We start from the raw sequence: 544,118 nt of genomic DNA, 5'->3' as shown, positions 1-544,118 counted from the left end.
CGCCAGGATGAGAATAGAGTACCGTAATTTGTCAACAGCTGACGTAAACTCCTAGTGTCAAGGGGAAAAAAATCATAATTTCACATCAGTTCAGTATTCCCAATTAATTAAATTTTTGTTTATTTCAGCTAACAAAAATGTTTTGTCAATTTCAGTTTGGTTTTTATTGGTTTAGTTAACTATAACAACATTTTATATTAAAATGTTTTTAGTCTAAAACCACCATTAGCTATTATTATTCCACCTGAACTCCACATTTCAGTTTTGACTCTGAAACTATCCATCTACCCACTGGTGATTTTTGATGTGGGCGGTGGCCCAGGGCGGCACTGCAAAGAGGAGGGGCATCCAAGAACTAGAATTTTCTTCTTCTTCATTATTATTATTATTATTATTATTGAACTTTATTTCCCCAGGAAAATGCCATCAAAATTTAAAAAAATATCCTGACAGCAACACACAGTTTGCAGAACATTCACAGCAAAACAGTAAAACTTAGCATCGTCATAAATAAATTAGTTAGCTTAGCTAGAGTTCCTCCCAAGTTCAGTTTGGATTTAGGCATCGAAAGTAAAAGTAAGTTCTCACAATGAAGAGAATGTCCTTCGGTGGACTTTCTGTTTATTTACAAAACAAGTAAAGGAGCATTTCTGCCATGTACATATGCTCAAATAACTGGACTAAAGTTCTATGTAAATCAACAAAGTAGGCCTCAAAAAACTTCCCCTTGAATCTAAGCTGAAGGTCTTCTGATCTATAAAACGTCCTACTCCAAAGTATATTTGTGAGATATTCACTTATTTTACCAACGTTAGGATACTGGGTGTTTGCTATATGCTTACAAAGTCTGCTACATACTTTAAACTGCTTCTGATTTTCTGTTGCTGTATTATTTTTCCTTCTGCAACTAGTAATATACATGCAAGATTCACTTTATAAAAAAGGTTTTATGGAGAAATACACCACCTTCTATCACATTTACATGTTAATATATTGTATTTTTCTTTTTTCAAATCTGTGAATTTAGGCCACAACAATGCCTTTCTCCCCACTCTGCATCGCCTCTTTCTTTTTCTTATGCATACAGATAACATTAGAAACCCTCTAACCAGCAGGTATGGATGAGTGAATTCTTGAGCTTATATTTGGGTTCATCTCATGCCCTGGAGGATTTTCTGCTTCCAGTCACTCGGAAATAACCATTTTGGCAAGCGCACAAAAGACTGAATTAAGTTTCACAAGATGCTGGATGCTCATTTACATGCATTGTATTAGTAAGAATGTGAAGGTTTCTTAAAACCTATTATGCTTCCGTGAACAAGCTAGGATGCTAAACATGTTTATTGCATATTTTTGAACAAAATCATTTTTAGACAATGAGATTTCAGTCTGCTCAGTTCTGCCTGTTCTGAGTTGTTTTAGGGCGTCCTGTCACTTTAAATCCAAATAAACTGCTTGTGGCCACGCCCCCAACTTAACATTTACACTGAGGTGAAAATGGCTGCCAACAGCTGCTAAATGGTAAGTCAACAGCCAAACACTTGTCATGTAGAGGTTAACCCAGCTGATCAGAGGTCCTGGAACTCAGTTTGGGTTGCTAGGTGACGGGCTGGGGTTGCTAAGAAACGGGCTGTGCTTTGGGGAGAGCTTGCTGATTTGTGACCTTACATTCAGAGTATTCATTTTTCCAGGCACCAAAAATCATGAACATATTGCCAAAAAACAGCAGAGTAGTTTTTTTTTGTTTGTTTTGGTTTTTTAAGCGCTTGAGCTGTTTATAACTTTACTGCAATATTTGCTGGTCTATTTTGTTTACAGTCACAAATGTCAGTTTAAAATTTCACATATGTGCACATTTAAAGAGCCTCAGTGAAAACTGAATATTTATATATTCTTAACTCTTTGGTGCAACTTAAAATAGATTTATTCACTACTTATGTCTGTTTTTATAAGGTTGAGATGGAACGGCACTGAAAACGGCTCTTCATGAACCATTCAGACCAACACAAAAAAGACACAATCAAAACGGTCAAATATGACTTTATTACCCCGTGAAAATAACACCCAAATAGTTTGGATGTATTTTTTATTTATTTCCTTCTTATGGAAAGTTTCTGTTTATGTCTTAGAACAGATGGAAAGAGATGGGAAGCCCATGTTTGGCCTGTTTTACTTTTGCATTTTGCACAGAGGTTTGTGGTGCATTTCTATCCTTAAAAAAAATTATATAAAACTTCAGATATCTCACAAACAAGATACATATAAAAACCTAAAGAAAACCTTACATATTAGCAAAACGTTCGGCGGCCACTGTAAGAAAGACTTTTGGTATTCAATTATGCCGCGTTCTGATCAGTACATTATTGCAGGAGAACGCAAAACCTATTACAAAGGAACACAAAAGTTTAGCGAGGTAACAAAAAGGGAAAAAAATCCTCCATGGCCCCGTAGGGGGCTCCGAACAGTAAAACCCAAATGGAAGTATAAAAATGTGCAAAAAATAAATTTTGCACAGTAGGTCCCCTTTAAATACCTCAACTTATTAGAAAAATTTAATTTTATCTCAGTTTAGTGACCTGGAATATGATTTACATGTCTCATTTGTGCCTGCTTACATATATTTGGTATGTGAACAAAATGAATTTCTGCTTTACTACTACAGTCTGCCTGCATGTGGAAATGTGTTTCCATTTGTTTCAAGAGCTGTCCCGCCAGATCAGTGTTTTTTTCTTAGATAGCTTCCATCTATGTGGCCCGGCTGCTTAAATCTGTCAGGTGAGAGTGAGAGAAGCACCTCTCAAACTCAGGTGACAAAGCAGCTCACTCCTCTAAGACCTCAAAGTCTAGACTAATCGACTTACTGTGGAGCTCTGAGGGGCACCAGTGTGTCAGTCTATTGACTGGAAAGCAACCGGCTCCAGCCTCTGTTTGCTGCTGATGACAGGTGCTGTGGGCCCAGTCCGCTGAAGAGCAGCAGCTGTGCACCGAATCTCCTGCTCAACAAACTCTGAGTCGCTGTGATGCAGACTGACGCTCGCCGCCCGTCTCCATAACAACGAGTTCAGGTGTTGCTGCAAATACATAAACAAATCTGGAGAAGGAACTCGTGAATTTTTGTAGAAGAATTTCACTACATGAACAAATTAATAAATGAAATTAATTGTTTAAAGCTGTAACGTTTTATAAAAAATGTTTTTTTTAACATATTTGTTAAACCTATCACCGTGTTGTGACAGTGTTATATGACACAGATCATTTTGAATACATTTGTCTTTCTCCATGGGTTGCTGTTGCTGTCTGAAGAAAATCAACCAATCAGAGCCTGGAGGAGCATCTTAGCGCTGTCAGTCATTCTTGTGAATGCGCTGCTAAATGTGCTAATGGTGGAGAAACAGCTCACCGTTCCAGGAAAAACGTTTATTCACCGCCATCAGTGCTAACATTCCCGATGGGGAGAAGCTGTATTGTAGCAGAGAGCATGAGCCTGATTGACAGCGCTAAGACCCGCCTCCTGGCTCTGATTGGTTGTTTCTAGTTTTTTTCTAGTTTTTGGGAGAAGGCAGAAGATATTTTCTTTTTCGTTTTTTCACAGATGATCTGTCTGATATCATACTGTCATGACACATTTTTTATATAAAAGTTACACACTGCAGCTCTAATGAATGAATAAAAAAATTTTGCTTTCCTGTCATAATTCTTGTCTTTTGGCTGCTGGTTTGGGATCGTTTTATTTGGCTTATTTATGCGTCATAGTTTCTGCCATATCAGTTCTTTTCTTGAGGTCTATTTTCATAATTTGTTGTTTTGGTCCTGTCTGTGTGTTTATTTCATCTCTGGTCCGTTCATATTCTGTTCAGTCACCTGAATTCATTATTGCTCGAAAGGTCTTGCCATATAAGATCATTCCTTATTGTTAGATTTTATTGTTTTTTGTGTATTTCTATTTAGTTTATTTAGATTTGTGTTTTCCTTTCTTGGTTTATTGTTAAGTTGTCTTTAGTTTCACTCATGTTATTTAGTCTAGCTCTCCTTTCTACTGTATTTATGCTCAAAAGTATAAATATCACTCATGCCATTTGCATCCCCAGTCAGTAATATACACTCTTGAAAAGGTCAAGAGTGTATATTATGCTTAAAACAGTATTTTTCTTGTCTCCGATCTCCTTTTGTCAAACATAGCTGTTTTGGATCATCCTGTAAATTGAAATATAACCTTTATGTTATGTTTAAGTAACAGAAGCTGAACTTAAATTATGATTTTAGTTGTTAAGAAAAAAACCCATATCCTAACCAATTGGGCTCAATGTGAAAATATAATTTTCTCTTATGTTAAATAATGCTATAGATGTGATTAGCCACTTCTTTTTTGTTGTTTTGTTTCATGATACACACACTGATAACTGCAAATAAATAAGGCCTGTCTGACAACATGAAGTAGGCTGGAAGATCTCAAAAAGCAGCACATTAAGTCCCAAATTTAAAGAAATTCAAGAACGGATGAGAAAAAGGATAGACATCCATCAATCAGGAAAGGGTTAGCGTTCAGACCAACCACTCCAGTCCAGGCGGTCACAGAAGAGCTGAGAGCATCTGAAGCTCTACAGGCCTCATTTACCTCGGCTACCATCAGTGATCATGATTTAACAGTGAGAGGTGGAGCACAAATAGGAAAAAAACCCACTGCTGACCAAAAGCTTGACAAGAAACTGAAGAGAATAAAAACTGAAATAAACACAGAGGGAACTAAACAGAAAACAAATTATCTTTTTATAAGCAGAAAACTTTGCAGAGATCCAACAAATCCTTTGTTCTTCAACTTAAAATTAATGAAATCTCACAACTTGGTGGATTATTTATATTCTGCAAGTTATGTTTAAAATACAGAATAGTATCATACCAGCACATTTGCAAAAAAGATTTATTAAAATGTATTTCATTAAATAAATGTTCACTTCTTGTTACTTCTTTTCAAACAGACAAGTGGTGGTAAACGAATAATTTAATTCTCTCTCCCACTGATTGCTTGTTCTCTTGTTTTTTAAAACCTGTTTGTAATAAATAATTGTGAAAAGATAAATAAAAATAAGAGAGATAGCATTTATAATTGGGGAGGGTCAGAAAAAGCAATATATATGTATATAAATAAATGGAACTTTATATTTATGTTTATGGAATAATCTGTCTGATGAAACCAAGGAGAAAGGATAAATTTTTACTTTTAAGGAAATAATAAAACATAATATTTTATTAAGGCATAATGAAGTATATTGAGTGCTATATCATTACAAAGATAATGTTTTTCGTTCACTATTGTAATTTTTACATATACATTTAGCCTGTTTTGTATTTAAAGCTGTTTCTAAATGGATGGCTAATTGGTGCTTAGTTGCTAAACTGTAGTTTAGCAAATTGACGTTTTGAAAAGATTTTTTTCTTCAAGCTACTCCTTTTCACTCAAAATTTTTGTTTATGTCAACATGTGACATGCTCATTTTAAACTGAAAATGAATCAAGTAAATCTTATGAAACTAAAAAGTAAAGACTAACGCAGCATGAAGTTGTCAAAGGTTTAGTAGCTTTTGATTAATTTTTGTCTTGCCAAATATAATCGTAGGAAACTTACAGCTTCAGCAGTCTGTTCCCCTTCTGTGTCCGCCCTGCAGGGCCGGTGTGTGTCCAGTGATAGTTTATAGATCTACTTTCTTATGGCCATCTTTTTTTCCTCCGAGTTAGAAATTCACTAGCAAGAGGAGAACCGTCTGCAAAGCAGCTGTTTGGTGTTTGTGAAAGATGCCTAATCTCCTGTCCATATGAGGCAGTTGTCACCATTGGCAACACATATCAGGGTAGCGCAGTCGCCCTAGGAATAACACTTGCAAATGTCACTAATGTAAACTTGTAAAGTTTGATTATGTAAACAGCAACTCCTGAGGATAGCCTTCTGAAAGTATAAACAAAACAGAGGAAAGAAGAAGAAGAAGACGAGAGTAACGTAAAACAATCCGCGCAGGCCTCGATGTGTGGGAAGCAACCGATAAAAGGAGAGGATAGCTCAGATTTAGAGCAGAAATGTTGCTGCTGTGAGGCAACGGTGACAACCACAACACCGCCGAGCAGCGCTGCAGAAATAAATGTTAACATTAGTTTGGCACGCGTGGAAATACTCAAATATTTTATCAGTGTTTGTCTGGTGATAATCTTGAAATATCTTTTGTAAATTTCTTAACAGGACCTAGAATATTCTGCTATATGATTGAATCATTTAAAGCATGCAAGCTATTCAATGTGTGAAGCCACTGGTTATGGTCTGATTGCATCCTATATATACTGCATATATGTTTTTTTAATCTAGTTATTTCAACTTTAATCTTGCAATACGTGCAACAGCAACACAAAAAAACCCTTCTTCTTTAATTTCATTTTTCTCCAACTGGCCCTTCACAGAGGGGACCAAGGTGCTCAGGGAGATCTCAGTTTCCAGCTACGCCCCTGTAGCAGCTTCCCCTGCTTCCGGGAACTATTGCGTAACACCAAGCGTCTCCGCTTTCTCCACAGGAGAGGCGAGGTGTAATTTATTTAGGCAAACTTTGGGCTTCCCGAACAGATAGTACAGCATCTCTGAACGACTCCAAGCTACCTCCCTCTCTTCCACGCTCCTCCTCCTCCTCCCTTCTGATTACACTGAGCTTACACACAGCTACGCACAAACACACGCGTGCGCGCGCCCCCCCCCCCCTCCCTCCACGCACCCACGCGCGCGCGCGGACGCCTGGACGCTGCAGCGTTTTTAAGAGAGTGTTTCCAACCTTGGCTAGGAGGGAGGGAGGAGGCAGGAGGAAGGAGATAATGTCCAAATCCTGACCGTGTGCATTATTTTATATATAAATATATATTACCAAAAAAAACCCCCACCTCAACAGCTCGCTGATAAATAACCAATCGAATGGATCGGCGGTCCGGTTCCGAGCGCTAGAGCCCGGCAAGCGTGTCATTGCAGACATGGGTCGCAGCGGTACGGCACCTTTCGCTCAGCTCCTTGGGGAGTGTTTTCACTGTCAGTCCTTCAGCGCTGGAAATGGCGTTGTGATGCTGAGCGCGGAAGACGCAGCGGAGGCGGATGCCAAGGAGGAATAGAGAAATATATGATCACCTGCGCTTTTCTTTGGGTTGGATTTTTAGTAGCGGTGGACAGTACCATGGTGAATTACCAGAAATACATTACTGTTATGCAGCTGGCTCTGGGGGTGACCGCTGTCAACAAAGAACATTGTCTTCCACCCAGGAAGCGAATGTGGTGAGTATGATGAATCTTGGTGCGGATCAGGATGATGATGATGATGATGATGATGTGATGCAGGTTTGGTTGGAGGGTAGGTGGAGTTGGCGGTGTTGTTCGCCTTCTTTACGTCTCGTCTTTATAAGACGAATAAAAAAGAAAGAAAAATGTAGCCGGCTCATTCTGTGGAATGACATAATACTCCTATCAGGCACTGCAGCCAGCCTGCTGCACCGTGTTGCAACCATCACACCTACGCCGTGTGCTTGTGCATGAGTGCTCTCCGTCAGTTTCTAAAGTTGGATGTAGTAGGGGTGAAGCCATGTACTCATTCATTGTTTCGTCGCCTCATAACTTCATGTGTCCAGCCCTCTTCCTGCTTCACTCCCCTCCTCTGTGACTGATTAATAAAAACTAAAGCATGAAACATCATCTTCTCTTTCCTGTGTCTGTAATAAACATCACTTTGCCTCCAGCATGTGTTTGTGTCCTGTCTGTCCACCACACCAGTGTCCTCATTACTCCACTTTTAATGCAATCTCCACCTTTCACTTTGCTCCTGTGGCCTTGTCTGTTTGTTTACTTCGAGGCAGCTTTCCCCTCTTACTCCTCTTCTTCACTGTAAAGCGGATTGCCGCGACGTGTGTGACACTGGATCCCTAATTATAGCTGGATTACTATCTTGTTTGAAAGCAAAGACAGTTAATAAGGACTCAGTGGCGCCCTGATAGTGATTTACACAAAGATCCCCTAGACATGGCTTCATTGTATGAGAAGCTTTACAGTTATCATCACATCTAGAACCCAAACCCAACAGTGACATAGTACCTGGACTAGCTTTAGTGGAAATTTTAGCATCAGCTTTTTACAAGATAAATGTAAGCTAATTAATCCATCCATCCATTTTCTGTTCACCCTTTGTCCCTAATGGGGTCGGGAGGGTTGCTGGTGCCTATCTCCAGCTACGTTCCGGGCGAGAGGCGGGGTACACCCCGGACAGGTCGCCAGTCTGTCGCAGGGCAACACAGAGACATACAGGACAAACAACCATGCACACACACACTCACACCTAGGGAGAATTTAGAGAAACCAATTGACCTAACAGTCATGTTTTTGGACTGTGGGAGGAAGCCGGAGTACCCGGAGAGAACCCACGCATGCACAGGGAGAACATGCAAACTCCATGCAGAAAGACCCCGGCCGGGAATCGAACCCAGGACCTTCTTGCTGCAAGGCAACAGTGCTACCAACTGCGCCACTGTGCAGCCCAGCTAATTAATGATCATGTTAATTTTGTACCATGTCCTCAAAGGCTGTTTGTGCCACAATGTATTGATGAAACCCATTAATATACTGATCAAATATTAATAGATATCGATAAGATCTTAAAGTTAAATAAGTCCTTCCAGAATTTCGTGATTTTTGGGGAAACTTTTTGCAATTAAAATCACGGATTTGCGGTGCAAATTTAGACACATTTGCAAGAAAAATTTTAATATTTGTGTTTATGTTTGACATTAAATGTGACTTTTTGTTACTCTGTATTGATCACAGACTACACCCTAACATCAAGTAAGGCTGAGGAAGAAGTGTCGCAAAAGTAAAAAAATACTGCCGCCTGCAGGTGGGAGTTTGCATCACATAAGCCCCATGTTTTTGACTAATTTAGCGTAAAATTTTTAGTAAACTCACAGTTATGCATTAGCATGAAAAACTGCAGGGATCTGTTAATTTTGCATGAATTTGCGCAAAACAAATGGAGGGATTGAAGGATGTAATTTGGTGACTTGAATCTAGAGGGCCACATAAAAAGTTGTGGCGGACTGAGTTTGGACCCCAGGCCTTGAGTTTGACACATGTGATGTAGAGCTAAAAAGCACAAGTAGTCAAAAAGATGGGAACCCCCAGTAAAAACTAAACCAGAATCCAGTACTTAATGTTCCTTAACGCTTTAAAAAGTAGCTCAGGATTTTTTGAAGTGCGGTTCTGTTATCAGTTTATAAGCGTGTTGTTGCCTTCATTGAGTTTAAATCCAGAACAAGTTGTCCAGGAAACAGAAACTGATCTGGATCTCTGAAACATCATAGCAGGTTTTCACCATTGTCTCCAACGGTCGGTTATTTAACAAAAAACCTAACAAATATTTAAACTTGAATCATAGACACGATAGGATGCTTCATCAGCAATCAGAACATTAAGAGTAGCAGTTTGATTAAAAGTAAGGCAGTGATAAATAAAAAACAATAAATTAGCTTTCACTTACATTTCTAAAAGATTTTTGTTTTTGTATTTTTTGTTTTATGTCAGAGTAACAGATAGGATAGGAACTATTTTACATGCTCAGTTCATGTTTCACACAGGAAGATAATTGTTGGCGGACTGCCTCCATCCTTAGTTCCCTTGTAACTTATCTCTGCTCTCTGTAATTCTCTTTATTTTACCATCTAGCACATCATGATGACGATTTAAAAAGTCATAAAGTAGATTTAGCATCTTTTGATCTTGGCACATGTTAGAGAAGCTCCTTCACTCTGGAAAATCATTGGTGGTGCATCACTTCCCACTTCCATTTCCTGTAAAAAATAATAACTTGTTAATTTGCAAAACTGTTTTATACATGCAGAATGCTCCTCTGTTTTGGACTCATTGAGCCTAAACAGCTACGTAATAGTTACTCAGTCTTTGTAGTTAAGTACTTTCGCAAGTTATGAAAAAAATAGTTACTGAAATGCTTAAATCTCACATTAAGGTGTTGCACCTTTAGCTTATATCACAGTTTTCATCAGGGATCTACAAACCGTAGATGCAGAGCAACAAGTAGCTTTGGCTTTGTGGATTATGTGATAACATTGCCCTGATTTTTTGTTTGTTTGTTTTCATTTTTCATTATTTTGTTTGGTGCCCCCATGAAATCACACTGACCTGATAAATTTAGTCTAGAATTGCCGCTGAATGTACGATCACTGATCTTCTGTTGACTGTAGCTGCACTGTAAAAAAAGTCTGTAAAATAAACAGTAAAAATCTGTGAAATCATGACAGAAAAATTTCGTAAAGAAAAACACAATGATATTTTGTTCATTTAACAGTATGATGTTGTATAATGTAGAACCGAAAATTATTGTAAATTTTAAAATAGAAAATTGCAAATAATACTGTACTTTGTTGTGGAAAACACACATTTTGTATGTTTAATGGAAAAAGTTGTACCCTTCACAACATTTTTACATTTCAGCAGTGAAAAACTAACATTTACATTCTGTGATTATTAAATCCAAATGAATTGGAAGCTAGCTTACCATTTTTTTTGCTAGGGAGAAGTAAGTTTGGGCTTCCCTGTTTAAGCTGCTGCCCAACTCCAGATAAGTGGAAGATGTATGGATGGATGGACAATGAAATAAATGAATAAATGAATAGATTTGGAAATTAATGTGGAATTACGTAATTATGATTCCACATTGTTTACTTTCAATTTTGTTTACTAGTTATCTATTTATATTCACTTGTGTTTTCCCACTTCTTTAAATTGTCATTTCCTCTTTAATTCATTTACTTATTCTTTGTCAATTTTGATCGGATCATTTCTTCATATTTCACGACTAACGTGGAGGAAACACCTGAATCAACAAGGAAGTCATGTACTTGCTTATTGGTACATGTATTTTATTTATTAATTTTTTTTTTGCTAACACTGGATTTTTTACCTTCACCGTTGCCATTATAAGCTCAAAGTTCGGCTACTGCAAGAAAGACAGAGATCACCGCGTTGTGCTCAACTTCTCCCATTCGCTGGACAGCGCGGTCTGTTCTGCTCTCTGATTGGTCCGCTTACCTGGCGCCTGAAAGCTGTTTTGAACAAGTTCGTTCAACGGTTCTCATCTCAGAAGAAGCTGAATTGTGCTCAAACCTCGACAAAGAAAAGAACGCTGTTTGGACCTCGTCAGCTTTCAGCAAATGTAAGTTAAGCTTTATTTTCTTCAAACGTAAAAGGCACGGTAATTTGTGTTTCTGGGGAGATTAAATTTTGTTTTTAAGGCGTCATATTGCTTCTTGGAACAATATGCAGTCGAATAATTTTTTGCTGCACCTGCAACACGTGTAACTTGTTGGGTAGGCTGAAATTGTTTAGACATGATTACATGTACGTTTTGCTGTAAAACACTCGAATCATTGAGGGGCTATGTGTTGCATTGCATTGTGCACAGAAACGAGCCCAGTTGTGTATTCAAATGCCTCGGCACAGAATGTAAGCGGACATTTTGTACATATGCAGCGTTTAAAACTCATTTTTACCGAGTTCACAACGTGGCTTCACAACCCGAATCAGCCAAAGCCATTGTTGCTAAATTGAAATGCACCATTTCATTGTGTGGGCACCGAAGCCAAACTGTGAAAGAAGTCGTTGCTCATTTAAAGGAGCATATAATGGAGGGGCGGCCTGTAGCATGTCCAGTAAAAGCCTGCAAAAAGGTTTTCAGCGTCAAATCATCATTCACAGCTCATATGTCCCGTAAACATAGAGATTTTTCTGTGGATAACATTGATGTTTTGTACAAGGAAACTACAAATAAGATCGTTAGTCTGTCAGAAAACGATGGGCCTTCTGAGAGCTTTAACATAAATGACTTGGTTGACTTTTACCCTTTGACCTCTTATCAGGTAAATGGACAACAAGTTGTTCCTCTGAAACACAGTGTGTTTTCAAAATAAAAATGTCTTTATATACCATGATGGAAAGTCCACTTAAAACAGATATGTTGATGTGAACAAAAATAATAAAGAAAAAACAGGGAGAGAAGTTTGACTAAAAATTTAAGGATGTACATGACTAAAAAGTGTGAATCAGGCACGATATTTTGTTTGACACTAAGTATGAGTCTCTTTAATTTGTACATAGTTGAATACATGTTATATTACGGTGATCTTGTTTTTTTTACCATTACTTTGTCTGATTTTATTCCAGAAATGGCTGAGCAAACATTTTTACGCAGCGCTATCAGTGAAGTGTTGCCCGATCTTGCAGAGGCTTCAAAAGACATTCTCGAGGAGACTTTACAGTCAATTGGAGTAGAAACGTATGATGACTTCCAGTTCATTGTTGAGGAAGACTTGCTGTCAGCATTAAGACCAATTCAAGCCAGAAAGGCACTTGCTGCTTGGAAATTCAGATGTAAGTAAAATTGTAGAAAAGCAAAAATCAACCATTAAACACTGATATTCATATTCAGTTCTGATAACTTATTTGTTTTTTTGTGTTTTTGAAGGCCGGACCCCTGAAACCAGCAGGTCCTCAAGTAATGCATCACCAGATACTCCTCCATCACAGCAGTCTTTGCAGTCCCTGCTAAGTGTGTCATCAAACTCCTCCAGCAGCAACCAGACATCTGCAGCAGACTGGGTGGACACCTTTGAGATACCATGGGAAAAGTTCTCAGAAGAACTGATGCAGGCATTAGAGAGAGGTAAACGACCAAGTCCAAAAATGAGGAAGGAGATGGTCAGGATTGTGGTGTCTGAAATGATGCAAAAAAGTTCTTACTTGGGTAAAAGGAGTTCTACAGAGGTTGCAAAGAAGATGGTGGCAAAATATCCAAAATCTCTACAAGACGTTATCGATGGAGATGTCATTGGCCCTGGCTATCATTCACTCGTCAAACAACTTCAATATCGAATTGACAACGTGAAGCGATCTACAATGCCTAAAATAAGAAAGCAAAAGCGCTGCTCTGAAAACTCTGACACAGATGAAATTCCTCAGGAACAGAGAGCTGCAATTCAGGACACCTATGGGTGTATCAACTGGAATGTAAAATTCCTTCCTCTTGGAGAAACTGCTGAAAGTCAGCAACAGAAGAAGGACAAGCTCAAGATGATCTCTCTGCAGAAGGAGGCCAATCCTGAGGAGATGAAACAATTACTGAGGACAACTTTCTACTCACAGCGCAAAGATATTAACCAGGGGAAAAGCATTCAAGATGTCTTGGAAGCCTGGCCTGTTTTATTTCATGATACTGGGATGGCTGTACACTACAAGGAACTTACTGGACTTGGATTGAAGGAAACCTTCATGAGGAACATGGATATGAAGGGAAAAAGACTGCTGAACTACATGAACACTGTTTGTGTGAACAAAAACAAAAGGTTTTTCCAGGCTCAGACAAAGTTGAAGATGTTAAGGGGAGAACTGGACGGTTACTCTGAAGATGTTAAAGAGCTGATGCTCCTACTTCTCTGCTACTTCAATGAAAATGAAGAAGCAATGTTCTTCTGTGTGGAGGACACATGCCTAGCTGAAGAAGTACGGATGGAGAATGTCTCCTTGACTCCCACTATCATTGTGTGTGGTGAGTTCTTTTTTGTTTTTCCAGTTTCTTTGACCTTTTGTCTTTTTTGTTGTCTTGTCCCCTTTCTTTGCCCTTTTGTCCATCTGACATTTTGTTTAATATTGTTTTGTTTTTTTTTCAATTATTTTCTTATGCTTTTACTATACTAATATTTTTTTTGTACTTTTTACTTAATTTGTTATTTTTCATATAAATGTCATTGTTTTGTTGTATCAGGAGTCTAAATTTATTTGTTCTTTCTCCTTAGGTCAATCCTGCTTCCATGCTAAACGATTCATGCTGAGTGTGGATCAACAGATTGGAAACAACAACATCTCCTGTTTTATTTCTGCCCTCTGCATGATGTTTGGGAGCTATTATTGTTTTAACATACATTATCCATCGGGGCTGGCGTCTACACTGGAGTTTCTGCAGAGGTATGAGTTTTTTGTTTGTTTTTTTTAATTGTAGGGAGTTAAATTTGACTTTTGACAACTTTTATATCTTGAATAAAATGTTTATTTCTTTGTGAAGCACATTTTGATGTAGTTTTCTGTTTGTCCTCTTTATCTTAAGGTGTTTCTTCTCAATCAACCCAGACAAGGGCAGTAAGGTGGAAGAAACCCGTAAACCCAGACTGCGTGTGAACCCCCGTGTACTCACCTTGATCCAGGAACTTTCGGATCATGAGTGGCGTGATGTTTGAGAAAGGACTAAAGTCAGTGAGTTATCAAGACAGTGTTTAATCTTAACAGAGCTGAATAGATTTGTAAATGTATGTTGCATCTCACACTGTGTCTGCTGAAGTTAAAAAAGTTGAAAAGACATATTTATATTTGTTCAGTGGCTGAATTTTGCTCCATGTCAGAAAGGACAAATGAGAATTTCATTGAAAATATGTTTTCAATTAAAATGTTTATTTGTTTCTAAAAAAAAATTTGAATTATCATTATAGATACAGTTTATATTGGGCTTCCTTGTGTTTTAAATTTGCATTTAACTGGTAAATGTTTGTTGAAATTTGATGTTTATAGATATTTGAAAATAGAATTGTTTCTAAAAAAGAAAAACTTTTGAAGCAAACAAACATTATTATTAAAATGTATACTGGAAATAGAAATGTATTGTATGTTATAATCTTCAAGCCCACCCTCCAAAAAAAATGGGGTGAAAGTTGGTTCTCATACTGTTTCTGATAAAGTTAAAAAGGTTGAAGAAATTTATATCTATTCAGCAGGTGCATTTGCTTCATGTGCTTCATGATGTTTAGAAAAGACAAATGAGAACTTCATTAAAAACAAATATTTCAAAGGCATGTAAGTGTATGTGTATTTTTTTAAGATTATCATAGATACAATTTATATTGGGCTTCCTTGTGTTTTAAAGTTTCCTTTAAGTGGAAAATGTTTGTTGAAATTTGATGCTTATAAATATTTAAAAATATAATTATTAGTAAAAAGAAAAATATTTAGAGCAAATTTCTGTTTTTCAGAAAGTATTAATAAAATGTTTTAAATTGACATTTTAACAGTTTTAATCTGTTATTCAAAGGTATTTTATCAGTAGGACTAAATGAAGTTTTTTGTACAACAAACAAAAACTGGGTAAATATTACTGGAAAAAAGTGTAAAATAACAGCATTATTATGATAATTCATCAGAAAAAGTTGGTTAAAATTACTTGATAAAACTGTTTTATTGCAAAAATAACCCTTTTCAAATCACAGTAAAAATTTGTGCAAAACTATGGGAAAATCTGTTTATTTCACAATTTAACACTGTTGTAATTACTGTTTGGTCAGTAAAACAGCTTACATGTTCACTGTGTTTTCTACAGAATTATTCTGGCAACCACAGCTGCCAGTTTTTTTTTGTAAAAACAACAGAATTTTTTTTACAGTGTGAATAAAACACCAAAACAATTCTCTGTAATGTTCTCCAGTTAGATATTATTTACTGGAGACACATAGATACACTTAATTTTAGTAGATTGAGTAGATTTTAGAAAGTAGCTTCAATTCATTGGTTATCAGAGTGGGTACAAAACGTCCTTCTGTAAGGATGAATGCTCTGTACAAAATGTCCCATCTTTTTTCTACCCAAATAATTCTAGTTTTGAACAGCCAAAAAAAAGAACGGCGGTACAAAAGGCTAAGACGAGACATAACTTGACCCTGAAAGAAAATAATAATGTGCTTCTTTGCAAATGCAAAGAAGTCGGTGACAACTTCTCAAAGGGGACCTGTTATGAAAATTCACATTTTGCATGTTTTTATGCTTCCGTTTTAGTCACAACTGCTTCTAAAACCACCTGCCGTTTCTTTGGCAATATGGTAATGTTTTATTGGTGTCTGGAAAATGAGCCATTTTAAAAACCTCCCGATTGTTAAGTCACAATTAACAGGCACTGCGCCGTTACCTAGCAACCCAAGCAGAGTTCCCGGATGTTTATTCAGCTGGTTTTACCACTGTGTGCGCTGTACAACGGCTGCTGGAAAAGACAAGTTGTTGTTGGCTTACCATCCAGAAACCACCTGTTGCATTCTTGTTGTTTGTGCAGGAGGCTCCACTTCTGCTTTTCAAAGATGTATAATTTTATAATAGCGCATCTGTTTCAGCCATTTTTAGGTAATGCAAGCGTTGATTTGGGGGGCGTGGCCAGCAGCACCTTATTTGGATTTAAAGCAACAAGACGACCTAAAAGAGCTCATTCTGAAAGGAGCTCAAAATCGGCAGAACTCAGCAGATTAAGAATAATTTTGTGCAAGAAAATTTAATGTTTCGTATAACCCATAGAGTTTTTCTAACCTGTTAAAGAAAAAACAATAGATCACTTTTAAAGATCCTTAAATGCCATTAAATTGAGCATATAAGATGTTTTGAGATCTTTTTGAATTTATAAGAAATTTTTCCACTCTGTATATTTACATTTTTCAGTCACAGTAAAAATAGAACCGACATTTAGGCTTCAATCTTCAACCAAACATCCATTTTATTTTTAAACAGAAGAATTTGTAAACTATGAAAGACGTATACATAAACAAACTAGAAATGTGTGAATAAATTACGATTTCTAGTTTTTTGCTAGGTTTAGTGTAATTATGTTTTATAAATTCTGACCACCATCTTCTTTAAAAAAAACTCAACATTGTGATGGCACTGAAGTCAAAATGTTGCTGTAACCTCAGCAGGGGGTCAAAGACTTATCACATGCAGCTTATTAGCTTTCAGTCTCCTTGGCTGGTCATATTCTTTAGTCGTCGTCTTATTAGCCTAATTGCCCTTCGAGAAGAAGATGAGGGGTTTCACAGAAACTGGGGGCTCCTTTCATGCGTCAGCTCTTATTGTTGTTTTCAGCCTTCCGTCTCCGTTATCAAGCTTATTGTCAAAGAGGCTGTTTTGTTTCATCAGCAATGTGCTAATACAAAAGGGCCAAGCTTGTTAAGTAGAAAACTTTTAATAGGTTGAGTGAAGGGCTGTGACCCTGGTCAGAGGTATTTGAGGATACATTTTGCATGAGACTTTAGAAAAATAGATCCTTAACTGGTGTTTTGTTTCATACTGTGTGTGGAGAAATGCCTTACACATTTGTTAAAGGGGGATTATTCAAAATTTACATTTTGCATATTATTGTACATCTCTGCTGCTTCTAAGAACTGCTTCTAAGAGTTTAAAAAACAACCAATAAGTTAATGTTTCCTGCTGTCTGGAAGAGGAGCAGAAAACCTCTCTGCTCCTTGCAACCCAAGCTAGGAACTTGGGTTGCTAGGGTGCTTATCACCTAGCAACCTGGTTACCTAGCAACCGGGTTGCTAGGTGACTGGCAGAGTTCACCTAGCAACCCAAGCTGAGCTCCAGCACATTTGGTCAGCTGGCTTTACCACTGTATGTGCTCTACAATGGCTGCTGGAAAAGATAAGTGTTTGGTTGTCGACTTAACCAATCAGAAGCAACTTGCTACATTCTTGTTGGTTGTGCAGGGGGCTCCGCTTTTGCTTTTAAAAGATGTACAGCTGTATAATTGCGCATGAATTTGCAGCCATTTTTATGCTGCAGCCAGCAGGAGCTTATTCTTATTTAAATTTAAAGTGACAAGTGTTGAGAGTAAATAATTCTGTGTTTTCCTTCTATGCCTTTTAGCTAGTTGCTAAGCTAAAGCTAGAGGAAAGGACATCTTAGGAAATGTAAATGAGAGCTATGGGTAGAGGAATGGACACACTAGGGAATGCCCTCTTTGGGGCGTAACTTAGAAAGGGCTAACAAAGGAGATCACAAACTCTTCTGGGGTGCCATTTTGTCTGTTACCTTCTAAAGGTGGCAGGTCATAATGGACCAGCTGTATTTTGGTATTAATAAATGGAATTCATGAATTCAACTGACTCTTCTTTAACCTCGTACATCAAGAGCTCAGCATGGAGAATGGATAATTCTCCACACAAGACACTCTGAAAGGAGCTCAAAATAGGCAAAACTAAGTAGAATCTCCTCATGTAAGAATGATTTTGTGCAAAAATGTAAAAAAAAACCCACGTTCTTTACAGCCCAAAGACCAATTCTAACTTGTACAAGGTTTTATATGGTGTGTCTGGTTGTTTCAGTCTGGTTTAATGTAAATACAGATGCTTGATATTTCACCCCTTCAAAATTTTATACTTTCCTTTTTTTTCAGTCCGCCACAGGACATTTTGCAGCGATAGAACATTGAGGAACAAAATGTTCCCCAATGTTCTCCATTTTACCTGCTTTGATAAGCAATAATTTTCTATGATCTAGAAAATTATCAACTGGTTGTGGGTTACTTGTGGTTATGTAGGTTCAATCAGGGAGCTTTTCAGTTCCCCTGTTAACTGGCAATCAATGGAACAAATGTACATTTAAATCTACATCTATCGGGGGTTTACATTTTTTTGCTGACATTTCTTTCCCCCTAAATTTATGAAAAAATTTAATCAAGCGTAAGAAATGTAAGTAGGAAGGGATAAAAATGGCAACGTGTGATCAGAAATAGTTGAAAGGTTGAATTCACCCAGAACCATATTAATTGTGACAAACTGTAACTGCCAAACTGTTGCTAAATATTGCAAATTAATTATTTTTTCTTTGATTCATGACAATGTCGCCTCTGAAGTTTATCAGAACAGTCAGTTCTTATCACTCGGCCTGAGTAAGATCCAAACTTTTTACTAAAAAATCTGCTTTTTCTTTCATGTCAAACCCTCTCGTATCCAGAGCGAGAGAGCAGCTGAAACATTATTGCTCTTAACTCACCAGTCCGATACAAGTAAATTTGGCAAAACCCCGAGGGAGTGCAATGACATGAATGTGCTGTGATGTTGACTTGTACACCGAGGTCATGTGTGATTGGTGTGGATGTCCAGAGGTCAGCGTGTAGAGAGGCCCTGTAACTGTGGCCCAGCCTGGGGGCAAACAAACGGTCGACTGATTGTCTAAAAACTGGCGTCTGCATCAAATGCAGCATAAACTCACACTTTGTAGAGGACAAAACTGATAAAAACATCTAAATATCTGAAGGAATCGTCTTTTATCTTCTCTCTACAAGAAATAAAAAAAATTTGGCCATCTGAAACTTTTTCTAATTTATTTAGGATGAGACTTTCTGTGGTGAGTTTATATCTTCTTAGAAGGAAAATGTCAAGTACAGCATAAATAATTTTTCTTTAGTTATCCTTTATTTTATTTCAAGTTTTTACTCTAAAACAGACTTTGGCTCACCCATCCATTACATTTGGCTAAGCAAAGAAAAGGTTGTAGAAGAAAATATGACTTACTTACAGGCAAATGTAAAATATTATTTTACTTATTGCTATGCAGAAATTTTTTAATTGGGAAAAACAGGAAAACTGTGACCCCTGAATGCTTTCAGCTATGGCATTTTGGCCCTCAGTGCAAAATGTTTGGACACACCCCTGATATAGGTCTTTTCACAGGACGTTGTTGGCACAGATGCATGGATGAAGACAATAAGTTAAATACCTGTAAGGTTGATTACTTGATGGGAAACAGGTGAATCCGATTAACTGAAAAGCTGGAAGTTAAAGACAGCTGAAGGGATTGAGTGGGGAATGACAAAATGAATACCGAAACACAGGGAACAAGTTAGCTAATAACTAGCGTAGTATATCTAAACACTAAAGGAGCCCAGAATACAAAATATAAGAAATGCAAAATTTATTAGGATTACAGAAACTAACCTGCATAAGATAGTGGCAAAGCAATGGACAAATTAAGCACATTTTTCTCACTTCTTTGTATTTTATTGCTTTCTTTTGAACAATGACTTACAGAAGTCAAAATCGATGCATTTGGTTTTAGCAAAAACTAATGTTTTTCATCTCTCACCCTCTCCCTTTTGCAGATGAGTAAAGACTCCACGTATGACGTCCTAACTGCATCATTCAGGCATATTTTTGTGCGTATGTAAGACACGAGTTAAGTAAAGAGACAGAGCTTCCTCCTTTTTCAGATGCTATTTATTCATTTTTAATTGACTGCAGGGATAACTCTGCTTCGTGTCTGGTCAAACGGTCCCAGCAGCTTCTCCCGCTGCCGCTCTCCCAGTGTGTGGCGTTGAGATTACGCACCGCTCTGCCTGAACACTTGCACCTTTCACCCACCGGGTTTTATATGTGTGCCACGTGCGGCGCTCATTAGAGGCAGCGCGGCTCTGCTTGCCTTTGATAAAGGCAGAGTAGCGACAGCAGCTCTCTAAATTAGGCGTCCTCCTTCCAAACAGATGTTCCTCTCGCCTGCAGTCTTAAAAAGCCATTCCCTTCTCTCTTTTTTTCTTTGCACACAGCCCGAGAGTTGGTTTAACCTAACTTAATGAACTTTACACTCTGTTGCAAGCCTGCGAGGGGATTACAACAAGTCTATTTTGCTTTTGTTATGTTTTTCAGATGCACTTTTCCTCCTAAATAATTCTTGTGCTGCCCTTCTGCTTTATTTCTCTTTACGTGTTTTAGTGTTTATGCTGCAGAAAAGCCCTCCGGACTTCTCCCCCCTGTTAAATGTGGTACTAGCAGCGGCCAAGTTGGGAGGAATGAAGCATAACATTGCGTATTGAGCTGCTGATTAAGCAGCAGCCATAATTGCTTGAGCTAATCTTAGCTGATAGCTCCTCTAAGACAGCCTGAGGGACAGCATAAAGTCCTGCAACTGATCAATGTGTTCCCCGCCCTCCCTTTGTGTTAGCACCGGGCTTCTGCTCAGCCTTATCGGTGAGCAACCTTATTAAACTCTGATGTGGTAATCTGGCCATCGGGTTTCTGCATTGATTTCATTTCATTAGCTTCTCAGGTGGTTTTCCTTTGTTCACATGTAGCCGCTCTTTGTTCGTCTCACGTCCAGCAGGTTGATTTCACAACAGACACACTCTAACAAGAGAGAAAATTAAGTTGGTGGTTAGCATCAATCCAGCCGCTTTGCCTCACTGCTACCGACGGCAACAGAAAAACAGGCGCCAACTGATTATGTATACTGTATATATCATTATTCAGCATAGCGAACCTCATCTTCAACAAAAGTGACAATAAATACATATATAAATATCACTTTAAGAGACTATCATACAATTGATAACTGAAACATTACTTTGTAGCAAAGAGAGAAAATCAAGTTGGTGGTTAAGATCAGTTCAGCATCTTCTGCCTTCATACATTAAATAAAATACCATAAATAACCCTAAACAAACTACAGAGCATTGGTTTCCAATGAGCATTTAACAGTTGTGCTTAAAATGCTCTACATTAATCAATCAATCAAGTTTATTTGTGTAGCATATTTTAGCAGTAAAGTGCTTTACATCATAAGAATACAAACGCGTAAAATACCCCATACTGTCAACAATTTAGAAAACCAGTAACAAGCATTACATTTTGATCAAAATTATTAATACACATCAAATATGTTGGTCAATGTTTAATTTATTATGGTTCAAAGGCAACTCTTAGGAAATAACAGTTGTTAAAAAAAAGCTAAATTACAGATTAAACCCTTTGTGTAATTAAATGTGTCTAAAATATAATGTAAAAAAAACAGAGTACAGTTACCGACGGCAACAGAAAGAAAAGAAGGGAACAAACTGTCAGTTACTGGTTGCTACGGTAACCACCAACTGCCAAGAGCAGCCCAACAGAACTTACATAGCGAGAAAACATCAGGAGAAGACGACTTTTCGACAGAACAAAATTAATTTGGAGAACAAATAAACCAATTTTGACAAACTTCACAGCTGTAATATTGTTAAAATAAAACCCGGTTACACGCGCATAGTGCTAAAAGGCCAGGGCATTCCGTTTATATCGGGGAGGAAAAACAGAGTCTTGTTTTGGTATGAGACCACCCACGGAGCGATCAAGATGCTCAGGAAAACCAGGCAGCAGATTAAAGGCTGAGGCTGCGTGTAGGGCCGTCGCAGACAAGACTAATTTATTCCCAGCATTAACACTGGTCTGACATGAGCTTAAAAGTGTGCAGACCTGGAAGCTGTTCAGTCAGTTTCATGAAAGCAGTACTTTTAGCATATATGGAAATATTCTTCTGCTTTCTTTGTGAATGTCAACGGATAAGAATAAAGAGAGTGAAAGCAAAGACATGCAAAAGACACAAATCATCTCTGTTAAACGAAACAAATAGAACAGGAAATAATTAAACTAGTACATGTTTTCATTTTTTAGACAGAGTCCAGCTATACTCCTGTATGTATGTCAGCGTGTTTGAATGGGTTTTGTGGTTCTCCACAGGGCAAGGAAGGCGCCAAACATGTGGGAGAAGGTGTAGATGGTATCAGTTATAATCTATTATGCAACATTCATATTTTGCACATTTTTATTCTTCCATTTGCATCTCTAGTGCCTTTAAAACCTGCCCAAAAACCACTCAGTTGTTCTTTTGGGAGTAAGTTAATGTTTTTTGGGGTCTGGAAAGTGACCTGTTTCAAAAATCTGCTTGTTGTTGAGTTACATTCCAGGGGCACTGCGCTGTTTCCGTAGCAACCCCAGCAGAGCACAGTCTGTCACCTAGCTACCGGAACTCCAGCATGTTTGGTCAGCTGCTGTATAATGGCTGCTGGAAAAGACAAGTGTTTTGTTGTTACCATTTAGAAACCCCTTGTTGCATTTGTGTGAATTTCAAAGATATATGTTTGTATAATTGTGCATCTGTTAGCAGCCATCTTCACTTCCGAATGCAAACGTTGAGTTAGCAGGCAGGGATTGGAAGTTACCTAAAATATCTCAAAATAGGCAAAAATCTCATTATCTAAGAATGATTTTGTTCAGAAAATGTAAGGAATTGGGGGCGCTGTGGTGGCACAGGGGTTAAGCATAACCCACAAATTCAAGCCTTAGTACTCCATGTGGTCGTCACAGGTTTGATTCCCGGCCTGGTGACCTTTGACCTTTTCCCATTTATCTTATTACCAATTTTCCTGTCAATTCACTATCAAATAAAGACCACTAGAGCCAATAAAACCTTTAAAAAAGGAAAAGCAAAGAACATATTTTGTATAGCATGTGGTGGAAAAATTTCACTGCAAATCACTTTGAACACACATCATCCCCACAGTGAAACTGGGGTTCCTGAATGCTGTGGCAGGAACAGAGAGAATCTGGTCAGAGTGGAAGGGAAGATGGATGAACTGAAAAAGAGGGGAATCCTGTAAGAAATCCTGCTAAAAGGCTGAAAAATAACTTGGACTGTGGTGGTAATTCACATTTCACTCAGACATCATCGCTGAACGTATTGGGAGAGCTGCAATGGACTGGTGTAGATAAAAGCATATTTATGTATGAAAATGGCCCAGTCAATGTCCAGATATAATTGAAAATCTGTGACAGAACTTGAAACTTAATGTCCACAGATGCTGATTTTACAATCTCACTGAGATTGATCTGTTTTGTAAAAGTGAGCAGACATTTCAATCTCTAGATGTGCAAATTTAGAGATATCCCACAATAGATTTGCAGCAGCAGGTGCAGCAAAAAGTAGTTTCTACATTTATTGCCTCAAGTGGGCTCAATGCAAATTTATTACACATCATTTGAGGTATGTATGCTTGTGTTGGTCAACAAACTAAAATCCCAATTAAGTACATTTAGATTTGTGGTTGTAGTTTGAAGTTAAATGAAAAAGTTCAAATGCATTAATAGTATTGTAAAGCACCATATTTGTACAACGCTTAGCTAACAATCTGCTGACTGCTGAGTTTGGATTTTTTTTTTTTATAAATCAACTCTGTTTTATGGACTAATAATTGACAATCAGTATCTTTAGTCTCAGTTTATAGTGGACTCCAGTAGAACAACAATAGCTGTACAACCACAAAACATTACATTAGTGGTTTTAATCAATGTTATATTGCCTCATTTACCTTGTGTTTGAGCAAAGTAAAATATATTTAATATCCTAACTGTTGCTCTAAAAGACATTTATGCCTTAAAATAACCTAACATACATAGACAAAAATGGAAGTCAAAGCAAGCGGTTTTTTCTTTTGTAATGCTCAGATTTCCTTTCATTTGCTGGAAGTTGGAAAGTCAGAACTCTAAGTTTACTCCCAAAACTTTACTTATATTTTTGATTGGATTTCATTAACCCAGTGGCATACATAAATCTGTATAATCTCTATTTTTAAAATGTTCCTTTATTGTTTGAAAATTTAAATTGAAGAGAAATACATTTTAATTGGACCTACAGCTAATAGAAGTTCTGCAACACTCCTAGAAAAAACATATTTAGATACAGAAATATATAAGGGCTGCAACTAGCTATTATTTTTGTTATAGATTAATCGATTAGTCGAATAAAAGTCAACCAATTCTGCAGATGTTTGCTTAAACCTTTTTTATACAGATCAGAAATGCATTAGATATTCAAATAAACAAATACTTTAATTCCATTTTTATAGAAGAAAAGAAACACTTGATAATTTGTAGAAAAGGGCGACAAGCTCAGGCATTTTTTATTGAGTTAAGATCAATACAGTGTAAAGCTGATCTGCTGATTATTTTTTTTGATTAATAGATTAATAATTGGACTGGAAAAGGTGCTTAATAGGAAATTTGGTTTATATAATTTTAACCAGCTGAAATATCTCACTTCAGGAGTTCTGGGTAGAAAATATTTACAGGCAAATGTTGTTTTTTTATCTTCAATGCAAAAATGTATATAATTTTGTACAACTTTGGCTTAATTGCTGCTCTGAATGTTGTTGTTTTTGTGAGTCTGTATAATCTAGTTAACAATTAATCAATTACTAAATTAGTTGAAGATTATTTCAATAATCGTTTCAGCCATAAAATACCACAGATTTCCATTCAGTTATGTTAAATTTTCTTTCTCAAACAGTCTTTGTCCCAAACCTCTGTCCTTTCCCACCATAATGGCCTCCAAATGACACAATTTGGAAGCAAATGCATTTCATCCAAGAAAGCCTAACAGAACCTGTAAATAATTGAAGTGAAAAAGTCATATTTCTATTTCATTTCAGTGTCACAGATCTCCAGCGAGGCGCGCCATACCTGCAGATTTGTTAGAGAGGATGAAATAACTCAGTGCACACATTACATCTGAGTTGGCAGCGTTGCTGGCACTACGATGTGTTGTGCCTTTTGGGGCCCGAGGTGTTTTGGCTGAAATCCACCTCAGAACCAACATCCAAGAAACCAGTCTGTGAATGCGCAGGACTGCAGCAGCTTTGTAATACAGTCCAAGCAGATTTTCTCATTAGTCATGTTTGCTGAATTGTTTATGAGAACCATCTGAGGTCAGCTGTAATTGACCAAACGTATTGTTGAAGGCTTTTACTCTGCATTTCTAGCCAGTAAGCACCTCTATCTGCCTCGGGCAACTATTGAATTAATGCAGATAGAAAAGTGGAGGGTGCGTTTCTCTTTCTCCCCCATCGCTGTTCATCTTTTCATCCCATAATGTATCATATGTTCAGACCTCTGGTGCTCTGTCGGCTGCTGCTCAGCATATAAAAGAATATCTATTAGCATAGGTAATGCTAATTTATTATTTGGTTAGATAAAAGCCAACTGCAGCACCAAATGAACACAATGAAATCTACCAACAATCCATTTAACAAGCAATAGATGTTCATAAACTAAAAATGGTTCCTTTTTCTGATAAGAATCAAGCTGTTAGTTTAATCTCCAGCTCATCATAGTAGCAGTTTCTCGTTTCTTACAACAAATTGTAAAATCCTACTGGACACGCTTTTGTCACATCATTTAAAATTAAATGCATTTGTGTTAAAGCTAATACTCCTTATGTCATTGCTTTAGTCTTTGCATACAATGTCAAGACAGTTGTCAAAATCTACTTTAAGGTGTGTTTTTCCAGCACCACATTTCACTATTATCAGACTTGGGTAGTAATTAGTTACATTTACTTAATTACATTTACTTGAGTAACGTTTTTGAAAAAAAATACTTTTAGGACTATTTTTGCTACGCTGTACATCTTACTTTTATTTGAGTAATTTTATTATGTAGCGTCTCTACTTTTACTTGAGTAAAATTTCTGGATTTTCTACCCAGTGAATGTTTTAACCAAAACATGTTTTAACCAACAATTCAACAGACAACCTGCAGTTTTTGTTAAAGTTTCAGAAGTTTTATATTCAATTTCTTTTGCCTGATTTTATTTTTTGATACTTATATGAATTATTGTTATTTTCATCCTTAAAATACCAAACCTTCCACTTAACTTTATATTTTGGTCCATCTAATTGTGTAATTTTTAAATATTATATGATTTATATTTTGATCAGTTAGACGCTACTTGAGCAGACTTTTTACTTTTTACTCTTATTTGAGGAATTTCTTTTTACTTTTACTTGAGTACAATTTTTGGGTACACTGCCCACCTCTGACTGCTATATGATATAATTTCTTGTTGTTAATAATGTCTTGAGATAGTATGGACATTCTACATCAGGGACAAGGTAAAATGTGACACATTTTAAATATCTCTCAGATACTTGACTGGTGAGAACTAAACACTAATTTAACAAAAAATTGACCAATGATTAATGTTTAACATGTAAGGTGTCTGCCAACCTTTATTTTAATTACACAGGTCAGTAAGTCACTGAGCCATTAATAATATACATTACACTGAAACAATCCAAGCAAATCGTGTTAAGATAAATTACCTTCCTGCTCAAATTAAATGTTTAAACACAATATGCAAAACAAGTTGCAAAAAGAAATGTTCTCAATAAGTTTCCTGACATTCAGGAAAAATAAATAAATTTGGCAATTCTAACTAACCTAAACCAAGAAAAGTTTAGACTGATTTAACTTCAGACAGTGAGAGAAAAAAATGTGTCTATCTCTTGTCCATATGTTTAAAGACATATGGACAAGAGATAGACAAATTTCTTTTTACATATATCATGTAAATACATATTATACATATGTATTTATTTTTGTTATAGTATTTAAAGTAACGTTTAAAAAATTTTTTAATTTTTTTCTGTTATTTTTAGATGTGTCACTTTTTCAGAATGGCGCTGTCTAGCTTAGCTGTACTTTCAATGTAAAAAGTGTTTTGTTGCTCCTTTGAGGAGTAATTCTGCAGTATAAATTTATGCAGACTGGCAAAAAAATATATATGTATGAATATATTTCAGTTTGCTTTAATTATCTGGTCTGTTTTATCAAAAGTAGCAGGCAGACCTATTGCTGTGCATATCAGTTCCTCAAAGCCTGACTCAGAAGTTGATGGCGGGTCTGTGTATCCCTTGTGGGCTGGACCTTGGGATCTCCCAGAATGTTCTGGAAACTTTCACCAGGGACAGGAATGTCCATGTTTCCTCCTGGACCTGTTAGCTTAGCCAGTGTTTCCCAGTCCTGGTTCTCAGGCACAGAGTCCTGCATAGTTAAGATGTTTTGCTGCTTTAGCATTCCTGACTTCAATTGATAGACGGTTAATATTGAACTACAATCATTTAAATCAGGTGTGCTGAAGCTAGGAAACATGGAAAACATGGAAGAAAAACATTGGAAAACATTAACCCAATCAACATTAGACAAGTGGAAGAGGAGGGAGGGAGGGAGGTTAAATAACTTGCCATCAAAATGACAAGATATTTTGATGGAGGGAGGGTTGGTCAGTCGGTTGGATGGATGTATTGATGGTTGGTTGGTTGGTTGGTTGGTTGGTTGGTTGGATGGATGGACGGACGGATGGATGGATGGATGGATGGACGGTCGGCCGGACGGATGGATGGATGGATGGGTGGATGGACGGACGGATGGACGGTTGGATGGATGGATGGACGGACAGATGGATGGATGGATGGATGGATGGATGGATGGATGGATGGCCAGCCGGACGGATGGATGGATGGACCCACCAACCAGTGGTATTTTCTGTCCTGTCTCTTTAAACGCCGCTTCTGGCCTCCTGCAGAGAACATTCAGTCTAAATCCACTGGATGTGATTTTTTTACTGGACGTTCTTCTTCATGTTCCTCACTGCTCGCCTTTGGCTCTCTGCGCCCGCAGTACCATGCTTTCTGTGTTCCTGACCGTGTTTTTCTCTGACCTCAGGCATCACCCCAGCCCGACTGCCGGCTCCGTCACAGCAGCCTCCTCCGCGAGCACCGTTCAGGGTAAGCCATCACTCCGCCGCATCAAGGGCCGCATCCACCGGAGCAAGAGCCTGGACAGCATCGATCTCCTCGACTCCAACGTGAGTAAACCGACTGACACGTCGACATTATCTATTAATGAACTATATCGATTGCCTCCAGGCGCTGTAATGTATGACCAAAATGTACAGACCTGCAGACAAAGATGAAATTAATTTCTCACGGCTGGAGGCGCTCAGTGCTGACACAGCCATCTTGAAATAATACGCCACCTAAACAAAGTTGCACAAATCTTAACCCTGTCATTGGGTCACAAAAAAAGCACAACTATTAACTGTTATTTTTTGCAAATGATGCATATACTTATATAACTGGATGTTGAGAAAGCTTTTGATGGGTTTGTTTTGTGGTTTTGTTGGAACAAATGCTATGAGTTTGCTGACTTTTATTGCTTAGATTTGCTCATTTTTCTCTTTATAATTTATAATTGTCTTTTAAGGAAGTCAACTTGTTATATCACACTTCCATTTCAGTTTAATTCAAAATTAAAAAATATTTTATTGCAAATGGAAATTAAATTAAATTAAACTAAACTGGATCTAAACTGCTTATAAAAATAGTCCAAGCGTTTAAAAAAAACACAGTTGTTTTTTGGAAATAAGTTAATGTTTTTTGGTGTCTTGAAAATGTTTCAAAAATCTGTTTATTGTTAAGTTACATTTGAGGGGTACTCCGCCATTACCTAGCAACCCCAGCCAAGCCCAGCCCATCACCTAGCAACCCAAACGGAATTCCAGCAAGTTTCGTCAGTTGGTTTTACTGTTAGGCAGTCTTTAATTTATATTTTAGAAACGACTTAATCAGCCAGACTGAAGTATTAATTACTCATATTCTAATTTTTTTTTCTAATAATTAAGTAGAAATGATTGAAATAACTAATTCAGACACAATAAATTTCTAAATCACTTTGTAAAACCAGTCCCCACAGTTATGATCAAAGTTATTCATACCTCTTGTAGATTTTGATTTCTGTTTGTTTCTGAAAGAAAACGAGACATGTACTGTATGTGTGAAAAATGCTAAGTAACCATGTAAAAGTAGTATTAAAACTTAAAATGTTTGAAATTATTCATTCCAATTTTAACAGTAAGAGGAAAAATTCTTATTGGGATTACAATCAGACCTTTCCTATAATTGTTGAGCAGTATTTTGCATGGCTCCACTGTTTGCCATCGCCTTAATCTTTAACGTTCTTCAAAGATTCTCTATTAGATTAAATTCTGGACTTTGTCTGGGCCACTTTGGAGCATGACGATTTTTCCAATTAGAAGAAACAGATTGGTCAATTTAAGTGACTACTCTAGATACAAGTCTGAATGGAGTGTGAATACTTTTTGGGCTTAAATGTTTGTATGTTTGAAGAGTGCAAACTACTTCCAGTGACAAGATATTTTGTATATTCTCTTGTGTTGCACATGTCACAGCAGACTCAGTAAATAGAAAATAACATAAGAAGAAATCAGATTTTTGTGTATATGTCAGTTTATGTTTGGTTAAAAGAGTAAAAAAATACTTCAAAATAATGTTATTCAGTTACAAATAAAGAGTATGTTGCAGTAAAACATATTTTGCAAGAATATTTTTTGCTAAACATTATGAAAGAATAAATGTGCCTTATTACTACCCACCTACCAGATTGGACTAAAATTTGAGTTTTTGTCAATAAAAACTACATGTGGTTTTAAAAGCACTGAGAACCCTGTAAGAATGAATGAACTCTTAAAATTACCAGAATATTTCAGAGAAAAAGCTGATGTAATCTACCAGTCTGTCAGCAAGATAGTAATTCAAAACATAACCTCAAATCCAAACAGAAGTAGTCCCCCAGAGACAAAATAGAGAGATTGAGGAAAAGTTCAATGGTTGAATTGTAATCAAATAAAAGGTTGGATTTTTAGATATTTTTAAGCATGAGATTATAGCGCTGCAATATAAAAAAGAAAGACTTTTTACACATCTTTATCAGGGATTTAGGTGAAACACATCAAAAGATTATGAAATTCAGGAGCTAAAATGATGCCAAATGTATTAAAGTGATTACTGTTTGGAATTACTGTAGTCTGCAGCTGCTGATAAAATTAATAGTGGATCTCATTTCTAACACACAATGCACAGGTTTTAAATAAAGACCGGATTTCCAAGATTTGAACTCTGGAGGTGGACATTGGAAAGTGCGTAGATTAAGAGCACAGATTATCAGCTGTGATGTGCAGAAATCGAAGCGGATCCAGTCGTGATCCAGACTCTCGTTGCACCTTGCTGTAGACCGAAGGACCTCCTCCTCTGGGGAGTTTTATCGTGTTGACGCTTCAGCTATGACCTGACTGTGAATTCAGCTCTATCTTTTCCATCTCGTTAAAAGGATACAACAAAAGCCCCGAGCCGGATGAATTATTGATACAGGAATCGTTCGGCATTAGTGATATGGGCTTTTTGAGAGCGTGAGAGTTTTTTAATGCTCCCAGGGTGCATGCATTAAATTTTCATCGTTCCTTTTGCTGCTTTGCAGTTTAATAAAACTGCTTAAACAAGATTTTATGTGTTAAAAACATTAAGGAGCTTCAGCCGCATTTCCAACGACTCTGGGCCAAGAAAAAAAAATGTATTTAATCCAAACTCATTAATGTGGAAAACCTTTATATCTTTTGAAGACTATTTTTGTCTTTTGAATAAGGTAACAGATTCGTTTTAACTAACTTGTTTTGCATTTGTTGACCTTAAATTTTTAAAGGTGACCTATTATGCTTCCTTGAACAGGTTATGATAGAGCTATGCCCTATAAAAAACATGTTCATCACATTTTTTACACAAAATTATTCTTAGATAATAAGATTTTAGTCCGATCAGTTCTGCTTATTTGAGCTTCTTTCAGAATGAGCTGTTTTAGGGCCTCCTGTCAAATAAGCTGTAAATCAACGTTTACACTCGCAAACAGATGTACAATTATACAAACGGACATTTTTGAAAAGCAGAAGTTGAGCCTCCAGCACAACCAACCAATTCGCATGGCAAAAACACAGTCTTACTTTGTATTTTCAGTTGCACCGCTAGTTTCTATTTTCATTTTTACTTAACTTCCTTTAGGGATCAATAAAGTATTTTTGACATTTTGTTTCAACTGAATTCTTTCAAGTGTAAATATTTTAGTACACTTGACATAATTCAAAATTATTCTATATAGGGCGTGCCGTGGTGGCGTAGTGGTTAGCGCGACCCATATTTGGAGGCCTTGAGTCCTCGACGCGGCCGTCGCGGGTTCGACTCCCGGACCCGACGATATTTGCCGCATGTCTTCCCCCCTTTCCTTCCCCGTTTCCTGTCAGCCCACTGTCATATAAGGGACATTAGAGCCCACAAAAGACCCCCTGGAGGGGTAAAAAAATATATATATATATTCTATATATAACTATATATATCTTTGAAAAGCAGAAGAAGCAGTAGAAACCCACATGGAAGAAACACAAACATAAAAAATATGAATTTTGCATAATAGATCCCCTTTAAAAAGCCTCCACTTGATCACCTGTCCATGTGATTGTGAGTTTTTGGTAACCAAGGAGAAATGCAGATGTAGATTTTGAAGCTGAAGAAAGATTTGAGCTTTATAATAGTTTTGGACTATTTTTGTTTATGTTTCACGTAGCTTTGACTATTGTAGCTCAGCTCTTTGCAGATCATGTAGTTTATGTATAATCTAAAGGATGACCTTCTCTGAAACAGACATCATCTTGTTGCAAGGTTTGTAATTTGTTTTACATTACATACACAGATGTGCATATTAATGATTCTACATGCACTAATGAGCTACATATTAAGGATGCAGAGCATTATATTATGTACTAATAACAGACTTAATGGCCCCACGACTCATTAAAATGGTAGACATGGCCTCCATTTTTCACTTTTTAATTTGTCTGACCAAGAAATAATTTCCTATCCATTTTAAATTGGTTCAGAGACCCCTATCAGATATTGGTCTTGTGTTGTTCCTTTGCACAGTAATATTTAAACTTCCATTAGATTAACTGTGAAAAGCTGTTTGCAGGTTAAATATGACTGCTTCACTCATGATAATGATTTTAACTGCAAAGTCGCCTCTGTTGATAAAATGTTGCACCAACTTCATCAACAAGATGCATTAGCTTTCATTTTTTGCTTTTATTAGGAAGTAATAGAAAATAATACTTGTCAGACTTTATTTGTTGAATTATTGTTAGTTTGTCTGAAATATTGTTAAACTCTCCAAATAATACTGTAGTTCTGTGTGGAGTTTGTGTAAGTGTGTTTTTTCTGGATTTTTCCTATCACATTCTGACAATATGCATGCTTTGGGTTGTTGTGACTTAAGACTGTGTGCAAACATAGCTTGATCTTTATAGAAAGAAAAACAAAACAAAAATCTCCACCACATCATTAAAAAAAATAATACAAGGGATTGATTTCAGAAAAGTTTTTATCCACCTGCATAAACGCAAATCTATCAATTATTCTGACGATTAATCAATTAATCAGATTTTTTTTTAGAACTGGCATATTCTGACAATTTTTCATTGAGGCCTTTTTTGTACAATAATAGAAATATATTAAAATATGCAAATGGGGCGTGCCGTGGTGGCGTAGGGGTTAGCGCGACCCATATTTGGAGGCCTTGAGTCCTCAACGCTCCCGGACCCGGCGACATTTGCCGCATGTCTTCCCCCCTCTCCTTCCCCGTTTTCTGTCAGCCTACTATCATATAAGGGACACTAGAGCCCACAAAAAGACCCCCTGGAGGGGTAAAAAGAAAAAAGATGCAAATGAACAAATGATTAAATTCCTATTTTAAATACTGAAATGAACATTTTATAGCCTAAAATAGAAGAACATTACATTTCTATCAGTATAGTGTTGATTATTTTTGGATTAACCAATTAATCAATGGATAACAAAAGGTGCTTAATAATTTTTTACAGAATTTGTACTGGGTGAAGCTAAAAATGCTAGTTGAGGATTATTGGGTAAAACATATTTAAAGACAAAGATTTATTCTTATCTTAAATGTAAAATGTACATTTTTTTGCCAAATTTCTGCTCGGAGCATGTTACTCTTTCAGCAAATGGCTTTTTATTTGAGTCTGTATATTTCAGTTAACAATTAATCAATCACTAAATTAGTTGATGAGTATTTCAATAATCGATTAATCGTGATCAATCGTGATTAATAGCAATTAATCTGATTAATTGTTTCATCCCTCGGTTTAACTTTTATAATTATTGAGATTTGGCCATGAAACGTATTCTGAATTTAGCAGAAGTCTCAAAACCAATATCAACTTGATGGTGATCAGTCCTAAAAATCGGTGGATTAAAGTGAAAACATTTGGATTATCCTGATTTACCTTCTGTCTGTGTATGGATATCTGTATTAGATCATCTCCTGCTGCACAAATCCATCCCCTAGTCAAGTCATTTCATTTCTGTGAACTGCGTGATGGATAAAATTTTTTGTGGCTGTGGTGGAACAGCTGATTGACAGACTTACATATCTAAAGCCATGTCACAAATATGAAAACACCACATCACTGAGATATCAGCAGCACGCAGTCCAGGTCGATAAAAATATCTCATATTGGGTAACACTTTATTTGAAGGGTGAGCATCAGACTGACATGAGAAAAACCTGAAGGAGTCTTCATGAATGTTTACGAATGCTGTCATGAAGTGTCATTTGGTAAACAATGACACTTTGGATTGCACTAAAAGTTGCATTAAAAATCAGTTAAAAGTGTCAGCGCTGCATTATTCGGTAAATAATGCAGCTTTTAAAACAAAGATGCGCTAAACGTTGCATTAAAAGTCAATTAAGTGTCAACTTTCCATTAATTGGGTAAATAATGTAATTTTTAATGCAAAGTTGTGTTAAAGGTTGCTATAAAAATCCATTAAATGTGTCAACTTTGCATTATTTAGTAAATACTGCAACTTTTATTGCAGACTTGCAGATCTGTTAAGTTTCAACTTTGTCTTACATGGTAAATAATGCTATTTTAATACAAAGTTTCATTAAAACTTGCATTAAAAGTAAGTTATAAGTGTCAGTTTTGAATTACTCAGTAAATAATGCAACTTTAATACAAAGTTGCACTAAAAGTTGCATTAAAAGTCTATTAATAGTGTCAACTTTGCATTACTTGGTAAATAATGACATTTAATGCAAAGTTTAAATAAAAATTCCATTAAAAGTTCAATACAATGGTCAGTTTGAATTATTTATCGAGTGACACTTCATGACAACAGTCATAAACACTCATGAATCTCCTTTATATACCAGGTTTATGGCAGTGTCATGTCAGTCTTATGCACACCCGTTCAAATAAAGTGTTACCCACATTTGGAATGTAAAATTTAAATTCTGGTTGCACTTGATTTTATTTTGAGATGTCAGATTCAGTGGAACTGAATTCACAAGCACTCCACACTTCTCACATTTTCATTATAAATAATAAAGCAGGTTCTCTTTCTTACAGTTTAGTCTTCACATCCCATTCTGCTTTGCGAGTCTTCAAGTAAGTGACTGAACAAACTGTGCTCATTTGTTTTGATAACCTGCCACTCAGAGGATGCTTCAAGCAGCTCTAGAGGCCGTGATCTCTGCAGGGAACCAGAGTTCAGATGCAGACTTATGCCTTTTTCACTCTTTCCCCATCTTCCCTCTCTCGCTCTCTCGCCATAAATATATATATTTTTTGTCCAGGCAGCGTGTGCACTGGAAGAAAACTTGCTGACTTGCCCAAACTCAAATGCAGCTGATGGAAGTAACGGTCCGCCTTACAGTGAGTGATGAGCCTGCAAGATGCTGAGCTGAGGAGCGCTTTCCATTGCATTTGACTAAAATGTCACAACAGACACAACGATGCTAGCTGGATGACGAGATTGTCTGTTTTAGCGCACAGCTGGAGCTAGCGTATGAATTCACGTCCGCAGCTATCATTGCTCATCACTGTGGAGCTAAATAATCAATAGTGGTTAAGTCTTTGTTTAGATCAATTGCCTTTTTTTGATTGCTTTACTCTCCGGGTTGTCCGGGGAGGACTTTTGGCCCAGGGCCGACTCCTGCTGTCATTTGTGTTGGCAAACGTTGCACTTGTTCACAGAAAGCTTGAATCAAATTTTAGTGCTAAGGCTGCAGAAAGCCCCTTTGAGATAAAGCGTGGCGGCGATGGTGGTGGTTAATAACAGCTTTCAGTGTAGCCAAAGCCTTTGTTTGTCACAGGAGCTATTATTCTGGGTTTATTGACAACACTCCATCTCATTTTAAAGATGCTGCATTTACAGTATGTTGTTTATTTATTTATATAGAGATGCAATAATCTCCCTGTGTGTTTATCACATGAAGAGTGCCGTTCACTTCTGGAATTTCTTGTACTTAAAATTTATCTGCTCTGAAAATACTGTACAAACCCAGTGCTCTGTGGTCTGTGTTTTAGGTTTTACATTTTTTTTTGTAAAACTTTTGCTAATTTTAACTGATACAAAATCAGCATGGAGAAGATTTCCAACATTCCCAAATCCAAAATTTGGAAAATCCAATCAATAACAATATCCATCCATCCATTTTCTGTTCACCCTTGTCCCTAATGGGGTCGGGAGGGTTGCTGGTGCCCATCTCCAGCTACGTTCCAGGCGGGAGGCGGGGTACACCCTGGACAGGTCGCCAGTCTGTCGCAGGGCCAATAACAATATAAAATGCGATAAACACGTGATCAGTATAAATAGTTAACACATTTGATAGAATATTCAATAATTTCACTGAACTCTGATCCAGAACCGCACAGCATTCTGGGGAATGTAGGCAGAGGAAAGACTTACGCTGCTTTAATTTAATTTTATTTAATTTAGTTTAACTTAATTTAATTTGATTAATAAAGTATTTTTGAATCGAATTTAATTTAATTTGAATTATAGCTAAGTAACTCACTCACTTTTTGGTTACCTAGCAACTCACTCACTCTTTGGTTACCTAGCAACAACCTGTTGAGTAACTTGCAGCTGCAGTTTCAGGTTTTGCCACTGTGCCTCATAGGTGCTTAACAATAAAAAACTGCAGCATAGTGTAAAAACTGTGGATAAAACAGGAAAAGTCACGCCATTGGTTGAGCAGTATTTCATATATTTAAGACAAAAAACTAATCAATAATTATCAATATATATACTGATTTGATGCTTATATTGTAATGCGTCCATGCAGCATTCTCCCATAACAAACAGATGTTGAAGGCAAAATAAATAAGCAGTGCAACTTTTCTTGTACTTCCTGTTATCTACTAAAGGTCTTGCTCTCGCTCACTTTCTCGCAGCCTGAAAGAACAACGGACAAGTTTTGATATGTTTCCTTTAAAATACCCTCTTACATCATTGGTTTATCCTCTCATCTGCCCATAAATAAGGAAAGAAAGAAGGAAAAAGGCATTTATTCAGAGGTTTGTATTTTTCTTCTGCTTTTAGAAGGTTTGAAATAAATGTTAGTAACTTTTGATAATGAAAAAATGCGTAAAAATAAGCCTTTTTTAAATTACAAAAACCATAATTTTTAAAGAAATAATGTATGTCCAAAGAATTTGAAAACTATGCTAAATCAGAATAGAATAGAAGAATATAAATAATGTTTGTTGCCCCAGAAAGAATAAATTTAGGTTATTACAGCATCAGGCATATGGTTCACACAAAAAGTGCTAATATATAAACAAGTTTAACGATTAGCAATAACAACAATAGTAATAATGTTCTGTACAAGATTTGCACACTTATTGGAATACAAATATTGTATTCACAATTTTTCAAATGTACATAATGTGCATGTGTGTTGAACTTAAACAACACAACAGACTATTTTACAATACAGAATGTCAGCGCAGAAAAAAATCGTGTAAAATGTTAATCATAAAAGTTAAGCTAGAAGCTTAACTTCTGTAAAAGGACCTTGAACGTCCCGTCAAGTTACCTTGACGGGACGTCGTTGGTGCATTCACTGACAGAAATTTTTTTTATATTTTTCAGATTCAAAAAAGCAAATTAAGATGAATTTATGATTTTGGTCACAAGCTGAACGCTTAAAATATTTGTGAATTCAGAGATTCCTATCTTTCATCCTTTAAGGGGGTGAAACTTAAACCCTGCTTACAGAAAGAGCTTCTTTTTGCTGGCTTGTTGCCATCTGAAGGTTGTTTTTTTGTGTGTGTGTGTTTTCTTGATTTTCAGACATACAGTATTTACTGCATGCACTGCTCCCTCAGCTGTTTTAAAAAATGTTACAGTAATGTTTGCTGCAGAGGGTTCTACCAGGTGAGCTGCAGAGAAAGCTTCAACTGTATCAGCAGGAGCAGCGGCGGCCATAAGCCAAGATGAAAAGCACAATTAAATTAATTACTCCATAACCGATGAGGATAAGTCACCAGCTGGGTCTGAGGTTTGCACTGGTCTTAATCCCTTATTAGTTCTGCTCGCCCTGTTCCACTTTTCAAATCTTATTCTTGGCTGCGGTCTTCCGCGGACAGAGGCACTCCCCTCTAACTACCACAAGCGCCACAAAAAGGGTGAAAAAAGCCCCGGCGTAAGCACTTATCCGCTGCTCAGTGTTGGAAAGTGCTGCAGATGCATTTATAGAGAGAGCAACTGCAGCTGAATTAACCAATCTGCATATTCAGAAGGCCTGTTATCAGGGGAGGTTGTTCCTGTGCGATGGAGGGCCGTACCTGAACGGGGCACACCGAGGCAGGGACGGGAGGGGCGGCAGGAGATTTATCACCAGCGGCCCCGCAGGAGAGGGGGAGGCGCTGTGATTGGAGCGGCTGATTTCCTCTAAGTGAGACAAGTCTGTTATGTAACAACAACAGTCGATTGGAGGATTTTTTTATTTTTTTGTCCTTTACGTGATAAGCAGCGGAGGATTTAATTCAGTGAAGGTTTTACATGTGACAGTAGCTGTGTTTCCATTTCAAACGTGCGTAAATCTTTGTCCATGTTCTGCTAAAGAACTTGATTTCGCAATTGCGGTGTTTCCATTGAATAAGAAATTAAATCAAAATTCATGTTCATGAGAGAAGACATTGAAAATCATGGCAAACATACATGAGATATATTAAGGGGTGGGCAGAGTATCCAAAAATTGTACTCAAGTAAGAGTACTTCAACTTTTACTGAAGTAAAAGTAACGATCCAAGAAATTACTCAAAAGTAAAAAGTATTTGGTCTCAACTACTGAGTAACTGATCAAATTATAAATCACTTAATATTTAAAAATCACTTAAACAGACTGAAATATAAAGTTGAGTGAACATTTTTGGCATTTTACAGACAAAAATGACAATAATTAACAATAATTCATTTAAGTAACAAAAAGTGACAAAATCAGGCAAAATAATTTTTCCCAAATCAGTTTCTTTCAATAAAAATAACTAATGAAACTAACAAAAACTGCAGATCTGTGTCTGGTGAATTTTTGGTTAAAACATGTTTGTTTCTCATTCAGTGGATAGAAAATTCAGAAATTTTACTCAAGTAAGAGTAGAAATACTTCATAATGAAACTACTCAAGTGAAAGTAAAACACACGACATAGTAAAAATACTCCTGCAAGTAAATTTTTTCAAAAGTTACTCAAGTAAATGTAATTGAGTAAATGTAACTGGTTACTACCCAACTCTGGATATATTTGGTGCTCATCATCTATCAGCCATCATAGAGCGTCTTATTTAGGCATTGGAGCGGCTACATACAGTATGTGGGGTCTGATTTAACACGTTTGAATGAAACAACTTTTTACGAACTCTGTGAAAAAAATAAAAACAAACCATCATCCTCAGACTACTTCCTGTTGTCTTCTTTGTCATTTCCGCTAGTGACATCCGGCTTCTCATGTGACTCGTGATGCAAATGAAATGTTTCCCTTAGTGACGTTCAACACCACCAACTTCCTTTCAATCCAATACTGAGTAAAATTGAAGTAATACCGGTAATACCGATCCGATGCTGATATTAAAGATGTGATGTAATTCAAATCTTGACTGCTCTCTAATGAATTTATTTTAAACTCAGAAGTACATTGAGGCTTCAGCCTTGCTTACTATGGCTAAGCAATTTTAACAACAGCAGAAAATCATACAAAATATGTGAAAATGTTGTTACAAACTAAAAAGAGTAAAGTAATAACCGTTATTAAGAACTACTAAAAAGTGAAAACTGAAATGGCTCCATGAATGATTTCTTTTATGATCGGCCTGTGGGTATTACGTTTTTCACATTACACACTTACAAGGCGGAAGAAAAAGTAGTTCCCATCAACCTGGTCTCATTTAGGCAAGATCTCAATGATTTAGCTACTTTCTAATGTGCTCTTGTTAAACTACATTATCTCAAATAACTTCAGTATTGAAAGTATTCATACTTTGATTTGAGAATCGATCTTTAAGCATATAGGTTTTGTATCAATATTTCAGCATCAATCTGCACATAGTTTGCATTGCAGTTTTGTGAAATACATCTATTTCGATACGGCTGGGGAAAAAAAACACTTCATCCTAACACTTTTGTTAGAATGAACTTTTGAAATTGAAATTTATTTTTACAATTTCGATTTGCGTAATTCTATGGTTAATGGAAACTCAGGAAGTGCAGCAGATCATGCGTGACGTTTCTGAGGGTTGCATCGCAGATGTTGAGTGCATTTCTTGAAGCAAGGTCCATGTGTTCACCGATCTGACATATGGTGGGTCACTGTAGGCCGTTGTGCACAGACTGTATTTAAAAGCATTATGTCACACACCGTGTACCAATGTGTTGACCTTGTAGAAGTCCTGTGTGACTTTGTTCTCACATTTTCTCATGAAAAAAAAAAGAAAAACCTGAAATAAATGAGGGAAATAATCTGATAAATGCACAAATACTATTGTTTTGAGATTATTTTCAAGCAATGTGGCTTAATAATTCAAGTTTGCCCTCTCAAAAACCAAAACTTTAATTTAGTTTTAAAAAATTAAACAAAACTTAAAACTGGAACTCGAAGATGTTTTACATATCTAAAATAAAACACAATCAAAACAGTAAATAAAATGGAAATACAAAACAACTAACAACCAAATAATAACTGCAAAAGAATGAACTTTTTCCAATTTTGTCTCATCACAACAAACTTCAATGTACTCTATTGGGTTTGTGAAAAACCAACACAGAATTATATATAAGGGTTCTTAAACTGGAACCTGAGTCTGAATTTCTTCCAATAAACTGGAGTGACAATAAATGTCCCGAAGAATTGTGAATTGAAATGAAAACCACCTTCTTCTACAATCACAGCTGCAAGCCTGCAAGAAAAGACAAGTGTTTGGTTGTTGATTTACCATCCAGAAACTCCTTGCTGCATTGTTGTTGGTTGTGCAGGAAGCTCCACGTCTGCTTTTCAAAGATGTACTGTTGTATAGTTGCACATGTGTTTGTTTGTTCCAAACTGTCAAACTGTGGAAAAGTTCAAGAACACTGAATACTTGTGTAGGCCTGTCATGATAACAAATTTTACTGGACAATAAATTGTCACAGAAATTATCGAGATAAACAATAATATTGTTGTTTGAGAAAATTTTCAAGTAATATGGCAAGTTTGTCCCCTCAAAGTTCATTAAAATGTAATTATGTAAAATACACTTAACACTATAACTGGAAGATAAAAAATAAAACACAACCAAAACAATAAATAAAATGGAAATAAAAGCCACTTACAACCAAAGCCATAAATAAAAACCTTCAAAATAATATTAATCTTCAGGAAGGAAATAATTGTTCTCATTTTAGTTTATTAATTGCTTACTGAGACAGGCTTCAACTTATGTAACATCTATTCTGCGCCGGTGTTTCTCATTTTCTTTCTGTATTTTCATCTGTAAGTGAAGCACTGATTATTAGACAATTTGTCAAAAAAATTAACTCTCTATATATAACATTGTCAGTCAGCATGTTTCCAATGTAGTTCTTAGTAACTCATGAAAATCAAATTGTTCAGCCCATAAGGGATTCATTCGCTGACAGGGGAGCATTTAAAGGAAATGACTCGTGCGTTTGAATTGCTTTTAAGGTTGAGCTTGTGTAGCTCATCAACGGAAAAATCACCTCCAGGGAGAGGACTTAAACCAAGATAAATCCCAACAACTCTATTGACTTTCCTCTGTGATTTATAGCAGGAGGAGAGACCTGTATGCTACGTACCAGCCACAGCTGTGCATTACTGTAAACGTGGCAGTAAACCAGCATGTCATAGCATATGGGTCTATTTATACTGCAACAGCAACCTTTTTCATAATAATCCTCCCTTATTTGTATGGAAAGCAGAATGTTCATGTTATTTTTTCATGTTTGAGCTGCTGAACTGGAGGTCAAGTGAAGAACGTCCAGCAGGGTGACGTAATGTTGTTAGGAAACAAGATGGTGGTCAAGCATGAAGAATGAATCGACTGGGATTGTTGCGCTAAACCCGTTTAATCAATCTTGAGGTTCGCCCCTCACAGCTGCGAAGCCTCAGTGGATTTTAATAGATGTTGGATGATTATCACATATTCATATTTATTGTTTATATTTGAGTATATACCATGTTTATAGTCTAAAAAGTGTTTTAAGATTTAAAAGGTGAAAAAAGCTAAATACAAAATAATTTTACATTTAAGGAATAAATCTTTTAAAGCAATAGTTCTAGATTAAAAGCAGTGGAGTCACAATTTTATGCTCTAATGCGTAAAATTAGGCATAATCTTCATATGATTTAAATCCAGATTAGTTGTTAAAGGTAACAGTTAGTCCAAGTGGTACCAACACCTAAATGGATCCCTACTGTCTTAAAACAACTAACAAATGTCACAACTTTTTATTCAAATGCTTTCTACCAATCTTAAAACTATTGTCATATCTACAATGGAAGCGTATTTGCAAAGAAGTCAGTGAAAACTTACACCGGAAATTAAGATAGGAAGCTGTGCACCGCCAATATTATCATTATTATTATTATTTATTATATGTGGACAGTGTAAATATCACAAAAATTAATCTCCACTGAAACTACTGTAATATTTTTGCTTCTTTTATTGTTTTACCTTTGTATCAAACAATAGCTCTTACCAGAAACCTCTACGTTTCACTTTAAAAACGTTTCATTCAGGATGATTATTGGTGGTGCACCGACTCCAACCTCAATTTCTGGTGTAAATCATCATATAATGATTTAATCACAAATATTAGGTCCACTAAAACTGTTGTGATATTTTTTTCTTTTTGTAGATCTTTACTTTTATATTAGACAGTTGCTCTTGTCAGAAACGTCAACATGTTTCACCTTAAATATGTTTCATTCAGGAAGATTATTGGTGGTGCACCGACTCCGACTTCAGTTTCTGTTGTAAATAGTCATCGCCAACAGCTTGAAAATTAATTAATTAAATGATTCTTACATTAGCCACCATAATATTTTGGGGACTTGAGTTGTTTTAAGATGGTAGAAGTCAACTTTGTCTTTGTGCTTTTCTGGATTAGCTGTTAGCTTTAGCTTCTAGAACCAACTAATCAGAATTTATACAAATTGCTGAAATATCTTTTTCTTTTTGTAGTTCCTTGTCTTTGTATTAAACAGTAGCTCTTATCATAAACGTTTACATGTTCATTGATTTATCAGGAAGATTCTTAGTGGTGCACCAACTCCAACCTCAGTTTCTGGTGCAAATCATTGTAATTATTAATATTATTATATGTTAAAAGCATAAAAAAAAACAAAATATTTGATCCACTGAAGCTGCTGTGGTATGTTTTGCTTTTTGTAGTGCTTTACTTTTTATATTACACAGAGACCTGTACATGTTTCACTTTAAATATGTTTCATTCAGGAAGATTATTGGTGGTGCACTGACCCCAACTTCCATTTCTGTTGTAAATAATCATCAGGAACAGTTTAATGTTTAATTAAATGATGCTGAAATTAGCCACTATGGTGTTTTGGGAACTGGAGTTGTTTTAAGATGTTAGTAGTTCACTTTGTTTTAGTCCCCTTCTTTATTAGCTGTTAGCTTCAGCTTCTAGAACCAACTAATCAGAATTTACAACAAAATATGAAGATATTACCTGTTTGTAACCTTTAAACAAAACAATCCCGAATGGTTGCTAGAAGATGTTATCTTATCAGAATGTTATTACTTAAAACAAAGAAGGTTATATTCCTTTATATAAAACAAAAACAGTCAAAACAATTTAAGGAAGGAAGGAGTGTTAGCTCTTTCTGTGCATTAAAAAGTGCATTAGCGGTGCAGCCTGCCGTGTTGCTGCGTCGAGGCCCAGGGAGGGACCATATGCTTGTTTAGGCTCAGGAGCATCCCTTCCCTGCAAACACACACCGAACTTTTTGTCCTCTTCCTCCTCATCAACACACAGAATATCATCAGCCAGCTGGAGCTCAAATTTGGCAGACTGGCTCTTCTCACGACTGCATTAACGCCACCATGAGTGATTTCCTTCACAGATTTCCTCCTGCAGGGCTTCGCCTCTGTCAGGCCTGACATGAATAAGATGTGTTCAGCTGAAGTCCTGCAGAGGGCAGAGTTTAACTACCAAAACGTTCAGAACCACAGGGAATCAAAACATTTTAATGGGGTTCTCCATAAACAGAAAAGAGGGGGTGAATCTGCTCCAACATGTAGAAATCAGATTAATTTTGAATGAGTTGACAGGAGAATTTAAATGCAGGATTTTTTTGGAAACAGTGGATTGAGTTGAGTTTTATACCACTGGCGCAAACATGTTTAATTAAGTTTTACATCCAGTATTTTTTTGGAGATCCAGCACTACTGACTGTTCAGTAAATGTGAACTGCATTTTGATTTTGTTGTTTTTTCTCATTATATTTAACAGCAAGCCAACCTGTGCATGTGATAAAACATTAATTTCCAATTAAGTTGAGAGGGGAAGAGGAGATTCATTGTGTTGTCTGGCTTGTTTGCGCAGTGCGGTAAATTACCCCAGGGTGATTTTTCTTCCTTCTTTCTTTCTGTCTCTGTTACCTCCCCATCTGCTGGCCTCCCCCATGCTCCTTTTATTTTGGATCCAAAGGGACCCTCTGATCCGAGATCATCAAGGCCTGAAATTGCCTCATTCACATCCGGAGCTGTGCTCTCCAAAAATAGATAACCTTTTATGGAATAATTTGAAGGCCTTGTTAGAAGGTCTTGCTTTTCAGGATTATGGCAACCTCATTATTCAAGTTTATGTGGTAATTTACAAGATGGGTCACGTTATGCCTGAGTTTGCATTTTATTTTTTTGCTATTCAGGAAATACAACTAATCTGCTGCTTTCAGTTTCAGATGGCCCTCTGCAAAATTGTAGTTTGAGTGATCAGAAATCGACTGCTTTCAAAGGTTTTCGTTCTCATTTCATTTTTATATTTTATTTCATTCACTCAGTGATAAACATGTATAGTTAAAGTAACGACTAAAAGAATTCATGAATGAAAAAGAGCAAAAAGAAGTATAAACTTATAATCTTCACATAAAGAGGAAATTAGAAATTCCACTCAGAAATCTATAACAGACATATTTCAAATACAAACATCACACTTCATCAAAATGCTTTGTAAACTTCTTTTAAATGGCGTGCCGTGGTGGCGTAGCGGATAGCGCGACCCGTATTTGGAGGCCTTGAGTCCTCGACGTGGCCGTCGCGGTTTCGACTCCCGGACCCGACGACATGTGCCGCATGTCTTCCCCCCTCTCCTTCCCTGTTTCCTGTCAGCCCACTATCATATAAGGGACACTAGAGCCCAGACCCCCTGGAGGGGTAAAAAAAAAAAAAAAACTTCTTTTAAATACAGTAATTAATTTAGTTTGCTGTACCTCCATGAACTGACACCTTTAACTGAAAAGCATCTTTTGATCGCCACCATTTTGAATATATGTTTTTTGAAAATATCACTTCCTTTTAAGTTGTATTTGCATTCTCTTTTAGCAAATTTGTTTTAAATATGTGGTAATAAAAAAAATGTATGTGCTTTGTATATACATTTAACATATTGCACTGAATCAATTCATGAAGTTTAAATAAGTTCAACTATTTCAATATTGGGCTTGCGTGATTTCTGTATCCATTTCCACTCTAACAAGTCTCTTCCGTAAATGAAAAATTTTATGTTTTTGTGTTTTTATTATGTACCACACTTCCACACAATATATCAGATACTGAAAAATCAGTGAGCTATACAAAATATACAAGGCCTTTTTGCTTAGTAATTGTTTTACCTTATTTAAAACAGAAATACTTTTGTATATTTTAACTTTTTATGTGATTAATATAGGATTCAAAATAAATGAGAACACAAAAAACTTACCGTAATTCCTTTTGATTGTTTACATTTTCTCTAACTAATTGTGCATTGGCACTGTTTTAATTTTTTTTACTCTTTCTGTTATTTAAAAAGGAAATAGTTTTGTTAACTTTTTATGATTCATTTAATATTCAGAATGAATGAGAACATCAAAAAACGTAATTTCTTTTGTTTTTTATATCTTCTCAGGCAAGTAATTGTGCATCATCACTTTTTTTACTGCTACAAAACATCATAAACTTCATTTTACCAATATTTTAGGACAATCTGTTATTATCAAACCATTTTTTTATGTTTGTGAATTAATTTCTGCTCTGCTTCATTGTCAGCACTGCAATCAGAACAGGGTAAATATATTTTTTCTTCTAAATTGTTTACCTCTCCAGTCACAACATCGCATTAACTGATTGGTATTGTTCATTTTTATTAGGCTTTCCTTTTCTGTGTTAAAAATACTCATGTGATTGCTTCTTTGCTGCTGCGGCCAAGTCACTTGATCCAGGCAGGATTTGGATGTTGTTCGGTCATGTGATCTGCAGGCCTGATGTGTTCGAGGGCTCAGCTGTTGGTGGGAAAAAAGAGAGAGAGATTATAGGTTCATTTAGGGGATTCTGGGAGAAAAAAATATTCTTTTCCTTTTACATGGACTCAAAACTCAGTAATTGCAGCTTTGTGCTTTGTCTGTAAAAATGTTTGTGTTCACAGGTGCTTATCTCAGTTATAGCACTCTGCTTTTTATTATATTGCCATTTTGTGAAATGCCAGACTGGAGAATACAACTATTGGAGAATTCATTTAAAGTCACAGTCACAGAACCTTTTCATCAATATTAATGAATTATTTACTTGAAAATTGGTTTCAAGTTAGTTTTGTCTTACTTAAGTGTACTAGGTCAAAAATACTTGGTAAGATTTTGTGTTTTTACAGTGCATGAATGGAAAAACATTTTGCACTGGATAATTTCTTGGGTTAAACTACAAAACTGTTGCCTTATAAAGATAAATCCAACTGTGTGAAATTTGAATGTTATATTGACTTTCTTCATAAACCACCATCTCAAATCTGTAAACACACTTTAATTTGTCAAGGTTGCCTCTTACCCTTTGACCTTTGAAGATAGGTCCCCTCTAGTTGCCAGGGGTAGCTAAGCTAACATAAGACACCAGAGCTGTATGCATCAGTATTATAATAAATGAAACAGATTTGGGTGATAGATGAGCTATATCTTATTATGTGAGGCAGTTGGTAGAACCAGCTGATCTGAGGCTACGTTCACACTGCAGCTTGAAGTGACCCAATTCCGATATTTTCACCTTAATGTGACCTGTATCTGATCTCTTCATGACAGTCTGAACAACACAGATTAGACTTTTTTTAATGCGACTTAAGTCACTTGGATATCCGACACGTACTTGATCTTTTCAAATGTTACCTGAATCTGAACGTTCAGGTCGCATTAATCCGACCAGAACGTCAGTGACACTCGACAAACGTCACTGTTCTGCGTCCTGATACGCGCAAGCGGGAAGAAAAATAACAACAGCCATGGCGACCGTTAACGATGATTAAATTGTTAATGTGTTGGCTCTGGTTGGACAACAACTTCAAAATTCTTCTTCTTCTTGTTTTTTTTTTATGGCGGTTGGCAAACAACTTTTAGGTGCATTACCGCCACCTACTGGTATAACTTCAAAATTGTAAGCTATACTCCACAGTTAACATCCATGTTTACCTCCGCAAACACTGAGCACTTCTTCTTCTTTGTCATGGCGGTTGGCGTGCTCTCTGTGTGACGTTATTGCGCCCTCTACTGCGCATGCGGGACACTTTCGGGTCGTTTCCAGTTCACACCGGAGATTAATTAGGATTATGGAGTACTGTATTTTGCCGACAGATGGCGTAAAGAAATTTGTTTCACATCAGTTCGAAAGGCAAAATAAATAGACTCATAAACACAAAAATAAAGGGTATTGTATCTATAATTCAGAGAAGGGTAAAGTGCCCAAAAATTGTGCTCTGGTAAGAGTAACGATACATCAATATATTTTCACTCAAGTAAAAGTAAAAAGCAGCAATACAAGAAATTACTCTAGTAAGAGTAAAAAATAAAAAAAGTATTTGGTAAAATGTTTACTCGAGTACATAGTAACTGATCATATTATTGATCAGTTAATATGTAAAAAGTACATAATCAGACCAATCAAATTATAAAGTTAAGTGAAAATTTAGGTATTTTAATGACGAAAATGACAATAAATCATATAAGGAACAAAAAAATAAAAAAATCTGGCAAAATAAAAAAATTTCAAATCAGTTATTTTCTATAAAAAAGTTTAACAAAAACTGCAGGTGTGTGTTTGTGTCTGGTGAATTTTTGGTTGAAACATGTTTGTTTCTCATACAGTGGGTAGAAAATCTGGAAATTTTACTCACATTACATTATAATAACATTACTCAAGTAAAAAATAAAAAGCACATTGTAGAAAATTTTGCTAGTTTTAGTTAACCATAACAACCTTGCTGCTGACTTTAAAAGCTCCACCCTTTGATTTTTGCTAGACGCTGAGATTTCTTTAAGTTCAGCTGCACTTTTAAATCACGTGGCTTTGCAAAGCCTCTCTCTCTCTTTTCTGAGCTGAGTGTGTTGTCATGTCACCGCGGCGACCTCGCCTGCTGGAGGTCAGGGAGGCTGACGGAGGACAACACAGTAATCACAGAAATATGAGACTTTGAACAGTGGACAGTTAAGTCCATTACAGGATTACACCGGGCAACAACTGAGGAAGCATAATGTTTTCTGGTGTCATCTTGCAGCTATGTTGCAGAAATATGTTTCGCACTGAAGTTGGAGGAAATAAATTGTGTTTCCCATGATCCTCCAGATGCATGTTCGGTATATTCTGTGGCACTGCATGGGCGCAGTCATGAAAGCTCATAGACAGCATGCCAACCTTTGCTTAGTCGGCTGTTTTTCCCGACCTGCGCAGCCGAGAGGTGACTCACTCTCTGTCAGGGGCAACGCACTGTAAAACCCGACCCGCTGTGAATTTCTAATTCCACTCATGTGATTTGTTCCTGCAGTTTTACTCCAATTTGGATCCATGCGGTGTTCCTTAAAAGTGCTGATGGGAAAAAGGAAGCTGCATTTTTCTTCTTTGTGGCATATGAAACTCCCTCTGTGCTGTTGAAGGCAGTGATGCAAACACTGCCGTAGCAGCGACAGAGGGTGTTTCAAGGGCTTCAAGGGAAATACATAAAGAGAGCTTAGTGTCTCGCAGATAGCAGCAAAAAATCATGTTTATGTGCTTTTAGAAGGATTATACAACCTGATTAATGTTTGGTTTTGTGGAAATGCTTTAAAAATTGTGTTGCTTGAGATAATGATTGTCATTATCTGGTCATCTTTAATGTTTAATTGTAAATTTTATACGAGAAATTGTAGAGGAAGATGAACAAGTACTGTGGGTTTATAATAATATTCACAAACTTCTTCTGTTTTTTGCTTTTATGTAACTTTTATAAAATAATATTTTTATCCATATGAAACTATCACTATGTGATGATGTATGAGACAGATAACCTGTGAAGAAAATCGAGCTCCTCTGCCTTCTCATGGTTCTAACTAAAGACAACCAGTCAGAGTTAGGAGGCGGGTCTTAGCGCTGTCAATCACCATCTGTGTGGCGCTGTGCTACAGTTAGCAGAGTCTGTTGTGAATGCTAAGGCTTGTTAGCATGGCCAACGATGACAGTAGATAAATCGTAAGTTGTTTCTTCGTCTCTAGCAAATTGAGCCACGAGTACTTCAGGTTGATTGACAGCACTAAGACCCGCCTCCTGAGGTGGAGATCGATCAATCTTGTCACAGATTATCTGTTTTGTGACGTATTGCAGACACGTTTTGTGACGAATTTTGTGGTGAATTTTTGGTTAAAACATGTTTGTTCTTCATTCAGTGAAGTCACCTCACATTGGGTAAAGTATCCAGATATTTTACTCAAGTAAGACTAGAAATACTTCAACATATTTTTGCTCAAAAGTAAAAGGTAACCATCCAAGGAATTACTCAAGTAAGAGTAAAAAAGTATATGGTAAAAAAAAGAGTACTCAGCTACTGAGTAAGTAATAATTTAATATTTAAAAATTACATCATCAGATGGACCAAAATATAGTTATGTGGAAATTCAAAATGAAAATAATTAATTTAAATAACATAGTTACAACATCATGCAAAAGAAACTTTTATTAATCAAAATTTTATTCTTTCAATATAAAACTGATGAAATTTTAACAAAAACTGCAGGTGTGTATCTGTGTTTGGTTAAAAGTTTTAGTTAAAATGAAATTTGGTTTTCAGCAAAGTTACTCACAGTAGGTAGCGTATCAAGATATTTTACTCAAGTAAGAGTAGCGATACATCATAATAAAATTACTCAAGTAAAAGTAAAAAATACTCCTCAGTTACAGTTACTCAAGTAAATGTAACTAGTTACTGCCCAACTCTGTGACATAATAAGAGTTGGGGGCAGTTTTGTTGCATAAAAGTGACAAAAAAGCAAAAACAAAATAAATCTAGAATGGATCCAGTATATTTTTTCATTACTCTCCGCTCCTTTGAACTTTATTTAAATGCATACCCTCCGCAGCTGCTGTTCATCATTCTTTGTTTTTCCCCAGGATATTTCTGCCTGCCCTTGTTTATCTAATTCTCATGACCTTGGTCATCTCACAGTCTTCTATTCAAGATGCCGCCGGTCCCTTTGCGTCCTCTTTCCGATCCTCCAGTGGACTTTGCTCTAATGTCCTAACGTCAGCAACCTGAGCGCTCCTTCAGCATTACATTCACGCCCTCTTTCTTCTTCTGGGCTCATTAGTGCCACAGGTAGAGTTGACAAGAACGGTCACGCAGTCTCAGAGTGATAAAACACAACCCAACAGAAGAAGAAGAAGAAGCTGCTGCAAAATAAATTAGCCTGATCTGGAAAATCCAGCACCAAATAATAATAATAATAAAAAAAAAAAACTAACATGCACGAGAGAGTCTAGAGAGTGAGGTTTGGTGCATTGCACAATTTACATTATACTGTATATTGATTAAATCTGTGCGCCCCTTGGGACGAGGTATTGAGCATCATGACTGTGGGCTGGATTCTAATTCTATCCTCTGAATTTTAAATTACCTTCTGCAGCATGTCATTACTACTTGAGTAATGTACCTCAGCTTTCTGTATAAAAAAAGTTCACATTCGCTAAAAATGATGTCGATACTGAATCTTTTATCATTTGTTTTGCATGTGGAATGTGCTTTGCATCAGTTACTTTTTTTACAGACACATACGTGCAGATAAAATAAAAATACTTAATGCTTTCAAAGATGTATAGTTTAAACGTATCTTAAAGCTTTCTAACCATTAACTTCATGTTTTCAAGCCAATAACAACCTATTTTCTGTTTTCGTAGTGTTTAATAATAATAATAATAATAATAATAATAATAATCTATCCCATCATCAAATAAAGTTTTACTGCAGCGCTGTAAAGTGATGGCACCCCTTCTGTTTCCTCCAATTTCTTACAACTATTAAACTTTAACTAATGGTATTGTGAAAAGACAATAGTGAATAATTGTAAAATGGAAGAAAAATATACTTGGATTTAGATATTTTGTATTAATAAAATGTAGAAGAAGGTGAAACTGAGTCAATGTTTTGCAGAAACACCGTTTGCCGCAAGTCTTTTGTGCTGTGCAAGACTGTTCACATACTGTTAATAATAAATCAATGTTAATGCACTGATTGATAACTAGGATCAATTGGGTTGTATGTATGATTGAATTTAAATTATTTTTTGTAAATATTTGTTGTGAATTGGCGCTATGTAAATAAACTGAACTGAATTGTGTCACCACCAGCTTTAAGCATCAAGACATTTTATTTTTGACTCAATAATGTGGCACATTGTGAAATAATAATTGCAATGCCATCGGAAGGTTGTGGGTTTGACTCTAACTTCCCTGCCTATCATATGCTGTTATACTCTTGGGCTATGTATTAATATAGACGTTTAGTGTATGAATGTGTGAGCACCTGGCTGAATGAAACTAATATAATAACAAATTGAATGGTCAGTATTACTTCAAAGAGGCTAGGTTCACTTTTCAAGTCTTACCACAAATACTCATTTGGATTAATTATGGACTTTGACTAGGCCTTTGTAAGACAAAGTTATTATCTTTTCTAATCTATTCCAGGTCTGGTTGTATGCTGAGGTTTGTTATTCCGCTTGAAGATAAACATTTCGTTTTTATATTCAAGTAAGAGTTACACTACTTTTTTTGATGTTGTAAAAGTAAAAATGTAGCCGTCCAATAAATTACTCAAGTAAGGCTAAAAACGTATTTGATAAAGTAACTACTGAGCAACTAATCATAACATCTAATTTAATATTTTTAAGTTATGTCATTAGACAAACAGAAATTTATAACGTTAGATGTACATCCTGGTTTCTTAGAGACTATAATGAAATCAATTAATACAAATAAATAAATTCAAGCAGAAATATAGTTTTTTTTTCAATATAAAAGTAAGTTTGGTTTTTAAGGACGAAAATGACAATAATTCATATAAGAATCAAAAAAACAACAAAATCGGGCAAAAGAAAATTTTTCTAAATCAGTTTCTTTCAATAAAAAACTTATGAAACTTTAACAAAACTCCGGGTGTGTGTCTGTGTCTGGTGAATTTTTGATTAAAACATTCAATGGGTAGAGAATCCAGTAATTGTAAGTAAGAATAGCAATACTTCAAAAAATTACTCAAGTAAAAATACTCTTAATTTTTTCCAAAAGGTTACTGAAGTAAATGTAATTGAGTAAATGTAACTTGTTACTACCCTTCTCTGCTCATAACATAATGTCAAAACTTGGTGACAGTTTTAAGAAATATGTTAAAAAACACATATTTAATAAAAGTTACATGCTGCAGTTTTAAGGAGTAATGAGCTCATTCTGTCTGTATGAAATATTCCTTATTAATGGATCTATTGGAATCGATGACATAATGAACAGCCGGTTCCATTCCTCCTTCCATATTGGGAGCGGAGATCATCCATAGATTATTTTTCCTCCATTGTTTTTGCTCTCTCGGTGGAATGGCGCTCCATGCCGCTGCTTCTGCTGCTGTGGACGTCCTACAATCCTCCGTCTGCTGCATCCTTTCCCTGCTCTCTCCCCCGCGAACAAACGGGAATGGTTTCTTCCGAGCCAGCCCGTCACTGTCACCGCGGCGGAGAAGGCAGCCGAAAGGCGAGCGCGGAGAGGGGGTTGGAGTGGAGAAGGAAGGCTTCATCCACTGCCTGCCATTGCAGTGCGGCGGCTGCTGCTGCTCTGGAGACCCTATCCTCCTCTGTGAGACCTCCACAAGCACGCCGCGGACACCATTGCAGTTCCGAAGGTGAATGGGGTTTTTTTGTGTTTTTTTTTAAAATGGGTTTCACGATACCTTTCTGGGCGAATTGGAGCTATTCCCTTTCCTTCCGTCCGGGTACAGCAAGCGGGCGATAACGGTCCAGAGCAAGCCGAGGTAACTTAGCCACCTCGCGGCTAACTAACTGCATCCGCGCGCTAGCGACCGTTATCCCTCAGTGAAATCACCACCACCAGCAACAACAACAACCCTCCCTCGGCTGTTTTTAGCTTCGAGTTTCCACGAGGGGGTCATGTTAAGACATAACCTCCCCCTCATCCCTGCTGTCATCGCTCAGACTGGCTGTTAAAATAAAAGCGCGTCCAGGTACCGTTAGCGACTGGGAGCTAGCCTAGCCTTCTAGAACAAAATGTCGGCCAGTTAGGGGCTTGATTTATCCCAAAGAAGGGTTGTATAAAAGAGGGGGCAAGAAAATGTATTAGGAGTCAGTGAGAGTGGGAACACGGAGTCAGTCAGCTGTTGGAAACGGGGCTTGCTTCGTGTTTCAGCGATGAACGGAAGGTGATGTGGTTGCTCACCTTGTTCCGTTATTCAAAACTACTGTGGTTGTTTTGGTTTAGCTAACTATCTTTAATGTGGCATAACTTTCTGGGACATTTCATATCTAATGTTGTCACGTCAGCTTCATGCGGGCTACTGTCTCTGTTTGGCTTACCAAGGACAGCTCATTTCCGATATGATGGAAACATTAGGCAGCTGTTATCACCTGTTGAATGCTAATATCGCTAATCTTATTGATATGATATTTTGTCACTTTATTACAGTGTTTATAATTTAGTCATAACTGGTAATTGTGACTAGGACTGCTGTCTGCAAACTCCTCAAATGAAAATATTAGTAAAATGTTATTAACATTTACACATTTAATTTATTGTTTTGCCGTTATCAAAGCTATTTTAATTGTTAAACTTTCTTGTGTGCACACTAACATTTAGTCTAATAGTTCTAGCAAATAATTTACAATGATACAGGAGGACAAGTGTATAGCTGAGTCATAAATTATTCATGTGCCTGCTATGTTTAGATAGAAAATAATTTTTATTCAACCAAGAATTTTGGTTTGTGAAATCAGGCCAGCATGTCTCGGAAGATAATAAAACCAAGTAAAAGGACTATCATTTTTGAGGAAAAAGTTTTATTTACAAAGTCATGTTAAAATGTATACATACTCCACTCAGTAATCATTAGAATGAGAAGGACATGAGTTTGATTCAAGCTTCCTCTCTTCAGACTATTTTGGTGTCCTTGGTCAAGACTTCTCATTTGGATTTAAAATTATTTCCATTTAAACCAGAAGTTTGTTTGTGACAGGAAATGAGACAAGCAGCTCTCAAGAGTTGAAACTATTTTAAAACTGCATCAGTTTTGATCAGTTTTTTATTAAGGTTTTAAGGAGGAATTGCACATAAGAAACCATTTATACACTTCCAAATGAACATCTTTATTGGCATTGGAGAAACCAAACCTTTTTGTGCTGACCAACGTTTTGCCTGTTTGTGCTTGTATTTTCCAGATTTATTTATGGTGATATCTATTTATTTGAGGTTGGAAGGCCTCTTTGCCATCACTTTAATCTTTCTCAGTTTCAAGCCAAAGCTCTGTCTGGGCCATCAAAAATAATTATTACCTCCTGTTGAAAGAAATATTGGTGAAGTTCATACAATATTTTAGATTTAAAACTGCCAGGAGGTATGAACAACTTTGAGCTCAACTGTAGCTTGATTTAGAAACTCTCCTATTTAGCTGTGGGTGGTTTGTGCTAGCACTAAAATGTAACACTCTATAGAAGGAGAAATTGTAGATATCAAAACTTTAGACTTAACAACAAAGTGAATTGGTGCATAACCAATAAATGGCAACAGTTTAGAAGGTTTCTTAAGTTACAGCTCCAAACGATTGGAATTTTAATTTGTGCATTATTGCAATGCCAAAGAGCTGTTTGCATGCAGAATATTTTCAGTCTTATGTATTACCTGTCTTCATGGCTGTAATTTATTTGACCAGTTGAAAGGTCTTCTGTGCATCCTGCACGTTTTAGTTTTCTCCCTGGTGGCAGTAACAACCTTTTCAGCATGATGATTTTCTTCTTTGGCCTTCTAAAGAGCCACCATCCACCATCATCCAGGGCCGTTAAACCAAGGAGAGAACGAAAACATGCAGGATACCGGCCCCCCGAGGACCGATTTTGGGGACCCCTGTTCTAGAGCAAATATCTCAGTTCCCTTGAAATAAGACAACTTAAAAGTAACTTTTGCAAGATATATGAACTTGTTTCAAGTCAATAATTTCTTTATTTTGATGGAAAAGTTCTAGTTCCACTGGCAGATTATTTCACTTATAACAAGACAATTTTCCCATGTTATAGGTGAAATAATCTACCAATGAAACAGGTACTTTTTCATCAATATTAGGGAATTATTTGCTTAAAACAAGTTCCAATATCTTACTAAAAAGTTATTTATGAGGTAGTTTTGTCTTATTTCAAGTGTACTAAGATATTTGCACTAGAAACGTAAAAAATACTTGATAAGATTTTGTATTTTTGCAGTGATGCAGACCTCTGTTAGATTTGATACACAAAAAGTCAGTACATTACATTGAATCTTGCAGGCAGTGTGATCGGTTGAAGTTTGATGATTCACCATTCTCTCCTTCTCAGCATTAGCCCCCCTTCAGGGCCGTGACTAAAATGTCTCATCACTAGCATCATGTTTGTAATGCTGCATGAAGCAGCAGCTGGGCATGGTTAATAGATGTGTCAAATGAAGTGAGTGGGGCACACTGCAGATGATATTTGTGGCTGTAATTAGATGTTCTAATTTCTGATTAAGATCCCTCCACCCTCAGCCCTTCAGAAATCATTCTGTTCGCAACGCTGGTTTAGGGAATAATTCAGGTAAACGCATCACCTGAGAGGAAGAAAATGTATGGCTGCTGAAGGGCACTCAGACATGTTGGCCTGTAAATCATGTTGCCCCAAGCAGCTGTCATCTGAGTCATCATGGTTTTTTGAAGGGCAAAAGGATCTGATATTTTGCCTAGTTCAGATAAATTTGACTGACTGCAGCTTTGGAGTTGTGTGTATTTATAGAAGCTGTCTCGAATGAATGGCTTATCCATTTGCTTGTGACAACAGATGTCCTAATGAGATGGAAACACTGCGTTAGTGGAGAGTATTGATGCATGGGATCTAAACTTTGCTCTTTTTATGACTTGTTTATGCAGCATGGCTTAGTTGTTATTGTTTAGCAGAACATGGTACAAACTATCGGTTTGAATTAGGGATGCACGATATTATCGGCGCGGTATCGGCTGATATTAGCTGTAAAATTTAATATCAGACATCAAATATTCACCGATATAAAAGGCGTCGTTTTTATATGACAAACCAGTGACAATGATGCCCGCAGCACAGCTCAACGTCATAAGAAACTGTTAAGTATTAATGCACGACTGATGTGCTTTTCACTTGATGCTTGTGAACAGGTTGAGTTTGGTTTTGTGGAGATCTACAAATCTGCACTGTGAGTGTTGTCATCGTCTTAGAGAGAGTAGATGTCATGAATAAATTTGACATTGAACATAATGCAAGTTGAATGTGTTACATCATTTTCAGCCTCCTTTTTAGCATTTGCATTTGGTAGCAGGGTAAACTGGTATAGCAGGGTATTTTAATTCCACAGAGAAAGTTATATAGTTTAAATTAGTAGGTATGGGGAAAAATCTTTTTGGTATTGATATCGGTTATTGAGTTTTTTAGTATATCGGCATATCGGATATCGACCAAAAATTCAATATCTTGCATCCCTAATTTGAATTATTAACTGATGTTATTGTCTAGATAGAGGATGCAAGAAAACAACTCCAGATAATGTTGGACAGCTCTTGATGCCAATTTCTGTTTTTTGCTAAAGTCCAACCTGTCGATTAAAATTTTTGGGAGACATTTACATCACATATACTTACGTTAGCGCACAAATTGAGAGCATTTTATTATTCCTTCATTTCCTTTTGATGCTTAAAAAGTGTACCAATTGGTATTGCTTCTGTTTTAAATTAAAGAAATTAGATTATGTCATATATAAGTGTTTTGGAAAATTCTGTGCATGTTATAAAGCTGTGCTGTTTTTACTCAATTATCAAAGACAATCTCATATTGACCAATGTGTTTTATGTTTTAAAACCCTTTTTTAAAATTTATAAAGGTAGGTCAGACCTTATGGAAAAAAGGAAGTTTGTGTTGAACAGTAAAAGTGTTGGTGCATCTCAGCAAAAGGTTTCCATGCATCCTTAGAAAATCTTGCCTACAATTAAGACCTTAAAATGTCTTAAATTCAATTAAAAATGTAAGTTGGCCTGAAATACATTAATGACAGGTCTTAAATTTTGTGGCGAGAGACTATTTTATGTTGTATATTCTATGTAGTTTATATTTCTAATAGGATACTGCCAACTAGCTGCTAAATACCTTTGCTAGCTAGCTTTTTGCGTATATTGTGGGTAAGTGAAAATTTATTGCTAGTTCGTCTCCTGTACATGATTTTTTGCTACATTCATTCTGTGCAAAAAATCTTGACACTAACATTTACAAAATATGCAGTCTCCTTTTGTACATTTCGGTTGTTATACAGCCGTTAAATCCAATTCATAATGGTCTTAAATTTAAGTTGGTGAAACCTGCAGAACCCCTGCAAGATAAAGTCAAATGTTTCTGTAATTAAAATGAGTGGAAAATTGTAAAGAGAGGATAAAATGGTGTCTGGGTTGATGGTTTTTTTTGTGGATACTTTAACCAGCAGATGGGTTTTATGCCTTTTGTGTGCAGAAAATATTGGGAATCGTCCAGTAGTTGGCTACTACTACACATTTCAATCTTCAGTGCTATTTAGGGTGTGTACTTCTGTCATTAATAAATAAGTGTGCACAATTTGACTTCTGCTCATTTACTAAATTTATGCCTCATTGGCTCAATTGGGGGAAAAAAACTCTTTTTACAAGTAGTTTTGCCTGCTAAGCTTTTGTTGTTGTCAGTAGTTTTAAAATGGCTGCTCTCTGGAAGGAAATATTAATATTTTCAATTGACAATGGTTTTGGTGAAAATAAGGATTGGTATAGTGTTTTTCTTTACCTTTCATATGTAATTTGCATTTTCGAAAAAGTGATTGATCTGTACTTGCCTTTAAAGGATTACCAAGCGAAGACTTTCCCTCTCTATGTTCTGCACAGTAGATATCTGTGTGTACAAATTGCCATTCTGGCTACAGCTCCTGCAAATATAGAGGCTTTGCATGTATAAATCAAGTACATCATAAATCTTTGTGTGCATGGGGTGTGAAATTATCAGGGTGCGGGCTTTCATCAGTCACATTTCAACATGAACCACCTTTTTATAATGGACCAGAAACATCCTTTATCATTTCTGTTGTTCTTTGGCTCAGTTGTCCTCATTTCCATCACTGTGATGAAGAGGAGGAGGCGGGGAGCAGGTTGGTGCCTCAGCTTATCTCCACATTCCTGCTCTCTTGTGTGGGGCACTGATAACTTCCTCTGCGCTGATTGGGTTCAGGAGCTGATTTCCTGCTTCATGCGCTCAGTTCTCACCGAGGCTCTGCTTAGGATCCCTGACTCCAGACGAGGAGTCTGGAAATAGACATTGGTCACTTTGAGCTGTGAATATTAGACCTTGAGTTTAATTTCTGAAAAACACAATTTGACAGAGTTTTGTGGGCTTTATTTGCCGTGGTTTGCAGTAAAATGGACTTTCGGTTTGGCTTCAAATAGCCAGACTGAGTAAGCATTCGTATAATGGATATAAACCGGGGAACTTCAGCCTTTTTAGAAGTTTTATAAGAAACTCCAGCTTTTAGGAACAACACCTGCTCTTTGTAGCTGCTCCATGAATACTTCATCCAAAAGTTGTCTTTAAACAAAATCACAGATTCGTTTCATAAAAGATAACCAGTTTTATGTGATATGTTATGAAATTTTAAATAGTCAGTTATTAAGCTTCCAAGTTGTACTTTGCCAATTATTATTATTTTTTTGTAATCATAATTTGTAATCAGTGTAAAAATATCCCAACTGTATATGATTGTTTTTTTTATTCCTGCCCAATGGATCCCAATGTTTAACACACAGTAAATACAAAATGTTGTGTTTTCCCTAGTAGAATAAAGGTTTATGTTTTAAAGAACCTGTTTAGCATTTAATAATCCAGCTCAGATTTCAAACTTTCTGATTCTTTTGGATCTTTGAAAAAGAGATTTTTATTGTTGAAATAATCATCAACTAATTTAGTATTAGATAAAGTATTGAGACATTTAAAAAAGGCAATTCGCTAAAAGTACAACAAAAGTCAGAGCAGTAATTAAGCCAAAACTGTACAAAATATATAAACATTTTGTATTTAATATAAAAACCCCTAATTTTCTGTAAATTTGTTCTACCCAGAACTGCTCTAGTGGCATAGTTTTAGCTTCACCTGGTTGGTAAATTGAAAAAAATAGTCAATAAGTCAAACTTTCACTGTATTGACGTAAAGTCAAACAGAAAGGACTGAGTTTTTCCACATGTTGTTAAACATGCAGATGTTTCCTTTGCTACAAATGATCAAGATATGTTCCTGCATTTTAGGCAATAAAATGTTTACTTTCTTACTTAAAGGTGAATTATTTGTGTATTTCAATGTATTTCTAATATTGTATATAAAAAAATGTAGGTGGTTAAATGAAATATTTACAGAATGTGCCTATTTTTTTTTATACCAAAAATAGTCATCAGGATAATTGAATAGTAAAGTAATAATTAGTTGCAGCTCTACATGCTTGCCCTCTCTCCCACTCAGAAACCATTTCATAACTACACAATAACCCAACTCTCTTCCTTGGAAGTACAGATGTGGGGTATGCAAATGATGCCATTTCAGCAGTCTTTAGGAACAGTCTCATAAATGTCAGTATTTTATAAGGAGCGATCAGTCAATGACGGGCAGCGCTTGAGCTTTAAGTGGACGAGGTTTAGCCGAGTGTGTTTCAAAATAAGCCACCCTGAGTTTTATGTGGGTAGCCTTCGGTTCATGTCACCCTCTGCGATTAAGTGCACAGTAATTGTTGCCTGTTTGAACTCTATACCATAATACCAGTATGGTGAAATCGCTCTAGCTTCATCTACTTTTTCAGCAATGCCTGTGCAGACTGCTGAACTCTTTTATTATAATGCTGTTGTCATGTGTTTTCAGAAGACGTACTAGAGTTCACGAATGATTGCATGTGCTGCAAAAGCTCAAATTTGCCTTGGGATGAATTCTTCTGTCTGTTCAATCATGCAGTATGCTCTTACAAAGAAAGCATGCAAGCATTAGTATTGTAAACCAACTCCTGTTCAAATGCAGAGGAAAACAGATAATCCTGAAGTGTTGTGCCACAATGCCCTCTAAACGCCAAATGTAAGTAAATCTCAAACGGCTGAAGCCTTGTAAGTTGTCCTTGTGATGCCAAATCCTGCTGAGCTGGACCGTAAAGAACCTCCATCTTTCCGCGCTGCAGCTTTCCGGTTAACAGATCCAAAATGCGTTGTGTAATCCTGAAAGTGTTCTCTTACCCATGCAACGTTGAGTGACATGTTTATAAAAATCAGTTGATAAAAAAAACAGATTTTTATAAACTCAGCCAGTGTCAGAGGTTATGCACACCAGAGCAACAAGGTTGGACAAAGACGTGTATCGTATGCACTGCATGTTAGTGTAACTGTTAAACAAGATTCATTATATTTGACTTGATTTAGATTTTTGGTTACACTTTACAATAAGATGGCTTCTATAGTTTGTAGATATTTTATCATTTCATCTATAAACACCTTTATAAGTGGGCCTGTCGCAATAAGAACTAAATCAATTAATTAGATGATAAATTTAAACATTTTTTTTCTCTTTCTACCTAAAACCTGAAGACAAAAGTCTTCAGTTTGGTGTTTTGGTTTCAACTAGACCTTTTTTTGAAGTACAATTTTGTTTACAGAGACTTTATAATTCGTTTTATTTGTTATTTCTGTTGCTTTGTTTATTTATTTGGATATTTAAAATGGATTCCAGTTCCAATGTTAAAACTGTCACTTGAGGAATTTTGGTGGTTTTTTAAAAAATATCTTGAATGCATATATTTTGTACAGTTTTGTCTTAATTACTGCTCCAAATATGTTCTTTACTTTAGAAAATGACCCTTTTGAGTTTGCATACTGTAGTTAGCAATTAATCAATTAGTAAATTAGATTTTTTCAATATTTTCAATATTCCATTAATTGTTTCAGTCCAAGAAAATACACAAAGTAAATGAACATTAGGTGTAAAAAATGCCCTTAGGGAACATTAAGAACAAACGTCATCAATGAGCTAAGTTATTGAGAAGTCTAAAACAGCATTAGGTTATAAAACAAAACCTTAAATGCCTCACAGCGGTCTGCTCAATCCATCATCATCAGCAGGAACAAGGAAGCCTGTCAGAGTAATGGAAAGATGGATGGAGCTAAAAATAAGGATGAAACTGGAAGAAAACCTGCTGCAAAAGAATTGAGACTGGTTCAATACCAGCAGGACAAAAACCGTAAATACAGCCAGAGCTGCAGGAAAAGCTTCACTTCATTTGTGTTAAAAGGATTCAGTTACAGTTGAGAATCTGTTGTAAGACGTTGAAGCTCTCCATCCCACATATCTGACAAAACTATTAGTGTTCGGACAAAAATTTTAATCAGCAGCTGTAGAAACCCCAGAAACGTTTTAGTGAGTTTTTGTTGTTGTTGTTTGTTTGTTTGTTGTTTTTTTTAGATGGAAAAATTTTATGTTCAACACAAAGTATCATTTTTTTAATGTTCATCAAGTTTTACTGAAAGTCAGACCTGGATGCATCAAAATCTGCATTTCATTAATTTTATAAAACTAACAAAATCTAAATACATCAAAAGTTGTCAAATAAATAGTGAACCAAATCTTTTTCTTCTTTCTAAGAATAGACAAGAACAATTTTATTTAAAAAAAATATTATATTGTGGCCACAGTACACTTTCAACATAACAGTTTTGGCCCAGGAGACAAAAGGTTGCTAATTGCACTTTTTAGATTTCTACTTCTATAAAAACATGACATTTTCCTTCATATAGGCCTATCACATAAAATCCTAACTAAATGTGTTGAAGTTTAGTGTTTAGGTGACAAATTGTGAAAGCTTTGAAAGGAAGCTTTCACAATTTGAAAAGCTTTTCTCACATTGACTTTCCACATTGCTCTGCAATTTAATTACACTTTCCTCTTGCAAACTAAATCAGCTTTTTATCTAACTTTAGTAGTACGTCAAATAATGTTATGTTTATCTTTTAACTCATTAAACTCATCTTCATCAATAACGTGGATATGTCTTTCAGATTTAGCTCCAGTTTCATCAATCCAACTAGTTGATTTGTCTTCTGAATCAGTTGCTGCAGTACTTTTTCAAGAGGTTGATCTTTCTAACTAAATCTTGATGACTTGTAGTATTTTTCTTTTTTTTTTGCAACAGTTGGTAAGAGCAGGTACCAACTTTTATTTCTTTTGAAAATTAAAAGATCTGTGACTAAACACAATCTGCCAGTGATACTAAAATAAGTTTAAAATCGTTTCAGACAACTCCTCCTTAGCATTGTTCTGGTCTGTTTTGCTGTGTTTAGTGGGGAGGGTTTCTTTATAGAGCCATTTATCCACTTTATTTGCAATATTTAATGTGTCAGGCATTTAAGGTCAGATTAAGTGATGGTTTTTCTTTTATTTAACTTCAGTCGAAAAGTGGTTTATTTATGAATAGCTTCTGATTACTGACCATAAAGCTGTGCATCTTTTGCAAAGTGTCTCTTACAATATTCCCTTAATTCATGCATGTGTTGCAGCACAAATAGGGAGGAAGAGGATAGTGATAACTACACATTTTGAGCCACATGGTGGATCGGTTCGGCCTGGCAGCGTGAGGGTTAAGTCCGATACAGCAGTTTACACTGCGGATGGATTTTCGCTAGTACAGAGGAGTCCCAGGCTGTAGCGGAACTGCAGATCCCTCACAGATTGTTGCCAAGCTGGAGGGGATTTTCGATCCCTTGAGCGTGGAAGAGCAGAGTTTGAGGGAGCAAAGTGTTTGCGGGAGAGATGCCGGGTAAGGACGCAGACCCGTGCGGGACACAACAACTGTCGGGGAGTAGCTGTTGGGCGTGTTTCATAACCTCTCACCTGTGCTCGTAAATCCATCCAGTGGCTTTTTAAAAAAAAATTTTTTTTTTTTTTTTTTTGAGCTAAGAAAAGGAGAGAAGGAAGGTGGGGGTCAGTCCCTCCCAGCACTGATTGGTGCGGTCATGCACTGCTGCTGATGTGCGTCTGCTGGAATCTCCTGCTGGATTTACAAAAGGAGTAGCTAGATGCTGAGGACACTTTTGTCTGTTGTTTGTAATGACCCGAACGTAAGTACCCCCTCGCCTTCCGCATGCAACGCCTTAGCATGAAGTCGAAGATGACGACTCACCTACGTCATTGTAGCTTTCATTGTTTTTAGTGATTCATAGTGTACTTTTACGTCAGCCTGATTTTCTTGTCTTGACCTTGACAGACATTGCTGCGTTCTCGTGTAGAACCGCAGTACAGTGTCTTTCCATGATGTTTTATGTGCAGAGTGTCACTTTTCTCTCAGGGGACCCACCACCCCACTGTGACTAGTGGGAAGGTATGAGCCCTCATTAGCATTTGGCTACGTTCTCAGAAGCAGGAGAGTTTCAGCAGTTGTCAGCACTTTGCAGCACATCGATTTCACTTTCTGAAGTGATCAATCATCTTATTTTCTTTTATTGCCTCACTGCCAGCAGCCGTGCTGGAGCGTAGTCCTGTTGTCATCTGTCTCTGGTCGCAGTGGAAGTTGAACAGGGTTGAGGGGAAAAGTTTTGACTGAGCAATTTGTTTATTACCACTGTAGTCATTTGTATCATGCCCATTGCTGGATAAGACATAAATTTTGATCGTCATATGAATATTTTTCTGTAATATTAACCATTTTTCAGTATGAACATCATCTGCACTGGGACTATATATATTTTCTGAGCAGCTCTTGCCTCCTTTTGTCTCGTCAAAGTCTTGCAGAGAAATTCAACAAATGGCGGCCCAGCGATACAGTGAATGTATTTCCTTTGCCATATTGCATCATTTGTTTCAGTCAGGCCGTTTGCTATTCCATACAACAAGATCTTATTAAATGTTCTGCAGTGTTCTTGCTGCAAGTTTGCCTTAAATCACTCTGTTGCTGCATCACAATGGCAGAATTAATAAGAGCTATTTTTAGCCGGTCCGTTCCCAGAGCGCTGTGAATTGAATAAGACTCAGCCTTACCTCTAAACCATACTACAGCAAAAAAAATAAAAGTAATCTTTGGCAGAGCATTCAGCAGCCCACCAAATTGCCTCCTACACCCTCGGTAGATGAAATGTTATTTAGTTTTTTTCCCTAAGTGAGTTGAGGGAGACTGCGCTCTGTAATTTTAATGAGACTTTTAACCGAATGCAGGATTAAAAAGCATCTTTTTATCTGCTGTGCTGGACTGATGTTGTGATGACAAAGCAGTGATCTTTACGGTTGTGTGCATTAGCATTCACCTGTATGAGACAAAGTCTTACAGATGATTTGACAGTGTGAGAAGTTATAGTTTTCAGGAGAATATAATTAACCATCATCTGGTTTTGAGCTGTTCTTAAAGTTTCTGTCATCATAACAGCTCTAGTAATTGGAGGGATTTTCTTATGTCTGCACTCTTACAGAGTTTATACGCAGTAAAAGGATACAGCTTCAAGTCAATGTTGATTTCTCTTGAAGAAATGTAATTAGCAGCATTCAGGATGCATGTTTATTGCTTTCCTCCCATGAGAGGTCATTAGATATGCTTTGTATATGCATATTTATGCTAAGGACATGCTGCTGTGTGAAAACAGTTGTTTTAAAGTTTCATTATCATTTAAAGAGACACAAATGTGACATTTAAGCCAGTTTTAACACATTATTTTAGTGATTAGTCCAACTAGAGTGGCTAGCTTTGCTAATACAAAGCTTTGAGCTGCTTTTGTTTATGTTTGACCTTATTATCTCCTCAAAATGTGTCTCTCTGTGTCTTGCAGCCTGAACGTTATGCAGATCTGTTTCCTTTAATTTATGCACCTCTCTTATTCTGAAAGTGACAGACTTTGACTCAGTAACTCTCAGTACTTCTACACCAAAGAGTGTCTAAAATCAAGCCCTTAAAATGTCTTATATCCATTAGAAAAATGTAAGTAATTTCAGGTTTTAAATGTTGTTGTGTCAGGACTATTTTATCCCGTATTCTATGTAGTTTAGTTTTTTTGTGGAGCTACCAGCACTAACTTGCTCCTAACATACCCTTCCTAGGCAGCTAGCTAGCTAACTTTTTGTATCTATTATTGGAAAATGTAAATCTACTGCCAGTTGACAGGACAACGTTCGTTTTTGCCACTGGATTTTATATATAGTCATTCTGTGCGAAAAAGCTGATCTATATAAGAAGAATTAAATTTTCTTTTTATATTTCTTAAATTTGATTCATAATGTTCTTTAAAAGTCTTAGATTTGAGTTGGTGAAGCATGCAGAAACCATGTATGGGGTTCACTGCACTTTGGTAGAGGTGCAAAATAAACTCTATGAATTTCTCTTGCATTATCTTTGACATAAATGCATGGTGGGTAGCTGTTTTCAACTACCTGATGTATGTCAGTAATATATTTGCCAATACTATTGGTAAGAGCACTAGAGAAAGTAATTCATATGTTTGCAGCTGCTTCTCTTGCAACAGCAAAACCGAGTTTATTCTTGGTTGCGTAGTTTGTTTTCTTCTGTTTTTTGATGGCTTGTTTTGTTGGATGGGGCTTGGAAGATTTGAAGCCAACAGCCTTTCATGCAGACAATAAAGTGTCTGCTACAAGATATGCTGATGCTGTTTGGTATGTTTGATTTCTAACCCAATAAAAATGGCAATGAAAGTAGGGGAAACTACCACCATGCATTGTTCAGGATAACAGTTGGTTACCATGGAGACTGAAATGGTAGACCAGGGGTGCCCAAAGTCTGTCCTCGAGGGTCGGCATCCTGCACGTTTTAGTTCTCTCCCTGGTGGTATTAACAACCTTTTCAGCATGTCAATGTTCTTCTTTGGCCTTCTAATGAGCCATCATTGGATCCAGAGAGAGAACTAAAACATGCAGGAGGCCGACCCTCAAGGACCGACTTTGGGCACCACTGTGGTAGACGGACATTATCTATGTTGTTTTAGAAAACTCCCAGCTTATGCGTCAAGAGATGTGATTCTGCTTCCCTCCCAAATGTTCTTTGGTTTCCTGCATAGAAAAGGAAGAAGTTACTTTATCAAAAAAATCTCTCATATGTAAGAAACACAATTTAATGTCACTGCATGCTTATGAAATTACAATAAATTACGTTAGTTTAATGTTTTCCTTGACTTCAGTAAATATGTAAACAAAACCATGTTATTGCATGTTGCTTGTTTTCTTTATATCTTTTGCTGTTATTTTATTAAGCATCTATGTTAATTGTTTTGCCATAGGAAAAGGCTTTTGCCTTTGTCAGCCATGATCACTATCACAATTAATTTTTAAAATTTTTGGTTTTTGTCATTTGACCCAACACCGTCCCTCTTGACCAGTTCGTTCCTCCATCCTGGAGCATGTTGTCCATCTGTGTTGTAATGCTGGCAACTGAGAGTTCGGTGGTTGTAATCCCCCAAAGCATGACCCAACCAACATGGTGGCTGCCAGTTCTGGCTCTGGCATGTGGCATGAAGCATTTTCTTGGCTCGGGTTGTTTGTATCTAAAGGATGCACACTGCCATTTTCACCAAAATTCACTTGAGATAGTGGACGATCTCTTCCTGATAATTGCTTGGATAGGAATCCAAGCAATGCTACTTAAATGTTAGGTATAAAATAAAAATGAAAAGTATTGTTTGACTCTAAATGTGGCTGGGTTGTTTCAAGACCTCCCACGTTTGAAAGGAGCCTTCAGACGTGTCCTGAAAATGTCAGGCTACTCGAGCAATGCCACATTGGTCCCCTGTGTTACCAGAGCAACAAGTTGAGCAATTACATCCCTGTACTGAAAAATGTGTGTAGGAGAAAGGTAAACACAACACAAGGGGATCTACACAGCAGGAACAAATATGTTGCTTTTTTATTATTATTCTCTACCTTTTTATTTGAATAGAATTGGTCAGACATGGTTCACATTCTATTATAAAATAAATAAATCAGCACTGCATGGAGTTAAAAAGTTGCATTATGTTTTGCTTTTGTTGAGTTCAGTAACAGTAAACAACATGATTCAGCTGTAAATAAATGTAATTGATCATGTCACATGGCAAAATAAAAGCTGTCAGTTTTTTGATTGCTTTTATTTATATATGTATAATACCTTATTTTATCAAATAACACCTGATAATTATGTGTTATTGGAAGATTAATGCCTGAACACCAACTATAAAGTCTTAAAAGTGCAAACATTAAAAAATATATAAATAAATAAGCAACGTTTAGCCTGGTGGGGGCACAAGTAAAGCCTGGTGGCCCGCCAGGCTTATAATACACTGGGGGAAACCCTGATGTTAAAAATATGTAAATAGACTTGTTGCAATTATTAAAGCAGTTAATAAAGTAAAACAAGCTCAACAATTTCCATTTACATGATGTATTGTTTTTCTATTTTCTCTCTTTCTACCAAAAATTGGATGTTAAAAGTCTTCAGTCTGGTGCTTTTGTTTCAACTATCCTTTTTTTAAGGATAGTTTTGTTTACTGAGACTTCATAAATAATTTTAGTTGTTGTTTTGTTATGTATCTTGGATATTTAAAATGTCTTTTTTTTTAAATGCTAGAGGAAACCTTTGTGCATGATCTCTTTAGCCTTTGCACAACACCAAAAAGATCCAGGTGTAAATCCCAATGGTTTAAAACCTTCCCCAAAAAACCTTGTTGGTATTCAGGAATTGTTTTTCCGTGTTTCCTAATTGCTCTCCATTCTGTTTAAAAGGTCAAAAGGAGTCGTCCCGTTCAAATTTTTGTTCCTCCCTCCCCCTTCGCTTTGTGTTTGTAACACCATTAGTTGCTATCCGGGTTTGCGGTTGATGCTGCCAAGCTGGGAACGTCTGACGCCACTTTTGGCAATTTACTAAGCTGCCTGTGTTCCCAGACGCCAGCTGATGTTTGGCATTTGGCCAACAGGTCGTAACGGATGCAGAGATGATGTGTTGAAGGAGGCTCTGTTGGTCAAACCAAAAAACAGCTCAGAATCGCAGACGTAAACTTTCCTATTCCTACATGCACACTGCAAAAACACAAAACCTTACCAAGTATTTTTGGACTAGTTTCTACTGCAAATGTCTTAGTTTCGTCTTATTTCAAATGTACTAACTTATAGATAATCTTTCAGCAAGATATAGGAGCTTGTTTTAAGTCAATGATTTCTTAATATTGATGAAAAAGTACCAGTTCCATTGGCAGATTCAGCTGTAAATACAGGGTTTCCTCTGCATGAAATTGATCGTGTCACATGGCAAAATAAAAGACAAGACATTTTTCCTATGCTATAGGTTAATTTATCTGCCAATGGAACTAGAACTTTTTCCATCAATAATAAGGAATTTTTTACTTAAAACAAAAAAAGTTACTTGTATGTTAGTTGTTTTTTTTTTCCAAGTGTACTAAGATATTTGCACCTTTCTAGAAAGTAGACCAAAAATAAGTCAAATTTAGTGTTTTTGCAGTGTAGTCATTTGTATAACTCTAATTGGCCTTATAGTTATCATAGGCTTTGTTTTTAAAACATGGACAGAAACAGTAAGAAGAGGTTTATAAAGTTAGAATAAAATATTTAAAATTTTTCCTGTTTTATCTCCTCTGACAGGTTGATCAGCAGGACAGATTCTGTTTGTGTTTCTTTGTATAAAGTCAAAGAAAATCATAGTGCATATAAAAGAATAATCTTTTAATTTATTTTATTTGGGACTCAAAAAGGAGCTGCACAGTGTATTGGATTGCTGCTGTCAATGTGTGCTGCATGTCAATGCCAAAACACTGCTTTAGATGCAAAATCTGGTGGGCTGTTATATTTCATGCACAAAGCATTCACGTTGCTTGCCAATAAAATATATTTTGGGCGTCTACTGACCTTTCTGTGCTTCATAAATCCTCACAAATTGATCACTGTTCTTGAGCTTCCTCACACATTGTTGCACAAAGTGAAATCTTGGGTTTTTCTGTGTAGAGAATTGTTCTAAAAGTTGTAATCTAACACATTAAGTTTACAGGATTTATCAGATTAGATGTAGTAGTGCGAGTAGAAATCTACCTCAAAGGGATAGGCCTAATAATGTTTTATATGCAGCTGTTTAATGTTTCACAAAAATTTAGTGGATGTGAAATTACATCAATGTGTCTTTTTAGTTTTTGTGGCTTTTATTTTCAAGGCTGCTCCGTTATCTGGTGGTTTCCTTTTGTTTATTTATATATATTTTCATAATTCTTGCCATTGTAATGCATTGTAAGGGCTGATCTTTGTGCTATAGATCTTATATAAAGAACAAAGCTGAACAGCAGGGTTTTTTTTAATAAAAACCAAACTGAGTTGCTGTTTGTGAAATTTAACATTTTAAATTGTCTATTAGATGCCAAGAAAAAGGGGGAACTGACTCCAGCTTTTACTTTATTAAGAGGAGTGCCTTGTCGCTAAGGTTTTTGTTTTCACCAGGTCTTAACATGATGTTTCTTCACCCAGAAATTAATGTTAAAGTTTATTAAAAGTGCAATTTTAAAACAAGAAAATACAGCTTGTCTTTGAAGCGTTGCATCTGAGCCTGAAGTAGAGATAAAAGTGCGTAAGACATGTTTGGACTTGTACTTCAGAATTGAGCTAGAATATTATTATGGTTTAATTTTAATATTTGCATGAAGATATGTGTTTTTTATTTCTAGTTAAAACTTTTCAGACATTTTAAAATCAGTTTACATCAGGGAACATGGTTGACCTTTTTTGTGAGCTCCATGCTTTTTGAATTTGCTTTCTGTATTTATTTCAGGTCAGCTCTGGCTTTAATGATTGGTCAAATAGTGCCTATTTGTTTTAAAAGCAGTTAAATGTATTTTTTTATGTAAGGAAAGTATTGAATTCCTATATTTTTTATTCAGACCAAAGTGTTAAAAGACGCATTTTTCCCCTAGCTTCTGCGACCATGTTAACAATTAGGCTAAAACCGTTTGCCAGCTTTTAGCTCGTTGGACGTGAACTGCATCTGATCCTTTAGAGCTGAAAACTTTCCTTCTTCTTCTGTCTTTCAGAGTGCAGCGATGGAGGAGACAGTCATTTGGGAACAGCACACAGTTACACTACACAGGGTAAGGCATTCGCTTTTCTCCTTTTCTTCTTCTCTTCCTTCCTGTTTCCTGGGTCAAAATTAATAAGGATATTTTACAGATACAATTCAAGTGAAATATGATGTTGCTGAAATGTAGATTTATTTCTGTAACTCAATTCTCCAAGCAAGAATTGAGTTTTCTGGGATTCTATTTGCAAAATGCCAGAAAACTTATATATTGTAGCTTTCTTTATATATTTAAGCATTTAATTTGTTTTGTTTGTATTTCCTTCCAATTCATGTAAATCACTTTGAACTGCTTTGTTGCTGAAAATGTGCTACATAAATAATATGACCTTACCTTAAAACTTTCATTAAAAGTGCATTAAAAGTGTCATTATTTCCTGAATGACACTTCATAAACATTTATTGAAGACTCCTTCATGTTAATGAAGTTAATATCAGTGTCATGTCAATCTCATGCACACCTTTTCAAATAAAGCGTTTTGTGTGATTTTGCTAATGATTCTGACTTTAACTGTATCATTTACATGTACAACCATTTTAAAGTGATAGGCAACATATTTGATTCCATATAATCTCAAAAACGTCACTGTAATTAATTCTGTAAAATCTAAAAACGGTGTGTGGGGGTGTGTGTGTGTATAGGCCTGTCGCGATAAACTATAAATCAATTAATCGCACAATAAATTAAAACTGTTGACGTAATTTTAATTATCGGCTTTCTCGTTTCTTCCGGCCTTTTTCTCTTTCTGTTGATGATACTGAATGAAAAAAGGCTCAACTCCGGTGCTCTCCACTGACCCTCCTTCCTCATTTCCTTAGTGTAAAGCCCAGCGCAGACTACACGATCTTAGAGCTGTCGCCCCATTTTCAAAACCTGACAGACCACACATTAGCCGACAGAAATCCTAGGTATAACGGTTCGATCGGGTTCGTTCCTGCCGTGTGGTGTCCAACAATGGGCACAAAATAATGGTTACAAGTCCAGTGGACTAATTTTAAAACCAGGCATTAATCAATGCTTTACTACAATCTACCTGCAATGCATGTGGCTAGTGTCAGTCCTGACTGAATGAAAATCATTATAACCTATAGTTAACGAAGAACAGCTGAAAAGTTACCGGGTTTATCAACTGCGGTAGCAATTTCGCTCCAACTCCTCCCTTTGTCATTTCTATATTTTTTGCATGTTGAATAAACATTAATGTTGTTTCCACATATCATCTCCAATATCTGCTGGACTTCTGGTTGCCTCCTGTCAGCTGTTTGGGATTCCCCTCTGTAATTTCCCCTCAGAAGGAGGAGAATCTGCGCTTTCTGATTGGCTACCTGTCACATTCAACAGGTTGCTAAGCTCCCAGTCGGGGAAAAAACCCTGATGTAACACTCCACACACTAAGATTGTCATAAGGGGAAAATCAGGGCAAAAAATCGTGTACTGTGAACTATTGCATCAGGTAGTCGATGTGCCCATCTTCTCTATTTAAATCTAATTATTACTGAAGGGCGACATAGAATACAGACTTCATAATCTGCACTCTTTTGATTGAATGCAGTATTTATTTCCACTTTGGCTTTATGCTGTTTAGTTTTTATTCAAGTACATTTTTTTGTTAATGGAGACTGAGAATCCATTTTATTTTTGTTTTGTTTATTTTGTCTATCAGTTCCAGTGTTAAGTGTTCTTTTGAAAATAAAATGCAAAGAAAATAAATCTTGGGCAGGAAATCGCATGCATTATTACGTCATTTCCATTTAACACTGAAGACCTTTTCAGTGTGAAAAGGTCTTCAAACAATTGTATTGTTTATTGCAATAGTTTTTGAGACAGTTAATTGCTCAGCAAAATTTGTTATTATGACAGGCCTATGTGTGTATATTTCTTCCTGTGCAGGCACCAGGGTTTGGCTTTGGGATAGCCATATCAGGAGGTCGGGATAACCCTCATTTTCAGAGTGGCGAGACCTCGATCGTCATCTCAGATGTGCTGAAAGGCGGCCCGGCAGAAGGCCTGCTGCAGTAAGATTTTGTTCTTGGAAGCTGGACCAAATCTCTAATTTTAGCTTTGAGTTACTCTCCATAAATAATTACTACATTTGAAATGCTCCAGAAAGACTCCAGTGTGCCTGTTCCGGTTGTTTTTCTAAACTTTTTTCGCCTGCAGGGAAAATGACAGAGTGGTTATGGTCAATGCTGTCTCCATGGACAATGTAGAACATGCGTACGCTGTCCAGCAGCTTCGCAAAAGTGGAAAAATTGCCAAAATTGTGAGTATGTGGTAGCGAGCGTTTGATATCTAACGAATAGAAAAGCAAAACTTCAGGGGAGTAAACGATTGATTTTATCTGAAGCGACTGAATCTGATTTCCTTTGGTCAGACAATCAGACGAAAAAGAAAGGTGCACGTTCCCATGGGCCGGCTGGGGGAGAGGGAAACCATGTCCGAACATGACGAAGAGGAGGACAGCTACGACGAAGAGATATACGAAACGCGGAGCGGGCGCAGCGGTGCTTATAGCGGCGTGGGCGGGGCCATGGGCAGGCGCAGCGGTCGGAGCAGCGGGCGGAGGGACAGGGACCGTGAGCGCAGCGGCTCACGAGAGAGGAGCCTGTCGCCGCGCTCGGATCGCCGCTCGCACAACCTTCCCCCTCGCCCCGCCAAGGTCACGCTCGTCAAATCCCGCAAAAATGAAGGTGAGGCTCGCAAAGTCGGGGATAGAAACGAATAACGGGACGTTGTTTTATTCTTTCAACCGTTCCCCTGTTTTGGGAGCTGAATAAATCTTCCAAATCGGCTCTGGTCAACTTCTAGAGTAAATAAAAGTTGCCCGCCTTAGCAAAATCCGAGCAAACTCAAGTAAATAAGTAAAAGAGCAATTAATCTTCTTTAATCAGTCTGTTAATCCCAGCGGGAGCAGCAGCTGTTGGCGTAGAGAGGTCGGTGGGGCTGCTGTCACGTGAACTCTCTGTGCTAACATCGTCTTTGTTGCTGTCGTTCACTCTGTAAGCAGAATATGGCCTGCGCCTGGCCAGCCACATCTTTGTCAAGGACATCTCCCCCGAGAGCCTGGCGGCCAGGGATGGCAACATCCAGGAGGGGGACGTTGTACTAAAAGTAAGGAGAACCTGACAGATGATTACAACTTTTTGTTGTTTTTAACCAAAACAAATCAGGTTGTTTTTATCTGAAACTTAATGTAAACCCTCTTACTGTTCTTCATTTAGGTCTGTTTGCCTTTTAGAGACCATATGCTTTATAGCAGATGATGACTAGCTCTGGTTTTAGCTGTCAAGTTGTCAACATAACGCCCTACATCTTAAATGTACGCATGATATATAAAAGAAAAGGGGATACAATCCTAAGCTATTAATTGTCAACACTACCACAACAAAATAACAAGCTCAAGAAAAAGTTTTCATTAAAAAAAAGGGAGAGGGAGAAGGAGTAGATCAGTTATGCTAGCTTGACTTTGACAGCCATAGCATGTAAATGTGCTGCAGATTTTGGTGTGTCAGTTAAGAATAAAACAGGGGGACTCACACACCAATTCCGACAAATCTACAGTAGAGCAGGTGTTTAAATTAGCTAATCTAACACTGCGGTGGTTTATCAGCTATTAGCAACAGTAGCTAATCAACTACTAGTGATCACTGACTAATAATCGCAAAATAAACATCAAACCTTGAACCATAAAACTGTAACGAACTGAATGTTCTGTTCTTTGTGTAGGAAACGTTTGCATGTTTTTTGGTATTGAATCCTGATACATTAGTGGTGGCTTTGCTGTCAGTCAGTTGCTATAGAAATGAGTCTGCGTGTAACATGGCCGACACAGAGAGCAAAGAACAAAGACAAATACGAGTGGTTTTAAGTTGTTCTTCAACGGTTTTTCTTTATTTTTCCATTTGCTGTGGCATACTGCGATAAATTAATAATACCTACATCTCCAGGTTTTATTTTGTCAATGGAGTCGTTCTACCGCAGCAGTAAAAGACTCGTCTTTTTACTCTCCAGCGTTATGCGCATGTGCAAACCTTCTGGATGGAACCAATAACATGTATGTCTACACAAATAATGCTACTTCTCATCACCTTTTAAATCCTCTGACCAGTTTTCAACAAAGTTACATTAGCAAGTTGCCAAACGTCTCTTAAAAAGTCTTAAATTCATGTAGGTAAAATGAAGGCCTTAAAATTTCTTACTTTTTTTATTTAAATTTAATTTGATCATAAATAATTAAAATCACAGGTTTTAAATTTTGCCGTGTCAGGAATCTTTGTTCCTGAATGGGTAGGGAATTTTTTTCTTGCGGGACTTTTCTGTTTGGCAGAAGTTTGAGTCACATGCAGACATCTTCTTTGCTATCTGACTCAAGGTGATTGATGCTATCGCTAACCAGCTGCTAACATAGCCTTACTGCCTGACTAGCTAGCTTTTCTGCCTCTATCATGGGTAAGTACTAATTTATCACCAGTTTGGAAAATGCTTGTTTTCACTCAATGTTTTGCCAACCCATATGAGGCTGTGTGAGAAAAAAACAACTTCAAACTTGGCAAAAAACAAACAAACGATAACTTATTAAAAAAGATACATATAAAACACATCAAACCCCATGATTTGATGGGGGTGTACTTTCTTTTCACCATAACTATTTTAACGAAAGCTGACATCTCTTTCTTTGGATTGTCTCAGATTAACGGCACAGTGACAGAGAACCTCTCCTTGATAGACGCTAAGAAACTGATCGAAAGGTCAAAGGGCAAACTAAAAATGGTTGTTCAGAGAGACGACAGGGCGACCCTTCTCAATATCCCCGACCTCGATGACAGCATTCCTTCAGCTAACGCCTCCGACAGAGATGGTGAGTGAGGGATTAAGAGTTGTTTTTGTCTGAAATGATCGCAGATTAAGTCATACCTGCTGGCGTCCACTTCACTCTGCGTCCGGTGAACTCCTGACCTCTGTCTGACCAGACATTTCAGATATCCATTCTCTGGCATCCGACCATTCCAATCGATCGCATGACAGACATCGTAGCAGCCGCTCCCGCTCACCGGACCGGCGGTCCGAACCCTCAGACCACTCCAGACATTCGCCTCAACAAATCAGCAATGGCAGGTAAAAATTTATTCTACCAGATTTAACTGCTGAGGGTATTTTCATGCTTGCAATATCTGCTATAATACAATACTAATAGGTTTCCTATAAATTTTACTTGGATTTAACATTTAAGTAAATTATTAGTAATTTTTTCATCGAGGTTAAGAAATTATTGAGTTAAAGCAAACTGCTACATCATCCTGAAAAGCTACTTAAAAGTCAGTTTGGTTCAATAGAGTATTAAAGCAATGCTAAGAAAATTTAAAAATAAAATTAAAATACAAGAATAAAGTCATGATATTATAAAAAATAAAGTTCTAGGAGAATAAGTAATGACTTAAAGCTCCTGTATCTTGCTGAACTGTTGCCTGTAAGTTAGTATTTGTTTTATTTCAACTGTATTAAGATATTTGCACTGGAAACTAGACCAAAAATACCTGGTAAGATTTTGTGTTTTTGCAGGGAATTTTCAGCAAGAATTGGTATCTAAATATAAAAAAACACATGAAATATTTTAAAACTAGCAGTGAGGACCAAGAAAGCTTTGTTAAAGACACACTGGAGGACAAAATTTCCTCTGACACCTTAGATAAGCTGCTCTAAAAATAGAGCACTAAAAGAGTGGACAGGCAAAGCAATGACCTTCATGAATAAGATGCCGCTGCTGCTGCCCCCTCCTACTCTCGCTGTTCTTCTTTCACCTGTTCTCCGCTCGCACATGTCCGCTCACGAGAGAATTTCACAGCCTGCAGAGCTTTGCACTCCACAATTCATTATTCAGTGTCTTCCCCTTTTCCCAGAGATTAATAGTTTAAAAAGAAATTATTTTTATCATCCACAGTCAAAGAAGTCGCGATGATGAACGGATGTCGAAGTCTGCCTCAACGCCAGCGAAGCTAGTGGAGGACATTCCTCTTCCTAAACCGAAGGATTCGTCCACCGCAAGAGAGGAGAAGCAGCTCCCTCCCCTCCCAGGTCAGAGCTGGGCCTGTTGCAAAAATCAATTAATCAATCAATTAATTGCATGATAAATTAAAGCAAACGCAATGATTTCCATATGCACGACTTGTCATTTTTTATTTTTTTCTCTTTGTTTTCTACCAAAACCTGGATGATAAACGTCTCCGTTTGGTGTTTTGGTGTCAACTGCCGCTTTTTTTAAACAACAGTTTTGTTTAGAGAGGCTTTATGATTCATTTTATTTGTTGTTTCTGTTTTTTGTTTATTTATTTTGGATATTTTAAATGTCTTCGAGTTCCAGAGTTGAATATTCATTAAAACTTAAAGTTCATTGCTCTTTGACAATGTGTCCTTGCATTATTATTATGCCATTATTACTATTATGTTACTTCAAAATTGTCTCAAAACAACATTATCATTTATCGCAATAACTTCTGGGACAATTTATCGTTCAGCAAAATTTGCTTAATAGTAACCCAGAAAAACTAAATAATGTGTGACTGTGTGAAAATGATAAAATGCAAATCGTTCTGATTTTTCTCCCAAATCCATTGTGCCTCAGTGTATTTTATTCCTGGATTATTTTTCGCCCTTTTTTTAAAAGCCCAGCCACCATAAAAAGTTAGATCTAGACGCCTGCTGAGTCTGGCTGAGTTTGCCTGAAGCCAGGTGAAAATAAACCATATGAGCTGATCGAGTCTGACGTTCCTCTCCAGCCTGCAGCGCTCTGCTGTCTTTCGCTTTGACCTCCCAGCTAAGGACGCTGTGTGCTTTGTGTGTTTGTGTATCCACAAATGCCTGACTGATACTTTGAACAGTGGGGCCTCTATTTTTATTTTTTTTATTCCATCAGTGTATTTATTCCAGGCAGTACATATGCATTTTATTTATTTAGTGGATTAGTGTGCTGTCAGTTTTGTGTTTGTATGAGCTGTGTGGAATAATACAATGAATTTATGGTTTACTTTTGTTCATATTCAGAGCCGAAGCCTGTGTATGCTCAGCCTGGGCAGCCAGATGTTGACTTGCCTGTCAGTCCCTCTGATGCTCCTGTGCCAAGCGCTGCCCATGATGACAGCATTCTGCGGTAATATGAAAAATAAATTACATTAAAATATTCAGATTTCTTGGAATAAACCATTAAAAATGAACCACAAGGGGTGGGTTTACATCCACGCAACATGAATTATTATTACTCTGGGACTCTCTATTTTTAGCTTGTAATGATTTATTTTATTTCTAATGGTAAATTAAATAAATACTGTAAGGTAAGATAAGGTAATTTTATTTATATAACACATTTTCAGCAACAAGGCAGTTCAAAGTGCTTGTAGATATGGCTTAAGTAAAGAGAAACATTCCAGAGCTTGTATGGCTTTGCATAACAATAAAAACAGAATTGAAGCACATAAAAAAACTAGAACTGCAAGCAGTTATAATGGGTTCCTCATCCGACCCAGCAGGTCCCCCCTGCACATGTCTTTAGAGGTTCCTTAAATTTTTCCACATAATGTTCTTTCCTCATGATGCCATATATTTTATTTAGTGCACCATTCCCTCCTGCTGCAAAACAGCCCCACAACATGATACTGCCACCACCATTCTTTACAGTTAGGATGGTATAACATCCCTGTTTTTCCTCCCAATGCAACATTAGTCATTATGGCCAAACAGTTCCACTTTAGTTTCATCAAACCACAGAAGAAGTCACCAAAAATGAAGGCCTTTATTCCTGTGTTCATTTGCAAACGACAATCTAGCTTTCTTTAAGCTTTATTTGGAGTAATGGCTTCTTCCATGCTGAGCGGCCTTTCAGTCCCTGTCGGTACAGGACTCGTTCCACTGTCTCCCCAGCTTCAGCAGGCATCTTCTTCTGGGGTTAATTCACACGATTTGGACCAGAATCTGTCTCCTTCCAGAACGATGGGTGGAGATTTCCTTCATGTCTATATTTGCATATAATTGCTTGAACAGATTAACTTTGCACCTTAAACTTCTAGAAATTGTTCCAAATGATGAACCAGACTGCAACTCCACAATTCCTCTTTCGCTTCCTAACTAAACTAAAACTTTTCTGATAAGTGTGGTCAATTATGCAATAAGAAGAGTTTAGTTATGGAACATTTAAATCAACATTAGTGGGTTGCATTGTGTATAAATTTTAGCCTGTACATGTAATTTTGATTCTACGTATGTAAAAAAAAGATTGTTTTTTATGTAAAAAAAACAATCACCACACATTTAAACTCATGTACTTTTATTTTTATAAATCATTAAACCCTTAATAGTTTAACTGAATCATTAGAAGCTGTAAATTAATTTTAATATACTCACTGGATATTTTATTTTTTTCTGGTAGCTTTAATGTAAAGATGTACATTTATCAGCGTTTGTGAGTGTTTGTACCTCAGAATAAATTTTAAGGCATTCCTGCTTCTTATAACATGATTTAAGAATCTCTTGAGGCTTCTGTCTGTCACCTTACAGTCATTACTTTAGCATTTATGCAATATTGTAAATACCCCTGGAAATGTGTTTTAACTGCTGCGTTTCCCCTCAGGCCGAGCATGAAGCTGGTGAAGTTCAAGAAGGGGGAGAGCGTGGGTCTGCGTCTGGCTGGAGGGAACGACGTGGGCATCTTCGTCGCCGGAGTGCTGGAGGACAGCCCCGCTGCTAAGGAGGGCCTGGAGGAGGGCGACCAAATTCTCAGGGTGAAATCTCTCATTTCTAACCCCAGTTTGAATTAAAACAAACTGAAACACTTTAACTGGAGCTTATAAATTGGTTAAGTTCATGTTGGTTTGGGGGAAAACGAAGTGTTTATGCCTTAATGCAAAGGTGCCAAAACTTTCTGGCACAGGGGCCACAAATGTCAAGTTGAAAGAACGGTGGGGGGCTGCAAAATTTTTAGTGTTTTCTAGGCCTGTCACGATAGTAAATTTTGCTGAGCGATTAATTGTCTCAAAAATTATTGCGATAAACGATAATATTGTTTGAAGACCCTTTTACACTGATGTAATGGAAATGACGTAATAATGCATGCGATTTCCTGCCAAAGATAGATACACTTTATTTTCAAAAGAATATTTAACACTGGAACTGATAAACAAAATAAACAAAACAACCAAAAACAAAATGGATTTTCAGTCTCCATTAACAAAAAATGTACTTGATAACAACTGAACAACATAAAGCCAAAGTGGAAATAAATACTGCATTCAACCTAAAGACTGCAGATTATGAAGTCTGTATACTATGTTGCCCTTCAGTAATAATTAAATTTAAATAGAGAAGATGGGCACATCGACTACCTGATACATAGTTCACACTACATGATTTTTTGCTCCTATTTTTCCCCTTACAACAATCTTAGCACGTTGGTCTCTCTAAGATTGTGTGGTGTGTTACAGTAGATCGTTGTTGCCGCTCCGATCCAAATCAGGGTTTTTTCCCTGACTGGGATCGTTAACGATCGTTGAATGTGACAGGCAGCCAATCAGAAAGCTAGGATTCTCCTCCGTGTTTTCTGAGGGTAAATTATGTCGGGAAATCCCAAACAGCTGACACAGCGCAACCCGAAGTCCAGCAGACATTGGAGATGATATGTGGAAACAACATTAATGTTTATTCAACATGCAGAGAATATAGAAATGACAAGAGGAGGAGTTGGAGCGAAATTGCTACCGCAGTTGATAAACCCGGTAACTTTTCAGCTGTTCTTCGTTAACGTGACGTAAATAGGTTCTAATGATTTTCATTCAGTCAGGACTTTACACTGACACTAGCCACATGCATTGCAGGTAGATTGTAGTAAAGCATTGATTAATGCCTGGTTTTAAAATTAGTTCACTGAACTTGTAGCCATTATTTTGTGCCCATTGTTGGACACCACACGGCAGGACCGAACCCGATCGAACCGTTATACCTAGGATTTCTGTCGGCTGTGTGGTCTCTCAGGTTTTGAAAATGGGCCGACAATCGGGCGACAGCTCTAAGATCGTGTAGTGTGCGCTGGGCTTTACACTAAGGAAATGAGGAAGGAGGGTCAGTGGAGAGCACCGGAGTTGAGCCTTTTTTCATTCGGTGTCATCAACAGAAAGAGAAAAAGGACGGAAGAGACGATAATGCCGATAATTGAAATGACGTCGATAGTTTTAATTTATTGTACAATTAATTGATTTATCGTTTATCGCGACAGGCCTAGTGTTTTCATTTTTAAGTATAATTGCAAAACCTACTTTTATATTTTTGCCTGTTCAGATATAAACTAAACTCACAATATTTTAATGGAATAAGTAAAGCAGTCAGATTTCTGTAAATTATTGTATATGTAAAAAAGGTCTTGCCAGATTTTAAAACGACAAACTGTTTCCTACTTATTTATTTTGCTTTATGACTCATTCTTATTTAATTTTGCCCTGTATTTTAGTAAAAATCACAGGATGTCTGTTGCTATTAAAATAAATTACATTTAAAGCAAAAACCTGCATGAATACTTTGTGCTGCGTTGTAAGACGTTAAACTGCCTGTAACCTGTTTGAAAATTACCACCTAGCTTTGTTTTTAAATGTGTTGTTGCATCAACAACACAACAACAACACAGCAACACTTCCTGGGAAACCAAATTTAAGCTGATTTTAAATCGTGAGTGAGGAATGCACAAAATCGTTTCGAGGGCCGCAAAAGGCCCCCGGGCCATACTTTGGACACCCTTGCCTTGGTGGTTGGTATTTTGTGCAAACAACTGTGTTTTTTAAGAAAAACGTCCTCAAACGTTGCCTGTTCTAATTTACACTCTGGCTGTTCAGAAATTCCTTCATCATCAATCTAGTCTCCTAGCAGTCGCCCCGTTGGGAACAGTGTTGGGAGCAAACACAAAAACAGATTCGTCTTGCTGTGTCCGTCCCATTACCCCCACACTCGTACGTCTTACTGTTTGCACCTTTTCTTCTTCTCCCCAACTGTGTCCAGGAACACCTAAACTTATTGGACTATACTAAAACGTGTAGTTATCCAGGCGATTCTGAGTACAGTGAGAACTATGTGCATCTTTTTTTTGATTTTAGACATTCTTTTCTGCACTAACTGAACCTATAAATTTGCAATTAATTGTTGATTGATGGTTTATTAGATTAAAACTAGTTCCAATCAATTAACTATAAGAAGGGACAGAGCGGACTGGACTTGTTGAGGAAGCTAAGGTCCTTCAAGATTTGCAGCAAGTCTGTTGTTGAGAGCATCATCTGTTGGGGCAGCAGCATCAGAACCAGGGACCTAAAACGGCTCAACAGCCTGATGCAGAAGGCTGGTTCTGTTCTGGTTCTATTCTGGGGACAACTGAATGAGACGATTATGCAAAGAAGGATTCTTCATAAAATTATGAAAGTTTTGAATAACCTTGACCATCCTCTTTATGAGACTGAGTTGAGAAAACAGAGTTATCTTCAGTCAGAGGCGTCTTCAGATTTGCTGTAATACAGACTGCTACAGCAGGTCTTTTCTGCCAACAGCCATCACCATCTACAATAACTCTTTGAAGAATCTGAGTTAATAAGAGTTACAACAACATTCAATTTCCCTTTGGGATTAATGAAGTATCTTTGAATTTGAAGATGTAATTTCACTATTGTAGTTTGGCCTCCATCCAGAAGAAGGCGCTGCTTAGTCATCCTTAAGCGGATGCAGTTAGTACGGAAACAAAGATGGCGAAGCCTTACCAGAACAGGAAAGAGAAACGGTGCAAACAGAGTCCAGTGTGGGATTCAAAATACACTTTATCCACTTCTGTTTGGAAATATAAACACTCAGCAAACTCCTTAAGTTTCACCTTTATTAATGCCTTCATTCAGCCGAGCTGCATGACGTCAACTTCTACAGATTTCCCTCAAAGGAGAGGATGTGATGACAGAAAAGTCTTATGGGATAACACAAAAGATTTTAACCTGATTGGAAAAGAAACATGATGTCAATAAGAGAGGTTGATTTTGAGGGCTGTTGTGAGTTAATGCACTTCATGGTTCAAGTTTTAACAACATTTCTGTTCATGGGAATTAAGTATTTCACATATTTATTATTTTCCTCTTCTTTTTTCAATTCAGTAAATTAAGAGATTTATGTTTTGTCATATTTTATAAATGTTCTAGTTTATTAATGTGCAAAAACCACAATTTTCAGTATTTAATACAACTGATGCAAAATAATGAACAAATTCAATGTTTGTTTTTTGGATTCAGCAAATTATTTTTAAAAATTGCCCTTTATGTTATAGAAACACAGTTGGCCATATTGATACAAGAGAAAACTCTGTTTTTTTTAAAATTGCAGCTTATGAAGTTTGATAGGATCAATCAACTTCAGATTAACTCATTATTCGATAACTTGCATCCCTACTAAAAATCCCAATATGTGTAAAGGACTTATGGGACCATGTTTTCTTAACTTCCAGGTAAATAATGTTGATTTTGCAAACATAATCCGAGAGGAGGCGGTGCTATTCCTTCTGGATCTTCCTAAGGGCGAAGAGGTTACTATCCTGGCTCAGAAGAAAAAAGATGGTAAGCGGAGAAGAAAAATCGAAACAAATTAGAAATGATCTTGATCTGATTGGTGTGGTGTGAAAGACTCGCTGCTCTGCGTTTTACAGTCTATCGGCGGATTGTGGAGTCGGATGTCGGGGATTCTTTCTACATTCGGACTCATTTTGAGTACGAGAAGGAATCTCCGTATGGGTTAAGCTTTAACAAGGGCGAGGTTTTCCGAGTGGTGGACACACTTTACAATGGAAAGCTGGGTTCTTGGTTAGCTATTCGCATTGGCAAGAACCATCAGGAGGTGGAGAGGGGCATTATCCCCAATAAGAACAGGTGAAAGCATCCTACTTCGCTGCATGGTGCTTGGGTTGTTGCTGGAGCCTGTTTTACATCTTTGTCTTTCTGCCAACAGAGCGGAGCAGCTCTCCAGCGTTCAGTACACGCTTCCCAAAACAGCAGGAGGCGACCGGGCCGATTTCTGGAGGTTCAGAGGTCTACGCAGCTCAAAGAGGAACCTGAGGAAAAGCAGGGAGGATCTTTCCTCCCAGCCGGTCCAAACAAAGTTCCCTGCTTACGAGAGAGTCGTACTCAGAGAAGGTGAGATGTAGGGACTCCTATAAAAACTCCTATTAAGCAGTTTTTGCTGTCCAATTATTAATCTGTTTATCAGAAAAACAGTCACCAGGTTAGCCCTACTCTGTATTGATGTTGAACTGTTCACATTAAAGTATTTTTTTACGATACAGATGTATTCTTTGCAACAAATCATTGAGGGTACATGAAAAGCATGCTGTTATTGTGTTTTTTTAAGGATCTGAATTTTTTTTCTTGTTGTTTGGGTTTTTTGTGCAGCTGGTTTCCTCAGACCGGTGGTGATATTTGGACCTATTGCTGATGTGGCTCGAGAAAAGCTGTCCAGAGAGGAGCCTGATCTCTTTGAACTTGCAAGTATGTTTAATATTATCGTCCGACATCTTATTGTAATGTTTATTATAATTTTTTAAGTGTTTTTTTGGTAATTTCTTCACATTTTTTCCCTTTCAGAGAGCGAACCCAGAGATGCCGGAACAGACCAACGAAGTTCGGGAATCATTCGTCTTCACACTATTAAGCAGATCATAGACAGAGTGAGTGTGATTGTTTTTAAACTTTGCCATCGAACATACTGCCTTACTAAACCCGTTTTTATTTTAACTCCATAAAGGACAAACATGCTGTGCTGGACATCACCCCAAATGCTGTGGATAGGCTAAATTATGCCCAGTGGTACCCAATCGTAGTCTTCCTGAATCCTGATAACAAACAGGGTGTGAAGAACATGAGGACGAGACTTTGTCCAGAGTCCAGGAAGAGCGCCAGGAAGCTTTATGAGCGAGCCATTAAACTGAGGAAGAATAATCACCACCTGTTCACCAGTTAGTAGGCACAGTTTGTTGAAAAACAGTGACTTTAAAACCCAAATTGCCTCCTTTATGCAATACTTCTTCCTTGTGAAGTGATTTTTATGCAAACTATTTCCGTCTAGCAACCATCAACTTGAACAATATGAATGACGGCTGGTACGGAGCGCTGAAGGAAACCATCCAGCAGCAGCAGAATCAGTTGGTGTGGGTGTCGGAGGGCAAGGTGAGACAAAGTCCCGCAGTGCTTCTGTCCTTTATGCTGCTGATCGGTGATAGACTCTCTGCTCCACTCAGGCGGACGGCACCACAGAGGACGACTTGGATATCCACGACGACCGTCTGTCCTACCTGTCGGCGCCAGGTAGCGAGTACTCCATGTACAGCACAGACAGCCGCCACACTTCTGACTACGAGGATACGGATACGGAGGGCGGAGCGTACACCGACCAGGAGTTAGACGAGACCTTAAACGATGAAGTGGGTCTGCCCACAGAGCCTGCCATCACCCGCTCCTCGGAGCCTGTCAGGGAGGACCCGCCTGTGATACAGGACACCCCCGGTTACCCTGGATACCAGCACCCGGTGCAGCCTGACCCCGCCAGCAGAATAGACCCTGCTGGATTCAAAATGGCCGCCCCGCAGCAGGTAGGCTTGTTGAGCAGTACTGGCTGAATAAATAGTAAACGTATCATGACAGGGCAGAGCTTTAGCGTCTTTTTTATTTTATATTCTGTGCTGTTTCTGGTTCCGTCTGATATTTAGTAGAGATGCACCAATCAGAATTTTGTGGCTGATTTCCGTTCTCGGGGTTTTGTCTGTGGACACAGTTTGAGAAAGACCGATGTGGACCTCTTGCAGCACGACGTCACAAGAGCAAGATCTCTGCTGGAGGGCACAAAACTAACAATAACTAGCATTGGTTTTAGCTGTTAAGTTGTAGTTATGACACACAATATCTTAAATGTATGTGATACATAAAAGAAAAAGGTACACAGTGCTTTGCTACTAATCGTCAACAGCTAGATAACAAGGTCGAAAAAAAAATATAGTGAGGGAAAGGGAAGTAATTGAGTTATGCTAGCTAGACTTTGATAATAGTTACCTGTAGATGAGATGGGAAATTTGGTGTGTTTTGGTTTAGTTAAAAAATAAAAAACAGGCTACCTAAACACCAACGTTGACAGATCATCAGTAGAGCAGGTGTTTAAGTTAGCTAATCAACCGCCGCAGTGTTAGCTTAGCTAATAACAGCGGAAGCTAATCTGCCACAACGTTCACTTTTTAATAATCGCAAAATAAACATCAAGCCTGAAAACATAAAACTGTAATAGACTGAATGTTCTTTGTGTGGGAAACATTTGAGTGTTTTTTTGGTGTTAAAACATGAAACATGTAGTGGCGTTGTTGTCAGTTGCTATGGCAACGAGCTTGTGTGTAGTGTAGTCGACACCAGAGAGCGAGAAAAAAGTGGTTTTGAGTTTATCTTTAACACGTTTTCTGCATTATTTTCCCCTTGCTGTGTCTCACTGCTTTAAATTAATAATACCTACATCTTCAGGTTTCATTTAGTTAACGGACTTGTTCTACGGCACATAAAAGATTCGTCTTTTTGCTCTCCAGCATTGTGCGCATGCGAGATATTTCCGGATATGAACGCTAACATGCAGGGGTTTCTTACTAGACTGTTTGAAACCCTTGCATGTATACAGTATAATCAGACAGTATACTGGTGCATCTCTAGGATTTTTTTTTTTTTAGCAATAAACATGTTTTAAGTTACATAATAGGTATATTATCTACTCTAACCACATTTCTTTATCTTCTGACTGGTGAGTGTAAGGAATCAGGTCATAGTGTTGGGGTGAGATGTTTTTTGTGTGCCCTTGGCGGCACTGTGTTATAAATGTCTCTTAACGATACTTCACAGCAAGGTGAGGCTGCTCTGCCCTCGCTGCCTCCGCCGGTGGCAGCCTCCCCAGCTGCTGAGCAGCCTGTACAACTAGAGGAGCCGCCTGCTGCAGCTGCAGCTCCTCAGGCGGACTCTCTTAGCAGCCCCAGCCCTGCCCCTGAGCTAATTCCGCCCCCACCACCTCCACCACCACATGAACCCCCTGGTCCAGAACCAAAGGTATCCGCTGTTTCACCAGCCATTCGGACCGGGCCCGGCTCCCCAGCCTGCTCTTTTTAACTTGCCTGTCTTCTCACACATGCTTTCCACTCGCTATCTGCATGTCATGTCCACACTGTGTGACTCACTGAGCCCACTGTGAGCCTCTGGATCCCAGAGGAAATGTGCGACTCGCTTGTCCACATGCACCACAGTGGGCTGGGAGACCAGAAGGACTGGTTACATCTGAGTCTCTGATCAGGGTGAAGACATCCACAACCAGCCCTAACTGTTGCCTCTTACTTCCTTTGCATGGCTCCTGATGTTTTGTTTTTGTTTATTTTTTTGGGTTCCTTTCAGCTTTGACTCTCTACTGTAGATAAACAGTAGCAGCACTGACGGTGGCATTGTAGTGGGTAGATGTGTTGTCTGTTGTAGTGCTAGTAGTTTGACATTGCATAAGTTTCAAACTGAATGTTTGTTGCATGATGAAAGCTAACCTGCAGACAGTACTCTGACGTATTAATACCTCAAACTTTGCTATAAACTCAACACATTTTCCCTGTTGACTGGATTCCAACATATCGGCCTCCTTCCTTTACTGTCTGCAGGCTACACATCATATGTTTGAAATGAGACCTTTCAGAAATGTGTAAATTGTTAAGAGGTTCTCAGTAAGACACAATTGGTAAAATGCTGTTTAATTTTTCCCGAAGGGCATCTTGTCAAACAGGCATTCAGAACCGTTTTTGAAGAAAGAACAAAAATAAGCTCGTAATTTGATCAATTGATTCAGGATTTATTTATTTCAAACGATTCGGTCAGCATTGTGAATGTTGAGCTTCTTGAGGTTTCAGTTTATGGTACCTTGCAAAAAATATTCACACACCTTGAACTTTTCCACATTTTATGTTACAGCCACAAACTTCAAGGCATTTTATTGATGTTTTGTGTTATAGAGCAATATGAAATAATGTGATATTATTAAGCCAAAGGAAAACGATACATGGTTTATGTTTGGGTCTTTTTACTCCTGAGGCTTCGACTGCCATGTTTCACATAAAACATGGGTTTTCATTTTTTACCTTTTCAAGATCATGAATGTTCTCAGATATCCTGAATGTATATTCAGAATGTATATACATTTGTACCAAAACATATAATGTATATGTAAAACTCCTTTTAAAAAACTGTTAAAATTGTTTAATAAATGGGTGTGTGTGCATTTAATAAATACTTCTTCAATTTAAATAAAATATAGTATAATAGCACATTTATTTCAGCCAAAATCACTGATTTTTGTGGAGCTAATTTAGAAATTTATAGGACAATAAATGTGATTTTTACTTGCCATCTTGATCACGGTTTAAAGCTTGACATCAATTAAGGCTAAATATGAAATACTGCCACCTGCAGGTGGGAGTTAGCAGTAACCAAAACTCAATGTTTTTGACCATTTTTGTGGAAAATGTTCAGTGAACGTACAATTATGCAGTAGCGCAAAAAAAAATGTTGGAGTTTGCTGGTTTTTGTGGGAATTTCCGCGATTGCAAAAAATTGGAGGGGCAGATGAATGTAATTTGGGAATAAATGTATAAAAGCTGCTTTGATTTAAACCTATAACTGTTTTCTTGAAGGTTCTGTTTATGTGTTCCTCTAAAGTCGGATTTGACCCCTGGGTCTAAAGTTTGACAGATGACACTTTTTGGATTTTTATTTGCAAGTGATTCTGAAAACCATATATTCTTTTCCAACAATTCTTTTCTTTGACTACAAATGGGTGCACAACCTTGTTGATATTCTTGTTTATAATGTCTAAAAAACATAATTTTGCAATTGCAGTGTTTAAATTAAATGAGAAACGCAATAAAATCAGACATAAATAAGTTTGTCCGTGCGATGAGTCAAGTGAGTCAATAAAAACCATGCCACATTGTTGTCCTCCCACCACTTCTGGTCATGTTCTTCGTATTTTCTGCCAGTAGTAACATCCGGTTGTTGATCACATGACTCGTGTGATGCAAGTTTTGTGAAATACACAAATTTTGATGCGGCTGAACAACATTTTACCTAAAAAAGAAAAAATATATATTTTTGATTGGTGTGTTTCCGTTCCAATTTGTGCAATTTTACAGCCAGTGGAAACCCATCTGTTTCCACAGTTTGGTATCTTTGTCTTAATAACACATGATTGAAATAAAATACACTTGCGATTGTGGCTGTAACAGAACAAAATCTGAAGAAGTTCAAGAGTGTGAATATTTTCACATGGCACTTTTATTAGGAATTTCTTCTGGTGTTTTAGGAGAAATAACTTTTCCTTAACTGGATATCTTCACTAATGATATCCTACAAATAAACTTAATTATTGCCATTTCTTTACAGACGTACAAGAAAGATCTGTACAACATGGAGGACCCAGTGCGGATCAACCACGGTCTGAAGCAGTCTCTGAGCTACAGTCACCAGCCGTCGTTTCAGGACAAACAGCCATACCGCGAATACGACCACCCGCCTTATGGATACGACGGAGGGGGCTACGCAGAACCAAAGCCTCACAACTCTGACTCTCATCTGCTCTACGACAACCGTGTGCCTCATTACAGCGAACAGTGGCCCCCATACGACCAGCAGACCTCGTCCTCACAGCCCGCCGGGTACCAGCCGGGCCACCAGCAACCAATGGGCTACAGTCCTCGCTCCCCCTACGAGGGCGGGCCGGGGAGGGAGTACAGCCCGCCTCAGCCACGCTACGACGAGGCCCCGGCGGTGGGCTACGACAGCAGAGCGCGGCACAGTAAGCCCGGGCCCATTCGGTATGACGAGCCCCCTCCCCCACCTCCTGCTAGCTACGAAGCCCGATCTCCGTATGAGGCAGAAACCCGCAGCTTTCCCATTAACTCCCCTCGCTCACCAGAGCCTCCAAAGCACTACTACGGTGACTCTGGTCTGAGGCCCGCCTACATGTCTGGGCTTCCAAACCGAGGTTACAAGCCAGGGATACACGAGCCGATCATGAACTCCGAGCCCGCCGCCGTCCCCCCTCCAAAACCAGATGCCCTGCCTTCACCAGGAGAGCCAGCTGTCACTCCGACCTCCAAACCTCTTCCTCCTCCCCCACGGGAAGACCTGGATGAAGATCCGGCCATGAAACCGCAATCAGTCCTCAACAGAGTCAAGATGTTTGAGAATAAACGCTCAGTTTCTATGGACAGAGCTAAAGAGGGAGAGTCTTCTGTGCTCAGGGTATGTTCCTTATGCAGGCTGACACGATTAATCAGATTAATCGCAAATAATGACACTTTAGTGGGTGATTTTTAACTGGTTGAGGCAGCGAAATGATCCTAATTTTGCTCAGTTTCTGGCTAAAGAGAGAGTCTTCAGTGCTCAGGGTATGTTCCTCATAAAGACTGAAACGATTAATCAGATTAATCGCAAATAATGACAATTTAGTGGGTGATTTTATTTTATTTTTAATGGTTGAGCCCACAAAATTATCCTAATTTTGCTAAATTTCTAACTAAGCAACTAATTTTGTAATTGAGTCAACGTTTAATAGGGAATGCAGACTCAAAAATGTCATTTTCTGAAAGAACAACATAATCAGAGCAATAAATAGCCAACACTATATAAAATAAATATACATTTTCATTTAAGATATAAACATCTCTCTGTAAATATGTTTTAACCAAAACTGCTGAAGTGGTTTCAGCTTGTTCAGATTTACTAAATGCTTGGAAATTAAATCCATTTCTTATTTAAAAAAGAATGTAAATATTTATTTGCATCTTTTAATGTATTTCTAATATTGTATAAAAAAGACTAAAATGTGGACAAATTTAAAACTGTAGCATGTGCCAATTTTACATTTGAATTATAGATTACTAAAATAATTACTAGTTGCAGACCTACATGACACTTAAATGGGTCACTTTTAACTGGCTGTGGCAACAAAATGATCCTTAATCTATTAAAATTTTTGTATACAAACTTCAAAAAACAAGATTTAATTGATCAACGTTAGTGCTGAAACAATTAATTGCGATTACTCAATTATTTAAATGTGAAATGAAAAATTTTCAGATTAATTGATTAATAATTGTTAGTTGCTGCCCTAATTAATTTTTGCTTTTAGTATTTTTAGTTCCTGATAAGAAGCTGTTTTGTTGGTTCCTAGAATAATTGTTCTTCTCAAACAAGCAAAGTGTAATAGCTAACAGAACTTTAAAAATGTTTAATGAAATTAAGCATGTAGGTTTTATAAAGCCTCTCCTTGGGCTGCCACCTTATTGTGGTGGAGGGGTTTGAGTGTCCCAACGATCCTAGGAGCTATGCTGTCTGGGGCTTCATGCCCCTGGTAGGGTCACCCAAGGCAGACAGGTCCTAGGTGAGGGCCCAGACAAAGCGCAGCCTGAAGACCCCTATGATGAATGAAAACTTTTGACTTGGTGTTCCCTCGCCCAGACGTGGGTCACCGGGGCCCCACTCTGGAGCCAGGCCTGGAGGAGGGGCATGATAACGAGCGCCTGGTGGCCGGGCTTAGCCCGAAGAGGAGACATGGGTCCCCCCTCCCATGGGCCCACCACCTATGAGAGGGGCCAAAGGGGTCAGGTGCAGTGTGTGGCGGCCAAGAGAGGGGACCCTGGCGGTCTGATCCTCGGCTGCAGAAGCTGGCTCTTGGGACGTGGAATGCCACCTCTCTGGTGGGGAAGGAGCCGGAGCTAGTGTGTGAGGTCGAGAGGTTCCGGCTAGAAATAGTCGGCCTCACCTCGACGCATGGCTCTGGTTCTGGAACCAGTCTCCTTGAGAGGGGCTGGACATACTTCCACTATGGAGTTGCCCAAGGTGAGAGGCATCGGGCAGGAGTGGGCATACTTGTTGCTCCCCATCTCGACGCCTGTACGTTGGGGTTTACCCCGGTGAACAAGAGGGTAGCCTCCGAGGTAGACTCAGAGTAGAGCCGCTGCTCCTTCCCATCGAGAGGAGCCAGTTGAGGCTCGGGCATCTGGCCAGGATGCCTCCTGGACGCCTCCCTGGTGGGGTGCTCCGGGCACGTCCCACCGGGAGGAGGCCCCGGGGAAGACCCAGGACACGCTGGAGGGACTATGTCTCTCGGCTGGCCTGGGAACGCCTTGGGACTCCCCCGGAGGAGCTGGAACAAGTGGCTGGGGAGAGGGAAGGCTGGGCCTCCCTTCTGAAGCTGTTACCCCCACGACCCGAGAGGGAGGGAGGGAGGGATTGATTGATTTCATAAAGAATGTTTTTGGATGTATCTGTGTAAGTTCACCGTCCATATGGAGGAAAACTTGCTCACCAGAGGGAGAAATCACTGAATCAGGATTTGTTTTTGTTCTCCAGCCTGCAGATGTTCCTAAACCTGTGAATGCTCCTCCCCCGGTCCCAAAAGCCAACTCCCTGAGCAACCTGGAGCAGGAGAAGTCCACCTATAGGTGAGCAGTCTGTTTCCTCAGAACAAAAGGAAAATGCAAAGGATTTAAGGTGAGATGTTGTTGCTTGTGCACCACTCAGTGGTCAAAGTTTTTGCCCATTAGTGGGCCCCTCCAGGGTGTTGAAATGTTTGTTTTATTTTATTCTTGCAGCCTAAAATTACTGATTTTGCGGCAGCTTTTTCAAAAAGTTACCTTTTTTAAGCTTATTTTTGCCATTTTACAACAAAAGTTGGAATTTCAAAAAAAATAAACAGGATTTTTACAACATTTTCACATACCTTCTTAAAATGGCAACTAATACAACTCAAATCATATCCTGATGAGTTGTCAAAGTCAAAAAGAAGAATTAAATATCTGTCATTCAAGTTAACATGAATCACAGTTGAGATTTTCTGTAGGATTTGTCTTTACTGTCAGCAGAAAGAAATCCTACAGAATATCTCAAAATTGTTTTTGGAAAAGAAAGAAAAAGGCAAATGTTGTTTTTTGGCGTCACACATGCTTTCGTCTTGCAAGTTTGGAAAAAGTAAGTTAAATTAGGAAAGAGAGAAGGTGATTGGTTATAAAAGAAGGAAATTCAACTAATGTTAAGGTGATTGGTCAGATTTGTGGAAAAGTTGCGATTACTGGTGAAGGTGGCACCAGTAAAATTTGATAACTGAGTGAATTTGCATTAATTTCTGTAATCACAACGTTGCAACTTGGATTGAGATAGTTTGTGTCGGAGGTTCTCAAAATCTGTTATTTACTTATTTACAACTAAATAGGCCTGTTGCAATAAATCAATTAATCACATGATAAATAAAAACATTTGCATGATTTATCATTTTTCTCTTGATGATAAACGTCTTCAGTTTGGTGTTTTGGTCTCAACCAGACCATTTTTTAAAGGACAGTTTTGTTTACAGAAACTTCATCATTAATTTTATTTATTGTTTTCTTTCTTTATTTTAAATGTATTCCAGTTCCAAGGTTAAATGTTCATTAGAATTTAAAGTTTATTCATTTTTGAGAATGTATTCCTGCATTATTATTCCATTATATGACATGAAAATCATCTCAAAGCAACAATGTTATCGTGTATCGCGATAACTGCGGGGACGATTTATCATCCAACAGTATTTGTTATTGTGTCTGGCGTTTCAGCTGAGGCCTCCTGGTTTCCCAAGCAGACTGAAGTGACACACAGTCTGCTTGTGAACGTGTAAAAAAAAGATTTTTAAAAAAATTTTTTACACGTTTTTTCCTCTTTTGTCTTCAGGGCTCCTGAGCCACAAAAGCCTCATTCGAAGCCTCTGGATGATGTAGTGCGCTCCAACCACTATGACCCAGATGATGATGAGGAGTACTACAGGAAGCAGCTGTCCTACTTCGACCGGCGCAGCTTCGACAGCAAGGCAATGGGCCAACCCAGTCCGGGTATCAACCGGTTTCACGACCTGTCCAAGCCTGCCCAGCTGTCCTACCCTTACAACAGGTCAGACGGCACACCCTGCACCAGCAGCACAGCTGGTTCCCAGTGCTCAGAACTGAGTTGAAATCCTGGAAAAGGCTTAAATTTTAATTAACTTAATTAAGAGCTTGATTTCTGTATAAAGTCCTTGAAAGTTCTTCATATTCAAACAGCACAGTTTGGTAATAAAGTTCAATCTGACGCTTGATTAAAAGCCTTCAACTTTGCAGGCTTCAAGCAGTTGAAACCAGAGATTTTTATCCACCTAATAAAAAGAAGAAAAAAATCCCTCATTGTCTGAAGTTAAATTGGACTAAACTTTTCTTATTTCAGGTCCGTTAAAGTTACCAAAATTATTTATTTTTGTTAAATACCAGTAAACATAAGAGGAACATTTTTTAAGAATATTTTTTGTAACTTTGTTTATCGTCTTTAAGCATTTAATTTGAGCAGGAAGGTCATTTACCTTCCAATTTGTTTTGATTGTTTCAGTGTTATCAATATTTATTATTTCTAATGACTCAGAAACTCGTTGATAATCTTATTATTTACACTTTAAACAACTTAACTGAAATTAGCAATTTGTTTGGTTAATTAGTGTTGTTCTCAGACCAGTCGGAAACTAAACATAATTTTGTTTTGGTTTAGTTTACCCTTTTCCTGCTTCAAAATGCAGAATACCACCATCAGATCATATCAATTGTAGTAATAAATTATATCATATAATAATGAATTGAAAATGTCTCTTTTTGTTTATTTCTGTTGATTTTTTTGTTATCTCCAGTCTATGGAGCTGGAATAGTTTGAAAACCTTCCTTGAATTTTACTGCCGGAAACACTGATATAAGTCCTTCAGTCACATTGATTGTTGTTCTATTTACTGTGTTATTTTTTGAAGGGTTGAGTCTGTGGAGAAGGTGAGCCCAGTGGAGAAAAGATACGAACCTTTGGCCCAAATCAGTCCCTCCACTCAGTACGGACCCCCAGCTCCAGCCATTCCACCCAACACCTTGTCCAAACTGAGCCCTGGTGACGGTAAGTTATAGAAATAATCCCAAATAATCATTTTATTCTCCTCTGGGATCTCCTAGTTCTTGCCTTGCACTTTAAATCATAATTGTTATGCCTCTAAAATATGTTTTTTTTTACATTTAAAAATCCCTAAAATGGTTTCCTGCATAAATACTTCAAACAAAACTCTCAATAATGACATTTTGTGTCTGATCCTCATTGAAATGATTTAAATTTAGACATTTTGACCAAAACCCAGTAGAAGATTAAAACAATTCTTGAAATCTGAATCTAATTGGATGAAAGTAAAGCTAAACCTTTATTTAATCTGTGTTAGATGGTCTGCTTCACATTTATGATCATCGCCAGCCTCATTGATGACCTTCAGCGGTTTGCAGATCCATTTTTCTTAATGCCAATAGACAGTTGTGAAAAATTAAAACACACTTTAGCACTTTAACTTTCTTTGTCTGTAAATATTTTTACCCGGTTCAGATTTATATTAAGCAACTTTTGCTTTCCAGTTATAAATCAGTTTGTTCACAAATTTATCAATAGATCAGTCCTAATATGTATTGATAAGTCAAGCAGAAAGGGCTGAGCTCTTCATATGTTCCAAGTATTTTTTCACTCCAGATGGAGCTAGCAATTATTTTAGTAATCAGTAATTTTATTTATTTAGATTATTAATTGACTTAAAAAATGGGTACATTCTGCACATTTTTTATTGAACAATTAAAAATACACAAAAAATGTATTTTTTAACTAAGAAAACACACATTTTATTGCCTAAAATGCAATAACTGCATTCCTTTGATCATTTGTAACAAAGGATTAATCTGCAGCTAAAAAATACTTCAGCTCTGCCATTAATACAGAGTCTATTAATCAGTGTAGGGCTGCTTATTGATGCGTTTTTTTGAATAACCGATTAATAATCAGACAGCAGAAGCTGCTGAATTAGATTGGGTTTTGTTTGTTAATTTACAGAATTTGAACCAGAATTTGAACTAAATCTGCGCCACTTGAAGAGTTTTGGCTAAAACATGTTTACATACAAAGAAGGTTTTTCTCCAGACATTCAATTTCTATACATACCATAAATCTGCAAAACTTCCAGAAATCTGCAAAACACTGAGTTCTTTCAAATCTAGATTAAAAACCCACCTGGTTGGCATTACCTATGAAACATTGACCAACATGTTTTATGTGTAAAATGGGGAAAAAAAAAAAGTAATGTTTACTGGTTTTCTCAATCGTTGACTGTTTGTTCTATGACTTTGTATTTTTGTGTTTTTATGATGTAAAGCACTTCGAAATGCCTTGTTGCTGAAATGTGCTGCACAAATAATTAAAATTGATTTTAAATGCTAAATGTATGTATTCTCTGTATAATTTTGGCTGAATTGTTGCCCTTAATATGTTATTTCAGCAAATCAAGTTTTTTGAGGCTGCATACTCCAGATTCCTAAATTAGTTGACAATTATTTCAATAATAGATTAATCGGATTAATCGTTTTAGTCCTAGTTTTAAACTGTAAGTCAATATGTAAAGATTTTGTCTCTTTTCTTTCTTTCCAGCCAATTCCATCCCTGAACCACTGAGCTCCCCAAATCCTAAACCTGACCCGGCAGCTCTCAGGCCGACTAGCAGGGACGAATCCACACCAGGCGGCTACCTGCCACCCAGAGGCCTCCCTGACAAAGTCCCCGTCAACGGCACCGACTTGCCGCTGCCGAAAACCCTGGGCGCTCCGCCTTCGACCAGCTACAACCGCTATGTCCCCAAGCCTTACACCAGCACGGCCCGGCCCTTCGAGCGCAAGTTCGACAGCCCAAAGTTCAACCACAACCTGCTGCCGAACGACACGCAGGTGAAAACGGACCTTCTTAGCAAGCCGGGGGTGGTGAGCAACGCCTCAGTGAAACCTCAGCTGTCGCCGCAGCCCCTCGACCACGACAGTGGCCTGGACACCTTCACGCGCACCATGGACAACAGGCCCAAATACCAGCACAATAACATCAACACCATTCCCAAGGCCATCCCTGTAAGGTAAGGCAGCAGAGCGCTCAGAGGGAAATCACCGAGCAGCAGGAAGAGACGCCACACTCACCGCGTCTCCATTTTTCACTTCCGATACCGATATAAGGATTAGTATCGACCGATACCGATCCGATACAGAAAAACGGTGCTGAATTAACTGACAACATTTCATTTTTAAAACACAGACAAACTAGAACGTCTCCACTTCCTGTGAAAATGCAGTGTGAATGCTGTATGCTGAATGTTTTTGGTGAAAATATAAAAATCTCTTCCAAACAGTATTAGAAATCAGTGCAGAACAGTGCTTACAAAGCTAAATTCAAAGGTCACAACAGCTAACAAGCTAAAATACTAATGATTGCATATAGGTTAGCACTAGCATGCTCACATAACCCAGGCAGAGTGAAAAAATCCATGTAAAAGCTAAACCTAGGTAAAAACCTGAAGCTAGCTAAAATTTAAATCATAGCATCAAGGCTAGCGCTAGCATGGTGCTAGCCATGCTACATGCTGGACGTAAAAAAAAAGTTAGAGCTCAACTTGTGAACCTATTGGACTGCACTTTCATTTTCAGTTGTTATGATTTGAACACCTTGAACCGCCTTGCTGCTGAAATGTGCTACACAAATAAACCTTGATGGATTTATTTTTGTCCGTTTCGTGACGGAAACTCAGCTACTTTTCACTTAAGGTTTGTTCTACCTTCCTCTCTGACTGATGATCCCTTACGACTTGTCCGCCTCAGCCCCAGCGCCTTGGACGACGACGATGAGGACGAAGGGCACACAGTGGTCGCCACCGCCCGTGGCATCTTCAACAGCAACGGAGGGGTCCTGAGCTCCATCGAGACGGGCGTCAGCATCATCATTCCCCAGGGCGCCATCCCCGAGAGCGTGGAGCAGGAGATTTACTTCAAGGTGTGCAGGGACAACAGCATCCTGCCGCCCCTCGACAAGGAGAAAGGTCAGCGCTCGGCTCCTCCCTACCCCGATTATGTCAGAGAATGACTTACAGCCTCCAAGAAAATCCTTGGAAGACAAAGTGCTTGTGAGCTTTGGATAGTAATTAGTGGAGCCTTTTTAAATGTCAAGTTTAGTTCTGCTACTTTGGCTGGATTTCATATGAAAAAAAACAAAAAAGGTTGTTTAGGCCTGAGCTTCTGCTGATATATTAAGGGACCTACTATGTAAAATTGACATTTTGAACATCTTTGTACCTCCATTTGGATTTCTACTGCTTATAAAAACAACCCAAGCACTAAAAAAAAACACCTTGAATTATTTTGATAATAAGTTAACGTGTTTTGGTGCCCGGTAAAATGAGCCATCTCAAAAATCTCCTGATTGTTGAGTCATATTCAACAGGCAGGACGCCATTACCTAGTAACCCCAGCTGAGCCCAGCCCCGTTACCTAGCAACCTCGGCAGAGTTCCAGCCCCGTTACCTAGCAACCCCGGCAGAGTTCCAGCCCCGTTACCTAGCAACCCTGGCAGAGTTCCAGCACGTTTAGTCAGCCGGTTTACCGCTGCTGTGTGCTGCACTGCAAAATCACAAAATCTTACCAAGTATTTTTGGTTTAGTTTCTAATGCAAATGTCTTTGTACACTTGAAATAAGACAAAACTAAGTTAAAAGTAAAATAATAAAGAAAAATTGTCAATAATTCCTTAATATTGATGGAAAAGCACTACGTCCATTGGCAGATTATTCCACTTCTGACATGAGAAAAAAGTTTGGTATAAGTGAAATAATCTGCCAGTGGAACTAGAACGTTTTAGAAATTATGTACTTAGAAGACGTTCCTTACATCTTGCTGAAAAGTTACATGTACGTTAGTTTTGTGCTTGTGTACTAAGATATTTGCATTAGAAAGTTGACCAAAAATACTTGGTATGATTTTGTGTTTTTGCAGTGTGTACAATGGCTGCTGGAAAAGTTTTGTTGTTGACTCACCACCCAGAAACCACTTGCTGGATTCTCGTTGGTTGTGCAGGAGGCTCCACTCCTGCTTTTCAGAGATGTATAGTTGTATAATTGCGTATTTGTTTGCAGCCATTTTTACAAGTGAATGTAAACGTTGAGTTGGGAGGCGTGGCCATCAGAAGCTTATTTGGATTTAAAGTGACAAGAGGCCCTGAAAGATCTCAATCTGATTATCTAAGGATGATTTTGTGCAAAAAATTTAAAAATCATGTTTTATATCGTCTATAAACCTACCCTAACCTGTTCAAGGAAGCACAATAGGTCACCTTTAAGATGCGTCCTGTTGATCAGGACGTCTTTAAGATTGTTGGAAGGGTAAATCAACATGGAAATCTTTCCCTGTGAGCTTCCATAAGATGATTGTTTGGTTTGCAAAATATGTTTTTAGCTATAGGCCTGATTCATAGATGATTTAAAACTGCCTTAGTGTCGTGTTCATTTATCAAGCTGTCCAGTCAGTTAACGTTGACTTTTGCCCCCAGACTCTTCGGTATGCTTCATTAGTTAAAGGCTAATCCGTTTCCATTGCTAAATTCCTCTCTGCTTAGTTGGAGGAATTTAAATCCTGTCGTGTTTCTGTGCAGGAGAAACGCTGCTAAGTCCGCTGGTGATGTGTGGCCCTCACGGACTCAAGTTCCTGAAGCCGGTGGAGCTGCGCTTACCTCACTGTGCGTCTATGACCCCTGATGGTTGGTCTTTTGCTCTAAAATCCTCCGACTCCTCGTCGGGTATGCTGTCCTCTCTCTCTGTCCTTTTGGGGTCTGTGGGCTGGCTTTGATGAAACATGGAGATCCAGAAACGATAATCTGGACTCTTTAGCTTTCCTTATGCCCCTTATTTAATTTTTATAAATCTAATCTGTGTAGAAAATGCTGAAAAATTCATCTGTGAATAATAGGACTGGGCGATAAATCGATTTTACCAATTAGTAAAACTCTTCGATATTTGAGGATAACATTTTTGGAAAATCTGTATTTTTGTCACCAATGGGTTTCCACAGTTCAGAGTGATGTCAGAGCTGCCATCTTGTTTGACTAGCTTGTTTTTTGACTTTGAATTCAGATCAACGCTACGACGAAATATTAAGTCCAGGCTAAGATTTATATAATTATACAGTCGTAATAATAAGATTTTAAAAAATCCTACGACAATGAAGTTGAAATAATGTGAGAATAAACTCAATATTACCAGAATAAAGTAGCAATTATAGGAGAATTAAGGAGTAATTTTACAAAAAGTCCCACACAAAAAATAGCAAAAAATTAAAATGAGGGATCTTGAACATCTTGTGAAGTTATACTTTATCGGTTTTACAGATAAGGTAATATTTTATGACATAACATCAGCTTCAAATTATTATACAAACTAATCTAAGTGTCTAAGAACCGCATAAAATGAGCTGGTCTTGATAACCCAATAGAAGATTTTTCCCCCTAATCCTCTAATGTTCTGGTAAAATTTTGTCTGTATTCTGAATATATTCTCATTATTAAATAAAAATTCCCATAGCATGGTCCTAATGCTGCGTCATTTAACTCAAAGAAGGGACCATAGAAAATATATTTTTTATGTTGTTTGTCATTTCTTTTTTTTAAAAATGAAAGTGACAAAAAAATGATTAAACTTGGATCTGGTGTGAAAAATCTGATTTTATTTTTAATCCGTAACACCCAGCCCTGATGAAGACAGAAATTAATAATCTGTTGTGGGTGAATCAGCGCTTCCACGTATTCTGATCTCCTTTCTTTTTGTTTGTTTATATCAAATATATACAGTACAGACCAAAAGTTTGGACACACCTTCTAATTCAATGGGGTTTCTTTATTTTCATGACTATTTATAAGGCAAGAAATCCCACTTATTAACCTGACAGGGCAGGTTGACCTATGAAGTGAAAACCATTTCAGGTGACGACCTCTTGAAGCTCATCAAGAAAATGCAGAGTGTGTGCAAAGCAGTAATCACAGCAAAAGGTTGCTACTTTGAAGAAACTAGAATATAAGGGGTATTTTCAGTTGTTTTACACTTTTTTGTTTAGTGCAAATTTCCACATGTGTTATTCATAGTTTTGATGCCTTCAGTGTGAATCTGCAATGTCAATAGTCATGAAAATAAATGAAACTCATTGAATTGAAAGGTGTGTCCAAACTTTTGGTTTGTACTGTACTTGTCAGTGACGTGAGGTTCATAGCTGGCGAGGTACTGACTTAATCATAATCTGATTTACAAATATAGACCCCCTGCATGTTATTGTTTACATGAGGAAATTCTGCGCATGCGGACAACGTTGGAGGGCAAAAAGACAATTCTTCTACATGTCATGCATAGCCGCGCTGCCGCCGTAGAATAATCCCACTAATTCAATGAAACTTGGTCATGTAGATATTATTAATTTAGTGCTGTGCTCCACAGTAACGGGAAAAACGTCTTTCTCTCCCTCTGTATCAGTGCAGCTACTCGCAGACTCGTTGCCATAGCAACTGACAACAACGCCCCCAAAAAACACTCAAATATTTCTCACACAAAGAGCAGAACATTCAGTTTGTTGCAGTAACATGGTTTTAGGCTTAATGTTTATTTTGCGATTATTAATAAGTGATTGCTGTGGTAAGAGGAGAAAACTGTAAATATATCGCTGCACTTTACTGTATGCCTAGCTCCATGGCTAGCTCGCTGTTACTGTTTCTTACTCTGCAGTTGTGGAGTCACAATGTCTGGGATCATGAGCGCCCCCTGCCATGAGGCAGGAGAACTGCCTGCCTCACCTCGAATCTGTTCTCTGAGGTTTCTGATCGCTCCTCAGCACACGAAACACGTTACACACACAGCTGGTGACAAAAAAACACTGTACATTATATACATATGCTAAACTATGGAAAATCTGTTCATACATTAAATGTTTTTTAGCAATTTTATTGGTGGCGTACAGACAGGAGGAGCATGCTCTCATAGAGTGGCAGCCACTGCAGTTAGTGAGAGGTTGATCAATCCCAGATGAGGCTCAGCTTCCTGCTGCCTCACCAGCTGCGCTTCTGAGCATTTGAATGGGAAAATGCAAAAATTCAGCGATTTTGAAGAAAAAGTAATGGTTAAATGAAAAATAGGTACTTTATAGTACAAACTACAGGGTGAAAAAAGCAATATAAATTATTTGATCAATATATTTTTCTCTGCCTCACCTCCCTCCCCTGATCGCAGGTCACTGATACTTGTACATATTTTTACACGTTTTATCAAATAAACATTAAAAAAGTGTTCATTAAGAAAATTAATTAAATGTAAAACTAATTTATTTATCCCAAAAGGAAATTAAAGCCGTTGTTGGTGGTGATGGTGTGGGCATAAAAGATCTCCAGTAGCAGTCAGTTTTGCAACAAATTTGAAGAAGCCTCTGACTGAAGACTGTCATGAGATGCTAGCAGCTCAGTTTCTGGGCAGCAGAGATGATATAATTCACGATAGTGTGTCGTGAATGAGACCATCACTGCTAATCTGCCTCGTTTGCTTTTGCCACTTCTTTCATTTCTGTCTGGCCGTTTCATTAGAGAACGTTATGATCGATGGAAGACATGGTTTGAACTTTTAACTCCTCTGGCATTATTTGTGCTATAGAGATGTTAATCAGCCGGGTTGTAAAGACAATCCCCTGTTTCCATGGTTACGGAGTCAGATGTTGTCTCAGTATCACAACTCAATGCTGATGCCCCTTTTCAATACAATCCAAAAATCTTTCTGGAGAAGCAATTCATCAGTCTAATATCTTAACTGCTTGGCAAAAACAACATATTTTTATTTATTATGCATGACTTTTAAGGAACACTTGATAATGTCAAATTTGTAGAAGTTCCTCTAAATGACCACAGAACCCACCAGGATAACTCTACTTAAGTTTCAAAACTGACCTTAAAAATCCTTGAAAAGTGCTTGAATTTCACAGTGGCGAACGTTTACAAACTCCTGATTTTTCTTGGCACCAGATTTGGTCCCAGATTACAATTCTCCCCCCGCCATCTTTCATAAACGTGTTGGTCAGCGTCATTCGGTCCAAACTCGTGTTTTTCAGTGTTCTGCTGCGGCTCTGAAGCCGAAAACCTCAGTATCGGCCCGACCCAGTTACAGAGGTTTCCTTTGTGATGCCTCTGACAATAACGCTGCTTGTTCTCGGACCTTTTTCAGTCTGAGGAAATTAACAGTCGCCTCGGATTTCTCTCCGTCTGCAGGGGTGGCTGAGTGTTCAAAACATTTTTACATCTAATATGCTCCTTAGGTTGCTGAAGAAATCAGATTTTAATAAACTAGGTGATCTGTAAATAGGCAATCACCCACTAGGGCTGAAACGATTAATCACGATTAATCGATTACTCAAAAAACCCTCATCTAATTTAGTAATTGATTAATCGTTAACTGGAATATACAGACTCAAAAAAGGGCCATTTGCTGAAAGAACAATATACTTAGAGCAGAAATTAAGCCAAAACAGTACAAATATTATAAACATTTTGCATTTAAGATTTTTAAAAAACTAACTTTGTAAGCATATTCTACCCAAACTCAAGTGGCAGTTTTAGCTTCACCCTGTTCAAAGTCTGTAAAAAAAAAAAATGTAAGAACATTTTGCTTTACAGTTATTAATCTGTTAATCCAAAAAATAGTCAACAGATCAGCCCTGCACTGTTTTAATATTAAGTGTTTTTTTTACTGCACATGTTGGAGCATAAACTAAAGGAATGCTATTTCATTGCATTGTAGGCCTTAAAATGTTTATTTTTATCATCTAAAAAGGAAATTATTTGTTTATCTGCATCTTTTTATGCATTTCCAGTATTGTGGTTCAGTAAAAAAAAAAATTGCCAATTTTGTAATCTGATTAAGCAGTAAATCGTCACAATAATCGATTACTAAAATAATCATTAGTTGCAGTCCTCAAAGATTTCTGAGATTAGCCTCAAAATTTCAGATTTTTTGTCTTGCAAATTTTCAACTTTCCAAAGTCAGAAACTTCCAAGATTTTCTTTCTAGAAAATGTTTGAAATTAATCTAAAAACTTCAGTTTCTTGTAGAAAATTTTCAACTTTAGAAATTCTGAAAATTTCAAAGTTTTTTTTCCCCCTGAGATTAACCTCAGAGTTTTCGGTTTTTTTCTAGCAAAATTTTCCAAACTCATAAATTTCCCATTTTTTCCTTTAATTTAATCTAAAAAATTTCTGAGATTTAATCTCAAAATTTCTGATATTTTTTGGTGGCGATTTCCTCCCTTTTTTTCTGCATACAATTCATGTAATATGCCGTTGTACAGTATTGACATAAATGTCATTTAAAGGCAAAAATACAATCAAAGATTTATTTTGTTTTGCATCAATTATCACATATTGCTATTTTAATGATGTTTTATTACATTTTAAGCCAGATTTTATTTCATTATTAGCCAAAGCAGCATTACAAACTTTAAGGTTATCAGAATAAGTTTATTTAGACAATCACCTCTGTTTCATTTTGTCGTCCTGTGCCTCTGACTCCGGCTGTGTTTTTCCCTGCAGGTGATCCTAAAACCTGGCAGAACAAATCTCTCCCTGGAGATCCGAACTACCTGGTGGGTGCAAACTGCGTGTCTGTGCTCATTGACCACTTCTGAAGACGGCGACAGCTGGCCTGTTAACGAATGTGCTGAACGGTCGGGTATGAACTCCTTCCTCTCACGTTGTTTACTGTGCCCCAAAACTTTAAAAAGCAGAGAAACGCTCACACAAAAGCGAGCCGGAGGAGGCCGGACTTTTGTTCATTTTTCTTTCTTTTTTTTTTTTTTTTTCATTTTTTGGTATTTGGTGCTTTCAAGGCTTGCAAAAAGAAAAAAAAAAGTTATTTAATCTAAGGAACTGAAGTTGCAATGCATGACCAGTGCTACAGGACTGGATAATCTCATTTTGACATTTTAGCTCATTTTTTGTAAAAGGTTGCAGTGGTGCGACAAAGAAGAAGAAGAAAAAAACAAGATTTTGTGTGCTGTAAAGACGAGGAAGAGAAAAAACACACAAACAGCTAAATTTAGATAAGCAAAACTTTTGTTTTTGCGAAGGATCTCCGAGGACTTCACGAAGGAAGACGTAGGAAAATAATGAAAGTATTAAGCATTAGCATCAGATTCCCCGTTTGTTTGGAAACTGAGCGCTCTCTGATTTAATCTGCCGTTTAATTTTTCTTTCTTTTGTTATTTTTTTTTGTAGGGGGAAAAAAAGAAGAAAAAGTTTTGCCGTAGATAAATATACTGACTTGATTTTCCAGAAACTCCTGCTGTCTAGAGATCTATGCATGTGCTACGACTCAGGTCCAGAAGCCTGCTAACAACTAAGTTCAACACATGAAACCCCATCGTTACACTGCAAGCAGTGATGCCTTATCTGCATATTAACTTTTCAGTGAAAACCTTCAAAAACATCGGATCCTTGAGTTGTAACGATTATCCGCGCAGAGGGAAAAACAAAAAAAAACAACGCGTTTCTGCATTTCTCTTGGATTTAGCACACAGAATAATTGGGGCTGACGATTTAAAAAAAAAAAAACGGTATGCTTTCTTTTACTGCTATGCATATGAAATCTGAGGAAATACACAAAGCTGGAAGATGTTTAAAAGACGTGGCTGTACATACTGCTAGCATATGGCCTTGGTTCTCTGTAAATTACCTTTTGTACATCTTTGTTATTTTGTATAAAAGAGAAAATGGTTTGTTTAAAAAAAAGAGAGGAAGAAGTGGTTACATTGGTTATGTTTATATTCTGGTTATACCCCTGAGCCTTGGAACTGACATACGCAGTGATAAGTCCAACTTTTCTACCAACATATACACACAGACAGATACACTACTTAAGGCATTTTTAACTGTCAGAAAACTTTTTATTCTTATTTACAAACTAGAGAAGTGCTTGGTTTAACTGATTTTAAAAAGATGTACTTGAGAGGGGCTGCTTTGAAGAGTGGTCCCTTCTTTTATTTGTGATACTGGATGCGGTATTGTGTGCCCTGAAATGTATTTTTGTACTAATAGACGATTTATTATGGCACATCAGTACTATTTTTCTTTTGATATGATAACACAGCTTCAAACCAACTCTAGTTTTATTTTCCCGTGTGGCCGACATTCTTTTTATTTATTTTGATTTTTATTTCTGTTCAGTTTTGGTTCTTTTTTCTTTGCAACACATTTCTAAGTATACCACTGTATTACTAAATAAATTCATTTATAAATTAAAGGGTTGTTTTATTCTAGTGTTTTTATGCACATCTCCAGAATGTAGTTTATTTCAGTAATTATATTTAACAAGTGAAACTTTCTTATTAAAATAAGGAATATTACAATTGTAGCTAATTTTTCTTCCACTCAACTTTCTACTCACATTCTATAAACTTTCCCTTACTATATCTGGATCACATTTCTGTATTAAAATCTTCTGTTTTTAGCTCTTCTGTGAAATATTCAGATTTGTTTTTTTAAGCTTGTCAGCTTTAACGAGTCCATAAAAAAAGTTTACCTTTTTGAATTTAATCGCTGACATAAACATATTTAATATTTATCTAATCTACTGAGATGACATGTGTGAACGCCTGCTACATTTCCAGGTTGTAAGCATATAGTTCTTTGTTTTAAATGACATCAACAGATCAAGAAACAATTTTTCATGCTGAAAACTTCATTTTAAACTCAAGACAGATTAATTCAGCCTGTAAGGGTTTCTTGGTATTTAAAGGGGCAGTATTATGTAAAATTAAAATGAAACTAACAACGAGTAAATGTTCGCAGCAGCATTTTAAATGTGAAAAATTATGTAAAATTAACCAATTTTTGTTGTTGTTTTACTGTGTTACGTTATTCCCTCATCAAAAACATACCTGGCAACTTGCTGTGATTCTGTCATGCATGTTTCCACGATGAATCGCCATGGCAACCACTCTTAGTGCCACTCAGCTCCTTCAGACTAGCCAGCAGCAATTGGCAAACACCTGGTGGAGCTCAGTAAAACAGCAGCTGGAGCTTTTAGCAGAAAAATCCTCTGGTTTCACTGCTGAGGACAAAGAAAAAACCCTCCAAGCATCATGCAGCCACCACCATGCTTCAAATGAAGGAAGGATTAAGAAACGGAAGAAAGGAAGGAAAGAGGCAAATAAATGGAAGGAAGGAAAGAAGGATGAAGAAATGTAGGGAAGGATGGATAAATGGAAAGAAGGATGAATGAATGAATTTTGTTAATTCCGATCATTTTGGTCTCATTTAACCTCAGTGAGAATAAAAGGTGTATGTAAACTTCTGGTTTCATCTGTATGAAATGTTGCTGATAAAAAAAGCAAATGGGAATATTTTTATATTGGCACCATTTATTTAAAAACTGATTTGAAGTCAGGATGGTAAAATTAAAAAAACTCTAAAGCTGCAAACGCATTAATAAAAAAGTCTCTTCAAACCCGAAGTGCTGCGTCAAAGTTCCTCCCTGAGATTAGACGATCGTTACGCTCCACGCATGAGAAGAAGTTACGTCTTCAATTAAAACACAAAGTTCACTTCAGAGTTAAGTTTCTGTTAGAGCTTCATTTTTCCTGCAGCGATGGCGCCGTGGATCTCCTCCGTCAGAGGGACGTACGTCTTCTGGTCCGGGTCCAGGAAGTAAAGCGGGTCACTGATGAGCGCGGGGTTGAATCCGTCCTCCACCAGTTTCACCTTCTTCATCTTGAACGTCCCCGTCATCTCCAGGGACGGCTGCCAAAACAGGACAAACTTAGTCAAACTCCGAAAGAACAACAACTTCATCAAACAGATCCAGAAGAAGCTACGGGGTTCCATTTGTGCCAAAAATAAGTAGAAGAAACTTGTGTAGATGTTGATGGTCTGTGTTGTTGCTATGCATCTTTCACTGATGTCTATGGTATTGATGCTTTATGGGTATATCTATGTTTCATATGTGTTGACACAAATGGAGTCCCATAAGAAGCAGCTTCTTTGCAACCTCAAAGTTTTATGTAAATTTATTTTAGTATGAAGAGACAAAATCAAATCAGGATCTAGAAAGGAAACGTGTTAATATCCACTGAAGTTGAGCGGCCAAACTAAAAAAGAAGTCGCTTATTTGTAAATAAACCAGTTTATAAATTCTGCAGTGGTCAAATAATTTTTTTTTATCTCAAAATGTTCCCATAATTACAAAAGAGGATCAAAGAAAGTGGATAAAAATAATAATTCTGACTTTGATCCCAGAATTGTGACTTTAATATCGTAATTCTGGCATTTTTTCTTAGAATTTTGACCTTAATCTCTGAATTTCTTCTTAAAATTCTGAGATTAAATTCAAAATTGTAAGAAAAGTCATAATTCTGAGATTAGTCAGTATTCTAAGAAAAAAGTAAAAATCTTTAAATTAAATTCAGATTTCTGACTTTTTCTTAGAATTTTTAATTTTATTTCATAATTTTGACATTTTTCTTAAAATTTTGAGATTAAATTCGAAATTCTAAGGAAAAAAGTCAATTGTGAGATTAGTCAGAATTCTAAGAAAAGTCAAAATCCTTCTTAAATTCAAAATTGACTTTTTTTCTTAGTATTTTGAATTTATTCTCAGAATTTTGATCTCAGAATAGTAAAAATAAAATTATGAGAATAAAGTCATAAAAGTACAACAAAGTCATAATATTACAAGGATAGAGTGGAAATAATGCAATAAAGTTGTAATATTATGACTTTATTCTCATAATTTTACTTTTTTTTCTACTTGCCCCTAATATTCTGTCATATTTTTTATTATTGTCATAATAAATTTATAAAAAACAAAATTGATCGGCAGTGTTACATTTGCTATTTTCTCCACTGTTTGTTCCACAAGGACATCAATAAATATCAGTAAGTTTTAATATAGCATTAGATGCAGTTACCGTGTGCAGCTGAATGATATTTGTTGTGTTCTTCATTTTTACCTGAACCCGTAGGAATCTGGGTCTTGCGTAGGCCGGCAGGTAGGAGACGACTTGCTTGTAGACGGCTGCGGAGTCGAAGGTTTCTCCTTCTTTCAAAGTGACGGCTGCCATGCCGATCCGACCCTCGTGACCTGATGGTTAGGAACAAGCAGGCGAGACGAACCCATTTCAAGCCACTAGTGACCTATTAATCTTCTTTGGTCTGTGTCCTATACAAAACATGTTCATTACATTTTTGCACACAATCATTCTTAGGCAATGAGATTTAAGATGATTTAGGGCCTCTAGTCACTTCAGATCTAAATAACCTGCTGCTGGCCACAGCTCTCAACTCATCGTTCACGCGCTCACGTGAAAATGGCTGCAAACGGTATATCTTTGACAAGCAGAAGTGGGGCCTCCTGCACAACCAAAGAATCCGGCAAATGGTTTCTGAAACAACATTCCAGCAGCCATTGTACAGAGCATTTAGCAGTAAAACCAGCTGGAGTTCAGCTTTGGTTGCTAGGTAACGGCGCAATATGGCTCAAGAATCGGGAGGTTTCAAAAAACATTAACTTATTGCCAAACAATCACTGGGCTGTTTTTTGAAACACTGGCACTGCAAAAAAACTAAATCTTACCAATGATTTTATTCTAGTTTCTTGTGAAAATACATTAATACGCTTGAAATGAGATAAGACTAACTTAAAAGTAACTTTTCAGCAAGATTTAGCTGATAATTGATTTTTTTCAAATTACTAGTTACACTGGAAAATTATTTTATTAAAATGACATTTTCCCCATGATATATGTGAAATAATCTGCCAATAAAACTAGTACTTTTTCCAAGTCTACTAAGATATTTTCACTAGAAACTAGGATCACAAAACAAAATCACTTGGTAAGAAGTAGTGTTTTTGCAGTGTACGTCGTTTTTAGAAGCACTAGACACACAAATGGAAATACAAAAATGTTCAACATGCAAATTTTTCATAATAAGTCCCGTTTAAACTGTTTGGTGTCGTAAAGTATTTTTATACCTTCCACTTTAACACCATAAACATTTGCTTCTAAGATGCAGGCAGCCAAAGTGAGGATGTCTGCGACCTCTGATGTGGCAACGTTTTCACCTTTCCACCTGAAACAGAAACAAAAAAGGACGATTGGAGCGTCTCCGTTCATCTCAGAGCGGCAGGTAATCCGTGAGCCTCCACTCACCTGAACGTGTCGCCCACTCGGTCCTGAAAATAAACAAACTTTTCGTGGTCGAACCGAAGCAGGTCGCCGGTGTTGAAGTACAGGTCGCCTTTTTTCAGGACGTCGTAAAGCCTCTTCTTCTCCGTCTGCTGCTTGTTGCCGGCGTAGCCGATAAACGGAGAGCGCCAAGTTATTTTTCCAACCAAAAGCCCAGTTTCACCTGAACAAAATAAAGTACTAAATAAATTGTGCTCATTTTAACAGCTTTAACAAATAAAACTGAACAGTTTGACTACGGCTGGGCAATCAGTCAATATTATCGATTAATCTAATTTTTGTTTTGTTTTTTCACCAATGCATTCCTGGGGCTTAGCGATGTCAGCGAACAGGGCGGCCATCTTGTTTGACAAGCGTTTTGTACAGCTTCTGTTTCTTTAAACTTTTAATTCAGGTCAACTTTATGGCAAAATATAATAATCAGACTGCAGTTTCTTTTTACGAAAATAGTCAGAATGTTACAATAATAAAGTTGAAATAATACAGAATAAAATCGTAATATTAGGAGAATTAAAAAGTAATTTTATTAGAACTCCAACACAGTTTTAAAACATAATTATTAAAGTTTTTTTTAAAGATGTTCCTCTGGTAAAATTGCATCTTTATCAAGCTAATATTATATATACAGCATATTCATCTAATTAAACCAAAATTGTTTTAGCCTAATCCTAATTCTCATCTCAAAAAATATTTTCTGTCATTTTTTATTTATTTTTCAGAAAAGAAAGCAAGAAAAACAAACATATAAAAATTCTCAATCGGCTCTATTATGAAATAAATTAGAGATTTTATTTTTAAATCACATTGCCACGCCCTTAATCTGGATTAAGACCAACAAGGAAGAAAAGGTGAGATTAAAGTTGGAAATAGTCTGTAAGTCAGAATTCTGAGGGGAAAATAATCTGAAATTAAAGTCATAATTCTGAGATTAAAATCCGAATTATTTTGTTTCCAGTTTCTCTAATCTGCTCCCATATCTTTCAGTTTTTACATTTTATACGTCTTTACTCTTTGCACTGTTGTGAATATTGGATTAAATATTTAAAACTAGGTTTAAAGGTTAAATCTTCTGCTAAAATGTTGCTTATTTGTCCTCATATTACGACCAGGAACTGTATTTCCCTGGGATTGTAAGTGACAGTGGAAGAAATATAGTTTTAAAAATCCTTTAAGTAAAAACAGTTCATCTAATTTTCTAAACAAACTTCATGCAGACTAAGAAACACAACAGAAAGGCAGGGATTAAAACACTGTTCAGATAAAAAATTTAATAAAAAACATAAAATCTGCTATCGGTTTAGTTAAAACTTTATTCATTAGCCACTTTCTGTTGATATTTACCATGAAATTGCTGTGAAATCTTTAAGAGTTTGTGGTTGTAATGTGAAAAATAGTGGAAAGCTCCAGGTCAGCGTATGGAAATCCAGCTGCTCATCACTCACCGGTTTCTGCTTTGATGCACAGACCCTCCGAGTTTCTGACGGGCTCCTCCTTCTCGATGTCAAACTTGATCAAAGTGTAAGGAAAGAAAAGCTGGGAGGAAAGAGCAAACGTCTCATCAGCGTCTGAGAGTGAAACAGAAACTTTTTATATCCTCTGATCATCTCTGATCTTTGTTTAATCTGTGAAGCCGAGGCTGATGGGAGCAGCTTCACGTTTGACGATGGATCAAAACACAAAACATTAAACATTAAAGTGAAATTCAGAAAACTTCGACGACTGTAGCGCTCCAATTGGACCTCCCAGGTTCTTCGAATCAAATGAAATTGGCATCAAATGTTTGATCAAGCAGGAATAAAACCTCCGACATGTAAATTTTGGTTCTTTTGTAAAATATTTGAAGGTAAAATAGAAAAAGCTGCATTCATAGTTTTCTTACACCTTTAACATCTTCTCATGTCTTGAACCAGAAACCTCCATGGCTTTCAGGTGAATAAATGTGAGCAGAAAGAAAAACTAAATGGTTTTTAAAATGTTGTAACATGACAAAATGTTATAAAATTGAAAAATTATGAATAATTTTCCAAGGCGCTGAAGATAAATTAGAAAAAATCTTTTCAAAATCCACTTTAAAAAATGCAGCTCATTTTAACACATTTTTTTAATTATCCATTTTTTTATTTTGAGCGAGCGTCTCTTACCCGGTGCAGAAGGTTGATGCGTCCCACCGCTCCGATCTTGGACGTGTAATTGATGAAGCCGATGTTTCCCTCGGTGGCGGCGTACAACTCTCTGACCTTAATGTCGCCGAATCGATTCAGGAACTCGCTCCACACGTCGCTTCGGACTCCGTTCCCGATGGCGATTCGAACTTTGTGGTTCTTCTCGTTTTCTTTCTGCAAAAAAAAACCAAACAAAAAACCCACAGTGAAACTGCAGACGTACAGAAAACGATGTGGAAGGAAAACCGCACCTGGATTTCTCACCTTTGGCATGTTGCAGAGGTAACGCAGCGTCTCGCCGATGTACTGCATCACCGTCACGTTGTACTTCCTGCAGTCGTCCCAGAACTGAGAGGCTGAAAACTTCTTCCTCAGAACAAGAGTGAGACCTGGAAATAACGGCGAATCACATGACTCATCTGCCAAAAGTGGGAATGCATTTTATGTGACGCATTGGGGCGCCATCCTGGAACGGGCGCCAAACAAGGGGCTCTGTTTGTAAAGTTCCACAGTAAAAAATTAACAGCAATAATTTGGTTTGTTTAGCACGTAATAGTGAAAATATTGTGGGTGTTAATTTTTCAAAGTCATATTTGTCTATTTGTCATATGCTGTGTATTGAAAACCTCCAGTTGACGCCTAAAATGTGTCAGAAAGCAGTTAGCTGACCTTTCGCTCATCCTCCCAGCGCTTACCTCTCTCGATGCCTCCGGCCATCCCGATGAGGAAGCCGGCGCTGTGGTACAGAGGCAGGTTGATGTAGAAAATGTCGTCTGCTGTGGTTCCACTCGATGCCTGGACGAAGGACGCGGCCCACACCCTCTCATGGGTGACAACAGCTGCTTTAGGCAAACCTTTACCAGCCAGAGGAAAACATAAAAAAATCCCCTCAGAACATGAAGCTACAGCTTGATGCTTACTGACGCAGAATAACACCAGGGATTAATTTCTCTGCTCAGGTTTAATTATCTGTAAAGTCAGTGTTTTATTCCATGCTCACTGCTTTCATGTTTCCAGGTATGCAGCTGCTTTTATTTACGCACCGACACAATACCTGCTCACTGAAACAAGCAGGTGAAGCGAGCGGCCGGCTGGTGAACATAACAGAGGATTTAGCAGCTAAAGAGCCGAAAGGTTTCCATCTGAACAGGAAGTGATGGAGTCAGGGGAGAAAAAGAGGCCCAGGAGTTCCTGACGGACTGGTAAGATGGCGTGGACAAGGAAGAGTACATTTCCGCCAAGAAACTCTGAAATTTTCAGATTAAGTTCAGAAATTTTCTAGAAAAAAAGAAATGTCTGTGATTCAGCAGTTAAAAAAACTCAAAAATATTTATTTTAATCTTAGAAAAATTTTAGAAAAAAAGCTCCAAAAGTCCAACATTTGCTGGAAGAATATTTGAAAGATTTAGATTAATCTAAAAAACTTTTCTAGAAAGAAAAAAAACAAGGAAATTTCTGAGCTCCAAAAGTCCCAAATTTGCTTGAAGAAACTCAGAAAAATGTTAGATTAATCCCAGAAATGTTATCAAAAAAGACAAAGAAATTTCTGAGTTTGAAAAGTTGAAAATTTACTTGGGGAAAAAAAAAAATTTTTGTAGCAAATTTTCAACTTTTCAGATTCAGATGTGTTTCTTCTACAACATTTCTGAGATTAATCTCAAAGTTAAACATTTTTATGGCGGAAATGCACTCTTCTCTTTCGGATTATATTCCTATCTGCGCTGGCCCACCTTCACCTGCTCGGTCTAAATCGCATCAATTCGCGGGTAACCATAGCAACCAGCGAGCGTTTGACAGCCAACCGAATTCCTTCTGTCGTCCAAGTTGCGCGCGCATCCGCTGTGTTTACAAACAGAGAACGTAATATGGCGGCGGGCGTACCGGTGGTGCCGGACGTGTAGATGTAGAGCGCGGTGCTGCGGATGTGGATGTTGGCCCGCAGCTCCGGAGGCAGCGGCCGGTCGGAGGCTTCGGCGATCTTGTCAGACAAAGCGGTGATTCCTTCAACGCTGCAGCGGTCCGACAGGAGGAACACCCGGATGCCCTGATCCCGGAGCGTCGGCAGAACTTCCTCCACCGCATCCAGCAGCTCTGCAGACACAGACTGCCGGGTTCAGACTGACCCAGCAAGCCAGAGGGTCGAGCTGGGTCGGGTTACCAGAACCCACTGAGGGATGGGAGCACTACGTCAACACGTTTTTAACCAAAGTGAAAGTAAAAAGAAGAAATTATTCAAGTAAGAGTAAAAAAAAATCATTTTGTAAATAGGCTACTTAAGTAACTGATCAAAAATATTAATTGAAAATTGCCTAATCAATCAGAACAAATTATAAAAATTATGTGGAAATTTGGGGATTTTTAAAAGACCAGAATGAAAATATTCATATAAATAATTTCAAAATCAAGAAAAATAAATATTTTCCCAAATCAGTTTCTTTCGATATAAAGCGTATGAATAAAACTGCAGGTGTGTTTGTGTCTGGTGATTTTTTTTGGTTAAAACAAACTTGTTCTTCATTCTGCGAATTTACTTAGAGTGGGTAGATCTTAGTGATTAATCTGCAAAATTGAGATTAAAAGTTGATCTTAGTGATTAATCTGCAAAATTGAGATTAAAAGTTGATCTTAGTGATTAATCTGCAAAATTGAGATTAAAAGTTGACATTTTTCTCAAGCAAATTTGAAACGCAGAAATTTCCTTGTTTTTTCACACACAAAAATGAGATTAATGTCTAAATTTCTGGGGGTTTTTTCAATCAAATCTTTGACTTTTGGAGCACACAAATGTCCATGAGTGTCTTAGTATATTTCTGAGATTAAACTAAAATAAATTTTATCTTTTTTTTTTTTTAGCAAGCAAATGTTTGACTTTTGGAGCTGAGAAATGCATGTATTTTCCAAAAGGTTACTACAGTAACTGTAACTGAGTAGATTTAAGTAGTTATAACTCTGAGGTTCTGGAAGTTCAGCTGAAATGGGTGAATTTCTGATAAAGAACATGAAACTGAAGTCGGCCATGACAGTTCACAGGGAAACGGATAAAAATACTCAGAATTAAACGGTTTGTAAACAAAGCTATTAAGATTTGTTTTGACTTGCGAAGGAACTTTTCATCTTTATAACAGAAATGATGTAGTTAATAATCCATACAGGTCTCTACATGTTTCAATAAAAGTATTTCACTCTGCGCAACAAGCCCGTTCTGTTTTTAATATTTTAAGAAACTTTCTCATCTCCAATGCAGATGCAATTATTCACATCCTCAACATGCAGATTTTAATGTAGTTGTTGATTGAAAAACACATTTTTTTAACCAGAAAACTTTTAGTGGTACAAATCTGTTTATATTGTATAAAGATAAAATGAATAAACATCATATTAGAGAATTGCGGCAGCATGTTGGAGTAGTTCTACGTTATGATTTGTTTTTGTTTTACTTGAAGATGTTTTTCATAATTTTTCAGGGTTTTTTTGTAGTTTTTTGGTTTGGATTGTTGCTCCTATCTTTTACTTTCCGAGTTGCTTTGATTTGTAACCATGGCAACAAGCAGCTGATTAGCTCAAAACCTCAAATAAAACCTGAACTATGACCCCAAATCCCAGTGGAGTTGAAAAGGAGGCTTCGTGGATTGATCTCTTCTGACATGTGATCTGTTCAGCTTCCTAACCATAAATAGGTATTTTCACAGGAGCGGCAGAAGCAAAAGATGTGGATTAGCAGTGCTTGCTAACAACTGATGCTTTCATCAGGACATGTTGCTGTGGAAAATCATATTTGCTGTTGGCTTGTCATGACACTGATCAGACTATTATACAACCGTCTTCAGTCAGAGGTTTCTTGCAGATTTCTTGCAAGTCTGACTGCTACTGGAGACCCTTGTTCTCCACAGCATCACAATCTACAATGACTCTGAAAATACTTTGAGTAACAAGATTTAATTTCCTTTTTTATGAAGTATTTTCTAACTGAATTGGTTCATAGTCTGTAAGCTAAAATCTGTAAGCTAACATGTGTTGACAGCTTGCTAACGGATCATTGTAAGCTAACATCTGGTTAACATTTGGAACAGCTAACATTTATTAACAGCTTGCTAAGTGTTTACATTTGTAAGCTAACATTTATTAACATTTATCAGAGCTAACAATGGTTAAGAACGTGCTAACAGCTAACATCAAGTTAACAATGAACATCTTGAACAGTTTCTCTCTTCCTGGCTACTGATGAGGTTTTTTTTCTAGATTTGGACTTGAGGTCATTTTCATGGAGTACCAGGTGAGGCCAGCAGGTATGAAGTTAATATCTTTGGGATTTTAAATCTCATCTCAACTGAAAGCATTAAAGCACCCGTTTGCTTATACAGGTAGTCTCAAACTTGGTTGTGAAATATTTCTGGAAATGAAATCTGGTCATTCCAGTCGGCCCGGACCCACTTCACCGTCTGCCTCCAGGAGTTTCATTTAGAGACACTAAGATTTTCCTTTACGTCAAACCAGCAGATCAAGATTTTTTGGGGATTATTTTTCCCTCCAAGAACCTTGAGACATTTGTTATGAATTGGTGCCATCTAAATAAAACTTAATTGAATTGAACCCATATAAAATAAAAATGCTTTTCCAAAAGGAGAAGTTTTGACTAACAGAAAATGATTAAATTCTCCAGTTATACACGCTGAAGAATATTTCCAATAGCAACAGCAACTTGTGTGGTTTCTTCTAAGCTTAAAGGCACCTGCTATACGATTCATCCTGAGAACCCAAACTATTAGATTACATCAGTTTTTGATTCTCTGAGTTTTTAGTTTTCATCTATTTAAATGAGCAATAAAAATTTTAGGAAAAATTGGCCAAATCCAGACCTCTGATTGATTGATTTAATTGTATTGTTACCAAATTTCCCTGAAATCCATATTTACTGACATACCAGTAAATATCAGATGTGTGATGTAATTAAAAACATGCACATAAAAAACCCCCAAAACAAACAAGAAAAACAAACTTTTCCTCGTAAATAAGCACCAAAGAACTCTAACATGCCTTTTGTGATGTCAGCAATGACACATGCAGGTGGAAGCTCTTCAGGGGACAGAAGATCTTATTTAAACTAAATTATTAATACCATAAAAGGTAAAAACTGACACTGATACTTTCTAGATGTGATATATGATAATATCCAAAGTGAGGGAATGATTTTATATAAAAGTTTGGCTTCCAGCTTTAATGTTTTAAACCCAAATCACGCTCATATTTAACCAACATGCTAAATACATGCTTGTTTGTTTTGTTTTTAAATGGCACAATGCATAATGTGACTGAAGTAAATAATGCGTTCAAATGAAGCAATTAGAATCACTTGTTGCGCAACGTGAAAACTTGAACTATCAGTGACTAATTTCAGGACTTTGGTCGTTAAGTAAATGAGATAGTAATCTATAGGAGCCGCTCTGGTTTGGGGTTTTATCGTCTGACCTGGAGCGGCAATGAGCACTTTGGCCCCGCAGCAGGAGAAGCAGTGCAGCAGAGACTTGGATCTGATGTTGAAGTTCAGCAGAGCCGCCGGGCAGCCCAGCTTGGCCAAACCGAGCCAGGTCCACACGAAGCTGGGCTCGTTAGGCAGAAACAGAGCCACGGTGTCGCCCTCCTTCAGCCGGGCTTCAGCCTGCAGAGCCCGGGCCACCTTGTTGCTCTGCAGGTCCGCCTCTCCGTAGCTGAACGAGCGGCCCTCGAAGAGGATGAAGGTCTTGGTGGGTTGCCTCTTCGCCGCGTCCAAGAAGCAGTCCAGGATGCTGTAGAAAGGTTTGGACTTCCTGTACTTGGTGACCCTGATGCCCAGCTTGAGGCTCCGCAGCATGTAGGCGCAGTCATCGCTGAAGTACGGGCAGAAAGCCCGGATGTATGCGAAGGCCAGGATGGCCAGGCCGGCCGCAGCGGAGAGCCACACGGACATGGTGGAGGAGCCGCAGGACGGGCTGGGAAAAGTTCAAACTGTCTGGAAAAACTCAAATGTGACAAAGTTCATGTGTTTGGCTGAGGGCGGCGCTCAGCCGGGTTCTGTCCCACTGATCCCTCCTTCAGTCCGGGGGAGGATCCAGTTGCCAGATCGGCTGGATTTCCTCTCCACCTGTTGGAAAACTAAACTACCAGAGGCGGGCAGAAGAATACTTCTTTAAGATTAGTCTGAATCCGGGTCATTTCTGGTTCTACTTATTACACTAGAATATGGGGCCTTTGTAGACACAAAAAGAGAAAAACAGAGTAAATCTCTGCCAAACATTCTCTCATCTCAGAAATTTTCTAGAAAAATCTGGAAAATTTGTGGCCTTCAAATTTGCTAGGAAAAACTTTTAAAAAAAAAATTTTTAAAAAAGATTAATATAAGAAATGTTCTAGAAAGTTCTTGGAAATTCCTGAGTTTCAAATTTCTAGGAAAACACTCAAAAAATTCTAGATTAATGTCAGAAACTTTCTAGAAAAATCTTGAAAGTCAGGAATGTCCATATTTTTTTCCATTTTTGGGGGGGAAGGTGGGAAGAAAAGGGGTCTGAGTTTTTATTTAACTAATTTTTCACTTTTGAACCTGCTTGCTTTCAGGTGAACTAAAATACCTGAGAGAAAACAAAGCCTCCCCTTGTTTATTGTATTAACATTTTTCACTCCTATACACATATATTATGTGTATGTAAGAAAATAAATAAGTTATTTAGTGAATATATAGTTAATATTTTAATTAATCGCAAAATTAGGTAGTGGTTCGTCCAGGTTTTTCAGATGGTGAAGCTGCTGCGCCCAGAAATCTAAAAATGTTAAATTAATTCAATTAAACATGCAGTGTTACTTTTTAGAGTGCACTGATCGCTGCAACAAGTGCAAGTGTGAGGCTGGGAAACTCAAAGTTGCGCCACTAAAACAACATTCATAGGTAAAAACTACAATAATCTACCAAAAAAGACGCAAAAACTTCTGGACTGCGCACATGGCAACCCTCATTAGAAATGCGCAGCGTGGTGGGCGTGAGCTCGGTCCGCATATCAGCAAATTTACAGGGAGGGTCAAAACGTTACGAAAGCTTCTTCTGTTCTCCGAACCAGAACCAGAACCAGTCCTGGTGGAAACAGAATCACAGCCTGTTCAGATTTCAAGAAATTTATCCCGTTTTCTCAAAATACATCCAGTGTCCAAAGCAAAGCCGGAAGAAAAAAAAACAAAAACAAAAAACAATCAAGCATTTTCTGATTGGCTGGTTCTGAATACACGTCACGATGTTCTTTATTTTCATTTATTACGACTATATTTGACAGAACAACAAAACAGTGCAAATATATGAAATGGAAGAAAAAATAAACGTTTTTTAAAAAGTAAAAAGAATCCAAATTACTCAAATAAGAGCAAAAAAGTATTTTGTAATAATTCTACTTTCCCGATGACGTCATTAGATGGAGAAACATAATTTTCTGTGCAAATGCTGATATTATTAAAGAAAACCCATACAAATAAATTACATAATTACTAAATAAGTTCAAGCATTTAAAAAACTTGTCCTTTTCAAATTTCAGGAAACGTGAAAAACTTGACACGAATCAGTCCAAATCTCTAAGGAGATATAAATTAATATTTCTGTTTTAATGTTTAAAGTCTAAAACAAAGTAATGATTTAAAGTGTATGAGTGTCACAATAAAGATAAAAAAAAATAATAATATGTAAACCAAACTTCCCTCAGGAGCAAACATGAGTGTAGAAAATCTGCTTAACAAGGTGGATAAAAGAAAACTTTTCTTTTCTCACAGCGACTTGGACTACAATGCCCAGAATGCAACGCGGCAGAAAAAACTCAATTTGTACATTTAAACGTTTTCAAATCTGAAAAACTGCAACGACTGAAATATTTCTCTTCACTTTTAATATTTAATGGGATGGGAAATAAAAAGCAATTAAACTATAAAGTGTGTGAATGTTTTTCTTTTAAATATAAATTCAAATTCCAATTTTTTTCCTCTGTTTTGTTAGTAACTAAAAATCAAACACGTTTGGTGGAGAGAATCTGATTCATGCTGAACCTAAAACGTTTTCTGCTTCATCTTCACTATGAAACATTTTAATATAAACTTTTTTCATAATATTAGAGCACATAAAATCACCAGAAAATGGACTCAAATAAAGAAAACGTGCTCTGTTTTTCATTCTCCTAAATCTTCTGTCTCTTTAAGAGTCTGAAAAAGTCCGGTGTGCTCCAACAGATCAGCTGGTAAAAAAATAATCAATCAGTTCAGTAAGAGTCCACGCGCAACAGGGCTGATAAGCGCAGGGTTCACTGAAGTGAAAGTTAAAGAGATAAAATCACGTCAGCAGTTTGTTTCAACTGGAAATGTTTTTTGTTTTACGCCAATATGGAAGAATTTTGTGCCGCTTTTTTTTAATTGGAGGGTTTTTGAGCAGTAGTGGCCCGTAAATCAGATTTAAGTCAAAACTTTGACTTGACCAGTCGGAGGTGGACTTTCCGGTGTGTTTTGCGACATGCCGTTAAAAAAGCAGCAGAATTTATTTCTTAATTTAAAACAGGTTTTTAAAAACAAAGAAAACAAGCAACCAGTGGAATCATGAGATGTGAATACGAAACCAAAAACAAAATAATTAGCTTTCTGTTTGAAAAGGAAGAGGTGAACAATTATTCATGTAACTATTATTTAAAAAAAGGTTTGTTTTTTTTAAACATATTAGTTATAACTGTAAATATGAGGTGACCATTTGGTATGAGAAGGATAATCTGTGAATCAGTCAGAAACAACCAATCAGAGCCAGGAGGCGGGTCTTAGCGCTGTCAATCATCCTTTTTCTATGCTGAGCTACAGTTGGTTCAACACAATGCAGGCAGCCATGAATGCTAATGGTAGTTAGCATGCCCACCAATGACAGCAGATAAACTGATTTCCTGTAACATCAAAGAGTTTCACTGCATATACAGGAGCTTGATTGACAGCGCCAAGACCTTCCTCCTGGCCCTGACTGGTTGTTTTTGACACAGAACCAATAGCCATAGTAGCATGTGGAGGAGCTCGACCTTTGACCTCTCATATTATTACACTGTCACAATACAGTAAGTTTAAAATATATGTATTAAGATTTGTTTGGAAATGTTACAGTTGATTTAAGCTCAGGTTTAGTAATACATAGTTCTCATGTAACATCACATATCCAGGAACTTTATAGCTTACAGCCATCTTGGTATGTATCCCTAACTGTCATGAGTTGCTATGACAACAATAAACAAACCACATTCTCCGTCTCGTGCCGGTCGATCCTGACAGCAGCAATTTTGTTGGTTTATCTTTATTTGCTAGTCAAGAGTGTCAACATGCTTTGTTTTTGTTGATCTCGAAGCCATCGTTCTTCTGCACTTTGTGCTGCACTTGCCTACCAAGATGGCGGTTCAGTGGCACAGATTACTTCCGGTTCAGGCTTGTTTTCCTGTCAACACTACGTTCTTCTTCTGAAATGTTGTTAGTTTTACTGCAAATGTAACAAGAAAAAAAAAGTGAGCAGTAATCGGGCCAAATTTGATCCTAAAACGTGATCAATTTGTGTGACAAAAAAGAAAAATCACAAGATTTTGTAACAGGGGGAATGCATTTTCACAGCACTGTGTGTGCTTAACCACAGCATCTTTTTTTTTTTTTTTTTTACCATTTAGATAACGATGAAGGTAAGCGGGTTCAGTGGCGGCATTCTCAGTGGATCTAAACTCCAGAACAAACCCGTTTCTCATCTCCCTTTTCCAACAGAGTCGACAGGCGAAGCGCTCGTGATCTGGTTCAGTCAGAAATATGTGCCAAAGTTCATGACCGGAACGCTGACTATAGCCGACCCGCGTTGAGTCAACACCACTGGAAAAATGAGGCAAGCTCCAATGAGGTCCAAGGTCAAAGGACCAGACCCGGACGATTCTGTCGGGTTCATGTCCAGCAGGTGACAGTTTTCGAGGTACAGTTTGTTCTCCAATGTTAGAAAGATTTACAGCATTTCTGAGAATTACACAAACCAATAACTGGAAATAGCAAATCGAAATAACCAACAATACATCTGCAATTCTCCCCCATTTACATCCAATGATGAAATTATATCAGTTATCAGGACATGGAGAAGAATTAGGAATTAGAATTATGATTAATCTCACAATTCTGACATTTTATTTAATTATTCTGTCTTTTTCTCACAATTTTGCCCAACAACATTTTACATTTCTTTTTTTGCTTTATAACTTTTATTCTAACTTCACAATTCTCTTTAATCTCAGAATTTTAACATTTCATCATTTTCTTATTTTTTTGTAAGTTTTACTTTAATAAAATTTTTATTTTTACGCTTCTTTTTTTTATATCAGAATATTGAATTTAATCCCATAACTTTTACATTAATCTCAAAATTCTCTTTAATCCTAGAATTTTAACATTAATCTTTTTAAATTCTGCCTTTTTAAAATCAGAATGTTGACTTTAATCCCAGATTTTTTAAATTAGGCTCAGAAATCTATATTTAATATAATAATTTCTACACAAATCTGACTATTACGTCTTCTTTCCCTCATACGTTTGACTGTAATATAAGAATTTTTACATTGACTTTATCAATCTCATCAGAATCTTGACTATAATCCCAGCATTTTGATATTAATTTCATTAATCTCTTTTCTCACAATTTTGACTTTAATAGAATTTTCACATTTCTATTTTAAAATCATAATCAAGACTTTAATCCCACAATTTTCCCATTAATCTTATATTCTGTCTTTAATCTAAAGTATTTTATATTAATCTCAAAATTCTGGCTTTGATCCCAGAATTTATAGATTAATCTTTGAATTCTGCCCTTTTTTTAAATCAGAATTTTGACTTAAATCAGAGATTTATTTCATTAGGCTCATTATTCTGTATTAAATCCCATCATTTTTACATTTATCTTTAAATTGTCATTTTTCTCAGAATTCTGGTTTTAATCCCAGAATTATGACGTTAATGTCCGATTTCAATATTTTGTCTCAGAATTCTGACATTTCTCCAAATTTTGACATTAATCTCAGAATTTTGACATTAATCTTGGAATTATTTTCTCAGAATTTGTGAATCAGACTTTTGAAAGACAAAAATTCTGATTTTAATCTCAGAATTTTGAATATTCTTAGTTTCAAAATTCAGACTTTCCACCCGTCAGGGTTCAGAGATTAGAAGCAGATTATTTTTCCTGCTGTGGCCCTAATCCTACTCTGTAGGAATCCTTCTATACTGGATTCTGAACTATATGAATATTTATTTAAAATCATTTTACCAGGAGATACAAAAGGAAGAAAGAAAAACCAGATCAGCTGTTCAGTAACCAAGGATCCCGGTGCGGTTCGGCTCTTTGTTGGTAAATAATTTAATCTTCTTTGTTTGTTTCACGCTGACCTATTTGTCAGCGAGTCTCCAAGTTATTCTTTTCACACAAAACCAAGTAAAACAAATTTAGGCCTTATAGAAAAAATCTTTTCAGTTTGAAATAAATCAAGATTTATTAAAATGACAAATATAAATACAGAAACAATTATAATGCATGGAGAGCTCATCTTGTAAATCTAAAACATTTTACAAACATGAACATAAAAACACATTTCAAACAAAGAAGCAGAGCTTGAATATCTGGGAATTTATACTGTTTAAACCCTTTAGTGAAAGTTAGCTGCCATTTTCAGACATTTCTGTCTGGATGGAATTAAAAAACATATTCAAAAATATTCACTTTTTTGCTTTTAAAAATAAAAATTCAACTTTCATGGCTTTAAAAAACAAGATGTTATTTGAAATGACCCAACGAGGGCAATAAAAATGAGGAGTGTTAAGAAATTTCCTGAGTTTTTCTGTGTTTTAATCTGTTTTTTGTTTTGTTTCAACAGTGCGGTTATTTCATTAAGTTAAACAAAGAAAGGCAAATGCTAAAGCTTAGGCGACATTTTGTCTGAAGAGGCACTTTTAAATTAACATTCACTGCTACAGACTGCACTGTGGAGCCGTAGTTCTGCTGGAAACGCTGCTTATTGTGACCAAAACCGGAGGATCAATGCAGAAATCGCAGCAGCTTAGCGAATGCAAAGCTAAAATCAGTGGCAAATGAGATTAGCTTTGCACAATGATGCGAAACAATGAAACTTGGAGGCTGACTCTCGCCTCCAGCAACTCCACCGGTCAATAATTAACAAGTTTTATCTGCTTTATCCAGCACAAAACTTCCCTGACTTTGGCTCAGTGCAGATCCTCAACGTGTGATAAGGTAAACTGAGTCATAAATGTGCAGTGGAGGCTCTTTCTACCTATTTTATCTATGAAATGGGTAAAATAAGCAGGATTATTTTATTTTTATGCACAGCACTGTTCAAAGCTTTGCATAAACTCGTTATGAACATGAATGTTGTACAGATTTTGCTTTGTGTGAATCATTATTTTTCAGGGTTTAACTGAAATGTAAAGATACAACCTCACTAATAAGTAGCCTTTTTTATTATTCTGCTAACTTTATGCAATCCACCAGAAGACAGAACCAGGAGAGTTTTGTTTTAAAAGCCTCATGTCAAATTCTCCAAACTTATTTATTGCTATTGTGGTTTAAGTTATATAAAAAGCTTCACCAGAACATCTGGTTTGCTCATTTTTATGTAGAACCACAAAGAAAGAGAGAATGTTTTATAATTAGTCTGAACATTGGTCATTTCTGCTTCTTCATATTTCAACTGTCCTAAAATATTTGAACTTGAATGCGGCCGGCGTGTTAGGGTGACGGCAAACAGAAAACACAGGAAGAGTACATGTCCACCAAAAATTCTCTAATCTCAGAAAGTTTCTAGAAAAATCTTGGAAATGTCTCAGTCTCAAATTTACTTCAAAAAAACTACAAACGTTTGCATTTAATCTCATAAAATTTCTAGAAAATAATCTTGGAAATTTCTGAGTTTCAGGAGTCAAAGATTTGCTAGAAAAATCTCCGAATTTTTAAAATTAATTTCAATATTTCTAGAACAGTGAAAATTTCTGAGTTTCCAATTTGCTATAAAAAATTTTTTTTGATTGATTTCAGAAATTTCTGACTTTCAAAAGTAGAAAAAATAAAAAATGTTGAGATTCATCTAAAATTTTCTAGAATAAATCTTGGAAATTTCTGGGTTTCAAAAGTTGAAAATTTCTTGCAAAAATCTCAGAAATTTTTAAATTGACATCAAGATTTCTAGAAAAATCTTGGAAATCTCAGTGTGAAAAATTGAAAATTTGCTAGAAAAAAACAACTTTTCAAAATCTATAGAATTTCTCAGATTAACCTAAAAATTAACCTAAGGATTAAAATAAAATAAAAAATTCTAGCAAATTTTCAACTATTGGAGCTCACAAACGTCCTTGCTCTTTCTAGAACATTTCTGAAACTGATATCAAAATTCTTGAGTTTTTGTTCCATCTCCAGTTGCTCTATTGAGTCGTCGTAGAAACATAGATGCTGATGACAGGATTTTGTTTTTGCAGTCTAATGAAGAATGCTCCCATTGTTTTAAATGTAAACATAACACTGAAATAAAGGCACATTTTATTAAGCTACATGTCTTTACCTTCTCCCTCCTCTGTTACTTCTGCAGGTAGAAGGGGCTGTCGAAGCCGCTGTCCTGCTGCCGCTGCCTCAGCTCAGAGAACAGCGGCCTGGAGAAAACGTCGCCGTCCGAGCCGGGGATCGGCTCTCTGGCCAGACTCTTCTTTGCTTTCTTGTTTTCAGTCTGAGGTAATTGCTTGGGGATTTCCTTGTTCACTGTTAGGTCAGAATCGTCCGGAGCGGCGCCCCCTAGTGCTCCTATGTCGGCATCAGAAGCTGAATTTGCCGAAAAAGGCCTGAGCGGTTCGGCTTTCCGCCGCGGTCTGGCTGCGTTTGGGCCGCTGTCCGAGTCGTTGCTGGTCAGGCTCCAGTCGGTCTGCTTCTCCTCTCTGACTGGAGCCTCCTGGATGAGGAGCGGCCGGCTCTGCCGCCCCACCTCTGCCTTGCTGGAGTCGCCTCTTTGCAAAAACCACTCGGCGCTTTTCCTCCTTGCAGACAAACCAGCGAAACCCACGTGGGATTGGGAAGGTTTGTGAGGGAAAGAGTTCGTATCGAAGGTTTGTGGCTTCGTCACGAAGCCGTCCTCAGAGTCCTGGTGGGTTAAATGTTTGGTCCTAAATGCTGCGGTTGATTTGGGGCCTGAATCAGCAGAAACCTTTTCCCTTTGGGGTTGCTGCTCTGGTCTCACATCAAGAAGTTCATTTAGCGTCGTCAGGTTGCTACGGAAACCTGAACTTCTAGCTGGAACGCCAACAACGGCGCCGGAAGATTCCCCCGTCGAACAACCTGCTGATGGAAAACAGACTGAGATGATACAAAATCATTCTCCGATAATGAGATTTTAGTTTTGTGCTCCTGTGAGAATTAAATCTTTTAGGGCCTCTGTCACTTTAAATCCAAATAAGCTGCTTCTGGCCACGCCCCCTCAACTCAATGTTTACATTCACCCGTGAAAATGGCTGCAAAAAGATGCACAATTAAACAATCGTACATCTTTGAAAAGCAGAAGCAGAGCCTCCTGCACAACCAATAAGAATGCAGCAAGTGGTTTCTGGATGGTAAGTCAACAACAAAACACTTGTCTCTTCCTGCAGCCATTATGCAGCAGTAAAACCAGCTGACAAAATGTGCTGGGGCTCCTCTGGGGTTGCTAGGTGACAGGCGGAGCACTGCTCGAGTTGCTAGGCAACGGCGCAGTGCCCATGGAATGTGACTCAACAATCAGCAGGTTTTTGAAACGGCCAAAAAACATAAAACTTATTGCCAAAAAACCACCAGATGTTATTTGTTTTTTTTAACTCTTTGGAAGTTTCCAGAAGCAGTTGAGACCCCAAGTAGAAATATAAAAACAGGTAAAATGTGAATTTTGTTTGATAAGTCCCTTTTAAGCAGTTTTCCTCATATAGGACTTACTTGGTAGAGAGTAATTATTTCCAGAGTTACTCTTTACTGGGGTCTCCAGCACTTTAGCCATGGCTGCCAGCTTGCTTGCAGCACTCATTATTTTCTTCTCAGCACTGCAGAAGGTAGGAAGATCAATACAATTAACCGGAGGAGCAATACTGCAGCAAGCGAACAAGTTCGGGACAATTAAAGCCTCTTGCCCTGTGGCTTTCCCCCCGTCCTCCAGTAACTCCTGCAGACAGGTCAGATAATAGCGCCGCATCTTCCTGGCCGTGTCCTGCCTCTCTCTCTGCACCTCGCTGCGGATCATCTCCGCCGCGCGCTCTCGACTCTCCTGCAGGTAGCGCAGCATGTCCCCTAGCAGAAACACGCAGTCGGATTTGTTTGTTTGTTGCTGCGAACACGGGGGAAGTTTCTGTGTGTCTAAGTCAACACCAACCTCTGATCTTTTCCACGGTGACGAGGTATTGCTGCTTCATCTCTTCCAGGCCTCGCTGAAGATGTTGTTGGTGATACGAACTTCTAAGAAGAAAAAATAAGCTTAAAAAGGATTTACAAGATTTACGGCTTTAAACTTCAGTTTTAAACGTCTGCACACTTCAATCCCACACCTGGTCTTTGTCATTCTGTTTGTTCAAAACTCAAAAATACTTCAAATAAACAAATATATTTACACTTAATAGTTAATTTGAACCCTTAAAGAAGGCTCGACAAATACTGCTAGGGGGTTTTATTAAGTTATCCAGCCTGTTTTGATAAAATTAACTTAAATTAATAGATTCTTCAATATTTACAGGGAAAACATAGATAAAATAATTCATAATAATATTATGGATGGATGGATGTGAACAACAAACCCTGAAGATTCATTAGCTCTCTTCACTTCCTCCAGCTGCTGCAGATGTTCCTCTTTCAGCTTCTGTATGCTGCTTTCATGCTCATCTACATTTTAGGGAAAAATAAATAAACAACAGAGGTGCAGAGTCATTGTGGGTTCAGGGTTTTATGACAAAAGTTTAAATCGAACACTTAAATGTACCTCGAAGCCGCTGCATGGCCGTTTTGTGCTCACGGATGCGATGCTGAAGTTGTCGACAGGCTTTCTCTAAATGTCTCTGGAGCTCCTGATTCTTCTTCTGCAGCTTTCCCAAACTCTCAGTGCATCCCTTCCTGCAGCCAGACTGCTCCTTCCTCTGAGCAAAAGAGCCTGGAGACAACAGGCAATCATGACAGAAATTTAAAAAGTGCAAAATAATACAACATTTTACGTCCAAGTGCAATGCACACCTTGAATTTTGTTGATTTCTCTTGTGTGTTTCTCTTGCGTCTCTTTTAGGATGCAGCTCAGCTTTTCTTCGCTCATCTGTAAAAGTAAAAAAGGAAACTTTTCTTTTTGAAATAATAAACAGAAATTAACACTTCAGTTTATTGCCAACTTCAAACACTTGGGAGCAATAATTGAAGATAAGTGGGCTTTTCAGAAGATCCCAAAAAAAAAAGGGCAGCAGAGACTTAGAGACTTTCTAAGGAAGCTAGATATTTTTAGTGTAAATAGAAAACTCTTTTATTGGTCTTTCAACAAATTTGTTTTAACTTTTTCTATGGTTGCCTGGTCTGGAAATGTGAGAGTTCAGAATAAAAACTCCCTTTAAATAAAATTCATTTTTTGAATAAAAAAAAAATTACAATTTATTCCCTAAAATGGAATAACATAGCATTCTTTTCATGCGCACTTGATCATTTGTAGCAAAGCTTGTGGAGCTAAAAACAAATACTATTCTGTTTTTTTTTTCTTCCAATTAATAATTAGACGTCAAAATGTGCTTAATAGGAGGTTTTTCTTTTCTTTACAAAATTTGAACCAGTTGAAGGTAAAACTATGCCACTTGAGGAGGTTTGACAAGGACATATTTACAAACAAAGAAGGTTTTTCCTCCTAAATGCAAAATGTTTATAATTTTATAGTTTTTACTGAATTACTGCTCTGACTGGGTTGTTCTTTCAGGAATTTGCCTTTTTTTAGTCTCTGTTAACAATTAATCAATTACTAAATTAGTTGACGATTGTTGTCATCATTGATTAATTGCGATTAATCGTTTCAGCCCTAGTGCTTTTGTGTACAAACATCAGAAAAATTTTAACAAATTAACAAAAACCTACTTTCTTCCACTCCTTCTTGGCCTCTGTTACCGCTCTGTTCATCATGTCTCTGCACGATGTTTCAATGATGTTTGTGATTGTAGTTTCTGACGGGGATCCACTGGTTCTTCTGCTGTCCTCAGCCTCCTGACGCTCCGTTTCAGCAGGCCTGAGAAGCCGTGAAGAGGCCTGGGCCAGTGCCGTCTGAAGTTCTAATACAAACTTCTCCTTCTTCTGCTGTCTTTCAGCCAGCTCCTTCTCTTCATACTGGCACCTCCACTCTTCTTCTTGTGTCCTCAGAGTCTGCTGAAGCTTGGCCTCCAGCTGCAACCGCAGCTCCTTCCTCTGGAGGTCAGCGTCTTCTCTGGCTTCCTGCACAGCCTGCTCCAGGTTTTTGCACTGCTCTTGCAGCTTGGTTTGGTAGGTTTGCTCGTTTCGGGCCTGGATGATGGAGATCTCCTGCTGTTTGTCTCTGAACCATGCGGCTCGGGCTGCAGCCAGCTCCGCTTTCAGCAGGGCGGCTTGCTCTCTGCTGGCTTGCTCCAGCTGGCTCTTGAGAGCTGCCAGCTCCTCCTGAAGGTCCACCGCTTTTTGCTGCTCCACTTGGTTTTTCCGCCACTCTTCCTCTGCTTCCTGCAAGGCCTGGGATACCTGAAAATGTATTTTAAAAATTAAATATTAAAAATATGAAAAGAGGAGGATAATCGGCAGCAACAGTAATTACAAAACTAACTAGGGCTGAAGCAATTAATTTGATTAATAATGATGAAATTAGCCATCGATTAATCGTTAACTGGAGTATACAAACTCAAAAAAAGAACATTTGCTGATAAATACAACCAGGTGGTTTTCTTTGCATTACTCACTTCTCTTTACAAAGGCTGAAACAATTAATTGGATTAATCGATTACTGAAATAATTGCCAACTAATTTAGTAATCGATTAATCTGGAGTAACTGGAGTGTACAGATTTTTTTTATTTTTTTAAAGGCCATTTGCTGGAAGAAAAACTCAGTCTGAGCAGTAACTAAGCCAAAACTGGAGATTTTGCAATAAAGATAGAAAAAAACAACTTTATAAATATGTTCTACCCAAGAACTCCTGAGATAGCAAAGATTTAACTTCCCCTTGTTCACATTCAGTGAAAAAAATTGGCTAATTCTTAATTTCATTAATCAAAACAAATTAAGAATTAGCAATTCTTAACCGTTAAGTAAGAATTGCTAATTCTTAATTATCAATTAATTAATCAACCTGATATTGGTTAATATCAGGTTTATCAAAAGAACAACCTTATATTGTGTTGATGTTAAACAGAAAGGTCTGAGTATTACAAAAGTATTTGTTTTTGCCACAACTGATTAAGCGCTCACTAAAATGTTTATCTTGTTATTTAAATAAGGAATTGAATTGTTTATTTGCATATTTTAATGTATTTTTAATATTGTATAAAACGGGCTTAAGTGATTTGATAAAAAATCCAAAATGTGCCAATTTTTAAAAATCAGATTAATTGATTAATCGTCATAATAATCAATTAGTTGCAACCCTAAAAGTAACAAGTTTCTCCTACTTTTTCCTTTGTGATTTCTTCTTGCAGCTCTTCCCATTTCTCCGTTTCTCTTTGGAGTAAAGTTTGGTATTCTGGTAATGAAGACAGATCCTCGATCCAGCGGCTGTAGGCTCGGGTTACAGCCCCTTCAACCTGAAACACAAATCTGTGCTTAGTCTACCACTAAGCTTTATCATTTAAATAATAGCTAAACAAGTAAGGATAACAGTTTATAGGATTAATGTTGAGAACAATCTACAAATGAATCCCTGCTGGTGTAAAATAAAGCTTATTCGCTATGTACTAGCTTAAAAAACTCACCTGCTTGGCCATGTCGTTCAGGTGTTTCTCTTCCAACTCTCTCTGGATTTGTTTCCTGGCTTCCGCCACAGCTTTGCGTTGCACTTTGTCAGCTTCCAGTTGCAGCTGCTGCTTCTGGGCAGCGAGCCTGGAGTCCAGCTCCTCAGCAGAAATTGCCCGACCGCTGGCAATTTCTGTTTGGCAGCTCACCTCAGCAGCGTTTCTCTCTTTCTTTGCCTCCTCAAGCTTCTGAACCCACGTCTTCTCTCTCTGCACCCCAACAGAACAAAACATACTGAATTCAGTCAGAATAGGTAGGTGAGCCTCTTGTATTTAATAAGTCAAATAGGGCTGCAACTAACGATTATCTTTGTAATCAATTATTTTTGACAATTAATCGATTAATCGGATAACAAAACTGGCAGATTTTTCATGGGAAGACTTAAAAAAACATTAGAAATATATTAAAAGACTCAAATAAATAATTCAATTACTTTATTAGATAAGAAAATAAAAATTGTATTGCCTAAAATCCAATGACATAACACGCCTTTAGTTTATGCTTGGTTATTTGTAGCTAACAATGCATCAACAGATAAAAAAAATACCTGGGTTTAACCCAGTGTATTATAAGCCTGGCGGGCCACCAGGCTAAACATTGCTTATTTAGTTAAGTCCTTTTAAAATGTTTGCATTTTTTAAGACTTTATAGTTGGTGTTCAGGTATTAATCTTCCAATCTTTCAATAACACATGATTATCAAGTGATATTTTCAATTTTTCTGCAAACTTTAAACATTTTTAACTCAAAAACATGACGGGCCGCTGCATGAATGACTTCCCTGCCACCCAACCACCTGATAGAACAACCACCACTCTGACTGTGTTGTTCTATCAGGAAATGGTCTTTTTTTAAACCTATGTACTCCAGTTAGGGATTAATCAATTACTAAATTAGTTGACGATTATTTCAATAAACGATTAATCACAATTAATCGTTTCAGACCTTTTGAAGTTCCTTCTTCCATTTGGCTTCAGTGGAAGCAACATGGCAGCTCACTTCCTGCTGGATTTCAGCCTCTTTCTCTTTGGTCCAGTCTTCTTTAAGCTTCAGCATGGCAGCCTGATGCTGAGCCTCCTGTTCACCCTTCAGCTTCTCCAAAGCTTCACTGCTCTTTTCTTCCTGTTTCTTCTGCCGAGTTTCCTCCAGGAAACACTTCTCTTTGCACACAGAGATGTAACATTCCTGCACGGCCAACATCTTATCGCTGACCTCTGACAGCTGGTTTCTGTGGAGGAAGTTGAAACAGGTGCATTAAGCGATATGTAAAGGAGAACAGATTTCAGTTTTAGGGACAGAGACTTACTGCAGCTGCTGAATCTCCTGCTGGTGCTGTGCAGTCAGCTGCTCCACCTCCGCGTTGTGTTCTAGAAGGAGTTCTGTTCTGACCCGGTTCACCACATCATCTCTATACTGCTGATTTATCCGCTCAGTCCTAAAAAAAAAACATGCAAATGATTTATAAATATCAGGGCTGCAGCTAACGATTGCTTTAGTAATCGATTATTCTTACGATTAATCAGATAGAAATAATTTGTATTAGAAGTACTTTGAGAGATGCAAATAAACAAATGATTCAATTATTTTTTTAAATAATGAACATATTTTATTGCCTGAAATGCAACAACATAACATTCCTTTAGTGCATGCTTGATCATTTTTTGGATTAACTGATCAATAATTGGAGGAGTAGTTTTGGGTAGAATATATTTACAAACAAATGTTTCTTTTTTATCTTAAATACTAAAACTGCAAAACTATTTTGCAGTTTTAGCTTAATTCCTGCTCTGACTCTGACTAATTGCCTTAGTAAATGATTAATCGATTACTAAATTAGTTGACGATTATTTAAATAATCGATTAATCACGATTAATTGTTTTAGCAGATAAATAAATAAACCCATCTTGTCTTGGGTCTTACCTCTGAGTAGCTTCTTGCTTTTCTTGGTCCAGTTCTTGGATCATTTCTCTCATTTTGGTGCACAGCTCAGAGTTGGCAGATTTCAGCTTTTCCTCGTTCTGTTTCAGCTCTTTATTCTTCTTTTCAAGCATCTACAGGTTGACAATAAAACAGACTTAACATTTTGTCCTAAATAAACCAAAAGAAGGTAAAGAAAATGGACAAAACTCAACCTCCACTTGTTCCAGCAGGTGTGTCTCTTTCTGTGATCTCAACTCTTTCTGAGTGCCTTCAGTCGTGTCCAGATGTTTCATCTGGCTGGTTTCTCTGGCCTGAGGAGCAAAAGTTATTTATTTCAGAACAAGGATAACTTCAGTTAGTCACGAGTCTTCCAGGACCATTTGCAGTGTAAAACTGTTTATTTGAAATGTTTTAAGTTTTTCATGAGATAGACCAGGAGTCAGGAACCGTTTGAATTCCAAAAGGCCTTTTTGCTACAAAAGGATGTCTACTCACAAATAATAATTAAAATTAACTCAATGATTTCCATTTGCATGATTTCTCCTTTCTCTCTATATATCAAAAAGTGGATTTCAAAGGTTTGCAGTCTGGTGCTTTGGTCTCAACTAGCCCTTTTTTGAAGATTAATTTTGTTCAAATATACAGACTCAGAGGGACTAAATACAAATATTGTAAAAAAAAAAAATAAATAAAACAACTGCTTCCATTCCACTTCATTATTATGCACGACTCTGTTGGTCTATCATGTAAAATCTCTTTGAAATACACTGATTGAGGTCAATACAGGATCAGGAGCTGGTAAATGTAAGTTAATCTTTAAAAGCATCCACCAGGGGGAGCACTTACTGCAGAGCAGAGCTGCGCCTCCTCCAGCTGGGCCTCCAGCTCTCCCACTCGACCCTCAGCGAGCCGCAGCTCCTCCTGCAGCTGGTTGATCTTCTGCCTCTTTCCCTTTAAACATCCCAGGCAGCGCTGCATTTCCACACGCAGCAGCCTCAACGCTTCCTCTTTGGGCAGCTTTGAGTCGGACAGGTGATTCATGGTGGTGCTGAACAGGGAAAGAGAAAACTGTAAGTTTCATGAGTACCAACAGAAGTGATCTGGTGTTACATCTGCAGGGTTCGTTCACGTTTCGACAGTAAAATTTAAGAATTCTTCAAGGTAAGTTTAGTGAATATTATATTTATTGAATATTCTGTCAGAAGTATTATCTACTGATATTGATCAGTAGATAAATTGTCCATCACAATTTATATTGCTATTGATTTATTTTTCAGCCCTAAGCCAAACCTTTACCTCAATTACACAGATCAATAAATCATTTAATATTTATTAGTACTTATTAGTATTTATTAGTGATAAATGACCTTTAAGCTCAAATTTAATACAAAAAGAAAGTTACTGCATATACAGTATATATATACAGTATATATACAGTATATATATATACTGTATATATATATATATATATATATAATTCTTGATAAATTTTCTGGCATTTAGCAAATACAACTAATTTTGGAAATAAACAAGTGAAGTTTAGTTTCATATAACTTCAGACAGTCATAAAAAATATCTATTTTTAGTAGATGTTTGAAAATACCAGGTTTCAACTGTAAATGATGTTTTCCTAATTTAGCTTTTAGTCAAATGTTTATTACAAAACTGCAGTTTGAATATCAAGCACTTTACTTGAAATTCAAGTAATTTTAACAGATCTCAGGAAACCCTGTGTTAACCTCTGAGGCAGAGTGAAATCCCAACGATCGCAGCCTACCTGTGAACTGTTCCATTTTTCCTGTCGGGTTTCTTTAATCCCAGATCCATGCAGGATTCAGACAGTTGGTTCTCCCAGTCGTTACTGAGGTCAAACGCTATAACGCCGTGTTTCAGTGCAGATTCATACAGCGTAATCTGCTCCTTCAGTTCAGCCATATCCTCCTTTCAGGTGAACAAAAAAAGGTTTAGGTTGACAAGTTTACACAGCCCTGTCTTTGGAGAACTTTTAACAGTAATTTAGTTGTAATAAAATAAAATAAATGGAAAGCAAACCTGTAAAACTTTGTTTAGGTTTTCACTCAGCGTCTTGGCTGACTGAGCTTGTTGTAGTTTGATCTGCATTTGACTCATTTCCTGAACAGAATCTGAAGAGAAACAAGCAAAATTACTCAACAACTAAAGCAAATGAGTAACCAACCACATTTGGTTCAGCAAAATCTTGTGATTTTTAATATAGACAGCACTGTGACAAAGTATTTACTCATTTTTTTAATGTTTCAGACAACAACATTGATGTTTCCAGTAACTAGCAATAAGTCTTTTAAGCTGGTCTGTATAAATTTTGCCCCGCTTTTTTTCCCAGAATTGAATTAACGTGGCTGCAACTAACGATTATTTCTGACAACTAATCAATTAGTTCCATTAAAAATTTACACATTCTACAAATTTTCCATTCATCCCCTTATTACATCTTTTAAATGCATTAAAAGATGCAAATAAACAAATAATTAAATTCCCTTTTTAAAGAAAAAAACATTTTATAGCTTAAAATCCAATAACATTTAGCAAACTCTTGATTATTTGAAGCAAATGATGCATTTACAGCGGGAAAAATGTAAAACCCTCAGGCCTTTCTGATTGACTGAACATAAATACAGTGCAAGATTAAACTTTTGATTATTTTTTGGTTCAACCAATTAATAATTGGGGAGCAAAATGAGCTTGTTAGGAGATTTATGTTTTCTTTTTAGAGAACTTGAAACAAGTCGAGACAAAACTATTCCACGTGAGGAGCTCTGGGTAAAACATATTTATAGAGAAAGATGTCTTTTTTTTATCATAAATGCAAAATGTAATATTTTTGTTCAGTTTTGGCTACTGTTAATCATCTGGTTCTTTCAGCAAATGACATTTTTTGGAGTCTTTGTACTCTAGTTAACGATTACACTGCAAAAACACAAAATCTTACCAAATATGTTTGGTCTAGTTTCTAGTGCAGATATCTTTGTAAACCTGAAATAAGACAAACTAAGTTAAAAGTAACGTTTCAACAAGATAACGGAGTTTGTTTTAAGTAAATATGTCCTTAATATTGATGAAAGTGTTCTTGTTTCATTGGCAGATTATTTAGTTTACAACAAGATATTTTCCCATGTTTATAGGTTAACTTATCTGCCTATAGAAATAGTCTGAACCCTCAAAGTTAGTCTCATTTCCAGTGCAGTAAGATGTTGTGTTTTTGCAGTGTATTTCAACTTTGATTCTGAATTTCTCTGGATCAGAGCGTGATGTGTTGGTCTAAGAAGTCTTTTTACCTACTTCATGCTGTCAGACAGGTTTTGTTGAAGTCAGGCAGTAATTAGGCCTGGATGTGGCAACTGACACCAACCTCAGTTTTCATTAAAAAAAATTTAAATCACAGCAAATTCACAATTTAACAAGGAAAGTGAGGCAATGAGTTTTCCTTAATAAGTAAAATCATAATTTGATAACCTCACGTGTTTGTATTTACACGTTAGTTTTGTCTGATATCAAAAGGTATTTGACGATCCTGTCTCAGAAGAACACGAAAGAAATCTGTGACGGTGTAAATAATTTTCCCAGCACATATCTGGACTCTTTACTGACTCGTCTGCAGCAGCTTGGCACATTGCTGCTGACTCTCTTCGAGGCGCTGGCTCAGAGAATTGACGATTCTGGCTCTCTCCAGCTGCTCTTCCTCTCTCTGACGTTCCAGCTGCTGAACTTGCCTCTGCAACGTCTGACTAACATCAATCTAGAAGCAAGAAAGCAAACAAGAGCAACACAAAAACCATACTTATGATGTTTCTGCACAAATTATTGATGGATTAATAGTTCTAAATAAAATTACTCACCTGGTCGTTCAAAGCCTGGGAGGTGGAGTCGAGTTTCTGCTGCAAGGCCAGCAGCGCCGCTTCGTGCTGCTCCTTTATGACGGCGAGGTCTCTGTCATGCTGCTGCCGCGCTCTGGACAGCGTGTCAGAGCGACAAAGCTCCAGCATCTGCTGCTTCATGCTGTCCACTGCAGCATCAGCAACCTTCAGCTTCTTCATGTTCTGCAACACGAAATGCTTCGGCTTTAAACACACGACCTGATTTATTCTCTAAATGATTTCAATGACAGAACATATAAAGCAAAGGAAGGGAGAACATCAGCTTAAATTACTTAATGTACATTATTTCTGCACATAGAATGTATTGTGTTTAACTGCAGTTCATAAATGCTACAACTTTGACATAATTAGCCATTTTACGACAGCATATTAGGGCCACTGCAGATGGAAAAAAAGAGTTAAATTCTGCCCAAAAAACACTCCGAAATTTTGAAAATTAATTTTCTTGAAATCTCACTTTCTTTTAAGATTTTTTCAGAAAATCTCACAAGTTAATCTCTGAATTAGTTCTGAGATCAACTTCAGAAATTTTCTAGATTTCATGGGCTACTGCAGCTGATTTTTCAAGAAGATTTTCTAGATTAAATTAGCAAATAAACTAAGCAATAAGCAGTAAAGATGAAGAAGTGAAACAGCAGCATGCGTCGTCGAAACGTTTACCTCCTGGTCTTTCTCTTTCAGGATCTTGACCTGCTGCTCCAGAGCCTTTAGTTTGTTTTGCATTTGAGCCTCTCCTTTCTTTGCTTCTTCAATCAATCGACTCGACTCCCTGAAACTTACCGCCAGGCCATCTTTTTCATCTGTTAAAAATTACAGCAGACCCTCATGTATGTGGTTATTTTAACATATATTTCATAGTGTGAAGACAAACAAAGTGAAACTAACCCTTGACAATTGCAAACTGATGCTCGATGTATCTCATATTTCGGCGTGAATCTTCCAGTTTCCGCTCCAGGTCTTCAATTTGTCTCTGCTGAGCTTTGTTTAACACCTGCAGCTGGGCGACCTGTTCCCTGTCTGCAGTTTCTGAAACGCCAATAATTTGAATCCCCAAATTATTCAGTTTTAACAAAAGCAGTATTTTTAAAATACTCTGGATTATAAGGCACCTGTTGTTTTTTGATCAAATTAAAGGGTTTTAAGGTCGCCTTATAGTCCAGAAAATATGGTAGACTATCAGTTAGTAAGGCTTTTCAATCCTCAGCATTTCACCAACATTAAAACTTCAAAAAGAAAAAAACAAGACAATAACAACAGTTCTTTAATGTAGCATCAAAACAAAGATTACTGAAACTTACGTTGCGTCGAATCAAGAAATTCCCTCTGTAGCTGTTCGAATTGATCTTTATGCTGAGCACTATGAGGGTTTAACATTTTTGGCTGATGGGCTGGATGCTGAGGGTTATAATTAACCTTGAACTGATTGTTGCCATGGTCACCTGGTCCAGAGTTTAACTTCTGAGGATCAAAACAAAGAAAAACTTTTTATTACACATTTAACAGAACTAAAAACAAAAACTTCAGGATTTCTCCAGACAAAAATGAATAACTCACTTGGAAATGGTTTCTGGTGTTGTGGTCGCCAAGGCACTGCGGATTCCTGTAGCCTCCATCGCCATTATAATCCAGATTGCTTCTGGTGCTTTCAGGGAACAACCGGGGGTCACACTCTGCAGAATAATCCCCGGTCTCTGCATATTCATCTAAGTCCATGTTTGTTCGATTTTCCTGAGCAAAGTGACGACCCTGGGTCCAGCCGGGAGGCAGATTCTGAGGCAGGTGTCCGTTAGCATGGGCAGGTCCATCCTCGTACACATACTCATCATGCGAGCCGTGATCACAGTCGACTTCGTAGGCCTTCAGAGAATCAGTGATAGCGTTATTGATCTGTTTTTCTTTTATTTACTTTGAATATTGGACAGTTATGATCTAATTAGGGCCTCAACCAACAATTATTTTAGAGATGGATTAATCAGATAGCAAAATTGGCAGATTTTTAATTTGTCCACTTATGTCTTTTTCATACAGTATTACAAATACAAGAAAAGAAGCAAATAAATAATTTAGTTCCTTTTTTTTATACAACAAAATGTATTGCCTAAAATGCAAAAACAGATTTGCTTCAGCAAACATTTGACCTTTTTTAGCGAAGGATGAATCTGCAGCTAAAACAAAAACTTCTAACATGTGAACAGCTCAGACCTTTCTTGACTTAACATCAATCCAGTGATCTGTTTTTTATTTGGATTAACCAAGTAATAATTTGATAGCAAAAACAAGACAATAACAACAGTTCTTAAAGGTGCTTAATAGCAGATTTCTATTTACAGAATTTGAATCAGGTGAAGCTAAAACTGTGACCTGTGGAGTTTTGAACTGATTAATCTACTAATATCTCCATATTAAATGCAAAATGTTTGTATTTTTGTACAGTTTTGGCTGAATTACTGCTCTGAGTTTACTGTTTGAGTCTACGCTAGAGTTAACAATAAATCAATTACTAATTTGACGATTATTTGAGTAATTGATTCATCGTGATTCATCGTGATTAATCGTTTCGGTAGTAGATTTAATACGAAGACAAAGTAAGACAACCTGTGTGTGAGAGGTTGGATGCGAATGATCAGACCAATCCTGGTTCCACTTCGTCTGAGGGCTGAGAGAAAACAAAAATCACTCTCAATCACTTCTAAAAATCTCCAGATTGGACTGATGAGTGAACAGAAACACGTGTTACCTGCTGCCGCTGTTTTTATTGCTGTAGGTAGAGCTCTCCAGCTCAGGGGAGGAGTCTCTGCTATCTTCCAGCATGTCATCTGGTAAGTCAGTGAGCAGCTTGTGCAGCTGCAGAGACATGACACATGGAAATTAGTCAGCAAGGTTGCTCAGCAACAAAGTTATAAAGTAACGCAGTGTAAAGAAATAACAGAGATCAACAACGACGTGAGAAACAGCAAGGAGAGGCTGAACTTTGTTTTCTTATAAGTGACAGAAAGTATTTTCTGATCTTCTTATGTGTTTTATGAAAATTCTGAAACTAAACTAAACAATTTATTTGTTTTGAAATGATAGTCGTTCAACAAACTAACCAGAGTTTTTCAAATGTGTACATTTGTACTTGAATCAGTAATAAAATGCCTTATTTACACATTTTTGCACCTTTAAAAATGAAAAGCAGAGAAAGTTTTGTATCAGTAAACAGGCTTCCAGAAACGAGCAGAACCTGCTGGACTTACTTCCCACAAAGACTCCTGAATATTCCTCAAATCCTCAACTGTGTCCACGACCGAAGGAGCCATATCACCACAATAACACATCTAGAAAAAATCCACCGCTTCTATCAATACCACCAACATAGCCTAATATATCTCCGGAGATGACCTCCTGTGTGAAACATGCAAAGTGCGCCCGGCATGTTGTCGGCTTCCTGTGACATCACTGCGTTTCGCTCCCAAAGACCTCCATTGTTCAGAAAAAAAACATATAGCAGGGTTAACTGGAGCAGAAACATTCCAGTTACTGGCAGCAAACGAGGTCCCCTTGACCAGTTTGTGTGTAATAAGTAGATTACAATGAATTGATAAAATAAAATCAACTTGGAGGGAAGCAGTTAGTTTTGAATCTAATTAGTAAGCAGCTAAGCAACATTTCTTCCCTCCTAACTAAAGCTCAAACGGGGTCAAGAGTGGAAAGAAATCGACTTAAACAGAGAAAGTAGGGAGGCCACAGGGCAGAGCGAGTTTCAGCGTGACACACCTGGAAGGAGGCCTCTCCGCCGAGCCAATAATAGCTCAGACACATGGAGTAACAGATTGTGGGTGTGAACAGCGCTAAGTGGAGGTGGGCCCATGAGAGGGTGGCTGTGATTTCTGAAATTCAAACAATGAACACTTTACTGCTTCTACAAACAGCCCAATTCAAACAGAGAACAACCTGACAGATTGATCATCTACCATCACTATCCAACAGCAGTGAAGAGCTCTCCCTGTTAGGCCTGTAGCAATAGATCAATTAATTCATCGCAAAATAAATTAAAACGAGTTGAATCATTTCTATTTGCATGATTTATTATTTTTCTCTTTCTACCAAAAACTGGAGGACAAAAGTCTTCAGTCTAGTGTTTTGGTCAAAACTTTCCCTCAAAATTGTTTGAAGGAAAATTTTGTGTACAGAGACTACATAGGTAATTTTATTTTTTATCTGATGTTTTTTCTATTATTTTTTTTGGATATTTAGAATGTCTTCTAGTTCCAGTGTTAAATATTAGTTAGATTAGATTGTATTACTTGAAAATGGTCTCAAAACAGTAGTATTATCGTTTATCGCAATAACTTCTGGGACAATTTATCATCCAGCAAAACTTATCATGACAGACCAATTTTCACTTTCTCCAGTTGTTCTTTGCACCATTTTATCTCATTTTTATCTCAATACACTTTCATTTTACCAGGACAACCTAACACCTGCCCACACTGCCAAAATCAAAGGTGTTGATGATACCAATGTGTTTGACTAAATGACAGCAGACCCAATGATGCAGATGAACTGAAAGCCATCATTAAGGCAGCCCAGACCTCCTTAAAACCTCAGCAGAGCCACATGGTGACTGGACCGGCTGCACAGATGCAGTAATTCATGCAAAAGAAGCTTCAACAACATGTGGAGTACATTTACTATAAAGTACATGGAAATACTTTATAGTAGGCTGACATTTCTGTTTGAAAAACATTGAAGCAAATTTACGATTGACAGATAGATCCAAAAGGTTTGTACATTAGTTTGATTACATTTTTAAAATAATTTCCTCTAGTATTGCTTTTTTTTTCTATGTGACTAAGAATAGCCAATCCAAAACATTAATTTTGTTATTCTTTAACTCCTTTCTATCTTGGCTGTATGCTTTTGATCAATGCCAATTTGTAAGACCGATTTGTTGCCAAGCTTTAGTTACTGACTGATATCTTGAATACCGCTTCAGGATTGTCTTTTCCATACAACACCATCTGTTTTGGAAAGTCTACCAGTCTCTTTTCCCCAAAGCAACGATGTTGCCAACTCCGTACTTCACAGCAGGAATGGTGCTATAAACCGTTAAAGTTATGACCAGTTATATGATTATATGACCAAATACAAAGTGATCCGACTCAGTTGCACATCCCTGGGATTGCGAATCCAATATTTTTATTTCTAATAACTGCAGTATTTTTCTGTTATAGTAGTATATTATTATTATTACTATTATTGTTGTTATTGTTAATCTTGTTTTTAACATGTTAAAAACTTTTTTGGTATGAACTTTTATACTGATGCTGCTAACTGACTTAAACGTGGAAATGTATAGTCATTTAATGTCATTAAAACAGAATTTAAAAAAAACAATTAGATGCAGTTACCCTATGTATTTAAATATTTAGATCCAAATAAATAACCATGGCACAAAGAGATGAATATTAAGCTGAGGAAACTAGGTCCCCTAACACTGTGACATGCTATGTTTTGTACCTCTTGTTCTCTTGCGTAGTCTTCCTGGTCGTATTCATCTTCCTCATGTTGAGTCTGAATGGCAGCGCTGTCAAAATCAATGGACATGTTGCACTGCCTGCTTGGAAAGAAGAATAAACAGTCTGGTCAGCTCGGTACGCTGCAACAGTGTAGTCAGGCGTTAACTTAAAAGATAAGTAAAATGTATGTTAAATTGAATTTTTGTTGTCACAAGCAGATACGCATATTAGTAACTTACCAAGTGGAGGGGGTAAAAAAGTTGGAAGTTCCTTTTAGTAGCTCATCTAAGATTCTGTTGAGTGCTGACCATGCTACTGTTTACATTTTAAAGCAGCGATTTAGAAAAAAACTTTGTTGCTTTTTTTAATTAACAAAAGCACAAAACCCTTTCATATAGAACGGTATCTGTAGACGTCGATTATTTTTGCTAGTGCAGCGTTTAACAAAACTTTCCGAGCATTTCACCGGGGAGTAAACTCTAAAATCAGAAGCTAACACAAGTTAGCCAGCTAACTAGCCTGTTCAACATACGCGTGACGTCGACTCATCCGCTTTGAAAACTCGCGCGCATTAGCAGCGCCAAACCCCCGCGGATGTAAACAGAAAAAAGGAAAAACGCTGCCCAAAAACCGTATACAGCTTCATGAGGAAGCATAAATACTGTTATTTCACTGGTTTAGTCATGAAAATTCCGTCCACTTAGTCGAACAGACACGCCAAAAATGTTTTAGCTCTCTTTCTAATTCAGGAAAAAGTCTAGGTTAGCAACGTCTCCATAGTAACGGTTTTACTGGAATTATGGGTAGAGTAGTTCTTGGTATGTACTAATGTTCTACTGATAGTTGACTCCAAACACGCTCCGAGAGCGAATAGTTTTATTTTATCATTCCAATTGTTTAGGTAACAGATCTTTTCTTTTCTTATGATCAGTAGTAAGTAACAAACTCCAATAAATCATAAAACTAAAAATATTTGGTTTTTAAAAAAATCATGAATTATAGTCTTTATTGGGCTTGCCAAAGTCATAACCTGCATACTAGGAATTCTTACTCTTTTTTTTTTTTTTTAGAAATTACTTCAGGCTGGAGGTTATCGATTAAATAATGCTGAAATGTCCAGTTTGAAGTCGCTTCGCTTTCTACGGTGGCCAGTGTAGGTCATTTCTCTTCCTATTTCCGCATCTTGGCTCTGCAGCTGTTCCTGAGTCAGCTCCCTAATCAAACAGCAGCTAAATGGAATGAGTAGGTGTTGCTTCAGCATATCGGAGGTCAGCGGTTTCATATCCGGGATTTCTGTGGGGCAGTCAGCTGACAGCAGTCAGGCTGCTGTGTGAGAACTTCGACAAGAAACTGATTAAAAACCAAGTAATCTCTGATCAAGTAAACATGGCATCTAATCCACCCACACTGAAGATTGAGATAACTTCCAATGAAAGGTGAGAAGCAATGAATGGGACCTATTGTCCGGTGTTGAAATGAGCAATGCATGTTTACCAATTATTTTTATTTTCTTCATGCACAGGCTGAAAAACTTGAAGGATCATTTTGAAGCAAAGTTTGGAGAATCTCCTCTCTTCTATGCATGTGCACCTGGAAGGGTAAATCTAATAGGTAATTTAATAATTTAAAAGATCATTTCAGACTTTGACCACCTTAAAGTTTTACTACTTGTAAATTTTGTTCCTCTTTTATATTCAGATGGTCCTGTGTCACTAAATGAGGTTGTCTAAACCCATTAAACCACAATTAACATGTTAAACTGCTGAGGTTTTTCTATATATTATGAAAATACTCACAAGCCCAGTATTTTTTTTTATTTGTTGTACATTTAATTTGTTCAGTTGATTTTTACTTAACATAACGACACATAACGGTAAATAATTATGAAGTTAAAAGCCATGGATATGAGTGGGGTTTTTAAATTTACAAATAAAAATATAAATGTATCACAAGTAATCAATACTTTCTATAACCATTTTTCAATTAAACATTGGATTTATAATGAGATTGAATGAGACAAAGTTGGACTCTGTTTACTAAATTGCTAAGGAAACACAGTGGCAATTGGTTTCTGTGGATATGAATTGCAGAAGCAGTTTAAGTCTGACACAAAAGTAAAAAGTTAAAACCTTAAAGAAATTTCACAAACACCTAAATACTTTGGATTACTAATCAGAGTTTTTAAATAGAAATATTCCTAATATTGCAGAACTCGAGTAGCTAAAATATTTCTACGGTGCCAGAAGTGCCAAACAATTGACTTATTTCAGATTAATTGTAAATTTTTGTTTTTCTCCAGGCGAGCACATTGACTACTGTGGATACTCAGTCCTGCCAATGGCCATCGAGCAGAACATCCTGGCCGCCGTGTCTGTGAATAACTCCGGAACGATCCAGCTGGCAAACACAAATCCTCAATACCAGTAAGACGCCAAAGATTACTGCACTTTTATTTTATATTTTTGCAACTTTAATTAAGGGCTTCAAAAATATCGGTGCTGCTTTGTTATGTTTTTTAAGGGCTTTTTGTTTATTTGCAGAGATTTTAAAGTGTCCTGCTCAGAGGACATCGTCATAGACAGAGAAAATCCACAGTGGTATTATTATTTTCTCTGTGGAGTCAAAGGTATCCAGGTAAGATGTGTTAGTGAAGCCGTGGCTAAAATAAATAAGATTTAAAGCGAAAACAGTTGAATAAAAAAGGCATACATCTTCTTTTCTCAATGGCTGAAGTTAAAACAAACTTCTCTTGTTTTAAGTCAGTTAGAATTAGCAAAATTATTTCTATTTGCTAAATGACACAATAATGAGAAAAATAATATGTAAGATTTATTACTAAAACCAGAATTTTACATACAGAATGGTTATTATTTCTTTTATGCAATGAGGAAAAGGATCAATGATGCTTTCATGGCTTTGAAAACCATGAAGTGACTCCATTTAACTTCTGGTTAAATGGAGTCACACTTCTGGACCTATTTTTTTTTACCCTATTTTGTGTTATTTCTATTTATTAAATAGAAATAATTTTGATAATTCTAACTGACCTGAGACAAAGGAAGTTTGGTCGGATTTAACTTCAGCCAGTGAGAAGTATGTAAACTTTCTTTTTTAACTGTATTGTGTCGTTATTAAATGGAAAGTTCTTTAACTATCCTACAGTATTATATATTGATTTGATTTCATTTTCTCCAGGAGAAGTTTGGGATTGGTTGTCTGGCTGGAATGTCTTGTGTTGTTGATGGAACCATTCCTCCCAGTTCCGGTCTGTCCAGTTCAAGTGCCTTAGTTTGCTGTTCTGGCCTCTTAACAATGGAGGCAAACCAGAAGTCTCTTTCTAAGGTAAAAAAAAAAACAACAAAAAAAGTTTGAAAATGGTCTCAAAACAACATTATCATTTATCATCGCAATAACGTCTGGGACAATTTATCATTTTCCAGTGCTTTGTGTTGTTCCTGCCAACACATTCCCAATAAAATAGATTTAAGTTTGTAGTTTAATGCAAAAAAAAAAAAAAGAAAATTAAAAATTTCAAGCTATGAATGCTGGGGCAAAGACGTTCTTAAGTGGGAGGAAAAAAAACAGGAAATTATCCATCAAATTAAGACCACCTCTATATGTTTACCTTTCCATTCCTCAATGTGAAGGAATATTTTGTGGAGATTTGATATGTTTATTGATTCTTTACTCTGTTTTTGTCCTCTGTAATCTGCCCTCCAGGTGGATCTAGCTGAGATATGTACCAAAAGTGAGCGCTACATCGGGACAGAGGGAGGAGGCATGGACCAGTCCATATCATTCCTGGCAGAGAAAGGAACTGTATGACGATTTTTTTTTCCACCACTGCAATATTTCTACATTCAGATGGTTAATGTTTATTGAAATGACAGAATTTCAACCACTTATCAGGCGAAGCTGATAGAGTTCCAGCCTCTGAGGGCCACCGATGTCAAGCTCCCAGATGGGGCCGTGTTTGTGATCTCCAACTGCTGCGTTGAGATGAATAAAGCTGCTTCTTCTCACTACAACATCCGGGTGGTGGAATGTCGGATTGCAACAAAGGTGCATCTGAAGCTGCAATAAGCTGAAAAAAGCATTGTGACTTGTTCTTTCATCCTGAATTTGTAATTTTACAGTGTTTTTAAACTCTGGTCCTAATGTTTCAGGCATTTCCCTGCTTCAGCACAGGTGATTTCAGTTGATGGCTGATCAACAGGCTGAATAATCTGAATGGGGTGTGCGGAAGCAGGGAAACATCTAAACTATGCATTTTAGATTGGGAAACACTGATCTAATACAATAACAACCTAGTAGGGATGCAAGTTATCGATTAATGTGTTAATATAAAGTTGATTGCTCTTATCTATCGACTAGCGATTAGTTACTTTAAGTGGCTACTCTTAAAGTAAGCTACTCTTACTGGACTGTCTTTCCGTAACATGAAGGGCTACATTTTTTAAAAAGAAGCACATTATTACATAACGTTTTGTGTTAGCTTTGCTAAATTCTGGCTACATAAACAAAAAAGTGTTTTTTTCACATTATTACACTTAGAAAGCCCTCAAAATAAACCGTGCTTATAGTCATTATGTCATTTGCCATCATTTTGCAATTTTTCTGAGCTATCGGTTCATAGCAAATCATTAATTATTGGTTGAAAAGCTGACGCTGTTCCGTCATGCAGCTAGACTGAATAACCGCTAATATTAAGTTGACAACTTTATATTTCAAAACAGAACTGCTTGACGTGCATCTGGCGTCCAACATCAGACTCTGTTTTCGACCGTTTTTCTTTCCTGTTATGGCATGGTCGCCGCCATCTTTAATTCTGTACTAAGGGCTCCGCTAAGGATGACCAGCGGCGCCCTCTGCTGGATGGCAGCTAAACTGCAACGCTAAAAGAATGTCTACACTGACGTTTTTAGTTAATCGAATGAAAAAAATGTTTATCTAATAAATAATTAATAGTTATTTGATTGATTGCTTGCATCCCTAGTTTACACAACTGTGTGGTATCTTGAACGATAACTCTAAGTGTCTTCCGGTTTGGGCGCAGATGTTGGCGCAGGCTCGAGGCCTGGATCCGAGCAGGTTGGTGAAGCTCTTTCAGGTTCAGACGGAGCTGAAGGCCTCCCTGGAGGAGATGCTGGCCCTGGTGGACGAGGTGCTGCATCCTGAGCCGTACAGCCGTGAGGAGATCTGTAAAGTGCTGGGCATCACCACTGAGCAGATGTGCACAGAGCTGCTGAGCGCTAACACTCAGCATGGTGGGTAACTGAACACATCTGCACAATCTGGAGTGAAATCACCTGATTTAGTCAAAAATCTTTGGTATAATTAATGCAACCAGTATCCAGTAGTGTTGCTCACAAATCAGCCATTTAGGGCTGCAGCTAGTGATTATTTTAGTAATCGATTTTTTTGATTACTTTGATGATTAATCAAATTGTCTGATTCTGAAGAGTTTTCATTGAGAAAATTTGATTAAAATTGGAAATTAAATTCAGTATGACATCGCCTAGCCCTATTTTTCAATACTAAACAACACTTAAGTTGCGTCACTATTAAGATGACGCAATATCTGTTTGTTCTATATATTAAAAGATTTGGAAAATTATATTTCACACCATAAAATTGTGGATTTTTCTAAATCAGACCATTTAAAATGATTAATTTTAAGTTGGTTTTTTTTGTCTGTTTGTTTCTCAGTAACAAATTTCAAGCTTCACCAGCGAGCCAAGCATGTGTACGGTGAAGCTGAACGCGTGATGAGGTTTAAGAGCGTTTGCGACGCTGGAGCTGCAGGATCCATAACCCTGCTGGGAGAGCTGATGAACCAGAGCCATGCAAGCTGCAGAGACCTGTACGAGTGCAGCTGCCCAGAACTGGACCGGCTGGTGGACATCTGTCTGTGAGTACAACAAGACAAACCAACACACACAAAAAAGAGATTTTTAAATAAGAAAATTAGAATAAACTGGATGAAAATAAAAATGTATGAATTTGGTAGCAGAAAAAATATTTGATTTTATTATAATGTCTATAGATGATTCTAGAGAAATGAATAAATGAAGTACAATTTTTAGGGGTTGTTTTGGATCATAAAACATATGTGAATCTATTGGACTTCTAAATAAATATATAAAATAATCATACGCTTTTGTTTTTTCATATCCGATTCATTGTATAGAGGTTTGGGACAACACATATGGATTATTAAAAAAAATCTGACTTAAATTTCAAAATTTTGACTTTAATTTTCTGATATAAAAAGTCAGAATTCTCATTAAAATCAGAATTTTGAAGGAAAAAAGCCAGAATTCCTTTTTTTTAGTTTCCTGTCTATTGTAGAACACAGCATTAAAAAAACTTTGTCCTTAGTGTCATTTAGGAGTATGAAGACTTACTAAAAATTAATCTGTAAACTAGGCAACAAATAAAAACCTTCAGCTGAACTCATGTACCTCTAGTGCCACCTTGTGGTCAAACTGTGTATAATCAATATCAGTTTTTCTTTTTAACTTTATGAACAAAAAAGACAAACTTTTTATTGTAATTTACTGAGTTGCTTCTGTTTACCTAGTTCTTTTTACAAAAATTGTAAGTGTGCATTTTTATTTTTACTGCCCTATATTTTACAGCTAGCATGATCAATTTGGTATCACACACACACAAACACACCCACTAATCCAGCTATTGATTTAAGCTTTTACCACTGCAAGCAACTGACTCAGTAAAACCTCTTTCAGTTCAATAAAACAGTATCTCTCACATTGATTTTTCATAAAGATTAATGACGCCGAAAGTTTCGCCGCAGCGCTGAGTCTTCGTCGTTTCTTCTGGTTGCAGGAAGTCGGGAGCCGTCGGCTCCAGGTTGACCGGAGCGGGCTGGGGAGGCTGTGCCGTTTCCATGGTTACCAGCGAGAAGGCGGCGCCTTTCCTCCGAGCCGTCAGAGATGCTTACTACACGCCGGACCCACGCAGAGCGGCGATGGAGAAACAAAGTCTGTTTGTGACGAAGCCGGCGGGAGGAGCTGCAATCCTACTGGAGGAGTGAATTACATAACCGATGTTTACTTGTTTATTTTGCAAACAAATCAACTAAAACAAATGCAAACTGTAATTTTTTTTTTTTACATTCAGAAGGTGGAATTTAGGATGTTAATCTTTTTTTATTTTTTTTTTTTGCTTTTCTACAGGTGGGAACATAAGGGCCAAATATACACTTTTGTGATATTTTCTTATGATTTTCTAAAAAATTAATCTGGGAGATGTCAGATGATTTTGTACCCAAAAATAAAACCAAGCTGTAAAATCAACTGTATTTGTACAGTATAAAATACTGGTACACTTTATTAAGGAATAAGTAATATCCAAACAAGTTTAATTAAAAGGCAAAAGAATAAAAACACGGACGGTTCAATTCACTAAACCTAAAACAAAACAAATGGAAACTGTAATAATAAAAAAAACAGGAAATTATGGTGCTATTTTTTTTTTTTACTTTTCTATAAATGGTGACACAAGGGCAAAATATCCATCTGTAAGTGTGATATGTATTTTCTTGATTTTTAAAAAAAATTAATCTGGGGGATGATGTCAGATGATTTTCCACCCAAAAATAAAACCAAACTCTAAAAAACTTAACATTTGTAGTGTGTACATTTCTGCTGCACTTTAAGGATAAATAAAGTAGGAAAAGATTTAATCAAAAGGCAAAATAATAACCTGGAAATAAAAATTACGTACTTGGTAAGACAAGTTTCAAGTTGTGAAAACCTTTAGATGAATTTTGCCTTCTGTGCTGTTTAATTCACTAAACTAATCAAAACAATTTTTTTAATATTCAGGAGCTGGAAATGATGGCTTTAATTTCTTTTACTTTTCACCATATGGTAAAACAGGAACAAAAAACTAAAAGAACAAATAAGGAACGAACCAAGGATGGATTTTAAAAAATGAAGAAAGAAGGTGTTACACAAGGAAGCAAGAATATGTCGTACTATTTTTCTCTATTCTTTTATTTATTTAAATTCTTGTCCAGATCTGGAAAATACTAAAATAAAATTTCAGATTGTGCAGGGACCCAGAATTTCCCCCAGACTTTCTGGTTTCACCAGACCCTTGACACGATTGACAGTATTACAAAATGAGGTATGCTTCGTAATCATTTGAGCTTCGATTTACCCAAATAAAAAAAACTCTCACAGCTTGTGCTTGGTTTGTCAGATCCATGCAAATATTCAGTATGTCACTACATTATTCCAACCCTTTGGACTTTTTCACATTTTCTTACATTACAACAACAAACTTGTATGTATTTCATGTGAAAGAGAAACACAAAATATTGTGGCCACTGTTAATTTGATCCAGAAGTTACATAATTAGTTAATAGAGTTAACTAATGCATAATTAATAGAGGTATATGTTGTAAGAGCAAGGGCTCCCTAGCTTTTTAAAAAAAAGAGCCATTGTATTGTTTATGATTTATTATGATAATTTTTTTTATAAGAATTTTGATGTATAGTTGTCACCATAAATTCCAGGTAATAATGTTTAAACTAAAAAGGAGTTTTTATGATCATTTTACCATTATTGGAATACTACTACTAATATTGTGATATAACTTTAAGTCCATATCCCCCCCCAACCAGAGTGACGGTTGGTGGTTACCATAGCAACCGGTAACTGACAGTTTGTCCCCTTTTTTTTCTGTTCCCATTCTGTTACTGTGGTATTTATTATGTTCTGCTCAGTTTTTTTCTCTGTAAGTATTAAATTTTAACATATTTTAGATTAATTTAGTCATATACAGGGTTTCATGTGTAATTTTGCCATATTTTGTATATGTTTTTTGACTGTTATTACCATAATTAATGTGCGTTTTGATTGTGTTTAATTCTATTACTGTTATTTGCTGTCAGCTCCTCATTGAGAACCATTAGTTTGTTGAGGGTTATTTATTTTATTGTATTTCATTTTATCTATAGAGTCAGTAGCTGCTGGACTGAGAATAACCACCAACTTTATTTTCTCTTTTGTTATAAATATGGTGAACCTGAGTGTGTTTGTTGTGAAGTCAACCTACTGGACCTGAAGCAAACAAAGAAGGGTTACATATGTAAGCAATAACCGGCGTTGTTAAGTGTATATATATACTGTATTCACACCTGATTAAACGTCTATGTGATCTTTATTCTGAACGGCGGATCCGTTGGGTCGCGCTAAGCTCATCTTGACATTTGCGTTCATGGAATAAAAACCACTTAGTGTTTTTTTTTTCATCTGCACGGTTCACAAGCTTAATTATTTATGTCATGGAAACCAGATCTTCTCTTGCTTGCTTCCTTTTGTGGAAAACAAGTGAAAATCAGGAAACATTTGGAATGCAAATGAGTCTTAACAGCTTGGACTGCGTGAACATGAGTTGAATTATTCAGAATAAACAAATGCAGTCAAACAAAATGGTCCACTTACACTTGGACCTGTAGCCCACATGTGTCAAACTCGAGGCCTGGGGGCCAAATCCGACCTTCCAGGGTTCTCCACAGTGTATTGTAAGCCTGGCGGGCCTCCAGGCTTTACTTGTGTCCCCACCAGGCTTAGCATCGTATATTTGTTTTAGTTTTTTTTTAATGATTGCCTTTTTAAAGACTTTATAGTTGGTGTTTATGTATTAATCTTCCAATCTTTCAATAACACATAACTATCAAGTGATAATTTCAAATTTCCTGTTAACTTTAAACATTTTTTAACTCAAAAACACGGCCGGCTGGACGGGCTGCGCTAGCGCCCCGAGCAGAACGTTTTCTGGGCCAAACCCGGCCCGCCTTAGCTTTTTATCTGGCCCTCTAAATTCTAGACTAAACATTAAATTAGCTTAAATATTATGCTATCAATCAAATCAATGCAGTTTTTATTTGTTTACTGCCAAATTTTATCAATCACTCCCTCCAGTTTGTTGAGAATTATCATGGTTAGCGTTGAGTGGATTGTCGGTTCCGTCAGGGCCATCTATTCCTCTTGGACGGAAATCAGCTTCTCTTTTCCAGAGATTGAACGCTTCTTCGTGTGATTGTAGTGCATGCAGGTGTGTCTTTGAAATCTTTGTGTGTTGCATCAGTTTGGCGCGCTGTGCTAAGAGTTTCTGCTCTAAGTCTCTGATGTGGTCTACCTCTAAGCTGCCATTCTTAGGAAAACCAAACTCTGTGTGCCACTGTGGAACATGTTGACAAGAAACTCTGCCGTAATTTCTAACCATATGATCTATTTCTGGGCCACATGGAACGTATTCTTCAGTATTTTGACCTTTATTAAAAGATCCTCCCATTTTCTAATTATCCTCTGATTTTTCTAAACCAGTAAAAACGTTTTAATTACCCTCTGATTATTCTAAATCAACTAAACCTATCTCTGATTTTTCTAAACCAGTAAAACCTTTATATAGATTGTCTAAGCCTAGAACAATCTACAAAAATCCTCAGTTATTTTAAGCCTAAAATAACCTACAAAAATTCCTTCAGAGCTAAGCCTAGACTCTGAATACTGTTTTGGATTTCCTACGCCCAGGAGAATCCTTCAAAAACCTTTTACTTTAGATTTCCTACGCCTAGGAAAATCTAATTCTCAAGGGGTTTTAAGCCTAAAACCCTGAAACAGATCTATCCCTGATAATCTGTTTTTACCTTAAATCCTTGGGCTGGTTTGTTCATAATAAATACTCATGAATAAAGCTGTTAAATTTCAGCAGGGTCTAGCTGGTATGATCTAGACCGGGAGTGTCCCACTCGTTTTCATCAATAAATCAAAAATATTCAGAGTCATGAGATTCTGAACATTGCTCTCCTCAACAGTCTTGATAGATTGTTCTGTTCACTCAAATAGGAGACATTGGCACTGACAAAGCTTCAGGATTCACTGCATGTCTCTTAAAATTAAATAATATTACAACACCTTTTCACACTGATCAGTCCATCCGGGATTTTGTGAATATTTCTGTTTGGTTTTTTTCTTTGCAAACAAAATCACCGATTTTGTGGCGCTAATTTAGAAATATTTGTGCCGATGTATGACGTTAAACGTGACTTTTTATCAAATCCTTTTCACTGACTGTAACTTGACATCAAGTAAGGCTGAGGCAGCAGTTTTTGTACAATTTTGAGAAAAATTTGCAGAAATGTGGGAATCTGTAGATTTTGTGTGAACTTTGAGTAAGCATTTGTTGAAAGATTGGTAAAAAAAGGTTCCTGTTACTAAAAAATTTTAAATTCTTCCAGACGTTATTGCGTTTGAGACCATTTTCAACTAATAACAATTTCTATTAGTACTAAAGGCCCGTGTGCCAAATGTTGCCCGCCGTCGCTTTTTATGTGGCCCTCTAGACTAAATTATATGAATATGTCCCTTTAATTAATTGGTAAAAAGTCCCTAAGGCTCCTGGTGCCGACAACCCCCAAAGATCCCATTCGGAAATTAAAATATCCACGGTGGCACCCAGTATCTCAAAGTTCCAGATTTGTACATATTTATAAAAATACGTCCGACTCTTTGGATCAACGTTAGTGTCTCTTCAGGGGTCTCTTCTCTTCGCTGGACGTCCTTGGGATCTTCTGCCACCGTGGCATTAATGGTTTGAAGCTTTTCTTTCAAACCACAGACCTTTTTTGGAGCAGTTTGTTCTGCACTACAAGCCAGTTCAGTTTTTGGGACATTTCAGTTATTGAGTCCTCTGCATTTTGTCTTATTGTTTCTTGTGTCCGTTCCAGGAGCACATTTAATCTCGCCATAGCGTCGCAACTGCTTTTTAACTGCTGAGCTGTGGCTCTCGTTTCCTCCAATTCACAAGTAAGAGACCTGATCCGTTTTGTGTAACGTTTGTTTTTCTCCTCAAGGATCTCATTTCGTCCCTGCAAGGTTCTCGCATTGTTATTGCGACTGCTGCTGAGACGCTGGAATTTCGCCGTCAAGTTTTCTTTTGTCATATGAAGTTGGTCATAGTCCTTCTTCAGAGTCGCGCGTCTCTTTTGCAAAGCGTCAATATTTGCCATCAAGAAATCCTGTTCCGCCATTGTATATACTTTTTGGGTCGAACCTAAAACTGCAAATGAATTTCTCTGTGGAATCTGGGAATACAAAGACGGCCACAAGAAGTCTGCTGTGTGGGGGGGAGAAGGAGGGGATGTTTTTTTTAAAAACTTTATTCACAGATGCAGTGAAACATTTGTTATGTCTCAAGAAAAACCAATCCAGATTAATACAGATAAACATATTCAAGAACAAGAAAAAGCTAAGGGGCTTCGGTTCCCAACAGTACAATTAAAGCAATACAGATTTCAATTGTTTTAATAGCTACTTTTTGTCTTTGATAGTCTGGATATAAAACTTTACTTTATTGTAAAATGCAGCTAAAAACATGCTAAGCAAAAAATGCACCAAACCTGCAGGCCAGGGCCGGTTCTAGACGGGGGCCAAGAGGGGCTCTAAAGAAATTATACTAAATAAATGTCTTTTTAAAATATTCAATGGCAGATATTCTTTTAAAATCTTCACAATTTTATTTTAACAATGAATTAAAAATTATAATACTGCACTTAAAAGTTTTAGCTGTTGTATGGAGATAGGATCACACAGGGATCTGCAACCTGAATCTTCGGAGACACAAGCGTCTCTATGATTCACAATATTAAATTAATAAATATTGCTCTGTTTTTGTTTATTTCTTTTTTAAGTGTCTCCGTAAAAAAAAAAAAACATACTACACGGCCCCTCTAGTAAATTTGGTGTAGAACCAGCCTCCAAAGAAAACAGTAAAGACCATCATATATATTTTTTAACCAGCTAAAAGAGGCCAGACTTGTATCATCAGCACCTTTATTCAGATGACAGTTTGCAATGCAAAATATTATGCTTAATGATTTTTCGCAATGGGCAATTTTAAATTGCAGTGCAGTACTTAATTCAGAATTATTTTTATATTTATGAATGGAAATTCATAAATATATTGGACAGTATTGGCTTTATTTATTTGAAGAGTATTTTGTACTTCAGTACAAAATGTTGTATGTGTGTAAAATATTTGATAGTTTTTGATTTGGCCCTAAATGAAAATGAATTTGACATTCCTGATTTAAATGATTAAACGGAGACGTAATGTGCGAAATATTCAGAAGAATATGTCATTTAACAGTGGAACTGGGAGATATTTTAAATACCCCAAATAAATAACATAAAATGAATACTGGAGTCTGTAAAAACAACCATCTAGTTGAGACCGAAGATGTTTATCATCCAGTTTTTGTTAGAAAATATAATTGTTTTCCATTACAAATGTGTGTAAAACTTTGTGTTAATTCTGTTAATGTTGAAAACACACAATTTTGCAATTACGGGACAAATGGGACAATGTGCAAAGCAGATATGAAATTCAACAATGGTAATCGCCTCAGTATCCAGATCCCTGTGGCTCCATGGTGTTATGAATGAATGAATGAATAAATGAATGAAGGCGATGACCGTGTGACATTCCTAATCCCCTAATTGAGCAAAGCCTGAACCCCAAGGCGGCTTCCTGAGACGATGCCGCCTCTGATTTCTGTGACACTCACACCTAGGCCTGTGCGATAAACGGTAAATCAATTAATCGTACGATAAACTAAAACTATCGACGTCATTTTAATTATCGGCATTATCGTCTCTTCCGGGCTTTTTTTTTTTTCTGTTGATGACACCCAATGAAAAAAGGCTCAACTCCGGTGCTCTCCACTGACTCCTCCCTTTCTCATTTCCTTAGTGTAAAGCCCAGCGCACACAACACGATCTTAGAGCTGTCGGCCCATTGTCAAAACCTGACAGACCACATATTAGCCGACAGAAATCCTAGGTATAACGGTTCGATCGGGTTCGTTCCTGCCGTGTGGTGTCCAACAATGGGCACCAAATAATGGCTACAAGTTCAGTGAACTAATTTTAAAACCAGGCGTTAATCAATGCTTTACTACAATCTACCTGCAGTGCATGTGGCTAGTGTCAGCGTAAAGTCCTGACTGAATGAAAATCATTAGAACCTATTTACATCACGTTAACGAAGAACAGCTGAAAAGTTACCGGGTTTATCAACTGCGGTAGCAATTTCGCTCCAACTCCTCCTCTTGTCATTTCTATATTCTTTGCATGTTGAATAAACATTAATGTTGTTTCCACATATCATCTCCGATGTCCGCTGGACTTCGGGTTGCACCATGTCAGCTGTTTGGGATTTCCCGACATAATTTACCCTCAGAAAACACGGAGGAGAATCCTAGCTTTCTGATTGGCTGCCTGTCACATTCAACAGGTTGCTAAGATCCCAGTCGGGGAAAAACCCCTGATTTGGATCGGAGCGGCAACGACGATCTACCGTAACACACCACACAATCTTGGAAAGATCAACTTTCTAAGATTGTTGTAAGGTGAAAAATAGGAACAAAAAATCGTGTAGTGTGAACTATTGCATCAGGTAGTCGATGTGCCCATCTTCTCTATTTAAATCAAATTATTACTGAAGGGCAACATAGTATACAGACTTCATAATCTTTTGGTTGAATGCAGTATTTATTTCCACTTTGGCTTTATGTTGTTTAGTTTTATTTTTCAAGTGAGGTTTTTGTTAATGGAGACTGAGAATCCATTTTACTTTTGTTTTTGGTTGTTTTGTTTATTTTGTTTATCAGCTCCAGTGTTAAATATTCTTTTGAAAATAAAGTGTATCTATCTTTGGCAGGAAATTGCATGCATTATTACGTCATTTCCATTAAATCAGTGTAAAAAGGTCTTCAAACAATATTATCGTTTATCGCAATAATTTTTGAGACAATTAATCGTTGAGCAAAATTTGCTATCGTGACAGGCCTAACTGTATATCTCACACTTGGTTGCTAAATGTGGTCCACTATGACATTCCTGTTCCTCATGTATGGAACACCAAGAAGGCCAAAACATTTCATAACTTTTTTGCTGCAAACAGCTATAATCAAAACCTAAACTGTATGGAAATGAACCGTACTGCCAGACAAATCACTTTCATCCAATCAGAGTATTCCTTAGACAACAAGTCAAAATAGTCCTGAAATTACAAAACAAACTTATAGGATTTAGAAAAAACACAAGTGTACATAATACACTTGAATTTTGTAGTCTTATAGTATGTAGTTAAGCACACAAATATGCTTACTTTATGCATTTTAGGTAACATTTCTAATTTTTTTGATCTACTATGTGATCCATTCCTACTCAACTGAACTGCAGGAAAACCTTTAGAAAAAAAAAGTAATATCTTAGATGAAAGAATGCTCATATGTTAGAACGGCCTATTGGATTGATGCTCTCAGTCCACTTCAATTATTTTGCAAGGAACAACAGTCAAAAATTTCAGTCTCTAGATACCCAAGGCTGGTAGTAATATGCTCCAAAAGACTTGGACCTGTGATTGCCACAAAAGGTTATAGTCTACGGTGTTGACTGTACAGAAATACATGCCAAACTGTTCCAGATTTTTATTTGTAAAACATTCTGATAACAACATATATCAATTTCCTTCCACCTCGGCTTTTGGCCAACAATATAAAATCCTACTAAAATTAAAGTTTGTAATTGTAACATAACAAAAATGTGAGAAGTTAAAATGGGTGTTAATACTCTGGTTAGGCACTTGAATCCCTTAGTGTTACTTCAGCCTGTCAGCTTTATGGCTCTCTGCCGGTTGTGCTGAGACTTCGTTCTTCCTCTTCAGTATATTTTCTATCCAGCTGGAGCTCTGTGCTATTCTTTCCAGGGAGCGAGAGGAAGACAGTGTGCTCACTCTCATGTTTTTGCCCGAGGTGATCAGCTCTCCGTAGCCTTGCTGGTGGGAGAAGGCGTAGGCAGAGCGGCGAGAGCTCGTCCGGCGGACTCGCCTCAGGTTCTGCTCCTGAGGCCTTTGTTTTTTCCTGGACTGCTGCAAATGACGAACCTGTCAAGACAAACCAGCGATCTCTTAATTCCCCTAAGATTGTCAGATTTGACAGCATCTTCTATACTGAGTGGACAAGACAAGAGTCTACACTGCTAAAAAAATCTTACCAAGTACTTTTGTTTCACTTTCTGGTGGAAATATCTTAGTACACTTGAAATAAGATAAAACTAACTTACAAGTGCCTTTTCAGCAAGATATATGAGATTGTTTTAAGTAAATAATTTCTTAATATTGATTTTAAAAAGTATTGGTTCCACTGGTAGATTATTTCACTTAAAACAAGACATGTTTCACATGTTATAAGTGAAATAATCTGCCAGTGGAACCAGTATTTCTTGAATCAATATTAAGGAATTATTGATTTAAAACAATCTCATATATCTTGGTGAAAAGTTGTAAATTAATTTTTTTATTTAAAAGGTACTATATTTGCACTAGAAAATAGAACAAACATACTTGGTAAGATTTAGTGGGTTTTTTCCAGTGTATATCTTGCAAGTACACAGTGTAAATAATGTTTGTCCCCTTACACATGGCTAATTTGCCTAAACTTATATATGTCCATATAATATAATAATATTGTGTAGGGCATTGTAAATACTTATGAATCACTGTTTATGCAGCATTCTACTGGTAAATCTGGTTTATTAAGCTGTTTGTGACTTCTTTTCACTGTTACTGCACCTTGTCTGTTAGAGTTGGGAAGAGATAGACTCTCAGAAAGCTCACGACTAAGCCAGGCAAAATGCACACCACAGTGGTGAGCAGGATGACCAACCACACGCTCTTCTCCGAGAGACAGTTACGAGCCGTACCTGTGGAAAAACAGCAATAGGAAATTCCTTCTGCTTCGTTTCCACCAGTCTTTTGTTTTTTAATCATATTGAGCCAAACTCACCAATAAATGGGAAATTACTCGGAAAGATGCCAAACAGGCCGTCACTTTGCATTGCAAACAGAATGGCAAAATACACGATCAGGCTGCCCCACATGAACAGATGATTGACTGCTGTCCAGTAGTGTGTATCCAGTCCAATCTAATAACAAAAACGTCACACATTTAACAGGTTAGGATAGATCTATGGGCGATACAAAACATTTTTTTTGCACAAAATCATTCTTAAATAGTGAGATTTTAGCCTGCTCAGTTTGTCTATCTTGAGCTGTTTTAGGGCCTCTTGTCACTTTAAATCTAAATAAGTTGCTTCCGGCCAACTCAGCGTATACACTCACACATGAAAAAAGCTGCCAAAAGATTCAATTCAATATAATTTAAAACTACTTTATTGATACCAAAGGGAAAATTCTTCAAAGAAGTTATTGTAGATGATAAGTCCAACTTTTCCAGCAGCCAAACGGGCTTGATCGGAGCTCTGTTTGGGTTGCTAGGTTACAAGCGGAACTCCACTGGGGTTGCTAGGTAACGGGCTGGGCTTCGCTGGGGTTGCTAGCTGCTGATATGCGAAGTTACAATTGGAAGGCTTTTGAAGCGGCTTATTTTCCAGACACCAAAAAAAAATTAAATTATTGCTCAAAAACAGCTGGGTGTTTTTTCTAATCATTTGGGCCGTTTTTAGAAGCAGTAGAAATATAAATGGAAGTATAAAAACGTGCAAAATCCCTTTTAATGTACAGTGTTGGTTATTATTAGTAAACGTCACTGTGTGAGAACAGTTCAGTCTGTTCAGAGACTCACCTGAACACTCACAACAATGACTAACGTTGTTGCTATGGTGACGGCAAACGCCTGCTGGTCAGAGAAGTCGGAGCTGTCGTCCTTCAGCATGACGGAGAACGCTCCGTAGGGAATAAAGAAAAGCAGGAATGACGTCACCATGCCTTGCAGCGTGCAGAGGAAGAACTGGCGTTTGTTGAAGAGCAGGTTCTGTTGGCCCGGTTTGTACAGGCTCGGGTAGCGAAGGCTGTTCTGGTCGTTGACGTCCTGGCAGAAATAAGTTGGTAATTAGATAAGTTAAGCAGTTCCTCGTTATTAAAGTCTAATACCTAGAAGGTTAGCAAGACAAATGGTTAGTTGAAGGTAACATATAGTGAGTAAATTAGTATTAGTTGTAGCATATGGGTTCAAGAATTAGTAACAGATTAGTTACATTTATTGTGGTGAGGATATATTTTTTAAATATCAAGGAGGTTTGTTATTTAAAACAGTAAAACAGGGCAGCATAACCCAATATTCACCTGGATTGCCTGACAGTGTCTTGAAAAGACAAAAGTTTTGGAAAAATTAGGAAATTGACAAACTGTGGACATAATTTTTTAATCCAAAAAGGCACAGCTTAAGCCAGGGGTGTCCAAACTTTTTAATGTCAAATTGCAAGTACTCTGAGAACTAGAACATTTAATATCTTTCTTTTTAATTAAAAATGCAGAAAATATCTCCTTTTTATTTTTACCAGCTAAATAACACACAATGTTTTAATTAAATTAGCAATTTGTATTTTCTAAACAAACTAAGCAAAAAGAGTTTTACAGGTTTGCCAAATAAAAAAAGAAAACAGCTAACCATGTCCTAATTTTTCAGGTTGATTATATTTTCAGCAACAAGAACAGTTTAAGGAATAAGTTTCTGCATTTTAGTAAAATCCACTAGATGGTTATTGAAAGCAAAACACTTTGAGTTCTACCTTATATTTCCCATTTCAAGATTTTAATTGCGTCTGTTTTGGACGGCTTGTGAAATTTCTGTAAAAATTTCACTCTAATATTATTTTTAAATGTGTATCAGCATCAAACTCGCAAATCCAAAGTTAGGCTATTATTGAGTTCTGATTAAGGGCCGCACCAGAATCATTTTGTGGGTCCAAATGGCCACATTTGGACATGCCTGCCTTAAGAGATGCAGCACCTTCAATTTGTATGGCATCCACTGTAAACATTAATTTATCTTCCAGTACAGTAGGATACTATCATATGGAAGTTTATGTTTATTATTTATTCCATGTTTTCTAACAATACCTGATCAAAAAGTCCCATCGCCAGAACTGGTAACGATGTATAAACAATATTGAAGAGGGTTATGAACCACTGGTCGTACACAGTCTGTGGGAAAAAGTAGATTAAATATTTAAAAAAAATAATAAAACTGGTCATATATTTTAATGTAAACGACAGTTTTCTCACCTGTGCTGAGAAACCACAGAAGAAGCCGTACCAGAAGTGGACCAGGGTGAAGGCAAAGTTCTTGTAGAAGAAGTAGGCCAAGAAATTACACATTCGGAAGTAGGACCAGCGCCCGTGCACCAGCAGCAGCCTCTGCAGGTACCGAAACTGAGCGAAGGAGTAATCTGAGGCCAGAACAGCTTGCATCCCCTCCTGTCCGCTGATGCCTACGCCGATGTGGGCGGCTGACGCAGCACAAGAAAAAAGCATAATGTGGGTCACACAACACTGGAAAATCACACATATTAAAGATAATATCTAGGATTAAAAAGTTCACACCTACAACTGGGGGCACACAATGTAGGACTGCTTTTAATAAAACTGTTGTAACATATTAAAGTCATAAAATGCTTGTACATTTTCACTAATTATTATTAAAAGTAAAGAAATTGTCTTATGAATTATCTGTTGGTTTGTAGTTTGATTGGTTTGCTTAGTTTTAGTGAAATCTGAATAATGAATTATCAGACACAGTAAAAACACAAAATCTTACCAAGTAATTTTGGTCTAGTTTTTAGTACAAGTGTTATAGTGCACTTGAAATAAGACAAAACTACCATAATATACGGTACATAATATAAAAGTAACTTTTTAGCAAGATATAGGAGCTTGTTTTAAACTATTAAATCCTTAATACTGATGAAAAAGTACAAGTTCCAATGGCAGATTATGTCACTTATAACATGGGGAAAATGTTTTGTTAGAATTCTGACTTTTGATCTCCAAAGCTTAAAATCAGAATAGTCAAAATTCAGAGATTAAAGTAAAAAAAACCTGAGATTAAAGTCAGATTCTTAATATTTTTCCAGCAGCCATAATTCTCTCCTGTATTTTTCAGAAAACAAAGTGAGAAGATCAAAATAAAAGTTTTAATTTTGAACCACATCACATCGGCACTGGCCTTTACTCACTTTTGATCATGCTGACGTCGTTGGCGCCGTCCCCCACGGCCAGCGTGACGGCCATCTTGTGCCTCCTCACCAGCTCCACCACCTGAGCTTTCTGCATCGGCGTGACCCGACAGCAGATGACCGTTTTACACAAACAGGCCAGATCCAGCAGCGTGTGCTCCAGCTGGGGCTCCAGCGCGTGAGCCTGCGGGCCGAACACATACATCACACCTGATTAACACACCGTCCCACGGCGGCGCTGAAAAAACGAACCTGCTGAGGCAGCAGTGGACCGTTTCCCATCTGGCTGCAGGCGGTAAGGAAATGGATGTTAATGAAAACCTGTAATGAAGCCGACGGGCGTCAGAAGGCCGGCAGCTTTCTGCTAATTGGACTTTATTTAGTCGGCAGCAGGTGAAGAGAGACACAACATTCAGCAGAAAAGCAACCAGAGTAAGAGTAGCACTACTTCAACATGTTTTTACTCAAGTAAGAGTAAAAAGTATTTGGTAAAAGGGCAACTCAAGTCCTCAGTAACTGATGAAATTATCAATCATTTAATATGTAAAAATTACATCATCAGACGAACCAAAATATAAAGTTACGTGGAAATTTAGGTATTTTAAGGATGAAAATGACAGTAATTCATATAAGTAACAAAAAATAACAAAGGCAGGCAAAAGAAAATTTTATAAAACTTTAACAAAAACTGCAGGTGTGTCTGTCTGGTGAATTTTGGGTTTTTCATTCAGTGGGTAGAAAATACAGACATATTACTCAAGTAAGAGATGAGATACTTCATAATAAAATTACTTGAGTAGAAGTAAAAAGTACAGCATAGTAAAAATACTCCAAAAAGTTGTTTTTGTTTCAAAATGTTACTCAAGTAAATGTAACTGAGTAAATGTAACTAGTTACTACCCATCTCTGCTGTTTAATGGTTTAACGCCTGCTGGGTTCAAAACCAAATGAAAAGTAAGTAACAGTTTGATAGCATCTCACCAGACTGTGACCGTTGATGACCAAGGCATACTCGGAAATAATCGTTTCTTCAAACACTGAATCTTCTGCAAACACGTCGCCTTTCTGGACGTCTCCTGTGCTGCTCAGCCGGCGCAGGCCGAGGATGTTCTCCTTAGCGTTCCTAAGGAGAGAGGAAAGACCTACTATGCTTGCTTGAACAGGTTAGGGCTATAAAAAAATGTTAATTACATTACAAAATCACTTTAAGACAATGACATTTTAGTTTTGAGCTCCTTTTAAAATTAGCTCTTTTAGGGAATCTTGTCTCTTCAAGTCTAAATAAGCTGCTGCTTACTGCTAGAAAAAAGGACAAAATTTATAATAATTTAATAAGTAACAAAAAATAATAAAATCAGGCCAAAGATAATTTTTCAAATTAGTTTCTTTCAGTAAAAAATTTATAAAACCTTAATAAAAACTGCAGTTGTATGTCTGTGTCTGGTTAACTTTTGCCTAAAACATGTTTGTTTTTTCTTCACTGGGTAGAAAATCCAGAATTTTCTTTTCAAGAGTAGAGATATTTCATTATCTCTTTTATTACTCAAGTAACTATATTACTTGAATACTAAAATTACTCAAGTAAAAGTACAGCACAGTAAAAATATTATTAAAAGTATTTTTTTTTTCCCAAAACGTTGCTCAAGTAAATGTAATTGAGTAAATGCAAAGAAATGACTACCCAACTCTGCTTGTAAGTTATGTTGTTTTTCTAGTGCACTGAGATATCGACACTATAATCTCGACCAGAAATATTTAATAAGATTTTGTGTTTTTGCAGGATAGTTTATTTACCTTACTAAATAAAATAAAAAGTCAAAACAGAGTTTGTTGTGGATTTGCAGTCATCCTGGACATAACGACCCTGAGTGCTTCATTTAAGATCGACAAATCGCTCATTATCAAACGTTTTTTTCAGTTCTGATGAAAGTTTAATTTTAGGAGAAAACACAGCCAGCCTGCTTTGGGGTTATGATTGTTTGGTTTCCAGCCTGTTGCATGAACGCGGTGCGTTTACCTGAGCTGCTGCTGCACCTCCAGCTGCGTGAGCCCAGAGATAACAAACACCTCATCCATGTCGTCCCGCAGCATGTTGCAGGAGTAACCGATGCTCATCGCCGTCTCTAAAACAACACAGTTCACAGATCTGAAACTCTCCACAGATGCAGCATGTTAGCAGCTACTCATCATCCAGATTTATTCAGTTGTTAGCTACCTAGCTTGTCTCCTGTTAGAACCCAGATCTTGATGTCGGCTAGATTCAGACAAGCGATTGTCTCCGGCACTCCTTCTTGAAGTTTGTCCTCTATCGCTGTGGCTCCAAGAAGCTTGAACCGAGTCAGAAGTCAGTCTAGGTAAGATTCATCGTTTCAACGGTGCAAACAAAAAGGACGCTAGTTTTACCTTCATGCCTTGCTCTATTTCCTCGTAGAGAGCAGCCAGCTGCTCTTCACGGTTCTCAATCACAGTGCTCACGTAGTGAAGCTTCTTCTGCCACACCTGATAATATTCTTTGCTGAGGTCTTTGTAGGCAAGAGCTAGAGTTCGAAGCCCTTCTCCTGCAAATTCCTGTGAGGAAATGAACACAATCAACAGCTCTGGAGACAAAGAAAGTTTTAAAAAATCAGCTAATCAAACAGAACACTTGAGTTTTAAAAAGCAATCAAAGCTGCAGCAATGCTCTTTTGTGTTCTTTAGTCAAAATGCTAATACAATCTGGATACATGTAAATTTAAAAAAATATTCAAGAAAAACCACGTAGATCCAATTTAGTTCAGCTGCTGCAGGAACGCTCAAAGCACACAAATGCATTTTGTCACTTAAATCTGTTGAGTCAGATTATAATCCATAATCTATAATCCTTTGGATGCTTCTTGTTAGGTTTAGACATTTTTTTTGCATGTTAAAATGATGCTATGTCACCATGGCTAAAAGAATGAATCAGATCAAATAAATAAACACATAAATTAAAATAAAAAACTCACATGTGAAATGGCAGCGAACAGATGCGCAATTATACAACTGTACATCTTTGAAAAGCAGAAGTGGAGCCTCCTGCACAACCAACAAGAATGCAGCAAGTGGTTTCTGAATGGTAAGTCATCAACAAAACACTTCTCTTTTCCAGCAGTACAATCTGCTGACAAAACATGCTGGAGCTCAGCTTGGTAACAGGCTGGGCTAAGCTGGGGTTGCTAGGTGCTGATATGTGGTGTTACATCCTGAGAGTTTTTCAAATGGCTCATTTTCCAGACACCAAACAATAATAAATTATTGCCTAAAAAACATCTGTGTGTTTTCTTAAGTGCTACTGTTTTTTTTAAAAGCAATAGAGACCCAAATGGAAGTATAAAAACATTCAAAATGAGAATTTTTCATGATAGTTCTCCTTGAATCGCTCAGGTAAAACTCACACTGAGGTGTTCTGAGGTAGCGTACATGAGGTCTTCGCTGGACGGATCCAGGCGGTCAAAGATGATTGTGTCGGCTCCTTTGCAATATAGTTTAATCTGACCTTGGGGATTCCTCACTGGATCAGAAAACAAAACAAGCAAAAAAAAAGGGCTTTAAAAAAAATAACATAAGCTAGGACAACAAATAAGTAGATCAGGAATGTCAAAACTATTTTCATTTCAGGCCGCATCACGATCATGAGTGTTGTTAAAGGGTCGGTTGTGCCAGAATCTATTGATAAAACGCATTAAACTGTATGTTTATGTTGTAAACTTAGATTTAGACTTGTACTTTATTGATCCTTTGGGAAGACTCCCTCAGGAAATTGAAGTTACCAGCAGCAAATATGTCTTTAGCATTGAACGTCTAAAATTGCAAATTTGTTTCATCGTACACAAAAACTAGCGTGCAGTTTTAAGATTATATCAGATATTTAAACTTTTTTCATGGTATGAATGTTATGGTTGTAAGAGTGTGTTTATTTTTGTGTGTATATACAGTTCTTATTGTGAAACTAAGGTTTTATTTCCATTAAATCTCACTGTTCATCAGTAAAGCCTCATCCTTCATTCGGAGGAATCTCTTGATTTTTTATGATTGTGGAATCGCAAAAAAATGGAGAGACTGATCTAATTTAGCAGATAAAAACGGCTTTAACTTGATCGATACAATAATATTTAAGCACACAACTGTTGAGTTAAAGGTAAGTTATTTATGCGTCTCTATGGAGTCCAAAGGGCCACATAAATAGCTACAGTGGGCAAAATTTGGCCCGGGTCTTGAGTTTGACACAAAAGTTGCAGGCAATAAAGGACACTTAAAGCAAGTAATTTTCTTTCAGTGTGCTAATAAGAAAAATTGAGTCATGTTGACTACTGGTGCTATTATACGTAAAGACCTAACCAATGACACTCATTCTCTTGCGCACGTTGTTGAAGTCCAGTATGGCCAGCAGGTCGTAGGTAGCCGCTCTTCCCATCTCACAAAGCGTGATGGTTTCTGGAGTTCGAGCCCGGAAGATAAACCCAAAGTTTCGTGCTGCGGTTACCAATGCTCCTTCATCCGGTGACTGGGCCTGGTACACCAGATTCCCTTCATTTAAACAGAAATAATGATCAGAGGATCATGAAGGATATAACTGTAACGGGTGTGTGTAGCTTTACCTTCACTCTTCTCCTCTGGCATGACGGTGTGGCACAGAGCCAGCAGTCTGAAGAAGTCCTGTGCTGCAGATTCCTGCTGTTTGACGGCTTCAACCAGGCTGCAGTCGTAAAACTTGAAGGCTTTGTCGCAGAGCGGGTTGAAGGAAAAGTCTACGCACTCTGTTTTCTGAGGATACAGATGGTTATTGTCAATTTATTTCAGAAATAAAAGTGACATTTGTTGGAGAAGCAACGGGATAAACTAAACTGAGACGGGTTACTATGTGTTTTCACCTGATAGCCTGGTAGACTCGGCCCAATTTGGGGCCAAAATTGCAACATTTCAGCTGCTGCAGTTTGCTTTCACACTGCATCATGTCAAACCAACCAAACTGTTTGAAAAACCTGCTCCCTTCCTCACCTGTGGGGGCGCTGCACCAAGAACCACTGAAGGAAACAACATATAAACTTCTGAAGAAAACATGTGCGCAACTTCCTTCTTCACAAAATGTAAATGATGGTTGTATTTACCCAGAATGCCCTGTGCTATAGTCCACTTCCTGCTTTTGGAGCACTCTCCGGTCTGTTTGCATCCACATTATGCATTCGAACCGCACCAGAGTTCACTTTAACAGAACTAAGACCGAGGTTTTTAGGCGGACCAGAGTTTGCTTTTTTGGTCCGCATCAGAATTAGATTACGCTTTCACACCTCCGTGAACAAACCAGACTTTCTTGACAAACTAAAGCTAGATTAGAGAGGACTAAACAATACACCCTTAGATAAAGAACTTAACGATTGTACTCTGGTAAGACCAGACCAGATTTATTGTTTTTAATCATCAGATTGGGGGAAGTGCTAGTCTCCCCATTCAGCTTTCACCTGATCATTCATGTAACTTCTTTACAAAAAATACTTTAGAAATATGGACGCTGACATTAGTGTTGGGGATGTTTGTGCTGCTGCAAAAAATAGGTAACAGGCTGGTATTTTGATGTACAGAAATACATATCAGTACTGAGAAAAATATATTGATAAATATCCAAATATAACTAATAGTCCCAAGCAAAGCCGTAAAAGTTGCTGCCACAATTTAGGGAAATATTTTGTTTCTGGACGTTAAATCACTTCCTTAACTTTATGCACAACAAAAAAATCATAATTCTATTACTCTGCACTTCAAGTGGAGTTTTTGTTATTATTTTGAAGGATCAGATGACACTTTAGTATGTGATAATAGTGTTTCTGCACAGTGTGGGTGTCTTGATAAGAAGAGTGGATTTGTCTCCAGTGCCCACTCATCAGGTGGGTAAGTTAGACTGCAGAGTTATTTGTAGACCATAGTTTATAGCAGTTAATGCATTTTATGACCAAACAGAGCTTCAGTTATTGTCTGAAATCTACATGACTTAATGTAGATTAAACTAAATGAGCTAAATTTAGCATATAGATTTAAAGTACAAGCAAATACCGCCTCTGAAGTTGTTGTCCTTTTTTGTTGTTACAGTATCTGTTGCAGCTTTTGTATTTTATTGACCCTTCTGAGCCACCATACCGGACACCAATGGCACAAAACCTTCAGTTTTTTGATGAACTTTGTCTTTCAGCATGACATTGACTCAAAGCGACTTAAAAAATCCAAACAAAAGAAGTCTAAAGTTTTGCAATGGCCCTGTCAGAAGAAGGCTGTGCAAAGGAAATGTTCTCACAATATCACAGATTTGGACCATTGAGGAAAAAATAGCTGGGAAAATATGTCCAAGTCAAGATGTAAAGGAGACATAAAGGAGTTAAATCTAACATACCTCTGTAATTTCCACCTTCTGGTTGAATTCATCATAGACATCACCTTGAAAACAAATGAAAAATTCAAACACTTCAGCATCTTGCCAAAACTTAAACAATAACTCCAAATAAGCCTGAAAAGGTTCTTGATTGTCTGTTGAATGAACAATACAGTGGAATCAAAATCAGATGTTTGAATTTCACACAATCTAAACTGTATTTACAAAATAAATAACAGGAGATAGAAAATGTTTTTCCATTGACATTAACTAAATTATATCTCACTTAATTAGTTGTAATAATCTTCCGGCAGTCAATGAATAACCAAGTCAAATGACTCATAAATCCAAAAAGCACAAAATTGTTGCATTTTTTTAAAACAGGAATATTTGCAGGCCTGTCACATTAACAAATTTTGCTGGACAATAAATTGTCCCAGAAGTTATTGCGATAAACGATAATATTATTTTGAGACCATTTTAAATTGATATAATATCAATGGCATAAAAATATTCTCAAAAATGTATAGAATTTAAATTCTAATAGACATTTAATATTGAAAGGCATTTTAAATAAGCAAAACAACAAAAACAACAAATAAAATGAATGTAAATACAATTGTCCTTCAAAAAACAGCTAGTTGAGACCAAAATACCAAACTGAAACTTTATCATCCAGTTTTTGGAAGAAAGACAGAAAAGAGAGAAACAGTAAACCATCCAAATGGAAATTATTGAGTTCAATTTAATTTATTATTGACTGATTTACTGCGACAGGCTTAGAGATATGTTTATAAATTAAGTCCCTCTGTGTGGTTAAAATGCAAAAACACAAAATCTTACCAAGTATTTAAGTGAAATAATATGCCAGTGGAACACAACATTTCCCCATAATATAAGTTAAAATGTTTGTTCCACTGGGTGATTACTTCACTTACAACTAATCTTTTTCATCAATATCAAGGAATTATTGACTTAAAAAAACCTCATATTTCTTTCTGAAATGTTACTTGCAAGTTAGTTTTGTCTTGTCTCAAGTGAACTAAGACATTTACACTAGAAACTATAAACTAGACCAAAAATACTTGGTATAATTTTGTGTTTCTGCAATGTTTACAAATATTAACGTCTACATTTAATGATATGGCCATTTGTTTTCATATTTAACAGCGAGATTAAAGAGCCTCACTCATACCGTACGTCTGCCCATTAATGGAGCACTTGCTGAATGCCATGATGTTCTGCGTCAGCGTGCCGGTCTTGTCAGAAAAGATGAACTCGACCTGTCCGAGCTCCTCGTTCAGGGTGGTGGTGCGAGCCTCGGCCGGTGTGTCGCTCTGATTGTGGTACATCTTCTGGTCCCAGTTAATGAAGAAACTGTGACCGAGCCGCAGGACCTCCACACTGAAGGAACGTGTGAGAAAAAACATTTGATGTTCTGCAAAATGTCATAAGTAAGTCATAATTATAGCCTCTAAAAGGAAATGAGGTTCTTTGTTTTTACCTGACATAAAGGGAAATGGGGACAACAGTGTTGAGGATGATGATGTAGGACCAGAAGGTGAGGAAGCCAGAAAAAACGGCGCTGCTCTGAAACTCATCCCATGGTAGGAACAGCTCAAACTTTCTGCCAACACAAGTCTCCCAAATGGTGTTTCCTATTGCCAAAACCACTCCCATACAGATGAGGAAGGCAAAAATCTGAAAAAAGAAACAGTATTGGCCCTTTGCACATGACGTCACGCTCTCCAGAACTCCGCCCACTCCGCCATGACGGACGTCAAAACTACCAATGCGCTCCATCAAAGCCTGTCAAAAAACAGGCCGCCGATATCCTAATATCATTCTTATTTAGTTGATTTCACTTTAAAAATGGGTCAGTTGCATAAACAGACAAGGATAGAAACCAAACTTGTCGTTTTATAACTTTTAATGAGGGACGATACGGCGGCGATGGATATCAGCCGTTAATCATAGTGACAGCCCTCGGTGTAACCGCGGATTTACAGCGAACACTTTTTACAAGGTAAGAAGATTAACAGTCATTTACTTTAGAAGTTAATATGATTAAAAAGATATCAAATATCGCATTATGGAGAAGGTACGCATCTAACCATTGTAACCATGGAGACAACGACGCACAAGCATGTAGCCTAGCATGTATGGAAAAAACTGGTTAGCATCTCGTCTTCTGTACGTTTCTAAAGCTGGTCTAATTTAAGGGGAAACGCCGTTTATGACATAGTGATATAAATTATATGAATTCAGGCAGTTCACCCGTTAGGAGGGAGGAGGGATGGGTCGGTTTCTAAGCTAGCTGTTTCAAGCTTCTGTTTGTACTTACAGCAGTAAGTTGAGTTAACTTTTTATTAATTTAGTCAAACCTCCAAGAGTTGAATAAACTAGAGATTTTAGGTTAACACTTAAAAAACTGAAAGTGTCATGATCCATGTTCTGTCCTGTCCATGCTGTGCGTTAACACTCATTCAGTTCACCTGCCGCGCCTGCTGATTGCTTGCCTGTTCCACCTGGTCCCTGCCCTACTTAAACTCCTCTCAGCCTCTGCCTCCTTGCCAGATTATCGACAGCCACGAGCCAGTAGTGATCCAGCGTTTCCTTATAAGCCTTCAGCGTTTCTTCGACCCTTTTCTGCCCACGGATTGACCCCTCCTGCCAAGCCCTCCTCGGATACCTACTGTTCTGGATTTCTGGACCCTGACCCAAGCTTCGCCCCACGACCATCGACTATTGCCTGCCCCTCAAGCTAAGTTTGCTCCCTCCGATCTCCTGTGTATGACCCCTGCCTGGATAACCGTCTTAGTCTCTCCCTGGATTCTCTGCTCCACCCGTCCATTGCACTACAGGTCAGTTAAGCCGAACATTTCAAAGTTACCCCTCCCCTATCAGTGCATCACCAGCCTTCTCTCCTCTCTTCTCAGTGCTGTGTTGGATGACCACATCCTGAGCCGCACCAATAGCTGAAAATTTAATTAAACCTTTTTCCTTTGCAACTCTTGTGTGTGGTTGAATTTCCGGGTCCCCACCCAGTGCCCTTACAGAAAGAGGAGAAAGACAGGAGTGGGAACTATTTCCCAGAATGCTTAGCGGCATGTTTTTGTCTCCTGAGATGGAAGTGCGTTACATTGATCTGACTCTTGTGTTTTATTAAGGCAAATGTTCATTTTAATGCAATTCTCAGTTAGCAAAGCTTGAGGATAATGTCCTGTTCACACTAAATGTTTCTGAGCTGAATTCATTGGGATGTTTAATAAAATTCATTATCAGATCAGAAATTTTGTTCCTGCAGTTTGAAACAAGAATTTAAATTATTCTAAAGTAAAATAAGTATTTATTTTAACTTGATATTGTGAGTAAAATAATAGAGAAATGTGGCTCTTTAACTAACGGTGAGGCTAGTTTTTAATTAAAACTCACAATTCAAAATTAATGAAGTTAAAAAACAATGTTTAGACAACTTGTGTCTTGTTGTTAAATCAACTTCATGAACTTTAATTTCTGAGTTAAAACCAAAACAGTTTTCTTGTTGACTTAAATTGCATTTTCAAGGCAGCAGGTGGACTTTCATTTTCAAGTTAAACCACATTTAAATGTTTTACAATGTATTTCAATTTTTTTTTTCTTAAATCACAAACTCATCTGGAGCCAATGACACCAAATATCTCACAAAAAATAAAGCTACAAAACAAAAATGTTTTATAAAAAGAAAAGCAACTTCTCACCCATAAAACTAGTGTGTTCATAAGTTTGTCAATGCTGGTCCGTTTGAACTTAGTCCGTCCACAGTTCTGCATCAGCTTGGTTTGTAGTCCTGATGAAAGCAGAAATAAAAAGCTGATAAACAACAAATATTGAGACAAAGCTCAGCGATATGGAGACTGAAATCATTAAATATTGATTAATAATACCAGCAAATATGACCATGCCGAAGCACCACTCAGTGTTTCTGAGAACACAACCGCGCAGGAGCATTTTTTCATTATCCAGAGAGTATTTATTGTATCTCCAGTGCAAAGTGCCTGTAAATTTATCCAGCTTGTTGTTTGGTGGTTCACAAATGACTTCTCCTGAGGAGAAACAACAAGACAAAAGGAAATGATCTCGCAAAAACATTAAGATACATGTCAAGTCTCCCGTTGTGGTCGGAGAAGTATTGTATTTTACCTCTTTCCCTCCGTCCTCCCGTATTAAAATTTGCCCGTAAACATCATGTATGATAATATAATTATAAGAAAGCATTTCTGTGCCTCAACATACGGCAATTTCTGTATAAATTAAATGTTATTGTATACTGTATATGTATTAATACGGTAGATGTAACTAGTCAAAAAGGTGAATGTAACTAGTTACATTTACTCAATTACATTTACTTGAGTAACTTTTTTGAAAAAGTGTACTTTTAGGAATACTGATTTAACCGTATAATATAAATTCTGGCAGCCACAAAATTTTACTGTATTTAAAATCCGTATAAATACAGATCTTACTGCATTAATACGGTACCATACTGTATTAATACAATAACTGTAACTAAAATGGTCATTGTAACTAGTTTGAATTACATTTACTAACTTTTTAGAAAAAATTACTTGTGTGTATACATGTATGTAGGGGTGTGTGCGTGCGTGGGTGTGTGTGGGGGTGGGCAGGTGTGTGTGTGTGTGTGTGTACCAAGTTTTTATATCCTTATGGGAACCTATTTCTGTCTACAATGTGGGGTCATTGGGACCATTGCTTCTTGTGGGGACATGTTCTTGTCCAAATTGTTGTTTTTGGTTAGTGGTTAGGTCAGTGATGGTTAGGTTTAGGGTAAAGGTTAAGGTAAGGGTTAGGTATGTGATGGTTAGGGTTAAGATTATGGTAAGGGTTGGGCTGTAGTAATTAATGGAAGTCAATGTGAAGTTCCCACAAGTGATGAAAACACGAGTGCATGCGCGCTCGCGTGTGTGTGTATTTTACTGCAAAGATCAGTAAAATATGTATTTTACCATGATAATGCTAATGGGAAAGTAGATTTCTTGTAAACCTGTATTAAAATGTAAGGGATACTGGATCTAGGTTGGACTGCTGTGACAGCTTTCAGCAGGTAGCGTAAAATTTCCCTCATTTTTAAATCCTAAACTTGACAGGTGTGCATTAACTAACACTCTGCAGCATCTCACCATCAAAGTCCATCAGTTTTGAAACGTCTCCCAAATCTGAGGTCACACTCAAGGCCTGGCGGACTTTCAGATTTGTCTCCCTGTTGGAGGGAAAATGGCAATCTGTAAGTTTCTCTTCAAACACAAACACCCGTCCAGCTCAGGTTGGATTATATATATGTTCTGATTATATTTTGTATAACTGGTGCAGCTCTCACCCGTCCAGCTCTGCTGTCTCAATATAGCAAAGGCCATAAGGCTCGCTGCTGCACAGGAGGAGGATATCGGCCTGCGAGAATATCCAAATCAAACAGTCACATTTACTTGAGTAACTTTTTAGAAAGAATTCACTTTTAGGAGTATTTTTGCTATGCTTTTTACTTTTACTTGAGAAGTGTTATTGTGAAGTATTTTTCCTCTTGAGAAAAAATTATTTTTTTACCCACTGAATAAAAAACAAACACGCTTTATTTTTTTTTACAGAAAGAAACAGATATGGAACAAAATTGCCTGATTTTATTGTTTGATATTTATATGAATTATTGTCATTTTCGTCATTAAAATACAAAAACAATTTAAGTAACTAGTTAAAACTTTACATTTTGAACTGCCTGATGTAATTTAAATGGTTGATAATTTGATTAGTTACTCAGCACTTGAGTCACATTTTTACCAAAATACTTTTTTACTCTTACTTGAGTAATTTCTTGGATGGTTAATTTTTTTACTTGAGTAGAAATACGTTGAAGTAGTGCTACTTTTACTTTTAAGTAAATTTTTTAGGTACTTTACCCAATGTAAACATGTTGCAACATTTTTATGAAAATTAAAATTTTTACTGGAACTTTGTCAACATAGAATTATTTTTAATAAACCGATACTGATAATTTCACTCTGTGTGGTTTCTCAGTTCTTTTAATAATTTTTACATGTTCTTAAATTAGTCGTACCACCTGTTGTACATTTATTTAGTTTATATCTAATTATTCCTGTTCACTTCATACAAAATAACCAATTTTGCATGTAAACACAACTGTGGCAAGTGAAAAACCTCAGGACTAAATTGATTAAATTCAACAGTTTTACAGACAAATGCTTCTCAAGAAACAAAATTAATCTTATTTAAAACAAAAAACATAACCTAAATAAAACTTGTCACGGTGATTCTTGATATAAAGAATAAAAATGGGTTTCCAAAAAGTAAATATAATTATTTTTAAGGCTATGCAAATATGACAAATAATGTTTTGGGAATGTAATTGAAAAACCTATTGGAAGTTATTGCATGTTTGTGCATTTAACTCACAGCAACAAACTGATTATTCTCCAGTTGGATGATGTCTCCCACTCGAACATTCATCCATTTCTCCTTCTGTAAACTTAAACAAATAAAATCTACAATCAGTGGGTTTGTTTGGGGATTTTATTGAGAATTGTTGACAGGTTCTGACAGAAGTACCTTCCTGTGATGAGAACCTGAGACTGGCGGTTGTTGACTTGCTGATCGCTCTTGTGTCGAAACTGAAATTTGAAAAAGATGATGATTTTTAAAAAATAAAAGTAATTCTTTTGAGATTGATGAATAATGAGTGAGGAGGGGAATCATAATCCTACGTAGTCATCGGTGGCATCTTTAACAGCTGTGAACACCAGCACCAAAACCAAAGGCACGATGGTTGTGAACCAGGACAGAGACGAGATTTCTGGGATTAACTATAAAGAAAATCTACTTTAAGATTCTGTTTTCAACCAATCTCAAGTCAAGTTTATTTATAAAGCACATTTCAGCAACAAGAAAGGTTGATATTGTAGTGCTAAGCCGTTCAGTGATTTATAAACTAACAGTAGTATTTTAAGTCTGTTGTTAGTTTAGAGATTTACATAAAGGCTTTTAATTTAATGCTGCATTTGAAGAGTTATTATTTTAGAGACAAATGATAAGCAACCAGAAACTTCAATGATTTTTAAAATACAAGACCTAGAGACCCAATGTAAGGATTAAAACTGGTGTTATGTTCTCTATCTTCCTGGTTTTAGTCAGAACACCAGCAGCAGCGTTCTGGATCTGATTGGTTTTTTTTTAGGCAGACCTGTGAAGATGCTGTTGCAGTAATCAATGTGACTAAAGAGAAACCCATGGATGAGTTTCTCTAGATCTGGCTGGGACATTAGTTCTCTAATCCTGGAGATGTTCTTCAGGTGATAGAAGGCTGACTTTGTAACCGTCTTTATGTGGTTCTGAAGGTTCAGGTCTGAATCCATTGGAACACCCAGATTTTGGGTCATTAGTTTCTAGCTGTAATAATCAAAACTGTGAGCCAGCTTGCTCCTCTTAGGTCCAGAGATTATAACCTCAGTTTTGGCAGATCCAGACATTGATCTGTTCCAAGCATCTGTTCTGTGACTGGATGGATTCAGAGTCACCTGGTGACATCGTAATGTAGATCTGTGTATCATCTGCATAGTTACGGTAGCTAATCTTCTTTCTTGTTATAACCTGAGCTATCTTGTAGATATTAAATAGGAGGGAACCAGGGTATGGCACCCCACTAACGAGCAGATGGTCTGCCTTACCTGGAGGATCAGCAGCACAACAAAGTAAGCATTCGCCACCCTCTGGAACTGCTCAAACAAGTTGATGGGCAGGAAGGTGAAGACGTTGTACTTTGAAGTCTTAATGTGATTGTTCTGCACAACAACAACAAAAATAACATAAATAATACAGATTGAATCCTGCAGGCCTCAGCTGTGGGTAAAGGCAAAAGCAAAGACTGAAGCATCTGTAAGGTTCACTTACAGCGTATGAGAACTTCTCATTGTATTCTCGTGCATTGGCTTTTACACGGCGTTCCTTCTCTGCAGTCACAAAACACACGGTTTTTCACACAGGTTGGTGTAGCTGGATATATTTTCTTTTTCCAATTAATTAATGAAATCATAATTTTAAAGTCACATTTTGTATTTTTGTTTGATGATATGAGACATGAAAACCAAACCAGAAAAGAGATACAATGTTTATAGTTTTATTACACTTTGTTTTATCTGCGTCTTTATCCATTTTACATGTAGAGGCTTTTATGAACCCTGCCACGCTAATAGTTTTCATTGGAAATGACGCCTTACTGACTTGGTCTACATCAGTAATTTGGCAACACAAAGGTGAGAAAATACCTGAGCTTGTCTCTACCTGCCCATCTTTCCCCACTAACTCTGTAACAAGTTAACTATTCATTCCCCTCTGGGTTCAGTTAAAGGGGTATTATCATGCTGCATCTTATTTAATTACATCTAAACAGTAAACAAACCCCGTCAGAAACACTAGCCACAACCTTACAGTCGAATTATCGAACGTTATCTAACATTTCACACAAGATAAACCTGCTGTGTCCAGACGAGGTTAAACTGTTGCTCAATTATGTATAACATAGAAGCAGCAAGCTGCAACAAGACAGATGATCTCACACATCGACTGAAATCAGCTATCAGTTACTACAATGATGAATTATTAACAAACCTGCTTCTCTTGTTCACTCTGGCGCCCTGTATATATATATGCATGCAGTTTATGTTAATTCAAGTTAGTTTGTGTTTGTACTTTGTAATTTTGTAATTCTGAGCAGTTCTCAGTAAACTGATACAATAATTGCTTCTAAACATTTTTGACTTTATTTCTTCAAAGTTTCATCCCACAACTAGAAGAATTAAAAGATAAGTCTTAAAAGAAATTTGAATTGTCCCAGATGAATCAAAGTGGATAGTTTCTGGTGCTGCTGTAGAATATTCCACATTTACAGTCTTCAGTCAGAGGCTTCTTTAGATTTGTTGGAAGACTGACTGCTACTGGTGATTTGGTTATTAAGACAATATTTAATTTCTTTTTGGGATTTTTTTTTAACTGAATTTGTGTTATTCTGTTGTGGAAATTCTGGGCAAACATACCATGAAAAAACAAATTATCGTGAAAATTCCTTTGAAAATCTTGATTTACTGCTGTCTCAATAAATTTCCTTTAATGATATTTTTAAAAACTGACATTATTGGAAATTTTATTTTTATTATTTGTTCCACAAATATCTGTAAATGTAAAAATATGATTAAATGCAGTTTTTGTGTGCAGTTTGATGATATAAATCAAATTTTCTTAAGAGTGCGGAATCCTGACGAAGTCAATTTAAAATGGTGAACATTTTTCAAGAGGCGCTAAAAGCTTGCTGTGTCTTACGGATTCCTAAAAAATGACGTAATAAGTAGTTTTTCATCATGATTTTTATCATTGTCACCATAGAAACATAAAATATTATGACAAAATTCTATATCTGTGTCGCCCTCCCCTATAACTAGCCTTTATATTTTTTACATTTTTCAGGTTTAAAATGTTTAGCCAAAGAACAGCAAACAGCAGGCTGCAAAATGCTTGATTTCTAAATATCAGGAATATTTCTGCCAGAATACAGAATAAACACAAGCAAATGTGTCTTACCAACATATGTATTTCTTCTCCAGAATGGCATTTTTTCCTGGGACGTTCCCAGACTTTCCCTGGAGGAAACATAAAGAAATAAAATGTTTAACAATTAACAGCACACAAAAGTAAAGACACTGCATTATTTGCAAACTTTAAAAACATGAGCAGCAGTGGTGAGAAAATCCCCGGCCTAACTAAAGATCCCAGGTGAGTAGAACAGGGTGTGTTTACTGCAAAAATATTTAATCTTACCAAGTCCAGAAATAAGACAAAACTAACTTACAAGCAACTTTTCAGAATGACATAAGAGCTTGTTTTAAGTAAATAATTCCTTATTATTGATTAAAGACATTTTATTTCCATTGGCGGATACTTTCACTTACATGTTGCACACATAGCACACTGAAGTACCACTCTGAATTTCAAATATGAAATCTTTTGTTTGCTACTTCTGTAAGGTTAAAATCAATAGCCATAATAACACCGGTGCATGTAAGTTAATTACAAATTATGCTAATGATAGTAGGGATGTACAAACAGTAGCTTAGATAAAGGCGTTGACATGTTGGTACGTGAAAGTGAAAATCTGCTTAGGGCCCCAAAAAGGTTTGGACCGGCCCTGACTTTTACTTTAAATGTAAATTATTAAATCTTCTGCTTTTATTTGCGTTAGAATTACAAAATGTATTTTGTTTAAAGGCTAGAGGGACTGTTTATTATTACATTTTCTATCTTGTTATAAACTGTCAGCGGGAGGAAGCGAGTACTGATTGATGAATATTTTTATCGTATTCTGGATAAGTTTAAGTAAAGGTATGGGAATTGCTTCACAGACCTTGTTGATATGTGTCAGTTTTTACAAAATGGGTGCAGGAACAGCCGGTGAATGCTCAGTCTCTCCGGTCTTACCTTGCACAACTTTGTAACAGGCGCAGTCTTGTGTTGTCTCCATGAATCCTGGCAATCTGTAGCGACCATTTGTTTATTCCAAGCGACGCGTTCCGCACATTTTCCTCACAGTAAATTAGGCGCCGCTCGAACCATGATGTTCCCCACCAGGACCAGAACCAGTACCGGCTCGGCTGGACTCGTGTGAAGATGCTGCAGAGCCGAGGTGAGTACTAGGCAGCAGAAGCAGAGGAGAGGAAAGGTGTGGGCTGTTGGGGATGAGAAAAAAATGGTGCAGGCAGAAAATCCGTCCTGCTCCTCTGAGACTCATAATCTGAGGAGAAACCGGAGAGCAGCGAGGAATCAGCAGAGAGGCAGGAGCTTTATCAGGAAAATAAACCAATTATCTCAACAATACACTGAGAATTAATTACTCTTAATGTCTATTTTTTTTGTACTTTAAAAACCTTAAAGAAACAAATAAACAAAAAAAAAACAAAAACATCCGGTCTATTTAAGATTGCATCTAAATTATTTAAATAAACGTGTTTATTAAAGATCTAGAGGTGAAATTAAGTAATTATGTTAATTTGTTTTACTTTGTTTTCCTCCTTTATTCCCAACAGTAGGTTTGATTTGGATGATTCTAGCGCCCTCACGTGGTGTGTAGGTAGAATGCAACTTATTAATGCAGGGAGAATAAATGCATTAATCCAATGGTATCCAAACTTTTTGCACCGAGGGTCAAAATCAGCTTAAAGTACGGAGCCCGCTATTTTCCTTTCTTCTTCTTTTGTTGTGTTGTGTGTGTATTTTATGTACAGTAACAGATGTCAATTTAAAAGTGAGCAGTTATACAAAGAGCCTCAGTGAAAACGCTTTTCTAAATTTTTTTCTGGTGCAAAAAAACTGAAAATCGATCTATTAATGCGTGTTTATGTTTGTTTTTGTAAGGTTGGGATGGTGTTGCACATGAAAATAACCTTTTTTTAACCATTCAGACTACAAACACAAACAGACACGATTTAAACTGTCATATGATTTTATTACCCCATGAAAATAACTCAACAATAATTCAAATAGTTTGGCTGTATCTTTCTTTCTTTTCTTTTTTTTTCTTTCTTTCTTCTTCCTGTAAAACTTAATTCTCAAATGAGATATTAACATACATGAAAAAACCAAAACCTTATAATATAGCAGAAAAACTTTAAGTATTCATTTATGCCGCATAAACTTATCAATACATTATTGCAAGGGAATGCAATACTTTTGCAAGTTAACGCAAAAGAAAAAAAAATCCATGTCGGTGGTTTTGTAATGAAAAACAAAAGAATCCATGTCTGTCTTACATTTGGTTACCTAGCAACCCACTCGTTCTTTGGTTACTTAGCAACAACCTGTTGAGTAACTTGCGCAGCAGCAGTTTAGGATTTCGCTTCCATGTCTCATATAGCTCCTTAAAAATAAAAAAACAGTGTGAAGTGAAAACTGGATAAAACAGGAACTAATATCTGAAATACACCAGTTTGGCTGTAGTTCAGATATTTAAACAAAAAAACTAATCAATAATTGTAGATATTGACCAATATGAAACGCTTGTATGTCATAATATTATGTCAGCCTTATGTAAAACAAAATTTGAAATATTGTTTTAGGGAGTCCTAATTTTCCTACTTTTAAGCTAAGCTATGCTAGCTATTTTTCATAGCTAGCATAGTGGCTATGAAAAATAGCTAACCTATACACATACCTGTATATACACATTTGTATTGATGTTTTTGATGATGTCACTCGGCAAAACGTAACGTTTCTTACTGGTTTCTGAAATGTTGACTGTATGATTATGACTTTTTATTTTTGTGCTTTTATGATGTAAAGCACTTTGAACTGCCTTGTTGCTGAACTGTTTTCTACAAATAAACTATTTGATTGTCTTTTGTCTTTAAGTTCAGCTAATTATGTGCTAGCATTAATAGCCATAAACTCGCATAAACATGTCTTTTTTTTAAAAGATTTTATTGGCTCTAGTGACCTTTATTTGACAGGAAAGAGGGTAATGAGAGAAGGGGGAAGACATGCGGCAAAGGTCGCCAGGCCGGGAATCGAACCTGTGACAGCCGCGTCGAGGACTAAGGCCTCTATATGTGGGTTGTGCTTAACCCCTGCGCCACCACAGCACACCCGCATAAACATGTCTTTTAAATGCTGCGAGTCCAAACTTTGATTGTATTATTGAGAGCCGCTCAGCCAAGCCCTTCCAGAGGCCAATTAGAAAATCTTTGAAAACCAAGTTTAATTTTACACCTCAAAATTATGTGGTGATTTTTGTTCATCTGTCGCAAATAAACCAGTAAATATGGAAGCTTTACTTTAATAAAATGTGGAAAATCTTGGTGTTATGAGTGTCTTGCTTTGTGTGCAGTAGTAACAGACCGGTGTTCCTGTGCTGTGAAATAAATAAACAGATGTCCAGAGGGCAAAGCCAAGCCTGTAGGGAATATACAGGCACCAGATGCTGCTATTAGAAAGATATCACTGCTCTAAAGCTTGTTTATTCATTCAGCGTTAATGGAACAGAAGTCCAAGTATTTGTAGAGTCCAGAGTGTTAAATCACTCTCACTCAAGTTGAGCAAAGATGGAAACTGAGGGAAATGGACTACCACTTCTGAATGGGCAAAAGGCAGATAGACACTGCAGAACTATTTGTATATAAATAACAGAATGGAGGCCGTTTCTATGAATGATAAAGGGACCAGTAAAACCAGTATGATGACTGGAGATAAGCTGAGTCATGGTGATGAAGAGATTTTGTGTTATGGCTCATGTGTTCCTGCAGATGTCCCACAACAGTAGCTCTCAAACTGTTTATAGGCATTAGAACCTTAGCAAACGTTTTGTCATCCAGGTACGGCCAATAGGCCACACATTTCCACTGCTGAACTGAACTGCACAGCATTACATTGTGTTTTGTCATTAAAAACAAAAGAATATGGTTTAATTGTGTTTGAATTTCACAAAAAAAAAAAATCTGATTTATCACTCAAAATCCAGCAGGGCTGCTACTGTTTAAACATATTTTCAAATATTTATTTGCACTTTTTTCAGCTTGTATTTCATGAAGTCACTCTGTTAGTGAATGAGTTAAAACTAGCTTATTATCTGAAATAACTGATTAGGTTTAAGGTTTTTTTTGTTTTACTTATTGTACCTTTTGGGTTAAAAGCAATGCAAATGAATGGTTAAATCTAAATAACTTATAACCAAAATGAGTTATTTATTGTGAGCTTTAATTCAAAATAGTGACACAAAGTATTGCATAAACTTTATTTGTATGCTTTGCATTAGAAATGTGAAACAGTTTTAGATGTATCAGGATTTTATGTAGCCAACTTCTTAGGTCCCCTGCAAACATTGAGGAGATTAAAATTTTTAAACGACATGTAGACAAATGTGCAGTTATTATATATATTTGGAATATAACTAAACAAGTATTTAAGTCATCAAATTAAAAAAGTCTAGTCTAGGTTGGGCCAGACTTTAGAAAGGGCTTACAGGGGCAGTAGCCCAGGGCACAATGTTTTGGGGGGACAAAAATACTTTAAATTATTTTTTTTTTAACGAATGTATGTTGTGTGTTTTGCTTTGTATATAAGATGAATTGTATTAACATTTTGGAATTTTTCTGAATAGAAACAACATTCAAGTATTTGAAAGTTGTAAAGTTGTGCTAGTTTTTTGGGAACAACATGGAGCTCAGGAGACATATTCAAACATATAAGAAATTGTTTTGGAATTTTTTCTTTTCCCTGATTTTGTTATTTTTTTTATACTAATTTGAATCAGTGTAATTTTCGTCTTTAAAATGCCAAAATTTCCACTTAACCTTATATTTTGGTCCATCTGATTATGCCGTATTTAAAATTTAAATGACATAACCACATGTCTACGGATGGGCGCCGTCTACCTGCTGACACCGACCCGAACCCGCCCACCTAGAAATGCCCGCAGGACAGTTTCAAAGTTTTGTAGCACAAAATAACTGTCACATTTCCGGGTACAGAAGTTATTATCCGCACCACTAGTAACGGAAATGATGTGCCTTACATTTTCCACGTCGTTGCGAAGGTCAAATGTGTTACTGTTTCAAGTGCTGCTTTATGATTGGTCAAACGTCCAGAGAGGCGGGACAAATGTCCTGGAGGTGCATTCTGATTGGACGCTGGCTCTGTCCGTTGGGAGAGTGTTAGGCTCATATCGCGTCGGCCTCTGAGGTGCGGAGCTATTCCGCTGTTTTTCCACCGCGGTGTAAACAGGAAGAATTTAATCGTCCATTTAGGGTTTCTTCTTCTCTTTTGCCAGAATTGGCGACAAAAACAGGCGGTTAACAATTACTGCTCTTCAAAGTAAGTGTCTTTTTTTTCTACAACCGAGCATAATGTCCGTCGGTGTGTTTATGTACAGGAATGATTGTCATCAGGACAGCTGACTGAAAAATGCTCCTAGGTTGGGGTCAGTCCGGCCCGCTCTCTCCTGCTCTACCCTGATTAAGCCAATGTTTACTTCTGCTGCTTGTCTGGCTCTGCTGTGCAAGGATCTTTGGTTTACTCGGTATTAAATTTAAGTTCAACAGAGAAGTTAATTGTAATTGCTAGGTTCACCTCACCTAGCAAAGGTGAAAAAAATCTTTTAAAAAAAAAAAAAGTTTCCTGCTGTTAAATATAGTGAGTTTTGCACATTCTCTATGCTTCTGCAAAGGTTGCTGCGGTTCACCCGTATGTTACAATGTCTGTGGTTTTAATGCCACAATCAAACCTTTGGGCTTATAGATGTTATATGACTCTGCAGCAGAACAAGCATTTGTTTAATCTCCAAAAAAACAATGTAAAGAAGTTACCTAATTCTCTGTTTCTGCCACTTAAAAAAAACAAGTTACCACCCCAACACTGTAAAATTCTTCATGCAGCAGCAGCAAAACAGGAAGTGCAGATTGTTGCAAGATTTTATGAGTTTTAAGGCCTTGGTGAAATTGTTGCTGAGCAGAAATGATTTGTCCCCAGAGAACCAGGATCAGCATGGCTTCTTCGTGGCGTCGTCTGAGGCTGTGCCACTCCACGGGCGTCGCTATCTCTCATCTCCACACCAGCAGCCGGGCGTCTGCTAAGCAGCACTACAAGATGCTGGTGCTGGGAGGAGGAAGTGGGGGCATTTGCATGAGTGCACGGATGAAGAGAATGTTCGGAGCCGACAACGTGGCTGTCGTGGAGCCATCCGAGGCAAGGATATGAGAGTAATCACATATTATTTCTCAGGGTGCACCGATGAAATCAGTCGATTTCCTTAATTTTGGGCGATCATTGATCAGCCAATACTTACTTGTGAACCCGATCTGACCTACCTTGGCAATTTGCATTTGCATGATTTGTTGTTTTTCTCCTTTCTACCAAAAACGTAAAGTCTTCAATCAAGTTATTTGGTCTGAAATAGGCCTGTTAAGACAGCAAATGAATGATAAATTGTCCCACAAGTTATTGCAATATACAATATTATTGTTGTTTTGAGACCATTTTCAAGTAATATAATGGTAATAGCATAATATTGCAAGATCACATTCTCAGGGATTAATAAACTTTAAATTCTAGTGAACATTTAACACTTGAACTGGAAGACATTTCAAATATCCAAAATAAATAAACAAAACAACAGAAACAACAAACAAAATTAATTGTAGAGTCTCTATAAACAAAATAGTTCTTCAAAAACAGGGCTAGTTGAGCCCAAAGCACCAGACTGAAGACTTTTGTCATCCAGTTTTTGGTAGAAAAAGAGAGAAAAGAGAAAAACTTTAAATTATGCAAATGGAAATTATTGAGTGTGTTTGGATAATTAAGCACAATTGATTTATTGCTTATTTTGACAGGTCTTGTCTCAAGTAGCCCAACATTTCAGACAAAAAAAATCAGTACTTACTCAAGTTGGAGTCTGCAAATCAGCATTTTTAAGACACCGGTAATCAGTGATCGGCCAAAAAACTGCAATCGGGGATTCGGGGCACCCTAATAATAACTGTACTGCAAACCACAAAATCTTACCAATTATTTTTGCTCTAGTTTCTAAAGCAAATATCTTAGTTTTGTCTTATTCCAAGTTTACTAATTAAAAGTAACTTTTCAGCAAGATATAGCAACTTATTTTAAGTCATTAATTCTTTAATATTGATGAAAACGTTCTAGTTCAATTGGCAGATTATTTCACTTAATACATTAGAAAAATGTCTTTTATAAGTGAAAACCTGCCAATAGAACATGTACTTTCATTAATATAAAAACAAACACATATTTCTAGCTGAAAAGTTACTTATGAGTCAGTTTTGTCTTATTTCCAGAGTACTAAGATATTTGCACTAGAAACTAGACCAAAATACTTGGTAACATTTTGTGTTTTTGCAGCGTGGAAAGTTTCCAAAGCAACTTTATCTAACTTTTCTTTGCTTCTGTCAGGTGCATTACTATCAGCCGATATGGACGCTCGTTGGGGCTGGAGCTAAGACGGTCGCCTCATCGGCTCGTCCCACTGCCAGTGTTATGCCATCAGGTGTGAAGTGGGTGAAATCCAAGGTTCAGGAAATACACCCAGACAAAAACTCTGTCCTTGTAGACGACGGGACTGAGGTGATTTAATTCTTTTAGACTGGGACCTGAAAGATTAGTGGTATAAAACATGAGTTTGAAGTGATTCTTCTCTTCTCCCAGATCTCCTATGAATATTTGATAGTGGCTCTTGGCTTACAGCTCCATTATGAAAAGGTACGGTCATGCTTTCTGCACCTATTTGTTTCTCCTTTTACATTCTGTGTAATGTAATTACATAAAGCATTGGTCATGTCATTGCTTCGCCAGTTTGAACATGTCCTGTTGTGGCGTTTTCATGCCTGACGTTTCCTGCTATGAACAGGCAGCAGGAAGTTCTATTTCGTTTTATGGTTTGATCAGAGGTCATAATCTTTGCCCTTCATAAAATTTAGCTAGCTCAAACCAGGTTCATAACAATATTCAGTGGCAATGGGAAATTACATGTAGTTCAGTCAATTAAGTGAGAGATTTGCGCATTTTTATAAAAGTATTTATTTATCAAAATATCTAACTCCTAAAAGAAAAATCAGGAAATTATAAAAAAGTTAATTTATTACACCAATTATATTGAAATGTATTTATTGTATCTTAATTAATTTGCTTACACTACTTACAGAAATGAAAAATTGTCAAAAAATTAAATGTTAAATAATTCTTTTTCTTTTGAAAAACAGGACATTTAAGACAGAAATGTTTTATTACGGTCTTGACAGTCACTGGCCTCCTTCACATGGATTTTAACCAGTCAATAAAAAAGTAAATAAAAAAGAGTGCTCTATTCGGGTATATTAATGGAAAGTTGAGTGGAAGGAAAAAGTGTGATATCTGCTTCCTTAAGAATATTGTGAAACAAATGCAGTAAAAGGATCCCCAAACATGTACTGAGTGAATATACTATACAGTATGTATATGTTTTTTACTAGGCTGATATTTCTGTATTGAAAACTCATTTTTATTGGTTTTATGTAATATTCTAATATTCAAAGATACTGGATTTGGGGTTTTCTTTAACCAGAAGTCATAATCAAAAACATTACCAGAAATATCACTGTGTGTATTTAATCTATATAAAATAGGAGATTCACTTTTTGAACAAAATGAACTTTTCAAAGACTGTTTTGAACTGGAGATTCGTATGGGTCTGAAATGGTTCGTTTATAGGTACAAACTGGAGGTATTAAACACAAGAGTACAAAATGATAGTACAAATTGCAAAGTGGTAATTTATATTCTTTTAAATGTAGATTAAAGGCCTGCCAGAGGCGTTTGAGCATCCAAAGATTGGATCAAACTACTCTGTCCAAACTGTGGAGAAAACCTGGAAGGCTCTGCAGAACTTCGAAGAGGGCAACGCTGTGTTCACCTTCCCAAACACTCCTGTGAAATGCGCCGGAGCGCCACAGAAGATCATGTACTTATCAGATGCTTACCTGAGAAAGGTGCTTAGTCTCTTGGATCAAAAGATAACGTATTTAAAAGAGTTTAAATGTGTTGTTCTGAATTTCACAAGGACACTTTTTATATTTAAGACAGGAAAAAGGGCAAAGGCCAATGTGATATACAACACATCACTTCCGGTGCTCTTTGGGATCAAGAAATACGCCGACACGTTGTGGGACATCGTTAAAACCCGCGATCTACAAGTAAACCTCAGACACAATCTGATCGAAGTGCGGCCAGACAAACAGGAAGCTGTGTTTGAAAACCTCGACAAACCAGGAGAGACCAAAGTGTTTGAGGTTACTGCCTCTATATTTTCCATTGTCCATTGTTCCCATTCTCCTTTAAAGGTGACCTACTATGCAAAATTAATCTTTTTTTGGCAACAAGTTAATGTTTTTTGGTGTCTATAAAATCATCCATTTCAAAAACTTTTGGAATGTAATGTAACAAATCACCAGCTCGTTGCCTGGCAACCCCAGCTGAGCCCAGCCCGTCACCTAGCAACCAAAGCTGAGGGATAGAAGCCCTAAAACAGCTCATTCTGAAAGGGACGCAAAACAGTCAAAACTCTAATTTTGTTCAAAAATGTTTTGATTATGTTTTGTATAACTCATAGACCTATCCTAACCTGTTGAGGGAAACATAATAGGTCACCTTTAAATAAAGTTATTTTAAATTTATCTTGATAATTTGATGTTAAACTCCTCTGTTTTCTGAATTAGTATGAAATGCTTCACGTAACTCCGCCAATGGGACCCAGCCTGGTGGTTAAAGGCAGTCCACTCGCTGATGAGAACGGCTGGCTGGATTTAAACAAAGAAACGCTCCAACACAACAAATATCCAAATGTTTTTGGGATTGGAGACTGCACCAACCTCCCTACTGCCAAAACCGGAGCCGCCGTCGGTAAGTGATTATTAGTTTAAGCAATCATGGAAACTGCTGTAATCCAGTAAATAACAGTATTATTTTGTACTTAAGATGCTTTTATCTTTGAAATCTGTATTGTTTACACAACGTCATAAAGATATAAACCAAGTCGACGAAAGTTTAAAAATACAGGGAATTTTTTGCATTCAGTCAAAAAAGATAATTATCATTTTATACAAAGAAATCAGGTGAACCCTGACTGTCAGTTAGGCCAGATTTTCTCACAGTTATCTAGTTTGCATAAAGATTTTAATATTGAGGCAGTGTGACGCAGTAAAGTGAATCTCTTTATCTCTCTTTACACATTCATTGTAAACATGAAGGGGTTTTTCCAGAAAGGATTCTTGTTACTGCAAACTGATATCTCCTTATAAACGGAAAATTCATTAAAGCTTATATTTTTATTGTCAGGCTTCTTGTGAAACATTTTAATGAATGTTTAGGACAGAATAATTAACGCTTGTATGAAGAAATGCTATAAGCATTTAAGGATGCAATCCTTTATGTAAGCATGAAGACCTTTAATTGGATTTGAGTAAGTTATCCTATCTCTCTTATGGACCATTCTAACATCCAGCTGTATTTTTTAGCAATAAGTTAATGTTTTTTAGTGTCTGGAAAATGGGCCGTTTTAAAAACAGTCACATTTGATGGCCAATGTGTGGTTACCTAGCAACCCTAGCAGAATTCTACCCATCACCTAGCAACCCTAGCAAAATTCTACCCGTCACCTAGCAACCCCAGCGGAACTCCAGTAGGTTTGGTCAGCTGGTTTTACCACTATATGCGCTGTACAATGGCTGCTGTTGACTTACCATCCAGAAACCACTTGCTGCATTCTTGTTGGTTGTGTTGGAGGCTCTACTTCTGCTTTTCAAAGATGTATCTGTTTCAACCATTTTCGCGTTAGGTTAATTTATCTGCCATTGCAACAAGTACTTTTTCCTCAATACTGAGGAATTATTTACTTAAAACAAGAAGTCATATCTTGCTAAAAGGTTTGTCGTATTTCAAGTTTGCTGAGATATTTGCACTAGAAACTAGACCAAAAATACTTGGTAAGATTTTGTGTTTTTGCAACGTAAGAATGATTTTGTTTAAAAAAAAAAAAAAGAAGTAAGAATTATGTTTTGTATAACCCAAAGAAGCATAATAGATCACCTTGAAGACTGACAATACTGACCTGTCTTTAAGTAGGCATTAAAAATGGCATCCAGGGTTTGGATGAATTTGTCACATATATAGATCTAACAAATATCTGTCTGGTTTTCTGATGCCAGATCTAGTATGGCACAGACAAAGAAAAGCTCTGTATTGTGCAAGAGTTGCTACATGTGAGGAAATGAAACAAAAAAAAAAGGCTGCAGTCACATGACCAACATGCAGTTTGGACTTTGGTTATCTGCTGTGATCCTTGAATTTTAGGACAGAGAGAAATAGCTTTATGTCTTTATCTCCTCTGCCAGACATTTTTCTTTGAGCTCAGCAGTCTTCACTCTGACGTCACAAATGCATTCACGTCTTACTGGCAGTAAATTGTCCTTTTAACGATGTATTTATGTTTTCTGGACCAGACATTTTCGTTACCATACATCCAGGCTGCCTGAATTAAGTATGGAATGTCACAAGGATGCTTGTGCAAGTGTGAAAACGGCATGTCCTGAACCCAACCCAGTTTAGATTTTAGCTGAGTCATTGTTACGCTGGAAGGAGAATCTTGTTGCATCACAATGGAAAGAGTTATCTAAAGGCAGAAGCAGAAAGTCTGGGAGGGGTTTTTGTTTTATTTTGTTCCCTCGACGGCTGTGAGGTGCAACATTTACGGAAAGCAGTGAATGACAAAAGTATTCCTAACCGCTAATTTTTTTCCTCATTTTGTAACGTTACAACCTCAAACTTTATTGGGATTTTGTAGTGAATAACAGTGCAGAATTTGTGGAAATAAAAATGTGAAAAGTGTGGCAGGTATGTTTAAGCCGACCCACGTTCAGTCTTTTGGAGTAATGTGTTGGTACCAGAGGATGTCTTCACCTGCACAGAAATAAATATGTAATAAGTAATTTCTCACTGTTCTGTACCAAATGATCCACACTGTTTGACAAACCCGTTCACCTACGCTAGTAGGTCTGTTTTCCTGACCTACTAGCTTGCTTATTCAGCCACATGTGTTTGTATGGTTTCATGTTACATATTTCATCTACATACACATACATACATGTGAATATACATATTTATAGTTATTTAAGTCACGGTACTATAGGAAACTCTCAATAGCAAGAAAAATTACATAACAGTTTAGGTTTCCTTTTTAAATAATATCTTTTATCAACTCCATATGCAGCATAATTATGCATCCACTTCAAAATAAAATATTTTAGCTTGTAATTTAACCTCAGCTTTAACATGAACGTTGTGGTGTGTGCATTAGCATTAGTGTTAGCCTTTCCTGCTGTGTGCCTCATTTAGAGCAGCGACTGGGTCAAACATTTCAACAAGCTGCCAGCACTTGGTGATAAATTTAGTCGGAGCTGCTGAGGTTGGAGAGCGAGCTAGCTGGCGGCTTTCCAAGCTTGTATTTTCAGATTTTACATATTTATTTCATTATTTCACAATGATTCTGCATCATGTTTACACAGCCACTCAGATAAAAGTGACTGTAACACTGAATCAGTCCATGATGTAATATAAATAATCGGTTCAAATGGGAAACTCTTGTTTTTTTTTAATCCTCTGAAGCTTAATTACCCCGAGCCCTTATTCTCCCCTAGGCTGTTTGCGTATATTTATATCCTGGAGTAGAGATTGGTGGTGCTCAGGTATAAAAAAAAACATTAGAATTTTCCATTCAATTTTCAGGTATTTATGAAGAAATTTTTTTATTTTTATTAATCTCTGTAAAAGGAAGCGAATAGATTCCACTTAAGCAACAAAAATTAATATTTTCTACTCAATGATTATTCTCTCCATGAAACTGTCTTAGAAAAACAGTGTCTTCAGTCAGAGGCTTATTCAAATTTGCTGCAACACAGACTTTTACCCAAAAGGAGATATGTCCTACCCAGCCATCACCATCTACAATAACTCTTAAAAATATTTTATTAATATGAGTTACAACAACATTTAATTTCCTTTTGAGATCTATGAAGTATTTTTGAATTTGAATTAAAAAGCATCCCTAAACCATGCCACCTCCACTACCATGCTTTACATTGTTAATCAGATTATTTTCTTGAAATTCTGTATTTAGTTTAAACCAAACATATATTATCTACTCTGGTGTATAAATGAGTTTTAGACGCATCTAACTGTTGTCTGTTTTCTCTGGCAAACTTCAGTAAGACTTTTAAGGTGGAGGTGTACATTTTCATATCAGGAGTAGCAAAAGTCTGGTTTGGGTCCTGGGGTGACAATTTAGGGTTTCTGGAGACTTCTTTTAGCATCTTGCAGACTGTTCTCAAGACGGATGTGTTGCCAGTTTTCTTCAAATTATGGACGTATAATTATTCAGTCGGAGGGGAGAAGGAGTCAAATGTTGAAGTTTTTATTAGGTTTTAACCTTCAAAATGTTGAGTATTGATGTTTTTAATTGCACTGAATATGAACAATGGAAGTTTTACTGTTTTAAATGGGAATAAATGTCTATTTTATTGCTCATCAGAATGTTTATTACATCTTACTTAATATTAGTTTTCATTTTAATTTACTTCCATTTAATTTTTTTCAGCTTTGTTGAAAGTATCAAAATGTAATGTATAAAACTAGGGCTGCAAATAAAATTGTCTTTTAGACAATTTTAAAGATTATTCCATTTCTTTATTATTTTAATAATCGATGTTTCAGCTCTACATAAAACATACCAACTGGTGTAAGGTTATTTTTTTCATATTGGTGAATTAATCCTGTAACCACAAATGAACAGGTGCATCTTGGGTAATGTAGTGTTAAACAAACAGACGGACTTTTAAAAATCCATCGATATTGACAAGGCAGAAATGTTGCTTCTACAGAAATCTAATAAAACTAAGAAATGCATTGCAACAACTATAAATGTGGTATAATTTTGTGTTAACTTCCCTTTGTACTGTGGGCCTGGGTTTAAATCTTTGCCTGCCCAAGATATAAACTGTCATTTATCTGAAGAGGCAACACTGCCCCCTGCAGTAGCCTCTCCAGAATGGCACACAAAACAGTCAAATTAAACCACATTATTTCACCGCAGCTGTGGAAATCTGTTACCACAGTAAAATCTGCAAAATGAATTGTGTCAAACCATCAAGAGGGAAATATAAAAATAAGTGATTTTTAGAAGTAAAATTACCTCATTCTTAATTAATTTGTGTGATATCAGAAAACTCTCAGGGCTGCCGATTATCACACAAGTAAATTATCATTGCAATAACAATCTGCAATAATATTTCTATGATGCACAAATATTTGGCTATTATATTTAACGTTTTCTGAGTTCATACTGTAGTATTCAGCCTGTTAGATGTGATCACTGCAGTAGACGCTCATACTAAATTAATGATAGATTATTGTACCCAACATGCTGAAACACACACAGGGACAATTGGAGGGAGTGAAATGACCATTTATCATCACAATGTTTACCAGTATTATCAGATGCAACCCTAGAAAACATGACATTGCGGTATATCCACTCGCATCTTCCACATTTAGTCTCTTCTAGCGTAATTCAATCCATAAATACTTAATTTACACCAAAGGAAAAAATAAATGGTGTCGTAAATCATACTATACATCTTCAAAAAGTCACTTTGGGCAGGAACAATCTTCAGTAGCAGTCAGTCTTGCAACGCATCTAAAGAGGCCTCTGACTGAAGACTGTTGCTGTATTAGAGTTTAATACAATGACATGCCAGTAGCTGAGTTTCCGGGCAGGAGAGATATTTCACAGTAAAACATGTTATAGGCCTGTCACAATAAATCAATTAAGGCATGATAAATTAAAACAAGTTTAATAATTACCATTTGCATGATTTATTTTTCTTTTTTCTTTACCAAAAACTGGATGAGAAAAGTCTTTGGTTTGATGCTTTGTTCTCCACTAGTTCTTTATTTGAAGGATTATTTTATTTAGAGAGACTTTATAATTAATTTTATTTGTTATTTCTGTTGGTTTTTTTTAGTTTGGATATTTAAAATGTCTTCCAGTTCTACATGTGATTTTGCTGCTCCCATTTAAACCTTTATCTGGCCTTATGGTTGGAAAGCGGAGCAGAGTTTGAGTCCGTAATTTGATCTTTGCTCATTATGTTTGGAAAATGTGGTTTGAACTTCCTCATTCTTTCTGAATCGATCGATGTCTCCATCATTAGGACTGAAATATATCAGGAAAACGTGTTACGGTTGGTAAATACCAGGCTAGGTAATCCTCTCAGTTTGATGAAAAGATGATTAGGTTGTCAGGTGATAAAACTTTAAGTAGTGGTAACATTCTAACAGAAACCTGCTTCAAAAAAGGGTCACTGTCTCTTTAAGGTGTAATCGTCTACATTCATCCATCGGAGCGAGGATTAGCAGGATGTGTTTGTTTTGGTCAGAGCATGCTGGGACAGGCTGTAGCTCCTGAATGTGAAGGATGTTTCAGGATGGTGAAAGTGTCTGGATTTTTAACTCATTCCTGTAAAACAAGTTAAATCTTTCTTTGTTTTTAGCTGCACAGTCTGCGATCCTGAACAGAACCATCAGCAAATTACTGAAAAACCAGAAGCCAGATAAGAAGGTAAATGTTGCTAATCAGCTCCTATGTGTTTTAGTTTTTGCTTTAAAGGGATCCACGATTAGTTTGAGGAATGTTCATTTTACATTGCTATTTTTTTTTTAACTACAGCCAACAGCGACGCAGTGTGGCATTGTCTAAATTTACACAAACATTGTATTTAACTCTGTAGAAAACTGATCCACAAGTGGAAAAAATGGCAACTTCAGTGGGTGAAAAATATAAAATGTAATGAAAGATAACATTTTTGAAGTAATTATCAGTTTTTGCATATCATAAACAGCAATTTTTTAGTTAATTTGAAAATTACAACATGTTTAAGCAAATATGTTCACCTAATTGTGGGTAACTTTAAAGAAATCTGTGGGAATTGTACTGAAAATATCTGCTTTTTGTGCATCTGAGGTTGGATTTACTCATTTATCAGCTCTAAGAACTGTATTTCCTCTGCAAAATAACTATTTAGATCTGTCAAAATAAGGAATAAATCAATTAATCACATGATAAATTAAAACAAAAAGTCTTCAGTCTAGTGCATTGGTCTCAAGTAGGCCTATTTTTTTTGAAGAACATTTTTTGATTACAGATACTTTATAATTAATTTCATTTGTTGTTTCTGTTGTTTTTGTTTATTTATTTTTGATATTTAAAGTATCTTCTAGTTCCAGTGCTAAAAGGTCATTAAAATTAAAAATGTATTGCTCTTTGAGAATGCATTATTATACCATTACCGTTATATTCTCAAACCAACAATATTATCATTTATCTCAATAACATCTCAACAATAATTTATCGTATCAAAATTTGTAATCATGACAGACCTAACTCTGTTAAAATTTTGAATTCGCTCATTTGCTTTGGGTTCAAACAGAAGTTGTCTTGTTTTTTGTAGTACGATGGCTACACTTCCTGTCCGCTGGTGACGAGCTACAACACAGTGGTCCTGGCAGAGTTCGACTACAACGGGCAGCCGCTGGAAACGTTCCCAATCAACCAGGCCAAGGAGCGGAGATTAATGTACTACATGAAAGCCGATGTGATGCCTCACCTGTACTGGCACGGGCTTCTCAGGTATGCATACGATCAGTAATCACCGATAGAGGGATTATCATATAAAAGGCAGGCTGTCTCTTTCTGTAGTCAGGTTGCCAGGGTTACAATTAAATGCTTAATTGTAACACCATCTTATTTTTAATTATTATTATTATTGTCTTGGCTGCTACCAAATTTTTTCATTTCTGTTTTCAGGGGCCTGTGGGGCGGACCCGGACCATACAGGAAGCTCCTCCATCTTGGAATGAAGTAAAACCTCCTTCTACAAAGAAACTAGTGAATTAATACAGTTAATTATGTCATAACCCCTGAAAGGACAGATGCATGTTTATCTGTGACATCAGACCAAACAAATTCATCTCAGCTGTCTTAAAAAAGGGGGCAGTTTTGTAGTAGCAACAAAAATAAATAACTTTAACGTGAGTCACTTCTAGCTTCATTTGATGAGGTAAAGGAAAAGTGAAACTGCTCTGCTGGTTCAAAGCTGACAAACACAAGGATGAGCATCTTTCTGTTATTGGAACAATCACATTATATGATACATTATAGAAACGCCTTTAACTCCACAGCTTTAATGTTGATGGTAGTGTTTAAAAGCTTTGTATGACTGTTTTAATCTAAGTTGCTAGTGAAAAGTGTTGTCCTGGTGGCTGATATTAGTTATTTTAACTTGATCAGATTGCGTTTGTTTTGTCTCACTTTAGCAAAAAACCGAGGTGTGCAATTTATCAATTGGAGTTCAACTTAAAATGCTGGACTATAAACATGAGAACTACCATAAGTGCTTTCTTTCACATTTGATATGTCAGTGTTGGACATTTTGTTTTACATTTTAGATTTTTATTCTAAATACCATTATGACCACTCAAACAAATTATTGGAATTAACAAAAATGTATTGCTCCTAAATCAATAAAATGACAATAAAGTTTTAAAATCATGGAATCTTTGAAATAAATAGAAACACCATCATTTGCATGGTGTTAAACCATGCAAATGATTTAACACCATCAGTATGTTTATCAAAATATAACATAAAGCTGCAACTTTTACTGGGTTAAATGTGTTTCTATCTGGGAGTGAAAATGTTTGTTTTTTCTTTGTGACAGATGTAATATGAATAAAGGATGTAACATTTCTCATTTTTAACTATGAGAGGCTTTTTAAAAAAAAAGAAATGAGAATGATAGAAATTACCACAAGTTAAAAAAATGAGAATAGATAAATATTTATTTGTGTTTATGTGTTAATTTGTAGAACAATGGTGTGATTTTACTCTATAATTACTTTTTAATAATTTAAGTTTTCTTCCCTGTTGGTCATATTTAGAATTTATTATATCTTCATTTATGTGTCACTTTGGTTATTTTGTGGCTTTTTAAACATTTTCTTGTTTGAAAATGCATGGATTTCATTCATACTATGAAGTAATGCATATTATTTTCTTTGACTTTAGATTTAGGGATGTCACCGGGTTTATTATTGGTGGGAATTTTGGGGTTTTTTTATTTTTTTTTTTTTTAGTTTGTTGTTTTTTTTTAAGGGTATTGTATTATGTATATTCCAGGCATATAGTGTCATTTTATAGCATAATCAAGTAACTGTTACCTTCAGCTGTTATATAAATGCTGCACATATCAAATATGACTTAAAACAAATTTGACTTAATTTATCGCCTTGAAATTGGGCCTCTGTCTCTGTAAGAAACTCCTGCTCTTTCTGAAACTCCGCCTTCAGGATGTCATCACAACATGGCCCCTTTGAACTATTAACCCTTTGAAACATTTTTACCAGCATTGCACTGAGAAGTAGCTCATATAATGAGCTCTGTAGATACTCAGTTCCACCAGGCGTTTGCTAATTGCTGCTGACTAGTCTGAAGGAGCTGAGAAGGGAACGCCTGGGGGAGCACTGCTCTGTGAGCTCGACTTGGAAAATAGAGCTGCGTGGAAAAAGCTGCGATCAGTGAGACGGTCCCAAGTGGTTGCCATGAGAGATTCAAGGATTTCTCAAAACATGCATGAAAGAATCAAAGCATCACTCCAGGTATGTTTTTGATTTAATTCATAGCATTATATGACACTTCTAAGTTCATAAAATCAGAAAAAAAAATTGAATTCAGATTTTTCACAGAATTTACTTTTTTCACATCTCACAAACTTTCCCACATTTTATAACTTAATTTCCGCTGCACAGACCTAATGTATTTGTGGTTTTATGCAAGTCCGCCCTATATTGCGCCATAATTGAAAACAAGAAAAAAGAACAAGGACATTTCTGAGTTTGATGAGTCAAACATTTGCTAGAAAAAACAAGGACATTTTGAGATTATCCTCAGAAATTTCTAGAAAAGCAAGTACATTTCTGAGTTTGAAAAGTCAGATATTTCCTGACGTTTTTGCTGGAATAAAGCAAGAAAAATTTGAGATTAATCTAATAAATTTTCTAAAAAAAAAAAAAGGACATTTCTGAGTTTGAAAAGCCAAAACTTTGCTAGAATTGCTAGAAAAAACAAGGAATTTTTTAGATAATTCTCAGAAATTTTCTAGAAAGAAAATGGACATTTCTAAGTTTCAAAAGTCAAACATTTTTTACTTGTAAATATTCTATGTTTTTTCTAGCAAATTTTTTATTTTTCAAACTTAATCTAAAGAATTTTTAATTTTTTTTTTCAGTAAATTAACTTTCTTTTTTTATCTACAAAGGTCCTAATAGACACATGTTTAAGAAAAAGAAAAAACAAAACATATTTCGTGTTGAAAATGCATGTGTAAGGAAAAGGAAAAACAAAAAATATGGATTTCTGCTTTTATTTTTAATTATGTCAGTTTTGGTCCTCCATATAATACTAATACACCGTAGTACTTTTGACAACAAAGAGCTGGAAAGTGTGGATATCTACAGTAAATGTGATTATTATGTGATAACGTGGCTTGCCATACCTGCCTCGTCGGTTCCTCTCTCTGCCTGTGTCGCATTCCCCTGCGCTCCGCCAGCGTTCTGTTTGTGATGAGGCGGGAAATGGCGTCCAAAGACACGGCTGTTCTGTGACTTAGCCACTGAGCGGCGGACATAGCTGGCGGCAACAACCACGGCTCGACATCTAACGGTGGCCGCCACGGTTGCGGCCGAGACTGACAACGCTGTGGCGGGTTTTAACGAGCTTCCGAAAACAGCGGTAGGACACAGACGCCGTGTAAACAACAAATATTTGCCACTGTGAAAGTCCAACTGCTGCTAGCTAGCGGCTAACGTTAGTCAGCGAAGGGGGCGTAGTCTAATGGCTGAACATAGTTATGGAGCGAACAAAACGAGTTGTTGGTTTGGGTTGTGATGCACATTAAATGATAGATCACGGATTCATATTTAAAATAATTTATAAGACTGATTATTGCTGTAGATAACGCGGGATATAACATTACGGCACTGCTTGTTCTGCCTTTGGCGTTTTGTTAGCCTCGAAGCTAACCGTAGCTTGTTAGTCACTGAACCCACTGACAGCATTTGTTTTATCTGCATTAAAAGCGATGGTTGACGCCGATAAATGTCAGTTGTGTTCACATCCACGCAACATTGAACCAGCTATTAAATTGAACCAGTTATTAAAAACCAGCGTCAGCCTCCTGCTTCGTGTTACAGACTCCGGTTCGGGTGCTACACGGCAGCACTTGGCTAACGCTGTTTGTGTCCGATGTTACATAACGACAGACAGCGGTGCTGTTTGCTGTCAAGATACTGTTCAGCAACAAAGCGCGAAACTAAACCTAAAAACAAAAAAACTACCTGGACTTGAACAAAGCAGCTAGAGACTGTTTTATGTTAATCACGTAGCGATCAGTCAACCTTAACTTGTCTTTAATTAGCTACAGATTTAGCGTTTGATTGGCTGAGTCAAAATGTTGCCAATGACTTTATCTATTTTGGGTTTTCTGAAACGTAAATTGATGCAGATTTATGTAAAGACATGACAAGTTGTTTTAAATTTCTCGATCCAATTTAAAATGTTATTACTTTTCACAACTGTATTCAATTAATTTCAGTTTATGCTGCTACCTAAAAGTAGATTTGTGTTTGTTCTGAGTTGATTTAGAAAAGGGAACTGAAAATTTACAAATAAAATCACCTAATGGCACATTTTTGTTCTTAGAAAATTGAAAACATAAAATACTACGTGCAGCTTTCATTTTTATTTCTTTCTCCTAATGTAAAAATACTGACCACATTGAACAGTTTTTGTACATTGATTGTATTTAATAGGACATCCAATGTACAATTACTTGCAAAGGAATTCATACCACTACATTTTTATTTTCCTTTGTCATGTTTTGTCTCATTAAAAGGATACATTAAGGTGTTTTTTTTAATTTTATTTATACATTTTTTGGTAGGAGGCAAATGGGAAACAGTTGTGCCCTTACCATTTTGCACATGAAGGTGGAAAATTATTTAAAAAATAGCTCAAGTTCAGTCAAGCTGAGTAATCAGAACATTTGATTCAAACCTGTGGCCACTGATTTTTACCTGGTTTAGGGCTGCACTTTGACTAGACCTTTATCAAAACAGTGTATCATTTTCCTTCCACTTCACTCTTATGGGTTGGACTTATAAAATACCGAATTCATTTAAGTCTGTAGCTACAAAGTCATAAAATGTATAAAACGTTTGTCAGGGATTAACTTTGCCAAGTAGTGGTTTACCAACTTGTTGCATTGAGTATTAAGTGGTGAAACTATATTTTTCATTAATTGTATACATAAAATGCTGGTTAAAAGGATAGAAAGTTGGGTAAGGCATGCAGTAACTTTTCACCACATCTAAGATAAAGCAAAAACAATTAGGATGCTAAACTACTAGACAAATGTGACTGAAAACTGTATTTTTCTGCTGTCGTTTCTGCTCTTGTCAGGTTTTTCTATGTGACGTTGTAGCATGATGAGGCTGAGAGTGCGTAAAGCTCCTCAGCACCCCAGCAAAGGCCACAGAACGCTCCCATACCAGGCCAAACGAAAACACAGTGAAGTGGAGCCGTCGTCCCCGGTGAGCGGTCGAGGCAAAATGCAGAAAAATGAATCTGGGCTCCTCTCCACCATAAAGAAATTTATCCGTGGGAATGCTGTCAAGGTAAGAACAGATTTACTGCTCTTTAGTTTTGTTTTTATTACAAAAAGATCCTCCATCTCTATGGGGGAAATATTGTTACTCCTGTCATAATTAATTTTACTGAACGATAAACTGTTCCAGAAGTTATTGCAATAAACGATAATATTGTTGTTTTGAGACCGTTTTTAAGTAATTCAGTGATAAAGAAACTTTAAATTCTAATGAACATTTAACGCTGGATCTAAAATAAATAAAAAACGACAAATAAAATGGATCATGAAGTCTATTTTATCCTTCAAATAAAGCGCTGGTTGAGACCAAAGCACCAATCTGAAGACTTTTTTTCATTCACTTTTTGTAGAATGAGAGAAAAGAGAAAAATGATAAATCATGAAAATGTAAATTGAGTTAGATTCAATTTATTATGCAAATAAATGATTTATTGCTTATTATGACAGGCCTAAAACTCATTCTCGTTGGTCAAATAATGTAAAGCGATTATGTATTAATAGTATTTTTCAAACATCTAAAGCAAACACTTCTTATTTCAAAGATCTAACTGGAAACAAAATGATTTTTGTATTATTCTGGTTGGAGGAAACAGAAAATAACTTGTGAAAAAAAAGCCTTTATTTTTTGTTTTAAATGCAGAAAGGCTTCCACTTGTTAATCTGACATTATTTTTTAATAAATATGTGTTTCTAATAATAGAAACAACCTGCTTTCCCCTGATAATTTTGGGAACTTATAGGGAAGTAATTTCCTGTTTATAGAAAAATGGAATCCCGGCAACAAAAAGCTAATTTTACTGCTGAAACGACATAAGTCCTGTTTTATGATAAATATTTAAACTCATGTTTATTAGAAAAAAAATCCTTGTTATAAATACTTTAAATAGTAACACAACATCATTTGATGTATAAAATCACATCAACATGGAGGAACTGTGAATCTCAAGAGTTCGTAACTAATTTTAAATACATTGACTGCAGTTATAAAGTGGGAAAGGAGGTTTAGTTAATACATTTCACATCAATCACATAATTCTAAAAAATTTCCAAAATCTTTAGTCTTGAATTGTTAATAGTTCTGATTGGTCAATTTTCTGGTTCCCCTGGTTTTATTTTTTCTATCAGCAAAAATAGTTACAGACACCAAAGGGCGTAAATTTGGTGATTTTTATTTATTTGTTTGTGTTTTTGTTTTTAGGTGGAGCAGGAAATCCCAGCCAAGAGGAGTCGCATTGATTGTAATTCAGACAATGACCTCATTACTTCGACACCCCAAGGTCTGTCCAACAAATCCGCATCAAGAGTTTGCAGAAAAACTCAAAGTAAAGGTATAGCAGGAACTTCTTGGGTTTCATATTTTATATATTTCCATTCTAAGGTTTAACATATTTAAGTTTTCTTTTTAAAAAGGGACTTTAGTTTGTTACTAAAGTTTTGGATTCATTGCTGCTTTCCACTGGAAAAAAAATGAAGTTTCTGAATCCAATTCTGCAGACCTGAGTTAGCATGTTAAAATTAGACCTCTAAGTTAAAGTTTAGAGTTTATTTTGAGTTGTTTGCACAAATAAAAAACGATTGTGGAGCATTTAACCTTTAGATGGAAAAGGAGCACATTTGATATTTTACTGTGTTGAAACCTTCAACATGCTTTGCTACAAATGATCAAGCTAAAGAAACATTATGTTGTATTTTAGGCAATGAAATGTCTTTCTTAGTTAAAAAAAATAATTGTTTATCTTTTAATGTATTTCTAATATGTCAAAAAGGCTTAAATGAAAAATTGACAGAATGTGGCAATTGTCTTATCAAATTAATTGTTAGAATCATTGATTAATCATTAGAATTACCAATTAATCGTTAGAATAATTATTATTGTCGGAATTATTGATCGGTCGTTATACTCATAGATTGTTTAAATCATTGATTAATCGTTAGAATCATAACTTAGTCATTACACCCATTGATAGTTAGAATCATTGATTGATCGTCAGATTTATTGATTGGTCATTATACTCATAGATTGTTAGAATCGTAGATTAATCGTCACACCCATTTGTCGTTAGAATAATTGGTCATTAGAATCATCGATTAATTGTCAGAACAATTAATTAATTATTGGAATAATCAGTCGATCAAGTCATCGGTTGATCGTTATACTCATTGATCATTAGAATCATTGCTTGATCGATAGAATCATCTATTAATCATTCTACCCATTTATCGATAAAATAATCGGTCGTTGGAATCCTCAATTAATTGTCAGAACAATCGATTAATTGTCAGAACAATCGATTAATTGTTGGAATAATCGATTAATTGTCAACTGTTTCTGTCTTATTGTGCATTTCAGACACAATGACCTGCAACAGTAAACCCATCAAACCAAACGGTAAACTGGAGGCGCCCATCGACTCGCCCAGCAGCCCGCCGCGTACAACCCTACTGGGGACCATCTTCTCTCCAGTTTTCAACTTCTTCTCACCAGCAACTAAAACTGGTAGGCAGGAATAACCAACCACTTGGGCCAGAGGATGCCAGGCTGTTTCTCATATTTCTCCGTCCGTTTCAGCCACTCCGGGCTCGGACTCGCCGGGCCAGGCGGTAGAGGCGGAGGAAATCATCAAACAGCTGGACATTGAGCCGGCGGAGGAAATGCACAGCAGCACCGTGACGTCCAGGGAAGGAATCACTCCTTGTCACACGGTCCAAATGCTGCCGCAGAGGCTTCAGATCAACTCGGACACAACCATCGAAGAAGGAGAAATCGTCACCGAAACTGACATACCCCCGCTAACAGGTAACCGAGCTCAGAGCCGATTGTTTATTGCTAAAACTCCTTCGTCTTTTCTTGTTTTGTAAAGAAAACATAATTGAGTCGTATATCATCTTACTGTTTAGTTTTTCTTCTTTTGTTTTTATGTTTCCCAGCTCCTGGCTGTATGCCAGATGGCAGCTACCCGCACTCTTTACCTTCAGCACCTGCAGAAACCTCGTATGAGGAGGACTGGGAAGTGTTCGACCCGTAAGGCCATTGCTTTTTAAAAAAATATAAATTACTTATGAAAATATATTTTAAAAAATTTGTAAAGACATTTAAAAACACTAATTTGCATTTGCTCCACTTTCTGATTTTTGTAGATATGTGGATGAGGTTTATAGTCAAACATAAAGTTGCCCTGATATGATTGTAATGGAGATTTTTAAGCACTAGATGGCAGCAAAAAGCCGTGTATTTATATCCCAGCTGCTGGTTTACGATGTTTGTGGCTTGTTTTGGGTTGTAAAGGCCAGAAAAGTAGTTTTCATAAAGTTTGTTTAGTAATTAGATTTTTTTCTCATATTTATACTTAATAAGATAATTCTGAATCTCTGAAAAGAGATTCTGTTAACAGGACAGAAATGTCTTATGGCGTTCCACCACCTTAAGAACTACTCACCTTAAAATACATTCTTGTTCATTTTCAGATTTTCTCTCACTTTCATTTGACTATTATTTACATTTTTTTTTTCCTCTTAGTTTTTTTTTGGACTGCAGTTTGTTAAAGATTGAGGTCCGCAAATATCTTTAAATGTGGTCAGAGTCGCCATCAGATTAATTCGTGATGAATCGATTATCTAAATTATTGCCGTTAACTGTCATCTTCTTGTTTGTGGTTTGTGCCAGTAGTAACATCTGGTTGTTTATCAGTGAACCAATTTTGATAAAACAGAACAACATTCTCATCCTAGCATCACAACTTTTTTATTTAAAAAAATTAAATTGCCATGTTTCCCCAAAGCAAATTTATTTTCAAAATGTCAAATTGCTCAGTTATACGGTCATTGGAAACGCAGCTAATAAGTGAAATTTATCATGAAAATGATGAATCAAAATTCTTAGTTTTTCATGATAAATGGCCACACCAACATCCACCAACATTATCAGCAGTTTTCTGCACCAAAATTTGAATTTAGCTGTATTGAGCCCCACTTTAATAAGTTTGATTTACCATTTAAGTCATAATAAAGTTCGTTCTGTTTATACTTTTACCAGAATTGGGTAATAACTAGATTTACTCAATTACAATTAATTGAGTAACGTTTTTAGGAGTGTTTTTACTACACTGTACTTTTTACTTTCACTTGATAATTGCATTATGAAGTATCGCTACTCCTAGTTCAGTAAAGTTTCAGGATTTTCTACCCACTGAATGAAAAACAAACATGTTTTAACCAAAATTCACCAAATACACACCTGCAGTTTTTGTTAAAAGTTTTATAAGTTTTCAATTGGAAGAAACTGATTTGGAAAACTTTTATTTTGCCATATTTGTTTCTGTTTTTGTTATATGAATTATTGTCATTTGGTTCTTAAAATACCAAAATTCCCAATTATCTTTATATTTAATCCGTCTGATGTAATTTTTAATGATTAATAATTTGATCAGTTACTCAGTAGTTGATTGGACTTTTTACCAAATACTTTTTACTCTTGAGTAGTTTCTTGGATGGATTTTTTTTTACTTGAGTAAAGTTTGTGGGTGCTGACTTTTACCCAGGTCTCTTTTTGTTTTGTTTTTAGGTACTTCTTCATCAAGCATGTGCCTCCGCTGACAGAAGAGCAGTTAACACGTAAACCAGCGTTACCTTTAAAAACACGCAGCACACCTGAGTTCTCTCTCGTCTTGGATTTGGTAGGTAGTAAAAGGTTTGTTAAGTAATTAGCTAATTTTAGAAAGAAATAAATGTTTATTTTGTTGTTTTGCTGCCAGGATGAAACTTTAGTCCACTGCAGTTTGAATGAACTAGAAGATGCAGCTCTGACATTCCCTGTGCTCTTTCAAGACGTTATATACCAGGTAGCTTTGAAAATTAATCAAATCTCTGATTTTTATTGATGATTTAATTCACTTTTTGTTTGCTTTTTTTCCCCTGAAGGTCTACGTCCGATTGAGGCCGTTTTTCCGGGAGTTTCTTGAGCGCATGTCTCAGTTGTACGAGGTGAGATTAATCTCCGCTGCTAAATAATCACACAGGTTTCGTTTGTAGAAATATGTGATGAAATGTTTGTGTGGCTGTTCAAATTTCAGATTATTCTCTTCACTGCTTCAAAAAAGGTCTATGCAGATAAGCTGCTCAACATCCTGGATCCGAAAAAACAGTTAGTAAGGTAAGAATTTCACTTTAAGTTTCATCACGGTGCTTCAAAAACTTAAATGTTTTTAAGTTAAAAGTTAAAAAACTTAAAAGTTAGGTCTTTACTCTTTTGTCTTACATTTTTTTTTTAGTTTTCAGATAGTGACATCGACATTTCTCATACTGTAGACACAGATTTGTTGGTACAACTTAAGTAAATCAAAGAAAAATAAATGTTCTCACCAACATGAACATTTCATGGAGTCTGTTCTTTCTTTCTCTATCCAGGTTTTGTTTCTGAGAGCAAAAATTAAGCAAATAAAAAACTTAGGTCGGAAAGTGGAACTATAATATATGCGACTATAGATCAGCAATGCAATAGATTGAATCAATAAATCTATTGCAATAAAGTACAAACTAAAGTCATGTGGCATTTTTCCTTAATGTTTTATTCATTTCACGCAAATATTCTAATTATTTCCTGCATATATTGTTTGATATATTGTGTCCAATGTTTGAAAAATGTTTTTTAAATTGAGTGGTACTTTTCCATTTTGTAAATAATTAGGTGTTTTCAAGGTTTAAAAAGTGTTTGATGTCCAAAACACATCAAAACAGTTTTTCTAATAAAGTTAAATCTGTCATTTAATTAAAAGCCTCAATTTGGAAAAATTATATGTATAAAACCAGATATTTAAATATAATAAAAACACACCTGAATTTTTTTTCTCATCTTCTAAAGTTAAATCAGACTAAACTTTTCTTGTTTTTGGTCTGTTAGAATCATGAAAATTTTATTTTCTAAATTCCAGAAAACTTGAAGAGAAATTTTTTTTTAGAGAATTTTTGGTCTAATATTAGAGTTTGTTAATCTTTCCTACAATACGTTTTCAAACTTTTCCACATAAAAATAATATGAATAAACTACAAATAAAAGTGTATTTTTTTGTAAAAGAGAAAACATAAAATGTTATTTTTTAGTTTATGTTGCTGTTGAATGCAGAATAATAGTAATGAAATAGTTTATTTGTATAACTTTTATCTGTAAAACATGTACAAACTCTAATATTAGTCATTATATTTGTATTTGAAACATTTTCATTATTATTTACTGATTATTTGACCATGTTTTTTCTGCAACTGAGCTACTGGATGTGCCATTTAATTTCCATTTTCTGTCTTTTTTCCCCCAGACATCGACTGTTTCGAGAACACTGCGTCTGTGTTCAAGGAAATTACATTAAAGACCTGAACATCCTTGGACGGGATCTCGCAAAGACGGTAATAATCGACAACTCACCCCAAGCCTTTGCTTATCAGGTAAAAATGTGACACCAGAAGGTTTTTTATTTCTTTCCTGTCGTGTGACTTTGATTTAAACATGGATTCTGTTTTTTGCAGCTTTCTAATGGAATCCCAATCGAGAGCTGGTTTGTGGATAGAAATGACAACGAGCTTCTGAAGCTCGTTCCTTTCCTTGAGAAACTGGTGGAGCTGGTATGTGTTTTAGATTACAATACATCTGAATCTGTGTGACTTATAGAGTTAGAGACAAATAGTTAGAAGTGTTGATCTTTAAGCACCGGGGTCCAATATTCTCTTTCTGAAATAGGGGAATTTATTGGACAGATTAAGAGCTACATAAATTCAGTTTGTTCTGATAGCTCTATCAAAGCTTTGTCCTCATCAAAAACACTTTTTTTCTCATAATTTTCATAACTCATGAAGTTTTTATGGAAAAATCTTTTATTCTGCTAATAACAGATGTCAAAAGTGGGTCTACTTTAAGCCCCGTAGTTCATTGTTGAGAATAAATCAGTCCTAATATTACCAGAATAAAGTAGTAATTTTATGCAAGCTCAAGTGCAAAAAAATAAAAAATTACAATGACTGTTGAGCATCTTGTGAAGTTATATGTTGGTATAAGATAATACTATCAGGACAAACTCACAAAAGTTACCTTTTCTCGTTAAAGTAACTTTTTTCTTGTAATTTAAGATGTTTCTTCTGGAAAAAGTGTCTTTATTCTTCTAATAATAGAACTGTATTCTTGTAATTAGACAAATTCTGCAACAGATTGTTTGCAATTAATTTTTTTAGAATAGAAAAATGTTTTTATCAGCTGTCAAAGGTGGGTCTACTTTAACCCCCCAAAGATCGTTGTTCAAAATGACTTATTTCAGGCTTCAGTAACTCGTGTTTTTGTACCTTTTTGTCTGAATTTTTAAATAGTTTCATTTTAAAACTTGCCTTAAGTTTCTTATAGATGCTGTCAGACTTATTTTTTAAATTGTTTGCTTCTGCATGACAGAACGAAGACGTCCGGCCGCACATCAGAGAACGATTTCGTTTGCACGACCTCCTCCCTCCAGACTGAGGAACCTTCATCGACGCGTCACTTCAGTATTGTTTGTGGGAAATACTCAACAGAAGGATATAATCAGTGGTTTTCTCTTTACATTACCGTTGCTTTTTAAAAACAAAACATTTAAAACGAAGAATAAAAAAAAATCAAAAGCTCTGTTTGGTTCAAAGAGTCCAAGCTGTTCATATAAAGTTGAACAAACCACCTTCTGGAGGGCAGTTTGCCTCCAACTAAACCATTTTGGATTGACAAAAGTGAATGTTGCGTGATGTTGGTTCATACGGACCCTAAACGGCCGGTCAAACCTGTATATTATTCATTATTGTTACCTGTAAATATATGTACATAACTGTTTTATTTTTGTTCTTTGAGGTTTTTAAGTCATTTTATTTTCACTCTGAATTTTAGTATGTACTTTTTTTTTTTTTTTTTTTGATCGGTTGCTTTTATAAAAACCCACAAAATGTCATGTTTTCTTTGAAATTGTTAAGCAGCAGCTGCTTCTTTTTTCCTGTCGTATGCCTGCAATATTCCTGTAATGCTTTACTCCATTACATGCAGTTGTCTGTAAGAAGGTGCAGTTTTAAAAAAAATATATATATCTTTGGCAGAAAAATATTTTAAAGTTAAGACGTATAAGCTAGAATAAGGTCTCAAATGAATACAAAGCCATAGTGGCCAAACAATAATTTTAAAGATTTGTATCTGAGAATCCATTTCTGATTTCGACACTTTGATCGTCCTCTTCGATGAGGGGTGAGGTTCAGGCATCTTGCACTTTGACATCCAGCCCTTTGTAAGTTCATATATTAAAAATCTTGTCACTTTTCTACACAGGTGTGCGTCACCTAAATTTGTTATTTGGGGTAAAGAAAAAAGAAAATTGTAGCACCAGCAAATTGCCAACATATTTGCTTTCAAATCTTGTTTTCCAAAACGTCTTGTATGTCAGATCTCTGATGTAAGAGTCACGAGTTTTATTGACTATTGAATGATCACTCCTGGTGTATTCAGTGTTACTTAATGGTTTTCTTGAAAATAAATACATTTTTATACAACTCAAAGCCTAACTGATCATTTATGGAATGTAACTATACAGTAACATATTTAACAGTAAAAATTATTTTGAAAGATTTTTTTAAGTAACCGTGACTGCATGTCCCAGCATTCATAGCGTCACAAATATGTTTGTGACGCTTTTCATTTTTCAAACAATGAAAAAAACTTCAATTAATCTTTTAACATTATGGCGTTATTTTATGTTATTCTCAGCATAAACAATTTAGAGAATAGATTTATAGGAAGTGCTTTAAAAAAATGCTCTTGCTTCATAAGTTTAAATATCTAGTTTAGATATTTCTTATCTACTTATTGGTTTTCGGTACATTTCCTGAAGAGTACGACTAAATAAATGAGGCTGTTTGATAATAAAAATATATTTAAAACATAAAAGAAGCAAAGTGATGTAGTAGATAACTGATTGGTTACTTACAGAAAGTACAAAAACAATACAGAGAGTTTTTTTCAATGACAATCTGATAAGGAAATGGAGAAACTTCCAGCCGCGGATCGTCGTCCATTGTTGCGTTGCCAGTTTTTATTCGCCACATTACGAGACGTGTTGATCAGATAACCTGTTGTTTTCTTGATCCTTTTGTTCTTTTGAGAAATGGGTCATTACCTGATCGTAAGTGTGCTGTGGATTGCCCACGTCGGAGGTCATGTGATTCCAAATACAAAGGGGGCCAGTCTTTGCACCTTCACTACACTTATCTTTGTTCTGAAGTACGAATTGTTTCTAAACAAAAACCTTGCTGTTGATAGTGTGAAGATAAGATGAGGGGATGATTAAACCCCTCATCTATTGGCTGCCAGAGGAGGTTGTGGCTTATAAATCACCACACAGGGGCGTGACTAGGCTTTTCTTCTACAGGGGGCCAAGCAGCAAGAACTGCAGAAGGTTGGCACAATAAAAATAATATTTTATCTAAAAGTAATGCAATATTAGATCACAATAAAAATATGCAGCTCTGGATAAACAAGCTAAGAGCCCACTGCACTGAACCTCGTTGAAAACCTTCTGGTTATTCCAACAAATATTGATTTCTGAACTCTTCCTCAGTTAAAACATTAGTATTGCTGTTTCTAAATTAACATGAACTTGTTTTCTTTGCATTATTTGAGCTCTGAAAGCTCTGCATCTTTTTTGTTAATTTGACCATTTCTTATTTTCTGCAAATAAATACTAAATTTTTGCTTGGCATTTCGGAGACATGTTGTCAGTAGTTCATAGAATAAAACAACAATGTTCATTTACATAAACCTATAAACAGTAAAATCAGAGAATTGATCATTTTAAGTGGTCTCTTAATTTTTTCCAGAGTTGTATACTCAAAGAATAATGTTACTTAACCAATTAACTGGCAGCGAAAAAGGCAGAGTATTCAAACAAACTAGATTTGTCCCATGGATGGGAAACCGCCAGTTAAGGGGATAAACTCACATTAACACAGAAATTATAACTTCTTATTTCCTGTTCAACACTTTAAAAGCCACTGCAGATGAGCTAGAATGGTTAAAAACTAGTTGAAGTTTCAAATGTTACCCAATCGCTAATGTTTGACCTTAACGTGTGTAATGCCAGGTCTGTAAAACATCATCCTCCACTGCAAACAGAGCGAAGCCACGATCCAAACAAGATGGCTGTTGATTTTAAATGAATATTTAGAAACGTGGTCAACAGACTGAATGGCTTCGTTCACTTCCTCCACCGCCATTGCTAAGACGGCGGATTACAGTCAATATCATCACAAATTCTTCTGTTCACTGATTGGCCAGGTAGAAATCCTGCTGGAGGAATCCAAGTAGATGGGAGAAAGCCCCAACTGTCTATGAAGTCAGATTTTAATCGAGTGGAATTGCAGAGAAAGGCAGCAAATGATATTTCTACAAGTTTTTGTGGTAACAATTTATTTGAAGGGTGCATCAGACTGACATGACAGTGTCATGACATGACATAACACCCAAACATAAATATGAAGAAGTCTTCATGAATGTTTATGACTGCTGTCATGAAGTGTCATTCAGTAAAAAACAAAATTTTAAAAGCAAAGTTCCATTAAAACCTGCTTTGAAAGTCCATTAAAAGTGTCAACTTTACATTATTTGATAAATAATGACACTTTTGAAGCAAAGTTGCATTAAAACTTGCATTAAAAGTCCATTAAAAGTGTCAACTTTGCATTAAAAGTCTCATTATTTACTGAATGACACTTCATGACAAAAGTTATGAACATTCATGAAGACTCTTTCATTTTCATGAAAGATGTTGTGTCAGGTTAATGACGGTGTCATGAACCCCTCTTCAAATTAAGTGTCACCAATTTCTGCTCCTGGATCTGGCCAATCAGTGTTTGTGTTGTAGAAACGCCCACTTTACGTCTACCTGTCGCCTCGCCTTGCTGCTGTGATCGTCACTATTATAAAAGCACCAACCTTTCCTCCACTCATGATCACACCAATACGACCCCAAGCATGTGGGCGCTCCTCCTTCTGTGTGTCCCGTTAGGGGTGTTGGGGTCAGAGGTCGCCCAGCCCGCGGACGCCCAGCAGCTCCAGACCCTGAACTGCCCGCCCTGCGAGCGGATCCACTGCTCCTCCAGGCGGGCGCTGAGGCTCCAGTGCAAAGGCGGCGTGACGACGGGCGTCTGCGGCTGCTGCCCCGTGTGCGCCCGGACGGAGGCGGAGAGCTGCGGCGGGAACTGGGACTACCTGGGGAAGTGTGATGAGGGGCTGGTGTGTGTTTCTCAGGACGCTGCGGCTGATAAACCAAATGCAGAAACTAAAGGGGTCTGTAAGGCAGGTGAGCTCAACATGGAAACTCTCTGATATTTGATCAAAACATTAAAAGAAAAGGTTCAACTGTATTGATTTAGTATTATTCTAGTTCACAATAAATCATTTAATCGCATAATAAATTAAAACAAGCTCAAAACTTTCAACTTGCATCATTTATCGTTTCTACCAAAATCTGGATGACAAAAGTCTCTGGGCTGGAAATTTGGTCTCAACTGGGTCGTTTTTTCAGGGACAATTTTGTTCACATTTATAAATATTTTTATTTCTTGTGTCTGCTGTTTTGCTTATTTATTTTGGACATTTAAAATATTTTCCAGCTTCAGTGTTAAATGGTTTTGAATTTAAAGTTTATTGATCTCTGAGAATGTGTTCTTGCATTCCATTATTACCCTTAGTTTACTTGAAAATTGTCTCAAAACAACAATATTATATTATTGTTTATCGCAATAACTTCTGGGACAATTTATCATCCATATATATATGTATTTTTTGTAAAAAGATTTTTGCATGCATTTGAGCAGAGCTGGGCGGATAGTGCCCATATCCAAATATGGCACTATCTAAATATTTGGATATTTAGAAAATATCCAAATATTTGGATATTTTCAAATCCAAAATATGAATAATATCGATATCAAGTCAGTATCAGATCAATACTAGTGTGATAGATCAATACTTTAGTCTCAGATTCTTTTTTGAAATTTTGTTTTATTTTTGCATTATATCTCCTCAACTTTACCTGAAAAAAAATTGTTGCAATGATAATTTTTTGCACTTTATTTACAGAATATTTACACAAATCATATTAATATGTGATTATCATATTTAGTAGAAACTTTGTCTAAATTCTGTGCTGTTTGATAAAAATAATAATTGAAAGGAAAAACCACCAAAGCACATGAATATCAGAAGTTTGATAATAATAAATATCAGTATTGATACAGACCCAGTACTTACTTCATATCAGATCAATACCAAAATATGCACACTTCTACTTCTGCTGCCCCCCAATTAAAACACAACGAGTTTATCTTAGATGTAAATGGATAAAAACAATAGAAACAGAAATATGGTGCCATTCTGCTGCACATTCTGTTGAATTTGATCTCTGTGAGGGTTTGCAATGGGAACAGAGCCAATATGGTAAACCGCGTTTAAGAGCTGCGAAGACTGATAGCGTGGCCAACAGTTCCTTTGATCCAAAAGGTTTCCGCTCACATAATTGTCCCTCTTATCTGTCCATGATGAAAAGAAGTGTCACCGCCACTGATACGGCCTGATATCAGGCATCCTGCGAGAGGCGCTGCTCATGTTTGGCTGTAGAGAACCCAACAGATTATTAATATTCTATTTTTTTCAGTGATTGAAACCCTCAACCCAGAAAGCTGCAGCCCAGATTGCACCAAGGAGTTCTGTCAGGCCAATCCTTCTGCAATCTGCTCCGCCAGGTGACAACAAAAAATCCACATTAACTCCCTATTTATTGTCAGGTTTCTTGTTTAAAACTGTTTTCCTGATTCCTGTTTCTGCAGGTTTGCATCTCTGGAGAAGAAGGAATGCCAGGGCTCCTGCCAGCACACTACCTGCTCAAGCTGCGTTGTGCTGAAGCGTCCGTCGTGCCCCCAAAGCTGCGCCGCGTCCGATCCCGCCTGCCTGCACCGCTTCGGCAGGTGTGTGCACAATCACCTGAGAGCTCATCCCGCCTGCAGCAGTGACGTACAGGTGAGTAAACACCAGAACAGCAGCAGCAACCAGGGGTGCACCGATAAATCAGCAACAATTTTCTGAAGTTTGGGAAATCGGTGATCAGCCAATACTTAAATATGAAGCCGATCTTATCTACACTGCAAAAACCTTATCAAGTAATTTTGGTCTAGTTTCTAGAGCAAATATCTTAGTACAATTGAAATAAGAGGAAAAACTCACTTAGAGTAACTTTTCAGTAAGATATAGAGGCTTATTTAAAGTAAATAATTTTGACCTTATTTCCTTATTATTGTTGAAAATATACTAGTTTCACTGGCACATAAATTAACTCATAACATGGGACATTGTTATAATTATTTTATAACAATGTCTTGTTATAAGTGAAACAATCTGCCAATGGAACAAGTATATATATTTTTTTATCAATAATAAGGAATTATTTACCCTAAACAAGCCTCTACATTTTACTGAAAAGTTATTCTAAGTCAGTTTTTCTCTTATTTCAATTGTAAGATAAGATAAGATAAGATTTATTTGTCATTGTCATCAACAGATTACAACGAGATTGAGATTTGCTCGACTCGAGTTAAGATGCAGGTTATGTGTATATACATAATATACAAAGATAAAGAAGATATTTGCTTTAGAAACTAGACCAAAATTACTTGATAAGGTTTTGTGTTTTTGCAGTGTACATAAGATCTACACTTCAGTTAACCATAGTCACCCAACTGTTACCAGCTGAGCAACTTTCTTGCGATACTTAGCAACATTTAGCACATTTAGTCTGTGAAGTCAGGCTTTTTAAAAAATCGGAAACTGGCCTGTCACACGATAAAAAATTGTGCTTAACAATAAATTGTCTCAGACGTTATTGCAGTAAACGATAATGCTGTTGTTTTGAGACCAGAAGTTTTGTTTTCATGTTTAATTATTATGATACATATATTTTTTGTTTCTGCTCATTTTTTCTCTGTCATTTTACTCTTTCGAAATAAAGATTTAATTTAATTCTCAAGTAATATAATTGTAATGGTGAAATAATGCAAGAACACATTCTAAAAGATCAACAAATGTTAAATTCTAATAAACATTTAACACTGTTACTTGAAAACATTTTAAAAATCCAAAATAAATAAATAAAAAAGCAGAAACAACAAATATAATTGACACTGAAGTCTCTGTAAACAAAACTGACCTTCAAAATAAAGGGCTAGTTGAGACCAAAGCACCAGACTTTTGTCTTCCAGTTTTTGGTAGAAAAGCAATAAATTATGCAAATAGAAATTATTCCACTTGTTTTAATTTATCATGTGATTAACCGATTAATTGCTAATTGTGACAGGCCTAACTGGTCAACAGTGATCTGTCAGAAACCTGCAATCGGTGCACCCCTAACAACAACATAAGCCTGCATTTAATTATTGTTTTATTAAAACATGCCTGTTGTGCTTTATTGTCTTTAGAACAACACTGAGGGGAATTTAGTGTGTCTGGTGCCGGACTGTTTACCCCCGAACCCACTTCTGTAAACCCACAAAACACGAGGATTTGATGGAAACCACAGGATTATTTAGCAAAATGGGAAAAAATGGCAGCTATTTTCCTAATGTCGGTAGCTTGAAAATACTTCATGCGATCTTATTGTATGATGTAACCTGTAAATATGTAATCTGGCAGTTTGTAAAATAAACTTTGTGTAAATTTCTTCTAATTAAACATCCAAGAGATACTGAACTGTCTGGTTTAATCCTGGATTTACAGTATTTATAGTTTGACTTCCTGTTTACCTTTTGTGTTACATGTTGAAAATGTACTGTGCAGTCCAACAAACTTCACTGACTTTAAGAGAGGTTTGTGGAATCAACTAGCGCACTCAATCTGTGGTTACCTAGCAACTCCCTCATTCTTTGGTTACCTAGCAACAACCTGTTGAGAAACTTGCCCAGCTGTGCCTCATAACTGCTTAAAAACAAACGGCTGGGTGTGAAAACTGTGGACAAAACAAGAAAGTTTGTCACCAGTATAGCAGTATTTCAGATATTTTAAACAAAAAAACCTAATCAATATTGATATTGACTGATATGAAATGCTTCTATCAATTATGATATGTTTTTCAGCCATATTGTCCAGCCCTATATGACAAGATGTACTATGTTAATGGAGGCTAATTATCAGACTGGACTTTGATTTAAAAAAAGAAGCTTAACTTACACTTTAAGTTTGTGCATACTAATACTAGGCCTGTCACAATAAAAAATAAAACAATTAATCACATAATAAATTAAAAGAAACTCTGTAATTTTTATTTGCTCGATTTATTGTTTTTCTCTTTTTTTTTTTTTTACCAAAAACTGAATGATAAAAGTCTTCAGTCTGGTGCTTTGGTCTCAACTGTCCCTTTTGTGACAGATAATTTTGCTTACAGAGACTTCATGATTCATTTTATTTGTTGTTTCTGTTGTTTTCTTTATTTATTCTGGGTATTTCAAATGTCTTCCAGTTCCAGTGTTAAAATGTTCATTTGAATTTAAAGTTTATTGATCTTTGAGAATGCCGTTATTACTATTATGTTACTTGAAAATGATCTTAAAACAACTATATTATCGCTTATTGCAATAAGTTCTGGGACAATTTATTGTCTAGCAAAATTTGTTATTGTGACAGGCCTAACTAATACAACCAGCGAATCTTGAATCTTGAATAAATGGAGAATTAAAACTTAAAGACTCAAACTATGACGATGTTAAGCAGGTTTAGAAACAAACTAAAGTAAATCGATTGATCAAGCGTTTCCCATTTTGTTGGGTCAGTTACATTTCAGATCAAAAGCAAGTCCCCTCTACCATGGCTGCCCCCCTCACAGGTTGTAGTTATTGAATAACAGATGGTTTATGAGGCAGCAATAATGAGGAAAGGGACTAAAGTGTGGACCAACAATGGGTATTTGTTCTCTGGCCTTCAAAAGTGAGCAGCTTCTGCAGGAGAGAGGAAGTTTATCTTAAGGATTTCGCAAGAAGGACTAAGCTTTAAAGTCAACAAAGGCCTGCATTTGCTTTCATCTTCATTTAACTGGGCACACACTTGCATCTGTTGATTTCATATGATCATCCAGTGTTTACGAGGGATTAAAAAAAAGAGATAAATAAGTCAACAAAACAGGTTGTTTTTTTTATCTTATTATTGTTTGCAGAAACCAGCATTGGTTTTTTTTAGTAAATAAATTTTTATTTCTTAGGGCCTCAGCTTCTGTTAATGCGTATGATTTTATCAGCTATTAGGGCGAAGAGACCTGCCACCAAAGCGGGCCGCCTCCGATATCAATCCCACTTATCAGTCTCACTTTTTTTACTGACACCAAACCGCTGATAGCTGTGTGCCAGCTGTAATAAATGAGTGACCCATGTTAGCATCTGAACACAACACAAAATCAGACAATACCGACTCAAACTTAAGACTTTTTTAAGACCTTCATAAACCATGAATGAAATGTAAGACTTTTATCGTGACAAATGTACAATATATATACATATATTTATATATTTTAAATGTACACTTACCCATGAGAGATGCAAAAGAATCCAGCTAGCTAGCAAGCTCATATTAGCGGGTGTCGCAACCGCCTTCGATCCCAACGAAGATGTGCGCGTGCGCGTGACTCCAATGGGCTCTTTGCACGTCAGCTTCCGCGTTCGAGGAAAAGCGGCTCGATCGTTTCCGATCTATTGAAAATGGCATTTTACACTGGAACTATTTGCAGGGCTTGTCCAAGGTAACAATTAATGATGTACATCGATCCGAAGCCCCAATAAGTAGCTGGAGAAAGGTTTTAAGATGTTCGCCTCCTTATACATTCACAGATATGAAGATGAGCTTTACTTTCTTTAAACTTTGTGGCTAACATTAGCTTTAGCTTATGCTAGTAGGCAATATTCTCTGACATTTTCCTTGTAAAAATGTGCTATTTAAGTATCTAAACATTTTTCATCATTTATTAACGGACAATGTTTTTACCTTATTTTCAAGTATATTATGTGCGTTTATTGTCGTTAGTGTCAGAGACCAAGTAACGAGGGATTTTACGGTTCAGTCTTTTTGCTTCTGAAGCATGAGGAAGCACAACAAGACCATAGCTTAACAGTAGAGCAGCTCTGGTGTCAGAGTTCTAGTTAGGCACCAGCACCTCCTGACCCCACTAGGGACAAGGGTGTAAGAAAATGGATGGTTGAATTATCGATTATTTTGAGAATAAAATCAAAATAATATAATGAGAATAGTCATTTAGAAAAAGTCATAATTTTAGAAAAAATTAATAGAATTGCGAGAATAAAGTCGTAATATTATGACTTTTGTCATAATACAATTTTATTGACTATTTTCGTCCTATTTCATTCTATGACTTTATTCTCATAATTTTATATATTTTCTATTTTCTTAGCATGACAACAAAATGTAAGACCTCTGAACAACATATTTAAGACAAATTAATTAAAAAAAATTAATTTAAGACATTTTAAGGCCACAATTTTATATAAAATTTTAAGGTGACACCCTGTAATAGAAAACTACCAACCATGTCCTTACTCAGACTTCAAAATAATTCAGCAATCTTTAAATGTCTTTCAGTTATATACAAATGTCCTTTCTTGCAGCAATTTGACAGCTGTAGAAGCAAAACCACCCGAACTTAGTCTATGCAATGTTTTTATTGAAGATAAATGCAAATGTCCAGTTTTTAAGTTTTAAAATAGAGTCTTTAAATGATTAATTAAACCACCGAAATTACAGTTAAAACATTGCAGACCTTTATTAAAATACAGAGCAGCCTCATCAGGATTAATACAGAACAGGGTGCTATAACTGTGATTTAAAACATCCTGGATAACAGTAAACAAGAGCATTTTTACAGTAGAGGAGTAGAGTTAAAGGTGCATAAACATAATCATAGCTCAGGTCTGCATCTTGGCATCTGATCAGAAAAGGCACTGCAGATAATAAGCAGCTGGGGCGTCCCTAATGCTGTCCTGTCACCTAAATAGTCTGTTCCAGAAAGATACGAACGAGGTGGAGTTAAAGGCACCGATGAAAATGAGGAGCAGGAGATAGAGACTCATCATGATGGCAAAATGGTGTCTGAGGAGCCACGACCTGCTACGGGAATGCCTGACGAAAAACAAATAATAAACATCAGTGAATGACGTCTCACTGAACTCTATTCATGTTGATTATTTCCGATTAATTAAAGCTTCTGCACGTCTTACTGGAAATGAGATTTGAACCTCTTACCTGGCCAGGTGTTTCCCCTGAGAGTACACAAGCAGATACTTGACTCGTAGAAGCTGATTGTTGGTGACTATAAAGTATTTCTGCGGAACGTCGCCCCCTTCGCTGTTCTTGGCTCGTGAGCGCTGCTTGTCGATTGCATCGGAATCTGAAATGGCAAACGAATAGCAAGCAGCCGTTAGCAAACAGTCGGCCAAATTCTGCTGAAGTTACTGCTGCGTGGGGCGCACTGACTGCAGGTTTTTGGCTGATCTCCGACTGCAGATCTTTAAAAATCCTGACCTGCTGATTACGATTTTTTGCATTGCTATTTGTTTTGTCTGAAATGTCACTAATTATAGCAAAAAAAGTCGGCGAGTTTGCAAAGGTAATTGTTGGTAATTGCAAATGTGCAGGGCCTGCTGGGCCGGTCTGTTGGTCAAACCTCTGTCAGAGGAAAGCAAAAGAAGACAGTGGCTGATTTTTAGACCTTTGCTGAGGTAGATAAGATCAGGGGAGAAGATCAACTTCACAGGTAAGTATCAGCTGATCATCAATCTCCCAAAATGAAGGAAATCAGCACTGATAAATCGGTGCACCCTTAGTTATTGCAATAAACAATAATATTGCTGTTTTGAGACAATTTTCAAGTGCACCTTGAAAACTGCACTCTGGATGATCAATGATCTTTGAGAACACATTCTTAAAGATCAATAAACTTTCATTTGTAACAGACATTTAACACCAGAACTGGAAGACGTTTTAAATATCCAAAATAAATAAACAAAAGAACTGAAGCAGCAAATGAAGTCTCTGTAAACAAAACTGTCCTCCAAAAAAGAAATGCTGAGTCGAGTCTAATGCGTCAGACTGAAGCTTATTGTCATCCAGTTTTTAGTAGGAAAAAGAGAAAAGCAACAAATCATGCAAAAGAAAATGATCAAGCATGTTTTAATTTATCACACTGTCAATTGTTGTATTGCTTGCTGCGACAGGCTTAGCTAACAGTAAGTCAAGCAGCAGCTTTTCATGATTTGTGACATGGAGTTACAAAGCTAGATGTACCTTTTTTCTTCACTTGGCATTTAACGTCTGGATGATCGATGATTTCACATAAGGCAACACAGCTGAGCTGAGGACCCAGGATGCTCTCACGCCAGCCGCTGCTGTGGGGACTGTAGAGGACGGCCATGCTGAGGTCGCTGGTGAGGTACGTCCCCTCTCCAAACACCGAGTTCTGCACGCATCACATCAGGTTGGACGTCAGAAAAAAATTATTATTTTAGTAAACTATCGATTATTCTGATGACATAGTTGCTACTTAAACCAGTAAAAGAAATATGAGAAAATGCTAATAAATGAACAACTCAGTACCTTAATAAGAAAATATAATACGATTAAAAAACATAACTTTTTGTCACAAGTTTGAAGTATGATTTTTGATGTGATGAGAAATAAAACATTTCACATTAACTTGAAAATTAAGAAGCAAGCTTTAACTGAAACATTAAACACTTACTTTTATATTAAACTTCACCTTCAGTCTAGTTTATGACGATGTATCAGGGCCATTGCAGATAGAAAATAAAATATAAAAATTTTTTTGATTAAGGTAAAAAATTTGAGGAAAAAGAAGAATGTTCTGTGTTTGAAAGGTTGAAAATTTACTAGAAAGAAAAACTACAAAATCTGGAGATTAACCTAATAAATTTCCTACAAAAAGTAAGAATTGCTAAGCTTGAAAAGTTGAAAATATGCCAGAGAAAAAGCTTAATTTTTTTATATCAATCTCAGATATTTTCGAGCAAATCATAATTTAACAAATTAAAAAAAAACTGTAATCTTTCGATGAATTTCTGCATTCCTAGACGTGTGCAGTATGTTTTATTTTTAAAGCTCAGACCTTGTTGAGGTGACAGTGCAGCCCGTTGTGAATGATTGAATGAAAGTTCTCCAAGCGGCTCCCGTGGAATGCGTAGAAAACTTCTCGTCCTTCTCTCATCTTCTCAAACCGGGTGTTAAAGTGATCAGGATACTCCAGCTCAAACAGGAAGTCTGGTACTGGTGCAGAAACCCCCTCGTTTTCTGTCAGCTTGCAGAGTTTGGCGTACTAAAGATCAAATATGACACAGGATGAATACGAGTGGGAAAACAGAATATGATGTGTGTTTATGTGTAATCATAGTGCTGTACCTCATCTTTTTGCAGCGTCTTCACAGCAAAGCTCTTCGAGGAAAGAATCCAGTGTACGAGGGCCAGATGATGATCTCCTTCTCTGGGCCTTAACCGCACCAAATCTCTCACACCAGGCAGGGAGTTCACATCTGCCAACTGAAGAACAAAGCAAACATTTTTTAGCATATTAACTCAAAACGTGGCAGTGGCCGCTACAGTGGCACTTCCGGTGTCACGTGCCACGGCTGACCTGCTGCAGCTCAGTAGAGGCAGCTTCCAGCCTTGGTGACATATACCACGGGTTCTGTGTCAGATTGAATACTGAGTATGAATAATATGATTTTGAACAAATAAAATAAAAATAAAATGCATATACATACAAAAGCCATGGCATCTGACACCAAATCAGTGGCAGCTGTATGTATGTATATATATATATTCTGTTTTTTTTCTTATTTATTTGTTTGAAATAAAATGATTCATGCTCATATTCTATATTCAACATGACACAGAAGCCGTGGCATGTCACTGAAGCTGGAAGCTGCCACTACTAAGCTGTGGCAGGTGACACCAGAAGTGCCCTTACTTTTCTTCAACTAAATAAATGTACTGAATTAGTAGTTTAGTGTTATTATTTTAGCGTAGCACTATGCTACATAATATAAAATATTGTTTATTAAGGTAGGGGTGCAGATGATAGTGCAATAACCTGTTGTAAATTTTACCTAGCTGGCACATATGTTGCTTTAATGTGCAAAAACAAAACAGTTCCTTTAATGTTGAATGATGATCATATGCAGACAAAGAGACAGACAAAAATAGCAACATTAGTAGCACATTACTGCCACCAAGTGTTTACATAAAGTACCATCATCTCTGTAATGTTTGTAGGTATTCCTAATGTAAATAAACTGAAATTGCAGTATTTAAAATTAGATCCTGTTGAGACGTTTACTCCAGACACGCACCATACATGCACGCACACTCAACTACGGACACAAAGATTCTGCACAAAAGCCTTTTGTTTCATACGGACACTTTCTGTAGAAACAAAACTTAACTTTAGCTCATCGTCTGACCACTAGGCGGTGACGTAACACACCAGCAGACCAGGAGGCGGACTTTAGGATATAAGCAAGGTGTCTTCCGTGTTTGAGCAGATGCTGTATAGATTCGGGTCTTTACACTTGACATCCACATAAGCCTCTAAGGGTAAGCGTCTCTTTCTTTTAGTGCTAAAAGAATAAAATAAGTAAACTCTGATTGTTCTGTGTTGGCTGATTTCCTGTTCGTGTGCTCACACGTTTTGGGTCCGTCGAGTTCAATCACAACAATCCCATTAATTAATTAATTACAATTTTAATTAATTTATTTATGGCAGTGTTAACATTTTCTGTTTTTTCTGGTAGTAACTAGTTACATTTACTCAATTACATTTACTTGAGTAACTTCTTTGAAATAATTTACCTCTAGGGGTATTTTTACTACACTGTACTTTTTACTCTTACTTGAGTCATTTTATTATGAAGTATTCCTGCTCTTACTTAAGTAAATGTTCAAGATTCTCTACCAACTGAATGAAAATCAAACACATTTTAACCAAAGGTTCACCAGATAAAGACACACACCTGCAGTTATTTTTATTAAAGTTTCAGAAGTTTTACATTGACACAAATTGATTTGGAAAAATGTTTCTTTGGTTTGATTTTGCATTATGTAATTATGTTATTTATATGAATGATTTTGGTCTTTAAAATACCAACATTTACACGTAACTTTATATCTTGGTCCAGCTAACAAGGTCATTTTTAAATATTAATTGATTGATATTTTGATCAGGTACTCAGTACTTGAGTTGCCTTTGCGCCTTTTAATCTTACTTGAGTAATTTTTTGGATGCTTACTTTTTACTTATACTTTAGTAAAAATATCTTGAAGTAGTGCTACTCTTACTTGAGTAAAATTTTTGGGGTAGTCTGCTCACCTCTGACTAAAGATTAAATAAAGTTTTTAAAGATGAATGTTAACATTTAGGACACACCAGCAACTGCATGAGCTTTTCATTGTTTGTAAAGCTCTTACCAGGCCCTCAAAGTCCTTAATGTCACCACTTATGTAGCGAGGAGGGAAGGGTCTGAGCAAAGAGTCCCTCTTGTAGCTCTGAGCAGCAGCCACAAACAGGCTGCAGCGTAGGTCCGCTGCTACGGGGTCTCTGTGCAGACAGGAGCTCACCAGCTCTCTGACAGCCTCAGGTGGCAGAGGTGGCTGCATTCCCAGCACTGAACAAACAAACACGGGTGATAAGACTCAAACAGGTTTACACCAAAACAAATGTTTTTATGCACTTTATGTTGAATCTTGGAACCCAAATTTAAATTCAGCGTTGTATATAGTCAAAAGTGTCGAGGTGAAATTAATTAGGCGCATTTGTTAGTAACTTTTCCCCTACTTTTCCTTTAGTAATTTAAAAGGTGAGTCATTTCTGCAAGGGTTACTAAACTTTACAATACACCTAGTTCACGTGATAACCTTCATTGAGGTCCAAATTAACTTGTATACTGAACTTCAAGATCAAACTTGACATATCAATGAAAACGGAAGCCTACTTATTAAACAATAACATTTAAATTCCGCATTTTTTGTTTTTGTTTAGTCTCTGTGAGCCTTTAAACTCCAAGCTAGTTGCTGTAGGGAAGCTGGCTAACATTAGCTGCGACATAAATATCTTCCACAACGTATCGATATCTATGACAAATATAAAACATCTAACTGCTGTTTGTTAATTGAAATGTTTAACAAAGATTCAATGTGTGGTTAAAAGGCGATATTACTGATTAATAACTGATCTTACCTGGCTTAAGTCTTCCTCAACTCATAGCACTACAGTACAGGAAAAGCTAACATTATGCTAGCTAGATTTCTGCTGCGTTCAATTGCAGTATGAACTTTGTGTGTCACAATTTCACGTTATGAATGAGAGGGAAAATACAATCACAAAATAAAAATATGTCTTTGTGAAGAAGCTAACTTGTGTGTAAAACTGCATTATCTATTTATTTCTAAACCCGAATATAGGGATATATAGTCAAATTGGCCGAACATTTTAGATTTTTCAACCCTTTCCATGACGCCAAAGCAGCAGACAGTGGCAGATACGAAGATACGCGAAAGCAGCACATATGATACAATAATAAAACATATTTCCTTCTACCTAATTTGGTAATATCTTTTCCCCTTAATCTTCAAAAATACATTTTGAAGCTTCCTATTCAAAAACCTCAAAATAAATAATTTGCATACAATGACCTCTGACGAAGAACCCAATTTTTATTTTAATATTTGTCAGGCATTTTATTTAATATAAGCAGTGTGATAAAATGTTAGTTCGGTCCTTGCTGGGAATATTTCACTCAATTTACATCATAAATTACAAGTGTGATAAATTAGAAGTGCTCTTTAGCATTGACAGTGTGGGAGTCATTTTATATTGATTATTACATTCAGATAACGTCATAATTTAGAATCCCCAATTAACCAGACATGTAGACATTTTTGACCTTATACAAATTTGAAAACTTCAAAATTATTTTCATCTTATAATAGTTGTTTGGAAGCAGCCTATTCTGTATTTTTCAGGTTTGAATACATTTGATGTCGATGCCATATTTATTATTCATATTCCTTTATTTAATCAGGTAAACCCTGTTGAGATCTAGATCTCATTTTCAAGAGGGACCTGAGCAAAAATTTGCAATACATAGCAACCTGGTTACAAGATAAAAACAATTAATACATATGCAGAAGTATAAAACAATAAAAACAATTTAAAAACAATGACACTGTTTTATAGAATCTTGTTGCCTATCTTTAAGAACTGCTCGAAATAAGTCCAGTGCTGTTATATGCTGTTAATAAATATAATAATTATTATATATATATATATATATATATATATATATATATATAAAGCTATATATAAAGAAATAGCTTCCGGATTGGTAGCCAATCAGAGCAGACTCTTGTTTTCGACACTATGGATGAAATCTAAAAGGGGCGGGGCTTGGGCGAACATTCCTGCTTCGTGATTGGTCATGTGGGCGGCAACAAATCCCGTCTCGTCGGGGTACAACGCAAGAAAGGGAGTGGGGGTTGTTCGTTAAAAAAAGAAAAAGACCACACGTCACGTGACCACTCCTGACTCCCAGCCCCATCATTTGAGGAATAACGGCCTCCATAGATCCTATATATGTTTTTCTAAACAGCAAATTCCTCCGTTCAGCAGCGCGTATTGTCGGAGGGGAGGAAAAGACTCATAGGATGCAATTTAAAGAAAAAGGAGGATTATAGCATTGTTCTTGGATTGTAAACGGGAGGTAAGACGTTTTAAATCAATGCATTTTCATTCATTGGACACCTAGCTTGCAGAGAGGGCGGAAGGAAAAACAGTATGATGAGATGAAGCGGATTGTGGCTGCTGTGTGAAAACCCTGGAGATGTGTAGGCAGTTTAGTGCTGGAGCTGCGCCTCGTCTGGATGATGAGGATGAAGAAGAAGCAGCGGCAGCAGTAGCATTAGTAGCATCACCGAGGCACCGTGACTCACACAGGCTGAAGGACGCTCCTGTATCCGCTGTGATCACGATGCACCGCGTCCTGCTGCTGCTGCATCACCGCCACCCGCTGAAATATTTCACATTTTACATCATTATGGCAAAAATAAATTTAAAAAATCACCATCAAGCAGGACGTTTTGTGACAGATTAAGCTGTTTATCTATCGGGGATGAATGTGTCCTTCATACTTGAATCACAAATGCACAGTCAACGATGGTTACTAACGGAAAAATAATGTAAGAGGAGTTTATTATCACCAAGTATATAAAGTTTATCAGTCATCTGTGATAAATATAGTGGATTCTATACGTACCTATTCTGGTTTATGTGCATTTAAAGCATCCGGACAAGGCCATACTGTACTTTACATTCAGCTAAACATAGCTGTAATGTCCACAAAATGTATCTCTATTTCTGCAGAGAATCCAAAAATTGTACCTAAGTAAGAGTAGTACTACTTCAACAACAACATATTTTTACTCAAGTAAAAGTACAAAGCAGCCATTCAAGAAGTTACTCTAAGAGTAAAAAAGTATTTAGTAAAAAAGTACTCGTGTGCTGAGTAGCTGATCAAATTATCTATCATTTAGTATTTAAAAATATGTAAATACATAATCAGACAGACCAACATATAAAGTTAAGTGGAAATGTTGGTATTTTAAGACCAAAGTGACAATAATTCATATAAGTAGCAAAAAGAACAAAATCTGATTTGGAAAATTTTTACAAATAATTTTCTTTCAATATAAAACTTATGAAACTTTGAGAAAAACTGCAGGTGTGTGTGTGTCTGTGCCTGGTGAATTTTTGGATAAAACATATATTTGTTTTTCATTCAATGGGTAGAAAATCCAGAAATTTTACCCAAATAAGAGAAGAAATACTTCATAATAAAATTATTTAAGTAAAAATAAAAAGTACAGCATAGTAAAAATACTCTTAAAAGTATTCCCCCCACCCCCAAAATGTTACTCATGTAAATGTAATTGAATAAATATAACTAGTTAAACCAACTTTGTATTTCTGTTTATTCAAACAGAATAAACACTTAGCTTTATTCAAACAGAAATAAAGCTAAATGTTTTAGTCAGTTTAGTGCCTTTTTCTTTTCTTCTTTGCAGTCAAAACGTTGCACTAATTAAAATTTTGATTGACAGGAAAGAAGCTGTGGCCTCTGTAGCCTTGGTGACGTTAATGAAACTCTTCTTCTACAGTTTCAGTTCTGACGGCCTCTCAGATTGAAGTTTCTGCATCTGTTTGGAAAGTGGAGGAAAACACTGAACAGTGATCATGGCTGGTAAGCTTTACCGCTTTTGAGTCACTCAGATACACAAAGTGTTTCCCATTTATTTAAAAAAATAAATGGGATTCATTCATTCATTAGTGATTCATGCTTACCTTTCCTGTGTATGCCAGAAAACAACTTCCCTCCCTTGCCAAGATTCATCCCCCTCAAGCCATGTTTTTACCAGGACTTCAATGAAATCCCAGAACAACGGCGCTCCATGTGCAAGAGGCTCTACTACCTCTGGATCTGTGAGTGGACATTCCCTGCATGGGAAGAATAGTGAATATTATGCTCTCTGTTGTTTACAAAAGCATCAGTTTCCCTGCCTTCAGGTCAGTCACAAAGCTAAACTGTGTTATGGTTGTTTCCTTATGCCATGTTACGTTGTTTACCAAAATTACATTGATATACAGTACAGACCAAAAGTTTGGACACACCTTTCTAATTCAATGGGTTTTCTTTATTTTCATGACTATTGCTAAGGCAAGAAATCCCACTTATTAACCTGACAGGGCACCTATGAAGTGAAAACCATTTCAGGTGACGACCTCTTGAAGCTCATCAAGAAAATGCAGAGTGTGTGCAAAGCAGTAATCACAGCAAAAGGTTGCAACTTTGAAGAAACTAGAATATAAGGCGTATTTTCAGTTGTTTTACACTTTTTTGTTTAGTGCATATTTCCACATGTGCTATTCATAGTTTTGATGCCTTCAGTGTGAATCTACAATGTCAATAGTCATGAAAATAAAGGAAACTTATTGAATTAAAAGGTGTGTCCAAACGTTTGGTCTGTACTGTATATAAAAATAACAACTTAAATGATTAAATAGGCTAAGTGACACATGTTCTGCTCCTTTATTATTTTGACTAAAAAGATAAAATAAGAAATGGGAGGAATTTCTTAAAATGACAATTGGCATTTATCTTAAAAATACTGCATTCAGGCAAAATGGTAAATATCTCTGTGTTTTTGTTGTTGAAAATTTAGATTTTGGTTATTTTTATTAACAATTATATATTAATTATGAATCAATTATGTATGATTTTCTAAAGTGTCCCAAAAAAGTATTTCATGTGCAGTTTTCCACATTAAAACCACAAAGTGCAATGAATTTTGATTTTATTTTATCTGATAAGCCAACACAAAATAGCAGCATTGATGTGAAGTAGACATAAATACAAACCTCGATACAATACTATTTACAATGCAATTTTATTTATTTATAAACAACACAGTTGGCCAAAGCACTAAAACAAATTAATCCAACAAAAAAGCAAAACGGGGCGTGCCGTGGTGGCGTAGTGGTTAGCGCGACCCGTATTTGGAGGCCTTGAGTCCTCGACGCGGCTGTCGCGGGTTCGACTCCCGGACCCGACGACATTTGTCGCATGTCTTCCCCCCTCTCCTTCCCCGTTTCCTTTCAGCCTACTGTCATATAAGGGACACTAGAGCCCACAAAAGACCCCCTGGATGGGTACAAAAAAAAAAAAAGCAGAACAATAATTAAGACATTAAAGCCAACACATGCAAAAAAAGATTTAAGAAAACATTTAATCAATTCATGTGCATTCGCATTAAGCCCCGTTCCCTCTGATATGTCTAAATAAAATCCAACTCATTGGCAGAAGTAGTTTAATTAGTGAATAGAACCAACATTTTTGTAGTTTAAAGGGAATCTATTATGCGAAACTCACTCATTTTGTACCTGTGGCACATCTAAAACCTGCAGGACCTACCAGGAACTCCGGCCCTTGAGGACTGGAGTTTGACACCTGTGACTTTTTTTCAGCGAAAACACCTGAAGCACCAATCGCTCTGCACTAACCTTCCTGATGGAGTGAACAGCGAGTTCTGCCTCAGCCCCCTCTCTTTTCCTAAGCACTGCATTCAGTAAAAATTAATCAATCTTTAATGTTGGAACCAATAGGAAAATTCAACTGCAGTAGCCATCATTCAACCCAAAGAGGGCAGCACTGAGACAGCGTGAAGTCAAATACTGTACTGCAGAATTAAGCAAATTTTAAGGAACAATTTACAGTTTATCTGGGAAAAAAGATTTGTTGTTTGGTTTTAAAGGGGACCTTTAATAAAAAAAATCCACATTTTGCATGTTTTTTTTCTGTACTTCTATTTGTGTTTCTACTGCTTCTACAATCAGCCCAAGTGCTTAAAAAACCACACAGCCCTTTTTTTGGCAATGAGTGAATGTTTTTTGGTGTCTGGAAAATGAGCCATTTCAAAAACGTTCTGAATATAAGGTCACAAATCAGCAGGCACTCCCCGTTACCTAGCAACCCCAGCCAAGCTCAGCCCGTCACCTAGCAACCCAAGCTGTGTTCCAACATGTTTGGACAGCTCCAAAAACGTGTTACTTAAAATTGAAAAGAGAAAGGACGTTAAGAAGAAAGTTTAATGTTTTTACACATCAGAATAAAATAAAGTCTGGACTTTATCAGGTTCTAAAATCCGACAAATCTGACCTCAATTGTCCAAAATTCGCAATATGGTCCAACCTGACAAAGGTCAAGGAAAAATGGAAGTGGTGTATGTCAAGCATACTGTTGTGAAAATGTTGACCCAACCCCCTTATCACAACAATGTCTCCTTGTGTGCATGACCCAATTTCACCAAAGCTGTTAGACAGTTGGCCCACATTTGACTCTGGTGTGCTTTGGTATTCAGAAGAGTTCCTGGTCAAGCTTTACCAGGAGTATATTTGTAAATCTTGCTGCCATATTCCCTTCAAATATTTTAGCAAACTGTGTTTTTTCTAAGTAAATGGCCATGAACTTTAACATTTAAAATGCTCACTGAAGCCTGGAGATTTTAAGACACTCTTGGCTCTAAACTTGAGGTAAATTTACAGCTACATCCACTCCAGCGAAGACTAGCAGTTCCAGTTATCTCAAGTTTTCCCACACTTATTTAACATAAACTAGGAGCAGAGACAGAATGATCCGGAGAGCGTTAAAGGAATCCACAGTGATTAAATCCTGCTGCACGATGAACCAGCTGATGGGTTTTGCTGCTCTGTGTCTCTGGGATGCTGACAGTGAACACTGCCACGCTAGCCGTTAACCTGATAGGCTGCCTGGCCTGGATGTGTGGAGGTGGAGGAGCAACCAACTTTGGCATGGCCTTCCTGTGGCTCATACTCTTCACTCCATGTTCCTACGTGTGCTGGTTCAGGCCCATCTACAAGGCATTTAAGTAAGCATGCCTCTCTTTCAGCATGCACACAGTTTTAAGTAGTTTCAGCTGTATCATTTATTCTGTCAATAATTGTCTCTCTGCAGGACCGACAGCTCTTTCAACTTCATGGCTTTCTTTTTCGTCTTCATGGCTCAGGTGGTGATAAGTATCATCCAGACTGTTGGCATCCCAGGTTGGGGGGTCTGGTAAGAGCTTTCAGTGTTTTATTAACTTTTATACTGTACAGTGCTGTGAAAAAGTATTCACTTCAGTACAGATTTATTCTATTTTCACTTTGTTTCTTCTTGACTCACTTAAATGTTTCAGGTCTTGATGCAAATTTTAATACCAGACAAAGATAGTCTGACCTAGGGCAAAAAAAGCAGTTTTGAAAATATTAAATTTCTTAATAAATATAAAATTTTTGGATGTTTTTATAATTCCAACTGCTTTTATAAATTGCACAAGCACTTTAAAAAACCTACAAGGCCATTGTCTGGCAATAAGTTTATGTTTATTGTTGTCTGTAAAATGAGCCGATTGTTAAGTCACATTTCATGTATATTGTGCCGTTACCTAGCAACCCCAGCCTAGCCCAGCACAGTTACCTAGCAACCTTAAAGGAGCTCCAGCAGGTTTGGTCATCTTCTTTTACTGCTGACCAGAACCTTGTTCTAACCTGCTTCACGTTGTCAGACAGGTTCTAATCATGCAGCTTTGGGGTTAATCAAGCCAGAATGTGGTTTATATTAGTAAGTATAAACCAAAAACAAAATGCATTTAATTACTGTTATACTTTTATGTTTCAACCCTGACCAGATTCATTTGAAGGTGACTTATTATGCTTCCCTGAGTAGGGTAGAATAGGTCTATGGCTTTACAGAACATGTTTGTTACATTTTATGCATAAAATTATTCTTAGATAATTAGATTTTAGTCTGGTCAGTTCTGCCTATTTCCTTTCAGAAGGAGCTGTTTTAGGGCATCTTGTCACTTTAAACTCAAATAAACTGCTTCTGGCCACGCCCCCCAACTCAATGTTTACACTCACATGTGAAAATGGCTGCAAAGACTCAGCTGTACCTGTTTGAAAAGCAGAAGTAGAGCCTCCTGCACAACCAACAAGAACGCAGCAAGTCGCTTCTGAACGACAATAAAACACTTGTCTTCTCCAGCAGCCATTGTACAGCACATACAACGGTAAAACCAGCTGACCAAACGTGCCAGAGCTCCGTTTTGGTTACTAGGTAACGGGCTGGGCTTTGCTGGAGTTGCTAGGTAGCAATTTCCAAATGTTTTTGAAACAACTCATTTTCCAGACACTAAAAAACATTAACTTATTGCCAAAAAACGGCTAGATGGTTTTATAAGCGCTGCTAGAAGCAGCAAAAATCCAAATGGAAGTACAAAAACATGCAAAATATAAATTGTACTAAATATGTCCCCTTTAAATGTTGAATTTTTTTGGTAAATGATCCTTCTCAGGTTCTTTTGGGTGTGATGTATAGCGCTGTTAAACTGAGTCATTAGATGAAAGCGCTGTTTGTCATGCATGCCATGATTTTACGCTACTGTCATATGTGACTCAGGATCTGATTGTGGTTCTCCTCAGCGGCTGGCTGGCCACCATCACCTTCTTTAGCACCAACATTGGCTCAGCTGTGGTGATGCTGATTCCCACCGTCATGTTCACTGCCGTGGCTGTGCTCTCATTCGTTGCCCTTACCAAGGTGATCATTACGCTTTCCTTTGGGTGAATCAGGAAGTGTTTCTTGATCTGAGTTGGGTTTTGCCTTTCAGTCGCGGCCCTTAAATGTGGTTTATTGTATATTATTTGTGCACACTTTGTTTTGTTTTTAACAAGAGGTTCAATTTCAGTTTGCGTAGTGGTTAATTTATCTTTTATTCTCTTGTTCTTTTACCAGTATGGTTTAGAGCTGTGGATTTTGTACTTTTTATTCTTTAGTTCTGAGTCTCTTTCTGTAAAAGATTAGATTTTTTGTTTTAATCTTGTATATTTATTGTACAATTTTGGCTTGATAACTGCTGTGATGGTGGGTTTTTTTGTTTTGTTTTTTACGAAAATTGCCTTGTTGTGAATCTATGCCCCAGTTAACAATATAATCAATTACTAGAATAGTAAAAAAAAAATTCAATCATCGATTAATCGGATGAATCGGATTAATCGATTTAGCCCTACTTAAAAGCAAAATGTGTATATATTTTTGTACAGTTTTGTTTTAATTACTGCTTTGAATGTTATTTTTTTCAGAAAATGGCCTTGTTTTGAATCTATACTTCAGTTAACAATTGCTAAATTAGTTAACAATTAATCACAATTAATTGGATTCATTTTTTCAGCCCTACTTAGTATAATGGTAATTTATTTTTTTGTATAATTTTGGCTTAATTACTGCTCTGAGGGTGTTTTTTCTCAGCAAATTGCCTTTTTTTGTGTCTTTAAAGTCCACTTAACGATTAATCGATTACCAAATTAGTTAACAAGTTTTTCAATAATCAATTAATCACGATTAATCTGAATAATCGTTTCAGCTCTAGTTTAGGCAGTGATTAATTCTCATGCTCTCCTTTCTCCAGGTCCACAACCTCTACCGTGGCAGCGGTGGGAGTCTGGGTAAAGCCCAGGAGGAGTGGGCCACGGGGGCCTGGAAGAACCCACACGTCCAGCAAGCCGCCCAGCAGGCGGCTATGGGAGCTGCACAGGGAGCCATGGAGCAGAACCAGTACTCAGCGGCTCCCACCTACAACTACGACGACCCAATGTAGGAGAGACGGGCCGGCCGGAGGAGTGGAGAGGGAGAGCTAAAAAAGGAACAATTATGAACACAACTAAGAATTAGGTGCCCTTCATTTTAATACAGGACAGGCTCATTTTTAGGTAGAAAAATGTAGGGAAAAGGAGACAGAAACGTACTTTTAAGCAAATTTAAAAGTTTTAGAAAGTTCACTCTTAGATCAACAAATTGCTGTTATTGTTTTGCTGCTCACCATGTGTGTTGATTTCCTCCAGTCTGATATGGCTTAAAGAAATCCCCTGAGGTGTCTATTTAATTCATCCAGGTCCCATCATGTGTTGCAGCACTCAAAGTCACAAATTGACATTTCCTGTTTGATTTTGAATCCTCTTTGTGTTGCTACAAGGAGTAGCAGCTAGTTTCTCAGCTAATACTCATTGGCTAGCATCAAAATATTAAGAGAACTTGTTAGAAAAATCTCTAATTTGAGGGCTAGTTTAGGAAAAGTGTAAACATTCATTAGCAGCTTCCTAGCTAGCTAGCTGCTAGCACTTGTATGATATAATGGCTCCCTAACTGTTTGACAGCTTCTTTGCTTGCTACTAGCCATTATACAACTAGCTAGCTAGCTAGGTATATAAGCCGGCCAGTTAGCTTATATAGCTAGCTAGCTGTATAAGCTAACTAGCAGTATAAAAATATATCTGACTCTGTTTGAATGCAACAAAGATGTTACAATCAACCCCAATTCTGTTTATTGCATCTTAAAACAGGACTTTAGGGTTAAATGTAGTAAGTTTTCCAGGAGTCAAAGTCATTATTCTACCTTCTCATTTTGCCGCTATGCTAGGTTCATCTGCTAGCGGTAACATCAAATCTACAGCTGAAGCTACAGTTTAATCATGAGGGATTTTTTTTTTTGTCAAATATTACGAAATGTTTACTGGGTGATAGATTCAGACAAATATGTTGTCACCTCTGGTAAAGATGTGTTAAAACCTTGTTATAAATGCATCTGTCATTGCAGCAGAACAATCCCACAAGAGAAAAGTTCAATCCAAACTTTATTTTGAGTGTATTTATTTGATGTAAAAAAAAATGTTAGGAAGTAATTGTTAAATTTCTGACCGGTCAACCAACAGATGTTGGGCACAGGGCAAGAAAAAGGTTCTGCCAAGACGACGTAGACAGAAATGATTCAACAATTTAGAGAGAAAAATTTCAGGCTTTACGAAACTAATTTACATAAAAATGTCAAAATTAGCACAAAAATATAATAATAAAAACCTAAATAACATTTTTAGACAGTTTATCAGCTAAAAAATAGTTGATTTGGAGTTAGCTGCTTTTCCATTGGCGATATGATCGCACAGATTAGAATTATGGAAATAAATATGCATAATGGAAAGAAGGCAATTTCGAAAAAACGTATGTTTTTCGATATGAGGTTGAAAGGATGAAATTTTGCATCACACAAGACAAGTCATATGATCAACAGCCGAATGTTACTTCTGGCAGAAATGACAAAGAAGACGACAGGAAGTGGAAAGAGAACGAGGGCACAGCAGGTAATTAAACCATTTACTACATAAACAAATGGATTCACTCGTGATTTTAATTGCGTTTCTTATTTAATGGAAACACAGCAGCTGCAAAATTAACATTTTTTGACATGAGCGAAAGATCAACAAAGTTTGGGGCACATTTGCAATGGAAACACGGCTTCTTTAAGTCAAATGTAAACAAATCAAATGCTTCCAGCTAAAGAATTAAAGCAGTGCATCTTTAATACACACATTTATTTCTTAACATTATTTTATTTTCCAAACTGAACAGTAATCATGTTGAAAGTTAGATGTCTAACATATTGAAAACCTGATTTATTTGACGGCCTTCACATCTTTACCAATGTTGCCAATTAATTTACCCTCTTCTGTTTAATCAAGTTTATTGTTCTGGGACCTGTTTTGTTTTAAGATTATTCGATATTTTCTACATTCTCAGGTAAGGTGCGATAGCCGTTTTTAAGCCTGTAAAACATCAAGCTTTTTGGATTTATTTTTTTGTTTTACTACCCCAGCTTACCCATATTGGAGTGTTTGGTTATAAATGTACTGATTTTGGTTCAGTGTTTAGGGTTTTTATTGGATAAACATTCCAAATCAATGTTGTACAGGGGAAGAATGGAGGAAAACCAAAACTACAGTTAAAAGAAAGACACAAAAATGGTAAATTATGGTAATATTTGTTGTAGGTGCTCAGAGTGATGGATGTTTCCCTCCCGTCTTTGGCATATTCTTCCATTAACCCCCTACATGTGGATGCTTGTGAACTTCAGGCCTTACATTAGTGCGTCATCTTGTGGCTGTTGGTGTTATTCCATGAATTAATGTAAAATAAGATAGAATATTAAATTGAAAGTCAATTATTTCCACTTAAGACTAAAGACAAGGTGTGAGATTTGGTGAATTTTCCAGCCGGAAAATTTCAGACTAGTGTAATTTGTTTTGTTTTTGAGAACTTCCTCAGCATTCAGTAGACGGTTATTACGGTAAAATAAAGTATTTCGCTTGACAAAGCTGTGAAGATGTGAATAATGGTTATTATTTCGAAAATCTGTGGGTCGTCTTGTCCCGTTGTGATGATGTGGTTTTTAATGAGCTCTGTTTTTACTTTTCTTGTTTTTGTTTTGTATCCACCGCTGTTTTTCCTGTGTATTTCGGGTAACGTGAAGTCGAGACTGAAGCACATGCTCATTGAGTCCCTTCCATGGCTGTGGTGAAGTGTTGCTCAAACTATAATTATTTGAAAGTTGTTTTTTCATTTAAACCTGCAGTATGTAACTTTTATTTTAAAAAATATTTTTTTCACATATTTGTTGAAAAAATTGATCTTCTTTGTGTTCTCCTAGTGCTAACTAGAAACAACCAATCATAGTTAGGAGGCGGGTCTTAGCGCTGTCAATCATCCTCTCGCTAGTTAGCATAGCCACTGTTGACGGCGGAAAAACGGTTTCCCTGTAATAATGAGTTGTTTCTCCACCATTGGGACATTTAAGAGCCAGTACACAAGCTTGATTGACAGCTCTAAACCCCCCTTCCTTGCTCTGATTGGTTGTATTTGTGCGTTTTGTCGGATAGTACAGGATCTGATTGAGAAGGAGGAGTTTGATCTTTTCACAGATTATCTCTTATTCATACTGTCAAGACATGGTGGCATTTTTAATAAATATGTAAAAAAAAAACTACTTATATATACATGTATGTATATTTAAATAAAAATTAAATACTGCAGCTTTAATTAAATGTTTGTGCTGGGTTTCCTGTGTTGAAATTACAGTGAAGCAATACGTCCTTATATAATCAACAGAATCTAGTCAGGTTCAGCACAAACTGGCTTCTTTTAAGTTCCTGGCTTTATTATAGAGTATTATGAAACACAAAACAGGCTTGATTATTGAATTTACAACTTTATTTTACCAGCAGAGGCACATAAAGTAGTTATTACTGTAAAGGACACTACACATCTGCTTTTTTCCCTCCTGTACAGTAAATGTAAAACATTGCTCTGACATATGCAGTTCCTGGGATTAGATGTGAATTTATTGTTTTCCAGTAGCTGCTGGTCCTTGGACAGATGTCACTCTGCATTTCGTGTCACAGTATCAAAGCCTCTGGAAGCCATTTTCCATGTTTCCCACCTTTACTGTACTGTATGTTGTATGAAATGTATTATCATATATTCTATCATAGGTAGTCCTGAATATATCATGTGGTAAATATTTGCCACATTCAGTAGGAACATGCTGTATTTAGATGAAATAAATGTTTGAGGAGGCTGTGTCTCCATAAGTGACGTAAATGAGGAATAACATTTTTGTGTATTACTTTTGTATTATTTGGTCTTACCCCGATAGATATTAAATAGTTCTTGTTGCAGCCTGTTTTGTTCTTTTTCACTTATTACAGCTGATTTTTTTTTTTAAATTCCTGGTTAATTTTAATTCTCTTTCAAAAAAACATTTACTATATTTCTTGTTCTGGATAAAAATGGCTGAAAATAATGAAAATATTGGTGATTCACTTGAATATAAAAATGTATTCTTTTTGTATTTTATGCGATCTTGTTTTGAAAATCCAGCTTGTGCAGCCTTACAGAAATTTGCCTCCGAACCTCAATGACAAAGTTTTAAATTAGTTTTAAATAAAAATTTATTTGATTTTTTTTTTTTTTTACTGAAAGGGATGTTTTTTTTTGTTTGTTTTTTTTTTTTGCCTAAATCACCTTTTGGCAAAAAAAAAAAAATAATTAAATTAAAAAGTGGTGATTTTTGAGAAAGAAAAAAAAAAATCCATAAATGACTTTTAGGACAATATAGTATGTTAAACATATAGTTTAAAAAATCTCATAACTTATAGTTTCCTTACTTTTGATATTATTTCACATTTATTTACTTTTATATATTTTAACCTTAAGTATTAAGGGTGCCAGAAATGTTAAAATATATAATCTAATGCAGCATTTTAAAACTTTTGAGAAATTTCTGAGGCTTGTCGTTTTTGCTAATTAGTTTTATCTTGTGCATTTAAATACACAATTATAGTTCTGTGGAAAAAAGTATTTACCCCTAAAAGTTTTCTTGTTTTTTCTTTTTTTGCTACACGTTTTAAATGAACAAATGCAAAGAGAATCTAACTAAACTCAACTGTTTTCACACAGACTAAAAAAAAAATAATGTATTGATGATGCTTAGCTATCTGGATACATGTATATTATTTCTGTTTTATTAAATACAGTTCTAATTTATCATGACTCAAATTTTAAAAACATCAGAAAACATATTTTAAAATTTTTTATTCATAAACTTGATGCAAGTTTACAAATTGCTGTACACGGTCAAAATATCTTCAAATGGAAACTGAAAAATAAACAGAAAGTGGGGCGAGCCAAAAGCAAGATTCAATCGTCTCTGTTGGCGATTCAAACAAATTCAAAATTCAACGACAGTCGAGAGAAAACGGATGTTTCCAAACACAGTCCAGGTTGGGACGCGTGGAGAAGTGATCACTTCCTGTCCGTCAGCCTCCTTTAACATCTCCTGTGATCAGCGTTTCGGCTTGTTTTAGGAGGCACTCTCCCAGATGAATGTAGACTTTGCAGCTAAAGTTGTTGGTAAAAATGCCAAAAAGATTCATGGTGTGAATATCCTGGTGAAAAACTCTCCCCCAAACAAATGCAACAACAAGATGTGGAGCGAGGTTTTTTTTGTTTTTTGTATCTCTGACCTGAAAATATGAACCTCGCATGTTCCTATAGCGATTCTCCAAGACCAGCTATGCAAATGACCTGGAAACATTTGATTGCACACAAAAACTGGGAGTAAACAAAGCAAATATTACAGTGGATATCGAAGAAGAGGTACGTCATGCTACAGAAATCCTCACGCTCCTTCCGTCAGCGTCTTCAACTGAATTAAAGACAAAAATAATTGTTTTTCTAAAATATTTAGTTTCTTTTTGTTCAGCCAGAAAACCAGATAACCCAACACAAATATGCACGAACCATTGCGTAAGAGTCGCTGATTACCTGAGTTGCCTTTAAGACATACCTTTACAGATAGTATTAGCAAATAAACTGCAAAAGAACCATCAGATTGAGTTACAGTGTGTGTAACCGGAGGGCAAAATGTTTGAGTTTCATCAAGATTTTTAGATTTACGTCAGATTACCAACCCCTCTCTAATTCTAATATATAAAAAAAAAACATTTCATGTAACATTCTGGAGACAAAAAGGGTTCTGGAAACAGAAAAGCTGAAACTAACTGACAAGGTGTGGCTATTAAACAGGAAACCGAAATGTTTTAATAGGAAAAGTAATAAAAAGATCAGAAGAAACTGGTAATAAATGGTTCAGTTTTAGATTTTGCAAACTGTTTTTCATTTCTGAAGACGTTTAGTGCACTTGAAAGTTCACTTTGAGTTTTTATGGTTTAATCTGGGCACAATCTGTTAGACTGTATAAAAGTCAACAGGCTCAAACAGCAATAAGAGCTAAAATATGTTTAAATAGAGGATAATTTGAGGTTTCTGTGCTGAAATGTCAGATTTAAGCATTTAATGCCCACTTTCAGCTTTTACCAACAACAAATAAGTCAAACACCACCAGGAAATGTAAACAAAATGGTTTGTTTACTGTGAATATTTAGGTAAAAAATGATCTAGAATAGCTTATTTGGTGATTTAGGGAGGAACTTTCTGTTTCTTTTACTCTTCTGGCAGCAGAAGAGTAAAACGAAAGAGAGATTAAAATGTTTTGGTTAACTCTAAACTGAATTAAGGGTGGACTCATTTAATAGCCACACTTTGTTGGGGGGGAAAAAAAACAACAAAAATCTTCAGTTGTCTACACAGAGCCGATTCCAGGTCAAAGAAAAAGATGCGAATGAAAACATGCTGCCAATTCTGAGCTGAAAAAATGAAACGTCCACCAGCACTTTGAGGGGCGAGAACAGAAACAAGGCAAAACGTAAAATATCATCACATGTAATCTTCCTATTCGGCTGATCTTCGTTCAGAAACACTGAAGCTTTTTTATTCTACACTTCATACATTTTGAAAAGTGGAGCAGTTCTTCTCGGCTTTAAGATACGCTCCCAACATCTTTTATTGTCTAGGATGTTCAAATAACAACAAAAAAAAGAAGTTTTCAAACAATGTCTAAAAACAATATATGCATTTATGTACCTGTTAATTTCCAAAAGAAAAGAAAAACAAACAAAAAAATCAAATCAAATCACAGTTAATTTAAAAACTGGTGCAATGAGGTGCCACTTCAAGAGCTTCGGTTTTGATCTTTTTTTAAAAAAAAGAAAAACGTCATTTAGACAAGAGGGAAACTGACTGTGGGGCTCCACTTCGCCAAAGCAGCTAAAGAAAAAGTATTTCCTCACATCTAAAGGAAGAAAAATATTTTTTTTCTCCTCCCCAACACAAAAGAGAACATTTAGAAAACGGGACGAGCGATGCCCTCGCCTTCTCACTGAAGCTCCGAGGGAAGGAGAGAAGGGAACAAAACGAAACCAGTTTAGTTTTTCCAGGAGAATACTTATCAAATGAGGCAGCGAGATGGTTTCTGTGAGAAAGATGATATATTCCCAGCAAGTCAGAGAGGGAAAATATTCTGAATAAAACAAGGTGACCCAAAGATGACGTGTTCCCAGTGCATAGAGGCGGCAGCTCCTTATCCGTCCTCTTTAGGTGGTGTGTACCAGCCTGGAACAACAACAAAAGAAAAGAAAAGATTGGTGGTGGACGTTTTTAAAAACTAATTAAGACTTTTTTAACATACCGTTCTTTTCATGAATCTGCACCAGCGATTTGTACGACTGTTGTGCTCTGGCAAGATTGTACTGGTTCTAAAACACAAATGACAAAAATTAAAACTCACACATGTTCATCCTGCTTTTGTCACATGATTGCAAACTGATTGTTCTTTTCTGTGATAGACAAACTCAAATTAATGCATCATCGTAAATTAGGAGGAAAATCAAACCACCATGTTTTAGGCCTAGTCCAAACATAGCCGGACATCTGGGAAAAGTAATATATTTTTATGAGTTTTGGCTTTTCATCCACATAAAAACTCTTTTTTAAATTATCAAAAGAATTATTTATAAAAACTACAGCAGGACAATAAATCAATAACAATATATATCGAGATAGAGACGTGATCAGTATCAATAGCCAATACATCTGACAGAATATTCAATAATTTCACTGAGCTTAGATCCAGAACCGCACGGCATTCTGGGGGAAGTAGGCTTTAGAGGAAAGATTTCAGTTGCTCAATCTTTCATGGTGAGCTAAGCAAAGTTGGTGGAATCAACTCACTCACTCTTTGGTTGCCTAGCAACGACCAGTTCAGTAATTTGCGCAGCAGCAGTTTCAGTTGCTTAAAAAGAAAACGTAGTGGAGTGAAAACTGAGGATAAAACCGGAATGGTCACACCACCCGCTTGGCAGCATTTCACATATTAAAAACAAAAAATCTAATCAGTAATTATCAATATGAAACGCTGATATTGTGATGTTTTCCAGCCATATTGTCCAGCTCTAATAAAAACTCCACACAAAAGTGAAGATTTGAGAAAACTCCATACCTGCTTCAACATGATTCCCAAAAGGCGTTGTGTTGTGATTTATTAATTTTAGATTTTAATATGCTGCAATTCAACTAGTCTCTCTGTCCACACCTATGACCATCCTGACGCCATGCTTGATTCCTAACTGGAAGTTGTGGTTTTTCTGGAGCAATCTGATTGGCTGACATAGGTTTTAGCTTTGTGCTACACTGCCCCCTATAGGTTTGGCATGTTTAAATCAACCCTGAGTGGCAGATTTCTGTGGGTTCATGTGGATGAAAACATTTCTAAAACTGATCCTGTGTACCGTATTATTTTTTTAAACAATGCGGGTAAGATACTTGTTTTTACAAAGCCCAGGCTATGTTTGAATGAAGTTTTGAATGTTTGGCTGCTGCTGGAGAACAAACTGACCACATTTCCTCGCTCCACTAATTTCTTCTACTGCTCTCCAACCTGCATTATTTGAACTCTTAGCTTTACGATTTCCTCTCCATAGAAGAGGTCCGGCATTCTGTTGGGTTCTGGGTTTCTTTAAGAGACAACTAGGCATCGTTTGATAACTGGGTTTAATTTGAATGTATGTAATATACTGAATTAAATCCCCACATACTGGAAGTTGACTGTTTAAAAATGAACAACTTGAAGGTCCAAAACTTTGTTTTTAGGACACTGAATCATGATGACACCGTACCTTATTGGCTCCAAACTGCACTCTGGCTTTGCCTTTAACCAGAGTTGCATTTATCTGCATAATAACAGATTCTATTGAATAGGCACTGCTCCAGCCCTAAAAGCACACACACATATAAATAAATGAATACAGCTCTCTAACCACCAGAGATGAAACTTATAGACACTGTAAGAGATTTGTGAACATACCTGTTTTGTGAGAAGTTCCATACACAACGCTCCTCCTCCTAGAACATAGCTGAAAACAAACATCATTCATGGTTTTAATTAATGAATACTTTGTCAAGGCATGAACAGCATAATTATAACAGTAAACTTACCCTCCAGAAAGCACGGGAGAGACAACCCGTACAAAAGGAGGGTCAAAAGGAAAATTATCCTGTCAGGCAGCAGAGAAAAAGGTCAGTTGTGAGAAAACATTTCCACCCTTCTCCCACTAAGAAAATATAAATGTTTCCTCCTGACTCACTTTATAAGAGAAATTGAGCAGAATGAAGTCCACTCCTTCCTTTTCTTTTAAAACCTGTAAGTCGCTATGCAATGGACTATCTGGATCTACCCTGAACAGAATCAGATCCAGCAGATTAGAGAAGCTTATCAGAGACAGATCAGTTTCAAACAACAAGCCGAAGGTAGAACTTACTTCCTTAACTTGACGTGCCATTCATAAAGGCTGTCATTGACTAGTTCGACTGAATAAATACCTGAGAAATTAGCAGGAAACAAATTCATTCACCTTCTTCATTGTGTTAGAGTAAAAGCTACAGGGAGTGAATGATAGGTGACCTTACCGGTCTTGTAACTCTGCGACCTGTAGATCTCCCTGAGTTCCTTCATTAAGCGATCCGAGGCTTGAACTGAACCAGAAACGGCACCCTGCAATTTAATTAAGTATCTAATTAAAGGGTATCAACATGGACAGATATGCAGTTCTTAGACATTAACTCCAGAAAGTTAAAGTTACCCTGTCTGAGTACAATCAGAGTTATTATTAGAGGTGGGAAGATCCCTCAAAAACTGTACTCAAGTAAGAGTAGAACCTCTTCAACATGTTTTTACTTAAATACAAGCAATTACTCAAGGTAGAGTAACTCACTCTTTCTGTGGTTGCCTAGCAACAACCTGCCACAGCAGCAGTTCAACGTTTTTGGCACTGTGCTTCATAACTGCTTAAAAATAAACAACGGTGTGGAGTGAAAACTGTGGATAAAACTGGAAAATCCCACCCTCACCAGTTTGGTAGTATTTCATATATTTTAAAATAAAAAAAAAAAAAAAAACTCATCAATAATTATCGCTATCGACTGGTATGTAACGCTGGTATCATGATAAGTTTTTCAGCCATATTGTCCAGCAATACAAAATCAGGCGAAAGAGACATTTCTTTCATTATAAAACTTTAACAGGAGTTGCAGTTGTTTGTCTGGTGAATTTTTGGTTAAAACATAATTATTCTCCATTCAGTGAAGTCACTCACATTTGGTCGAGTATCTAGGAATTTTGCTCAAGTAGGAGTAGTGATAATTCATAATAAAATGACTCAAGTACAGCGTAGAGTACATGTTTTTCAAAAACAATATTCAGGTAAATGTAACATTTAGCCAGTTACTGGTTTTGTTCCGATAAAGTAAAAATGACAGACGAGGATCTTACATTCAAGTGATCTTGTCTCTGATTTTTACGTATTTTTTCCAAGATGGCCAGGTTTTCTTTCTCTATTCCGTCATCTTCTGACTTTTTACCCTCTGGGGGTTCCTCTTCTTTCATGTCGTAATGGTCCAGGTCTTGGTCCAGATCTATGTCCTGCTGCGACAGATTACAGCATTGAAACTAAGTTAGAAAATTAAATTAACTGGGTAAGACAGCGTCTCATAATGCGAATTTGATCAGAAGCGTTTATAGGAACCTCTCCCATTTCCTCCTCCTCTTCCTCTTCAGATGTCACCTCATCTGTTGGCCCATGCTGTTGCAGAGTAAAATAATGCGAGTCAACAAACTGAATTTCTGATTTTGACAAACACGGCTCTCGTTTTCTGAGCCCACCTTGCGCTCTTGTGTGATCGGGCAAGCAGGTAGAGGCTGGTCCAGCATTTCCACATCTGGATGCTGTGGCAGATTGTAAAGCCGACAGAGATCACAAATAAGCCGCTTCAATTGCTGAAGAAGCTGGAAAGTAAAAAAATATAACAGGCTATTAATACATGGAAAATAACTGAAATCAGTTTATTTATAAAACGCCAATTCACAACAAAGGTCGTCTTAATGGACTTTATAAATAACCAGTGTTTAGTGTTTAAATTGGGATGATACATAGCAACATTTGTTAATAAAAACATTCCAAGATGTTATTAAAGGGGCTGTATTGTGGCCCACAGTGCCATTTTATGGCAGAATAAAGTAACCATGTTAATTTCAGTTGTTAGAAAAATTATGTAAATCAAATATGACTGAAAAGAAATTTTACATTGTAATTCAACGCCTTGAAATTGGGCCTCTGTCTCTTTAAAAACTTTCTTTTTGAACCTCTGCCTTCACAAAGTTATCACAACATCACTCCTCTATTAACCCTTTAACAACATTTTCACCAGCGTTTCCCTGAGAAGTAGCTCCTATAATGAGCTCAGCAGGTGTGCAGTGCCACCAGGCGCCAATTGCTGCTGGCTAGTCTGAAGGAGTTGAGTCCCCCACTCAACTCCTCAACATGTTTCCTCAATCATGTGGGATGAGTGCTCTGTAATGTCGAAACTCTGACGCTTGGAAACTGCAGTTCTGAGGAGGAGCTGCACCTCGAAGGCGGGGCTAGGTCCACCCAGGTGTTTTGCACAGGTAAATGGTTGCCATGGAGATCAAAGGATTTCTCAAACATGCATGAAAGAATCAGGGCAACTCTCCAGGTATGTTTTTGATGGGGGAATTACAGTAAATCAAAAAAGTTAATTGTACTTAATACCACCCCTCTAAGCTGCGATCTTAGTACCTTTACACAGAATGAATGTGAACCAAACTGCAGATGAAAATGTGAAATTCATTTTGCCCCTGATAGGAGGCAACGTACCAACGTGCTGCCTTTCCTAACATCCTCCAGGCGCTCCAATACTTCAGCCAGGCTGGGATCATCAGAGTCAACAAACCATATCGGGGACGTTGATGGGTACGATTCCTGTAAGAGAGGCAATAAGGGACAAATTTAGAGGCTGTTGGTCATTTCACCCCTCCATTGATGCGAATTTTGCAATTTTGGCCGTTTAATTCCAGACTTTTCAGGTATGAAAAAGTCATCTGCTATTGGACATTTCATGAAGGGATTGAGAATGTTAATAGTTTATTCTTGTTCTGTTACATTAAACATTGCTGGACGATAAATTGTCCCTGAAGTTATTGTTTTAATGTTGTTGCTTTAAGACCATTTTAAAGCAATATAACTGGGATCACAATGCAAAAGCACTTTCTCATCAATAAACCTTAAGTTCTAACAAACATTTAACACTGGAACTGGAAGACATTTGAAATATCCAAAATAAATAAAACAACTAAAAAAAATTAATTTGAGGTCTTTGTAAACAAAATTGTCCTTCAAAAAAAGGGCAATTTTGGAACTGGAAAGTTTTATCATCCAGTTTAATGTATTTCTAATATTGCATATAAAAAAGCCTAATTTTTTTTTTAAAAATTACAGTTTGTGTCATTTTCTTTATCCAATTAAACATCATAATAATGGATAGATTAATAATAATAGTATATTTACTTATAGGCACCTTTCTTGACAAAATAAAATCAATTAATAGACAACAGTAAAAGAACAAAATAAACCGAATAGAAAGAGCAGAAAGCATCAGATAGAAAAAGCAGTAGATAGCAGCAAGTTACTAAAATATTCATTAGTTGCATTCCTAGTTTAAATATCACTGAAAAATAAAAGCTACCAGCAGGATATCAATCATTTTTAATAAATCGGGAGCCATAATCTGTCCCATTTCTTTGCCCAAGTCAGAGTCATAATCAACGGAAACAAAGTATATCATGTCTTCATTCTTAATTTTGTCAGAATTATAACCTCAGGGTCGTTTTTGTTCTTTTTCACACTTAAAAATGAAAAAATTAAGACTTCTGACTGCAAACAAAAACACGATAAGAGTTCAGATATTGCACTAATCATTGCCCAGTTGAGTTTCTGCATAGCAGGACATTATGGTAGCCTATTATTGGGTTATAATACCAGGGGATTTTTCAGACCGTTTCCGTAACAGTCTTAAACCACAAGAAAGCGAAGCTGGAGAATTATTAACTATGAACGTGGATATCATAAAATAGTGTATAAATTGTTCTATTTTGTTTTGTCATTGGATTTTCTTCGAGGATAAGTGTCCAGTTTCAATTTTATTGTGTGCTTTTCAGAGACCAAAATTGTGGTTTGAAGTAAAGATGGTGACATTTACATAAAACTAGTCAAGGTTTATTTCAAACCAAATGTTCCAGCCCACGTAGCCACCCACTGAACGAGAGGATTCGGCCTCAGTGTGATGTAGAGAAATAACACCTCCAGCATGAATGACAAGAGGCTCCAACACTGCAATTAGATCTGTAGTTTCAGCAAACTTCTGTTTACGCTGGGCGAGAAAAAGCTTCAGGCTGAATGTGAAGATGTCACCTTAAACCCTGAAACAAAGCTACACTGGCTATAAACGATGTCGATTTATACGTCTAATCCAGATTAAATGTAGAGATAAAAATTGCAGAGCTGCAAGAGTTAGAAATAGACTGATCTGAAATATATCTTTTAACAAAGCTTAAAAGTTCTGTTATTTTTTAACAAAACACCAGAATGATGTGGAGAAACAACAACAGCTATGACTGTTTTGAGGTTTAATTTGTTCAACAGAGTTTCATCTTGAGTCAGCGTGCCTGAATGCTTTGTGTTTGACAGGAAACTGACCGACGCGTTCTTAAAAAGTTGACATGGTTCAGGGAGAATTCAAAACTCAAATGTTTCAAAGAACCGATGAAATTAAACTGTTTAACACAGTGGTGACCAAATATGTACTAAAACTGGCAAATCAAAACTACAGGCAGGTCACAAAATTCACTAAATTTAAACTTTTTCTTTTACATGTTCAATAATAAACATGTTTTTTTTAGTGAAATCTGAATATCATTATAGATCCACAACAAAAGAAGGGCATCAGACTTCTTGTTGTCTTGTTAAAAGTAAAAACAAAGAATGTTTTCTTTCCTATTTTTCAAACTTGGAGGTTTTGCCCAGCTGATGGTGCCTGTAATTGAGATTTTCTGCATTGATTATGAATATGGGTATAAATATCTAAGGTTTTTGTTTTTTTGTGTTGACTTTGGGGAGCTGAGGTGGGTTTGTTGTTTAGTTTTATTTTTTATTTAATTTTCTTTTTCGTTTAGTTGATAAAGCAGCAAAAAAGGACTAGAATTGGTGCATTGTAATTTTTTATGCATCATTTCATCAGTATTAAGTGTATTATTAGCTGTGTATGTATAACTAGAATTGTATATTCCCATTTATTTTTTCTTATTGGCTCAAATATTTTTTGATAAAAAGAAAAACTGACAATTCAAAGATTTTTTGGGTCATGAATTGTTTTTGGATTTGTTGGCAAAATTGTTGCCATTCTTAACTTGCAGTGAGGAAAAATAATTTAAAGGGCCACAGATGGCCCACAGCCCACACTTTGGACATCCCTGTTGTAGAACAATGACTAAATCACCTTAAATTGAATACTTCAGCCTGTTGAAAGTTTTGCAGCTTAAATATTTCACACAAGGCCTGTTAAATGATCAAATTACAGATGAAAATAATTAATGTTGCACTTTGTTCAGCTTAGAGGATCATAAATTTAGAATTGAACACAAAAGACGTCTGCAACATCAGCAAGTTCAGAGCTTGATTTTAAAGTGAGCCTTACTTTTCAGTCTTGAGTACAACTTACTATCTATTTAGTCTCACATCAAACATGAATTCAGCCCACAGTTTTCACAATTACGCAAACGTTTGTTCTACATGTATGTGGTTTAAAGCGCTGTCGATAATCAACGGAAAAGGAAAACACGAGATTGAAATAGGTCACAACATGCCTCCTGTAACAAAAACGATTACATTCAGTGAAAGAGGCAGGAAGCTTTTAATAATTTTGGGGCTTGTCTCCATATTTTTGGTGACAATTTAATTTCCTGTAATTAGATAAATAATAACAGCCTTCAGTAAGTCAGCCCCTTTTTTGCAAACCCCCATGCATTAAGTATTCTTGCAGATTTGCCAAGCTGTAAATATGATGACAGTGTTATCAAAACTCACACAATTATTACAGAAAATATTACAGTTACATTTCTGTTTTATTATCCTCCCGTACATTTACTACATAAAGCATAAGAAAGGAAACATCTTAAACCTTTTGCTGCTTGTTTGGGATCAAATAATATCCGTAGTTCGACTTAAAAGGCAGACTGGTCGTATTTTGCTGACTTAAGAGTTAAAATAATGTTGCCAGAATCGTGCAGGAGCACTTCTGACAGCATAACTGGAACCAATCTGAAGAAACATCAGATCACTGAAGGTTTTATAGACTGAGCATCTCACATGATTGAGAAAAATCTGAGCAGTTCAACACGAACAGCCTTGAACGACATTAGGTTTGGACAATGCAGAGTAAAGCTATTATCGTAATATCTCTTTGTGCAGAATCAACACCGCTGAGAACTGCTTCACAATTAGGAAGCAACAAAGAACTTAATCAGAAAGAGATTGAAATCAGCTAATTTAACCTAAAACAAAACCAATATCAGTATCAACCAAAAACACCCAGAATGGTTAATGTGTAATAGCTTTTGTGCGTTTTATTCTGATGTTTTTATATGATTTGTTTAGCCATTTGGTCAGTTTTAATGTTGTATAAGTGCTTATAAATAAAGTTGGCTTTATTTATATCAGGTCATTTTAAATGTAGACTCATTACTCTGTGTGCTAACACTAATAAATCTGACTATGCTAAATCTAAACGTTTCAAAGTGTCATTAAGATGTTTTGCTAGTCATTAAAAAGCATTTCCTCATATATGGGAGTCTATAAGACGAATATTTTGAATGGACTTGAGATCCTAAATTGTGTTAATGAATGTTATTCCAAAAAACCACATGTGCTTTTTCTTATTCTGTATTTATTTTTGTACGGCTGAATTGATTAGGTCTTAATTTTGACAGCCTATGTTAATGTCAAAATTAAATAAAGTTATGAAGCTGATACATTTTAATTAAACTGAGGGTTTTCAGCTTGTGGCTCTTTCGACCTTGCAGCCAAATCAGAAAGGTTTTAATTATAAAAATCATTAAAATGGTGGGTTTTAGAAGTTCCATTGTGTGTTTTCATGCAAAATCAGAATAAAATATGCACAACAGAAGGAAGCCAGAAGGACAAGACTTTTAAAATGAATCTTTTTTTTAACTTTAAACTATTTCTGCATATTATTTTTTAGTGGTATATGAATCTTTTGTTTTCAATATTTATAAAAACGGTTCACTCAGCTAGCCCCTCTTCGTCTTCATACAAAATAAAGTTTTTTTTAATCATCTGAAAAAGTTAAATGACTCTTTTTGTTTTAAAATGTAAAAACAGAAATAAATTTAGTTTTTTCCTGCTTTAGACTCATTTCTCTCTGCAGCAGCAAAGAGAAAATGTGGCTCCGAATTAGAATTGGACAGTTCATAATTCAATATTTAGTTATGTCCTTTCTTTTCTAATTTAATTTTCTTTCTTGTATTTAATTTGTTTTATCTTGTTTAATTCACACCTGTGTTTTTAAACTTGAAATTCTTTTGTTATCTGGTACACAAAATGTGCTACACAAATACATTTACCAAATATAGTTTTATGCATCCAATTGTCTTAATTAAAAATAAGAATAATAATTTCGTGTAATATATATAGTTTTGTCCCTAACATATCCAATTTTTAACTATAGTAAGAAACTGTAATAGTTATGCAATTGTGCAAACATTTACCTCTGGGGCCTCCCAGCAAACCTGGTCTAACACAAACCAAAGCTCCACCTTTTCCTTTCAATAGCCTCATTATTTAACGAGCCCATTGTGCACAAAAACCACACAATTGAGATGCATCTACCTGTGATCTCAAAACAAGACTGTTACCCCCCAAAACCCAGTGAAAGCTGAACTGCGTGTGCGCATTTATGCAGAGAAACAAGGATGTGGTCAGGATGTCAGAGAGCTTCTTCATCTGTGCTACCTGAAGCATACAAAAAAACAAATGCTGTAACAACGGGGACATCCAGCTCTTACACCTGTCATCTACACTTATAGGATTTTAAGCGCTTTTAGTTTGAAAATGACTAAAAACCATAATAATATACGGGGACATAATAACTGGTGACGTGCTAGGAGACACGTTCTTTGTGTCCTAAAATAAATACACCCAGAAAATAATTCATTAAACATGTGTGTGGCATCTAACCGTTTCCATAAAATGTTACGGTGTTAAAGTAACATAGCCGTGCCAAAAGTTGGCTAATAGGATCAGTCTATTTACTGGAAAGGTAGGAAACAACATTCCATTAAACCGCTTCTGGACGTTACGTCTGCTTACGACGTATTCGTTAAAAATGTTTTCCAAAATCCTCTTACAAGGAGGGAGGCTTTTGTAACAAAAGTAACTCTTTTATTAATCAAACTAAATCAATTTCTATTAAAATAAAGTTGGAATGTGTTGTATTTGAGATGGTAACGCAGTTATTTTCGGCTAACAGGCAAGCTAGCGTTACTTTCAGTTAATATGCTAGCAAAAAAGCTACCGCAGCGTCGTTACTACCAAACGTTTTGCTGGCATTCTGTGCATTTAAAAAGTGAATTCAACTATTTCACGGCATTATCTTCGTCTTACAACGCGTCGAATAATTTAATTATATATCGCCAAATGTAAAAACTAAATAAATTTAAAAAGCGAACACCAAACTCGCAGTTTGTAAACACGGTTGGTTCGGAGGAGTGATTCGGTTTCAGATGATAGTCAGGTCGCTAGCCTGGCCTCAAACTCACTGTGATGTTGCAATGGATGATCAGCAGCTTCTCTCTTGTGACGTTGAATTGGCAACTTAGTTCGTCGGGTTTCCAGTCTATTATTCGAAACCGCTCGTGATTTGGGTCAAAAATCGACTCCAGAAACTTCAGCTCGGCCTTTAGCCCCGAAACCGACATCTTCTGCTCATCTCAGAGCACCAGGCCGCTGGCGGAGGGGAAGTCAGGGCGGAATGCGACCGCGCAGTGGAGTCGGTTCTTCGGATCTCGCATGTTAGCGTGAGAACAACAACAAAGAGCCGGAGACTGAGCTGAAAACCATCAATAAGTTGTGCATTATCCCACAGACTTTACGCATTATTTTAGCAAAAATAATTTTAGGCAATTTCAAATATATATATATAATTTGTCTGTTCTAGGAGTCTTATTTATTCAGATGACAGCTTAGTAAAAATAATAACAGTAATAATAAAACATTATACAATGAAATACAATAGATAAAACTTTAAAGTTTAATTTATTGTTTTAATCCAATATAGACATATTATGTTTCCCACAGTCCAAAAACATGACTGTTAGACAGGGCCGGATTTACAAAGATGTCGGCCCCTTAGCTGGAGTCAATTTTGGTGCCCAATCTATGGAGGCCCAAAATGGACATAATTAAAAATGAGTGCGTTTTTGTCAAGAAATGTAAATATTTTCTTTTGCATTTTCCTTAAATATGCATTTTTGTCAAGAAATGTATATATTTTGTTTTGTCCTTTCCTTATACAAGCATTTGTTCTTTTTATCTTTTTATCATCTCCCTTTTTTACTGTGGAAAAGTAAAATTATGCAAATGAGGAGGGTAGATTCTTAAGGCTTCAACTTCTGCCTATTGGTTGGTTACTCTACTTGGCTTCAACAAATTACACAGACAAATCTTCTATTTGTATTAATAATAATTCCTTGGTTGCAGCTAATGGAAACATGGCATTTAAGATACCTGCTTAAAGGATATTCTCAGTCAAGACATCACTAAATGGAATGAGATCCTAAAAAGCTAGACATTATACCAAGATCCAAAGTAATTCAAAAATAAATGAGAAAAAAAGGAATTGAGGATTACAAAGTCATTTCTAAAGGTTTGGTACTCCAGAGAATCACAGTGAGAGCTGTTATCCACAAATTGTGAAAACATGGAACAGTGGTGAACCTTCCCAGCAGCAGGTCGACCAAAATTACCCCAAGAGTGCAATAAAAACTCATCCAAGAGGCCACAAAAGACCCCACAGCAACATCTGAAGAACTGCAGGCCTCACTTGCCTCAGTTAAGGTCAGAGTTTATGCCTCCACCATAAGAAAAAAAGTGGACAAAAGGGGCTGCATGGCAGAGAAAAAATACGGCTGAACTTTAATGTTCATCTTAATTTTTCCAGAATTCGTATTGATGATCCTCAAGACTTTTGGAAAAACATTCTGCAGACTGACGGGACAAACAATGAACGGTGTGTCTCCCGTTGCGTTTGGTGTTAATGTAACACCACATTTCAGAAAAATAACATCGTACAACAGCAAAACATGAACCTCCTTCAGGATCTGGAAGATCTGCTGTGATAAATGGAACCACGAATTCTGGTTTCAACCAAAAAAAACCTGAAGGAAAACGTCCGGCCATCTGTTCGAGACGCCAAATTGATTAATCCAAAACATACCGGCAAGACCACCTCTGAATAAAATGAAGACTTTGGTTGGCCTAGTCAAAGTCCTGACCCAGATCCCATTTATATGCTGCGGCATGACCCTAAAAAGACTGTTCATACTCGAAAAATGCAAAGACAAGTGAGCCAAAATTCCTCCATAATGCTGTAAAAAGCTGAATGATTACATTTGTTGTTGCTAAGGGTGGCCCAACCATTTATTAGGTTTAGTGGGCAATCAGTTTTTCACACAGGTCATGTAGATTTATATTTTTTCTCCCTTAATAATAAATACCTTAAATTAAAAACTACATTTTGTGTTTACTTGTGTTGTCTTTGACTGACATTTAAACTGGTTTGATGTTCTGAAACACTGAAGTGTGACAAACATGCAAAAAATGAGGAAATCGGGAAGGGGGCAAACACTTTTTCACACCTCTGCTGCTATTCTTAGTTAACTGTAGAGCTCAGAACACAAAAGGTTCTATTATGTATGATGTAGATCACCTAACAAAACCCTAAATATATATAAAAAATAAAGATAAAACCAGCATTGATACTTATTTATAGGGAACCTGGAGAATAATTTCCTTTTCTCCCAGCACAACTCAAAATGCTGTATAATCGAAATAATTTATGTAAATTAACAGTTTAAAAAGCATATTTAATAACTTTGTTTAACTGAAAGTACTTTAACAACAAATTGCTTAACGTTTTGATCAGATCAGTTCAGTTCAACAACTGGAAGCTGCTTTAACGTGACACTAGATGGCGCCACTGTGAAACAACACACAAACCACTGTGACAGTTCAAAGACCAATGCACACATTTCATAACACAACTGTTATGAAATGTGTGCATTTCATAATGCACACATTTGAAATGTGTTATGAAATGTGTGCATTTCATAATGCACACATTTGAAATGTGTGCATTTCTATCACAACGTATGTGACGTTTGACTACAAGATACACAAACAAGCCTTTCATTGGCAAAGAAGGAGGAGAACAAAGTGTTTTCTCTTCAGCTGCTGTTTATAAAGATAAAAACCAGATTCAGGTAAGAATATTAAATATTATAAAATAAAAACTAAGTAAATTTACCATGAAACATGCGTCGGTTTAGTGCACACATCTTATGCAAGAGTTAAAGTCCAATGCATCATAAAACATGTTCATAGAAACAATTGTTTGTTTTCCTTCAAATAGGATTATTTTAACTACATCATATTTGTAATTGGTTCTTGTTCTCATAAAGCAGTTATTATTCTCACTTTCCAATATTTGAATATGAGTTAAGATACAGGAGGGTTGAATAGCAAAAATGTCAGTAAAACATAAACATCCAAAACCTTATTTATATCCCTGGAATGTAAAAAGAATTACATTACAAGCACAAACTACAATGTTTTTTACTGGGGTTTTATTTGCTTAGATAAAAAAAAAACAAAGTATATATACTTAATATATTTGTTAACTAGAAAAACATTTCACTTTCCTTCTTTACCATTATTTTCTACTTTTGTGTGTTCTATCATATGACATATAATAAAAAACACAATTGTGTTGTTATAATGTAATAAAATATTTAAGGTTTCAAGCAGAAGTGGGGAGACTATCTGAAAATTATACACAAGTAAGAATCGCATTACTTCAACATATTTTTACCCAAGTAAAAATAAAAAGTAGCTGTCCAAGACATTACAGAAGTACATTTAAAAAATGTATTGGTAAACTGGCTACTCAAACACTGAGTAAATGATCAAAACATCAATTATTTAATATTTAAAAATTACATAAGCAGACAGACCAAAATATAAAGTTATGTGGATATTTTTGGTATTTTAAGGACCAAAATGAAAATAATTCATATAAATAATATACAAATCAGTTTTTATGTGAAACTTATAAAACTTTTAACAAAACCTCTAGGTGTGTGTCTGGTGAATTTTTGGAGAGTAAAGGCTTTAGCAGCTTAAACTCTCACTACCAGCTAAGCAAGATGAGTGGTATCAACTAACTCTGTCACTCTTTGGTAACTTAGTGACTTGCTCACGCTTTGGTTACCTAGCAACTCACTCACTTTTACCTAGCAACAACCTGCTGAGTAACTTGTGGAGAAGTTGTAAGGTTTCACCACTGTGCCTTCTAACTGCCAAAACATAATTGTGAATAAAAGAAGAAATATCACTTTCAGATACTTAAAACAAAAAACAAATCAATATATCAATACTGTCTGATATGAAATACTCATATCATGATACATTATTCAGCCATATTATCCAGCTCTACAAATGATACAAGGTCACAGTCACTGATATTTTTAAAGGCTAATTTCTACCCAGGTACAGGGAGAAGAGAGAACATGTCCCTTCACTGACTTATTATCTCTATTTTTGAAGGTATTCTGCGATCAGCATGAAGATGCCTCATTCTTCTTTTCTCACCTTTATGTTGCTCTTAATACAACTATCAGTTGCATCAGGGGGCAAAATTCTGGTGTTCCCATTGGACGGAAGCCACTGGGTAAACATGAAAGTGATCGTAGAGGAACTGCATGCCAGGGGCCACGAGATCACAGTGCTTCGGCCCTCTGATAGCTGGTACATCAAGGAAAAGTCACCCCTCTACACCTCTGTCACTCTTCCCTGCCGTGGAGGATTTGAGGAAAACTTCGGCGTGTACTTATCTCGACAGCTGGAGATTCGGCTTCAGATAAAACCCGGATCGTTTTGGTCCAACATCTGGGCTCACATGCAAATGAGGTGGGTGCTACTAGACCAGTTCTTCCAGTTTCATAAGAAAGTGGGGGATGTAATTACACACATGTTTGAGAATGAGGATCTGATGCAGTCATTGGAAGCTGCCAAATATGATTTGGTCCTGACAGACCCTGGCATCGGTGGAGGTGCAATGTTGGCGCGCAAACTCCAACTTCCTCTGGTGTTTAATGTCCGTTGGACCATCCAGGGAGAAGCCCACTTCCTCATTGCTCCTTCACCTCTCTCATACATTCCCTTTACTGCAACCGAGCTCACAGATAAAATGACTTTCCCTCAGAGATTAAAGAATGTCTTGAGTTACTTTGTAGGGATGTTCATTTTATCGTACATGTCAGAACCTGCCTACAAACCAATCGTCAATCGCTTCTTTGGCCCTGATGTGGACTACTCAACCTTTTTTCTCGATGCTGATATCTGGCTCATGAGAAACGACTTTGTGTTTGAATTCCCGCGTCCAACAGTCCCCAATGTCGTCTACATGGGAGGGTTTCAGTGTAAGCCTTCTAAGTCCCTCCCTGCTGATCTGGAGGAGTTTGTCCAAAGCTCTGGAGATCACGGGATTGTTGTAATGACTCTAGGAACTCTGGTGAGCAACCTGCCGCAGGATGTCTCTGAGGAGATTGCTGCAGCATTTGCCCAGCTGCCTCAGAAGGTTATTTGGAGATATGTAGGACAAAAACCAAACAACCTGGGCAACAACACATTGCTAGTGAAGTGGCTGCCTCAAAACAACCTCTTAGGTCATCCTAAAACTCGAGTATTCATCACTCATGGAGGCACCAACGGAGTCCAGGAGGCAATTTACCACGGCGTTCCGGTGATTGGACTTCCTTTATTCTACGATCAGCCTGATAATCTATCCAGGGTCAAGGTGAAGGGAGCAGCTGTCATCGTAGACATTGCCATGCTCGACAGGCATATCTTCAAAGACGCTCTGATGACAGTAATTTACAACTCCACCTTTGGAGATAACATGCGGACTCTCTCAAAGCTGCACAGAGATCAGCCAGTGAAACCCCTGGATCAGGCTGTGTTTTGGATCGAGTATGTCATAAGACACAAAGGAGCCCGTCATCTGCAGACACGCGCCCATAAAATGTCCTGGTTTGTCTACAACTCTGTTGATGTCTTTACTGCTTTGTTAGCAGCTGTTCTGCTTGTAACGATCATCTTGATTGCAGTTGTTAGGTTTTTGTGGAGGAAGATTTTCACTGGGAGAAAAATGAAACAACAGTAATGTAAAAATAAAAACAATTCTCAAGTGGCATTTTTATTCATTTGTGATTTTTTTTTTGGTTTTTATTGCATTAAAACCCTGTTACAGTATATTGTATACACAGCGTACCTATCAGGACATAGTAATCCAGCTTTCATTAAACCCCCTTCATAAACAGGTTAACTGAATTTTAAATATATATATTTTTGTATCTTGCCTTAAATTAACTGAATGCCTGAATTTTCCATCTTCATGTGGCAGAAAGACTGCATTTACTCAGGAGATACAGCTAGTTTCTATGAGACTGATTATTGTAATATTTTTTTAAAGGTGGGAATATTGTGACATTTCCATCATGAAAACCTGCACTTTCACACTCTTTTTGCCTTCTAGCACACATACTGACGAAGAAGGCAACATGAAGTGGTTGAAGGATGATGGTGCAACATGTTTTCTAGTGACTTTTCACGGGAGCAAAATTATTCACATCATTTTAATAGCTTTTCTTATTTAATTGAAACTGTGAAATTGTGTTTTCTTCAACATTAGCAGAATATCTGCAAAGTTTTGTGCACATTTACAACAGAAACGCAGCTAAACACTTTGATCACGAAAACCTGTACTCTTTTCTCGCTCTTTTGTCCTCTGGCACACATACTAACCAGGCAATAATATTGTTACATTTTAATGATTTTAATATATGGTGTTACATTTCTAGACACCATTATCCATAATGCTACTCCCTTCCCTCATGTTGTTGTTTGCTACTGATGAATTTTATGTGGCACTCAGGATTAGTTAGCCATGCAAGGTCACTCAATAAACAATTTTTTATTTTATTATCTGTGTTTTATATATATATATATATACACACACAGTATATTATCATTTATGCTGTGTGACTCATTTTAAATTCTGGTGTAATACCAATTAACACCTTAAGATGGCAGTAGTGGCTAGTGAAGGAGAAACTGGATTCCAAACCTTATGCTGAAGAAGATAAGGAGCGGCTACTCTCTTATCACCTGTACTGACATAAGCTGTGGAAGTGTGAATATCGGAGCATCACAACATCGCTGCGAAATCACTACTAACATTGCAATTTCTGTTTTGACAGGTGAGTCTCGGATATTGATACCGCTTTTAGAAGTTACTATAAAGGCCGGAAGTTACTGTTAACTGCCGCTAGCATAAAAGCTAGCCACCGGTTGGGTAACCGTTGCATGACGTTGGAACAAAATGTCTTAAAAGCAGTCTGATTCTACTGAGGTGATTTCCCTTTCAGATAGTTTTTTTCCCCGATTTTAATGCTAAATTTTAAAACGCAACTTATTATGAAATATTTTAAACTACAAGTCCAAGAAACAAATGAAAGCTATTTATCAGAAAAGTGTGTCAGAAAATATAAAGAATCCTTTAAGTGTGTGTATTCAGTCTAACCTTCATGTTATTTATCAGAGGAGATGCTGAAGGAGGAGTTGTCCAACTAGCCAATCCACTGCTTTTTCTTTACTTACTTTACGTTATTAAGAGTGAAATGATTCTTGAATTAAAAAAGACATTAACACAACAAGCAGGCTATTGAAAAAACAATTTTTTTGCAACACTGATACATCCCAGCTTACGACACAGGATGAAAATGTATGTATTTTCACTTACATGTCTTGTTTCTCTGCAAAGAAACATTGTTTCCTTAGTTAAACTTGGATCAACTAATGAGAGATGAACAGAAAAGACAGACCGTGTTGCTAAAATGTAAATGACCTGTTTAGTGGAGTTTATTTGTTTTTGTTAAGTGAGGTTTTTTTAACTATAAACCCTCAAAGTTGTTCAGGTTTTGTGATGCCGCTTGATGTCTAATGTTCTCTACTAAACCCTTGATGCCTTCACAGAACACAAATAGGTAGACTCTTATTTTAATTAATTTAGAAAGAGCAATTTGTTGCAATGAATTTCATTTAGAAAAGTGAGAGTGAAGGCGAAGGTTATCTAAAGCTGGTGTAACCCTTCTCGCTTGTCACAGCACCAGTGTAGCCTTGCTTGCTATTTTATATCGCACCTAGTGTGATATAAAATAAAACTCTCACAATGTGACTGCATGCAAGTGGTCCAATAGCATTCCTCAGAATTCTTCATTTTTCTCTTTTTTAGATGTGATCATATAGTTTAAACAATAAAACAGTTAACAATTCCTCAAAACAAAACATTCTCATTCCATGAATCATACAGTAAAATAACAGACAGCTGCCAGAGCAGTTAACAGTTACATTCACAAAACATTTTTTTTCTAAATATATATATATATATATATATTCATAACTTTATACTTTGAACCCACCTAGTGCGATATAAAATGAAATTCTCACAATGTGACTGACTGCATGCAAGTGGTCCAACTGCTGAAAAACAAAAGACACAGTTAGCGTCGTGACCCAGTGGTCAGCCACAAACACCAACTGGCGCAGCTCCCACTCATAGGGTCACATTTTTCCAGCCCAACCACGAGAAAACTTTATAAATGATATTTACAATTGTTAAATAATCTTACAGTATTTCGTTAATTGTTGAACTAGAAAAATATGACCCTAAGTAAAAGAAATAGCGAAGAGCTGCCTCTCTCGCACCTCCACCAGCAGTTCCTCAGGATCCTGGAGGGGGAAGCCGAGAGAGCGCCTGCAGGACCCGTTGCATGCAGTCACTCATCACACCACTAGGTGGCTTTAAACACATGGTTCAAAAATCTCATTACAAACACATACACACTATTATTATTATTATTTTGGGCAAAATTCACATATACATACATACACACCTGACTCTCTGTTACACTGGTGTAATACAACTTGGAAAATGAAAGTAACGAAATAAACATGATTAAATTTCAATTTTTCCCGAAACAATGGAGAATATGAATAAGTAGATTTGTTTAGCTGTATGCTCAGGTTCAACATGAAGCCACACCCAAAGCATCAAGCTAGACACACGGAAAAGAGTCTCTGTAACAGGGCAACAACACCTTGGACTTGAATATGATGATTTCAAAATTATACAGAATATAATGTAAATATGTTTAAGAAACAAAAATGTAACAGTTAGAATGTATAATACAATAAATGATCTAAACAAGAAATATCATGCATTAATATTCTAACAAACCATTTAACATAACATTTTGAAAGTAAAGACATTGTTTTGTTATAACTGGAAGTAAATTAAGTATATCTTACAAATGTTTTATTATCCGCCATAGCACTTGAATAATTGGAAGATATTTTAACGTTACTCTAGATTTTCTGCATTATGTCTGACTGTTCAAATTGGTAGTCCTCCCTCCCCTGAAATGTGATTGTTTTCTTAATTTCTGTCATTCTCTGTTCTGCACCTGTAGATGGATGTCTTCAGAGGGATCTACACCGTCTGTTCTTTCTTGATGTTTGCAGCAGAAGGACATACAGAGCAAATAGAGCTTAAAAACTAGAGTGAGACCAAATGCAACCCAGAGTCCAATGACCTTTTAAAAAAACACATCAAGAAAATGCATGTAAAAATAATGTCAATGTTTAACAGCTGTGTATATGCTGATGAATGTAAAACAAGTAGAAACTAGCTCTTACCTGTGACGTGGAGTACCACTCCAGAGTCTGGATCTCTTCTTCATGAGATAAATTAAATGGTTTACACCATTTCAGAGGGGAAGCAGTCTCACTAAGTTCATAGTATCCTGACCAATTGGTCCAAAAACAGGCATAATAACGACCATCTATTAACAGTATTATACCCCATATTACAGCAGGAACTACACCACCAAGGACATTTTGCAGATATGATTTACACGGCCTTTCAGTTTTAATCATGAGCATAAAGACAATCAATGCTGGAGCTAAGAAAAATGATAACACAGAGATAACATTCTGTTTCGACTGACAGGGACAAACAAACTCCAACTCTACAATTTTCTCAAAGCAGAGAAGGATCAGTGCAAAGCCAATGTTTGATGCCAGAGGATTATTCTCAAGCTGTCCCTTCACTGCTGAGAGAAATTCTTTTGCTGTTGCTACATCCATCTCTGCAGAAAGAAAAAAACAAAACAAAAGAAGTTATTAACTTTTAGCTTTAGCCACTTTTAGGTTATTTTATTTCTCAAAATATGAACAACATGTGTTTAATGATCTAACATCACTATGAGATAATTTATGTTTCCAATGAAACAAAACATAACCAGCAAGAGAAAAATTATGACAAACAGAGCTGTTTGAGATTATATCTGCTCTTAAGAACAACACAGTTAATGACAGAGTTAAAAACATCAACTATACCTCCACTAACAATCCTCTCCTTTAATCAAACAAAATAAAACACTAACTTCATACTGTTCCCTGGTTATCAAAGTTAAAACTTGACCATTTAGTTTTTCATAAAATTAAGTTTGCATTGTAGAAAAATAGTTTTTACCGTCAGCCCAAAAACCAGTGACAAAATCTGAAGTTAAAAAGCTCCTTCTTTATGGAGTGTGTAACACTTATGGGCTAGGCAGCTAACTGCAGCTACATATGCAGCATCAGAAGAGTGTCTTTCTGATGCTGCCTCAAGCACCTTAAGGAGCTTGAGGTGTGAAAAAAACAGGAAACAGTGGTTTTGGTGCATAGACAGTACAGGGCCGTGCAGAGACCTTTGGTGGGGCAGGGGCTCAAATTTTAAAAGGGGCACATTGAACATAAACACAATACAACAACATAGCAACAACCCATATTAATCAAGAATCTAATTGGATACTACTATATTATTGCCATCATGCAGGGAAATGCAAAGCAAATATAATCTATATTTTCCCCAACAGGTATAAAGTTTCTGTTTCTGCTGCTGACAGTCCTGGAGGGCTGAGCTGATCTGAGACTGTAGCTGTTAAACAGACCAGAGGAGAGAAGGTCAAAGGTTATAAAGTTATGAAATAAGCAAAATTCTTCCATTTTACTAATGAAGCCCTAATAATACCGTATTTTCCGCACTATAAGGCGCACCACATTATAAGGCACACCTTCAATGAATGGCCTATTTTAAAACTTTTTTCATATATAAGGCGCATAGAATAGATGCTACAGTAGAGGCTGGGGTTACGTTGTGCATCCATTAGATGGAACTGCGATAAAGGGAATGTCGACAAAATAGTCATATAGGTCAGTCAAACTTTATTAATAGATTACAAACCAGCTTCTGAAAACTCTGTTCATTCCCAAAATGAACAGCTGTTGCTTCCTCCACCTCCGCACCATTGATTCGTTCATGTTAAATTCTCTCGCTGCTGCTCTATTCCCGTGTTCTACTGACTGATCGCCTTGAGCTTAAACTCTGCGTTGTAAGCGTGTCTCTTAATAGGAGCCATTTTGGGGTCTTTACACAAAACCCAGCGTGCACCGCTGGCTGCATCGGCTGCTGCTTTCCCCCGTTTCTTCTTCTACGGGGAAAATGAAGTCGGCGTCTGCTTTTCCCTTTTCTTCTTCTACGGGGAAAATGAAGTCTGCGGCTGCTTTTCCCGTTTCTTCTTCTACGGGGAAAATGAAGTCTGCGGCTGCTTTTCCCTTTTCTTCTTCTACGGGGAAAATGAAGTCTGCGGCTGCTTTTCCCTTTTCTTCTTCTACGGGGAAAATGAAGTCTGCGGCTGCTTTTCCCGTTTCTTCTTCTACGGGGAAAATGAAGTCTGCGGCTGCTTTTCCCTTTTCTTCTTCTACGGGGAAAATGAAGTCTGCGGCTGCTTTTCCCTTTTCTTCTTCTACGGGGAAAATGAAGTCTGCGGCTGCTTTTCCCGTTTCTTCTTCTACGGGGAAAATGAAGTCTGCGGCTGCTTTTCCCTTTTCTTCTTCTACGGGGAAAATGAAGTCTGCGGCTGCTTACCGTAGTTGCGAGACCTGTTGTGGCTCAATATTGGCCCATATATAAGGCGCACCGGATTGTATGGCGCACTGTCGGCTTTTGAGAAAATTGAAGGTTTTTAGGTGCGCCTTAAAGTGCGGAAAATACGGTATCTGTTTAACCTCTAGAACAACCTGGCTGCAGGCTGATTTATAGATCACAAAGCTCAAGGGGGTTAACTCACAAAGCTCAAGGGGGTTAACTCTATATAATAGTTTGATGTTAAACCTCTAGATCTAGAATTATAAGACTGGGATATCAAGGCAAAGAAAACTCAGTAGCTGCTGGTAGGGGCCATTCAGGGGCCTCCAGACATTCAGGGGCCTCCAGACACTCAGGGGCCCCTAGAAATGGTTTAATTGTAACACAGACCATAGATCTAAACCTGTAGCATCATTTATAGAGAATGACAATGTTATTAAGCTTTATTTAATGCATCAGCTGAGAAAAATAAATAGTACATTTAGGATTTATTTAGAAAGTTTTCTTTGTAAAAGTTTAAAGAATCGTCTTGATAGTTTCATTGTTGTGTTACCATGGCTACAATATGGTGTAATCTTTGTGTTTGAATTGGGTTTGTTCACAAATACATCACAGCAAATAACCAATAATCAGTGATTGATTTTAAACTCTGCCAATAAACCTGGTCTCCCTCTCACAGATTCACCTGATCGATATTTAAACATGTCAATGATGCTGAGGTTCTTAGTAGGACGGGTTCTGGGGGCAGGGGGTTCTGTCTAAGGCCCCATATTACCTTGGGCCGGCCCTGGAAGAACAGCTGCTGCGATGCGCATCTCTGGAATCTACCTGGAATCCACCTGGAATTTTAATGCAAAATTTTCAAATGCAACTTATTATGAAATATTTTTAACTACAAGTCCAAGAAACAAATGAAAGCTATTTATCAGAAAAGTGTGTCAGAAAATATAAAGAATCCTTTAAGTGAGTGTATTCAGTCTAACCTTCATGTTATTTATCAGAGGAGATGCTGAAGGAGGAGTTGTCCAACTGCTTTTTCTTTACTTTACCTTATTAAGACTGAAATGATTTTTGAATTAAAAAAGATATGAACACAACAAGCTGGCTATTGAAAAAACAATTTTTTTGCAACACTGATACATCCCAGCTGACGACACAGGATGAAAATGTATGTATTTTCACTTACATGTCTTGTTTCTCTGCAAAGAAACATTGTTTCCTTAGTTAAACTTGGATCAACTAATGAGAGATGAACAGAAAAGACAGACCGTGTTGCTAAAATGTAAATGACCTGTTTAGTGGAGTTTATTTGTTTTTGTTAAGTGAGGTTTTTTTAACTATAAACCCTCAAAGTTGTTCAGGTTTTGTGATGCCGCTTGATGTCTAATGTTCTCTACTAAACCCTTGATGCCTTCACAGAACACAAATAGGTAGACTCTTATTTTAATTAATTTAGAAAGAGCAATTTGTTGCAATGAATTTTATTTAGAAAAGTCAGAGTGGAGGCGAAGGTTATTTAAAGCTGGTTTCCTGCAACTTGGAAAATGAAAATAAAAAAATAAACATGATTAAATTTCAATCTTTCCCGAAACAATGGAGGATTTGAATAAGTAGATTTGTTTAGCTGTATGCTCAGGTTCAACATGAAGCCACACCCAAAGCATCAAGCTAGACACACGGAAAAGAGTCTCTGTAACAGGGCAACAACACCTTGGACTTGAATATGATGATTTCAAAATTATACAGAATATAATGTAAATATGTTTAAGAAGCAAAAAAGTAAGTTAGAATGTATAATACAATAAATGATCTAAACAAGAAATATCATGCATTAATATTCTAACAAACCATTTAACATAACATTTTGAAAGTAAAGACATTGTTTTGTTATAACTAGAAGTAAATTTAGTATATCTTACAAATGTTTTATTATCTGCCATAGCACTTGAATAATTGGAAGATATTTTAACGTTACTCTAGATTTTCTGCATTATGTCTGATTGTTCAAATTGGTAGTCCTCCCACCAAATGTGATTGTTTTCTTTTCTTAATTTCTGTCATTCTCTGTTCTGCACCTGTAGATGGATGTCTTGAGAGGGATTTACACCGTCTGTTCTTTCTTGATGTTTGCAGCAGAAGGACATACAGAACAAATAGACCTTAAAAACTAGAGTGAGACCAACTGCAACCCAGAGTCCAATGACCTTTAAAAAAAAACACATCAAGAAAATGCATGTAAAAATAATGTCAATGTTTAACAGCTGTGTATATGCTGATGAATGTAAAACAAGTAGAAACTAGCTCTTACCTGTGACGTGGAGTACCACTCCAGAGTCTGGATCTCTTCTTCATGAGATAAATTAAATGGTTTACACCATTTCAGAGGGGAAGCAGTCTCACTAAGTTCATAGTATCCTGACCAGTTGGTCCAAAAACAGGCATAATAACGACCATCTATTAACAGTATTATACACCATGTTACAGCAGGAACTACACCACCAAGGACATTTTGCACACATGATTTACACGGACACAGACAATCTGTTTTAATCATGAGCATAAAGACAATCAATGCTGGAGCTAAGAAAAATGATAACACAGAGACAGCATTCTGTTTTGACTGACAGGGACAAACAAACTCCAACTCTACAATTTTCTCAAAGCAGAGAAGGATCAGTGCAAAGCCAATGTTTGATGCCAGAGGATTATTCTCAAGGCCTCCCTTCACTGCTGAGAGCCACTGTTTTACTCCTGCTACATTCATCTCTGCAGAAAGAAAAACACAAAACAAAAGAAGTTATTAACTTTTAGTTTTAGCCACTTTTAGGGTATTTTATTTCTCAAAATATGAACAACACGTGTTTAATGATCTAACATCACTATGAGATAATTTATATTTCCAATGAAGCAAAACATAACCAGCAAGAGAAAAATTATATGACAGAGATGTTTGAGATTATATCTGCTCTTAACAACAGAGTTAATGACAGAGTTAGAAACATCAATTATGCCACCACTAACAATCCTCTCATTTAATCAAACAAAATAAAACACTAACTTCATACTGTTCCCTGGTTATCAAAGTTAAAACTTGACCATTAAACTTTTCATAAAATTAAGTTTGCATTGTAGAAATAAATAGTTTTTACCGTCAGCGCAAAAACCAGTGACAAGGTCTGAAGTTAAGAAGCTCCTTCTTTGTGGCGTGGCTGAGGCTTTCTGCTCTAATTTTGCCTTTATTCCTGTTTTGTTTCACTTTCATTTTTTAGCTGCAAAACATATTCCTAAGTAAGTGTTTGTGTTTGGAACAAAACCATGTCGGTGTCAAATGTCGGTGTTTGGAACGGAAAGATGCAAAGTGCTCTAAAATGAGGCATGTTGCTAAGTGAATGAAAAACAAACATGAAGCTAGTGTAAAAGTGTGACTAATAAAACAAGACTGGTTCTTTATGTATAAAGACCTATAAAACTTAACCAACTTCAATAGAATTTGGGTTAGTTTTTCTCCTGCTTGTGTTCACTTCTGGGCATTCAGCCCAATGTGTGGAACTGTTCCTTTCGCCAATTTGCACTCTAATGTTTTTACTTGAATTGATGTATTTTTGAACCAGTTGTTCAAAAGTTGTACTGCATATTTTCTGAACACATCATTTTTTGTAGATTTGATATGTTCCGCTCCTGTGCATAAGCAAGGGATGGGAAACTGACTGAAACAATGACATCTTTTGTCATGGGTTGAGTCTTCTGTGTGTTTAATTTTGAGTGTCTTTGTCTCTGAGTCTCCATGTTGTCCTGTCTCCCCTTGATTATTCCCAGGTGTGTCTCGTTCCCTGATTACCTCCTGTGTATTTACTGTCACCTGTGTCTCTGTGTCTCTGTCGGGTCCTCGTCTCCAGTCCACCTGTTGCCACTAGTTGAGAGCTTTTGCCTCCGCTCCTCTGTGCTGCCTGGTAGAGATGGGTAGATGAGGCGTCATGTGTCGTTTCAACCCATAGCAACACTGTATTGATACTGTGTTGATACTGCGTCATTGAATACTGACACCTGCTGGACATTAAAAATCCCTGCAGGCAACATAGTTGACAGACTGATTTGATGACCTATTCTATACAATAACATTTAAGTCATTGCATTTTATTGTCCATCCATCCAACCATTTTCTGTTCACCCTTGTCCCTAATGGGGTCGGGAGGGTTGCAGGTGCCCATCTCCAGCTACGTTCCGGGCGAGAGGCGGGGTACACCCTGGACAGGTCGCCAGTCTGTCGCAGGGCAGCATTTTATTGTATATTATATATTGTATTATTTAATATCTTAAGTAAAATTTTAAATATTTTATATTCTAAGATACAGTCAATAATGTAAAAATGTACCATAAAGAGAAAATTTAAGTGAATGTGTTTGGAATGAGGATGCTTGTGGACTGGGGTTTTTCTTCACAAATTTTTATTCAAAAAAATAAGTTCTTCCAATGTTTTGAAATTTAGCCTGTTACGCTTTTTTGAGACAACTTATCCTGCTGTAGAAAACAACCTCTCACACGGCACAGATGAGGCTGGAGTGCAAAGGCATTGCAATGACAACCAGATGAGGTTAGGATAAATTGTCTTTTGGTTCTGCCAGTATGTCATTGGATCCTGACATCTGCCAATATTGCCCTCTGCAAGGTATCTCTGCACCTCCTGGATGGCATCAGCTGTGGCACTTTTGGTCTGCCTGGCCACTTCAAAGTCAAGATGGTGCCAAAGGTTATCTAAAAACAACAAATTGCCATTTTAGTACATCATGTCCAAACAAACAAATAACGCTGAATAACATGCCTGAGTTGGGTGCAGACTGCTGTTGTGAAGACGATCCCAGCTGAGGCTCATTTGTGCGTCCGATCATAGACGCACATTCTGACCGCAGTCTACTGATGGCATCATTGCCTTTGGGGGAACTGCGGAACCCAAGTGATTTAAATCTGGGGTCTAGAAGTGTTGCTAGAGTTAACACACTTATTGACTCCAGGTTGGAAGCAGTGTCTGTGACTCGACGCTTCAGGTGTTCATGTAGGTGTATGGCTGCCTGTGTGTGTAAAGCTGCTCCATTATGCTCTAGTGAAAGATAGAGCATTTTCATCATTCATCATTAGACCCTGACACTCACTTCTCTTCAGACAACTCCACAGTAGCTTGATGGAAAGGAGCAAGCACAAGAAGTGTTTCTCCTATGATGGTATGCTCATCAGCTGTAAGTGGAGTCAAATCTGTTTTTAGAGAGGCCAGAGATACCCACACTGGTTCCCTCTCATCATTTAGCTTTGACAGCATTTCATATGTGCTATTCCAGCGTGTTGGCACCTTATTTATAAGTTTCAGGATTTTACGTCCCAGCTGTTGCTGGACTTGAGCAAGCTTCTCCTTGGCTGTAGTGCTTGATCTGAAGTATGCGACAATGTGCCTAGATTTCTGTCTGATGGATGTAAGTGTGGGGATCTGATCACATGATTTACTAACTAATAAATTGAGAGTATGTGCAATGCAAATGGAGTGCCGACTTAGGAGCTGTCTAGTGGATGCGATCATGTGGTGCTGCATCAGTCACAAGACACTTTATTGGTTATGTCTCTTTTGACTTGGGCCAAATTGTCAGCAGTGTGACTTTGTGGAAAGTATTGTACTCCCAACACAGATGTACACAACTGCAAATTTTCATTAATGTAGTGTCATACAAGAGCCAAGTAAGCCTCCATGTTCACAGATGTCCACATGTCAGCCATTATACTCACTGCCACAGCTTGCTGTACTTCCATTTTCAATAGTTCCCGTTCCTCCTCATACTTTTTGGCCACCATTTGTTTGATGGTCTGAAAATTATAACAGTGAAACCAAAACCAAGTCAATATATTTAAATTAAAATTAAATAAATTGTATACATAAACTACTACTTTAGGTAATTTCCACACAAACCTTTCTGGTTGGCAAAACATATGAAGGTTCAAGGACTTGAACCAATTCCTTGAACCCGTCACTCTCCACAATGCTGAGAGGCTGGCAATCCTTCACAATGAAATTTAGTAGAGCCTCATCCAGCATCTGCTTCCTAGAAGCTTGATAGTTAAAATGAAGTAATCAATAAATTTATATGAAATAATTTATAAAATAAAAAAAACAACTGAGTAATTTGTTGAATGGCTGTATATCTGAATTACTTTACCAAATTATTTCCCTTTGAATCATTTGTAGAGCAGAATTCATCATTATGTCATTGTATGTCACTTGGCACAGATGAAGGCTGGTCTGCAATGAGACAGAAAGTCTGATGCAGCTGTGACCTCGCATGTGGAAGTTATTGCACCTTCATGTTTCATGGCAAACAGTCTGTATCTCAAAAGATGTAGGATGAGTTCAATCAGATACGAAGTCTATAAAAAAGAGAAGATGGCGGCCTTGATCCAAAATGGCCAACATCCTGAGATCAAGGTCCTGAAATTAATTCAAACTAATTGTGTAAAAAAAGATATTTTAAAATGTCAGGTTATCTGTTCAATGTATGCATGTTAATCGTACAAAATATCTATCACATGTCCACCTTCTGATATAAATTTAGCAGTTCTAAACTGATTCCCTTTTGTCACCTCCATACCCTTCTATTAACATCACTTGGAATCCTAAAGATTGACTAATTTAAATAAAACAAGCGTATTACCCCAACATTATGTATAATGAAATTGAACACAAAACAGAAAGTGGCATTTTAGGAAACAATGTGTATCGTACTTTCACCTGAGCACTGTAATGGAAAATTTTATAACATGCTCTTCACTCCTCTTCTGCTTTAGGTTATCTGCATAATCTTATCATGAGACGGGTCAAGCTGCTCTCACATAGACCTCTGCAGCGTCATATAACAGCAGCGGAGAGCTCCTTGATCATGGAGACAATACGTGTTACTTCTCCAACCCAGAACTTAAATGCCCCCTTCAGCATCAAAGAACAACCCCTTTCCTTAACAAGACCATCTGTGTTGGGCTCCACAGAATCCTTGGTACTGTTGAGAGACAGTAACAACCATCTCTTTAAAAACACGTCTCTCTACCCGGGTCTTAGATATCTCAGGCAAGACACAAACCAGAACGTAAAATCACTCACAAGACATTTATTAAATCAATTCATTTTTAAACCTTTTCTGACGAAAATAAGATCAGTGGATAAGATAGGCTTCACATGTAAGTATCTTCCGATCACGATCCCCCAAAATTAACCCAGAAATCAACTGGCTGATAAATGTATCCTATACATGCATAGGGTATAATGCAAACAGCGCCATCAAAGATGCAATAAGTTTATATCAGGTGTGTGAATGATCTAATCGTCTGTTGATTCCAGCATCCACATTGTTAGCAGAAGTAGAGGACCCCTCAACCAAATTTCGCTCAGGGCCCCATGGAGGCTTGGGCCGGCCCTGAGTACATCCTGTTAGTTATTAAACTCCTCAGTCCTCTGTGAGTTTACCTGCGAACATCAGGGCCAGACAAACCAAACCACATGAACAGGCAACCAAAATAGAGTCAAAAATCCATAGAACTAAACAATAAGTAGACAATGGAATGATAAAAATGGAAAGAAGGAATATGGTCATTCTGTCCATGTTTGCACAGCAGTATGAGAACAAGGAAGAGATGATCAAACATAAAATATAAAAAAATGTCAACAAAAACGCTGCCAGGAATCCAAAGAACTAAAAAAACAGAGAAAAAGAGAAACAAATGTTAAAAATTAGATTTAATTCGCAGTAAAAACTCCTCATCATTTGTGCAAATCTCAGGAAAACGTCCTTATATCTTACCTGCGATTCAGAATACAGGAACTGGGTTTTGGCCAGTAGCTCCTGAGATGAGTTGGGGTTTAATGGTTGACACCATTTCTGAGGTTCAGCGTTCACAATCATTTCATACTTCCCTGACCAATCGGTCATTGCACAGGCGTAATAACGACCATCAAGGAACACTATTACCAACCATACTCCAGCTGGAATAATGCCGAGTTTCAAGGCATCAAAGAGTTTATAGTGACATGCAGAGACATACATTAGAGAACAAACTATAAATGGTGGAACAATGAAACATACTGAAGTATGTAAATAGTTGTATTCAGAGTCACAAGGGCATGAAAACTCAGTTTCCACCAGTTTCTCCAACACCAACTGGATCAATACAAAGCCTAAAGTAGATGCCACTGAACTTCTGGAAAATTCTTCTTTCAGTTTAGACATCCAGTTGTTTCTCAGGTCCATAGTTGGATCCATAGTCTATAACAGGGAAAACACAGAAAAAAATTAAATCAGGAGAAGCAATAACTGGGTCTGTCTCAATAACAAATTATGCTGAACGATAATTTGTCCCAGAAGTTATTGTGATAAACGACAATCTGTTGAGATAGTTTTTGAGCAATATAATGGTAATGGCATAATAATGCAAGAACACATTCTTAAAGATCAATAAACTTTAAATTCTAAAAAAAAAACATTTAACACTGGAACTGGAAGACATTTTAAATATCTGAAATAAATAAAGAATTTTAACCAAAAACAACAAATAAAATTAATTATGAAGTCTCTTTAAGCAAAATTGTCCTTCAAAAAAGGGCTAGTTGAGCCCAAGGCGCCAGACTGAAGACTTTTGTCATCCAGTTGTTGGTAGAAAAAGAGAACATTAAATCATACAAATGGAAATTGAATTTGTTGTAATTTATCATGCAATTAATTGACTTATTGTTTATTGTGACAAGCCTAGCAAAAGCAAAATTGGCAACTGGTATCTAAAATGCATTTACACCTACTGTGGACAATTAACTTTCTTTTCATCCATGTGTTAAAACAAGCTTGACAAAAAGGAAAGGAACATTAACTGCAGTTAAGAAAATAAATACACTGCTAGCAAGAAGAGTCTGGCTCTGGGTTATGGAGGCCACAGTAAGACAGAAAGTCCCTTTCTGGGAAAGTGATAACTGACTTTCACCGAGCTGCACAGCTTTTCCAGATGTTGATTTCAGTCCGTAGAAGCTAATTTCAGGTTTAGTGTAAAGAGATCTGCTCCTATGCAAATGTGACAGATGGGAAACTGACTGGAAAAATGGAAACTTTGTTTACTCAACTCTCTCCTCACTATGGTATGTTACCATAGTGATAGGGAAATCCTTCATGGAAGTATTTCCCTCTGAATAATTTGTACAGTTATTGGAAAACAGAAAATTTTACGTTGTAAACAAGGAATTGGTTCATGCAAATATATTCTGTTAGTTCCTGCTGTTATGATCACCTGCACCGTTTTTATGTTTCTCTTAATCACATAGCAAAAAATAAAGAAATTAATTTAAAAAAAATAAAATTGAATCCACAAAGTCCATCCAGACAATCTGAATACATAATCAGAAACATTTCTCTATATCAGAAACAGAGGCAAAGGTTTCAAGCCTGCTGATCACAAAAAGAACATTTTAGAAATGAAATACTTTCAGAGTTAAAGTGGCTGAATACATGTGTGTTGCACACTGTAAATATATATTCTGTTTCAGAAAGCATGTTTGGTCTTCATTTCACTTTATATGCTACCTTGCTCTGGTGGTTTTTCAACCAGAGCAAGGTTGAAAAATCCCAATAAAACTCACTTTACTTCCTTGTGTCTTTATTGATAAATCTTCTTGGTTGGACTTGAATACAACCACATAAAGAACTGTTGTTATTCTGATTTATTTTTCCTGATTATACGGACAAAAGCAAGCAAAAAAAAGAAGAATATTTGAGGTTATCTGCCCTATCTATGCATGTAAATTGTACAAAATATCTTATCACAAGTCGACCTATTGATATGAATTTAACCGTCCTAGCCTGATTCCCTTTTGTCACTTCTAAGCCGTTTTCCCAAACATCACTCAGGAATCCAACATTTGACCAGTTTAAATCAAGAAAATATATTTACCTGATGGTGTGACTCAAGATAAAGATGAAGAACAGCAACAAAAATACAAAATAAAAATGTTCAATGTCTTCAGATGAACAAAATAAACCAATTTGAGGTTGATCCAGTAAGTAAAAAATTAAAACAGAAGTTCAAAACAAATAAAGTCAACTGTGAAAGCAAAAGCACAAAAAGATTAAAGTAGGCGCACCTGTCCTTTTATTAGTAGGACAACGAAGGAGGAGTTACATCGCTAACCAATCCACTGCTTAAACAAGATAGAAAAAAATGTTTAGATAAAACTTATTCAATATATTGGCCCAATATAATCAATAGAATTTAACACAAAACACAAAGTAGCATTTTGGAAAACGTTGTGGATGCAACTATGTAAAGTTCAAAATGTTTTAACAAAAAAAGAGAAAGAAATGTGAAAAATTTCCAAAACAGACAAAATACATTTTGAAAGAAAACTGAAGCAAAAGCTGAAAATGATCAAATTAAACAAATTAAACAGGATGAACCATATGGAACTATCATTATGGTCTGACTGCATGAAATGGTGAAAACTGTTTTCCCTCTGATGGAGTCTGTAATGTCTGGGTGAAAAATCATGTGATCATGAACACAAAGGTCAGTTGTTTCAAACTTTTGCCAAATCAGACCAATACAACCTTGGTCAGAATTTTTAAATTGCGTTTGGATCCATTCAGAGCTGATGCGTCTCCAGTGGGAAGCACAAAAATGTCCTAAATCAGCCTGAGCAACCAAAACAAATATCAGGGATATTTAATATTCCCTGTGCTACCTGGTTTCAAAGTCAAAACTAGGCAGTTTGATCTTCATAAAATCAAGTTTGCATTGTAAAATGATTTACCGTAAGCAGAAAATAAACCAGTATCAAAATCTGAAGTGGTTGGAAATGTCCATTTGGTATCATTTAAATTTTTTAGCAACAGAACATATTTGCTTTCGAGATCAGAGTTAAGAAAATATTTGTGCTTGTAAAGGAAAACATGCAAAGAGCTTTGAAAGGAAGCTTGTACTTCAGTGAACTGAAAAACCAACATGAGGCTGGTGTCATGAACAAAATCTGAGGGGAGATTAGAAAACATGACTGATTAAAATAAAGATTTAAATTAATTTAACAATAAACACTTAATAAATACTTTTTTAAATGACACAAAACTTACTTTTTCTCCTGCTGGGAATTTGGGTCTACACTCCGGTTGTGGAAATTCATCCATTCGCTGAAGTTTCCCCTCATTTTTTCCTTTTCTTCTTTTACTTTGTACTTGTAAACAAACCATTTTATAATGTATTTATGGTTGATTTATTTTAGTAGTGAAGTATTTCACGGCGATCATCAGAAAATGCTCCAGTTTCCTGTATAACTTGATTGCATTGTTTATTTTTGAAAAGGTTTATTTACAGTATTGGTGGATCTGATCTCTGCAATCAAAAATAACAAAATATTCCCCTGATTAAACCAGTGTGAAGACACAGTAACATATTCATCATCCAGATGTTCAGCTTTGTAAACATCAGCCACAAAAAGATGCTGTGATGAGATTAGTACAAACTCAAACCCTTTGACATTTCAGCCTCCCGTGTTTGGAGGAAGAAGGAAACAGTCCATATTTGTCTGGGCCTCGTTTTGCATGAATAATTGCATTGGGTCACATGTAGCTGATCAGCCTGTGGTTCTGCTGAGCCCAGGTTGCTTTCATAGCTTCATCTGTAATGTCAGGTCTTGTGCAGTGTTATAATAGTTTTGGATTTTTCATTATAGTTTAGTTTTATTTTGTTGTGATTTTTTTTTTGTCTAATTCAGTTAATTTTAATTTGTTTTTATTTAGTTGTTTAGTTTTCATTAGTTGTAGTTTTAGCCATGCAACCCCAGGCCATCATGCTGCCACCACCATGTGTGTCTGTTGTGATTATGTTATTTTTCTCTGAAGTCCTTTGTTAGTTTTGAATCTCATTAAGGAATATGTGATCTTTCAGTCTCCTTCGTGTTGTCAGACAAGCTCCATTGCGATGATTTATTAGTTGAATGGGTCTGGTAATAATAAGACCTGGGTGTGGTCAGTGAAAAGAATGAACAAATGTGGTTAATTTTTGTTAATTTATAATTTAATAAAGGAATAAGATGGTCAGGCTTAATGAATGAAGTCATAATTTGTCTGAACTTGTTTTATGATATGAAATAATGGTGGTAAAAAAGCAAGAACTGAAGAAAAACTATGATAGAACCGATACTTTTCTATTTGTATGAAGGTTTTAATTGCTGCATAAATAATAATGGAACAGCTGGGACTATGGCGCCACCTGCTGGAATAAAATAGAAATCGCTGCATTTGGTCGAGTTGTGCAGCAGAACCTGCAGCTTATCCCCCATTTGTTGGTTTGTTGCATATTTTCTTCAAGGGAAAATTAAGTGCATGTAAAATGAAACCTCATAATAGAGTGCTGGGTATAAAAAACGACAAATGGCTAAAATTAGTTCATTTTAGTAAGAAATTTGGCTTTGAAAGCTATTCTATAAAGTTTAAAAACAAACACTTGGTTTAATATGAAACAGAAAAAAGAACATATGCACTGTAAAAATTTAAAATAAAAATGATTTGTATTTAAATGTGTTTAGTGTTCCAGCACTATACTCCTATTGTTAAATTTTATTAGAGCTGTTTATCATGTTTGACAATAATTACCTTACCTTCTTTATTGCTGTGACTCCTTCACATTGAAGGCTGAGTGAAATGAATAGAAATACAGAAAACACATTAAATACAATGAACCAGTTGCTCTAATCTTGCAACACCTTGAAAAAATTAAGTTATTATATTATCAATTATAAATAGATTTTCTTGTCTTTAGTATATTAAGCTCAACAACGTATTAGCGGTAATAAGGAAGCATATTCAATTTTTATACATTTTATTCATATATTAACATGTCACATGATAGTTTAAACATAAAAAATTACATTTCCTAAAATATAAACTAAATATTTATTTTAATAGCATCTTATAATTTTTTATATACATTTCCTTGGTTTTATTCCATATATTCTACATATTTATTCAATAAAAATAAATGCTTTTGATTACTTCTGAGTTTGTTTTTTTTGGAGGTTACTGGTAATATGTTATTATGAATTTTAAACATAACTTGTCAAATATAATCGTCCACCAAGTAGTGAAATGTATTCACTTTGTTAGATTTCTCAAAGAAGGAAGTTGCTCATGTCTTCTTCTGAGGTTTTTCTGTCGTTTCCTTCAATTGTTTTTGGTGCAGCGCCGCCACACGTGAGAAGGGGAACTGCTTTTCTCAATTCGTTTGGATCGTTTGACGCAGTGCAGTGTGAAAGTGATTCACATGAGCTAAAAATTTAACAAATGTTGCAACTTTGGCCCCCATTTAAAACGAGTCCACAGGACTATCAAAGTATGAAAACACCCGATGGTCCAAAACACGCTTAGTATCTATCTGTGCACATCCCTGCTGGCATTTCTTACAGTCGTAAAAGTTGCTTCAGTCAGAAATGTTTTATATTCTTAACCACACATGACTTGTCCTATGTAATTAGACATTCACATATGATTTCTTTTCATGTTTTTGCTTCAGACAGGTGCAGAAGCCACGTCGTTTCTCTCATTTCTTGAAGTTCCATCATTTTCATCAGAACTGGATGAGCACCGGGAGCCAAGCGAACAGAGCACACAAAAACCCGCCAACCCTAATATTATCCAGAATCCAATGAACTAAAAAGCAGACAAAATGGAGAAACAAATGTAAAAATCATATTTCAATAGCACAACAAAGTACCCAAGGCCAGTCCTCGAAAGCTGCCAACCTGCAACCTGCATCCCTGCTTCTGATTTAGAGGATGAGTTACAGCTGACTTCTGTCACAGCTCTGAAAATACTGCTAATGAGCCACTCATATGATCCAGGTGAGTTAGAGGAGGAATATAAAAGCTACAGGGTGATAGTTATTGAAGACTGGACTTGGGCACCTGTGATTTAAGCTGATTAGTTTGTGCAAATCTAATTTGTTTCTTACCTGTGACTCAGAATACCACAGCTGGGTTTTGTCCAGTAGCTCCTGAGATGAGTTGGAGCTGTCTGTGTCTGGTTTACACCATTTCAGAGGCTCATCGTTCTTAATCGTTTCGTAGGTTCCCGTCCAGCTGGTCTTTGCACAGGCGTAATAACGACCATCAAAAAACACAATTATCAACCATATTGTGGCTGAAATAATGGTGATACTAACGGCCTTACAGACTGATTTAATACATGATTTACAGTCAAATGTTCTAAGTGGTTTACAGTGACATTTAATGGCAAACATTAGTAAAAAGACTACGATTGGTGGAACAATGAAACATGTCAAAGAATGTAATTGATTGTATCTAGAGTCACAGGGGCATTCGAAATCTACTTCCACCAGTTTCTCAAACGCCATCTGGATCAGTCCAAAGCTTAGAGTTGTTGCTACTGGGCTTTTGGAAAATTCTCCTTTCAGTTTGGAAATCCAGTTGTTCTTGAAATCCATAGTTAGCTCTATAATTGGGAAACACACAGAGAGAGAAGTGAAATTATTGAAGCAATAGATATAATTTTATCCATGTATACCCAAGTGTAATTTACAAAGTTTTAATACTTGTTTCTTTTCATGGTAAATGCTCTGCATGCATCTTTATTCATGAGTTAAAATGTGCTCAGTTTGACAAAAAGGGAGAAGAAAAGATACTGTTTGTGAGAAGAGAAAGATTCGTTCATCCTTTACTTCTTGACTGAAACTGGGCTGGAGGGGCACCAGTTTAAGAAATCCCCAGACCTCTCTGCCTCCCAGTATAACCCCTCCAGGTTACTATGTTACTGTTACTATGACAGTAGTGGACAAAGTACTCAGCTCTAGTACAATACACATTCACTTCATGTGAATGTATTGATACTCATAATCAAATATTATTCAGCTACAAGTAAAGATTAAAGTTAAAATACTTAAGTACTGACTTTTGAAAATACTATTGAATATGCATTTAAAACTACTCAAGTATTCAAAAGTACAAATTACATTTTCTAATGTTTTCTGAGTGTTTTTACAGAACCTTGTAATTTGCTGAAACCACCTGATGATGCATTGACATGTAGAAAAAGCTGTAAAAAATTACAGCTATGTTTGTTATTTTTATTTAAAACGTTCACACCAACAGGAACGCCGGCTATTGCTTTCCCATAACACATCACTTCACTGACACCATGGGCTTTCTCCCATTCACTTGGATTTCTCCAGTAGATTTTCCACAGGGCCAATCAGCGAACAGATGGAGAAGTTGTGAAGGATGACATTGATTTTCTGTTTCTGTTTTAGAACTGTAGTCCGCCTGTAGTTTTAGCAAAGGCAGCAGAGGAAGTGAACAAATCCGTTCAGTCTGTGCTGGCCACCTTCCAAATATCTAACATTAATGGCCGCCTGGCCGCCTCTTTCGGCTTGGCACTTCCCCCTTTGCAGTGGAAGACGGTCGTTTACAGCACAGGCGATTCCGGTAAGCTTCATAGCGAAGACAAGATGGACAGGCAAATAAAGGCGAAACGAAGATTTTAAAGAAGGTTGTATTTTCATGTTGGACCGGAGAGATGTGGGCTTGATAAATGAGTAAAGAATCTGCTGGTGTGAAACTGTAGTTAAAAGCTTCAGTTGATTTGCTTCGTTGAGATTTTCAGGTTTTCAGTTAAGCACAGCTCTCTAAATGCCTCAGCAAGGTATGCTGTGAAGGTTATGGTCCTGATTATGCAAAAAAACTAAATATATTTTTGACATTTTAGGTTATCTGTACATGTCATTCATACAAAATATTGCCAATCACATGTCTGCCTTCTAATGTGAATTTAAGATGTTAGACTGAAACTCTTTTGTCAGCCCTGCAGCATTTACAGATACAAAAATCACTCAGGATCCTAAAGATTGGCTCATTAAAATTAAGCAAGTATATTTACCTGATGGGTTGAGTCAAGATAAAGAGCAGAAGCAACAAAATACGAGAGTAAAACTCTTCAATGTCTTCAGCAGAACAAACCAAACCAATCTGAAGTTGGAAATGAATGTTGTAGATCCAAACAAATAATCAACTGGGAACCAAAAGGGAAAAAAGATGTAAAGGACGTTCAAGTTCTCCTGAAGATTCAGGTACCTGAGCTTTTTATAAGCATTACAGTGAAGGAGGAGTTACATTACTAACCAATCCACCGCTTAATCAAAATAGAAAAAAAGTGCCTAAATTATTTAATATATTACTGATCCATATTCAATAGGGGAATTTAACACAAAAACCAAACTAGCATTTTGTGGATCTCACGTTCCTCTAAGTTCTATGCAAATATCTCAAGATTTAACAAAGAAAAAGATGTGAAAAGTTTCCCCAAAAGACAAAATACAATTTGAGAGAAACTTTTAGACAGGTTAAACCATAAGTTGCTATCATCATCATCATCATCATCATCATCATCTTATTGTGTTTTATGGGTAAAAACAGTTTTTCTTCTGATGGCGTCTTCAAGGTCTGACCAACAAACCATGTGAGAGTTTCCAACTCCATATAAACGTCTACAGAAATCATAAAAGATGTGCAATGTATAATTTTTTAATGTTTAGTTTATTTATAATTTGTATAATTTATCAGCTGTTGCTAGAAGCATGTGAAATTAAATCTCCCCATTCATTTTAAAGAAAAAAACAAGACAATCTGTTCAAACCCAGGAATATTCTGTATTCAACATGCTACCTGGTTATCATAGTTACTCACATAAGTACAAACACATATACACACATATATAGATATTTGACTAATTATTTATTCTTTATATTTGCATTGTAGAAATAAATTATTTTACCATGTGCAGAAAACAGAAGCTCCTTCTTGGTGGCGTGGCCAAGTTTTTCTGCTAGAATTGTACCTTTATTCCTGTTTTGTTTCATTTTAATTTTTCAACCGCAAAACATATTTGCATCCCTAGATTACCTTTAGGTAAATGTCGGTGTTTGGAACGGAAAGATGCAAAGTGCTCTAAAAGGAGGCATGTTGTTGAGAGACAAACAAACACAGAGGTGTTGTGAAAGCGTGACTAATAAAACAAGACTGGTTCTTTATAAAACGTAATATTTATATAAAACTATATAACTTAATTGAGGCCAACTTTAAGTGATTTTGTTAGTTTTTCTCCTGCTTGTGTTCACTGCTGGGCATTCAACCCAGGGTGTGGGAACTCGTTCCTTCGCCAATTTGCACTCTAATATTTTCACTTCCTTCTTTTGCTTTGTATCTGTAAATAATCCATTTATATCAAATTACTTATCTTTGTGTTTTGGATAAAGTATTTTTCAACCATGGAGAGAATCAGGTTGTACTGCATATTTTCTGCACATGTTGTTTTTGTGGATTTGTTATGTGTAATGTGGGCTCAGCCCTCCATACCTTGTTTGCATGAATAATTGCGTTGCGTGAGAAGTAGCTGATCAGCCTGCGGTTCTGCTGAGGTGAAATAAAAGTCCATGTTGCTTTGATAGATTCATCTGCAGTGTTGGGTCTTCATCACGTTTATAATAGCTGTATTTTTTGTTATACTTTAGTTTTATTTTGTTGTGACTTTTTGTTTGTCAAATTCAGTTCGTTTTTATTAGTTACTATTATTAATATTAATACTAAGTACTGATTAGTTTTAGCTTAGTTTTCAGATATAGTAGCAGTTTTTGTTTTTTCATACTTTTGTTTAATTTTTAGTTGCAGTATTATTGTATTATGACTAGGTATAGACCGATTGGGTGATAAAAACTCAACAGAAGACACCATTTTGAAAAACCAACTGACTGGTGTTTTATATCCAAACAAACTATGTAAGAAAGTAACTAAAAGCAATTTATAATTCATCAATTGCTGCAGCAGCCCCAGGCCATCATACTGCCACCACCATGTGTTTCTGTTGCTAGTACATTATTTTCTCTGAAATCCTTTGCTAGTTTTTAGTCTCATTAAGCAATATGTGTGACCTTTTAGTCTCCTTCATGTTGTCAGAGAAGCTCAATTGTGGTGATTTATTAGTTTAATGGGTCTGGTGGTATTTAGACCTGGGTGTGGTCAGTGAACGGATGAAAAAAGGTGGTTAATTTTAGTTAATTTATGATTTAATAAATGTTCAAGATGGTTTGAATTGCTGTTTTGGCTTAATAAATTTGGCAATTTGATCATTAAAAATCTAAATTGTTTTATGATCTGAAATAATTGTGGTAAAAAAGGAAGAACTGAAGAAAACCCATAATAGAACCGATACTTTTCACTCTATTTGTATGAAGGTTTTAATTTCTCCATGAATAATGATGGAAGAGCTGGGACTGTGGCGCCACCTGCTGGAAAAAGTAGTAATAGCTGCATTTGGTCGAGTTGTGCAGCAGAGCCTGTCTCTGCTTTTCTTCATTTGTTGGTTTGTTGCATATTTTCGTCAATGGAAAATTAAATGCATCTGAAATTAAACCTCAAAGTGAAGTTTTACTGAGTCCCGTGTATAAAAAATGACAAATATCAACTATTGGCTAGAATTTGTTCATTTAAGTAAGAGATGTGGCACTAAAAGCTTTTCTATAAAGTTTAAAAACAAACTCTTGGTTTTATATAAAGCACAAAAAGAGCATTTGCACTGTAAAGTATCAGTGACATAAATAAACAGATAAAAATTATTTATAATTAAATGTGCTTAATGTTCCAGAACTGTTTACTCCTATTGTTGCATTTTATTATGAAAACTGTTCATCATGTTTGATTATTATAATCTTCTGTTTACCTTCTTTGTTTCTCTGCTGAGTATGTGAAATAAATAGAAAAACAGAAAATATCCATTAAATACATTTGAACCAATTGCTCTAACCTTGCAAAACATTGAAAAAAATACCAAGTTAAAGAACAATATGTTACCAATTATTGATTTAAAATACTTTCACTTTAATAGTAAAATATTTAGAAGATATAACTGCAATTAGACGGGTTGTATGGTATGAACAATTAGTCAGTTATACTACATTTATAGTACGATCATGAGTTGTGGCAGTTGAGCGGTGAGGCTGACGCGGTAGACGCGGTATGGAGAGTAAATGGAGATTACACACACTTCTTTGTGTCATGATCTTTAGATATTAGGTTTTTATCTTCATTTTTTTGTATAGAGTTTGTAGTAATATATAGATATATATAAAGAAAAACAAACAGAAAACATATATATACTACTTAAAACAAACAAATATGTATATGAAAGAAAGAAATGCATGTCTATCTGTTGTAAATATTTTTGTTTTTCTTGGATATTTTGCTTGTTCAAAATAAATAAATATTTCATTTCGTTTAATTAATCTCTTAAAATGTTAAGAGAAAAAAAAGGAGGAAGAAGAAAAAAGACTTACACAGTTTGTTCAACATTTCCTGCTGAACAAACTGTCCAATAAAAACACCAGCGTCCATCTCTGTTCCCTCATCATGTTTTTTTCTCTGTTCCCTCATCATTTTTTTTCTCTGTTCCCTCATCATTTTTTTTCTCTGTTCCCTCATTATGTTTTTTTCTCTGTTCCCTCATCATTTTTTTTTCTCTGTTCCCTCATCTTTTTTTTCTGTTCCCTCATCATTTTTTTTCTCTGTTCCCTCATCTTTTTTTTTTCTGTTCCCTCATCATTTTTTTTTTTTCTGTTCTCTCATCATGGCTTTGTGCTCCGCTCTGTGATTGGACGTCATGTAATAAAACGAGGTCCCGCTGTTTCTGCGCTACTTCGAAATCTCGCGGGATTTGGAATTTAACGGCTGATTAAAAAAAGGTGGTTCCTTCCTCGGCTGCAGTAGCAGCAGCTCAGCAGAACCGGCAGCGGAGCCGCTCAGGTAGACGGCAGCAGCACCGCCGCGGGCTCCCGGCTCTCTACCCAGCGACACTTCACCTCCTCTTCCCCCGCGTCACTGCGCAGGAGTGTCTGGGAGGCTCCGTCCCGCATCGCCGCCACCCGCTCGGGTCACCTTAGCGCTTCCCCTACCGGCATTTCTCCGGCGACCGAAGATGATACCTGGCAAGCCGAGAGCCGCAGTCATGTCCTTATCGGTGGCGATATTCGGGACGCTGATGCTGCAGTCCGTCTCTTCCCAAAACGGTATGACATGTTTTATACTTATATTAAAATAAAAAAATTAAATGCATGATTCTCTTATCATGGCTGGAATGCGGTTTTTTTTAAGACTGCAGAGACATTTTTAATTAAATATGAGAGATCTTTGTTAGCCTCAAACGTTCCCTGCCAATGTGGCTAAATTTTTTTTTTAAATAAATAAAAAGGCTGCTTGGGTTAAAAATGAAGGGTCAATGAATCATTAATGGGCTACAATCTGTTTTCGGAAGGCTGAATTGGGCCAAACGGAGGCCCGAACCGCGTCCCTAAAATGTCCCTTGAAGTGTGGTGCTGAATACTGAGCGGCACCGCCAGGCTGCAAGGACCAGTTCCGCTCATTAGTTTGGGAACGAAGCGGCGCCCTGAAAAGTTAAAAACAAATCCCTTCACATGCATGCTCACATATCCGCATCAGAGCCCATCATGTAGGCCACGATGATGGGTAATTAGATCTAGGACTTCAGGAGTAGGGCTCTCTGTAAATAGCATCAGTCCATTTTGCTGCATGCTTCTATTTTTAGTAGAGAGAGATGCTGCGCTGGGAACCGAGGCTTTAATGTCCCACCAATCTGTTAACTCCTCTCTCTGAGATGTTCTCTGCTGCAGAGCAGCGTTGATCTTGCAGCGCGGACCCCCTCTTGGTCATAAGTCTCATCCCCAACAAACAGATTAAGACAGCATTACCCCGAGTAGCTGTTGCTGCCGGGGTGAAACGCTGCTGAGCCGGAAGCTTTGGCCCATGTGTGGGACTGCGTTACACTCCTGCACACTCCGTCCTTACACATCAGCCTGAGGAATAGCTGATAAAATCGTGATTTGCTGCGTACTAGCTTCGTACCTTATGACACATTTCAGGAATACTGTTGTTTTGAGACGATTTTCAAGTAATGGCAAGTTCCACCTCTCAATGATTAATAAACTTTCAAATTCAATTAAAATTCAAAAATATTTGGATCCCAAAGGGAAACTAAATGTCGTCGTAACTCATATCGACGCAGGTTTTTCAAAGAGTTATTGTAGATGGTGATGGCACCTTAACTTAACATTTAAACCGGAAGACATTTTAAATATCCAAAATAAAAGACAATAAATAAAAACCACGCACAACCAACATGTTAGTCATCAGCAGTAGTGATGCACTGATTGCAGTTTTCTGATTACCGATCTTTAAAAAGCTGGACCTGCAGATTTTGATTTTAGCTGATACCAATTTTCTTTACCTGAAATGTTGCTAAATATATCAAGAAAGTCGCTGAGTTGGCAACAGGGGGGAGACTGTTGATAACTGTAGGATAAAAAAACAGCAACCAAAAATAATAAATAAATAAAAAGGAAACAAACAAAACACACATCTAAAATATTAATCATGAGTAAGGCTTCACAATTAATCAATAACAATGCATATCCTGATAGACACGTGATCAATATCAATAAATAACACGTGTGATAGAATATTCAACAAAGAATATGGCTTGTTTATTGTTGTCATAGCAACTCCATAGCAACAGTCTTGACAGTTAGTTATGGATACCTACCAAAATGGCTGTCAGCTACAAAGTTTCTGGCAGTGTGACATAACACGAGGATTATGTGCATCAATTGATAATAATTAATTAAACTCTGATCCCGAACACAGCATTCTGGGGGATGTAGGCAGAGGAAAAGGCTTCAGCCGCTTAGCCTCTCATGGCTAGCTAAGTTAAGATTGGTGGAATCGACTAACTCACTCACTCTTTGGTCACCTAGCAACAATCAGTTGGGTAACTTTCTGGAAGAGAAGGAAAATTGTACATTATACATTATGTCATCCAGATATCTTACAGTCACATTATAAGAGTTGCTGTGAACGGTGATGCTGTAGCAGTCAGTCTCGCAACAATTCTAAAGAGGCCTCTGACTGAAGATTGTCGCTGTACGAGTCTCATGAGTGTCATGATATGCTAACAGCTCAAAATCTGGGCAGCAAAACTCAAACTTCACAGTAGCATATCGTGGAAAACACCATCAGTTGTAGGCAAGCACTGCTAATCCACCTCATTTGCTTTTGCCTCTCCTTTTTAAATCTCTGTCTGGCCGCACGGTTAGGAATCCTGGCAGAGACAGTTCTCAGGTGTTATATTTTTTCAGATGCTAATCAGCTGCTACCAACAAGACATTGTTGCCACGGTAACGCATCATGACAACTGTCTGAAAGTCAGATAATGAGAGCAAAACATTTTCCAGCTTCACAGCATCTAAAACCAGAGGGAATAATAGCCAAACATGCAATGATTCAAGCAAAAATAAAAACAAAAATTCAGAAAATAAATTTTAGATTTTCTGAAATCAGTTTGCAGATTTGAATGCATCAATTTTGGTCTTTTATTAATTTATTCAACTGTTGTTGAATAACTATTTAGTTGGTTTTTTTTCATGAAAAATCCACAAACTTATTGTACAATTTTATACGTTTGTGGGAACCCTAAACAACATTTACAAATGGAGAACAAACTGAAAATTAATTATTAAATGATGCAAAGACAGAATCTTAACTGCGTTTTGTGTTTGAAGAATAAACCAAGCGAGTCTGGCTGTGATTTTTACGACTCTTCCTGTTATCTGTGTGGTGGATAAGTTGTCTTGGGTCCAATTAGCTTCACCGTTATATTTAACATCAAAGACCATTTCTTGCCTCTCACGTGTTTGAAGCTCAGCCTTTTGAAACTCCCTGATCTGCTCTGATGAACAAGCAAAACTCTGAAATCAGTTACAGAAAAATGCTAAACTTGTTATTAAGAGTCGGTTCATGTTTGACTGAAAAAGTACAAACTGTACGAAAATAACTGCAGATATGAACTTTAATAATAAGTTAAGTTTAAATGCTCAAATTTAAACAACTTCTAACTCAAACTCTTACTTTCTGCACTGTGAATATTTACTAGATTACAATATTTACCTTGTGTACACAAAAAGAAAAGAGAGAAACTAAAAACCATTATGTTCCTACATAAGAATATCAACACAAAATATTGGTTTTTTAAAACTTTTTAAATTACATTTAGAAAAATTAAACTTCAGCTCTTAAGTTACCTGCACTGCATTTTTATAAATATAAATGTGTTCAAATTTGGAGTAATATGTTCTTAACAACAAATAAGTAAGTAAACAAAAACAATAAATAAAGTGAATTATTAATTCTCTCAACTAGCCGTTTTTTTTTGAAGGACAATTTTGTTTACAGAGAAATCATAATTCACTTTATTTGTTGTTTTTGTTTACTTATTTTGGATATTTAAAATGTCTTCCAGATCCGGTGTTAAATGTTCATTAGAATTTAAAGTTTATTGATCTCTCAGAATGTGTCTATGCATTTTATATTAAACAATATTATCGTTTATCGCAATAACTTATGGGACAATTTATCGTCCAGAGATTTTTTTTTTATTGTGACAGTTACCTTTATTGCATTTATTTGACTGATAACCAGCAAACTTGCTGGTTGCACTTTTTAATATTTGTATTTTTGATGCAATTGGTGAAAGTTTCAGTAAAAATATCAGTCTGATTGGCTGGAAGCATTAAAAACAGACATAACTTCAGGCTCACAGTAAACTGACTTTAACCTCCATTTGACCATCGTCCCTCTGACATCTGGTCAAAATAAACTGACAGCATCCAACTCCCAGCACTTCAAATCTGAAATTGTATTTTTTTTTCATCAAGCTGTTGTAGGAATCTGTATTTTATAGCTCTATATTTGAGCTTCATCGTGTCTGCTGGAATTAAAGACGGTAACTTTCTGTCCTGAGTGATACAGCGGATCTCCTTGGCTGTTTCGTTTTCTTGCTCTGTTACTGAAGTGCAGTTCTATGGAAACACTTGGGGTCCATCACCATGCGCCTACACGCTCCCCAGAGAGCCGGAGCTGCACGGCTCGTTTAAATCTCCTCCGTCTCAGGCGCTCCATGCTGTCTGGATGCAGACGGCGCCTCCTCTTCATCGCTTCTGTTATTTAAATCGAACTAAAAATCGTTTTTAATATCAGCTGTGCTTGTTCTCTGGTATGTCTCATCACTGAATAATTATCTAGAGATCACTAATGATGTTTTTATTAAGCAGACACGACAAAGTCACATAAAGGACTTTTTTTTCTTTCTTTTTTTACATTCCTGCGCTGCAGATTTTATGGCATCATTAATTGAACAAATTAGATGAGAGCGGCCTCGAAGGAACGTCCCAAAAGAATTGTATTAAAGATTCCCAGGAATAGCAGCAATAATGGCGCCGGCAGACGTGGGGTCATGTTTTCAGCCGTTCAAAAAACTCAATGCAATTGGTGTCAGATGGTTTGCACACTGTAAAAACAAATGTCTCTAATTTATGATGAAATACCGACAGCTGTGGTTGCCAGGATTTTACTGTATAAATACAGATTTTTACCGTACTTGTATGGTAAAATTCTGGTAAACGCAACTGCTGGTATTTTACTGTAAATTAGACAAGTTTTTTTTTTACAGTGCATATTTTTCTGTCCCATGTAATGAGATTATAGTTTGCTTTTGTTTTGAATTATTTGTGAATTTATATGAATTGTGCTTCGTCGCAGCCTAATCATAACAGATTGATTTTAATATTTATGGCACTAAATAAAACTTTCCTTCAGGTTTGCTATAAAGGACCAGAGATGGGCGATGAATTGATTTTATTGATTAATTCTATTTTTGATTTTTGAAGATTTAATATTGGGATTTTGGGTTTCCATAGTTCAGAGTGATGTCAGCGAGTCCAGAGCCGCCATCTTGTTTGAGAAGCGTTTTTTTTTTTGCTTCAGATTTATTTGAACTTTGAGTTCAAGTCAAATTATACAAAATATAAGACTAAGTCTAGGATTTTTTTTTAAAGAAAATAAAGTCATAATGTTACAAGAGTAAAGTCTTAATATTTTCAGAATAAAGTTATAATATTAGGAGAATTAAGTAGTAATTTGATAAAAACTCCAACATGAAAAATAACGAGAAAATTAAGCTTTTTTTTTAAAAAAAACAACCGTTTTCTCATAATTTTAAGAGGTTCTTCTGGTAAAATTGCGTCTTTATTCTGCTCATATTGTGACTATATTCTTGTAATTACACAACATTTTCTGTAGCCTAACCTTAATACTCCACCATATAACTCACAGAAAGGATGATTGGTATAAAAGCCACTTATTGAACATATTTTCTGCCAATCGTAATTTTATTTTTTAGAAAAAAGAGCAAGAAAATTGAATAGATTAAGGTCAAATTTGGTGTGGTTACTAAAAATATAATAAAAAAAAAACTACAGTAAGAATAAGGTCATAAAATTATGAGAATGAAGTTATAATATTGTGACTATTCTTGTAATACTACAACTTTAATCTCGTATAATTTTGACTTTATTCTCATGCGAGTTTATTCTTGTCATTTTATGTATTTCTTATTTTTGCCCTAATACTCTGTTGTAGGTATGAACAAAATGTTTTTGATTTTTTTAAGCCACATCACCCAGCTATAAGTGGGACTAATATTTAAAAAAGAGGAAGTTTAAGTTTTATTTCTTCATCCTGTTGATTTCTTTCTTTTAATACATATTTTCTCGTTTATTCAGTTATTTTCCCCTTCATCTGCTTTCTGTTGCCTGTTTTTCTTTAACCATTCCTTATTTTGGCTCTTTATGTTTCTTGTTTTGACCGATCTGGGGATCTGCCGCCCTGCAGCGGGCTTTGTGAAATCCCCTCTGTCCGAGACCAAGCTCACAGGCGACACCTTTGAGCTGTACTGTGACGTGGTAGGTAACCCCACCCCAGAAATCCAGTGGTGGTACTCCGAGATCAACCGGGCGGACTCTTTCAGGCAGCTGTGGGACGGCGCCCGCAAGCGGCGGGTGTCGATCGGCACGGCGTACGGCGTCAACTCGGTGAGCGTGCTGGGCGTTTCGCACCTCACCCTGGATGACGCCGGGACCTACGAGTGCAGAGCTAGCAACGACCCGCGGCGTAACGACCTCCACCAAAACCCAGCCACCACGTGGATCCGAGCTCAGGCCACTGTCACTGTGCTGCAGAGTGAGTGGTCAGTGTTGAGAAACCCACCAACCCATCCACTTCCTGTTTGACTCTCCAACGGATCAGCAGCTCCCTCTGCCATCCTCCCCTGCAGACCTGAAAGTGAAGGAAAGCAGAAAATAGTCGCATTACACTGCAAAACAAAAACAATAAACAAACAAAAGACTAAATCTTACCAAGTATTTTTTGGTCTAGTTTCTAGTGCAGATCCCATAGTGCACAACTAACTTAAAGAAAAGTTTTACCTTTTTGAGCTTTACATCATGTTATAAAGTTATTCCCTCATCAAAAACATACCTGGAGTGTTGTTTTGATTCTTTCACACATGTTTCAGAAACCCCTTTATCTCCATGGCAACCATTCAGATATGCAAAATGCCTGGGTGGACTTAGCCCCGCCTTCAAGACCCAGCTGCTCCTCAGAGCTGCATTTTCTAAGATCCAGAGCTTCCTCCTCACAGAGCAGCTTTTCCCAATGACTCTCCCACTGAGATCCTTCAGACTAGCCAGCGGCAAATTAGCAATCACCTGATGGAACTGCATATCGGCTGAGCTCATTATAGGAGCTACTTCTCAGTGCAACGCTGGTGAAAACGTTGTTAAAGGGTTAATAGAGGAGAGATGTTAGGATGACTTCCTGGAGGCGAAGTTTCAGAAAGAGCTGGAGTTTTTAAAGAGACAGAGGCCCAATTTTAAGGCGTTAAATTACAAAGTCAAATTTCTTTTAAGTCATATTTGATAAATACATTATTTTTGTAAAACTGAAGGTAATACAGTGATTGTGCTATAAAATGACACCATGGGCCTGCAAAACATAATACTGCAAATTTAGGTAAATCATTTTTTAATATTGATTTAAAGAAAGTTCTAGTTCCATTGGCAGATTATTACAAAACATTTCCCCATGTTATAAATTAAATTTGTCAGTAGAACTAGAACTTTTTATCAATATCAAAGAATTATTTACTGAAAACAAGCTCCTATATCTTGCTTAAAAGTTACCTTTAAGTTAGTTTTCTTGTATTTGTAGTGTTCCAACATATTTGGACAAGAAAGTAGGCTGAAATATTTGGTAAGATTGTGTGTTTTTGCAGTGTATTGTCTGCAGCTCTTCCCCTAATTCAGTCAATCCTTCGATGTCCATCCAACATGTAGAGGCAGCCTTCCTCTTTATTCCCTGTGTTCATTATTTTACCTTTCCACACTTTTTTAAAAACATTTTTTACTCTATTAAACAGTTTTCTTTACATTGCAACATTTATAATTTGATTTTAGTTTCTTAAAAAATAATCACAGTTTAAAGAAACTAAATATAAATTTAGCAGAAAAGGTAAGTTTCACCAATAATCCAGCATATAAAATAGGACAGACATAAATTATGAGTGGGCATAGTATTATTTATCATTTATCGAAATAAACTTTTTATCATAACAATTTTGATTTATCTTTGTCATAATAATTTCCAATTACTATTTTCTTTCACAATATTTTTTTCTTTTGCAGTGCAGGCATTATTTTATGTTATTGTATTTTTTGCTGAGTCATCTTTTTGTTACAGAGCCATCGATTTCCGTCTCCGAGCCGGTGACGATCACCTCGGACGTGGACAGCATCTTGCTGCAGTGCAACCTGACCAGCTCCTACGGCAACCCCACCGAAAGCTACTGGACGAAGAACGGGGAGGAGATCTCAGGAACGCGAACCCTAAACAAGAATGCTGAACACAGGTGGAGAAGTTGGCGCCTCGGTCCTAAATATAAAGTCTTGTGGCCTGCTTTTGGGTCAACTTGAGTTTCTTTTCTGATCCGCAGGCTCAACAGACCAAGAGGAGACGACGCCGGCGTGTACATGTGTGTCTACAACTTTGAAACGGCTCCACCTGCCAACGCCACCATCGAAATAAAATGTAGGTACTTATTTTTGAGCTGTGGGCATATTTACCTTTTAAAAGGTGACCTATTATACTTTCTTGAACAGATTTTTATAGGTTTCTACGCTATACCAAACATCTTCAATACAGTTCTTTTTCACAAAATCATTCTTGAATGATAAGATTTTAGTCTGCTCAGTTGTACCTATTTTGAGCTCCTTTCAGAATGAGCTGTTTTTGGGTGTCTTGTCACTTTAAATCTAAGAAAGCTAATGGCCACGCCCCCCAACTAGACTCACAAAAAAACTTTGACTGCACCATCTGTTCTGGTAGCACAATTCGTACCATCAGCTAATTTGTGCATGTGTTGACAGAAATACTACGAGTGAAGGTATTCTTATTTATTTTGTTTTGTGGGTCAGTGTATTTGTAAAGATAGAATATGATTAACAGAGAAGAAATAAAGGTAAAAACGACTTAACCACATTTTGCAAGACTGCTTCTGAAAAATAAAAACAGTCAAGTAAATGTATATGCAAGTGCACAATAATAAGGAAGGATTGTAATCAATTAGTGTTTCCCATTAACACATGGAAACTTTTAGTTAATCTAATAAAATATGTAATTATTATAAAAATAAATATTATTTTTTGTCCTTGATGAGTCTGCCGTAGGCCAAGTTGACGGCAGCTGCTAGCTAACACTCCCATGAATCCAATACACACTTTTCTACTGAATTATAATCTTTGAACTAAATTATGACCATTATTATTCATTAAGAGAATTATACCATTGCGTAGGAAAATAGGCAATGTTATAACAATGAGTATTTTAATTAACATAAATAAATACGTTACACTTTGTTGAAGTTCATTTTAAGGATTATCTGAAAGTATTTCTTTAGTCAAACATTGTTCTTCCATAGCAGATTGTACAGAAACAGCTACTGCGGTAAAACCATTTAAACAAACTTCAAGTGGAAGTACAAAAGCATGTAACATGTGAGTTTTGCATGAGGTCCCATCTGAGCTGTGACCAGTCAGAGCTGAGCCCTCGCTGCCCTGCCATCTTGGACCTGCGATTTCAAACGGCTCTGCTGGCTGCTCAGGGGCAGCCGGCGCCCTTGACACCTTCATCCAGCCAATGCCCGGCTCAGTGGCAGCAGATGGTGTCTTGTTTGCCTGATGGCGAGGGATTATGTCTCAACGGTAAAATCCGGTCAGCCTTTTCTGCCGTCACACATGCATGACTGCAGAGGCCAATTGGATTTTTGGAAGGTGTACTTATTATTTGATGGAGCATTTCTTCTGCTCATTAAAGCAGAAACGAGCAGTTTCCTAAAGCACATAATTCCTAATTTAATTCATATTTATTAATATTTACATGTATCATTTCCTTCTTAATAGATATATAGCATTTATGAATTATGTATTCTTTGAGTTTAAGTGTCAAATTTTAGAGAAAAAATCCCTAACAAACAGCATTTCTATTGATTTTCAAAGTGAAAAGTCACTTTTGTTAAACAAAAATTACTTCTAGAGAACAAGTGTCAAACTCAAGGTCCGCGGGCCAAACCCGGCACGCCATAGCTTTTTATGTGGCCGTCACAAACTGTGGCTCTATAGACTTTTCACAATGGCTCTTAATAACTTTGGCTAAAATAAAAACTGCAATATATTCGGTGTATTTTTGTTTCTTGAAATAATGTCTGAATTATAATTTATTGTTTCAGCTACTCCCATCATAACAGGCCACAAGCGCAGTGAGAATAAGAACGAGGGTGACCGCGCCGTGCTCTACTGTAAGTCTGTGGGCTACCCTCACCCCGCCTGGACCTGGCACAAGATCGACCCGACTGGCATAAGGGTAGGTCATCAATAATATCACCAGACGCAGTTTAGGAATGAAAATTTGTTTATTACTTAACTCCTATCCTCAGGTTTCATATAACATTATTTCCTTCCATGTGAATGTACATGTAGGCTTGTCACAATAAGCTATAAATCAATTAATTGCATAATAATTTCCATCTGCATGATTTATTGTTTTTTTTGTCTTTTCTCTCTTTTTATCAAAAACTGGATGATGAAAGTTTTCAGTCTGGCGTTTTGGTCTCAATTAGCCATTTTTTTGGAAGGACAATTTTGTTTACAGAGACTTCATAATTCATTTTATTTGTTGTTCATGTTGTTTTGTTTATTTAAAATGTCCTTCAGTTAAAATGCTAAATGTTTCATACAATTTAAAGTTTATTGACCTTTGAGAATGTCATGAATTATTATGCCGTTATTTCTGTTATATTGCTTGAAAATGGTTTCAAAACGACAATATTATCGTTTATCGCGATAACTTCAGGGACAATTTATCGTCCAGGAAAATTCATCATGTTGAGAGGCCTATATATTATTTACTTTAAGTTACTTTTCTGTCCATAATTATTATCAATATTGAAGAAAATTAACTGAACAGATAACATAGCTTGACGATTTTTCTTTATTGTATCTATTTTAATAATCATACCTGTTAATTGGAATACACAAAGTCAACTTACTAACAGCAGTAATTAAGCCAAAACTGTCAAAAAAATACATTTTACGGCTCAATCAAGACACTGAGCGTTTCAGAAGAATACAGATATTATTAGCTATCAATTGGTGGTTGAGTTTATTCTCTATTATACAGAGATCTGTATAATAGAGATCTCTGCTGCCCCTGCTTGATCATGTTGGGTGTTGGAGAAAATCCCAGCTAACAAAAGGGGAAGAGGCAGGATACATCCTGCATGAGCTTTCAGTCCCGCAATTAAGGTTTAGAATAATAAAAAAAAATGAATACAAAATGGATAAATTCACATAAATCCTCAAAGTTGTAAGAAAACCTAGACAGACAATCCATCAATTCTCTCCTTTTTCTGTTTCTTTGCTTGTTAAGTTGATAGATTTATATAATAAAGAGGTAAACACTTTGAAAAGACAAGACAAACCAGTAAGAAATGTCTCACTAAGAAAAAAACTGACTGGAAAATGAATGCAGGGGGTCATGAGCAGGTTGTCACCGCAGCTTCCAAATCCAAGTTAAAACTGTTGGCCTGCATGATCTGAGCAGAAGGTAGCGCTGGAGATTAGGAAGTCAAAATCCACTTTAGCTAAGCCACCATTTGTTTAACGACTGTAATCTAATACTATGGCTTCTCATTGTGAGGCATCAATTAGGCCCAGATTTTTCATTTGTTTAACATATTAAAGAAGATGGCGGTTTAAAACATAAAATATTTATGGTCCAATATGAAGAAATGTAACTACAGGAAACATGAAGCACTGCTGCACACATACATTTTCAAACTTAGAAAACCTGAAAATAACTTATAATTTTACACTGAAAAACGAATGAGAACAAAAGACGATGATAAGGATTTTTCTTTTGTTTTTGCAAAATACACAATAACATTATTTTGCAGTGACATATTAAAGAGAAATAAGGAAAATGTTCAATCCAGGATAGATTCAATCTTTCAGTTATTATTAATAAAAATACCCTAGAGAAATAAAAAATAAAGTAACATTAACTTTTTAAAAATGTGGAAATTATTAAGGAACTCTGTGTTCCAGCGGTTTTGCAGTTTTCTAGAAGTTTGTTCCAGATTAATGGAGCGTAAAAACTGAATTCTGCTTCTTCACGTTTAGTTCTGGTTCTGGTTCTGCAAATGCAGTTTTTTTGTCTTAATATCTTTTTATTTTTGTGTTTTTATGATGTAAATCATTCAGAACTGCTTTGTTGCTGAAATGTGCTGCACAAATCAACCTGATTGATTGATCTGTCGGAAGGTTGATACAACAACAACAAATAGGCCCGCCACAATAATCAATAAATCAATTAATAGCATGAAATATTAAAATGAACTCAATAATTAATGTGATTTATTATTTTTCTTTTCTACCAAAACTGGATGATAAAAGTCTTCAGTCTGGTGTTTTGGTCTCATGTATCCCATTTTTTGAAGGAAGATTCATAATAATTTTTTTTTCATTGTTTTGATTTTTTTGTTTATTTATCTTGGATATTTAAAATGTCTACCAGTTTCAGTGTTAAATGTTCATTAGAATTTAAGGTTTATTGATCTTTCGGAGTTTGTTCCTGTGTTATAAATCCATTAATATAATATTACTTGAAAATGGTCTCAAAACAACAATATTATTGTTTATCACAATAATTTCTGGGACAATTTATCGTCCAGAAAATTTGGTTATCTTTGCTGGCCTGACAACATAACTTTAATGTATTTTGTTGCTAAGTGTTTCAGTGATTTATAAAGAAAAGTATTTTAAAGTCCAGTATATATTTTCCTAGTTCTGGATCAGCTGAATCTCTGATTGACAGGAAAGTGGAAAGAAAATCTCGTCACATCTTGGGGTGTCGAAGTCTCCATAGCAACCAGTAGATGCTATATTTATGCTAACTGGTTGTTTGCAAGGACAGAAAAATTATTTTTCTCAGCTGCTATACAAACAGTAAGGTCTGCAGAGTGATACATGTGAATGAACTTTAAAAGAAATGAGATAAAACTTAGTTGTTCTGCAGTAAACAGTCCTGGTGAGTTTGGCAAAGGATGAATATGTGGAAAAGCTTGTCATGCTTTCTGCCTACTGTGGTGGGGAATGTGTGAGGTTTCTGTTTCTCAGGCCACGTTAGACTGCATGACCTCTTTGAAATACCAGGACATTTAAATTAAATACTGACAGACCTTGCCCGTAAACACAATATTTTTTAATATAACCATGATGCAAAAATATTTGGACAGAAAAGCACAGAGATTCTCACCAGACACCAAATCATCTTTTTCCCACGACTGTAGAGAAAGCAGAAGAAGATATAAAACCACACTATGGACCATGTAGAGAAAATATACAGAAAGGATTCATCTCTCAATCTCTGTGAGACGTAAACTTATGAAATGTTATAGAAGAAGAATAAATGTTGACAAGAGAGGATAAAGAAGTTTGGCTCTAGTGATATTGTTAGAAACCTATGACTGAGTAGGGCTACTAAGAAAAATACATAAAAATATAACCTTATGAGAATAAACTTGTAGGAAAATAAAGTCAAAATAAAGATGGAATAATGTGAGAATAAAGTTATAATATTGACTTTATTCTTGTAACATTATAATTTCTCGTAATTTTATTTTTATTTTCTTAACGTAACCTATGTTAAAAAAAATTTTTTTTACCCACTAAGGAGTTGGATTTCTGTCTGATTTTTGTTGTTTAGTTTTAGTTTAGTTTTTTAGTTTAGTTTTAGTTTAGTTTAGATTATTGCCAAATCTTCCTTTGCAATAATCTATTTGTAAGCGGTTCATACATCTTTCTCAAGCTGCATCTATAAAACCAGCAGCTTTAATTTTCCCAAACCTTCAGGAATTTGTAACGGCTTTGTGTCCGACCCCTCGGCAGGACATCGACAACTCCACCGGACGCTTCTCCGTCATCAGCAGGGAGAACTACACCGAGCTGCACATTTCCAACCTGGACATCAACCTGGACCCCGGCGAGTACATGTGCAACGCCACCAACATCATCGGCAGCCATAACGAGAAGTCGGTGCTGAGGGTCCGCAGCCTGCTGGCGCCGCTCTGGCCGCTGCTGGGCGTTCTGGCTGAGATCATCATCCTGGTGATCATCATCGTTGTTTACGAGAAGCGCAAGAAGCCGGAGGATTTACAAGACGGTGAGTCACCAGAGGTGATGATCAAGCATCAGGTGTGTGGCTTTGGTGTATTAGGGATCTCAGTTTTAGGGTTTTTTTAATATTAATTTGTACATTTTTGGATTTAGAGCAGCTTTCCTTACTGTGGTTTGTTTTCTAGAGGAGTCACTTAACACTGCGCTGCAGCTGCAGTCAATAATTTATCCCGGTCAGGTAGACACAACAACACAGACACTGAAGGCTGCACCTTGTCACAACAGTTTCATTCATTTAATATTAATGAGCAACTTGATCCTGCAGTCTTGCAGATGTGGACTTTTTCCATTATTAATTTATTTCCAGGGAAGCTTTAAAAGCTTCTGCAAACTTAACCAGAGTAACTCGTCTTTCAGCTGCTTCAGTGCCAACAAGTGACTCTCTAATATTAGCTACTTTGCTTTTGAGGGTCGGAGGACAGAATAAATGATGCATTAATGGTATTCGAGCAACCTTTTCCCCTCAAACTGAATTTTGATATTGTCTCACGCTGATCAAATGCGACATGCAGGGAATCGGTGAACGGTAAGAAATGTGTCCAGGTAGCGTACAGAAAAACATAAACATAAGATTAATGAGAAATACATAGTTGCTGAATTTAGGAATGTTAAGTTTTTATCAGATACAGCTAATCAGATTAATCGATTATGGAAATATTCATCAACTAATTTAGGAATTAACTGGAGTACATAGTTTAAAAGAGCCATTTGTTTCCATCTAAGACATAAAAAGTTTTTGTCTGTAAATTTGTTCTACACAGAAGAACTGAAGTGGCATTTTTAGCTTCACCTTTTCAAAATCTGTTTAGAATCTCATATTAAACATCTTTTGATAACTACTTATAAACCAGTTAATTAAAAAAGTCAATAACAGAAACTGAATTAATGTTTAGTAAAGCAGAATAGCCTGAGTTGTTCATATTTTTAGCTACAGGTGCATCCTTTGATAAAAGAATGTAGTGTTACATTTGGGCTACAAAATCTACAAAATGTTCATATTTAAAACAGAAATTTAGTATTTTTTTTATTGGCTTCCATCTTATAATAGCGAAGTGCAGAAACAGGTGGTGGAGGGGCAGCATGTCACCACTCTGCAAATCTCATTTTAAAAAAATTAGAAAGTAGGAAGAGTGTGGTGGATAATTTGAACAGTTTCAAACTCTTATCTTTTAAACCTTGGTATATCTTGATTCCTTGTTTTATTTTTTACAAACAAAATGAATTAATTAAGTTACTTAAATAATCTGTAAGGGTAGGATAACTTAGTAATGATTGAATAAATCCAAATAATATATATTTTGAAACATTTAATAAAAGCAGATTAATAATCTTGATCTGGTGAATGGAAAATGTTTGTTTTTTTTGCTCAAATGCTCAGGATTGTTTTTTAATTTAAATAGAAATTTCTCAGAACTTTGTGTTAGCAGAAATAGTTAAAAATCGCTGTAGACTGGTTAAGTTTTTTGTTTGTTTTTCAGTCTATTAGCTGCTGAATGTTTTAACAGACTGCTGTAATATCTCCCGTCTTCCTCCCTCCTCCTCCTAAATTGCGTAACCTAAACCGTGTTCGTGGTAAGTGTGAGACGCTGCATGCTGCCTGAATTTTAATGCATCTCATCTTTCTCCTCTTCATAGCACAGCTTATGCTTCTGCTGGAGTTTTTTTTTAAATTTTATTTTCCAAACTAATCTCTCCAGAAGCGTGTGTTATGTTTCCAATGAAGTGGAGATGTTTTGTTTCTCTCAGTTCTTTCTGCTGTCACTGTTTCACCCTGTTTCTAACTGATGGACTCCTAATGAGTCTGATGGACCCGTGCTTACGTTACTACTTGCATCCGGACATTTTGCACATGTGCACACGGGTAGAGGGCAAAAACATCCTTTTACTTGCCGACCATAGAAGCAAATGAAACCTGGAGATGTAGGTATCATTGATTTACTCCACCAAAACGGGAAAATAAAGCAGAGAAACCGGCGAAGAACAACTCAAAATGACTCGTATTCTTCTTTTTTCTGGCTCTCTGTGTCGGCTGTATTATATGCAGACGCGTTGCCGTAGCAACCGGCTGACGACATATCTACTACTGTGCAAGGATTCAACACTGAAAAACATGCAAACATTTCCCACTCAAAGAACAGAACATTCAGTCCGTTACAGTGTCATGTTTTCAAGCCTGGTGTTTATTTTGCGATTATTGATAAGTGATCACCTGGCGGTTGATTAGCTAATTTGAACACCTGCTCTACCAACGATCTGTCAGAACTGCTGCGTGCTTCACCTTTTTTATTTATGTTTTTGTTTTCCACAACTTTTTGTCAGAATTTTACACAAAAACAAAGTACATGTCCACATTCAGCTCCATCAAATAAACGCCATAATAACAAAAATGTATATAAATATATATTTTAACTTAACCAAAACATGCAGAGATTTCACATGTACATGTTAAGGTTGTCAAAGTCAAGCTAGCATGTCTGACCTACTTCCCTCTCTCTTGCTCTTTTTTCTTAATTAAAACGTTTTACTGACTTGTGAAATGCAATGACCTTTGAACCTGGTTTTCTAGATGTAGTGTTGACAATTATTAGCAAAGCACTGAATCCTCTCTTCTTTTATATACTTTGAAAACGTTTAAGATTTACCGCGTTATGTTTTCAGCTAAAACCAATGCTAGTCATCATCGGGCAGCAGATTTTTGCCCTCCAGCAGGGAGTTGCGTGCATGAAGTCACGTTCAACGTGTCTATAATATTTTAAATCTGCATTTTGATTGTGTGTACATGTTTTTTTTATTAATTGTGAGTGATTTAATCCGTTTTTTTTTCTTTTTAGTGTGTATTTTTATGCTGCCTCCTCGCTCCATCAGTCTGTATAGATGTAGAAATGAAACCGCTCGGTGTGTTACAAGTTAAACTCGTGTTATTTCATCAGCGTGTTCACCGTCTTTATCGTTATTTTATTCATTTTCTGCTCCTCATTTCTCCGTATTTCTCCCTGTTGCTGCAGATGATGACCTAGCTGGACCAGTGTAAGTGCCAACATTCAGCCTGTGCTACCTTATCTGTGTTAAGCTTTGTGAAGTAGTGTGTGTTTTGTTGTAGATTATCCTGATGGCTCTCACTGTAAATGGTGTCCTCGGATCTGGGTCACAGAACATACGGTTGCAGTATTACTGTTTCAGATGTCGAATAAATCCCTGGATTGTAGATGTTAGAGTGGAACATCCCTGATCTGAATCAAAAGTTGACATCAACAATATCGACAAGGAGATAAATGTGTTTTTATGTTGCTAAAGGTTTATAAAAATAGTTGTGGGTGATGTAGACTTATTGTTTTTTAATAATCTTTTGTGGCATTATTGTGAAAATTATAAAAATGATGAGAAAAACTACTTATTGCTTCCTTTTTAGGAAACTGTATGAATACAACAAAGATGCAAACATCTCCATTTGTAATGCGCTACTTTAGGACACCAGTCGCGTAAAGAAGTGCGATTAATATCAGGTTTTCAAATTTATTGACACTTACTGAACAAATAATGGAGAAAAAAGTTACACTAATAATCCCAACAATACAGAGAGCTTGGGGGCTGTTTAAACATGATTAATGGGAATTTATCGTCATGTCGATTAATCAGAATTCTTATCAGGGTAAGAATTTTATCACGATAAACGATACGATAAATTATCACCCCTACTATTTGGGATTTCCACAACTGTAAAAACTTTGAGTAAAAGTATAATTTTTTGCCAGTACGTCTAATTTACAAAAGGGGTAAATAATCTCAGTTGCAACTGTATTTGGAAAAAAAATAATATAAATAAGGATGATGTTCATCTATAACATTACATTTACCCAAAGTGTAATAACCTCAGTTCTCAAAAACCAGTTCAATCTCACCTAAAACAGGGATTATTACTGGAAAACTGCAATAAATGGCATGAAAAATATAGAACTAAAGCACTGATTTGATGTAGAGCAGATATTTTGGCTACATTACAAAATTTTTCATTTACTTTAAAAGGGGACAAGACATTAGAAAAAAACCCCAACAAGTTTAATGTGAGGCCTGCACTGCAAAAACACTAAATGTCTCTATTTGTATCTAGTTTCTAGGGGAAACATCTTGATACACAAAACTAACTTGGTTATAAGTGAACAAGAATATAGACTTTTTTGTCTATATTCAAGAATTATTTACTAAAAACAAACTTATATCTTGTTGAAAGGTTACTTGTATATTTTGTCTTAGTTCAAGTTTACTAAAATATTTATACTAGAAACTAGACCAAAAATACTTGGTACAATTTTGTGTTTTTTCAGTGTTCTTCAAAAAGAAACTAGAAAACTTTTTTTTTTCTATTTTCCAGATGTTCCAACTTTAAATTCCCTGATATGTTAAAACAGTTATTTATTCTGAGGTTTAAATGTACTATTTATATTTTTAATAAATGCAAGATGACAACTGACTGTTGCTTATTTTCTGTTTAAGAAAAACTAATTCGACCAACAACCACAAAGACAAGAATCTCCGTCAGAGGAACACAAACTGAGAAACCTGTCTGAACAGTAAGTATTTTATTCCTGCAAGAAGTCATTTTAATGATCAGCCAAGAGATGCAATGAGAAAATCAGCTGATTTTTAGCTTAATTTTACCAACAACCAGTCAGGAAACTACACTTTTTTTTTATCAATTGGAAAATAACAGTTTAAAAAATCTCACAGGATTTGAACATATCATATTGTACAAGGCTGGTCATGATAATTTGTCACTTTGAACCTGGAAGATGCCAGGATGCAGAACAGCTGCAGCACAATTTCATCAGACGGATCCGTCAGAGACTTTATGAACAGCAAGAGATGGAGGCTGATGTGCTTATTTCTTAGAGCTGGACACTGAAAGAAAATAATAGATGTTGGAGGATAGGGGTAGAAATGCTCACGACTGGGCAAAAGAAGGAAAGAAATCAGACATTTGTTGCTGCTTGATTTTTCTCAGAAGCTATGAGGCACAGCTTGATGTTTATGACAGAGCTGAATCAGTTTTTGGTGCGTCAGTCACATTGAGTCACCGAAGACGACGAGTTCAAGTTAACTTCTAGGAATTGTCTTCTTGATCGCACGGTCTGGCCCAGCTTTAAAGGGGACCTTTTACACAAAATTCACATTTTGCACATTTTTGTAATTCCATTTGCGTTTCTGCTGCTTCTAAAATTAGCCCAAGCATAAAAATAAGAATAACAAACAGGTTAAAAAAAACACTTGGCCAATTATGGCAAATGAGTTTGTTTTTTGATATCTGGAAAACGAACCGTTTTTTAAAAATCTCCCAACCCCAGCTGAGCCCAGCCCGTTACCTAGCAACCCCAGCTGAGCCCAGCCCCGTTACCTAGCAACCCCAGCTGAGCCCAGCCCCATTACCCTGCAACCCCAGCTGAGCCCAGCCCGTTACCTAGCAACCCAAATGGAACTCCTGCATGTTTGGTCAGCTGGTAGGCCTTCATTAACCTGTTTATGGAAGCTGAATAGTGCCTTTATTTTTTCCTTTTGTGCTTCTAAAAGTTGAATTTAACAAATGTAGGCATTTTGAAAATCTCAGATTTAAACTGAGGAAATATTTTCTGTAGAATAAACGCAGGGAGATTGCTGCTGATATCTGTATCTTTTAAGTCAATAATTCCTTAATTTTGATTTTTTTAAAAACCTACTAGTTCCACTTGTAGATTGTTTCACTTATAAAATGGGAAGATGTGTCGACCTTTTGTCAATATTAATCAATTATTTGCATAAAACACCCTCCCATATCTTGCTGAAAAGTCACCTATAAGTTAGTTTTGTCTTATTTTTCAGTATTTGCACTAGAAACTAGATCAAAAATATCTAGGAGAGTTTGTGTGTTTTCAGAGTATATGTTATATTTCTTGGCTCCTTTTAAATAATTAATGAACACTCATGACAGTAATGTTGGGATTATTTTTTATGCAGTTCTTATATATTGTTATAGTTCATAAAGAGAAGCTAGAATAGGCTACACTCATAATCATCAGGCGACACTGGAAGATGATAATCTGTATTAAAGATGCTGGTTTAATGATCTAAATGTTCTCTCTGTTTGCAGGTCTCATTAATCATGTATTGACCATATGAAGGTAAACAAGAAGGGACTCCATAGCTGTCACTCATAAATGTATCTGCCGTTAGAGGAGTGGTTGTGGGGATCAAATGAGGCATGCCTTATTATTTATTGTGTGAGACATGAAGCTACTCAAACCATTACAGAGTTAACATTATAACCATTGTTGCTGCATGCGGTTGTTGTTTGAGTTTTTTCCTTCTTCATCGCTAATTTTATATTTTTACAACTTACAAAATAATGCATGCGAAATGTTGACCTTCTGTTTGACACAGAATTGGCTTTCTTCCTGTTTTTAATTAATTTATTATTATTATTATTTTTCTCCTGAGGTTGTGGAAACTGTACTGTGAAAAACAAAAACCCTGCAATGTAAAAGAAAAGTTCACCTTAATCCGGTATGACAGATGTGTATAGTTTTATCATTCTTCTGTATACCATTAATTCATTTTATTATGTCATATAAATATATATAAAATATATGTATATCACATTTAAGGGCTTTGCAGTGTCCCTCTAAAGCTGTTAAAGGTTTACTTTACTTCATGTATGTACTGTATGTAATAAATCGCTACAATTATGTATCAGATCACCATTTAATATATAGATTATTCATATCATATGATGCACTTAAATGTTAAGAATAACGACGAACTGTACAAATCTACTTTAGGAAATATGTTACGAATCATTTTAACATATTATTTTGTATTCATGTGTATTGTACAGCATGGCTATTATCCTATGCAATTATTATCCATATCAGTATATTGAAAGTCATTGCAGCTTCTGATTCCTCTGTGACAAAGCTTTAAACTAGTAGGATCACCGTAGAGCATCGGCATCATATTTACACAGCTGCATGAGTTTTCATCAGCTGGCATGGGAGGCGGCGAGAGAGAGAGACCCATGTCGGAGCTGACACGTTTCCCAGGACTTCAACTCATTTTTAACAATAAATACATTAAGACAAACAAACTCTGTGGCGTTTTCTTTAAGCAATTCTTATATATAGCATATATATAACTGTTTATATGTTGTTTGGGATAACTCTGTGCAAATTTTGTGGAGAAAAGCACCATCTAGTGGGATCATGAGGGAATTACAGCTGAGGAGAGCAACAAACATGAGGGCTATTTGTGAAGTTACACATAAAAAATGAACAATAACTTATTTTATTTAGCTTGTCGTGAAGAAATATTATTTTAATATATTATTATTATTTTAAAATAATATATTTTAACCATGTTATTCATACGTTTATAAATGTCCGAGTTCCAAAAATAAATATTTAAATTGGAGCTAAATATTTAGCTTCCAAACTAAATATTTAACTTTCAAAATATTTAGTTGGAAAGCTAAATATTTAGTTCCAGAATAAATATTGAAATTGGAGCTAAATGCTCAGTTTGGAAGCTAAATATTTAACCTTCAAATTAAATATTGGTTAGAAAGCCAAATATTTAGTTTTCAAACTAAATAGGTCCAAAAGAAATATTTAATTTGGAGCTAAATATTTTTTTAACTAAAAGTTTAGTTCAGAAAATAGTTTTTAAGTCTAAATATTTATTTGCAAAATGAATATTTAGACAGCTGAACTTAATGCTTAGCTTTCTAACTAAATATTTAATTTGAAACTTATTTTAGTTTTCAAACTAAATATTTAGCTTAAAGCTAAATATTTATTATTGAAAGCAAACATTTAATTTCAAGCAAAACATTAAATTTTTAAACCAAATATTTATTTTCAAAACTAAATATTTAACTTGTATGCAAACTGGCTTGCTGATAAGTGTAAGTGAAATATGAAAATAAAAGCTGGTCTATATAAATTCCTCCATTGGAGGGACTGGTTTTTTTTCAGCTCTCCCTGTGAAAACACGTGGAGAAGGGCGCCATCTAGTGATGTTATGAGGGAATTACAGCTGTCAGGAGCTCAGATTGACGAGGACCAACAAAGTGTAAGAACATATTTGTGTGGAAATAAAACAATCTCCAGCGTGAAGGGTCAAAATACACAAAACAATCCTGTTTCATTTTGTTTTAACATTTACTAAGTTATTTACAGAGAAGACCAAAAAAGGGTTTAACTTACGGAGGAGAAAATGAAACTAATAATTTTGATGTCTCTTTCAGAGTGATTTCACGGAGGTGGCCAGATGGAGATCACTGATGAACTTCAGGGTGTCGTACCAGAAATTAAAGCCACAAGTTTTATCACACTGTTGTATTTTATTAGCAGTTATAGTGCAGGTGTTAAAATGTGGCACAAAACAGACAAGAAACGATCGCGATGAAAAAAATTCCCAGCTGTGACCAAAATCCAGAGGTTTATTAGAGACAAACTTCACCATAAACCCCAAAGACCACAGCAGGTAGATTACGGGAATAAAGATTTAGAGAACTCTAACTCAGAATTAGGTTATAAGACAAATGGACTTTATATGTAAAATGAAATCCCTGTTGAGGATCATGGGCTGATTATAGATCATTTCTGCCTACGTGTCATGATGTTCTGTTTGAAGAGGACCCAAATGCAGAGAGTAGATTCGAAGATTTAATAAAAAAAGAAAAAAAATGAACGAAGATTTTACAAAAAGCGATGGGAGAACAGGGAGCCAGAGGAGAACAAAAAATATCAGAAACGAACAAGAAGCAAGACAGGGCGAACGAAATCTAATTTAACTGGAGGAACTTATAATTAAATTCAAGGAATAAGGAAATTGGGCTGCACAGTGGCACAGTTGGTAGCACTGTTGCCTTGCAGCAAGAAGGTCCTGGGTTCGATTCCCGGCGGGGGTCTTTCTGCATGGAGTTTGCATGTTCTCCCTGTGCATGCGTACGAATGCATTCCCTCATTTCGGTACGAAACAATCCAAAAGTTTAAAGTCCAAAAACATAACTGTCAGGTCAATTGGTTTCTCTAAATTCTCCCTAGGTGTGAGTGTGTGTGTGCATAGTTGTTTGTCCTGTATGTCTCTGTGTTGCCCTGCGACAGACTGGCGACCTGTCCAGGGTGACCCCCGCCTCTCGCCTGGAACGTAGCTGGAGATCGGCACCAGAACGTCCTGACCCCATTAGGGACAAAGGGTGAACAGAAAATGGATGGATGGAATAAAGAAATTGTATTAGATCTCAGTGTTTGCACCAGTAGTTTAGTTGGTAGAGATAGAAATTAAATTTCCAAGTGAACCCTGAACTCCAAGGCAGGTTTTCCAACAGAGGTGGGCAAATTACCAAAGAACTGTAAACTACTTCATATTTTTACTCAAGTAAAAGTAAAAATGTATCCGTCCAAGAAATTACTCAAGAGTAAAAAAGCATACTCAAGTACTGAGTAACTGATCAAATTATCAATCATTTAATGTTTAAAGATTACATCATCAAAGGGACAATAATATAAAGCTAAGTGGAAATTTTAACCATCAAAGTGGCAATAATTCATGAAAATAGAAAATACAAAATCAGGCCAATGAAAATGTTTCTAAATCAGTTTATTTCAATTTGAAACTTATGAAACTTTAACAAAAACGTCAGGTGTGTGTCTGGTGAATTTTTGGTTAAAACATGTTTGTTTTTCATTCAGTGGGGAGAGAAAACAGACATTTTGCTCAATTAAAAGTAAAAAAGTACATGTTTTCAAAATAGTTACTCAAGTAAAGGTAACTGAGTAAATGTAACGAGTTACTCCCCAACTCTGTGAATATTTCCCTCCAGTTGTCCTGGCAGGGTGGGGTGGGCGCATCCCGTCTCCAATGGCAACCCGATAGATCAGTTCCATCGATATTCGCGTTATTGGAAAGCAGGAGGCTTTTCGGGGAGGATCAGCGATGTCGACGCGCTGTGGATGTCTGTGCCAGCTGCGTGCGTGCGTGTGCGTGTTCACCTTGCACTGAGAGGGAGCTCGGGTATTTCGGAGAGGTGGAGATGCTGCTTTGTCATTGAGGACCTCAGCAGCAGCAGCATCAGCAGCAGCAGCATTATTCTCCCACTCCGGCACGTCCGACGCTCAGCATGCTGCATCCTGATGCGCTCCCGGCCGCGCTCTCTCTGCCTCTGTCTCTCTCAGCCCACCTGGATTTTCTGGCGTTTCTCGTTTTTTTTCCAGCCTGAAGCGGCTGCGTACCGTCGACTCATGTCAATGTTTGAGCCGGAGGAGAGCGGCACGTCCCAAGTGTCAGGGAAGATACGACCCATCCTGCGGATGCGCTGTTGCTGCTTTGCCTCCAGCGGGAGCCCAACTGTGTGAGATCCATGATTTATCCCTCTGTTTTCTGGGGCTGTCCTAAGAGAGCACCCGCTTCTTTCTCCTCTTCCTCCTCCTCCTTTTCTTCTTCTTTTTTTAATAAATAAAAATGGAAAGGTTCCAGTCTTCCATGCGCAAACGGCTCTACAGCTTGCCGCAAAACATTGTGCAAAAACCCACAGTGACTGACAGTGAAGGAGACAGCGGCGACAAGGACACCAGGAGGAAAAGTATTCGGCTAAAACATTTGTCCTCTCTGTCTCCCGCAAGCAGTTGCAGGAGCGTCGAGGAGGCCAGGAGCGAAGACTTGGAAAGGGACGTTTCAGGGCTGAAGACCAACTTGAACGGGGACTGTGGCTTTTTCCGGAGCAGCATCTCTTCCATCACCGGGAGGCATCCTGCGGGCTCGGATCCAGCGGAGCAGCGGTACCTCCTGCCGGAGACGGACGCCGGGGCCAGCGAGAGTTCACCCGGGGACCCGGGGGACCAGGACCGGGCGGCGGGCGGGCTGCAGGTCGGCGCACCCGGGCAGCCGTCCGTGTTCGACCAGTCAACTTTCATCAAGTTGGAAGGCGCGGACCAGGTCATACCCGAAGATGACCGACTGTACCAGGCCGGCTTCATGCACCGACAGTTCGGGGCAATGCTCCAGCCGGGAGTCAACAAGTTTTCCCTGCGGATGCTCGGCAGCGAGAGGGCCGTGGAGCATGAGAGGGAACGCGTGAAGTCCGCAGGCTTCTGGATAATCCACCCGTACAGTGATTTTAGGTAATTTATTACCACAAAAGAGACATTTATAGGCTGTGTTGATTCAGTCAAAGAGTTAGACTGGTCATTAAAAACATCTTAAATCTGTTTTAATAACAGAACATGATCAGGAGCCTAAACTCCTGAAGAATCGTAAATGTCTTCGAACTAGTGCTGAAACGACTAATTGGATTATTGGCGATGAATCGACTGTTAAAGTAATCAACTAATTTAGCAATAAGGAATTGTTAATTGGACTCAAAAAAACAGCCAATTAATGAAAGAACAACTTACTCAGAGAGGCAATTAAGCCAAAAGTGTACAAAAAATATAAAAACCTTTCGTTTCATGGAAAAAACCCCTTTTTTTCTCAATATGTTCTCCCCAAAAGTCCTCAAGTGGCAGTTTTAGCTTCACTTGGTTCAAATTCTGTGGGAAAAAAAACTTATTTAATCAGTTAATCCAAAAACTTACAAACAAATTACCTCTACACTGTATTGATGTTAAGTCAAGATGTTGATGTTAGACGTAATTTTTATTAATTTTTATTTTTGCTGCAGATTCATCTTTTGCTACAAATAATCAAGCGTTTATTTTCTTTTTCGAAAAAGGAATTGAATCATTTGTTTATTTGTACACTTTTTGAAGAAGGTTTAAATGAAAATCTCCAGAATTGGCCAATATTTTTTTTATCCGATTAATCAATTAATCGTTCAGATGATTGATTAATCAATAACAAAAATAATCATTTGCGGCAGACACATGGGAGGAAGTCGGAGTACCCTGAGAGAACCCAAACATGCAGAAAGATTTGAACCTTAGATAAATTTACATTGAAGCTGCGAAACCATGCAAGAGCAATTATCACCAGCAAACGTTTGATGTAACAAAAAGGACTTCCTCTGCAAACAAAATCCTCTTACATTCTGCCGGTCACTGTGCCGCTTCTAAAGCACATGAACAGGGCGTAAGCTCTTCTTGCGTCCAGCCTGGAGATGTGTGGGCGTGCATGTGCACAGGAGCAGTGTAGCCATCCAACCCACTAATTTTCTTATCAGCTTTTTTATGCCTTTATTACACTCATCCCTCATAATTCCCTAATTTTCCCAGCCGCGCTGCACCATTTCCCTGCTCGACCGGATGTGTATCACCACCACCAAGGGATTTTCATGACATTTAACCTTGAGGTTCCCTGTCATCATATTGTACGCTGATGTGTGTCACTGCAGGTTTTTTTTTTTGCACTCATCTGAATTGCATTTTTTTTTTCTTTCTGTGTTTTCAAGCGGTGGATTACAGAAAGCGTAGCAGCGGCTTGGAAATGGGGTAATCAAAATAGGGTAACATGACCATTCAAGATATTAGAAGCACACATCAGTGGAGATTATTACAACACAATTAGTCTAATGGAGCGGAGTCGGCGTGGACCGGGAGGGGACACACCACAGGACGCAGACAGACAGACAGACAGAAAGATGATGCAGAATGAAAACAAGAGAGATTGAAATGGGAATGATTTGGTGAGGAATCAGGCCGTCCAGCTGTTAACTCTGAACTTGTGCTGTGAGGTGTTGTTACTTCAGGGTCTCTTTGGGTCACATTTTGTATCAGGACGGGTTTTTAAAAAATTTATTTTAGGCTCTTAGATCAAATTCTTTTCAGCCTTTTTAAGTTGCAGCTCTGAAGATTATAGCTGGATTTTGTTTTTCTTTTTTTTTTGTGGCTTTTATCAGTGCGAGCATGGGAAGTTCTGTTGCTGCTGCTGCAGCAGACATTCGTCTTCATCCATCCATCCATCCATCCATCCATCCATTTTCTGTTCACCCTTGTCCCTAATGGGGTCGGGAGGGTTGCTGGTGCCCATCCCCAGCTACGTTCCGGGCGAGAGGCGGGGTACACCCTGGACAGGTCGCCAGTCTGTCGCAGGGCAACACAGAGACATACAGGACAAACAACCATGCACACACACACTCACACCTAGGGAGAATTTAGAGAAACCAATTGACCTAACAGTCATGTTTTTGGACTGTGGGAGGAAGCCGGAGTACCCGGAGAGAACCCACGCATGCACAGGGAGAACATGCAAACTCCATGCAGAAAGACCCCGGCCGGGAATCGAACCCAGGACCTTCTTGCTGCAAGGCAACAGTGCTACCAACTGCGCCACTGTGCAGCCCCATTCGTCTTCATTTGTGGGAAAATATAAAAAGAGCAGCGAACACAGACTGAGTCAGCTCACCAGTGGAATAAATACAGTGCTGTGAAAACAAACCTCCCCGCGCTACACATTTCTTCTGTTTTTACTTTTTCTATTTTTATCAAAAATGCTTCAGACCACCATATTTAAAGACAGAACTGGACAAACAATATGACTGAAAAACTTACCACTATATAATCGTTTCATATCAGTCTATACTGATCATTATTGATTAGCTTTTTGCTTTAAAAATCTGAAATATTGCCAAACTGGTGATGTGACCTTTTCTGTTTTGTCCACAGTTTTTACTCCATGATGTTTGTCATTTTTAAGCAGTTATGAGGCAAAAAATGAAACTGCTGCTGCACAAGTTACTCAGCAGGTTGTTGCTAGGTAACCATTAGTTACTCAACAAGTTGTTGCTAGGTAACCAAGTACTTGATTCCACCAACTTTGCTTAGCTGGCTGTGAGAGGTTGAGCAGCTAAAGCATTTCCTCTGCCTACATCTCCCAGAATGCTGTGCGGTTCTGGATCAGAGTTCAGTGAATATTCTGTCAGATGTATTATCTACTAATATTGATCTCGTGTTTATCGGGATGTTGTTGTTGCGCAACACCCCCCCCCCTCCTTTCTGTCTCTACTCTCTCACTCTCGTACTTCCTCTTCTGAGAGGGGAGATGTGCTACCAGCTCTCCGTCTAACGCAGGGGTGGGCAACTCCAGGCCTCGAGGGCCGGTCTCCTGCAACTTTTAGATGCATCTCTACTTCAGCACACCTGAGTCAAATAATGAGGTCATTAGCAGGACTCTGGAGAACTTGACTGCACTTAGGAGGTGATTCAGTTATTGGATTCAAGTGTGTTGGACCAGGGAGACATCTAAGATTTGCAGGACACCGGCCCTCGAGGACCAGGATTGCCCACCCCTGGTCTAACGGGTCCGTTGAGTTTCCTAAATCTGCTGGGATTTACCCTGTCCAGAACTGAAGTAAACTCTGTTTAAGCTGGTTTCGAGAAACGATTCGCCTGGTTATCTGACGGCCTACATCCAGGTGTCCCACCCTTCTTCCCCCTGTGAATTAGCCAGACTGAGCAGCCTACAGCCAACTAGTTTCACAGAGCTCACCTGTTAACGGTCGCTCGTTCTCTATTTTACAACTTGCATTTGTTATTGAACCAGGTAGGTTTTAGTGACTCGGGCGAGTCCCAAGGATGATGTTTTACATTTGGGCTACCAGCAACCTATAAAACATTTTCCACTTTTTCCTCTCCAGAATCAAACATCACAGCTATTTTACAACCATCAAAGAACTTTAAGGTGACTCATTAACTGAATGTCCACAACATCTTTAGATTTTCTTTATGCTAAATATTTTATTAGTAAGGCATTTTTGCAAGGGTCAGTACAGCTTAATTCAGTAGCAGAAATAATCAAATAAGTAAAATCAATCATCTAGTCTATCTTTCCCTACTGCTGATACTGAGAACTAAAAAAGGGAACCTTTGAGAGAGACGGACGGAGTTTGGCGTTTCGAACCCCAGACCTGGCTTGATGATGCAGGTCCGATGAACTTCTTCTCCGCATGGATGGTGAGGTCACACAGGACTTGGTGCTGGCAGGAAAAAAGGCACCAGTTCTTCTTCCTTGTCTTTGTCTTCATCTTTGTCTTTGGGGTCTGAACCCAGCCGATGAGAGAAGTGCGATTCGAAGCCACAGATTGTGGGCCAGACGGGTTGGTCTCCATGAGCAGGACAGTCTTCGGCTCCGTGGCTCCGGCTCTTCTTCAGCTGCAGAGTTCTTTGTCCATCTCGATCTTGGCTCGGAGCTGCCCGGAGGATCCAACGAATGGTTCCTCTTTTGCACCCACCTTTTATAGGGTTTATCCACCCCCCTGGTGCGCCTGCACCGGCTTAGACAGATGATCTCATATCCGTCACTGTCTTAAGAGACATCATGTCATGATGTCTGTGCCAATGTCTCAGGGCTGCTCAACCTCCTGTTTCCATATAAGGTGCTGATCATCTCTGCTCTCCTGTTAGTTCCCGTTTCCCTTAGCCTGTCACCTTTCACCTACCATCTACCTCCAACATATCAGTGATGTTTAATTGCAGTTTTATAACCTTTTACACCATTTCAAGTTCAATGTCAAAATCACATTTATATCACATTTATTTTCTTCAGCTTCTCTGATCTAGCATTCATTTATGATTTTATAACCATAACTTATTAGTTACTCTTATTATAATCTTAATGTGAGTTATTACAGATGTTTTTCTGAAAAGAAACCAAGAATAATCTATTATTCTAATTATTTGATACCAAAGTTACATTTGCTTGTTTTTCTTATAAGTGTTCTCACAAATATAAGTGTAAGTATTATTACAAGTAAATCAATATTAATATAAGTATTTTACTTTGAATCTTATCAAATTACTCAAAATGTTTAGATTTAATTTTTTAAAACTTTCATGCTTTAAAATAAGGAATAGTCTCAGCTATTTTTATAAATCTGCAGGCTGGAAACTTACTTCCTCTTTTTCCAGGAAACCTGCTTTTCCTGTTTAATGACTCTCTCTGACTGACTATGATTTCTTATGATTAGATAGAAAAAAGTAGAATTAAAGCAAAGTTTGCATGAGACAAAAACAACACACACAACCAGATTTATTTTATTGACACTTAAGTCTACTGTTGGGCCTTGATGTCACTTGAGTGATTCATTATAAAGATAACTTTATTTATTATTACTGTTAAACTAACTTTATTGACATTTAAGTCTACTGCTGGGCCTTGATGTCACTTGAGTGATTCATTTTAAAGATAACTTTATTTATTATTACTGTTAAACTAAAATCTCCAGCATGGGGAAGTGGGATGAGCTCGGATTTTCTTGACAATGTATATATTGTTATTGATTTGTTGTTTAGCTCTATTTAACGATACTGTATAAACTATGCAGAAACTCACCATATGCTAAAATATATTTCACCCCTAAACCTAATTACTTTGGCAGCAGCAACAGTGAGTCTTTTACATCCCAGTGGAAAACGTTTGGTTCACTCTGGTTTGCAAAACTGATTGGACTGAGTATCTCAGTTAGATTTAAGCACAGCCTTTGACTAGGCCACTCAGAAAGCTTCAATATGTTTTGTTTGAGCCATTCAGAGGTGGACATCCTGGTGTGGTTTGTCCTGTATCATTGTCCAGTTGTGTTTGAGCCAAGTTATTATAGATAACAAAAACTAATGAAATAACAAAAACTGACACTGAAAAAACTGTAATTAATGGGGAAAAACTATAACTGGAACTATTTAGTCCGTTTATAAAACTAACTAAAACATACTGAACATATTATAGATACAATATGCTTTGTTTTCATTCTTATAAGTCCATTTGTTAGCCTTTCACACTGATGTGAGCTTGATTTTTCCCTCCCCACACAATCAGTTTACATCAGCTAACAGCAAATTACGGCGCGCCACATTAAGCCAGCCTGCAAAAGGTCGACCGCAAAAGTTTAGGAGAAAACACCAGTCAGTCGGTTTTTCAAGAATAACTCAATACATTTTTTGAAAATGGTGTCTTCTGTTGATTATTACTTAATTGATGTAAACATAATGACAATATAAATACTTTGACCTTTTAGAAATTAAGAAAAACTTGAAAAAGCTAAAGCTACAACAATAATTAATACAAACTAAACTAAAACTGAACAATATTTAATTGATAATAACTAATTAAAACTGACTGAATTAGACAAACAAAAATTTACAGCAAAGTAAAATTTAACTGCAATGAAAAAAACCCCCCAAAACACTCTGAGAGCCATGATCTGAGCCGAAGGTCATGAATGAAGCGCTGGACTTTATCCTTCAGGTTTTTCTGTGACAGAAGGATTCGTGGTTTCACATATTACAGTAAGTCATTCAGGTAGTAAAGGAGAAAACTTTCACCGCCATGTTTGACTTGTTTTCTACGTGCCAAACATGAAACAACGTGAACTTTCATAGAGTTTGGTCTGCAGACGGAGTCACCCTAAAACTCCAATAGTCTCTTTTTTATTGTTGAATCGTGAAAACAAAAAGAAATAAAACAAAATCTTTATTTATTTTGAGATAAATAAATATATGCCAGAGGAAAAAATAATAATTAAGGTAATTTTATTTATATAGCAACAAGGCAGTTCTAAGTGCTTTACATCAATTAGAAAGAAATACAAACAACACAACCAAAGGACAGATAAAGAGGTTTTGGGCAAAAAATTGCACAAGACTAAATATTGTCTCCCCTTGTTTAAGAACAATAAGAATAATAATTCTTATAATTGTATATAATAATAATAATTGTAAGCTAATAGGTGTTTCTCTGGATCTTAAGATGTTGGTTCCAGTTGTTCTGGGTTGAGTTCTAGGTTTTTATAAAGCTAAATGTTGGTTCTCCAGGTTTGATTCTTGTTTTGTGTTGCTAAGTAATAAACTAACAGAAGTTTCTCTTGGTCTCGCTCCGATATTAAAGTGTAAAGGTAAATGTTGAAATAATTACTCCACAGTTTATAAAAGTAATAAACATATGCAGGTAACTGTTGGTTTTGATTAAGAAGAAAACAACCAAAATAATATCATAAAAGCAATCAAAAATAAAAAACAAAACTTTCATATCCAGTTCGAAAAAGTGTAGGACGAAAACGAAGCTTGTTAAATCTTTCCCACAGATATCCCACTTTATACACATCTACACATCTTATTTCTACTCTTCCTAAATTATATCTGTACAATTAATTTATTATTATGCAGTCTAATGCTGCTTACTGTCCTCTCTCCTGTAACTTTTTCATTCATCTTTAGCAAAACAACCAAAAACAAAACATACACGACACATCTCATACATGCAGCCATGTTTAATCTGCGTCAACAGAAAGCCATCTGATGCTCAATGTTTGCTTATATCTATGTAATCAGACTGACTTTACCTGAGTTAAGTCTGACCTGCTGAACTCTAGATGTTGTTTTGGATGTTTTGTAGCCTTCTTGATGACGTATTGATGAACTCTTGGAGTAGTTTTGTTAGGCTGGTCTTCTCCTGCAAAAACATGAACTCTTGCCAAGTATTTTTGGTTTAGTTTCAAGTGCAAGTATCTTAGTACACTTAAAATAAGTCAACACTAACTTACAAGGAACTTTTCAACAAGATATAGAGGCTTGTTTTAAGTAAATAACTCATTAATTTTGATGTTAAGGTGCTAGTTTAATTTTAGCAGATAGATTAACTTATAGGAAAAATGTCTTGCCATAAGTGAAATAATCTCCCAATGAAGCAAGTTTTTTTTCATCAATATTAAGAAATTGTTTACTAAAAAGTTACTTCTAGGTTAGTTTGTCTTATTTCAAGTGTACTAAGATATTTGCAGTAGAAACTAGAGTAAAAGTACTTGGTGAGATTTTGTGTTTTTGCAGTGGGGAAGATTCAACACTTGTTTGTGTTGTTTTAGTTTGATTTTTTTTAAATTAATTAATTAATTTATTTTTTGCCAAAACAAATTTGGGCAAATAATGACTTAGGCCATTATTTTAGGAAGGTGTCAATATAATTTCCCACAAATATCAACATTCCACCATTAAAAAAAAAAACTTTCACATTTTTCTATTTTTATTGCTAAAATTAGAAATAAAACAGTAATTCTTTATAAATGACAAATAAATCCCTGTAGTAGATATTTATCTTTTTTTTCCCAAAAGGTGACGTTACATTTATGCCTTTAACCAAGTTTTATTTTATTGAACTGAGGATGAAAATGTTTCACTGCTTCACAGCAAAACCACAAATTCCTACCAAGTATTTTATGGTCAAGTTTCTTGTGCAAATCCCTTAGTATACACTTGAAGTAATTATAAGAAACTTTTTCTCAAAATAAAAGAGCCAATAATTCCTTTATATTGATGAAAAACTACTAGTTTCATTGGCAGATTATTTCAGTTACGGGAAAAATGTCTTGCTATAAGAGAAATGATCTGCCAATGGAACTGGTACGTTTCCAACATGTTAGCAACACAAAAAGTACAGAATAAAATGTAAAGATTCTTTTTTCCACAGCCGTGTATGTTGTGGTCTTGTATCTTTTTGTCTTGTACACTAGAGAACCAAACGCTGTTTGTGGTCGCAGGAGCAGACAAACTGAACTGGCACGCTGTGCAAATATGTTTAATATGATTGCTGGAGGGCCTGAGCCGCAGTACAGGTGTGTGTTAAGCCACTGAGCTGCATGCAGGCTGTTCTGCTTCAGCTGCGATCTGCCAGTGAGAGATAAGTATCTCTAGTACAAATGTGATCCCTTTTTTCAGCTGTCCTGATTGATCTAAGCTCCTTTCACCATTTTAAGCCTTGTTTTGTTCACTTTGCCTGTAACTCCCCTGACTTTGTGCTGTCTTAACGTAGCTGCACGCTAACCCAGATCTTGACAGATTCCTCAAACAACCGTGAGCTGTAAGAGGTGTTTTAACTGAAAGTCCTCGCATCAGAAAGTTTCTCTCCATGCCATTGTGTTGCATGCTGGGAGCCGGTGAGCGAACAAGTAATGCGCGGTCCATTTCAGACCTTTATTTTTATTAATTTATTTATTCTTCATCCAGCTGTTCTGCAGCTCTGTGACGCAGGGCTGAGCTGTAATGCTAACTACTTAACATCTGGCTGATGGGAGCTGACTTCTGGAGATGACATGGATTCCCAGGAGATAACGGTGGATTTAGCCAGAGTGGGGACGTGCAATTAGGACCAGTGTGTCAGCGCGGAGACAACGGGCCAGATGTGGAGAGGAATGCAAATGCTTTGTTTGGCAGAGAACAACAGAAAGCTGATTAGGACAAATGGTCTCCATCCCCATCGTTGGTTCCTACTTTTTGTTCAGGTTCTAAATAATTAAATTCAAGATAAAGAAGTTGAAGCTGTTCTCTTCTCTGCTTGTAGGACAGGCTTAATGACTGAGGCTCTTTGTGACCAACCAGCAGGTCAGGGATTCACGTTCAACCGTTGCTAAGCTGCGGCAGCGGGACCCTTGAGTGAAGGCCATAACCCTATCAACTTTGTATCGTGGCTGACCCTGTTCTTTAGCTCCGAGCTGAAATTTCTATGTAAGGCCAAAATGTTACTCCATAAAGCCATAAAAACTTTTATTTTTTTCTCCATATTATAGAAGCACCTTCATGTGTGGTATAAAGTTGTTATGTGTTCACACTGCAGCCTGAAGTGACCCAATTCCGACCCAGAACTTTCCATTTCTAAATTCTTGCTGGTTTTTGGGTTGTTGCCAAGTTGCAGGGTTCAGATTCTTCAGCTTTAGTTCACATTTTCCTTAAGCTCATCTTTACACTTCCACCCTGTTGCTTTAAAATGGATGTTTTTCTTTTCCTGGCATGTAGTTTAATTTATAAGATACTACTCTAAACTACTCAGTTTTATATAAATCTGTCCAAACATATCTCTCCTATAAGTTCTGTTTTTTGTCGAACATTAACGTTAAACTTATGAAGTCTCGTTCTGATCGTCCTGCACTTGCACATCAAACTTGCTGTAGTTCCTGAGCTGACAGCCTTGTTTCTTTGCAGACTGTTATTATGGTCTGCTTGTCTGGGTAAACTGGTTTGGACGGCAGCGCCTCAGCATGTTGGCGCGTTTTGAAAGCCATTCATCTAAAGAATATCTTCAGTAGAACGGCTGATTTTAAATTCTTTAAATTTTTTACCAGATTCGCAAACTGTCTTTCTGAAGGCTTCAGGCAGCTAATTTGAGCCATTTTAGGTTTTAACAGTGGCCAAAATTAAATTCTCACGATAATTTCTTATTCTTTCGATATAAAACAATACATTAACTGAATTGTTGTGTAAGTGTTTGGTTTGTCTTTGATTAACTATGAAGTGCTGAAGGCATTTATTAATAAAATTTGTCATTTAGATCAGAATTTAGATTCCGAACATCAGGAAATAAAACACAAATAGTTTTTAATCTCCGTTGTTTTTCTATGAATATCTGTGTTATCACAGAACTGTAGATAAATGAGTGAATTTATTTATTTATTCAAGTTTATTTGGTAGGGACAGATACACTTTGACATAGACAAACTGAACAAAACAGCAATCCCATGTTTAATAGTGCAATAGCAACAGCTAATTGGCAGCACTTCTCCCTAGATGGGTTTTTAAAAAGTACCTCTAAAAATTGAAGTGATAATCATTTAAAATAGCACAGCATAATGTTGACAACATCTACAAACAAACAGTGAAACATAAAACATCAAAAATGAGTACAGTTCTGTTTCTCACATAACCAAAGTTTTGTTTGTTTCTTGAACGTACAAAAACTTGTTTACGGACTTTAAATCATCAGGAAGTGAGTTCCAAACTGCAGATCCTCTCACGGACAGGAGAGCAAAGGTGGTTCTTCAAAAGGGGACATTACAATTTCCATTTGCAAACAAATACAGAATAAACAGACAACTAAAACACAAGAGTTCATTAAGGCGTTTTACGTACCTTGATGCATATTTTTATCTGTATCTCTTGTCTACCTGTTTTGTTTTGTATCTTCTTCCACAGCCACAAAATGCTACATTTTTAGTGCCTTTTTGCTGGAGTTTGACTTGCTTAATGTAGAACAGCTGGTCCAACTCAGACTTCTCACATTCCCATCCCATTTCCTTTTTTCCATGAACCTACTGGGTGCTAACGGCATATTTTGCCGTCAGTGGGTGTCTCGATGCGATGCGTGCGTCCTGGCAGGTCTCTCTCTTCACGCCGAGGTTTGTCCCGAACATTTAGGTGTGCCAGAACTCCAGCTGGATTGATTAGAGGTCAATTAGGTTTCAGAATTGGACCAGACCTGCGATCTCATACAAAACCAGGCCTGTAAAGAAATTAAGAAAAAAGCTCGACATGTTCAAGCTCCCTTTTCTCATAAAATACTTGATTGAGTTTAGATGCAAAGTAAATATTAGAATAATATCCAAACTTTAATTTGATGGTAATATAGAATAAAAGATGCACTGCAAAAGCAAAGTCTTGTCAAGTATTTTTGGTTTAGTTTCCAGCGCAAATATCTTGGTAAACATGAAATCAGACAAACTAACTTAAAAGTAACTTTTACTTGTTTTAAGTAAATAATTCCCTGATGTTGATGGAAAATTACAAGTTCAGTCAGCAGATTATTTAATTAATAACAAGACATGTTTCCCATGTTATAAGTTAATTTATCTGCTAATGTAACCAGCATTTTTTCATCAATATTAAGGAATTATTTACTTTAAAAAAGTCTCTCCATCATGCTGAAAAGTTACTTTTAGGTCAATTTGTCTAATTTCAAGTTTCCAAAAATATTTGCACTGGAAACTAAAAACAAAATAATCGGGTAAGATTTTGTGTTCTTAATAAATTGAAATATTTTCAGGGTCCTATATTAAAGTTAGTAATTTTTTAACTATAACTGACTAAACTTATTTTTTTTCTGTTTTAAAAATACTAATTACACTGTTTATAAAAACTGTATTTGCTTGTGGGCAACTCAAGTTATTTGCAACAAAAACAGTTTTTCTTTTTAAAGCTGAATTATGATAGGTTGTTTTGTAAATTCAACAATTTCTTGCAATTTTATGCTGAATCAATTTATTTTCATTGTTTTTTTTTTTTTACATTATTCCACAGAATTTTCAGTTTCAGAAGGAGGCTGCTTCTGGCTTCACACAAATTATTATTATTACTATTATTATTATTATTATCTTTACGATAACACATGGAAAGAATCGTATCGGAAATGCATCTCATTTCCCACACAGCTCACACTGGCTCTGTTGGAGTGTTGACTGGACTTATTCAAAATAATTCTTCTGTCCCTATTTGTTCGTGTTCACAATAATTTATAAAAGCATTTCTCCTAAAACAATTGCTAATATTTTCATCACTGCTGTCATTTGAAACTGTCCAGAATTTCCACTCACTCATGCAATTGACTCTGCACTTACTTCGATCATCTAAACTCCAGAAAACAGACGACTTGTGAAATGATGCCTGCCTAAGAAAAGCATTAATTTATTTTGCTCATTGCACATCCATCCTTCTTGCTGTAGAAAGTTGTTTAATCAAATTTAGCTTCTGTTATCTGGGGATAAATGCCTTCAATGCATTTCTTTGCTTTGTTTGTTCTAACCTTTGGCAGAAAAAATACTCATACGCATAAGAAAACAAAACAAGAAAAAAACATTCTGTCGGATTTTACTTATGATTTTTCTGTAAACAATTTTGTTGACAGAGACTTCATGATTCATTTTACTTGTAGTTTTGTTTATTTATTTAGGATATTTCAGATGTCTTCCAGTTCCAGTGTTAAATGTTCATTACAATTGACAGTTTATTGATCTTTTAGACAGTGCTCTTGCATTATTGTGCCAATATATTACTTGAAAATGGTCTCAAAGCAACAATATTATTGTTTATTGCAATGACTTCAGGGACAACGTATTGTGAAGGAAAATTTATCGTCAAAGGCGTGAGCCTTATTTCCACCACTGTTTGCAGGTTTTACTGGGACCTGACCATGCTTCTGCTGATGGTGGGAAACCTCATCATCATCCCCGTGGGAATCACCTTCTTCAAGGACGAGCACACGCCGCCGTGGATCGTCTTCAACGTCGTGTCGGACACCTTTTTCCTCCTGGACCTCGTTCTCAACTTTCGCACTGGCATCGTTAAGGAGGACAACACGGAGATCATCCTGGACCCGCACCAGATCAAAGTCAAGTACCTGAAGAGCTGGTTCGTTGTGGACTTTGTCTCCTCCATACCTGTGGACTACATCTTCCTCATCGTGGAAACTCGCATAGACTCTGACTTTTACAAGACGGCCCGGGCCCTGAGGATCGTCCGGTTCACCAAGATCCTCAGTCTGCTGCGGCTGCTGCGTCTCTCCAGACTCATTCGCTACATCCACCAATGGGAAGAGGTAGATCTTCATTTTACTATCCACCCTGATTTAATGATTCCGTAAATTGTCTAATTTGTCTGAAATGTTGCTAACAATGGCAAAAACATTGCTGAGTTGGTAACAGTGGGGTAACTATTGTTAACTGCAAACGTGCAGATATGACCTGGTGGGCCGCTCTGTCAGTCTTTTACTCTCTCACAGCAGAGAAAAACAGGACAGTGGTTGATATTTAGACATTGCTGAGGTAGAAAAGATTAACGGATAAGATCGGCTTCACGTCTAAGTATCAGCAGATCACCAATATCCCAGAATTAAGGAAATCAGCACAGATAAATCGGTGCACACCTAATTTTAGGCATTAGAAAAGCTTATAAATTGATGTTAAAACAACATTTGAAAGTTGTTTTAAAAGTTCATAATATTATGAAAAATGTTGCCCTTGTGGAAAGATGGTGGTCCCTCTTTATACAAGACAAAACTCAGGTTTTTAAGAAATGGCCACTTATCAATTTATTGTTAGTTAATCTATAAGATCGAGCAGGACAAACTTTAGATTAACTTGTTAATCAATAACTTGCACCCCTACTGTAAACATTTAGACTGTTTTCTTTAGCTCAGGAAAGCAACAAGCACTTGCTGTTTCTAGATAATAATGTTTTGTAGAGATCAGATTTGTGCAGCTGGTTTCAGACTTCTGGTTTTTGTAAAGCTTTGATAAGCTAGTACTGATTTAATGAGATTCCTATTTTCCTCTCTTTTTTAATCAATCATGGGCTGGATACTGATGTCCAGCATCATACTTTCAAAGCTTTACAGTTTCAAAACCACTACAATTTTCCATAATACTGTCTCTACAGTTTAAAATCCTGAGATACTATAGAATCGCTCAGGGAGTTTCTTCTAGCTTCATTGAGAAATTTATCTTTCTACCACTTGGTACTGTGCTCTACCAGGAGGATAAACCTTTCTTTCCTTCCTTTCCTTCTTTTTTTCTGAAGAAAAAGAAATCTGGTATTTGTTAATACTGCTGCTGTTGAAAACCCCAGACACTCATGATGTAACTTTTATAAAGAGAAAAAAAATAGAAAAAGAGCATACACTTAATTGCAGTTAATGTGTTATTGGAGAGTAGTAGGAGAATGAAGCAGAATGAGCTTTTTCTGAAAAAGGCCAGCTTGATACAAACAATCTAAACATAGATCAGATTCTACAGTTGTTTCTAACTCACTTACCAAAAACGTAGATACCATGCACTGGAGGATGCCGAGGACTTTATTTTTAATAAAATAAATTTTATTTATAAATAACTCAGTAAATTACTATTACTATGATTGGGTACTGTCCAAAAAGAAACCAAGGATTATATTTTTGTCTATTCTCTATCAGTTAGAACGCAGGGGAATCCTCAGACCACTCCGTCAGAAAGCGGTCGCTGTAAAATATAGTTTATATTATTCTAAAATCTATCCATCAATCAATCAATCACCTTTAGCTTAATCCGGCGGTAGCAGCCTAAAGAGAGAGGCCCAGACTTCCCTCTCTCCAGCCAACTGGGTCGGTTCATCTGGGGGAATCTCAAGGCGATCCCAGGCCAGCCGAGGAACATAGTTCTGGGAGAAACTTTCCCTGCAGAGAAACTCCTCCATTCCACTGCGATTCATATTATTTTGAAATTTAGACAGATATGATTTAATCACCTAAAAGACATTTTAAACTGGTTTCTACATGTTCGATTGTCAGTTAATATAGTTAGCATCACAAAACCAGTTGACGGTATATCCTAGAACAGAGGTTCCCAGACAGTACTAGCTTCTGGCAGGGGCTACAAAATATGTAAATAAACGTAAACTTTTAGAATGTTTTTTCTCACTTTTATTCACTATCCAATGGGATTGGACAATAAATCAATAACAATATCTATTCTGATAAATACTTGATCAATATCAATAGTTAATACCTTTTATAAAATATTCAATCTTTTCGCTGAACTCTGATCCAGGTAAACAAGGTTGCAGGAATCGACTTGCTCACTCTCTCTGTGGTTACCTAGCAACTCACTCGTTCTTTGGTTGCCTAGCAACAACCTGCTGAGTAACTGCCACAGCAGCAGTTTGAGGTTTTCACCACTGTGCTTCATAAATGCTTAACAATAAACAACAACAGAGTGGAGTGAAAACGGTGGAGAAAACAGTAAAGATCACATCACCAATTGCAGATATATATATAAAAAAATCTAATCAATAATTATCGATATCAAAGAGGCTAAATACATCCTAGCTTGCGGAGCAAAGTAGTTGGAAAAATTTGGCAGGCAATCAGAAAGATAAGCATGGCAAATAACATTACGCTATCTTATATCGTATAGTAATGATTAAAAGACAGATTAGCTTTTATATAAAAAAATATAATTAAACATTTATGATAAAAAAATTTCTTAGATTTCTTTTTTTTTCAGGTTTTTTCTTCATCTTCCCTCCCACTTTCTGAGGTCCCTTCTAGCGCCGCCTGGTCCAGATTTCTAGACATGTTGCTAAAAATCTAGGTTTTTCTTTTAAATTACAGCTTGTGTCCTTCTGTGTCTTTTTTTGCATCATTACTACCCGCTCACTGATACTGGAAATAGCTAACTTTAAGTCTTCTTCACTCTGTAACAGCGACAACACTGAAGAGGGATGTTGTCAGCACAGCCTGGTAGCTCTTAACTTGATGCGCACAATATTCAGAAAAAGATTAGATTTTTCCATCCTGGCTAAATGATGCTAAAAATATGCCAATTTCTTGGTGCAGCTTTAATTTTTAAGCTGCTTCTTTGAGGCAGTGCTTGCCCACGCTGTATACTAACTGATTAAAACCACTTAAACAGCCTCTGCTGCTCTAAAATAGATGCTGCACTTCATCTCAGATCCCCAAATGCCAGGGAAGAGAGTTAAAAATCACAAGTTTATTTTCAAAGTGTGAGCGTTTTATCATGTCTTGTCTCATTATGTTTCCCGTTCATTGTAGGTCTTTCACATGACGTACGATCTTGCCAGTGCCATGGTGCGAATCATGAACCTGATTGGCATGATGCTGCTGCTGTGCCACTGGGACGGCTGCCTGCAGTTCCTGGTGCCGATGCTGCAGGACTTCCCTCCGGACTGCTGGGTCACCCGGAACAAGATGGTGGTAAGAGAATTATTGGGCAAATTATGTTCCTTTTAAATACAAAATCCCCAAATAACAATGTGAAGTCATTATGTTGTATTCAAACTAGGGCTAATTATTATTTTAGTTATTAATGAAGTATAGCTTATCCTGACGATTAATCGATTGATCTCATGATTAATCGACTATTGTGGTGATTAATTGGATAAAGAAATTGCTTAATTTAAGCCTCTTTTATACAATATTATATAAACATGAAAAAAAAACAATAAAATTTTTTAAATAAGAATATACTGTGTATATATATATATATATATATATATATATATTTATTTATTTATTTTTACTAAATTGCAGCATTTCTTTAGTGTGCTAAGCTATGTCACTTAAGGAGTTCTGGGTAGGTGTGGAAAATAAAAGACCACATAAACATATACCTATAAAAAGTAAAATCAAAGAAACTGATCATTTTGAATAAAATGGATATTGTTTTTTTATTGTATAAACTACTGACAACATGTCTCTGAAATCCTAAGCAAAAATATTTTATTTATTTGCAGAAAATGAGAAATGGTCAAAATAACAAAAAAGATGCAGTGCTTTTAGACTTTAAATAATGCAAAGAAAACAAGTTCATATTCATTTAGAAACAACAATATTAATGTTTTAACTCAGGAAGAGTTCAGAAATCAATATTTGGTGGAATAACCAGGAAGTTTTTAATGGGGTTCATGCAGTGGGCTCTTCATTTTTTCCAGAGCTGTAGTTACAGATAAAGGATTGTTTTATATCTTAAATGCAAAATGTATATATTTTGTATAGTTTTATGTTATTTAAGGCTCTGACTATGTTGCTCTTTCAGCAAATGCCCTTTTTACAGTCTGTATAGTCCAGTTAACGATTAATCAATTACTAAATTGGTTGATGATTATTTTGATAGTCGATTAAACCGATTAATCGTTTCACACCTACAGACTTAACAGGCCATATTTGAAGATTTTCTATTTCTCGTTAACATATTAAATATTAGTGTTTAAATGACAAAATATTTTTACTCTTTCTGTCTCTTCTTGGGCATTTTTCTTTTCTGATCCTCTGTGTATTGATTGGTGGAACAGAAGCTAAAGTAACTGCTAGCATGATATTAGGAACACTAATTTAAACATAAGCAGTTATGGTTTCCAGCAGGCAGGCTAAAATGCTCACCACCTGCACTCTGTTTTTTGAAACTCCCAGCCAAGCTCCCACAGATACGATGCTGCAGCAGCGCTGCAGCAAACTTACTGATGGAAGTTTCTCTTTCCGCCTCCACTTCTCCTCCAGAATGACACCTGGGGTCAGCAGTACTCCTATGCCCTGTTCAAAGCCATGAGTCACATGCTGTGCATCGGGTACGGCCTGTACCCGCCCATCGGCATGGCCGACGTTTGGCTCACCATCCTCAGCATGATCGTGGGCGCCACCTGCTTTGCCATGTTTGTGGGTCACGCCACAGCTCTGATCCAGTCTCTGGACTCCTCAAGGAGGCAGTACCAAGAAAAGGTGACATTTGTTTTGTTGTGTTAGGATACCTTTAAGCAGCTAAACCTTTAGAAAAAAGAAATGCTCCAATCAGGCAGATTATGATATTATTTCCCATCTATATACAAGCATGTCACTAGCCTTAATAATAACTCATGGTAAAAATAAAATGCATTCTTAAAAAGTCTTAAATTTACTGTCTGAAATTAATGCCTTAAAATGTCTTCTTTTTTATGTAAGTAGGCCTTAAAAATGTTAATCACAGGTCTTAAATTTCCTCATGCCTGGACTTGTATTTATAAAGTTTTTAATTTTTAATTTTAACTCGAGGCAGTTAAGGCTACTGCTAACAAGCTGCTAATATAGCTTTGATAGATAGCTGGCCAGCTTTTTGTGTCTTCTATGGGTATTTTTAGCATATTTTATATGTAAGTGCAATTTTATATGTATATGAAATATTGTATTCTCTTTTGTACATTTCTGTTCTCACACAGGTCTTAAATTGTATTCAAAATGGTTTTTAAAAGGTCTTAAAAAGTCTTACATTTGAGTTGCTGAAGATTGCAGGAACCCTGCATGCAATTTGCATGCATCATCCCAATAAAATACCAATAAATTGCACTGAGGTTATGTGACCAAATCAGAAAAAGCCTCAAGAGGCGTGAATGTTTTGTAAGGCACTGTATGTATTATATTAACATAACAAATAAAATTTTATATCTGGTTAAAATTCTGTTATTTATTTGATGATAGTTCATTAACCCTTACCCTGATCCTAACCCTCTTTACAAAAACTTATTTTTCACCTAAATTCTGTTTAAATATTTATAGATAGACAGCAGAAGCTTCACTGTTTTTTGATGTGAAATGGAATAGGTGACAAAAACATAAAAAGATGAGGAATAACCAGGGGAACTCACTATTAGATCTACATGTCCGCCTCTGTGAGGGATAAAACGAGAGAGATAAGGCACAGATTTAATAACCTCAGAGCAGAGGCTTATGGCAGGAAGCGCCATACGTACACTGGGTGCTGTGATCGTCTGCGCTGCTCTGCTGGTAGAGTACACTGCTGAAGGACACGCTGGTTAATGTCATTAGCTGCAGCCTGCAGAGCACAACTGTAATTGTCAGATGGGGCAGAGCCACAACACCGCACTGCGAGCAGGTTTCACAGATGGCCTGACAGTTGACTGTTAACATAATGAGATACATTATAGTCCACCTCCGAGCCAGCACATCAATCAGGTTAATATATTCATTCTGACATGACTTTGCATTTTGTCTTTGCAGGAGAAGCAGTCGCTTTAAAGCTGCCGTAGCGAGTCGGATTCTTGGAGCGGTTCTGAACGGGTTTTAAAAGTTAAAATCTTGTTGTTTTGTCACAGTATAAGCAAGTGGAGCAGTACATGTCCTTCCACAAGCTCCCCGCTGACATGAGGCAGAGAATCCACGACTATTACGAGCACCGTTATCAGGGCAAGATGTTCGACGAGGAGAGCATCCTGGAGGAGCTGAATGAGCCGCTGCGAGAGGTCGGTTTACGAAAATGTGAAGCCCAAATGAATTTGGATTCATAGAAGTTGTACCACGTCAGCATAAATGAGAGCATCCCATTCTCAACGACGCTCAGATAATTATTGATATAATCCAATATGGCTGCCTTACTTTCCATGATAATGTTAATAGTGTTGTAATCTGATTAGTGACGGCCGTATGAGGGCAGAGAACCTTATTAACAGAGCACTAAGCTGCTTTTATAATGATTGAAATATACACATGCAGCGTGGAGAACGCCTCGGCCAAGCAAAAACTAAATAAAAAAACTCAAAAAATTACTGTTCCTTGTGAAACAGCTGCGATAATGAAAATCTACTGAATGGACTCAGAAGATGCTAGAGGGAGCTGAAGGCAAAAAGAGCTAAAGACAAAGACTGAAAGACAGTTAAAGGCAGGAAGGACAAAATACAGCTGAAGACAGAAAGACTAGAAGACAGGCTGATCTAAACAGAGCAGAAGAAAGAAACACAAGGAGGAAATACAAAGAGGGGTGACAGGCCTGCGCTCCAGAAATGTTTGAAAGATTGAAAGAAAACTGTAAGACCTACGGCAATGACCCTTAAATTTCCTCACAGCAGAAACCCATGATTAGTTTTATTCTTGTAGAGTGAAATATGTTTGAACAGCAGCATTTTGTTTATGAAAAAGCAGTAAAACTTGAAAAGTTGTTGGTTACTGGAGTGCGCACTGTGGCAGTTGACGGATTCCCTCATTGGATTATACTGTAAAATTGAAAACGGACTAAAATCTGCATAAAACTTAAATTATGATTTTAGAAAAGCCATAAGAGATATCAAAAGACTGAATATTTTGAAGAGAGTTTAACATCTTGTGATTTGTTTAAAATTATAATGGAGTTTCTACGTTGAAGCAAGCAGAAGCAGTAAGCTGTCAAAGAGAACAAAGTGTTGGATGAATGTTGTGGAATTTTGAAAAATTTTAATGTATTTCAATGGAGGTGAAATTTGCATAAAAGTACAAATGCTTCAAAAAATGTGAAAGCTGAAATTACCAAAAAATATAGCAGAAGACTCCAGTTCAACGTGAGGATTTTGATATATGAATTGATAAAATCAGTTGAAGTTTTCATCAACTGATGAAAGTAATTAAGCACTGAAGTAATTAAGTAATTAAGCACTGAAAAAACATACAGAACAATGAGAAAGAACATTTTTTTTGAAGGGCAACTATTCTGCAAAATTCACATTTTACATGTCTTTGTTCTTCTATTTGGGTGTCTAATGCTTCTAAAATCAACCCAAGTACTGAAACAAACACCCAACCGGCAATAAGTTAATGTTTTTTGGTGTCTGGAAAATGATCCATTTCAAAAACCTCAGGAATGTAACATTACAAATCAGCAAAGCCCAGCTCATCTCCTAGCAACTGAGGCTGAGTTCCAGCACGTTTGGTCATCTGGTTTTACCGCTGTATGTGCTGTACAATGGCTGCTGGAAAAAACTAGTGTTTTGATGTTGATTTACCATCCAGAAACAACTTGTTGCCTTCTTGTTACTTGTGCAAGAGGCTCTACTTCTGCTTTTCACAAATGTGTAGTTGTATAACGGCACATCTGTTTGCAGCCATTTTCACGTGTGAATGTAAACGCTGAGTTGAGGGGCGTGGCCAGCTGCAACTTATTTGTATTTGACGTAACATAGAGGCCCTAAAGCAGCCCATTCTGAAAGGAACTCATCAGAGGCAGAAATGATTAAAATCTTATCATCTAAGAATGAGTTTGTGCAAAGAAATCTGATAAACATGTTTGTGTAGCCCGTAGACGTGTCCTAGCCTGTTTAAGGAGGAATAACGAGTCTCCTTCACTAACGGCCGGTTTCCTGCGTCCTCCTCAGGAAATCATCAACTTCAACTGCCGCAAACTGGTAGCCTCCATGCCTCTGTTCGCCAACGCCGACCCCAACTTTGTCACCTCCATGTTGACCAAACTGCGCTTCGAGGTCTTCCAACCGGGCGACTACATCATCAGGGAGGGCACCATCGGGAAGAAGATGTACTTCATCCAGCACGGCGTCGTCAGCGTCATTACGAAGAGCAGCAAAGACACCAAGCTGACGGACGGCTCTTATTTTGGAGGTGAGGTTTTCACACACCCCCCTGGGCAGATAGAGAGAGGAGAGGATGGAGTGGTGAGGCTGATTTAACATGTGCGAAGGAATGGTGATTGTAAGATTTGTTTTGATTTAGTTTGCACAGGCACTCAACAGATTAACTTCCCTGAACTTTACAGCTGGTTAAAATCGTCATCTCCTTAAAAGGCCTCTAAGAGGAGCAAAGCTCTGCAATCTTTGAGTCCATCTGTGGAGTTTTGCCCTTTGTTTAAAGCCTAAATGTCAAACTTTCCAGTTGTTTTCTTCTTGTTTGCTTCCTCTCAACCTGTAACAGTGTGCTATAGAGGCGCACACCACCAAATGTTACGATGACTACTAACAAACAAGCTGGTAGAGTGAAACATTTCTAATTATTGTACTCTGGGATTGATATGATTTCAATACATGATCAAAAAAGACTTAAATTTAAAGAAAAATTTCCTAAATTAGAACTCTAGATTCATAATTAGATGTTGTTCCTATGAAGACAACAGAAATTGAGACCATGCGAGTGTGTTTGTGTCGTAAACTTGCCTGTCATGGACAGAAAAAGCGATTTATGTGTCACGGTACATTTTTTTCCCTCTCTTTTTTTAATGGGGCATTATTTTATTTTTCTGATCTGGCACGGCAGATGAGGTCAGGACAAAAACTGTAAGCTGCAGAAATTGCATTAAGTGCTCCATCTGTGGGGGTTCGGGCATCAGGCAGCCAACATTTTATTGTCTCACACTAATGACTGTTCCTCACTGTTCTTTTGGAAATGGATCTAAAACTACATGAACTCTGCCATCATGTAAGGCGTTAGAAGTTAATGATCCCTGCATTTTTTAATCTCTTCCGTTAACATTGATCATACATTAACAGTATTCTTAAAGAGGACATATTATGCAAAATTCACATTTTGCACATTTTTATGCCTAAAAGTCCTTAAAAAAACAGAGTTGTTTATTTGCGACAAGTTAATGTTTGTTAGTGTCTAGAAAATGAACCATGGTAAAAACTTCCTGTTTGCTGAATCAAATACAACTGGCACTACACTGTTACTTAGCAACCCCAGCTAAGCCCAGCCAGTTACCTAGCAACCAAGGTGGAGCTCCAGCACGCGTTGGTTTTACCGCTGTACAATGGCAGCTGGACAGACAAGTGTTTTGACGTCAACTTACCATCCAGAAACCACTTGCTGCATTCTTGTTGGTTGTGCAGGAGGCCCTACTTCTGCTTTTCAAAGAACAGTTGTGTAATTACGCATCTGTTTGCAGACATTTTTAGCAGCAGCTTATTTGGATTTAAAGTGACAACAGTTCATTGCCAAAAACACAACATCTTAACATGTATGTTTAGTCTAGTTTTTAGTGAAAATATCTTAGCACACGTGAAATAAGACAAAACTAACTTACAAGTAACTTTTCAGCAAGATAAAGAGGCTTGTTTTAGTGAATAATTCCTTAATATTGATGAAAAAGTACTGGTTCCATTGGTAGATAAATTAATTTATATCATGGGAAAAATGTCTTGTTGTAAGTGAAATAATCTACCAATGGAACTAGTACATTTTTGTCAATATTAAGGAATTATTTACTTGAAGCAAGCCTCTACATCTTGCTAAAAAATTTACTTGTAAGTTGGTTTGTCTTATTTCAAGTTTACTAAGAAACTAGACCAAAAATGCTTGGTAATATTTTGTGTTTTTGCAGTGCTCATTCTGAAAGAAGCCCAAAATAGGCAGAACTGACTAGGAATGATTTTGTGTAAAATATTTAATGAACATATTGTGTAACCTATAGGCCTATCCTAACTTGCTCAAGGAAGAGCAATAGGTCACCTTTACTTTCCTCTGTCCTTGCAGAGATCTGCTTGCTGACTCGAGGCAGAAGGACAGCCAGCGTGCGAGCAGATAACTACTGCCGGCTGTACTCTCTGTCTGTAGACAACTTCAACGAGGTGCTGGAGGAGTATCCCATGATGAGAAGGGCCTTTGAGGCCGTCGCCCTCGACCGCCTGGACCGAATCGGTGAGCTTTGGAGAATTCTCAGATACATCTAAACAACTAAATAAAGTAAAATGGTGTCTTTTATCTACGTCTTATTGAGACATATGAAACAGTTTGTGTCGTATTCCATAGCTACACTGCAAAAACACAAAATCTTACCAAGTATTTTGATCTAGTTTCTAGTATAAAGATCTTAGTACACTTGGAATAAGACAAACTAACTTAAAAGTAATTTTTTAGCAAGATATACAGGCTTGCTAAAAAGCAAGTTAGTTTTGACTTATTTCAAGTGAACTTTGATATTTGTACTAAAACTAGACCAAAAATACTTGGTAAGATTTTGTTTTTGCAGTGTATTCACTCACGTCAAAGGTTTCCACATTTTTAAAATTACAGCACAAACTTCACTCCAGGGTTCGAATCGGTGCTTGAAATCCTTGAAAGTGTTAGAATTCCAATTAAGTGTTTTCAAGGTTTGGAAAGTTATTTATTTCTGCATAAAGTCCTTGAAAGTGCTTGACATTAAAACTGCACAGTTTTGTAATAAAGTGCAATCTAACGCTCCATTAAGAGCCTAAATTTGGAAAGTGTTATTTAAAGTTTAAACTAAATATTTTCATGCAGCTAATAAAAACATAGACACATTTTTTTCTCATTGTCTGAAGTTAAATCAGACTAAACTTTTCTTCTTTTAGGTCAGTTAGAATCCATCCATCCATCCATCCATTTTCTGCTCACCCTTGTCCCTAATGGGGTCGGGAGGGTTGCTGGTGCCTATCTCCAGCTACGTTCCGGGCGGGAGGCGGGGTACACCCTGGACAGGTCGCCAGTCTGTCGCAGGGCTCAGTTAGAATTACCAAAATTATTTCTCCTTGCTAAATGCCATTTAGATGTTTTTGTTACTTTCTTTGCCTTTTTAACCATCTAATTTGATTCTGGAGGTTATTTACCTTGCACTTTGTTTGGATTGTTACAGCGTAATGAATATTTATTATTCCTAGTGGCTCAATAACTTATTGATCTTTGTAATTAAAATAAAGGTTGGGTTTATATTTTATATGTAAAACAAAGTTATTGAAATTGGGGGATTTCTTTTGTTAATTTAGTGTTTTGTTTTCATCTCCAAAGTGCAGTGCTGGAAAAATTTGACAACATGCCTCAAAAATGCTTGAAAAGTGTTGGTAAAAGTGTACAAACTCTGGATTTGATTGGGATTTTATGTGATAGACATAAAAACAAAGACAAATGATTTTCTAAATCTTTTTTACAAAAGAAAATCTGAAGAGCAGGTTGTGCTTTTAAGTCCAGCTCCCAATACTTTGGAGAAGCACTTTTTGGTGTAAAAACAGCTGGTTTGTCTCCAGCAGTTTTGCTTGACTAGAGAGAGAAAAACTGCCAAAAACAGCTAAAACTCAGAAAAAAATCTCATTAACTTTGTGGTTGTAATGTTGCAACATGTGAAAAAGTTTAAGAGTAAGGATACTTTGTAAGGCTCTGCGACTCGTGGCTCATTCCGCTTGTCAGACAGAATGAGATTTCTGGATTTTAATTAGAAGTGTGAATAATTAACTAAAATCAGTCATGGTCAGATCCATCTATTTTATTAATGGAACCTGATTTATGGGTTCTCAGCAGAAAATCCACCATATTTACTGAAAATTAAATGAAGCATAAAACATGTTACTTAAGTTTTGTTGGTAAGCCCAAAAGTTATCATCTTGATTTAAATCTAAAACAGTTTTCATTCAAAATAGCAGAAAATGGTGCAGGGATTGCAGGCCAAAAGGTATTAATACTGTCCTCAACAATCACTGGAAAAATCTTTGCAAATACTTTTTATACACTGCAAAATGCAAAATTTCTCCAAGTAATTTGGGTCTAGTTTCTAGTGCAAATGTCGTAGTACCCTTGAAATCAGACAAAACTAACTTAAAACTAACTTTTTAGCAAGATATAGAGGCTTGTTGTGAGTAAATAATTCCTAATTAATGATGAAAAAGTACTAGTTCTATTGTCAGATTATTTCACTTGTAACAAAACATTTTTAACATGTTGTAAGTTAATTTATCTAAGATTTTGTGCTTTTGCAGTGTAATTGTTGACCAGATTTTTGTATGTTTCCACTGGTATTTTGAAGATGTATGTATCTTTTGGTGATATTAAACTGATATGTCTAATAAAAAAACCTCAGACATATTTCTGGTTAATTTCCAAAAAAATACTCAAGTAAATGTAACTAGTTACTGTGAAACGCTGGTTCATACAACAAAAATGGTGGAAGTTTGTAGATTTGAATTATGGTTGGATGGAGAGTTGGATGAAGAGATGGTTGGATGGTAGGATGAAGGGTTGGAGCTCATTTTAATTTATCTCGCTATTAATTGATTTATTGCTAATTGCGACGGCCCATAGATTCCCACCCTCCAATGCAGCTGAATGGTTTCTCCTTCTTCTGTTCTCACAGGAAAGAGGAACTCGATTCTGCAGCATAAAGTCCAGCATCACCAAAGCTCCGGCACATTAAACCTCCACGAAACAGAAATCATCCAAAGAATCGTCCAGCACGACCGGGACATGGCCCAATGCACGCAGCTGATCCAAAGCAGCACTGCACAGAGTTTGATCGCTCCACCGTCCCCCACCCCTCTCATCTGGACGCCGCTGGTCCAGGCGCCGTTGCAGGCTGCCGCTGCCACCACGCCGCTGGCTTTAGCCTTGGCCCATCACTCCCAGCTGCCTCCCATCCTCTTCCATAGTCCTCTGGTTCCTGGTTCCTCCATGAAGGACCATTCCAGGAGGGTCCACATGGGAGGGACCGCCTTCAGCAGCTTTGGTTCAGTTCCTGGCTCCCCGGTTAGCTCTGCTAAACCCAGATCTGTAGTTGAGACGCCGACGTTGGGGTTCTCTTTGGCACAGCATCACTCCACCGCGGTTTTATCGCCCACGGTGATGTCGCAGCCCGTCTTTACGAGCAGCCTACAGCCCACGCCGCAGCCTCTTTACCAGCCTCCTCACTGCACCCCGGTCTTCCCCTCCTACACCTGCTCCGCTCAGCTCCACCCTCAGCCGTTCCTCGGTGCTATGGCCGCTCCGCCTCAGCCTCTAGGTTTGCTACAGCAAGGGGCGCCGGGGAAGATTTCGGGAAGATTTCCAGCCCCGGCCATCAGCCCTCTGATCTGCAGCTCGGTGAACCCCATCCTGAGCCAGCTGCGGCAGCCATGCCACCACTCCAGCCTCAACAGAGCAACCAGCACATCCAGCAACGTCAACCTCCCACATTTCCCCATCATAACCAGCAGGCAGCCGCCAGTGGGGATCAATCCGCCGCCGTCTGCGGCCGGCGTAAGTGGGGTGGCCGCCTCTCTGGCACAGCACACCCTGGCGGGACTGCAGTCGGTTTTCCTCCCACAGGTTCTCCCAGAGCACTCGGCCCTCGCCTCCCTGGCGCAGTACGGCTCCGCAGAGGCCTTGCCGTGCTACACGCCGCCTCTCCGCAGCCCTGCCACACAGAGTCGGACGGTTCACCATGCCGAGCCGCCCGGCTCCATCAGCTTTCAGAGCTCTGCTCTGAGAGAAACAGCAGAGTCTTCGGCGGATCTCTTTACCCAGGAAATAAAGACAATCTCAGGCTCTCACAGCTATTTACACCAGGAAAGGCCTTCGGTGGTGAGCGGCTCCTCAGAGGGTGTGGCGGGGGGCTTCCCTTCCCCCATGGCGGTCAACAAACCCTACACCGCCATCCCGGGTCAGGGTGGTCCCGTCAGTTGGACACAATCAGGGCCTGAGCCTTGGAATCGGCCCGCTGGCAATCAGTCTCCCGCTAAAGTGTTAGACAGTGAACAGAAACAATCCAAGCTTCCCTCCAACTTGTGAGTGTCAGACACACCCTCCTCAACCTGCTGAGCTGCAGAGGAAACCCCTCCATGTTGGCATTTTAAAGGGGACCTATTATGCAAAGTTCACATTTGGCACGTTTTTATGCTTCCATTTGGATCTCTACTGCTTATAAAAACAGCCCAAGTGCTTTAAAACATTCCACCCAGATATTTTTTGGCAATAAGTTCATGTTTTTTGGAAAAGGAGCCGTTTCAAAACCCTTCTGAATGTAACATGACAAATCAGCCTGTTACCTAGCAACCCCAGTGGAATTCAGCCCGTTACCTAGCAACCAAGCAGAGATTCAGCACGTTTGGTCAGCTGGTTTAACCGCTGTAGAATGGCTACTGGAAATAACAAGTGTTTTGATGTTAGCTTACCATCCAGAAACCACTCGCTGCATCCTTGTTGATTGTGCAGGAGGCTTTTCTTCTGCTTTTCAAAGATGTACTGTTGTGTAATTGCACATCTGTTTGCAGCCATTTTCACGTGCGAGTGTAAAGGTTGAGTTGGGGGGCGTGGCCAGCAACAGGTTATTTGAATTTAAAGTGACAGGCCCTAAATCAGCTCATTCTGCAAAACTAAAATCTCATCTTCTAAGAATTATTTTGGGGAGAAATGTGATGTAATAACCCGTTGAAGGAAGCATAATAGGTCACCTTTAAATGGTAATTTCAGTGCTGGGGTGTGTGTGTTGTTTTAATCAGATGAGAGATCAGTTTAGTTTTTGTGGATGACGGACAGAAACATATTTTTTCTACTCAACATTTTCATTATGATGATAAAACCCAAAAGTATTAATGGGTTATATATTTAAGACCTGATAAGAAATATCACTTCTTATATATACTATATTATATTCTAACCTTCCTCTGTGATTTGTTATTTATTTGAAACCTTTTTTTTTTTTTTTTTTGGTTCCCTTTTTAGCTTCACCTCTTGAGCTGAAAAGAATTACCCACAGCTGTATATTCAGTTTATGATTGAAACCAAAAATGGCTTCCCTCTTGTTAGCGTCCTTTCCGGAGAAATGCTGCGCACAGACAGTCTGTGCACTTTGCTCGTTTCAGAGATCACTGCAGCGCGAAGGGTTTGGCGGCGGCGTGTCTTCCAAGATAGAAAGCTTTCTCAGCAATATTGCACATCCGAACGGGTCGCACTGATCAGACTGCATTTAAAAAAAAAACAAAGCAATGAATGTAACAATGTCAGTCTGAGGGGAAGGCAGGACTTGGGATTCGAATGTGTGGATGAACGTGAACAGACAAAAAAAACCTGAGTTGAGGTTTGTGTGCCATGAGCATAGTATGCAATAATCCGTGTTTTTATTTTTATGGGCTTATAAAGGTACTGTGAATTAAAGCACTTGTGTCAAATCAGTAAGATTACTGGTAAATCTATCAATTAATTAATTAATTAAAATGTAACAAACAGTGACTCAGTTCAAAAAGAGAAACTTATACAGATTCATAACACAGAGTGAAGCATTTGAACCCTTTGAGTTAATTTTGATTATGGCATACAGTTCAGCTTCTGCTATTAATACGCCGACAATATGGAGTAAAAGGTTTACCGTGATATTTTGTGGTAATTACTGGCATATTTATAATAAATTTGCAGCTTTTTGTAGATTTTAGGACTCCTAAAACATAATCATCTCCACTACAAAAACACAAAATCTTACCAAGGAATTTAGTCATAGTTTCCAGTGCAAATATGTTAGTACATTTTAAATAAAATAAATACCTTTTCAGCAACATATATGAGCTTGTTTTAAGTCAGTTATTATTTACTACTGATTTAAAAAGTTCTAGTTCCACTGGCAGTTTATTTCACTTATATTTTTCTCGTCTTATAAGTGAAATAATCTGCCAATGGAACTAGAACTTTTTAATCAATATTAAGGAATTATTGAATTAAATTAAGCTTGTATATCTTGCTGAAATGTTATTTGTATTTTTTTTAGCTTAAGTGTACTAAGATATTTGTACTAGACACTATTAGAACATAAGTACTTGGTGAGATTTTGTGCTTTTGCATTAATTATTCCTATTGATACTCAACCAAGTAAAGCAATTGTATCACTAAGCAGCACAAAATAACTGAATTTATTTATATTTTTTAAGATATTGATATCTCCTGCTATTATAGAGCTAACATTTGGGGGGGAAAGTGTAAGTAACAATCCTAGCAGTAGTTTTGTTTTTTGAAGAGTTTTTCACAAACATCATCATGTTTAGTTTACTTTGATGATAAATCAAATATTCGTAATAACCAAAAATAGTAAGATAATGACCCATTCTTACTGCTGAGGTTGTTGTCCAATTAAATTACTACGACGTATTTATATTTATTTTAATTCCATGATCACTGTTTGAATAGACGTAGGCTATGTTCACACTGCAGTCTGAAGTGACCCACTTTAATATCGGACCTTTTCATGACAGTCTGAACAACACGGGTCGGATTTTTTTCGTAATGCGACCCAGGCCACTTTGGTATCCGAAACGTATCCGATTCAACTGTGACCTGACGTCATTGATACTCGACAAACGTCACTGTTCTGCGTCCTGATGCGCGCAAGCGGGAAGAAAAACAGCCACCATGGCGGACGATGACGGATATTAAGTTGTAAATATGTTGGTTACGGTTGGACAACAACTTCAGATGTGTAAGATATGCTCCAACGTTAGCATCCACGTTTACTTCAGCAAACACTGAGCACTTCTTCTTCGTCTTCTTTTTTGTGGCGGTTGGCAAAACACTGAGCACGCTCTGTATGTGTAACGTTATTGCGCCCTCTACTGCGCATGCGGGACACTTTCAGGTCCATTGCAGCTCTCACTGGAGATCACTTACAGGTGGGATACTGTACATTTGGAAATGTGAACGACCGCGCCAAAACTGTCCGATTTGACAAAAAAAATCGGAATTGGGTCACTTCAGGCTGCAGTGTGAACGTAGCCTTTGGTTTTCCACTCTGTATGTGTTTCTTCCATGATTCCTCAAATCCGGAATCACAAGCACAGATACAGCATAATTAAAAAGTTTAGTTTCTTTGGCAATGACCTTTACCCTCCTTGTCAGACTGATTGTATTTTTTTGGTCTAATGTAATTTTCTAACATATTTTGTCTCTTTAGCTGTAAACCATAATCATCAAACTTATAAGAAACAACAGTAATAAATGCCTCATTGCCTGTGTCATGAATCTATATAAAACCTTATTTAATATTTTATAAATATAAAATCAGTGGAAAACACTTTTTGATAATATTCTAATTTATTGAGCTCCACCTGTGTGATTTTGGCTTTCCAGTCGTTACAAAAAGGGAACTGATTAAAAACTAAAAGCAATCGAGGATCATCAAACATCTTGAAACCAGCAACGCACTGAGAATGATGTGAATGTTTCTTGCACCAGTCAAAGGGCTACCAGCAGTCACCGGGGCGCGTGATCAACACCGAAACCCTGACGGGTCATATTGCTGCACATTTACCTCTCATTGTTTAACGTTCGATTGTAAAATCTGACATCTGCTGCTTTGTGACGCTATGCTGAATCCAAAAGACTGCTTTATGAAACAACAGTGACATCCTTTTACTAGTTAATGTGTTTAGCTGATTTGTTTTTCCATCCACCTCCCATCAGCGGGGTTTCACTTTATTTTAAATACATCCAGTGTCGAGGAGTAAAGTTATTGATCTGTTTATTAGTCTATTTCTCATTTTTGTTGCCTTTTTAATCACCAAATCTGATCATTTCATCTCCTGTATATTAAACACATTTTATTTTAGCTACTGAATTTAATGCAATAAAAAACAGACATATGGTCAAATGATCTTGCGCCGAGCTGTGGGTTTCTTTTTGAAGAGCAGAGTGACGAGGACCAGAGGAAAATCTGATGGAAACGACGGCAGGGAGGGGGAGTCTCAGACTTTAAGCCGGATTATAAATCCAGAACAGCGCGGGGTTGTTCGCTGCCAAAATTCAAAATAGCCGGGGTCATAATCTGCCAGATACTCGATACAAAGAAAATTATTTTCCATGTTCAGAGTCAGAAGTGGTGGATTAGCAAGTAAATAGGTATTTAATTTGGTGCTTCAGAGGTTAATTAGGATAAAATACTTTTACATTGAATGTGTCTTCTAATAACTCACTTTGAAAACTTCTTTCTAACATTATTATAGACTTCCTATAAAGAACTTTCATTTCTTATCCGAGTAGGTTGTTTGATGATACAGTGGAACATTTACAAATCATCTACGAACTCCAGACTTTTCCTAGAGAGAAAATTTTTATGTTTGGACATTGAGACACAAATCCAATGTTTTCTTGAAGCCCACAATAAAGGTTTACTTGCATATTTTTAAACAGAACAACATAATTTATTAGTTTTATTATCTAAACTTCTGGTTTGTTTTTAATCAAACACCAGTATTTATATTTAAATGACTGCCTCATAAATTTAAAGGGCAGTCCAAACATTGTTTGGGAACAAAATAGCAAATATGAGTTTTTATAAAAAGAAAATCATTAAATAAATATATATCATATAATCATATAATAATAATAGCTGGGTTTCCATTATTGTCATATTCTACTAACGTTAAACGTTGACATGAATAAGTTTGCTCAATCGGTCAATCCATCATCTTCCTACCACTTCCTGTTGTCTTCGTCAGCGGTAACGTCCATCTGATGATCACATGACTCCTGATGTGTTTCATTTGCAGTTTTATGAAACACATCCAACCACAAATTGTGGTGTTTCCATGAAATACTCCTAATTAGCATAATTAAATGGCCAATGGAAACGCAGCCAGTGGATAGTTTTTATTTTTTATCCAATGTTATCAGATTTGATAGACTTTCATAATTTTCTAGTTTTGGGCTTTTGGTTCCCGTACAAATATTTTTATGAGTTTATTGGCCAAATGATCTTTATTTCTCAAAATGTTTGTGTTCAGTTCTTTAGCTTTGATCATTTTGGTCTAATTTCACCCAAACTTTACGTGAGTGGTGGCAAAATATGAGTAAAACAAACACATCTTATCCAACAGTTCCTTTTTATTTATCATGCCAATTAATTTTAAATATTTTATCAACTTAAAGTTCCACATATAACATGGGAGAGAACAAAACAGGATTTAGACAATAAACTGGACAAATTGGAGGAAGGAATCATGGCGTTACTGAGAATCTGCGTCTGGTTTGGACTCTGAGGTGGAAACCGGTCGAGGATGGAGGGAAGGAAGGTCAAAGGTGAGGGAAAGGTTAATCCAGCTCACGGCACCAGCACCACCCTCATGGTGTTGGTGTAGCCAGAGCCGGGGCGCCAGCCGGTCACAACAATGGCCACGTCACCCGACTTGAAGAATTTACGGTATTTACCTGCAAAAAAAATGGTGTGCATTATTTTAAGTAGAAGAAAATTGTTTTGCTGAACTTTGAAACAAACGATCACATTTTCTGCTCACCAACTTCCAGGGCGAAGTTCACGCGCAGGTCGACGTCCTCGGCCCAGACGTCGCTGGCGGGCTTGGTGTAGAGCACCGGGTAGATGCCGCGGTACAGGTGGGCCTGGCGGGCCGTCATCCCGCAGCGGGTCACGGCGATGATGGGGGCGCGGGGCCGGTACCTGGACAGCAGGTAGGCTGACCTGCAGGGAGCAGGCAGTGGCTCGTTACCTCAGCAGGAGCCAAACGTGGAGGGAGAAACCAGAACCCTGAACACACCAGTGATTCTGGTGGTGGCAGCATCATGTTGAGGGTTTGCTGAGGGCCAAATCCAGCCTGCATTACTATGTGGCCCTCTAGACAGGCCACAGATAATTACATATTTGATCAGTTTTTGTGTGTATAGAGCCACATTACTTTAAATATTAAATTTTTAGAAGTACTCACTGAATTCATGTAATGCATTCTGCCTTTGACATCGATGATTTTAATGTTTGTCCCTCTGTTAAACTTCATTCTGGGAAAATGAAGTTTTTCCCAGAACCTCAATTCAGTTTTGATTCTTCCGGTCACAATTCGATTTCATTTCAATGTTGATTTAGTAATAAGCAGCATACAAGTTATTTGAATTTGTATGCTACTTATACAAATAGCATACAAAATTATGAAATTATGAGACATTTTTGTTCGAGCTGCGTCTTTAAAATGATATTCAAAATAGCAGGCATACAAAATAAAATTCACATTAAAAAAATACAAAAATAATTTATGCATTTAAAAGAAATTATGTGAAATAAATAAATTGGGTTTGTCCAGTAGGACAAACCCAGTAGGACAAACCCAAACATTCATTTAGAGCCATAATAGATGTTCAGACTAAAGCCCAGTTGAAAATTTGTGGCCAGATATTTTCAATCACTCAAGTTTGACCTGAACTTGAGTGATTTTGCAGGGAAAAATGGTCTGAAAATTTCTAAGAGGTGAAAGCTGTTAGAGACAGAACCTACAGGACTTTCTATTACAGATGCACCGATCCACTTGTTTCACTTCCGGTATCGATATCTGAGGTTCCAGTGTTGTATAGTAACGAAGTAAAAATACTTCACTACTTTACTTAAGTATATTTCGGAGTACTTCATACTTTCCTCGAGTATGAAAATTTTTGATGACTTTCACTTTTACTTCACTATATTTCCGAACTTAATTGCGTACTTTTACTCCGATACATTTTCAATGTGTGGTTTAGTTACTCGTTACAAAAAAGCGAGAGAGAGAAACGCAAAGTGTTTTGACCCACCTACTGATTAGCAAGTAGCAAGCAGGCTACCGAACAAAGTCCGTAGCCTGTTTGCCTGGGCTTGTTCATCACCACCAATAGGATACACCTGTTTCGCTTCTCCCATTAAACACAAAGCAAGTCTCGCAATCAGCAGCAGCCACATGGAGGAGGAGACGGAGACCACAACGACTGCAACTACGTCGGACACGGCTCCAGGGGAACCACCAGCTGGTGATGAGAGCCCATGGCCTTATTTAAACACAATATACTCTTTCGTGGGTGTTAAAGATTCATTGTACCGCATGCGGTTTATGTTATTCCTGCCCGAATTTGTGGAAATTCTATCTTACAAAAACTCCCCGTCCAACTTGAAGAAACACATCGAGGTAACGTCTTATGAAATGGTTATAATCCTCCTGTTTCAGTAACTATAGCTTGGTCACTAGACACTACTGTATTGTGAAACGTTGACCATAAATGAACTTTGTTTGGCATTGTTTCAGTTCCACACGTGGTGTATTTAGCTTAGGCCTAATGTTGACTGTAGCAGGCTACCTAGACTCCTCTGTTCAAGGGGGACAGAAGCCATAGCGATAGCAATTTAGACTAAATTTAACGAATATAGGAAAGGCATGCAAGTTCAAAACCAGGTTTACAGATGCCAATAAGCTGCATTTCCCTCCCAATTCTTTTTTTCTTTTGCATAATGACCAGTTGTGTGCACCACCTACTGACTGTAGCATTGACTGATTCACTGATTTGTGAAGTAGAGTAATCGTAACAGATCTTTTTCTTCATGTTGGCCGCATTTTCTGTACTATTTATTTTTCTCATTTTCAGCACTGACCTTACTTGAAGGGAAAACTTAAGGTTTACAAAAACTTTGTATTTTCTGTCCTGGAGGGTTTACTAAGAAGCTGGTTCAGTTGTAAAGCAGGTTAAGTTAACCTTGTGCTATAGGTAAAGCACCTAATTTTCTTAACTAAATGATGCCTGCAGGTATATCTATTAGCAGGTTTAATTTTGCCTGCACTTGGTTGGGTACATTATTTTAAGTGTATTTGACAAGTTTACCAAAATATAAAAAATGTCATTCAAACTGCATTTGCCTTGTTTTACTTTTTACTTGTACTTTTCATTACATTACTTGAGTACATCCATTTTTACAGTAATTTCCATACTTAAGTACAAGAAGTTTCAGATACTTTAAGACTTTAACTCAAGTAACATTTCAGTCAGTGACTTGGACTTTTACCAAAGTCGTATTTTGGAGAGGTACTTATACTTTTACTTGACTCTGAGATTTCAGTACTTTATACTACACTGTGAGGTTCCCTATCGGCCAAACCGATACAGAAAAACAACTGAATTGATTTAAAACATTTCTTCTTTGAAACACAGATATAAATGTGCTGAATTATTAACTTATTTGGTAACTCTGCACCAGTGCAGCACATTTAAATACACCAAATATGTAACAACAAATCGATTAATTGATTAGGACAGTAACAGCCAATGTAAAATAAATAATACAGAAACTGAGTAAACAAAAGGTTGACTACTTTAGTCCAACAGGTAAACTTAAACAACAAATCTTCTTTCGAATGGTTCAGAAAGTGCAACAAGGAATTTTAAATCTAATGTAAAATAAATAATAAAGCGTAGAATTAGACTGAATAGATCAGTATTTATGGATCAGTCAGATTGGTACCAGACTTTTTTAAATATCGGTGCCGGTACAGATGTTACTATCGGACCGGTGCATCTTTCTAACATTGTTATTTTTAGATGTTTTACCTCTCCACCTTCCTCTGCTTGTTTTAAATTGTCTCTCTGCTTTTTTCTGCTGCAGAGTGAAAAATCATTGAGCTGGAAAACATCCACGAAGCAACAAAAGTTCCTCCCCCACATTGAAGCAGCCATGAGATCCATTGTTAAAACAGAAAGCTAAAGTATTTAAGCCGCTATAATCATCCGGTTGGTCCAGCTGACGCGTCTTCTGTGTCACATGCTGAGAGGAATGAACAGGGAGTTAAAATTAACCTGTAAAATGTCAGGGTTCACGTCTCAGAAGGTCACCAGCAGAAAGCAGATTGTGAAAGTTGGCACACTTCAGAGGCCGGCGTTAGAAGGAAGCGGAGGCGTCGGGATGGAGAAGTATCATAACGCAGCAGTCCGAGCGCCTGCAGCGGCGGCGGCGGACCAAAGCGATGACTCAGAGAGCTGCTGAGGCAAGCGGCGCAGCGCGGCCTCACCTGCCCGTCTTGGTGAGCACAATGATGGCGCTGGCGCAGCACTTGAAGGAAGCCTCCACGGCGCCGATGGCGACGGACTCAGTGGGGTCACGGGTCAGGTTAGAGGTGCGTCGCAGCTCCTCGAACATCTGCCTGTGGAACATGGCGGCCTCGGCTTCGCGGGCGATCTGAACGCAGGAAGCAGACATTTTATAAAAACAGAGTAAACTGGGCTGCAGCCGCACAGCTGGGTTCAGCTGGTCTGCATTCACAGGACAATGAGATAAACGAACATTTCTGGCAGAAGAAGTCCTAAATATAATGCTGGATGTTAAACTCATGTTCATTCAGGCTGCATGAAAACCATGAATGTCCTCAAAAGGCCAGCAGTGGAAAAATCTACACTGAAAATAAAGAATGGAACTACAACTTTAAAAATTCAGCTAATTTATTACATGTTACATTTATTTACGTTTGTTTAACATGACAACTTAATATATTTGTTTGAATTAATTGTATTCCTTGTAACAAATTAACTATATTTTTTTTATTTGATTTGTTTATTCATTGCAGACAGGGTCTTAAAACCAAGAAAACAAGCAACCAGTAGGACAGAGAAAACGTGCATAGAAAACCAAGAACAAAATAATGATACAACTTAAAGCATACCACTTTACAAGCCTGCCACAATTATACTGACATTCAATTATGCAAAACTGGACTAACACATTACTGCTCCTGACTGAAATTATTTGAGCAGGAATAAATGATTTAGGAAACCTGTAATCTGTTAATCTACGCTGTAATAATCCTGTGAAGTCGCTGTGCTCTGTGTCAGCTCTGCTGCTAGCCTGTAGCGTGTGTGAGCGGGTCTCACCATGTGCTGGGTGCGCACCGCCTCCAGAGGGTAGTCTCCCTTGGCGGTCTCGCCGCTCAGCATGATGCAGTCGCTGCCATCCAGCACGGCGTTGGCCACGTCGGTGGCCTCGGCCCGGGTCGGGCGCGGCTTCTTGGTCATGCTCTCCAGCATCTTAACCGGAACCAAAACCAACTTTGTGACATTTTATGTCTGACTTTACAAGCTGCCACACTTTAAAAATTTAGAGTAAATTTCGGCAGCAGGGCAGCCAGGCAGATACTATAAATTTTACAGTAACCTTAGTGCAATTTTATTATATTTTTACTGTGAATTTATTACATTTTTATTGTAAATTTATTACTGTTTTACAGTATTTTTATTACAGTTGAGCAGAAATTGTACTACATAGTTACTGTAATATCAGTACATTGATGACATGCAGAGAATCAGACCTGTGTGGCGCAGATGATGGGTTTGCCGACCCGGTTGCATCGGCCCGTCATCATCTTCTGGGCGACAAACACCTTCTCTGTTGGGATCTCGATGCCCAGGTCGCCGCGGGCAACCATGATGCCGTCGCTGGCCTCCAGGATCTCATCAAACCTGACAGAACGATGAGAAACACCTTCAGTAAATCCAGAAGCTGGCGCCACGAAGCAGCTTCAGCAGACGGACGAAGAGCCGCCCACCGGCACACGCCCTCGTGGTTCTCCAGCTTGCTGATGATTTTGATGTCCTTGCCCTTCTCGCCCAGAACCTTCCTCACGGCGTGAACGTCGCCCGCCTTGCGGATGAAAGAGGCGAAGACCATGTCGATGTTCTGCTCCAGGCCGAACTGCAGGTCCTGGATGTCCTTCTCGGACAGAGCCGGCAGGTCGACGGCCGCGCCCGGCAGGTTGACGCCCTTCTTGCTGCCCAGCATGCCACCGTTCTCAATCTCACACATCAGGTAGTCGTTTCCTTTACATCACACCCAACACAAAGACAGAGATCCAAAGGAATTAAATCAGCGACTCAACGTGTTTTATAACACTGTCAGAGGAAACTTTCCATATTTTGTCATAATGCAAACACAATGTTAAAGACGTGGACGGGCCTCTATCAACAAGAAATATTGCTGGACGATAAATTGTCCCAGAAGTTATTGCAATGAACAATAATATTGTTTTGAGGAGAGGTGCACCGATTTATCGGTGCCGATTTTCTTAATTTTGGGAGATCAGTGATCGGCCGATTTTTAAAACTGATCTTATCCACCGATCTTATCTATGTCGGCTAATGTGTAAGAATGAATCACTGTCCTCTTTCGCTCTCTGGTGAGAAAGGTTTGACTGACAGACTGGCTCACCAAGTTATGTCTGCACATTTACAATTAACAATAGTTGCCCCACTGTTGCCATATTGAGCAACATTTCAGACAAAAAAGTTGGCCAAAATCGGAATCGGCAGGTTAAGCTTTTTAAAAGATCGGTAATCGGCGATCGGCCAGAAAAGTGCAATCGGTGCACCCCTGGTTTTGAGACCATTTTCAAGTAATATAATGCTAACAGCATAATAAGACAAAACACATTCTCAAACATCAATAAACTTTCAATTCTAGTGAATGTTTAACACAGGAACAGGAAGACATTTTAAATATTCAAAATAAATAAACACAACAGAAAAAACCCAAAATGAATAATTAAGTCTCTGTAAACAAAATTGTCCTTCAAAAAAAGGTCTAGTTGAGACCAAACACCAGACTGAAAACTTCAACCAGTTTTTGGTAGAAATAAATAAATAAATTATACAAATAGAAAATATTGATCTCGCTTTAATTTATTATGTATTTAATTGAGTTACTGTTTATTGAGACAGACGTGGTGGTGGAGAAAGTACTCAACCACAAAATGTACAAATAAACACACAAAAATTACTAGAGTGCATTTTTGTTTGAGCAACATTTCAGACAAAAAAAATTGGTATCGGCCAAAATTGGAATTCAGTGACAAGAAGTATTTTCTTTTTTTTTTAAATACTTAAAAGTATTGAGAGTAAAAGTACTTGTTGAATGTATTTGCTATTACAATGATCTAGAATATCTGTAAGTGTGACTACTGTATGTTTATTTTCTTTAGTACATCAATAGTGTTGCAGCATTTTAATGAACAATGCTGAATGTTTTTATTGTGTTTAGTCTGTGGCACAGTTTACAGCTCAAAGGAATGATTTTACCTCTGGAAGATTTTATTGAACAAAAAGTAAAACAAACTGTAAAAACACAAAATCTTCCCAGGTATTTTTCAAAGTTTTGGTTTAGTTTCTAGTGAAAATATTTTAGTTCACTTGAAATATGAGAAAACTAACATAAGTAACTTCTCAGCAAGAAATATGAGCTTTTTCAAGTCAATAATTCTTTAACATTGATGGAAAAGTTCCATAGGCAGATTATTGCACTTATAAAATGGGAAAAGTGAAATAATCTGCCAGTGGAACCAGTACTTTTCCATCAGTTTTAGGAATAAGTGACTTAAAACAAGCTCCTATTTCTTGATTTTAAAAAATTACTGATTTTTTAAAGATATTTGCACTATAATCTAGATCAAAAATACTTGGGAAGATTTAGTGTTTTTGCAGTCAATGTGTTATTTTAACTGCAGTAAACACATTCAAGGCAGTAATATTTTTATTTGCTGACACTAACGATGGATCCCCTGTTTTCTCTAAGGCAGGGGTGTCCAAACTTTTTGCAAAGAGGGCCAGATTTGATAAAGTCAAGATGCCTGGGGGCCAATAGTTTGTTTGGACATTTTTTAACCACAAAAGTGTCATGCAAATACACACTGTTATAAAACAATTTTCATTGTCACAATTATCTTTATTTTTCAAATGACAAAATAACCAAATATAAGCCAGTCAGGCAACTCTAAAAGCAGAAATTCTGCTTTTCTTTCATATCTGGAGAGTCAGATAACATTGAACAAACTGTATAAAATACCTTAAATTTACATGAGTTTAAAAATATCTTTGCCTCAAGAACATTTTAAACAGGAGTTATAAGTAATACAAAATTGTCTGTTATTAAATTTTAAAACAAGTGAATTTTGCTCTTGTCATTTACAATATCTTTCAGAAAGTAATAGTTTGTATCACATCTACAGGTTCATAACCAAATCTTACTCAAGAGTTTAATAAAAATAAGTGCCATAAATCCAAGTGCATAAATGTTCTTTTGGCTCTTCACTGCTGATAGTGACAGACGTTGCTGTTCAAAACACTCAGTTTTATGTCCTCAACTCTCAGTGCCACACTGTTACTGCCAGGCAAACATTCGCAAATTCTTGCTTCTTCTCAGGGCAAATGTTCTTCACCAATTTCATAACACAGTTTTGATGAATGTATCTTCAGTAAAAGGTTTGCCATGTTTAGCTATTAACATTAACATCGTAGCTTGCTTTGGTGGTATTTTCTTTTGACTCAGGCCCAAAGAAATCGCTGTTGTGATGCCAGTGCAGCTTGGAGCTGCTTCAGTTTTTCAGCACAGTAACTTCCTGTTAGCTTGTTGTATGTGTTAGCATGTTTACTCTGGTAGTGTCTCTTTACGTCAAAATCCTTAAACAAGGCAACCATCTCATTACAAATTAGACAAGCACAATTGCCTTGATTTTCAGAAAAGAAGTATTGTAATTCCCATCTCTCTTGAAAGCGGCGGCCCTCACTGTAAACTTTCCTCGTTTTCTTTGCAGTGGCCATGGCAGAAATGAGTGGAGAGCGGTTCGCTGTACGGAGGCAGAGACTGATAGTATTAAAGTGGTGCTGCCACCATTTGGTGAAAGGAGGAATTACAGTTTCAAGTTTTATGATTTATTTATTCTGTTTCACAGTGCAGGCGGGCCATAAATAATACATTATAAGACCAAAGCTGCGGGCCGTATGAAATCTGGCCGCGGGCCGTGATTGGCCCCCGGGCCGGACTTTGGACATGCCTGCTCTAAGGGTATATTTATGAACGTCTATCAAAACACCCCTAGAAATACTGTGAAGTTTGTGTTTGCAAAGTGGCAAATTGTGAAGAAGTTTGGGGGTAAAATTACTTTTGCAGAATATTCTGCATGAACAAAAAGTAGCTGTTTGTTTCCGCTCTTACCGACTTCTTTAACTTTGAGTGAAATCAGACCGTCGTCTATGTAGACGTTGCTGCCGATCTGCACCACCTTGATGATGTTTTTGTAGTCGAGCCACAGAGTTTTCTCATCGCAGTTGTCCTTGTGCTGATCGTTTGTGGTGACCTTGATGGTTTCGCCCTTTTTGAGCTCCACCTCAGCAGTGCCGCTCTGATAAAAACATAGAGCCATTACAGTCATTAGTCCTCCATAAATCAAACACTTGCCTCGTGTAATTTGGCAGGAACTCACGCCCTTGATGAGACCGGTCCTGATTTCTGGTCCCTTGGTGTCCAGAGCGATGGCCACCGGCCTGTATTCAATAGATCCGGGCCCAAAGCTCTCGGTCGCCTCGCGGATATTATTGATAGTTTCTGCATGGTACTGAGAAACAAAAAGATGTCACAATAATCCTTCAGATCTCTGTAGCTCTACTCCGCAAAAACACTAAATCTTACCAAGTATTTTTGATTCTAGTTTCTAGCGTCTTAGCCGTCTTCAAATAAAACAAAACTAACTTATAACTTCTCAGCAAGAAAATATGAGCTTATTTTAAGCCAATAATTCCTTAATATTGATGAAAAAATGTTTGTTCCACTGACAGATTAGGGGTTGCTAGGTGGCTGGGGTTACCTAGCAACCAGCCAAGACCAGGACGTCGCCTAGCAACCAAGTACTACTTCCACTAGCAGATTATTTCATTGATGACAAGACATTTTTTCCATGTTATAAGTGAAATAATCTGCCTATGGAACTAGAACTTTTTCATCAATTTTAAGAAAAATATTGACTTAAAACAAGCTAATATTTTTGTTGAAAAGTTAATTGTATCTTAGTTATGTTAGTCTTGTTTCGAGTCTACTAAGATATTTGCAATAGAAACTACACCAAAAGTACTTGGTAAGATGTTGTGTTGTTGCAGTGTGCAATGGATGAATATGTATTTTCCAGCCACCTTGGTGTCATTTTATAACACAGTCAAGTAACTACAGTATGTTAAATTCAGTTGTTATAAAAATGATGTAAATCAAATATGACTTAAAAACAAATTTAAGTCATGACGTCCTGACTTTGCAATATAACATTGGGCCTCTGTCTCTTTAAGAAACTCCAGCTCTTTCTGAAACTCCACCTTCAGGAAATCACCACCTCCTCTATTGACTCTTTAACAACGTTTTTTTACCAGCGTTGCACCGAAAAGCAGCTGCTACAATTAGGCCAGCTGATGCGCAGTTCAACCAGGTGTTTGCTAATTGCTGCTGGCTAGTCTGAAGGAGCTGACTTGTGGAGTTGGAAGCTTGGAAACTGCAGCTCTGAGCTGCGTCTCGAAGGCGGGGCTAGGTCCACCTAGGCGTTTTGAACAGCTGAATGGTTGCTATGGAGATTAAAGGATTTCTGAAACATGCATGAAATAATCAAGACAACCCTCCGGGGAATAACATTATAACATGATGTAAAGCTAAAGAACAGTCTTTAACAAACTCAAAACGCTGAGTTTTATTTCTGCAGGCAAAAACTCATCTGGACTCGTATCCCGTTCCCAAAGCGTAAACTGGAGCAACAGGTGGTCACATTGTCAGGCAAAGAGCAGCAGCATATTTTTAGCGCAGGACCTTCAGCCTAGCTGTGCTTTAAATACGCACTTTGAGCTGCTGAACTGCATCACTTCAACTCCTGCTGTACAACTGGAAAAAATGGCAACAAGCAAATTAAAGTATCACAAGCAAAAATCTCCTAGAGAAGAAAGAGTGAGCGCAGCCTGCTGCTCCTTCTCTGCATGCCCTCCGCTCCCACTGTTGCTGTGGGCCGCTTTCCTATTTATAGCTGACAACTGCCACACCAATCAGACAGAGGTCACATCTATTTTCCCTCTCTCCTCAAACCGAATCATTTGGTTGTCATTTTCCAAAGGCATTATTATTCACTAAACAGAAGATTGGGTATATATATACATATTTTTAATTCAATCCATCAGGTCTGATCTGTGTTACTGAAAGGGCTGCAGTTAACTTTTAAAGCTCCACGTCACGATTCTGGACGTCCGCTCAGGTGACAGTCAGCGGGGTCGTGACTTTTAAAGGTAAAGAGTCAAGGAGTTAAGGTCAGTGGCTGACCGACCAAAGCGTTTTTATCCTAAGATACAGGCGGAGTGCTGAAGGGTCAACTACGAGCTCTGAGATCATGTAACCGGCGGTTAGCAGGCGGCAGGACAAATGCCAGCCTGATTCAGTGAAACACATGCATGGAGCTTCAATCTGCTGCTGCACTGTTTTATCAGTGTTTAGCTTTAAAATCTGATCGTAAATCAATATTGACATGTATCTAGGGCTGTCACAAGCAGCAATAAATCAATTAATCCCACCATGGATTAAACTGAGTTCAATAGTTTAAGTTTGCATGATTCATTGTTTTTCTCTTTACTCTCTTTCTACCAAAAACTGGATGACAAAATTCTTCAGTCTGGTGTTTTGGTCTCAACTAACCCAACTTTTGAAGGACAATGTTGTTTGCAGAGACTTTATTATTAATTTTATTTGTTGTTTCTGTTGTTTGGTTTATTTATTTTTGGAGATTTAAGATGTCTTCCAGCTCCAGTGTTAAATGTTTATTAGACTTTAAAGTTTATTGATGTTTGAGAATCTGTTCTTGCATTATTATGCCATTATTACCGTTATGTTACTTAAAAATGGTCTCAAAACAACAGCATTACCATTTATCACAATAACTTCTGGGATGATTTATCGACCAGTAATGCTTAAGGCGACAGGCCTGCGTACGTGTCGTTGCTTCTTTACTCACTTCATGTGTACCGTGAGAGAAGTTCATTCTTGAAATGTTCATCCCGGCTTTGATCATTTCTTTGGCCATCTCCACGGATCTGGAGGCAGGTCCTACGTAACAAAGCAGGCTTGTTAACATGCCGTGATGAACAGAGAATCTGCGCGCCGCGGTGATTCGTCTGACCAATTGTGCAGATGATGCCAGTGTTGCGAGACACGGCCGGCTCGGAGTTGATGTCCAGCAGGCACATGTGCTCGATGAAAGTGTCGGCCATGGCGGCGGACAGCTGCTGGGTCTGCATGATGGTAGGGACGGCGTCCTTCGGCTTGGACATGTTTGGTGTGGAGTCTGTAGGGATCGTCTTGGCGGCACAAAGGAAGGCGCGATGTGACACGTGAACAACATATTTTTGTAATATTTGTAAGTTGTTGAAGCAGTTGATTTGAATTTTGTGTTTAATTTAGTCTTGTTTGTGTCTTAAGAAATACCTTTAAGTCTTTTTAGGAATGTTTGTACAGGATTCTTATATGAGATCCTTAAACAGAGTTGATCTGTGTGATTTTGATCAGATGTAAAGTCTGTCCACTTGTTGACTGTGTTTTCTTTATAATGTTGTAAGATTTTGTTTTTATTATGTAAAGCTGCTGAAATGTGCTACATAAATAAACTTGATTAATATAATAAAACTTGATGTCTAATTATTATTTTTAATTTTCGTTGCTATAGGTTAGAGCATGGTGTTCAGCTTTGGAAGAGGTGCCTGCATGACGTTTGCATTTAAAAACAACGCATGAAAACAACCAGAAACAATAGAGGAAACATGAAAAACCTCTCTAAAAAATAGCTTTCTCTTATTATAGATAACTTCTAGTTCTTATTTGAAGCACCAGGTTAACAGGAGCTCAGAAAACTGCTTCTGTAAAAGACAGAAAAATACAGGATGCCCCTGATTTCCTGTCTCTCAGTGACACTGAACACAATAACAGAACCAAGGGAGAAACATTAACAGTTTTTATGCTGCTAAGGTGCAATAATGATTGAAAATCCTCCGCCGAGTTAAGCTGTAATGCTAAATGGCTGACATATTCCTGTCGTCAGCATTTTCTCTCTTGGAAATTATCATGTAAATTTAATCTACCATGAAACATATCAAATGAAATGAACTGTCTGGTCACGTTAAATATTTATTTATCAAAGTAACTGATGTCAACAGGTTTGCTAAAGGTCACTACTAAAAATATATGAACCTATAACAGCTAAATAGCCGGATGGATGCCATAGTTTACAGAGCAGCAGGTAAAACTCGCAGGTGTTAGATTACTTTTAAAGAATAATGATTTTTATGATTTAATTAATAAAGACCCAAACTAAGATGTTATGTCAACATTTGTAAAATGAAAACAAGTTAAAAAAAAAAAGGTGCAAAGAAAAGATTGAAATACTACAATAAATGAACATAAAACAGTATATCACCGTGCTGTTTAGTATGTTTTAAGGCACCCCAACTTCGCTTACCTACTGGGTGAACTTTGCAGGGGACCAAGGCGCCGCCCTCCCTGCTGGAGCGCCTGCGTTTTATTCCAGCAGGGACTACTTTCTTATGCGCATTAAGCAGCTTCTACAACCGGACACCCCGGGCGCGACGTTTGGGGATCAGATAGCTGCACAGATCATCTAAGGTGGACGACCTTAACGCATGACGTTTGGTGTACTATATTTTATGTTATTTTATTAAAGAAAGCCTTAAAGTTAACCAAATATTGAGTCGGATGGAGCGCAGGTGCAATTTCTCTTCGCCTGGCCAATCACGGCGCTTTCAGATCATTATACTTGTGCAGAAACATTTCTTAAAGCCGTTAAATCTTCAACCTGATTGTGTGTAATATCAATCTTTATTATTATTATTATTATTATTATTTTTCTTTCCTTGTGCCTTCTTTTTCTTCCATGAAATGGACTAAAACGGACTAAATTAGCCCCCCGACCTCTAAACTTATCTTGTAAACATTTTAAATAAAAACAAACAAACTTTAAAAAGCTTTTCCAGATGCTATACAGCTAAGAAAATGCAAATATAAAAGATAGAAAGAAAGGAAAAATCTTTATCTTGTTTACTAAAACAATTGTGTAACACATGACTAGCTAGACATCCGATAACATGCGTCCTTTTCTTAATGTATTTAATAAAGCTAGTTTTGTAACTGAAATGCAACAGAAGGAAAAATTATTTCACAAGATTAACGCTGAACTCTAAACGTTGTTGTAACTGAAATATAACAGAAATATGCTTTACTAGCCGCTAAGCTAAAAATAAAAAATGAACATGTACACTGCTCTACATTTTATCACACGTCAAAATGTCTTCCAAACACACAAATACTTACATAACAGGACGATTTCCAGGGTGCGCAGTAAAGAACATTGAGAAAGTTAATTAGCTAAAATTCTTGTAAGGTTACCAGAAAAAAAATAAGACAAAGATTGTTTGATACGAAGAGCGCTCACTCGGTCATATTTCTGCAAATACAATGAGACACAAGTGGTTTCTGACACGGATGTCACACTGATCACATTTCAAAACATTTGGCATTCTAAAAATGGATATAGTCTTGGAATTATGAACTTATTAAGGTAACTTACTTTCACTTCAAACCATTTTACCGTATTTGACAGAATAGCATCACAGGAACATAAGCTCCCATAAAATATCCTTATTCGATTGGGTCTTGCTAGCTGTTTTGCAGAAATATGGGAAAGGTTTTCCTTCTGTTAAGATTTTCTCTTTCTTAAATATAACTGAGTCTTAGGATCATTGTAGGTAGCAGAAAAAAATAGGAATACATTTCCAACAAAAATCTAGTAAATTTTGACATTAATCTTAGAATTTTTCTAGAAAAATACTCAGACATTTATGAGATGCAAAAGTTGAAAATTTGCCAGAAAAATTCTAAAATTTTTCGATTAATCTCAGAAATTTTCTAAAAAGAGATTCAGAAATTTCTCATCTCCAAAAGGCAAAAACATTGGCAAGCACAGACATTTTGAGATTAATCTCAGAGACAGAATTACTGGAACAATTCAGAGCTTTAAAAATAAAAAAAAGAAAAATGCTAAAGGAAATTAAGACAATTTGAGTTTAATCTCAGAAATTTTGTAGAAAAAAGGTATATTTTTCAAAGTTGAAAATTTTCGACTTTTGGAAATTTTTCTGAATTTCAAAAGTCTAAATTTCCAACTTTTGATACTTAGAAAATTCTGAGATTTTTCTTGCAAACTGACGCCTTTTTGAACTCAGAAACTTCCATGTTTTTTTTTTCTAGAAAATTTCTGAGATTAATCCAAAGATTTCTCAGTTTTTTGGCAGAAATGTACAAATCCTATTTATCTATCTGAACATTGAATATTATAACATGGTTTTAATTACAAATCTTTGGTAATTATTGAGTTAGTAGGTAATGTATTTCATTAAATTGAGATAAGGGGATTAAATAAGAGCACTGCAAAAACACAAAATCTTGTGTTTTTTCAAGTAATTTTGGTGTAGTTTCTAGAAAAAATATATTAAACTCAAATTAACTTAAAAGTAACTTTTCAGCAAGAAAAAAGTGCTTTTTTGAAGTAAATAATTCCTTAATATAGAAAAAGTACTAGTTCTATTGGCAGATAAATTAACTTATGGAAAAATGTCTTGCTATAAATGAAAAAATCTGCCAGCAGAACTAATACTTTTTAATCAATATTAAGGAATTATTTGCTGAAAATAAGCTCAGATTTCTTGCTGAAAGGTTACGGGTAAGTTAGTTATGTCTTGTTTCAAGTGTACTAAGATGTTTGCATTAGAAACTAAACCAAAAGAAACACTTGGCAAGACTTTGTGTTTTTGCCGAGTGATCACTTCTTCTTAGTCTTTTTCAAAAATAAAAGTAGTGGTAACCAAATTTGGTTCTTGGTGATGTATGCACGTGTTTTTCTTTGTCCTACTTCTTTTCTTGTTTTTTGTTTTTTTTTTACCTATTTGAAATAAATAAATACAGATACAAAAAAATCTATGATGGGCTTGACACACCATCATACTTAAATGCATAATTATTATCTTTAGTTTATAAACAAACAACAATAAACAGTCAGTTCAGTAGTTTTTATGTCTGTCTTCTCTCAGAAGGCTTTCTCGTTTTGTGTTTTTTTAGATCAGCAGGGTTCCTCTTCTTGCTGCCACGCATGGCGTTCTTCAGAGACCTGATGGAGTTATTACCCTGTCGGGAAGCAGACAGGCGATGACTCAAGTGCATGTAACCTTATTATCGACCGACTTGGTGGGCAAGACACCAACACCCAGATTTCTGGTTAGGCTCAGGCAGAAACTTCACCAAAAATAGAAGGTGGATGTGCACCTCCGTCTGGCTGTTATGTTGTCACGATACACTGTTATCCTTTGCTGTATTTTCTACAGTTAAATACCACAAAATGCCCAGTAAAACTACCATAAGACATCTTTACAAGTAGTTACTGTAATTTGCATTGCATTATGGGTATAGTACATAGTATTACAGTAACTTACTGTATGTTTTGAAGTTACAGTAATTTACTGTTTACACATTACAGTAGTGGTTCTGTACTTATAATATACAGTAAGAATTATATTTGATTTCCAACGGTCATCACAGCTGCTTCACCGTGGTTCCCTGTTTCTGTATTTTTACTCCTTTACTGGTTAACATATTTTTAAGCCAGAAAGAGAGAATGTACTTTTGTTTTTTCACATCCAAGCTAACATTAACATGCAGTTTATCTAGCTACGTCATCAAGCGGCTTCGCTTCCAACTGTTTTCTGATGACGTTTGTTTTAAACGCCGAAGCTTTTTCCCTCCAAGTGCAGCTCTGTCTCCGTGCTGTGGGCTCACACTGCTTCAGCTCTTCAAGACAGGTAAGAAAACACTTCTTAGAAAACTGTTTGAAGCCAAAGCCTAGTCTGGAAATGAACATTTTAGATGGAGTTAACGTAACTTATAGCATCATGCTATAATGCTATAACTTAGCATTATAGCATGAGCTGGTTTGTGCTGGTTAGCCTGGTAACATAACATTACCTTTACGTTACTAACTCTGGTGTATTATATAACTGGCATATTGCAACCTTATAAGTTACGTGTCTGTAAATGAGGTGAAAGATAGGAAAATATGATGGTGTTATTTTTTGAGCTGGTTCGGAATTAACATTAGCTAAGGTGCTAATTTTACCGTTGAAGGTTTTAGCTTGACTTTTGCCGCTTAATCTTCCTCAGGCGGCTTTGGGTTGAGATGAGCTCAGTGCTGAGTGTCTGTTAGCATTGTTGTTACATCCTTTGTCGAACAATATAACCTTAACTGATAATTGATCCCCCCCCCCTTTTTTTTTTTTTTTTTTTACATCTAATGACTGTTCATTTGTTTAAACCATGACCTTGCAAACGTTAAAAGTGCAGATTAGCTACGTAGGTCAGCAAGGATGAATTTCTAACTTTGTTCTTTTTTTTTCTTTTCTTCAGATGACCTTTTTTTTTCACTCCCAAGCTTTTTCCCTCCAAGTGGCTGTGCAGTTCTGTCCTGCTGACTGCTAACATAGCTTCATCTCTTCAAAAGACAAGACAACAGGTAAAAAGACAGCTCTTCAAACATATTTGAAGTCACAAAATAGTCTGGAAATGTAGAGGAGCAGCTAACCTAATCTATAACTTTGAGTTTGCTACAGCTGGTTAGCCTGCTAAAGTACCATTACATCTCCAACATAATGTATAAGAGTCTGTAAATGAGGACAAAGGTGAAAAACATTAAAGTGGTTTCTGTTATTTTTTGAGTTGGTTCAGCCACAGTGGCAGGTGGACAAAAAAGTTCATTTCCAACCCTGGTTACATATAAGGACTGTTCATATGTTTAAACCATGCTCCTGCAAATTTAAAGTTAAGTCAGTACTAACAGGTGCAACTATGTACAGGTGTAAATTCTGCAGCATTTGTACTTCAGAATTTACAGAATTTTGTAGTCATGTGAAGAAACATCAACACACAGTTAATTATCGGTTTGCATGTGGAATAGAGCAATGTCCTGCTTCCTTCAGAACATTTTCTGCATTCAGGTCCCACATGCACAGGAGTCACCGCCATTGCAGAAGTCAGACTGAACACTTGTGGAATGTAATGCTTTAAAAAAATGCATTTAGCCCCACAAACTGTCATTCACATCTGCTGTTTCAGAGTGGTAGCAGGATGTAGGGGTAAAGTCTAGTCTAGTCTCCGGGATGAGGTTCTCAAAAGCCTGTTGTAATCTGGGTGAACTGGCCCTTTAAATGTAAATTACTACCAGTAATTCATATTTAAGAGAGTATTCCTTTTATGTTTTAAAGGTATCTTCCACCAAGATGTCTGTTGAAATGGAAATGACCTTGCCCACTACACCAAGGGTAATCATGCTTGGTAAGAGGAATATTTTCTATCACTATAATGTTTTTGTAGCAATGTATGTAATTGTTATGGTAGTCTGTACTTTTACTCACTAGCGTTAGCCTGACAAGGGTTTGTCTATTTTAGGAAATAGTTTGATGTCTGCAACCCGGTGGATGGTCAGTATGGAGGAGAAGGTATTTTTCGAGCCTGAGCAACTACATGACTTTGCCAGCGTCCTTGCTGTCTTTTTTGGGTCATATTATGTCTTCAATCTGGAGTATCAGGAGTCAGCATCCACCACTCTGGAGATGATACAATGGTAAGTACTCTACACCAAGCCATTTATGACTTAAATTTAATGACAGTTTGACTGATGATGAAGAACCATAGCTGATTGGTGTATTGTACGTCTTCATTAAAAAATACAATTAATATATTTTATTTCTGTTAAAAGATTCTTTGTGAGGATCAATCCAGATGTTGGTACCAAATGCACAGCCAAAGTCGGTACAAGCCGCAAGACGGGAAGTCTTGTCAAGAGGAAAGTAGTCAGTGTCAACTCCCAGATCACCACCTTCTTCCAACAACTTGCTGAATTTGAATGGAGGACTTCCAACTAGGTAAGTATTTTAATAAATGTAAATGTTTATTATTTTGTTGTCTTTTCCTCCTATCTTGCATGCTCTGACTTTACTTCAGCCTTTTTAATCTGATTTTAATGATTATTTATAAATGCCATGTGATTCCTACACAATAGCCCTTTAGAGTAGCCTGCATCTTTTCTGTGTCCGTGGTAAAAAAGTGGATGTCGCTGCATCTCTTAATAAATCACAGAAATGTATAAGTGTGTAGTCGTTTAAGTGTGGTGTATTTTTATACTATGCAGTTTTCAGTTTATTAGGCACACCTTTGCAGTAATCCGTCAGCACCAACAAAATGACTAAAAAGATTGTTGTACTTCATCGTCCCCTTGGGGACATTTGTAGGACGCAATCTTTTGAATTACTGAAGACTGACTGACTGCTTTTGCCATAAACAATCCAAAAACCTGAAGTGAAGCCAGTCCTGCTCATTCTTTATGCAGCTTCTATTATCACTTCAGTCCAATTGATTTTTTAAAAAACAAATTATCAACTTAATGCTGCTTTATGACAAAGATTTTGTGCATGTGAACATTGTCACTTCAGCTTAATTTGTCAACTTCCTGTCGATTTGAAAATGTAGATAACTTCCTGACCATCTCATGACCTCCCACATTGTCTGTCTTATTCTTTACAGTTCAGCTTCCACAAGATGGATCCCACTGATTTTGTTTGACGAATGGAATAAAAGTTCTTCTGATGTAGGAAATGTGTTCTATGGTTTTGTTGTTTTACAGCACATTATATTGTATTGTGACATGTTTTTTTATGACATTGCGAATATGTAAATGGATTTTATTTCTACAAATCTGCTGAAAATAAATACCTGTTATTCACAGTACTTGGACTAAAATTTCTTTTATGAAATTTTTCGGTTTATGGTAAAATATTCTTATCTTAAAGAAATGTAAACTTTAATTTACAGTAAAACTCTGACATTATGTTGTGAAACAAGTTTACAGTAGACCAGCTTTACTAGAAAATACAATTACTGTATTATACTATAATCTACATTTACAGTAATGCAGTTATAACTGTAAAGCACACTTACAGTAAAAATTAACTGTGAAATATCATAACAGTAAGGGTACTGTAGACTGGTAATTAGAATGGTAATTACAGTAACTTGCTGGCAACAGTGTTGCCAGCAAGTTACTGTAAAATTACAATAAAAGGTTTAACAGTGTAGATCATGTCACACAGATCTGAACGACCACTAGTTCCAAGACACATATCCAACATACCGTAGCTCACATAAAATCAAATCCTCCCCAAGGCCGTTTTCAGCACATACCTACAGATTCCTGTCTGGTAATGAATATGGTAAAGATGTGCTGTCTCATTACTATCTGGAAATGCAGCCAATACAAGGGGAAGGGAGTTCGTCTTTCCTTTTTTTACCAAATCCAGAACATGCACTTCAAAAACACAAAATCTTATTTAGTATTTTTGATCTAGTTTCTAGTGAAAATATTGTAATATATTTGCAACAAGTAACTTTTTAGCAAGATATATGAGCTTGCTTTAAGTCAAATATTCCTTAATATTGATGAAAAAGTACTGGTTCCACTCATTACATGGGAAAATGGCTTGTTATAACTGAAATTAATACTTTTAAAATAATTATTAAGGCATTATTTACTTAAGACAAGCTCTTATGTTTTCCTGAAAAGTTACATGTAAGTTAATTTTGTCTTATTTCAAGTATAGAAGGATATTTGCACTAGAGACTAGTCCAAATTTACTTGCTAAAACGTTTGTGTTTTTGCAGTGTGGATAATTTTAATTCTGAAAACAAACAAACATGACAAATACTTATTTTAATTCCCAGATTGAAGAAAAACCTCACTATGTTTTCATATAATTTAACAAGTCTAAATTTGCTGAGTTTTTGCACAAATGGCCAAAGGTACAAAACTTAAATAAACTTATAAATTGGCCAATATTTTTGCAGCATGCAAGGACTTTCATTTTTTAGGAAGGAGAAAACTGATTCCAAACCTTTACCCAATACAGAAAAGGACACATTTACACACCGTAAATCCAGAAGAAGCCACTGCCTCAGAGAAAATGCACAACTCCACTCAGAGTGAAATTCATTTAAAGTCTAGAATAATAATAAAATCAAACAGATTAACAATTACAGCTGTCCTGAAAGCGCAACACAACCCATTACAACTATAGAACAGAATGTAAGGTCATGAAAGTCTCTTCAAGTCATATTTAATTTCATGTGTCCATTTCCTATCATTTTAAACATTGGCTAAAAGTTCTGTGCAACAGTAAAAAGCTGTGAAACCAGAATGTGGGACACGCTCAACAACTCAGCTCCAGCTCCCTCTTGTGGTCGATTGGCTGAACTGTCTTAAACCTCCTTTAACTTGACCTGTCTGCAGTTTTATCCTGGACGATGAAACTAGATAATCTGCGGAAGTATTATAATCTGATTATCGCCTGACAAGCCATTTATTGCAGACGTGTGAACATTATGCAGACGTCACTTGAAATAAATTAGAAGACAAACAAGACCAAGTCCATTTTCGTTGCCTTATACAAGATCACTTCGCAAAGTACGTGCTTCAGGAAGGAAATCCAGATCATCCTCGGGGATCCCGGAGCATATCCAGTTCAGAAGGGATGAGCAGCTATTCACAGACGTTCTCCAGTCCATCTGATTCAGCTTCAGCTATTTTCCAAAGAATAAAGTGCAAAAATGTCAGTGGAAACTGCATAATTTTCCATCCACTTCACAATAAGGCTGCAACTAACGATTATTTTAATTAAGAATTCCCACATCGATTATTCTGACCATTAATCGGATGGAAAAAATCTGGCACATTCTGCAGATTTTTCATTTAAGTCTAATATATATTAGAGGTACATTAAAATAGGCAAATAAACAAACAATCCAATTCCTTTTTAAATAAGAAAATAAACATTTTATCGTCAAATTAGACAACATCCCCCTAGTATGCTTGATCATTTCTAGCAAAAAAGAAATACAATCAACAAAATCTATAATAGAAATCAGTCCTCTCTGCTATATGTATTGAGATATTGTAGGGCTAGTCAGTCAATATTCTTTTAAGATTACCTGATTAACAAGTGTAAAGTAAAAGCTTCTAAATGGGAATTTTTAAATATTTTTTTTATAGAATTTGAACCAGGTGTCACCAAAACTGTCTGTTGAGGATATTTTGGTAGAACATATTTACAGACAAAGGATTTTTAAACATCTTAAAAATATATATATATTTACATTTTGTACAGTTTTGGCTTAATTACAGCTTTGAATAAGTTATTCTTTCAGAAATTGGCCTTATTTTGAGTCTGTATCCTCTAGCTAGCTGTTAATTGGTTACTAAATTAGCTGACTGTTATTTTAATAATCATCACATTAATCAGATTCATCATTTCAGCCCTACTTCAAAATTGTTATTATTATTTCTCCTTTGTGTTGAGCCATCATATTACATTTTAATAAAATATACTGAAGTGTGTGGTTATAATGAGGGAACATATGAAAAGGTTAAAGTTGTGTGAATACTTTTGCAGCATATTTTGGAGAGAATACATACAAGTCGTTTGGAGGAAATTGTAGTATGATTACAGGAGAGCTATTCAACACATTCGAATGACACACAACTTATCATGAACTGTGTGATGATGTGAGAGCTCTGGTGGAGCCAGCTATACATGGTCCAATAAAACATCCCCCCATCATCCTCCTAACACTTCCTGTAGTCTTCTTTGTCGTTTTCGCCAGTAGTAATATCCGGCTGATGATGACGTCACTTGTGTGATCCGGGGAAAAAAAGTGTTTCCAATGCAGTTTTGCTAAATGCATCTATTTCGACCCAGCTTTTATCAAAAAAGCTTGAGTTTTGTTTTTGTTTTTAATCAAAATTCGCGTGTTTCCATTAAGCAAATTTATTTTTGTAATTTCAATTTGCGCTGTACAGTACTACGGTTAATGAAAACACATCTTGATGTTGGTGAACACAACCACAGAGCAAACTGCTCAGGTTGAACAGAAGAATTTCTTGTTGGTTCCGAATTTGTCTTTTTTGCACCTCCTGTCAAAGTTTGCCCGTATTCTTTGTAATGCGCCAGTTGGACGCTTTGAAAGCTCACTGCAAGTTGCCTGAGCTGTAAACAACTATGACCCATTGAAGAGAGAAGAGCCGATCTGCTAATGCTAATTCAGTAGTTGGAAGCGTTGGCTAATACGGACTGAAAGGCTTCCTTCACTTTCTCCGCCGCCATTGCTGAACATTTCTACGGCCACATTTACACTGCAGACTTTAATGCTCAACACCTATTTTTTGTGAAAGCCCACGTTTTTCTGCGTGGTCGTTTCCACTTCCAGTTATATTCGACTTGATCTCCGTCTGAGCAACAAACGAGCTGAAAGTGTCCCGCACGCGCTGTAGAGGGCGCTGTAAAGTCACACGTAGCGAGCGTGCTTCGTGTTCTGCCAACCGCCATAAGAGAAGAAGAAGAAGAAGAAGAAGAAGCAAATGCTCGGTGTTTGTTTATGTAAACATGGATGCTGATGGTGGAGCATATCTTACAATTTTAAAGTTGTTATCCAGCGGAGCATTAACAACTTAATCCTCATCATTCGTTGTTGTTTGTCTGTTCGACGCAGAATAGTGACGTTTATCGAGTATCGACGAGGTTCAGGTCGGATGAATGCAACTTAAATGTGAAAAGATCAGTTAAGTATCGGATTTAGAACCACATATCCAAGTGGCCTGAGTCGCATTCGAAAAAATCCGATCTGTGTTGTTCAGACTGTCAGGAAAAGATCAGATCCGGGTTGGATTAAGGCAAAAAAAAAAAAAAAAAAAAAAGAGTCGGATTTGGATCATTGCGGTGTGAATGTAGCATAAAGCAGCTACAAAACTTATTTACGACTTCTGCTGGTGGCTGATTTGCCCGATCAAAAATCGACCTGAGAGTCAGGATGAAGGGGAGAAAGCCAGACAGTTTTTGTGCATGAAGCCCAAGGATCCATGAATTTGTTCTCAATCAACCCCCGACACAAACATCTTTAAGTAGATTACCCCGAGAAGACCTGTCGGGAGAAGAAGTGCACCGATGCAGGGAGTATATCTGAGCAGACTGCAGAGCAGCAGGCGGCTGCTAACAAGGCTAACTGCTGATTAAGGTCAGCGGTGATGCAGCACAGAGACAGGGTGACTAATAGATGTCAAACAGCGCCTCGGCCGTCATCCATCAACCCCATACAGCCCTGATCTTTGTTTAAATCAGGATATAAGACTCGTGAAATTGATTCCATAAAAAAAATGCACTTTGAAACTTATAGAGACAACAAGCCGCAGAGCTCTCTGATCCTGTTCAGGTGTAAACCTGAACTTCCCCTCAGTTTGAGTCCAGTCATGTGACCTGCAAGCCAGACTGAACATGTGGCGTCCCACACAGAGAGAGGACTAATGAGCAGGAGCTTCCAGACAGGAAACCCACTTTTAGCTGGGATCTCCCTGACACGTGTGGGAAACCTGCTATCGTTTTCATCAATTGGTCTGAAATATGAGGAGGCCAAATATATTCACCAGAGGAGAGGTAAGAGCTATTTTGTATGTAATTAATTGGGTTTATTATTATTATTTTGTTGTTGAGAGCTTCTGAAGTTATTTATTATTTTTAATGATTACAGTCAACGTGAGGAAAACTCTGATCACGTCTGACAGAGATTCAAAGAAATTACCTCATGGTGAGTCCATAAAATCAACATGTTGTTTTCTCCTGTTGTAGTTTCATCAATGCTTTACCTGGACTGGATCAGCCCTCTAATATATATATTTTTAAAAAAAACCTTTTTTCCCCTTTGACTGCTGCTTATGGCAAAGTTCATTTGACTATTGATTTACTTTTGATGGGAATTGCAGAGATCAATCAATGAATAAACAGATAAATAAAATAAAAATAATTAAATGTTGAACAAAAGCAAGTGTTTATTTATTTAATAAATAAATAAATTAATAAATGCTAGCTTTTGGTTGACATTTAAATAAATAAATATATATTTCTTTAAGAAATAAATAAACATTAATGTATTTAATAAATTCATACATTCTAGCTTTTGGTTGATATTTTTAAAGGGTATTTACTTAATAAGTAAAACAATATTTCTTTATTAATATTTGTGAATATTAATAAAATATACTTATTTATTAAGTAAATATTTACCTAATAATAACTAAATAAATACTTGCTTAACTATTTATTCTTTACCATCAACTACTTACTCAATAAATATTTGCTGGTGAGCCCCAGAAACTCACTTAAATAATTACTTATTTACTTGACAAATAAATGATCAAATCAATATATATACATAAATGAATAAATAAGCACTTTTAGTTGACAGTTTTCCTCTACTAACCACAGGATGCGTGGGAGCAGTGGGCTGAGAGCTGCAGCGATGAAGAAGGCAGCGACTCAGAGGACTTCCTGTGTGGAAACCAAGTGATTTTCAGTGAAACTGTAAAAAAAAAAAAAAAAACAACCCATGGCAGATTATATTTAACCCTCTTATTCCCATCCTGCCAGTCAGACAAAATTTTTAAATTATGCACTTTAAACCCTGATTGCACGGTCAAAACACACAGTGTCATAACGTTCAGATACAGAAAGTTGAAAAAGAGGCAGAAACACTCATTCATTACACTTTTTTATTTTATGGGATAATTTTGAATTCTTAACAAATCAAAGTGGTCTATATCCATAATTCAGGTCATAAGAGCGTTAATGTAAAAAAAAAATAACAGATTAAAAATATGTTTTAGCAGATAGAAAAACAGTTTACTTGAAATTTCATCTTTTTTTTATTAATCACCATCAGATTTGAATCTGGGATTGTCTTCTACAGTATTTCATTATTATTATCAATGTGTATTATTACATAATCACATCTGTGCTGCAGTTATTTCTCAATTGAAGTCAAACTGAGACTAAATATTCCCTGCATTCTGCGTTGAAAGCATTTTCTAATCACCACAGGACTCCTCCCAGCTATTGCATTTAAAGTATTTCAGCCCCCTGCAGCGCCGAGCCATCAGAGCGGACGTACAGTAAGCATATTAGTGTTTGTCTCAGCAGGAGAGCTGTGCCACTGACCTTTATCACCAGCTGAATGCAGACATGGCATCCGTCCGGTCTTTGTACTCAGATGCTGCCGTCTCTGTCAGGTAGAAAAGTCTTTTGTTGGGTTCCTGAAAATGTAAAGATCTCAGCTGAATTTTCCATAAAAGTTCCCCCTTTTCTTCTTTTGTTAGGGAATACCCATCAATTGGTGGCATGGATGTGGAGCTGAACATTAACCCCAACATTGTGGATGTAAGTTAAATTCTTGTTTTATTACAAAATATTCAAGTATAAACCCAGCTTCCATCAGTATTTTGATGAATTATATTTATTGATGAGTTCCAAGTCCAAGTTGAAAGGACTCCTTTCCATTACCCTAATATTTATATCCCTCAACAGATTCTCAGCATGTTAGTGAAATCAAAATATTACTTCAAATTTGAATTTGCCATATGCTGTACATAGATTGGCATTGGTCTCATTTGTTAATTTAATGCAACAAAATAAAATAGAGGGACAGTTAGTTGAATAGTTTCAAAAATTGCTATATGCTCAGCTGGTTTTTTAGATTGCAATTGTGTATTGGAGCCACTGTTGGGGAAAAAATAGTTCTGCCAAAAAACTCAGAAATTTTGAGATTAATCTCTGTAATTTTCTAGAAAAAAAATAGTGGCAATATTAGTTGGAATAGTTGAAAATTGGAAGGAAGAACAAAGAAAATTTGAGATTAATCTTAAGAAATTTTCTAGAAAAGACAAGATAATTTCTGAGTTTCAAAAGTAGAAAACCTTTGAGCTGTGGAAATTTTCAAAAGTCAAAAATGTTAAACTTTTGAAACTCAGACATTTCCTTGGTTTTTCTAGAAAATTTCTGAGATCTCAGAAATTTCAGAGTGCTTTGGCAGAAATTTACTCCTTTATTTTTATCTACGGCGGCCCTAATACTTCGTCCTATGAGAGAATTGGACTTTTAAAAAACATAATAACAAAATTACAGCCCAGTAGGCCAAATATTTTAAAAAGTTAATATTCTGTATTCAAAGGGTGTATTTAAGGTGTTTTTTTCAGTTTTGTTGTACATTAAAAGAAACATGAGACTTGAAATTTAACAGTAGTATATTTTTATCAGCTTGAACCTTCAGCCCACATAGACGTTGAAAGCTGACTGGAAGTTATGCAGCTTTCCTACAGTCGACTCTTCCAAACAGTAAAGAAACCAAACAGAGATTACAGATTTCCGGTTCGGTCTGATCTCAGTGTTTGGTGTCTTCAGGTGGAAGTGGCTAAAGCCTGGAGGATTAATCCATCAGAGCCGATCATCATCCGGCTGCACTTCTTCCCTTCTCAGTATCTGGACGGACCCGGTGAGCCCCAGGAACTAAATCCTCAACCAATCCTCCTGACATCTGAGTAATCGATGTTTCTCACTACAGCTCCCTCTGTGGATGTTTTCCAACCATCCAATATTGATGATTTCAGTATAGGAAGACAACTGCAAAAGTGAGTTTTCTCTTAGTGCACATGGGGATTTTTTTTTTTGCATTTCCTCACAAAACTATTGCATTTCCTTGCAATACATTTGCAAATACAATTAAAATCTGTACTTTAATTTAAAATTGTATGAAAATTGAGCTACTAACTTTGACAGGATATTAGGGCCATCATAGATAGAAAAAAAAGGAGTAAATTTCTCCCCCAAAAAAATCTCTGAAATTTTGAGATTAATCTCAGACGTTTTCTAGATAAAACAAGGAAAATGCTAAGCTCCAAAAGTCAAAAGTTTGGGAGAGAAAACTCTGAAACTTTGAGATTATTCTCTGAATTTTACTAATATGAAAGCTTGGACCTTTCTGAGATCCAAAGTGGAAAATGTTTGACTTTACAATTTCAGAAAATATGCACTTTTTGTGAAAGAAAATTTATGAGACTAATCTCAATATTTGAGTTTTTATCTTGCAAATGTTTGACTTTTATATCTTAGTAATTTTCATATTTCTTCTAGAAAATTCACAAATAAGATATTATGGGAAAGCCTTACAAAAATCTCGGACTACAAAGTAACGCAAAAGAAAAAAGAAATCCCCCATACATGATTGTAGCTTGAAATAATTCATGGACCTTCTTTTGGTTACCAATTTTCGTTTGTTCCTCAGTATTCTTAGAGTCTTCATATCTCAGGAGTGGAAACATCTGACCAACGACAGCCCTGTTGTCCAGAGAAAGAGCAGACACAACTGGTACCGACCCAGCGGCACCATCAAGAAGTTCAGCGCTCGATTCAGCGTTTGGTTACCACCTTCAAAGTACAATGAAGCTTCATAAAGCAACTTCTCTCTCCTCTAGGTTTGGATTGATCCGTTCATTGATGCATTTATCATCTTTTCTCCAACATGAACAGGCCAAATGAGATGCAGGAACCGACTGGCAAAGAAAGGAATGCAATGAAACATAATCACTTCACCAGTCAAACAACTTCTTATGACATAAAGAACTCAACGGGAGAACTGTTCACTTACACAGCTGGAGGAAAGGTTGGGACTTCCTGTTAATAATTTGATGTAAATGAGGATGGAAATGGTTGTGTTGCAACCATTTCTTGGGAAGAAATTTATTTTATTTTATTTACCAAATAAGTTTTTATTTACCAAATATGTTTACTTTGCTTGGAATTAAATTAAAATTCTAAACTCAATTTGTGTTTAGAAACATTGGTGTTTAAAGTGGATCTATTAGCAAAATTAACATTTTACATGTTTTTGTATTTCCATTTGGGTCTCAACTGCTTCTAGAAACAATTCATGCACTCAAACAAATGTATTTGGCAATAAGTTACATTTATTTTTGTTATCTGGAAAATGAGACATTTTTAAAACCCTCAGAATGTTAAGTCAGAACCACAGCGGAGCTCCGCCCGTTACCTAGCAACCCAGGCAGAACTCCAGGGTGTTTGGTCAGCTGGTTTAACTGCTGTACAATGGCGGCTAGAAAAGACAAGTTTTTATAATTACATATCTGTGTTCAGCCATTTTCAGGTGAGTGTAAACGTTGAGTTGGGGGGCGGGCCAGCAGCAGCTTCTTTGAATTTAAAGTGACAGAGACCCTAAAATAGCTCATTCTCAAAGGAGCTCAAAATATTCAGAACTGAGCTGACAAAAATCTCATTATCTAAGAATGATTTTGTGCAAAAAATGTAATCAACATGTTTTAAATCCCCTTTAGACCTATCCTAACCTGTTCAAAGAAGCATAACAGGTCACCTTTAAGAAAAGTATATATATATCTCTCTCTAGATATTGATTTGTGTGGTGCTTTTTCTATAAATGGGCTCTGTGGCCAATGTCTGGTTTTATCTGCAGAGAGTGATGGTCTCAGCTGTCAAATCTTCAGCACATCTGAGCACCAAACAGCTGGTGGAGCTGCTGTTCACCTCCCAGGCCATCAAACACTGTAAAAGCACGCCGACCCTCCAGCACGGCTTCTTAGTACAGGCAAGGCAGGACTCTGTCCTTCCTTAATAGCTCGATACAGTGATGTCGTGTTGGTTCAAAAACACACATTCTTGTTTTTTAAAAAAGTGAATCTCAAGTCAGCACAAATACTTAACATTCAAAGTTTAGCTTCAATGTTTGGCCAAAATCTAAAAAATTGAATGTTTAAATGCTCAGTGTTGGTTGTTTTCAGTTACTGTAGGATTTATAGTCAAAAATACTGTTTCCCTGTTTTAATCCTCAGTTTTTTTGTTTTATTTGTTTTTTTCTAAGACACTGAGAGCCAGATAAGAGTCGCTGAGAGTCTGGCATTTTTTATTCCTTAGTGTATTAAACAGCAACAAACAAGTGTAGTTTCTTCAACGCTATGGTAGTGAAATATACTTAAGCCTGTTTCGTTTTTGGTAAAGTATTGCTTTGTAAAATAGTGCTTTATTTTGTTTCCTTTTTTTGTAATGTTTTAAAATAAATCTGACCTTAATTCATGTGCACAGATAATGAGGTACGCTGAGCAGAGAATCCCAACGCTGAATGAATACTGCGTTGTTTGTGACGAGCGGCATGTTTTCCAAAATGGGCCGATGCTTAAGGTACGACTTTATGAAATTAAATTAGCAGGAGATTCAGATGTGTGTGGGTGTGTGTGTGTGTGTGTGTGTGTTTAATGGAGATTCCGCTTTTGTTTGCAGACTGCAGTTTGCACCAGGGAGCTTTGCGTATTTTCCTATCACACGCTGGGAGTTATGTCTGGAGCTACAGAAGAGGTCGCGACTGGTGCAGAGGTGAGCGACACGTTCATGTGCTGCAGGAGTGATTTTATATTTCAGTATTTCAGTAATTTCTGCTACTCCAGGTGATCGACCTGCTGGTGGCCATGTGCAGAGCTGCCCTTCAGTCGTCCCGAAAAAGCATCATATTTGAACCGTACCCCTCCGTTGTTGATCCGTGCAACCCCAAAACTCTGGCCTTTAGCCCCAAGGTATCAGCTGAAAGTTACTGCTCAAAACAGCTGCATGTTTTTTATATCGTATTAAATTATCTGTGCTTTCTGTGACAGAGGAAGAGTTATGAAAGGCTGCAGAAAGCTCTGGATGGTGTGTTGCTAATCAGGAGGATGGCTCAGGTGATTGTTTTAAATATAAAAAGATGAACATATTCCTCTCTCCCTGACTTTCAGCCTCAATTGGATGTAATCTAATTGCTTCTCCTTCATATTCAGGGTCCATATTCTGAGATAAAGAAGCAAATGGACAAGATAGACCCCCTCTCTCATCCTTTACTACAATGGTGAGGGCCTAATCTAGGCTGGCAGTCAAACTGTATTAAATTAAAATGTGTTAAATCAGAGGGTGTTTTAAATTAATGTCCAGTCATCTCTACTTTTCTTATAGGATTTTAGCAAGCAACAGATCACACATCGTCAAGCTTCCACTCAACAAGGTAGGTAGGTGGGTTAAAAATACTCACAGGCTAAAAATCATTAAAAGATTCATTTGGGAAAAAAATACGTACAAAAATAGAACAGGACAATAATTTTATTATTAGAATAAAGTTATTATTGGAATAATAATAATAATAATAATAGTTATTTTAAATAATAAATTTATTACTACTAAGAAATTTATTCTAATATGTTTATTATTTATAAAAATTATTTATAATTATTCCAATAGTAATTTTATTCTAAATAATACATTCATCATGATGAATGTACTTCAAATTAATGTATTACTATAAAAATCACACTTTTATTAATAAATGTATTAATTTAATAAATGTTAATGCATGTATTCAAATGTATTAATAAATGTGTTATTATTATAATAATAAACTCATAAAGAACAATAAGTTGGGTTTTCTTTATTGTGGCGTCTTTATTACCATGATTATAGCGTGGTTTCCTTTAAAATCTTTATTTTCTCTTTTCTCTCCTGTGAATCTGTTTTCTCGCAGCATCTGAGGTTTATGCGCACACCCCATCAGTTCCTGCTGGTCAGCGCTCCTCCGTCCAAGGAGGTTCGCTTTCAAACTGCCAGGAAATTATACGGCAGCACTTTTGCTTTTCAGTGAGTGAAATCACGTTTAAATGTCACACAATGCTTCCAGATCAAAGCCTGATTATAAAAACCTTCTCTTTGCTTCAGCGGTTCTCACATTGAAAACTGGCACTCCATCTTGAGGAAAGGCTTAATCAATGCGTCGTACACAAAATTACAGGTAAACTAACAAACAATATTAGCTCCTTTACAGCTTCTGTAACAAAAAAATATTGAGAAACTTATTTTGTTGTTTTGAAGCTTCATGGAGCTGTTTATGGTAAAGGCATCTATCTGAGTCCCATTTCAAACATATCTTTTGAATATTCGCGTAAGAATACGTTGTACTTTATTACCTTTTAGAAAACTTCTTTATCAATTTAAAGCTTGCATAAGTCATTTTTTATTATCTCCCTGATTAGACATGGGAAAAAGTCAACACCAAATACCAACCAGAGAGGAACTCAAAAAGAAATACAACCGGATAAATAAAATCAAACAGGTCAGGTCAATCACATTTTTTCACTTTAAGAAAGCATTTCCTGTTTCTTATATCTCTCTTCCTATATATTTTTGTTTGTTTGTTTTAGGAGGAACCAGGACAACCAAGGTTTCTGCAAAGCAGTAATCTGAGCTGCATAGCACTTTGTGAAGGTGAATATTTAGTCAGTTTCATTTTTCATGTATCTGTACTTTAAGTTGAAACCACATATTTACATACACATTTTATTCTCACTGTCTGAAGTTAAATCAGACCAAATATAGTTAGAATTACCAAAATTATTTCTATTTGCTAAATGCCAGAAAACATTTTTTAAATTTGTTTGTAACTTTCCTCAAATTAAAAAATTACAACAAAACAAATCTAGAAAATATTCTTGTCAAGTCTTCTGGCATTTAGCAAATAGAAATAATTCTGATCGTTCTCACTAAGGAAAAACAAGTACAGTTTGGTCTGATTTAACTTCAGGCAGTGAGAAAAAATGTATTTAAATATCTGGTTTTAACTATAAGCAGATTTAAATCCTGGGCACATTTTACGTAAAGTATCTGTACTTTCTACTTCACTACATTTCTAAAATATGCTACATTCACTTCATGGTCACATTTAGTTTTTGGTTTTTTTTACTATTTATTTATTAGTTTGAAAGTAATCAATAACTTATTCAAGTTAAACAGTTAAAAAATTATTTTTGGGTAAAAGTTTTGAAAATAGTGTCTGGAAATGTAAATATTGTTCACTGTTGATCAATTACAAGGTTGAATAACTGTGGAGTTGATGAAATGTCAATGTAAACTGCGTCACAGAGCGTAAACACAATAAAAACATGCACTACCTGCTCCATTGTTCATTAAAATAGCACATTATTGATGAAGTAAAGAAAATAAAGATACTGTAGGCACACTTAATGATATCTAGACCATTACATTAGAGACATTCAACTTTTATTTTCAATACTTTAAATATTTTTAAAAACAAGTTCTTACTTTTATTCAAGTAAAAATGTTAGTGTGGCACTTTTACTAGATTTTTTTCTTTTTGCACTTTCTCCACCACTGTAGCTTTATGTCTTATCTAACAGAGTTGTCCATGTGTCTTAGTGATAACCTCAAAGGCTCTTCAGAAGCACGGAAACATTTGGGTTTGTCCGGTGTCCGATCATGTGTGTACACGCTTCCTCTTTGTGTGAGTAAAACACCCAGCAGTGTTTATTTCTGCCTCCCAGCTCAATAAAAACCTATTAATACTCCACCACGGTTTGCTTTTTCCTGGAACAGGTATGAAAACGGTCAGGTGGGAGACGTGCACATCAACACCCAAGATGCACAAATCCAGACGGAAATTTTACAAGCAACTGGTTCAAAGCCAAGCTGAGAAAGCCCTAGTGCACATGCCTTCTGGTGAACCTACACACATCTACTGGAAACCAGAATAACTTTAGTAGTTAAGCTGTAAACGGCAAATATTTTATATTTTCATATATATTTTTACAGTATTTCATTACTGTGTTTGACAGATCCTATTTTTTGCTGTTTATTAAAGCTGTTTTTCTTTACCGTAAAAGTCCACTTGTTTGGTCATTGTTGTAAAAGGCTAGATTGCGTATAAACCAAACCATCAAATCTGTAAATACATCACTCTCTTCATTCTTGTTTGAGATTTAATGACATGAGGTTTAGTCTAGTTTAGTTTAGTTAGGATCCACATTTAGCTGCTGCTGTTCTTACAATGGTCCACATATCACATCACTAAAACAGTTTTGAGAAATTACATAAAAACAAAAGAAGACATGGAAGAAAACATAACATGTAGTTAAATGTAGTATTGTAGCCCTTCTTTGTTCATCTCAGCGCCAGTAGACGAACACTCAGATTCACTGAATTTATTCTGAGGAGAGAAAATCAAGCTGGTGGCTAACATCAATCCAGCAGCTTCTGCCCATTTACAGTAATTAAAATCCAGTAAATAAACCTAAACAAACTACAGAGCAATGGTGCCCAATGAACAGTTAACAGTTGTAAAATTAAACAGAGCTAAAATGCATAGCATTAATTATGATAACAGTCAAAACATAGCAAAAATACACACAAAACCCTGTGTGTAATTAAATATATCTAAAGTATATGTTAAAATATAATACTGGTAAAGAAAACACAGAGCTGATTCGAACCCAAACGGCAGTTACAGAAACTGTCAGTTACTGGTTGCTACGGTAACCGCCAACAGCAGCGTTAACAGAACTTATGGAGCAAAAAAATGTCAGGATAAAATAACTTTTTGACTAAACAAAAGTTAATTTAAAGAATACATAAACACATTTTGACAATATTGTTAATTGAAAAGCTGTTATAGAATGACATTCAATTCACGTCAAGGAACTTACATTGTCAGTAGCTGACTAAAATAAAATAAAATATTTGTCTGTTAACATTTTTACTGCCATTAAATATAACACACATTGGCATTAAATTTCAGATAAACCCCACAGCTGGTCATTTGTGCCTCAGAAATCATTTTGTTTTCATTTGGATTCTTGATTTTATTTCCTGTTTTGTGTAGATATTAAAATAAATTGCAGTAGCTTTAAGGTGTGATTGTCCTCATGTCATTCACTGGGGGGGGAAAGAGGTAGAAGTGGTGTGGAAAGTATTTTCTGGGTCACCCCAGCAGGCGATGAATTGAAGAGTGGAGAGCTGTGAAGTTGCTGTTATACCCCAAAGGAAGATATTTTTCCTGGACCATATGGGCCTCTAAAGATAGAGAGGAGGAAATTTATCTTCCAAACAGCCAGCCCTATTGTACCGCAGTGTTTTTCATTCTCTCTTTTTATTCCTGTAGTTCATTATCAGCAAAACTGCAGCATAAGAACGTCAGATGAAACTATCAAGTCCAAATCTGTAAAAAACAAAAGAATTGTTTCAACTGCACGCTTTGTTAAATCTCATTAACTCATATTCAATCATCCGTGTAACCCAAGCAACTACACACAGGTAAACTCTCTGAGTCCTAAAGCATTTCACTAAATTATTGTTTAAAAAACTGCAATGAATGCATGAGACTTTGTTAGAAGAAGAAAAATGAGCATGTGCCTTTAAGAGCTCTATGTCCCACTCTTCATGTCTTTCTCTAAGCCTCATGTGTTTGTTGGCATCAGCTGTCCCCAGAGCTGAAGAGAGCAAGGACATCTTTTCTTTCACGACTGTGGGATTAGGAGAAGAAGTGGCTTTCTTACTCTGCAGGCTGTCATCTCAGCTCCAAGAAGACAAAACAAATTCGACATCACGGTCAGGCGACCGAGAGAAGATGAGGATAAGTGAAAAGTTTGGATTGCAAAGCAGATTTTCTTTAAATTTGCTGCTTTTAGACCTTGAGGAAAATGGATTAACAAGCCTGCAGATGCAGAAGAATCGTCTTATTTAGTTTCCACCATAATGGAAGATCAGTCTTCTTCACTGTCTTCTGGTGTCCAGCTTGCGTCTTGTCCTCCACAACCGGAGCAGGGCACCCGGCGGAGAATCGGCCGCTCTGAGGAGAGAGCCCCTTTACCCATTCCTGGCCTTGCTGCAGACGTCCTGCACATGCGAGTGAAAGAAGGAAGCAAAATTCGCAATTTACTGCGGTTTGCAACCGCCCGCATGCAGGGGGAAGGACAGGACAGCAGTGCAGCGGCAGTGAAACAGGTGGTCTTCACAGGCCTGGGCAGGGGCATCACCAAGACCATCACCTGCGTGGAAATCCTGAAACGCAAAGTGGCAGGGCTGCATCAGGTGTCCAAACTTTGCTACATGACAGTTAATGAGGTATGGGAGAGCGCAACGCAGGAAGCAGCGACCACAACCATGGAGAGGACGGTGCCCGCCATCTGCATCCTGCTCTCCAAAGACCCGCTGGATCCCCAGGAGCTGGGCTACCAGCCTCCACAAACCTTCAGCGGTCCCACAGAGGAAGAGGAGCGACGAGGGGATCTGCGAAGAACAGCTGGCAGGCCGAATTCACTGCACACTGCCAAGAGGCTCAGTCTGGATGATTGGACCAGATGTCCTCCTAAAACCTACAAAGTTTAGCTAAAAAGCCAGAAAATGTGCAATTACATGTTCCTTCTTCGTAGTAATGTTTGGCTGAAAAAAGCACTATTGTTTTTTGTGAAGTAATTTATAGCGGTGCACCTAGTTCTAATTTTGGGAGATCGGTGATTGGCCGATACTTACATGTGAAGCCGATCTGATCAACCAAGTTTGCTGTCCTTTTCTGGTCTGCTGTGACAGAGGTTTGACCCAACAGGTCATGTCTGCATGTTTGCAGTCAACAATAGTCACTCCACTGTTACCAACTCGACAAGTTTCTTGCTATATTTAGCGACATTTCAGACAAAAAAAAAAGAGACAAAATCAGAATCGGCAGGTCAGGCTTTTTAAAGATCGGCAAGCGGCGATTGGCCAGAAAACTGCAATCGGTGCACTCCCAGTTATTAGATACTGTTTTAGGGCTGGACAATACGTATCACAATATAAACATTTCATATCAGTTGATATAAATTATAATAATTATTTTTGTTTAACTTATCAAACTAAAATGAAATGAAGTAAATAAAAAGCATCAAGTACAAAAGTGCAGCAAGGTGTATTCAAAAGTCAACTCTATTACAGTTTTGACTTTTTAAACTACTTTGAATAATTAATTGAGCTTTCTGTACGGTTTGATAGCTAAGATCAATTGGAATGTATTTATAATTGAATTGAGATTATATTTCTGTAAAGTGCCTACAAACATTTGTCATGTATTGGCGTTAAATAAATAAAACTGAATTGAACTGATTTATAATTTCAGTTTCAAGATTCATATTCGTCAGCTTCTGTTTTTTCTATTGTAATAAAAAAAAACTATTGTTGTTTTATTTATCTATCAAGGGAGAAAAATTTATATAAGTAACCTATACAACCTGCTCCAAAAAGAAATCTGTTAGCATGGGCGCTACTATACCTTCTTATGTATAGTAAGCAAAACATTTTTAGTTTATTAGTTAGTTAGTTTCCTTGTTTGTACAAAAAACAAGGAAATAATATTACTAAAAATATTATTTTCTATCTACACAATACATTGTGTTGTCTCAAATATATAATATATATATATATATATATATATACATATATATATATATATATATATTTATATATATATATATGCATTATCCATATTGTAATTAGCTTCATAAGTTTTATTTATAAAAGGAATTATTTCTTCTGCTTTCAATATGCTATGTGAAAATTGTTATTTTTATGCATTTTCTTTTTCATTTTAGTCTTAGATAACAAAAGTTTTGGCCATCTGATGATGCCATTGTAAAATATTAAATCATTTCTTAAAACCTGCCTCTTGTAAAGTCGGAAATGTCAACAATAATCAAATATGCGTGGATTTTATGGTCGATTTTTAACTCTTTTTTTTTTTTTTATAGAGTTCTATGTGTGGTTTTCATCCTTGTTTTTATAATCTGTGTTTTAAGATGAACAAGCCAATGGAAATAAAGGCAGAAATGAGCCACTTGGCTTATGTTCATTTATATGTGTTATCCCGTTTTTTGTTTTTGTTTAAAAATACAATAGAAACTAAACTGAGATGTTATGATTGGAAGCTTATTTCTGCCAGTTTGATGGGAAAACAAAAACAAACATTATCTGTTATCTGTTAGATAAGACATTTATAGGTTAGTTATGATGACTAACCTATAAAGATTCGCAGCTAAGTCATTATGAGGTAGCACAAGTATGAAATTCCATTATTATGAGATAGCTAAGATTAAATTATAAAATAGTATCTCATAATTATACGGTAGTTCAGTCATAATTATCAGATACAAGTTTTGTTGTTGCGGAAATGTGCGTTCATAGTTATGTTTAGTTACTCAGTACTTAAGTAATCTTTTACAGAAGACTTTTTCACTCTTTCTTGAGTAAATTCTTGCACTTGCAATACTTGTTACTTTTACTTAAATGAAAATATGCTGAAGTGGTAATACTCTTACTCGAGTACAGCTTTTACTACTCTATCCACATCTGATTATATGCATATTTATATATTTAAGAATTTATCATTATCAGTTATGATTTTGTTTTTCTTTTGTGGCTCGTGTGTAAGGTATTTGTAGAAACATATTTAACATTTCATGTCACTCGTGGCAGACCAAAACAGGTCAAGAATGAGCTCCGCTTTGCACATGCGCAGAAGGACCTTACCTATCTGCTGGCGCCTGCCGTTAGAGCCGCTTCCTCCGGATAAAATCATACCGGTTTGTCTTGCTGGCTGCGCCGCATCATGTTCAGAACTGCCGTCCGACTGTCGGTCTCCGGTGCTCGGAGTTTAACTCGAACACAACCGAGGTGCCAAGGTATTTGTTTATCGTTTCTCTCTGAGAATTGGCTGTTTAAATGCGGCAGAGTGTGAAAGTGTAGGGGCGAAGTTCATGCGGATATCCAGTGTTTGTCAGCACACTGCGGTCCCAGCTAAGCTAGCTAACCAGCCGGCCGCTTAATAATACACTCAGTTTAATTAAAGCTTTTAACATGTTGGTCAATCGGCTAACATAAAAACGTAAAAATACATAATATGAGGCTGCTTTGTTGTGATATTATCCAAATGTCTCGCTCGCGGGTGGTTGTGTCCTTGCCATGACCCAGCTGGGACATGCTAACATGCTAACCGTGTTAGTTCATCCGCTGAGTGAGCCGGCTGCGGACATTTCTGCACTAAAATGGACTGGCAGCGTCTTCAGCGCCTGAGAAAAGCACATCATTCTGATGCTTACGTGATATTACAGCTTATCTAATTCATTTTTTTTAGGTCAGAATGATCTACATTACAGTTGATCTTACGTGTCTAATGCGTAAGTGTATCATCAGCTACGTGCAGTCCTATATCCGGACAATGGAAGTGATCCACCTGACGCGCAGCATTTGCCCTTTTTCTCCTTCACTCACTGCAAACTTTGCCTCTTATGACCTTCCATGTGACAACGTTGTGTAACACTGAACACCACTGAAAGTGACTTTAGGCACTGATTGTTGTTTTGTTTTTTATCACACAGCCCCTCTGGCATCAAGGTGTTACTCCCACGGGAAACAGGAGACTGATGAAGAGTTTGATGCCCGCTGGATTACATATTTCAACAAGCCTGACATCGATGCATGGGAGTTGAGGAAAGGTGGGTTTTTAATCACACCAAATCTATAAAAGACAAATAATTGTGCAGAATGGTGCTAAACTTCGGTATGAGGAAGTTGCTGCCACAAGGTTGGTTTATATTAACTGTAGGTCAACAGGGGTTTGGTCAGATTAATATTAGACTCACAGTCAATCAGTCTGGATTAATTCCTCATCACAACATCCATGCCATATGGATCTTCTTTACTTTTCAGACTGCATTATTTAGGTTAGTAAAGATTAGTTTGGATTGTCTCTCTGAATCGTTTTTAGAATTAACCTCAATTAAAAGTTTTTTCATCAGCAGTGGTGTAGAGCGCAGACACAAGCTAGAATAGGAAATTATATTACTTTAGTTAGCTGGATGGACCTTTGCTGTCCAAACTGTTTTATTTTTGAAATAGTACTGTTGAGGAGTGCTCATCTTTCTGCGTTTTAAGTCATTTTGTACTCAAATGTAACACTTCCTACTTTTAGATTAGATGTTTCTTCCTTATGATTGTAGATGTGTAATAGCTTAGGGTCTTTTCATATAGCCTTCTTTTAACCTGCATTTGTAATTGCAGGGGAAAAAATGCGCAAAATAAATATAATAAATGTCAAACTGGCATATAAACATTAAGTGGTAATCTTTCTGTTATCAGTTAAATAAAGCTTTTCAGATTTTCTCTAGTTTGCATTAAAATATATATATTTTTTACTTCCTTAAAAGATAAATGACCTTACCTTACTTTCTATCGCTCATTGACTATAAGTAGAATAAATGTAATAATTTTTGAGATTTATTCAACAAAGTAAATGTGAAGCAGATAAAAGCAGCACAAAATATATAAATGTATAACCCTTTCTTATTAGCTGGTCTGGATTGAATAAAACTCGGTGTACTGCTGGCAGTCAGGTTCTGTTGCTCCCAACTGTAATTCAGTGAAGAATGTAGTCTTTGGTGAATATGAAGAAACAGGAAAAAATATTTTTAGGGAACTTTACTGATTCCTGGAAACATTAAGATCAGTTTTTTAAGTTTGCTGTAATTCAAGTTGAAACTTGTGAGGTTAGGGATTTTTATTGCACAGCGAGATGCAATTTTCTTTAACTGTTTCCATCCGCTTTAATGTACAGCTTTACACAATGTCGTTAAAACAAACTTTTTTTCTTTTTTCGCTTTTGGATTTGTTTTTTTGTTTGTTTGTTTTTACCGATCCCTTTCACCCAACCAGACTGACTAGTCTCTGTTTCTGACATCAGGTGTTTCAGGCTTCTTTCACAATTTAGTTAAACCTTAAAGTTAAATTTATTTCTTTTAGGCTCCACTAGGCCCTTATCAACAAAATGTTCTCCCTGGTGCCTCCAATAACTGGGCTGGGGTGTAAAATACAAGTTTGTGTTTCCATAAAAGGAGCTTTTCCACATCTGAAGATTTTTTTTAATCCATTTGCCGTAAAGATTTGATTTAAGGTCTTTACTCTCCAAGTTGGAGGCAGAAATGACGGTACAAGTTAACTGTTAGCTTACTATGTTTTTGATACATTTTTAGAAAAAATAGCACCTTTCTCTGTTCATTTGTTGGATAAGGTCCTTAATTCAAGGCTTTAAAAACAAAATTAAATCATTTTAGCTTTTTTTTTGGCTGCTGTTATTGCAACAAAAACTGCTCTAGATAACAGTGAATGCTCTGAAATACAATCCTGCCTCTTGTTTTTTTTCGGCTGATCCAATACATTTTTAAGGTGTATGCAGCTCAACCAGCCTAAATAGAACCACAATTATTTTAAACAATGTAAAACTGAATTAAGCTACATATGAAAGATGAACTTTAATTATCTTTTATCTTCATAACTCACAAAAATACTGTCTGAATGTTGATATTGTAACTATTAACTCAATAGTCGATAACTTAAATCATTCTGGCCATTTTAAATGTAATTAAGTCAATGATTAATTAATAACTTGCACATAATGCAATCATATCTTTAAACCACTGATTTTGCCAATAATGTATTTATTAGTTATTGTTTTAGTATCTGCAGGCTACAACATTTTAAAATGTACAATTTTCTATTGCAGGACATTTCATACCTGCTTTAAAAAGGTAAAGGTAATTTTATTTATATGGCACATTTTCAGCAACAATGCAATACAAAGTGCTTTACAGGATTTAAAAGGAAATACAAACCAAAAGAAAGAGCAAAGGAAGAAAAAGCTAATAATGTTGATCCAAAGTAAATAAACTATGCAGGGTTGGTAGATAAGTATAAGTCCTCGGGTCTAATTCCTTTTCTGGGTTGGGAGAATAGGAGTCTAAAATGTAGTTTTTCTGGATTCCAAGATCTAAGCCCTGTTCTGGGTTGCTAAATGAGTGTAAGTAAGTATTCTCTGGACTTTCTAAGTGTGCTCTAAATTTGTAAAAGTACTGTGGAGAGTACTCCACAGTTTCTAAGTAATAATAAAAACTAAACCAACAAATATAAAATAATTTTCTATAATCTCTGTGATTAAATGTGATTGTGTGGCTGCTTGTTTAGTTAGTTTGGTTTTCCCGTGGGTTCATATTCTGCTATTTCATAAAACTTTAGTAGCATAAGCAGGAATCAGGTCCAGATTAAATGCAGAAGATTTAAAATTAAATTTAGTTGCATGGGAGATTTAAAGCTGCAGTATGTAACTTTTTATAAAAGAAAATCTCTATATTTTTTACATATTTGTTTAAATATGAGAAGGATAATCTGTGAAAAGATCGAGCTCCTCTATGCTCCCGACCAAAAACAACCAATCGGAGCCAGGAGGTGTGTCTTAGCGCTGTCACTCATCCTCATGTACTTGCTGCTAATTGTGCTAATGACAAAGAAACATGCAGTTACAAAAAAAGACATTTATCTGCCGTCGTCAGTGGTCATGCTAACTAGCCCAGCATTCAAAACATGCTAAGCTAGCTGCAGCATAACAGAGAGGCAGTAGACCCGCCTCCTGGTTCTGATTGGTTGTTTCTAGTCAGCGCTGAGAGAAGGCAGAGGAGCTAACTTTTTTACAGATTATCTGTCTTGTAGCATTCTGTCACAAAATAATGACAATTTCAACAAATACTTAAACCAAAAATATTATAAAAGTTACATATTGCAGCTTTACCATTTTTCTTTCTATTTTTAGGTTTTGAAATACAGAAAAAACTTTTTTTGTATTAGCAAAAAGTAATGGATATAATTGATATTGGAAAAAGAAAAGCAAATATTTTTCAACCTAATGACAAGAACATTAGATATAAATATGTTGTTGGTGTCATTAGGTTGTGGAAATTCAATTAAATTACTCAAAGAAAAACTGTAAAATTGCTAGAAGCTCCAGTTGTTTTTATATTTATATTTAAAATTTATTTAGAACCACAAATCTGAGCCTGTTGCACATCCATGGTTAAGACCCATGAGATCAAAAGTTTTGTTTACAGGAAGTCAAAAGAGGTAAATAGAGGAAAATGCTGAGCAAAGGTACAAATTGGCTTGGGTCTGAGTATACAATAAGTCGTTCTGTGTTTCCTGCAGCTCGTAAAGTGTAAACTGTGTTTCAGGGATGAACACGTTGATCGGGTACGACCTGGTACCAGAACCAAAGATTCTTGAGGCGGCGCTGAGAGCCTGCCGCAGACTAAACGACCTGGCCAGCGCCATCCGCATCCTGGAGGCGGTGAAGGTCAGAAATTCAGAACGTCTGGGAATAATGTTAGCCAAAAATAAAGAAAAGATTTTAGTTGTAAACTAACGGAGTTTAACTTTGGTTCAGGACAAAGCCGGGCCTCATAAAGACATCTACCCATACGTGATCCAGGAGCTCAAGCCCACATTAAGCGAACTCGGCATTTCCACACCTGAAGAGCTTGGACTTGATAAAATGTACGGTTATTCATTTTAATTTAAATCAAGCATTTCATCTCTTCTAAATATCCCTTCTTTTTTCCACAGATGATGTACGAGAAGATCGAGCTTTTGCATTTAAATGTTGGCCTCATCAAAACACGTCTGAATTAAATTTTGCCTTTACTGGTTTCTTTTGCTTGTAAAATATGGATGAATATTCAATCTTCATGTGTCGTAAACATACTGGAATTTTATCTTTTTTTGTTTCTTGAAAGTTCAACAATCTGCCTAGCAGGACTTAAGTTCAAGTTGCTCTAGATCAAAGCATTACCAAATGATTCTCACCATCTGAAGGCTTGTGAAGGTCTTGCCGCCAGGGGGCAGCAGAGTCACACGAATGTAAGGATTCATCTGACTGTATCGAGTCTGCGTTACATCTGTTCATTTCAGGGAAAATGTATTTGCGGGTTGAATAAAATTCATCAACGATGGCGTTGGTGTAATGTGATTACTATTTGGGATTTTTTAAAAATTTTATCAGTTAAAATATTTATTTTATTTTATTTATAAGAGTGAAATATGGTTTCCAGATGTTATTCTTTACTAAATATTTGGTGGATATTTGCCAAATATATTTATTTATAAATATTATATAAACATACTGGAACTAAATATATTTATATATTTCAGATATATAAAATAAAAACATGGTTTTATATATTTTCATAAAATACATGAAAATATTTTATATCTTTACCCTTATTTTGACTGACTTGCCTCATAGCAAATTATTTTGTTTTGTGGAAGCTCATTAAGCGTTTTAGGTTTTAAGTTGCTGACAATTCTGCTGCATATCAATCCATAATTAAGAATATTGTTTATTCTTGTACAAAAATGTAATTGGAACTCATACAAACTTCATATATAATAGTCCTATAAAATTGTTTTAAAAAGTTCATATATTGACAATTTTTCTAGTTTTCTGAAATCTAGCCTTTTTTTTTTTTTACAAAGAAAATAATTTTTTTAAAATATATATTTTTGTATTGGGTGTATGATAATTGAAAAGATTTGGCCATTTTCAGTGGTTCCATTAGATCTGATTACAGTTGTTTAGCCTGAGTCGAATAGCAAACCAACAAGATTTGTAAAAATGAACCCAAGTAGGTAAATATTTTATACTCAAATGTGCAGATTGGTGTAGAAATTAGTCTTGAAAACCAATTAAATTTGGCGTTTTTTGTTTCTTTTTTTCCCCTTTTTTGTCCCTTTTTGCATTTATTGCTTGTAGTTTCCTTCACATCCATGAAAGGTTTGCTGTACTGCTGCAAAGTTATGTTCATATCCTGTAATCAATCAGGTCATGTCAACTGCCTCTGCCTTGGGCTTTATTTAGAATGGGGCGGGGCAACTATGACCACAGATTACCACCCACAGGGTTATCACTTGGAGTAAGAATAGAAGCACTTCAAATAAAGTTCTGGTTCATTCTTTCAATGGCCTGTGGAAAATATTCATACTGCTGAGTTTTTTTTTCTCAAATATCAGATTAACTTAAAGTGGTGCAAAATTGTGAAGTGTATCATTTTTAAAAGTCTTTCCAAATGCAAATTAGAAAGGTGTGTTGTGCGCAAGTATTCAGCTCCCCTTAAAAGTCAGTTTATTGGTAAATTAGGACCACCTGTGTGTAATCCGATTAGTTTTTCTGTCAATGCTTCAGAGAACAAACATCATGAAGACCAAGGAACACAGCAGGCAGGTCAGAGATGGAATTGTGGAAAAGTTTAAAGCCGGGTTTGGTTGTAAAATAATATCCAGAGCTTTGACGATCTCCCGGAGCACCGTCCAGTCCATGTCAGGAAACGGAAAAGGTTTGGCACAACGCAGAACCTACCAAGACACGGCTGTCCTAAAGCTGTAGCCCAGAGGAGGCCTGAGCTGAGCAGAGTTGCTGCCAAGGCACTGCTGGTGACTCTGGAGGAGCTACAGGGGTCAACAACTCAGGTAGGAGAATCTGATCAAATCTGGCTAGAATAAAATCAGAAAAAAATCCTGTTTGTCATATTTGGTGACAGCAAATGTGAAGTATGGTGGTGGCAGCATTATGCTGCGGTGATGCGTGTTCTTTTTTTTTTTTCTTTCAAATTCACAGATTCTTTGCTTTCATTCTTTAATATTTTACCCAGAGAACCCAAAAATCGTACTCAACTCAATAAGAGTAGCACTACTTCAACAACAGATTTTTACTCAAGTATAAGTGAAAAGTATTTGCTAAAAAGTATCAAGTACTGAGTCATCAGACGGGTTAAAATGTAAAGTTAAGTGAAATTTCTGGTATTTTAAGGATGAAAATGACAATAAGTCATATAAGTAACAATAAAATAACAATCAGGCAAAAGAAAACATTTTCTCTCAATATAAAACTTTAACAAAAACTGCAGGTGTGTGTCTGAACTTTTGGTTAAAACATGTTTGTTTTTCATCCAGTGGATAGAAAATCTAGAAATTTTATTCAAGTAAAACTAGAAAGTACAGGTGTAATAAAAATACTCTTGTACGTACATTTTTCTAAAAAGTTACTCCACTAAATGTAATCGAGTAAATGTAATTTATTACTCAACTCTAATTTTACCCATTATTAGTCGCAGAGTCTATTTCTAGATGAGTAGACCTAAAGGCGTTTCTGCTGAATACAAATACACACCACACTTTATTTATTATATTTTTTTTTAAAAAGTAATATATATTTGGTTTATCCTCCAAAATCAAACCGAAATGCACGCAAATGTTACGTAAACAATGAGGTGCTTGATTGGCTGGAACCGCGGGGTGTTTAGTTACAACTGGAGAAAACGGAGCGTTTAGTCTAGATTTAAATGTAAAATGTTTCCACCATTTTTTTAAAATGCTGTTTTCCTAACAGCAGGGCTCTCGTTATCTCACTGAATAATAATCAGAGGGTTGTGCATCGAGTGGGAGTTTTCTGGTGGAGAGGTTGGGAAGTTTATCATCGCTCCTCCAAGGAGAGGAAAGGAAGAGAAAAAAAAAAAAACGATAGAGGATTTTTTACGCACGGGGCGGGCCTTTCATTCACCCGGGCTGTGGGTGAGGGGGTCACCTAGTCAGAGACAATCAAAATGTTTGAGTTTCCATGCGCAGTGACCAGGGAGGTAACACTGCGCGTTATTTACCCCTCCTCCAGCTCCGGCCTCCCACACCAACCCAGGCTTTTAAAGTCACCCCCGGTCCAAAAGAGCAAAACAAAACAAAAACCAAGAAAACGCATTCCTAAAGGACAGCGCTGCTGATGAGATGTGACTTAATTCTGCCGGGAGGAACAAAACAAAACAAACCTGTTGGCGACGATGAATTACTCCAAGGCGCAAATGGTGAGTGTCGACGCTCCCACTCGTGTTTGTTACAGTTACAAAGCAACTGTGGGCTGATGAAGACATTACAGGGAGCAGATTTACCGCGAGGTTGTCTCTGAAATGCAGGATAATCCCGCTGCTCGGTTCGCGGAGGAAAATTAAACGCGCCGTTTGTAACAGAAACACGGCGCCGGGTAAGATGGTTCGTGATTTAGCCGCTGTTTAGCAAAGCGAAACGTTTATCATGCCGAAGACTGAATGAATGCATGAATTCATGTAAATGAATGACTGTCTGTTTTTATTTACAAGCTTATAACACTTCAAATTGACTTTAAATTTGCAGTTAACCTCCCCCGATGACTTTGATATTTTAGCTGTTTTAAAGTTTTTTCTGTTCATTAACCCTCTAGAAATGAACCGATCCTTATTTTCCAGACCGATACCGATCGTATTTTATTTTAAGGTTCACTTTATTTACTTCTCAAGGCTTTTTATAGAAAAATAATTAAAATTTAATCATATGTATTCAACTTGGTTCTAGGTATCAAACACTATTAAATATGCGCTATTAATTTTTATGAAGAACGTTTCTACATAAGGAAACCCTAAAGATTGCATCGATTTGCCCTATTTCTTTTTTATTTTTATTTTTATTTTTTTTACAAAAACTAAAACAAGCACAAGCTCATTTGCACAAACGTTTGTTTTAATTAATAAAAATCTAATTTCTGGGTGTTATATTGGATGATAAATGTTTCTGGAAACCTGCAAAGTAAAATCAAAACCAACTAAAAGTGTTGCTGTTTTGAGAAGAATAAGATTTTCCTCTGGATTACAAAACTGTTTATTTTATATAATTGATTAAATTATGAGCTCAATGTAATTCATTAATTATTATGGGTGCATCGATTTATTTTGGGAGATCAGCTTCTACTTATTTATGAAGCTGATCTTATCCACCGATCTTATTTACCTCATCAAAGATCTAAAAATCAGCCACTGTCCTGTTTTGCTTTTAGAGACGGTTGACTGACCGGCCCACCAGGCCATCTACACGTTTTCACTTTACAATAGTCACCCCACTCTTACCAACTCAGCAACTTCCTTCCTATGTTTAGCAACATTTCAGATAATAAAATCAGTCAAAATTGGAATCGGAAGGTCAGGCCTTTTAAAGATCGGCAGTCGGTACACCCGTATTAATTATTCCTAAAAAACAAATGAACAAATAAGCCTTGTTCCAATCACCAATCAGAGCCAATAAAGAAAAAACTTTACGATTCTGATTCTGGGTTTGCCACCAGGGTATTGTAAGCCTGGAGGGCCACCAGGCTTTACTTGTGCCCCCACCAGGCTTAGCATTGCTTATTTCTTTAAGTCTTTTTAAAATGTCTGCATTTTTTAAGACTTTATAGTTGGTGTTCAGGTATTAATATTCCAGTCTTTCAATAACACATAAGTATCAAGTGATATTTTCAAATTTCCTGCCAACTTTAAAAATTTTTTAACTCAAAAACACGACGGGCTGCTGGATGAATGACGGGCCGCCACCAGGCGTTTTCCTCATTAATCACATTATGATTAATGAGGCCAGCGGGTGGAGGGACAGCTAAGCTGGTGAAACCTTATGATATTTAGCCAAACGATTGGTGCATCAAGTTTCTTAGCTTCTGATAATTTTGTGCTTTTTGTTTGTTTTTCATCCACAGTCGAACCTTTCTGACGAGGGGAGTCTGCAGCAGTCCGTTCCTGGAGGCGTGAAGCTGGAGGCGGTGATGGAGCAGCTGCAGAGGCACCCAGGAGCCAAACTGGAGATGAACCTGCAGGAGAAACATTTCCTTCAAGCTCAGTTCCTCTTGGCCCATCAGGCCGTGGCGGCCCGAGGGCCCGGCGGCTCCAGGTCGGACCCACTGCTGTGTGGGGAACCGGACGGACCGATCCACCAAACCGTCCTGAACCAGATGGAGCCGAAGCAGGAGAGCGCAGATGGAGAACAACGGGAAATGCTGGAGCCTAAAGAGGGGGATGAGTTGGAGGAAGAGGGAGACGAGAGGAAAATGAGTTTCCAACATGTTTCCCACTTCCAGCCGTATTCCACGTCTCTGCCGTCTGCCGCAGAGCAAAAGTCTGAGCCTTCGCCTTCAGCAGTGAAAGAGGAGCAGGAGGAGAAGAACCTGCTGCCTCCTGTGGGTCAGAGCAGCTTCACGTCGCCCAACAGCCTCGCTGACTGGGGATACGATGAGCTCTTCAAACTGGTAGGCTGCACTCGATTCCAGAGTTAACGACAGTGTTCATATTTTCTACTGGTGCAAATGTCTGTTTGTCCTAAAAAAAGGTTTCATGAATGTTTTAACCTCTTTAAAGTCAAAACAAATATCTGCAGCTTCTGTTTGGGCTGAAATTATTAACTGAGTTTGATGCAAGCAGATAAAAAAAAAAAGGCCAATTCCTGAAAGAACAACAATCTTTCAGCAAAAGAAACTAAAAACTAACAAAAACTAACAACAAAAAACTAGTCAATAATTATTTCACTTCATGAAAATATATTTTCGCATGTAAAAAGTGAAAAAACCTGCCATTGGAACTTAGACCTTTTCATTAATATTAAGGAACTATTGACTTAAAACGAGCTCCTACATCTGGATAAATTTACTTATGAGTTTGTTTTGTTTTATTTCTAACACTAGGATATTTGCACTAGAAACTAGACCAAAAATACTTGGTGATATTCAGTGTTTTTGCAGTGAAAAATGAGAGCAGAGGTGATTTTTGCTACTGTATTGATGTGTTTATGGAAATCATGAATCCAAAGCTTAGTGCTGACAATGGTGATGGTTCCCAGATGTTTTTTAAGAAAAAGGTTTCCTTGCTGTGAATCGTTCCTGATTGGTTGTTCTCTACGGATTTCCCTTGAAAAGCCTCATGTCAATATAACACATTATGATTAATGAGGCCAGCGGGTGGAGGGACAGCTAAGCTGGTGACTCTCAGCATGAAAACAGCTACTTCTGTTTTCCTTTCTTCTGTTTCCAAGGATTTATTCACAAATTGTTCTGTTTTGACCCTGTTTTCCTTCAGTTTTCACATTTTTAATATGTTTAAAACAGTGGAATCCTACCAATGCTTCAGCATTTAATTACTAGAAATGCGTTGATCAGGTTTCTTTCAGTTGATACCGATTTCTGATTTTCTTTCAAGTTTGAGCTCATAGTTTCAATGCAATTGTTTTTAACTGCAAGAAATAAGACGAGATATAAGTCCATAACCTGCAATGTTCTTTAAACCCCAAAGTATTGTATATTGAAATAGATGTTGATGCGTTTTATAGTCTGAAACATGGTGGAAGTCTTAGTTTTGATGCTTTTAATGAACAATTTAGTATTTAACCAGCTGCCTTTTTGCTGATGAGGATAAAAATGGCCAATTTCCAATCTCTGTTTGTTAAAATAAGTTCAGAAATAATCATTTTCAGGTATGAAAACTGATTAATAACACACTTTTTAGTGCCTGCTGTCAAGATTTTCAAAAAACATTATGTGGAATAAACATATTGGGAACTTCCTACTCAGTTTGCACCTTTATATCCACAGTTTATTTACTCTTCAATTTCATACATGAAAACATTTTTTGGCTTAAACAGTTTCATTTATTTATTAGAGATCTTCATGAATTATTGAGATGAACTGTTTAAAAACAAACCTAAAATCAAAAAATATTTTTAATTGTATTTTTTTCTGAAAACTTTGTGTTGAATAGAATTTTCATTTATTTGTTGCTCTTTTATGGAATATAATTGACTAAACCTCCAAAATAACCCCAAGCAAACATCTACTGGTAAATATTATTTATGAGTTGCATTACCACATTTCACACGTTAGATCATCGGTTATCAGTAAACATAACCGGATGTACTTTCATATATGCTAGATATTTACAAATGTGTGCATAAAAGGACCCAAACTACAAAGAAACCAATTTTGATGCAGAAGTTCATCACCAGATGTTTGTATCAGCTAAATTCCCCTGAATTGGCTCTGATTGGTGCTATTTGTTTCTATATTATTCATAAAATTATAAAGGATGATTCACTTTGTTGCATTTTAGTTTAGTTTGATTATATTGAGATAAAGGTGAGGAGAAATGGACTGGTGAACTAACCAGGTTGTGCGCTGCCTCTTACTTCATAACTCATGCTTTGAAGTATAGTTGGAGATAATCTTGAAACCCTTTTATTTTTGTGAGAGTATTAAAGCTACGGGAACATTTTCTGTGTTTTAAAAACACTGGGGAAAAAAGTCTAAAATGGTCAAAATCAAAATAAGCAATTCAGACCTCGAAGAAAACCAGAGATTGACATCAACTCAGAATTGCCTCACATCTGTAGTATGAAAAAGAGCCGTATTATAGTAATAATTGCTGATAGTTTCTGAGAAACCTGCAGTGAAACCACATGGTTCTTTAAATAGTTGGATGATCTTGACTTGCTGAAGCAGATTAAAGGGTAAACTTTTTGTTTATGTCCATCTGAACTGGTGAATCATTTTAATCAGGCTTATTAAAAGAGTGACATTAGATTTTTACTGTTTGTATTAATTCGTATTATCCATAAATGAAGATAAATTCATTAATAATATATTACAATACACACATAATCAATATCGATAATACATCTGATAAAATGTTTAATAATTCACTGAACTGCGATGCAGAACCGCACTGCATTCTGGGAGATTTAGGCAGAGAAAATACTTTAGCCCCTTAACTTCTCACAGCTAGCTGGGATCAACTGACTCACTCACTCTTTGGTTACCTAGCAACTCACACATTCTGTGGTTACCTAGCAACAAACTGCTGAGTAACTAACTGCCACAGCAGCAGTTTAAAGTTAAAAATAAGAAGCAACAATATGGAGTGAAAACCGGTTAAAACAGGAAAGGCTACATCATTTGACTGTATTCCTTATTTAAAACAAAAAACTAGTCAATATCAATATCGACTGATATGAGACACTTATATTGTGATAAGTTTGTCAGCCCCAATTCCTATTTTCAGCACCATTCATTACCCAACATAAAACGGAAATTAAAATACTTAACCTGACATTGCTAAATGATGTCTCTGACAGAGCAAATTAAACAGTTTTCTGACCTGCATGCTGAATGCTATCAGGGCTCCCAGGCCAGCATGTGTGAAAGCTCTGAGCAATTAACCACAAGCTCTTTGTTAATAGACCTGCAGTTGGTCTCACTGGCTCATCAATAAGTTGGGGGTTGGTTATTTCGGAAAGGAACGAGATGTTTATCTACCTTCAATGGGTTTTTGCTGGAACGGTCAGCGTCCTTTATTGGAAATTCCAAGTTGAGGCTATTGGCAGTCAACTGTGTGTGTGTGTGTGTGTTTGTGTGTGTGTGTGAGTGCGTTTGTTTGTAATACCTTGTGAGGACCATCTCCTGACATACTACGTTGTGGGGACCCACTGCTCCTTGTGGGGACCGAAGCGTGGTCCCCACAAGGGGAAATGCTGTTTTTGTGTCAGGGGTTAGATTTAGGACTAAGGTGTGAAGGTTTGGATAGGGTTGGGGTTAGGTATGTAATGGTTAGGGTAAGGGTAAGGTCAATGGAAAGTCCCAACAAAGATAGCCACACAAATGTGTGTGCGTGTGTGTGTGTGTATGTGAGTGATGTGCTTTAACTCCTGAAAACTGAGAAACAAATTCTTTGAGGGTCTATTAAGCACATCCCCTTCTTCAGGATGTGTGTAGAAAACACAGTTAAAGTACAAACAGTCAAGAGGCGATGTGTATTTTACCAAGCAGTTGATTGTTAATAAAAACATGGCTGTACTAACATAAGACCAAATGCTTAATGTTGATTGCTCAAAGTAACATATTAATAAAATGGTCGGCTAAATGATTACCAGGATTAAATGGATGATGGAGTTCAAATGGCTGTTGTGATAGGAAAAAGCTTTGACGCACTCAAGTGGAAGTAATGATTAAATAAGGAAGATGTCCGATCTTTACCTCTTTATCTTGTAGTTTTTCAAATGCATTCAACTATGTTAAAAAAAAAAGTTTTAACGCTATCTCAAGCATTTTCTGCACACTTGGGAATTAAATGGTCTCCAATGTTTCCAATTTTTAATCAGTTGAGTTTTAAATTCAAAACCACTTTATTGATCCCAAAGGGAAATTTAATGTTGTAGCTCATATTAATAAAAATTTTATTTTGAAAGTAATTGTAGATAGTGATTGGTGTGGACAGGAAATATCTCTTGTAGCAGTCTGTGTTACAGTGAATTTGAAGAAACCTCTCACTGAAGAGAATAGTAAAAAATGTGATTGGACTATTAATATCTAGTTTTGAGAAAGTATGGAATATTGGAAAAAAATCTATCGGTTATTGATGACAATGTGCCTGATCCATAAACGCAGATCTATTCAGTCTAATTCTATGCTTTGCACTCTGAGCAACATCGTGCTTTATTATTTATTTTACATTATATTTATAATTCCTTATTGCACCTGTTTTGGTCCAGCTTATTTTTTACATGAACAATTTAGTCAACCTATTGTTTTTGTCAGTTTCAGTTTCTTTTTTATTTATTTTATTTTATTTTTTTTCATATGGCAATAGTAGCTCAGTCTTTTCACATATTATCTGTCTCATAACAAACTGTCACAACATAATGACAGTTTAAACAAATATGTTTTTGTGAAAGATACATTCTGCCCCTCTTTTTTTAAATTTTTTTTAATGGAGCTCATTTCATTTGATTGAGAATCAACACAAACAGCTTTACTGCCATATTCTGACTGAATCAATCCAGCAGGATAAATCCAGATGTAGGATAAACTTACAAAAAATTAGGATAAACCAAACCTTAAAAAAAAAAAAAAAAAAAATCAGGATCTTCAAGGTACACTTCAAAAACATAAAATCCTGCCAAGTATTTTGGTCTACTTTCTATTTTCTATAGTTCAAATATCTTAGTTTTGTCTTATTCCAAATGTAACTTACAAGTAACCTTTTAGCGAGATATGTGGGCTCGTTTTATAGTGTAAAAGTACTGGCTCCGCTGGCAGATTATTTCATTTATAAAATGGGAAAAATGTCTTGTTATAAGTAAAAAAAATTTACCAGTGGAACTAGTACATTTTTAAATCAGTATTTTTACTCAAAACAAGCTCCAGTATCTTGAGTATCTTGCTGAAAAGCTACTTGTAGGTTAGTTTTGTCTTATTTCAAGTGTACAAAGATTTCTTCACTAGAAACTGGACAAAAATACTTGATAAGACTTTGTGTTTTTGCAGTGTAAAGGTAGACCGGTGGAGTTTTGCTGCATTTCAGTCAGAAAAATCAAACCATAACAACCAAATCTGGCCACCATGCAGTAAGAAATCAGCATTTCTGTGGCAATAAGTTGGAGATTTTTTTGTAGATGCTTTGTTGGTGTGACTTATAATGACCCGGCCAAAAATAATACTATAAAATGTATAATATTGACTCTCGTTTGACCTTCAAAGCACAACTCAAAACTCATCTGTTCAAGTTAGCCTTCTCACTTTAATTGTGTAGTTATTTTGTGGTTTTGTGTCTTGTAGCCATTTCTTTACTGTTTAATTTGTGTTTTTCATGTTGTAAAGTGTCCTTGGGTGTTTTGAAAGATGCTGTCAAATAAAATCCATTATTATTGTTGTTATTTTTATAAAACTGAGACTCTCTGTGTGTCTTCCGGTGGCTTAATCAGGTGCTTTACAGCTGAAGGACATCACTTTTACAACTGTATAACCTCTACAAATGGAAAATATTTCTCAAGTGTTAAAAATGCATTGGTATTGGTTTGTTTTGCTAGTTGTGGTTAGCTTGGTTGCCTAGCAAAACACTTACAATCTCCTGTTAGGTTCTCAGTTTAGTGTGGGTGGAGGCTTCAAGGTTAGTGGAACCAAACATTTTAAAGTGTAGAAAGACTTCCTAATTGGACAGACGATAGTTTTTGACCAAATGTTTGCTAACTGTGTGGGGACTAGCCCAGACACAAAGTGGCCTGTTGGCGTGAGAGGAAATTAACTCTAAGAGGAATGTGGCTGTAAATCTGGGAAACAAGCGACACGTCTAGGTTTATCACAGCGATGCAGCTGCTAATTGTGTGCTAGTGTTTCCAGTTTGAATAGTTTTTACTATAAACACATGAGCTAACTGATTAATGGTTCCCAGGCTGAAAAAAATTCTGGTTATTAGCCTCAAATGACATCTTGTTGCCACATTAAACATTAAGTGAGCAGGAATATTTGTATATAACGCATAATTGCTAAATAAAGCTCCTTTGAGAAAAGTCAGATGTTATGAATGACCACAAAGGCAATATTTAGGGGATTTAATTATGTCCAATATAAAAACATGTTTTGTTGCCTGTAACACATGCTTGTTTTAATCTACAACATGATCATCTAAACATGGGGATCACCTATATGCCATTGACATGCTTTAGTACGACACTGACAAATCTCCACTAAGGCAGAGAAATCCAGGATTTGTAATGTCGAAACAGGAGCAATTTAATCGAATGAATGCTGTGGAAAAAACGCACATTCTGTCGGCTTTCCGTTTTAATGCCTGCATCATAATAAAGCTTTCAGAGCACTTCAGCTAGAAAACGAGCTCTCAGCAGGCTTTTCTGCGCTGTTGCACTCGCACTGCCCTTACATATTTAACCTTTAATGTCTTGCTGGTTGCTTGAAGGGGGGGATGGTGATTGAGGAATAACACATGTCACCTTAAACTTTCCAAAGAGCCTGATTGTTTAATCTCCCTCCGCTTTGGGCGCTAAAGGCCCAATTCGGATGCTTTCGAGGTTTTGCTTTTTTAAATTAATTTATTTTTTAAATTTTGCGGTCAAAGTGAGAAGTGGGTAGAAAAAATTTACTCAAGTAACATTAGCACTACTTCAACATATTTTTATTCAAGTAAAAGTAAAACATAGACATCCAAAACATTACTCAAGTAAGTTAAGAGGTACTGGGTAAAAAGTCTACTCAAGAACTGATCAAATTATCAATCACTTAATACATGTGTCAAACTGGAGGCCCAGGGGCCAAATCTAGCCCGCCGTAGCTTTTTATGTGGCCCTCTAGTTTCCAAATTACATCAATTAATCCCTCCAGTTTTTCACAAATCCGCAAAATTCACACAAAATCAGCAAATCCCCACATTTTTTCTGATTTTACTGCAAAATGTTCTCAAAATTGGTATAAACTTTGGGGTGAAGTGACTGCTGCCTCAGCCTTACCTGGTGTCAAGTTAGTCTGTGTCCAATAAAGCTCAAATATCATAAAAAGTCCTTACAAATATTTCTAAATTAGCACCACATAATTTGTTTTTCATTCAGTGGGTAGAGAAAACAAATGGGAGAAGCTGGAATAGTTTGTGTTTGGGTAATTTGTCTTTTCATAATGTTTTTAAGATGTTGAAGCAGTTGATTTGAATTTTGTGTTTAATTTTGTGTTCCAAGGAATACCATTGTGACTTAAAGGATTTTTTTATTGCAGTGTTTTGTGTGGATCCAAGAAGTAAAAGTCTATACTACAGGAGAGGCTAATTGTGATCATTAAATAAACCTAACAGCAGAGACAGTCCCATCCTGTAAGCAGTGCCTTGGCTTCTCTTCACATTATTTAAATTTAATGTTCCCGCTGCAGGTCTCTGGGTTCAGACGCATCTTTAGGCAGCAGGAAAGGATTTAATGGACTTCCAAGGCGGTGAAACCAGAATGTTAAAACTGGTTTTAACATGCCTTCTCTTTAGCTCTCCCCACTCTGGCTTTGTTTTTTATTTTTTGTTTTGAGGTGCGTTGTCATGTGATACGTCTTATAGCAACCACACCCACTCACCCGAATGTTTCACAGGCACACTTCAGTAAATGTAAAGACTCTTTCAAACTGGTGAGAAACTGGCGGCATCTGGTAAGAGTCTGAATAATTAGTGTCAACAAAAAAACCACATCTACCTACTGCAGTTATTTGCTTTGATCACAGTTTGAATGAGGTGTAATTATTACTTGTAGACAAACAGAAATTGACTAATCTACCAACACAAAGTGGAATCTGGTCTGATCTCTGTGAAACATCATAGTAGATATTAAAAGTACCCCAGGTTTTATTATACAAATCCTTTCAGGTTTTCCATCTTTTAATTGGATCTATAACCTGTGCAACTCATTAGAAAAACAATCTTTTAGAGAGAACATTAAAAAAAAATCAAAAGTACATGTTTGCATAAGTGTATGCTGACTGAAAAGATGTTCACAAGTCACTTTTTCTAAAGTCGCCGTCTTTACTTTTGCCACAAGTCAGAGTTCAGTCTCGAGTCTCTTAATGTCTGAAATAAACATGTTCTCCTCAAATCCACAACATCTGGTTCACCTTTGACCCGGAGTCGCTGCAGGTTAGGAATCCAAACCTAACCTGTTTTGTCCTCAAGCCTCAGATACCGACTTACTCTACATTACATCAGATAAAAACAGTTTTTTATTTTCTCAGCCACTCTCTCTTTTGTTTTAATTTGCATGGCTGTTCATACTAGTAACAGCAATCAGATTTCTGTAGATTTACGACCCCAAAACGACACGGATGCACTGAAGAAGAACGTTGATGTCACACAGCGCAATGCCGCTCTGTTTATGGAAATAATAATGGACAGAGCCGTTTATGGATCGGTTTTATAGTTTATTCAGCTAATTAAAAGAAAACACAACCAACATCGTTTTCGTCTGTATTTGCAGTTTCTGGCCTTTTCTGGTGCAGAATTGACGCATGTCTCACATCAGTGACATAAATGTCGGATAAAATGCAGCAGGACCATTCAGGCTGCAGACGCTTTGAAAGAAATCAGATCCGAATTATTACCACATATGGAAGTCCATGTCACTCGCTCCTAGATCTAACACTGCAAAAATACAAAATCCTACCAAGTATTTCTGTAAATATCTCAGCACACATGACAACTAACCTAAAAGTTACTTTTTAGCAAAAGACATAGAGGCTTGTTTTAAGCAAATAATTCCTTAATATTGATGAAAAAGTACTAGTTTCATTGGCAGATTATTTCAGTTAAAACAAAAAAAAAATTTTTCCATGTTTTAGGTTCATTTATCTGCTGGTGGAACAAGTACTTTTCCATAAATTTTAAAGAATTATTTACTTAAAACAATCCTCTGTCTTTTGCTAAAAAGTTACTTTTAAGTTAGTTTTGTCTTATTTCAAGTGTGCTAAGATATTTGCACTAGAAACTAGAATAAAGGGAAGATTTTGTGGGTTTTTTGCAGTGAATGGTTTGGGAATTTCTTAATACTCTTCGCCTGTTTGATATTATTTTACAATCAGATCATTTTTTACGTTTACAAGCTCTGTACAGACCATACCTTTTATTTTAAGATGTCAAGCCAGAACATCAGAACTTTATTTGGGATTATTCAGAGCTACTTTACATGAAGGCAGGGAAGTACTGACTACTATTTAACATGAGTTTGAATGTGGTGGTTAATAAGCAAACATAAGTTTGCATGACTGAAAGATTGTGTCTCTAACCAGATCTCTTCAACATTTGTACCTCAGACTTCCAGCTTTGTGGTGAAATGCTCCGACTGCAGCTGAAAAAGTGATGAACAGGAAACTAGACCTGCTGCGTTGCTCTGACTTAGCAGTTAGCTCATGTTGTAATTTTAGGAGTAAAAATGGCCGGATGTGAATTAGCGGCGTTCAGCATGAAACGGCAGCACTCTGTTTGTAAGGATGGGGTTTTCATACAGTTATAAACTGAGGAAGTTTAATCATTTATAGTTTGCAGCAGGTTTTAGCTTTGCTTTATGATGAAGTAAGCTGGACTGGAAAAATATTAGAATGATCTATTAAAAGATGCTTTCAGCTGGAGGCTGCACTGAAGAATCTAAAGCTGATTGTGCAACGAAAGAAATTGCACAAGCTTTTTCTCTGCAAAGTGTAATTATTGAACAATTAAACATGAAACAGTTCCAGAAATTATTGATGGTAATATATCATCACCTTCTTAAAAAATAACCCAAGTTATATTTATCCAAAAGTGTTTTCTGTTTTTTTTTGGCCTAAATTATCTTTTGGCAATAAAAATGGGGTGATATTTTATTTTATTCTTTTGCAATAATCACTTTTGGCAAAACAATTAGTTGGGCCATTATTTTCAGGAAGTTCTCGCTGTATAAAATAAAGTATAATTTTATAAAGAACTCTCCACACTGGCACTGGGAGACATTTCAAATATCCAAAATAGAAACGCAATAAATAAAAATGAAATAAGAACCACACAAAACCAAAACATAAATAAAATAGGTTATAAATATCTGTAAACAAATTTGCTCTTTAAAAAGTATTAATAATCAGAATGGAAATTATAAAGCTCATTTTAATTTATCATATTATTTATATCTACAAGAAATATTTTGTTTTGATTAATATTTTTTCAATACTTTCATTCTGCAGCTGCATAATTTTCCCTAATTCCACTTTTAATGCTTTATTTGACACATAAAACTCTAGTTGCTGGTTGTTTGTGATCCTCATCGGTAACGAGGTCTCCACTTGCAGTCAGGTGTTTCAATTAAGCAGGCAGGATTGGGGCCCCTCCCTATAAATAAAGGCACACCAGTTCATCGGCTGTATGATTCTCAAGACACCTCCGATTTACAGGAACGCGACTCATTTCTAAATAAGTTAATTATTCCCCCGATAGATGAAGGTTATAGAGAACAATTGGAAGCTGAAATGACAGAAGAGCTGGGTAAGGCTATTGACTGCATGAAGGCATGGAAGAAAGCTGGGCCTGATGGGTTCCCTATAGACTTCTATAAAAAATTTAAAAAACAATTACTAAGTCCTATCGTAGAGATGTTTCAGGAGGCATATTGTAATGGTGACCTACCAAATCTATGACAAGTGCTTTAATCTTTGTGCTGCCCAAACCAGGGAAACCCAACAATAAATGTGGAAACATGAGGCCAATAAGTTTGCTTAATGCTGACCTAAAAATACTCTGTAAATTATTAGCAATACGCTTACAAGATTCACTTCCTTCAGTGATACACAGGGATCAAAATGGCTTTGTTTTGGGTCGGCAAGGTCTACACAATGTGAGGAGGCTTCTAAACATTATTCATGGCTTGGGTGTTAAATCAGGAACTGCACTTCTATCTCTAGATGCCGAGAAGGCGTTCGACCGAGTCGAATGGGCCTATCTTTTCAACATTTTAAATCGTTTTGGTTATGGAAACAATTTTAAAAAATGGATACACTTATTATATTTAAATCCTACTGCAGAAATATTAACAAATAAAAATGTGTCCAAACCAATTGTTATCAAACGAGGATGCCGTCAAAAGGATGCCCTTTGTCCCCTTTGTTTTTTACTTTAGCATTGGAGCCTCTTGCTATAGCTGTGAGGTCCCATAAATCTATAGCAGGCATTACAATTAGACAAGTAGAACACAAACTTTCATTATATGCAGATGACATAATCCTGTTCATTTCAAACTTACAAGAATCTATTCCAAGTTTGCTTAATTTAATAGAGGAATATGGTCATATTTCAGGGTATAATATAAATAAAGCTAAATCTTCATTACTACTATTGGATGAAAAAGAAATGTCCCCAGAAATAAGTTCAGAATTTAAGGTTGTTAGAGATTTCACTTATTTAGGAATCCAAATATTTTCAAATCTAGACATGATTGTAAAGAAGAACTATGAATGTTTAACAAAAGAAATCACTGAAAATATCAATAGATGGATGCCCCTTCCCCTATCACTGATTGGCAGGATCAACACCTACAAAATGAATATACTTCCAAAAGTATTGCATATTTTTCAGAATGTCCCCCTGCCGCCTCCTGCAAACTGGTTCAATAATTTTAGGAAGTTAATTGTTGGGTTTTTGTGGCAAAATAAACGGCCCAGGGTTAGAATGTCGCTCTTACATTTACCTCACAAGGAGGGAGGACTAGGGTGTCCGAATATGAAGTAGTATTACTGGGCAGCCCAACTTAGGACTATTAGATATTACTTTAATGCCAGAGACGCCCCGCAATGGACAGAAATGGAATCTGAATCTGTAAGTCCACCTTTACCTGTATAAATTTTTTCTGATTCAGTCCCAAGACTGTTGGGAAAAACGGTTAATCCTATTGTTAAAAACATGATCAAAATATGGTATGAAGTAAAGAAATTCACAAAAGAACCAGTTATATTATCACAGTTTACTCCTATATGGGGAAACCAAGATTTCAGTCCTGGAAGAGCAGACTCTGTGTTTAGACAATGGGCCGCAAAGGGAATACATAAAATTCGTGATTTGTATCAAACAAATTCAGCTTACATGATGTCTTTTGAAGAGTTCAGGCAAAAATTTAATATAAATAGAAAATACTTCTTTAAATACCTTCAGCTCAGAAGCTACATTAGGACAAAAAACAAAGATTTAACCAAGCCACCAAAGTCCCAGCTAGAAGAAATGGTTTGCAAAGACAGCGCAAGTAAAGGTGTGATTTCAAAATTCTACAATTTTATGGTTTTAAATTCCCCAGAGGACTCAGCACTGAAACTAGAAGCCTGGAAATTAGACCTGGGAGTAAACCTGTCACTGGAGGATTGGCAGTCTGTCTGTACAAAGACTCAGAAACAAACGGTTAACTCTCGCTTAAGGTTACTGCAATACAAATGGTTAATGCGAATCTATATTACACCAGTCAATTTAAATCGGTACAATCCTAATATACCAGACATATGCACAAAATGTTTAGAAGAAAAGGGGACTTTGTTTCATTGTATTTGGGAATGCAGGGAAATTCAAAAATTTTGGAAAGCAATAAAAAGAAACTGTAGAACAACTTGTGTCAAAAGATGTTGCACTAGACCCGGTTTTTCTAATTTTAGGTTTGTATCCAAAAAATACCTTGTTTACCAAATGTGAGGTACTATTGATTGATATGTGTCTACTACAAGCTAAAAGACTGATGGCACTATTCTGGAAGAGAACAACAGGACCAGGTATCAAACAATGGATCAGGCAAATGCTGAAGACTTTACCTCTGGAACGCATAACATATCTCCAAAAAGGGAAAGGCGAATTATTTGAAAACATTTGGAGACCCTTCAGGAATTTTGTTGGAGAGGACTTGTCACAAGACGAAGAAACCAGCTAAAGACAAGATTAATGTCGAACCATAATGTTAAACAAGGGAGCCTCAGCAGTGGACTATTATCTCCTGTTTACTTAAAGGAATGTATGCAGATATGTACCTAAGAGGGCGTTTGTTGGTCTTGTTTATTGTATTGGTTATATGGCAGGTATATCTGTAAAAAATACAATAAAAATATTGTTGGAAAAAAAATACTTGGTAAGATTTTGTGTTTTTGCAGACAGACAAGATAATTTCAAGACAATTTCCTCATGTTTTAAGTGAAATAATCTGCCAATGGAACTAGTTTAAAAAAAATAAAATAAAATCAATATTAAGGAATTATTTACTTAAAACCAGCTTCTATATCTCACTGACAAGTTACTTGCAAGTTAGTTTTGTCTTACTTCATGTGTACTAAGATATTTGCAAAGAAACTAGACAAAAAAATACTTTGTAAGATGTTTAACTATGAGGCTGAAGCTGCAGAAAATGAATCAGGTTTCCAATAAATCTGGACAGTTTGTGCACATTAAAAAAATAGATAACATTATTCCAATTCATATTGTGATAAGTTTTTGTTTGTCCTGCCTGCTTCTCTAAAATTTGCTGGAAGTAAACTTCCAAACCTGCAGGTAAATAAAATGGAGTCTGTGTGTCTGCAGAGAGGAAGCGGCGTCTGGACGGAGGAATCTGACGGAGCAAAAGTGAGAGGAGAGCCGTCTAGAGACTTTGCCAAGGTTGGCGGCGTAGGAAATAAAATAATATAAAAATACATATATATATATATTTTTTTTTTTAAAAAACAACCCCACTGTGTTTAACAGTTTGTTTTTTTCTGTTGCAGCTCTATGAACTGGATAACGATCCCCAACGGAAGGAGTTTCTTGATGAGCTCTTTGTTTTCATGCAGAAACGGGGTAAATTTGTAGCTTTTGTAAATTGATGCAATTTTTTCTTAACAATGTCGAGTCTCTTTACTAGGAAGATCTTTGTTTCTTTTATTTTAATATCGGATTTTAAAAATTGCTATACCTTGTTATGCAAAAGTACTCAAACCCCTTCAAACATTTTCTCACATTGCAACCATAAACTTCAATCTGTTGTATTGGAGTTTTAAGCGATAGACCAACATGTGGAAGAAATTATGAATGGTTTTCATCTTTTTTCTACAAACTGATATTTTAAAAGTATGAAATGTAACTGTATTTACTTAAATAATTCATTTTTGTTCCTCACTTCCTGCTTTTTAGATCTAGAAACCAAATTTTATGTCTGTTAATCTTTACAAAAGAGCATCTGCAAATATAAACTTTTAAGTCTTACAACAGATTCTAGGTTAGTCCGGGCTTTGACTGGGCCATTGTGACACTTTGATATGCTTTGATCTAAAACATTTTGAATGCTGATTTAACAAATGCATGCCATACTCTTCAGATTTAAGTTGTGTAAAAGTTATGTAGCATTATCAGTCCACTTCACTTTGTTTGTCTATAAATATAAATTAAAATGCATTTAAGTTTGTAAATAATCAAAATGAGGAAAAGTTCAAACTCTGTGAATGTTTCTAAAAAATTATTATTAGCTAATTTAGAAATTAGTGCTGTGGTGTGAGTTTGTTGCATGTGTTCAGTTTAAGCACAAACTAGTCGTATTTCTGCAGCTGTGTTTTAGTCTCCGCCTTTAATTGGCTTTGCTCCAAATCAGAAGTGGAGGAGTTGGCTGTCAACCAGTGTGACTTGCAGACCCGGTTGGTTCCACCAGCCCTCCTCCCCCTGTAATCAAATGAACAAAAGCTGTTGCTCCCCACCCCCATCAATCTGAAATGAGCTTCATTGTCGAGTCAATCAACATGGATTATACGAGATAAACCTCATTACCTAACACCGACCTAATGCCCTCAGGTGTGGAAGTCAGAAAATGTTCTCATCCTGTCCGCTTGAGCCGCTCTTGTTAATAGTCTATGAAGTCACACTGCAGGCTGAAGTCACACAAATCCTTTTTTTTTTTTTACCTCAACGTGACCTGCACCTGATCTTTACATGACCGTCTGAACAACAGATCGGCTTTTTTTCTAATGCACTCTGATGTTTGATATTTTCAAATGTGACCTGAGTCTGAACAGCTATGTTGCATTCATCCAACCTGAACGCTTCCTGAATCTATTTCTAGAGATATGGTAACTTTTGGAGTGTTATTGAAAAACAAACAAAAAATAGAACTTTCTTGTAATCTGATATTCTGTCTGGCAACATTCTTTATTCATAAACAGAGTGCTAAGATCATCCCCAGTTTAAATAAAATAAAATAAAATAATCTGAATTCCAGTTCTAGTTGAAATATCTGAAATGTATTGAAAATTATGAATACCTGACTGAAATATGAATGGACTTGCCCACCAATGCATGTTAATCCTAAAGTATTAATCCCTTTGTTGTAGTTTTATTAATAGTTTTTATCAGTTTTGCTTTTGTATTCTCATTTCTAAGTTTGCCTCTGCTATGCCCTCTATAAAGTCACACTATTGTAAATTACCTTATTTTTTGTACTTATTTTTATTAAGTAAAGTTGCACAAAGAAAAAGATAATTCGACCTAAATTCTCGATGAAAGTCGCTATTCTGAGCCCCGCAAGCGGGAAGAAAAACAACAACCATGGCGGACGATTAAGTTGTTAATGTTCTGGCTCCGGTCGGACAACAACTTTAGAAATCGTAAGCTATGCTCCACTGTTAGCATCCGTGTTTACTTCCGCAAACACTGGGCACGCTCTCTGTGACGTCATTTTGCGCTCTACTTTGCGCAGTAGAGTTTCGTGTGTCACATAGTTGCCAAAGTTCCTGCCAACGATGCAGTGCCATGTCGGATTGTATTTCTTGTCAAACTCCTTTTTAACATAGGCAGCGATATCCTTCTCTATGTTGTACTTCTCCATTGCCTGCATGGCACAGTCTACAGCATCCTGCTGCATTTCATCAGACATGTTTTGGGCAGTTTGCCGTTAATTCGAGAGATCACATAAAAACGACCTCACAGAAATAAAAATGGGATTTCACAGAAAATCGGATTTGGGTCACTTCCGGCTGCAGTGGTAGCCTAACAGAACCTTCGTGGTTAGTCTCTATTAACGTGGTTTTTCCTTACATCCGTTCCTTTCCGTGTGCAGGAACTCCTGTGAACCGCATTCCCATCATGGCGAAACAGGTGCTGGACCTGTACAGGCTTTACAAGCTGGTGACGGAGAAGGGAGGACTGGTGGAGGTCATTAACAAGAAGATCTGGAGGGAAATCACCAAAGGTCTCAATCTGCCCACCTCCATCACCAGCGCAGCCTTCACCCTGCGCACGCAGTACGTCTTCATTTCTAACGCAAATACTGTTGCTGTTGCTGAAACACAACAGGACAAGAGAATTATATTCATAATGAGGAGATACAGAAGCGCTTATGAAGGAACTGCTTGTTCAGTTTGAATTAATTTCTAAATATTCTTAAAGGAACCTGGGTAATTAATTGATGTTTATTTGGTATAAAAATCTACCAGCTGTCAGAAGTTCCTTACAAAAGGATTAATATCCTATAAAATAACCTACAAAGTCTGTTGGATGATAAATTGTCCCAGTAATTATTGTGATAACATTGTGTTTGAGACCATTTTCAAGTAATATATCAATAATAGCAATTGGTCCTAAAGATCAATAAACTATAATTTTGTAAAGAACACTTAACACAGGAACTGGAGGATATTTTAAAGATCCAAAAGAAAACGCAATAACAAAAATATGAAATAATAATTGATATAAAACCCACATACATTTGAAATAATAAATAAGATTGATAATGAAGTCTCTGTAAACAGAATGCCTTTCAACAAATATTAATCATCAGAATTTATTGAGCCCATTTTAATTTATTATGCGATTAAATCCTTTTTGCAATGGCTTGATTACAACCACAGATTATATAGTTCTTCCCTTTCTTTGAAATGTACAGAAATACTTTGTTGTGAAGTGGAGGGCTGAGCACATTAACTCTCAGAGAAACTCCTAAATCTTCAAACTTTTGTTAAAGATTAAGAATTATTTTTTTATCCAAATCACATTTTTTTTGTTTAATGACACCAGTCTTTGTCTCTCTTAAATGGCTAGGAAAGCTGTTTTGGATTTACTAATTAATTGGTTGATTGCGAAATAAGACTTTTTAAAAATGGTTGTAACTAAATATCTGGCACTTTAGGAGATTTGCATTGAACATATTTGCAAACAATTGGTGTTATTTTTATGTTTAATGCAGATATATATGTATTGGATATATTTTGTGGCTTTTTTGGCTTATTTTACTCATCTGAAAATATTGCTCATTCAGAAATTTGTGGTCAACAATTACTCAATCACTAAATTAGGTGACAATTATTTCAATAATCAGTTAATCATGATTGATAATGAGGTTTTCTTTTATTGATGTTTTTTTTTCTTTTTTAATAGATCAATATGTGCTGTGTTATGTCCTGTGAATTGTATAGTTAGTTGTCTTAAAACAAGATAAAATTTAGCCATTGTGCTAATTCCTGCATATTTACACAGCTATAAATTTTGGTTAATGTTGATTAATGTGTAGTGTCCTAATCAAATAAATTAAGTTAATCCGATTAATCATTTCACCCCTGATTAAGTTACAAAACTGTTGCAGCTGAAATTGTAAATGAGAGTAGATTATCCCTAACGTTTTACACATTAAATGCTTTTGTAAATGATTTTTTTATTGTGCTAACTTTCTTGTGAAATGTCTCCCTGCAGGTATATGAAATACCTGTATCCGTTTGAGTGCGCTAAGAAAGGTCTGAGCTCTCCGGGCGAGCTGCAGGCAGCGATCGACAGCAACCGCAGAGAGGGACGCCGTCCCAGCTACACCAGCAGCCTCTACCGCTACTCTCCTTCCCAGACCTCTGCCCCACATGCCCTCCTGCCCTCACCGACCATGCACACTCCCCCGACCGCTCACAACGGCATCAACATGAGCCTGTCTGCCAGTTCAAATTTAAAACGAAGCACAGGTAGGGCAGGAGGTACCGAACAGAATACTGTTAAATTATTAGGTTTGATGTGAAACAAGGAGGATATGATATGTTTTTGGAACATTATTTATGTCAATCAACACTGCAAAAACACAAAATCCTACCAAGTAATTTTGGTCTAATTTTTAGTGCACATGTCTTAGTTTGTCGCATTTTAGGTGTACCAACTTGAAAGTAACTTTTCAGCAAGATATAAAGGCTTGTTTTAAGTAAATAATTCCTTAATATTGATGAAAAGGTGCTTTTTCCATTAGTAGATTATTTCACTTATAACAAGACTTTTACCCATGATGTAAGTAAATTTTTCTGCCAATAGAACCAGTACTTTTTCATCAATATTTAGGAATTATTTACTTAAAACAAGCCTCTATATCTTGCTGAAAAGTTACTTTTAAGTTGGTTTGTCTTATTTCAAGTGTAGTAAAATATTCGTATTAAAAACTAGACCAGAATTACTTGGTAAGATTTTGTGTTTTTGAATTGTGTTGCTAAAAATGGAAAAAGTAAGTTGCTTAGCCTGGTGGGTGGCCAAGTTAAGCCTGGTGGTCCACCAGGCTTATAAACCAGTATGTAAATTCTGAATGTATATAAACTAAAAAAGTGAGTTAGTCTGAGTAATTCCAGATTTCTTTCTTTTTTTCTTAAACCAGATGAGAACTCAACACCGGTCATATCCAGGCTGCCGATGGCTCTGGGCCACCACCACCAGCAGCAGCAGCACAATCATCCACATCATCAGCTCGCACAGCCCGCCACGTTAGAGCATCTCAGGGAGAGGCTGGATCGACCAGTCGACGGTCCGGAGAAGAAAATGATGCGGCTTGCAGAGGAGCAGCAGCGTCTCATGCAGCAGGCGCTGCAGCAGAACCTGCTGGCGATGGCGTCCCACTTCAACCCCGTGAGCCTGAAGCTCAACAACGGGAATGGTGCGTCACTTCTGCTCCTGGTTCCTCACCACAACCGATTAGGGCTGTGGTGAGGTTACAATTATTTTAGTAATGGATTGTTCTGCTGATTAATCAGATTTTTATTTTTATTGGCACTTTCTGCAGATTTTTCATTTGTATTTTTTATTAGAAATACATAAGAGAATGCAAATAAGTATTAATTTAATTTTTAAATATGAAAATAAACATTTTGTTGCCTAAAACACAATAACGTAGTATTCCTTTAGTGAACACTTGATCATTGTATCAAAGATGCATCTGCAGCTAAGAAAATATACTTTTACCATCAACATATGAGAAGCTCAGGCCTTTCTGCTTGACTTCACATCAACACAGTCTAGTGCTATTGAATTTATTTTTTCATATTTAGTTTCTTTGCGTAACCTATTAATAACTGGACAGAATTTGTATCAGATAAAGCTCAAATGCCACCTGAGAAGTTCAGAGAAGAGCATATTTACAGGAAAATAAGGTTGTTTTTTTGTTAAATACAAAATGTTTATATATTTAGTACAGTTTTGGCTTAATTACTGACCCTAATATGTTGTTCTTTCAGCAAATGAGCTTTATTTAAGTCTGTATACACCAGTTAATGATGAACCAAATTAGTTGATTATTCCAATTAATCGATAAATCAAGATTAATCGATTAATTGTTTTGGTTAACAATGTGGAAAGACTGCTATTAACTGGCTTCTTTGGGTTGCAGAAAAGAAAAAGGATTTGTCTCTCAGCATCTCTACCAACGGACCAGCTAGTATCAGTGTATCTGTGGAGGTCGACGGGACAGTTTACTCAGGTCAGTTATGAAACGCGCAGCGCCTGGCAAAACTTCATCCACTGTGAGTTTTTTAATTCATGTTACAATTAGAGATAAATAACTAGAAATATTCATTCCTGTGTCAGTCCTGATATTGAAAAAAATTCTATATTGTGTATCGGTGACGATGTTGGCGATCCGTAAAGTCAGATCTATTCAGTCTAATTCTATGCTTTGTGCTGAGTGACGTCATGCTTTATTATTTATTTCACATTACTTCTAAAATTTGTGAACCATTTGAGAGAAGGTTTGTTGCAGTTTTTACATGTTTGACTAACCGATTGTCAGTTTCATGTTCTTTGTTTTTTTTAGATTACTTTTATACTCCTAATTGCACTCACTGAACAGCTTAAAGTTGTTTTGTTTTTACATGTTTGATTAAGCTTGTGAAGCTTTTGCTGTATTTAAGTGTGCTGAACTGGTGCAGAGTCATCAAATAAATTTGTAATTCAGTACATTTGTGTCTGTGTTTAAGTCAACCAGATCTATTTTTCTGTATCAGATCCGTATCAATCAATAATAAACCTCAGCTATTGGTATCAGAAGTGAAAAAAGGTGGATCCCTGGTTATAACCACATAATTTTAATGTGTTGCACCAACACATTGTGTCACATGCCTCAAGTTAGGACACATGTACAGGGTTTCCCCCAGTGTATTATAAGCCTGGCGGGCCACCAGGCTATACTTGCCCCCTGCCAGGCTAAGCGTCATTTTAAATAAGTTTTTTTCAATACATCAGTAAGAGTGACAGGAAAGACAGATTCATCTACAATTGAGAATAAATAATTCTGTGTTTTCCTTCTATCTCTTTTTGCTAGTTGTAAAGCTAAAGGAAATGACATGTTAGGAAACACCTTCAAAGCTAAGGTCAGAGGATATGACACCCTATGGAGCGCCCTCTTTGAGGCGTAGCTTAGATGGAGGCTAACGAAGGGAATGGAAAATTTTTGTTTGATGCCATTTTGTCTGCTGGCTCCTGAAGGTGGCATGTCAGAATGGACCAGCTGTATTTTGGTATTAATAAATGGAATTCATGAATCCAACTCACTGACTCGTCTTCAACCTCGTACATCAAGAACTCAGCATGCAGAACGGATCATTCTCCGCACTACATTCATGGTTGACACATTGAACTGGGCATTTCTGCACCGACCTGATAACCTCACAAGCTATTATTTCCAAATTATGAAGCCGTGCATCTCCAAATTTTTTAAACATTGAATATTTTTTAACTCAAAAACATGGTGGACTGCCCTAGTGTCCCTACCACTGAGCTTAGCAGATTTTCTGGGGGAAACACTGCATGTGCCATTTTTCTTAAAATTATTTTAAAAAATTTGTCTATTGCATAAAATTCCAATTAAATACATTGATATTTGTGGTTGTAAAAAAATAGTTTAAGGGCTGGGAATGCTTCTGCTGGGCAGTGTAAGCTGTTGTTTAGGGCTAATTTTATAGAAGTATTTGCACAGATTGATGAGACTTGATTGTGTTGTCTTATCTCTGTGCTGCAGGGACCCTGTTAGCCCAGAAGACCTCCGCTCCCGTGTCGTCACAGACCGTAACTCCAGCAGGAACCAGCGGCTTCAGCGCCCTCTCCTGCTCTCACAGTTCATCCTTTTCGTCTTCCACCTCCTCTAAGGGACCAAATTAAAGCTTTTAAAATCTGTCTCTGATGCACCTAATATGCCTCTGGTACTTAAAAAGTGGGCACTTCAGGGAAAAATAATGTCACACACAAAAAAGTCTCTTTTTTCCACTTAATCACTTTTAATTTACTCTGATAGTCTTTCAAACTGGACTATATCATTTGAAACCTTCACATAAATATGGATTCATATCAGTTTACTGTACCTGTTGAGAATATTTTCTTTTTTAGGAACTTGACAGGGAACACACAATGAACATCCTTAATGGACTCTGCTCGGGTTTCAGTGACACCAATAATTTCTACTACTTGAATTTATTTGCATAATAATCTGAATGTAGTTGCTAAAGTGTAGCTAGCAGAGACCATAAAGCCTTAGCTTGGTGACATAGCGTCTGTCTTCAACTGTTTTTGCTGATGCCTTTTGTAATTATTCAGGTTAACTTGACTGATACTTTATGATTTTCATCAAGGATTTCAGGGAATATACAAGAAAATGTTTTCTCAGAAACTGTCAGAAGAAGAAAGTGTGCAGAGTGGATGGATCTATTTACTGCTTTTTATTATTTAATCATTTAGATTTAGTTTTAAACATTTATTTCCTGTTGGCTATGAAAGTGAGACTTGTGTTTAAGCAGGGAACTATTTGTAATGCTGAAGTGGTGCAACGTTTACCTCAGTTGTCTTCCCATGTTAAGCTTCTCAGACTTGTTCTTTATCTGCTAATGAGTTGCTGTGTTTGTACAAAAGCAGAGAATGTATGGTTGATGACCTCCTGTTTTGGACAGGAAAACACTGACACTGCTACCTCATTCTACTCGAAATATGCAACATGTTCCTTTAGCTGCGAGCTAAAAATAATCTGGATGTGGACAATCAAGTAGACATATCTTTGCTGCTGCTGTGACTTTGGTATTTACCGTTGTGCTGGTCCTGAGTTTCATTCTTTCTTTGGATGGGCAGCCATGAGAAATAAAACAGAGATTCGTGGTGTTGGAAAAACTTTGGAAAGCAGCTAGTGCTGGTGTTTTTATTCTGTTAAATTCAATCTTAGCTACGTTCACATTGAAACCTGAAGCGACCCAATTTTGGGTCCTGCGACCTGTGTCTTATTTTTTCATGGCAGTCTGAACAACACAGATCGGATTTCTTTGAATGCGATCCAGACTACTTGGACATCCGATACGCATCTGATTTTTATGTGATCCGAATCTGAACGTCCAGGTCACGTTCATCCGACATGGAAGTCATTGATACTTGACAAACGTCGCTGTTCTGCGCCCTGATACGCGCAAGCGGGAAGAAAAACAACTATGGCGGACGATAATGGAGATTAAGTTGTTAATGTGCTGGCTCCGGTCGTACAATAACTTATAAGTAAGCCATGCTCCACAGTTTTTAAAAAAATTTTATTAAACACTTTGAACAATTATACAAGATCACGTGGCATGTACATACATGAAGAAATCAAGAAATCACACACATAATTATAAGACAATAAAAAAGTAAACATATAAATAAATAAAATTTGTCAGATATCAGAGGGATAGCAGAATGACAAAAACAAACAGAAAAAGACAAAGGGGCATTAGTTCTCAAATAAATTCAGATTATTGTGGCGATGTATTCCCTGCTTGTTTTTCATCAGTTTTAAGGTTCTGTAGTGATTGTCCATTAGAAGGTTTTTAAAGGCTGAAAAGTCAGGTTTTCTATCTCCCCATTTGCAGGAGTGGATGAAGAATTTGTCGAGGATCAGCAGGTTAAGAAAGAGGTCGGTTCTTCTGTCTCTGCGGGTTTTTCCAAATATTACATCCTCTCTTTTTAAGGGATGATGTAGGAAAAGTTTAGTTGAGATCCAGTCCTGAAAGTTTCTCCAAAATGTTCCAGTTTACACACAATAGAAGAAGAGATGATCTGTTGTTTCAATGTCATTGTCACAAAAGGTACAGCTGTTGGTATCAAAGTTGAATCTTTGTCTTAATAATTCCCTGGATGGAAAAATGTTGAGAATTTTAAAATGAACTTCTTCAGCTTTAGGACTTGGAGGGCATTTAAGGTAAGCAGTTCTCCACTTATTAACCTCTGAATCAGAAAATAAATTTAAAATGGAATTTTTATTTGGTCAGACGGGAAATAAAAAATTAGTTAGATGCGGACGCATCCGTTTGTCAGAATTACTTTTGTCCAAAAGGTTAACTCCAAACAATTGAAGAGCTGGTAACTGAAGATTAGCTAATTTAATGTTTATATTTTGAACCAGATATCTGACTGCAGTGGGGATAGAGTTCATTACTGTGTTAAACTGAGTACGTGAACAATCCAAATTATACAATAAGCAAAATTTGTCATAAGACAACCAATCTCCACTGTCATTAAGAAAATGTCTTATGGACCAAATACCTTTTTTCATCCAGGTATCCAAACACAGAGACTTATTTCTGTGTAACACATATCTGTTGTTCCAGATGGGAATTTGGTGAGGAGTAAAGTTGTTTTTACACACATCAAAGAACAAAATCTATGCATCCAATTTTTTAAACAAACCTTTGGGGAGACAATTACCAGATACTATTTCCATTTATTAAAAAGGATTTCAACCAATTTACCTTTAAGACCGCATTTAAACAATCAAAGTCAATAGCTTGTAAGCCTCCATCTTTAAAGTCTTTAACCATATCTGCTTTCTTTAAGTAGTGGACTCGATTTTTCCAGATAACATTTAAGTTCAACTGATTTATAGCTTTTATGTATTTGTTAGGTATGGCCATAAAATAAGCTGGGTATATGCACCGGGACAGCGACTCCATTTTGGTTAAATAGGTTCTCCCAAACAGGGTCAGATCTCTTTGGAGCCATCTATTTAACTGAGATTTGCAATTCTGTATTTTATTCTCTATGTTAACAGTTTGAGTTTAGCATCTTTAGTTATTAAAATTACCTGAGGATTTCATGGGAATACTACAAGCTTCCACCATCATCAGTTCATGGCTCTGCAGGTTTAAGGTTAATCCTAATGCTTTGGAGAAAGTATTAATTTAGGGTTAGTTAAGTACTTTAGGGATTTGGTCTAGACTCTTCAAAAAAAATGGTGGTGTCATCAGCTAATTGACTGATTATAATTTGGTAATCTAAAACTTTCAATTTCGGTATATTTGAGTTTTTTATGAAAAATACTCACCAACATGAAGTGAAACGGGGAAATATCGCAGCCCTGTTTTACTCTCCTGTTAATGGAGAAACGTGGAGACGTACCGTGTGGCAACGCAACTGAACTTATGGTGCCGTTCTATGCTCCACCGTTAGCATCAGGGTTTACTTCCGCAAACACTGAGCATGCGCTCTATGACGTTATTGCGCCCTCTACTGCGCATGCGGGACACTTTCTGGTAGGTTTCTGTTCACACGAGAGATCACGTAGAAGTCGCATATATTTGAAAATATGAACGACCACGCCAAAAAAAAAAAAAAAAAATCCGACTGGACATAAAATCGGAATTGGCTCATTTCAGGGAGCAGTGTGAACGGAGCCATCATTGTTTGTTTTTTTTAATGAAGCATTTTATTTTTGTTTGTATTGTCTTGTGATTTGTGGTGGATAGGCAGATGGGTGATGAATATAATCACCATGTTCTTCTGCAAGACAAACCAGGACAATTCATATCAATACAAATACACAGAATCTAATTCAGTCCAAAATATGACATGAATCCAAATAATTTCAGTGCAATTTAATCCTACATATGCTGTCCATGTTAGTTATAATGCAATATGGTTAAATTCAGGCTTTCCTCATCATTTAGAGAACTCTTACACTGCATTGGGGTTGAAACGATTAATGGTGATTTCAATCAGTCAATTAAGTTAGTGATTAATCGGAGTATACAGACTCAAAGGGCCATTTGCTGAAAAAAAAAAAAAAAAATTAGCCAAAATCTATAAATATATTTTATATTTAAGATAAAAACGCCTTTGTTTTTGAATATCTTTTAGTCAAAACTCCTCAGGCAAAAAATGTACTCAACAAGAAGCAGTACTATTTCAACATATTTTTACTCAAGTAAAAATAAAAAGTAGTCGTCCAAGAAATTACTCAAGGAGTAAAAAAGTATTTGATAAAAAAGTCTACTCAGGCACTGAGTAACTGATCAAATTATCAATCATTTAATATTTAAAAAATACATAATCAGATGGACCAAAATATAAAGCTAAATGGAAATTTTGGCATTTTAAGAATGAAATTTATATTAATAACAAAATCAGGCAAAAATAAATCTTTCCTAATCTGTTTTTTTCAATGTAAAACTTATGAAGCTTTAGCAAAAACTGCAGGTGTGTGTCTGTGTCTGGTGAATTTTTGGTTAAAACATGTTTGTTTTTCATTCAGTGTGCAGAAAATCTACAAATTTTACTCAAGAGTAGAGATACCTCATTATAAAACTACTCAATTAAAAAGTACAGCATAGTAAAATACTCCTAAAAGTAAACGTAACTAGTTACTATCCAACTCACAAACTTAATTTTGATGGACGCCTGATTCCCATTCGTCTGGTTGTCATGGCAGCAGAAAGAGGGAGTATAAAGGAAGTTTTAGTGATGCATTAATTCTTTCGTCCTCCTCCGCTCTGCAGGCAGTTGGAGCCGGAGGGTGCGGGGATGTGGGTGGGGGATGGAGGTTTATAGTTATCCTGTAGTGACGACTCACTGACATCAGGAGCAGAACAGAGAGAGATGTAGCGGAGGTATTATGAGCTGGGAAATCGGCACCCACCGCAGACCAGTGATTCTCATCAAGTCGCTCCACAAATGAGGGCAGCGCTGTCCTGTGATGGAGACGGGGAACATGTGGAGGGTTTTGTGGAAGTATTTCAGGAAAATGGCTGAGGAGGAGATGAAATAACCAGAATTTGTTTTTCTTCATTTTATTTTTCTACTTTTGTGCCTTTGTTGTGTCAAACAATGGATTTAACTCATTCTCTTAAACTGACAGCATTAAGAGTAATTTTAAATACTTGATAAATTATGTTTTTTTTAACATGATCTTTGGACTTTTACCTTTGGATGTTTTTAAAAAGGCTCTGACCTAAACGTTTTGGTGCCATGCCGTACCATGATGAAGAATACCCGGGTCAGCCCCTGTGGCAGTCTGTGGTGCTTTTCTGCTGCAAGGGCATGATCGAAGGGATCATGGTGGTCCTCTTCTTCTGGCTCCTGGTGCAAGTCCTCTTCACCAAACAACTAGAAGGTACGGTTTTAAAGTTTATGGATGCAAATATCTAAATTACATGATAAGGCTAAAAAAAACACCACCTGATTATCGCTTTAAGGTATATTTTTTACCGTTTGTCAGAATTACTTCTGCTTTATTTTCTCCCAGAAGTGACAGCTGCGGTTCACGTTTGTTTTTTGTTTTTTTCATCTGGGTCGGACACTTTTACAGAAATATGATCCGCTCTGGGAATGCATTAGGCACCTGTTCAGCAAAGGATTATACACAAAGTCTGGTTATCCTGGTTTTAATGTGGACCAGTCACCAATTCAAAGCAGCTCTACCTGTTTGCTTGTGGCTAAAGTCAAGGAATCAACAAATAATTGTCTGGATATGAAAAAAATTCAGCCTCAATATGTGTATGTGTTGGAAAAACAAGTTCAAAGTTTATTGTCCTTTATAGTCCTAATGTTCATCAAAGTGATAGAGGCGTCCTTTTGGTCAGACACCCTGAAAGCCAACACTGCAAAAACAAATTCTTACCAAATATTTTTGTTTTCTTTTGTAGTGCAAATATATTAGTACACTTAATTACTAACTAAACTAAATTCTAAGTAACTTTTCAAGATACTTAGATAGGAGCTTGTTTGAAGTCTAAAATTCCTTAATATTGGTGAAAAGGTGCTAGTTCCACTGGCAGATTATTTCACTTCTAACATGGACAATTATCTTTATATATATATATATATATATATATATATATGTATATAAGTGAAATAATCTATCAGTGGAACAAGTAGTTTTTCATCAATATTGTGTACTTAGAACGACTGTCGATATCTTGCTAAAAGTCTGTTTTGTCTTATTTCTAGTGTACTAAGATATTTGCACTAGAAACTAGACCGAAAATACTTCTTATATTTTGTGTTTTTCCAGTGTAGAACTAAAAGAGGATTTACTTTGATTTGACCTGAAAGCTGGACGACCAAACCTTCTAACAAAGCTCGTCTTTCTTATTCCTGCAGTTCATCTTCAGGTTCTTCTTCTGGTTGGACTGATCGTGTTTTGTCTGTCTCTGCTGCTGGGATGTTTTCTGTGCTGGAAAAACAGTGGCATCTGTACAACAATCCCTAAATCATTTACCTCAACTCAGACTTCTGCTGAAACTTCCACCTCAGCTCTGGAAATACATCTCCAAAGAGAAGCTTCCGGACCCCGGCTGGTGTTGGGCGGAGAAACGCCGGATTATCCGTCCACGTTTTCTAGCCCGGCTCTTTCCGAGAGTGAACGTTCACCTCGTGTGTTTTCTGATCAAACCCAACCGGACAGCGATGAAGATGAGCAGGCTGCATCTCGTTTTTCTCTGCGTCGCTTCAGCTCACCACTGCAAACAGCTCCGCTTTACAAACCCATTCACCCGAGCCGAGCTTCCCTGCCGTCGCTACCCAAACTGGGAACGCTCACCAGAACATGTAAGGCCATGCAGAGGCGCTGCACGGTGGCTGGAGATTACAGAGCATCCAGTGAACGCAGCAAACTAATCAGGATCAGCAATAACTCACATTTAATTCCCCTGGCTTCGCTGAGCTACGGCTCCGGCGCTTCCTGCAACAAACCTGTCCTCCATTTCACTGCGGCCTTTTCTCCAGACCAACAAACACTGACAGTCACCGTGTTGAACCTCACTGGGAGACCTCAGAGACTGGAGGACGTGGCTGTCCTGGGCAGTCTGCCACCTTTGCACACCTGTCCGACTCAGAGCAGCTTCAGCCCCGAGTCCAACAGCCTGGTGCTGATTCTGAAGGTGAGCTCTCTGGACGAGCTCAAAAACTGTGAGCTGCGACTAAATCTGTTTGTCACTGAAACCGTCGCTGTAGGAGGCGTGGTGGTGAGATGTGGAGAAAGAGACTGGAGGTCAGAGAATCCGCTGCACTTCGTGACAGAACTCATGAAAATTGAAAATGTACCTGTGAGCGTGCTTTAACTTTAACGCACTGCAAAAACACAACATCTTACCAAGTATTTTTGGTTTAGTTTCTAGTGCAAATATCGTAGAATAGCCTACTTGAAATAAGACAAAACTAACTTTTAAAAAGGTTCTCATTATCACTTAAAATGTCTTGTTCCAGACAGATTTCAGTCTGAAAAAGTTGTTTTTTATTTAACCCAAAACACAAACTTGGGTAAATATAGAAAACGACAAAATTGAGCCCATAAAAGAGGCAAGGCAAGGCAAGGCAAGTTTATTTATATAGCACTTTAAAACAGTACCACTGACCAAAGTGCTGTACAATCACAAAATTAAACAAATAAAAACAAAATTAAAACACATCAAAACCAACAATGCAGTGACGTAAAACACTCTATATAATACATAAACATACCCAGATAAATACAGAAAAGCAGCATCTCAAACCGAATCAAAGGCCAACCGAAAAAGGTAAGTCTTAAGAGCAGATTTAAAAATTGCTAAAGAGGGGGCCTGTTTTACCAACATAGGTAAAGAATTCCAAAAAGAGGTCAAGTAACCGGACTCTACTCAAACTGACAAGAACACTAAATCAAACTAACAAACCTACCTAGATGAGACAAAGAGGAAACTTAAATACTGGCTGACCAGCCCACAAAAACACAAGAGGAGAACATGCAAAAAACCTCACTGTGAAATCAGCTACATAAAAGCCATCTTAATCTACCAGATGTCTGTTTTTAGATTAGCTTTAAAGCAGCACGTTGGTTGTTTTGACACCCATCATGACGGAGTGGGCGGAGTTCTGGAGAGCGTGACGTCACGTGCAAATGGTCAATTGGATGTTCTAGTATAAAGAACTAAGTTGTCCACTGCAGATCCTCATTGTGCTTGATTATCAGTTCGGACCTGCTCTATTAGAACCACGTTCCCAGTGCTGACAACCTGGACATGATCACACATCAGCACCAGCAGGTAAACCAGCTTGGAGTTCCTTTAATTTGACAGAAAAAAAAGTGTACTTAGAAACATGAATCCTCTAACTGCATGTGGGAATAACTTTCTTTTGATTTTTATGGGCAGAAGTAAAGTAATTCCCAGTGTTTGTGTTTCATGTTCAAGGGATTAGGTAAAGTCTTGCAGAAGCTAAATACAACAGGAGATCATCTGTTTCTGTAATGCCATTGTGGTTTAATCCTTCACCATTTTCAATCCTTAGGAAAACGCTCCAGTCTAGAACAAAATCTGATCGAGATAATCTTTATGAGACTGCATAAGCAACGTCTTTACTGCAGAGAAATCCAGCCTGTGTACAGAAAAATGGGATTTTATAGACATTTGTGTTGTACAATATGGTGCCAATGAGAAGTTTACATACATCCATCATATGCATGAAAGAAAGAGAAGAGTATACAGGTGAGTATACAGGTTTATGTTACTGTCATATTCATCAATAAGTCGTCTATAAGGTTCTGCTATGGGTCTATTTGACCAATTTTCTTATTAGAAATGTTGGACTTAATTTAAATTGGTTGGTTTTCTGCCACAGAGCTAGCATGATATTTCAATTTCAATTTCAGAACCTCAATGATGGTTTTCCAGAACCATTTATGGTGTACATTTGGAATGATTGTCCAGGTTTCAACCATCTGAGCCGTTCTCTCACCGTCAAATGAAGGGAAATTGGTTAAGAAGTTCAAGAATTATCTTGTTTCTTTTTTTATTTTTTTATTCACTACTTTAACATTGAATGTGTGTCGGTCATGTGTTGATGTTCTTACAAGCATCTTAGCTCAAACTACTCTATCATGCATGTATTTTTGTGTTGATATTTTATGGGCTACCGGATATATAAAATTAAGTATCCATCTAACCTACTTAAATAGAAACAAAACAAAATTTATATCTTTTGATGGTCAAGCCAGTTTACCATTAACATGAATTGAAAGCTTTCCAACCAAGAAAATACTCCAAGACTGACACCTGGAAGCGTGACTAAAATTTGCAGGCAGCACTACAATGTAATACTTTAGATCAAAGGATGTTGTAAGAATGACCCAGTCAAAGTTCAGACCTAAATCAATTTGGGAATTTGTGGCAGGACTTGAAAATGTTCACAGATGTGCTCCATCAAATCCAACTCAGCTTGAGCTTTTTTGCACAGAAGAGCAGACAGAAAATGGGTTGCTGTGCTATGCTGGGAGTAAAACACCCATAAAGACTCACAGCTGTAATTGGCTCCACATATAATTTATTCATGACGGTTTAATGCAAATAAACACAAGGCTTTTTAGATTTTGTGAAAATGTTTTTCTTCCACTGCATATTTATTTGACACTTTGAAAGTTTGGAGCTTCAACGTCACAAAGTGTAAATATTTTTGCAAGGCACTCTGTAGATAAGCCTGTAAAATTAAATTGACTGAACATTTACATAAAAAGTCTTTAAAATGTATGTAAGCGAGAGAGTATTTGGTGAAGTGACGAGCACAAAGCTGGGTGATGCTTTCAAAAATATAGGCTAACATTCAGTTTGATTGGAGAGTTCAATGCTGCTTGTTTTCTCCAGATACTGAGGATTTTCTAAGCTATAGTTTTTCCTCTTCTTCATCTTCATCTTGATTGCAAACATCTACAGTCTGATCCAGAAATACTCCATCAGGTTGATGGTGTTCCTCCACCGCAGGTCACCTTTCCCCCACACAGACAATCAATTTCTGTAGTTTGCAGCCAGAGCGGTGAAACTTTAGCACTTTTTAAACAGAAAAAAGAGGAAAAAAATAAAACTGTTAATATTCAAATGTGATAAATGTCATGAAAAAGGACAATAAGTGAACAAAATATATCAAACAGTAGAAATTAATGTGAGAATCTTAAACAAAAGCTCCAGTTCTCAAATAAATAGTTTAAGAGCAAACGATTTGCAAATTTTGCTGGACAATAATTATCGCAATAAACAATAATATTGCTGTTTTGAGACTATTTTCAAGTAATATATTGATAAGGGCATAATAGTGCAATATTAAAAATCAATAAACCTGTAGAGATCACACTGGAGCTGCAAGATATTTGAAATATAAAAAATAAAACAGACAAAAACAATAAATAAAAAACAGAAATAAGAACACAACTGAAACTGAATAAAATGGATGATGATGTATCTGTAAACTAATTTTGTCCTTCAAAAATATTAAGCATCAGAATGGAAATTATTGAGCTCATTTTAATTTATCATGAAATTAATTGATTAATTGATTGCTTATTGCTACAGGATCAGTTGCAGCCAAAGCAGGAGTTAGGTTGTAACTGAGTGGATCATATTTTGTCATGTTTTATTTCTAATGAGTTGCAAATTACTGATTTGTACTCATGATTTAATAGATGTGGTGATTCACACAAATTCAGCTTTTCAGTGTCTGGATGTTTAAGATTCTCAGCCGTATTTAAGCTAACCTAAAATATCTAGTCAGTTTTTTTCTGCCTTTCTTTCCCTAGCATAACAAACGTTATTTGGAAGTATTTTAGAAACCATTTTAAGGTTTTTATCTTTATAAACACACTGTAGCAGGTTTTTATATGGCGCCTTTCTTTTCAGGGCTTCATAAGCATTTGGGAATTTAAATAAAAGCAACAAAACTTATTTTAGCTGCCCCCTAAACTGATTTTCTATCACATATTTTAATGTCCAGTCAATCAGGATAATAAACACTAAAAAAAGATGGCCACACATCAAGTTTAGTGATAAACTAAAAGGCTATTTAATAGTTTTCAAAGGAATCTGTAATATTTTAATGTTTGTTACTTAGATTGGTGAAACCTGAACTGGATAATTTTACACTAAAAGGAAATTCAGCATTGTGATGGCACAGAAATGCCACTTTTTATACGTATTTTGGCTCAAGGTCTAAAATAAATTGGCACAGAGTGGGAGGTTACAATATATAGACAGGCTAAATTTGAACACAAATTCTCTACATTGATGTTTTGATTATGTCGACATGAAAAATGTAAAAAAATGTGGACTTTTAGTTAAAATAAACTCTTCATCATTCAGCACTCTTCTCAGTCAGTCTAATATTAATACAATATGCAGGCAGGATTCATGCTGAGGCTGATTCCTCTTACGTTTTGAATCAGATTTGCACCACCTAAGTGGTTATTTAGCAAGAACAGAGGAGAAAGAATCGTTTTATTTTTCAGATTGTTGCTAAAACATGGAGTTTAAGAAGTTGGCCATCCAGACCTTCATCCCCTCCCCTCGTACTGGATGCGGTTTAATTAAAGTAGAGGCTGGGATTAGCCCTGTCTGCACATATGTGGATATATAGGTAATGAAATGGGACGTTATCTTTATTGGATGAGATTATGGACCATGATTACTCACACATTTCAGTATGCAGACAGAAAACTATTGCGTATTTTTATGGTTGAGGGAAAGTTGGACTTAAGTATATGTTTTTTAAACCTGCAGTTTGAAGGTTTTACCTCAGCGTGGGCTTCCTGTTTTACATCCCCTTCATCCACTCCTGACCAGTCACCGTTCTCCTCATCCTCCTCCAACACCGGCATTAAAGCCGAGCCAGGCTGCCAATTTCTCCTGTCTGCTGCAGCCTGAAAAAGCAAACAAACAAAAAACTGGATTTGTTTACATATCTTAACCGTAATAAGTTGGATTTTCTCTGGGTTTTCTTCTCACCCTAATAACCAGAGATGTGGGAGTCCAGTCTTGAGTTGAGGAGGATCCACTTTGAGCAACTGGTTGTGTATCAGTAAATCTCGCCTCCTTTCCTTCTCGCTCCTTAAACAAGCTCTTTAACTACAATCAACGAGATGTAGGAGTTTAAAGTCATTATTTATTCATAAATGTATTACTTATTTGACATATAAAGCATCTTGATCTGATGGTATTCCCTAAAAATCTAAATATATGATTGATCGATTAAAAATTGGCAGCTCATTTACTTTTAGGCGGCCAGATCTAGGCTGTGTGAACCAAATTTTGTTGACAGAATAAAAATCCAACAAAGGTTTTGACTAGATTGTGAATTAAAAGTGTTGCTACTTGCCCCGCCTGTTACCTAGCAACCCAGTGGAATTCCGACCGTTACCTAGCAACCCAAAGTGTAAAAGTTGAGTTAGGGGACGTGGCCAGCAACAGCTTATTTAGATTTAAAGTGACAGGAGGCCCTAAAACAGCTCAAAGTAGGCAGAACTGACCAGACTAAAACTTCAATATCTCAGAATGATTTTGTGCAAAAGATGTGATGAACATGTTTTTTATTGCACATCGAACTATTCTAATCTGTCCAATGAAGAATATTAGGTCACCTTTATTTTAAATACATCACTAGAAAAATGTTTATTATGTCCAGATGTAAATTGGACAGACAGAAATGAAAATCGTCTTGGTTTACCTGCTCAGTGACCATTCTTCTCTGCTGCTCCACCTCTTGGTCAACAAGGCAGATGGTTTTATTCTTGTCTTCAGTCCACAAAGTCTTATTTTTACCCTGTAGAAAGGATACTTGTCATTCACATATATTTTAGTATATAAAATATTTTGCTCTTTTTTTTTGTACATGATAAACTGATTGATTTGATCAACAAATTTGATTTGAGCAATTAATTCTAATGATAAATTTAAATAAGGTCTTTGATTTCCATTCTGATAATTAAAATTATTTTCAAGACCAGTTTTGTTTAGAGATGTCGTTATCCATTTATTTTACAGCTGCAGTTGTTTGTGGTTTTTGTTTCCTTTTTATTTGGTGTTTTTTTGGCTGTTGTGTTTTATTTTGGAAATTTAAAATGTCTGCCAGTTCCAGTGTGGAGTGTTCTGTACAAAATGAAAGTTTATTAGTCTTATTATTATGCTGTTATTATTATATTAGTTGAAAATAGTATCAAAACGACAATGTTTTTGTTTCTGGGACAATTTATCATCCAGCAAAATTTCTTATTGTGACAGGTCTTTATAAAATCTACAGAGTTATTTTGTTTGTCAGAGAAAAAAACGTAATAATCAGTTAATTATTCACCTCACTGTGGGAAAACTTCTGCCTCTGGTTTGGATGTTTGTGGAGGACTGGAGGATTTAGGTGCTGCGTCTCATCCAACTTTTCCCTCCACTCTGAAATCACACACAAGGTTTAAGCTTTAAATCCCTGCAGGGGAAATCCCTTTATTATTACGATTACTATTACTATTAATATCCTTTTCATGCACGTCCTTTTAAAAGGAAAAGCTCCTACCGTCTCGTTGCTCGTGCATTGAGGCCGGGTTTGACACATCCGCCTGAACTCCTCCACCGTTTTGACAAACTTCAGACGCCTTTTTCATGAGCTTTCACAACAAAGTGGAGAAAGAAAAAAGACAGCCCAACCTTTTAGCCTTTTTCTCTGTGGTTTAAACCAGGAGTTGGTTTTTGTACCTTGAGCTCAAGAGTAGAAATCCTAATTTGAGCCTCAGCTCTTTCCATCTCTCTTAGCCGTTCCATAGTCCTCAAATCATGCTCTCTAACACAGAAATAAAAAAAATTGTAAAAAATCATTTTAGGAACATTTTTTGATTGTTTTTCTGACACTAGTCTTACCTTTCACTCACTTCCCTTTCTGTTTCTGAAAGTTTTTGCTTCAGCCTCTGAACCTCGCTGTTTTGCGTCCAAAGCTGAGGATTATGTATGCTCAGGTTAGCATTTACATGTTTTAACACCTTAACATTAAATGTGTGTTTGTGAGAGGAACATCTTGTTACCTGAGGAGATTTATTTCTGCTGCATGTGGAGTCTGGCGTTAAAGAGGATTCTGAAAGGCTGAGAAACAATGAAAGGTCAAATCACAGAGGTTGTATTCCGAGTATTTTTCCAACCCTGCATTCTGTGGAAATCTGATTAAAATCCACTCACTCTGTCTGTGTGTCTTTGTGAAGAGTCTGCACCAAATCACTACCTGCAAACAGAAGCTCAGTGCGCTTTACTGCCCCCTTGTGTTCAAAGAATACAAACCTTTTTTGTCTTGGGTTTGTTAAAGTTAATGAAGATGGTTAATTGCAGCTTCATTGAAAATATTTACTTTTATTATAGAACAACAAAATGCATCTTTACCTGTTTCCTGTTCACACCTCAGTAAAGACCCAGATTCTCTCTGGAAGATTAAAAGCGACCGTTATGTAAACTGATATTTTTTGGTCTCCTTTTTATCTTAAAATACTAGCAGAGGAGAGAGGAGAGGATTGGACTAGCATCTCCTTCCTGAAAGGAGATGACCTCATTATTTTTAACAATTGTAAGCCTACTTCTAAACTTTTTGTTCTGGTTAAAAAATTTCAAAAAGAAATTGGGGAACCAACTCTATTTTGTTCCCAATTCAGTAAGACTTTCAAAGAAATCCTGTTACTATTCCTGCTGCAGTAACATAAGTTAGACAATTTAAACACCTTTTTATTTTATTTTTTTGAAAAGGGATTTATCATGCAAAATTCACTTTTCCCCATTTTTACACTTTCATTTGGGTCTCAATTGCTTCTGAAAACAGCCCAGATGTTAAAAAAAATCCACCCAGATGTTGTTTAGCATGTGTCTGGGAAATTAGCTAGCAGATAACAAAAAAATCCCCACCCGATTATTGAGTCACAATGCGTCGTTACCTAGCAACCCCAGTCCTGCCTGTCACCTAGCAACCCGAGCAGCGCTCCAGCACATTTGGTCAGCTTATTTTACTGCTGTTTGCACTGCAAAAACACAAAATCTTACAGAGTATTTTGGATTGTTTCTATTGCAAATCTTAGAAAACTTGAAATAAGAAACTAACTTACAGGTAACTTTTCAGCGAGACATAGAAGCTTGTTTTAAGTAAATAATTTCTTAATATTGATGAAAAGGTTCTAGTTCCATTGGCAGATAAATTAACTTATAACAAGGGAAAAATGTCTCGTTATAAGTGAAATAATCTGCTAATGGAACAAGCACTTTTTGTGAATATTAAGGAATTATTTACTTAAAACAAGCTTCTATGTCTCGCTGAAAAGTTACTTGTTAGTTAGTCTAATTTCAACTTTACTAAGATATTTGCACTAGACACTAGACAAAAAATACTTGATAAGATTTAGTGCTTTTGCAGTGTGTGCTGTTTTGTTGTTGACTTACCATCCAGAAACCAATTGCTGCATTCTTGTCGGTTGTGCTGGAGGCTCGACTAATGCTTTTCAAAAATATATGGCTGTATAATTCTTCATCTGTTCGCAGCCGTTTTCTCAATATTGACTGGATGCTACATGTGATATCATATTTTTAGTTTTGTGATCTGGTAAATTAAGGTTAGCTCAAGTTCTCCATGAAAATATTTCTAAAGCAGAATGTGAAAACATATGACATTTAATTAGGAAACCTGAAGTTTATGTACGCATCTGAGCAACTTGAAATATTAAATGTCTTGAAACTATCCATGAAACATACCAAAACACATTAAAGAGTTTTAAATGTATTGCTTACTGTATCAATGGTGCAGTTTCTCTTCAGTTCTTCTAACTCGTCTTGTGTGGACCGAAGGTTCAAAGCAACATTTTGCCATTTTTCTGTCCAGTGTGAGGCCAAATCTTCTAGTTCTTTAATGCGCAGGAGTCTCATTTCATCCTTGTTTTGATACATTTTCTCGTGCATTTGCAGCATCTTTTCCTTCTCTTTGAGCTTTTCTTCCAAACAGACACAATGGTTCTGCAGTTTCTGATTTTCTAGGTCCAAATCTTCTGTAGATGTTCTGTGAAATATATATTTTCGTTATAACTGTGTTAACTTGCAGAGTTAATATCTAAATTTGACCTTCAGTTACGGTTGAGTTCCCCTGTTTACCATCTCACCTGCACTGGTTGTTGTTTCCTGTTGATTCATTTAATGCATCATGTCCTCCTGGGTTTCTTTCAGTCAGCAGATTCTCCTTTTCTCTGATCTGATCTGTGATCTGTCTTAATTTTATGTTTCTCTCCTCGTTTAGCTCCTGCAGCTGATGTTGTGACTCAGCCAGATGTTTCTTCATCACTTCCAGTTCTTGTCTCAATTGTTCATTTACCTGCTCCAAAGAAACAACACAAGCAGTTGAGTTAAGAACTCAAATAAATAAAATAAATTAACAAAACAACTAAAATCTCTCTGAGAACCTCTGAGTTCTCCTTTGGTTTAGTGACGACGTCACTGACTCTCTTTTCCATCTCCTCCATTTGATTAATCAGCATCTTCTGCGTCTGCATAGACAAAAAAAAAAAAAAAAGACAAATAAAAAATCTGAAATTAGATAAAAACTTTCTGGGCCAAATCAAGATCATGAATTCACTTGCAGGGCTGGTTGTGCAAGAAAATATTGATAAAACCAGTTCACAAACTGTTAAAATATCAATGTATTCTTAAAATTAAATAATATTACTGAACATCCTTTCAGTCCCTCCAGGATTTTGTGATGCTTTTTGTGATTTTTGCAATAAAAGTCAAAGTGTTTGTGGTACGGTAAAAGCAACTTTTTATTACTCGCTGTGTAGATCATGAACTATAATCTGACATCACCTAAGGCGGAGGCAGCTGTTTAGTACAATAAATAAAGTTTTTGACAATTTTTGAGAGAAATCTGCAATAAACTCCAAATTATTAGCACAAAAAAGTGTGGGAAATTGTTGATTTTGCATGAATTTCCACAATAATTCTCAAGAAACTAGAGGGACTCATTGATATAATTCGGCAGTAAATGGTAAAAACTGCATTGATTTGATTGAAAACATAATATTTAAGCCTACTTAGTGTTTAGTCTAGAATCTAAAGGGCCACATAAAAAGCTATGGCGGGCCAGATTTCGCCCACGGGCCTTAAGTTTGACACATGTGCTATATATAAGATTGTTTTCAGGATTTATTTGTTTGATTTACCTCAGCAGAAGTCTGGAGATCCTGGAGAGCTTTGTTTCGTTCTTCTTGGAGAGTTGCGACTCTCGCCTCAGCTTCTCTCAGAGCCTCCCTCATCTTGTCCACCTCTGTCAGATCCTTCTTCTCCTGTATTCAAACCAGAATTTACATGTAGAAAAAAGCAGAAACAGACATATTCAAAGGTCAGACACCTGTTTCTTTACGTCTCCTGGAGTCTTTGATTTGCTGTGTGAAGCTGCCAGAGGAGACGTCAGCTGATCGTTCACCAGAGAAGACCTCATGTGCAGCAGCTCATTTTCCAGCTTTTGGACTCTTTAAAAGATTTTTATTAATTTTCTTTAACTGCAGTACATCACTTTTATTTTAAAAAAGATGTTTTTTACCTTTGTTAAAACTGTCACTATGTTGTGATATGTTTCTGTTCTCTGCATTTCTGCACAAATACACAGCTCCAGGTCAAGAACAACCAATCAGAACCAGCAGTAAATCATCCTGATGTACATGCTGCTCAGGCAATCTCTGCTGTGCTACATCGCCGTCCAGATATTGGAGCATTTCATGAATGTTCAGGTTAGTTAACAGGGACACTGATAGAGTTTTCTTGGAATAAGTTGTTTTTCCACCATTATGTTCAACAAAGGGTTGATTGACAGTGCTAAGACCCGCCTCCTGACTCTGATTGGTTATTTTGGACCAGAGGCAGTGCAGACATTAATAGTAGCTCAGGGAGGAAATGTATTTTTTCACAGATTATCTGTCTCATTGTCACAACACAATAGAATTGATAGAATATGTAAAAAGCTGTTTTTTGTAGCAGTTACACACGGCAGGTTTAATTTTTATTTACTTTTCTTTTGCAACACCTACTTTTCTTGGAGATCTCGACACTGTGGACTCTGCTCAAACACTTCATCATGACTGAAAGCATCCATCGTTTTAGATAGCAGCTGTGTGACACAGGAGTACATGTTAATATTTACTAAATCATACAAATAAAAATAAATAATTAAAATTCATTACTTTTATCTTGTATTGCACCTTCTGTTCCATGTCGAGCATCTGTGCCATCGTTTTGTTGTAGCCCAGAGTAGCTTCTCTGGTCCTCAGCCGGTCCAGCTTAGAGTTCAGCCGCTCATGAGCGTCCTGGAGCCACGGCAAAACTTCTGCTTGTCTGAAGCTCCTTTCAGCTCGACCAGCCCATATTTCTGCTCCAAATGGTGAAAACGACCTTATAGGACTCTCAGGCTCTAGATGGTACATTGACCGCCACCTCCTTAGACCCGGATCGCTCCTTCTGAAGGCACCAGCACTGCAACATGAGCAAACACAAGACTGGTCCAAAGTTACCCAACTTACTTAAGAATCACCACTGTACTGCTAAAACACAAAATCTTACCAAGTATTTTGGTCTAGTCTCTTGTGCAAATATCTTACTACAACTGAAATGAGGCAAAACTAACTTACATGTGACTTTTTAGCAAGATGTCGGAGCTTGTTTTAAGTCAATAATTCCTTAATATTGATGAAGAAGCACTAGTTAAATTGGTGGATTATTTCTCTTATGAGAAAAATGACATGATACAAGTGAAATAATCTTTCTGTAAAGGTTTCATTGTTAGATTGTGTGACTGTAAAAAACAACAACAGGTGTGCATGAAGAGGCTGCTGTTATCACTTGAAGACCATAAAAACGGTCCAGTTACCTGGAACTGGCTCTTGACGTAAACCCTGACCCACACCATGAGGAAGACTAAAAAGAAAAAAGAGCAAATTTTTTTAAATTTCTTTTTTTTTTGGCTAAAATGAAGAACATTTACTTTTAGATCTTACCCGGGCTGTAAAGTCAGATCTGGAGTTCCACATGTCCAGGTCCACGAGTAAAAAATAAACTAATGTTTGAATTATGGACGAAACGTCCTGCAGCAACCTCCAAGGTTTAAGTTGTCCGTCGTTTCTGTTAGGAAGAAATGGCTCAGCAGTCTGCCTAGAGGACAAACTTTCACACAAAGCTGTTATCTGGAGGTGGGCATCTATTATTGGATCATGTCTGCTGATATTTCCACTGTTTACGTGACAGGAAACACATCGTCACCGCTACTGGACTCATCCACAAACCCTTCTGTCATGACACGTTTTTAATTATACATATTATGACGTATGTCATCCAAAAATCTGATTTCTGAATAACAGTCCTAACTAAGAGAACAATTTCTCTAATGTAAATTTTTGCGGCCCACAACTGCAATTCAGAAGTAACACAAATTTGCACCATCAAGCACAGGTGGTTGATGCAGATAGAGATTTTATTTATAACCAGAAAGTGAAAGAAAGTGACCCAAATCTTACTCTTATTGCTGAAACCAAATTTGTTTAATTGTGTGCAAAAGATACTGAAAACTAGATGCTTTTCTTTTAATAAAGCAAATGTGCAAAATCTCTTCTAAGGTTTGGATCTACAATGAATAACATCCATTTTGGATAAAATAAAATTGGATTACTTTATTTGCTTTTTTTTCTTTTTGGCCCTTTTTGTGATGTGGGTCTGTTTTTGTGATCACAAAATGTTTGGACGCCCTGCTCTAATGGGATCTTACTTCAGAAATCCTCTCCTGTTCACTATCAGAGTCAACCTGCTTCATTTGTTTTCCTTGCATAGTTTTGAGATTGTCTGTAAAGGCCATCCTGGGAGTATCCATGCTGACCTCAGTTCATTAAAAGCAGCTGGATGACAGAGTGATGCTCCCCACTCCCTAGATATTCTCCACATGATCTCATTTAACCTCAATCAGTTGTTTACTGACATTTCTAAAACACCAACATCAGCTTTCTTTTTATTAAATATTTTCTACAGTAAATTTGACACAAGAAAAGAAAACTGTTTCTTGCTCTTTTGTTCTTTTAAGGCTTTATTCTTTAGTGTTAAGGTTTGTGGTAAATTGTCTCTACGGATGCAGATTTTCTTCAGCTTAGTGTGAAATGTTGCATCCTTGTGACTAAATCCAAAGTTGATTCTTGGATAAGTAAGTCAGGCCAGAATACAGCAGTACTGCTCTTTTATTAGAACATATGGTTTGTTGAGCCAATTTGTATTTGACAAATACAAACTGGGTTACAAATGGATACTTTTACCTTTTTCTCTCTCTGTGTGTCTCTATTTTTTGAAAACCTGACTTTATTATTTTTCTTAGCAGCATAGTAACAGCCACAGTCGTTCTTGTCTTTCACTGACTGCTGCTGAACACCGTCACTTCAAACGTTATAACTTTTCCCCCCTACACGGCGCCCCTGATTCTCAGAATATTTTTATTCTATCTGACTCATTGTAAGTTTTTTTGAAAGAGAAATTGGCAAAATTTCGAAAACATCTCCAAACAATTAACAACCCACATCTAATGCAGTATTCTTTGATAATTGTATGTTCAGTTTAAGGTCAAAAGTGTTAAATATAATTAGTAAACAGAACTTAATCTATTTTACTGTAAACCAGATAGAAATGTAAATAAACCGGCCTTGGTAATCTATGTATAATCAATTTAGTTATTCATTGCTCGAACGCATCCATGTAAATCAACATACATATTACAGAATAAATGAATAAATGAATAAACAAAATAACCTCCTTGAAGTTATTTTGTTGTCATGGAGAAAGAGTTCTCGCGTGTTTTATTTTGAAAAGTGAGGTTTCCCGGAAACAGGAAGCTAGTGTCAGTAGCCGTTTAAAAGCTAAGAGGCTAATCTCAAAGAGCTATATTCTTAGCCGTTGTTTGAAAATTGCATTGCCTTGAGCTGTACAAAGGAGTCCGCATCGATTTAACATTGGAAAGGTATAAAACTTTGTCTTTATTTAAAGCGTTTTTCAACTGAAATGAGTTTTGGATAGCAACTTAGCTTGATACAAGGCCGAAGCTATTGCTAAGTACGTTTTCAAACGTTAGCTCCAAACTGTGAATATTTCGCTGTACTGCCTGAATGTTAACTTGTTCGGACTTATAAGTCGGTGATTATTGGTGTGACTGTTTTAGCTGTTCATGTTCATTTGAAATAGAATATTTATTGCAGATAATGGCCTCGGACTGGTTGGGTAGTTTGGTGTCTCTTAACTGTGGACCAACGCTGGGAGTTTACCAAGGAGAAGTGTCATCTGTGGACCAGTCCAGCCAGACCATCTCCTTACGACAACCTTTCCACAATGGGGTCAAATGTCCCGTTCCTGAGGTCACATTCAGGTAAACCTCGACTTAAATGTTCTCGATTCTACTTTTCCCACAACTTGGGTCTGTTTTATTGAAACAGTACCATTTCAATCTAAATAGAAATGGTGTTTTGACCCAACTTGTTGTTTTGCTGCTAACCTGTTTTTATATTTAAGCACTTCCTCTCGTGTTCTGGCATTTTCATTTCAAATAATGTGATACAAACTCAAAAAACTGGATTCCAGAAGTCAGCAGGCCTTTCACAATAAGAAACTTTGCTGGACGATAAATTACCTCCGGAATTATTGCGATAAACGATAACTGTTGTTTTGAGACCATTTTCAGATAATGAATTGATAATAGCCCTATCAAGTTAAAGTTTTATTTTATAATGAACTCTGCATTGGAACTGGAAGACATTTTAAATATCCAAAATAAAACACAACAAATGACAAGTAAATAAAAACCAAAAACATCTGAAACCAAAAATAAGATTATAAAGTCTTTGTAAACAAAATTAGCCTTCAAAAATATTAATCGCCACAATAGAAATTATCGAGCTCACTTTAATTTATTATGCAATTAATTGCGACAATCTTAGAAGTGAAAAACAATTATGTATGCTATTGGGTTTCTATAAATGGTCAAATCTGATCCATTTTGCATTTTACTGAAGTTCTCTCTTGTTTTTTTGTTGTTGTTTTTTCTTCCAGTGCCATTGATATACAAGAACTAAAAATTTTGGACATCAGAAACTTTAATGCCAGGGCAGCTTCCAGTGCTGCTGCAAAGGGAAACGCTGTCCCAGTTGCCGTTCCAAAGGGGGATCCCAGATCTGTGGAGAAGCTGAACTCTCCACAGCAGTGCTCTAAAAGTTATGGAGAACGTCACCTGGATGCACTGGGTCAACCTAAAGGCTTTCGTCGAAGACATAACTCCTGTAGGTGTGATTAATTTGGCTGCAGGTAAAACTTTCCTATGAATATTGAGACGCTAATAGCTGCTTTTTTCCCCGATACTATCAGGGTCGTCCACCAGTCGAGGGGCAAACCAAGCGACGCCGAAAAAGAATGGAGTGAAAAACGGGCAGATGAAAAACAGAGACGACGAGTGCTTCGGCGACGGCATGGATGACGGGCTGGATACGGATTTTGATTTTGAAGGAAACCTGGCACTGTTCGACAAAGCTGCAGTTTTCTCAGAGATTGACACGACAGAGCGACGTAACGGCGCGAGGTCGCGTGGCACGCCTCAGGATCAGACGCCCACACGGTACCGCCATGACGAGAACATCCTGGAGGTCAAACCGATTGTTTATAGACAGATTGTTGTACCACAGCCTGGGCACAAAGAGTATTGCACTGGTACGTGTTTTACGTTGCAGCGACTGAAGTACAGTGTTCAGTAGAGTAGTTTAAACCTGCTTCTTTACTTTACGTCATACAGACTCTGGACTTGTTGTTCCGAGTATTTCCTATGAGCTCCACAAGCGTCTGTTGTCTGCTGCCGAGCGCTACGGCCTGACGCTGGAGCGGAGACTGGAGATGACTGGAGTGTGTGCCAGCCAGATGACACTCACGTTGTTAGGAGGGCCCAACAGGTACGAATATTGACTTAGAGGAAGCATTTAGTTAAAAGTTCAACCTTAATTCTGAATTATGAAGAATTAGACTGAAGGTATGTGGAGAAAAAACACGTTTTGAGTCAATCGGTTTTTTTGCTTTTACATGTTGAACAGCCGCATTTCTTTTTTTTCCCTTTTCATTTTCATTTTTGCAAAGTTCATAAAAATCTGGACTTTGCTTTTAGCACTTTTTAATTCTGGGTAAAAACAAAAAAATTGTTTATCGCAAAAAGGTTTAGGTTTTCAAACTTCATTCTTTATTCTCGTATATACAACATCTAAAATATGGATTTCTAAACAACAAAGCGGTTGACCTCGCACATCTCAAGTTGATTCTTTCGTAAAACTTTGATTTACTGCTTGAGAGAAATTATAAATATGAATGCATCAAAAAAAAAAAGGAGTTTCAGTGCTTTCTTTTTATTTAAATCTTCCACGTCTTTGACTGTTTGTGGTTTTAAAACTTGGTCTGGTTTAGGCATCAAACAAACCACCAAAACTCTTTAACTTTTAAACTTTTACAATGTGTAAAATGTATAAACAGAATGTTTAGTGTATAATAATTCAGTCTAGATTTGACAAATCTGCTATAAATATGTAAAGTTGGTGGAATTATTTGTCAATAAATATGTAATCTAGTGGCCTTTATCGGTTTGTTGAATCAGATGTCAATAATGCTCTCATGATTAATAGATAAAACTCAAATGGTAAAATTGTTTTTCACTCAAATGTCTGGAAAAAGTTTGGACATTAGTAATTATAGGAAGTCAACGAATCTGTTTAATTGCCTTTTCTAAATTGTTTACGTCTTTCAGATTTACACCCAAAAACCTCCATCAGCGGCCCACGGTGGCGCTGCTGTGTGGGCCTCATGTTCAGGGAGCGCAGGGCATTAGCTGCGGCCGCCACCTGGCCAACCACGAAGTGGAGGTCATACTGTTTCTGCCCAACTTCGTCAAGATGCTCGACGCCGTGACAAGCGAGCTGACGCTTTTCAACAAGACCGGCGGCAAACAGGTGTCCAGCATCAAAGGTGAGCCTGGCTGGTGGTGCAGGCTATGTTCACACAGCAGAGAGTGGTGCTCAATTTCAGTTTTTATTTAATTTTTTATTATGAATTGCGACTTCCATGGTTGTTCATACCAATAATTAAATGAGCCATCAAACTTCCGTGTAAGTAATTTACAACCCCAAAGCGTTTATTTCACTTATAATCTGCCAGACATGGGAAAATGTTTCGGTATAAGTTAAATAATCTGCCAGTGGAACTAGTACTTTTTCATCAATATTCAGAAATTACTGACTTAAAAACATCTGATAAGTTACTTGTAAGTTAGTTTTGTCTTACTTCAAGTTTAAGATATTTGCAGTAGAAACTAGACAAAAATACTTGGTAAGATTTTGGGTTTTTACAGTGTAAAAGTCAGATAAAATACGTCATGACCGTTCATAGCGGAGACGATTTGAAAACAATCTGATTTAGGACCATATTTTGTTTACAGAGAGTTTGATTCATTTTATTTGTTGTTTCTGTTTTGTTTTATTTTGGATATTTAAAAATGTCTTCCGGTTCCAGTATTAAATATTCATTAGAATTTAAAGTTTATTGATCTCTAAGAATGTGTTCTTGCATTATTATGCCATTACTGTTGTTTTACTTAAAAATGACCTCAAAATTACAATATTATTGTTTATTGCAAGGACGTCTGGGACAATTTATCATCCAGAAAAATGTATCCTCCTAGCAGGCTCACATGTGGTCAAAAAATTTGGGTCTCATTTTTCTGCTGTGTGAATTTTTTATTTTTTTTAATGAAATGATCACCAGTGGGTCACGCTTGTTGTTTTTCTCCCTTTAGATCTCCCAGACACCCCAGTGGATCTAATCATAAACTGTCTGGACTGCCACGAGAACACATTCCTGATGGACCAGCCTTGGTACCGGGCGGCTGCGGACTGGGCCAACCAGAACAGAGCGCCGGTGCTCAGCCTGGACCCTCCTGTAAGCGGGCAGGGCCATGCAGTCGAGGCCAAGTGGTCGCTGTCGCTCTGCCTGCCCCTTCCTCTGGCCGAAGGCGCCGGCAGAGTTTACCTGTGCGACATCGGTGTTCCTCTGCAGGTGTTCCAGGAAGTGGGAATCAAGTACCACACTCCGTTCGGTTGTAAATTCGTCATCCCCCTGCACTCCGCTTAACGAGACTGATTGATTAAACCATTCACCTTCCTTGACCATTTAGGTTTTGGCGCCTTATATTCCATGAGTTTCATCTCTAAGTCATTGTTTGAACTGTTTCCTCACGCTCAAGGACCACTGATGCATACTTTGTTTCGTTTTTTTACAAATGTGGAAGCTTTCAAGTCTTTATTGGTCATCTTGGTGATTAAGCTATGGGATTGTAACGCAGCTTAAAGAAGGACAATCACTTAACTTTGAACGGTTTGGTCTAAATCCATTGTACAATACACTTAATTTTCACTGCGGAAACCCAACTGGCTCCAAAGCTTAGACTTTCGGTGCTCAGTTTGTGTTTTCAGGTTTACATGACGTTAATCTGCAGCAGGGAGTCTCTGCAGGAAGCCTCCTTTGTCTTTCGATGTGCTGATTTATATTCTTTTTTTTTTCATACCTTTTGACGGCACAGATAGAAAACGCACTGAATGCTTTTGAGCCATGAAAGCAGGGAGTTTGTAGATGTAACTTCAGTAGCGTTTTGAGCAGATTAGCTAAGAGAGCAGAATTAAATTAAAGTTACTGTTTTATACGCCACTCTGCATGCACCAGTATTAGAATCGGGTTCTCGGTTTATAAAAATCTAATTTGGCATATTCGTAGCTCAAATACGAGCCGAGATGATTTTGTATTTTTGTACTCATTCCTGTGATTGGGCCGGCTGCCCGGTTGATAAACAGTCGTTAGATTTAGGTTCTGGTAAAGTGGAGCAGCACAAAAAAACCCTGCTGCTCAAGTGGGGAGAAATACTTTGTCAACCCATGTTTTGAAAGAAGATTATAATGGCGTGTTTGAAAGTTTCTGCATAAAATAAGGTCCAGAAAGAGCAGGCTCTAAAACACAACAAGGTTAATATTTCTGATTCATGGAAAATATCTGACACCTCTGACATTTAGCAAAAAATGCACATTTTTATTTGGCCACGATTCGATTATTTCTGCTCTGAGCTGTGACGTCCTTTACAGAGTAGCTTTTGTGAACCAATAACAGCAATTCCCAAAAAACAAAACAAACAAAAAAATTGGTAAATGATATATACCAGAAAATATTTAGAAAAAACATCATGAAACTGTGAACAAGAGCTGCTGTTGTGCCATGTTCTGAGGGTGACACATCTTTCCATGTACGCTTGACAATGAAAACTGATTCTTTTTTTTAATTTATGTATCATTTTCATTTGTAATGAGTCCAGAAATAAAGTTACTACCTTGTTAGCATTATTTAACACTCTCACTATCAGGTTTTTTAAGATCTGGGAAAAGTCGCGATTAGTAATCCTAGTACTTTATTATTTTTTTTATTATTTAAAGATAAAATTTCCAACATCTAAGAAGCAGCTTTCACAGGATTGATGTACGTGTTCGATGACGGCTACAGCCATGCACAATATTTCTCTTTTTCTCCAACATTCCTCTTGCCTGATGTGTAATTATTTCACATCTGTTGAGACAAGCCTGGCTTGGAAAGTGAAGCCAGCGTTGCTGAATGTGACGTTTGTTTATTGGCCAGCAGGAGGCGATAAAAGGAAACATTTCCACGCTTCCTCTTTTAAAACCCCGCAGCTTTTGGGTGATTATCACCGATAGGCTTTTTTGTTTTGTTTTTTTTTTCCACAGAGAAATGGGAACTGAGTTTTATTTTCTCCGTTCAGAAGAACCGCATTAGAAAATGTCAGTGGTGGCTGAGTTGCGTTGGTTCTGCACAGGAGGCTGTTGTGAAATGAAAACTTCATTGTCACTGATCGGCTTGTGCAGAAACTTTGCATTTTTTATGTCCAATAAAAACCGATAACCACTCACTGTTTGCATGTCTGTACATTTTTTTGTAAACATTGCCTCATTGATCAAGTTCCTACTTCGCTCGGTTTGGGTCTTATTTTTAGCAGGACTGCCACAGTGCGCATGTGCGCAGTAAAACCAAGGTGGGGCAAAAAAACTTGAATGTTTGTGACGGGGAAAATGAGCAGGACCGCCTGAAAGTGCACTAAATTTAGTCTGCTTCTCTTGTACCTAACCACTGCCTGCTTAGTTACTTCTGCCTGCGCAATTTTACTTTTTATTTATTTATTGCTTTGTAATTTTAAAGCAGGAGAACCGGAACAGCGTAGAGCTGCAGAAAACCTTTAATTTGGGGAAAATAATGTTGACAGAAGTCGCACCATCGACAATCCCTTTCGCTTTTACTCCGGGCTGCTGAACTTTCCGATCACCTTCAGCAGTATTTCACTCCTTCCTTATCAGACAGCTGAAGTGCTGTTTGTGGGAAGCTTCAACCGGGTGTGAGAAGGACTTTATAGGCTGTTCTCCAATGAACAAGGACGCCGAAAAATAGCTGACACGACTTCAAAACACTTGGTTTTACCTGCAAACAGGTGAGGTAAGTCCTTATAAAGCTAAAAATGTACTGATACGTGCGCAACAGTTCCTCTAACATCACCCTATTAATCACTGTGCGGTGGAAATGCATCATTTAAACTTTCGTTAAAGTTGTTTTCACGCTGCAGTTGTGCTTAAATTGCCCCCAAAGCAAATAGAAATCAGAAGGTTTTGTGCTTATTTCTGATCTGACGTGGCTTTTGTTAACATCCTCCTTCAAACTTCTGCCACTTTCACTGACTTCCTGCCGTTAAGAGGCCGCTTCACGCAGCCCAACTCTTTTCCTTTCTTTTTTTTTTTTTTTTTACTGTGTCACAACATGCTGCTGTAGGTTTTGTTACTAACTGATCGTCTGCTTGGTCAGCATTTATCAGCGTTCATCCATGGATCAGCTCCAGGCCGGAGGTGATGCTGGCTTTAAAGATGATCTAATCCTGGGATTTATTTTTTTATTTTAGTGGCGATGCGAACCGCTGGGAAATGATGAGCTGTGCAGCTTTTCTCGAACTACGAAGTGTTTTTATTTTTATTTTTTTTTAAAAGAAACTGATGGGGGGGAAAAAAACTGATCGGTCTGCTTTGCGTTCATTTGAGTCGATGACGTCACAAGGGGCACAAGAATCGATCTGATTTAACTAGATTTGGTGAATAATGTGAGGGATGAGTGACTTAACACATTTCAACACAGATTCAGAAGAATTTGAGTTGCAACAGTCAGTTTGACTCCAATCACTCCAGAATTTTAACCTTTTATATTCTTTTATGAGTTTTTTCCCTTCTAATTGTTTTTCTTTTTGTGCTTATAAAGTCATTTCAAAAATAGATAAACGCTGTAATCTGCTTGTATTATCTTAAATAGTTGAACTTGTACTACTTCAGCTAAACTGAACATCTTCTGTCTTTGCGATGAATGAACTGCAGGATTTGTTTTTAGTTTTTACCGTATTTTTTATTTCTTCTGGTATTGACTGGTTGCTGTTTTGCAGATCCAGGTGTGTCACGGCTCAAAATTTATTTCCAAACGATTTCTGCAGATTGTGCAAACAAATCTGATCCATGTTTTGCTGCAGCTGCACAGATATACAAGAAAAACACATACATTTCAATAAAAACATGCAAATAAAAGGGCTAAAAAGAAGAAAAATACTCATCAGATGCATGCCAGTGTGGAAGTTTGTTTGTGGAAAGGTGTGTTCTTAAATGGATTAAATACAAATTTACAATAAAACAGACAAGCTGACATGTTCGGCTTCATTTAAAGTGAGTTAAGTTGATGTTAAAGAAAAACAAATCTGGCTAGTAGCTTTAAATAGAAAAACAACCACAGCAAAAGCATTTATAGAAAGCAAAAACACAGTAGGAAACTGGTGAGTCTCTGAAATAAACAGATTTTTTTTCTTTTTTTAATATAGTCATAGGTCTGCTGATGCTGCCACTGGGCTTCTTTAACTAGGCCCTTTTGTTTCAGACTGTTCAGAGCTGCAGAGGTAGATCAAGCGGGTGAAACTAGATGAAACCGCAGCAAAGCATCAGCAGTGCAAGATCTGCACATGCAGCTCTGCAGAGCAAGGAAGAGTCCGTCTGCTGCTCAGGCGTGCATCCACGACTTATATGGCGTTTTTTGCGTTAGCAACTTGGTAAATCTTCATGACCAAATGGGCCGGTTAAGCTGCGGCACAGCTGTAAAATGCAAAGTTGAATGACACTCATTGATTTTTCTTTTCCTGCTACTCTGAGTTTGGCTCCATTTATGTTTAAAAAGGGAAATGTTTTAAGTTTACACACTGTAATAATTTACATTCTAATCTGAATTTGAGCATCATAGAAAAATAAATTAGCGAGGGCTATGAAGATGATACAACGAAAGACTGTTAGAAAAAATACTTCCTCTCTGTGACCTGATGAACAATTTGTTCAGTGAGGTGTGATCCAGCATTAACGCAGAGATGATTTCCTGAGGAAAACATCTGGGAACTGCTGCGCTCTCCTTTTCATTCAGCTCTGGAAAAACCTAAGAGCCCACTGCACTGAACCCCATGAAAACCTCCTGGTTATTCCACCAATTACTGGTTTCTGAACTCTTCCTCAGTTAAAACGTTAGTATTGTTGCTTCTAAATTAACATGAACTTGTTTTCTTTGCATTATTTGAGCTCTGAAAGCACTGCATCTTTTTTGCAAATAAATACAATATTTTTGCTTGTAATTTCAGACATGTTATCAGTTCATAGAATAAAATAACAATGTTCATTTTAGCCAAACCTATAAAAAGTAAAATCAGAGAAACTGATTATTTTAAGTGGCTACTCCATTTTTCCCAGAGCTGTAAATATGACAAAATCAGGTAAAAGCACAAAAGCTATGGAGTGAAACCACCATTTAAATGCCACATTGGACTTTATATAAGCGTAGCGTCTCAATATGGGCCTTAAAAAGTCTTAAATACATTAGGAATTTTCATGTTAAAAATTAAATTTGTAAATTTCTACATTGGCTTTAATTCATTTTATTTTTTGTTGTTCAAACTGAAACTTTCACCCACATTTTCACCCTTTGCTGCTCCCGAAACTGGTTTTTAGTGTAAATAAAACTGAAAAATAAATTTTTTAATGCTCTCTAATGTTAAAAGTTATTTAATAATTATGTATGTTATTAAGCTAATAGGTCATTTGTCTCAATTTGACTTAAATGTTAATCATTTAGGACCACTTAAGACTTTATTATTCATTTTATTTGTTTTGTTTTGTTTATGTATTTTGGATATTTAAAATGTCTTCCAGTTCCAGTGTTAAATGTTTGTTAAAATGTATTGAGAATGCATTATTATGCAATTATGTTACTTAAAAATTGTCTCAAAACAACAATATTATCGTTTATCTCGATAACTTCTGGGACAATTTATCGTCCAGCAAAATTAGTTTTCTTAACAGGCCTGTTTGTTGACACTCCAGTAAAAAACAAAACAAGCAAAACTTTTAAAAAAAATAAATAAATAAAAGCAACAACATTTGCTGACTTTTGGTTTGATAAAACCAAAAGAGCAGATTTTTGCAATCGGTCTAAAAGAAAACAGCTGTAGGCGTTTAATATTATTGTCTTGATGAATAAATTACGCTATATTTGCTATATTTACTTACCTTGTTTATGGTTCATGATTTTCTGTTTGGTTTTAATCATCTTTCAAATGATAATTAAGTAATTTAATTGTTTGGTGTATTAAATGACTTTCACAAGAAATGGCACCAAAGGATGTTCAGAAAACCTTAAAATAAGTGGTTGTGTTGGAGGCTTGGTGACTATGAAGACATTTTAACCTTCCTGTAAGACAGACATCGGCCTTCGTTCAGTTTGTTTTTTCATAGTTTTAAGCTTTTACCCTCAATGTAAATATGGGTGATGTTAGGAAAGCAGCAACGTCAGCCAAATGCTCCCTGCTTTAATCGCTCGTTGACAGTTTCTTCAGTCAGAGGCTTCTTCAAATTCACTGTAATACAGACTGCTACAGGAGATCTTTCCTGTCATCGACGTCTACAATAACTCTTTAATTTGACGAGTTAAATTTAAACATTTAGATGTTAAACAACTTGAATTATTTAATTCAAGTATTTTTAAATACTTGAATTTAAAAATTCAAGTATTCTTTAGTTTAATTGAATTTGAATGTTCTCACGTCTTTCCTATTTACAGTGGCTGACAGAAATGCGCTTTCTTTATTCCACAGAGGAAAAAGCATTAAATATTGCAGGGGCTTACAAACTAAATTCAGTTTGAAAATGAAATTATAAAAATGTTTCAGTGACATTTGTTGCACAGAAAGGGTAAAATGATTGTTTTATGATTGTGAGAAAAACATTTGGTTGTAAGCAATCATTAATTTTCTGCTGCTGAATAAATGTGCTCAAATTAGAGGTTTAATTTTTCTTAAAAAAAGAAAAATAAAATAAATATTAAATAAAAATACCACTGTTGCCATTAATTGATGAGAGGGTATTTTAAAAGCACTAGTTATTTTTAAAAACACAATCTTCTGTGAGATGTGAGGGAGGGCCCACTTATACCAGCCGTCCCTGGATTTTATCTTATAAAATAAATTTTTTGAATGAACTTTGAATTTGGTTGTAAGTGCAACATCTTATGCACTTCTCAGCACTTTGTTTATAATTTCTAATGTTGCTTTTGCTCTCATTTAGTATTAAAATATATTAAAATATCCCTTCCTGCCCAAAGCAGAGTCATGATTCTTCAGTTCAGATTTTGTCTGCGGATACTTGAGGGAGTGGCAGATCCCAAAAACAAAAAAAAGTCCAGAGAAGTCAGTTCTGCATTCCTGTCCCGTCTTGCTTCATGCAGTCAGTTTCCCTCTGATCTGAGCAGATCACACATTCACTGACTTGCATAACACAAACCATAATGCAGTGTTTCAATGTGTAACTGCATTATTACCTCTATAGTGTGGAGTGTAAATACGTTCGGAATCCTATAGTATTATTGTGAAGTTTATTTTATCATTTTGTTCCATTAAAACTCATGTGTCAAACTCGAGGTCCAGGGGCCAAATCTGGCCCGTCGTAGTGTTTCATGTGGCCCTCTAGACTCTAAATTACATCAACAAGTCCCTCCAGTTTTTCACAAATCAAATAAGTGACTGCTGCCTCAGCCTTACTTGATATCAAGTTATAGTCCATAATTAATACGGTGAGTGATAAAAAGTCACATTTAACATCAGGGATGTGAAACTCATTTTAATTTTGGGCCGTATCAAAAATCTGAATGTCCTTAAGGCTGAAAATTGAGTGTAGTGCTGAAAATTCACATATTGTCACTTTTTCACTTCTCTCGGAGAGAAAACGCTTTTTTGGTCTCTAACATTCAAAACTCATGAAACTCAAAGATTAGACTTGGTTCCAGCTTCAAACCACCAGAACTACTGCATCTCAGCATTTCTATGCTGTTCCAAAGCCAATAAGGCTGAAAATTGAACGCAGAGCTGAAAATTCACATACTGTCACTTTTTCACTTCTCTCGGAGAGAAAACGCTTTTTTGGTCTCTTACCTTCAAAATTCATGAAACTCAAAATTTAGACTTGGTTCCAGCTTCAAACAACCAGAACTTCTCAGCATTTCTGAGGTTTCCCAAAGCTACTAAAGGGCTGGTTGTGCCAGAATGTGTTGATAAATACCCATTAAACAGTTAAAATCTCAATAAATAGCTTTTCCTTTTGTCATCGTTTTTGTGATTTTTTTGCAAGCAAAATTGCAGATTTTGTGGTGCTAATTTTGAAATATTTGTAAGGAATTTTTACGATATCTACACCAGCGTGTGATGTTAAATGTGTCGGTTAAACTTCTGGTGTTTAAGTGACTGCGATGTTTTAAGTTTCTAAAATCCAAAGAAAATGTGGGAATCTGTTGATTTTGTGTGAATTTTACAGATTTGTGAGAAACTGGAGGAACTTATTGATTTAATTTGGAGCCTAGAGGGCCACATAAAAAGCTACGGCGGGCCAGATTTGGCCCCTGGGCCTCGAGTTTGACACGTTTTACATAATCCATTAGCACAAATATTGTAAACATTCCTTACAAACATGTCTAAATTGGAACCACAAAATCTGCAATTTTGATTTTAAAAAGTGCAGAATCCTTTGGGAACAGATATTTATTGATATTTTAACAAATTAAATGGTTTTAATTCAATATATTATGCGACAAGCGGCTCTTTAAGAATATTCCGATTTTCAGTACTGCCCAAATGAAAATGAGTTTGACACCTCTGGCATTAAAGCATGAAATATGGCAGCGTTTCACCCCAGTTGGACTCTATCTTGAGAAGAATATGTCATATTTTCACTCCAGTCCTCAAAGCTTCTCGCTGTCCAGGCTGATGGTGATGGACGCCCAGCGAGACACGAGTCTGTGGAAACTGGACCCACTCACAATGATCGCCTTGTGAGTTTCCCTGAAGGGAGATTCACTCAGCTGCCAAAAGCTTTTGCTGGAATAATCTATTCAGTTTCCTGAAAATTAAATCTAAGACAGTGTGGCAGCTTTAGCCTCGATGATTTATTTCGTCCTTGCTGTGATTCCATGGAGTTCATATCCACTCATGTTCCAAAATGTAAACTTTTCTCTGGAGAAAACATCCAGAGCGACAGAAATCAACATTATTTTGGGGGCAAAGTTCCCATTACATTTTTAAATAAATGTTTAATTTATCTGGATGTTTTCCCAAAATTATCCTTGTCTGTCCATCTATAATAATTTGCCACGCTGCAAAAATACAAAATCTTACAAAGTATTTCTGTCTATTTTCTTGTGAAAACATCTTAATACACTTGAAATAAGACTAAATTTACAGCAAGACATAGAAGCTTGTTTTAAGCCAATGATTCTTTAATATTGACAAAAAAGTCAACAGATTATTTAACTTATTACAAGACATTTTTCCCATCTTATAAGTGAAAAATTTTCCGTCAAAACTAGAACTTTTTAAATCAATATTCAGGAATTATTGATTTAAAACAAGCTAAAAAGCTACTTGTTAGTTTTGTGTTATTTTAAGTGAATTGTCTAAGAAATTTGGACTGAAAATTAAACAAAAAAAATAGTTTTTTGTAGTTTTCTTGAATATTGACCACTTTGATTCTTTCCTAAATGTTAGTAGCAACATTTCTGTTAACTTTTAAACACTTATATTACGACGTGTTTCAGCATCAGCAGGTTTCACTTGGGTATAAATATAAACGACGTGCGTTTTGTGCACTATAAATCCCTGTCACCTGCTCCTGCGGTGTGTGTGCTGCTAATGGTGTCAACCTGTTTGTGTGTTGCATAATACCTGGTGTAAAAGGGTAAAAGCGCGCTTAAAATTATTTTTACTACCCAACTATCTTTAGCTGGAAGTTCATGAACTGTCTCCAATTGGTAAAGAACAAGTATTAGCTTTAATTTATTAACAAATAGGTTGGGCTGCCCTGCTGTTGTAGCCACTCGAAGCATTCGGCATTCTGAGGTGAGTGAATCATCACCACTTTAGAGAGGATCTGAACAGAGTAGCATCAGAATAAGTCACATTACTGAGGAAAAGTCATCCACTTGAACTTCTTCTCCTTTTAAGTTTGGATGAAATTTCTTCCATTTTAAAAAAATGCATGTAAATGTATTTTCTGTGACATTTACGGGAATATTTTTAACATGGTGTCTCAAATCTGCAATGTTGATCAAATAAAAATACGATCAATAAGTCATGGAACCGTTAAGAATAGTAAATAGTCATTACATTGAAAAATCCAACTAAATCTTGATAAAGTAAATTACATAATAAAATTAAATGCTTAGACACAATATGCAAAGAAAGTTACAAAAAAATATCTAAAAATATTCTTACTAAGTTTTCTGACATTTAACAAATAAAAATATTTATAACTGACCTGCAACAAGAAAAGTTTAATCTGATTTAACTTCAGACACTGAGAGAAAATAAAAAAACGTGTGTATGTCTTTTTAAAAGGTGTATAAAAAAATATGTGGTTTCAGCTGTAAATAAAATTTGTAAATAAATTTCCAAATTTATAACCAAGCGTTTAAACAGAAATCAAGCACTTTCCAAACCTTTAAAACACAAATTCAAGCTTTTTCAAGGATTTCAAGCCCTGATTCAGTTGTTTAGCTGATGATCATGATGTGAAATTCGACAGAATATCTTGTTAGTGTGTATAAAATGATGGTAAACTCTTATTTAATTTCACCTACTCAAACTCAGATGTCATAAAACACAATGCAGTTGAGCTGTAGAGGGTCCTTAATCATGGAAGTGTGTAAACTGACTCAGGTTAGCGTTTGAACTTGGCATGTGGCTGCAGCCTCCATTATCCAACCATTTCAGACTAAATGTACTGAAGCAGAAAGCCCAAACACTAATTATTCTGCAACTCTCCAGATGATCATCTTGTGGTTCCCGTCTCATCAGTGATAACAACCTGAAGATTTGAAACCTTGCTGTGTCTGTTGAACATGTGAACCTTGAAGGTTTTACACTTTCTGGTCATGACATGTGCTGGAGCCATCTGCGTTCAATTAACTTTAGTTTATATTGTGCAACTGACTGCAGGAGTCATTCCAGGGCGCTTTAAGCACCAAAGAAGATGATTCATTTCCAGTTAAGTGAAGTATTATAATTTGTTTTAAATTAGTCATTAAAGTTTTATGTGACTTTGTGATTTAAGATAAATGACTGTGAGTAAAAATACAACAGATTTGCAGCGATAAAGGAAAAAAAGTAATGTACATTATTGAATTTCTCAAGAATTCCTGCAGTATTTCAGTAATACATTTAGTAATATGTTGTATGTTGCTATTTTGATAGTAGTGATTGTTATTACTGGCACTCTGATCACAAGAATATATGAAGTTAATACTTCCTGGTTAATTAGCCGCTAGGGTAGAGCTTAGAGTTAGCGTCTTAGCAAACTTTCAGCTCTACTTTCATAATAAGTGGTATGTAGCGCTACTTAAAGAGTAACAAAACCACAAATTACCTTCTTTCTTTGCTGAAAAATTTTATAAATTGGTTCTTAAGGGTGTTATCTTCATGTTTCTTTACAAATTTTAAAATTTAAAAGTGCAATATTTGGCCTAAATCCATCTCAGTGCTGCCCTTTTTGGGTTGAACATGGTTGTTGCAGTTGAATTTTTCCCGGCTCTCATGTTGTCAGCAATAACGTACAAAAGAGTCACTAGATTTGTCACTAGAAGGCTCTGAAATGTCACTAAATACAACAACAAGTTGCTAAGTTAGTAACGGCGTTTCCCTCATCATGACCACAACCCAGCTTAACACTCTCCATTGGCCACGCCCCTCAGCGTCTCATGGCTCCGCCCACTTTGGTTGAATTTTTCAAACAGTGTCTGAGGACGAGTTTATGTTTATTATTTACTAAATAATGCAAAGTTTAAGCTTTTAAAGGAATTTTAATGCAACTTTTTGTGCATCTTTTCATTAAAAGTGTCATTATTTTCCAAAAAATGCAAAGCTGAAGCTTTTAATTGACTTTTAATGCAAGTTTTAATGAAACATTGCATTAAAAGTAACATTTTTTTTTTCACCCAATGACACTTCATGACAACAGTCGTAAACATTCATGAAGACTCCTCCATCTTCATGGCAGGTGTTATGTCATGAAGATGACATAACACCATATGCACACCCCTTCAAATTAAGCGTTGCCAAAAACACCATCTATTATTGGCAGAAAAATTCTTATTATTATGGTGTAAAATTTAAATGCTGTTGTAATTATAGCAGCTAGTGTTACTGAAATGCCGTAGTGGTTTATAGATGAGTCAGAATGAGGAGGGGGGGGGTGTTGAGGGCAGGAAATGCATCCAGATCCTCAGAAGACAGCTGCAGTTTTGCATCAAGAGGTCAACATCCGTTACAGAGAAACTATGGTGAGAGACAGCCGTCGTGAGAATTACGTTCTGCACCAGTAAAAACCAGTAAACTCTCAGAATTATTCACGTTTCAGCGAAGGGACGGCAGGCTATGAAGAGGGGAACTTGTGATGTTTTCTTTTTGGTTTCTAAGCAGCCAGGACTCTGACTCTGGGATATCATGCAGGAAGCTGACATGCTGAGGGATGTGACCTCATGTAAAGTGACGGATTATTAGGAGCTGAATTTTCCCTTTACCACAGACGGTTGAGCTACTTCACCTCCTCGTGGGAACTGAAAGAGGAAGAGAGGAAGTGGGGCTCTGTGAGAGGGGAGGGGGTCGTATTTTGCATGACATTTAACTACGACGCCTCTAGTCTGATTGGTGGTGTGTGCATGATAGGAGCACAGAGTCTGAAGGGAATGGAGTCCCTAAGGTCTGGTCATCACAAGTCTGGAGTCCAGCGCTGGTGGAGACCTGAGCCTTGGTTTTATCTCTCTAAACATGTTCAAAAATCAACATTTCTCCCATTTTTTTAAAATCCTGAAAATCAATTTCTGTGTGCTTGTAGTCTGTCTGGAATCATGGAATCTATATTTACATGGCTTACGTCATGGAAACTTGCGCACTAGTTGTGAAAGTGTGATTGTAAAAAAAGGCCTGTTGGTTCTGCTTTTCATACGAGCAGGTTATTTTTACCAGCATTGTCAGATCCGTCTTTACAGTGCATTCAAATGATACTTCGGTGGATGATTTGAATTGTCTCTGAGCTGACTAAAAAGAAAAAATAATGCCAGACAAATTCAATGTCTTTCTGAAATTTGCTTGTGGTTTGTAGGTTTTTCAAGCAGAGCCTGTTTTGCTCATTTTTCTCTTCTTCTCTGCAGGTACCAGCTCTGATGGTAGCAGGGAGAACACCTCACCTGTGAGAGGATCCAAGAACCTCACCATGACAGAGGTCCAGGTAATTTAGAAACCTTGACCTCAAACACTGGCGTTTGTCAAAATTAAAACTTATTGTTAACACTTTATTTGCATAAGACTGACATAACAGCTGCCATAAACATGAAGGAGTCTTCATGAATGTTTATGGCAGCTGTTATGTAGTGTCATTTGGTAAATAATGACACTTTTAATGCAATTTAATGCAAGTTTTAATTCGACTTTTCATTTAAAAACACACAGACAGTTACAAAGTCGGCCTTCCATCACCTGAAGAAAATTTCCACGATTAGAGATGCTCATCCATGCGTTTATCTTTAGCCGTATTGATGAAACTGTTTTTATTCAGACAACAGCTTCACAAATCTGAATAAAACATCAATCAGAAAGATGTAAAACATTTGAAGGAGGTTTAAGTTGAAAATGAAAGTCCACCTGCTGCCTTGAAAATGCAATTTAAGTCAACAAGAAAATTGTTCTGGTTTTAACTCAGAAATTAAAGTTCATGAAGTTGATTTAAAAACAAGAGACAAGTTGTCTAAACATTGTTTTTTACTTCATTAATCTTGAATTGTGAGTTTTAACTAAAAAACTGTCCTCACCCAGTTAAAGAGCCACATTTCTATATTATTTTACTCTCAATATCAAGTTAAAATAAATACTTATTTTCCTTTAGAATAATTTAAATTCTTGTTTCAAACTGCAGGAACAAAATTTCTGATCTGATAATGAATTTTATTAAACATCCCAATGAATTCAGCTCAGAAACATTTAGTGTGAACAGGACATTATCCTCAAGCTTTGCTAACTGAGAATTGCATTAAAATGAACATTTGCCTTAATAAAACACAAGAGTCAGATCAATGTAACGCACTTCCATCTCAGGAGACAAAAACATGCCGCTAAGCATTCTGGGAAATAGTTCCCACTCCTGTCTTTCTCTTCTTTCAGTTTTTTAAGTGCTAACCTATAAACTAGTTTATTCAACTCTTGGAGGTTTGACTAAATTAATAAAAAGTTAACTCAACTTACTGCTGTAAGTTTATCTTTCACAAACTCACATTTAGGTTCAAAATCTAAAACTGGATACATTTATTTGACTTAAAGAGTAGAAGATAGTAGACACAACTAAATGCAGCTTAAATGTTTTACAGTGCAGCTGATAAACCAGGAAGTTAGAGCACATCACCCAGATGTAAAGTCCTTCCACAGGATCCCTGTAGCTCAGAGAATAGACTTTAAAATCTTGTTGTTAGTTTATAAATCACTGAATTGTTTAGCACCACAATACATTAAAGATCTGCTGTTGTCATAGCAACCTTCCAGACCTCTCAGGTCTTCTGGTTCTGTTCTGCATCCCCAGAACCAAACTTGGAGAAGCAGCATTCAGCTTCTATGCACCACAAATCTGGAACAAACTTCCAGAAAACTGCAAAACAGCCGAAACACTGAGTTCCTTTGAATGTAGACTAAAAACCCAGCTGGTTAGAGTTGCTTTTGAAACATAATAAATTAAACATTAATCAACAATCTGATGTGTAGCGATGGCAAAATGTAATGCTTCAGTTGTTGATTTTGTGTTTTATGATGTAAAGCACTTTGAGCTGTCTTATTGCTGAAATGTGTTGTAAAAATAAACTTGATTATTTACAGAACGACACTTAATGACAACAGTCATAAACATCCGTTAAGACCTCCTCCATGTTCACGACAGCCATTATGTCAGGTTTCAAATAAAGTGTTATGAATTTATTCTGAGTTTCTGACCCGCCGTATCCGCCCTGATGCTTCAGAGTCCGTGGCCGCAGGGCACAGAGTGCGTGGCGAGGTACAACTTCAAAGGCACATCGGAGCAGGACCTGCCGTTCAACAAAGGAGACGTGTTGACCATCATCGTGGTCACAAAAGTAAGCCTGTATTCCGAACTGTCAGGGCAAAACATTCCTCCTTCTGATGATATTTTCCACTGCTTACATTTTTTGTGTTTCCAGGATCCAAACTGGTACCATGCTAAAAATGCTGCGGGCCAAGAGGGAACGATCCCAGCGAACTACGTCCAGAAAAGAGAAGGTGTGAAATCCGGAGGCAAGCTGAGTCTAATGCCGTAAGTGAACAGATTACTCAACCTTCTGGAGGGACTTGCGTCGTCGTTTTTACAACTTTCGCTTTTTAGTTGTGTTTGGGCTTGTAGCGCACTGGGTTTATTTTCATCATATAAAAATATGATGAAAATCATATTTTATTTTTCTTTTGTGTGACACAAAAGAAAAATAACACAAATCAGAGGAGCCAAGAGTGAAGTCGAAAGTGACTTGGACATCAAAATCTGCACCTAAATGTCAAATGTGCTCCAATCTTTGTCGCTGTTCTGCTGATGTCGAAAAAACAGTTTCGCAATTGCTGTGTTTTCATTAAATGAGAAATTAAATTAAAATCACACGTAAATAAGCGGGTGATGTGCCATGAAATCCTGGTGGCGACAGATGTAAATAGTTACATGAGATATATTCATAATTCAGCCGTCAATCATCATCCATCAGTCAATCAGAGGAGAAGTCGGAGTTTTATTCAGGCGTTGGAGTAAAAAGCCCCTAATACTCTGGAGCAGCTACGTATGCGGCGTTTTGGGGAAATTATTTGTGATTTTACAAAACATGTCTAAATGACTCGTACATTTCTATGATCTGTGCGACGCTGTGAGAGCTCTAGCGGAGCCAGCTGCACAAAAACAAACCATCATCCTCCTGCTACTTCCTGTTGTGTTCTTTGTTGCTTTTGACAGTAGTAACATCTTCCTGTTGATTTATTTACATTAAGTGAAAATAAATTCACTGAAAGGAAACGCGCTACCAAACCTTTTTATGCTAGAATGAGCCCATTTGTTGGCCGTATCAAATTAGACGTTTTCCACAAAACTGCAGTGGAGACACTTTTTTGATGTCACACGAGTCACGTAGCGAAAATGCATGAAAACATACCAGTTTCAATTTGCACACATTCATTGTTAATGGAAACACAGAATGTGTAAAGCACAATGTCCAACCAAGCAGGAATGAGCCATTAAATAAAGTGCAGATTGTGATTTATCCAGACGACGAGAACAACAAACTGAAACACTACTCAGAAATTTAAAAGTGCCACTTATAACTTGCCACAGTGATGATTACCTACTTAACTAATTAAAAGAGCATACTGTAAATTGTAGCAGTAGTCATTTCTGCTCCAGTTCTGACCAGCATTGTTAAAAGTATTTGCAGGAGTTGGTCACTAGAATAGTTTACTTTTTGTTGGCTTTGCGTTGCAGATGCTCTAAATCCTTCTGCAGTTTGTTTTCAAGCTATTGTCATAGATGGAGTTGATGGACAGGACATTAAAATACTGATATGCAGTCAAGTATTCTAATCAATGTCAGATTCAGATAATATTTGAAGCTACTGTCCAAACCCTGGAAGGTTTTGGTTAAAGTAATGTTTTAATTTTACCAGCATGTTTTGCAGTGATCCAAAGATAAATCAAAACATGCAAAAAGCTGGTCAACAATTCACAGGGTTTCATTGCTGTGAAGATGTTTTCATTATTTTATTATAGTTCCAGATCATGAAATTATCTTTTCATGACTTCAGAACATGATACGGTTCCTAACAACATCTAATCAATGTTACAACGTTTATAACTACTTGGGAAAACACACCAGATTTATGTTTTGAAATTGTTGTTATAGGTTTAAAGCAATCTGTGGACATTGGAAAACTGTCAGTGGACACATAAAAAAGTGAAAGTTATTATCATCAGCGTTTGGTTAGAGAATTTCATGCAACCAAACAAAAGCTGCGGTCACCTCAGAGGTCTGGCTGCTGGCTTCCTGCTAGTCGGTGATTTATTCTTTTCTCTTAGTTTTGATCTGTTCCTTTAATAAAACTCAAAATTAAAATTGTTTAAGTCCTGGAGTAGAAACAGTTTGAATGGTGAGACTTTTGGCCAAGTGAGGAAAAGTAGAGTGTTTATTTGCAGGGAACTCTGAGCTGTCAAAGTTAACGGATATGATTCATCTAAAAAGCTCAATTTCACATATTATACATCAATTGCATGACCTATTTAGACCTAAAAGCCTCTCTCTCATGGAGGATTACTTAGTTCAGATCAGCACATTTCACGGTCTTGTATTGTGGTCCACAACGCAGAGAGAAAAGATGAACAGAGAGAGCCAAACTGGTGCGCTTTAAAAAACATCGTGATGGAAGTTTGGATGTAAATATTGCAACGAGGAATTATCCTTTCACCAAAGCACCAGCAGTTTCTCATTAACACTCCTAAATGAATGCGGATACACTCGCAGATGCTACATTTATAGCTGGAAGCACATATCTGTGTGTGGCTGCGACCCTTTTAGTGTAAAAAAGCTGTTTTGGAAGTAACTAATGAGTCTTTTTCGATAACAATAGAAACGCCAAATGTGACTTTTTTAGTTCATGCTAGCATAATTTTAGCTTTTACTAGCTCCCTGACCGCAATCTAATCTTTAACTTTTACAATGATCAGGATTAGGTTAAGGCTTCTGTTGCTCAAACCTCTTGCAACCACAACATCTCATAGCCTGGTGTTTACTGAAATGTCCCAAACAAGCCTCTTCCTATGACTGCGTGGTTGCAGAAGCCAGTGGCCTGTTTAGCCGTAGCAGTGCTGCTGTGCTTGTGTGAATGGAGGCCTCAGTTTGTTCGGCCTGTGTTGTAATTGCAGAGCTCGTGTGTCTGCCTCCACCTCAGCTTTGCATGAACTCGACAGTTTCCTGTTGTCTCCTCTTCTATTTTAGACGGAAGTAATCTCAAAAATCTTCCCCGGTTTCGCCCGCGTGACGGGTTTCCATGTGTGTGCATCTTTGCATGGATAACTGGTTTATTTTTAGGGCTCCTGATCACAGAATTGTCTTGAATATTTTCATGAAGATAAAGCTGCGCATGCACCAACACGCAAATAGTAATGATATGAAAAAATGATTTGATACCAAATCTCTAATAGGAAGTCATGAACGCTGCTACCAGCCTTGGTGTTAAAAGTTCTTGTTATAGAGTCTAAGATAAGGTAAAGCTATTAAAGTTTATAATTATCCTCTAATACAAAAATCAGTTGCAGGAAAACGCCTTCGTCAATGGTTGAGACGGAGGAGGATTCTACTTCTGTGATGAAATGCTTTTGTCCTGAGCTTTCCAACAAGTTCTGTATGATATTTAAATTTCCTATGGAAACATGCAAATGCAGTTACTGTACCCTCAGAAAGCTGCATTTGAATATTTGACTGCCTATGTAATATAACTGGTCACAGGGACTATGCAAAGTACCACAATCTATACATCTGACGGCTGCAAACTTCATTTAAATTATTTGCATCAAAGGTTCATGTAGGGTCACTGAGGGATCAGTGGAGAGGAGGAACTTTTCTCTGAGACTAATAGGGATAAATGCACAACACAGACAGAGTGGAAGTTCTTTAAAAACATTGAGCAATAATTTGATTTTTTTATGACATTTGCATGCTAAGTTTTACTAAGAAGTAGTTGGGAGTTTCCAAATGACCTAACAGAGAGCAGAAGGGGCGACGGGGACAGGAGCGGGCCTGCTGGGTCGGGCTCGGAACCGTCGGTAACTGCTAGCTGTTCTAGTTTGATTTGATCTTCTTTTATGAATTGTTCTTGTTTTTATCACTTCATGAAAATATCAGTGATTTTTAGTCTATAGACATGAAGTAACTGAAAGTTTCTAAATTACCTTTTTCAGTCGCAAATTTTGTCTTTTTTTGTTTTTGTTTTTTTGTTTATATCTATTTAAAGATATAGAGATAAGAATATATCCAGATCACAGAGTCCTGATAAAAACACAAAGTTACAAAAAACTTTGCCTTCTTTGACATGATAATTTCAGAGAAACAGCTCTGTTTAAATACACATATATCAGATTTTTTTCATTATTATATTGTTTCATTGCAACTATAAACAAATCTTCTTCTGAAGAACCAATATTTATATTGGCAACAGCTTTGCAATTAAACACAATTTCCCTTTTATTTTTACAGTTATTACTTATTTAGTTTATGCTTTAGCATCTATTATTAGCATTTAGTATGATCAGCATATTTACCATGTTTGCAGCACTAACTATGAACAGCAGTTTTTGCCTGTTCCTTGAAAAGTAAGAATGTTTTAGCTAATCAACGCAAGTATTTTTCACAGAAACAGCAAGATCATAAAAAAGAATAACTGCAGTTATCATTATTGTAATTTCAGTTTGGTTTAGACTTTTCATTCTGAGTTATTAAGAACCATTTAAACTATTCGAATGTTCGTCCTGCTTCCATGACAAAGAAATGCCAACCTTCTCTGTTTCCTGTCATAAATTCTTCCATTTAATAAACAGTTGAGCTGCACAGCATATATCAATGTTAAAGGCAGAATCACTGTGCAACATCAAAATCACAAAGGACTGTTTGGATGGAATATTTCCTGGACTTTTTTTCAAATGCTGTGCATTTGCACGCTGCAAGTCAATAATATATTTGATGGTTGGATGAATTTATGGATATAAAGTAACAGAAAATCAGTTACCCAAACCTTAACTTTTATATAAAGTAGTATTGAAATAATAACAGTGGAAAAGTCAGTTGAAAACTGAGCAAAAATATGTTAATTGCAGTCATCGCGGTATTTGGCTATATTTATAAAACTGCATGTTTTCCTGATGTCGTGCAGCCAAATATAAGAGCAACTGTTCCTGTGTGCAAAAAGAGAGCAATGAAGCCATGATATGTACATTTTTCATGCAGAAGGACAGAATCCCATGTAAAATACTATGCAAAGTTGAACATTAACGCTAAACATGTAAATGAGAAGAACAGTCCATGACACAATGAAAACAAAGAAGGAAGGTGTTGAAATAAAATTCAAGATAAAATTAAGCTAAACTTTCAAAGTTACTGACCTATACATCTAGAGTCTCCTGTAATGAACACTGATGTAATTACATATTTTGTATTATTGTTTCTCTTGTAAATGGATCTACATTGATGCGGCCCGTTTTTGTTTTTCTCGATTGTGATAATTCCTCGCTGATTCTTCCAGGTGGTTCCACGGGAAGATAACGCGAGACGAGGCCGAGCAGCTGCTTGACCCCCCTGAGACAGGCCTGTTCTTGGTGCGCGAGAGCACCAACTTCCCCGGCGACTACACTCTGTGTGTGAGCTGCGACGGGAAGGTGGAGCACTATCGCATCATCTACAAAAACGGAAAGCTCACTATTGACGAGGAAGCCTATTTCGAGAACCTCATGCAGCTGGTTGAGGTGAGACTCGGTTTAGACGCCACAAATACAGTTATATGCATTATTTTTACATACGGTTTGGGAGTGAAGGTAGGTGGGGATTAAATGTGCAGACACAACTGTACAACTTCACAGACACCATGTAGTTCCTGGAACATGTGGTGAACAGGAAGTGTCAAAGAGGAAGTGAACGCTATGCTGAGGCTCAGAGTCATAACCTCAAAAAGGCAAGATGCTCTTACTGTCAAACTGGCTGCTTTTCCTGTGTAAAGTTCTTATTTTGAACTGCATTTTTTAAACTATTACTAAGTAAAAGTAGAGTTCCTGAATATTCTCTGTATAAATGAAGCATTCAGATTTGCTTAGAGAGTCCTCTGCAGGCCAGTAGGTCACACTGCACAGTGAGCTGTGAACTCCAGAGCGCCGTTTTCTTGTTGCAGCAGCTCTGTTAGTGTGTCTTAAGTTTTTTATTTACATTTTGTGCAAAACCAAACAACACAGGGACCAAGAAATGCAATGATAACAATAGAACCACCATAAAAAAAACACTGAAAACACTAAACGCTGTACTGATTATGTCACAGATACAATCTTAAAGCACAAGCAGACAGTTTTAGCCTCTGTCATGCATGTCCAAAATGTTCACAGATATACACACAACCATATTTATACTTGAACTTTTTCCACAACTTATCTTGGTATAACCGCAGACATGTGTTTTGGGGGGAATTTTCTGCAATAAATCAACATAAAATCATATTGACATAGTTTTTGATGACAAAAAAAGAGAAAGAAACATGTGGTTTACATTTAAATGTAGACCCTTGTACTCTGATACTCTAAAATAAAATTCCAGTGCAAACAACTGCCTGTTATTTAGTAAATAGAGCCTCCTGTGTGTATTTTAATCTCACTATAAATCTCACCGGTGAACTTAAAAACTGAAGCTTTCGTTGGTACAGTAGATGTGCAAAACTGGCAGAAACTTTACCCAAAAAGACCTGCAAAAACCAGTTATATTAGATTTCCATTTTTTGCAGTCATTGCAGCCTCTCTGGCAGCTGAGACCCTGACAGGAAACTGGACATTGATCCCAAACAAGGCCACCCTCAGTTGATGCTGATCCTGTTTTCCTAAAAACTACACCCCTAAAAACATAAACCCGAATAAATCATGTTCTGTTCAAAATATTGGATTTTTTTGCCTTCTTGTAAGACTTTTTTGAAAAATTAAATAGCTTCACCACAAAACAAGCTGAAGGATTTTATAAATACAAAGTAAAAATTTAAAGATTTCAGTAGTTTTCTGGCTTAAGACGAATGTAAATTTTTGGAGCAAGACAAAATAAAGTCCTTTAAATTGTAAAGATTGAGGAACTTTCTGAGTTGGTCTGTTTTCACAACTTTTTTAGTTTGGTAGTAAGCATAAAAAGTAATTTTTTTTGTTTCTGCATGGCATGCTTTCTGCCTCTCTTCCTCCTTCTGACTCATTTGCAGTTTGTGGATGATAGTTTTTTTAGGGCTGATGCAAATGAGGCAGACAGCCTTCGAACTCTCAGCTTTTTATTTAGAACATGACCTTTTATTTGTATTAATCTGTACAGCAACATATGAAGAGAAACAAAATGATCTACACTGTGAAAACACAAAATCTTACCAAGTATTTTTGTCTCGTTTCTACTACAACTGAAATAAAACTAAACTAACTTGCAAGTAATTTTTCAGCAACATATAGGAGCTTGTTTTAAGTCAATCATTCTTTTAGTTTTATTGACTTAAAACAAGTCAATGAGTTTAATGGATGAAAACGTTCTAGTTCGACTAGCGGATTATTTTCCTCATAAAACATTTTCCCTGTGTTACAGGTGAAATAATCTGGATTCAAGGATTTTTTATTGTCAGACCGTCTTCACGTGTTTGTGGTACGAAATTAGGACTCAGGTCATTCATGTGATAGATAGACGTGTGTGTGTGTGTGTGTGTGTGTGTGTGTGTGTGTGTGTGTGTGTGTGTGTGTGTGTGTGTGTGTGTGTGTGTGTGTGTGTGTGTGTGTAGATAGTCTATGAGATGAAGCTGTTAGGTGCAGCTTGAGTTCAGGAGTTTGACGGCTGAAGTGAAGAAGCTGTTTCTCATCCTGGTGGTTTTGCTCCGGATGCTCCTCAGCCTCCTGCCTGAGGGGAGCAGCTGGACTTTTCATCAATGTTAAGGAATTATTTACTGAAAAAAAGCTCCTTCATGTTGCTGAAAACGTGTAAGTCACTTTTGTCTTACTTCACGTGTACGGAGATATTTGCACCAGAAACTAAACCAAAATATCTTGGTGAGATTTTGGGTTTTTTGCAGTGTATAACGTTTTAGTTCCTTATTGAAATAATTACAGTTTTCTTTGTTCCAGTGTATCATTGTGACTTTAAATCATCTTCATTTGACCTTGTTTTGGTTCTTTTTCTGTGTCCAGCACTACACCAAAGATGCAGACGGTTTGTGCACCAAGCTCATAAAACCAAAGCTGGAGGAAGGAACTGTGGCCGCGCAGGATGAATTCTCCAGGAGTAAGACGAAGTTTATTAATGATGCATGGACCTTTTCTTTATCATAACATGTTGTCACCAATATGTTTTTTCCAACAGGTGGATGGTCGATGAGCAGAAAAGACTTGAAGCTTCATCAGGTTATTGGAAAAGGAGAATTTGGAGGTAAGTAGCTTTACTTCTCCATGCATGAGCATTTCCTGTTTTAATGTTCATAGGAGAATTCATTATAAGTGAGTCTAAAAATCTACACTGCATTTAGAAAGTATTCACATTCATTTACACACACACACACACACACACACACACATATATACTGTATATATATATACTGTATATATACAGTGTATATATATATATATATACAAACACAATTTAAGGCATTTTTTAAAGATTTTATCTGGTTAACCAAAACAAAAGATTTCAAAGGTGGACGGAAAATGAGGAACTGTTTTAAATTGTATCTTCAAATAACAAACTAAAAAGTATGTTGTGCATTTTATTCTACGGAAGAGGATTAGGGCCACCGGGGAAAAAAAAGAATTCTGAGTTTAAAGTCAGGATTCTTTTTTTTTCGGTGGCCCTAATCCTCTTCCATATTATTCACTTTAAATCATTAGAAATATTTATTTATCTCTATTTTTAGAAAATTCCTCATTCAGTCGAGTTTTCAAGGCTTGCCAAAATTTCCTTTATTTTTCCCAAAAGTAAATACTTCAAAGTCAGTTTTGTCTTAATTCAAATATACTGATATTTGCACTAGAAACTTGACAAAAATACTTGGTCAGATTTTGTGCATTTGCAGTGTGAAGTCAATTGGCTGATTTTATTTGAGGGTGTAATAAAAAGGGGTAGAAAACATGTAAAAGCCACTCTTTTCATATCTTATTTGCTCTAAAATAGATGAGCCATAAATCTTTTTCTTCCTGCTTCTCAGTTGTTTCTACTTTGTGTTGGGCTATCAACTAAAATGGTAGTATATCCATTACAAAAGGTTGCTGTTACTGTTGCATATTTTCCCATTTTATGCTCAACTGTTTGTTTTTTCTCCAGATGTCATGGTGGGAGACTACAGAGGAACAAAAGTAGCTGTGAAGTGCATAAAAAACGATGCTACGGCTCAAGCTTTCATTGCAGAAGCCTCTGTCATGACGTAAGGCCTTAAAATACAGAAATACTGCGTCTCAGAAACAAAAAAGCCCATTGTGACATCCTCATGCTCTTCCTTAGGCAACTACGGCACAATAATCTGGTACAGCTGCTTGGTGTTATTGTAGAAGAGAATGGGAGTCTTTTTATAGTTACTGAATATATGGCCAAGGTAGGTGGACACATACTGGATTATTTATCCCAGCTGGGAGAGTTTTTAACTTAAAACATTAAAAAAATGACATGTTTGTTTTGATTTTTCAGGGCTGTTTAGTAGACTACCTACGGTCCAGGGGTCGAACAGTACTTGGTGGAGAAGCTCTCCTTAATTTTGCTTTGTGAGTATTTGAAATCAGATATCTACATATGCTGTTTTAAAAAATCATTTTTATCACTGTCTGGCATGAAACCAGACTATACTTTTCCAGTTTTAGGTCCGTTAGGATTACACAAAGAAGCTCTTTTAGCTAAATGTCAGGATAACAACAGAGCAAATCTTACAGATTTTATTGTCTTAATCAAATTCAGATGTTTACATACACTCAGACTACTTGCCATCTGGGATTTCACAATTTGTGAAATTGTGAAAGCGATTCACAATTTGCGAAATTGTGAAAGCGATTCACAATTTGTGAAATCCCAGCTCCTTACTGACAACTTCACGTGACGTCACGCTACCCAGAACTCCGCCCACTCCGTCATGACGGACGTCAAAACATCTGTAACTTAATATCACCTTTATTTGGTTGATTTCACGTAAAAAATTGTCATAGGGTGCTGCGAGGTCGGCTGCACAAACAGAGATGTCATTTTATTTTATGACTTAATGAGGAAAGATAGGCGGTGATCGATAGTTAATCATATATACTGACTGGCAGCTCTCGGTGTAATCACGGGTTTACAGCGAAAAATTTTTACAAGGTAAGAAGATTAACGTTCATAAACTTTAAGTAAGTATGATCAGAAAGATTGTGTCAAATATGGCATTATGGAGAAGGTAGGCGTCTAACCGTAACCATGGAGACAGTGCTGCACCGTCATGCAGCCTAGCATGTATGGGGGGAAAAAACTGGTTAGCATCTCCTCTTTTGTACGTTTTTAACGCTCCTCCGGTGTGAAGGGAAACGTTGTTTATGACATATTGACTTAAATCATGTGGTTTGAATTCAGGCAAAGTCGGTAATTTGATCAACACGTCAGGAGGGAGGAGATATGGGTCGGTTTCTAAGCTAGCGGTTTCCAACTTTTATAAATACCGCCGTCTGTGATCCCAACCAGGTGTGTTACGTTCAGATAAATTAGCTCGACTCAAACAAGTAGAAGCCATAAATAAACTGGTAAAAACAACTTTGGAAATCAATTTCCAAATTTGTTTGGAGGTATTGAAGAGTCGCTCTGTTCAATACTTCCGGTGTCATGGCGCCTCAAAGGATTAGTTGCAAAAGGTCAATAGGTTAATTGATAACATTTGATTTAATTAGCATTATCTCTTGGTTTTATTTTAAGGTAACAGCTCAAACAAGCTTGTGCAGAGTTGGGTAGTAACTTACTTTTTGGGAAAAAATTTTCATGTAGCAGTAATTTTTTACTAGACCATAATTTTTACTTTTACTTGAGTAATTATATTATGAAATATTGCTACTCTTACTTGAGTACAGTTTTTGGGCCCTAAAAAATAAATAAAAACATACAAAGACAACTCGGTGAGGAAGAAGCCATTTTACCAAATGCCACATAAAAACCCAGATTTGCAGTTTGCAAATGCACTCTGTGACAGAAACCTTCATTTCCGGAAGCCTTTCCCGTTGTCTAATGAAACTGAAAACTGACTTTAATAACATTCATAGTACAGAAAGGGAACATAACTCTAACTGTGAAGTTAGTACAGGGGTGGCAGCATCATGTGGGTCTGTTTAGCTGCAGGAGGAACTTGTGCAATTTGACAATAGGGCATCGAGAGAAAACCACATTGTGTGGAAATATGAAGCAACAACTCAATCAGCTGGGAAGTTAAAAAGTACCGAAGTTAGAAAGTAACAGAAATCCTCTAAAAGTCTCTCATATATCTGCCATTTAGCAAAGAAACATAATTTTGGTTATCCTGAGTGATCTAAAACAGAAAAAAGTTTAGTTTGCTGTAATGTCAGTGAGAATTGTCTCTAAATAAAGTGTATGTACTTCTATGTACAGTAGATTTTTTTAATGTTATTGCTCATGACCTTTGAGTCAACCGTCAGGAAAAGCGACGTGGTGGGAGTTTCAGATTAGACATCCTGTGCCTGTTCGCTCCCCACCTTCCCCCAGTTCACATACAGGAGGCGTTGATGAAACCAGTATAAAAGACCAGAGTGGGATCCTTTGCCTAAATTATGTTTCTAATTCACTATAATAGAACAATATTTAGGAGTTAATTTAGCTGAAAGATTAAGTTTGCAGTATGGAAAAGTGTGAAACACTAAAATAACAAATATTTGACATTTACCTTCTCCTTAGGATTATTATGATTTTACTGAATTAAATTAATTTTATAAATAAATAAAAAGCTTAAATGATAATCAGGTTCAGAGATTTATTTAGTTCATTTATAGGAAACATAATTCCTGTAAATTTTTATTGTAATTTTATTGCTTTTGTTGTAATTCTTGCAACAAAAGCAAGTTGAGCCTTAAATTTCACCTGAACATGTAAATACTCCCGTTTGATCAAAGGAAAAGATTTTACACAATAGACATGTAGAAAACAGTTTGTGCTGCTCATTTTCATTATTTGCAATGCTGATTTAATTTTACTAAAATATTAACACAATTGTTAGTTTAAAATAAAATATGCAAATATGATAACCAGGGGTAAAAATACAGTTTTACAGTGTTAACATACACAGCATCCTCAAACATATGGCACATTTTAAAATGTTATTAATGTAAAATCACAAACTTGAATATATTTTGTGACACATTAATGTGACAGACAATAATATAGTAGAAAAAGTAGAAAAGCATCTCCACATCATGATGCTGCCACTAGGGTGCAGTATTAGATTTTTTAAGCTGCATTAATAGTTTGAATGTAGATTAAAAATTATATATTTTGGTCCCTGCTGATGAAACACGTTCCCATAGTATGATGCTGCCACCACCATGTGTTACCACAGTGTGGTATGTTCAGAGTGATGTGCATGGTTAGGTTTTTTTTCCACATGTAATAAAATGTTTCTGATTTTGAAGCTTTGTTAAACTAAAGATGAGTATCTGAATATGAAGAAATCTGTGTGTTGTAGTGTTAAATGTTCGGTTAGCGCTTCCTGATCCTCGTTTTTATCACCTGTGTTTTACTTCTGCAGAGACGTCTGTGAAGCCATGGCTTACCTGGAGGCCAACAACTTCGTGCACCGAGACCTAGCAGCCAGAAACGTTCTCGTGTCGGAGGACAACATCGCCAAAGTCAGCGACTTTGGTTTGACCAAAGAGGCGTCGTCTACTCAGGATACGGCCAAGTTGCCTGTTAAATGGACGGCACCAGAAGCCCTCAGAGAAAAGGTACAGTCAGACACAGCAGAGCTTCCAGCTGCTAGAAACATTTATTCGCACTTTGTTTTTTTTGTTGGATGAACATTTTAGTTCATAAAGTTAATATTTTTTATGTTAAGCAAAGTAAATGCAACAGATCCTGGAAAAAAGCTATCCAAACCTCCGTTGGTGTATTAGGGCCAACAGAGAAATTTCTGCCAAAAAAACTTGGACATTTTCTAGAAAAATACAAGAAAATGTCTCAGCTCCACAAGTTGAAACTTTGCGAGAAATAAACTCAGATAATAAACTCAATTAATTTTATAAATTGTTTAGGAAAAAAATGGAAATTTATGAGTTTCAAAAGTCAAAAATTTCAGACTTTTCATATTATTTCCAAGAAAATTTCTTAGATTAATCTCAAAATTAAAAGTTTTTCAAGCCAATTGTCAACTTTTCACCTTCAGAAATGTCCTTGTTTTTTTTTTCTTTAAAATTTCTGAGTTTTTTTGTCAATCATTTCCTCTTCCTTTTTTCTGCCTACAATGGCATCTCTATGTTGTCGTTGTTCAGAGAGATTCTGAGCATGAATCGCCGTCTCAATTAGACCTGTCACAAACGATAAATCAATTAATCGCATGATAAATTAAAGCGACCTTAATAATTTCTATTTGCATGATTTATTTTATTTGAGAGAACTATCTCATGTGCAACTAAAACAGGTTTGTATTATTTTTACGGGTTTTGTTTAGTGTATTTCAGTCGAATAAGATTAGAACACTGAAGATGGATTGTGACCGTTTGCCACCTGACATTATCAGTTATCAGAAATATCGGTATCAGCAGAAATCAGAACAGGTGGGTCAGGTTTGTTAAAGATCGGTGCGGCTTTAACGACCATCACTGTGTTTGACGGTCAGAATGTTAATGTGGTTTGATGGTTTGTCGTTTTTATTGTTTTATATGTCAGTTTCAATTTATTTAAAATGTATTTACTCCAGTTATCTCTTTCTAATATTACCACTTTTTGATGATCTGAAACATTTAAAATGACACAAAAAAGCAAAAACATTGAATATAAATAAGTCGGGTTAAAAAAAATCTTCTGCTTTTTCTTGTATTAGCAGAAATTTTCCACTAAGTCAGACGTATGGAGCTACGGCATTTTACTTTGGGAGATTTACTCTTTTGGCCGAGTCCCCTATCCAAGAATTGTAAGTATTAATCTCAACGTAGGACAAATAATTTCTTTTTTTTTTTATTAAATACATTTTCTCTGTTATCAACTTTGCTGTTTTTTATTTTTTCTCCAGCCATTAAAAGACGTTGTGCCGCGAGTGGAGAAGGGCTACAAAATGGACTGTCCTGATGGCTGTCCCGAAGTCGTGTATAACATCATGAAGCAGTGCTGGAACCTGGATCCGGCAGCGCGGCCGAGCTTCCAGATGCTGAAGGAATGGCTACAACATATTATTCAGAAAAAATGATCGCCCTCTGTCCGTTTTGTCTCCTCAAAGCAAGGACTGCTACTCTGATAAAACATCAAAGCATTTTCTTTGCATTTTACTGTAAAGTACAACTGTCCACACTGCAAAAACGCAAAATCTTACCAACCATTTTCGGTCTAGTTTCTACTAAATACCTTAGTACATGTGAAATAAGACAAGCTAAATTAAAAGTAACTTATTTAGCAACATACAGAGCAGGGGTGTCAAACTCAAGGCCATAGATGCTTTTTAAAGGGCCGGTTGTGGCAGAATCTATTGCTAAAACCCATTAACAAACTGTTAAAGTATATAAATAAATTCTTAAAATTAAATAATATTGAACATCTTTTCCGTCCCTCCAGGATTTTGCGATTGTTTCTGGGATTTTTGCAATAAAAATCAAAGTGTTCGTGGTACTAATTTAGAAATATTTGCACTTATGTATGACGGGATATGCATCTTTTTATTACCAGTTATTATGGATTATAACTTGACATCATGTTAGGGTGAAGCAGCTGTTTCGTAGAAGTAAGAAACACCGCAAGCAGGAGTCAAAAGTCACTTGAATCCAATATTTTGTATCGTTTTGGCCAAAAATCTGCGATAAATGCGAAAAAGTGCACAATTTGTTTATTTTGCATAAATTTTCACAATAATTCTCAGGAAAGTGGAGGGGCTGCTTGATATAATTTGGCAGTAAACAGATAAAATTGAATTTATTTGACTGATAAAATAATATTTAAGAGCATTGTTATCTGGATGGTTCTATTATGTGTCTCTCTAGAGTCTAGAGGGCCACATCAGAAGCTGTGGCGAGCTGGATTTGGCCCCCGGGCCTTGAGTTTGACGTATGCGATATAGAGGCTTCTTTTAAGTAAATAATTCCTTAATATTGATGAAAAAGTACCAGTTCCACTGGCAGATTATTTAACTTATAACAAGACAGTTTCCTATGTTATAAGTTCATTTATCTGCCAATGGAACAAGTACATTTTCATCAATGTTAAGGAATTAAAACAAGCATCTACATCTTACTGAAAAGTTACTTTTACGTTGGTCTTATTTCAAGTGTGCTAAGATATTTGCACTAGAAACTAGGCCGTGGTAAGGCTTTAATTTTTTTGCAGTGCAAACATTTGCTTCTTATTGCCGTGCCTCTTGTCAGATTGGTTCAAACTCAGCAGGTCTCAGCGGCTGAGCTGTTTGTGTCTTTCCACACTTTATCTGGAGTAAATCAATAACTTTAATAGCATCAAGTCCTTCTTTTGAACAGTTGCCTTAACCTGTTTTCACATTATTTTCCATTTTATATCCCTCATCATATTGGTGCCAACCTTTAACTTGTCAACAGACACAAGGGGAAATACACTCTTGAGCAGGATTTTGCTTCTCATTACTTGATGTATTAATAAATATATATTTTTTTATGTCTCCAGGTACAGCTTATTCTTTGAATGTTGAATTATTTTGTTTAAAGAGCTGAAATTAAACGACAGCTTCATTTGTCTGATAATGTTTAATGCTTCTCGGTTTATTTGTGAGTCAAAAAAAAAAAGCAGATCTAAAAAGACGTTTCTGTGCCGCTGTAAAAAGTTCACTTCAAAAATCTAAATCTGACAGAAAAACATGTTATTGTGTGAATATTTGGGGGACACAAACTATTTGGATTTTGAATCGGAATAAATGTACCATGCTGCCATTTTCCACAATAAAAAAACAGTTTTAAGAAAACATGCCACTTTGAAATTATTTGAAGCGCTTTTAAATCAAGGAGACTTAATAACTTACTGGACAATAAAGCTAAAGATAAAATACAATCACAGTATAAAAGTTTATTAAAAATAGATGTAAATAGTGAGGAATTAGATAAATAAAATGGAGATGTAAACACTAAAGATTCTTTAAATGAATTCAGAGAATAACAGGAAGTCAGTAAAATGATGCCAGAGGTGGGGAAATGTCCCTTTGTTTGCGTTTCTCTGACATTCATCAAGTTGCCGTATTTTTGTAACAGTTGTAAGAAAGAAACCGAGGAGCAACTCGTTGAAAAAAAACAGTAACCAAAACAAGAGGTTATAAAAGTATGGATTACTGCTACAAGGTTTCTTTTACAGAATAGGCTTCATGTTTGACGAGTTTCTTCACTGGAAGAGAACAAAATTTTTCTACTGTATCAATGTGACTTTTGAGTTTAAGGGAAATATTAATTTCACACCCGTCAGAAGTCGGGGAGGAAACGTCGATACAGGCATACCTGTTGGTGTCTGTAACCTTGGTCTAGTTTCTAGTGCAAATATCTTAGTACACTTGAAATAAGACAAACTAACTTAAAAGTACTTTTTAGCTAAATTTAGAGACTTGTTTTAAGTAAAAAAATTCTTAATATTGATGAAAAAGTTCTACTTCCATCGGCAGATAAATTAATTCATAACCAGGGAAAAATATTTGCAAATTTTTATAAGTGAAATAATCTCCCAACTTAACTTGTATTTGTGGTTAAAACGTGTTTGTTTTTCATTCAGTGGATAGAAATTTTACTCAAGTAAGAGTAGAGATACTTCGTAATAATATTACTCAAGTAAAAGTAGTAAAAATACTTCTAAAGGTTCATTATTTTCAAAAACAGTTACTCAAGTAAATGTAATTGAGTAAATGTAATTAATTACTACCCAACTCTGGCTGTTCTGTCTTTTGACAGACATTTAGCCCCAAGAATGAAACCTCCTATGGGAAAGTCAGCTGGGATAAAATAATTGATTATGATGCAAAAACTTTGATACAAAAATAAAGGACAAACTTGTTCCAACTTAGAGAAAGTCAGTGTATTTATATAAACAGCAAAGTCAGGAGATAAGACAAAGACAATAAGTTAAAAGTTTATAAATCCTATGAAATCTAGCAGATTACATTTTATTCTCACTTCAGCGCAATCTCCCTGATTCTGAGCAAGCACAGGGGGACAGTGAAGAGGAACAATTCATATTTAACAGGAAGAAACATCCAGAAAGAGGGTTAATATGACCAGCCATCTGCCTCAACCCACCAGGAATCGACAGGGCACAAAAGAGACACAAACACTGATGCTGTTGGCAGTGAACACCTACCAAAAATAAAGAGGAAACTAAATTTACACACAATAATGGTGAACACAAACATAAAAAGGGAAGTAAAAAGAGAAAGACACGTAGTGCTACTGCAGTAAATATCAATATTGTTTATGTTAAATGATTAAAATAGAAGCTTCAACTGAGTTTTTCAGAGTACAAATATATTTCCCTAATATTTCATGAAAGCAAAGAAGACACCTTATCACCTAAAGCTGACATACTAATGTAGGAACCACAAGTTATTATCTGCAGTTTAAGGGCAAAACAAGATGAATGAAATAAAGTCTTAAAAAGTGAAGTATTACAAACCAGAAACATGAACTACATTTTCTCTACTTCTGTTAAGCTATAAGCATTTAATCGTGAGATTTTATTTACTGCACCTATGTAGAATATTATTACGTTACGTTTTCTTTCATATAGTTTTTTTGAACAGAATTAAAGATTTCCGAAAGGACGAATAAAAAAGGAGGGGATTCGCTGAGGGACCCGGAACTGAGCTGCGGAATGAGGGAAGGATTTCTTTGTTGCACGAGGTGCATCGGGAAAACGTGCACTGAAAATATCGACAGAAATAGTTGGAGACTGAGACTCCGGCTGTGATTTTACTGTGAGATGGACGGTAATGCTGAGTTTTATAAGGATCTACCGAAGGTGGTAAGGGAACTCTGTAATGTTGTTGTGTTTTACGAGAAGAAGAAAAATGTTTTGGGAGAAGCTGATGAGGGAAAAACAGCAGGAGTGTGTTGTTTGCTTTACAACGCTAACGTCAGCGTTTTGATCTGTGAACAGGAGCTTCATGCTCACCTGAACGGATCGGTGAGCGTCCAGACTATGGAGAAGCTCATCCGGCGGAAACCGCACCTCAACATTGAACACAGCATGACGGCCATCGGCAAAGGCCAGCGGAGGACACTGGACGAGTAAGGATGTAAATTATACATTAGCCTAGATTATAGCGCAAATATACGGCGGCGTGTTAGTAAATAAAATAAAATAAAAAATTATATATATATATTCGCCCATACCTCCCCATATCAAAAGGGAGATATGTTGAGATTTATTTCTGAAATTTTCTAGAAAAATTTCGACATTTTCCGGGCTCAGAAAGTCGAAAATTTGCGAGAAAAACTCAGACATTTTTAGTTTAATCTCAGATTATTTTTTTTTGCTAGAAAACATCGGACTCGAAAAGTCAAACATTTGCGTGAAAAAAGTAATCTGAAATCTCGAAATTATTCTAAGAAAGCTTCTAGAAAAATCTTGGACATTTCTGAAATCCAAAAGTCCAACATTTTTATCTTTTGAAACCCATAAAATTTCCAAAAGTCGAAAATATTCGATTTTACAAGCCCAGGAAACGTCCAAGTTCTTTTCTAAAAAAGAAAAAGTTATTTTAATCTCAAAATTCGTTAGATTTGAGATTAAATAGTTTCAAGTTTTTTTCTGGAAAATTTCTGAGATTAATCTCAAAATTTCTAATTCTTCTTACTTGACATTTTTGACTTTTGGAGCTCATGAATTTCCATGTTTTTTCTAGAAAATCTCTGAGATTAATTAAAATCTTTCAGAGTTTTTTGGTGGAAATTTACTCCTCCTTTTATTTTATCTACACTGGCCCTCATACTGCATTGTACAAATACACACTTATCACCACAGGAGGTTAATATAACAGATCTCACACTTAGAAAAATTGATTAAAAAAATTATTTTACCTCTGATAAAAGAGGCTGCACTGCTTAGTGAGGTAAACTTACTGGATTTTTCAGACTTATATTACGATCCTGCAATAAAAGATTAACTTATCGTAAGCTCTTTTAATACATCTATATGTAAAGGGTGCTGATTATAACCGTAATGAACAAGGTTAGTTTTGTGGTTTGATCATGGAGACGCAGCTGCTATAACACCAGTTTTTTGTGACGTTGATAATTAAAAGTCGTGTTAAATTGTTATTCATTATCTCATTCTACAACATCAGATATCTACCTTTTACTTCCATGTTTGCAGATGTTTTGAGGTCTTCAAGGTAATCCACAAACTGGTGGACACAGAGGAGGATATTCTGATGGTGAGCGCGGATCTTTAGTAAAACAACTTTTATTTAAAATCCATTTTCCAGATTTCCACTCACAGATTTTTTTTAAATTTCTAATCAAGGTGGCGACGGATGTTATCAAAGAGTTTGCAGCTGATAATGTCAAATATCTTGAGCTCAGAAGCACACCGAGGGAAGAGAATCACACCAGTACGAATCTTAAAGATGGATTCAGATACTTTGGCATAATGTTTCACTGCTTAGAATCTAACTTTGGTTTATGATGCTTTTTTTATTCCAGGACTAACAAAAAAGAGTTACATTGAGACAGTGATTAAAGCCATTCAGCAGTGTAAAAACGAGGGAGTGGACATAGACGTCAGGTAGATGTTCATCGCCTTCATGTTATTATTAATAGGGCTGAAACAGTTAATTGTAATAAATTGATTATTGAAGTAATTGTCTATTAATCTAGTAAGCGGTTAATCTGAGCATACAGACTCAAAAAATGTCATTTATGGAAAGATCAACAGTCAGAGCAGTAGTTAAACCAAATCTATACAAAAAATAAACATTTTGCATTTAGGACAAAACACTTTGTCTGTAAATAAGTTTCCGCAAATAATTGTGCAAATAATTAAGCGTTCACTAAATGAGTGTTATGTTGTGGCTTTTTAGCCAATAAATAATAAAAACAAAAATTTATTTTAAATTATTAATTTGAGTCTTTTAACATATGAATAATATTGTATAAAAAGGCTTAAGTTGTTGATGTAAAATGTGGCAGTTTTTAAAATCTGGTTAATCACCAGAATAATCGATTACTAAAATAATTGTTAGTTACAGCGAAAGGTCGCGTTAACGGAATATTTTCCGTATTTGACCGGTTATTTTTTTAAACGACCGGAAAATTTGAAGCCCGTTGGTCATTTGACAGGTTATAATTAACACCGCTGATTGGTGCGCATAGGCAGACATTATAGACTTTAACCAAAGATTTCATCGCAGAGGTGAGTAAAATCAGTCAATAAAAAAAACCTTTCTGGATATCATCTCATGGACACTGAACTAAAGGCGTCTTTCTGACCGGGAGCTGACAGCGTGTTGAGTTCTGGACCGGACGCTTTGGAGCGTCTGGTTAGGAAGCGCATCCCAAAGCTTTGGTAGAAATGGCGCGTTTAATTTTCCATAAAATACAAAACAGAGGAAACTAACGAGAATGCAATGTTGTGTTAATCCATTTATAGTCTAAACAGAGGAGCTTGGAGTTTATCTTGCGGAAATAAATAACGGTGCAGAGATTAATTAGACCGTAACATGCGCAGTGCGCTGCACAACCAATGCGGACGCGGCTCCGCTACTGCGAAGAACTAAACTGAACTCATCCAGCGGTTTTAACAAATGGAGCTAGAAGACGTTACCCTCCTCCACCCAGAAGGAAATCCTTGTAAAAGCGCAGGCCTGGACCGTGCACAGGGTAAAAAAAAAAAGTTCAATTGACCGGTTTGGATCAGACAGATCCAACTGACCGATGAAGCAGCGCAGATTTCTCTGCAGATGCGACCAGGAGGCGTTTGTGCGTTCAGACCCCAGCGGGTGAACTGCTGGTAATTTAAGTGGAGTCATTTAATTTAATTTATTCTAAGTTATTGGGGCCACAGTCGATGGTTTTTGTCACGGAGAAAAAGTTACCGTTGAAGCGTTCATCTGCTTTATGTGTGATGGATCTGGATTCACGGTTCAACTCGGTGAATATTAACTAAACCGCACAGAAATGCGGCTAAATAGCCTAATGTTAATATGATTGTAATTTGACAGGTAAAAATAGAACATGACCAATTTTTGTTTTTAATGCTGTCGGTCAAAATGACGGAGAACTAAAAAGTCTAGCGGGACCTCTGGTTAATGGTTAACAGCAGCTGAACTTTGACACTAAACGTCATGTATCTGTCAGGTTTTTGGTGGCCATCGATCGCAGAAATGGCGCGGAGGTTGCTATGGAGACAGTGAAGCTGGCTGAAGAGTTCATGTTGTCGTCCGGAGGTTTGGTGGTGGGAATTGACCTCAGCGGAGACCCAACGGTTAGTGACGCACTAGGTTTTGTGTTTTTGCAGTGTAACGTTAACTTTGCAAAAAACCACAAAATCTCACCAAGTATTACTGATCAGGTTTCTAGTAAAAATGTCTTAGCACACTTTGAATGAGACAAAACTAACTTATAAGAAGCATTTCAGCAAAATGTATGAGGTTGTTTTATGTAAACAATGTATTAATAGTACTAGTCCCACTGGCAGATTATTTTACTTATAGCAAAATATTTTCCCTTGTTTTAAGTGAAATAATCTGCCAGTGGATGTAGAAGTTTTTCATCAATATTAAGTTATTATTCACATAAAATAAGCTCATATGTCTTGTTTAAAAGTTACTTTTGCCTTATTGCAAGTGTTGTTAGAACACTTGCACTAGAAACTTGTGCAAATTTAAAGTTAGTTAAATACTTAAGATTTTATGTTTTTACAGTGCTGCAGTAAGACCAGCTCTAATCTACACTGCAAAAACACAAAATCTTACCAAGTATTTTAGGTTTAGTTTGTGGTGCAAATATCTTAATATACTAGAACTAAGTCGAACATATGAGCTTGTTTTAAGTTAATAATTCCTCAGTATTGATTTACAAAAGTACTGGCAAATTATTTCACACATAACATGGGAAAATGTATTATTATAAGTTAAATAATCTACCAGAAGAAGTAGTATTTTATATATAGTTTTAAGGAATTATTTACTTAAAATGAGCTAAAAGTGCAGAAAAATTACTTGTAAGTTACTTCTATCTTAATTCATGTGTTCTAAGATATTTGCACCAGAAACTAGATAAAAATACTTGGTAAGACTTTGTGTGTTTGCAGAGTGAGAACAAATGTTCAATGAGAAAATCGATGTATTATTTTTGTGCCAAGCTTCAGAAACAACAGCCATGTTTACTGTTTGGAAATAACAATTTGTTGTTAAGAAGAAAATGTAACTTTTGGTTATTAAAATGTTTACATCTAACTTTGGCTAAGAAAAATACGACAGTGTTTTATAGACAAACATAATATCCTAAGTTGGATATTTTGTAAAAAAGAAACTTAAGTGCACCCCAATCCCTAGTCAGATAATAAACCTTCCTACTTACTTTGTTTTCATCATGTGTGTGTTTTGGATTCTGTCAGCATCCACATGCTAATGAAGCTTTCATCTACAGGTTGGACACGGCCGCTGTCTCCTTCCTGCTCTGGAGCGAGCCAGGAACTGCGGGCTGAAGCTGTCGCTGCACATGGCAGAAGTAGGTCTCCTCTCCATCATTTATTTGGACTAGCTGTGCAACACGGCCGTTACTGGAGCCAAACTGGTTGCAGGTTCCCTCCCAGCTGGAGGAGTCCGAGTTGCTGCTGAACCTTCCTCCTGACCGGATCGGTCACGGAACCTTCCTGCATCCGGAGATGGGCGGTTCTCAGTCCCTCGTAGACCGAGCGGTGAAAGGCAGGATTCCTCTGGGTAACACTCAATCGAGATCCAGACTCACGACTCTCGGCTGATGATATTCTGATTTCATTCTTCCTCGTTTGCTTGTAGAAATTTGCCTGACGTCAAACGTCAAAGGACAAACGGTGCCGAGTTACTCCCAGCACCACTTCAGATACTGGTACCAGCTGGGACACCCGTGTGTCATTTGTGTAAGTTTCCCCTCTTGAAGTAACTAGATACAATAAAACTATATATTTTTAATTTAGTGGCACTATTTCATAGATAGATGCCTTTTATATCCACTTCCTCCTTGTTTAGAAATTTTAGAGCAGTAGTGTCCAAATGTTTTGCTGTTGAGCCAAAATGTCTTAAAAACACATTTGGCCAAAAAATCAGTTAAAAATGCATAAAATAATTCTGAATAAAAAAAGAACAAACGATGTTTTATTGCAGTATTGTAGTCAGGTTTATGTTGAATTATGAATTTATAGACCATTGTAGATCCAAAACACAAAAAGGGTCTGACCTTTTTAAATAAAAGGTCCACTGTTATCCTAGTTACCAGAATGATTAAAAAAAACAATTTGTTGGTGGGGAAAAAGTGATTCTATGTGCTATTAGTCCTAATTTCAACCATCTGAGTAAATTCATTGTTATGGCTTTAAATTGTGACGCAGCTAAAAAAAAAAAAAAAAGATTGTTCTTTGTTCCAGACGGACGATAAGGGAGTCTTCTGTACGGACTCGTCTCAGGAATATCAGCTGGCTGCGTCCGCCTTCGGTCTGCGTCCTGAGGCGGTGTGGACGCTGTCGGAGCGCGCCGTGGACTGCATCTTCGCAGGAGACGAAGTGAAGCAGCAGCTCAGACAGAAGTGGACTGAATTAAAGCCTGGGCTGCTGAAGGGAGCCGAGCTGCAGGCTTAGAGATCATCTCTGGGTTTGATTTTACACTGTAAAAACAAAATCTTACCAAGTATTTTTAGTTTAGTTTAAAGTGCAAATGTCTTAGTTAACTTGAAATAAGACAAAGTTAACTTACAAGTAACTTTTCAACAAGATCAAAAATTAGTTCCACTGGCAGATTATTTCACTTATAACAATACGTTTTTCCCATAAGTGACATAATCTGCCAGTGGCACTAGATACTAACGGGGCAGGATTATGTAAAATCAACTTGGCTCCTCAGACTAGCTAGCAGCAATTAGCAAACACCTTATAGAACTGCTGAGCTCATAGCAGCTACTTCTCAGTGAAACGCTGGTAAACATTTTGCTAAAAGGTTAATAGAGGAGCCATGATGTGATGACTTTATGAAGGCGGAGCTTCAGGAAGAGCAGGAGTTTTTAAAGAGACAGAGGTTCGGCCTCAAGGCGTTAAATTACTACATTTTTTAATGTCATTTTAAATATATATTTCAATTTTATAACAAGTTAATTCTGCTACAAAAAGGTACTATGTGGCTAGAAAATACATAATACTGCAACTTAAAAAAATTGACTTAAAACAAGCTCCTATAGTTGCTGTAAAGTTCCTTGTAAGTTACTTTTGTCTTATTTCAAGTGAACTAAGCTGTTTGCACTAGAAACTAGAACAAAAATACTTGGTAAGATTGAGTTTTTTGCAGTGTGCTGAAATACAAAACAAAACTGTAAAATATAAAATGTTTAATACATTGAGGCAAAGTGTTATTTTTGCTGTTTTACAGCGTTGTACGGGTTCCTTATGCAAAGTGTAGAAATTAACTCAACAAGGAGCAGAAATAATATTAAAAATAAAAAAAATTATGCATCTATGAGTCCAAAGACAAATCCTGTGCAGTCCAATCACTTTGCAGGTTTTTTTATGCCTTCTTTCCAAATTTTCCATGTTTGTCTTTGTTTTTCTTAAATTTTCCATGTTTCATTTCCTTCCTCTGCTTCTCGGCCCCGTTGCTCGTTGCATTTTCTCCTTCCCATTTCCTCTTCTTGTCGCTGTCGGTAAAAGAAACATGATTACCACTAAAACAAGCAGACAGCGGCGCGTTTTCCTGCCGACGCTGCACCTTTTGATGCTGACGACAGCCGTGCTCCCCGCTTTCTTCAGCACCTGGTCCCACTCCTCATCGTCTCCACGGATCTTGTACCTGGAAACACAAAGGAAGTCGTTACCAATACAGCAAACCGTGTTTTCATTCCAGTGACGTGTCGACCCAAATGCTCACTCTTCCAGCTCCATTTCCTTCACTTTCTCCAGATCTTTCTTGTGTCGCTCCTCAAACTCTTTGGCAGCTTCAGTCTATGAATCAGGAAAAAAAAACTACATTCAGTTTCTGATTCAGACACAAACTAATAGATACAAGTGTAATATGAGCTCCTGTTTAAAATGAGGAATTTTCTTAAAAAACCAATAAAATGTTTTATGATAAAGGAGCATCTTAATACCAGGGTTCCTCCAGAAAACTTGATAATCCCACTGGTTTTGTAAAAATAAAAATAAAAAAGCTAAAAGTTCACAAGAAATGTGAAAAAACTGAGATATTATTGACAATATCTAAACACCGATTATAAAATCTTTAAAAAGACATACAAAAGTAAATAAAAAAATTACAAAAAAGACAAGCATATTTAAGCCTGTCGCAATGATCAATTATCCACATAATTAACATAAACCTGATCATTTTAATATTCTTAATATTTTTTGATGAACAATTTTGTTTACAGAAACATCATAATCTGTATTGTATTTGGTTGTGTTTTATTTTGGATATTTAAAATGTCTTCCAGTTTTGGTTTTAAGTGTTTTTTACAAAAAGAAAACTCACTGTAAGAGCTTTGTAGCTTTGTAGCTAATACAAATTAGCTCTTTGTAAGAGCTAATTTGTATTATTATGCAATTAGCAATACATTAGTATTGTTTATAGCAGTAATTACAAGGACAATTAATCGCTCAGCAAACTTTGTTATCATGACATGAATAAGCATATTGTATGTGCGTAGGCAATATTATAAGTAATATAATAATATAAATATAAAATTAGGCAACTAATAAAATATTAATTTCATTTCTAAATATTGGAAATGGGAGAACCTTATGATAAGATCACGTTTTTTGTTGTTGCACATACATTTATTTATTTACTTTCTTTCGCTCTTTTTCACTTAATAATAATTCAAATTGGAAAATAACTGCAGAGATAAAAAGAAGAAAGTATTAAAAAGGTAAAAGTATATCCTAAACCACATGTTGTTCATTGTTTTTGTTGTATCCAGATTAATGTAAACCTCATTTGTTTGGTTATTTTATCTTTGTTGCTGTTATTCGTTGTGTTGTCCCATCTGCAGTGTTTGTTGTATAAAAACTAATTGGTGAGTTATAAAACCCAAACATTTGCCCCGTGTTGCATCACTGAGTTCTCGTACCAGGTCCTCATTAAGGCTTCTGACAGTCGGCTCCATGCTGACGTCTTTAGTTGCCACCATTTCGGCTTCGATTGCTTTTTCCTGGATGCTGGTGAAAACCTGCAGCAAGGTCAAAGGTTAGCATGTTGTTTAGTGCAACATCCTTATTTAAATCTGACAAAATAATCAGGAGAAACTCACCTGTACGAATTTCCGGATGAGACGGTTGAAGAGCCCCATGAGCTGCGAGCTCGGCAGTTCGATTTCTTTCTCCAGCTGATCCACAGGTTTGTGCTGCAGACCAATTCCCAGCAGCAACGCCTGGACAGGAAGATTCAGCCAATCAGCATCTGGCTTATTGCAAACAGGATGTGTTGAAGTCAGGATGAACCTACACACTGCGCTGCCGAGAGGGAGACGTCACCCAGCTGCTTGAGGAAGAAGATGCGCGCCACGGTGGGGATCAGGTCCATGACCAGGTGGTAGTCCACCATGCTCCTGGAGTACAGCTCCAGGCGTTTGAGGTCGTACGGCGTGAAGTGGGCCGCCAGCTCGGCGCTGCTGAGAGCTGGTGGAGATTTAGACAAATCAGACGAGGCGATTAGAGCAGAAACCCGAGATTTTACTTTTTATTTTTAGAAACATCTTACAGGCGGCCTCCTCCTTCAGCTTCTTATTCTGCAGGATGCTGAGCGCCAAGCTCGGGTGGAAGCTGCTGAACTGGTAGGAGAGCAGCGACAGGAAGCGCCGGCGGAAATCTGAGGAGGGAAGAGGAGGGAACGATCAGGTGGAGGGAGCGATCAGCTGGAGGGAGCGATCAGCTGGAGGGAACGATCAGGTGGAGGGAACGGTCAGGTGGAGGGAACGATCAGGTGGAGGGAGCGATCAGGTGGAGGGAACGGTCAGGTGGAGGGAACGGTCAGGTGGAGGGAGCGATCAGGTGGAGGGAACGGTCAGGTGGAGGGAGCGATCAGGTGGAGGGAACGGTCAGGTGGAGGGAGCGATCAGGTGGAGGGAACGGTCAGGTGGAGGGAGCGATCAGGTGGAGGGAACGGTCAGGTGGAGGGAACGATCAGGTGGAGGGAGCGGTCAGGTGGAGGGAACGGTCAGGTGGAGGGAGCGATCAGGTGGAGGGAACGGTCAGGTGGAGGGAGCGATCAGGTGGAGGGAACGGTCAGGTGGAGGGAGCGATCAGGTGGAGGGAACGGTCAGGTGGAGGGAGCGATCAGGTGGAGGGAACGGTCAGGTGGAGGGAGCGATCAGGTGGAGGGAGCGATCAGGTGGAGGGAACGGTCAGGTGGAGGGAGCGATCAGGTGGAGGGAACGGTCAGGTGGAGGGAGCGATCAGGTGGAGGGAACGGTCAGGTGGAGCGCAGAGGGAATCAAACCAACCAGGAGCTGTTCGGGTCGCATCGCTTAGGGCAACGTTCTCTCAGCAGAAAAATACCCAAATGCGACTCAGTCGACTTTTTTCACAGCAATCTGAACGGCACAATTACAGTCTGTTCAACCAAAAGAAAAAATCGGATTTGTGCCAAACTGCAAAAACACAAAATCTTATCAAGAATTTATGTCCAAGTTTCTTTTGCAAATATCCTAGTAAACCTGAAGACAAACTAACTTACAAGTAACTTTTCAGCAAGACATGAGCTTGTTTTAAGTTAATAAGTCCTTAATATTGATGAAAAACTATTTAACGCATACAAAGACATTTCCCCATGTTGTAAGTAAATTCACCTGCCAATGGAACTAGAACCTTTTCATCTATATTAAGGAATTAATTACAAAAACAACCAGCTCCTACAAAGTTACTTTTAACTTTGAAGGAGTTTGTAATAAGTTACTTTGTCTTATTTCAAGTTTACTGAGATATTTGCACAAAAAAACTAGACCAAAAATACTTGGTGAGATTTTGTGTTTTTGCACATGTGAAACTAATGCAGATAAATATCAGATTGTTTTCAAAGCGTCTTCTGTCTGAACGGACATGTTGCATTTTATCCGCCTCTTATGTCGTTTATTTGAAATGTGTCATAATTCTGCACCAGAAGAAGCCAGATGTGATGAATCAGGATGTAAACAAAGGCTGGAAACTAGGATTATGAACTTATGAAAGAAATCTGTGTCACTAAAGTGCATCACAATCCCACCTCTCTTATCCTAACTCTGCATTCAAACAGACTTTCCTAAAGAAGTTGCAATCAGTGCTCCGCAAAAGGAAGTTGCTATTTTTCATGCTTTCTTTTTATTCACTTCCTTCAACTTCTATTGCTGAATAAACTTTAAAATGGATCCATACATGGTGGCGTCCATTATTATTTCTGTAAACAATCCTCTCTGGGACGTAAACCATTTAAGTCTGATTCAATCGGCTTTAATTAGTCGTATAAACGATCATGAATAAAACAAGAAACTGTGCATCAAAACCAAATAAATCCATTTCCACCTTTCCAGAAGGCGGCGAGCCACAAGCTTTGCTGCGAAGCCTCGTCCGTGTTCAGCTCCTTCAGCATCACGCAGGAATGCTCTCCTGTCAGCTCATTCTGAGCCAAACAGAACATGTCAGTAATCAGTCCAGGAATAATACACAAATACAAAACATTCATCTAATATCAGCACTTACAGGTGTTTGCCTTAAATACACCGGAGTGTAACCTGCTTTCTTCCAGAACCTGCAAGATACCAAACAGTTCAACACATTTAAGTCTGAAAATATGTTTCAGGGTTTGTTTGCTTTTCAATGATGAAGCCACTGTAGATAGAAAAAAAGAGTAAACTTATGCCAAAAAATGCCTGGATGACTCTCAAAAATAATCTAGAAAAAATCTCTGAGTATAAAAATTTTACATTTTTGAAGTTAAGAAAATTTCCGAAAGTCGAATATTTTCTAATTTTCTAGAATATATTTTTCCTAGAAAATTTTCAACTTTTCAAACTAAGAAATTTCCTTGTTTTTCTATGATATTTCTGAGATTTATCTCAAAATTTCTGAGTATTACTCATAAATTTACTCATAAGTTTTTTAAACCCATGACCCTGATACTCCATTGTATTTCCTCTCACTTGAGCAGCTGTGCCGTGAGTCCGTAGGAAACTCCTAAATAGTCCAGCCTCTCGGCTCTTCTCTCGCTGAGCTTCAGCAGCAGAGGAGGAAGCTCCTTCCGAGGAGTCACCACCTCCTCCAGCAGACTGACCGCCTGAAAAACAAAACACATTTTTGTTTTTTCCCTTCCCAATCTGAAGGGAAACCGTCAGATTGTGGTTGAAATCGATTTACTTACTTCGCTGCTGACGGAGGCGATCTGTGTGTGAGCCGGTTGGACGCTCTCATCCATGGTGGGAAACTTCCCCTCGTAGTACATCTGCAGCTGCTGCAGAGCTCTGGAGCCGTAGCCCATCTGTTGGAGAGGGGCAGCGTAGTAATTATTATTAAAAAGAAATTTAAAAATCACGTTTTGGACATTTTTTAAACCTGCATTTGGATCTACTACTTCTAAAAATAGAGCTTGAAAAAAATATATACATCAGTCAGAATTACCTAAAACCGTTGCCCAGCCCAGCCCGTTACCTAGCAACCCATTCAGAGTTTGTTTAAAAAAGGAAGGACTCAGTGTTTCGATAACGGAAACACAAATGTTTCACAAAGAAATCTTTCCCATGTTATAAGTGAAACAATCTGTGTGTTTAGACCTTTTTCATCAATATTAAGGAATTATTGACTTAAAAAACAAGCTCAATTTCTTGCTGAAAAATTACTTGTAACTTGGTTTTGTCTTGTTTCAAGTGTGGTAAGATATTTGCACTAAAACTAGACCAAAAACAATTGGTAAAATCTTAGGACTTTGCAGTGTAAAAAAAAAAAGAAGCTGATTTGGGTGGCATTTGCCGGCTGTGTGAACGTAGATGGTTGCTCTTCACTTTGATTTCTAGAAACAGCAACAACAAAAAAAGCTATAAAAAATTCAGGCGCCTCACAGATATAGTGTGTTTCACCACCAACACACCATAAATTATGAACACACAGTCAGAGCAGGTCTGCAGCGGCTCTCACCCCTTGGTAGTCTGGATTGACCGCGATGCGCACCACTCTGCCTCCAGACAGGCTGCCAAAGTCTGCGTCTTGAAACTGTGTTGGGACGAAGGAACAAGTCATCAGCTGACAATGCGTGTGTGTGTGTGTCTGTGTGTGTGTGCGTGTGTGTTGTGTGTGTACCTGTTCTGATACTGTCCAGGGGATGAGATCTCCTGAGGCCTTCTTCCCTCTGGACAGACTGTTGAGGATGGATTGCCTGGAAATTTCTCCTTCAAGACAAACCTTAAGAACCAGACAAACAAGAATCTGTTTTCTCTACAATGTTACCCACTTCATAATGACTTAGACTGATTTTAAGTCGCATCATATTCATACGACTTTAAAGTAATAATAGACGCCGAAACTAAAACTGAGGACTTTGCAGTTTGTGAGTCTCACACCAGCTGTCAACTGGAAGGAGATGAAGATGTGACAGATTTTGTGCCATACTTTGATTCTGAAGTCATCTTCATGGTTAGCGGTATTTTTTTTAATGCAGTTTAAAATAATCTTCTGCCGATTCTTGGTGATTAGTAGTTTAGCGTTAGCTTCTGCTGTATTTCTTAATGTCATAAGGCAGCTTACTATTAGCTTCAGCCATTTATAAATGTATTTAGCAACATAGCGATACCTTCTGCTGCATTTTTAATGCATTTAGCAGTTAAGCCTTAGCCTCTGCTAACTTCTTAAATGTGTTTTGCAGTTTATTGTTAGCAAAGTTAACAGTGAACCTAACATTTATTTAACTGTGCCCACCACTGACAATAACTATTCTCAATTTTAATGCAAACATATATTCTCCATTACAACCATGGCAGCCATTTTGAAATATGTCCACCAGAAAAAGGAAGCTGTATCTCATTCCTGTGGTTCAACATATGTAGGCTATGATTTGACACCAAAACATTTTCCTAATTGCTTATTTTAGTGCAAAGATTAACTTTCCATGTCAGCCATCTTTAAAAAAGTCAATAAATATGATTTTTATTGGTCCAATCATGTGTGATTTGGCACCAAAAGTATTATCTGTGATAATTATAGCCAAATTTAGTGCAGAAATAAACATTTACTTAATGACCACGGCAGCCATTTTGAATTCTTTTGTGGCTAACGCTTTTCCCCTCCCCCATGCCAGTTCCTGGGTGTATCTGTGCCAATTTGGGTTCTTGTATCGGCATGTGAAGGATTTTGCTGCTCTGTACTACCTGAACGACGGCGAGGACTTCGGGCAGAGAGTTCTGGGTGGGCGGAACGGGCGGCAGGAGGCAGAAGAGGTGATGGGCCGGAGCGTCCGACAGCAGCTGCAGGTCGTTGGGGGAATTCTGGAGCGGCAGAAAAAAGCAGGTCAGCGAAAATAAAAGGGCACAAATGACGACGTGTGATTTTCAGCTGCAGAACGAAATGCCACCTTATAGTGCGACGCCACGTAGAGAGCCATCAGCCTTTGCAGAAACGCCTCAGATGCCTTGTGAAAGCAGAACAGCGTGTCTCTGTTTACATAATACCTGAACGGCGTTCGCTAAGGAGAAACGCTGGAAACATTTCACTAAATTCACAAAGTAAAAGAATCCAAAGAACACATAAAGACATGCAAAGGTTTAAATTATGACTTTTTATTTTTTGGTCACTGTTCTACCCTGATCTTTTGGATCCCCCGTCCTGCATGCTTTAGGCGTTTCACTGCTGTTGCTACACACCCGATCAAAGTTGTTACTATTTACTAAAACTAACAAAATAACAACAATTAAAAGCGATAAAACATTTTCGTTAGCCGAAGTGAATAAAAAGGGTAATTAGTGGTGAAAAACTATAACTAACTGAAACTACATGGGCATTATTAAAACTAAAACACTAAAATTATAGATATAATACTCTTTTGAGTTTTTGTGTTGAAACTATTTATCAGCCTTTTGAATTGATGTGACCTGAAAAACTAACAAACGCTCTAAAAACCAAATCAGACAAACAAAAAGTCATGACAAAAAAAACCTAAACTGTAAAGAAAAACCCAAAGTTATTATGACCCAGAACCCGACTTAAGTGGCTTCTGCAGCAGCAAACAACAACAATTCACCTCTGATCAATGCTGAATATAAATGGGTATTTTGATAAGGTATTTTAGTCCATCGTAATGTTCTGCCCATGTGCTTTATAAATCAGGCAGGACTGTCTATTATTTCTGATATTTGCAATTTTTTACCAGTTGTTCAACATTTTGCAGTGGAAAATCGTCAGCAATACGTTTTATTTCCAAGGAGTGTTAGCAAATGTAAAAGGTGTTGCATTTTATTTGAATATTTTATCATTTTAAAACTAATTGGTTGGAAATGAAGGATACAGGTCGCAGGCCTGTGGAAGTGGGCAGCCAGAAATGAGTCTGGGAATGTTGAGGCACTCCAGACAGAGCAGCTCATTCAGCCACTTCTCCACCGCGTCACCCGCTCCGTACCGAATGGACTCATGCAGAGAAACCTCGTGTAGAGTCCGAGCTGCGCACAGCAGGAGACGACAACATGAGATGTTCGAACTAAACTCTGCTTGAAGAGGGAGAGGAGAAATAAGAGGACGAAGGTGATGGGAACCTGCTGCTAGCCTTGCTGTGTTGGTGTTCCTGTTCTCTGCAGAAAGGTTCAGCTGACTGTCGGCGCTCTGCTGCCTCAGCTGCTGGATGAGTTTGAGAGAAAGAGAGCGGCCCGTGCCTTCATAGCTGCAGAGGAAGCACAAACACTTCTGAGTGGAACGTTGATTACAGCCAGAAGCTTCAGTGCATTTCATTAAGACTGTGTTAGCTCAACACAAACTGCTGCGAAATGGGAGAACCAATAGAATGCAGGAAGCTGTTCAGAGATGATGAGAAAAGAATAAAACCTACAGCTGCACCGATTGCAGCTTTCCTACCGATCACCAATCTTTAAAAAAGATTGATACTGTCTTATAATCCCATCATGACAAATTTTATGGAACTTATGTAATAAATATAAAATACATAATTCTTATGAATTTAGTCCATCGTCATGTCTTTTATAAAGGCACAACTTTCTGTCCTTTAGGCTGTAAGACATTAGCAGACTGAGAATTGTTTCACATGTAAGTATCGGCCGATCACCCAAAATCAAAGATATGGGGGCCGATCAATCGGTGCACCCTAATAATAACAACATGCGCCTGTCCTATAAAACTGTGGTAAAAGACTGGAAACCCGGGAGGAAACGCTAAACGTACAGCTGGAGCTTTCATGAAATGGTTCAAATGAAAATGAAATCCATGTGTTAGAACGGCCTAGTCAAAGTCCAGATCCAAATCCAGTTGAGAACCTGTGACGAGACTTGAAAATCTTTTTAACCCAAACCGACTAAACTTGAGACATTTCACTAAAAGACAATGAACAAAAATGTAAATGTATAATGTTGTAATATAATATAAGCTAGTAGACAACAAAGAGAGACAACAAATATTTTAGTATGCTTAAAATAAGACACAACTAACTTATAAGTAATTCAATAATTCTTCAGTACTGTTGAAAACGTTCTAATTCCATTGGTGGATAAATTAACTTCTAACAAGACATTTTCACATGTTATTAGTGAAATAATCCGTCAGTGAAAGTTGAAGTTTTTCATCAATATTAAGTTATTATTATAAGTGAAATAATCTGTAAATAGATCTAAAACTTTTTCAACAATATAAAGGAATTATTTACTTAAAACAAGCTCACATATCTTACTGAAAGGTTCCCTATAAGTTAGTTTTGTCTTATTTCAGATAAATTAAGATATTTGCACTAAAAACTAGAGCAAAAATACTTGGTAAGATTTTGTGTTTTTCCAGTGAATGCCACACTTTTGAAAACTATGCTGTAAAGTTGAGGCTGTAAAATTAAAAAATGTGTTAAAGTTTCAGCAGAATTAATTGTTGCAACATTTGCTTTTTTGCAAATAAACATTAGTTTCTCTGTCTTTTTATGCGTTAGCATCATTTCTATACGAGTGGCGGCGTTCTTTCTGACCCGTTGATGGTGGAGGCCATGAAAACCAGGTAAGGCCCCAGAAGGTTTTTAACCAGAGGAAGCGGGATGGCCGCAGCCTCGTCGATGACCAGCAGCTCAGCTTGGCCCAGTTTCACCGCGTCTCCGGGATGGATGTACTGACAGTGAGAATATTTTAGTTTTTTATCATAATATCAGGTCGTTAAGTCGTTTAATGTGGTTTAAAGTTACCTGAATGGTCTGTCGATGCTCTTTGAAGATGTTCACTCGCACCACTGCTTTGTTGAATTCAGGATTTAACGACTGGATGATTTCGTAGTCCAGATGCTCCTGCAGATTAAAGCTGAGCATTTTAACCTTCTCTGCCTTAATATTTGACTAATTACAGGCAGGACGATGCGGGCGCCGTCTACCTGATACTGCAGCGCATCGAAGCCTTTAAAGATGAATTCGAACATGGTGTGAAGGTTGTCGGGACTCGGCGACGTTACGAAGATGTTGGAGTAGCTGAATTAAAGGAAGCGGGAGTCAGCGACGATGAACAGCAAAATGTTTGATATTTGGGGTGATTTTGATCTGTACCCAAACGCCACGGCTCCTGCGACCGCCAGCCCCATGGCGGCGGACTTTCCTCGGCCTCGGGCGGCGGTCAGAGCCACGGTGCTCCTCAGGGTCTTCTCTGAAACGGCTTCGATAAACTTCAGCACGGCCTTAGCCTACAGAAACCAGAACATTTATTACCTGAGGACTGGAAGGTGCAGAGTTTTCTAATGTACTAATAAAATAGACTACATTTGATCAATTAATCAAATATTTAGTTTAAATTTTTTGACTTATAATTTAGATTAACTTAAGGTCTGTCATGAAAAAATTCTCATACTTTCACTGCAAAAACAGAAAATCTTACAAAGTAATTGTGTCTAGTTTCTAGTGAAAATATCTTAGCACACCTGAAATAAGAGAAACCAACATAAAAGTAACTTTTTGACACGATGTAGAGGCTTGTTTTAAGTCAATAACTGCTTAATATTGATGAAAAGGTTCTTGTTTTGTTGGCAGATAAATTAACTTGTAACATGGGAAAAATGTCATGTTATAAGTTAAATAATTTGCCAATTGAACAGGCACTTTTTCATCAATATTGAGGAGTTATTGACTTAAACCAAGCCTCTACTTCGCACAGAAAAGTTACTTTTAAGTTGGTTTCTCTTATTTCAGGTGTGCTAAGATATTTTCACTATAAACTAAATCAAAAATACTTGGTAATATTTTGTGTATCTGCAGTTTTATTTTTAAGCCGTGTCGCCCAGCCTCGGAAAAGCCACAATAATTGGTCAGTTGTGGTTAAAAAGTGTGAAGTGAAAGCTTGAAAGCGCCGACTTTCTAAGCTTCTTCTCTTTCCATAAAACGTCAAATGTGCAATCAGCATTTATCATCTCTGAATTTCCCAGTGGGTGCAACAACATTCAGCAGTAAATGTGGAAGCAGCGTCTGATCGATGCTGACCTGATCCATGGTCCTGCAGCAATCCACCAACACGCCAACGGGCTGCGTGTCCTGCAGAGACTCCTTCAGGTCCTTCAGCTCCTGCTCTCGAGGAGACAAACCGTCCTCCTGGACAGGAGACAACGAGAACAGATTTAACCAGAAACTTAACCTTCTTTTATGTTTCAGTGTGAGTGAAATTTATGGTGTTTCTAATACTTTGATAATGGAATCTAGAGGTCAGATTTCAACAAAAAAATTTCAACCACTGGCTGAGTTACTATGATTGATCCAACAGAATGGGTGTCCAAACGTTTTGCAACTTGGACCACAATTAACAAAAAAGGAAAAAATAAAGAAATAAGGAAAAAAATGGAACAAATGAAAGAAGAAAAATTGTGAAAATACAGATTTTTCTTACTCACAAAGGTTTGTTTAAATTATTGTGCAGAAATTTAAGGGCTTTGCACGTTTGGCTCACTAAAAAAAAACATCCCAGTTTATAAATGATTTAGGTTTCAAACTTTACCTGAAATGTGAGCTTTAGTTAAATGAGACTGTTGGGAAAACAGTCCAGGAGAGTCTACTGTCAAAAAAGGATAAATATGACAAAAAAAAAAATCTCCCCAACTCACTGTTATGTACGGTGGAGAATCTGTGATGCTGTGGGCCTTTTCTTTTCTAAAGGAAACTTAAGTTGGATTTTTACTTCTTTTTTTTTCAGTGTGAATGAATTTATTTCAAAGCTTTTTACACATTTAACAGGGCAGCAAATAAATATGTCTTGACCTGCCACAATAAAAAAATAAATCAAATAATCGCATAATAAATTAAAACAATCACCATAATTCCCATTTGGACGATTTATCGTTTTTTCTTTTCTCTCTCTCTTTCTACTGGCCTTCAGTTTGGTGCTTTTGGTCTCCACTAGGCCTTTTTATAAAGGATAATTTTGTTTACAGAAGCTTCATAATTCATTTTATTTGCCGTTTTGTTTATTTATTTTGTATCTTAAAAATGTCTTCCAGTTCCAGTGTTAAAAAGCTCATCAAAATTTAAAGTTCATTGACTTTTGAAAATGTTTTCTTGTATTATGGTCTCAAAAAAACAATAATATCATTTATCACAAAAACTCCTGAGATAATTTAAAATATAAATACATCCGCATCAGGATATTTATGTGGTTTACTTTAATTGTCAGTACTCATCCCCAACTTATTTTAGTTTTGCAAAAACCAAAAAAAACAAACAAAGTTGATTCCAAACAGTTTTGGTACCTGAGTCTTGGGAGGGACTGGCTTGATGTTCACCACGTGGCTGGAAATCGGCAGGATGTTGAGCTGGTCGTCGATAACGACACAGTTTTTACAAGACGAAAGCGACAGGATGAATCTAAAAGAAAAACAGAGGGATTTACATTCCAGTTTTGTTCCACTGAATAAATTTCACAAAAAACAGTAACACTGACCTCTCATTAAATCTGCCAACGACATCCTGATGAGCCTCGGTTCTGTATCGGGAGTGAACGTCCTGCAGGGAGAAAGGAACTGTTCTCCTCTGAACTGAACTGATGAAGTGACAGCAGAAGAAGCTGGAGGCTTACCATGGTCATAGTGTAGAGCTGCTTCAGAGAGCTCATCGTCCTGAGGAGAATCACCACTATGCCGCCTCCTTCCACCGTCTCAATGGTTCGTGCCAACAGGTTGGGAGTGAGCGCTTCAAAATCCTGGGTGACGAATACAAACACAAAAATTAAACATGGAAAATTAAAACATATTCAGCTAAATCTGTTATTAATTTCCTCTTTACGATCAATAAAGTACTTTAGCTCTTATCGGCAGCTATGTGTCGGCGACGAAACATTTTGGAAAGCCAAATTTGAGGTACCGTAATTACTGTAATACCCAATATCAGGTTATTACGGTAATTTCACTCCCGTTGATGCAGCGTTAGGGTTAGTTTTACTTTAGCTTCATCTGATGAAACACTCTTTTAATAGACGGTAAGTAGTGAAAATCACTGCTAGATATTAAAACTTCCAGTTATTAAGAAGAAATTGGCAAAAATATTAACTCACAGGACATTTAAAGAACTTTGTACAATTAAAATAAGTTAAGATATCAAGGCGGAGATTTGAAACTTAGGGCTCAGAGGGTTAATTGAATTTTAATTAAATGTTGCTTTGGATTAAAGTTTTTTATATTGATTTCAGGGTTTACCCCAGTGTATTATAAGCCTGGCGGGCCACCAGGCTTTAATTGTGCCCTCACCCAGATGAGCATTGGTTTTAAATCTTTTTAAAATGTTTGCATTTTTTAAAGATTTCATTGTTGGTGTTCAGGTATTAATCTTTCAATCTTAAAATAACACATAATTATCAGGTAATATTTTCAAATATCTTGTCAACTTTAAAAATATTTTAACACAAAAACCTGGCGCCCCACGAGATGAATGACTACCCTAACACCAACTATCTTAGCAAGTTTTATGGGGAAAACATTTGATTTAATCAGTAAGTCAAAGAATCTACACTGGATCTTAACTACAAAGTGCAGAGGAAGCAAATCAATAAAGGAAAATCCAACAGAGAAAAACTTTAAATAATGTGAAATTGTTGGTATTTTAAACAATAAAATAAAAATCACATAAAAAACAAATTCCAGCAGCAAATCTAGTTTTGCTGTCAAGTTTATTTGTGCAGCAACAACGCAGTTTTAAGTGCTTTACACCATAAAAACAAATAAAGTAACCAACAAATAAGAATTAGATTTGGTCAAATTTCATCAAGCAAATATATACCAAATACATCTCAATGTTCCAGATAGTACGAATCGAAGGCAACTCATGAGTTTTTAGTCTTGATTTAAAGCTTTGGTGTTAAAAGTGTGGTCCGAGGGCCTTTTGTGGCCTTTGAAATGATTTTTGATTGGCCGCATTGACCACAAGTCAAGAACAGTAAAAACTGACGACCCCAAAAGTTTGGAGGAAAAAGTTTCTGATAATCAATTAATCAACAATCTGATGTGTATTGATAATTTTAACAATGGTGTGTTATTGGTTTTCAAAGCTGTTGACTATATGATGTATTTATGTTTTTTTTGGTATGTTTTTACAACTTAAAGCACTTTGATCCGCCATGTTGCTGAAAGTACAAATAAACTTGATTGATTGTTTTTCAGTGAGTGGATGGGTAGAGTAGCCAGAAATCGTTCCCTTGTGAGCAGAAGCAGACTCACCTGTAGGACACACATGCCGTATGTGTTTCCCAGGATCTTGTGCGTCTCGTTGTAGTAACAGTAGCGGATGTTGGTTGCAGCGACGAAGAGCTCAAACGGATCGTCCTGATTCAGATTCAATGTTCCAGTTTTGATCTTCTTCTGCAGCTGTCTCATCCGTTTCTTCCGGTTGCTGTTTCAGAAAGACAAATCAAACCTCCACCTGCTCAGCACCGATGGCAGCTGAATGTGTGTGTTGTTTACACACACCTGCTGAATCCAAGGTCTTTCTTGTAGCACCAGAGGACCGACGGCCGGGCTCTGACGGCGGCTTTGGACAGCATGTGATGAAGGATCACCACCTGGATCAGAGGCAGGTTGGTTTGTGTTAAAGCTGTGGAAATAAACTCTGTCGTTTCTACGGGTGTGACGGGTTCATACCTGATCTCTCCCTCGGTCTCCCACCACCACAAACATGGTTCGGTGTTGGAGCGCGACTCCATTCTCGATCTGGACCCGAATCCGATTGTCTACTTTCTTGCGGACAGTCGCCATCGTACTTCTGCCGAGGAGAGACATTAAAAATAACAATGATAAAAATCAGTGGCTGCAGTTATTCTGTCAGCAGACGAACATAAACTATTATAAAATTAAACCAGCAAATTTTAAATTACCTTAAATAAAGCTCTTGGATATATTTTTTAGACTTCTTGTGGTTTACAGCTGCATGAAGCTACATGCCGACCATGTTGATAAACTCACGTGGATACAGTAGTTCATGAAGGACCCCTGTGTGACGTCAAAATAGTGCGACGTATTCTAAAGTTTCAGTTTTGTTTTCACCACGCTGGGTACAGTATACAATGTTTTCATTTAGTATATTTTAGTAATTATTACGGACATATTATCCTGAGGCTTCAAGAAATAAAAAGCTACCACAAACCTCAAGCCGCAGCCTGTTGCTGGGATACGTCAGCGAGCCGCCATATTGGGAAGGGAAACAGAGGTATTACTTCTACGTGATAATTGGCTTTTTAAAACAAGGAGTATTTAGTTGCTTATATACTAACTTATGTAATCGATGTAATTATCACACTAAAGACTAAAGCAAAATGTCATTTTCTGTTAATTTGGATAAAATGCTAGAAACATTATTTTTTAAAGTAAAACTAAATTACTTACTGAACCCAAACATCATAGTCAACCATTTTCGTTCATGTTTTGAGTGTAAGGCAGTTTATGAGAAATTTGGTTATTTTAGCAGTGCAGAATAAAAATGTAACGCACTTCCTCTTACAAACCATCTTCAACAAGATTTTAACCCAAGAATCCTTCAGTTTTATCAATGTGAAAAACTTTCATGATCCTAATCTCGAGTTGAATGACTAACCAATTTTCTTGAGTACAGTTTAAATAAATTAAAATATATTCTAGTTTTAATTTTTATACTATGTAAATATTTTTCAGCACCTCTAAGAAGCTAACAAAGCCCAACCAGTTTGACCAATTTTTGGATATCAAAATACTTTTTGCAATTGTTTCGGTTTTACACACAACCAAGATATTTTTTATGTAAAAACTCAAAGCTGAAACATGATTATGCAACACAACTTTATTGAAACTTTTGAAGCAACATCAATTTACAAACAAGAATATGGGAGCTTGTTAAACAAAAAGTCTTCTTTCTTTGAACCAAAATGACAGAAAAGAACCGAAGAAGGGAAAGAAACTCCCATAATTTGGACCAGCAGTGGCAGGTGCATTTGTTAATAAAAAATATATATTTATATATAACTTATGGGATCTTTCAAGTTTACAGGACTGTTGGTACACACGGCTCGTGTGAACCAGTGATTGGGTTCACAGCTTACCTTGTGTATTGAGCTTTAAATGATTTTTTAAATTTCCAGATATCAAAGCTCGCATCACTTTGATGGAAGAGACAGAAAGTAAAAATACCACTGATAAGGAACAAAGAAATCAGAGCAAACATGAGATGGGGAAATGCATTCATGAATTTTAAATGTTTCAGTGTGGTGCAAATTTTTCAGTCACAGTCATTTTAAAAGGCCATTTCAGGATCGAATTGCTTGAGTGCTGCTTCTCGAAACTCCTCTGGGTCCTTGGCCAGCTCCTCGCTTGTAGTTCTGTTGGTAACCGTCCTTGATCGGCGGCAAAGAATAGAGACATTTTAGGAACTTTTCTGACAGCACATTTTGTTTTCACAAAGTCGGAGACTTAAAGCTTCTTTCATACCCTCTGAAAACTCCCATTTGGGTAATCGCGAGGTGTGTTGAACTGGGGCTGTCCATATCCGGAGTTGGGAGCGCTGGCGAAAGGAGGGCGATAAGCGTCATAACCACCTGAAAAAAATAACAATTTCCATTTAGCTCTAGATCACTGATGGAAAAACATAAGACGTGAATCTGTTTGGAACATTTCTCCAGTCAGGGAAGTATTTCTCACTATCTGTCAAGATATTTAGGTTTCAAGAGAGAGCTCAGCAGCTAATGGGGACCCCATTTTTCATCTGAGTTTTCAACCTTCCCATCATTGAACAAGCTGAAAGCAGGCCTGCAATAATCCCTCGAATGATTTGATTAAAAATATCCTCAAGGTATAATCTCTTGCCTCAATTCTATTAATTTGTATGAATCTGTTGGGGGGGAAAAAAATTATATTTTTAGTAGGGCTGATTTGAATTAATAGTGATTCATTATTGAAATAATCAACTAATTTAGTCATTGATTAATCGTTAACTGGAGTATACAGACTCAAACAATGTCCATTTGCAAAAAAACCTAAATCTTACCAAGTATTTTTGGTCTAGTTTCTAGTGCAAATATCTTAGTAAACTTGAAATAAGACAAAACTAACTTACGATCAACTCTTTTAACAAGAAATAGGAGCTTGTTTTAAGTAATTAACTCCTTAATATTGATGAAAATGTGCTTGTTCCATTGGAAGATTAACTTATAGAAAGACATTTTTTCCATTTTATAAGTTAAATTATCTACCAATAGAACAAAATTTGAACAGGTGAAACTAAAATGCCACCTGAGGAGTTCTGGGTAGTAGATATTTATAGACAAAGGTTATTTATATCTTAAATGCAAAATGTATATATTTTGGTATAATTTTAATCACAGCTCTGAGTGTGCTGTTCTTTCAGCAAATGTTTTGTTTTTCCAGAGTCTGTATACTTCAGTTAATCAACTGATTACTAAATTAGTTGACGATTATTTCAGTAGTCGATTAATCACAATTAATCGTTTCAGCCCTGGTGCAGGTGAGCGCTGACCTCTGAACCCGTTGGAGGCGCCTCTGTAGCCGTTGATCAAGCCGCGGGCGTTTCTGGGCCCGCCGCGGCTCATGCCTCTGCTGTTGTAGAAGGACTGAGCCTGCCTGCCGAAACCCGGGCCCTGCTGAGGAGGCTGCTGGTGGGCCCCGCTCTGGTCCTGGGCGTGGAAGGCACCGACTACTGGAGACGGGCATCGACAGAAACAAAAGTCACACGGCCGTCGATAACGTAAAGAATGTAAAACTACTGAAGTAATTACCCACCAGCCTGTAGCTGCTCAGACTGAATGTCTGTCTGCTCCACAGAGTGCTGCGACTGGCTGCTGAAAGCCGGGTTGTAGCTGTTCTGGTACTGGTTGGCCTGGTTCAGGCCCTCGGGCTCATTAGCTGGCGGGACTGGGGCATTAAGGTTGAACACCTAACGGGACAAACAAAGGCCACATTGAGGTGAAGCCAAAACCAGAGGAAAGCTCACGGGTTCATTAGCTGTGATGTAAACCACGTTCTTCATTTACTGGATGTGTAAGAAACCCATAAATACAGCAGAGAGATACACAGAGCCATCAGAAGCTTCATGTACATAAGAGGGATATTAATCCAGATTATATGTAATCTCTGATCACATTCCTGGATGGAAAAAATCATGGCATGAAAACAGTTAATGCTCCAATGCTCAGAAAACTGGCAGATACATTTTAGAATCAAACAACAATCAACTAACACTTAAAATTTAAAATCTTCATAAATCGTAATCCAGGCTCGACTTCTGGAAGCAAAATATTTCAAAAGCATTTTCTGACAAAAGAACTTTATGGCTACATCTTGAGAAACAGGAAACAGTTCATTACGCTGTTTCCTGTCAATAGAAAAAGGTCAAGCTGATATGTAAGGTAACTTTATTTATATACCACATTTTCAGCAACAAGGCAGTTCAAAGTGCTTTACATGAATCAGAAGGTAATACAAACAAAACACAACCAGGAGAAAGACAAAAGGGCGAAAAGTATAAAACTAAATATTGGTGAAGTAAAAAACTAGATGTTCGTTCCAGTTGTTCTGGGTTGAGTTCTGGTTTGTATAAAGTTAAATGTTGATTCTCCACGTTTGATTCTTGTTCTGGGTTGCTAAGTAATAAACTAAAAGAAGTTTCTCCACATTTTGCTCTGATATTAAGTGTTAAATAAGTGTTAAACAATAAGTGTTAAACTTATTGGCGACAGAAAAAAGATGAAATACTGTCAAAGAAAGAAGTGAATACAATCCACACACCAGTAATCTTATGTCTGTTGCCAAGGCAACAAGAGCTGTTTGTGAGCATAAAGTTCTTCAGGAAAGAAAATTATTTCTCAGTGGTTTTTACGTTTTATACGTTTGTGGTGTTAAAGCATTAAAGTTACCCGACTTAACACTTTGACATTTACATTACTGTAGTGCAGTTACACCCTGAAAACTTTTGAGTGAATATTTGCTATAGGAAATTTGTGGTCATTTTTTACATTTCTGTTTTTAGGTTTAAAAGCAAAAACAAAACCAAAAAAATCAAACATTTACAAAAGAGGTTGATACATTTTCTTCTATGGGATATTGATGTTTGTGGAAAATGATGTAAATGAAAAGAGCACTTAGTTTCCAAAAAAATGAGGAGGAAAAACTAATAAATATTGCTGATAGCTATGCCATTCTATAGTAGAAATTAAATGCAAAAAAGCTATTTTTGTGCATGGAAATTAGATGTTTAACAAATACTTCAATTCTACATTTGTTATATCTAATTTCTTTTTTAATTGTTTAATTCCTCTCTTCTGAAATTAATTTTTCAGAGCCATTATGGAAGCTCCAAAGAGCCACAGGTTGAAGACCTACCAATCTTTTCTCTACAATAGAGAATGGACTTATGTAATTACTCCATGGTTCCTTACAGCAAACAATTGTTGGGAGGAAAATGCCTTTGGATATCAGATTAACAATGGAGGACAGAACTAGAGCAGAAACAATGACCTCTATCTGAATGCTACGAGTTTTGGTGAATCAAACGACCGGGCTTGAGACAATTAGCTTTTAAATCCCTTAGTAGAGTGCTGGTTATTTAGGTTTCCAAACTGCTGTGTTCTTCCGATGTCTTCTTCTAAAAATCGTTCTTTATGAATCAAATCTTACTGTCACTACTTTTGACTAAGGTGAACTAGTTGGAAACATACAGTCGTCACTTTTGGAGACTTTCCACTCAATTCCAAGCTGCCTTTTGCTCACTTTTATTTTTCTCTCAAACATTTTTAAGAGAATGACCAGAAATTATCCTGAGCTACAGACATGAACACCTTCTAAACTGATAAGGAATACTGCTCTCCTTGCAGCACCTGGATTTGTAAAACAAAACTGCTGTAACATGATGGGAAAATAAACATAACGCTGCAGAAAAAAAGAAAAAAAAAACAGGCATCCATGTTTTCTCATCAAATGTGCACTCTGGTTTTTTGCTAAGTCTTAAAGTCGAATCTTTGGCTGCACTCAGGCCTCTGGTGAAAAGCTAATATGAGCCTCAGCAGCTACTGACATTATGTCATGCAGAACAATGCAGACAAACACACAAGAGAAGCATTAGTTTGCATTCAGTGGCTAAAGGCAGTATGAGACTGGTTTGACGTTGAGACAGAGAAACAGGAAGTATCATCACGGCCTTACTGTTTGCATTGACTGGAATGGAGCTGCATTGACATTGATGCCACTGCTGTGAGGAGCTTTGGAAACAGGCTGAAAGACCTGCGTCTGAGAGGCAGGAGGGAGAGCTGTGGAGGGGGGAGGCTGTTCTGACGACAATGACATGGAGGTCTGTTGCAGAGGGAGACACAACACACATTACATTTAGGGTTGGGATGGATATGTATGCTGCTGAAAGGCTGAAGCTGGAGTTTTAGGGCAGATTAGAGTTTTTTGTTGTTGCTGCAAATGAGATTTTCACTTCATAAATTATTAGTAAGACACAGATATTTTCCTTCTGTAAATTGTTTTTGCTAAAAAGCAACAAGTGAAAATGGATACCAGAGTGGTCAGACGTTCTCTTGAAGGCAGAAAATTTGTTTCAACACTTTCTGCTCGTTAGGGTCATCAGATAAGGACAAAGTTATTCTAACCACAAGCTCCGCCATGACCATTTATTGATTATTGATATATTAGTCCATTATCTGCATTTTAAGACACTTTCCTGACAATGGTTTGCTAGAAATGGTTACAAGGTTCGTTCACTTTTCCCCCCACAGTAAAATCCAAAAATTCAGGAAAGTTTTCAAACTATTCCAGCACCAGACTCTGGAGATAAAACAATACGAACTAAAGAAGCTCTGAAGAAGAGCTTCAATTCACCGTTTTATTAAATCATTTATGACTATTGTTAATAGCATCTTTTGATAGTATTCTACAGTACTGACAAGGTAAACTAAAATAAGACAAAATTTTATGTTTCGAAATGTTTCTCTTACACACTCCCTATACAACCAACTGGTCTGAAAAAGGTACAAAAAATCTCATCAAGTTTCCTGCCATTCAACAAAAATAATTCTGGTATTTCTAACTGACCTAAAACAAGAGAAATTTTATCTGATTTAACTTCAGACAGCGAGAAAAAATGTGAGAACCAAAAAATGTTTTTCCAAAGTATAGGCTTTTAATCAAACGTTGGATTGCATTCCTGTTGGATGCAAACGTTAGATTGCATCCAACAAACAATGCAATCTTGTTAGATTTCAGTAAATTTTTTTTAAGGGTATCAGAGTAAAATGGGCTTAAATGTTCATGCACACTGAATTTGATAAGAAAAATCTTGAAGCCAAGCATTGTTGTCACTTCACTGCTCTACCACATGCACTGGTTTGTGTTTTTTTTTTACTCCACCCAAATAAAATACCCCCACATTTGTTACTAGAAGTTCAAAGGGTCTGAATCCTTTACCAATCTTAAAAATTAATAAATAACTTGATAATTCCTGTGGGACTGATAGACGCCAGAGAAAAGCTGCTTCACCTGGATTGGGTCGATTGGTTCTGTTGAGGGTCGAGAATCTGGTGTGTGAGAGGTCTGGTACAACGGCGGCGGTGTCGGTGAGACGATGGGGACCTGAAGACAACACAGCCGTTTGATATTGCCGTCACTATGGCAACCTGCATGGTGCTCATGGGTAAATACTCACTTGTGTGGGCTCAGGCTGTACAGAAACAGAAGTGGGTTGCGTTGGCCGGGACTCAGGGTGACCTGCAACAGTCGCACTTTAATCAGACGCAACCAGATTTCCCCCGTTAAACCACAACACGGCATTTAATCGGGTCAAACGTACTTGGAGGACAAACCATCTGCGGTAAGTCCAAAGGCTGAGCAGGTTTCATCGGCTGTGCTGACACGATGGCGGGATCGATGGGCTGTCCGTCAAACTCCAACATGGAGTCCTGAGAGCAGAAAAACTTAATAACATACGACAACGAGATCACACAGCAACTGCGTTTCCATCGACCACTTAACTGAGCAATTTCACATTTAGAAAATACATTTTATTAATGGAGAAACGGCAATTTAAAAAAAATAAATAAAAAAAAAATCGCTTTCACCCAAAGGATGAGGTGGGTTTTTCTGGCCGTATTGAAATTGGTTTATTTCTCAAAACTGCAATGGAAACTCGAGTCACATGATCAACAACTGGATGTTACCACTGACACAAACCATGAAGAACAACAGGAAGTAGTTAGAGGATGACGACACAGGACGTTCTCTATAATTGAACACACGTATTCACGTGTGACTTCAATTTAGTTTATGTAATGGAATCAAATTAAAACATTCTTTGATCCCAAAAGGAAATTAAATGTTGTAATGGCGCGTTTTCTTGCGTTATGCATGTCAAAAACGTTTCCAACGCTCCAAATTTTACTTGATAATAAATTGTCGAGGGCACATCAGAATCACTCAAGCTGTTGTTTTCCATTGCTGGCCTATTTGTTGGACGCGTCAAATGCTCCATATCGCGGCGCGCTAGACATGCAAAACAAGCCTCAACAAGCCCTCGACATGCCTCCACATAGACTTTGAATGTAAACCAGTAATTAATTTGAATTAATTACTCATTAATTCAAATTCTGCAAAGAGTTATTACAGGTAGTGAAGGCTGTTGGCAGTTAAGATCTCTTGTAGCGGACAGTGTTACAGGGAATCTGGAGAAGCCTCTTACTGAAGACGCTCTGCCTTCCCCAAAACAGTCATGAAAATAATCATGAACAGTAATTCAAGGAAAAGCTATTTCCCTACAAAGGCAGTGAGAAAAAAATCTCAATGAAAGCACAGAGCTACTCCAACGTCCTGCCACCCTGAGTGGCGCAATTCTAGAATAAATTGTGTTTCTTTGACATTAGCGAAATATTGACAACGTTTTGCGTGTGTTTAATGGAAACGCAGCTACTGTTGCACAGCGACCCGACCTCACCTGCATGAAGTTGTACGTTCCCTGCATCTGTGCCATCAGGTCCTGCACCACCTGCTTGCGGACCATGGGGTCAGTCGGGGGAACGGGAGATGCGAGGTTCATGGGATGGGTCTCCAGAGCAACAGGTGGAGCTGTCGGCTGTACAGGTTGCTGCTGCTGCAAGGCACCGACAGCCTGAAAGAGTGATTAAAAGTTTCATTAGCAAAAGCCGTTCTGAATTCACGTCCTTTGAGTGTTTCATAGCCGAGGGATTTTACTCCAGACTCACAGCTTAGTTGGTGTAAAAGAAAGCAGCAGTGATTAAAAAAATAATCTGTCCTCAATAGCCTGTAAGATTATAAATAAACATCCCTAAATATGTGTTGCACAACAACAGTATAAAAATGTGTTATTTTTCATCTATGTTGTTTAATTCTCACACTGTAACACAAGTTCTGAGCTTCTTTTTCTTAGTAAATAAACTTTACTGAGTTTATTGCATTAAAATAATCCAAACAGAGAAATATATTTCAACGGGCAATATCAATTTTACCGATTCATCAACCTGCTGAAGGCCCGCCATCTTGTTTAAGTTTTAAAACTTTTAATTATCTGGGCTTTAAAATTCAGGTGAGCTCACAAAAAGGATGGTTGAAATAAAAACCAGTTTTTAAAGATATTTTATGTTATTTGTAATTTCTTTTTGAGAAAAGAAAGCAAGAAATAAAAATTTGGTCTGAAAAAATGTGAGATTTTATTTATAGACACTTGACAAAGTTTGGCTACATCGAGGCTCACTGCAGGCAAAAAAAAAAAGGACATCCGGAGCGGCTAGATAGCAGATAAAGCAGAGCACAGCTACCAATACTCACCTGGAAGAGCATCACGGTCAGAAAACTAAACAAATAACCTGAAAAATAATTTAAGTCTTCCAGCTGGTGGTGTAAGACGCTGGTTCTGCTCTCGCTGTTGGACCTTCGCTATGCGCTACTGGTAGTAATATTTCACAGACGTAGCTTCGCTTCTGCTACACCCACAGTGAACTCTCACACCGAACGTCTGCTTAAAGCTGCAGCGTGTGACTTAAACAAAAAAATATTTTACATATGCATTAAAACTTTTGCTATGTAAAAACACGAGATAATCTCTGAAGAAAAAAAAAAAAAAATTTCCTCTGCCTCCTCCTGTGTTCTGCATAATTACTCCGCTCAGTCACAACCAGCCAATCAGAACCAGCATTAATCAGCTAGCCAAACTCTCAGGAAGTTTTAATTCAGTAACTCAGGATTGTATATTTTGATGCAACCTGCATTTGACTCTAAATGAATATTTCTTTTTTCTTAACATTATTTGATATAGGCAGTGTTGTGATATTTATTTGACTTATGCATAATTTATGGTACTGAGAGCCTTACTGTTAAATATTGTACTGATTGAAGGTTTTTCAGTTGTTCTTTTGACTGAATAGCTGTATTGTGCCTGCAAATATTTTGTAATTTATGTCTAAATCAGGTGAATTTATTGATAGATCATTTTCCCATTTTGTCAGATCACATAGCAGCATTTATACCTAAAGCGAAAAATTAACAGCCAATCCAGGTAATCGGCAGAGATCGGCCTCATGAGTGATCGGTATCGGAATCGGCAGCAAAGACCTGATCGGAGCATCCCTAGCATAATATAACTAGGGCTGTTAAAGTGAACAATAGATCAATTAATTGCATGATAAATTGATCATTTGCATAATTTATCGTTTTGCTCTTTTCTCTCTTTTTACCAAAAACTGAATGATAAAAGTCGTCATTCTGCTGCTTTGGTCTCAACCAGACCTTTTTTTGAAAGATAATTTTTACAGGCACTTCATAATTCATTTTATTTGTCGTTTCTGTTGTTTTTTTTATTTATGTTTGATATTTAAAATGTCTTCCAGTTCCGATGTTCATTAAAATTTAAAGAATTGATTCTTGACACTGCCATTATTACTATTATATTAATTGAAAACAATATTATCGTTTATCACAATAACTTCTGGGACAATTTATCGTCCAGCAAAATTAGTTTTTGTGACAGACCTAAATATAACTTGTTAATGCTCATCTACAAAACACACTTTGCTTCACATCTATCATTTTAATCAATTTTCCACAAATTATTTTTTACTAAACATCAGCTGTAAAAAATAAAACGGGTCTGCTACACACCTCGGGTTCCCTGGTCCACTCATCCGCCTGCTCCTTTTCACTGCCACTGTACGAACTGTCTGGAATGAACTGTCTGTTTATGAACTGAAACAAAAAAACAAATAAAAATGTTTGAAAAGCATAAATAAAATAAAAACCCAGTAAAGATTTTTGTTTGTTGCTATTCTCACTTCTGTGGTTTCCACTGTGAGTACCTCCGTAAATTCCTCCGCGACTTCAGTTTCTGTCAAGTTAACGGAGAACGGTGAGCAGATTTAACTACTGGATGACTTAATTCTGAAAAATAATTTTTAAGAACTCGCTACCTGGATCAACTGTCTGCTCTTCTGCCTCTGATGACTCGGCGACTGGTGCCACTGCTGCCGCCACAGCTGCCGGCTCTTCCTCCTCCTCTTCCTCACACACTCCGTTTTGGTGAGATGCAATCCGGTCAAAGTATCCGCTCAGCAGAACCTGGTCCAATATGTCTTTCAGTGCCTTGTCTAGAACAGGATCAGCAGGGTCAGCAATTAGAATTAAGATTAGTAGCAAACAAAGTTGCAAAAATGATTTCATTTACATATAAATCTGAATTTTGACTGAAGTTTTAAATGTAAGCTGTGTATATTTTTGATATTTTACTGCTGTTAAATATCAAAAATATTAAATTTTTAATTGTCATCTTTGAAAGATGACAATTTTTAATGCACTTTAATGCATATGTACACAATTCGATAATATATTTTAAACCTTGTGAAGAAAATAGACATGACCAGCTACTAATCGATATGTTTTCTAAAACTTTAAAAAGTTAGAGGTTTTCTTCCATTACTGGAGTTCAACTCCTGTCACTGGTTGGTTGATTTTTATGGAGTTTTTAAAATGCCCAGTTTGTCAATGATGAGCATGAATTTAGACTCTGAAAGGTTTTGCTGCAAACCACAGCAGCACAAGCGCCATGCATTAGCTTCTAGAGAGAAAATACAGGAACAACTGATGAGCTGATGATCGATTGGTTCATTTCCCTCTGAATTAGTGTTAAATGTTTATAAACATGACTTCATAAAAATGCTACTAGGGGGAAAATTACGCATTTACAGCTGAGCATTTCCCCTCCTACTTTGATGATTTATCTTTGGTGAGACGCTCCAAATATCTGCGGTCAGAAAAACTCCGAGCCATCACCCTAATCTTAGCTGCCTCCACAGATTCTCTAAAATATTCAACTCTGGGGGGATTCAGTCACTTCAAAATCACTAACATTACTTCTGGACCAAAGAAAACAAAGACCAATTTAAACCTAAGTATGCCAAGAATGCGATTATATTTGGTCTTAACTTTATGTTACTTACTAATTTAAAGAGGCAGTATTATGTATTTTCCAATCATATAGTGTCATGTTATACCAAAACCAAGTAACTATTTTACCTTCAGTTGTTATAAAATGTGATATATATCAAATGTGACTTTAAAAAAATGAACGTTGTAATTTAGCACCCTGAAATTTGGGCCTCTGTCTCTTTAAGAAACTCCTGCTTTCTCCGAAACCACGTCATCACAACATGGCTCCTCTATTAACCCTTTAACAACATTTTTACCAGTGTTGCACTGAGACGTAGCTCCTACAATGAGCTCAGAAATGCACAGTTCCACCAGATGTTTGCTAATTGATGCTGGCTAGTCTGAAGGAGTTGAGTGTGGGAGCCACAGCGAATAACATTGTAACATGACATACAGCTCAAAAAGTATATTTTAAATGCTACTGCCCCTTTTAAAAAAAACAGTATTACTTAGCACCATAAAAGAAAACTAAGCAAATAAAAAGGAGAATCATTTGGCTACCAAGCGTAACAGCGAGTCTTGGGACAAATCACAGCCTTAAAAACAAACAGAATTATTTCAAATGTAAAACCTTGACCAAAGACTTACCCTAACCCTGTGACATTTTTACACTTTAACGAGTTATTTCCTTTGCTTTGTGGCTCTTCGTGCAAAGCAATCGCCTCTGTAATTTGACCCCTACGTCTCCAAATGACCCCTCAATGAGGCGAAAGGGATTGCCTGCAGTGAACTGGGTCACCGTCGTCCCAGCAGAACTCCAGAGACCGGACCAGGGGAACCGCAGGCGACAGGGCCCCTGGCACCATGCCCTGCTGCTGAGTCAGGATCAGCCTGCAGCCCCCGGAGCAGAATGCAGCAGCACCAAACCCGGGACCAAACCGCTGAGCGCGCAGGACGCACACATCCGCTAAACCTGATCACTTCAGTCCAGTCACTGCACACAAAGTGTTTTAACCAAAAACTCGCTCATGGATGCAGAAACTTTTAAACCAGCTACTTTCAGACGTCTGAAACTGCTCACTTGCAGTCGGCTACAACATAGTGAAAACTGTCATGACGACGGTTGAATCAGCAGCCATCTGAGGAAATAAAATGTCCTGCCAACTATTAGCACCAGCTGGACATCGAATTGCATCTACATTCATTAACAAAAGCAGTTTTATCCATGTTTTCTAAAATAAATGCCAAAAAATTTAATTAATAAAAACACGATATTTGGTCAGCTTTACTTCATTATAATAAATGCATAAAGTTGAATGTACAGTTGGGATTTTTCAGCTGCATTTCCAACACAAAGCTTATCTGTAAATATTTTTCTGCAATGTACTTTTTGTATTATTCAAAGACAATTAAAACGTAAATCTAGAACATGTTAATATTCCATCAGCATTGGCCCAGACGCACAAAGGGACATCTTTAAATTTACAGCCCCAATTTGTACTGTAAAAATTATTTTATATATTTAGTCAGGAGACGGTAACGGAAGGCACAATTTATATAAAGATTACGAAACCAAGTCTGTCGGAATAAGCAATTATTGGCAGATAAATTAAAATGAGCTTGATAATTTAATTTGTGTGTGGTTTTTATTTCTTTTTGATTTACAGTTTTATTTTGGATATTAAAATTTTTTCCCAGTCCCTTTACAAGATTTTGAGTGCGCAAACTTACTTTATTATGCCATTATCAATATATTACTTGAAAATAATCTCAAAACAATGTGAATGTTTATCGCAGTAATTTGTTATTTTGTCAAGAAAAGCAAATCTGATCCAAACTTACATGTAGTTCCAACCACAGCCTTGTCCCTCCCTTCAAGCAGGTCCCAAAGGTGCACAGATGCTTCTTCGTACTGGTCAATCAACCTGCGAGCATCAAAACTAACAGTCAGAACCTCTATGTTAAATATAAAAAATAAAAATCTTTTTGAATCTCGGTGTCTTCCACCAACCTCACGCTCTGATCCCGTTCTGGTCCCACCAACTTATAGAACTCATCAAACGTGGAAAGGTCTCCGTCGGTGAGGAGCGGCGAGCCTCCCACGCCCTGCTTCAGGTCCTGCCGCACCGCTTCGTCTCCCAGCCGGTCAAGGACAAACTGCAGCTCAAGGACGTTTTTGAGCCGCCGTTGCTCTGCCTCCTCTCGCTGCAGCTGCTCCCGCCGTGCAGACTTCTTCCCCACCTTCTGGAGCTGAGGATGAAGAGGATCAGTTAGGAAAAAACTGGAATGGACACAACTCTGACAGAAGAAAAGATAAAAAACATTCTTACATCTTGTCCCAATGTAATAAATGTCTTGTGTAATTCCCTGGCAAATTCCAAGTTGTGCATAACTTCTTGGTACTTGGAGAGAGCCTCCTAAGAACGTCAAAGAGAAACAAAAGGTTAAAAATGAGAAATGATTGTACAAATACTAAAACAATTAGAGAATGTTACCCTTCTGTGTACATACCAGCTGGTCCTGGTTGAGACCTTCTCCTTTGTTCTTCCTGACTTTGTAGTCATCCAGTTTGCTCTGCAATGACAAACCAACAACACAGCAGATGAAGTAGTTATAAACTTAATGCAAATGATGCTTTTTGTTCTGGATCATTCAGAATTTAAAAAGGATTATAAACTGTTTAAAGCCATTACCAACATTTAGTTTTATACTTCTAAATCTAATTTCTTGCTCTGAAAACTCTCCAGACCAAGAGTTTTCACTCTTCAGAGCAAGACCTAGAGAAACTCCTATTAGTTTATAAATTGTGGAGGATTTTAGGATCAAAACACAATAAAGACTTGTTATTGTTGCATCAACCTTCCTACCACTCAGGCCTCCTGTTTCAACTCTACTCATCAACCCAGAACAAGAACTAAACACGGAGAACCAACATTTAGTTTTCTACTTCATGACAAATGGAACATTTTAAGGTGCAGTTTTTCTTTTACTATTGTTGTTTTTGTTTTTCTTCTAATTCATATAAAGCACTCTGAACTGCCTTGCCGCTGAAAAAGAGCTATATAAAAAAAAATTTCTTCTTCTTACCTTCTTCTTCTCCATGTTACGGACCTTCTTGTCGATGACACCCAGCACTTGCTTCAAGACCTCGGACTGGCCACAGCCGCCCATCGACCCTGGAGCGGATCCCACCTCTGGACTGGCGGATTGCACGGTCCTGTTTGCATTCATTGCTGAGGGCATCTAGAAATACGAAGAGAAAATACAACATGTGACAATGATAACAAAACATTTCACTCACAAAATGTGTCTCATCTGTATCAGCAAATGTCTGGGGAGACTAAATCTACTTGAGCTGTTGTGAGATTCCCACAGAATAATAAGTACAATATAAATATTCACTGAATTTACATAAAAAAGGCACAAAAGTAAAACTATGTTTTCTACCACTACCAAAATACAATAGAATATTGATTAGTTTTACTGGTCCTGTAAACTAAATATTGAATAAATGAAAATAAATGTTCTTATTGTGGAGAATTTTATAACCTTTTACTATTTTATAGAGGTACTAGTAGAATAAGCTAATATTAGCCAATTAGTGGAGCTATCTGCTCAGGTAGCAGCCACAGAGCTTGTGAGTTCCCAACCATTGTCTTCAATTCTCATGGTAACAAATAATTTTGTTCACTTTCAGGGGTAAAAAGAAAGATCAGATCAATGTCAGAGAAAAAAGATTTGAGGCATAAATTAGGACAATTAGGAGATGTTTTTAATGTGCTCTATAAATCAACTTTGACAGCTAGAAAATGCCTCATTGTTAACCTCTTCTATGAAAGCAGCATCATTTTAAAATGCCCTTTACCTTCTATGTTATTACTGCTACTATTTCTCAGACTAATTTTATAAAGGCAGAGAAAGCATGTCGAACATTTCATTAAAATTGCATTAAACTACAGAAGCTGTATAACAGTGTGGTTTTGTGAATGTAATATTTTAAATCTTACATTTTAAATACCAGAAACAGGCATAAACTTAGTTTACAGCATAAACTGAGGGATTTGGCTGCGAAGCTTTTATTGTAAACTCCAGTTTGCCAATAATTGACAAAGAAACTAACTGATCTGCATTTTCTAATAAAACATGGGGACAAAAAGAAACTTTAGCTTATTGTCGGTGCAGGTGATTTTTCAGTTGTGACATCAGTACTGTACAGATCAGGTAGGTTGGTGACTCAGGTTTAAATACCAGAACAGTTTCATGACTGGATGACATTTCAAACGTCAGCCTGAACCCTGAGTCTTTCTTACATAAACAAGAGATCAAGCAGATACTTAACAATGAGAACATAATGCACGTTTTCCACTTGATTTGAAGTGTCAATAATGTAAATAAATAAAATTCAAATCAACATAATACACTATTTACTAACCATCTCTGTTGCTTCTCTATTTGTATTGTACCCCGATAACACGATTCTGTTCGAACATTTTAAAGGAAATTGATTTGTCCAGATTGTATGTTTCTGTAGATGGTGCTAAACTATGCTTTTAAAGCAGCACCCTAAGAGGAACATTGCTTCCGAAAGTAACTGTTATAGGACTTGACGATTCAATCGAGGAAAAGCGACCATACACAAGCCGATATATGTTAAGCATTAGCTTAGATGTATGGAATATATAGTTTCGTAACACAGGAACTGTTCCTGTTAATCAGACGATATCTGTAGAAACCTGGTGACTTTCGTTTCAACGGTTTGGTATGTACAGACGTCTGGAAATTACACAATAACATGGTATAAACGGATAATTCCGTCAAAGAGCGCCGTAATTCTCTCAGCAGCGCGGTCAAGCCGTCTGCTTTTGCCTCGTTTCGGTAAAAATGGCCCTGGCCGCACCACCGTTAGCACACACCGAAGACTTAGCATTAGCTCGCCTGGCTGATGTTAACACCAACGCGTGTTGACCACCAGCTGGTCGGGAACCTCTTTTCCTCGACAGTCCCACTCCTGATTCACCCACCTTGTTGTTATATATCCTCGGGGAAGCTTGATAGCTTAATTTAGGTAAAAGGCCAAGTTGTTATTATTGTTGTTGTTGTGTTGCTTTTTAATTTTCTGTTTCACTCTAATGTGGGATCCGCCCGGCCGGCCTCACCGACAACTGAGACGGTTAGAAAGGAGGAGAAACTCTTTATAAAGACCGAGGTTCCTCTTTAGCGCTCCCAAGATATGCCTGAATAAATACGCCAAAATTAAAACAAGGTACGAAAAAAAATTAATGAATCACAATACTTCACATACTCGTGATGGAAAGTAATCTATTTATTGTTGAAAACAAAGTAACCAGTTACCATCTAAAGGACAGGTACATTTTATTTGTGGACAGGCACAACTTTCAACATACTCGTCAAAAAATCTGCACAATCATTAGCTTTGATTAGGCTGTGTAGTTTCCTGTAGGAGTAGGCATTTCATATACCTATTAAATATTTCTTACTCATATTTACAATGTAGATTTTTTTAATGTGTTATATTTTACAGGTGTTTATCTGATTAGGTTTATATTATGTTATATAATTATGTTTTATTAAATTGTTATTTTGGTATAAAACTATATAATACTGATGACAGTATTAAGTGCACTATTTAACTTGTGTATATTTTTTCAAAAAATAGTGCATAGTTCCAAAAATCTAGTCAAAGTTCACGTGAATATTAATAACATTTGCTTTGTTTATTTGCTTATTGGGTAAAATTTTTCATTTCTGCGAGTACATTCGATAATAATTTCTCATGTAAATATCTACAAATTATTTTTATATTGTATTTCATTATCATTTTAACTTTGACATCTACTTTCACATAAAGCCTCGATATGACAGTAGGTGGCAGTGAAGCACATCAATAAGAAAAGAGACATGAAGGGGAAGTTGAAATTGAAACTTGGCTTGTAGATATATCCACCAATATTTTTTTGCTTGTTCTAGTTTTATTTAAAATTTTATTGGACTGAGTTTACAAAGCAGATAAAGAATACTCATCAATGTTAAGAAAATAATTAATACTAATGTTAAATGTTTTTGTGAGGTCCTCTTGCGTCATTTTTATGAAACTATACTTTTATTATATCCATTTCTAAAGAGAAATGAATGTACCTGAGGCATTTTTGAAAGAATGTTGTTTTGCCAAATGCAGGAAGCAGTTAACATGGCTGCACAGCTATTTGATTGCATTGTTCTATGGAAAGTGTTTTCTTTCAGGGATAATACTGATTAGGGGAGGCACCCAAGGCCAAGAGAAGCTCCCTTTCAGCGAGTGACTCATTTCCTGCCAGGCTGCAGCATTTCAGTCGAGCAACAGCTCAGTAAAACACCCCAGGGTGGCTCCTTCCTCAGGCCACTGACCTTTAAAGCCAACTTTGTCAGGACAAAAAACAAAGCTCTCCAGTCTGCACGTTTTGATGAACAAGAGAACATTTTTACAATTTAGTTGGTTCAAGAAGATCACTGAAAGAGCAGCCAGTTATTTTCACACTTCAGTCCAGACAGGAAGCGGTTGGCTTTGTTAATGCTGTAACAGAGTTCATGCTGTCAAAGAAAGGAATAAAAACAACGTCCTAATCAACCCTGTTGTGAATGAGAACTTTTATGAAGATGGACATATACTGTGAATTCTCCAAAAATGTTAGTATAAGTTTTATTTTAGATTTCAAATTGTGGAAATCTAAAATAATTTATGTAAGTTTAGTTAACAGGAAGCTGGACATGATGGCGTCACTTCCAACATGATCATTCTTTTTAAAGTAACACTTTAAAAAATACAGCTCCTATTAGAACAAATTACGGTGTGAATGTCGAGCCTCTGGTAAAGTAAAGTTTCTTACTGGTGACCTTTTGGTAGCTTTTTGCTGAAGATAAGGGTTTTATCGCTCAATGACATCCAGTTGGAGTTTTAAGGCCGTTCTATCATGCAGGCACATCTGGACTTCGCCTGTCCAACTGTGAAATGATGACAAGGTGCCATCGTGCATGTTGGGAGGTAGGAAGTGATTGCAATAGAGCCGCCACCCCCCAGGAAAGCATCCTCTCTGCATATGCACATCCTTTTCACAGTCAACTCTACAGGAAGTACTGGATGATTTGTGTCTTGCCTGCTCTCACTTTCACTCTGTTTTTTTTTTTTTTTTTTTCTCTTCCAGCTCTCCAATGGTGAATCACTAAAACAGTTGAAAAAACACAGAATTTGGCCTGGAATATAAGTGTATTGGCTCACAGAAAACATAAAAATGTGTGTCAGTGTCACATCACAAGAGTGAAAAAAACAAAAACAAAATCAAACTTTACACAGGAAGGTGATGGACACAGGGAGCGGGATGAAAATTAAATGCTATAATGTGTTAAATCCAACAGATAAAATCAAAAAGCAAGCTGAGCAAGACAGAAAGCAGAAGAAATGTAAACCCAGATGATGAAAGTAAAAGAAAAGTTGTAACTTACGACCAAAAGACAACTGAATTTGTCATTTTGACAAATATATAGGTCTCTGATATATATATACACAGTATATATATAATGGTGGAACATCACTGTAATGTAAATCTGTTGGGCTTCACCTTTATTATTAAAAAAAGGAAAGAAGTTGTCACTGGATTTTATTTAGAGGTATCAGATTCGAAAGGCATGTCACAATTTTCAAAATGTTATTTATAAAATTGGTAAAGTGATGTATAATATTTCTTTCACTTAATTATTGGCTTATGTCATCATTTTTAATTTAGTCAGCTGTTCAGTTTGCTGAGATGATTTATCAGTCATATTTAAAACCCTTAAAAGGACAAAGTTTGTACAACAAACTCCTCTATGACCCATCCGCTGAGCTGCCTTGTTATACAAACACAAAGGATGAATCTGCAAAAACCGTTTCTCCATTTGAGGGATTTGTAGTCTGGAGTTTTATCCTCGTCAAGCCGCTGTGCTGCCTGTACCTGGCACCCAGCCCCGCCATGCTCACCTTGCTTCTGGGTTTTGGTGTGTGTCCAGTCAGCCTACAAAATCCAGCAGCAGGGCAGCCTGGAGAAGCTTTCAGTCTACATCGAGAGTTTATACCTTCGATTTCTCCCTGCTCTGCTACTGGCCGCTGGAGCCGAGTTGCTTTATCTCTCTCCCCAGCCCAACTGCTGTCTGCGTCCGTCCCTCCTGCAGGCAGGCCTGAAGTGCTGGCAGCAGATAAGACAAAGGCCCACTGGAGCTCCGGTTTGAAAAGGAAAGTGTGGAAGAACACAGCCAAAAATATAGATTTGTAAAGGAAAAATTCTAGGAGATCATTTTTCAGAATATGTTACAACATAATGCTGCCTTATATTACAAGTTTAAACCCCGGGAAAAGGAAAGACACATTAAAACGCTCACTTCCCTCCTGGTTATCCCACCATTTCTTTGGTCTCTGCTGAACGTGAAAGACAGCACTGCCAAATCCCAAAATCTGGCCAAGTATTTTTGGTCTAGTTTCTGTTCAAGTTCTCCTGAATTAAGACAAAACTAACTTGCAAATAACTTTAAACAAGACATAGGAGCTTGTTAATATTGATGAAAGTACTTGCTCCATTGGGAGATTATTTCACTTGTATCAAGACATTTTACCCATATTATAAGTGAAATAATCTGTCAACGGACCAAGTAATTTTTCATCAATGTTAAGAAATTATTGAGTTAAAACAAGCTCATATCCTTGCTTAAAGGTTATTTGTAAGTTAGTTTTGTCTCATTTCAAGTGAACTAAGATATTTGCACCAGAAACTAGACCAAAAATACTTGGAAAGATTTTGACTCTATAATAGTGAATTGACACTTTAATGCATTTTGGATCATTGGCATGTTGAACGACCCAATGACAATCCTTTTTCTGTTAGCCTGGTTGGTTTTTTTAATGTAAAATGTTCTGGTGTTTTAAATAGTTTTTGATGCCACGAACTCTACCAATGTTCCCAGTGAATGAGAAGAGATCAGCCCCTCACTCACATTTATGTGGATCGTCTTAAATTTGGCACTAATGTCACACCTTAGAGGTAGATGTGATAAAACTAAAAGAAAACTCAGAACCAGGATCCAGAATCTGGAACCTGGAGAACTTTCTTAAAGCTGCAAAGAAACTTTTAAAGGTTTCTCTGCAGCTTGATTGATTGATATTTTAATATCAATCAAGTAATCAATGTGGATAAAAAATCATCCAGCAGAAAACATATGTAACTATATTTGGTATTTAAAAAATTAAGTAGGGATGCACGATATATCGGCACCAACATCGGTATCGGACGATATTAGTAATTTTTCACATCGGTATCAGTCCAATAACTAAAACTGGCCCGATATGAACAACCAATATTTATTTTTATTCTGTTTCTGGTTGGATGTCGAAATGGTGAAATATATTGGTAAATATTTCCTATCAGCCCTAACAGCAATATTAATATTAGATATTGGCCCAAATTATCATTGCATCCCTAAAATTAAGTAATCTATAACTTTGGATTCTGTAAATGTAGAAATTCCTTATAATCAAGGAAGGTAAGTAACCATATTACTTTAGATTGACAGGAAATTTATTGTAAGGTAATAATTACACAATTAACCTTGCAAACGTCACAATTTGGTTAAGTCCAAGCTCCTCTATTTACTCTTTTCGTTTCATCTTGAGTCTGCTAATTATCACGGGGGTAACACAGTGGTGTTGAGCTAATGATACCAGCCCAGTCTTTATCTTGTGAGCCATCAGCTCTTCTGGAGGCGAACTTTCCAATGGACTCGTTAGTTTCAGTCACGACGCAGCTGCGCGGCCGCCGCCTGCCCTGCTCGCCGTTTTTAGCTGTCGCTTTAAGACCCATTTCCCCCCATTGTCAAAGCGGTCGTGAACAGGAAGAGGCGAGAGGGGCGGGGGAGGGAGCGGGTCCGATGTTATTTAAACACGCCGTGCAAGGAGGCATGCCAGGGGCTACATGCGGAGAGCAGATCTGCGGTCGATCCGCAGGAGTTGCCCGCTGATCGGATCAGATTCTCGGCGTGTTGGCCGTCAGTGAAGCCGCCGCAGGACAGGAAAGGCATGGAGGTGTCACCGCAGGTTGTCGCCTCAGGAAACGGTGACAGCGTCCTCCATCAGCGCTGAGCTGCTTGAAGGAAAATATCATCTGCGACCGAATCGTGTGGGATTTTAATTTTTGTTTATTTGAGACGAAGAGAAAAAACAAACCTACACATTAGAGAGCAGGAGCAGGTGCAGTGCGCCCGCCTGCAGGTTGTGGACTCAGATCCGCTCAGATCTGAAGCTTCTGCAAGAATGGCATCTACTATAGAGAGGAAAACACTGGAGGCCAATGAGTGAGTACATGCTTTATGATTTAAAATCACATGATCTGCGACTCATTGTGTAGATATTCAAAAATAACATCGAAACTACCCGAACAACTAAACACGGCTTTAGGCAAGAGAACAGCTCTTTATTACACAGTAATAATCAGGTCGATGTCAAGGAGTTTAAGGATCAATATTATTTTTAATTAAAGACTACAGTTTTCAATCAATAAAGTTTAACTGTATAGTACATTTCAGCAACATGCCAGTTCAAAGTTACAACACAAAAACCAACAACTGAAGCATCACATTTGGTCAAGTGCCATCGTTACACATCATAATGTTAATTATTGTTTCATTTATGTTTCAAAAGCACTTCTAAACAGGTCGGTTTTTAATCAGGAATTTTTTTTCCTGGCATTTAACACAATATTTTTTTTGTTAAAGTAGTCCCACATGACCTGTAGCAGCAACATTAATAACAGAAAAGGTTACAATCTTAAATAAAGAATATAGGAGAATATTATTTTGTGAGTTCAAAAATAAACCAAATAAACCAAAGCACATTTAGATCAACAAATGTTATAATCTTGTATTCCTCTTAAAACATTTACAGTCAGGGCCGGTGCAAGCCTTTTTGGGACCCTAAGAAGATTTTAATTTATCTCCCTCATTTAATCTACTTTATGTGTGTAACATGCCTACTATCATTAGCGAAATTTGTAATTAGCATACATCATACTGATTTTATTATAGCTACTGATACTAACCTTACAGGAGTAGCAAACTAACAGTAATTAATTTGGAGAGTTGTGCCATATTATTTTAGCAATTTGGATGTAACAGGCACTGAATTTACAGTAAACAGATTAACAAATTCAATATTTTATATTTCCCCAGCAGTGGCGTTAATAAAAATGATTTAGAAATCAATTTTCCATATGTGATAGCATTTAGTTAGTACTACTAAATGTTACTTTGAAAAAATATGTATTTTTATCATGCTGGTTTGGTGCTCTTGAGAGCCCTCTAGTGGTGTGGGTGGCCCTTTGCAGCTGCTTAATTTGCATATTATCACCTTCCTACAATAATGGCACAAGTCATTTATTGCCAAAAGTGGTTATTTTAGCAAAAAGAAAAGCCCATCTTTTTCTTATAGCAAAAATGATTTAAACCATAAAATACTTTAATAACATGTTAAGATAAAAAGAAACAAAAACCCAACAAAACTAATTTGTGTAAAAAAAATGAGCACTTCAGAGAAAATCAAAACAAAATCTTTTTTGAAGTCGAGTTGAGAAACTACAGCACAAAATTAAAATCTGAAATTAAACAATCAATCTTACCATACTAGTATTGCTCCGATACTGACTTGGTACCGATATTATCGATATTTTGAATCGATCTGCTCACCTCTGTATGAAAAAACCCCAATCATTTTCTAACTGGTTGTTAACTTCGGGTTCAGGGAGCCGGTGGACGAGGTCCTCCAGATGCCGCCGTCGCTGCTGACGTGTGGCGGCTGCCAGCAGAGCATCGGCGACCGGTTCTTCCTGAAGGCCATCGATCAGTACTGGCACGAAGACTGCCTGAGCTGCGACCTGTGCGGCTGTCGGCTGGGAGAGGTCGGCCGCAGGCTCTACTACAAGCTGGGAAGAAAATTATGTCGGCGGGATTATCTCAGGTGACGACGGCGTGACGTGTTCCACGTTTCTATGGAAACGTGTTGAAATAGTGTTGCAGAAAAACATTGATATACTGAATCACAATTCTTTGTCCTGAGAACTCTGAATTGATTCAAAAATCGCATTTTACGTCCACACTGCCACAGTGATTTATTTATTTTGAATAAATCTTTGATTTTTTAAAAAAGTTTAGCAACTAAATTAACCTAACAATTTTAGTAACAAGATTTTATGCACAAACCTACTTATGCTTAAACATAAACTAAAGTGATTGCATACAGAATTGTTTTAAATAAATTGTTTTCCTCTTGTCAGTCATAATTTAAACAGAATCTCTGGAATGTTTGAATAGAAAAATGGGTTTCCAAATCAAAAATAATTTCTGAGTCAAATCGAATCACCAGACCCAAACTTTTTGTCACGTGGGCCACAATCAGCGAATCATAATTACAAAACATAGCAAGGATTTTTCACTTTTGTTGTATTAAATGAAAAGAACCATTTTTAAAAATTCTTTTAGGACTGACTGAACACATTTATTCTCAGTTATAAGAACAGCATTTGGATCATTTACTTTCAAAATGCTTGATATGTTTAGCCAAATTTAATGAATGAAATTAAAGTTTATTTGGGTGCAGAAAAGTCCATTACTGCACTTTCATTAAAAGTATCTGGACAAACATGGTTCTGCTTAAAGTTTGATTATAGAAAGATGAATAATATGTGTTGTAATAAATGATTTCTAATGCATGAAAACTGGTTTAATAAACACATTTGTATAATTCTTGAACGGCCACAAACAATCACTGAAAGAACTGAAAGATGTGACCGATCCGAACGACGACTGAATGAAAGTCGTCTTCTTTCTTCACTAACGTTCTGATTCTGTCTCTACCTCCCAGGCTCTTCGGTCAGGACGGTCTCTGCGCCTCCTGCGAAAAGAGGATCCGGGCGTTTGAGATGACGATGCGCGTGAGGGACAAGGTTTACCACCTCGAGTGCTTTAAGTGCGCCGCCTGCCAGAAGCACTTCTGCGTCGGGGATCGCTACCTTCTCATCAACTCAGACATTGTGTGTGAGCAGGACATCTTTGAGTGGACCAAGCTCAACAACAGCAGCATGGTCTAGGGCAATGTCTGTGGGACTTTTCTGGCTGTTGATGAACAAACGTGTTCAAACCTGAAGAAGGGGCGGCATGTTCATGCAATAAGCTTGGAATCAGAGGAGGAGAGAAGCTGCATCTCAGTGTTTCTGCATGCAAACCTGCACTTATGATCAAATGGTTTATAATCCAAAGCTTCCTTCCTGAAAGCAAAACAAAAAAAAACATGTTTAAATTTGTTATACACTGGAATTTCTAATGATATAAATGAACAAAAAAGCTAAATGTCTTGGGTATGTTTAGACATCCTGCTGAGTAAGAACATTGGTAAGCTTCCTTTTACTGATTTTATATTTTTAAGCCTTAGTCATATGATCTTAATTCTTTTGTCTGTGAAAAAAAATCCTATAAATATACTGCAATAACTAATCATAGTTGACACTGTGAAATTCTTATTTTCTGACTGGAAAACAATCAAGGATGTTTATGTTTAAAGGTTGAATTGTGGCGCCCTCTTGTGGCAACACTTATTTTACAGCTTGTTCATATGAAGTCTTTTAAGAAACTTTTGTAATTTCGCTAAAATCCTGAACTTTCGATATTAACTGATCAGTATGTTTAATAAATGACAATTTGAAATAAAAAACAAAACAAAACATTTCTTTAATTTAAATTTGTGTCTGGAGTGTTTTAAAGAAACGGAAAAATATGGAGGTCCCTACAATGCAATTATAGTTAAAAACAAAACTATATCTTAACCTATTTGAAAACAAACCCAGGAAAAATACATTTTTTCCTAAGAATTATTATCACTGCTTATTTAGAGTCAAAAGTAGAGTATAATAATCAAATTCTTACATTTGTAAGAAAACAAAAACATTTATTGGAGGTCTAGATAAGTGTTATTTTATAAAAGCAGGATTTCCAGACATTTAACAGGAACTGGTATTTTATGCAGGAACATCTGAGTTTAACATGAAAAATGCTAATAACAACACAAACAGGATTTGGTAACAAAACAGCCTAAACCCAGGGAACTTATCTCTTCAACAAACTGCTAATTTAGTGAAAACAGAATTATTGTTTAACAAAAAAAAAAGAATAAGTTTAAAATGATCATAGGATCTAATTAAAAGGAAGAGAAAAAAAGTTAAGTAGCTTAAATTAAAGTTAAATTGAGTATTTAGGGAATTTTTAAAACATTTTATGAATATTTTTTGCATCATTTTACAGTAAATTTGTGAGATTATTAGAGTGGTTAATTGAGTTCACAGTAAACAGACAAAATTTAATATAAGAAATTTTAAATGAAAAAAAAAACAATATTTTTTTTTAAATCAATTGTATTTATTGTGTACAATGATTGAACCAAGTCAGACATAGAAATAAGACTTTAACTTTCAATCTCTACTGGGCTGAAAGATTAACTTTTAGAAAACGTGATTTATATCTAATCACATTTTGTAAATGGCTGACAGTAAAACTAAATCTTCATGTAAAAAGTGACTGCAAATCAAAACATTCAGTTTAGATTTCGGCTCACAGAGTTTGACTATTTCAGCATTTAAAAAGTCTACTCCTACGTTTTATTCTCTATTTTAAAAGTAAAATCAAATGATCTACCTGTTCACCTCCCTCACTGAAAGGGCAGAAACTCCAGCTTCAAAACTGAAAAAAGCTAAAACCAGTTTTCACCACAAGAGGTCACCAAGTGATTTTAAAAAAGCAGGGAAGCTGTTGGTGGGATGATTTCTGCAGATTTTTCTTCATAATAAAAAGTACTATACAGTTTATGCATCAAATACAATAAGCAAGACCATCAAAGAATCACAGACAAAGAAATAAAACATAATTTTTATGTGTTTTAGTTCTTTTCTTCAGGATCATCATCTGTCAGACCCATTAAATAATCTCCTTCCTCCACTTATCTATGCAAAAAAGTGACACACACACACCTCCAAATTGCACATTCTCCGATAAATGCCTCTTTAAGGCAGGTCGGTCACAAGAAACATTAAAAAGTGTTTCTAAAAAGAAATAATTTGTGACCAAGAAGGAAAACACATGAAGGAGGAGAGGCACAGAAGCCCCGGATCATTAACTGCTTCAGTCATGAGTTTATTCACACACAAAGGAGGAGTGAAGTAGCAGTAGACGAAACCCACCCAGGCCGAGATTATGTTTTTTGAGAAAAAAAGATATTTGTGGTGAAACTAATGAGTCTTCCCACATTAGAGATGGGAATATACTGTGCAGCCTTACAGAGGGATAATGTGCTGTCATCTGTCATCTTGGTGTTAAGCAATGCGTGAGGAATGCTGGAGTAGTGCAGACTAGTATGTGGTGGTCTCATAAAAACAAAAACAAACAGCTCAACATTAAACGACATGAATATGTGTGGAAGGTTATGGCAAACAGCAGAAACAAATCGAATTTGGCTGAAACTTCACGATAGAATTTGGAAAAGTGTTGAAATGCACATACATTTCAACACAGATACATTTTAGGAATGCACCATTTGAGAAATATTTAGATATTAGCTGATAGCAGGCAACAAAAATAAATGTACTGTGCAAGGAGAGATGTATTTTAAGACTATTTAAACTGCTTTAAAGTATTTCAGCTCAAATGAAATGTTCAAATTACAAAGTAAAACATTAATGTTGTTTCATTTAATAAATATCTGCCTCTGCAAAAACACACAACCTTACCAAGTATTTATTGTTTAGTTTTTAGTGCAAATATCTTAGTAAACATTAATTAGGACAAAACTAATGTAAAAGTTAACTTATCAGCTAAATATAGCAGCTTGTTTTAAATAATTCCTTAATATTGGTGAAAAAGTACTAGTTCCTTTGGCAGATAATTTCACAACATGGGGAAATTGTCTTGTTATAATGGAACAAGTACTTTTGCATCAATATTAAATAATTATTTACTTAAAACAAACTCGCATGTCTTGCTGAAGAAATACTTGTAAGTTATTTTGTCTTATTTAAAGTGTAATAGCATAGTTGCACTTGAAAAGAGACTAAAAATACTTGCCAAGATTTGGTGTTATTGTAGTGAAGATATTAGGTTGATATTATTATTTGCACCAACTCAACATCAGCCAGTGCCAATACTCCACCAATGCAAATATTTTGTATTTTGCCCTTTTAATTATTGTTCTGACTATTTGTAGAACATTTAAGGATGGAACTGTTTCCTGTAGCCATTTCTTTACTTGTGAAGATCAACATAAATCTGCCTTACTTGAATGGCATCTTCACTTGTCTTTCCCATTTTGAAAAGTAGCAAAGACTGCAAGGACTAGAGGTTCTCTTGTTATAGTGCGGGTTTGGCTGTTTTCATTAAATTACTTGGGTTGAGGGAGGAACAATCCACAGTCAGCGCATAACTTCAGTTATTACAGTTATAAACCAGCGATCAGGCCCAAATCTGGGCGTGGCGATGGATTCAGGCCTGAACATTTAGAGCCACATAAAGACGGTTACAAAGTTGGGCTTCTATCACATGAAGAACATTTCTAAGATTAAAGAATTAATGTGCTTATAAGATCTAGAGAGACTCATCCAAGCGTTTCTCTTTAGTCACATTGATTACTGCAACAGTGTCTTCACAGGTCTGCCTAAAAAAATCAATCAGATTCAGAACGCTGCTGCTGGAGTTCTGACTAAAACCAGGAATTTAGAGCACATCACCCAGTCCTAAAGTCCTTCCACTGGCTCCCTGTAGATCAGAGGATAGACTTTAAAATTCTGTTGTCAGTTTATAAATTACTGAACGGCTCAGCACTGCAACACATTAAAGATCTGCTATTGTCATAGCAACCTTCCAGACCTCTCAGGTCTTCTGGTTCTGCTCTGCATCCAGAACCAGAACCAAACATGGAGAAGCAGCATTCAGCTTCTATGCACCACAAATCTGGAGAAAACTTCCAGAAAACTGCAAAACAGCTGAAACATTTTCTTTAAATCAAACCCACCTGCTAAGAGTTGCCTTTGATTAGTAGAAACTGGAATATTGACCAAAGTTGATGATCAATGATGACTTTGATGATGGCATTTGACAAAATGTAATGTTTGTTGCCTGTTTCATACTTCTTGACTGAACTATGTTTTTATGATGTAAAGTACTTTGAACTGCCCTGTTGCTGAAATGTGCTACACAAATAAACTAGACTTGACTTGACTTAAGTTTTTGATTTAAAGAAACTACAGACCAGATAAGTGAATATTAGCCTTAGATAAAGATGTTGTGCTGTTTATGCTACGTTCTACTGGGAGTTCACCGAGTTTAGTAAGAATAAATCTGAGAGGAGGGAAGTTTCGGTCTGACAACAGTCACACACAACACACTGAACTAGACAGACCCTGAGCGTCGTTGAGCGGCCTGTCTTTCATCGGCCCGGTCTCCTCTCTGCTGCCTTGCAGGGTGAGCTTTGCCAGATCCCTGTGCTGATTTGAACACCACCCTCAGCGGGACTCAATAAAGCCCTGCGCCTCTTGTGTCATCCCCACAAGCGGTACACAACGCCAAGAGTGTAGTGCTGTGTTTGTGCGCCAAAGGAGGCCTGTTTCATCTCCAGTGCCCGAGTCACAGCAACCCCGTTTGGGTAAGCCTAAAAACATCCAGCTGTGTGAGCATGGAAACCAAGAAGACTCTGTGAGGATGTAACCGCAGTGGCTTGCAGCTTGTTTTTATCAAACAGCTCGCCTGTCTGACACGACCGACACACATCTGCATCCTCCCTCTGCAGTGTGCAGAGTGAGCAGTAGGTGGCAGTTCTTGACAAAGTTGATGCATGAGGAACTCTATGAATGTCTTTGTGGGGAAATAAGCGACAGGCGAACTGCAAGGAAACCGGTTTTCGTGTGCCAGTTCACAAGATTAATTAGAGGTGAACAGAAAGCGACGAGCTAAATTCAAAGCCTTTCAGACACGACGGACTTCAGTGACACCTCCGAAGGAAGAAGTGGTCGGACAATTATCTACAACACCACGGCGATTTATCACCCAGCAGCCTGTCAATGTCAAGCCCATCTGAGAAAAAAATGAGTCCAATGCTATTGATCATGACCGCCTTGGGTTTCACTTGCACCCACACTTTATCAGATGGAGTTAATTGGGAACATATTCAGTCTGAGGCCCTGAGAGATGTGTCTGTCAGGAGTCACATTCCTGCTCCGATTCCCTGATAGCCCACAGCGCCTGGAGTCTGGATGGAGGACAGGATGGGGGAGTAAGGTTTGGGGGTCTTGGTGTTTGGAACGGGCAGGATGTTCACATCTTGATTGGTGAACAAGTCGGCATCCTGTGACTGCAGCTGAGCAGATGGATTTACTGCATTAAGAACCAATTTGGCAAAAAAATTCTGCTTAGAGAGTTCAGGGCTGACTTTCCTTCCTCTTGATCTTCTGGCCACTTTATATTTCTGCCTGTTTTTGTAGAGAGTCTGTGTGGAAAATTATTTTCTCTTCTTCATTGTCCTCAATATGTGTGCAAAGAAGAGTCACAACAAGTTATTTCATTTTTATGAAGTAAAAAAGGGAAGTTTCCAGACTTTTCTATTGAGTGGCAAGAAAAACTAAAAAAAGTCAAAGCATGTGACATCTGGATACAAATAGCATTTTATTTTCTTCTGTTACCTTTGGTGGATGAGATGTAAATGTCTAAAAATGATTTTATCTTCAGTTTTAAGCACTACAGTTATTGCCACTTGGTTAGCTTAGCATAAATATCACTTAGCATAAACAGATGGATTAGTTGTTAGATGTAAAACTGAATGGGTTGATCAAAAAGTGTCAACAATAAGATGTTATAATAAAACTAGCCGCTAACAGTTAATCCTAATTCAAGATGATTTTCACCATTAAAAACTAAAGCTAAAATTAGCTTGACGGTAGGTGTGTCTAGCCGGCTGTTCCCTTCCAACACTTTGAGTTGTTTTTATTACTTTTCATTAAACTTTAATATTTTAACAGTTTTGTTTAAAAAAAATATAGCTATCCCTAGTGACTCAGTTAGCTTTATAATGTTATCTTGTATTTTTCTTGGAGTCTTCTTAAGCTAACTAGATGCTGACTAATTTGAGTGAGCAAAACTGGTTAAGTAAGAAATGTACATATACACAATTTTTTATATAATTAAACTTCAAAATGCAGTTTGCTCATCACATCTAACAAACAAATATTTTCGGTTTGGACCAGATTTGTTGGGTAAATTCAAAATATCAAGCAATTGAAAACAGGTTACCATGATTCTTGGGCCAAACCTTATAATTTTACCACTTAAGCATAGAGGTTATAGGTAGTTTCTGTCATCTCTCATCCCTTCACGATGGTTTAAAATCTCATGTAGTTACCCTCAACCAATTTAAATATGTCTGGATTGCAGAAAATCTAAAAAACTTTCTTCAGCATGAAGCAATTTACCAAACTTTACAACTTGCTCAATACATTTTCCCCCTGCTAGCGGGGAAGGTAGATGACCAAACTAGGTTATCGACAACAATGTCATGAGGTCATCATGTCGATAGGTGAGCTACTGGCTAAAGTTCTCAACAACCACGCCAGGCCAGTACATCGAGTCATGATTGTGTTGCAACTGCAGTAATGATCCACTTAATCCTCTCTACAGAAGTTTTATACAAGCTCAGAACCTTTTGCATCACACTCTATAGTTTTGCAACCACTTAATTGTTTAGATGCCTCTGAAGACCTCTTACCATACAACTTCTTACTGATTTTATTACAACATGTTGTGTCTTCATCCTCATGTACGGCATGCAATTCAAAAATGATGTCCAACTTTTTTTATTTCCTTTTCTTTTGCATTTTTTTAAACCTCAAGGTTCAAGGTAGCATATTTTCATTGACTAATTAAGATATCCTCCAGAGTCAAACAAAAATTTATGTTACGTAAGTTCTGGAAATTTTTTAGCTCTAAGATGCTGTGACAGTAAATGTTTCCAGGCAATCAATTGTGTGTTTTTATGGTTTCTTTGGTTATAACTCTTTTTTTCCTTCTAAAATGATCCCCATATGTATAACAGTGTCCCTGGCTTGTGCTGAACCAACCACACAGTGCACAAGCGGCTCTGTGATGGGAGCAGCACTGCAGAATAATAAATGCAGCTTCACAATGAAACCACATACTTCAGATTAGAAACTGCAATCATAGGAATTATTCCCTTTATAACTCCAAAACCACTGACTTATGTTTACATGGATGGATGGTCAAGGAAATGAACGAATGACACACCGAAAACCTTCGAGGGTTCAGTGCAACCATGATCTAGAGGGTATGGTGTTACAGGTCAAAGGTTAACTTTTTTTTCTGGGATGCAAGTCTAGAGAGCTGATGGTTACAAAACGTAAAGCTGTCGAAAAAAAGCAGAAAAATGATTTTCATAACTGAGAAATCTTTAGAGTTATTGAGTTTTACTTCAGTAATCTCACTGTTATTAACATTTAGTGACTGATATATCTGTGATCTCTTCTCCATCAGTCAACTGCTTCTACTTTCTGATTAAACATAGCAGCAGCACACATAACATGTGCGTTATAAACACTTTACTCATGTCACATTTGGTCTCCTCTTGCAGCATACGTTAAGTTCAGATCGACATTTAGATTAGTGCAACAAAAAAAGACCTTCTGGTACGAATCTAAATCCGACACATACCCCCTTCTCATCAGACACATCTGAGAAATAGCTAAACAAAAGCCAGACCATTACCAGGAAGCAGACCGTGGCAGTGTTTTCATATTTTCAAGCAATGAGCAATAGAAACTCCAATTAAGGTGGTGGAAAAAGGCAGCTACTGCTTTAAAAACATCAGTGCAGATGTGCAGGTGAGTGACCATGTGGTAAACCTTGGCTACACTACGACTGCCTCAGTGCAATTTCCATTTCTAATTTGACTTCCCACGCAGTGCCTGCTTCCAATCACGACAAGGAGCCAGCACAGTGAGACACACTGGTAGAATGGCAGAGCGCAGTTGGTGTGTAAACTCTGGGTCTTAATGGAAAAATTGACTGAGCATGACTCTGTAGTTTGTGGTTTATTCAAATAAACAGGAATTGCCATCAATTTAAGATGTATCTGTGTGCAATTACTTATATTTTTCAGGTTTTTATTCTGCAGCCAATCAAGATTTGACAGTTATGCTAACATTGTCCAAGATGATTTTAGGTGCAATGATTAGTAAGCCAGTTACAAAATAAAACTTAATTTGGCCATGCTTTAATTATTTTTGTCAGGTACATGATGCATTGAACTGTAGGTCTGTCAGGATAACAGACCTACAGTTATCCTGTAGGTATAACAATAATTGTCCCAGAAACTATTGCGATAAACGATAATATTGTTGTTTTGAGACCGTTTTCAAGTAATATAATGGGAATGACATAATGCAAAAACATATTCTAAAGATCAATAAACCTTAAATTCTAATGAGCATCAAACATTTAACACTGGAACAGGAAGACATTTTCAATTTACAAAATAAACAACAGGAAAAATTAATTATGAAGTCTTTGTAAACAAAATTCTCCTTAAAAACAGGGTTAGATGAGACCAAAACACCAAACTGAATAATTCTGTCATCCAGTTTTTGGTAGAAAGAGAAAACGATAAACTACGCAAATAGAAATTACCAAGCTCATGTAATTAATTGATTTATTGTTTATTGTGACAGGCCTATTGAACTGAATAATGTTAGGTCTGAATGTGATTACTTTGTTGGTTTTTACCAGAAGAAATTAGATCTAATTCTGATTTGAATTTAGCCTGAATTGGCTTTATATAATTGGATGCATGAATTGGACCGATTTGTGTTGTAAAGAGCTTTAAGATGACCTTTGATGTGAATTAGTCCTGGACAAATAAATTGGGGATGTTTTCCAAAGTTCTTGCTACCAGTTTATTCATGACTTCTACTTGTTCGAGTCGAGCTAATTTGTCTCTGACCGTAACACACCTGGTTGGGGCTCTTTGACGGCGGTATTTATAAAAGTTGGAAACAGCTAGCTTAGAAACCGACCCTTACCTCCTGACGTGTTGATCAAATGACCGACTTTGCCTAAATTCACATTTATAGCACCTATCATTTATATCACTATGTTATAAACAGCGTTTCCCCTTTACCCCGGATCAGCATTAAAAACGTACAAAAGATGAGATGCTAACCAGTTTTTTTCCATACATGCTAGGTTACATGACGTGAGGCATTGTCTCCATGGTTACCAATGGTTAGGCGCCTACCTTATCCATAATATATTTCTAATAATACTTACTTATAAAGTATATGAACGTTAATCTTCTTACCTTGTAAAAAGTGTTCGCTGCAAATCTGTAATTACACCGAGGGCTGACAGTCATTATGATTAGCTGCCGCTAACAATCGCCGCCGAATCTTTCCTCATTAAAAGTTATAAAATAAAATGACACGTTTGGTTTCTATCCTTGTGTGTTTGAGCAGCCGACCGCGCAGCACCCTGTGACAATTTTTACTGCGAAATCAACTAAATAAAAGTGATATTAGGCTACAGATGTCTGTTTTTACAGGAGCGAATTGGTTGTTTTGACGTCCGTCACGGCGCAGTGGGCAGACTTCTGTCGAGCGTGACGTCATGTGCAAACGGTCAATGCAAAGGATGTAAAGCTAGATTTTAAGCTGTACACAGTTGTTGATCTAACAAATCTCAGTTTCCTCTTATTATTTCGTTTTAACCCTTTACATTGACACTCACTTCCTGTCAGTCTCGGTCACGTGATCTGCTCTGCATATTGTGTCCAGAAGATGGCGAGTGTTAAAGGAAAATTACTTAAAGGGCAAAATGTTGCTGATTAAAACTGATGATGTTCAAACAGTGAACAGTTTAACATTTGGGAAGCAAGAAGATAAGTTTCTCGGTATTGTCTGCGCATGATTACCCAGATGTATGTGTTCAGAAAACAGAAAAACATGCTGTAGCACCTGAAATGTCATTCGTGAGTTTGGTAATTGGATGTAAAACGGATTAAGTACAATGTGTTGACTTTAAAGCTGCAGAGTTCTCAAGTGTACACATGGAATCACTTTTAATGAAGTCTTAATCTGCAAATAAATCTCAACTTCTGAGTAACTGCTGATTTTCAAACAGCAATATTAGGCAATAGAAAATGACAGTAAATTTATCTGGGGTCCATCTTGAAAAATCTTTATCACAAACGGCGGATTTTTTTAAAGCTACACTTACCCCTCTGTGCTCAAATTAACACATTTTCCTTTCTCTGGTATGTATTGTTTCAATCTATTCAAAAACACTCTTCAAATTGGATTTTAAAAACATCTCTGACCTTTTTAAATATTACTGGATTGAAGAACTTCCAAATTCTAAGTTAACAAAAAAATACCACAGGCTCATATTCTGCAAATAGAAAACACAGCTGGTACAAATCGTCCTGCAGTATACCGCACCATTTGGATCCCGAAAGGAGGACGTTCTTCAAACTGGACCTAGAAAAATCCAGTTTTTAAAGATGGATTTTTTAAAAAATACAGTTTTTTAAACAAACATTAAATGTATTGGTATGAAAACATTTGACGTTTTGGTATGACATAACCAAAACATCAAATCTGCAAAATGGTGGAGCAGTAAAAAAAAGCAGCACTCTGTGACTTTGTAAGCTGTTCTGTATTTTTGTCTTTATTTACAAATATTCTACAATTCTGTACATTTTTAAGGTCTAAACAGGATATTTACTCACATCAATACTTGATTGTTTCTTTACTGAACAGATCATTACCAACTATTGATCATTATGCTGCACCTGCTGCTCTATCTGATCACCATCCTTGTTGAATTTTCTCACCTGGTACTAAACTATAATACAATCAAAATTCTACAACTTGGGGGCGTGCCGTGGTGGCGTAGCGGTTAGCGCGACCCATATTTGGAGGCCTCGAGTCCCCGACGCGGCCGTCGCGGGTTCGACTCCCGGACCCGACGACATTTGCCGCATGTCTTTCCCCTTCCCCGTTTCCTGTCAGCCTACTGTCATATAAGGGACACTAGAGCCCACAAAAGACCCCTGGAGGGGTAAAAAAAAAAATTCTACCACTTGAAAGCCTGATTTTTTTTTCTTTTATAGTTGTCACTTGCAGGTCACAGTTACCCCCACATCCATTTCTAGAGTGAGACAAAGAAGCTGGCGTTTATACTTTGGGCAAGTCCAACACTCATACCAGGTAAAGGGGTGACAAAAAAAAAGAAATAATTATTTACACAAACCTAACACAAAACAATAAATGGCACCAATGAATATTTACATGCATGCAAATCATTAGAACTAAACTAATCTAAGCTCAATCAAAGATTAAATTTAACTTAATATAAGATAGATACACAGAGCATAATTTAATTCATAATTAAATTCCCTCTTAATTGAAAATGGTACCCCTCTGCTGCTCCACCCTGCCGAGGAGACACACCCTGAAAAGTACTTAAACAATTAGAAAATTCAAATTAAACCAATAGAAATCAGAAACAAAATGATATTTTACCCACAATCTCCTTGTTCAGGAAGGATGGCCAGTCCCTCTGCCTGAAATAATGTTTAACTAAATGTCAATGTAAGTGAAATAAAGAACTGAAACAAAAAGCATTTGATCTGTAAATAAACTAAACAAAATAATATTAATAATCATTCGTTAGGGATGGAATCCCTGGTCTCCATCACAATAGTCCATTTGACTATTTTTCTCTTCTCCTTGGTTGCACCAACAGCCATGTCTGGAAAATACTCTGCTGAAAATAGAGCCTCAGTCACTAATGATTATGCAAATCTCCTTGAAACAATTTACTTGTGTTCTGCTTTTCTTGCTTTTGCAGACAACACAATGGAGCCTTTGTTTAAAATGTTGGGCAAGACAGGAAAAAACAAATACCGGGAACTTTATTTGTTGTGAAGCTGATGCGTAGAGCCTTGGTAATTTAAAGTGAAAAAGTTTGAGTAATGACCAAAATAACTTGGACTCGTTATTCAAGTTTAGAGGAGGATTGCTGCTTTTGTTGGTTTTGAAGACATAAACATTAAAACAGTTGCTGTTTTTTTATTTGTGTGGCCCTTTCTTTGTTTTAGCATTGCCCTCGTCCATCACGAACGTTGATCACGGCTCCTGGATGAGCTGAAGCTGACAGTCTGCATGCTGCCCGCTCATCACTCGTCCTTCGCAGCCTCAGAATGTGTTTGGGATCACAGGGTTATTAAACTGTAATAGCTGCCTTTTTGAGAAGCCCAGCGGGATTTACTCCTGAGTCAACATGCCAGAACCCATTTCCTCCTCACTCACAGCTGCCTCGCACAACACCCGATAGCAACTGCAGAAACACTGGATGAAACTTGTGTAGATTGAAAAAATCCTGAAAGTGACCCTGCATAAAGTGCTGGCTACACTTGGGGAACTGCGCCAGTAAATGTCCGTTTGAAACCAAGTTATTGAACAAAAAAGGCACATGATGGGAAGATACAGTATATACACCAATACATTTCAAGGCGGTTTAACATTAAAATGAAAGTCCACCTGCTGCCTTGAAAATGTAATTTAACAAGAAAATTGTTTTGGTTTTAACTCAGAAATTTAAGTTCATCAAGTTGATTTAACAAGAGACAAGTTGTCTAAACATTGTTTTTTAACTTCATTCATCTTGAATTGTGAGTTTTAACTTAATGCTGCAATTTAAACTAAATAATTATTTCACAATATGCATTAAAAAACTGCCCTCACCCAGTTAAAGAGCCACATTTCTCTATTATTTTACTCACAATATCAAAGTAAAAATAAATTCTTATTTTACTTTAGAATAATGTAAATTCTTGTTTCAAACTGCAGGAACAAAATTTCTGATCTGATAATGAATTTTATTAAACATCCCAATGAATTCAGCTCAGAAACATTTAGTGTGAACAGGACATTATCCTCAAGCTTTGCTAACTGAGAATTGCATTAAAATGAACATTTGCCTTAATAAAACACAAGAGTCAGATCAATGTAACGCACTTCCATCTCAGGAGACAAAAACATGCCGCTAAGCATTCTGGGAAATAGTTCCCACTCCTGTCTTTTTCTTCTTTCAATTTTTTAAGTGCTAACCTAAAAACTCTAGTTTATTCAACTCTTGGAGGTTTGACTAAATTAATAAAAAGTTAACTCAACTTACTGCTGTAAGTTTATCTTTCACAAACTCACATTTAGGTTCAAAATCTAAAACTGGATAAATTTATTTGACTTAGAGAGTAGAAGATAGTAGAAACAACTAAATGCAGCTCAAATGTTATACGGAAAATCTCAAGATGTTTTTGGTAACACTTTTTTTGAAGAGCATAAACTTGACATAACAGTCAAAAGCATGAAGGAGTCTTCTTGAATTGTTGTGACTGTTCCCATGAAGTGGCATTTGGTAAATATTTACACTTTTAATGGACTTTTAAAGCAACTTTTAGTGCAACTTTACATTAAACGTTGCACTATTTACGGAATGACACTTCTTCATGTCTGCTTATGTTTATAACACCTGTCATAAACATAACAAATGTTATGTATATGACAGCATCCTGTCAGTCTGATCCACACACCTTCAAAAAAAGTGTTACCCAGTGTTCAAACAGCAGTCGGGTAATTTCACACGACCTTTGCCCCTTTTCCTGTGTTTTCCTATGTTTTTTGAGAAAACCCTTGGTCTGTTAAAATGGTGGCAGTTCCCCGAATGCATCATTCATCAGCATTATCTTGCCTGAATAGGAAAAAGAAAAGATGACATTTGATCCAGTTTCATGACGGTGCTTTCCCAAGCTGCGGCTGACGACTACGGCGTCTGTCACAGCGCAAACGCTTAAGACATCTTGTTTTGAAACTTCCCACAAGGACCAACACAGCGCCCGTTATCCGGCATCCAGCGGGCCGGTTCAGACAATGTGCGTTCCTCCTCCATGTGACTTTAATTGAGTGATTAGTTGTAATTCAATAAGCAATCGAAGGGCAGTGCGCGTGAGTATGAGGCGTAAAGCAAAAGAGCACTGGTGAGTGGACCTTTTGTCTGTGACCCGCCATCATTGCTGCTGCCTTTCAGCCTCAATCACACGGCCTGATCGGCCTCCAGCCAGCCCCTCTATCTGGACCCCTCTGCTCTAATTTTCTTGGCCACCAATTTCCAGAACCACGCACTTTACAGGTTTATGGCCTGGGCTTGCCATGTCTTGTGTTTGCCATGTGAGTCGCTATCTTTAGAAGGGAATCAACCACACAAAACATTCTGATGTTTATCGTCTGAGAGCCGAACAACTTCAAACCCGTTAAAACTCACCGAGTTTAAGGAGCATCTTCAATCAGCTCACATTATCAAGTCAAGACAGAAATATTTATAATTGTGCTGTGAAGTTCTGGTTCTGACGGAGCTTTACGTCCACTTACAACAAATATCACTGTAATTTTAATAACGTTTTCCCCGACGTTGAATGGCAATAAAACTCTTTAAACATGTTTAAAAACTAGAATTGAGTGCAGAAGTTTGAATGCATTTGAGCTGCATTTAGTTGTGTCTACTGTCTTCTACTCTTTAAGTCAAATAAATTTATCCAGTTTTAGATTTTGAACCTAAATGTGAGTTTGTGAAAGATAAACTTACAGCAGTAAGTTGAGTTAACTTTTTATTAATTTAGTCAAACCTCCAAGAGTTGAATAAACTAGAGTTTTTAGGTTAGCACTTAAAAAACTGAAAGAGGAGAAAGACAGGAGTGGGAACTATTTCCCAGAATGCTTAACGGCATGTTTTTGTCTCCTGAGATGGAAGTGCGGTACATTGATCTGACTCTTGTGTTTTATTAAGGCAAATGTTCATTTTAATGCAATTCTCAGTTAGCAAAGCTTGAGGATAATGTCCTGTTCACACTAAATGTTTCTGAGCTGAATTCATTGGGATGTTTAATAAAATTCATTATCAGATCAGAAATTTGGTTCCTGCAATTTGAAACAAGAATTTAAATTATTATAAAGTAAAATAAGTATTTATTTTAACTTGATATTGTGAGTAAAATAATAGAGAAATGTGGCTCTTTAAGTGGGTGAGGGCAGATTCTTTTTCTTGCATATTGTGAAATAATTATTTAGTTTAAATTGCAGCATTAAGTTAAAACTCACAATTCAAGATTAATGAAGTTAAAAAACAATGTTTAGACAATTTGTCTCTTGTTGTTAAATCAACTTGCTGAACTTAAATTTCTGAGTTGAAACCAAAACAATTTTTTGTTGACTTAAATTGCATTTTCAAGGCAGCAGGTGGACTTTCATTTTCAATTAAACCAAATGTTTTACAGCGTACAGTTACCGTCCAATCTCAGTGGTTTCTCCACAAATAAAGGAAGCTTTGAATTTTCAGATATTCGTACCATAATGTCAATATGTCAGATCTAAACGCTGCTCAGCCTTTTCCAGATTAGATTATTGCCATTGCTTTTGCATGTTACTGACACTGAGCTCAATAAAATACGTCTGTAAACAACTGAACAAAGTCCCATCTTCCAAAATGTTTCTGTTTTATACAAAACATTTTTTAACAAATTGAAGAATTTTGAACTAATCAAAGTGTTCAGAGGAACTCAAGTGTATTTAGGCACTTACAAAATTCCCCAGAGAAAAGCTTTTAAACAGATAAGAATGCAAAGTGTTTGTTTTGACACACTTAATAAATGCTAATCTCAAATAAAGGTTTGTGGAAATATCAGAAATTTATATGCACTTTGCAGTAAAAAAACTGACAGTGTTTGGAGAAAAGAGTTTGAAACGTGTGTCTGCATCAGGCCACATGCTGATTCCATATAGCAAAGTTTTGGCTCTTGGGAAAAAAGCCCACAGATTTACAAGAAGAAACCGCGGCATTGCAAAGTGGCACACACTGGTCCCTTCTGGTCAGTAAAACTTGTTATTGTATTTGTAAAACACTAAGCACCAACAACTTCTGCAGCTTTCTTTGGTACCGTCTAAACATCAACTTTAAGAAATTCAAACAGAAAATGTTAGATGCACAACAAAAGTATTTTCTTTTTTGCCTTTCTTTTAATGTCATAGTTAATAGGATTAGGTTAAATAGAGCATCTTCGGAGGGAGGCTCCTTTCTTCTTATTGCGTTAAATAAGCTGTATTTCAATAAAAATACGTCTTTAGTTTGCTGAGAAGGTGAAGAAGAAGAAAAAAACACATTTTAAAGGTTGGACCCCTGTACTTTAATTAACTTTTAAAGGTGAATGAACTTTTGCAAATGTGAACTGCTGTATTATTTTTAATGCTGACTCATTTGGTATGTAGGAAAAGAGCTATTTGTTCATTTCTTTTCTCGACATTTCAGGCATAACGTAGAGAGAAGCTGTTTCCCTACATGTCCCATCTCAGTTAAAGCGTCTCAAGACTGAAACCAAATTGACTTTATTAAATGAAAACTGCATTTGGAATAAAAGTAATGAGAGAATATTAATCTGTGTGTGCATGAACTTTTATCATTTGGATTATGTAGGGATGGGTGTGCGTGTGTGTGTGTATAGAGGAGCCTGTGTGTCTAAGAACATCTTCACACCTGACACATTTGATCCGTTTCAAACAGACCAGGGTTTTTTTCTCCTAATTTGTGAATGATTCCTTAATCATTCACAAAAGAATCAAAGCAACACTCCAGGTATGTTTTTGATGAAGGAATAACATTATAGCATAACATAAAACTAAAAAATAATTATTTTACATAATACTTCCCCCTTTAAAAAAGGTTATTGTTTGCAAGAAATCGATTTTAAATTGTTATAATAAAGAAAAACTGAACTGAGATAATACATATCATACCTAACTATTATCTTTTAATGTTGGACGGTTGGTGAAACAGAATTTCCTTTGTGCTGCAACATGAACAATCCAAAGATGATTGAATAAAAAATACTTTTGGAAAAGTCCTGGTACGTATGACGGTCTACTTCTTTAAAGATTGGTCCTGTGCTTTTTCTTCGTTTCCTGCTGTAGCTTTACCCCGTCTTTTCTCAGTGTGCGCCCTTAGTTTCAACTCTGACACAAACCTGATTAACTATTCCTGCAGATCTATAATTTCTCTTTAACTTCACAGCCCTCTAAGCCAGGAGCAAATAATCAAAAAAGCATGACAGACAACGCTCAGGCGTTGTTTGAGGTGGCAGCGACCGGATGCATCATTACAGAGATGGTGACACGGGCCGGGCTGTGGACTAACACTGAGCTGTGGTGGTTCTGCAGGGTTACAGGGACTCCCAGTCTCTGCAGCTGTTTAAAAAGAGGACAAGGCAGCTGTTCAGCAAGTGTCCTCTGGAATTAAGAGCGTGGAGCATGACTCCGATTAGCTGCCATGTGAAAGAGACTCTTTCTTATCTCAATAAGAACATTCCCCACAATTAAGAGGATGTGTAGCGCTCTGTTTGTCTCCTGCAGGCGACCTTGTCTGACTACCTGGGAGTTTGAGATGAACAACAACCACACTGTAAAACATTTGAGCCGCATTTAGTTGTGTCTACTATCTTCTACTCTCTAAGTCAAATAAATTTATCCAGTTTTAGATTTTGAACCTAAATGTGAGTTTGTGAAAGATAAACTTACAGCAGTAAGTTGAGTTAACTTTTTATTAATTTAGTCAAACCTCCAAGAGTTGAATAAACTAGAGATTTTAGGTTAGCACTTAAAAAACTGAAAGAAGAAAAAGACAGGAGTGGGAACTATTTCCCAGAATGCTTAGCGGCATGTTTTTGTCTCCTGAGATGGAAGTGCGTTACATTGATCTGACTCTTGTGTTTTATTAAGGCAAATGTTCATTTTAATGCAATTCTCAGTTAGCAAAGCTTGAGGATAATGTCCTGTTCACACTAAATGTTTCTAAGCTGAATTCATTGGGATGTTTAATAAAATTCATTATCAGATCAGAAATTTGGTTCCTGCAGTTTGAAACAAGAATTTACATTATTCTAAAGTAAAATAAGTATTTATTTTAACTTGATATTGAGAGTAAAATAATAGTTAAAGTGGCTCTTCAACTCGGTGAGGCAGTTTTTTTTCTTGCATATTGTGAAATAATTATTTGGTTTAAATTGCAGCATTAAGTTAAAACTCACAATTCAAGATTAATGAAGTTACAAAACAATGTTTAGAAAACTTGTCTCTTGTTGTTAAATCAACTTTATAAACTTTAATTTCTGAGTTAAAACCAAAACAATTTTCTTGTTGACTTAAATTGCATTTTCAAGGCAGCAGGTGGACTTTCATTTTCAACTTAAACCACCTGTAAATGTTTTACAGTACATGCACTGCAAAAAACACAAAATCTTACCAAGTATTATTGGTTTAATATAGTGAATATATCTTAGCACAATTGAAGTAACACAAGCAAACTTTGTTTTATTTCAAGTTTACTAAGATATTTGCACCACTGGAGTAACAAGTCAGAGTCGGGCTGGGGGCGGGGCTAATGGCCGGGCCCTTTATACCCAAATAATGAAGCTCATGATAATTTAACTTTACAACACAGACATGCCCGCAACAGCGGAGCTGACAAGTTTCACCACCACAGAGAGCGACTGTCATTCTGAAATCCATCAGACAGACATGAAGTTCAACAAACCAAGAGAACCACAGAAACATCAGGTTCTGGTCACTAATGATGAAACACCACAAATTCAAATCAGTTCAGAACCGCGGATGGATTCGGATCATTTTGACACTTTATCAATTTCAACTCAGAACCTGAAGCCTGGTTGACGCGGCGCATGCGCAGTCTGTCGCAGCACGTCGTGCACCTCTGGACGTTTGTAGCCCGGCGCGGATCGCGCGCGCCGCCGTTCACACAAACTGGACGATCTGGAAGATTCTCTCCAATGTAAACCTTAACTATAAACGCCATACTGCTGTCTTGGCTCAAAAAGCGACTATAACTCAGCCTTCAGTCCCTGACATCACCGCTGTACCACCGACAGAGAAAAGGGGATGTAAGCTAGGCGGCTCGGCTGATACAGTTTACAGTCAGTCTACAGTTAACTCACACTTTGTGAATAATGTCAGAGTTGCTACCTGTAGCTCCTTCGCTGGGCTGGCAGTTTTGGCGGGTCTGAATCGCTGCCAACAAAAAAGTCCGGTTCATCTCCAAGACGAGGAACAAAATATGCGTCCAGTTTTTGGCTTTTCCTTGCTCTGTTTTTTCCATTCTTTTCACGTTGCCGCTCCATGGAGCTCCACTCATGTTAACCGTAGAAATGCTCTAGCTAGTTTGCCATCTGTTGCCAAGTGACTGATGATGACGTTGGTAGACGGCTGGTGACGAGCATTACCCAGAATACACTTGGAGACAATAAGGACGATCCACTTGTAATTTTGTGTGTCATAAAGTTAAATGTAAGAGTGAAAATAAAGCCAGTCATGTAGCACAACAGTTTATTCAATATTTTACACCCACTATGATGTCACTAAAATTAGTCGGTCTTGTAAAGTCAACAATGACTGTGGTGATCATATAATCATAGATACATCATACTCAACAGCCTAATGGACCTTACCAGAGGGGCCGCTTTTCATTGGCTGATGCCCATTCTACGTGGTCACGTGCGTGGCCGTCTCACAAACACACGTTAGCTTCCCGTTAGCTAAGTACAACATAATGGCAGAACTGATACAACTTCTACACCTTGAAGCCTGTCTGCTACACAGTCTTACGTTAGCTAAACAGCTCAATGTGTCTGTATCTGACATACACTAAAGATTTTATTTTAGCAGAAAAGTACAATCAACCATCACTGTGTTAAATAAATATCAAGCCTGGAAACCTGATATCGTAACGGACTGAATGTTATGTTTTTATCGTAATCTTTGCTCGTCTTGCAGGCGGTTGCCACGGTAACAGGTGTGCATAAACTACAAAGAGAGAGAGAGAGTAAAAAGGTAGGAGTGGTTTTGAGTTGATCACCTGTTAGGGTTATTTTACCTTTGTTTACCTTTGCTGTGGCGCATTACAGCCGCTGTAGTTTCTAAACGTTGGACTAATTACCTCGTTTGTTTGTGAGTTTACGTCATTCACAACAAGCATCAAATAGGACAAATATATTTCATAAAATTTTAACAAACAAATGGCTTCTACCACAATAGTTATGTGAAATTAAGTTAATTATATCCCAACTTCAGAAGATTTGCCTTTACCTTTACAGAGCTCTTTGGTTCCTCCTATCAGTCTGTAGCTTCTCATATTGACGTCATCAAACCAAATTTCAGATCTACCATAACTGACTGACACCTGCTGGCCTCAGGTTTGCAACCAGCTTGTGACTTGTGACTTGTGACAGCTTGTGAGAAACCAGTAACCTCCTCCAGATGATGACATGAACTTGTTAGTTCCTCTATCCATTGTAGTAGCTGATATATTGTGAAAATCCGGTAGAAATGATGCACTAATGGAGTCATGTTTACATAGAAACAACGCGCTGCGAGGCTTTGTTTGTGAGACTTGCGGTCACGTGGTTCGGTTGTGGGCGGAACTTGGTAAGGTCCATTTTCTCCAGCTCTTACCAGACTTGATAAAAACTTGGATCCCCGTAGTCATATTCTGCCTCCCATCCGGGTCCGGGCAGGGGGCCCCTGTAAAACTCCGCCCCTGATTTGCACTAGAAACAAAACTAAAATTACCTGTAAAGTTTGTGTTTTTGCAGTGTAGGCAAAAACTATAGGTCACCATAATGTCAATTTTAAGTGTTACCTTTTTTTAATTACAGTTGCTAAGAAACGGCAAGTAGAAAAATAAAAGTGTTTTGTAATGGAAAAAAAATAAAACTTTTCCATGGAAAAAATGTTTACTGGGGAAATTCTGCTTAAAATATGAGAGGAGCGGGAAGCCTTTGGCTCAGCAGGGGCGCCAACTGAGCAGAAAGGAACATCGCTTCAGTAATCTCTTTCATGGTACAACCACAAAAGCCAATTCCGGATAAAGTCTCCCAGGATGCTCAGCTTTCCAAACACACCAGAAAGAAAACCAGAGAATATGAACAATGAAATGTCTTCCATAAGGTTTATTTCCACCACAGGACGTTACTGGTAATTTACACTGGAAAACAATGGAAAAAAATACTTTTTTCGAGAAGCTCTTTTAAGTAGCCAAACAGGACTTTGCTTTGCATGTCTACTTTGTCACAAAAAGGCAAGTCACCCGCTGAGACGCGCAGGTTTTATGATTCCTGTGTCATTAACAAGGCATTTGTCCTTCACGCTGGTTTGGACTGAAACAGATAAATTCTTGACTTACCTTCTTGGAACCTATTATTTTCCCTCTTGTTTCCTGACACCACCTTCCCCCTTTTCCTGGGTCTGTTTCCATTTTCTCTTCTTCTCCCCCAGATTGAGTCACCACCAGAGTCAACACAACTCTACATCTTCATACTTCTCAAAAATTATCATCTACCTAGTGATTATTATTGCTGACTTGCTACAAATCTGTTATTAAATTTTCTTAGCAAAAAATATTTGTTTTCCACATTCTCAAATATGTATTCAATAGCTTACTCTGTAAGGTATTGCTTCTAAATGTATCTTTCAAATATAAGAATGGCATTTTTGACAAAAACCATAGAACATATCTTTAAAAAAATAAGGTCTTTGTTTCTGCATTGCGCTCTGGAAACTACACTGTAAAACATTTGAAGGTGGTTTAATTTGATTATGAAAGTCCACCTGCTGCCTTGAAAATGCAATTTAAGTCAACAAGAAAATTGTTGTTTTAACTCAGAAATTAAAGTTCATCAAGTTGATTTAACAACAAGAAACAAGTTTTCTAAACATTGTTTTAAACTTCATTAATCTTGAATTGTGAGTTTTAACTAAATGCTGCCATTTAAACCAAATAATTATTTCACAATATGCAAGAAAAAACAAACTGGCCTCACCGAGTTAAAGAGCCACATTTCTCTGTTATTTTACCCACAATATCAAGTTAAAATAAATATTTATTTTACTTTATAATAATTTAAATTCTTGTTTCAAATTGCAGGAACAAAATTTCTGATCTGATAATGAATTTTATTAAACATCCCAATGAATTCAGCTCAGAAACATTTAGTGTGAACAGGACATTATCCTCAAGCTTTGCTAACTGAGAATTGCATTAAAATGAACATTTGCCTTAATAAAACACAAGAGTCAGATCAATGTACCGCACTTCCATCTCAGGAGACAAAAACATGCCGCTAAGCATTCTGGGAAATAGTTCCCACTCCTGTCTTTTTCTTCTTTCAGTTTTTTAAGTGCTAACCTAAAAACTCTAGTTTATTCAACTCTTGGAGGTTTGACTAAGTTAATAAAAAGTTAACACAACTTACTGCTGTAAGTTTATCTTTCACAAACTCACATTTAGGTTCAAAATCTAAAACTGGATAAATTTATTTGACTTAAAGAGTAGAAGACAGTAGACACAACTAAATGCAGCTCAAATGTTTTACAGTGTACTTATGAAGTTGTATCTTCTTCCACTCTGATTGGCCGTTCGGTCCATGTTAATACACAGATTATTTCACCCAGAATAATAATTCCCAACTCCCGCCAGCTTCTTCAGATGTTTTATTCTGGGATTGATTCAAACCTTTTTCTCAGGCTCAGAGGCGTTTCTTTGCTTTTTAACCTTTCAGAAATGTTTAAATATCCGTATAATCAAGACTTGTGGATGTCTACAATTCTCTTTTTGACATGTTTCTGAATTTCTTTGTCGTTTCTCATATTGTCAAAACAGGAGAAAATGTGCTTGAGTTTTTTCATTAAGTATGTAAATCCACAGTGTGGCTCCATTTATTATAAATATTCAAATTTAACCTCAAGAGTTTACAAACTACAACATTTGTGCTTAATCAAATTCTTAAAACCTTATAATAATAATACACTTCTGAATTTGAAAAAGTATTTCAAAAATATTCCTCTCATCATTTTGATGTGAAGCAAACAGAAATAATCTGGTAATCCTAACTGAAAGAAAGGAAAGTACTGCAGGTCATTAGATGAAGTGCATGTAAACATCTAGTTTTAACTGTAGATAAAACAGTGATTTTCCTTTTAAAAAATTTTTCCTGTACCAACAAACTGCGGTCGCTATTTTTGAACCAAAGCTTCGTTAAATCTACTCAACAATAATCTGATATCGTCAGATTATCGGCCTCACAAAGTTTTGAAGCAGAGCAAAGTTGTTTGTAAAAGTTGTTGGTAGTGATAAGATCAGGTCAAGGTGAACTGATTGTGTTGCTTCTTGAACGTTACTAATGATGGAGGAGGAAGCATGAGGCGTTTCAGTTTGTCCCCCACTTTGCCCTCTTGATCAACCCTGCTCTAAACCAGCTCTCTATTGGATTAAACTGGGCCTGAGGGAGGGAGCGCGGGCAGCAGTAACCTGGACAGAGGGTAAAAACGGGGTCAAACAACTGTTTCAAGTGAAAGTGGAATTTGGGGCATCTGTGTTTGTTTGTAAGTAGGTATGTTTGGGACTGAGTCCAACATCCAGAACAGCCTGAGGGGCAGGGCAGAGGTTAGTCATCGCAGACCCAGAGAGCTGCAGCTTTAGAAACGGCCCACTGACTTTTATAGGTGAAATCTAGTCATTCACTGCAAAAACACACAAAGTCCTACCAACTGCTTTTAATGCAAAGATCTGAGTACACTTGGAAAAAAAGAAAAAACTAACTTATAAGTAACTTTTCAGCAAGATTTAGAGTCAATAAGTCCTTAAAATGTACTTTAAAAAGTATTTGTTCCATTGGCAGATTATTTCACTTATCAGCCGGCCCTCCATAGCTTTTTATGCTTTTTATTTTTATCTAGATTCTACACTAAACAATAAGTGTGCTTAAATATTATGTTTTCAATTAAATCAATGCAGCTTTTATCTGTTTGCTGCCAAATTATATCAATCAGTCCCTCTGATTGGGAGTTTAAGCCGCAGTTGGTAGCATTGTTGCCTTGCAGCAAGAAGGTCCTGGGTTTGATTCCCGGCCCGGGGTCTTTCTGCACAGAGTTTGCATGTTCTCCCTGTGCATGCATGGGTTCTCTCCGGGTACTCCGGCTTCCTCCCGCAATCCAAAAACATGACTGTCAGGTTAATTGGTCTCTCTAAATTCTCCCTAGGTGTGTGTGTGTGTGCAGGGTTGTGTGTCCTGTCTGTCTCTGTGTTGCCCTGTGACAGACTGACGGCATGTCCAGGGTGACCCCGCCTCTCGCCCGGAACGTTAGACCAGCACCTCCAGACCCCTCTAGAGACAAGGGTGTACAGAAAATGGATGGATGGATGAAATTGGGAGTTTATTGCAGATTTTTCTCAAAATTGTCAAAAACTTTCTTACTTGTACTAAACAGCTGCCTTAATTGAAGTCAGATTATATTCCATGATCTACTTAGCAAGTAATAAGTCGCATTTACCGTCATAAATAAGTGCAAATATTTCCAAATTAGTACCAGAAACACTTTGGTTTTTATTGCAAAAAAAAAAATCACAAAAAGTATCAGAAAATCCTGGAGGGACTGAAAAGATGTTCAATATTATTGTTTAAGTTTAAGAATTCATTGATATTTGAACAGTTTGGGAACAGGTTTTATCGATACATTCTGGCACAACCGGCCCTTTAAGAGCATTCATGATCTTGATTTGGCCCCTGAATTACAACATGGCAAAACGTCTGAAATAATCTGCCGGTGGAATAAGTACTTTTTCATAAATATTAATAAATTATTTGCTTGAAACAAGCTCTTATCTCTTATCTTGCTAGAAGATTAAAAAAAATTATCTTAGCACACTTGAAATAAGACAAACTAACTTAAAGTAATTTTTTTTAGCAAGATATGGCCTCTTGTTCTAAGTAAAGGATTCTTTAATATTGATGAAAAAGTGCTTGTTCTATTAGCAGATAAAGTAACCTGTATCCATAGAAAAATGTATTGATGTAAGTTAAATAATCTGCCAACGAAACTAGTATATTTTCATCATTAATAATGAATTATTTACTAAAAACAAGCCTCTATGTCTTGCCGAAAAGTTACAAAACTAACTTAAAAGTCTTATTTCAGATGTACTAAGATATTTGTACTAGAAACTAGACCAAAAATACTTGGTAAGACTTTGTGTTTTTGCAGTGCATGTGTTCAATCTCAGGTTTTCACATGGAAAATAATTACTCTCTCTCCTCTTTTCATGCACAGAGAAGATATGAAAACACAAAATGTAATTGTGCTTTTTTCTAAAAAAAAACCCAAAACTTTCCAGTTCACTGAAAGTAAAACATGGACATCCTGGTGTCTGTGCAGGTGGAAAAGACATTATGATCTAAAACCGGACACATATGATTTTTCTGCAAAATAAAACTCTGAGATGATCTTTGAAATGAAATGCCGAAAGCAGATCTGCAGATTTGACCAAAGTTTCAGACACAGGACACCACAGCGCTCCAGGAGCTGCCCCCTGTGGTCCACCTCTGAAACTACGCGGGGGTGAAAGGTTACTGCTGTGACAGTGCCGGCTCATCTGAGGGTCTCTCTTCTACCCCAAAAGCAAAACACCCGAGGGCAGAATGTGGGGCTCATCTGGCCACCCCAACCTGAATCCCCAGGATCCCGGCAGGGAGGCAGAGAGCCCAGGATCAGGGCCCTCCTCCTGCTGCACAAATACAGACGAGGTCGTGGGTCATGTGGGGAGCTCACACAAGGCTTTCATCCCGTAGAAGCTCATTTCAGGGGAATGTGACTCTTTCTTCATCTAGATAGGAGTCCTGGCTGAGCCCTGTGTGGCGGCGATGAACCCCGGATTGACAGACTTGTTCTCTCAGACGCGTTTGTTTTGCTTTGACCCTGCGCCTCTGTGCGCTCCACTTTGCGTGGACCAGACACTGCTGTGGGAAGATCAGGCCGGATCAAGCCACACATGGCATTCGGTTACAATCCAAACATTTCGCCATCAGTGTATCAAAGAGGAAGGCTGCAGAAGTGCAGCGTGAAAAGACAACGCCGCAGCATTTTCAGCTGATATCTTAGACATGAGGACACGTGAAGACATCTTCAGGACAGAAATTACTAACAAGTAAACCAGTGAGTGTGGAGACCATTACCCGGAGTATTTTCTTAGCTTTATAACATTGTATTATGGTTAATTTGGTCATCATATTGGAGACAACCCATTTTACTTATGATGAAAGAAACATTTATCAGGAAGTTCCTCTGAAAGATCAACATTTTTAAGTGAAAAAAGAATTAATTGAATTATTTTTACAAAATAAAAGTGTAGAGAATGCCTCTGTTTTCAGCCCCATTTTCTTTGATGCCCCTAAATAAAAGAATAAAAGCCAATGCAACCAATTTCCTCTCGTAAATCAACTGTAATCCAGATGTTTGTAATTTAATTTTCTTTATAAGTTATGTTTTTTTCTGCAAAGTGAATACATTGGTGAGAGGAATTAATATTTTTAGAGTAAAAACCCACTTCAATGTGCCATAAAATAACAATATAGCTTAAGACATTTAACCTAATTGTAGAAAGGAATAACAAATAGGAGTTAAAAGTGCATTTATGTAATGTAAAACACCAAGAATGTTAAGTATTTCATACGTTCATAAATCAACTGTAATTCAGATGTTTGTAATTTAACTTTCTTCTTTTAGTGTTAGAAATGCACATTAATATGTCACAAATAGCACAATGTATGTTAATAAATGTGCACTTATAGTAAAAAGGAGTTAAAAATCAAATTATGTGTCAAGTTTAACACAGTTGAATTAACTGAATTAACACTCCCAGTTTTGCTGCTTTACTACCAAATAAAAGTCTGAAAAGTGTGGTGTGCATCTGTGTTCAGCCCCCTTTTCCCTGATACCCCAAATAAAATCCAATGCAACCCATTTCCTTTCATACGTTAACCGTAGCACAGCTGTTTGCAACTTAATTACAAACATTTCACTTTCTGTTTAGTGAAGAAAATAAAAAAATGGCAAAAACCCAAACAACCCCGATAAGGTTATGAAGTATTTTTGAGCAGCAAACATGTGAAAGAAATGCTTTGGTCAGAAGAGACCAAAACTGTTTGTTTTTGTTTGTTTTGTGCAAACCCGTTGTGTGTGGAAAAGTTTCACGGTTGCTAGAAGATCTTCAGACATTTGCTTCTGGAAAACAGTTTGTTTCCATTTGACCGTTGTCTGAAATGCTCCCAATGAAAAACTTTGAGGTTTGAAACTGTAAAATGACAGCATGCAGTAAAGTTCAAGGGGAAGTGATATTCTTTCACAGCCGATGTATCAGTTTTTCTTGTGATGTAAAAAGGACAGATGTGTAATTAGTTTCTCAGCTAAAAGTGTAAAAACTGACCATGTTTTTCAGCTGCTGGTAGAACTTAACACAACCCCATGGAAACGCAATAAGTGCTATTTTTCAACTCAAAGCATTTGACTTGCATTAGATTGGTCTTGAGTTTGAGTCCCTGTGTGAAAGCGGTCAGGAGGCAAACAGCAGCTGGACTTTGAAATGTAAGAGAGCAAAGATTCCCGACATATTTTGTTAAAAAAAAAAAAAAAGAGCAACATATAATGTAGAAACCTTTCTGGTTGTATGTGAGATGTAAAAACTCTGTGTAATATAAAAATAATGTGTAATTTTAATAGATGTATGCATGTGTTTGTATGTTTACGAAAGTAGACATGTCGTATATGTGTTTTATGTATAAGACAAAAGAGACGATATATTAAATGAAGGTATACATGTTTTTTAATGTAAAACACCTTCCTGTTTGAAATTAAAGACTAACAGAATGTGTTATTTTAATGCTTCATCCTTAATGTGATTTTTTGTAAATGTAATCTGTCTTTTTATGTATAGTAACCCAGGAGGAACAGCAGATGCACCGGATGCTAATGGGGATGTTATAAAAAAAACAATAAATTGTGCATAACTTATTCCAGAACTGACTGGATGAAGTAGCCAGAGCGAACCGGAGCGAGGTTGCTGCAGAGCGCTTCAGTCACACCAAGAGTTCATCTTTCACTTTTGTTTAAAAATTATTTTGAATTCATCTTTAAGTTGCCAAAAGGAGCGTTGCTTTGATTCTTTCATGCATGTTTGAGAAATCCTTTAATCTCCATGGCAACCATTCAGATGTGCAAAACGTCTGGTTGGACCTAGCCCGGCCTCACAGAGAGCCCCGTCCTCGTGACTCCCCCATTCAGCTCCTTCAGACTAGTCCGCAGCAATTAGCAAACACCTGGTGGAACTGAGCATCTGCAGGTGTCATGATGGGAGCTACTTCTCAGAGAAACCCTAGTAAAAATGTTGTTAAAGGGTTAATAGAGGAGCCATGTTGAGATGACTTCCTGAAGGCGGAGTTTCAGAAAGAGCTGGAGTTTCTTAAAGAGACAGAGGCCCAATTTTAAGGAGTTAAATCACAAAGTCAAATTTCTTTTATATTACATATTATAGATACAGCATTTTTATAACAACTGAATTTAATATAGTTACTTAATTGTGCTATAAAATTGTACTGTCTGGAAAACGTATGATACTGCCCCTTTAAGCGCCACTTTCAGTTACTTTACCATGACAAAATCTAATTAAAATACTAGAAATTTTAACATTGAATGGCAGAAATACTTTTGCATGACACTGTATATAAATAAAACATTTAAAAACATACTGAGGCAGACCATGGGGTTTCCTGTCTGAAAACTATCAGTTAATGCTTTTTTTGCCTCAAAATAATAACATAAAAGCTGATAAAACTTTAGCTTTTCTTCTTTGTAAATGTATAAAACCATAGACTTTATGTTTATTAAGTAATCAGTTAATGCATTCTTCATTTGAGCTCCTGATAATAATATAGTAACTATTTTCTAATGGCTCTACAGTTTTAAATCACCAAAGCACAAACTGACAAATAGGAAACAAAAATTATTTGTTACCCTTATTAAACTATTGCTAGATCAACATATTGATGTAATTATGTTTTAATGCCATTTTTAAATAATATTCTGATTACTTTTAGATAATCCTTCCACCTACAAAAATAAAAAAAACTATAGCAGCACAATAGTTGTTTATTTACTCTGTAAATGTGGCCTTTAATCAGTTAGTGTTAGGTTTTTTTATTTATTTGCATCTTTCATGCAAAATTGAGCACCACAAATTACAGGGTTGAAAACACTAAAATGAAGAAAAACTGTTAAAATATGACATGAAATTAGCTTAATCTGCAACCAAAGACCATTTGAATGGCATTAATGAGCTTTTATAAGCCAATTTTACTTTATAAAAATAAACAATAGACCATGAAACTAGTACTAGAAATAGAGAAATGTTGATTTTAAATTACTTAAAATGATAACATGTTGCATTAGGAGACGGATATAAACAGTTTCTTTATGCTGGTAAAGAGCATCAGCTTCATGCGTCTGTATTCTGCTGCATCAGTGATGGATTGAACATTTGCTTCTCTCTCCTGGGTTAACCGTCCAGATAAAGAGTCGAGGGCCGACGGCAGCACAGTGTCCCTTCTGTCTGCTCCTCTTGGTTCTGTTTATTGAATTAAACATCAGTACAACCACTGCCTCTTTCCTTTTTTTCCCTCCTCTCCCCTCATCGCTGCTTAATTTGATCAGAGAATCTGCTGATGCAGTGTGCGCCCCACTCATGTGAAAGTCATTTAAACCTACGCAATAAAAAGACAGAAAATAAATCCGGTGTCCCTTTCGCTCTGAAAGCCACGCAGAGGACAACGTGCATCACAGCCCTGCTCTGTGGGAGCAACATACCTGCCGAAAACTCAGGAACTCAGGCTGCAACCACAAATCTGACCTCCTCCACGAACGCAGAACAATGTGAACTTCACTGCGAGTCATTTTTACAAAAAGGTGAAAAAAGGCAACATGTTAAGAACATGAGCAACGTGGCAACATCAACAACCACATGTGACCTGAAAACGCTTCTAAAAATATCCAGTTTCAGAATAATTTAGTAGACAAACCTTTCCTATGGCTTAAAGGTATTCTGATGAGAAAACAAAGAGGATTTTTCTGGTTTTCTGGGGGAAAAAAATTCAGTTAACGCTCTGCTGCCCCTCCTCCACCTGTTGCTAAACAGCTGGCTGGACGTTTTCCTGAAGACAAATTGGAGCTTTTGTAAAAAAAAAAATCCAGTTAAAAAAAAACACAGAAAACACTCATCAGTCCTCTTTAACGTAATCCTGTTTTCAAATGACAGCTGAAAACTTAGGAGCTTATAGGTGGATGAAGAAATATATTAAATAAGGCCTAATTGTGTGTATGGAAGAGGATCAGGGCCACTAAAAAAAAAACTGACTTCTTTCTCAGAATTTCGACTTAAGAATTCTGAGAAATTCTGATGGTAGGATTATGAGCAAACAAAGAGTCAGAATTCAGACTTTTATTTCAAAATTCAAACTTTAAAAAAAAAAAACAAACTTTAATCCAAAGCGAGAATTCTGAGAAAAAAGTTAGTTGTTTTTTTTCAGTGGCCCTAATATTCTTCCGTTTAACAATGTAAACATGAACAATATAAACAATATCTGTTTCTGAATTTGAAGCTAAATAATCCCATTCTAGCTGAAACTATGTGCCTTTAGTCTGATTATAGATGTATATTGTTAGTGATTCCGGCTTGTTTTGCATTTCCATTGTTCCATTACTATAGGATCAATATTTTTAAGAGATTTTGAAGCTGAATATTTATGCTTTTT

At 36.8% G+C, this 544,118-nt stretch overlaps 27 protein-coding genes, 7 long non-coding RNA genes and 1 pseudogene across 58 annotated transcripts; 22 read left to right on the top strand and 13 right to left on the bottom strand.

The window, feature by feature from the left end:
- The first annotated feature begins 6,792 nt into the window (after positions 1–6,792).
- Positions 6,793–105,870, top strand: tjp1b (tight junction protein 1b). 8 transcript variants are annotated; one of them, XM_028005224.1, is made up of 29 exons: positions 6,793–7,294; positions 28,180–28,321; positions 70,544–70,600; positions 72,479–72,603; positions 72,749–72,851; positions 72,963–73,278; positions 73,596–73,699; positions 75,278–75,446; positions 75,559–75,703; positions 76,527–76,660; positions 77,627–77,732; positions 79,206–79,356; positions 83,091–83,199; positions 83,289–83,508; positions 83,588–83,772; positions 84,028–84,123; positions 84,220–84,302; positions 84,380–84,590; positions 84,701–84,801; positions 84,873–85,223; positions 86,506–86,706; positions 89,071–89,931; positions 92,044–92,135; positions 93,397–93,612; positions 94,487–94,623; positions 96,181–96,652; positions 97,389–97,606; positions 99,210–99,314; positions 104,163–105,870. In XM_028005224.1, the coding sequence occupies exons 1-29, from the start codon at positions 7,143–7,145 to the stop codon at positions 104,255–104,257; spliced, it is 5,457 nt and encodes a 1,818-aa protein (XP_027861025.1). In that variant the 5' UTR covers positions 6,793–7,142; the 3' UTR covers positions 104,258–105,870. The 8 variants fall into 8 exon arrangements, with proteins under 8 accessions (XP_027861025.1, XP_027861034.1, XP_027860980.1 ...); XM_028005233.1 differs by having other exon boundaries at positions 6,795–7,294; positions 99,210–99,293; XM_028005179.1 differs by having other exon boundaries at positions 6,796–7,294; positions 99,210–99,353.
- Positions 10,871–14,912, top strand: LOC114136931 (uncharacterized). 2 transcript variants are annotated; one of them, XM_028005368.1, is made up of 6 exons: positions 10,871–11,231; positions 12,239–12,445; positions 12,540–13,619; positions 13,867–14,035; positions 14,175–14,320; positions 14,833–14,912. In XM_028005368.1, the coding sequence occupies exons 2-5, from the start codon at positions 12,241–12,243 to the stop codon at positions 14,302–14,304; spliced, it is 1,584 nt and encodes a 527-aa protein (XP_027861169.1). In that variant the 5' UTR covers positions 10,871–11,231; positions 12,239–12,240; the 3' UTR covers positions 14,305–14,320; positions 14,833–14,912. The 2 variants fall into 2 exon arrangements, with proteins under 2 accessions (XP_027861169.1, XP_027861161.1); XM_028005360.1 differs by lacking the exon at positions 14,833–14,912 and having other exon boundaries at positions 10,872–11,231; positions 14,175–14,826.
- Positions 45,879–47,254, bottom strand: LOC114137062 (uncharacterized). Its single transcript, XR_003593937.1, has 2 exons — positions 47,091–47,254; positions 45,879–46,220 (listed from the first exon to the last, which is right to left on the bottom strand). It is a non-coding gene; the product is annotated as an uncharacterized LOC114137062 (long non-coding RNA).
- Positions 105,871–106,970: 1,100 nt separating the features above from the next.
- Positions 106,971–118,011, bottom strand: slc27a2 (solute carrier family 27 member 2). Its single transcript, XM_028005322.1, has 10 exons — positions 117,442–118,011; positions 113,857–114,066; positions 112,671–112,829; positions 112,240–112,364; positions 111,955–112,149; positions 111,256–111,346; positions 109,778–109,976; positions 109,600–109,697; positions 108,578–108,708; positions 106,971–107,369 (listed from the first exon to the last, which is right to left on the bottom strand). The coding sequence occupies exons 1-10, from the start codon at positions 117,917–117,919 to the stop codon at positions 107,193–107,195; spliced, it is 1,863 nt and encodes a 620-aa protein (XP_027861123.1). The 5' UTR covers positions 117,920–118,011; the 3' UTR covers positions 106,971–107,192.
- On the top strand, positions 108,114–110,726 carry LOC114137049 (uncharacterized). The gene is made up of 3 exons (XR_003593931.1): positions 108,114–108,145; positions 110,268–110,270; positions 110,692–110,726. It is a non-coding gene; the product is annotated as an uncharacterized LOC114137049 (long non-coding RNA).
- A 7,538-nt stretch (positions 118,012–125,549) lies between the features above and the next one.
- On the bottom strand, positions 125,550–143,314 carry cep152 (centrosomal protein 152). Of its 5 annotated transcripts, none has more exons than XM_028005265.1 (27): positions 142,597–143,314; positions 142,359–142,455; positions 139,594–139,700; positions 139,452–139,512; positions 138,411–138,713; positions 138,155–138,314; positions 137,742–137,882; positions 137,517–137,656; positions 136,818–137,018; positions 136,570–136,717; positions 134,995–135,086; positions 134,720–134,883; positions 133,789–133,990; positions 133,155–133,253; positions 132,943–133,073; positions 132,328–132,456; positions 131,967–132,249; positions 130,983–131,231; positions 130,683–130,814; positions 129,131–129,760; positions 128,258–128,333; positions 128,010–128,177; positions 127,828–127,912; positions 127,410–127,492; positions 127,171–127,327; positions 126,980–127,083; positions 125,550–126,352 (listed from the first exon to the last, which is right to left on the bottom strand). In XM_028005265.1, the coding sequence occupies exons 2-27, from the start codon at positions 142,443–142,445 to the stop codon at positions 125,604–125,606; spliced, it is 4,881 nt and encodes a 1,626-aa protein (XP_027861066.1). In that variant the 5' UTR covers positions 142,446–142,455; positions 142,597–143,314; the 3' UTR covers positions 125,550–125,603. The 5 variants fall into 5 exon arrangements, with proteins under 5 accessions (XP_027861066.1, XP_027861057.1, XP_027861049.1 ...); XM_028005256.1 differs by having other exon boundaries at positions 125,550–126,355; positions 142,359–142,458; positions 142,597–143,313; XM_028005248.1 differs by having other exon boundaries at positions 125,550–126,355; positions 142,597–143,313.
- A 200-nt stretch (positions 143,315–143,514) lies between these two features.
- On the top strand, positions 143,515–150,002 carry galk2 (galactokinase 2). Its single transcript, XM_028005392.1, has 10 exons — positions 143,515–143,793; positions 143,880–143,968; positions 144,657–144,780; positions 144,898–144,991; positions 145,553–145,699; positions 146,078–146,176; positions 146,267–146,419; positions 147,414–147,624; positions 148,067–148,268; positions 149,207–150,002. The coding sequence occupies exons 1-10, from the start codon at positions 143,744–143,746 to the stop codon at positions 149,412–149,414; spliced, it is 1,377 nt and encodes a 458-aa protein (XP_027861193.1). The 5' UTR covers positions 143,515–143,743; the 3' UTR covers positions 149,415–150,002.
- Positions 150,003–157,872: 7,870 nt separating this feature from the next.
- Positions 157,873–179,452, bottom strand: atp8b4 (ATPase phospholipid transporting 8B4). 3 transcript variants are annotated; one of them, XM_028005293.1, is made up of 28 exons: positions 179,346–179,452; positions 178,452–178,510; positions 176,769–176,827; positions 176,546–176,659; positions 175,586–175,684; positions 175,431–175,492; positions 175,278–175,350; positions 174,190–174,260; positions 173,993–174,072; positions 172,739–172,897; positions 172,553–172,641; positions 170,317–170,513; positions 170,008–170,216; positions 168,834–168,877; positions 167,050–167,215; positions 166,790–166,978; positions 165,847–165,962; positions 164,837–165,001; positions 164,649–164,760; positions 164,451–164,556; positions 163,415–163,556; positions 162,434–162,617; positions 161,484–161,707; positions 161,319–161,402; positions 160,042–160,287; positions 159,244–159,382; positions 159,030–159,160; positions 157,873–158,342 (listed from the first exon to the last, which is right to left on the bottom strand). In XM_028005293.1, exons 2-28 carry the CDS (start codon positions 178,480–178,482, stop codon positions 158,058–158,060), a joined length of 3,576 nt encoding a protein of 1,191 aa, XP_027861094.1. In that variant the 5' UTR covers positions 178,483–178,510; positions 179,346–179,452; the 3' UTR covers positions 157,873–158,057. The 3 variants fall into 3 exon arrangements, with proteins under 3 accessions (XP_027861094.1, XP_027861103.1, XP_027861111.1); XM_028005302.1 differs by lacking the exon at positions 175,586–175,684; XM_028005310.1 differs by lacking the exons at positions 176,546–176,659; positions 176,769–176,827; positions 178,452–178,510; positions 179,346–179,452 and having other exon boundaries at positions 175,278–175,343; positions 175,586–175,606.
- Positions 171,232–171,823, top strand: LOC114137066 (uncharacterized). Its single transcript, XR_003593938.1, has 2 exons — positions 171,232–171,676; positions 171,752–171,823. It is a non-coding gene; the product is annotated as an uncharacterized LOC114137066 (long non-coding RNA).
- Positions 179,453–179,474: 22 nt separating the features above from the next.
- sqor (sulfide quinone oxidoreductase) lies at positions 179,475–196,271 on the top strand. 2 transcript variants are annotated; one of them, XM_028005411.1, is made up of 12 exons: positions 179,475–179,550; positions 183,474–183,583; positions 183,685–183,728; positions 184,385–184,598; positions 185,823–185,993; positions 186,075–186,128; positions 187,199–187,393; positions 187,484–187,693; positions 188,120–188,303; positions 194,006–194,073; positions 194,963–195,141; positions 195,319–196,271. In XM_028005411.1, the coding sequence occupies exons 1-12, from the start codon at positions 179,535–179,537 to the stop codon at positions 195,374–195,376; spliced, it is 1,503 nt and encodes a 500-aa protein (XP_027861212.1). In that variant the 5' UTR covers positions 179,475–179,534; the 3' UTR covers positions 195,377–196,271. The 2 variants fall into 2 exon arrangements, with proteins under 2 accessions (XP_027861212.1, XP_027861204.1); XM_028005403.1 differs by lacking the exon at positions 179,475–179,550 and having other exon boundaries at positions 183,516–183,728; positions 184,391–184,598.
- A 1,815-nt stretch (positions 196,272–198,086) lies between these two features.
- Positions 198,087–208,769, top strand: ctdspl2a (CTD (carboxy-terminal domain, RNA polymerase II, polypeptide A) small phosphatase like 2a). The gene is made up of 13 exons (XM_028005380.1): positions 198,087–198,300; positions 200,029–200,243; positions 201,432–201,561; positions 202,584–202,730; positions 202,803–203,030; positions 203,162–203,255; positions 204,795–204,906; positions 204,985–205,071; positions 205,151–205,213; positions 205,303–205,382; positions 206,542–206,668; positions 206,750–206,845; positions 207,660–208,769. The coding sequence occupies exons 2-13, from the start codon at positions 200,052–200,054 to the stop codon at positions 207,723–207,725; spliced, it is 1,422 nt and encodes a 473-aa protein (XP_027861181.1). The 5' UTR covers positions 198,087–198,300; positions 200,029–200,051; the 3' UTR covers positions 207,726–208,769.
- Positions 208,770–211,212: 2,443 nt separating this feature from the next.
- On the top strand, positions 211,213–215,015 carry LOC114137009 (cysteine-rich motor neuron 1 protein). Its single transcript, XM_028005489.1, has 4 exons — positions 211,213–211,575; positions 212,932–213,019; positions 213,104–213,293; positions 214,745–215,015. Exons 1-4 carry the CDS (start codon positions 211,248–211,250, stop codon positions 214,808–214,810), a joined length of 672 nt encoding a protein of 223 aa, XP_027861290.1. The 5' UTR covers positions 211,213–211,247; the 3' UTR covers positions 214,811–215,015.
- Positions 215,016–218,060: 3,045 nt separating this feature from the next.
- On the bottom strand, positions 218,061–223,661 carry parp16 (poly (ADP-ribose) polymerase family, member 16). Its single transcript, XM_028005443.1, has 7 exons — positions 223,567–223,661; positions 222,798–222,994; positions 220,734–220,871; positions 220,444–220,650; positions 219,606–219,777; positions 218,565–218,709; positions 218,061–218,441 (listed from the first exon to the last, which is right to left on the bottom strand). The coding sequence occupies exons 2-7, from the start codon at positions 222,984–222,986 to the stop codon at positions 218,306–218,308; spliced, it is 987 nt and encodes a 328-aa protein (XP_027861244.1). The 5' UTR covers positions 222,987–222,994; positions 223,567–223,661; the 3' UTR covers positions 218,061–218,305.
- A 1,219-nt stretch (positions 223,662–224,880) lies between these two features.
- scamp5a (secretory carrier membrane protein 5a) lies at positions 224,881–236,502 on the top strand. Its single transcript, XM_028005476.1, has 7 exons — positions 224,881–225,088; positions 226,542–226,624; positions 226,744–226,863; positions 229,670–229,826; positions 229,913–230,014; positions 231,421–231,538; positions 232,407–236,502. Exons 2-7 carry the CDS (start codon positions 226,618–226,620, stop codon positions 232,593–232,595), a joined length of 693 nt encoding a protein of 230 aa, XP_027861277.1. The 5' UTR covers positions 224,881–225,088; positions 226,542–226,617; the 3' UTR covers positions 232,596–236,502.
- Positions 236,503–237,403: 901 nt separating this feature from the next.
- On the bottom strand, positions 237,404–250,721 carry LOC114136969 (ubiquitin-conjugating enzyme E2 Q2-like). Of its 2 annotated transcripts, none has more exons than XM_028005424.1 (13): positions 250,467–250,721; positions 244,453–244,557; positions 243,441–243,563; positions 243,304–243,360; positions 243,051–243,203; positions 242,189–242,273; positions 242,041–242,101; positions 241,867–241,957; positions 241,718–241,776; positions 241,587–241,635; positions 241,399–241,494; positions 239,913–239,979; positions 237,404–239,836 (listed from the first exon to the last, which is right to left on the bottom strand). In XM_028005424.1, exons 1-13 carry the CDS (start codon positions 250,623–250,625, stop codon positions 239,805–239,807), a joined length of 1,137 nt encoding a protein of 378 aa, XP_027861225.1. In that variant the 5' UTR covers positions 250,626–250,721; the 3' UTR covers positions 237,404–239,804. The 2 variants fall into 2 exon arrangements, with proteins under 2 accessions (XP_027861225.1, XP_027861231.1); XM_028005430.1 differs by having other exon boundaries at positions 243,051–243,200.
- Positions 250,722–253,109: 2,388 nt separating this feature from the next.
- Positions 253,110–256,960, top strand: LOC114136921 (UDP-glucuronosyltransferase 2C1 pseudogene; annotated as a pseudogene).
- A 1,066-nt stretch (positions 256,961–258,026) lies between these two features.
- Positions 258,027–260,727, bottom strand: LOC114137036 (uncharacterized). The gene is made up of 3 exons (XR_003593924.1): positions 260,579–260,727; positions 259,741–260,192; positions 258,027–259,637 (listed from the first exon to the last, which is right to left on the bottom strand). It is a non-coding gene; the product is annotated as an uncharacterized LOC114137036 (long non-coding RNA).
- A 2,564-nt stretch (positions 260,728–263,291) lies between these two features.
- Positions 263,292–264,748, bottom strand: LOC114137045 (uncharacterized). The gene is made up of 2 exons (XR_003593929.1): positions 264,324–264,748; positions 263,292–264,219 (listed from the first exon to the last, which is right to left on the bottom strand). It is a non-coding gene; the product is annotated as an uncharacterized LOC114137045 (long non-coding RNA).
- Positions 264,749–269,192: 4,444 nt separating this feature from the next.
- Positions 269,193–272,103, bottom strand: LOC114137041 (uncharacterized). 2 transcript variants are annotated; one of them, XR_003593927.1, is made up of 4 exons: positions 271,976–272,103; positions 271,665–271,754; positions 269,845–270,306; positions 269,193–269,736 (listed from the first exon to the last, which is right to left on the bottom strand). It is a non-coding gene; the product is annotated as an uncharacterized LOC114137041 (long non-coding RNA). The 2 variants fall into 2 exon arrangements; XR_003593926.1 differs by lacking the exon at positions 271,665–271,754.
- Positions 272,104–274,996: 2,893 nt separating this feature from the next.
- LOC114137017 (uncharacterized) lies at positions 274,997–276,710 on the bottom strand. The gene is made up of 2 exons (XM_028005497.1): positions 276,023–276,710; positions 274,997–275,721 (listed from the first exon to the last, which is right to left on the bottom strand). The coding sequence occupies exons 1-2, from the start codon at positions 276,512–276,514 to the stop codon at positions 275,581–275,583; spliced, it is 633 nt and encodes a 210-aa protein (XP_027861298.1). The 5' UTR covers positions 276,515–276,710; the 3' UTR covers positions 274,997–275,580.
- A 5,067-nt stretch (positions 276,711–281,777) lies between these two features.
- Positions 281,778–302,937, top strand: LOC114136991 (neuroplastin-like). 2 transcript variants are annotated; one of them, XM_028005454.1, is made up of 8 exons: positions 281,778–282,139; positions 289,776–289,944; positions 290,029–290,123; positions 291,820–291,953; positions 295,538–295,811; positions 298,831–298,852; positions 300,317–300,393; positions 301,944–302,937. In XM_028005454.1, the coding sequence occupies exons 1-7, from the start codon at positions 282,049–282,051 to the stop codon at positions 300,375–300,377; spliced, it is 846 nt and encodes a 281-aa protein (XP_027861255.1). In that variant the 5' UTR covers positions 281,778–282,048; the 3' UTR covers positions 300,378–300,393; positions 301,944–302,937. The 2 variants fall into 2 exon arrangements, with proteins under 2 accessions (XP_027861255.1, XP_027861264.1); XM_028005463.1 differs by lacking the exon at positions 281,778–282,139 and adding an exon at positions 287,813–288,218.
- A 2,653-nt stretch (positions 302,938–305,590) lies between these two features.
- Positions 305,591–336,027, top strand: LOC114137032 (potassium/sodium hyperpolarization-activated cyclic nucleotide-gated channel 3-like). Its single transcript, XM_028005518.1, has 8 exons — positions 305,591–306,972; positions 319,705–320,128; positions 323,114–323,275; positions 324,578–324,796; positions 326,164–326,310; positions 328,189–328,429; positions 330,293–330,457; positions 332,901–336,027. Exons 1-8 carry the CDS (start codon positions 306,314–306,316, stop codon positions 334,307–334,309), a joined length of 3,426 nt encoding a protein of 1,141 aa, XP_027861319.1. The 5' UTR covers positions 305,591–306,313; the 3' UTR covers positions 334,310–336,027.
- A 3,335-nt stretch (positions 336,028–339,362) lies between these two features.
- On the bottom strand, positions 339,363–352,686 carry pkmb (pyruvate kinase M1/2b). The gene is made up of 11 exons (XM_028005346.1): positions 352,582–352,686; positions 351,250–351,427; positions 351,085–351,176; positions 348,538–348,669; positions 348,270–348,456; positions 344,833–345,103; positions 344,596–344,746; positions 344,162–344,314; positions 343,306–343,472; positions 339,793–339,974; positions 339,363–339,706 (listed from the first exon to the last, which is right to left on the bottom strand). Exons 2-11 carry the CDS (start codon positions 351,398–351,400, stop codon positions 339,600–339,602), a joined length of 1,593 nt encoding a protein of 530 aa, XP_027861147.1. The 5' UTR covers positions 351,401–351,427; positions 352,582–352,686; the 3' UTR covers positions 339,363–339,599.
- On the top strand, positions 352,654–360,790 carry LOC114137056 (uncharacterized). The gene is made up of 3 exons (XR_003593933.1): positions 352,654–352,745; positions 355,254–355,379; positions 360,684–360,790. It is a non-coding gene; the product is annotated as an uncharacterized LOC114137056 (long non-coding RNA).
- A 1,998-nt stretch (positions 360,791–362,788) lies between these two features.
- Positions 362,789–372,792, top strand: LOC114152158 (protein mono-ADP-ribosyltransferase PARP6-like). Its single transcript, XM_028029949.1, has 23 exons — positions 362,789–363,715; positions 363,810–363,866; positions 364,544–364,621; positions 365,255–365,343; positions 365,431–365,491; positions 366,512–366,602; positions 366,672–366,738; positions 367,392–367,541; positions 367,637–367,769; positions 368,595–368,726; positions 369,221–369,316; positions 369,416–369,508; positions 369,580–369,705; positions 369,784–369,849; positions 369,946–370,013; positions 370,118–370,166; positions 370,680–370,792; positions 370,871–370,943; positions 371,024–371,093; positions 371,185–371,264; positions 371,353–371,416; positions 372,365–372,449; positions 372,542–372,792. Exons 2-23 carry the CDS (start codon positions 363,864–363,866, stop codon positions 372,636–372,638), a joined length of 1,884 nt encoding a protein of 627 aa, XP_027885750.1. The 5' UTR covers positions 362,789–363,715; positions 363,810–363,863; the 3' UTR covers positions 372,639–372,792.
- Positions 372,793–372,953: 161 nt separating this feature from the next.
- On the top strand, positions 372,954–375,615 carry rpp25a (ribonuclease P/MRP subunit p25, a). Its single transcript, XM_028029938.1, has one exon. The coding sequence runs from the start codon at positions 374,696–374,698 to the stop codon at positions 375,326–375,328; it is 633 nt and encodes a 210-aa protein (XP_027885739.1). The 5' UTR covers positions 372,954–374,695; the 3' UTR covers positions 375,329–375,615.
- A 1,855-nt stretch (positions 375,616–377,470) lies between these two features.
- cox5aa (cytochrome c oxidase subunit 5Aa) lies at positions 377,471–382,814 on the top strand. The gene is made up of 5 exons (XM_027999153.1): positions 377,471–377,649; positions 378,346–378,462; positions 382,021–382,142; positions 382,233–382,342; positions 382,412–382,814. Exons 1-5 carry the CDS (start codon positions 377,577–377,579, stop codon positions 382,413–382,415), a joined length of 426 nt encoding a protein of 141 aa, XP_027854954.1. The 5' UTR covers positions 377,471–377,576; the 3' UTR covers positions 382,416–382,814.
- Positions 382,815–383,936: 1,122 nt separating this feature from the next.
- LOC114133318 (AT-rich interactive domain-containing protein 3B-like) lies at positions 383,937–410,764 on the top strand. 3 transcript variants are annotated; one of them, XM_027999140.1, is made up of 9 exons: positions 383,937–384,310; positions 387,387–387,932; positions 401,545–401,619; positions 401,727–401,799; positions 404,045–404,228; positions 405,673–405,929; positions 406,601–406,876; positions 407,606–407,695; positions 409,232–409,371. In XM_027999140.1, exons 2-9 carry the CDS (start codon positions 387,453–387,455, stop codon positions 409,369–409,371), a joined length of 1,575 nt encoding a protein of 524 aa, XP_027854941.1. In that variant the 5' UTR covers positions 383,937–384,310; positions 387,387–387,452. The 3 variants fall into 3 exon arrangements, with proteins under 3 accessions (XP_027854941.1, XP_027854922.1, XP_027854930.1); XM_027999121.1 differs by lacking the exon at positions 383,937–384,310 and adding an exon at positions 385,350–385,695 and having other exon boundaries at positions 409,232–410,764; XM_027999129.1 differs by lacking the exon at positions 383,937–384,310 and adding an exon at positions 385,717–385,871.
- A 2,957-nt stretch (positions 410,765–413,721) lies between these two features.
- syt18b (synaptotagmin XVIIIb) lies at positions 413,722–416,788 on the top strand. The gene is made up of 2 exons (XM_028030379.1): positions 413,722–414,607; positions 415,597–416,788. Exons 1-2 carry the CDS (start codon positions 414,463–414,465, stop codon positions 416,553–416,555), a joined length of 1,104 nt encoding a protein of 367 aa, XP_027886180.1. The 5' UTR covers positions 413,722–414,462; the 3' UTR covers positions 416,556–416,788.
- Positions 416,789–430,124: 13,336 nt separating this feature from the next.
- edc3 (enhancer of mRNA decapping 3 homolog (S. cerevisiae)) lies at positions 430,125–436,287 on the top strand. The gene is made up of 7 exons (XM_028032224.1): positions 430,125–430,266; positions 430,502–430,668; positions 431,349–431,575; positions 431,661–431,999; positions 432,082–432,235; positions 433,075–433,292; positions 434,119–436,287. The coding sequence occupies exons 2-7, from the start codon at positions 430,505–430,507 to the stop codon at positions 434,451–434,453; spliced, it is 1,437 nt and encodes a 478-aa protein (XP_027888025.1). The 5' UTR covers positions 430,125–430,266; positions 430,502–430,504; the 3' UTR covers positions 434,454–436,287.
- Positions 436,288–436,420: 133 nt separating this feature from the next.
- Positions 436,421–463,781, top strand: LOC114153584 (tyrosine-protein kinase CSK-like). Of its 2 annotated transcripts, none has more exons than XM_028032237.1 (13): positions 436,421–436,860; positions 447,180–447,256; positions 449,028–449,141; positions 449,226–449,338; positions 454,344–454,563; positions 457,000–457,093; positions 457,172–457,237; positions 458,126–458,225; positions 458,303–458,393; positions 458,486–458,559; positions 461,562–461,757; positions 462,855–462,941; positions 463,041–463,781. In XM_028032237.1, exons 2-13 carry the CDS (start codon positions 447,242–447,244, stop codon positions 463,212–463,214), a joined length of 1,344 nt encoding a protein of 447 aa, XP_027888038.1. In that variant the 5' UTR covers positions 436,421–436,860; positions 447,180–447,241; the 3' UTR covers positions 463,215–463,781. The 2 variants fall into 2 exon arrangements, with proteins under 2 accessions (XP_027888038.1, XP_027888047.1); XM_028032246.1 differs by having other exon boundaries at positions 436,421–436,865.
- Positions 463,782–466,842: 3,061 nt separating this feature from the next.
- Positions 466,843–473,658, top strand: mapda (N6-Methyl-AMP deaminase). Of its 2 annotated transcripts, none has more exons than XM_028032266.1 (10): positions 466,843–466,978; positions 467,114–467,244; positions 468,332–468,392; positions 468,482–468,569; positions 468,661–468,742; positions 470,314–470,440; positions 471,607–471,687; positions 471,761–471,899; positions 471,978–472,078; positions 472,583–473,658. In XM_028032266.1, exons 1-10 carry the CDS (start codon positions 466,937–466,939, stop codon positions 472,790–472,792), a joined length of 1,062 nt encoding a protein of 353 aa, XP_027888067.1. In that variant the 5' UTR covers positions 466,843–466,936; the 3' UTR covers positions 472,793–473,658. The 2 variants fall into 2 exon arrangements, with proteins under 2 accessions (XP_027888067.1, XP_027888059.1); XM_028032258.1 differs by having other exon boundaries at positions 468,482–468,578.
- nat10 (N-acetyltransferase 10) lies at positions 473,518–488,790 on the bottom strand. The gene is made up of 29 exons (XM_028032211.1): positions 488,677–488,790; positions 488,444–488,564; positions 488,273–488,364; positions 488,024–488,195; positions 486,391–486,513; positions 486,256–486,317; positions 486,065–486,179; positions 484,809–484,916; positions 483,885–484,018; positions 483,716–483,809; positions 483,534–483,632; positions 483,324–483,460; positions 481,900–482,024; positions 481,656–481,806; positions 480,726–480,822; positions 480,523–480,639; positions 479,459–479,560; positions 479,297–479,371; positions 478,527–478,643; positions 478,309–478,442; positions 477,869–477,917; positions 477,692–477,788; positions 475,896–476,003; positions 475,641–475,813; positions 475,447–475,566; positions 475,267–475,365; positions 474,069–474,142; positions 473,910–473,990; positions 473,518–473,838 (listed from the first exon to the last, which is right to left on the bottom strand). Exons 2-29 carry the CDS (start codon positions 488,555–488,557, stop codon positions 473,709–473,711), a joined length of 3,099 nt encoding a protein of 1,032 aa, XP_027888012.1. The 5' UTR covers positions 488,558–488,564; positions 488,677–488,790; the 3' UTR covers positions 473,518–473,708.
- An 809-nt stretch (positions 488,791–489,599) lies between these two features.
- Positions 489,600–505,389, bottom strand: caprin1b (cell cycle associated protein 1b). 3 transcript variants are annotated; one of them, XM_028039847.1, is made up of 18 exons: positions 505,228–505,389; positions 503,294–503,449; positions 502,718–502,780; positions 502,537–502,623; positions 502,218–502,456; positions 502,049–502,131; positions 499,252–499,428; positions 499,117–499,169; positions 498,947–499,030; positions 496,767–496,940; positions 495,630–495,738; positions 495,486–495,547; positions 495,320–495,412; positions 493,985–494,131; positions 491,567–491,720; positions 491,304–491,483; positions 490,259–490,365; positions 489,600–490,164 (listed from the first exon to the last, which is right to left on the bottom strand). In XM_028039847.1, exons 2-18 carry the CDS (start codon positions 503,447–503,449, stop codon positions 490,078–490,080), a joined length of 2,055 nt encoding a protein of 684 aa, XP_027895648.1. In that variant the 5' UTR covers positions 505,228–505,389; the 3' UTR covers positions 489,600–490,077. The 3 variants fall into 3 exon arrangements, with proteins under 3 accessions (XP_027895648.1, XP_027895657.1, XP_027895666.1); XM_028039856.1 differs by having other exon boundaries at positions 491,304–491,480; XM_028039865.1 differs by lacking the exon at positions 493,985–494,131.
- A 4,503-nt stretch (positions 505,390–509,892) lies between these two features.
- lmo2 (LIM domain only 2 (rhombotin-like 1)) lies at positions 509,893–514,010 on the top strand. Its single transcript, XM_028003432.1, has 3 exons — positions 509,893–510,577; positions 512,019–512,234; positions 513,138–514,010. The coding sequence occupies exons 1-3, from the start codon at positions 510,537–510,539 to the stop codon at positions 513,361–513,363; spliced, it is 483 nt and encodes a 160-aa protein (XP_027859233.1). The 5' UTR covers positions 509,893–510,536; the 3' UTR covers positions 513,364–514,010.
- The last annotated feature ends 30,108 nt before the right edge of the window (positions 514,011–544,118 follow it).

This window comes from Xiphophorus couchianus, chromosome 2, assembly GCF_001444195.1.
Source record: "Xiphophorus couchianus chromosome 2, X_couchianus-1.0, whole genome shotgun sequence".
NCBI classification, from domain to species: domain Eukaryota; kingdom Metazoa; phylum Chordata; class Actinopteri; order Cyprinodontiformes; family Poeciliidae; genus Xiphophorus; species Xiphophorus couchianus.
This window is presented reverse-complemented; position numbering and strand designations above follow the sequence as displayed.

Excerpts from the sequence above, each read along its gene's own strand:
- tjp1b (XM_028005170.1), top strand. The coding sequence starts at position 7,143 with ATGATCACCTGCGCTTTTCTTTGGGTTGGATTTTTAGTAGCGGTGGAC. Across the intron at positions 83,773-84,027 it reads GAGAGTCGTACTCAGAGAAG|CTGGTTTCCTCAGACCGGTG; the intron begins GTGAGATGTAGG and ends TTTTTTGTGCAG. Across the intron at positions 86,707-89,070 it reads CCCCTGGTCCAGAACCAAAG|ACGTACAAGAAAGATCTGTA; the intron begins GTATCCGCTGTT and ends ATTTCTTTACAG.
- LOC114136931 (XM_028005368.1), top strand. The coding sequence starts at position 12,241 with ATGGCTGAGCAAACATTTTTACGCAGCGCTATCAGTGAAGTGTTGCCC. Across the intron at positions 13,620-13,866 it reads TCCCACTATCATTGTGTGTG|GTCAATCCTGCTTCCATGCT; the intron begins GTGAGTTCTTTT and ends CTTTCTCCTTAG. Across the intron at positions 14,036-14,174 it reads ACACTGGAGTTTCTGCAGAG|GTGTTTCTTCTCAATCAACC; the intron begins GTATGAGTTTTT and ends CTTTATCTTAAG.
- slc27a2 (XM_028005322.1), bottom strand. The coding sequence starts at position 117,919 with ATGTCCGTGTGGCTCTCCGCTGCGGCCGGCCTGGCCATCCTGGCCTTC. Across the intron at positions 109,698-109,777 it reads CGAGTGGGCGACACGTTCAG|GTGGAAAGGTGAAAACGTTG; the intron begins GTGAGTGGAGGC and ends TTTCTGTTTCAG. Across the intron at positions 107,370-108,577 it reads CCAGATTCCTACGGGTTCAG|CCGTCCCTGGAGATGACGGG; the intron begins GTAAAAATGAAG and ends CTGTTTTGGCAG.
- cep152 (XM_028005256.1), bottom strand. The coding sequence starts at position 142,445 with ATGTCCATTGATTTTGACAGCGCTGCCATTCAGACTCAACATGAGGAA. Across the intron at positions 133,074-133,154 it reads ACCTGCTGGAACAAGTGGAG|ATGCTTGAAAAGAAGAATAA; the intron begins GTTGAGTTTTGT and ends GTCAACCTGTAG. Across the intron at positions 131,232-131,966 it reads GGAAGAAGGAACTTCAAAAG|AGAGAGAAGACGTGGGTTCA; the intron begins GTCTGAAACGAT and ends GTTGGGGTGCAG.
- galk2 (XM_028005392.1), top strand. The coding sequence starts at position 143,744 with ATGGCATCTAATCCACCCACACTGAAGATTGAGATAACTTCCAATGAA. Across the intron at positions 144,992-145,552 it reads GTGGAGTCAAAGGTATCCAG|GAGAAGTTTGGGATTGGTTG; the intron begins GTAAGATGTGTT and ends CATTTTCTCCAG. Across the intron at positions 147,625-148,066 it reads GAGCGCTAACACTCAGCATG|TAACAAATTTCAAGCTTCAC; the intron begins GTGGGTAACTGA and ends TTTGTTTCTCAG.
- atp8b4 (XM_028005293.1), bottom strand. The coding sequence starts at position 178,482 with ATGCCATTCTGGAGAAGAAATACATATGTTG. Across the intron at positions 163,557-164,450 it reads GAGGTGCAGCAGCAGCTCAG|GAACGCTAAGGAGAACATCC; the intron begins GTAAACGCACCG and ends CTCTCTCCTTAG. Across the intron at positions 162,618-163,414 it reads TCATCAACGGTCACAGTCTG|GCTCACGCGCTGGAGCCCCA; the intron begins GTGAGATGCTAT and ends TTCGGCCCGCAG.
- sqor (XM_028005411.1), top strand. Across the intron at positions 183,584-183,684 it reads GAGTGTTAGGCTCATATCGC|AATTGGCGACAAAAACAGGC; the intron begins GTCGGCCTCTGA and ends CTCTTTTGCCAG. Across the intron at positions 185,994-186,074 it reads TTGTAGACGACGGGACTGAG|ATCTCCTATGAATATTTGAT; the intron begins GTGATTTAATTC and ends CTCTTCTCCCAG.
- ctdspl2a (XM_028005380.1), top strand. The coding sequence starts at position 200,052 with ATGATGAGGCTGAGAGTGCGTAAAGCTCCTCAGCACCCCAGCAAAGGC. Across the intron at positions 202,731-202,802 it reads CTCACCAGCAACTAAAACTG|CCACTCCGGGCTCGGACTCG; the intron begins GTAGGCAGGAAT and ends CGTCCGTTTCAG. Across the intron at positions 205,072-205,150 it reads TTCAAGACGTTATATACCAG|GTCTACGTCCGATTGAGGCC; the intron begins GTAGCTTTGAAA and ends TTTCCCCTGAAG.
- LOC114137009 (XM_028005489.1), top strand. The coding sequence starts at position 211,248 with ATGTGGGCGCTCCTCCTTCTGTGTGTCCCGTTAGGGGTGTTGGGGTCA. Across the intron at positions 213,020-213,103 it reads TCTGCAATCTGCTCCGCCAG|GTTTGCATCTCTGGAGAAGA; the intron begins GTGACAACAAAA and ends CTGTTTCTGCAG. Across the intron at positions 213,294-214,744 it reads CCTGCAGCAGTGACGTACAG|AACAACACTGAGGGGAATTT; the intron begins GTGAGTAAACAC and ends TATTGTCTTTAG.
- parp16 (XM_028005443.1), bottom strand. The coding sequence starts at position 222,986 with ATGCAGCCACCTCTGCCACCTGAGGCTGTCAGAGAGCTGGTGAGCTCC. Across the intron at positions 218,710-219,605 it reads ATGCCAAGTGAAGAAAAAAG|ATTCCGATGCAATCGACAAG; the intron begins GTACATCTAGCT and ends TTGCCATTTCAG. Across the intron at positions 218,442-218,564 it reads CAGGGGAAACACCTGGCCAG|GCATTCCCGTAGCAGGTCGT; the intron begins GTAAGAGGTTCA and ends GTTTTTCGTCAG.
- scamp5a (XM_028005476.1), top strand. Across the intron at positions 229,827-229,912 it reads CCCATCTACAAGGCATTTAA|GACCGACAGCTCTTTCAACT; the intron begins GTAAGCATGCCT and ends GTCTCTCTGCAG. Across the intron at positions 230,015-231,420 it reads ATCCCAGGTTGGGGGGTCTG|CGGCTGGCTGGCCACCATCA; the intron begins GTAAGAGCTTTC and ends GGTTCTCCTCAG.
- LOC114136969 (XM_028005424.1), bottom strand. The coding sequence starts at position 250,625 with ATGTCGGTTTCGGGGCTAAAGGCCGAGCTGAAGTTTCTGGAGTCGATT. Across the intron at positions 243,204-243,303 it reads AGGAGGAGGAAATGGGAGAG|CAGGACATAGATCTGGACCA; the intron begins GTTCCTATAAAC and ends AATCTGTCGCAG. Across the intron at positions 241,777-241,866 it reads TGCTCAATTTCTCTTATAAA|GATAATTTTCCTTTTGACCC; the intron begins GTGAGTCAGGAG and ends GCTGCCTGACAG.
- LOC114137017 (XM_028005497.1), bottom strand. The coding sequence starts at position 276,514 with ATGGATTTCAAGAACAACTGGATTTCCAAACTGAAAGGAGAATTTTCC. Across the intron at positions 275,722-276,022 it reads TGTGGTATTCTGAGTCACAG|TTCATTGGATTCTGGATAAT; the intron begins GTAAGAAACAAA and ends TCTGCTTTTTAG.
- LOC114136991 (XM_028005463.1), top strand. The coding sequence starts at position 287,828 with ATGTTTCTTGTTTTGACCGATCTGGGGATCTGCCGCCCTGCAGCGGGC. Across the intron at positions 288,219-289,775 it reads CACTGTCACTGTGCTGCAGA|AGCCATCGATTTCCGTCTCC; the intron begins GTGAGTGGTCAG and ends TTTTTGTTACAG. Across the intron at positions 298,853-300,316 it reads GATGACCTAGCTGGACCAGT|AAAAACTAATTCGACCAACA; the intron begins GTAAGTGCCAAC and ends TTTCTGTTTAAG.
- LOC114137032 (XM_028005518.1), top strand. The coding sequence starts at position 306,314 with ATGGAAAGGTTCCAGTCTTCCATGCGCAAACGGCTCTACAGCTTGCCG. Across the intron at positions 326,311-328,188 it reads TGAATGAGCCGCTGCGAGAG|GAAATCATCAACTTCAACTG; the intron begins GTCGGTTTACGA and ends CGTCCTCCTCAG. Across the intron at positions 328,430-330,292 it reads GGACGGCTCTTATTTTGGAG|AGATCTGCTTGCTGACTCGA; the intron begins GTGAGGTTTTCA and ends CTGTCCTTGCAG.
- pkmb (XM_028005346.1), bottom strand. The coding sequence starts at position 351,400 with ATGTCCAAGCCGAAGGACGCCGTCCCTACCATCATGCAGACCCAGCAG. Across the intron at positions 348,457-348,537 it reads GGACCGGTCTCATCAAGGGC|AGCGGCACTGCTGAGGTGGA; the intron begins GTGAGTTCCTGC and ends TGTTTTTATCAG. Across the intron at positions 344,747-344,832 it reads AACCACGAGGGCGTGTGCCG|GTTTGATGAGATCCTGGAGG; the intron begins GTGGGCGGCTCT and ends TCGTTCTGTCAG.
- LOC114152158 (XM_028029949.1), top strand. Across the intron at positions 370,014-370,117 it reads TCTCATCCTTTACTACAATG|GATTTTAGCAAGCAACAGAT; the intron begins GTGAGGGCCTAA and ends CTTTTCTTATAG. Across the intron at positions 372,450-372,541 it reads TGTACACGCTTCCTCTTTGT|GTATGAAAACGGTCAGGTGG; the intron begins GTGAGTAAAACA and ends TTCCTGGAACAG.
- rpp25a (XM_028029938.1), top strand. The coding sequence starts at position 374,696 with ATGGAAGATCAGTCTTCTTCACTGTCTTCTGGTGTCCAGCTTGCGTCT.
- cox5aa (XM_027999153.1), top strand. The coding sequence starts at position 377,577 with ATGTTCAGAACTGCCGTCCGACTGTCGGTCTCCGGTGCTCGGAGTTTA. Across the intron at positions 378,463-382,020 it reads TGCATGGGAGTTGAGGAAAG|GGATGAACACGTTGATCGGG; the intron begins GTGGGTTTTTAA and ends ACTGTGTTTCAG. Across the intron at positions 382,143-382,232 it reads GCATCCTGGAGGCGGTGAAG|GACAAAGCCGGGCCTCATAA; the intron begins GTCAGAAATTCA and ends ACTTTGGTTCAG.
- LOC114133318 (XM_027999121.1), top strand. The coding sequence starts at position 385,672 with ATGAATTACTCCAAGGCGCAAATG. Across the intron at positions 385,696-387,386 it reads ATTACTCCAAGGCGCAAATG|TCGAACCTTTCTGACGAGGG; the intron begins GTGAGTGTCGAC and ends TTTCATCCACAG. Across the intron at positions 406,877-407,605 it reads GAAGCTCAACAACGGGAATG|AAAAGAAAAAGGATTTGTCT; the intron begins GTGCGTCACTTC and ends TTTGGGTTGCAG.
- syt18b (XM_028030379.1), top strand. The coding sequence starts at position 414,463 with ATGCCGTACCATGATGAAGAATACCCGGGTCAGCCCCTGTGGCAGTCT. Across the intron at positions 414,608-415,596 it reads CTTCACCAAACAACTAGAAG|TTCATCTTCAGGTTCTTCTT; the intron begins GTACGGTTTTAA and ends TTATTCCTGCAG.
- edc3 (XM_028032224.1), top strand. The coding sequence starts at position 430,505 with ATGGCCTCGGACTGGTTGGGTAGTTTGGTGTCTCTTAACTGTGGACCA. Across the intron at positions 432,236-433,074 it reads TTGTTAGGAGGGCCCAACAG|ATTTACACCCAAAAACCTCC; the intron begins GTACGAATATTG and ends TACGTCTTTCAG. Across the intron at positions 433,293-434,118 it reads ACAGGTGTCCAGCATCAAAG|ATCTCCCAGACACCCCAGTG; the intron begins GTGAGCCTGGCT and ends TTCTCCCTTTAG.
- LOC114153584 (XM_028032237.1), top strand. Across the intron at positions 458,394-458,485 it reads TTACTGAATATATGGCCAAG|GGCTGTTTAGTAGACTACCT; the intron begins GTAGGTGGACAC and ends TTGATTTTTCAG. Across the intron at positions 462,942-463,040 it reads GAGTCCCCTATCCAAGAATT|CCATTAAAAGACGTTGTGCC; the intron begins GTAAGTATTAAT and ends TTTTTTCTCCAG.
- mapda (XM_028032258.1), top strand. The coding sequence starts at position 466,937 with ATGGACGGTAATGCTGAGTTTTATAAGGATCTACCGAAGGTG. Across the intron at positions 468,743-470,313 it reads GGAGTGGACATAGACGTCAG|GTTTTTGGTGGCCATCGATC; the intron begins GTAGATGTTCAT and ends TGTATCTGTCAG. Across the intron at positions 471,688-471,760 it reads TGTCGCTGCACATGGCAGAA|GTTCCCTCCCAGCTGGAGGA; the intron begins GTAGGTCTCCTC and ends AACTGGTTGCAG.
- nat10 (XM_028032211.1), bottom strand. The coding sequence starts at position 488,557 with ATGGCGACTGTCCGCAAGAAAGTAGACAATCGGATTCGGGTCCAGATC. Across the intron at positions 475,814-475,895 it reads GCTGAAGGAGGAGGCCGCCT|CTCTCAGCAGCGCCGAGCTG; the intron begins GTAAGATGTTTC and ends AATCTCCACCAG. Across the intron at positions 473,991-474,068 it reads AAGGAAATGGAGCTGGAAGA|GTACAAGATCCGTGGAGACG; the intron begins GTGAGCATTTGG and ends TTGTGTTTCCAG.
- caprin1b (XM_028039847.1), bottom strand. The coding sequence starts at position 503,449 with ATGCCCTCAGCAATGAATGCAAACAGGACCGTGCAATCCGCCAGTCCA. Across the intron at positions 502,132-502,217 it reads GAACGGGATCAGAGCGTGAG|GTTGATTGACCAGTACGAAG; the intron begins GTTGGTGGAAGA and ends TGATGCTCGCAG. Across the intron at positions 499,170-499,251 it reads AGAGCAGACAGTTGATCCAG|AAACTGAAGTCGCGGAGGAA; the intron begins GTAGCGAGTTCT and ends TTAACTTGACAG.
- lmo2 (XM_028003432.1), top strand. The coding sequence starts at position 510,537 with ATGGCATCTACTATAGAGAGGAAAACACTGGAGGCCAATGA. Across the intron at positions 510,578-512,018 it reads AAAACACTGGAGGCCAATGA|GGAGCCGGTGGACGAGGTCC; the intron begins GTGAGTACATGC and ends CTTCGGGTTCAG. Across the intron at positions 512,235-513,137 it reads TGTCGGCGGGATTATCTCAG|GCTCTTCGGTCAGGACGGTC; the intron begins GTGACGACGGCG and ends TCTACCTCCCAG.